At 49.8% G+C, this 559422-nt stretch overlaps 21 protein-coding genes and 2 long non-coding RNA genes across 55 annotated transcripts; 15 read left to right on the top strand and 8 right to left on the bottom strand.

Moving 5' to 3' along the window:
- Positions 1-21030: 21030 nt before the first annotated feature.
- On the bottom strand, positions 21031-22417 carry RPRML (reprimo like). The gene has a single exon (XM_077313746.1). The coding sequence runs from the start codon at positions 22060-22062 to the stop codon at positions 21727-21729; it is 336 nt and encodes a 111-aa protein (XP_077169861.1). The 5' UTR covers positions 22063-22417; the 3' UTR covers positions 21031-21726.
- A 3537-nt stretch (positions 22418-25954) lies between these two features.
- On the top strand, positions 25955-55568 carry ITGB3 (integrin subunit beta 3). Its single transcript, XM_077313055.1, has 15 exons — positions 25955-26142; positions 34306-34391; positions 39450-39636; positions 40549-40801; positions 41716-41887; positions 43448-43609; positions 44084-44179; positions 44523-44612; positions 44719-44853; positions 46026-46455; positions 49410-49638; positions 50207-50307; positions 50729-50848; positions 52957-53123; positions 53318-55568. The coding sequence occupies exons 1-15, from the start codon at positions 26076-26078 to the stop codon at positions 53384-53386; spliced, it is 2364 nt and encodes a 787-aa protein (XP_077169170.1). The 5' UTR covers positions 25955-26075; the 3' UTR covers positions 53387-55568.
- Positions 51976-56945, bottom strand: LOC143825079 (uncharacterized). The gene is made up of 3 exons (XR_013226941.1): positions 56855-56945; positions 56382-56469; positions 51976-52905 (listed from the first exon to the last, which is right to left on the bottom strand). It is a non-coding gene; the product is annotated as an uncharacterized LOC143825079 (long non-coding RNA).
- Positions 56946-56978: 33 nt separating this feature from the next.
- Positions 56979-68982, top strand: LOC143825078 (uncharacterized). The gene is made up of 14 exons (XM_077313056.1): positions 56979-57217; positions 57925-58007; positions 59111-59596; positions 60561-60791; positions 61777-61864; positions 62009-62092; positions 62891-63045; positions 63733-63963; positions 64465-64556; positions 65021-65185; positions 65701-65772; positions 66135-66278; positions 67008-67085; positions 67932-68982. Exons 2-14 carry the CDS (start codon positions 57979-57981, stop codon positions 68312-68314), a joined length of 2238 nt encoding a protein of 745 aa, XP_077169171.1. The 5' UTR covers positions 56979-57217; positions 57925-57978; the 3' UTR covers positions 68315-68982.
- A 1137-nt stretch (positions 68983-70119) lies between these two features.
- LOC143826348 (uncharacterized) lies at positions 70120-80929 on the top strand. The gene is made up of 12 exons (XM_077315114.1): positions 70120-70382; positions 70744-70816; positions 71470-71829; positions 72969-73157; positions 74250-74346; positions 74895-75025; positions 75465-75544; positions 76926-77087; positions 77451-77522; positions 78096-78239; positions 78860-78931; positions 80218-80929. Exons 2-12 carry the CDS (start codon positions 70800-70802, stop codon positions 80832-80834), a joined length of 1941 nt encoding a protein of 646 aa, XP_077171229.1. The 5' UTR covers positions 70120-70382; positions 70744-70799; the 3' UTR covers positions 80835-80929.
- A 2669-nt stretch (positions 80930-83598) lies between these two features.
- On the top strand, positions 83599-170072 carry LOC143825520 (uncharacterized). Its single transcript, XM_077313548.1, has 79 exons — positions 83599-83736; positions 84623-84766; positions 85606-85677; positions 86029-86172; positions 86745-86816; positions 87464-87607; positions 88570-88641; positions 88873-89016; positions 90323-90394; positions 90922-91068; positions 91817-91888; positions 92052-92195; positions 93283-93354; positions 93784-93927; positions 94625-94696; positions 94781-94924; positions 95471-95542; positions 95900-96043; positions 96639-96710; positions 96805-96948; positions 97458-97529; positions 98102-98245; positions 98700-98771; positions 99743-99886; positions 100285-100356; positions 100722-100865; positions 101113-101184; positions 101273-101416; positions 101847-101918; positions 102573-102677; positions 103132-103203; positions 104288-104401; positions 105182-105253; positions 105801-105905; positions 106999-107070; positions 143102-143206; positions 144398-144469; positions 145134-145238; positions 145997-146065; positions 146232-146336; positions 146801-146872; positions 147503-147607; positions 148030-148098; positions 148280-148348; positions 148582-148650; positions 148894-148959; positions 149268-149372; positions 150276-150347; positions 150757-150861; positions 151365-151433; positions 151893-151997; positions 152611-152682; positions 152973-153077; positions 153863-153931; positions 154116-154184; positions 154396-154467; positions 154677-154748; positions 155376-155480; positions 155731-155802; positions 156441-156545; positions 157273-157341; positions 157557-157625; positions 157989-158060; positions 158727-158831; positions 159677-159748; positions 160051-160155; positions 161474-161542; positions 161758-161820; positions 162241-162345; positions 163181-163252; positions 163681-163785; positions 164000-164068; positions 164372-164476; positions 165243-165302; positions 166591-166695; positions 166994-167056; positions 167684-167788; positions 168382-168453; positions 170020-170072. The coding sequence occupies exons 1-79, from the start codon at positions 83649-83651 to the stop codon at positions 170070-170072; spliced, it is 7296 nt and encodes a 2431-aa protein (XP_077169663.1). The 5' UTR covers positions 83599-83648.
- Positions 168857-176583, top strand: EFCAB3 (EF-hand calcium binding domain 3). The gene is made up of 10 exons (XM_077313909.1): positions 168857-169108; positions 170163-170247; positions 170846-170922; positions 171344-171487; positions 172201-172272; positions 173088-173205; positions 173291-173484; positions 174304-174488; positions 174916-175020; positions 176135-176583. Exons 2-10 carry the CDS (start codon positions 170180-170182, stop codon positions 176426-176428), a joined length of 1257 nt encoding a protein of 418 aa, XP_077170024.1. The 5' UTR covers positions 168857-169108; positions 170163-170179; the 3' UTR covers positions 176429-176583.
- Positions 176584-181481: 4898 nt separating this feature from the next.
- Positions 181482-213295, top strand: TLK2 (tousled like kinase 2). 4 transcript variants are annotated; one of them, XM_077313093.1, is made up of 22 exons: positions 181482-181860; positions 185731-185813; positions 189833-189904; positions 190675-190744; positions 192016-192062; positions 192392-192487; positions 193638-193805; positions 194037-194132; positions 195146-195238; positions 195646-195756; positions 196666-196802; positions 198103-198255; positions 199440-199506; positions 201028-201125; positions 201554-201635; positions 203591-203682; positions 204559-204648; positions 207147-207316; positions 208015-208153; positions 209046-209157; positions 209565-209672; positions 210240-213295. In XM_077313093.1, the coding sequence occupies exons 2-22, from the start codon at positions 185733-185735 to the stop codon at positions 210411-210413; spliced, it is 2256 nt and encodes a 751-aa protein (XP_077169208.1). In that variant the 5' UTR covers positions 181482-181860; positions 185731-185732; the 3' UTR covers positions 210414-213295. The 4 variants fall into 4 exon arrangements, with proteins under 4 accessions (XP_077169208.1, XP_077169207.1, XP_077169209.1 ...); XM_077313092.1 differs by having other exon boundaries at positions 185728-185813; XM_077313094.1 differs by lacking the exon at positions 181482-181860 and adding an exon at positions 182153-182244 and having other exon boundaries at positions 185728-185813.
- A 26307-nt stretch (positions 213296-239602) lies between these two features.
- On the top strand, positions 239603-329888 carry ZNF385C (zinc finger protein 385C). Of its 8 annotated transcripts, none has more exons than XM_077313759.1 (10): positions 239662-239710; positions 249054-249143; positions 272394-272645; positions 308304-308446; positions 315361-315471; positions 319882-320050; positions 321196-321402; positions 322256-322434; positions 323011-323124; positions 324358-329888. In XM_077313759.1, the coding sequence occupies exons 2-10, from the start codon at positions 249089-249091 to the stop codon at positions 324577-324579; spliced, it is 1452 nt and encodes a 483-aa protein (XP_077169874.1). In that variant the 5' UTR covers positions 239662-239710; positions 249054-249088; the 3' UTR covers positions 324580-329888. The 8 variants fall into 8 exon arrangements, with proteins under 8 accessions (XP_077169871.1, XP_077169874.1, XP_077169870.1 ...); XM_077313755.1 differs by having other exon boundaries at positions 321061-321402; positions 323011-323109; XM_077313754.1 differs by having other exon boundaries at positions 321061-321402.
- Positions 329889-331320: 1432 nt separating this feature from the next.
- NKIRAS2 (NFKB inhibitor interacting Ras like 2) lies at positions 331321-335872 on the bottom strand. Its single transcript, XM_077313763.1, has 4 exons — positions 335699-335872; positions 334705-334817; positions 333003-333244; positions 331321-331802 (listed from the first exon to the last, which is right to left on the bottom strand). The coding sequence occupies exons 2-4, from the start codon at positions 334796-334798 to the stop codon at positions 331563-331565; spliced, it is 576 nt and encodes a 191-aa protein (XP_077169878.1). The 5' UTR covers positions 334799-334817; positions 335699-335872; the 3' UTR covers positions 331321-331562.
- Positions 335873-337654: 1782 nt separating this feature from the next.
- Positions 337655-362670, top strand: DNAJC7 (DnaJ heat shock protein family (Hsp40) member C7). Of its 2 annotated transcripts, none has more exons than XM_077315315.1 (14): positions 337655-337864; positions 350160-350248; positions 350748-350872; positions 350973-351086; positions 351554-351628; positions 353047-353165; positions 353727-353880; positions 354308-354472; positions 355164-355255; positions 355728-355801; positions 356163-356309; positions 357052-357204; positions 357822-357884; positions 358642-362670. In XM_077315315.1, the coding sequence occupies exons 1-14, from the start codon at positions 337749-337751 to the stop codon at positions 358677-358679; spliced, it is 1524 nt and encodes a 507-aa protein (XP_077171430.1). In that variant the 5' UTR covers positions 337655-337748; the 3' UTR covers positions 358680-362670. The 2 variants fall into 2 exon arrangements, with proteins under 2 accessions (XP_077171430.1, XP_077171431.1); XM_077315316.1 differs by lacking the exon at positions 337655-337864 and adding an exon at positions 338048-338076.
- Positions 362671-363868: 1198 nt separating this feature from the next.
- Positions 363869-376928, bottom strand: CNP (2'',3''-cyclic nucleotide 3'' phosphodiesterase). 2 transcript variants are annotated; one of them, XM_077315317.1, is made up of 4 exons: positions 376747-376928; positions 369624-370293; positions 367987-368129; positions 363869-365469 (listed from the first exon to the last, which is right to left on the bottom strand). In XM_077315317.1, exons 1-4 carry the CDS (start codon positions 376747-376749, stop codon positions 365017-365019), a joined length of 1269 nt encoding a protein of 422 aa, XP_077171432.1. In that variant the 5' UTR covers positions 376750-376928; the 3' UTR covers positions 363869-365016. The 2 variants fall into 2 exon arrangements, with proteins under 2 accessions (XP_077171432.1, XP_077171433.1); XM_077315318.1 differs by lacking the exon at positions 376747-376928 and adding an exon at positions 375620-375769.
- On the top strand, positions 365376-378456 carry LOC143826487 (uncharacterized). The gene is made up of 4 exons (XR_013227073.1): positions 365376-365502; positions 366274-366366; positions 373296-373412; positions 378289-378456. It is a non-coding gene; the product is annotated as an uncharacterized LOC143826487 (long non-coding RNA).
- On the bottom strand, positions 378258-388340 carry ODAD4 (outer dynein arm docking complex subunit 4). Of its 3 annotated transcripts, none has more exons than XM_077315313.1 (12): positions 388151-388340; positions 387337-387468; positions 386614-386767; positions 385803-385864; positions 384581-384743; positions 383339-383563; positions 382328-382535; positions 382039-382125; positions 381596-381792; positions 381195-381295; positions 380609-380687; positions 378258-378782 (listed from the first exon to the last, which is right to left on the bottom strand). In XM_077315313.1, the coding sequence occupies exons 1-12, from the start codon at positions 388265-388267 to the stop codon at positions 378493-378495; spliced, it is 1815 nt and encodes a 604-aa protein (XP_077171428.1). In that variant the 5' UTR covers positions 388268-388340; the 3' UTR covers positions 378258-378492. The 3 variants fall into 3 exon arrangements, with proteins under 3 accessions (XP_077171428.1, XP_077171427.1, XP_077171429.1); XM_077315312.1 differs by lacking the exon at positions 388151-388340 and adding an exon at positions 387861-388034; XM_077315314.1 differs by lacking the exon at positions 385803-385864 and having other exon boundaries at positions 388151-388287.
- Positions 388341-394132: 5792 nt separating this feature from the next.
- ACLY (ATP citrate lyase) lies at positions 394133-425568 on the top strand. Of its 3 annotated transcripts, none has more exons than XM_077313584.1 (29): positions 394133-394268; positions 403085-403249; positions 404700-404822; positions 405171-405233; positions 405824-406014; positions 406961-407040; positions 408382-408512; positions 410346-410464; positions 410646-410782; positions 411268-411329; positions 412139-412256; positions 412644-412798; positions 413843-413933; positions 414942-414971; positions 416065-416206; positions 416627-416795; positions 417311-417415; positions 418093-418289; positions 418492-418573; positions 419195-419305; positions 419594-419721; positions 420827-420920; positions 421731-421885; positions 422390-422540; positions 422961-423104; positions 423249-423362; positions 423826-423908; positions 424445-424521; positions 424724-425568. In XM_077313584.1, exons 2-29 carry the CDS (start codon positions 403091-403093, stop codon positions 424816-424818), a joined length of 3306 nt encoding a protein of 1101 aa, XP_077169699.1. In that variant the 5' UTR covers positions 394133-394268; positions 403085-403090; the 3' UTR covers positions 424819-425568. The 3 variants fall into 3 exon arrangements, with proteins under 3 accessions (XP_077169699.1, XP_077169700.1, XP_077169702.1); XM_077313587.1 differs by having other exon boundaries at positions 394192-394284; XM_077313585.1 differs by lacking the exon at positions 414942-414971.
- A 579-nt stretch (positions 425569-426147) lies between these two features.
- KLHL11 (kelch like family member 11) lies at positions 426148-435969 on the top strand. Of its 4 annotated transcripts, XR_013227052.1 has the most exons (4): positions 426148-426802; positions 427971-429693; positions 432754-432786; positions 433283-435969. XR_013227052.1 is itself a non-coding variant. In XM_077315123.1 (2 exons), the coding sequence occupies exons 1-2, from the start codon at positions 426315-426317 to the stop codon at positions 429550-429552; spliced, it is 2070 nt and encodes a 689-aa protein (XP_077171238.1). In that variant the 5' UTR covers positions 426148-426314; the 3' UTR covers positions 429553-435969. The 4 variants fall into 4 exon arrangements, 1 of the variants encoding a protein (XP_077171238.1); XR_013227051.1 differs by having other exon boundaries at positions 432754-435969; XR_013227050.1 differs by having other exon boundaries at positions 427971-432786.
- A 162-nt stretch (positions 435970-436131) lies between these two features.
- On the top strand, positions 436132-444013 carry NT5C3B (5'-nucleotidase, cytosolic IIIB). Of its 6 annotated transcripts, XM_077315131.1 has the most exons (10): positions 437033-437080; positions 437940-438005; positions 438187-438285; positions 439187-439256; positions 440031-440077; positions 440591-440676; positions 441003-441092; positions 441715-441877; positions 442223-442423; positions 442775-444013. In XM_077315131.1, the coding sequence occupies exons 3-10, from the start codon at positions 438217-438219 to the stop codon at positions 442883-442885; spliced, it is 837 nt and encodes a 278-aa protein (XP_077171246.1). In that variant the 5' UTR covers positions 437033-437080; positions 437940-438005; positions 438187-438216; the 3' UTR covers positions 442886-444013. The 6 variants fall into 6 exon arrangements, with proteins under 6 accessions (XP_077171244.1, XP_077171243.1, XP_077171245.1 ...); XM_077315129.1 differs by lacking the exons at positions 437033-437080; positions 437940-438005 and adding an exon at positions 436132-436472; XM_077315128.1 differs by lacking the exons at positions 437033-437080; positions 437940-438005 and adding an exon at positions 436484-436859.
- A 1104-nt stretch (positions 444014-445117) lies between these two features.
- Positions 445118-458029, bottom strand: FKBP10 (FKBP prolyl isomerase 10). The gene is made up of 10 exons (XM_077315125.1): positions 457628-458029; positions 452845-452990; positions 451763-451952; positions 451415-451560; positions 450454-450643; positions 449251-449396; positions 448600-448789; positions 447740-447882; positions 446856-447019; positions 445118-446067 (listed from the first exon to the last, which is right to left on the bottom strand). Exons 1-10 carry the CDS (start codon positions 457819-457821, stop codon positions 445882-445884), a joined length of 1695 nt encoding a protein of 564 aa, XP_077171240.1. The 5' UTR covers positions 457822-458029; the 3' UTR covers positions 445118-445881.
- A 2900-nt stretch (positions 458030-460929) lies between these two features.
- HROB (homologous recombination factor with OB-fold) lies at positions 460930-469320 on the top strand. The gene is made up of 10 exons (XM_077313939.1): positions 460930-461066; positions 462322-462372; positions 462534-463631; positions 463975-464058; positions 464219-464359; positions 464939-465047; positions 465691-465776; positions 466017-466166; positions 467382-467583; positions 468046-469320. The coding sequence occupies exons 1-10, from the start codon at positions 461064-461066 to the stop codon at positions 468117-468119; spliced, it is 1998 nt and encodes a 665-aa protein (XP_077170054.1). The 5' UTR covers positions 460930-461063; the 3' UTR covers positions 468120-469320.
- A 218-nt stretch (positions 469321-469538) lies between these two features.
- On the top strand, positions 469539-475956 carry ASB16 (ankyrin repeat and SOCS box containing 16). The gene is made up of 5 exons (XM_077313940.1): positions 469539-470432; positions 471981-472248; positions 473326-473818; positions 474223-474336; positions 474911-475956. The coding sequence occupies exons 1-5, from the start codon at positions 469946-469948 to the stop codon at positions 475094-475096; spliced, it is 1548 nt and encodes a 515-aa protein (XP_077170055.1). The 5' UTR covers positions 469539-469945; the 3' UTR covers positions 475097-475956.
- Positions 475957-478155: 2199 nt separating this feature from the next.
- On the top strand, positions 478156-485125 carry TMUB2 (transmembrane and ubiquitin like domain containing 2). The gene is made up of 3 exons (XM_077312956.1): positions 478156-478308; positions 481646-482307; positions 483203-485125. Exons 2-3 carry the CDS (start codon positions 481757-481759, stop codon positions 483555-483557), a joined length of 906 nt encoding a protein of 301 aa, XP_077169071.1. The 5' UTR covers positions 478156-478308; positions 481646-481756; the 3' UTR covers positions 483558-485125.
- On the bottom strand, positions 484936-500730 carry ATXN7L3 (ataxin 7 like 3). Of its 2 annotated transcripts, none has more exons than XM_077312954.1 (13): positions 500505-500730; positions 495741-495864; positions 495124-495256; positions 494150-494321; positions 493624-493721; positions 493069-493091; positions 491985-492030; positions 490528-490559; positions 490137-490205; positions 489532-489575; positions 488458-488529; positions 487404-487537; positions 484936-487261 (listed from the first exon to the last, which is right to left on the bottom strand). In XM_077312954.1, the coding sequence occupies exons 2-13, from the start codon at positions 495789-495791 to the stop codon at positions 487110-487112; spliced, it is 1026 nt and encodes a 341-aa protein (XP_077169069.1). In that variant the 5' UTR covers positions 495792-495864; positions 500505-500730; the 3' UTR covers positions 484936-487109. The 2 variants fall into 2 exon arrangements, with proteins under 2 accessions (XP_077169069.1, XP_077169070.1); XM_077312955.1 differs by lacking the exon at positions 500505-500730 and adding an exon at positions 497310-497587.
- Positions 500731-510164: 9434 nt separating this feature from the next.
- Positions 510165-553503, bottom strand: UBTF (upstream binding transcription factor). Of its 8 annotated transcripts, none has more exons than XM_077313664.1 (21): positions 553364-553503; positions 549536-549679; positions 545497-545672; positions 544178-544261; positions 535284-535439; positions 531550-531614; positions 529140-529260; positions 527701-527811; positions 527254-527384; positions 524201-524342; positions 523286-523327; positions 521545-521658; positions 520646-520801; positions 517383-517538; positions 516333-516443; positions 515544-515632; positions 514492-514681; positions 514017-514064; positions 513173-513241; positions 512180-512485; positions 510165-511376 (listed from the first exon to the last, which is right to left on the bottom strand). In XM_077313664.1, exons 2-21 carry the CDS (start codon positions 549591-549593, stop codon positions 511254-511256), a joined length of 2448 nt encoding a protein of 815 aa, XP_077169779.1. In that variant the 5' UTR covers positions 549594-549679; positions 553364-553503; the 3' UTR covers positions 510165-511253. The 8 variants fall into 8 exon arrangements, with proteins under 8 accessions (XP_077169779.1, XP_077169786.1, XP_077169780.1 ...); XM_077313671.1 differs by having other exon boundaries at positions 512180-512317; XM_077313665.1 differs by lacking the exon at positions 553364-553503 and adding an exon at positions 552979-553140.
- Positions 553504-559422: the final 5919 nt, after the last annotated feature.

Genomic DNA, 559422 nt, shown 5'->3' with positions numbered 1-559422 from the left:
CAGATGGACATCGGAGGGGGTCTGGGTTGCCACACCATATACTCATGGGTGGGCGGGGTCTCAGTAATGGGGTTTAATGGGGCTCAGATGGACATGGGAGGGGGTCTGGGTTGCCACACCATATACTTATGGGTGGGGGGGTCTCAGTAATGGGGCTTAATGGGGCTCAGATGGACATGGGAGGGGGTCTGGGTTGCCATACCATATACTCATGGGTGGGGGGGTCTCAGTAATGGGGCTTAATGGGGGTTAAATGGACATGGGAGGGGGTCTGGGTTGCCACACCATATACTCATGGGTGGGGGGGTCTCAGTAATGGGGCTTAATGGGGCTCAGATGGACATGGGAGGGGGTCTGGGTTGCCACACCATATACTCTTGGGTGGGGGGGTCTCAGTAATGGGGCTTAATGGGGCTCAGATGGACATGGGAGGGGGTCTGGGTTGCCACACCATATACTCATGGGTGGGGGGGTCTCAGTAATGGGGCTTAATGGGGCTCAGATGGACATGGGAGGGGGTCTGGGTTGCCACACCATATACTCATGGGTGAGGGGGTCTCAGTAATGGGGCTTAATGGGGCTCAGATGGACATGGGAGGGGGTCTGCGTTGCCACACCATATACTCATGGCTGGGGGGGTCTCAGTAATGGGGCTTAATGGGGCTCAGATGGACATGGGAGGGGGTCTGGGTTGCCTTACCATATGATCATGGGGGGGGTCTTAGTAATTGGGCTTAATGGGGCTCAGATGGACATGGGAGGGCGTCTGGGTTGCCACACTATATACTCATGGCTGTGGGGGTCTCAGTAATGGGGCTTAATGGGGCTCAGATGGACATGGGAGGGGGTCTGGGTTGCCTTACCATATACTCATGGGTGGGGGGGTCTCAGAAATGGGGTTTAATGGGGCTCAGATGGACATGGGAGGGAGTCTGGGTTGCCACACCATATACGCATGGGTGGGGGGGTCTCAGTAATGGGGCTTAATGGGGCTCAGATGGACATGGGAGGGGGTCTGGGTTGCCACACCATATACTCATGGGTGGGGGGGTCTCAGTAATGGGGCTTAATGGGGCTCAGATGGACATGGGATGGGGTCTGGGTTGCCACACCATATACTCTTGGGTGGGGGGGTCTCAGTAATGGGGCTTAATGGGGCTCAGATGGACATGGGAGGGGGTCTGGGTTGCCACACCATATACTCATGGCTGGGGGGGTCTCAGTAATGGGGCTTAATGGGACTCAGATGGACATGGGAGGGGGTCTGGGTTGCCACACCATATACTCATGGGTGGGGGGGGTCTCAGTAATGGGGCTTAATGGGGCTCAGATGGACATGGGTGGGGGTCTGGATTGGCACACCATATACTCATGGGTGGGGGGGTCTCAGTAATGGGGCTTAATGGGGCTCAGATGGACATGGGTGGGGGTCTGGGTTGCCACACCATATACTCATGGGTGGGAGGGTCTTAGTAATGGGGCTTAATGGGGCTCAGATGGACACGGGAGGGGGTCTGGGTTGCCCTACAGTGTGGTGAGGGGTGGGGGATTTCAATAATGCTTACTGGTGGGGTCTGGGTTAGTACTGGTGCTTAATGGGGCTCAGATGGACATGGGTGGGGATCTGGGGTGCGTCTGAGAGCCAGTTTGATATAGTGGCAATGAGTGTGGACTGCTAATCTGGCAAGGCGAGTTTGTTTCTGCACTCCCCCACATGCAGCCACACGTGTCACCTTTGGCTCGCCATAGAAGTACAAAAACTCCTCTCACAAAGAGAGGGCTCAGATGGACATGGGAGGGGGTCTGGGTTGCCACACCATATACTTATGGATGGGGTGGTCTCAGTAATGGGGCTTAATGGGACTCAGATGGACATGGGAGGGGGTCTGGGTTGCCACACCATATACTCATGGGTGGGGGGGTCTCAGTAATGGGGTTTAATAGGTCTCAGATGGACATGGGAGGGAGTCTGGGTTGCCACACCATATACGCATGGGTGGGTGGGTCTCAGTAATGGGGCTTAATGGGGCTCAGATGGACATGGGAGGGTGTCTGGGTTGCCACACCATATACTCATGGGTGGTGGGGTCTCAGTAATGGGGCTTAATGGGGCTCAGATGGACATGGGAGGGGGTCTGGGTTGCCTTACAATATACTCCTGGGTGGGGGGGTCTCAGTAATGGGGCTTAATGGAGCTGAGATGGACATGGGAGGGGGTCTGGGTTGCCACACCATGGTTGGGGGGGTCTCAGTAATGGGGCTTAATGGGGCTCAGATGGACATGGGAAGGGGTCTGAGTTGCCACACCATATACTCATGGGTGAGGGGTCTCAGTAATGGGGCTTAATGGGGCTCAGATGGACATGGGAGTGGGTCTCGGTTGCCACACCATATACTCATGGGTGGGGGGGTCTCAGTAATGGGGCTTAATGGGGCTCAGATGGACATGGGAGCGGGTCTGGGTTGCCTTACCATATGCTCATTGGTGGGGTTTCTCAGTAATGGGGCATAATGGGGCTCAGATGGACATGGGAGGGCGTCTGGGTTGCCACACTATATACTCATGGCTGGGGGGGTCTCAGTAATGGGGCTTAATGGGGCTCAAATGGACATGGGAGGGGGTCTGGGTTGCCACACCATATACTCATGGGTGGGGGGGTCTCAGTAATGGGGCTTAATGGGGCTCAGATGGACATGGGAAGGGGTCTGAGTTGCCACACCATATACTCATGGGTGAGGGGTCTCAGTAATGGGGCTTAATGGGGCTCAGATGGACATGGGAGCGGGTCTGGGTTGCCACACTATATACTCATGGCTGGGGGGGTCTCAGTAATGGGGCTTAATGGGGCTCAGATGGACATGGGAGGGGGTCTGGGTTGCCACACTATATACTCATGGCTGGGGGGGTCTCAGTAATGGGGCTTAATGGGGCTCAGATGGACATGGGAGGGGGTCTGGGTTGCCACACTATATACTCATGGCTGGGGGGGTCTCAGTAATGGGGCTTAATGGGGCTCAGATGGACATGGGAGGGGGTCTGGGTTGCCACACCAAATACTCATGGGTGGGGGGGTCTCAGTAATGGGGCTTAATGGGGCTCAGATGGACATGGGAGGGGGTCTGGGTTGCCACACCATATACTCATGGCTGGGGGGGTCTCAGTAATGGGGCTTAATGGGGCTCAGATGGACTTGGGTGGGGGTCTGGGTTGCCTTACCATATACTCATGGGTGGGGGGATCTCAGTAATGGGGCTTAATGGGGCTCAGATGGACATGAGATGGGGTCTGGGTTGCCTTACCATATACACATGGGTGGGGGTGGTCTCAGTAATGGGGCTTAATGGGGCTCAGATGGACATGGGTGGGGGTCTGGATTGGCACACCATATACTCATGGGTGGGGGGTCTCAGTAATGGGGCTTAATGGGGGTTAAATGGACATGGGAGGGGGTCTTGGTTGCCACACCATATACTCATGGGTGGGGGGGGGTCTCAGTAATGGGGCTTAATGGGGCTCAGATGGACATGGGAGGGGGTCTTGGTTGCCACACCATATACACATGGGTGGGGTGGTCTCAGTAATGGGGCTTAATGGGACTCAGATGGACATCGGAGGGGGTCTGGGTTGCCACACCATATACTCATGGGTGGGGGGGGTCTCAGTAATGGGGTTTAATGGGGCTCAGATGGACATGGGAGGGGGTCTGGGTTGCCACACCATATACTTATGGGTGGGGGGGTCTCAGTAATGGGGCTTAATGGGGCTCAGATGGACATGGGAGGGGGTCTGGGTTGCCATACCATATACTCATGGGTGGGGGGGTCTCAGTAATGGGGCTTAATGGGGGTTAAATGGACATGGGAGGGGGTCTGGGTTGCCACACCATATACTCATGGGTGGGGGGGTCTCAGTAATGGGGCTTAATGGGGCTCAGATGGACATGGGAGGGGGTCTGGGTTGCCACACCATATACTCTTGGGTGGGGGGGTCTCAGTAATGGGGCTTAATGGGGCTCAGATGGACATGGGAGGGGGTCTGGGTTGCCACACCATATACTCATGGGTGGGGGGGTCTCAGTAATGGGGCTTAATGGGGCTCAGATGGACATGGGAGGGGGTCTGGGTTGCCACACCATATACTCATGGGTGAGGGGGTCTCAGTAATGGGGCTTAATGGGGCTCAGATGGACATGGGAGGGGGTCTGCGTTGCCACACCATATACTCATGGCTGGGGGGGTCTCAGTAATGGGGCTTAATGGGGCTCAGATGGACATGGGAGGGGGTCTGGGTTGCCTTACCATATGATCATGGGGGGGGTCTTAGTAATTGGGCTTAATGGGGCTCAGATGGACATGGGAGGGCGTCTGGGTTGCCACACTATATACTCATGGCTGTGGGGGTCTCAGTAATGGGGCTTAATGGGGCTCAGATGGACATGGGAGGGGGTCTGGGTTGCCTTACCATATACTCATGGGTGGGGGGGTCTCAGAAATGGGGTTTAATGGGGCTCAGATGGACATGGGAGGGAGTCTGGGTTGCCACACCATATACGCATGGGTGGGGGGGTCTCAGTAATGGGGCTTAATGGGGCTCAGATGGACATGGGAGGGGGTCTGGGTTGCCACACCATATACTCATGGGTGGGGGGGTCTCAGTAATGGGGCTTAATGGGGCTCAGATGGACATGGGATGGGGTCTGGGTTGCCACACCATATACTCTTGGGTGGGGGGGTCTCAGTAATGGGGCTTAATGGGGCTCAGATGGACATGGGAGGGGGTCTGGGTTGCCACACCATATACTCATGGCTGGGGGGGTCTCAGTAATGGGGCTTAATGGGACTCAGATGGACATGGGAGGGGGTCTGGGTTGCCACACCATATACTCATGGGTGGGGGGGTCTCAGTAATGGGGCTTAATGGGGCTCAGATGGACATGGGTGGGGGTCTGGATTGGCACACCATATACTCATGGGTGGGGGGGTCTCAGTAATGGGGCTTAATGGGGCTCAGATGGACATGGGTGGGGGTCTGGGTTGCCACACCATATACTCATGGGTGGGAGGGTCTTAGTAATGGGGCTTAATGGGGCTCAGATGGACACGGGAGGGGGTCTGGGTTGCCCTACAGTGTGGTGAGGGGTGGGGGATTTCAATAATGCTTACTGGTGGGGTCTGGGTTAGTACTGGTGCTTAATGGGGCTCAGATGGACATGGGTGGGGATCTGGGGTGCGTCTGAGAGCCAGTTTGATATAGTGGCAATGAGTGTGGACTGCTAATCTGGCAAGGCGAGTTTGTTTCTGCACTCCCCCACATGCAGCCACACGTGTCACCTTTGGCTCGCCATAGAAGTACAAAAACTCCTCTCACAAAGCAGAAATATCAGGGCTCTCTCAGCTCCACCCACCTGACAGGGTGTCTGTTGTGGGGAGAGGAAGGGAAGGCGACTGGATGCTGCTTTGAGACTCCTACTGGTAGTGAAAAGCACCAACTAAGAACCAACTTTTCTTCTTCTTTAGTAATATCAGGGCTCTCTCAGCCTCCACTCCCTCAAAGGGAGTCTGTTGTGGGGAGAGGAAAGGGAAGGGGATTGTAAGCCGCTTTGAGACTCCTTCTGGTAGAGAAAAGCGGCATATAAGAACCAACTCTTCTTCTTCAGTAATATCAGGGCTCTCTCAGCCTCCACTCCCTCAAAGGGAGTCTGTTGAGGGGAGAGGAAAGGGAAGGGGATTGTTAGCCGCTTTGAGACTCCTACTGGTAGAGAAAAGCAGCATATAAGAACCACCTCTTCTTCTTCAGTAATGTCAGGGCTCTCTCAGCTTCCACTCCCTCACAGGGAGTCTGTTGGGAAGGGGATTGTAAGCCGCTTTGAGACTCCTACTGGAAGAGAAAAGCGGCATATAAATACTTCTTTTTGTTCTTCTTCAGTAATCTCAAGGCTCTCTCAGCCTCCACTCCCTCAAAGGGAGTCTATTGAGGGGAGAGGAAAGGGAAGGGGATTGTTAGCCGCTTTGAGACTCCTACTGGTAGAGAAAAGCAGCATATAAGAACCACCTCTTCTTCTTCAGTAATATCAAGGCTCTTTCAGCTTCCACTCCCTCACAGGGTGTCTGTTGTGGGGTGAGGAAATGGTAGGAGATTATAAGCCGTTTTGATTCTCCTATTGGTAGAGAAAAGCGACATATAAGAACCAGCTCTTTTCTTCTTACCATGTGCTCATGGGAGGGGGGTCTCCGTACTGGTACTGAATTGGGCTCAGATGGACATGGTTGCTGGTACCAATTGAGTTTATTTGCATATATGTATAGGTCCTGGTACCAAATTGTTCCATATGCTCATTGTTACTGTCACAAATTGGTTCTTATGCACCTGGGAAAGTTCTGATTACAGATGTCAAATTATTTCATATAGACATGATTACTGTCAACTAACTGGTTATGTAAATATGCAAAGTTTCTGGTTGCTTACTGGGAACTAATTAGTCCATATGCTCAAGTGGAAGGTCTGGTTACTGTCAACAAATAGGTTCACATGCAGATGTATGCTGGTACCACCTGGTTATATGCACATGAGAAAGATCTTGTTACTGGTGCCAAAATGGTTAATTGCACAGGGTTACTTTCAAGAATTGGTTCATAATGCACATGAGAAAGGTCTGGTTACAGGTGTCAGATTGGTTCAGATGCACATGGTTACTTGAAACATCTTGGTTCTTGTGCACATGAGAAAGGTCTGGTTACAGGTGTCAGATTGGTTCCTATGCACATGGTTACTTGAAACTTCTTGGTTCTTGTGCACATGAGAAAGGTCTGGTTACAGGTGTCAGATTGGTTCCTATGCACATGGTTACTTGAAACATATTGGTTCTTGTGCACATGAGAAAAGTCTGGTTATAGGTGTCAGATTGGTTCCTACAAATTGGTTTACGTACACATGCAAAGTGTCTGGTATATGGGTCCCATTGGATTCAGGTGCACAATGGGTTCTGGTACCAGTTAGGTTTATATGCATATGTAAAGGGCCTGTGTACTGGCACCAAAGGGGTTCAGGTGCAGCTAGGATGGGTCTGGCTGCTGGTAATAAAAAGGGCTCAGATCACAGGAGACCAGAGTCCCTAGGAAGTGGGGCAGGGGAGGCTGAAGGACCCCAAAGAGTCTCTGTGGAAGAAGGAACCGAATCTCCCAGGGTCTGGAAATTGGCCTTGCGAGGTCCATGGGATTCTAGCACAGTAGGGCTGCTGGATTGTTCCAGGGAAGGAGAAGGGGGACCCAACTGCGGAATCGTGAAGGGGAACAACTTCCAACCATCGGGACTATTACTGGAGTGCTGGTGGCTCCCTGCCTCTGCCACGGTTGCTAGCAAAAAGAGCTGAAATCACTAAAGAGGGTGGGGGAGACCTGGGGGTGGGCAGTAGGACTGCAGAGGAGAAGAACAGGGAGTCACCCAAAGACGGAGCAGAGCCTTTGAGAAGCGGTGTGTGGGAACCCCCAGTTACCAGTAGGGCGGCTCGGAGAGCCTCCCAAGAGCGGCTGCAGTACTGAAAGAACTGAACGTGACAGAAGAAAAAGAGGAAACCCACCAAGCTGGCTACTTATAGCTGAAGTGAAAACAAAAGTCTTCTTTAATGGCTAATATAATAAAGCATAAAATTACAAGTATTTTTACATACATCTTATTCCTTGTTATTATTACAAATAAAACTGGTTAAATAAAATATTACCTTTTAAAAGTTTAAGATATCTATGAACATTATTCTGTATTTTCTTATATTTTCTTGTCACTTATATAACAAAAGACAGTAAAACCCATAAGCATCTACACGGTCATTCCAAACTCCCATCACAAGAGGAAATATAACTCCCCAGTAATACTTAGCTATTAGTATCGCCTGGCCACTACGGCCTGCTTTGGAGTATGTCCTGGAGGGGACTGTGGTCACAGCCTGTTGTTTAGCTCTCCGCAGAGTTTAGATTTGGCCTCATTTTAAACGTGCCCCTGCTCCGTGTTTACAGCTCTTAAAGCAACAATGCATGGAACGTATCTAATTGGAATTTGCAATATCGCAACAAAACAAAATCAATCCAGTCGCACTTTTAAGACCAACAAAGATTTATTCAAGCCGTTTGTTGGTCTTCAAGGTGCCTGACTGGACTCTGATTTTGTTTTGTTGTGCTGCTTCAGACCAACACGGCCACCCACTTGAATCTACGGTTATAATTTGTTATATTGCACGCTGCATTGTCCTTTAACTTGAAATTTTATTACCTTTTGTCGCTTGGGACCTTTTCTCCTTTTGATTTTTTTTATACTGACTGGATCAGCACTGTCATCTGTTTTCTGGCCTAAAGGTAAAGGTAAAGGTAAAGGTATCCCCTGTGCCAGCACCGAGTCATGTCTGACCCTTGGGGTGACGCCCTCTAGCGTTTTCATGGCAGACTCAATATGGGGTGGTTTGCCAGTGCCTTCCCCAGTCATAACCTTTTCCCCCCCAGCAGCAAGCTGGGTGCTCATTTTACCGACCTTGGAAGGATAGAAGGCTGAGTCAACCTTGAGCCGGGTGCTGGGATCGAACTCCCAGCCTCATGGGCAGAACTTTCAGACAGCATGTCGGCTGCTTTACCACCCTGCGCCACAAGAGGCTCTAGCCTCTTTCTAGCCTCTAATAATCTTTTACTCATAGTCTGAAAATGAGCTGCAGTTCTGGGAGGACCCCGGCCCCACCTGGAGGTTGGTATCTCTGTTTTTCATGCTCTGCAGCTGCGTTCTTGTATGGAGAAAAAGCACAGGGTGGAGGGGATTTTGCCTCAGGTAGGGGAGACTGTCTCCGCTGTTGCTTTATCCTGCTACCTGGAAATTTGCGGGTCAAGTTTGCAGTTTTGCGTGCCCATTTCTTCATCCATTTGCAAGATGCGTTTCCCTCTTTCCTTCTCAGAGCTTTCAGTGATGGCTCCCGAAACCTGAAGACCTGTTCCTTTAGCAGCCCTTCCTTCTAAAGACTTTGGTTAGCCAAAGACAAAATAGAGACCAAGGTTTACTGGGGGAGGAGAAAAGAGGGCCCTTCCCTGCAAACTCTGAGCCGAATGTCATTCGACAATAGGAGCTGTATAACGTTTCCCGCTAATGTGAAATAGCTTGGTTCAGCCCTCCCCCCTTCAAGGCAAGGGAGCCATCTGCCTGTGCAGGGGAAGGGGGGGCAGAAAACGGTTCCAAGATGACAAATTTGAGACGAGCGGGGCTATTCTTAGAACGCAGCACATTGAAATGAAATTATAGCAATTAAAACAGTTTCCAGCTAGCCATCACCTCTGACGGCAGGTGTGGGGTGCACAGGGCGGAGGAAGAGGTAGGAGCTCCTGCAGACAGTGCTAACTTCTGCAAACCTCATTTTATGGCCAACCAGTTCCCCATAACAGGGGTGATGATGAGCATTTGGGGTTCTCCTAATTGAAATGGTCCGTTGGAAGGGATGTGGAACAGAAACCAAAGAGATCTCGTGGTATGCATTGTTGAGCTCCACTTCTGTTTTGCATGCAGAGGGTCCAAGATTTGGCCCCTGGCATCTCCAGTTATTTAGGACCAGACAGTCAAGCAGGTAAATGAGCTGCCCCTGGGACCCTAGGAGAGACCTCATTCCATGACCAATCATCCTGGGCCTCTTAGGCCTCTTGAGAGCCAGTGTGATTTCGTGGTTAAGAGCAGCAGACTCTAACCTGGAGAATCGGGTTTGATTCTCCACTCCTCCTCTTGTACCAGCTGTAGCTTCCAGGTCAAGGCCAAGGGTGGACCCACGTATAGCAAGTTGCAGTAATCTAATCTGGAAGTGACCATCGCATGGAAGACTGCGGCGAGGTTTTCCAGGGCCAGATAGGGTGCTCATAGCTCCACTTGGCGAAGACGAGAAAATGCCTTCATGATCTGAGCCCCTTTTGTCTGGAAGGCATCAAAGATCATGCCCAGATTCTTGACCGCTAACGGATATTGTCTTTTCCTGGGAACCTTCTGGTGTGCAGGAACAAACCAGAACCAAGAGGTTGAAATTAATTCAAAGGAACTTTTGGCTAAACATCCGGAAGAAGTTCCTGATAGTGAGAGCAGTTCCTCGGTGGAAAAGGCTTCCTCGGGAGGTGGTGGGTTCTCCTGCTTGGGAAGTTTTGAAGCAGAGGCTAGACGTCTGATAGAATTGCTGATTCTGTGACCTTAGGCAGACTGTGAGTGGGTGGGCTGGAAGGGGCATGCCAGGGCTTGTCTCTTGTGGCCCTTCCTTGTATACCCACAGAATTGCTGACTGCCATTGTGGAATGGTAGGTGAATGGGATTCTGGAGATTTTTTTGTGTGTGGGGGGGAATCATTTGGGCATGAAACTGTTTAAGGTAACATCCCAGGAAGGGGCCTCAGGGTTGTACATGGCCCAGGCCCATAATCTATATGAAATCCCACTCCTTCCAGGAAGTCCTGAGGGAGATTCAGCCCAAGTGCCCCCCTGAGGTCTCCATCCTGGTCATTTCAGACCCTGGAGTTGGCAAACCTATCGCTTGGCCTGCCACCATTCCTGCCCCGATTTGCCAGCCACAATACTGGACTCCGGGCTCTGCCCCCTCTCAGAACACAGAGGGACCTTCAAGAGACTCTGCACTACTGGATCAAGGATCCACTGGATCTCTGGAAGGCAGGGAAGCAGTACGGTGCCAAATTAAACAAGCGTCTGCCATTTTTCCTGCTAACAGAAGGGCTGAGGGGGGGGGGGGGGAAATGCCTGCCTTGTTGTGACTGTTGGAGAAAAATTTATTTGCAGATAGAGAAAGACAGACTGCCTGATTCACGGCGAGTTCAGCTCTCTCCAAATAAACCCTCCAAGCCGCCCACCGGCCCTCTTGCCAGGCAGCAGCTGTGCCAACCTCCTTACGCAGATTTCGTGGGAGGCAGAGAGGAGGTGCGAATCCCATCGTCTCCTCCCCGGGCTCTGCAGCAAGGGAATTTTGCTTATTTCGGAAACTTGCAGGTTGCTTTTCCCAACAACAACAACAGAAATGCTCAGGCTGATGCACAAAGCAGAGAGCTTGGCAAATGATTATAGCCATGCAACAATCTGATTCCTGAAAGCAAAAGGTTTAGAGCAGGGGCAGTCAACCTGTGGTCCTCCAGATGTCCATGGACTACAATTCCCATGAGCCCCTGCCAGCATTTGCTGGCAGGGGCTCGTGGGAATTGTAGTCCATGAACATCTGGAGGACCACAGGTTGACTACCCCTGGTTTAGAGAATTCAAATCAAAGAGGACCATGCCGAACATTGGTGTCTGGTGAAGATATTCTCTCTCTGGTGTTCTCAGGCAGGAGGAATGGGAAAGAGGGGAAACAGAGAGACCCCTAACTATATCTCTAGCTGAGACAGGGGAAGACAATGTGGCACTTCCAAGAAGCAGGAAATTGCCCTGAGAGTAGCAATCCAGAGAGAGATGAGGAATAACAGGAGAGAACCCACTAGCCTAACTATCTAGTAGTCCTCTTGCTGTCCCCAGCAGGACAGCTGTGTGCTCAGCTTACTTCAAAACAACTTTCAGGTCTCCAGTTTTGGAATGAGCTGAGTGTTAAATGGTCAGACTAAATCCCGTAGCTGAGAAGATTCTTAACTGGTTTTTGGGTGGTGAAGGTCTTCCTGAGCACTCTTTAGTCTTCTCTGGTCTTCCTGAGCACTCTTTAGAGCAGGGTTAGTCAAACTGCGGCCCTCCAGATGTCCATGGACTACAATTCCCATGAGCCCCTGGCAGCATTTGCTGGCAGGGGCTCGTGGGAATTGTAGTCCATGAACATCTGGAGGACCACAGGTTGACTACCCCTGGTTTAGAGAATTCAAATCAAAGAGGACCATGCCGAACATTGGTGTCTGGTGAAGATATTCTCTCTCTGGTGTTCTCAGGCAGGAGGAATTCCAGCTGTGGGGGAAACGGGCAGCTTAGGTCAGGCGTGCATAGGGTTACCAACCTCCAGGTGGGGCCTGGGGATCTCCGGGGATGACAATTCGTCTCCAGACTTCAGAGATGACGAACTGGCTGCTTTGGAGGGTGGCATTATCTGCTACTGAGGTCCCTCCCAAAATCCTGCTCTCCATCGCCAAATCGCGAGGAATGGAGTTACATATGGAGTACCGGTAATAGTTTAGTGGTGGTGCGAGTTCAATGGTGGTTTGGGAATCCCACCAACGATAAACTGCAGAAGTTTTTAAAATATTGATTGAGGATTGCCAGCTGTGGCAGAGAGTGAGAGCTGACATAAGATTGCTGTTTGATAGTCCATGTACTGCTGCCCTGGGCATTCTGGTGGGAGATGAGCTGTCACGTTTCGGCACTGAAGCCGTTTTTGGGTTCTGAATGTTTGGTGTCTTCTTAGGAAACCAAAGTCAACATTCTCTTCACAGCTTCCCTTCCCCCCTGATCCAAGTGCAACATTTTGATGAGCGGCCAGGAGGGAATGAAGCGAGAGACAGACCTAAAAAGCTGTGAGAGGAGGGTTGTCAAACGTCCAGGTCTTGCCTCGAGATCTCCTAGGATCTCCGGGGGACAGAGATCCATTCCCCTCAAGAAAATGGCCACTTGGGGCCCACCCTTCTTAGCTCCACCCCCAAGATCTCCAGCTCCCTCCCTCCCTGGAGCTGACAACCTTATGCAAGAGAAAACAGAAGAAATGCCTGAGGGAAAGCTGAGGTTTGCAGAAGGAGGGACATTTTGGAAACCCACAGCTCAGAGCCTGCTTCCGGAGGTGGACAAGACTTGGATATCACCTTCCGGAAGAACAACTGAAGGGGGTTTGTGGCTTTCTAGGCCAGGGCTGGCCACATTGTGGCTCTGCAGGGGGCCATTGTGGTCCATGAACATCTGGAGAGCCACAGCTTGGCCAGCCACGATCTAGTCCTGGCTTACTCAACCAGGGTTTTGTGAACAGCCCTGGAAGGACTTTGGAGCTGGGCTTTGGGGAATGGCCCCCGCAGGGTCCTCCTCTAGTGTCCATCCTCCGAAGGAGCCATTTTCTTCAGGGGAGCTGGTCGTGGTCATCTGGAGAGTCAGCGTAAGAGCAAGAGACGGCCAGGTGCCCCCAGACACACAAGGGGGGAAGGGGGCCGGCAGGTGCTCGCTGAGAAAGCCACCCACCGCGCAAGAAGGCAGCTGAGCCAAATGTGAGGAAGGCAACAAAAGTGATTTTAAAAAAAAATCTTTCTCCCCTTTTCCCTGACAACCATCTGTTGAAACCTCAGTGCTGCTTCCGCAAATAGCAAGAGGCTTGAGGAGGGAGCGTGGTTAACTCTTAGAGGAACATTTGCGTTATTTTGGGCTGCCTCCTGCTCTGCCTCTTTGTCATACTGTTTTTAGCTCTTTTAATTTGTCGGATTTCTTTGCAGTCTTGACTGGGTGCGCGGAGTCCTGGACACAGCCCAAATGTTGAGCCACTCTCCCGAAATTTCCTAGCCCTCCCCATCACTCTTCTCTCGTGTGCTTTGTTTTCTGGGCTTTCGGGACAGCACTGATTCTGCCGTGGCTCTGGATGGCTTCTTCTGCTTTCCCCGAAGGATGTCACTTCTTAAAATCTTCATGCACACGGCATCCCGGATCATCTCCTTTTGCATTTCTCTGTGGGCAGCAGATGCTCCCCAAAAGGCATGGAGTTGCATACCAGCTGCCCTTGTGGGTTCACTGTCTTCCCAATCATTCCCATCATAACCATGACCATCCTGATCTCTGGCGTAGCGGCTGGGTCTTGTGGCTAACCACAAAAGGAGCCAAACGAAGCCAGCCGTGATGTACTCAGGAGACCCCCTAGATGTGCAGAGAAATGCTGCATTGTCAACTAACTGAAAGGAAACCGTCAGCGATGGGCCGAAGGGCCACCAAATGTTGAGAGAAGCTCAGGGGCAAAATATAAAAAGGGGAGAGGGGGAGTTAGAAGAAGGAAGACGAAAAGCTGGTTTTTATACCCCACGTTTCACTTTCTAAAGGAGCCTCAAAGCAACATACAGTCACCTTCCCTTCCTCTCCCCACAACAGATACCCTGTGAGGTAGGTGCGGCTGAGAGAGCTCTGACAGAACTGCTCTGTGAGAACAGCACTATCAGGACTGTGACAAGGCCAAGGTCACCCAGCTGGTCACATGTGGAGAAGCGCGGAATCAAACCCGGCATGCCAGATTAGAAGTCACTGCTATAAACCACAACATTGAGCCTGCTTAAAGCTCCAGTAGTTTGTAGAATTCTGTATAAGTGCTTTGTTTGTTAGTTCCTCTACTGGAAAAGTGGGAGTTCACGCCAAGCTTGAAAGCAGAAAGAAGCAGGCCGTTTATAGGTAAGTTTTTCGAGAGGGTCTGTGTGTGTGTGTGTGTGTCTGTGTGCATGACCGAATTTGAAGGAGGGAAAGCGTATGCTTCAAAATATTTATATCCAAATACGAGCCTTTAAAAAGTCGCAGTTGCCATAGCGATCAGTTCTCAGGCGCTTGATAAAGAATCCCAACAGTAACTTTAACCTCATAGAGAAAGACAAGGGGAAAATATTTTATATTTCGCGAGACTCCCAGTCTGACCTATCGGATCCCGCCCTACGCACGGTGGGATAAAGACACCGCTCTCATTTGAAATTGCATTTGCAGCTCAGGTCCTCGCTCCATAAGTAACTTTTTGAGGTAACTGTCCCGTTCATTAAACCAGCTGGAGGTTATGGGTGCCAGGCCCAGCGTGGGAAGAAATGGGGAGCCGGGGGGAAGGGGGAACATGGGACGGGTGACATTGGGGATGGAACCCCATAAGTGGCATCACACCTCTCTAGGAATTGCCAGAAGCTCTATGGTAAAACCATAGAGTTTCCTGCTCTTCCCAAAGAGACACGACATCACCCTGGTCCAGCTGTGAGGGGGGTGTCTGCCCCATTGTAGGATTCCATGCACAACTCTTGAGTAGAACATTTCATTTGAGTAGAACAGGCTTCCTCGGGAGGTGGTGGGTTCTCCATCTTTGGAGATTTTTAAAGAGAGGCTAGATAGCCAGCTGACGGAGAGGCTGATTCTGGGAAGGCTCAAGGGGGTGGCAGGTGACAGTGGATGAGCGATAGGGATGTGAGTGTCCTGCATAGTCCAGGGGATTGGACTAGATGACCCAGGAGGTCCAGCTCTATGATTCTATCTAGTTTGGCCCTCGGAGTTTGAAACTGGCATTTCTGACCCCCAGTGAGCACATGGTCATGGTAGGGTTGCCAGCTCTGGGTTGGGAGATATCTGGAGACTTTGGAGGGGTAGAGCCAGGAGTGGGCTAGATTTAGCACGGGGAGATTTAGCGTGGAGTCTAATGCTACGGAGTCCACCCTCCCAAGCAGCCCTTTTCTCCCGGGGAGCTGATCTCTTTAGTCCAGAGCTGTAACACTCTTGGGGACTGGCATCCCTCGGCTGCTGTGGCAAGGGCAGGGTCAAATCCTACAGTTTGGCCAAGATCCCTGAAGAATCCTCTTTGCGGAAATTCTCCTTTCCTCCGGCTCTCCCGCCTCCCCGAGTCCCAGACTGCGGGCCTAATGCGTCGAGACAGCTGATGCGGCAGGAGGGATGCAATTAGACCCTCAATTAGCCACGCTCGTTCTGCCAGATAATTGAGGGAAAAAATCATACTAGACACGCTCACTCAAAATCAATCCTGCACCGATGCTCCAGCCAGCCTCGCCCAACTCAGCTTTGCTCCGCTGCCTGATGCCACCCACCATCCGTCTGCCTAAGTAGCTTCGCCCCAGGAAGGCAGGCAGGGTGGCACAATCCAGTGCCAAAAGAGGGTCAAACCAGTCCATTACACTCCGTGATGGGGGGAGAGCTCAGAAGCTGAGCACGGCTGACCCTGGCTAGGGCTTGGATGGGAGACCTTCAAGGATTTGGGTGGCAGATCCTCCACGGAACACGAAGAGGTCATAACCCAGAGGCAGGTATTGGCAAACCACCTTGCCTGGCAGCCACACAATAATAAATGGGGGAGGTCCAAGATCATAGTCCCACCCCTCCATTTCCTCCAGGGGAGCTGACCTCTGCCCCAGGAGATGAAGTATACTTTCAGGGAGATCCCCAGGCCCCAACAAACCCACAAACAGCTGTTCTTGAGAGGCAGTGGTGAGTCTTACGCATTTAAAAGAATGAGGATTGTTAATGGCATTGAAGTATCGTGTCATTTATTTTACTGAGCTCTTTGTCCCTGATGAAGGCGTGAGTGAAAACAGTGGTTACACCCGGATGTCGTTCCAGCAGAGGATGAAAGAAAAGGGGGGAAAGGAACCGTGAACTAGTTTGTCTTCCACTGAGGTCTGCTACTTTGTTCAGGTTTTGGTGTGATACCTGGGACCACAGTAAAGGTCAGTTCTGGGTCTGTGAAATGCTGGGGAGAGAGAGAAGGGTAAAACATCTGGAAGAACCCATCTGGCTCTTGTTCTCTCTCTCTCTCTCTGTTGCAGGGGGCTGTTTTCCTTTCTCTCCCGAAGCCCACCCATCTCAGCCTCCAGCTTGCTTCAAACCTGCTTGGCTTAAAATAACTCCAATCTGAAGGAGGTAATTAATCTCTCGTTAAATCTCACCCGTTCTTTGTCTGCATCTGTGCTTTAAAATCTGCCAAATAAGATAATAGAATCTGGAGCCTTTGCAAATGAGGTAGACGAGAAAGGGAGGCTGGTGGCGGCCCAAAACCCGGGCCTGAAACAGCCTTCCCAGCTCAGGATGCCAACCTCCAGGGGCAGCCTGGGGAGCCCCTGGAATTACAGCTCATCTCCAGGCGACAGAGATCAGGTCCCCTGGAGAAAAGGGCTGCTTGGGAGGGGGGATTCCTTTGCATTGTACTCCACTGGGATCCCTTCCTGCCCCAAATCCCACCCACTCCCAGGTCCAGCCCCCAAATCTCCATGAATTTCCCAACCCAGAGTTGGGAACCCAACTTCCTATGCTGTTCAATTTAAGCAGTCACTATCAGTAACAGCATATTTAAGCTTATTTTAAAAGTGAGCTCCTAATCACTGCTTTTTGGCATTCCTAGGCCATCTCTAGTCCTTATTGTGTATTTCTCACCCTTTCTTTTTGAAAATTTACAAATTAATGGTTTTTTTGGGGGGGGCATTTGCCCTCTACAGAAGACTCTGTGGGTATGAGCAAAATTGTCATGGCAGAGCATAGTGAGAGAGGCAGTCCCAGAAGTAAGAGGGTATTGATGCAAAGGTCTCTCAGAGCTTTCTCCACAGAGCAGTTCTCTTGGAGCTCACTCAGCCCCGCCTACCTCACAGGGTGTCTTTTGTGGGGAGAGGAGGGGAAAGATGTTTGTAAGCTGTTTGGAGAAGTGAAAAGCACGGTACAACCCCCCCCCCCCAGTTCTTCTACTCCTTCCTATGCTAAACCAGTGAATGTTTTGACCCCAGAATATTATGTTGTGAGAGAACTGTCTCAGGAGGCAGTGGAAGTCTCAGAGTTTGTGATAAGGCCGGCCAGCTTGAGAAATAAATTGTGCTTGTCTCAAAGGCCCAGTTTCTGAGAGAAGACTGGCAAAAGATTTGTGTTTCCTGAGAGGATTCTCACAGTGTCGTGAGCCCATTCCCCAGTTTTGCTTAAAACCAGTTTGACTGGGCAAGCCCAATTTTGAATTCAGCTGGGGCAGTTTGCTCATCACCAAAAAAGAACGGCCTTTCCTTCCCTTCCTGGGGCTGCAACGTTAAAAAGGAAGGGTGAACAAGAATCCCGTTTGCCCTGCACATCCCTGATCCTTTTTTGCCTTTCCCCTCAATAAGGAATAAGTACGTTTCAGTCCGCTCAAACAATACCTGGCTCCGTTCTGGAACGGAAAGTGAAATCCTTTCTGAATAAGAGCCCTTCATTAGGACTCCCTTGTTACCAATGCGAGCTCTCTCCCCGTGCCCCCGCTGACCTCCGTCTTGCTGTCAGTAAAATTTGGCAGAGAAAGGGTCCAATTATAATCATTCCCGTTTGACAACAGAAGAGAGAAGCTGATCCTCCAGTCCCGCTTGGCTCTGCTCTTGCTTCACTAGCAACTGAGTGCTGGGTGCGAAGTACCCCAAATGAGCTGCCTTCTCTCAGCTGCCGGCCTCCCTCCTTTGGGGAGCTTTACGTCATCCTGTCCCTGCACCACTGTGTCTCACATGCAGCCAGCTCCATGTGCAGCCAGCCTTGGGCCAGTCACAGTTCTCTAAGAGCTTTTCTCACACAGCAGTTCTCTCAGGGCTCCCTCGACCCCACCTACCTCACAGGGTGCCTGTCATGAGGAGAGGAAGGGAAGGTGATTGTAAGCTACTTTGAGACTCCTTTGGGTAGAGAAAACCGGCATATAAGAACCAACTCTTCTTCTTCTTCTTCTTCTTCTTCTTCTTCTTCTTCTTCTTCTTCTTCTTCTTCTTCTTCTTCTTCTTCTTCTTCTTCTTCTTCTTCTTCTTCTTCTTGTGGGGAGAGGAAGGGAAAGGGGTTTGTAAGTCACTTTGGGACTCCTTTGGGGTGCGAAAAGTGGGGTATAACAAACCAGCTCTTCTCTTTTTCACAGCATTTGAAGACTGGCTGCTCCTTGGAGGAACTTGTTAGTATTACATTTTTCCTGCTGGGTAAGAAAAATTCACCTATGCATTAAGTGTTTGTACTTTTTACACTTGTATCTTTAAGATTTTGCACTATTCCATATTTTCTACATTAATCATTTGGGCTCACTGTAGCCTTGCAAAATGGGGCACTGCTGAAGACTCCTTTGGCTCTACCGGTTGGACTGTTCTTTTGATCAATTCCTCGTAGAAGAAGAGTTTGTTTTTATGCCCCGCTCTTCTCCACCGGAAGGAGTCTCAAAGCGACTTCCCTTCCTCTCCCCACAACAGGCACCCTGTGAACCCAGGTGGGGCTGAGAGAGCCCTGACAGAACTGCTCTGTGAGAACATCGCTATCAGGAACAGCTCTGTCTCACAAGCTCTGCGGGACTGCCGGAGGTCCTGCAGGCTCTTCTCATTTGGCAGAGTGCTCCACTGGGCTGGGGCCATGACTCAAAAGGCCAGTTTGACTTTCTTGGGGCCGGGGACCCTGAGCAGATTTCCTTACGTTGTGCTGAGCGTGTGAGACTTGCCCAAGATCACCCAGTAAGCTTCCATGGCAGAGTAGGGATTCGAACCTGTTAGCCTCAAGGTCTAGATCAGGGGTAGTCAAACTGCGGCCCTCCAGATGTCCATGGACTACAATTCCCAGGAGCCCCTGCCAGCAAATGCAGTTTGACTACCCCTGGTCTAGATTTGAGTGTTCCGTGTGGGGCAGAGATGCTCTGTCTTCCTGCTGCTTGGTGGGGGCAACACTGGGACGGCTTCTGGAGTCTGGACCCTGCTGGTGGACCTCTAGATGCCCCCCGGGATTTTGGCCACTGTGGGGCACAGAGTGTTGGACCGGATAAGCCATTGGCCCGATCCGGCAGGGCTTCTATTATCTCTTGGAAAGTGTTTGTCTCCTTCAGAACCAAAAGGAAAAGTGGCATATAAATGTTGGGCTAAATAAGCACAGTAAGAGCAAGGGAAGCCTCAAATGTTCTCTCGTCCTCCGCACAGCACCGAATCTTGCCTTCCTTTCCACCCCGCACAGAATACAGAAAGAAGGGAATCGGGCTGGACAGGTAGATGCCGTTCGTTTTGCGGAATTCTCTCGCAAAGGTGGTTTCAAATCCTGGTGTTTTGTCTGGGTGACGGTACCCGCCCTCCCTGCCGCCTCAGTTTCCAGTTGGCACTGTTGACTAAGCTAAAAATTGCCAGTGTCTTTTCCCACTTAATACCCTGTCATCCGATATCTCCACCCCTGTCGTGTTCAGTAGTGTTTTTAAAAAGGTTTTCATGGAAACAGCTTCTCGGCAGCCTCTCTGATGCTGGAAATTAATAACTTATGGGATGCTCCAGGATCTCTTTCTTTCTTTCTTTCTTTCTTTCTTTCTTTCTTTCTTTCTTTCTTTCTTTCTTTCTTTCTTCTTCTTCTTCTTCTTCTTCTTCTTCTTCTTCTTCTTCTCCTTCTTCTTCTCCTTCTCCTTCTTCTTCTTCTCCTTCTTCTTCTCCTTCTCCTTCTTCTTCCTCTTCTTTCCCTGAACTATGCTAGAGTCAGGTGGGTCGCCCTGTCTGCTAGTTTAGGATGGGCTGAGCCCCAAACTGATTTCATCCACAGAGGAAATGGCAGAGAAAGGAAGAAAGGCTCATGAACTCAGGGGTGGCCAAACTGTGGCTCTCCAGATATCCATGGACTACAATTCCCATGAGCCCCTGCCAGCAGATGTAGTCCATGGACACCTGGGAAATCACAGGTTGGCCACCCCTGGTCTATATTGTCCCTCCTGGGAATGGGGGTGGGAAATCTGGGTTGAATGTTAACGTTACTGGGATTTAAAGACTAGCTGTAAATTTTACCCTGGACGTCAGGTGGCCTAGACTGCATTGGAAGGTCCTCTGAGGCTCAAAACCTGAGACTTGTGGGGCGGGGGGAATGTGTGGGTCCTGGAATCCAAGGAGGAGAGAGAGAGATAGTCTCATGGTATGGGGCAGGAGTGGTCAAACTGTGGCCCACCAGATGTCCATGGACTACAATTCCCATGAGCCCCTGCCAGCATTCGCTGGCAGGGGCTCATGGGAATTGTAGTCCATGGACATCTGGAGGGCCACCGTTTGACCACCCCTTGTTCGGGGTCTGGGAGCCTGAGGGCAGCAGAGGTGCCTTTGCAAAATGCTTTGTGGATTTCCAGCTGTTAGCGGCTCAAGCAAGCCACCCCCCCTACCCTGTTGACTCTGGCTTTAGATTCTTCCTAGGAATAAACTCCAAGCTATTTATTATTTAACCATTTGGACCTGTCCCCGAAGCAACAGATGGCTCACCCTCTGGGGGAAGAGATCCAAAACAAGAAGAGAGACTGGAGGGCTAATCTTTCCCAACCGAACTTTTTTCACTACCCCCCTCCCCTCTTCCATCTTTTCCAAAACGAACCCCTCCCAGAGGACATCTTGTCGCATTTGAAAAAGTTCACGGCATACAATTTAGAAAACATGCTTGCATTTAATCAGGGTTGGGTGGAGGGGGGGGGGGGCTTTTACAGACATCAAATCCAGGCTCTTTCGAAGCGAACATTTCACTGCGATGGGGACAGGACACGAATGCAGCCTGGCCATTTGACAGAAGTTTTATTTCCACACCCCCCACAACAGAGAAAGGCTCCGTGCCTCAGGCCTGAGGGGGGTAACACAGCACCGCATCACTAAGCATGCACGACTGTAGAGGCATCTTTCTCCCACATGCTCCCGGAGGCATTTGGCTTAAGCACCTGGATGCAAAACATCTGGCTCCTGTGCAGCATGGTCGCTGGTATCCAAGGGAGACAGCACAAATTCTTCAGCATCTCCACTCCCCCCCCCCCTCCCCTAGACGGAGCATTTGTGCAAAACATACAGCATTTCGACATGCAGGCAGAAATTTCACTGTGCACAGAACTGGCTACCTTAATTCCCCCCCCCCACTTATTAAAAAAAGAAAACAGGCAAGGACTTTGATCCTTCACAGCACACAGACAAATCTTCCCCTTGTCCCTCTGCTCGCTTTCTCCGTCTCTCTCTGGGGGCACTGCGAAGCCCCCCGGTCGCCCATCCTGCCAACCTCAAAACAGTGTCCCCGACTCCCGGGGGGCTTCCGTGAACGCTGGTCCCCCCCCCAGAGAAAAGCAGCCCACCTTTCCGCCTCAATACAGCCCCATGATCGCCATCCCGACGTCTTTGGACGGCCGCCGGTCTTTGACCAAAAAGTTGATCATGCTCTCCGATTTGATGAGAAGGTTGCAGCCCAGGAAGAAGACCCCGAAGACCACCGTCAGCGAGAGCACGCAGAGAACGGCGATGGGGACCACTCGGGTGATGAAGAGGCTCTTCTCGTCGGGGAGCAGGACAGAGGCCCCCCCGTCGCTGGCCACCACGGCCCCCGTCCCATTGCAGCAGCCAATCAGAGAGCTCAGCTCTTGGGATCTGTTGGAATAGACGCCTTGTCCTGCCAGCGTCTGGTTGAACAGGGTCCCGTTCATTTTCGATTGGGGTCCCCCGGACTTTTCAGAAAAATCCTCTCGGTGGGAATTAAGGAAATAGAAGCCGGAGCCCGAAGGTGATCCCAGAGGGACAAGTTCTCCCCTGCCAGTCGCAGGTGTGGTTCACTCCTTGATGCTTTCCTGCCGAGGCATTTTGTAAGCACAGGATTGTCCAGAGCTGGGCAGTCAAGCCCTTCCTCAGCGCCCTTCCACCAAATGCAGAAAACCGGGCAATCCTAAACGCCAAATTCCCGGTCACGGGGAAAGGGAGCAAGCAGGCAGGCTGGGAACTCCAGAGAGGGATGTTGCACTGTCAAACCTCTAAGCAGCATGACAAAAATCAACTCTCACACAAAAAAAACCCCACACCAAACCCTCCACCACAACTGATTCTAAGCACCGCCTCCCTCCCTCCCACCCTACAGTCAGAGAGAGCTGTCTGATTACATTCCTTCCCCTTCTAAAACAGTCCACCTCATTCAGTTCGAAGATTCCCCAGCATTGTCAGAACCAGAAGATAGCAGACGGGTGGATTTGGGTCTCAGGTGTCCCCTGAGCGGGAGGGACGATGGCCTTGCCCTTCAGCTGCCTGGCCCCTGTAGCTAGCAGTGCAGAACAATGCCTCCTTCCGCTCACCCACCTGTATCTCCCACTCAGTGGGAATTTGCCCGCATGGCATGATGCCCTCTTGGTTTTCCCTTTTGATGTTTTCAAGGATCAATCCCCCCCTCCTCATTGCAGCCCTGGCAGGAAGCCACCAGTGTGGCCTTCAAGCCCCTGAAGAAGCCCGTTTCTTGGGGTTGGGAAGGAATTAGAGGCCATCTAGTCCGCCCTCAAGTGCTGTACAGAAAATGTTGCTTCACAGACTTTAAGGGTCTCTGGAGGGACACTTTGGTCTCCTGGGGAGGGGAAAGGTGAGTTGAAGGCTCTTGTGCATGAAGGGTTTCTCAGATAACCACGCAAAAGAGCCCGCTTGGTGTGGTGGTTAAGCGCAGCGGCTTCTAATCTGGCGAACCAGGTCTGATTCCCCATTTCTCCTCCATGTGCAGCCAGCTGGGTGACCTTTTTTCCAGTCACAGCCCTGATTGTGCTGTTCTCACAGAGCAGTCCTGTCGGAGCCCTCTCAGCCTCACTTCCCTCACAGGGTGCCTGTTGTGGGGAGAAGGAGGGAAGGCAGTTGGAAGCCACTTCGAGACTCCTTTGGGCAGTGAAAAGCGGGGTATAAACCCCAACTCTTCTTCTTCCTCAAGGGGGGGGGGGGAAGTTCCACTATTGTTTTAAAGCACTGCTGGAACATGAGGCTAAGTCAACATTCCAGGAAGACACGAGGGGCCTTCTGTTTTCAGTGCAGTGTTTGCTTCCCTATTTTATTTTGGGGGAAAAGAGCAAGAGTCCAGTTATAACCTTAAAGGAAAGTACAAAAGCCCCTCCCCCTGCCACAAATTTTGTTTGTCTTCAAGGTGTTGAAGGACCCTTGCTTTTTTTCTACAGCTGCAGACATACTGACAGGGCTACCCATCTGGATCTATTTCGGGTCTGTCCAGAATTCAGCTTCTGAGATCTGACCAGATCAGACTAGCCTGATTCACATTCAATTTCCACATTCAATACCTCCGCTCAGCCACCTAAGCATTAAAAGGCTGGGTCTGCTTGTGCCAATTAGCCCTCCTAACCGGACTTGCTTGGAAAGAGGGAGAAAAAAGATACAGGACACGTTCTGCAGAAAAGGGTGACGTATTTCTCTCTCGCTGCGTGTCTCTTTCTGTTTGGACAGCACAGCCTTCTGAGTTCTGTGCTGGACGTTTGAATCAAATTTGGTTGCTCTTGGACTGTCGTTCTTTTTTATGGCTACAGGCAGACACACATGGCTAGCTGTCTTGAGACATTTTAATTCTGCCCAGTTCTGTGGGAGTCGTGATTCCGTATAACAATCCAGAGGCATTTTTTGCACAAAGGACTTTCGCCTGAATTTGCACTGCAGGTGTTTTCTTAAAAGAATATTTGTTCACGAGAGAAAACGGGCTGGTGCCCAATAAATAAATAAATAAGGTTTTAAATATATCACGTTCCGAAGCTTTGTGGGAACAATGCAGGTGTCTTAAGAATTTGGCTGTTGTGAGTGTAACCAGTAAGCAATGTGATCAGGATTTTGGAATAACAATCGGATTCAGATCAGGACATAACTGAGCAGCACTATTCAACCCAGATTTAACCCGCCCACCCCAATTTCAGGGGGAAATCTGGCAAAGGGGTGTGTGTCACGCACCTTGTGGACACAAGAGGGCAGTAAAGGAACAGTAAGGAAGAGGCTATATAATTTGTAAGAGCTCAGCTTGTTCTTTCTATAGATAGCCCCCATCTCACAAAGTCAGTTTTACCTGTTTGCTTTCCATTTTGAAGACGGTGCTTAAAAAAAAAAAAAGATTTCCAGATTTTCCCTACTTAGGACATTTAACAAGTCCATTTTTCCCTTACTGTATTGCTGGCATGTTCTGCTGATGATCCAAGACAACACAGAGAAAACTGAAGCCACAAAGGGAACCAGGGAATCCCAGGATCCAGGATCAATAAAGAATATTTCCAAAATAATCTTTTTAGTGTAAATATCTCATTCTTAATGAGCATAAATGCCAGTATGAATTTTGCCAGCCATTGTAACAAATTGTTTCCTTTCGCAAAAAAATGTGTGAGGTTTGCCACTTTTGCTCCAGTTTTTTAGAGGAAAATGTTAGCAGAGTTTGAATATGAAGAGAGGGCAAAGTACCAGGCTGCTTAAAGAATAAAATACTTTTTATTTGGAAGAGAAACAACAGAGAGAGAGAGAGAGAGAGAGAGAGAGAGAGAGAGAGAGAGACCTAACTAGCTAGCTAGCTGTTGTCTACAGTTATTCTGTTGTTCAACAACTGTTTATTTAGGAGGCAAGCAGGTAGGATATGTGCTTTAAAAGTCTATAGAGCCAATCAGCAACCTGGAGGAGATAATTTGCAACTCCCCTGGAAGTTCCTATCCTATCTGTGCTAAATACACCTCTCTTCTGATGCCCCCTGCAGGACACCCTTCATATTCTGCTCAGTTATGCACCCTTATGGTCTTGCAAATCCAACAGGGAGACCATTGGGAGGGACATGGTGATGCCCTGATGGCCAAAGCATAGCTGAGGACTACGGGAGGAGGGTTGCCAGCCTCCAAGTGGCACCTGGAGAGCTATAGCTCTTCTCTGTCCCTGGAGAAAATGGCTCCTTTGGCGGCCGGATCGGGTGGCATTATGCCCTACAGAGGTCCTTGAGCTCCCAAATCTTTCCCTCCTTAGATTCCATCCCCCCAATCTTCAAGTCTCTCCCAACCTAGACCTGGCAGCCCTCGCGAATTCCTCACCATGTTGGTCTGAAGCTGCAGGACCAAGATTTTGGACATAAACTTTCGTGCGCAGCACCCGAACTCGGATCCAGGCCGGGGCGAGGCGCCTTCTCTTCCTCGGAAGCCAAACCTCGCTCGTCCTCGGAGCGGGGCCGAGTCTCTCCAGACGCCGACGCGGTCTGGCAACGGGGGAGAACACGCCGCGCTTCAGGACGGGTTTTTAGGGCATCTCTTCCCGTTTTCTTGTCCGGGTGCCGCGAAGGGTCTCCGGAACTCTGCAAAAGACCCAGAGGCCAAGTGCGCTCTGCCGCGGTCGTGGCTGTGGTTGTGGGTGGTGGTGGTGGTTGTTGGAGGAGGAGGAGGAGGAGGAGGAGGGATTCGCCTGGGTTTCAGACAGCGGCAGCAACGCAGCGGGCCGGCTGGCGGCGGCTGGCGCCCCGTCGGCGAAGGGCGGCGGCGGCGGGCGGCTTCGGGCCAGGCGGGGGCGCTGCGGGACTCCCGGGCGGGACAGACAGCGGGGGCCTCCCAACCCAACCCAACCCCCCCCCCCTGTCTGGGCTGGCCGAGCGAGCGAGCGAGCCAGAGGAGCCCTCCCGTCCAGCGCAGTCCAGTCCAGTCCGGGCCGGGCGCGCTGCGGAGAGGCGCCGCCGACGACCATGGGGATCGCGCCGCCCGCCGCCCTCCGCCTCTGGAGCCTGGCCCTGCTGGCCGCCGCAGCCGCCGGTAAGCCCGCCGGGGAAGGCTCCGCTGCTGCTCCGGGCTGGGCGGGAGAAACTCTCGGGGCACTTTGCGGTCGCCCCCCGTGGGGACCAGCCTGGGAGGCGTTTGGGGCTCACTGCGCTTGGAAGAGAGCAGGGAGGCTGGCCGCGTTTCGCTTGGGTTGCCAGGCCTCTCCGGGACGCCGGCGGGAGATTGGGAGGGAGGGACGCGGGCCAGCGCCGGGGCGGGAAAGTCCTGCGGATTTGGGAATGCGGCCCGGGGAGGACCGGACTTCTGTCAGCTGCAGACTCCCCATCAGCCCTTTCCTGCAGGCGAACTGATCGCTGCGGTCTGGAGACGAGCTGCAAAACCGGGGGATCCCCAGATCCCCCCTGGAGGCTGGCATCCCTGAACCTCTGTGAGGCGCTGTGCCACAGAGCACCCCCCCCCCTGCAAAGTAGCTCGTGTCACCGGGGCAACTGACCTCTGTTGTCTGGAGATGAAGTGTAAAACCAGGGGATCCCCAGGTCCCTCCTGGAGATTGGCATCCCTATGGCAAAGTGACATGTATTTGGAGTGGAAGCCTGGCCAATAGGAAATGGCTCCTTCTTCTCCTTCTCCAGCAGCTACTTGAGTCAACCTTAGATCCATGGCATTTGAAGCCACACTTTACTGGGGCACAGGGCTCCCTCCTAAGGATGCCAGCCTCCAGGGGGGACCTGGGGATGCCCTGGTGCTAGAGCTCCACAACCACAGAGATTGGTTTCCCTGGAGGAAATAGATGCTTTGGGATGGGCTGTATGGCCTTGTACCCCACTGGGGGCCCTGTCCACCCCCAGGTGTCACCCCCAACCCTCCAGGAGTTTCCCCATCCTACCCCTAACCCCAACCAGTGGCCAGGGGGAGCCCCCTGCCAGCCTCTGCCTTGGGAATGTTTACTCGTGAGTAAGTCATGTGAGGTTTGCAATTTGCCATCTGGGAAGGGAGGAATGCTTTGGGGGTGGCCATCCCAGGCAATTGCAGCGGGGAAGATAATCCTCGTGTGGGTGGGCCTGGCAAGATGCAGACTGTCCCTTCGCATATGGAGACCACCTGGGGCTTGCTGCAGTCTTTCCCAGACCACCCCAACAAAGCAGATTTGAGACCAATGGCATGTGGCAGATGGGGAAACTGTAGAGGGGGCACCGAAGCACCATGGGGGCATGGAGGACCAGGGGGACATGTTTCTCAGTAGCAGTAGAAGAAGTGTTCTTATTCCCTGCTTTTCACTGCTCAGTCTCAGCGTGGCTTTTAACAGCCTTCCCTTCCTCTCCCCGCAACAGACACCCCGTGAGTAGGTGAGGCTGAGAGAGCTCTTGAGAGAAACTGCTTGGTGGGAATAGTTTCTAATAGGCCTGGGACTAGCCCAAGGTTACCCAGCATGTGGAGGAGCAGGGAATCCAATCCAGGTCACCACATTAGAAGCTGTTGCTCTTAACAGCTACACCAAGCTGTACAAATGGCCATTGCCTTAGAGATGGAGATGGAGCACAGGCAGAGGAAGCTGTTGCAGGAGGATAGTGTAAGTCTTTTTTGACTTGCTCATTGACTGTTAAGGGATTATTTTCCTTTAAATTTGGACCTTCTGGCCAATGGCTTCTCAGAGCAGTCCAAGGAAGGAGACACTCAGGTATTTCCTATGCGGAGAGGTGATTGTGTGGTTACTAAGGTTTGCGATTTAAGAAGGAAGGGATGCTTTTGTCTTCTGAGTTCTGTGTGTGTGTAGAGGGGAGTGCTACACAGCCCCTCGTCCCTGTCCCAAGCAGCTTGTTCCTCTCTAGGGGATCCAAAGCCAGAGAGTCCCCCTCCCAAGTCGCCCTTTCTCATCTCTCTTGCCTGGAAATGACCCGCAATTCCAGCCGATCCACAGGTCCCTACTGGAGATTGGCATCCTGCAACCTCCCAGATCCCCTCCCCCTCCCAAGCAAGCCAGGAGCCTGGAGGTGAGCTGGCAGTGCAGAGTTCCCCCCACCAAAACAGCCATTTCCCCTGGGGAGCCAATCTCTGCAGTCTGCAGATGACCTCCAATTCCAGGAGATTTCCAGGCCATACCTGGAGGTTGGAGGCCTCAAGAGTCTAGGGGAGGGCAGGAGCTTTGGCCATGTAGCCAGCCCCAGTGCAGGGGTGGCTCCTGGCACCCTTTGTTTCCCTGGGTGCAACAGGCTTTGCCTCTAGTACGCTATAATTATGCAGACATTTTATTATTTGCCTTTTGTTTGTTTTGTCGATACAACATTAAGTTCTGAGCAAGGATCTTTTTGAAAGCAGCTAACATGGGCCGCTGTTCGACATTTTGTGGCAATATGGCTCTTGAACTTTGAGAGTGCTTAATTTCTCAGCACTATCTCGTTCTGTAGCTCTTTTTGGGAACGGATAAGACTTCCCCGCGTGAGTCACAGAATTCCTCTTGGTTGCAGACCTTTGACTTTGCTGTTTCCTTGTTTTGAAAGCAGAGCGTTAAACTTTTCGTTTTGCTGTTGCTTCTTATGGTTCTTTCAAAATTGGGACTTCTGGAGGCTGGCAACTCTCGGTCCACTCAAGCCCATTCCTCTCAGCCTACCTCCCAGGGCTGTTTTGAGGAGAAGAGAACAATACAAGCCACTGTGTCCTCTTTGGGGAACTAGGCAGGGAAGGGAAGAAAGTAGCAGTCCAGGACTACGACTTGGTGATCTGAATTTGATTCCCACTCAGCCGCAATACTCATTTGGGGATGGGATCAGTCAGTTTCTTTGTGTCTGGTCTACCTTACAGGGTTGTGGTTGGGAGTCAAAACGGTCCACCTCCCTGAGCTTCTTTGGAAGTGGGGTCAGGTGAAAAGGCAAGAATCACAAAATAAGCGCGTGAGCCTGCTGTTGAGGGCAGAGACCCTTCCCCCTGATGTACAAGTGAGCTGGGCAGAGGGAATGCAGTCGCCAACCTCCAGGGGGTGGCTGGACGTCTCCCGCGATGACAGCTGATCTGCGGGTGACAGAGATCCGTTCAAGTGGGGGAAATGGCTGCGTTTAGAAGGTGCGCTCTGTGACATTCTACCCCATTGAAGTCCCTTCACTTGCTGCACCCCCAAAACCCCCAGGTATTTTCCAACCCAGAGCTGACAAGCCCAATTTGAGGGTGGAGTCTGGAGGGGGAGCAGGGACCTCAGTGGGGCACAATGCCATCGAGTCCACCTCTCCAGGAGCGCTGAACCCTGTAGTCAGGGGGCAACCCAATCTGGGGCTGACACCCTCCTCACAGGATGTGGGGTCGAGGGAAGGCCTCTGAATGTCAGCCCCCAGGTAGGATCTGGTGGGGATGTTCCCCGTTACTGCAAAGCGAAGGAGACACATCTTGGTGTCAGGAGAGAGGAGATGGAGGCTCCTCCAGACTCCTAGAGAGTCACACGACCTTGCAAAATGATTCATCTCCCCACGAGGCCCATCCTAGTCCAGAGACCTTCGTTGGTTATAGTTTCCAGATGTGGAGAGAAGGACTCAGAAGGCAGAGACTCTCGGGGGTTTCCTGGATGACAGCCTGCTGGGTGTCGGGGTTAAGAGGGGCGGCCTGTAATCTGGAGAACCAGGTTTGATCCCACGCTCTTCCTCCCCACGCAGCCAGCTGGGTGACCTTGGGCCAGTCCCAGTTCTCTCAGAGCTCTCTCAGCTTCACCTACTTCACAGGGCGCCTGTTGTGGGGAGAGGAAGGGAAGGCGCTTGTGAGTCGCCTTGAGACTCCCATGGGTAGGAAGAAAAAGTGGGGTACACTTTTGTGCTCTTGACTTCAATGCCTTTGAGAAGTTGTGTGGGGCAGTGGTTAAAGAGCAGAGAGCTCTGATCTGGAGAACTGGGTTTGATTCCCCACTCTTCCTCCACATGCAGCCGGCTGAGTGACCTTGGGCCAGTCACAGTTCTTTCAAAGCTGTTCTCTGACCTGTTCTCGCATAGCAGTTCTTGCAGAGCTCTGTCAGCCCCACCTACCTCATAAAGTATCTGATGTTTGTAAGCCTCTTTGTGAAGCTTGTAAGCCTCTTCTTCTTCTTCTTCTTCTTCTTCTTCTTCTTCTTCTTCTTCTTCTTCTTCTTCTTCTTCTTCTTCTTCTTCTTCTTCTTCTTCTTCTTCTTCTCCTTCTCCTTCTCCTTCTCCTTCTCCTTCTTCTCCTTCCTCCTTCCTCCTTCGTCCTTCCTCCTTCCTCCTTCCTCCTTCCTCCTTCCTCCTTCTCCTCTAATGTTCAAACTATAAACACAAGGGGCGCATAATAAGGTTTCTCGGCCCCTAATGTCCTTGCGCTTCTGTTCTCCAGCATTGTGGCCCTGGCTTCCTCGTAGCCACCTATATTGTTGTCCCGTTTGTCCGTCCCATGGGCTCTCACCTATCCATGACTCATTTCCTCTAGCCATGGGTCAGGACACCCATGCACCCCTCCAGCATTGTAGCCTTATCAGGAAAAGCGATACGTATGCGCACACGGAGTTACTGCTTCGCACATGGTGAGCTAGGAGGAAGAGAGGCGAACAGGTCTGCTTAGAACCTGGTGAGCAATCTTTCGGCCAAGCCTGTGAAAAGGAGGAAACGTCTGGCTGAGGATTGGGGGGGGGACGTCCCCTAGGCGTGAGGCAGCGGAGGGTTAATAATAACCCACAACCCCTTAATCAACTCTTTCTCAGTGCTCCATAATCCTTGGCTTGTGGGAGATGCAGAAACCGCAGCCTGTGAGTCAGCACATGGACTTGCTTATTAGATAGAGGAGGAGGCGGCAGAGCGAAGGGGGGGTGGGGGGGGGAGAAATGCAGTGGCACAAGAGAGGAGAGAGATTATAGGGAGGACCAGAGGGGTCCCCTGAAGGCTGTTCTCCTTTGGAGTAGGGCTGGCTGAAACTTGTCACGTTAAGCAGGGGAGGTAGCTGGCGTGGTACAGTGGTTAGAGATTCAGCCTAGGATCCCGAATACCTGCATTTGGACACCCGCCGTGCCACAGAAGCCGGGCCAGTGACACGCCCTTACTGGGGCCTACCTCACAGGGTTGTTCTGGGATAAAACAGAGGTGAGAAGAATGCTGTCTGCCACTTGGCGTCCCCCTTGGAGGGCAAGGTGTGGCAACTAGGAAGTGAATGAATAAATAAGAGTCATCTGTGGCCGTCTGTGACATTAGTAGAAGAAGAGAGAAGCTGTTTTTTTGTACCCCATTTTTTACTACATGAAGGAGTCTCCAAGCGGCATCCAGCTGCCTTCCCTCCCTCTCCCCACAACAGACACCCTGTAAGGCAGGTGGGGCTGAGTGAGCTGTGTAATTGTGACCCCGAAACCATAGTCCGTAATGCTTACTTTATATGCATTATATTTCTGCATATAATGTTTAATACTCTCTCTGCCTACTATTCCATCCTGTAAGCAGGCACTTCTGCATGCATGGATTGTATGAGTACACCACGAGAGAAATGAAATTAACCCTGCTTCTTCTCCACGCCCGGAATAGCTGCTGAGGAATGTGTGAACTGGTTGGAAAAAAACCTCTTCTCAGCTGAAAGTGTGGGGGTGTGAGTGTGTGTGTTTGTGTGGGGGTGTGTGTTTCAGATAAGGGAAAGATGTTAATCCATTATTCCCAGCACTGGTGTGGATAATTCTGTAAGCAATGCTGGGGCCCAGGCCTGTGGAAATCCTCCTTATATTAGGGATTTCCTTCCCCCAAGCCACATTCCAGCTTTCCCTGGAAGGCCAGAGGCCAGACTGGCATGCTTCCAGATTTGTTGTGTGAGTGTAGTGGAGGGGAAAGAGGTTTAAATGTTAACGTAAAAGCTAGCGATCTGGGGATTTTTTTTTAATTCAGAAATTTAGGTGCAAGGTGGCAGATTCTGGTGGCAGATTCTGGTCGGGCCGTTGTGCTGGTCTGAAGCAGCTGAGCAAATTTCGGGTCCAGCAGTGCCTTTAAGACAAAAAAGCTTTATTCATGGTATTCATTTTTGACACCTCGGGTTATACTCAGAGTCAAACTTGGTTGGTCTTAAAGGGACTGCTGTTCTCAGACTTTGTTTGACAGGCACCGTCATCTCCAAATCGTCTTTATCTCAGAGAAAAAATTCAAGCTGTTGCACAAGTGCATTTCTTTTGCCGTATTGTGATTATTTGAGAAACGAGCTAGGCGGCCACACTTAGGATACGATTTTAGGGTCTGTAGCCCAAAGGTTATCAGAAGCTGAATCCGGTTGAATCAACTCACGCGTTCCAGGGGGAAAAGCTGAGGTGTGAGTGGAGAAAAACCATATGCCAGTGCTTGATGGAAAGAGCTTCTTTCTCTTCCTCCTTTCCTCTTTGTGTGTGTATGTGTGTGTGTGTTTTCCAAACAACAGTCTGATGAATAATACTGAGTGAACAAGTAAAGCTGGCTCACCCATTTGTGATGTTTTGGTTGGTTTAAAAAAAAAACAAAACAGAAAACACCCTCCTTGTTGTGTTCGTATATTCCAGAAAGGGCTCATGGTAATTGTAGTCCACGGACACCTGGGCAGCCACTGTTTGGCTGGCAGGGGCTCATGGAAATTGTAGTCCATTGACATCTGGAGAGCCCCAGTTTTGGTCACTCCTGTTCTGGGGGATGAGCTCTAGGGTCCCTTTCCTCTCCAGGCTCCACTCTCTCCAGGAGTCTCCTGACCTGGAGCTGGCAACCGTACGCACTGCCCCCACTCCCTGCCGGTGGCCAAGCTGGACCTGGGAAGCCTAGGTAGCAGTACGAGGGACTCCGAGAGAGAAAGAGAGAAAGGCAGCACGGACTTCCCGCGGCTCAGTGTGAGCGTTTAAAGGGCCCTCTCTTTCTTTGTGTGGACTCCAGAGGAGGGACCTACTTCCAGCAGGAAGTGTGACATGCTTCAGGGGCCCTGGTCGCCTGGCCAGCAGCTGGCCCTTGGAGAGCTATTTGAGGACCGGGCGAGGGAAGGGGAAGGCTGTCATTGTGGCTGCCGTGTCATAGTGGCGGCTACTGATAATTCTCGTGGAATTCTGCCATCTCCAGAGAACAGAGATCAGTTCCCCTGAAGGAAATAGGCGCTTTAGAGCAGGGGTGGCCAAACGGCGGCTCTCCGGATGTCCATGGACTACAGTTACCATGAGCCCCTGCCAGTATGTGCTGTGGGGGCTCATGGTAAGTGTCGTCCACGAACATCTTGAGAGCCACCGTCTGGCCACCCCTGCTTTAGAGGGCTCTAGGGCGTTGCTGTTGGGATATTTGGCTAACATAGCCAAGTTTTGCCCAGGCATAGAAGCGAGGGCAGTGAATAAATCTTCCAAGAAGTATATTGCACAAAAGGACAAAAAAAAAAGGAACTGTTGTTTACACCAGGGTGGTGTTGTGGTTAAAGAGCAGTAGACTCTGATCTGGAGAACCAGGTTTGGTTTCCCCACTCCTCCGCGTGCAGCTTACTGAGTGACCTTGGGCGTGTCACAGTTCTCTTAGAGCATTTCCTGCAGAGCAGTTCTCTGAGAGCTCTCTGTTGTGGGGAGAGGAAGGGTAGGCACTCATAAGCCACTTTGGGGCTCTTTCAGGTCGTGAAAAGCGGGGTATAAAAAACAATTCTTCGTCTTCATCTTAGATATTTCCCTGGCCAGCATTTGAAATATTGTGCATACTTCCTAAGGGCAGCCTGAATCACAGTTTTAGTCAGAGGCATGAGTCCGATGTGGTGCCGGGTTCAAATCTCAGTTTAGGGCCATGAACTCACCTGGAAACGAGTCACTCCCAGCGGCCTTCACAGGACACTTCCTTTGACTTATCGATTTATCTGTGACGTGCCAGTCATGTCCAGTTAGGGTGCATCGGGATCTGGTGGCCAAAGGTTATCTAGCCAAGCTTCAGCGCCAACTACAGTTTCCTGTGGCCTGCAAGGTCTCCCTTTCTTGCTCCCCGCTTCCAGAAGCAAAGGGAGCTCCCTCCCGTGCGGAGCTCCCTCCCTGGGCCCCACTCCCCAAACACCCTAAATCTCCCAGGCTGGATTTGGCCACCCCAGGTTGTCACCGAGGGGAAGGCTTGCTGAGAAAGCCCTAATGCCTGCGTGACACAGCCGGCCCTAAGACTGTCACCTGGCTTTAAAGAGCAACCGGACCAGCACCCAGGAAGGGGGGGACGGGGCTTACATCCCCCGGAAGCTGCAGCGTGATTCATGCCCAGTTTTGCGTTTCTGTTCCAGGTGGCAATATTTGTACCACGCGAGGGGTCAGCACATGCCAGCAGTGTTTGGCCGTCAGCCCGTTGTGCGCTTGGTGCTTCCAGGAGGTAAGGTGACCCCAAAGGCACAGGACGTCCCGGGCTTGCTTGCTTGCGATTTTACTGGTGTCCTTTCAAGACGGTGCAGAGTCTCAGGCAGAGGGTTGGGCCAGGTCTGAATCCCCACCGGTGGCGTGGAAGCTTTGTGGGCGACCTTAGGCCAGGTCCCACTCCCTCAGCCCCATGAGGGTAAAACAGAAGAGAATTACACAAATCCCCTTGGGGACCCCCTTCTGCTCGCCATTATGTCACTTTTAAATTTTATGTCTTCTTTGCAACAATAGAATTGAATAGTCGATTGTAAGGTGACATAATAAGCATGTTTAAAAAAAACAGAGTACAAAATAATATGAATTGGGTCCCTTATGCAGTTTATATCTCTTACATACCTGGCATTACATTTTATGGCCCAGCCTGATAAAGTGACACTTCTGTCAGGTTGGATGCTCTTAGGAGACTTCCTCACCTCTGGCTTATGCACTGGGAAATCTTTAAAGCCACCAAGCGACTCTTCTTTTTAGGGATTTCTTTATTTCATGCACGGATAATTCTTGGACTGCGATGCCTCTTGCCTCTTCCCAGGTGTGTAGAAGTTGTGTCTGCTTACAATATAATTGGCCAATGCGTGGATAGATCCCACCTGCAGGATCCAGTCAGTTTAAACTGAATCTGACCCACAGAATGTGCTGGTGGGAAGATCCATTGTTTGTGTATATAAGTGGAGGTTTTCAGGGGGAGGGGGGTTGGTTGAGTTTCTGGTTAGGTTCAGTTCCCCTTGGACCATGCTGGGTGTTTGTGTCCACCTCTGAACCTACAGACATAACAACAGGTATAAATTCAATTGTGCAAGCCATAACCTTTGCACCACTAAATTGACACCACCAATGTCGTCTCCCCTCCCTCCTTTGTATCACTTTTTCTTCTCTTTGTTGCTGGGATCTGCCAAATCAAATGGGAAAACAAGGTTCATCCAAGATATGAGCTTTCGCAGTTTTGTGCGTACACGCCCACGAAAGCTCTCACCTCAAATTTTGTTGGTCTTAAAGGTGCCATTGGACTCAGATTTTCTTGCATTACTTCAGACCAACACGGCTGTCTGCTTGAATCTGTCTTTAGGGAAACCGAGGGCCCAGATGCTCCATTCCGCATTCAGCGGCCAGCCCTCTTCCAGCTGCAAACCTGTGTCTCATTGGTTGTGGCTGTCCTAAGGGGCTGGTGTTTTGTTTGAGCCAACGGCGCTTCCGGTTTCATTTGAGCCTCCGCTGCCAGTAGAAAGTTATCTGGCACAGCTCCCTCCTGGCCCCACACCTTGGCTTGCAGCTCTCAGAAAGGGATGAGAGGTCACGGAACGTTCATATTCTGGATGCCGACATATTCATGTTTGTTTATCTGGTGGACGGAATCCGTCCTGGGCCTGGGAAAAAGGAGAGACTGTCCTCTGGGCAGAAAAGGGGGAGAGTTGTTGTAGGGGGACAGGTGGGGGGGTCAGGGTGGAAGGCTGGCGAGGGAGTCTGTTAAAACAGACTGTCAAAGCAAGTGCTATGCCTACAAAAATTACAAAGTTCGAGGCTGGGTTGAACCTAGGGATGCTAGCTTCCAGGTGGGACCTGGGGATCCCCCGGAACGACAGCTCCTCCTCCTCTTCTCTATAAATCCGTTCCCATTCCAAAATATTTTTCCACATTGCTCCTCCACATCTCTGAAGGCAAGAGACTCGTCTTCATGAACATAGGGAGAGCACTGAAAAGGGAGAGCTGCCCCTCTGTGAAAACATGCTTGGGGCAGGCCTATCCAGACTCAAGTCTTGCCACCCGGCGATAAGAGCTGCACAAATCCAGCAATTTCAGAATTTCAGTCTAGGGAACAGGTGGCAGCCCACATGGATGGAGTCAGTCCCACCCGATATCCATAAGCTGATAAACACCAATGAGAGACCCAAAGTATTTGACTGGCCACATAGAATACGGATGGCCTTGGGCAGCTGTGCAGACCTGTCATTTCAATGGGGCAAAAGACCAGGTCCTGAATGTGATTGTGGGGCAATTGGCCAAGCTGTTTTCCGTCTGTCCCAGAAACGTGAGCATCGTGCTTTCCGGGGAGATGTGATGGAGTTCTTTGCACTCTCCCTGGCTCTCAGGGTTGATATGATAGCTGTGTTGAATTATGTAAAAGTTAGGCATGTTGAAGATGGGGGCAACTTGAGGATTGGGGTGCCAGCCTCCAGGTGGGACCTGGAGATCCCCTGGAATTGCATCTTTTCTCCAGACTACAGAGATTTGACCCCCAGGATGTTTTGGGAGATGGACTGGATGACACCTTTGGTGCCCCACTGAGGACCATTTTCTCTCCAGGTTCCATCTAGGGAAGGACCCTACTGCGAGACCCCTCCTCTGTGCCACAGATCAGCTAGGTGTGGGGGACATTACCCCCCAAACAAGGGAGGAACATCTAACATTTCAGTGACATGCATTCATGATTTCAACATGACTTGGAATTAATATCGGCATGGCAGGGCGATGTTCTGGTTTGGGGGCACAAACTCTGTGGTTGAAGCTAGTTCTGTCTTTGCCCCCCCCCTCTAGAGCGTGCCTAAATGACATGGGCATGTGGCTGAAACATGTGAAGAAGCCCCCAGCTCCTGTTAAGCTCGCCCCCATTTCCGGAGGGACCCGACAACCTTCCCCAAATCTTCAGCCGTTTCCAAACCCAGATTTGGCAGCCTTCCCCCCCTTCCCGCGCTTGTGGCCAGGAGGGAGGGGGAAATGCAAGACCCCACCTTGTTCTGGCTTAATTGCCTGCAGGCTCGGCCTCCGTTTCGTGGGCCTGGGGTGGCTCATCAGACGGCTGATTACGTGAGCTCTCTGTGGGCAAGTGAAGGCTGGGCCGCAAGGCTCCGTGCCAGGAATCCTTGCCAGTTTTGTGTGTAATACGGTAAGGGAACTTTGGGGGGGGGGGAGAAATCTGGCTGGCTTGGGGTGATATGTCATCATTTCCCGCTGCCCCTGCCCCAGCCAGTTTTTTTTTTCGTTTTCCTTGTTCCTAGACAGCGACGATGACTGTTTTCCGCTGCTTCGGACGAGCTTTTCCAAAAATGGCAATGCTTTTCCTCACTGGTAGGGATCTGTTTACCGAAGAGATGTAACAATTGGCAAAGGAGCCCTCGCAGGCCCCTGCCAAAAGCCAGGCTCCTTCGGGTGCAAGCCTCCTTCGCGGAGCGGCTTCCGAGCGTGTTCTCTTAATTTAGACTTTAGATCGCACCCCCGCCCCCTCCCTCCGTCCTCCGCTCTGCCTTGTTTTAAAACACAGCCCTCTTTGTCTGTAACAATCCTCGATCTGCATAGATTATGCTGAACTCAGGGTCTGTAGCGAGTGCAGAAAAAGGAAAACAAAAAGAAGCCCTTTAAACCGAGTGTGCAGGGATGAATGTGAGATCTTTCTTCCCCATGGCGCACACACTTATTTTAGGGACTCAGTTTGTGCCAGCGGATGAACAGAAACCCATTAAACAGAATTTTGGGACAGGAAGCAGGGATAATACGGTTTGCAAATTTTAGGGATGCCAGCTTCCAGGTGGGACCTGGGGATCTCCTGCAATTACAGCTCATGTCCAGACTACAGAGGGGAAAAAAGGGGGGGGAGAAGGAGTGCTTCAGAGAATGGACTCTGGGACACTGTATCCCACCAAGGTCCCTGTCCTCCACAGGCTGCATCCCCAAATTTCCAGGAGTTTCCCCACCTGGAGCTCCCCCCCTTCCATCCACCTTTGGGAGGGGGGGTTGTATCTTCCATGGCAACGTGCATGCATTGCAATTATGCATTGCCCCCCCCCAAGGTAACCTAACTGGTATATTTGTCCAGCTGCATAGCTTCTCCCAGAGTCTATCCCAAAGGACCATATCGAATGCAGATTTGAGGTCAAAGAATGCAAGGTATAACCTACCCTGTTGGATTCTAGAACAGGAGTGGCCAGACTGACTCTCCAGATGGACTACAGTTCCCATGAGCCCCTGCCAACTAGTATATTGCTCAGCCATATGCACCAGGGCCACACAATGACCAGTTGTTGACATACCCATTTGAAATCCGACTTGTTCTATTCCCGACAGATGTTCTGAGTCCATCCAAGTTTACAACTTAACGAGTAAATGGCTTACATAAAGTTTGCCAGAAGATGAGAGCAGGCTTATAGCTCTGTAGTTCTTTGGTTGAATTTATCCCCCTTTTTATAAATAAGAGCCACAACATCATCACTGGGCCGGAAAAAAAAAATTATGTCAACACTGAGGACCACCAGGTGGAAAACTCCTTAATTAAACCAGGCCTCACCGCCTGGCCTGCTTTTACACATGCAGTGAGGTTGAAGGTGTAAGTAATCTCTCTGAGTTTACAATCCAGCGTAGCCAGATAGTTGGTGATCGGGAAGAGGTGTCACCTACTTATAAAGAGGTTAAGTATTCCACACAGAGTGGGGATTTGAAAATGGATTTGGATTAAAGAAATGACCAATCTCTGAATTTATTGCGAACTGGAAACCCCTTTAGACCTTTTTGCAGGAAAGGGGGTAGAAAATGAACTAATGATTTGCGTTGTTGACAATTCAGGGAGGGCAAAATTGGATAATAGGAAAAAGAGAGCTCTTTACTTGTGCAATTACAAACTATGCAATAAGCTTGTAAATTTACTTCTATTTGTTGTAGAGAAAATTGGAAATATTTGTTTTACTGTATTTCTTTTATCCTGCGTTCCCCTGGGGGGGTGGCATCATATGCCACTCCCCAGGCTCTATCCCCCATGCTCCAGAAATTCCCCTACCTGGACCTTACCTGTGGCCCCTCTACCCCCCCATCGCCCATCCATCCCCTGGCCACCCTAGTGTAACCACAGCCACTGACCCCCACACATCTGGGATTAGTACCACAGCTTCCGAGGCAGAAGGTGAGGGGCTTAAAAAAAAAAAAAAAAGGCAAGACATCTTTTTGCTTTCAAAATGATCACCGCTGGGATCCTGATTCTGTAGAAACGTCCTCCTCTCCTTCAACTTCATCTGCTTTCCCGCCCTTCAAACAGAACCTGCCCCCGGGATTCGCTCGCTGTGACCTGGAAGCCAATCTTGTTCAAAATGGCTGTGCAGGTGAGCTGGAATTCCCAACCAGCAGCACCGTCATCTTGGAAAACAAGCCCCTCAGCGACAAGGGCTCCGGGGGTAGCATCACCCAGATGTCCCCACAGAAGATTGAGCTTCACTTGCGACCAGGTAGGGACAGATTTTGTATTTATTTGCCTATGCACAAAGGTATCTTTAAGGTTGCTGCACTGTCAGCAGTGGAGGGGCAGTGCGCTCTGGGAACTTACTCAAACCCAGTAGAACAGGGGTGGTCAAACTGTGGGTCTCTGGATGTCCATGGACTACAATAACCATGAGCCCCTGCCAGCAGGGACTCATGGTCATTGTAGTCCATGGACATCCAGAGACCCACAGTTTGACCGCCCCTGTAGTAGAGTGTCCAACGTGCTGACGTTGGTGGCAACCCTCTGGATTTTGGGGGAACTCTTATGATAAAATCATTTGAGAGCTGCACCATAGGATTTTCTTGGCAAAATTTTAACAAGGTAGGTTGCCAGGTCTTTCCTTAGCCCTCCCCGGTTTTCCGGGCTTGGGACCAGCCTGCCCAGGTATGCATGGCTAGAGAAAGCTTCTGCAGATTCAAGGGACAGCAAAAGTCTCAACGCGGGAAATGCTACTGCGCATGAAGCTTGATGTATTACTGGAAGGCAAAAGCATGAAACTTCTGGCCATATCCTGCGATCCAATGGATCCAATCCAATCCTGTGATCCTAGCCATTAAGCTAGGACTGGTCAGTGGTCAAAGGAAAGAAAATTGAGAATGAGGGATCTGATAAAAGGGACACTGAAGAAGAACATGAGGAAAACGTTTGGAATAAGATATACCCTGATATTATCCAAGTATTATTGTTGGAGGAAGGATGTTAAATCTAGGCAGAGAAAAGGCTCCATGAAAATTTGGCACATGGAACTGAAAGAGGTATGGCGACTCTGTCGTCACGTGACATTCCTCATCAAACGACTGGAGAGACAAGAGGTGGGTTGGGATCTCTTGAAGAAATCTGTGTGACTTTTGTCTTCCCCCCGTTTTCATTTTTTTAGACGACTCGCAAACATTCTCAGTTCAAGTACGACAAGTGGAGGACTACCCTGTGGACATCTACTACCTGATGGACCTGTCGAATTCCATGAAGGATGACCTCTACAACATCCAGAACTTAGGTACCAGGCTGGCTGCGAAAATGGCCGAAGTGACCAGCAACCTGAGAATTGGTTTTGGAGCTTTTGTGGACAAGCCCATGCCCCCCTATATGTACATCTCCCCTCCGGAAGCCATTAAAAATCCATGTTATGAGTAAGTACCCTGAGCAGAGGAAACGCACTGGATATGAAGGCTGTTTTTAGAAGAAATTTGTAGGACGGCGAGATCATCAATTCTGTTCCCTCTTCATTTAGAGCAGGGGTAGTCAAACTGCGGCCCTCCAGATGTCCATGGACTACAATTCCCAGAAGCCCCTGCCAGCGAATGCTGGCAGGGGCTTCTGGGAATTGTAGTCCATTGACTTCTGGAGGGCTGCAGTTTGACTGCCCCTGATTTAGAGACAGCGCATACATGGCAACTGCCCTCTGTCAACTTAGGTTAAGAAGTTGGGAGTGGACTTCCTCAAGGACAAGTATGGCCAAACTGTGGCTCTCCAGATGTCCATGGACTTTCATTCAGACAAGGGCTCATGGGAATTGTAGGCCATGGACATCCGGAGAACCACACTTTGGCCACCCATGTTCTAGGGCTACTGAAAGAAGGGCCACACTAAGTCCAACGAAATAATTTTTAAAAACCTGGGCCCATTCTGCACACCCTGGATAATGCACTTCCAGTGTGCTTTTGCAGCTGGGTTTTCCTGTGCAGAACAGGATAATCTACTTTGGAAGTGCATTGAAAGCACATTATGGAGCGTGTGCAGAATGGGCCCTTGTAGGGAAAGAATTCTCCCCTAGGGTTGCCAGCTCCTAGGTGCGGGTAATAGCTGTCAAACCCAACCACAGTTGGCCTTGTTCAAATTCCTGTTCCTGCCATTCATTGATGTCAGCCTAGTGTTGTAAGTCACGGTGGGCAAGAATCCTCATTAAGTTAGGCACATTTTGGCTCACACTGTAATGTTGTTGAAGGAGATGTTTGCCCTTGAGGAATGGGGGTACACAACAGTGGGGGCGGGTTTGGATCCCCGTTCCATGTTCCTATCCTAATTATTTCCCACCACTCCCTAGCTTGTTACCACCAGATAACCACTGCCTACCCATGTTTGGCTACAAGCACGTTCTGGCACTCACGGATAAGGTGAAGCGCTTCAACGAGGAGGTTAAGAAGCAGCAGGTTTCAAGGAACCGGGACGCACCTGAAGGAGGGTTTGATGCCATCATCCAGGCGATTGTCTGTGACGTAAGAGCTTGCCCTCGGTCATGGGTCAGGGGGGCTGCAGGGGTTGAGGAGGTGCCCCACTGCACTACACCAATATAGCTTCTCTGTACTGTTGCTATAGCAAGGAACTGCTATAATAGTTCGGTGCTATAGCACTTAACTTAGAATGTAAAGAAAAAAAGAAACCTGATATGACAACAGCGCTTCACAGACAGCTCATCAACAAGGAAATTTGATCAATGAACCTCCCTCCCATCCCTGTATTGTTTTACTTGAAATCAGATTAACCATCAATAGCATCTGCCTTAGAACAGTAATGAGCCTCTTGTGGCGCAGAGTGGTAAGGCAGCCGTCTGAAAGCTTTGCCCATGAGGCTGGGAGTTCAATCCCAGCAGCCGGCTCAAGGTTGACTCAGCCTTCTATCCTTCCGAGGTCGGTAAAATGAGTACCCAGCTTGCTGGGGGGTAAACGGTCATGATTGGGGAAGGCACTGGCAAACCACCCCGTATTGAGTCTGCCATGAAAACGCTGGAGGGCATCACCCCAAGGGTCAGACATGACTCGGTGCTTGCACAGGGGATACCTTTACCTTTACCTTTAGAACAGTAATGTGAAAATCTTTGTTGAGTAATGCCACTCTGGTCCACTCTTCAGCAAAACAGCAGTCCAGGGGCTGGAGAGAAAAATCTTCTTGGGAGAGGACAGATACCAACCTGTAACAGAAATGGAATTAGAGAGTTACTGTGTTTTGGCCCACTTGCTCTCTCTCTCTCTCTCTCTCTTTCTCTGTCTCTGCCTGATCTATTTCAGAAGGTTCTGATTGTGAGGGTAAAACAGAGGAGATGAAAACTATGATTTAAGTTGCTTCGAGTCCCCCGTTGGGGAGAAAAGCAGAGTTTAGACTCATGGAATCACAGAGTCGGAAGGGACCTCCAGGGTCATCTAGTCCAACCCCCTGCTCTACGCAGGGAACTCTCAACCACCTGCCCACCCAGAGAGACCCCAATTCCATACCCAGATGATGCCCCCCCTCAAAAAAAGCCCAGAACTCCTGGCCAGTCTGTCCTGGAAGAAATTCACCTCTCGACCCCAAAGTGGCAATCAGCATTTCCCTGGGCATGCAAGAAAGGAAGGGCCATAACAAATATAATGTTTACATTGTATGTTAAGAGAGTACAGCCCAGGTGTCCTAGCACATTTCTAGGATCCTCTGATTCTCCCTTGAGAGCAGTGGCCAAAAAAGAGCAAGCTGCAGAAGGACATTTTGGACATTTGGCAGCATTACGCTGTGCCCATTTCGATCTCACAGAACTTAGAGTTTGAGTGTAACATTGTGGGAGGTGTGACGCTAGATGGGAGCCATCAACTGCATGCTGTCTCAGCCACCTCCCTAAGGGATTGTGCCCCATGTTGGTGAGTCCGTAAAAGGGCCCCACTTGGCTTTTGACCCACAGCCTCCCGAATATCTCAAGCACTGAAAAAGATCACTCTTTCCCCAGCCTGTTGGTTTTGAGTAAGTGCCCTTCTTTTCCCGAACTTTGCCTTCGTGGAATCCACGCTGCTGTTTTCATTTCGCTGCAGGAGAAGATTGGCTGGAGACCAGAAGCCTCTCACTTGCTGGTTTTCACCACGGACGCAAAGACGCACATCGCTTTGGATGGGAGGCTGGCGGGCATCGTCATGCCCAATGATGGGCAATGCCACATCGATAGCAACAACTTCTACGCAGCTTCGACTACACTAGTAAGGGCAGGAGTCCCCTAGCTATGGGGCCCAGGGAACAATCTCTACAGAGGCCATTCCGCTATCATTTGCATTACATTTCTATAACATAGTTTCTGGTATCTGAGCTTGGTAGACCTGAATAACTTGAATAACAATTGTGAATTCCCATAGGCACATATTCTATAAGTTGGTCTGAATGTAGGAAGGGGGAGTAGAATCTTACATGAAGTTGTGGTTACAAGAGGCAGACTCCAGGCTGGAGAACCAGGTTCGATTCCTCACTCCTCCTCCACGTGAAGCCTGGTGGGTGACCCTGGTGCCGTCCCAGTTCTCTCAGAGCTCTCTCAGCCCCACCTACCTCCCTAGGTGCCTGTTGTGGGGAGAGGAAGGAAATTGTCAGCCACTTTGAGACTCCTTAAGGTGTGGTTGTGTTGTTCTTTTTCTCCAGCCTAAGGAGAGCTTATTTGCTCTTTTTCCTTACTCTTTCTCAAGGACTACCCATCACTTGGCCTGATGACTGATAAACTCTCCCAGAAAAACATTAACTTGATTTTTGCGGTGACTCAAACCATTGTGGGGCTGTATCAGGTAAGAGCTGTTCTTTGCTCAGAGAGTCCGGAGGTGGGTTCCTCAAGAGAAGGTTAAGCAAGAGAGTTAGTCCTCACCTTAGTGCTTGAAGAGTGGCAGGCTCTAATCTGAAGAACTGGGTTTGATTCCCCGCCCCTCCACATGTAGCCAACCGGGTGACCTTGGGCAAGTCACAGCCCTGATAGGGGTGTTCTCACAGAGCAGTCTTGTCAGGGCTCTCTCAGCCCCACTTCCCTCAAAGGGTGCCTATTGTGGGAAGAGGAATGGAAGGAGATTGGAAGCCGCTTTGAGGCTCCTTCTTGGAGGGAAAAGTGGCATATAAGTGGCAACTCTTCTTTTTCAGAACTACAGTGAGCTGATTCCTGGCACCACCGTGGGGACCTTGACGCGGGATTCCAGCAACGTTTTGCAGCTCATTTTGGATTCTTATGAGGTGAGTGTGCGGGGCAGCAACGGCAGGAGAGTTGCCAAAAGGCTGACGTTTCATTCCGTCTCTGGTTCGAGGCCCAGATGTTTCCTTTGCGTTCTTCCTCCTCTAGAAAATCCGCTCCAAGGTTGAGCTCGAGGTACGCAACTTGCCCGAGGAACTGTCCCTCTCCTTTAACGCCACCTGCCTGGACGGGGTGGTCATCCAGGGAGTCAAGTCTTGCGTGGGTCTTAAGATCGGCGACACGGTGAGTTCCCTGCAAAGCAGCAGGGCTGGAGCTGTGGGAATGGCAGAGGACTGGGGGAAGAGGAAATGCCACCATTCGGCTCAGGAGATGAATGCCCAACAAGCATCTTGGGTTTATTTTAACTGGTTGGAGGTTTCTTTGCAGACTAGCGGTATGGCCTCCCTCCCTCCCTCCCTCCCTCCAGGCCAGAACAAATGCTCTTAGAAACCAGTTACAAATGATTTCTCCAGATAGCCTAAATACGTAGGCATGCCAGACTACCTGACGCAGGTGGTGGTGAGGGGGGGTCCCTCGATGCCAGGTGCCACTTCTCCACCTCTTAGCTGGCTGGGGTTACTCTAAAAAAGAGTATACAATGGTATGTCTACAAGGGACCTCAGAAGTGACATCATTGCATCTAGGACCTCAGGGTGACACTCTGGTATTTACGGGGGGAAACTCTCTGGTAGAAGGAAAATTTAGCATTAAATTCACCGCTTCAGAGCTTTTGCGGAGCCCCTTGAGAACCCCCAGAGACCTTGGTTGGGAATCCCTGGTGTAGATCATTGCACGGCAAGGACCTACCTGGGCCCCACCCCCTTTCTCCAAAGGCCAGCGGGGACCCCCGGCTTAGGGTGCTTCCTTGTGGTGGGTCCAGAACGCCTTGTGTGTGCCTCTCCCTCCACATGCTAACCTTGTTTAACTTGTGTATGCGCATTCCTCACAACTTATTTTAGTTGGGATTTTGTGACTGTTAGTAATATAATAATGTAATTTTGAATTCTACTCTCTGGTCCCAGGACAAGATAGCGGCCAGCTTAGCTTCTACTTGTAAGAAAGCTTCACACTGGTATGGAGACAGATGGGGCCGGCAGTAAATAGTAGGGTGTGATCCATGGATCGCTGGCCTTGAGAGTTTTATTTCTGATATATGTCTTTGTGAACTACAAATGGGTTCGAGGGGTTTGATCGGCTGGTTTAGCAAAGAATTATCATGTGGCTGCATTTGGAAGTTGTGACACAGTTTACTAATGTTGTGACACAGTTTACTAATGTAACAGGACTAACTTTTGCTTATCTATTCCTGCTGTCATGATGGTCAGTTCTTAGAGGAAGAGGGCTTGCACTCGAAAGCTCACGCCTTGGTCTCAAAGGTGTGACTGGACTCTGATTTTAGTGTTCTCCCTCCCCAGGTGAGCTTCAGCATCGAAGCCAAGGTGCGCGGCTGCCCTGCGGAGCGACAGAGCTCCTTCACCCTCAAGCCCGTGGGCTTCAAGGACAGCCTGACGGTGGTCGTGAATTTTGCGTGCGACTGTGAATGCCAGCGTCATGCCCAGCCCGACAGCCCCCTCTGCTCCTTCGGCAATGGCACCCTGGAGTGCGGCACGTGCCGGTGCCACCCGGGCCGGCTGGGCTCCCGATGCGAGTGCTCCGAGGAGGAGTACAGCCCCTCCCAGCAGGACAACTGCAGCCCCCGCGAGGGGCAGCCCCTCTGCAACCAGCGGGGCGAGTGCATCTGCGGCCAGTGCGTGTGCTACGGCAGCGACTTCGGCAAGGTCTCCGGCAAGTACTGCGAATGCGACGACTTCTCCTGCGTCCGCTTCAAGGGGGAGCTGTGCTCGGGTGAGTGGGACCTGCCTCAGACTCGGAGGGGGGTTTCGGCAGCCGGGGAAGGGGGCGGAGGGAGGGGGGGTTGTTCCGGTATTGGTCTCTAGGGCCTTTTGCAGTCTGGACCCAGCAGGCCTCAGGGACTGTTTAATTTGCTCTGCAAATCTGAATAAGTTGGTGATCCCTGGCCCAGGGGAAGCGTGCCTGTCCTCGGCCGGAGATGGGGCCTTTTTGGTCCTGGCCCCGACCTGGTGGAATGAGCTCCTGGAAGAGGAAGGTTGGGTGATTGGAAGCCGCTTTGAGACTCCTTCTGGTAGCGAAAAGCATGGTGCAAGAAGCCAGATCATCATTATCATAATCATCATAATCAATCTTCTTCTTCTTCTTCTGCTTCTTCTTCTTCTTCTGCTTCTTCTTCTGCTTCTGCTGCTGCTGCTGCTGCTGCTGACAGGAAATGAATCTGTCAAACCAGGGGTCCCCAAACATTTGGCTCCTGGGGGCACTTTTGGGATTCTGATCCCGGGTAGTGAGGGGTCCCATGCACCACACACCCAGCAGAAGTCTAAGTGGAGGGGAGAGGAGGGATTCTTTAACAACTACCCTGGGGAAGATGGCTGAGGAAAAGAGCATAAACGCCCCTGCAGAGGGTGAGCAGTTCTCAGTAGAGCTTCCAGGCCTGGGGTTGAGTGTCCTGATATTCTAATCTCAGCTGGGGTTTGTTTTAGCCAGAGCTCCAGAGGGAAAGAATGGCTCGTGTTTGGTTTTCTTTGAGATTCCAGAATCCTGCCTGGGCGGGAGGGTGACTCAGGGCTTGATAAAGGAGCTGGGAACAATTTCTGTTGTGTTGTGAGCTGCAGGAACTGCAGCGTTCTGGCCCTGGTGTGCCGTGATCCACAACGGCCATTGTGCAATGCTCAGAGTGCTTACCACACAGCTATAAAACGAACGGCCCTTTCATTGCGTAATTCAGGATGTGTGATCTCTTTAGGAAAGCACTGGACTATATTATTTTTCCAGTTCCACTCTTGGACGTAAGCGACCAGCTTTCCTAAGCAGAGTTCTAAGTCTGCTGAGGTCAAGGGTAAGGTTTGAGTCTAGTGGCCCCGCCCACTCCTCCACCTTCAGCCCACTGGGTGACCTTGGGTCAGTCGCAGTTCTCTTAGAGTCATTCTCGCAGCGCAGTTCTCTCAGGGCTCTCTCAAGCCCACCTACCTCAGAAGGTGTCTTTTGTGGGAAGAGGAAGGAAAAAGGGCAACCTGGGACCCCATCAGGTAGTGAAAAACAGGGTATTAAATAACAGCTCTTGTTTGTCTTCTTCAAGACCAGCAGAGTTTAATTCTGCGCAGAAGTGTTGGTGTGCAATTTTGTTCTGTGGCTTCAGACCAGCACGGCGGCCCAGCCGGAATTGTGTATGGCAAAATGACCACAACAAGACAACACAAAGCCATTTTCCCCCAGAGCGACAAATCTCTGCAGTCTAGAAATACACTGGAATTCTGGGCATCTGTTTTTCTCACCTGGAGGCTGGCATCCCTGTTTATACCCCATTGAGATGACTACCCCATTATCTACCTTCAAAGCTCCAAGAGGTTTCCAACCTGGATCTGGCAAACACACACACACACCAATGTGCAGGAAGGGCCTGGCACCCCTGCAATCTAACATGGCATTCCTGGAGTGCCAACAAAGTGACGGAAATCCCACAGTCCTTAAATTCCCTGGGAGCTGCCTGCTGCGTCCGACACACGAGCAGGGCAGGTGGGAGTTATGCAAACCTGATCTCATTATGTGAAGTTTGGTGTGCGAATGTGAAACATGATGAGTCATCTCCCCACACCCCCACACCCCAGTTCCTGTTCCAAATCTATTTCTGCACGCCCCCTTCTTCTTGCTCCCCGTACCCCCATCAACTAATTTGTTGTCTCCTGGTTCATTCCCTTGGAGTCATTATTTCTGATGTGTATGACAAACCCAGCATGTATTTTATGCCTAGAATCAGCACTGATCCCCCCTCCAAACACACACAAAAAAACACAAGCAACTTCTCCTCCTCCTCTCTCTCTCTCTCTCTCTCTCTCTGCCATTCACCGGAGTTTCTCATTAACCAGCCTTCCGATTTATTCTTCCCCCGCAGAGGCGGCCTGGGGCTGCCCTCCGTCCAGGGCTTGCGTGGGCAAAATAGGCGTGGGTGCTTGGAGCCTCTGGCCTCGTGGCATGTATCTTTCCACATGAATGGCTCAGTGGCGTCAATCGTTTACCAGCTGATGAGGAATTTTTATGCAGGGACAGATCCTGGCGTGTGGCAAGATATTTAGAGGGCAACCTCCTGGAGCTCGCTGTACCCAGCTTAGAATGCCTGCACGTTGGCAGCACTGTTTTATCCTCACACTGTTGAACGTGCAAGGTAGGGCCGAGAGGTTAAGCAAAGGGCTGACCAGAAAAGTGGGGTTTTCCTTACCTTGGTTGACCCAGCTGGAAGGCCAATGGGAAACAGGTTCTCTTGCTTCCCTGCAGCAATACCTCCCAGATAGCCCCCATCTTTCCCAAACTTGCTTTAAGACCATCTAGTCCATCTAGTAAGTGCATCTAGTCCAGTGGCCTGTCTCATACAGGGTCACCAACAGGGCAGAGAGGCAGAGGTCTTCTCAAGTACATCAGAAGAGTCCTGCTAGGCCAGACCAGTGGTCCTTCTCGTCCAGCCTCTGAGTCTATAAGCTTGGGTAGGAGCTGGGGTTCAGGTAAGCAACCATGGGGACATGCGCAAGACCAGGGAAATGTGGTCTTTCCCGCCCACAGGCTAGCCGTTTCACCTTAGCTATGATTCCTCCAAAAAGGTCAAGGTAAACCTCAGCATTCAGAGGCACTAGGCCTCTGAAACCCAGGCTACATCAGGGGAAGGCCTCAGGCTCCACGCCCTGTTTGTTGGTTTATTGGTTGGTTGATTGGCTTTATTCCCTGCCTCAATGCAGGTCACGGGAAGTGTGTCTGCGGGGACTGTGACTGCGATCCGGACTGGAAGGGGCCCTACTGCAACTGCACCACCCGGACGGACACCTGCCTGTCCAGCAACGGCATGATCTGCAGCGGGCTCGGGCGGGGCTACTGCGCCTGCGGGAAGTGCGTCTGCACCCAGCCGGGCTCTTACGGAGACACCTGTGAGAAGTGCCCCACCTGCCCTGACGCCTGCACCATCAAGAAGTGAGTGGGGGGCGAGCCACTTCTAAAAACACCACGTGCAGGATGGCCGGGAGGGGTTGACGGCTTCCGGGGAAGTGAGGGGGGTCTGGAGATGCCCCAGGATTACAGCCAATCTCCAAATTACAAGTGTTGGTTCTGCTGGTGGAAACGGCAGATTTGGAAGGTAGACTATGGTATTATACCCCATTGAGGTGCCTCACAGGGGGGCCAGGTGTGGGTCCCCCAGATCAGTGGAAACTGGCTACCCTATGTCCAATCTGTATGCTTTTGAGACTTCATTCTCCCTTTGTCCATCCCTTCTGCGGAGACTTCAGAAGGGATGCCCACACCTGAGAGCTACAACATGTTTTGGGCATGGTCCCTGTCTAGGCCAAGGGAAGGGGGGCACATGTTGGTCAGGCAGCAGTGCTGGGCCCATGGGCGGCAGGAGAATTGTGCCCGGGCTGGTGCCCATCTTGCCGTGTCCCGGGTTGTGGCTCTGTTGGCCTGGGACTAGCTGGGCCGGGTGCAGGGCCAGCCAGTCCTTCCCTTCTCTCACCCCCCCCCCCTCTTTCTTCCTCCTGGGCAGGGACTGTGTGGAGTGCAAGAAGTTTGAGAGGGGGGTCCTGATGGAGCAAGACAGCTGCAGTCAAAACTGCAGGGATGAAATCGAGTCGGTGCAGGAGCTGGGTGAGCCATCCGCTGGCTTCTTTTCTCTCCCTTCCCCCAAGATGCTCAGGATGTGGGTTCTGCCCTCGTCCCTCCTCTCCTCCATCTTTATCCTTGCACGACAAGTAGCAAGGGGCCCGAGGTGACCCAGTGAGCTTTCTGACTGGGCGGTGTCTCTTTAGTCCCAACCCAATCCTCCATTGATCCCTCTCCCCCCACCCCCCGAGGGTGATTGAGTTCTCTCCCACCTGAGTTTGCCATGGACAGCCGAGTGACTCCTGCTGGGGACCCCAAAACCTCCTCCCTTGGAACAGAACAGAACTTGTGGGAATCTGCCAAAGATCCTCCAAGCTTCCCCTTCCCCTTAAACCTGGAAATGCCTTCTGTCTCCACGTACTGTGTGATGGAGCTGTGCTTCCACCGATCGGGTGTCCCCTGGCAGGAGACCATGGGAAGGACGCCGTGAACTGTACGTACAAGGATGAGGACGACTGCGTGGTCCGCTTCCAGTATTACGAGGACTCCAGTGGCAAGTCCATCCTGTACATCATCGACGAACCAGGTGAGGGGCGCGTGGCGAGGCTTTGCTTTCGACCGCGGTAACCGGCCGGATCCAGTGACGGCCTCTTCAAGGAGAGTCGAACCGCTGCCCCCTTTAAACTTCTCGGGAACGTCCCAGAAGACAGGGACAGATTGATTGTGTCCTGGAGGGGCCTCCTTTTCCCCTCATTGCCTGTTTGTAAGAGCCATGAGGGGCAGCAGTCCAGGGGGAAGGGGGCTGGCCTTACCGGTTAGCAATTTATCTGTTGTTATATATTTATGATGAGATGACGATGGCATTGTTTTAATTTATACACATCTGGACCCTTTGACCCTCGTTAGCTGCCTTGAGACTATGCAAGAGAGGAGCGGCCTATAAATCCAGATTTTGCACGGGATTTTCTTTTTAAAAAATTGAAACGGGAGTGCTTTTCAGTTGCCGGCATCTCTTGGTTTTAAGCTCTGTTGTCAAAGAAGCACGGGCTGGCTCACACTGGTTGCAAAATATCGTAGGCTGTGATTCACACGGGCTTCTGATTAAAATCTGTTGCCACATTTCTGTCCGGTCTCTGACTATCTTGCTGATAAACCGGACGAGGGGGGAGGAGGGGGGCCTTGGTTATGCTGGGGCCTTTGGGCATTCGATAGGACTTCTGAGGAAGAGGCCTCGTAGCTCTCCTGGTTCCCCAGCAGGATCAAAAAGTCACGTCCGATTGCTCAAGGAGGACAAACCGAGACTGCAGGGCTTAGAAATTCAGTTGGTGTCTCTGACGCACAACCTCAGGGAGTGGAAGGGGGATGACACCCACAAGGGTGAGGCTCGGGTGGATTTTCCTGGGCAGACCTGGGCAGGGAGCAATTTGAGACCGGCTAATTCCTCGCGGGAAGCCCCAGGGCTTGCCACTGTCTGCCAGGCACTGTTGAGTACCCAATATAGGAATGGGGAAACCATAAATAAACCCATACGAACGCAGGACAAGGAGGAGGCTGAAAAGGGTTTACGTCACTTTTTGGCAAACTCTCTGGCAAGGATTTGGTGAGGGCAGCCAGCAACACGCCAGAAGGTTGGCGGGTTGGAACCGAACGGTCGTTCGCACCTTCGAATCTCCTGCCTGAGCCGTCGTCCTATTTGCAGTGAGGTTATTTGTATTACAAAAATGTTTTTGAAACAGTGCGAAACATGACCGCATGACGCGCGATGTAATATTAACGTGAAGGGCCAGACCACTGACCGATACTTGTCTAGGGATGCCATCCTTCAGGTGGGAAGTCAAAAATAAGCAGAGGTAGGTGACACAAACAAGACAAAGGAAAACTCTGTGAGAGTAACACCTATACGTGACTAGTTACATACGTAAATATCCATGGAAGCACTAAGTAAACATTACATGACATAGAATCACCCAAAGAAGAAAATTCCCTTGAATGCAATGTCGTTGTTTACAAAACGTCTGCTGTTAAACTGATACATTTTGAACAAACTTCTCCAATCCCAATGCATAGTTACTAAGTGGCACAAAAAACAACAAACGCTATAGAGTAAAACAAAAGAAAAAAAGACCGTAGTAACCGGACAAAACATGTTTATAAGCAATGATAGTTGATACAGTAATGCTGTTGCTATTCGTTCATTCAATAATCTGTCTATTTATCTACTTGGTCACAGACCAGGATAAAAAAATTAGACATTTGTAACTACTGTTAAGCTTTTGTGCATCGCTTCATTAAAGAGACCGAATACAATAAACTTTCCAGTAAAGATTATTCCTTTTAAATCTCAAAGCGCTGTGAGTCTGGATCTGTGCCTAACCCACAAAAGGCTCTGTTACTCTGCACCTCTATTTTTCTGGAGGGAACTAAGGCTGAGCTTAGTCCAAAAGTTCCCAAACTTTTAAGCAGCCTGGTGCACTGCTCCTCATTTGCATATTCAGATTCTGCCAGCACATGCTCCTAGCCACAGAAAGGGGTGTAGACAGTAGGACGTTTGGCAGGTAGGTGGAGGACTGGGATGCAGGTGGGCGGGAGGGTGAACCTGGTGGTGAGCAGCACAGTAGGCGGGCCCCCTGGACACTCCAAAACCTGTGTGGGGAAAGATGCACAGCTGTGTCACGGCTTGCCTCTTGCTTCCAGATTGCCCCAAGGGGCCCAACGTCCTAGTCGTCCTCCTTTCGGTGACGGGAGCCATCTTGCTGATCGGCTTGGCTGCCTTGCTCATCTGGAAACTGCTCATTACAATTCACGACCGGAGAGAATTTGCCAAGTTCGAAGAAGAGAGAGCTAGAGCAAAGTGGGACACGGTGAGAAATATCAGGGTGACGGGATGGGGCGGACAAGGGAGGGTCTACGGAGTTCCTCCCGCCTTCTTAAACTCCGCCCTCCCCTGGCCCTGCCCCCAAATAGCCAGCAACTTTCCCATGTGGAGTTTGCCCCCCTGATTCATCATTACTCATTCATCCTATCTTGTTTTTTCCTCTCTCTCTTCCTGTTCCAGGCCAACAACCCATTATACAGGGGAGCCACCTCCACGTTCACCAACATCACATACCGTGGGAATTCGTGAGGGGGCGCGGGGCCCCGAAGGGCCCTCCTTGCTCATGTTTACAGAATATGTGTCGTTGCCAGCTTGTGTGTTTTGTGTGTTGTGTGTGTGCACGCGTGCGTTTGCTCCAGGGCCGTTCCTCGGCGTGCTCTGTTGTAACGTGGGGATGGCCACGTTCCGACCCTCCTGCGAACCTCCTGTTACCTCAGCCCGCGTGCGGGCCGTACCCAGACACTGAAGACGGAGGAAGTGGGACTTACTCTTCGACGGGGATTGTGCCATAAGGCCCGTTGGCCACCGGATGCTCTAGCTGGATGAAATTCGGGAACAGGGTGTGTTGTTTTCGGGTTTTTTGGAGGAGGTGGAAACCTGAGAAGAGTTTTACAGATGGCATTTTGAAAACACTGGACTGAAAACACGCTCCTCCAGTCAGGAATCCCTACCTAAGCTCCTTACGAACTGAGCCTGGTCCTGACTCAAATTATTCCTCAGTTTACCGTTCACAAAAGCGTCCCTCACCTTGCGCTTCTAACCAGGCTTTTGGGCTAGGGACGGTTTTGCCTGCCCAATCGTCCAGGGCTGTTTAACCAGGTGAAAGGATCTCAGGTTTTCTGGCTTTCGAGAACCACTATCAGCCACGGCCTAGCTCAGCCTTTTCCAAAGTTTGCATCATGGAGGGCCCCCTGGGATAATTTTTCAGGCTTCAAGGAACCCCGGAAGTGATGTCATTGGCCATGCCTTCCTGCCACACCCCTGGAAGTGACATGCCATGGGAAGTGACATCACCACCTGTGCTAGCAGGCAGGTACTGAGGGGGGAGGGACAAGCTTAAGGTGGGAGGAAGTGTGCAGGCTCCACCCCCTCCCAGGTGCAGAAACCACAAGAGAAGTCACTCATGCTCAGGACGGGTAAGGGGGAACCATGGAAGTGGTCAGTTCCCTAGTTTATGGCTGAGTCCACTAAGGCAGTAGGGGAAAGGCTGCAGACCTCCTCCTGAGATCCCAGTGACCCGCAGGGGTCCTGATCGGGAAACCCTGGTCTAGCTGGAGGGATGGCCTGAACTGAGAAGGACGAGCAAGTCCACTGCCTGGTTTCCCCCTCCAGCTGAGAAAAGATCAGGACCCCGGAAGCTTCCGCTGCATTGAGGTGCAGAAAGAGGTAGACCTAAGGCAGGGGCAACTACCAAAACAAGCTGTGCACGATCCCTCCTTTTACACACCACACTCTAGCCACAGCACCTCAGTGGCTGTTTGGGTGGTGAACTCGCCCTTAGAAGGGATCTTTGTGCGGCCCTGAGCACCGAATGAAGCTGAGGGCCCCTTGTGTGCATTCCGTGTCCCTCAGACATGCCTCCCCTCGCCCGGTGCAGGCGCCTCATTTCCAGTTGTTCTTTCAGGGAACTAGAGCAGGGGTGGCCGAATGGTGGCTCTCCAGACGGCCACCCCGCTGCAGAAGATGAAACATGCTGGCCCGCTCTTGGGTGAGCTGGAAGCCCCCTCCAAAATCCTTCTCAGGGTTGGGGCTCCAGTTGAAGAGGGACCCAAATGCTTGGCCAGCGGACCCCTCTGTCTCTGCCGCCCAGTCTGTATAATACGGGTATAGTGATTCTTGCCCCCTTCTTAGCAAAGTCACAAATGTTCACATCTGGCTGTTTCTGTGAGGGGAACCCCCATAATTGGAAGACCAGTAACCGTTTGCAGAAAAGGGGGGCCCACAGGCCAAGATTTTCCCTCGATGCTCTGCCAGCTCTCCACGCTACACTTCCACCACTCTAATGTTCTCCTCCACGCCCCAGCCAAAGAGTTTGCACATGTTGGTCACCAACATCTGTCGGAGTTAAGAAGATGAGGCTCAGTATTTGAGGTAGCGCAGTGCATTGGGAGAAGCAGCGCAAACGAGGATTCACAAAAGCTTGAATCTCTTTATGGCTTAGAGGGGACCAACTCTCTTTCCGTTTGGAATCCTGCCTTAATTTTTTGCGTGCCTCGGTCCCAACATTGGGGCTCTCTTTTCCAAAGATGTCACCAAGTGGCCTCAGTTTCTGGAAGGGGAGATACCGGGAAGTGGGGATGCCCCTTCTGGAACCCAGGTTAGAAGGGGGCTGCTGTGCCTTAATTGATAAACACACAAGTCCTTTGTGGTCACGATGTGATGAACTTGAGTCCGCAGTGGACAGAAATAAAATTACTTCTGCCTCAACTGACTTCCTGTGTCACTCAGTCCTTCCTTATTCATTAATCTCTTTTTACCTTCTGGTAGCTCAATGACTTGTTTAGCGCCGGTCCATGTAAATAGTTTTGTGGGGAGGGGAACATCCCCTCCATGCACTGAGGTGAATCTGCATGCCCTGTAAGCCGGGGTGGCCAAAGTGGGGCTCTCCAGATGACCATGGACTACACTTCCCATGAGCCCCCGGTTTGGCCACCCCTGCCATATAAGTGGGTTGAGGTGCCAGTCTAGGATTGCGAGCTCCTCGTTCAAATCTGTATTGAACTGTGATGCCTACTGGTTGGCTCGTTTGCCCTCAGCCGTCCTGATCTCACAAGATTTTTGGAAGGGCATGGATGAGAGAATATTCATTGCCTTGAGCTCTTTGGGGAAGGGAGGGGTAAAGAAGACAAGGAGTAGGTTTTTATACCTCCAGGCCCATCACTGGCCATTTTGGGAGAGACAAGTGGGTCGACGTGACCAAATATTTTAAACACTTTAAACAAAAATATATTTAAAAATCAATTAACTCCTACCCACTCGGGAAACTCTTCCAGGGTGGTCAAGGAAGAAACCCTGCTCTAGCAAGGTAAAGTTTTTAGGAAGGACGTATGGGGCAACAGTGACACCCACTGGACATTTGTAAGATTTCTTCAAGCGCAGACTTGTGAAGAGACATCTGAAGTGGGCATGCACACAAAAGCTTATCTCCAGAAATGGACTTTGTAGCTCTTACAGGTGTCCTGGACTCAAACTTAGCTCTGCTGCTTCAGACCAACACGGACAATCTACATTCAGAATAACATACCAATAATCCGCCATTGAGGGGCCTGTCATGTTTTGAGTGTAGAAAATGTTCCTCATCACCACCTAGTACTTTAATCCTTCCGACAAACCTGTAAGGATGTACAAAAAGATGTACAAACCTGTAAGGATGTACAAAAAGGTGTTATTCTCACATGCTAAATTCACTGGGCACAGAAGCAAACCCTCGGCCAACGAAGGCTGTCCAGGTGAGGCTAGATACCCTCAATGGGTTTGTGCTGGCCACCAGACTCACCGCTGCAATGTGAGCAAATGGTAGCTCCGGAACAGTCTACAAGGGCAGCCCCACGCAGAGCACATTGTAGTACTTCGGAAGGGCAAGAAGAAGTGCAAAAATTCTTGGGATAATTGGACAGATTTGGAGTCATGCACGTATTCCCGAGTGTCCAGGGACTCCGTGAGTCAATAAATAAATAAATTTTGGCTCTACTGCTAGTATTCTGGGGTGAAGCTCACCAGCTTGAAAGAGACCCCACACGCACACAAGACACACAAGATTTGTTTAGAAGGATATTTTACACCACATGGTCTCCATCTGGGTCACTGGGAGCTCTATGACCTCATCAAGCCGGAACCTCTCAAGAACCTGTGAGCATCCAAGTGGTGGTGGGAGAGGCAGCCTGGGGTCAAAGAGCTTGGCCCGGATCCTTGGAGCTCTCCCCCTGCTGGGACCGGTCTTGGTGGTCCTTGGGGCAATGGGGGTCCTGGATAAAGTCCCTAGTTTGTGTTCAGGGTCCTAGTTGTCCTGCCTCTCTTGCCTGTCCTTTTCCTTCTGGATCTTCCGATGTCACCGGAGGGGTTACCCAGTCTCCTTAGCAAGTAAGTCACAGGAGAAAAGAGACCTTTAGAAAGTACTGATAAACTGCGGTTCACAACTGCTCCTTTGTGGGTTGGGGGTTTAATACTGTACAAAGGGTTAAATTTTGGCCATTGAGGGTTGCCAACATCTAGGTAAGGCATGGAGATACAGAGGAGAGGACACGCAGTAATGGGTTTAAACTACAAGTACAACGATATAGGCTAGATATCAGGGGGAAAAAATTCACAGTCAGAGTAGTTCAGCAGTGGAATAGGCTGCCTAAGGAGGTGGGGAGCTCCCCCTCACTGGCAGTCTTCAAGCAAAGGTTGGATGCACACTTTTCTTGGATGCTTTAGGATGCTCTGGGCTGATCCTGCGTTGAGCAGGGGGTTGGACTAGATGGCCTGTATGGCCCCTTCCAACTCTATGATTCTATGATTATGATTATAGATCTGGAATTACAACAGGGTATCCGGAGATCAGTCCCCCTGGAGAAAGTGGATGCTTTGGAGGGTGGACTCCATACTCCATTAAGGTCCCCCCCTGCCCCAAATCCCACCCACTCACAGCTCCACCCCCACAGTCTCCAGACCTAGACCTGGCAATCCTACCTGGGCTAGGTCTGGACGGGCTGTTAACACAAGTGAATAATTTCCCCCATTTCCAGCCGAGACCTTGAATCTTAGACCTTAAACTTTTCTCGTGACCTTCGATTTTTCTCCCCCAGATTTGGTTGACATCTCTGCTCGTGCAGGAAGAACAAAACCTGATTTCCGAGAAGATGGAGAATCCCCCCAGCAGCCCTGACAGGTACGGTGTTGTCTGGCCAGAGCACTCCCAGAATAGCTTCTCGGAGAGCAACCAGCTGCTAGCATACCTAGAGGAAGCTTCACACATGGACCCATCCCAGTCTGGCTTTTGGCCTGGCCGTGGGGAGGAAACGGTTCTGGTCAGCTGATGGATGACCTCCAGAGACAGCTGGACAGGGGTGGGTCGGTGCTGCTCATGGTGCCAGATCTCATGGCAGTATTTGACATAGTTGATCATGAGCTCATAGCTTGCTACCTCGCCGACCCTGGGATACCGGGGACAGTCCTACAATGGCAGATCTCCTTCCTTCAGGGTCACAAGCAGAGAGTTACTGTTGGGGAGACAAAATCACGCCCACATCATCTCCATTGTGGGGGGTGCCACAAGGTTCAATTCTCTCCCCAATGTTGTTCAACATCTTTATGTGCCCTTGTGCCCAGCTGACCCAGGGGTTCAGGCTTGTGTGTCATCAATATGTAGATGACATCTAGCTCTACCTCCTGATGGATGGCTGCCCAGAATCACCCCCAGATGACTTTGCCAGATGCTTGGAAGCAGCCCTGGCCCCAGCCGAGTGGAACAAGCTGCCGTCCAAGAGCAGGGCCCTGATGGAGCTATCAGAGAGCATGGAAAGCTTCCTGTTTCATTCCAGATGGCGAAATTCTGCGCCCACGTGACCCAAGTCCGCCAGAAAGATATAAAACACTCACAACCGCCATTGCCACATCCTGTTTGCTAATTTCATTATAAATATTTTATTTTTTAGATTGCCTAAAAGTTTTATCCACATCCTGGCCTGTGATCGTACCAATAAGCTTGGCTTCAGTTGAATTTCAGTGATTTGATGCTGTTTTTAGTTGTTTTATTGATTGTTTTATTTTGCTGTTGAAAACCGCCCCAAGCCTGTTCATGGAGAGAGGTATTATACAAACTGAAATAATAACCACACACACACACACAAACACACACACACGATAATTCTTAGGCCAAAAAATGTCAGTGGCTGTTTGAGCCCTGTCCATAGCCCTCCTGATGGGCCGCTTGTGCTGTGGTGTTTCGTGTTCTGATTTCCTCATTTGCCCATTTTGTTCTCTCCCGCACAGCCCACAGGAAACTCTAAACGAGCCAGCTGCAGCCGAAACGCCCCTAGGCCTCAGCGAGGAAGTCAAGCCCAACGAGTCCCGTCCCAAAGTCAAGCACTCTGAAGAACGCAGGTCCCAAACTCTAGACGAAGAGACCAAGGACCACGCACTTGGTTCCCCATCAGTCAAGTTCAGCAAGCCACACATCGTAATTGAGCCGCCTAAAGAAAGCAGACCCCCGCACCTGAGTGAACAGGCCAAAGACGGCGAGCCCCAAGATCATCCCGCTGAGGACCACGTTGTCCAGAGACCTCAAGACTCAAACCAGCCGCATGAGGACAGCCAAAGGCCAGACCTAGATCAGGTTGCCCTGGACAGTGCAGCTGAAGATCTGAAAAGTGAGGCCGAGGCACCAGGAGATGCACCACAGGAAACATTGCTGGACAAGGAGTCTCCACCGCCTTCCACAACAGATGACACCATTGTCCTGAAGCCCAGTGTGGACCAGTAAGCAATTCTTTTACACACTTGACTCTATCAGGGCAAGCTTCCCTTCCCTATTGGGGGCCTTCAGTGAAGGCCTCCCAGGGCTTGAGGGCCTCCCAGTATTACAACAGATCTTTAGACCACAGGTAGTCAACCTGTGGTCCTCCAGATGTTCATGGACTACAATTCCCATGAGCCCCTGCCAGCTGGCAGGGGCTCATGGGAATTGTAGTCCATGAACATCTGGAGGACCACAGGTTGACTACCCCTGCTTTAGACAATAGAGATTCGTTCTTCTGGAGAAAGTGGCGGCTTTGTAGGGGGTGCTCTCTGATTAGGCCCCTCTACGGCCCTTCCTTTCCCCAAAAAACTCTGGCCTCCCAAATCTCCACCCCCAAATCTCTAGGGATTTCCCAACATGGAGCTGGCCTTTGGCCACCACCTCTCAATTGGGAAACACTTGCAGATTTTGGGTGTTGGGAGAGGGCAGAGCTTGGGGGGCTACGGAACCTCAAGTGGGCTCTATGCCATAATAAAGTACACCCCCAAAGCCCCCATTTTCTCCAGGGGAGCTGATCTCGGTGTCTGAGGATCAGTTGTAATATCGGGGAGATCGCCAGGCTCCTCCTGGAGGCCAAGCCAAGGAGAAGGGCCACACGGTGATCAGAGCTCGAGAAAATCCCGTGAGAATGCAAAAATGGGGGGGGGGATATTAATTGTAACAAAAATTTATTCTGACACAAAGGCTTTTGAAATAGAGTCAGACCAGTGGGACCTTCCAAAATGAGCTTTGAATAGTTTCCAGTAAAAAGGCCTATTTTGCGGAAATCCAATTCCTTCCTTTCATCTTGTGCCAATAGAGCTGAGCTTTAAAAGACTACACTGGACTAGACTTTTGTTCCCTCCCGGACGATGGCAGCTCCAGAGGCAGAGTTAGATTGGGTTTGTGGCTGGGCTTATTCCTTCCTTCTCTCCTGCCCCGCAGTGCTCAAAAGCTGCCAGAGCCGGCTCCAGAGCAGCCACCCCAAGCTCTCCGCGCTCCGATCCCAGTCGCAAGCATCGTGGGGGGACCTGAGCCACGCCCCCTGGAGAAGAAGGGGTCGCCCTCTCGGATCTTCGCGACTGGCACATCACGCAAGTCGACAAAAAAAGCCCTGGTGGAGGAAAGGCCCGGTTCGTGCTGCCGTTCCTGTGGCCGTAGCTCGGTTAAGGCCGCGTAAGTGGGAGCAGCTGGCCATTGGGGATGCAAATACTCTGGGCTAGGAATTCCCTGTGTATTTGGGGCTGGGGTCTGAATGTGAGGGGGTGTGCTGCTATTTCCTCCGGGGTGACTGATCTCTGTAGTCTGGAGATGAGCTGTGATGCTGGGCCTTCTGCAGGCTCCACCTTGACGTTGGGAACCCGTCAACCCTTTGTGCTTGATGATGCTTGGTGTTGGGGCCCTGCTGGGTGTCCTTCCGTCCTCTTCCTTTGGGCTGTACTATATCTTGTGCCACTTTGTTACCATGACCTGCATGGCTGGGAAGAGTTTCAGTACGCAGACATGGTGCAGCACCAGGCTGCATGAAGAATAAAATATTTTTATTTGGAAGAGAAGCAACCGTGTATAGGCAGACAGACGGAGCTAACTACCTGCCCTAGCTGAGGCCATTCTTCTGTCCAGCTGCTGTTCTGTGGCGAGGAAGTGGGCTCAAGAAGCAGGGAGTCTCCTGTTGAGCCAATGGAGATAATCTGAAAATCATCAGGAAGTTCCTATCCTATCTCTGCTGATTCGGGTTCATTTGTAATCCAGCTCCGAACCGAGAAGGGCTGCAGTATCCAGGACGGTCAGAATTCTTCCAGGATTCTTGCTCAGGATCCCAGAAGGTGGATCTCACCTAGCTGGAGCAGTATCTGAACGTGAACATGCAGGGCTTGTGGCCATGACCCTAGGTGCAGCCATGACCCTGTGTGCACACATTGGACAAGTGTTCCGGGAGACCTTCACCATCCTTGCTGTAAGGAACTGGCCTCTCTTGAATCTGTCTTATAGTGTCTGGAGCTAGGCTCAGATTGTGACCTTCTTCCAGCTAGAAGTGAGGAAAGACAATTGCTTTTTGTACAAAGTTGGTCGTCGCCACTCTGTTCCGAGTTCAAGCGCCAAAGGGCATCATTTGATGGTGAATGAGCGACAGACCATAACCTTTCCCCTTGTCCTGCAGGACAACGTACACGTGGAGGCCCCCAGCGTCTGCCCTGCCAAGTCTTCGCACAAAACCCAAGCCCCAAATGGTCGATAAATCAACTCAGGTGAGGAACCAAGATGTTTGCAAAGGTCATGTGGGTCTTCCGTATTTGATACTTTCAATATATTAGTTTAGCATCTATACATCTGTTCTCATCTCTGTTTTCCTTCTCATATTTTCCAGAAAACCAATCTTCTTTTTGTTTTAGATATTCCCGGGGAGGGTGCAAATGTTTCCAAAGAGAGTCCTGCCCCCCAAGCCCAAACCGCCATCTGCTAATAAAGGAACTCAGGTGAGATTCAACGTTTCTTTCGCTGAGATTTCATGAGTCTGTACTGTCAATCTGCAGCCAGGGGAGGCTGGTGGTCCCTAGTGATGTAGGCACATCGTGGGACGTTGCTCTGTAGTTTGGGCAGAACTCTATGGTAAGAAGCTAATTCTACCATAGAAGTTTTGCCCACAAACCAGAGAGACATCATTGTAGCAAAGGGTGACATAGAAAAGTTACGTTTGCTTCCTGCTTCTCTTCCCAGTCCCAGTGAGTCCTACCCCCACCCCCCATCCCTATCGGCTGATTTGATGGGCAGAATTTTATTGTTATGGGTGTTTTGAGACACTATCGCTATTATAATTTTTTCTTGGGGAGGCATCCCATTTGGGGGATATTTTTCTTCTATCCAAGTCAGTGCTTATCATTATTTTGATATTTAAAATTCACACAGGCTACACATCCTTGTGACAAAATATAAGATTTTGGGCTCAGTAAAGCCCAAGGTGCCTTAGTTGTAGAGACGGGCATTTCTCTTGCTGCTGCTATTTTAGCAGGATGGCAGGCCTTTTTCAAATTCCTATAGGATGCTCAATAAATTTGGGTTGGGGAATACCTGGAGACCTTTGGAGTGGAACCAGAAATGGTCAGGAATTGGGGCAGGGAGGGACCTCAGTGGAGACTCATGCTAGAGAGTCCACCCTCCAGAGCAGCCCCTTTCTCTAAAGAGATCTCTTTAGTCTGCAGCCAAGCTATAATTCCAGGGGATCCCACCTGGAGTCTGGTGTCCCTGCACGATGCGGTTGTCTCTTCTCCCACCAGATTTCCCCCTCCTTTGAGAAGCTGCTACGGAGACCACCTCCTTTGATAAAGAAGAAGAGAAAGGAAGAGATGAGTCCCATGACGTTGGCCAGGGCCCCTCCCCGTGTGACCAGCTTGCAAAACAGGCAACAAACTCTTAGCAGACAACGTAGCAGGTCAGGATCCCCGAGGATACTGCAAAAGCCTCTCCCTCCCTCAGCCTGTCTGTTGAATTCTCTCGTGATTCACTCATCCACACGTCAGCTTCCCGTACTTGAGTCGGAAGAGTCCCAGGTTTAGAGCGGATCTTCCTTGCCCGTTGACAGCTAAACTTCGGCTCTGTGGCCTGGTCAGGTTTTCTCAGGAATGTGCTGAAAGTCCCTGTGCCAAGGTACAAAATCGCCCACCAAGGAGGTGGCAGGTGACAGTGGATGAACAATAGGCTTGTGAGTGGCCTGCATAGTGCAGGGGGTTGGACTAGCTGGCCCAGGAGGTCCCTTCCAACTCTATGATTCTAATATCTCGGGCTGGGCACCCTCTCCCAGCATGACCTGCTTAACTGGTTGGGGTAAGGCTAAGAAAGAATCCCTACATTGTCACAATGTGACCTTGAACCCATTGCTCTCTCTTGTACTGACTCAGTTCCCTGGGACCCTGTGAACATGATGTTATAAGAGGCAGAGCTGACCTGAGAACCCACCTCCAAAAAACACCCAACGTATAGATTCCTGTGTACATGGTCTGGTGGTCTTCGGAGAAAGGCTGGGGTGGGGAGAAATGGTCATCTAACAGTTATTTCAGGCCCTAGTTGGGCCCTCTTCTGGTCATCCGGCTAAGACTTACTGTCCCTGACTGATCTGCAGGTCACCTCCTGCGAGAGCAAAGAGGCCATCGCTGCAGGTGAAAAGTTCCAAAATCAGACCCAGACCCTTGGGGGCGAAAAGTTCCAAAATCAGACCCAGGCCCTTGGGGGTGAAAAGTTCGAGAGGCAGGCCACTGCGTGTGAAGAGCTCAAAAAGCATGCCGCTGCGGGTCAAAATGTCCTCGACTTCACCCAGCAAACACAGGCTGAACCTGAGTTTATGTTCCAGAAAGTAAGTGGTTTCAGACGGAGGCAAGATTAACCCCGCTTGCAAAATGGGGTAGGAGGGCAGGGTTGGGAGAGAGGAGCAAATTCCCAGGAGGCTGGCATCCCTGACCCTTAGTGGGGTCCAAGGCCACAGAGTCCCCCCTCCCAAGCAGCCCTTTCCTCCAGGGGAACTGATCTCTGCAGTCTGGAGAGGAGCTGCAATTCCAGGGGATCCCCAGGCCCCACCTGGAGGCTGGCATCCCTGACCCTCAGTGGGGTCCAAGGCCACAGAGTCCCCCTCCCAAGCAGCCCTTTCCTCCAGGGGAACTGAGCCCTATAGTCTGGAGAGGAGCTATAATTCCAGTGAATCCCTAGACCTCCCCTGTGACTCTTTAAAGATTGACTTTTTAAGCTTCCTGCCCAAGAGCTGGAGAACTTCAGTTTTTTAATCGTGCAATCAATATCCAACCCCTAAAGCAAAAGGAGGGGGAAAATCATAACCGGCTTTCTCCGTCTGTCTTCACAGGAAGCAGAAAATCATCTGTAATCTTTACCTAACCTTCTGTGACCACTTTGATGAAACTGCGGAGAGCAATGTTCAGGAGACTCACTGGGAAGGTAACTCACTGCATTGCAAGCCAGTCTCGGCAATGTATTGATTCGGGCTTGCTTGCATCGCTTCCAATAAATCCATCCTTTGCATTAAGTCAAGGATTCGTTATTGGGGCAATCTGCAGAAACCTCACACCCAGCTGGCTGCAGGGGGAGGAGCAGGGGCTCAATTCTGGCTCTCCAGATAAGAGGAAGCTGCTCTTGACCTCTACACCAAGCTGGCTTGAGAAAGAGAGGGCCTGAAAGACTATTCTGCTTGCTCAGAACAGCGGCATGCTCAGATTTGGGCTATTGGCTGGAGAATTCCGCCCCTCTACGTTACAGCTGTGAATTTGCTCTTCTGTCACTATAGGATTGTCCTTTCAAAGAACACAGGGTCTGTGAGAGGGGGGCCAAAGGAGACCCGTTTGTGCTGTTATTCTTTTGCCAGGCTGTTTGATTCTTCTGCGTTGTCGATCCTTGCTTTCCAGAGTCTCTGTACTCCTGTTCCGGGCTCTACAGGGCCTGCTCGGTTTTCAGCATGGTCAGATATGGCAGGATTCACGTGAACAACCTCCTCCTGGCCCTGCACACCTTGGGCGTCCTGGTAACGAGCGAGGAGATGCATTATATTCTTCGCCTCGTCAACGTGGATCGTGCGTGTTCATCCTCTTTTGGTCCCTGCCATCTCTCTCCCCTCTCTGAGTAGAGCAGTCTTTCTCAACCATGGTTTTGTGAAACCATGGGGTTTCTTAACAGCCCTGACTCAGTTGATATGACCATATAGGATGATGTTGACCCGCCCCCTCGTGCAATAGTAGCCAATGATGGGACTAGAGGGGTGGGGAGGGGAGGGGCCTCAGGTGGGCGTGTCCACAGCTCTGCTTCCCAACCATATTCTGCCTGATGGCGCCATTTTTGTGGTTTCTCAAAGCCTGGATAATGTTTCTCGGTTTTTTTCAAGGGTAAAAATGTTAAGAAAGGCTGGACTAGAGCCAGGAAGGGGGCGGGGAAGCAAAGAAGATATTTTAGTTCTAAAAATCCTATTGTTAAAATGTCGGGGAGTATTTAAAACATAGAGACAGTCTGACTTCAAATCCTGTGGCAGATCCAATTTCATAAAAGGTAATTCAGGCGTCCCACTCATTTCCCGTGCTCTTCTCTTTTGCAGAACATGAAAGCCTGAACTTCTGTGAATTCCTGGAGGCTGTGAAAACAGCCTCTCCTTTTGCAGAAACAGAGGGTAAGAGGCAAGCCACTGTCTTCACACACATGAGAGCGCCACTGTCTTCACACAGCTGTTGTCTTATGGGCCCAGACCAGATATGCTCTGGGAGTTCCGTGTTTGGAGCTCTCACCAGTTTTTAAACTAGGTTTTCTGGTGCACCTCATTCTGATTCCAAGCGAACATATAGCATGCTAGGGGGGAGGGGGGGAAGCTAAGCCCTGGAGAGCTGCTGCCAGTCAGAGTCCGGTAGACGAGCCTTGAGAGGTCAGACTCAGCCGAGGGCAGCTTCATGCATTCCTTTCCAGAAATTTTAGGAACGATCAGTCATCTGGGACTTAATTATCAGTGTCTCTCCCTCTCCCCTGCATGTCCTGCAGCTTTCCAGGATACTCTCCGAGCTTTCCGGAAGATGAAGAAGGGGACGGTGACTGCTAAAGAACTGGAGCCGATCCTGCAGTACCTGGGGGTCACTCTGAGCCCAGAGACTATTCAACAAGCTCTGGGGCAAACCAAAGTCAACAGTAAGTCTCAGCCACTCTCAGTGCCTGCTACAGTTGCATGGTCCAGCGTAGAGAAGAGGGGGCAGGGCACTGGACAGAAACATTTGGCTGACCCAAGCCTGTGAGGAATTCACAAAGACCTGACCACCCACCGTGACTCCAATTCCTGGCCCAGATGATCCTCCTGCAATCCCTGGCCAGTCTGTCCTGGAGGAAATTCACCACCCGACCCCAAAGTGGTGATCGGCATTTTGCTGGTCCTGCAAGGCAATCCCTTCTGCCCACCCACTCAACATCTGCCTAAGGTCCCTCCTCCCACCCCCCATTGAAGCTTGTCTGGGTTTGATTCGCCAGGGATTTAAAAAAAACACTTCCTGTCCAACCGTTGCCAGTTTCTCTGCTGGCACACAGATTCGGATAATCTTTTTTAAGATACTTTTTAAAGATACTTTTTAAAAAGCTACTGGCACACATCTGTCAACCACATCTGTAAAACAATAACATTTGAGGATATTTCAATTAAAAACAAAACTTAAAAAAAAATATTTACCCATGAAGTAGAACACATTTTCCTGCCTCTTCCACCCTTCCTCCTGCAATTTTCTTTGACCCTCCAATAATGCCCACTAGTGACACCAGGGGGTGGGGGGGGAGTAGTCAGAACCAGTATTTTTGATTGTGCTGGAAGCCCGTGTATTTGCTTAACCGCACATTTCGACACAAATACATCTCCCTTTCCCTGTCCTGTAGAGAATGGGACGTTTGACATCTCAGATTTTCTGTTGGCTGTAAAAGAGTTGCAGAGAATCCTTGAAGAAGAAGAAGAAGGTGAGCAGATTGATCTCGCATCAGGGCTGGCCCCAAATCCAGACGTCATCAGATCCGACATTCTTCTCCCAATTCTGTCCCAATTATAACAAGCCACAATTACAATCCTTATCCCTATTCCCATGCACTGGTTGATATTCATTACAGCAATTCCCCAACCTGAAAAAAGAGCTCTACAATTTCTCAGTCATAGATTCATAGACTTGGAAGGGGCCACACAGGGCATCCAATCTGACCCCTGACTCAGTGCAGGACCAGCCTAAAGCATCCAGGATAAGGATCTTATCTATGGATAATTCCATAGTATCATTTTTTTAAATTCAGCTTTGACATGCTATGAACACATCAGGAACTGCTGAAAACAGGATGTGCATTTAATTGGGGTCCTCCACTTTCTGGACTCATCTTGCCTGGCCTTAAATCCCTCCCAAACTCCCCTTAAACAGGAAGAAAACGATAAATTTGACATGCTGATGTCTCCCAGCAGTGACATTGGGGTCATTAAGGAAGGAGCGATGCTCTGTCTTTGGGGCAAAAGTTGATGGCAACCCAGTGTTAAAGATTAGGAGTGGCCAGACTGTGGGTCTCCAGATGTGCATGGACTACAATTGCCATGAGCCCCTGCCAGCATGGCAGGGGCTCATAGGAATTGTAGTCCATGCACATCTGGAGACCCACAGTCTGGCTACCCCTGCCCTATAAGACGTGGCATGCAGACTTTGGTAGGCTGAAACGAAAAGCATAGATACCCATGCTGGCTCATAACTGGCTGCCTTCCAGCTCATTCTGATCCACCCATCCCCCCTTCCCAGCCCTACATCAGCGTGATTCTGCTTCTGCCCGCAGCCTACCTGAACGAGCGCTCCGTTTCCAAAAGGAGGCCTTTCCAGGATGTGGCTGACCTCGTCGACGCCGAAAACAGACGGAGAAGAAAATACTGGGACTGCTTTGAGGAGGAGTCGGCCATGCCCACGAGCCTCCTTCCCCGCCTGCCAACGTCGGTGGAAGACGCTGCTCTCAACAAACAGCTGAGCAGGACGTCCAACGTGGCCCTCAGGCGGTCCAGTTCTTCATCCCCCGCAAATAGGACCAAAGAGGAAGCAAAAGACGGTGAAGCCGTGAAGAAGGCAACGTCTCAGATGGACCCCAGCTCTGACTTGAGAAGTTCCGCCTTGGAAAACCCGGTGGAACCACCGAATCAAAACGCCACAAGTCCAATTCCAGCCTAGTGAACGAACTGACAGAAGCAACTGGGTTTCCTGTTTGGGTTGTTTTAAAAATAGAATTGGTGTTAAACGTCCTGAATGAGCCCCCTGTCTGATACGGCTGATATTTCTGTATTTCTTATTGCCTCGCCCCTCACACCCTTCTGCCAATCACATTAACGGACAGAGCAGGTGTTGCAAATGGGAGATGCAAGGAGATGGGGTCGATTCCTCCTCTACTTCAAGGTTACGTCGGGGCACAGGACGATGGTTATTTACAGATAATATATCATATTCATCTGCTTCAGTCTCCTTACTGAAGCAGAGCACGAAAGCTTAAAGAGTAGTTACAAAAGCAATACATTGCAAGCCTCTATAACTGAGCTGTAATCAGGACTGCCTCCCACACGTCAGCGTATGGGGAGAGCTGAGCCGAGTGGAGTCTGCTCCTTGCTTCAGCAAAAGCACACAGAGCTTCTCTTCCTGGAGAAAGAGGAAGTGGGTGGGATCCCACCATAAGCAAAGGGATCCCCAGAGCATGTGCTTGGGGTTTTCCCACTGCAACCTCACCGGTCACCACTTGATGCCGCTAATGAGCACACAGATACAATTTAGCTGTATAAACAGCTTAGCCACATCCCTCCCAGGCTGACTTCCCCCAATTACTTGCTGGTTACAATTCTGACACCTGATTAAATGCTTTGATTTTCTTTAAGCCTTTGTTGTTCATCTCCATCTTTGTCTTGTCTGCCAAGTAAAAAGTCTAAGAAGCAGGGGTCTCTGTTTACCTCATAAATAAGCACAGCCTTGTTCTAGCAGGTTTCCGAATAAGAGAGCTTTGGGGAGCACACAATGCACCACCAATTTTTATTCTAAAGCTTGTGTCCCCCTCTTAATATGATCGAGGGCAGTTGGGGTATGAAGAATCTGTGGGTAAGGAAGGGTAGAAATGGATATTCTTCAGCCCAGAGGGCAGTGGCCTCAGAACCTCCCCACCCCATCGCCCCATAGCTGCCACAGGGAATTCTCGTCTCAGATGGTGGAGACGCCTGAAGTTATGACCAGAGTGGATGAGCAGGTTCATGTGGAAATCAGTAGAAGAAGAGTTGGGTTTTATACACCAGTATTCAGTACCCGAAGGAGTCTCAAAATGGCTTACAATCGCCTTCCCTTTCTCTCCCTGCAACAGACACCCTGTGGGGGTAGATGGGGCTGAGAAAGCCCTGTAAGAGCAGTATCAATGCTATGGCGAGCCCAACGTCACCCAGCTGGCTGCATGTGGAGGAGGAGCGGGGAATCAAACCTGGTTCTCCAGATTAGATTCTGTCACTCTTAGCCAGTGCCCCAAGGTTGGCCCAGTCTTGTATCAATGCTTCTCCAGATGTTTTATTATTTTTATGAGGTCAGTGATAACACACCCCCTCATTCTCATGCAGTTTGTTGAATGGATATGGATATTACCAGTTTTCCCATGAATAATCAAGATTTTTTTTAAGGAATATGAATCCAATAAGGGCTATGCAAGTCTGTGATGCCAGCTTCCCAAGGAAAATGAACTATGTATAGGGTTTTTTTTAATGGTTGACCATGATAACCATCCCTCTCCAATCCAAGCACTCCAGGTTGTGCTATGGGTTGTCTTTAAATCTGCCCAGGGTTACAGGTGTTATATGTTCCCTTCCGGACCCATAGTTCTATGGTTGCAGTCCCTATCGTCAACAACAAACTGTTTTAAAGTATTCTTGTGCTTCCCGATTGAAGCTGTGTTTTTACACCAGGTGGGTCACCTTCCACTCTATGACATCATCACCCTAGAATTCCCCATGAGAAAGCAGACATCTACCTGGCTGGAGAGAACCTGACGTGGGGAGGGCTCTACGACCATCTCCAGAGAGCTGCCCACCAAACTCTCTCGGCCCCTCCCACTGCCCTCTTGGCACCAAACCGAAGACCTCTTTCATGGTGCTTCTGGAACATCAGTAACTCAAGAAGTTCCCCTTGCTCCACACACATGTTCCTACCTGCACATTCCCCTGCTGGTTCCATGCTGGGGCCCTGGAGGTCACCCTTAGGTTGCTAAGCTTTTCAACAAGTGAGTTGGGACAGGATGAGAGCTGGGAAGGAAGGTGTTTGACTGTACGTAGCCAAATATATTGTGGGCCCAGCAGCCTGAATTCCTGGTCTTGCCAGAGCCTGGGAGCTCAGCAGAGCTGGCCACAATTACACCACCAAGGAAGAAGGCAATGGTAAACTATCTCTACCAATTGCTGGCTTGAAGACCCCATGGTTTTGGGCTTGCCATGGTCTTGGTTGCAACCTGATGTGACATTGCAGTTATTTGTGGGACAGCTGGGCTACAGTTTACTAGCAGAAGTGAAATAATGACTTGTTTTCAATCTGCAACTGAATTTTTGAAGCTTCTCTCTTCTTTTTATTGCGCCAAATTATTTTAGCCTTCATGTGACATCTCCACTAATGTGGAAGGAGCAAAACTTTCCACCCCAGAAGAATGGACAGAGCTGGCAGGTAATTGGGGTTGTTGTTTTTTATTTACTCTGTCCATGAAAACACTCAGCCATTTTTGGACAGATACTGTATGCCTAAACTGATCCTATCTGTTGTATCGTTTAAGTCATGAGTGTATTTTCCTACTGTTAAAAATATTTAAAGAACTGTATTTTTGAGAACTTTTAAAGAAGTATCTAACACATTGTGAAATGTCTACACCCTAGCTGAAAATTTCTATATCCCAGTTGTGAAAAGACGTAACTTATGTTTTTATGAACAGAAAAGAAGTAATTAATTTTTATGCCCCTTCTGTTTCTGTGAACAGGAACTGAACCGAAGGACTGATAACTCTGTTATTCTAGCAAGACATGCTACATATTTATGGAAAGCTATATGATGCTGTATACAAATTCTTCTTAATTTACTCTGTCCTTATACCTGCACTGTTATGATTCCTATTTCATTGTCTAAGTGTCATGCCCTTGAAAATTCATTGAAATGTGGCATTTTTATAGCAATCTCCTTGAGTCCAAATATCTATTTCAAAACATTATTTTGATGGACACATGCTCCCTCCCCCCATTATACACTGAAGGCAACGTCCCTCGAACTCCTGATACTCTGCATTCACTCTGGTCTGTGATATATACTTATTCTGAATATTTTCACAGCCAACAACACCTCAGTGAGCTGACCGAGGAAAGCCAACTCCAAAACCTCAGTGAAGAGCCACATGAAGACAGCCAATCGACAGACCTCGCCGAACTGTACGAGGACAGCCAATTGACGGACCTGACTGAGCAGAATGAGGACAGCAGAACCCAAGATCCAAATGAGCAGAGTGAAGATGGGATCCAGAGACGTCCGGAGACGTCCGAGCAACAGGCCTCAGGAGGAAGGGAAGGCTCCGTGACTCCCGTTTCTGACTCATGGGGGAAAACCAGCACCGACTTTGGAGATGGCAACACGTCCACCCTCCTCCCCCCTGAGCCAAGCACGTCCTCCTACCCTGACTTCCTTAGCTCAGATACGTAAGAGAAAACAGTTTTGTGGCAATAGGGACCTATCCAGGCATCCATTTCCCATTCACAGTCAAGACCTGCATGCTGAGATTCCTGCCAAATGTTCACTTATAAATCCATTTGGACCTCCCCCCCCCCCTTTTCGTTTTTCACAATCTTAGAACTTTAAGCCCACAATTACTGGATGAGTTAACGGGGATCTCTTTCCAGTCTGGCATTGTATCCAATGTTTCTTGAGAATGATCCCTTTCAAATTGGTCACTATATAGAATGGTAAATGGTCTTCTCTTGGCCACCCACAGACGTGGTTGAGGTCTTCCTTTACTTAGAAGGCTCCCGGGTACGCAGAAGAGAACATATTACTTTGCAAATTAACTGGAATAAAAAGAGAGGGAAAACTCTCAAAAATGTTCCGATGGGGGTTAAACATACTTTAGAGGAACTGGGGTGCCAAGAGTAGTGGTTCGGACTGCCAAGTTCATGGTGGAAAATTGCAGAAGATTTGGGGGCAGATCCTGCTGAGGACAGAATTGGAGGAAGGAGGGGTAGGGTTGCCAGCTCTACATTGGAAAATATCTCGAGACTTTTGGGATGGAGCTGGGAGTAGGCGGGGTTTCGGGCAGGGGAGGGATCCCAGTGGAGGATAATGCTATGGAGTCCACCCTCCAAATCAGCCATTTTCTCCAGGGGAATTGATCTCTGTTGCTTTGTTGTCATGATTCCAGGGGATTCCCAAGTCCCACCTGGAGTTTGGCACCCCTAGGGAGGGGATGCCATAAGGTCCAGCACCTAAAGATTCTGTTTTCTCCAGATAATTGATCTCTGTAGTCTGTAGATCTTTGAAAGATCCCACCTGGAGATTGGCAACCCTTAGAAGGCCACCTAAATGAGGAAAGGGGGGAGGAGAAATTAGTCTTCATACGCCCTTGAGGGTTAAGAGAGTCTCTAGGGGGGGGGGCATTTTAGAGGCTGGGTGATATAGAACTTCCAGATTTTCCCTCATGCTGACCCTCATGGGCCTCCATTTTGTTTTACTCCTGACGCCACAAGATATCACAAGATGGCGGCTGTATTGGGACCCTGTTGCCCAGCATTTACCACCAAGTTCCCACTAAATCCTGAGCCTGGGTTTATTTTTCCAATGACAGACTCGAAGGCATTGAAGATCTGACTTGGGGGGAAGGCTCAGCGGAGATACCGGAACTGTTGGAATACGAGGAGCTCCCTTTGTCCTTATGGGAGAACAATGGGACTGAATGGAAATTTGAGCGGGCCGGCCTTCCTGTCCCGAAGCAAACGCCTTCCTTCCACAGAGACTGCTGCAGCAGTGCCATCGAGTGAGCACAGCCCACACCCCGGATTTCCCTGTTTTGTACCGTGCTCTTTGGTGCCCCTCACACACAGTGAGGGCTATTTGCTATTTTTATTTTTATTTATTTTTATTTTCCACCATTCTTGACAGAGCCAGCTTGTGGCGGGTTACAAGATAAAAATAAGATACAAAGTCCCCTAAAAACCCCGCTAAAATTACAACAATTAACAGAAATACAGAGTTTTGTTTTATAGGGCCTCCCCCAGCCTTCAATCTCTACCTTGTTGAAGTCCACTACATATGTTATCATTCATTCATTCATTCATTCATTCATTCATTCATTCATTCATTCATTCATTGTGTGTATACCATCCTTCACCACAAACTGGCTTGGAGCAAATCACAATATGAAAACAAACATCAATATAACCATCATAAAACTATAAACAGTACTAATAACCTCCCACCCATCCCTCTATTTCTATCCACCATCAGGTTGGTCAGTCATTGGTGATCCCTGCGGGGTAGGGGGGAGAGCATGGCTGTCTCAGTCAGCGGTTCATGAAACCCCGGGGTTTTTTGACACCCCTAGAAGGATTTCCCAAATGGGTGGGAGTTAAATAATGTGTTAAATATTTTTAAATAATGTGTTAAATATCTGTTGGGTGATATAACCATATATGGTCATGTTGACCCCTCCCCAAATGACCCATGATGGGCCTGGAGGGGTGGGAAGGGGAGGGGCCCCAGGTGGGCGTGTCCACAGTGCTTCCCAACCCTATTCTGCATTTCTGGGGTTTCTCGAAACTTGAAGAATGTTTTAAGGGTTTCTCAATGTTCAAACAGTTGAGAAAGACTGGTATAGAAACAAAAAGAAAAGGGGGGAGGATGGGAATGATAAAACAGAAAAGGGGAGTCCAGACTGGACTTTAGGCTCTCATACCCCACCCCGGTTACTCATGTATTTTATTATGACTGGACAGACCCACTCTTAAGGTGGGTCTCCTGGTGGGAGTTACTGGTTGGGCTGGGATCAGCTCCTCTGGGGCCTGCCCCTCTGCTTTTCAGGGTCCCCTAAAAATAGCTCCCTCACGTGTTGCCTCCTCCCCTTCCACAGAGAGACCATCAAGCAGAGCCCCCTGAAGATTGCCAAGTCCTCCTACGTGAGAGGCTTCATGCAGAAGCGGCGCTCTTCAAACGTCAAAGGGAGCGAGGTGAGGGACCATCTCGGGAAAATGGTCAAGGTCTGGGAAGGGTCCTCGAAACTGGAGCCATGCCTTTCAAACTGTGCTCTGAGGAACCCCACGTTTCATTTTCTGGGGTGCTTTTGATGAGACGATGGAAGCAGAACAGAGAACTTCCCTCTTTCTTTCGTAATAAAAGAAGTGGATAAACAATAGGCCCAAGATGGACCTAAATGGTTTGACTGTGGAATTCAGATGTAGTAAAGGCCATGAGCATCGTTTGTTTTAAAAGGGCTGTTAGACAGCTCCATGGAGGCGAAGCACATCAAAACTACTAGCCATGGTGACTAAAGGGAGACTCCATATACAGGTGCAGTCAAGCTCAGAGGCAGCCTGAAAGGAAAGCATTAGTCTGCATGCCTAGAGTTGAAGTGAACAGAACCTACAGATTGTAGACTATGGTTCTCTGGTTCTCTGTGTCCTCCCACAGGTCCATTTCTGGGTTTTTTGTCTCCTGCTCCGCAGAATCCCACTAGACTATATGGCTAAGAATTTGCTTGCTCTCCCTGCCCCCACAGTTCACTTCCCCCTATGTGAGGATGCGGAAACACAAGATGGCCTTACAGAAGAAGAAAGAATCCAAGGGGTTCTTCAAGTCCCGTCAACATACAGCTGGCTCGTATGACAGATGCTGTGGCCGCCTGGGCAGGTTAGAATGTCTGATGCAAAGTGACAAGTGTCTGTAATGGGACTGATGCCCCTGTGCTTCGTTATTTCTCCATCATGCCACAAAAACCCCTTTCCAAAGAAGCTGTTCTGTCCAGGGGGGCTGATTGCTGCAACCTGGAGATCCGTTCAAGTGGGTATCCAAGTAGGTCTGAACAAAGTTTGAGTCAAAAGGCACCTTTAAGATCAACTGGACCCAGTTTTTGTTCTGGAGATCTGAGAGACCTCCAGCCCTGAGAAATGAGAAATGAATACTTTTATTAATAAATAAATATGCCACGCCCAAACAGGACCAAAGCCTGAAAAATAAGGAAAGATGCTTGTTTGACCTATAGCCAATGGGTCTGAACTCTGACATCCTTTGGATGAAAACCTGAGCCCCAAACGGCCGTACTGATGAGCTCCATGCCATGTCTTTGCAGGAGAAGCAAAGCTCTGTATAATCTCTATACCACCTTCTGCGACGAAGAAAAAGAGGCCGACCCAGGTTTTTTTCAGGAAGGTAATAAATTCAGTCCTCCTGGCTGAGCAATGGGAGAGTTCTGCTGTCTGTCCCACTCTTGCCGTCTTACTGGTTCGGTTCTGAAGGCACCAGCACTGACTTTGGAGGTGCTTTGCTGTCATTTGAGACTTTGCTGCTCATGCGCACAATCCTCTTAATGTGGTTGTCTGTTTCTGTGGTTGTCAGAGGTGCCCGTGTGGTGCCACATGGCCTACGAGGCTCTAGCGCTGCTCAAATTTGCTTGTTTCCAATAACTGGTAGAAAAGATGGTGTCCAAATTGTGTGCATGTGGGTGTGTTTAAGTGCCACCAAATGGCTTCTGACCCTGTGAATTCATGACCTCCCAAGCGTCCAGTCCTTAACAGCCTTGTCTATGACTGCCAAGTGACGGAACGTCATTCAGTACCCTCATGTTATTTTTTAATGTCCCCCCCCCGGGTTATTCTGATGGTGGGTTAATGGTCAGCAACCCCTTTTTCTGCCCCCACGGGTAATAGTGGGTTGGGTTTAGTTATATTGAGTTTCTGCCGCTTTTGTTCATCTTGTGTATTGACTGTTGTGTATTTTATTGAGTAGATTTCTGGTTGTTTAGGGGTTGTTTTACTGGGCTTTTATGTATGTTTGTAACCCACCACGAGCCATTTTGGGGGGTGGCAGACTAGAAATCAAATTATTATGATTATTATGATTATATGAAGCAGAAAGCGAGACATTTCTGAGAAGGATCCTGAAATAGCCAATCTTTTCTGATACTGTAAGATCTAGATGCGTTTAAAGCAGCGTATGCCAAAGTTTTGTTGTTGATGTAGGAAAATTCTGTTTTACTGTATTAAAAATATATATATTGAATGCTTAAGTGTATGGCTTATGGGCTATTCAATCATAATAAGATGAATTAACAGCCTTGTTCAGGTCTCGCATCTGGTGGTCAAGGCCTCCTTGATGGAGTCCATCTGCCTCCTGCTTTGTCTTCCTCTTTTCCTGCTGCCTTCCGCTTTTCTTAGCACAATCATCTTTTCCTAGCGTTATTGTCTTTGCCTATGAATTAACATCCTCCAAAATGTCCTGTTATCATGAACAGCCTAGCTCAGGTCTTGCAAACTGAGGGCCACAGCTTCCCTGATGGAGTCCATCCATCTCCTGGTGGCCATCGTTCTCCTCCAATACTACCTTTCTGAGTAGGAAGTTTCTTCTGTTTTCTTGGTGGCGTGCTCCTTTAGTTGAAGATGGAACCAAGGAACAGAACAAATTCAGTTTCTTCGCTGTGATTCCTCCCCCCCCCCCCCCCACACACACAAACAACAGATTCTGGCTTGGGTTTGAATGGTGGGAAGAATCTACAAAGAAAAACGCGGTCCAAGGTATTATCTTTCTGTTCCAGGATCTCCAACAGCTTCAGGGCTCTTCAGGGCCTGCACCATTTTCAGCGTCCTGAAGAAAGGAAGGATCAACGTCAGCAACCTCCTCCTAACCCTGCACACTATGGGGATCCTCATGACCAGAGCAGACATGCACCAAGCTCTGAAGTGCGTCGCTGTGGACGGTGCGAGAGAAATTTTGGCACATTCGTTGACTTCTGCTTGACAGTTCTGTAGAAAGCCAGGGGCTGAAAACTTGATTTATTGTAATTTTAAGTGCATGGTGACTAAAAATCCTCTAGAATTTTTTGGAATACAATATTTTCATTTTAAATTTTTCTTTGGCAGTGTATGGATTTTTTTTTAATGTGTCCGTATGTGGTTGGCCATGTGACTATATCCCATTATTCCTTTCAATGCCTCTTTGAATATGAATTGGAATGTTCCATTTGAATCAGAGGTGGTGCTACTGATGTACAATGTTTGGCTGACTTGTCACCCCACCTCGACTCTGCCCAACTCACCTTTTTCTCTTCTTCTTCACACAGAACGAGGGAACCTGAATTTCCTTGAATTCCTGAACGTTGTCTCTCTCACTACCCCTTTCGCTGGAACCAATGGTATGAGGAAGGAGATGGAGGCTTTGAGTTGACTGCACTATGATATTTCACTCCCCCCCCCAAATCCCCACCCTCAGTTTTGGTCTGGTGGTCTCCTCCTCCTCCTCCTCCTCCTCCTCCTCCTCCTCCTCCTCCTCCTCCTCCTCCTTTATTGAATTTGTATAGCACATTCCCATATGGCTTAACCCATTTAGGAAATTTAGGCTAATGACTTCTTGCAACCTTCCATATGCCTGTGGCAATTGATTAAGGTTACCAAATACCCTCTTTTGTGTTTACGTTTGTGTTTGTGTTTCTGTATCCATCCTCTTTTGGGCTCTTTTTAAAACACCAATGAAATGGTCCTCTTTCAAGTTAGGTGTATTCCTTCTTAGTACCAATTAGCATAGCTTAAACGTGAACGGTATTTAGACGGAGATTTGTCTTAGCGATCACTTGTTTGGAGCAGTCAACTAGGAAATATGTCCTCTCTCTAGCATTTCGAGGTCTGGCAGCCCTACACCTGCCAGACCGTTAATGATTTCTTAGTTGCTCACTGACTGTTGACTTCCTGGGTCCTTGCATTTCCCACAGCTCTCCAGAAAGCTCGTCAGGTTTTCAGAAAGCTGAAGAAGGACCTGGTGGTGGTTGAAGATTTGGAGCCGACGCTTGAATGCCTGGGGGTCACCCTGAGCCCCACGATGATAGATCAGGCCCTCGGATGCATTCAGATTACCTGTGAGTTCCTCCCAGCCTCAGCCCGGGCCAGAAGAGAGTGAAGGTATCAAGAGAGCCAGCTTAGTGCGGCCTATTTTCCCTATTGTTCAGTTAGCGTAATTATTTGTAATTTTTTCCCACTATCAGATGTTTCCAAATAGCATCAAAGTTACTGACGTAAGAAATAAAAAACACATACATATCACCTTTGAACTGGTGGATTCTACAAAATGAAGAAAGTTACAAACTAAACGAGCATTGCATTTTCAAATCACTGGTATGGACTCCACATGTTCTCTGTGGGTTGATAAGTCTTCTGGAGGACACTAAACATTGAGTGGACCTCTTGGGGGAGATGGTTCTGCAGAACTCTAGCTGGAGCTGAGAAGGCCGTTCTCCACTTGCCTATCAATTTTATCTCCTATTATGAAGATGAACTCCTAACTAGGCCCTGCAGAGCAGATGGCCACATAAGTATAGAAAACAGGGATGCCAACCTCCAGGTGTTATACCCACTGAAATATCCCCGGTCTTCCCCAGGCTCCATCCCCAAACTTCCAGTTTTCGAACCTGGATCTGGCAACCCTAAGAGGGAAGCCCTCACTAAAGATAACCGAACTTGCGTCTCCTTTCTGCTGCAGGGGAAGGACAACTAAACATTTCAGACTTCTTGTCAGCTGCAAGAGACCTGCAGAGCACCTGTGATAAAGCAGGTACGTTACAAAGGTGCTTTGAGCAGATGGGGGGGTCACGCCATGAAAGGAAGGGCAGAGAGAATCAGGAAAAAGCAGGAGGGGTCCTAATGAATGCTCGGTTTCCATAAAACAGGGGTAGTCAAACTGCGTCCCTCCAGATGTCCATGGACTACAATTCCCAGAAGCCCCTGCCAGCATTCGCTGGCAGGGGCTTCTGGGTATTGTAGTCCATGGACATCTGGAGGGCCACAGTTTGACTACCCCTGCCATAAAACAACAGCATTCATGCATGTACAGATTATCAGAACTTTGATTGTGAGTCAGAATGTATCCATGCAGTATAGGAATGTAAAATCTGGGCCCGACGTTAGATTTAATAATGGTTATAATGTTTGCTGTCAGTGGACCAGTTTTGATGCTTCCCTCCTTTCTTATTCTAGTTACAATCGACAGGTTTAATTGCCAGTACTTGGAGAGCCCCGGAATAATAGCGTTTATAAATATTGGAGCGCAGAATGCTGTTCTACACGAAACAATATCACAAATTATTCTGTTGGGCCTCACTGCCACAGATGCATCCTTTGGGACATAAAAAGAGGAGGCAAAGCCCACTGTGTAGGGACATAATCACCGACGATAATATTCAAAACATTGATGAGTATATTAATGATACAGAAAGAAGGCAATTCAGTAACAATATTCAAGGGTGCGCAAAGCTACATACAACCATAAGCGATATCTGTTTAAAACAGGGGTTCCCAAAGTGGGCAGTATGTCCCCCCAGGGGGCAGCGGAAGGATCCAGGGGGGTGGTAAGGAATTTGGGGGCAGCAGGCTGACTCTTTCTGCTGCGGCTGCGTTTTCCTAGAGAGAGACGTTCCAAGGTGGCTGGCCACGGCCGTCTGAAGAGTAGTGACCCTGGATTTCTTGGTGGTCTCTCATCTCTGAGCTGACCAGGGCCAATCTTGCTTTGCTTCCTGAAGAAAACAACAGCTTCAGAAGGTGGCCTGGAGGGGACCATATCCCTGCTAAGCTCCCCCCCCCCCCAGACTCTGTGGCTCTGCTTCCTCCTTTTCTGCTCCATAGACGGCACATCCCCTTTTCCGATTTACAGGTACATTCTTTGTCCTTAAAATTCGCGTTCTGCCATCTCCAGCTTGTTAAAAAAACACGACATCCATTTGCCACAGTATCTGTAGGCCGAGTTGACATGGATGCCATATTCTCTAAGATATTGTGGGCACAGAACAGTTTTGCCCCCTTGGCCTGACCTGCTGGTGGGGTTCTCTTTGCTTCTGCCTGCAGCTTATCTGAACCAATACCCGATGCTGAACTGGAGGTCTTTCGGGGACGTGAGTGGCATCGGCTATTCGGAGCTCCGGTGGAGAGGGAAGTGTTCGGCGGACAGACAGATGCTGGTCCACCACATCCCCATGGCCACCTTCTGCAGCGCTGAGGAAGCGGTCGCTTTCACGGAACTGCAGAGGCAGCAAAACAAGCCCCAGAAACCTGTGGACTTGAAGAGGCCCAGCACGGCATCCCCGCCCGGTCCTGCAGAGGAGAACAAGAAGAAGAAAGGCATTATCAAATGGCCCAGGGCCCACATGAGCTTTGGCTACAGGAGCCAGGACACTTCGTTCCCGCTGGAATCCACCCTGTGCCGCAAAAAACACGAAGATGCCCCCGTCCAGAAGGCGGAGACAGAGAACCAGAGCAGCGAGGACTTTCTTTGCATGCTCCCCCGGCCGAATGTCACCCCCAAAGTCAACCAAACAAAGAAGAAGAGGCTGTCCTTTGCCAATGAACTCCCCAAAAGGTATTCTGCAGAAGACAGCAGAGTCCCAACGTCCACTCTGTTGGAAACGGGGGACAAGGAAGGTCCAGAAGACACACTGGCAGAGCAACCCTCCCAGGGAAGCTGAAGGCAGCTCCTGAAAATCAGCACCCCCAAAAAAAAAGCACAGTTGAGCTTTTCAATAAATAAGGCACCTGTCATCCACGGAAGACTGGGAGCAGTTTCTGGAATTAGCAGGTTTGTTACCACAGATTCCCTCACATAGCATTGCTTTTAGGGTCATGGGGGTAGGGGCAAACCTGAGACACGTCCAACAGCTTTCTCCTGTTGGGCTCAAGCCAACCTTTTCCAGGTGATGCCTGGAGATCAAAGAATATAATGGGAAACACAAGCCCAACCTGGAAAACAAGTGAAAACCACAAAGGCGAAACCAAATATAGAAAAAGAAGAAGAAGAAAGAAACCATTTATCCTGAGAACTCAAAAGTGGTTAAAACCCATAAAAGAATATCTTCTCTGTAGGGCACATGGAAAACATCTCAGTGTGCACACCACAGATGCCAACAAGTCCAGACCTAACACATCACAGGCCAGAGATCAGGCTTTCTTAGCCAGGGGTTTGTGAAACCCTGGGGTTTCTGGACAGCCCTGGAAGGGTATCATGAATAGATGGGAGCTAATTAATTTTGTATATATATATTTTTTTAATTTGTTGAATATCATGTGAGATGACCGTATATGGTCATGTCAACCCCCCCAAATGGCCAATGATGGGCCTGGAAGGGGTGGGAAAGGGATGGGCCTTAGGTGGGCATGTACACACCTCTTCTGGCTGCAGGTGGAGGAGCAGGGAAACAAACTCAGTTCACCAGATTAGATGTCCTCACTCCTAGCGACTACACCGAGCTGGCTCTTGAGGGAGATTGGTAAGGCAGCTATGTGGTCATTGGCTGACACCTCCATGGGATGCTATGCTGTCCGTCAATATCAGAAAGGAGATTCTGGTTCGGATGTTCCAGTAAACTGCTCAGCCCACCTCCAGATATGTCAGCTTTATAGCCTCTCATGTCGTACTGGACAGGGCAAAGAAGATGTAAACAGGGTTGCACTCAACTGTGGCCATTATTTATCGAGTTGTCCCTGTGCAGGCAACCCTCCCCGCCTCGCTTTGAGCAGCCATCTTGGTCTTATGTTCTGTTCCCCTTGAGTCTCCTCTCCGGGGGAGTGAGCATTTCGGGGCGATTCTCTCTACGTAGCTCACAGTGGTGGCTTGAGGGAGCTGGTGGGAGTGTGTGGAGCCCCACCCTGGAGCCCATGACCATTGGGCAGAAACAAAATCAGCAGCTCCAGTTGGGAGAGGCTCCTCCCACTCTGTTGCCGTCCTAGCTTGCTAAACTTTCCAGTGGTTGCCCTGTGCATGCACCGTCTCTCTCGTGGGCCTGCACAGGGACAATGCAATGAACAGCAGTTACATGGAAGTGCAACCCTGGTTGTTGTTGTTTTTTTTGCCCCTGGTGTTACCCACTAGGGAAGGGTGGGATATGAAATAAAAGAATTATTATTGTTTCTTTGGGCCCGATACAAACATGTAATGTGGATACCCTCTCTTCCCATCCCTACGGATCTCTCATGAGTCTTATCAGGGTAAAGAGCTTAAATGACCATATATGAGGCCCAAACATGATGGGACAGGTATAGCATTCAAACTGCGTGTATAAGTGTACATACTTACGCTAATAAATGTATTAGTAATATTATTAAGTCTGCGGGTTCAGTGAACACACACTCCAAAGTTCTTCGAAAACAACAGCTTTCTTATTTGAAGTAACACCAACCAACACCAACAATACCAAATAGGGAACATTGAAACAACAGAGCTCAGGTGTGTTCTAGGAGCTCGTTCTACCAGGTAGGGTCCGAATGGAAAATGCCCTGGCTGAGGCCATACGTACCTCTTCTATCTATCTATCTATCTATCTATCTATCTATCTATCTATCTATCTATCTATCTATCTATCTATCTATCTATCTATCTATCTATCTATCTATCTATCTATCTATCTATCTATCTAATATCTATCTATCTATCTATCTATCATCATCATCATCATCATCATCATCATCTCTCTCTCTCTCCCTCCTTCCCCCCCCCTCTCTCTCTCTCTAATTTTCACATTTATATACAGCCCTCCCTGAAGGCTCAGGTTGGTTTACAAGGAACTGAAGAAACTATACATGAAACATGACATTTGGGGCCAAGGACCACCAATGGGTTCATAGAACGAAGTGGTTCTTTGGGGGGGGGGGTAGATAGAGAGGCAATATCTCAAGAACACAGAACCCGGAACACAAATGGCCTTATGGGTATTCTTGCATATCGGCCTTCCCGGATGGCTCAGAGTAGTTCACGTCAAAAAAACACAACCTTGACACAAATAAATGGAAACGTCCCATAATTTAAATCAAAAAGTATTTAAATTTAGAATTTAAGTCCATTTAAAAGCCGCCCCTCTTTCCAAATATTAAAATTCACTGCGGCGGGGGAGGGGGCTAATACGTTCTTAGAGGGTTGGGTGGTGGGTTTTATGCAGCGAGGCCAACATTCCCCGTGGCCAGTTCTAGGCAGGCCTTGTGGAGCTGTTCATGGTCCTGAATTCATTTAGTGCAGTTCCACCCATCCAGGGCCAGGGTGGAGGACAACTGGACCTCCTTGGAAGCCTAGGCAGTTCCCAGGCAGTTGGCCACCCCTAACGTGAGCAGACATTTCCCAGCAGCCCCTTGGCAAGAGGTCGCTATGGACAACGACAGAACGGGACGGTGTCATCTTGGATGCCACTGACCTCAGCCCGGGTGTGGCCTTGGCCCCATTGTCTCAGAAGGCCTTTATAATCAGCCAGGACTGGTTCTCTTCCTGGGCTTGGGACAAAACCCCAGTTCTTAAGATGCCTGAGAGAAAATCCAGGAAATCTCCAGGAGAGAAAAGCATTTCAGCCGCCCAGAGTCCGGTGGGACCTAAACCTAAGCTTCGGGGTGAGGCTTTTCCCTCCTAATGTTCCTGTCTTGGTGGTTTGATGTTGTGCACTGATGAGGAAGAGCCAGCAGGGTGGAGTGGTTACGAACAACAGCATCTAATCTGATGAGCCAGTTTTGATCCCCGCTCCTCCACATGCAGCCAGCTGGGTGACCTTGGGCCCGTCACAGCTCTCTTGTAGCTGTTCTCACAGAGCGGTAACAACAGGGCTCTCTCAGGTGCCTGTGGTGGGGAGAGGAAGGGCAAGCGATTGTAAGCCTGGAGATTGGCAACCCTGGATGCCAGATATCTACATATCATTTTGGGGGGGAGACTTATTCCTTCCCACACCTTCTCTCTTACTTCACTTCAATTACCTGAATGGGCAAAGGAACATGATTTTTAAAAAACCTATTAAACATGCACCTGGATCCTCTCTGAATATCATACATTGCGGAAGAGGGGTGTCAAACCTCCGTCACCCGATAGATGTTAACCACTGGCCTCCCCCCAAGGCTGGTTGGGAGAGCTCCGTTTTACAGGTCCTGCGGAACTGTACCAGCTCCTTACTACACAAAAGCCACTAGACAGGTCAAAGGTCCCATCACAGGACCTGAGCATAAGAACAGGCCAAGACTTTGACATGGGAGCAGGTCAACAGGTAGTAAATGAAATAACCAGCGGACAAATGATCAGAGGAAGATGACTATGCTTACATGGCAAGAGCATAACCAAGGTTTTGACAAGAGGCCATCTGGAGCAGGAAAAGGCTGTTGGAGAACGGCAAAAATATTCCTCCTTGTTGCAGCTTTCCCACCCCAAACTGCCTCTTCCTTTAGTGCTCTACACCTGTGAGACATGCTTTGGTGTGTGACTCCCAGGGTGCCCTGATTGCTCTCTTTCCAGCCTTAGAAGATGCCTTCAGCATTGTCAACCAGCTCAAGAAAGACAACATCCAAGCCGGCCACCTGCGATCCATCCTGAGCAAAATGGGAGTGACTTTTAGTGACAAGGAGTTTGAACAGGTGCTACAGAAGTCAGGCATGGCAAGTGAGTCCCCCCCCCCTCTGTTTTTAAACATTGCCTTTGAATGCCTCGAAAGCATTTGGCCTCATTGCAGCCTAGACATTTCAGCTTGTGCATTTTGCTATCTTATTCATTTACTTGTGTGCGTACGTGTGGGAAGTGTGGTCAGGTTGCAGCCGACTTGCGGCAAGCCCAGCAAGGACCTTTTCAGGAAACTTAGAAGCAGAGGTGGTTTTCTGTAACTTTCCTCAGCAGAGTCTTCCTTGGAGACCTCCCATCCAAGGGCTGACCCTGCTTCGCTTCTGATATCATCAGCCTCAGGAGGAGAGAAGGATTTCCCCCATTATAAAGCTCTAGGCTTGACACCTGTCAAGCAGATAACCCTGCTTGAATTACTTCCTTTACAGAAGTTAAGCAGACTGAAGAAGAGTCGTCAAAACGGACTTTTATCCGGAACTTTTATCCGGAACTCCGTCTTCTGAACCTGCATGACTTGGGTGCCTTTCTTTAGCTCCATTTGCAACACCCAAGTATTTTGGAATAGCGACTCAGAGGAGTCAGTCGTCTAACTAGAATCACGTAAAGTGCAGTTTGGGGAACGTTTTACATTTCTACTCCTGTGGCATGTTATAGCCCCTAACAGAAGAGAATTTGAATTTGCCCGACATGGTATGGCATTCTGCTTCTGTATTTGTAGCTTCCACTCTCTGACACCCCTCTGCAATATACCATAGTTGGATTCAGTTTGGTGGGCAGGTCCAATGAGCTCCAGACAATATTCCTGTTCTCCCTCCACTGTTCTGGGTTATAAATGCTAATATAGGATAAGCACTCATTGTCACTGTTGGTCTTGGCATTTTCAGAAGATGGGACTGTGAACTTCAACACCTTCATGGCTACCTTGGGCAAGATCCACCGCTTCAGTGAATTAGCAGGTGAGCAGAGGAAGCACGTCCACACAAGGCTGTGACTGCATGTGCACACTGTGGTGTGTTTGTGAGAGGACTGGGGAGTGAAAAGGGCCCCGGGCCGAGCCAAGCTGAGCAGCCCCTGAACTGCTACTAGCTCCTCTATCTCTCCTCATCCAGTTCTCCTCAAGCCTGCCTGTTAATGTTTGTGGTGATGTCACTTCCGGGGGTGTGGCTGGGAGGCGTGACCAGCTGACATCACTTCCGGGGCTCCTTAAAGCCTGAAAAATTATCTGAGGGGCTCCTTGATGGTCAGAAGGTTGGAAAAGGCTGCTCTAGAGCCCGCCCTGAAGTTAACTCTGGTGTGCAACTTTGCAGTGTTGAAAAATGCCATTCAGGCGATTGAGAGAATTGAAGGAGACAAAGTCTTGGTCCACGAACTCCCTGCCTTTGTGAGGAAGATGGGGATCCATCTATCTGACCAAGGGTTCCAGCAAGCCCTGCAGAAGGTCTCTGTGGACGGTGAGTACAGGAGGAAATGCCTTTTTGGGAATCAGTTCTGCTGCAAATAGCTTGCCTTGAAAGCTACGGCGGGAGGCCAGAAGGTACTTGATACCTATTGTCCCCATTTCAGCCTCTTTCCCAACACTATTTTTTAAAAAACCCTACCTATATGTAACATTTAAGGACATCTGTTCTGATATAACTGAAGGCATGTACCTCTGCATATACCTAGTTTCCCAGTTCCTGCTGGGACCCAGAATTGACCTTTGTTGACCTCGAATGTCTGTCCATTGACCCTTGCATTTGTATCCTTATTTAGGGCAATTCACATCGGTTGTTTACTGCCTTAATCCAGTCTTAGCTGTTTTAACCCATTCTTATGCATCTTCACTCTACCCAGCCCTTCCTGGCAATTGAACACTCCCACCCTGCCCTTTTTCCACCTATATGTAAGGCTTGGGGGTATTTAATTTCATAGCATCTGAAGAAGTGTGCTGGTGCCTGAAAACTTATACTTTGAATAAAACTTAAAGATGTCCCTGCTGGACTCAGGCTTTGTTCTAGAGGGGATTGTTGTTCTTGTTTTGCAGATGGCGGAAAGGTCGTGGCAAAAGACTTTGTGAAAGTTCTCACCGACGCTCCCCTTTTTTCAGACTGGCTGGGTAAGTAAGTTTGGTCGCTCCTGCTGAGGCCATGCTTGGGCAGATTGGAAACTCTTGCTTCTGTGCTCATTGGCCATCTTCAGTGATGAGCATTTGATCCAGCAGTGGTGATACAAATATTTCAGTAATATGTGAACCCAGGGGGAAAACACAGCTCTACTCCAAAAGCCTGGTATCCTTGAAATTTTGGATGTTTAATGAGCACCTAAGAAGAGCCATCTAGTCCAGCATCCTGTCTTGCACAGTGGCCAACCAACCACCTCCTTTGGAGGACCAACAACAGGGGACATGAGAACGTATACCAGGTCATATGACTGCCCATTTTCCAACTTCTGTTTTCTGGTCACTGTCCTCACCAGCTGGCTGGCCGCTGACTCTCTGCTGCCCACAAAGGGCTGGAGGGCTGAGGGGCCATTGTTCTGGTTCCTGGCTGTGGATCCACGCCTAGCTCCTCAGAGACGGCCTCCTTGTAGCACCCTGGTTGGCCATGGCACACAGTTTGGGAAATCCTGCCTTTCATCTCTGTGACTCCAGGGAGTTGTCTTCTTTTGGGGTGGGAGCTCTGTTGGTAACGCTTTCACTGAAGGAGCTGAAAAGCGAGGGCTAGTTCCCTCGAGCCAAACTCAACTTTTATAAAATTTCTCCAGTGCTAAAGGATACCCTTAAAGCGATCGGCTGTATCCAAGGAGGAAAGATCTCCCTACAGGACCTCAAACCTACCCTGTCAAAAATGGGCATCCATTTAACCCCACTGGAATATGAGGAAATAATTCAGCAGACCCCGCCGGACAGTGAGTACCTGGGGAGGACTTGATGGGGTCTTTCCCAGTTGCCAGACAACAGGGCGAGACCCCATAAGACACTTATGGGGTGCAGTTGTAGGTAGGAAGATCATGACATTATTACTTGAAATGGATCTCTGAAGGGGAATTTTGGGGATAGTGAGAGGCTGGATAACTACAGAATCTTCTCACCAATGATTACGTGGTCCTTGTACTTAAAGAGATCTATTTGGGGAAAATATTGAGGTACATTCAAACACAAAAGCAAAATCATATAAGTTCCTTTAAAATGAAAGGGGGAAAATTAAGGTGTTCAGAGAATATTTACCTATCCAGAAAAGTTGAGGGTTGGAAAAGGACCAGCAACAAGACAGCTGGGGGCTAGCACCGGGGGGGGGGGGCAGTAAGCAGCCCAAAGGAAGCATTGAGCAGACAAGTAGATCTGAATAAGCTGCTTTATAGCTAGGATGTGCTAAGTTCTTGCAGCCCCAAACGACAGGCTGAGGGGTTACTTCCTGAGAACTGGAAGTTTCTCAAGAGGGGACAATACCTGTTAATTATCGGCAAATAGTTCTGAAATTATGTGCTTAAATAGTTGTATATGCTAATAGACCCAAGGCACTCTGGAAAACGGGGGGGCAAAAAATTATAGGCAGGCGGGAAGGGGAAGGGGAAGGAAGGAAGGAAGGAAGGAAGGAAGGAAGGAAGGAAGGAAGGAAGGAAGGAAGGAAGGAAGGAAGGAAGGAAGGAAGGAAGGAAGGAAGGAAGGAGTAATTCTGACAACCCATAAATGCACATGTATTGGGAGGGGGGAGGACATGACACAGGTCTTGTGACATCCTGGTCCTTCTAGCCATTAAACCAAGGGTCTGTCACACGGCTAGCAACACGTCCAATAAGAACTGAGGACTCCTGGCTTGCTTTCTCCATCCCGGCTACTGAAGTCAGTCTCTTTCTTTCCCATTCTGCAGAAGAAGGGAAACTTGATATAGGACAAGTCATGAACAGGATATCCCAAACACAGCGCTTCAGAGACATGGAAGGTGAGCGAGGTGGGGTGCAGGGGATGAACCCACTTTGCTGAAGCAGAAACCCCCAAGGGAAGTGTTTTGTTGAATACTGGCAGGGGTTCATGGGAATTGTAGTCCATGGACATCTGGAGAGCCCCAGCTTGACCACCCCTGTCTAGTTCAACACACCATCACCCTGACAGAGGGCTTTTCTGCATTTTCAGAAAACAAAAGGCTAGCCCTACCTGTTCTTTCTCCCTCCAGTTCTAAACAACACCATTAAGTCCTTTAGCCAGTTCAAGGACAATAAAGTGAAGGTTTCGGATGTGAAAGCCTGCCTGAGCAACATCGGGGTCCATTTCACTGAGAAAGAATTAGCAGAGGTTACCAAGTCCTTGAAGCTTTCCCGTGAGTATTTCCTCCTAGCAATATTTCTGACGAGCACAACTTTATGATTTTCTAAGCATTATTTATTTCAAATTTAAAATCGTGCATGGTTTTTTCCCCTCCCCTTTCTGATAACACTGGAAGCTGAAAAAACTGGCAGAACATTTAGGACAGACTAAAGGAAGTGCCTCATTATGCATTACGTAATTATGGAATTTGCTAGCACAAGATATGGTGCTGGCTGAAAGGACTTTCAAAGCAGAGAAGCCAAATTATCAGAGAATAGGTCTATCAGCTGTTATTAGCTATGATTGCAAAATGTAACTCAGTGTTCAGGACCAGTCTACTTGTTGCTGGGGGACCAGAGCAACGGGGGGGGGGGGAGCTGCTTTGGCCTTGGGAGCTAGGCTCTGTGTAGGAGATCTCAGAAAAAAGCATTAAAAATGAAGCCCCTGTCAAGATCCCTGCTCGAATAACAGAATTGAAAGGATTGTACCATTTCTCAGTTGAACTTAAAACAGCCTGCAATGTACAATATTATTATCATTCCTATATTACAAGCGGCCTCGGAAAGTATGGGTTTCCTAAATACGGGCTAAACACAATCCCAGTGGGCCTGGTACAAACATGGACCTCCCGCCATACATACATTGGTCCCTTCCCACACAATCTCATGAGCCATGACAGCAGCAACAACAAAATCTGTCTTATTTCTGAAATGTCAGATGTACTCAGAACTTTGGGTGGCCCTTTCATAAGCCTGATACCCAAGAGAAGTCATTGACAAAGGTCTTTTGGACTATGAATTCCTTATATACTTCTGTGGCTTTGAACGTTGTTTAGATCAGGGGTAGTCAACCTGTGGTCCTCCAGATGTTCATGGACTACAATTCCCAGGAGCCCCTGCCAGCATTTGCTGGCAGGGGCTCCTGGGAATTGTAGTCCATGGACATCTGGAGGACCACAGGTTGACTACCCCTGGTTTAGATAGATCAATTGATGGCCACTAGCCATGGTGACTAAAGGGAACCTCCATTTCCAGAGGCAGTAAATCTCTGAATACCAGTGCCCGGAGGCAACAACAGGGCCTCTATGTTCTGTTGTTGGTCCTCCAGAGTAATGGACTGGCCAGGGTATTTAAGAAAAGATGGGGGACTAGATGGAACATAGGTCTGTTCCAACAGGGATCTTCTTGTTATGACTGAGGAAATAGAAGCAGCAGACAGGTAAGGAATCTTCTTCTTTGAACGTAAGATCCAGTGTGGTGTAGTGCTAGTCAGTTCTTTTATAACATGAGGGGAAACGTATTGTCCTTTGTCTCCTGCAGCTGACGGAACTATAGAGATCAAGGAACTTATGTCAGCTATGAAGGGCGCCAAGCGGTATGCAAACTGTGTTGGTAAGACCTTTAATGGACCCGAAGAAACCTAAACGGGAGGCAGCTCTCTAGCTATCTAACAACGGCTTCTTCTCCCTCAGGTGGAATGTTTGGGCTCCCATCGTGGCTGTGTACACACCCACCCAGGTCCCCTCTTCTTCCTAACCCCTCCTGGCCCATCATTAGCTGGTTTCTTTTTTTTTGGGGGGGGGGGAGCAAATCAACATGGGCAAATATGGTCATATCACCTGATAAATGTTTGACACATTTAAAAATATATTAACAATTAATTAACTCCTCACCTATTTGTCCGTGTCTTGTCTCCATGCTGCTCTTATGCAAAAATTCTTGATCCATGTTGAACACAATTCCCCTTCACTGTTTCCAAGCAGAGTTATATGGAGAATCCCATTCAAGTCCACCCATTAGAGCCTCTGTTCTGTGCATAGACTATGGGAATTTCCTCTTTGGCCATAGCAAGTCAGACCTTGTAGAAGCTTTAACCCTGGCGTGGTGTGATGCGATGCAGTTGATGTCCCTCTCTGCAGCTGTGCACGATACCATCCGAGCCCTCAAGCTTGTCAAGCAATGCAAGGAGGTGAAATCAAGACAGAGGAAGGAGACCTTGAATACCTTGGGACTCCGCATGGCCAACCAAGTGGTCGCCCATGCGCTGAAGTTGGCACATGTGACTGGTAAGTAACCAGGCTGATGGGGCATGAATAGCCAAGGCAGAATCTTGACAGTTCTTCAGGGGGTGTGCGGAATATGTTTATTTAAGAGAAGGTGCTTCTGCATTCTCATTTTTGCCGCATATATACTCCCATTGCTTCCTTTTAATTTGGATAAATTTGGATAATTTTGATTTAATTTTGATAAATTTATGTATACCTGCTCCCTCTTTAAAAAAACGTTGTAGACTCAATCCCCAAATCAAGAAACCAAAAAGGTTAAAGAAATATGTTTGCAATTTTTAGAACTGGCTTTATAGTGAGGCTATCATTAAGGAATTATAGCGTTTTTAACCTTTATTGTGAATAAATACAAGTATTTGTATAATATTTTTCATTTTTCTGCACATTGCATTATAAATATCAGGCTGCACCTTCAGCTTTCTTGGACCTTTGTTGGGTGACTCGTTCTTTAGATAGGCAGCAGTGTAATTGTTTTGCCCCAGTATTTTTCAGGTCGCTCTGCTTCCAGGAGTAGGCATCTCAGTTAGGGACTGATTCTTTGTAGCTCCATTCACTAACATGGGACTTTTCAGTTGATCTGCTGCCACTGGTAAATTTTTACCTGTCTCTCTCTTCTTCTGGTGTTTGCTTAAAAGTATATTGAAATTTGGGTGACTATTTAATGTATTTGAACGTCATTGATTCAAAATAATGGGCTTTGTGCAACCATGTTTCCGACAGTGCTCTCCACGACCACTTTAACTTGCAGGTGCTGGGCAGGCCAAATTCAATGACTTCATGAGGACTTTGACAAGGAACCAAAAATTCCGAACATCTGCAGGTAAGAGAAACAGCTCCCTTGCAGCCTTCTCTGTGCTAGGAAGGAAGTCACAAATCAGTTCGTTTTCCTTTCTTCTGTCTATCCTGCTTAACCTTTTTTGTATGTGTCCTGTGGCTTTTGCAACCTCCTCCTCTTCCACACGCATCTCTCTCAACTCCTCCAGACTTGCTGGATGCTTTTGCCATTCTGAAAAAGGTGAAAAGTGGCCGGATTGGCGTGGAGGATTTGAAGGTCGTCATGAAGAACTTCAACATCGACATTCCTCCAGAAGACATATCAGAGGCTTTGGCTTTCTGCACGATTGATGGTAAGTGGGTTGCCATCTTCCAGGAGGTGTGATGGCACCAAAATATACCTCGGTCTGATATGCAAGGGCAATTTTAATCATCTTGTATAATATCACCAGTCATATATAAAAACAATATTAGCACAGGAAAAAAATAACTTGGCCATGTAATACGGTAAAAAGCAAAATAAAGACGAACAAGCCGGGAGTCCTTCCTCAATTTTGCTAAAAATATTAAAGATTTAAGTCTCTAGTTCTGTCCCTTGCAAAGGAGCAGAAGGCATATGTCGACCAGGAAAGAGAAGATTTAAAAAAAAAAAAATGAAAGCTGTGAATTCAGAGAACCTGCTTCAATTATCATTACAACACGACAGCATTATATCGATATTTTAGGGCTGTTTTAAAACGAAATGGCTTGTCTGGGAGGGAGGGGCTTAACAATTATGTGAGTCCAATCATTGAAAAGAGGGCCGGGAGGGAGCGGAACAAGGAAAACCAAGAGAAACATTCTGCACTTGGAGAAAAGCAACTCAAAATCATCTTCCATTAAATTGGTCTAAAAAAAAACCTGGAGGGTAAGGAGGGACCAGAGGAAAAATGAAAAGGCCAATACAAATTCATGTAGAAATCATGGGATTAATGGAAGCAGAACCAGAATGAATTTTAAACAATCCATGTGGAAAATCCATAGCTGGTAAGTAGGTTTCTATGTATGTAACGTACCAGGTTGCACTGGCATAGTAATAATTAGAAGCAAGAGCATCGAAATACGGTTATAGCTATTGTGTTCTGTTCAAATTTGACTTTTCAGCAGGGAGATAATGCAATCTGAAAAGTCTATTTAATCAAATAGTCCCTTAAAATAATTATTCTGGTAACTCGAAAACAAGCCATCAGATCAGCTCCCTTTATGGGCTGTAACTCAGTGCATCTGTTTGATCAGAAAACGATCACTCATCAACGAATTTGTAGCTTTTTGTATTTTGTATTTTCCCTGTGAAAAACAATACAAGCACTATTTGGGGGAAGGAAGGGAAGGTGTGGTACGTGCAAAGGAATTAGGATGATTTTCATAATTCTCTTCTCCCCCACTCCCTATTTTTTTTAGACCAGAAGACAGTGAATCTGAAAGAGTTCATCAAGGGGGTGACACATACGGGTACTTTCCTTGTATCTCCAGGTAAGCAAAAAATCTGTCTTAGAATGGCAAGACTTGGTTGCATCTTCAAGAAGATAGAAACCAATCTCCATGCATCAAATTTCCACAGAGCCTTTTTCTTGGCTAGATTCAGCATCTTCCCATCAGTGGCATTATTTGGATGATTTCAGTTTCATGTGTTTGTTACTGTGGGACGTATCTCTGTATCTTGTTGGTTCCCGCCCCCTTTAAATGCATGTTATTAGTTTACAAAGAGAGAAACAAAATAAAAGATAGAACATTAGCAGTGACAGAACATTAGCAGAGCATCAATTACCAACAAATTTTTAGAAAGAAGTCCCAGAGTTCATAATATTCTTCTGGTGTTGTCTTGTTGACTCTTCATCTTTTGTTCCTTTGCTTGTTTCGATACATTCTTCAACGTGTGCTCTGCCACTGTATTCTTCATAGAACTGCAGCTCACCTGTGTGGTTCTAAGCAAGCTCAAAGATGAACATTTTGATCTCCCGGCTCTCGAGGCCTCCCTGGACACCATGGACCTCCCAGAGGCAAAAGAATTATTGCAGGAAGCTATGAAGACGGCGAAGGTTAACCGTAAGAATTCTGCATACCGGGGGACAATTTTGGGGGGAAATAGGTGCCGGGACATCCTTCCTCAAATGATTGGCAGATACATGCCTGGTATCACCTGCCAGGTAAGATGACAAAGCCTGGTTCCAGGGTGCTCTCAACTTTGAGGAGAGCCTTTAACTGGCTTTTGGGGATGGATGTGTGGCTGGTGCGGAATGAAGAAGGAGCAGAGCGGTGCATTCCTTGGAGCCCCCTGATACATGTCCCTATAGACAGGGACAATCCAACTTCCTTACCTCTTACCCTACCCAAGACCCAGAGAACCCAGAATCACTCCACTGAGCCAGTTGTAGGGGGCATGGAGGACCACAGGAGGCTGGATGGCCCCTTCTTATGAGTCTGGGAGTTTGGAGTCTTTCCTCAGCCTTAATTTGCCTTAAAAGGCAAGCTCAGGTGAGTATCTCTCTTTTCACTTCTCCCTGATGAGGGAATCCTGCTGTTGGGGCACGAGGAGGGGACAAAATACTGCTTCCTGGGGCCACTGGTGGGAGGACACCTGCTCCTTAAGCAGGTATAAGCAGGTCTAAAAGTTTTCTCCCTGAAAATAACTGGTTGGTTCAAAGAGAGGGATTGTTTTATGTATCATCTGTGGAACTGGACAGCCATAGGCAACAGAGAGTGAACTGATCTTTCTCTGTGGGGTCTACGTTTCACTTGGCAGAACAAGGCAAAGTGAATTTCCAGGAATTCATGAGGGTTTTCCTCCTCCTACCAGAGGTACCACAAGAACCAGGTAAGGATGAACAAAGATTTTAGTTTCCTCTTTGACAGCTAAGACTCATGGGACTGGTGTCAACGCTTCTCCTGTCCTTGGCAGTGCTGAAGGAGACTTTGAGTGCTATGAGCACTATCAAAGATAACCGCGTCCACGTGGATGAGATGGCGACAACATTGGCAAACTTGGGTATCCACTTGACACCGCATGAGGTGAAGGAGCTGCAGAGCTCGGTCACGGTTTCAGGTGAGACCTAAAGCTGTTGTTTGAGCTCCAGTACCCAAGAGGAATTTTATAGGGGGGTGGGGGGGAGGAGTCCCCTTCTCACTTTCAGATGTTAATGCAGCCTTCAGATGGGAAGCACAGAATAAGCATCCAAGAAGGTGGTGTTCTCCTACCCCACCCTCTCTACAGATAAACACCCAGGGTGGAACCCAGCTCATTCATTCATTCATTCATTCATTCATTCATTCATTCATTCATTCATTCATTCATTCTTTGTTTGTTTGTTTGTTTGTTTGTTTGGATGTTTATGCTGCCCATTCTTTACAGCTCTGGGCAGTTATATAACCATGTTAACTCCCATGGTGCTTGGCGGGGCTTGACTGTTGTTGTTGTTGTTGTTTTATTACCCGCCTCCCCCCGAAGGCTCGAGGCAGGTTACAAAATTCAGCTCACCCCCCCCCCCAATATCCCATTAAAACCGATAAAAAAAACCAGAGATACAAATAATACAAATTGTTGCTGGGATCTCCCTCTCTTCTTTCAACCTCTCAAATGCTGTCCTTGCAGGAGATGGAACAGTGGATTTTAAAGAGGTCGTGACGAAGCTGACTGGAACCCAGTCATTTGCAGAATTTAATGGTAAGAACGCAGAAATAAATCTTCCAGGTGAGATTCGGCAGGTCCGGTGAGGCCTTTTAGGGAGGGTGGGAAACGCAGCCATTTCCACAGATGGCAGTGTGGCAAGCCGCTTCTGCAGTAAAAGGTGGGAAACTCCTGTAGCTGCCCATCCTCCCAAACCCCAGCGAGACAAACACCTCTATCTCAGTTCTTCTGGGTAGGCTACACAATCTTGTTTCAGCTCTCACACCCAGGTGGGAGACCGAAATGCTGTCTCATGTTTCCATTCTGGATTGGGGAGCGAATGGGTCAGCATCCCTGGTGCGGAAATGGCCGGGGTGGGCCACAACCCAATTGCAATTCTGCTGGCTCCTGCAGCTGTTCAGGGCACTTTCAACGCCATCAACAAGATCTGCAAGGAGAAGATTAAAAAGGAGGACCTGCCGTCTGCCCTGGAGGAATTGGGCATTTCGCTGTCACCCGAGGAACTCCAGGCAGCGATGACTTCTGCAGCTGTCAATGGTGAGAGTTGAAATAATTTATTTCAGAAGACGTGAATCTCTTCCTTTCCTCCCCCAAAAAAAGAAAGCCAACAATATCCATAAAATATCCTAGTCATTCAGAGGACATCGCTGTGTTTTTTTCCCTTCTCTGTTTGAATTAAGGCAGTCTTTCTCAACTTTTTGACCATTGAGAAACCCCTGAAACATTCTCCAGGCTTCAAGAAACCCCAGAAGTGGCACAATCGTACAGAACGTGGTTGGGAAGCAGAGCTGTGGACACGCCCCCCTGAGGCCCCTCCCCTCCAAGCCCATCATTGGCCATTATTTTTGGCCGATCAGCATGACCATATATGGTCATATCACCCAGTAAATATTTAACAAATTTGTAAAAAAAATATACAAAATTGATTAACTCCCACCCATCTGGGCCATCACCTTTCTCAGAAGCTTCGGTTGTCTTAACAAATCACCACAATTTATCCCACGAGCCAATAAGTAAAAGAAGGGCAGTGTTCTCTTGGTTAGTGCCAATCAAATAACTCCCTTAGGATCAGGTCCCTCTTCCATTTCTTCTTCCTCCTCCTCCTCCTCCTTCTTCTTTGCATTCCTTGCAGAGTCAGGGGTGCTGGATGGGACGGAATTGCTGAAGATTTTGGCTGGTGCCCCACGTTTAACTGAATTTGTAGGTAAGTGTTTCTGTAGCAACAAGAGTAACCCTTGTTTTTGTACAGGACCCTAAGTAACGCCAGCCTCCCTTCTCTCCCGATTCTTATCCTGCAGCCTTGCAGGATGCTATAAAGGTTGTTGAAAACATCAAACACAAGAACATGACCCTCTCCCAGCTGAAGCAGACCCTGGAGAACATGGGGGTGCGCTTAACCAAACCAGCTTTTGAGGCGTTAGTCAGCAAAGCCAAAGTTGATGGTAAGCGTACACCAGGCCATGCAAGTGATGGCTCTGTAGCTAGCCTGTTTGCAAACAAATCTTTATTATTGTTTAGCCAGAGGCGTTGCACTTTGGGGGTGAACCATTAGCATGCCTTGCTATTTCTGCAATTTCATGTTATCCCACTGCCAAGGAGTTCCTGGTTGAACCTCCGTCGGACCCCAAGGCAAGAGTGTGCAGACTTTCTTTAATAGATGCATGGATTTTAATAGAAGAAATTTAGAATTATTTGAAGAAACTGAGACCCTTCTGTGTTGACAAGAAACACTGGATTAAAGCTATACAAAGGGCGAGGGACTCGGCAAGAATTGTAAAAGTAGCTAAGTTCCTCTTGGCAATTTTAAGTGTGACTCTTTCCACGATGGAATCTGTAACTGAAATTGGTGAAATGTTTAGGTTTATGCTTTGCCGTTTTTATGACCATAAAGGTACTCTGACTGACTGGATTTATCATGAAAATTTTAACGGAAAAACTTTTCTTTTGACAGAGAACGGTGAGATCAATTTCAAAGACTTCTTGTTAGCATTGGGTGAGACGCCAGAGTTCACGGAGCTGGAAGGTAAAATCTCAGTTGATCCGACTCTCCTTCCTGTCAATAAGACAGTCCTGAGGAGCATGTGGCCTACATCAGGGGTAGTCAACCTGTGGTCCTCCAGATGTCCATGGACTACAATTCTCATGAGCCCCTGCCAGCAAATGCTGGCAGGGGCTCATGGGAATTGTAGTCCATGGACATCTGGAGGACCACAGGTTGACTACCCCTGGCCTACATTCATATGCAGGGCTAGGTCTTGTAGGCTCCGGGGGAGAGCATACAGCCTTTCCCACTGTGAGTGCCTGTTGGGAAGAGAGACAGGGTACAAAGGAACTAAATTTATTTATTTATTATTATTTATTTACTGTTTAGACTTATTGCCCGCCACTCCCAAACTGGCTCTTGGCGGGTTACAACTGTCCGTATTAAAAGCCCCATTCAAGCCCCATTCAAACCGTTCTGGACCTCCATCCATGTACAATAAACAGCAAATCCACAGAAGCTGGGTGGCGTGAGGGGAGGGGAGGGGAGGAATGGACTGGAAGAGTCACGAGAGCCTGGAAGCAGTTGACGCTGCTCCCTCCCTCTTCCCGCAGCCTTGCAGAGGGCCGCTATCATGATCAAGGCCACTCGGGGAAGCCATCTGCATCTGAACGAGCTGGAGTCCACCCTGGATGATGTGGGCATCCATTTGACACAGGAAGAGCTCCAGGAAGCTCTGTGCAACATCCCAGTGGCCGGTGAGTTGATCGGGGGAGACTAAAAGGATGCCTAGTTGGTGGCTCGCACACCACAGGAGACTGGGGGTGGACAGGGACATGGGGGGGATGCCTGGGGATCCCCCAGAGTTACCGCTCCAGCCTACAGAGTTTAGTTCCACTGGAGAAAATGGCTGCTTTGGAGACACTGTACCCTGCCTAGGAGACTGTACCCTGCCTAGGAGGACACTGTACCCTGCCCTCTCCAAACTCCACCCTTCCCCAGCTCTACCCGCCAAATCTTTCCCAAACCACAGCTGGCAGCCTCAAACATGCCCCAAACAAAGACAGGAATCAGTTACAGTTAACACGACCCTCCTGGTCTTTGGGGTCTGCCTGACCCAGGTGCACATGAGGTTCCATCCCTGGCAATCTACCCTTCCAAGCCTTGAGTTTTAATTACTCATTTCTCTCTCACTTCATCCTTTACCCCCAGCCGATGGAACCATAAATGTGAAGGACTTCCTAAGGTCTCTTGCCCAGCTGCGCCGCTTCTCGGACTCTAAAGGTGAGCCTTTAAACACCTGGGCTGTGCCGTTAAAGGGATGGATGGATGGAAAGGGTGGATGGATGGATGGATGGATGGATGGATGGATGGATGGATGGATGGATGGATGGATGGATGGATGGGTGGGTGGGTGGGTTGGTGGGTGGGTGGGTGGGTGGGTGGATGGATGGATGGATGAAAGGGTGGGTGGTTGGATGGATGGATGGATGGACTACCTGGGCTGTAATTCAGTGACAGACCCCCTGCCTTGCAGGCTGGAAGTCTCAGCTTCATTCCTCCACATCTACAGTTCTCAGGATGAAGCGTTGAGTGAGGCAAGTGGTCTCCACCTCAGACCGTGGAGAGCCCCTGCCAGAGTAAATAGTCCTTACCTTGAAAGAGCAGTGCTGGTTATATATACCTTCATTTTTTGGACAGAGCTGTAGTGCCTTTCCACATCTGTGTGGCACAGAGTTACCAACTGGTAGCTGGCACCCATCAGGGTCCTTGGGAGCTGGGGACGTGGGGGGTGCTATCATGTCAAGGAACCTGGAAGGGATATTATGCTGCTCTAGAAACTGGAGGAAGTGTCATGGTTCTACCATAGAGCTTTTGCTAAATCCTAGAGCAAATTACAATGAACCCCTGTGAGCACCATGCTGGTGACGGCACATGGTAATTGTAGTCTATGGACATCTGAGGAGCCGCAGTTTGGCCGCCCCCAATAGTATTTCATTAAAATCTCTCCCGCCAGCATATCATCTCATGAACATTTACCAGACAGCAGAAACACTGATGAAACATTTATGGAGATATGTATTTTGGGCAAGGGTGTGAGGTAGCGGCTTCAGCCGTACACTTAAACTACCAACATGGGATCTTGCTGTACGTAGGGGGTTTTTTGGTCAGGGATCTTGTTCTTCTTTGACCTGCTGATTTCAGCCTCTGTGCAGGGCAGTCCCCTGGCACTGATGTTCTCTCTCTGTTCACAGCACTCCGTTCCGCCACGGAAGCCTTCAGCAGGATCAAGGGCGATAAAGTCAAAGTTAGTGAGCTGAAATCCATCATGGAGTCTCTGGACATTTCACTCAGCAACAAAGACATTGAGGAGGCCTTAAAAAACGTCTCTATAGATAGTGAGAGCTGCATCTGTGTTTCTCTGGTCCTCTTGGGAGGAGGGTTGGTTGCAGCAATTGGTCAGTATGAACCTGTAGGATGCTGGACACGGCCCATAGGGGATGGACCCATGCTGTGGTAGTCTAGCGTCAAGTAGGAGGCCCCATCTAGGCCAAGTTGAACTGGGCAGGAGTTAGGACAACACTTGAAGAAGGGTGTTCCTTGAGGTTTGTTTCCTTGATGCCTGGAACATCTGGCTCTGGTTTGTAAGTCCCCTCCCCCACAATCTTCTTTTTCGTGGTCTGAATTATTTCAGTTGCCCTGTTCCAATAGGGGTTGGGGCGGCCGGATGGTTGGGGTGGGATAGATGGATCTCAGGGGCACCCTTTCCAACTTTATGAATTGTTGGCGTTTGCAGAAGAGAAGAAGGTGATTTTCAAGGACTTTCTGCTCAGCCTGATGGAGAATGAACGCTTCTCTGAATCCGCAGGTAGGAGAAATCAAACTGAAGATGAAAGTGCATTCTTGTGAACACCCAACCAGAATTGGGCTCCTTCCACAAGGCAGCTCTTGAATGCAATTTTACATAATCTGATGAATGCATTTTAAATTAATTAAATGTGGAAAACTGTTTATCAGTGTAATGTCATTTCTATGAATTCCTGTTGTGATCCACCCTGAGCCAACCAGGAAGGGCAGACTGTAAAAATAGTTATTATAATATTATTGTTGTGTATTTTTCCCCCAATAGAAGCAACCTCCTTTGCTGCTCCCTTGCACTCCCATACTAATCCCTTAGTGAATGTGCAAATTGAATGCAAAAGTTGACCCATGAAATCACTTTCTTCTTTGCAGCCATTCACCAAGCCTATGGTGTCCTCAATAAAGTACAAGACGATAAAATTGACGTTTCTGAACTGGGCGATGCGTTGGGTGCCATTGATATTGCATTGACCAAAGAGGAAATGCAGGAAGCACTGGATTATGTGACCGTGGATGGTAAAAAAAAGTTGAATGAGTCAGGCGGTGGGTAGGGATAGGTGCTGTAGGGGCCAGGGGCTGGGCCTCTCCAGAGAAATACAGTAACAATGAAGGAAAGCCTTCTAGGGTTGGAAAGAAACCTCAGGGTTTCGTGAAGCCCTGATTGAGAAAGCCAGCTCTAAACCGTTTGAGCAGGCTAGACTCCTGGCCACAGGCTCTATTCTGGCTTCCACCTCTTTCTCATTTCTCTCTGCTCTGCTTGCAGACAACGGAAAGGTGGACATGAAGAAATTCTTGAGTGGGTTGCCGAACACTCGGCGGTTTTCAAAAATGGCAGGCAAGTTGAGAGCACAGGCGCCCTCCCTGGAAGAGTGCTGCTCCATGGTTTGTTGTAGGTCTTCATGGTGTCGTATCACGTCTTGCAGAGATGGAAGAAGCTGTGGATGCCATGAAGCAGATCAGGAAGGACAAGGTGGATGTGAAAGAGCTGGACGCCATCATGGGCAGGATGGGCATTCACCTGTCCCCAGCGGAGCTGCAGCAGGCACTGAAGTTTGTCACTAAGAATGGTAAGTGTCCTGGGCAGAAATCAACGTGTCAAAAATGGGCAGCCAGCAGGTTTAAAATTACCTGTCAAATCGAAAATCAGTCAGCAAACTGATGGGTTCTTTAAAAAAAATTACTGCAAGGTTTTAATGAACCAGCCAACATACTGATGAACTTCAACCAATCATCTGTTAGCCAGCAGTCTCCCTAACAAATAATTGCTTAAGCAAGGGATATAACACTGATTAAATATCGGCTTCCTATCTAGCAAAGAATAGTAGTTTCACTCATTCAGACTGAAGGTTTTCTTGTACCTCCTTCAATATCTTTTATACTTGTTTGCATGTCATCCTCAAGACCCCTTGGTTTCCTGCCTTTTCTTTTCCTACAAAAAGTAACAAATTGCATAACAAACTGCATAACAGATTTGAGTAACAAATGGCTTGATTGCAGATGATGGAACCGTGAGTGTGAAAAACTTCATGTCTGGGTTAACCAAGAATCAACGCTTTTCCCAAGATGAAAGTAAGTGGAAATGGGATGGGTTGAGGCTGTGAATTATGAATCCCCCAAGGTGGCCAATTCCCTAGCTTGGCTGCATACCCCAATGTGGCCAATTCTCTAGTTCATTAAGGCAGGAGAGGAAAGGCTGTGGACCCCCTCTGGAGCTCCCATGGACCACAAGGGCCTCATGGGAATTGTAGTCCTTGGACATCTGGAGAGCCATAGCTTGGCCACCCCTGATCTGCGACCATGGAGTACCAACTTGAAATACTCACTCTAATGAGAAACTCACCGGGCTTAGTTTAACTGACCTCACAGACTGGTTGTAAGGATAAAAACTGGGGGTAGGGGAAATATACTGCCCTGTGTAGCTTGGAGGAATGATAGGCAAAATAGATGACAATTCTGGAAAAAGAATCTTCATATAGCTTTGCACAGAGTCATGTCAAGATTAAGCAAAAGAATATTTTGAGGGGCGTTCACCACAGAGAGTTAAAGAAAAAGCTCGGCAAATGTAAAAACCTTACCCTGATTCCTTTTGTCAGTCTTCTTTGTAAACCTAACTTAGAGCAAAAAGAGAGTTACAAATGGGCTTTAAACGGCCTGTTTATTGAAAAGTTGTCCAGCTATGTTTTGATCCCTGTTCATTTCGCTTTTCCACTTGCCATAACCAAGAGGACAGGGTCTCCATCAAAAACTTGGATTCCATTCTGGAAAACATGGGCCTCCGGTTAACAGAAGAGGAAATGGAGCAGACTCTGAATCACGTTATAGTAGACGGTAAGGATTTATTGGTTGTGTCCTTTGCCTCTGAATCCACAAATTATGACATTCATAATTATTCATGTTTTATATACTGCCCTACCTAAAAAACCAGCTCAGGGTGGTGTACAACAATTAAATACAACAGTAGAAGTTTAAAACAATCCATTACATTAAATTAAAAGATTAAAAACTAAGCATAACTGGAACCATGTGCAACGTGGCTGCATCCTGTGTTTACCTTAAAGGATTCCACAACAGCACAAGGACGATGGCCAACTGGCCCTTTAACTGATGTTTAACATGCGGAAATGAGCTCTGGAAGTTCTGCAGGGCACAATGCCGGATCATTGCTGCTGATCGGGCTGACATTGAAGGGAAGGCTAGAGGAGCTGGTTTAAAAGATGACAGCCCTAAATAGAGTTCTTCCCCCTCTATTCTGTTTTGACTCCACCACTTTGCTTCCTTTCAGAGGATGGGAAAGTAAATCTGAATGCATTCATGAAGAGTGTCAGGTGTACAAAACAGCTGTCCAGTGCTGCAGGTAGGTGGAAATGGAGTTACACTGTTAAAGATTGCCTGCCCAATCCCAATGGGTTGGAATGCCTGAAGAGAAATGTCCCATTCCTTTAATACAGGCTTCATTTCTGGAAGTGGATTGCTGTAGCTTTGCAGATAGTGCTGCCCAAGAAAGTCCCTTTAAATACCTGAGCAGCATGGAGCAAACTCCTCTGGACTGCCACTCAGCTGTTTGACTGGGAGCCCTTTAAACCACTGCATTCTGCTCTCCACAGCCTTCCGCAGTTCGGTTCGTGAACCAACCTCCCAGTTCATATAGGTTTGTGGTTTGGTGCCCCTCCTTAGTCATGGGAGTTTGCTGAAACAGGGATTATAGGAAAGTGCTACCTTTTGCTAATGATGGAAGTCCAATTCACTCCTTGGTTGGTGGACTGGCCCTATAGTGCAGCCATGACCATAGGATCTATGTATTTTCCTCATGTTGTCATCTGTCCACATTTTACACTAGACATTCTCTGTCCAATGTCAGCTACTTCATGGAAGTTATCTACACTCCCTGAAGAACACTCCATTTTATGAACACCAACCAGTTGGTGGTCCCTGGCCCCAAAGAGGTACATTTGGCCTCAATCAGGGTCAGGACACTTTCCGTCCTGGTCCCTACCTGGTGGAATGTGGAACACATCTGAGCCCTGTTGGAACTAACACAGTTCCACAGGGTTTGTAAAATGGAGCTCTTCCGCCAGGCTTTTGGAGCTAAATAACATCTGCATATTCCATGGCTCCACCATCTACTAGTTATTATTATTGAGTGGCAAAAGCCCTGAATTATTGCCAGACTCTTTCCTGCTCTGAAGAATGAAAATGTCCCTGCTGATTTTCACCTCTTGGTGTCAACCATTTTTAGCGTTAATTTTTTAGCTGAAATTTTACTTTGTTTTAAATTGCTTATTAAATCATTGTACCGTACCCCACCTTGAGTCAGCTTGCCAAGTAGGGTGGCACAGAAGTCAAAGAAACAAACAAACGTGACATTTTCTGCAAGCTAATTCTCTTCAACTTTGAAATATCTGGTTCCTTGCCAATTCCCCACCCCGGTCCCTATCCAGGAGCCCCAGGAGGTGTGGTCGCGGTGGAAAATGTAAATTCATTTTTGACCAACATCGGAATCAATTTAACCAAAGAGGAACTCGGAGAGACGATAAAGCACTTAAGTGTGAATGGTGAGCAGGAGATGGCTTTCTGGTATTTTGGTATCCTCTCCCTATCTTCCTCCTCCCCAAACACACAGTTTTGGCTCTAATGTAATAGTACTCCATACTTTCCTGTTATATGAAAAACCTGGGGAGATTCTTAGAGTCAAGAAACTGGTCTCTGTGCAGCTTATCGTTCAAATTTCAAACAATGGTTCTGAAACAGAGCAAGTTGCCTTTAGACCAACAAAGTTTTATTCAAGGTACTAGCAAGAAAGCCCATTGCAACCAGGAATGCAATGGACGCTAGGACCCAGGGGACAGCAGGCACAGATCTCTCTTGCAGCAGGAGCCATAGGAGGTAATCAGGGCTGCCATTTGGGGCTTATTTGCAGTTTGTCTCTGTCTGTCTCTCTCCCTCGCAGCAGGAGCCATAGCAGGTAATCAGGGGTCATTTGCGGTTTGGCAGGACTCTCTCTGTGTCTCTCTCAGGCGTCTGAGAGCAATGTGGCTAGCATCCAGGGAAGGAGGGTGGGAACTGGAGAGGGAGGGCCAATCAGGGCCCTATTGGCCCTATTCCATCTTGGACAGCCAGGACACTCTCCACCCCCAGGGCTGTTTCACAAATATTAAGAGGAACAATGGGCTTTTGTACGCATGCATACTTTATCAGGTATCTCACAAAGTGTGTATACACACAAAAGCTTTTATCTTGCATAAAACCTGGTTGGCCTATGTCAAAGAACTTCAACGTATTCTTGCAAGTTTTACATTTCTCTTTTTGTTTGTGTTGCTATTTTGTCTCGGCAGAAAATGGGAAGGTGAACGTAAATGAACTGATGAATTATGTGCTCCTAACCCGCACAGAAGCCCAAAGTGAAAGTAAGTGGGTTACGTCAGATGAGCAAAATGGTGGGCCTCAAAACTATTACGGCCCTCAGACAATGATGAAGAAATTGATATGAGATGAAATGTGATAAGGAAGGCCTACAGTGTAAGATGCACATGTGTCACAGGTCCGCAGGAGCACAGATGGACTCACCTTCCCCACAAACCTGATTTACATTGGGGAGGGGGGAATCTAGTTTATGCACGAGCAATGAATAAAAAAGTCAGGGGACAAAGGCTAGGACTTAGCATAATGCTATATGAAGCCCCCCCCCAAAAAAAAATACTTTGCAGAATAAATTATTTTTCATAACACTCTATGCCCACAATAAATTGTGCAGAATAATAAAATCTCAAGATAGCTAGGCAAGGCAAGAGAGAAAATATGGACACTTGTGCAGTTTCTGTGATTTACGTGGGTTCCATAATCTCACTTTCCTTCAAGCAGAAATTGTATTGCCAGCGGACAGCAATTTAATTAACAGATTATGGCTTATCAAACCTCTCACAAATGTTTTCCTGTTTTTATTTTCTCTTTTAGAGGATCGGGTTCCCGTGGGGAACATAGAAGCTCTACTGACCAGCAAGGGCATCTCCTTAACCGCTGATGAGATACAAGAAGCACTAAGATACGCGCCGATAGATGGTGAGTCTTTCTTTGTTCCAACCGGAACAGAGACAGAGGAGGGGTACAAGTCCTTCTCAAGTCTCCTTTCACTGTAGCCAACCTATAGGTGGTGGCTGCAGATTTCCTGAGTCTGCATCTGATCTGCCTATCTCTCCTTTGGAGATCTCACTTGTTGAACACAGTTAATTTGGAATGTGGAATCTATGACGTTATACCATTTGATCTGGGGAATGTTTCAGTCTAAGATAGTGACCTGAATCTTAGAGTGTCACCCCTGACCTCATGGTATTGCTTTCAGTGTTTCACCATAAGCGATATTGCTGACGGGCATGATGCAGGCATGTGTGTCCCCACCACCTAGCGGCAGGTATCTTAAACAGAGAGGGTTCCATTCAACTATCCTGACTTGTCGTTGTCTCCCCACCACACCACCAGCCCCATAGCAACCTCTCAGCATAAGGTCCTGTGCTTCTTTTCCCTTTTTCTCCTCTCTTTTCCAAGTATATTTAGAAGAGTGTACCCCTCTGCTGAACAAATCTCCTTTCAAGACCTGCTAGACCCACAACCTTTCCAAAGCTACCTTTCCTAGCTTGGCGTAGTGGGTAAGAGTGGTGATTTCTAATCCTGCGAGCCAGGTTTGATTCCCTGCTCCTCTACCTGCAGCCAGCCAGGTGACCTTGGACTAGTCACAGTATTCTAAAAGCTCTCTCTCAGCCTCACCTGCCTCACAGGGTGTCTGTTGTGGGGAGAGGAAGGGAAGGCGATTGGAAGCCACTTTGAGACTCCTTTGGCTAGTGAAAGGCAGGGTATAAAAACCAACTCTACTTCTTCTTTCTGTTGCCTGAACCCAAGGTAGGAGAACCCCTCCTGGCCACCTCAGACTGATTTGCAGCAGGTGAAGGTATTCACTATGGGGAGGTAAAAGGTGCTCACTGAGCCATGAAGCTACTTGCAAAGGCACAGATTCAATGGCCGGACAGTATCCCAGTTACTTTGGACAAGTGTTCCCTAGCAAAGCTTCTGAGGCCTAAACCACAGCACCACATTAAATCTGCTTGGCTTGGCCAGTGATGGGCCTCTTCAAGACCACTTCTTCCTTCTTGTCTTCCAGAGGATGGCACAATTAACTTGGCTGAGTTCATGAAAGGGGCAAAGATTGCACAGCAAGCAGCAGCCGCAGAAGGTGAGCATCTGGACAGATAGCAAAGAGTAACAAGGGGAGCCGTTCATCATGGATTATCTTGTTGCCCTTGGGGTTTTTTGACCTAAATGATAAAGATCCCAGGGCTTGAACAGATGCAACTGTGGACTTTGATGACAATTAACTCTATAGAGCTGGTGAAGTTATGATGCAGTATAATTTAATCCGGAAGCAATTTGCATTTATTTCCTCCCTCTCCCATGGCAGCCATTTTGTAGTTGGCTCCTCCCTTCCCATGGCAGCTATTGTGTACATGGCCCTTCCCCTTCCCATGGCAGCCATTTTGTCGTAGATTAATTCCCTTCATACAGCAGCCATTTTGTACTTGATTCTAGCCCTTCTCATGGCAGCCATTTTGGACTTGATTCCAGCACTTCTCATGGACGCAATACTGTACTTGGCCCCTCCCCTTCATATTGCAGCCATTTTGTAGTTGGCTACTCCCCTTCCCTTGGCAGCGATTATGTACCTGACTCCTCCCCTTCTCATAGCAGCCATTTTGTAGCAGACTCATAGCAGGCATTTTGTACATGACTCATGGCAGCCATCTTGTAGCTAACTCATGGCAGGCATTTTGTATCTGACTCCTCCCCTTCTCAAGGCAGCCATCTTATAGCTAACTCCACCCCTTCTCATGGCAGCCATTTTGTAGCTGACTCATTGCAACCATTTTGTAGTTGACTCCTCCCCTTCTCAAGGCAGCCATTTTCTAGCTGACTCCTCCCACTCTCAAGTCAGCCATTTTGTAGCTGACTACTCCCCTTCCTATAGCAGCCATTTTGTAGCTGACTCCTCCCCTTCTCAAGGCAGCCATTTTGTAGCTGACTCCTCCCCTACTCAAGGCAGCCATCTTATAGCTAACTCCACCCCTTTTCTTGGCAGACATTTTGTAGCTGATTCATTGCAGCCATTTTGTAGCTGACTCCTCCCCTTCTCAAGGCAGCCATATTGTAGCTGACTCCTCTCCTTCCTATAGCAGCCATTTTGTAGCTGTCTCCTCCCCTTCATATAGCAGCCATTTTGTAGCTGACTCCTCCCCTTCTCATGGCAGCCATTTAGTAGCTAACTCCTCCCCTTTCATGGCAGCCATTTTGTAGATCTCATGGCAGCCATTTTGTATCTGACTCCTCCCCTTCTCAAGGCAGCCATATTATAGCTAACTACACCCCTTCTCATGGCAGCCATTTTGTAGCTGACTCATTGCAGCCATTTTGTAGCTGACTCCTCCCCTTCTCAAGGCAGGCATTTTCTAGCTGACTCCTCCCACTCTCAAGTCAGCCATTCTGTAGCTGACTCCTCCCCTTCCTATAGCAGCCATTTTGTAGCTGACTCCTCCCCTTCTCAAGGCAGCCATTTTATAGCTGACTCCTCCCCTTCTCAAGGCAGCCATTTAAAGCTAACTCCACCCCTTTTCTTGGCAGCCATTTTGTAGCTGATTCATTGCAGCCATTTTGTAGCTGACTCCTCCCCTTCTCAAGGCAGCCATATTGTAGCTAACTCCTCCCCTTCCTATAGCAGCCATTTTGTAGCTGACTCCTCCCCTTCCTATAGCAGCCATTTTGTAGCTGACTCCTCCCCTTCTCATGACAGCCATATGGTAGCTAACTCCTCCCCTTTCAGGGCAGCCATTTTGTAGATCTCATGGCAGCCATCTTGTATCTGACTCCTCCCCTTCTCAAGGCAGCCATTTTATAGCTAACTCCACCCCTTCTCATGGAAGCCATTTTGTAGCTGACTCATTGCAGCCATTTTGTAGCTGACTCCTCCCCTTCTCAAGGCAGCCATTTTCTAGCTGACTCCTCCCACTCTCAAGTCAGTCATTTTGTAGCTGACTCCTCCCCTTCCTATAGCAGCCATTTTGTAGCTGACTCCTCCCCTTCTCAAGGCAGCCATTTTGTAGCTGACTCCTCCCCTTCTCAAGGCAGCCATATTGTAGCTGACTCCTCCCCTTCCTATAGCAGCCATTTTGTAGCTGACTCCTCCCCTTCTCAAGGCAGCCATCTTATAGCTAACTCCACCCCTTTTCTTGGCAGCCATTTTGTAGCTGACTCATTGCAGCCATTTTGTAGTTGACTCCTCCCCTTTTCAAGGCAGCCATTTTCTAGCTGACTCCTCCCATTCTCAAGGCAGCCATTTTGTAGCAGACTCCTCCCCTTCTCAAGGCAGCCATCTTATAGCTAACCACCCCTTCTCATGGCAGCCATTTTGACTCCTCCCCTTCCTATAGCAGCCATTTTATAGCTGACTCCTCCCCTTCTCAAGGCAGCCATTTTGTACCTGACTCCTCCCATTCTCAAGGCAGCCATTTTGTAGCAGACTCATAGCAGCCATTTTGTACCTGACTCCTCCCATTCTCAAGGTAGCCATTTTGTAGCTGACACCTCCCCATCTCAAGGCAGCCATTTTGTAGCTGACTCCTCCCCTTCTCAAGGCAGCCATCTTATAGCTAACTCCACCCCTTCTCATGGCAGCCATTTTGTAGCTGACTCATTGAAGCCATTTTGTAGTTGACTCCTCCCCTTCTCAAGGCAGCCATTTTGTAGCTGACTCCTCCCCTTCTCAAGGCAGCCATTTTGTAGCTGACTCCTCCCCTTCTCAAGGCAGCCATTTTGTAGCAGACTCCTCTCATTATCAAGGCAGCCATCTTATAGCTAACTTCACCCATACTCATTGCAGCCATTTTGTAGCTGACTCCTCCCCTTCTCATGGCAGCCATTTTGTAACTAACTCCTCCCCTTTCATGGCAGCCATTTTGTAGGTCTCATGGCAGCCATTTTGTATCTGACTCCTCCCCTTCTCAAGGCAGCCATCTTATAGCTAACTCCACCCCTTCTCATGGCAGTCATTTTGTAGCTGACTCATAGCAGCCATTTTGTAGCTGACTCCTCCCCTTATCAAGGCAGCCATCTTATAGCTAACTCCACCCATACTCATTGCAGCCATTTTGTAGCTGACTCCTCCCCTTCTTATGGCAGCCATTTAGTAGCTAACTCCTCCCCTTTCATGGCAGCCATTTTGTAGATCTCATGGCAGCCATTTTGTATCTGACTCCTCCCCTTCTCAAGGCAGCCATCTTATAGCTAATTTACCCCTTCTCATGGCAGCCATTTTGTAGCTGACTCATTGCAGCCATTTTGTATCTGACTCCTCCCCTTCTCAAGGCAGGCATTTTCTAGCTGACTCCTCCCACTCTCAAGTCAGCCATTTTGTAGCTGACTCCTCCCCTTCCTATAGCAGCCATATTGTAGCTGACTCCTCCCCTTCTCAAGGCAGCCATTTTATAGCTGACTCCTCCTCAAGGCAGCCATTTAAAGCTAACTCCACCCCTTTTCTTGGCAGCCATTTTGTAGCTGATTCATTGCAGCCATTTTGTAGCTGACTCCTCCCCTTCTCAAGGCAGCCATATTGTAGCTAACTCCTCCCCTTCCTATAGCAGCCATTTTGTAGCTGACTCCTGCCCTTCCTATAGCAGCCATTTTGTAGCTGACTCCTCCCCTTCTCATGACAGCCATATTGTAGCTAACTCCTCCCCTTTCAGGGCAGCCATTTTGTAGATCTCATGGCAGCCATTTTGTAGCTGACTCCTCCCCTTCTCAAGGCAGCCATTTTCTAGCTGACTCCTCCCACTCTCAAGTCAGTCATTTTGTAGCTGACTCCTCCCCTTCCTATAGCAGCCATTTTGTAGCTGACTCCTCCCCTTCTCAAGGCAGCCATTTTGTAGCTGACTCCTCCCCTTCCTATAGCAGCCATTTTGTAGCTGACTCCTCCCCTTCTCAAGGCAGCCATTTTGTAGCTGATTCATGGCAGCCATTTTGTAGCTGACTCCTCCCCTTCTCAAGGCAGCCATATTGTAGCTGACTCCTCCCCTTCCTATAGCAGCCATTTTGTAGCTGACTCCTCCCCTTCTCATGGCAGCCATTTTGTAGCTAACTCCTCCCCTTTCATGGCAGCCATTTTGTAGATCTCGTGGCAGCCATTTTGTATCTGACTCCTCCCCTTCTCAAGGCAGCCATCTTATAGCTAACTCCACCCCTTCTCATGGCAGCCATTTTGTAGCTGACTCATTGCAGCCATTTTGTAGTTGACTCCTCCCCTTTTCAAGGCAGCCATTTTCTAACTGACTCCTCCCCTTCCTATAGCAGCCATTTTATAGCTGACTCCTCCCCTTCTCAAGGCAGCCATTTTGTACCTGACTCCTCCCATTCTCAAGGCAGCCATTTTGTAGCAGACTCATAGCAGCCATTTTGTACCTGACTCCTCCCCTTCTCAAGGCAGCCATTTTGTAGCTGACTCCTCCCCTTCTCAAGGCAGCAATTTTGTAGCTGACTCCTCCCCTTCTCAAGGCAGCCATTTAGTAGCAGACTCCTCTCATTATCAAGGCAGCCATCTTATAGCTAACTTCACCCATACTCATTGCAGCCATTTTGTAGCTGACTCCTCCCCTTCTCATGGCAGCCATTCTGTAACTAACTCCTCCCCTTTTATGGCAGCCATTTTGTAGGTCTCATGGCATCCATTTTGTATCTGACTCCTCCCCTTCTCAAGGCAGCCATCTTATAGCTAACTCCACCCCTTCTCATGGCAGCCATTTTGTAGCTGACTCATTGCAGCCATTTTGTAGCTGACTCCTCCCCTTCTCAAGGCAGCCATTTTCTAGCTGACTCCTCCCACTTTCAAGGCAGCCATATTGTAGCTGACTCCTCCCCTTCCTATAGCAGCCATTTTGTAGCTGACTCCTCCCCTTCCTATAGCAGCCATTTTGTAGCTGACTCCTCCCTTTCTCAAGGCAGCCATTTTGTAGCAGACTCCTCCCATTATCAAGGCAGCCATCTTATAGCTAACTCCACCCATAGTCATTGCAGCCATTTTGTAGCTGACTCCTCCCCTTCTCATGGCAGCCATTTTGTAGCTAACTCCTCCCCTTTCATGGCAGCCATTTTGTAGATCTCATGGCAGCCATTTTGTATCTGACTCCTCCCCTTTTCAAGGCAGCCATCTTATAGCTAACTCCACCCCTTCTCATGGCAGCCATTTTGTAGCTGACTCATTGCAGCCATTTTGTAGCTGACTCCTCCCCTTCTCAAGGCAGCCATTTTCTAGCTGACTCCTCCCACTTTCAAGGCAGCCATATTGTAGCTGACTCCTCCCCTTCCTATAGCAGCCATTTTGTAGCTGACTCCTCCCCTTCTCAAGGCAGCCATCTTATAGCTAACTCCACCCCTTTTCTTGACAGCCATTTTGTAGCTGATTCATTGCAGCCATTTTGTAGCTGACTCCTCCCCTTCTCAAGGCAGCCATATTGTAGCTGACTCCTCCCCTTCCTATAGCAGCCATTTTGTAGCTGACTCCTCCCCTTCTCATGGCAGCCATTTTGTAGCTAACTCCTCCCCTTTCATGGCAGCCATTTTGTAGATCTCATGGCAGCCATTTTGTATCTGACTCCTCCCCTTCTCAAGGCAGCCCATATAGCTAACCACCCCTTCTCATGGCAGCCATTTTGTAGCTGACTAATTGCAGCCATTTTGTATTTGACTCCTCCCCTTTTCAAGGCAGCCATTTTCTATCTGACTCCTCCCATTCTTAAGGCAGCCATTTTGTAGCAGACTCATAGCAGCCATTTTGTAGCTGACTCCTCCCCTTATCAAGGCAGCCATCTTATAGCTAACTCCACCCATACTCATTGCAGCCATTTTGTAGCTGACTCCTCCCCTTCTCATGGCAGCCATTTTGTAGCTAACTCCTCCCCTTTCATGGCAGCCATTTTTTAGATCTCATGGCAGCCATTTTGTATCTGACTCCTCCCCTTCTCAAGGCAGCCATCTTATAGCTAACTCCACCCCTTCTCATGGCAGCCATTTTGTAGCTGACTCATTGCAGCCATTTTGTAGCTGACTCCTCCCCTTCTCAAGGCAGCCATTTTTTAGCTGATTCCTTCCACTCTCAAGTCAGCCATTTTGTAGCTGGCTCCTCCCCTTCGTATAGCAGCCATTTTGTAGCTGACTCCTCCCCTTCTCAAGGCAGCCATTTTGTAGCTGACTCCTCCCCTTCTCAAGGCAGCCATCTTATAGCTAACTCCACCCCTTTTCTTGGCAGACATTTTGTAGCTGATTCATTGCAGCCATTTTGTAGCTGACTCCTCCCCTTCTCAAGGCAGCCATATTGTAGCTGACTCCTCCCCTTCCTATAGCAGCCATTTTGTAGCTGACTCCTCCCCTTCCTATAGCAGCCATTTTGTAGCTGACTCCTCCCCTTCTCATGGCAGCCATATTGTAGCTAACTCCTCCCCTTTCATGGCAGCCATTTTGTAGATCTCATGGCAGCCATTTTGTATCTGACTCCTCCCCTTCTCAAGGCAGCCATCTTATAGCTAACTACACCCCTTCTCATGGCAGCCATTTTGTAGCTGACTCATTGCAGCCATTTTGTAGCTGACTCCTCCCCTTCTCAAGGCAGCCATTTTCTAGCTGACTCCTCCCACTCTCAAGTCAGCCATTTTGTAGCTGACTCCTCCCCTTCCTATAGCAGCCATTTTGTAGCTGACTCCTCCCCTTCTCAAGGCAGCCATTTTGTAGCTGACTCCTCCCCTTCTCAAGGCAGCCATCTTATAGCTAACTCCACCCCTTTTCTTGGCAGACATTTTGTAGCTGATTCATTGCAGCCATTTTGTAGCTGACTCCTCCCCTTCTCAAGGCAGCCATATTGTAGCTGACTCCTCCCCTTCCTATAGCAGCCATTTTGTAGCTGACTCCTCCCCTTCCTATAGCAGCCATTTTGTAGCTGACTCCTCCCCTTCTCATGGCAGCCATTTTGTAGCTAACTCCTCCCCTTTCATGGCAGCCATTTTGTAGATCTCATGGCAGCCATTTTGTATCTGACTCCTCCCCTTCTCAAGGCAGCCATCTTATAGCTAACTCCAACCCTTCTCATGGCAGCCATTTTGTAGCTGACTCATTGCAGCCATTTTGTAGTTGACTCCTCCCCTTTTCAAGGCAGCCATTTTCTAGCTGACTCTTCCCCTTCCTATAGCAGCCATTTTGTAGCTGACTCCTCCCCTTCTCAAGGCAGCCATTTTGTACCTGACTCCTCCCCTTCTCAAGGCAGCCATATTGTAGCTGACTCCTCCCCTTTCTATAGCAGCCATTTTGTAGCTGACTCCTCCCCTTCCTATAGCAGCCATTTTGTAGCTGACTCCTCCCCTTCTCATGGCAGCCATTTTGTAGCTAACTCCTCCCCTTTCATGGCAGCCATTTTGTAGATCTCATGGCAGCCATTTTGTATCTGACTCCTCCCCTCCTCAAGGCAGCCATCTTATAGCAAACTCCAACCCTTCTCATGGCAGCCATTTTGTAGCTGACTCATTGCAGCCATTTTGTAGTTGACTCCTCCCCTTTTCAAGGCAGCCATTTTCTAGCTGACTCTTCCCCTTCCTATAGCAGCCATTTTGTAGCTGACTCCTCCCCTTCTCAAGGCAGCCATTTTGTAGCTGACTCCTCCCCTTCTCAAGGCAGCCATTTTCTAGCTGACTCCTCCCACTCTCAAGTCAGCCATTTTGTAGCTGACTCCTCCCCTTCCTATAGCAGCCATTTTGTAGCTGACTCCTCCCCTTCTCAAGGCAGCCATTTTGTAGCTGACTCCTCCCCTTCTCAAGGCAGCCATCTTATAGCTAACTCCACCCCTTTTCTTGGCAGACATTTTGTAGCTGATTCATTGCAGCCATTTTGTAGCTGACTCCTCCCCTTCTCAAGGCAGCCATATTGTAGCTGACTCCTCCCCTTCCTATAGCAGCCATTTTGTAGCTGACTCCTCCCCTTCCTATAGCAGCCATTTTGTAGCTGACTCCTCCCCTTCTCATGGCAGCCATTTTGTAGCTAACTCCTCCCCTTTCATGGCAGCCATTTTGTAGATCTCATGGCAGCCATTTTGTATCTGACTCCTCCCCTTCTCAAGGCAGCCATCTTATAGCTAACTCCAACCCTTCTCATGGCAGCCATTTTGTAGCTGACTCATTGCAGCCATTTTGTAGTTGACTCCTCCCCTTTTCAAGGCAGCCATTTTCTAGCTGACTCTTCCCCTTCCTATAGCAGCCATTTTGTAGCTGACTCCTCCCCTTCTCAAGGCAGCCATTTTGTACCTGACTCCTCCCCTTCTCAAGGCAGCCATATTGTAGCTGACTCCTCCCCTTTCTATAGCAGCCATTTTGTAGCTGACTCCTCCCCTTCCTATAGCAGCCATTTTGTAGCTGACTCCTCCCCTTCTCATGGCAGCCATTTTGTAGCTAACTCCTCCCCTTTCATGGCAGCCATTTTGTAGATCTCATGGCAGCCATTTTGTATCTGACTCCTCCCCTCCTCAAGGCAGCCATCTTATAGCAAACTCCAACCCTTCTCATGGCAGCCATTTTGTAGCTGACTCATTGCAGCCATTTTGTAGTTGACTCCTCCCCTTTTCAAGGCAGCCATTTTCTAGCTGACTCTTCCCCTTCCTATAGCAGCCATTTTGTAGCTGACTCCTCCCCTTCTCAAGGCAGCCATTTTCTAGCTGACTCCTCCCACTCTCAAGTCAGCCATTTTGTAGCTGACTCCTCCCCTTCCTATAGCAGCCATTTTGTAGCTGACTCCTCCCCTTCTCAAGGCAGCCATTTTGTAGCTGACTCCTCCCCTTCTCAAGGCAGCCATCTTATAGCTAACTCCACCCCTTTTCTTGGCAGACATTTTGTAGCTGATTCATTGCAGCCATTTTGTAGCTGACTCCTCCCCTTCTCAAGGCAGCCATATTGTAGCTGACTCCTCCCCTTCCTATAGCAGCCATTTTGTAGCTGACTCCTCCCCTTCCTATAGCAGCCATTTTGTAGCTGACTCCTCCCCTTCTCATGGCAGCCATTTTGTAGCTAACTCCTCCCCTTTCATGGCAGCCATTTTGTAGATCTCATGGCAGCCATTTTGTATCTGACTCCTCCCCTTCTCAAGGCAGCCATCTTATAGCTAACTCCAACCCTTCTCATGGCAGCCATTTTGTAGCTGACTCATTGCAGCCATTTTGTAGTTGACTCCTCCCCTTTTCAATGCAGCCATTTTCTAGCTGACTCTTCCCCTTCCTATAGCAGCCATTTTGTAGCTGACTCCTCCCCTTCTCAAGGCAGCCATTTTGTACCTGACTCCTCCCCTTCTCAAGGCAGCCATCTTATAGCTAACTCCACCCCTTCTCATGGCAGCCATTTTGTAGCTGACTCATTGCAGCCATTTTGTAGCTGACTCCTCCCCTTCTCAAGGCAGCCATTTTCTAGCTGACTCCTCCCACTTTCAAGGCAGCCATATTGTAGCTGACTCCTCTACTTCCTATAGCAGCCATTTTGTAGCTGACTCCTCCCCTTCTCAAGGCAGCCATCTTATAGCTAACTCCACCCCTTTTCTTGGCAGCCATTTTGTAGCTGATTCATTGCAGACATTTTGTAGCTGACTCCTCCCCTTCTCAAGGCAGCCATATTGTAGCTGACTCCTCCCCTTCCTATAGCAGCCATTTTAGCTGACTCCTCCCCTTTGCATGGCAGCCATTTTGTAGCTAACTCCTCCCCTTTCATGGCAGCCATTTTGTAGATATCATGGCAGCCATTTTGTATCTGACTCCTCCCCTTCTCAAGGCAGCCATCTTATAGCTAACCACCCCTTCTCATGGCAGCCATTTTGTAGCTGACTAATTGCAGCCATTTTGTATTTGACTCCTCCCCTTTTCAAGGCAGCCATTTTCTATCTGACTCCTCCCATTCTTAAGGCAGCCATTTTGTAGCAGACTCGTAGCAGCCATTTTGTAGCTGACTCCTCCCCTTATCAAGGCAGCCATCTTATAGCTAACTCCACCCATACTCATTGCAGCCATTTTGTAGCTGACTCCTCCCCTTCTCATGGCAGCCATTTTGTAGCTAACTCCTCCCCTTTCATGGCAGCCATTTTTTAGATCTCATGGCAGCCATTTTGTATCTGACTCCTCCCCTTCTCAAGGCAGCCATCTTATAGCTAACTCCACCCCTTCTCATGGCAGCCATTTTGTAGCTGACTCATTGCAGCCATTTTGTAGCTGACTCCTCCCACTCTCAAGTCAGCCATTTTGTAGCTGACTCCTCCCCTTCCTATAGCAGCCATTTTGTAGCTGACTCCTCCCCTTCTCAAGGCAGCCATTTTGTAGCTGACTCCTCCCCTTCTCAAGGCAGCCATTTTCTAACTGACTCCTCCCACTCTCAAGTCAGCCATTTTGTAGCTGACTCCTCCCCTTCCTATAGCAGCCATTTTGTAGCTGACTCCTCCCCTTCTCAAGGCAGCCATTTTGTAGCTGACTCCTCCCCTTCTCAAGGCAGCCATTTTATAGCTAACTCCACCCCTTTTCTTGGCAGACATTTTGTAGCTGATTCATTGCAGCCATTTTGTAGCTGACTCCTCCCCTTCTCAAGGCAGCCATATTGTAGCTGACTCCTCCCCTTCCTATAGCAGCCATTTTGTAGCTGACTCCTCCCCTTCCTATAGCAGCCATTTTGTAGCTGACTCCTCCCCTTCTCATGGCAGCCATTTTGTAGCTAACTCCTCCCCTTTCATGGCAGCCATTTTGTAGATCTCATGGCAGCCATTTTGTATCTGACTCCTCCCCTTCTCAAGGCAGCCATTTTGTACCTGACTCCTCCCCTTCTCAAGGCAGCCATCTTATAGCTAACTCCAACCCTTCTCATGGCAGCCATTTTGTAGCTGACTCATTGCAGCCATTTTGTAGCTGACTCCTCCCCTTCTCAAGGCAGCCATTTTCTAGCTGACTCCTCCCACTTTCAAGGCAGCCATATTGTAGCTGACTCCTCTCCTAACTATAGCAGCCATTTTGTAGCTGACTCCTCCCCTTCTCAAGGCAGCCATCTTATAGCTAACTCCACCCCTTTTCTTGGCAGCCATTTTGTAGCTGATTCATTGCAGACATTTTGTAGCTGACTCCTCCCCTTATCAAGGCAGCCATCTTATAGCTAACTCCACCCATACTCATTGCAGCCATTTTGTAGCTGACTCCTCCCCTTCTCATGGCAGCCATTTTGTAGCTAACTCCTCCCCTTTCATGGCAGCCATTTTTTAGATCTCATGGCAGCCATTTTGTATCTGACTCCTCCCCTTCTCAAGGCAGCCATCTTATAGCTAACTCCACCCCTTCTCATGGCAGCCATTTTGTAGCTGACTCATTGCAGCCATTTTGTAGTTGACTCCTCCCCTTTTCAAGGCAGCCATTTTCTAGCTGACTCCTCCCATTCTCAAGGCAGACATTTTGTAGCAGACTCCTCCCCTTCTCAAGGCAGCCATCTTATAGCTAACCACCCCTTCTCATGGCAGCCATTTTGTAGCTGACTCATTGCAGCCATTTTGTATCTGACTCCTCCCCTTCTCAAGGCAGCCATCTTATAGCTAACTCCACCCCTTCTCATGGCAGCCATTTTGTAGCTGACTCCTCCCCTTCTCAAGGCAGCCATTTTGTAGCTGACTCCTCCCCTTCTCAAGGCAGCCATCTTATAGCTAACTCCACCCCTTTTCTTGGCAGACATTTTGTAGCTGATTCATTGCAGCCATTTTGTAGCTGACTCCTCCCCTTCTCAAGGCAGCCATATTGTAGCTGACTCCTCCCCTTCCTATAGTAGCCATTTTGTAGCTGACTCCTCCCCTTCCTATAGCAGCCATTTTGTAGCTGACTCCTCCCCTTCTCATGGCAGCCATTTTGTAGCTAACTCCTCCCCTTTCATGGCAGCCATTTGGTAGATCTCATGGCAGCCATTTTGTATCTGACTCCTCCCCTTCTCAAGGCAGCCATCTTATAGCTAACTCCACCCCTTCTCATGGCAGCCATTTTGTAGCTGACTCATTGCAGCCATATTGTAGTTGACTCCTCCCCTTTTCAAGGAAGCCATTTTCTAGCTGACTCCTCCCCTTCATATAGCAGCCATTTTGTACCTGACTCCTCCCCTTCTCAAGGCAGCCATCTTATAGCTAACTCCACCCCTTCTCATGGCAGCCATTTTGTAGCTGACTCCTCCCCTTCTCAAGGCAGCCATTTTGTAGCTGACTCCTCCCCTTCTCAAGGCAGCCATTTTGTAGCTGACTCCTCCCTTTCTCAAGGCAGCCATTTTGTAGCAGACTCCTCCCATTATCAAGGCAGCCATCTTATAGCTAACTCCACCCATACTCATTGCAGCCATTTTGTAGCTGACTCCTCCCCTTCTCAAGGCAGCCATTTTGTAGCTGACTCCTCCCCTTCTCAAGGCAGCCATCTTATAGCTAACTCCACCCCTTTTCTTGGCAGACATTTTGTAGCTGATTCATTGCAGCCATTTTGTAGCTGACTCCTCCCCTTCTCAAGGCAGCCATATTGTAGCTGACTCCTCCCCTTCCTATAGCAGCCATTTTGTAGCTGACTCCTCCCCTTCCTATAGCAAGCATTTTGTAGCTGACTCCTCCCCTTCTCATGGCAGCCATTTTGTAGCTAACTCCTCCCCTTTCATGGCAGCCATTTTGTAGATCTCATGGCAGCCATTTTGTATCTGACTCCTCCCCTTCTCAAGGCAGCCATCTTATAGCTAACTCCAACCCTTCTCATGGCAGCCATTTTGTAGCTGACTCATTGCAGCCATTTTGTAGTTGACTCCTCCCCTTTTCAATGCAGCCATTTTCTAGCTGACTCTTCCCCTTCCTATAGCAGCCATTTTGTAGCTGACTCCTCCCCTTCTCAAGGCAGCCATTTTGTACCTGACTCCTCCCCTTCTCAAGGCAGCCATCTTATAGCTAACTCCACCCCTTCTCATGGCAGCCATTTTGTAGCTGACTCATTGCAGCCATTTTGTAGCTGACTCCTCCCCTTCTCAAGGCAGCCATTTTCTAGCTGACTCCTCCCACTTTCAAGGCAGCCATATTGTAGCTGACTCCTCTCCTTCCTATAGCAGCCATTTTGTAGCTGACTCCTCCCCTTCTCAAGGCAGCCATCTTATAGCTAACTCCACCCCTTTTCTTGGCAGCCATTTTGTAGCTGATTCATTGCAGACATTTTGTAGCTGACTCCTCCCCTTCTCAAGGCAGCCATATTGTAGCTGACTCCTCCCCTTCCTATAGCAGCCATTTTAGCTGACTCCTCCCCTTTGCATGGCAGCCATTTTGTAGCTAACTCCTCCCCTTTCATGGCAGCCATTTTGTAGATATCATGGCAGCCATTTTGTATCTGACTCCTCCCCTTCTCAAGGCAGCCCTTATAGCTAACCACCCCTTCTCATGGCAGCCATTTTGTAGCTGACTAATTGCAGCCATTTTGTATTTGACTCCTCCCCTTTTCAAGGCAGCCATTTTCTATCTGACTCCTCCCATTCTTAAGGCAGCCATTTTGTAGCAGACTCGTAGCAGCCATTTTGTAGCTGACTCCTCCCCTTATCAAGGCAGCCATCTTATAGCTAACTCCACCCATACTCATTGCAGCCATTTTGTAGCTGACTCCTCCCCTTCTCATGGCAGCCATTTTGTAGCTAACTCCTCCCCTTTCATGGCAGCCATTTTTTAGATCTCATGGCAGCCATTTTGTATCTGACTCCTCCCCTTCTCAAGGCAGCCATCTTATAGCTAACTCCACCCCTTCTCATGGCAGCCATTTTGTAGCTGACTCATTGCAGCCATTTTGTAGCTGACTCCTCCCACTCTCAAGTCAGCCATTTTGTAGCTGACTCCTCCCCTTCCTATAGCAGCCATTTTGTAGCTGACTCCTCCCCTTCTCAAGGCAGCCATTTTGTAGCTGACTCCTCCCCTTCTCAAGGCAGCCATTTTCTAACTGACTCCTCCCACTCTCAAGTCAGCCATTTTGTAGCTGACTCCTCCCCTTCCTATAGCAGCCATTTTGTAGCTGACTCCTCCCCTTCTCAAGGCAGCCATTTTGTAGCTGACTCCTCCCCTTCTCAAGGCAGCCATTTTATAGCTAACTCCACCCCTTTTCTTGGCAGACATTTTGTAGCTGATTCATTGCAGCCATTTTGTAGCTGACTCCTCCCCTTCTCAAGGCAGCCATATTGTAGCTGACTCCTCCCCTTCCTATAGCAGCCATTTTGTAGCTGACTCCTCCCCTTCCTATAGCAGCCATTTTGTAGCTGACTCCTCCCCTTCTCATGGCAGCCATTTTGTAGCTAACTCCTCCCCTTTCATGGCAGCCATTTTGTAGATCTCATGGCAGCCATTTTGTATCTGACTCCTCCCCTTCTCAAGGCAGCCATTTTGTACCTGACTCCTCCCCTTCTCAAGGCAGCCATCTTATAGCTAACTCCAACCCTTCTCATGGCAGCCATTTTGTAGCTGACTCATTGCAGCCATTTTGTAGCTGACTCCTCCCCTTCTCAAGGCAGCCATTTTCTAGCTGACTCCTCCCACTTTCAAGGCAGCCATATTGTAGCTGACTCCTCTCCTAACTATAGCAGCCATTTTGTAGCTGACTCCTCCCCTTCTCAAGGCAGCCATCTTATAGCTAACTCCACCCCTTTTCTTGGCAGCCATTTTGTAGCTGATTCATTGCAGACATTTTGTAGCTGACTCCTCCCCTTATCAAGGCAGCCATCTTATAGCTAACTCCACCCATACTCATTGCAGCCATTTTGTAGCTGACTCCTCCCCTTCTCATGGCAGCCATTTTGTAGCTAACTCCTCCCCTTTCATGGCAGCCATTTTTTAGATCTCATGGCAGCCATTTTGTATCTGACTCCTCCCCTTCTCAAGGCAGCCATCTTATAGCTAACTCCACCCCTTCTCATGGCAGCCATTTTGTAGCTGACTCATTGCAGCCATTTTGTAGTTGACTCCTCCCCTTTTCAAGGCAGCCATTTTCTAGCTGACTCCTCCCATTCTCAAGGCAGACATTTTGTAGCAGACTCCTCCCCTTCTCAAGGCAGCCATCTTATAGCTAACCACCCCTTCTCATGGCAGCCATTTTGTAGCTGACTCATTGCAGCCATTTTGTATCTGACTCCTCCCCTTCTCAAGGCAGCCATCTTATAGCTAACTCCACCCCTTCTCATGGCAGCCATTTTGTAGCTGACTCCTCCCCTTCTCAAGGCAGCCATTTTGTAGCTGACTCCTCCCCTTCTCAAGGCAGCCATCTTATAGCTAACTCCACCCCTTTTCTTGGCAGACATTTTGTAGCTGATTCATTGCAGCCATTTTGTAGCTGACTCCTCCCCTTCTCAAGGCAGCCATATTGTAGCTGACTCCTCCCCTTCCTATAGTAGCCATTTTGTAGCTGACTCCTCCCCTTCCTATAGCAGCCATTTTGTAGCTGACTCCTCCCCTTCTCATGGCAGCCATTTTGTAGCTAACTCCTCCCCTTTCATGGCAGCCATTTGGTAGATCTCATGGCAGCCATTTTGTATCTGACTCCTCCCCTTCTCAAGGCAGCCATCTTATAGCTAACTCCACCCCTTCTCATGGCAGCCATTTTGTAGCTGACTCATTGCAGCCATATTGTAGTTGACTCCTCCCCTTTTCAAGGAAGCCATTTTCTAGCTGACTCCTCCCCTTCATATAGCAGCCATTTTGTACCTGACTCCTCCCCTTCTCAAGGCAGCCATCTTATAGCTAACTCCACCCCTTCTCATGGCAGCCATTTTGTAGCTGACTCCTCCCCTTCTCAAGGCAGCCATTTTGTAGCTGACTCCTCCCCTTCTCAAGGCAGCCATTTTGTAGCTGACTCCTCCCTTTCTCAAGGCAGCCATTTTGTAGCAGACTCCTCCCATTATCAAGGCAGCCATCTTATAGCTAACTCCACCCATACTCATTGCAGCCATTTTGTAGCTGACTCCTCCCCTTCTCAAGGCAGCCATTTTGTAGCTGACTCCTCCCCTTCTCAAGGCAGCCATCTTATAGCTAACTCCACCCCTTTTCTTGGCAGACATTTTGTAGCTGATTCATTGCAGCCATTTTGTAGCTGACTCCTCCCCTTCTCAAGGCAGCCATATTGTAGCTGACTCCTCCCCTTCCTATAGCAGCCATTTTGTAGCTGACTCCTCCCCTTCCTATAGCAAGCATTTTGTAGCTGACTCCTCCCCTTCTCATGGCAGCCATTTTGTAGCTAACTCCTCCCCTTTCATGGCAGCCATTTTGTAGATCTCATGGCAGCCATTTTGTATCTGACTCCTCCCCTTCTCAAGGCAGCCATCTTATAGCTAACTCCAACCCTTCTCATGGCAGCCATTTTGTAGCTGACTCATTGCAGCCATTTTGTAGTTGACTCCTCCCCTTTTCAATGCAGCCATTTTCTAGCTGACTCTTCCCCTTCCTATAGCAGCCATTTTGTAGCTGACTCCTCCCCTTCTCAAGGCAGCCATTTTGTACCTGACTCCTCCCCTTCTCAAGGCAGCCATCTTATAGCTAACTCCACCCCTTCTCATGGCAGCCATTTTGTAGCTGACTCATTGCAGCCATTTTGTAGCTGACTCCTCCCCTTCTCAAGGCAGCCATTTTCTAGCTGACTCCTCCCACTTTCAAGGCAGCCATATTGTAGCTGACTCCTCTCCTTCCTATAGCAGCCATTTTGTAGCTGACTCCTCCCCTTCTCAAGGCAGCCATCTTATAGCTAACTCCACCCCTTTTCTTGGCAGCCATTTTGTAGCTGATTCATTGCAGACATTTTGTAGCTGACTCCTCCCCTTCTCAAGGCAGCCATATTGTAGCTGACTCCTCCCCTTCCTATAGCAGCCATTTTAGCTGACTCCTCCCCTTTGCATGGCAGCCATTTTGTAGCTAACTCCTCCCCTTTCATGGCAGCCATTTTGTAGATATCATGGCAGCCATTTTGTATCTGACTCCTCCCCTTCTCAAGGCAGCCCTTATAGCTAACCACCCCTTCTCATGGCAGCCATTTTGTAGCTGACTAATTGCAGCCATTTTGTATTTGACTCCTCCCCTTTTCAAGGCAGCCATTTTCTATCTGACTCCTCCCATTCTTAAGGCAGCCATTTTGTAGCAGACTCGTAGCAGCCATTTTGTAGCTGACTCCTCCCCTTATCAAGGCAGCCATCTTATAGCTAACTCCACCCATACTCATTGCAGCCATTTTGTAGCTGACTCCTCCCCTTCTCATGGCAGCCATTTTGTAGCTAACTCCTCCCCTTTCATGGCAGCCATTTTTTAGATCTCATGGCAGCCATTTTGTATCTGACTCCTCCCCTTCTCAAGGCAGCCATCTTATAGCTAACTCCACCCCTTCTCATGGCAGCCATTTTGTAGCTGACTCATTGCAGCCATTTTGTAGCTGACTCCTCCCACTCTCAAGTCAGCCATTTTGTAGCTGACTCCTCCCCTTCCTATAGCAGCCATTTTGTAGCTGACTCCTCCCCTTCTCAAGGCAGCCATTTTGTAGCTGACTCCTCCCCTTCTCAAGGCAGCCATTTTCTAACTGACTCCTCCCACTCTCAAGTCAGCCATTTTGTAGCTGACTCCTCCCCTTCCTATAGCAGCCATTTTGTAGCTGACTCCTCCCCTTCTCAAGGCAGCCATTTTGTAGCTGACTCCTCCCCTTCTCAAGGCAGCCATTTTATAGCTAACTCCACCCCTTTTCTTGGCAGACATTTTGTAGCTGATTCATTGCAGCCATTTTGTAGCTGACTCCTCCCCTTCTCAAGGCAGCCATATTGTAGCTGACTCCTCCCCTTCCTATAGCAGCCATTTTGTAGCTGACTCCTCCCCTTCCTATAGCAGCCATTTTGTAGCTGACTCCTCCCCTTCTCATGGCAGCCATTTTGTAGCTAACTCCTCCCCTTTCATGGCAGCCATTTTGTAGATCTCATGGCAGCCATTTTGTATCTGACTCCTCCCCTTCTCAAGGCAGCCATTTTGTACCTGACTCCTCCCCTTCTCAAGGCAGCCATCTTATAGCTAACTCCAACCCTTCTCATGGCAGCCATTTTGTAGCTGACTCATTGCAGCCATTTTGTAGCTGACTCCTCCCCTTCTCAAGGCAGCCATTTTCTAGCTGACTCCTCCCACTTTCAAGGCAGCCATATTGTAGCTGACTCCTCTCCTAACTATAGCAGCCATTTTGTAGCTGACTCCTCCCCTTCTCAAGGCAGCCATCTTATAGCTAACTCCACCCCTTTTCTTGGCAGCCATTTTGTAGCTGATTCATTGCAGACATTTTGTAGCTGACTCCTCCCCTTATCAAGGCAGCCATCTTATAGCTAACTCCACCCATACTCATTGCAGCCATTTTGTAGCTGACTCCTCCCCTTCTCATGGCAGCCATTTTGTAGCTAACTCCTCCCCTTTCATGGCAGCCATTTTTTAGATCTCATGGCAGCCATTTTGTATCTGACTCCTCCCCTTCTCAAGGCAGCCATCTTATAGCTAACTCCACCCCTTCTCATGGCAGCCATTTTGTAGCTGACTCATTGCAGCCATTTTGTAGTTGACTCCTCCCCTTTTCAAGGCAGCCATTTTCTAGCTGACTCCTCCCATTCTCAAGGCAGACATTTTGTAGCAGACTCCTCCCCTTCTCAAGGCAGCCATCTTATAGCTAACCACCCCTTCTCATGGCAGCCATTTTGTAGCTGACTCATTGCAGCCATTTTGTATCTGACTCCTCCCCTTCTCAAGGCAGCCATCTTATAGCTAACTCCACCCCTTCTCATGGCAGCCATTTTGTAGCTGACTCATTGCAGCCATTTTGTAGCTGACTCCTCCCACTCTCAAGTCAGCCATTTTGTAGCTGACTCCTCCCCTTCTCTAGGCAGCCATTTTCTAACTGACTCCTCCCACTCTCAAGTCAGCCATTTTGTAGCTGACTCCTCCCTTTCCTATAGCAGCCATTTTGTAGCTGACTCCTCCCCTTCTCAAGGCAGCCATTTTGTAGCTGACTCCTCCCCTTCTCAAGGCAGCCATCTTATAGCTAACTCCACCCCTTTTCTTGGCAGACATTTTGTAGCTGATTCATTGCAACCATTTTGTAGCTGACTCCTCCCCTTCTCATGGCAGCCATTTTGTAGCTGACTAATTGCAGCCATTTTGTATTTGACTCCTCCCCTTTTCAAGGCAGCCATTTTCTATCTGACTCCTCCCATTCTTAAGGCAGCCATTTTGTAGCAGACTCATAGCAGCCATTTTGTAGCTGACTCCTCCCCTTATCAAGGCAGCCATCTTATAGCTAACTCCACCCATACTCATTGCAGCCATTTTGTAGCTGACTCCTCCCCTTCTCATGGCAGCCATTTTGTAGCTAACTCCTCCCCTTTCATGGCAGCCATTTTTTAGATCTCATGGCAGCCATTTTGTATCTGACTCCTCCCCTTCTCAAGGCAGCCATCTTATAGCTAACTCCACCCCTTCTCATGGCAGCCATTTTGTAGCTGACTCATTGCAGCCATTTTGTAGCTGACTCCTCCCACTCTCAAGTCAGCCATTTTGTAGCTGACTCCACCCCTTCCTATAGCAGCCATTTTGTAGCTGACTCCTCCCCTTCTCAAGGCAGCCATTTTGTAGCTGACTCCTCCCCTTCTCAAGGCAGCCATTTTCTAACTGACTCCTCCCACTCTCAAGTCAGCCATTTTGTAGCTGACTCCTCCCCTTCCTATAGCAGCCATTTTGTAGCTGACTCCTCCCCTTCTCAAGGCAGCCATTTTATAGCTAACTCCACCCCTTTTCTTGGCAGCCATTTTGTAGCTGACTCCTCCCCTTCTCAAGGCAGCCATTTTGTAGCTGACTCCTCCCCTTCTCAAGGCAGCCATTTTGTAGCTGACTCCTCCCTTTCTCAAGGCAGCCATTTTGTAGCAGACTCCTCCCATTATCAAGGCAGCCATCTTATAGCTAACTCCACCCATACTCATTGCAGCCATTTTGTAGCTGACTCCTCCCCTTCTCAAGGCAGCCATTTTGTAGCTGACTCCTCCCCTTCTCAAGGCAGCCATCTTATAGCTAACTCCACCCCTTTTCTTGGCAGACATTTTGTAGCTGATTCATTGCAGCCATTTTGTAGCTGACTCCTCCCCTTCTCAAGGCAGCCATATTGTAGCTGACTCCTCCCCTTCCTATAGCAGCCATTTTGTAGCTGACTCCTCCCCTTCCTATAGCAAGCATTTTGTAGCTGACTCCTCCCCTTCTCATGGCAGCCATTTTGTAGCTAACTCCTCCCCTTTCATGGCAGCCATTTTGTAGATCTCATGGCAGCCATTTTGTATCTGACTCCTCCCCTTCTCAAGGCAGCCATCTTATAGCTAACTCCAACCCTTCTCATGGCAGCCATTTTGTAGCTGACTCATTGCAGCCATTTTGTAGTTGACTCCTCCCCTTTTCAATGCAGCCATTTTCTTGCTGACTCTTCCCCTTCCTATAGCAGCCATTTTGTAGCTGACTCCTCCCCTTCTCAAGGCAGCCATTTTGTACCTGACTCCTCCCCTTCTCAAGGCAGCCATCTTATAGCTAACTCCACCCCTTCTCATGGCAGCCATTTTGTAGCTGACTCATTGCAGCCATTTTGTAGCTGACTCCTCCCCTTCTCAAGGCAGCCATTTTCTAGCTGACTCCTTCCACTTTCAAGGCAGCCATATTGTAGCTGACTCCTCTCCTTCCTATAGCAGCCATTTTGTAGCTGACTCCTCCCCTTCTCAAGGCAGCCATCTTATAGCTAACTCCACCCCTTTTCTTGGCAGCCATTTTGTAGCTGATTCATTGCAGACATTTTGTAGCTGACTCCTCCCCTTCTCAAGGCAGCCATATTGTAGCTGACTCCTCCCCTTCCTATAGCAGCCATTTTAGCTGACTCCTCCCCTTTGCATGGCAGCCATTTTGTAGCTAACTCCTCCCCTTTCATGGCAGCCATTTTGTAGATATCATGGCAGCCATTTTGTATCTGACTCCTCCCCTTCTCAAGGCAGCCATCTTATAGCTAACCACCCCTTCTCATGGCAGCCATTTTGTAGCTGACTAATTGCAGCCATTTTGTATTTGACTCCTCCCCTTTTCAAGGCAGCCATTTTCTATCTGACTCCTCCCATTCTTAAGGCAGCCATTTTGTAGCAGACTCATAGCAGCCATTTTGTAGCTGACTCCTCCCCTTATCAAGGCAGCCATCTTATAGCTAACTCCACCCATACTCATTGCAGCCATTTTGTAGCTGACTCCTCCCCTTCTCATGGCAGCCATTTTGTAGCTAACTCCTCCCCTTTCATGGCAGCCATTTTTTAGATCTCATGGCAGCCATTTTGTATCTGACTCCTCCCCTTCTCAAGGCAGCCATCTTATATCTAACTCCACCCCTTCTCATGGCAGCCATTTTGTAGCTGACTCATTGCAGCCATTTTGTAGCTGACTCCTCCCACTCTCAAGTCAGCCATTTTGTAGCTGACTCCTCCCCTTCCTATAGCAGCCATTTTGTAGCTGACTCCTCCCCTTCTCAAGGCAGCCATTTTGTAGCTGACTCCTCCCCTTCTCAAGGCAGCCATTTTCTAACTGACTCCTCCCACTCTCAAGTCAGCCATTTTGTAGCTGACTCCTCCCCTTCCTATAGCAGCCATTTTGTAGCTGACTCCTCCCCTTCTCAAGGCAGCCATTTTGTAGCTGACTCCTCCCCTTCTCAAGGCAGCCATTTTATAGCTAACTCCACCCCTTTTCTTGGCAGACATTTTGTAGCTGATTCATTGCAGCCATTTTGTAGCTGACTCCTCCCCTTCTCAAGGCAGCCATATTGTAGCTGACTCCTCCCCTTCCTATAGCAGCCATTTTGTAGCTGACTCCTCCCCTTCCTATAGCAGCCATTTTGTAGCTGACTCCTCCCCTTCTCATGGCAGCCATTTTGTAGCTAACTCCTCCCCTTTCATGGCAGCCATTTTGTAGATCTCATGGCAGCCATTTTGTATCTGACTCCTCCCCTTCTCAAGGCAGCCATTTTGTACCTGACTCCTCCCCTTCTCAAGGCAGCCATCTTATAGCTAACTCCAACCCTTCTCATGGCAGCCATTTTGTAGCTGACTCATTGCAGCCATTTTGTAGCTGACTCCTCCCCTTCTCAAGGCAGCCATTTTCTAGCTGACTCCTCCCACTTTCAAGGCAGCCATATTGTAGCTGACTCCTCTCCTTCCTATAGCAGCCATTTTGTAGCTGACTCCTCCCCTTCTCAAGGCAGCCATCTTATAGCTAACTCCACCCCTTTTCTTGGCAGCCATTTTTAGCTGACTCCTCCCGTTTGCATGGCAGCCATTTTGTAGCTAACTCCTCCCCTTTCATGGCAGCCATTTTGTAGATATCATGGCAGCCATTTTGTATCTGACTCCTCCCCTTCTCAAGGCAGCCATCTTATAGCTAACCACCCCTTCTCATGGCAGCCATTTTGTAGCTGACTCATTGCAGCCATTTTGTATTTGACTCCTCCCCTTTTCAAGGCAGCCATTTTCTATCTGACTCCTCCCATTCTTAAGGCAGCCATTTTGTAGCAGACTCATAGCAGCCATTTTGTAGCTGACTCCTCCCCTTATCAAGGCAGCCATCTTATAGCTAACTCCTCCCATACTCATTGCAGCCATTTTGTAGCTGACTCCTCCCCTTCTCATGGCAGCCATTTTGTAGCTAACTCCTCCCCTTTCATGGCAGCCATTTTTTAGATCTCATGGCAGCCATTTTGTATCTGACTCCTCCCCTTCTCAAGGCAGCCATCTTATAGCTAACTCCACCCCTTCTCATGGCAGCCATGTTGTAGCTGACTCATTGCAGCCATTTTGTAGTTGACTCCTCCCCTTTTCAAGGCAGCCATTTTCTAGCTGACTCCTCCCATTCTCAAGGCAGACATTTTGTAGCAGACTCCTCCCCTTCTCAAGGCAGCCATCTTATAGCTAACCACCCCTTCTCATGGCAGCCATTTTGTAGCTGACTCATTGCAGCCATTTTGTAGCTGACTCCTCCCCTTCCCAAGGCAGCCATATTGTAGCTGACTCCTCCCCTTCCTATAGCAGCCATTTTGTAGCAGACTCCTCCCCTTCTCAAGGCAGCCATCTTATAGCTAACCACCCCTTCTCATGGCAGCCATTTTGTAGCTGACTCATTGCAGCCATTTTGTATCTGACTCCTCCCCTTCTCAAGGCAGCCATCTTATAGCTAACTCCACCCCTTCTCATGGCAGCCATTTTGTAGCTGACTCATTGCAGCCATTTTGTAGCTGACTCCTCCCACTCTCAAGTCAGCCATTTTGTAGCTGACTCCTCCCCTTCTCAAGGCAGCCATTTTCTAACTGACTCCTCCCACTCTCAAGTCAGCCATTTTGTAGCTGACTCCTCCCTTTCCTATAGCAGCCATTTTGTAGCTGACTCCTCCCCTTCTCAAGGCAGCCATTTTGTAGCTGACTCCTCCCCTTCTCAAGGCAGCCATCTTATAGCTAACTCCACCCCTTTTCTTGGCAGACATTTTGTAGCTGATTCATTGCAGCCATTTTGTAGCTGACTCCTCCCCTTCCCAAGGCAGCCACATTGTAGCTGACTCCTCCCCTTCCTATAGCAGCCATTTTGTAGCTGACTCCTCCCCTTCCTATAGCAGCCATTTTGTAGCTGACTCCTCCCCTTCTCATGGCAGCCATTTTGTAGCTAACTCCTCCCCTTTCATGGCAGCCATTTGGTAGATCTCATGGCAGCCATTTTGTATCTGACTCCTCCCCTTCTCAAGGCAGCCATCTTATAGCTAACTCCACCCCTTCTCATGGCAGCCATTTTGTAGCTGACTCATTGCAGCCATATTGTAGTTGACTCCTCCCCTTTTCAAGGAAGCCATTTTCTAGCTGACTCCTCCCCTTCATATAGCAGCCATTTTGTAGCTGACTCCTCCCCTTCTCAAGGCAGCCATTTTGTAGCAGACTCATTCCAGCCATTTTGTACCTGACTCCTCCCATTCTCAAGGTAGCCATTTTGTAGCTGACTCCTCCCCTTCTCAAGGCAGCCATTTTGTAGCTGACTCCTCCCCTTCTCAAGGCAGCCATTTTGTAGCTGACTCCTCCCTTTCTCAAGGCAGCCATTTTGTAGCAGACTCCTCCCATTATCAAGGCAGCCATCTTATAGCTAACTCCACCCATACTCATTGCAGCCATTTTGTAGCTGACTCCTCCCCTTCTCATGGCAGCCATTTTGTAGCTAACTCCTCCCCTTTCATGGTAGCCATTTTGTAGATCTCATGGCAGCCATTTTGTATCTGACTCCTCCCCTTCTCAAGGCAGCCATCTTATAGCTAACTCCTCCCACTTTCAAGGCAGCCATATTGTAGCTGACTCCTCCCCTTCCTATAGCAGCCATTTTGTAGCTGACTCCTCCCCTTCTTAAGGCAGCCATCTTATAGCTAACTCCACCCCTTTTCTTGGCAGCCATTTTGTAGCTGATTCATTGCAGCCATTTTGTATCTGACTCCTCCCCTTCTCAAGGCAGCCATATTGTAGCTGACTCCTCCCCTTCCTATAGCAGCCATTTTGTAGCTGACTCATCGCAGCCATTTTGTAGCTGAATCCTCCCCTTCTCAAGGCAGCCATTTTGTAGCTGACTCCTCCCCTTCTCATGGCAGCCATTTTGTAGCTGAATCCTCCACTTCTCAAGGCAGCCATTTTGTAGCTGACTCCTCCCATTCTCAAGGCAGCCATTTTGTAGCAGACTCATATCAGCCATTTTGTACCTGACTCCTCCCATTCTCAAGGCAGCCAATTTGTAGCTGACTCCTCCCCTTCTCAAGGTAGCCATTTTGTAGCAGACTCCTCCCCTTCCAATAGCAGCCATTTTGTAGGTCACTCATGGCAGCCATTTTGTAACTGACTTCTCCCCTTATCAAGGCAGCCATTTTGTAGCTGACTCCTCCCCTTCTTAAGGCAGCCATCTTATAGCTGACTCCTCCCCTTCTTAAGGCAGCCATTTTGTAGCAGACTCCTCCCCTTCTTAAGGCAGCCATCTTATAGCTGACTCCTCCACTTCTCAAGGCAGCCATTTTGTAGCTGACTCCTCCCATTCCTATACCAGCCATTTTGTAGCTGACTCATGGCAGCCATTTTGTAGCTGACTCCTCCCCTTATCAAGGCAGCCATTTTGTAGCTTACTCATGGCAGCCATTTTGTAGCTGACTCCTCCCCTTCTCAAGGCAGCCATTTTGTAGCTGACTCCTCCCCTTCTCAAGGCAGCCATTTTGTAGCTGACTCATGGCAACCATTTTATAGCTAACTCCTCCCCTTCTCAAGGCAGCCATTTTGTAGCTGACTCCTCCCACTCTCAAGGCAGCCATTTTGTAGCTGACTCCTCCCCTTCTCAAGGTAGCCATTTTGTAGCTGACTCCTCCCCTTATCAAGGCAGCCATTTTGTAGCTGACTCCTCCCCTTCTCAAGGCAGCCATTTTGTAGCTGACTCATGGCAGCCATTTTGTAGCTGACTCCTCCCATTCTCATGGCAGCCATTTTGTAGGTGACTCATTGCAGCCATTTTGTAGCTGACTCCTCCCCTTCCCAAGGCAGCCATTTTGTAGCTGACTCATCCCATTCTCAAGGCAGCCATTTTGTGGCTGACTCCTCCACTTCTCAAGGCAGCCATTTTGTAGCTGACTCCTCCCCTTCCTATAGCAGCCATTTTGTAGCTGACTCATGGCCACCATTTTGTAGCTGACACCTCCCCTTATCAAGGCATCCATTTTGTAGCTGACTCCTCCCCATCCTATAGCAGCCATTTTGTAGATCTCATGGCAGCCATCTTGTAGCTGACTCCTCCCCTTCCCATGGCAGCCATTTTGTAGCAGACTCTTTGCAGCCATTTTGTAGCTGACTCCTCCTCTTCTCAAGGCAGCCATTTTATAGCTGATTCATTGCAGCCATTTTGTATCTGACTCCTCCCCTTCTCAAGGCAGCCATATTGTAGCTGACTCCTCCCATTCTCAAGGCAGCCATTTTGTAGCAGACTCATCCCCTTCTCAAGGCAGCCATTTTGTAGCTGACTCCTCCCCTTCCTATAACAGCCATTTTGTAGCTGACTCCTCCCCTTCTCAAGGCAGCCATTTTGTACCTGACTCCTCCCCTTCCTATAGCAGCCATTTTGTAGCTGACTCATGGCAGCCATTTTGTAGCTGACTCCTCCTCTTATCACGGCAACCATTTTGTAGCTGACTCCTCCCCTTCTCAGGGCAGCCATCTTATAGCTAACTCCACCCCTTCTCATGGCAGGGGTGCCATCTTTTGTAGCTGACCCCTCCCCTTCTCAAGGCAGCCATCTTATAGCTAACTCCACCCCTTCTCATGGCAGGCATTTTGTAGCTGACTCATTGCAGCCATTTTGTAGCTGAATCCTCCCCTTCTCAAGGCAGCCATTTTGTAGCTGACTCCTCCCATTCTCAAGGCAGCCATTTTGTAGCTGACTCCTCCCCTTCCTATAGCAGCCATTTTGTAGCTGACTCATGGCAGCCATTTTGTAGCTGAGTCCTCCCCTTCTCAAGGCAGCCATCTTGTAGCTGACTCCCCCCCTTCTCAAGGCAGCCATCTTATAGCTAACTCCACCCCTTCTCATGGCAGCCATTTTGTAGAACTCATGGCAGCCATTTTGTAGCTGAATCCTCCCCTAATCATGGCAGCCATTTTGTAGCTACCTCCTCCCCTTTTCATGGCAGCCTTTTTATAGATCTCATGGCAGCCATTTTGTAGCTGACTCCTCCCTTTCCTATAGCAGCCGTTTTGTAGCTGACTCATGGCAGCCATTTTGTAGCTGACTCCTCCCCTTATCAAGGTAGCCATCTTATAGCTAACTCCATCCCTTCTCATGGCAGCCATTTTGTAGCTGAATCATGGCAGCCATTTTGTAGCTGACTCCTCCCCTTCTCAAGGCAGCCATTTTGTAGCTGACTCCTCCCATTCTCAAGGCAGCCATCTTGTAGCTGACTCCCCAGTTCTCAAGGCAGCCATCTTATAGCTAACTCCACCCCTTCTCATGGCAGCCATTTCGTAGAACTCATGGGAACCATTTTGTAGCTGAATCCTCCCCTAATCATGGCAGCCATTTTGTAGCGGACTCCTCCCCTTCTCAAGGCCGCCATTTTGTAGCTGACTCCTCCCATTCTCAAGGCAGCCATTTTGTAGCTGACTCCTCCCCTTCTCAAGGCAGCCATCTTATAGCTAACTCCACCCCTTCTCATGGCAGCCATTTTGTAGCTGACTCATTGCAGCCATTTTGTAGCTGACTCCTCCCCTTCTCAAGGCAGCCATTTTGTAGCTGACTCCTCCCATTCTCAAGACAGCCTTTTTGTAGCTGACTCCTCCCCTTCCTATAGCAGCCATTTTGTAGCTGACTCATGGCAGCCATTTTGTAGCTGACTCCTCCCCTTATCAAGGTAGCCATCTTATAGCTAACTCCACCCCTTCTCATTGCAGCCATTTTGTAGCTGAATCATGGCAGCCATTTTGTAGCGGACTCCTCCCCTTCTCAAGACAGCCATTTTGTAGCTGACTCCTCCCATTCTCAAGGCAGCCATTTTGTAGCTGACTCCTCCCCTTCTCAAGGCAGCCATTTTGTACCTGACTCCTCCCCTCCCTATAGCAGCCATTTTGTAGCTCACTCATGGCAGCCATTTTGTAGCTGAATCCTCCCCTTATCAAGACAGCCATTTTGTAGCTGACTCCTTCCCTTCTCAAGGCAGCCATCTTATAGCTAACTCCACCCCTTCTCATGGCAGCCATTTTGTAGCTGACTCATTGCAGCCATTTTGTAGCTGACTCCTCCCCTTCTCTATGCAGCCATTTTGTAGCTGACTCCTCCCCTTCTCAAGGCAGCCATTTTGTAGCTGACTCATGGCAGCCATTTTATAGCTAACTCCTCCCCTTCTCAAGGCAGCCATTTTGTAGCTGACTCCTCCCACTCTCAAGGCAGCCATTTTGTAGCTGACTCCTCCCCTTCTCAAGGTAGCCATTTTGTAGCTGACTCCTCCCCTTATCAAGGCAGCCATTTTGTAGCTGACTCCTCCCCTTCTCAAGGCAGCCATTTTGTAGCTGACTCATGGCAGCCATTTTGTAGCTGACTCCTCCCATTCTCATGGCAGCCATTTTGTAGGTGACTCATTGCAGCCATTTTGTAGCTGACTCCTCCCCTTCTCAAGGCAGCCATTTTGTAGCTGACTCATCCCATTCTCAAGGCAGCCATTTTGTGGCTGACTCCTCCACTTCTCAAGGCAGCCATTTTGTAGCTGACTCCTCCCCTTCCTATAGCAGCCATTTTGTAGCTGACTCATGGCCACCATTTTGTAGCTGACACCTCCCCTTATCAAGGCATCCATTTTGTAGCTGACTCCTCCCCATCCTATAGCAGCCATTTTGTAGATCTCATGGCAGCCATCTTGTAGCTGACTCCTCCCCTTCCCATGGCAGCCATTTTGTAGCAGACTCTTTGCAGCCATTTTGTAGCTGACTCCTCCTCTTCTCAAGGCAGCCATTTTATAGCTGACTCATTGCAGCCATTTTGTATCTGACTCCTCCCCTTCTCAAGGCAGCCATATTGTAGCTGACTCCTCCCATTCTCAAGGCAGCCATTTTGTAGCAGACTCATCCCCTTCTCAAGGCAGCCATTTTGTAGCTGACTCCTCCCCTTCCTATAACAGCCATTTTGTAGCTGACTCCTCCCCTTCTCAAGGCAGCCATTTTGTACCTGACTCCTCCCCTTCCTATAGCAGCCATTTTGTAGCTGACTCATGGCAGCCATTTTGTAGCTGACTCATCCTCTTATCACAGCAACCATTTTGTAGCTGACTCCTCCCCTTCTCAGGGCAGCCATCTTATAGCTAACTCCACCCCTTCTCATGGCAGGGGTGCCATCTTTTGTAGCTGACCCCTCCCCTTCTCAAGGCAGCCATCTTATAGCTAACTCCACCCCTTCTCATGGCAGCCATTTTGTAGCTGACTCATTGCAGCCATTTTGTAGCTGAATCCTCCCCTTCTCAAGGCAGCCATTTTGTAGCTGACTCCTCCCATTCTCAAGGCAGCCATTTTGTAGCTGACTCCTCCCCTTCCTATAGCAGCCATTTTGTAGCTGACTCATGGCAGCCATTTTGTAGCTGAGTCCTCCCCTTCTCAAGGCAGCCATCTTGTAGCTGACTCCCCCCCTTCTCAAGGCAGCCATCTTATAGCTAACTCCACCCCTTCTCATGGCAGCCATTTTGTAGAACTCATGGCAGCCATTTTGTAGCTGAATCCTCCCCTAATCATGGCAGCCATTTTGTAGCTACGTCCTCCCCTTTTCATGGCAGCCATTTTGTAGCTGACTCCTCCCCTTATCAAGGCAGCCATTTTGTAGCTGACTCCTCCCCTTCTCAAGGCAGCCATTTTGTAGCTGACTCATGGCAGCCATTTTGTAGCTGACTCCTCCCATTCTCATGGCAGCCATTTTGTAGGTGACTCATTGCAGCCATTTTGTAGCTGACTCCTCCCCTTCTCAAGGCAGCCATTTTGTAGCTGACTCATCCCATTCTCAAGGCAGCCATTTTGTGGCTGACTCCTCCACTTCTCAAGGCAGCCATTTTGTAGCTGACTCCTCCCCTTCCTATAGCAGCCATTTTGTAGCTGACTCATGGCCACCATTTTGTAGCTGACACCTCCCCTTATCAAGGCATCCATTTTGTAGCTGACTCCTCCCCATCCTATAGCAGCCATTTTGTAGATCTCATGGCAGCCATCTTGTAGCTGACTCCTCCCCTTCCCATGGCAGCCATTTTGTAGCAGACTCTTTGCAGCCATTTTGTAGCTGACTCCTCCTCTTCTCAAGGCAGCCATTTTATAGCTGACTCATTGCAGCCATTTTGTATCTGACTCCTCCCCTTCTCAAGGCAGCCATATTGTAGCTGACTCCTCCCATTCTCAAGGCAGCCATTTTGTAGCAGACTCATCCCCTTCTCAAGGCAGCCATTTTGTAGCTGACTCCTCCCCTTCCTATAACAGCCATTTTGTAGCTGACTCCTCCCCTTCTCAAGGCAGCCATTTTGTACCTGACTCCTCCCCTTCCTATAGCAGCCATTTTGTAGCTGACTCATGGCAGCCATTTTGTAGCTGACTCCTCCTCTTATCACGGCAACCATTTTGTAGCTGACTCCTCCCCTTCTCAGGGCAGCCATCTTATAGCTAACTCCACCCCTTCTCATGGCAGGGGTGCCATCTTTTGTAGCTGACCCCTCCCCTTCTCAAGGCAGCCATCTTATAGCTAACTCCACCCCTTCTCATGGCAGCCATTTTGTAGCTGACTCATTGCAGCCATTTTGTAGCTGAATCCTCCCCTTCTCAAGGCAGCCATTTTGTAGCTGACTCCTCCCATTCTCAAGGCAGCCATTTTGTAGCTGACTCCTCCCCTTCCTATAGCAGCCATTTTGTAGCTGACTCATGGCAGCCATTTTGTAGCTGAGTCCTCCCCTTCTCAAGGCAGCCATCTTGTAGCTGACTCCCCCCCTTCTCAAGGCAGCCATCTTATAGCTAACTCCACCCCTTCTCATGGCAGCCATTTTGTAGAACTCATGGCAGCCATTTTGTAGCTGAATCCTCCCCTAATCATGGCAGCCATTTTGTAGCTACGTCCTCCCCTTTTCATGGCAGCCTTTTTATAGATCTCATGGCAGCCATTTTGTAGCTGACTCCTCCCTTTCCTATAGCAGCCGTTTTGTAGCTGACTCGTGGCAGCCATTTTGTAGCTGACTCCTCCCCTTATCAAGGTAGCCATTTTATAGCTAACTCCATCCCTTCTCATGGCAGCCATTTTGTAGCTGAATCATGGCAGCCATTTTGTAGCTGACTCCTCCCCTTCTCAAGGCAGCCATTTTGTAGCTGACTCCTCCCATTCTCAAGGCAGCCATCTTGTAGCTGACTCCCCAGTTCTCAAGGCAGCCATCTTATAGCTAACACCTCCCCTTCTCATGGCAGCCATTTCGTAGAACTCATGGGAACCATTTTGTAGCTGAATCCTCCCCTAATCATGGCAGCCATTTTGTACCTGACTCCTCCCCTCCCTATAGCAGCCATTTTGTAGCTCACTCATGGCAGCCATTTTGTAGCTGAATCCTCCCCTTATCAAGACAGCCATTTTGTAGCTGACTCCTCCCCTTCTCAAGGCAGCCATCTTATAGCTAACTCCACCCCTTCTCATGGCAGCCATTTTGTAGCTGACTCATTGCAGCCATTTTGTAGCTGACTCCTCCCCTTCTCAAGGCAGCCATTTTGTAGCTGACTCATGGCAGCCATTTTGTAGCTGACTCCTCCCCTTCTCAAGGCAGCCATTTTGTAGCTGACTCCTCCCATTCTCAAGACAGCCTTTTTGTAGCTGACTCCTCCCCTTCCTATAGCAGCCATTTTGTAGCTGACTCATGGCAGCCATTTTGTAGCTGACTCCTCCCCTTCTCAAAGCAGCCATTTTGTAGCTGACTCCTCCACTTCTCAAGGCAGCCATTTTGTAGCTGACTCCTCCCCTTCTAATGGCAGCCATTTTGTAGCTGACTCATTGCAGCCATTTTGTAGCTGACTCCTCCCCTTCTCAAGGCAGCCATTTTGTAGCTGTCTCATCCCATTCTCAAGGCAGCCATTTTGTAGCTGACTCCTCCACTTCTCAAGCCAACCATTTTGTAGCTGACTCCTCCCCTTCCTATAGCAGCCATTTTGTAGCTGACTCATGGCAGCCATTTTGTAGCTGACTCCTCCCCTTATCAAGGCAGCCATTTTGTAGCTGACTCCTCCCCTTCCTATAGCAGCCATTTTGTAGCTGACTCATTGCTGCCATTTTGTAGCTGACTCCTCCCCTTATCAAGGCAGCCATCTTATAGCTAACTCCACCCCTTCTCATGGCAGCCATTTTGTAGCTGACTCATGGCAGCCATTTTGTAGCTGAATCCTCCCCTAATCATGGCAGCCATTTTGTAGCTAACTCCTCCCCTTTTCATGGCAGCCATTTTGTAGATCTCATAGCAGCCATTTTGTTGCTGACTCCTCCCCTTGCTGTAGCAGCCATTTTGTAGCTGACTCATGGCATCCATTTTGTAGCTGACTCCTCCCCTTCCTATAGCAGCCATTTTGTAGCTGACTCATGGCAGCCATTTTGTAGCTGACTCCTCCCCTTATCAAGGCAGCCATCTTATAGCTAACTCCACCACTTCTCATGCCAGCCATTTTGTAGCTGACTCATGGCAGCCTTTTTGTAGCTGACTCATGGCAGCCTTTTTGTAGCTGACTCCTCCCCTTCTCAAGGCAGCCATTTTGTAGCTGACTCCTCCCATTCTCAAGGCAGCCATTTTGTAGCTGACTCCTCCCTTTCTCAAGGCAGCCATCTTATAGCTAACTCCACCCCTTCTCATGGCAGCCATTTTGTAGCTGACTCATGGCAGCCATTTTGTAGCTGACTCCTCCCCTGCTCAAGGCAGCCATTTTGTAGCTGACTCCTCCCTTTCTCAAGGCAGCCATTTTGTAGCTGACTCCTCCCCTTCTCAAGACAGCCATTTTGTACCTGACTCCTCCCCTTCCTATGGCAGCCATTTTGTAGCTGACTCCTCCCCTTATCAAGGCAGCCATTTTGTAGCTGACTCCTCCCCTTCTCAAGGCAGCCATCTTATAGCTAACTCCACACCTTCTCATGGCAGCCATTTTGTAGCTGACTCATTGCAGCCATTTTGTAGCTGACTCCTCCCCTTCTCATGGCAGCCATATTGTAGCTGACTCATGGCAGCCATTTTGTAGATGACTCCTCCCATTCTCAAGGCAGCCATTTGTAGCTGACTCCTCCCCTTCCTATAGCAGCCATTTTGTAGCTGACTCATGGCAGCCATTTTGTAGCTGACTCCTCCCCTTCTCATGGCAGCCATTTTGTAGCTGACTCCTCCCCTTATCAAGGCAGCCATTTTGTAGCTAACTCCTCCCATTCTCAAGGCAGCCATTTTTTACCTGACTCCTCCCCTTCCTATAGCAGCCATTTTGTAGCTGACTCATGGCAGCCATTTTGTAGCTACCTCCTCCCCTTATCAAGGCAGCCATTTTGTAGATGACTCCTCCCCTTCTCAAGGCAGCCATCTTATAGCTAACTCCACCCCTTCTCATGGCAGCCATTTTGTAGATCTCATGGCAGCCATTTTGTAGCTGAATCCTCCCCTAATCATGGCAGCCATTTTGTAGCTAACTCCTCCCCTTTTCATGGCAGCCATTTTGTAGATCTCATGGCAGCCATCTTGTAGCTGACTCCTCCCCTTCCCATGGCAGCCATTTTGTAGTAGACACATGGCAGCCATTTTGTAGCTGATTCCTTCCTTTCCTATGGAAGCCATTTTGTAGCTGACTCCTCCCCTTCTCAAAGCAGCCATTTTGTAACTGACTCCTCCCCTTCTCAAGGCAGCCATCTTATAGCTAACTCCACCCCTTCTCATGGCAGCCATTTTGTAGCTGACTCATTGCAGCCATTTTGTAGCTGACTCCTCCCCTTCTCATGGCAGCCATTTTGTAGCTGACTCATGGCAGCCATTTTGTAGCTGACTCCTCCCCTTCTCATGGCAGCCATTTTGTAGCTGACTCATGGCAGCCATTTTGTAGCTGACTCCTCCCCTTCTCAAAGCAGCCATTTTGTAGCTGACTCCTCCACTTCTCAAGGCAGCCATTTTGTAGCTGACTCCTCCCCTTCTAATGGCAGCCATTTTGTAGCTGACTCATTGCAGCCATTTTGTAGCTGACTCCTCCCCTTCTCAAGCCAACCTTTTTGTAGCTGACTCCTCCCCTTCCTATAGCAGCCATTTTGTAGCTGACTCATGGCAGCCATTTTGTAGCTGACTCCTCCCCTTATCAAGGCAGCCATTTTGTAGCTGACTCCTCCCCTTCCTATAGCAGCCATTTTGTAGCTGACTCATTGCTGCCATTTTGTAGCTGACTCCTCCCCTTATCAAGGCAGCCATCTTATAGCTAACTCCACCCCTTCTCATGGCAGCCATTTTGTAGCTGACTCATGGCAGCCATTTTGTAGCTGAATCCTCCCCTAATCATGGCAGCCATTTTGTAGCTAACTCCTCCCCTTTTCATGGCAGCCATTTTGTAGATCTCATAGCAGCCATTTTGTTGCTGACTCCTCCCCTTGCTGTAGCAGCCATTTTGTAGCTGACTCATGGCATCCATTTTGTAGCTGACTCCTCCCCTTCCTATAGCAGCCATTTTGTAGCTGACTCATGGCAGCCATTTTGTAGCTGACTCCTCCCCTTATCAAGGCAGCCATCTTATAGCTAACTCCACCCCTTCTCATGCCAGCCATTTTGTAGCTGACTCATGGCAGCCTTTTTGTAGCTGACTCATGGCAGCCTTTTTGTAGCTGACTCCTCCCCTTCTCAAGGCAGCCATTTTGTAGCTGATTCCTCCCATTCTCAAGGCAGCCATTTTGTAGCTGACTCCTCCCCTTATCAAGGCAGCCATCTTATAGCTAACTCCACCCCTTCTCATGGCAGCCATTTTGTAGCTGACTCATGGCAGCCATTTTGTAGCTGACTCCTCCCCTGCTCAAGGCAGCCATTTTGTAGCTGACTCCTCCCTTTCTCAAGGCAGCCATTTTGTAGCTGACTCCTCCCCTTCTCAAGATAGCCATTTTGTACCTGACTCCTCCCCTTCCTATAGCAGCCATTTTGTAGCTGACTCATGGCAGCCATTTTGTAGCTGACTCCTCCCCTTATCAAGGCAGCCATTTTGTAGCTGACTCCTCCCCTTCTCAAGGCAGCCATCTTATAGCTAACTCCACACCTTCTCATGGCAGCCATTTTGTAGCTGACTCATTGCAGCCATTTTGTAGCTGACTCCTCCCCTTCTCATGGCAGCCATTTTGTAGCTGACTCATGGCAGCCATTTTGTAGATGACTCCTCCCATTCTCAAGGCAGCCATTTTGTAGCTGACTCCTCCCCTTCCTATAGCAGCCATTTTGTAACTGACTCATGGCAGCCATTTTGTAGCTGACTCCTCCCCTTCTCAAGGCAGCCATTTTGTAGCTGACTCCTCCCATTCTCAAGGCAGCCATTTTGTAGCTGACTTATCCCCTTCTCATGGCAGCCATTTTGTAGCTGACTCCTCCCCTTATCAAGGCAGCCATTTTGTAGCTAACTCCTCCCATTCTCAAGGCAGCCATTTTGTACCTGACTCCTCCCCTTCCTATAGCAGCCATTTTGTAGCTGACTCATGGCAGCCATTTTGTAGCTACCTCCTCCTTTTATCAAGGCAGCCATTTTGTAGCTGACTCCTCCCCTTCTCAAGGCAGCCATCTTATAGCTAACTCCACCCCTTCTCATGGCAGCCATTTTGTAGATCTCATGGCAGCCATTTTGTAGCTCAATCCTCCCCTAATCATGGCAGCCATTTTGTAGCTAACTCCTCCCCTTTTCATGGCAGCCATTTTGTAGATCTCATGGCAGCCATCTTGTAGCTGACTCCTCCCCTTCCCATGGCAGCCATTTTGTAGTAGACACATGGCAGCCATTTTGTAGCTGATTCCTTCCTTTCCTATGGAAGCCATTTTGTAGCTGACTCCTCCCCTTCTTAAAGCAGCCATTTTGTAACTGACTCCTCCCCTTCTCAAGGCAGCCATTTTGTAGCTGACTCCCTCCCTTCCCATGGCAGCCATTTTATACTGGTCTCCTCACCTTCCACGTTTAGCCAATGTTTCCATAGTAGCCATTTTGTAGTTATCTCCTGTCCTTCCTGTGACAGTTGACTCCTCTCCTTACCATGGCAGCCATTTTGTACATAGAAACCAGTAGGACTGAATAGATGTCAAACTATTTTACCAATAATAATAGATCATATATAATTCATAATAGTCATAACGGTCCACATCAAATGTTACTTGGGTGATGGGACATTGACATGAAAGAGAGGAGCAGGGACAATGCCTTTCAAATCAGTGCACAGACGTTCCTAGACTTCTTACGATTTCCTACTTTTCCTGTTTGATGGTGACGAAAATGAGTCACTCCAAAGGAATTCTTACCTGCGAGGTGTAGCCTCAGACTAAATCTTCCTGATTGCTCTCTAAAGGGAAAATGGTTGCTGCTGAGGACTTGAGTTCCACTCTGGCCAAGATGGGCATCCACTTGACAAAGGAGGAGATGGAGAAGGTTTTGAAGCATGTCTCTTTTGATGGTGGGTACCATTCGATAACGAGTAGTGAAGGACATGTGTTTGCAATCAAATTCGGAGGGTGTTGGGATGCCCAATTCCTCATCAGGTTCCAAACATGCATCAGGAATGTATTGGACGCTTGATTGCCTCTTCTGGAGCCTTTTTCGTCTCTTTATTGACCAGTGAATTCTAACAAATTCAAACAAACAAATAAAATACCACAATGTGTGTAGAGAGTATCGCAATGTGGCATGTATTATTAATAATGATAATTTGAAAACATGATGGGATTAATATATAATAATTATGATTTCATTGTTATTAAGAGAGCTTTGCATTTGCAGATCACAACATGACAAAATTTTGCTACCCTAGATGGAATTCTCTTGTGCTTGGCATCCGGAAGCATTTAAGAGCTTAAGCGTGCTTCAAAGAATCTTCTAGAGGCGTGAAATGCCTAAGGAGGGGCATGATTAATAATTTCCCCTCTTCAACATAGAGCAGGCAAAACAATAGAAGATGGGCAATTGTTTCAACTGTATCTCAGTGAAGACCATGCCCCTGGAGGTCTCAACCAAAGGCTGAATGTCCTGGTTGAAGCCAGACTTTGTGAAAGTATGTAGCTTTCTTCTCAAGGACAGACATTCCTGCTTTGGTGCCCAAGAGAGTCAGCTGGGACATTTCCACTGGCAAGCCAGATTTGATTCCCCGCTCCTCCTCCACATGCAGCCAGCTGGGTGACCTTGGGCTCACCATAGCACTGATACTGCTGTTCTCACAGGGCTTTCTCAGCCCCATCTACCCCACAGGGTGTCTGTTGTAGGGAGAGGAAGGAAACGCAATTGTAAGCCACTTTGAGATGCCTTCAGGCAGTGAAAAGGAGGGTCTAAAAACCAACTCTTCTGCTTCTTCCAAAACTGTCCTTTATAGCAGGGGTAGTCAACCTGTGGTCCTCCAGATGTTCATGGACGACAATTCCCACAAGCACCTGCCAGCATTTTCTGGCCGGGGCTCATGGGAATTGTCGTCCATGAACATCTGGAGGACCACAGGTTGACTACCCCTGCTTTATAGAGTCTTGACAACAAACACAGAAGATGAATATTTTACCTAGACGTTTGGAGGGGGCGGAAATTGCAAGGTATTGAGGCTGCTGCCCCCTCCCCCCACGTCCCTCCCTGATCAGCCTCTTTTGTGTTGCTTTGTTTGCAGCTAACAGGAAAGTGAACCTGAAGAACGTGCTCGAGAGCGTCATGGCTACGCGGCAGCCGGCCATGTTTGAAAGTGAGTGGCACATCTGTGCACAGGAGGGAGGCTTTCGCCATTGAAGAGGGGCACGTGATGCTGGCCCTAAGAAAAATCCAGAACCCCAAACTGCAGAGTACCTTTAATCAAGGTCTACCAAACCATTACAAAAACAAACCTGGCTTTTGAGTTCTCCAGAACTCTTTCTGAATATGGACGTTCAACAAAACCAGGTGGGTGAGCAGCAAACATTCCAGGCCTTTTGGTGTGCATGGGGCACAGAATGCCTTGTGGACCTAGTAGGCTGTGAGGAAAGTGGGAATGACGTTGCGTCTTCCGCTTTCCTGCTTGGTGGAATGAGCTCCCAGGGGAGATTAGGACCCTGATGGAACCCATAGAGTTCTGCAAGACTTTGGTTGAGACCAGTAGAAATACTGTTTGTTCATCTGATGTGGCCTCCCTCGCCTTTTCCTTACCCTCCTCCCTCACCCCTCTATGGGACCAGTGCTTTAAACCGATTTAGATTGTTTCTTTTATTGAATATTTATGTGTTCTGATTCTATACCAGTGTGTTGTGGAGCATCCGGAAACTTTACAATAAAGCAAGAGAACTGCAGCTGCTGAGTGACTTTTCCATGTCTTTCCTCTGCTGTTGCATGGGAGAGCCATACCCACCTTCCCACTGGTTTCTTCTCCCCTGCAGAAGACAGGATCAACGTGCAAGATCTGGAAGGAGTCCTGGCCAGCGCGGGCATCTACCTCACACCCGAAGAGCTCCAGGAAGCATTAAAATATGCTCCCTTAGATGGTTAGTACTGGAGGGGAAACTGCTTTTCTCCATGTATACATCCTGAAAATTTTATTTGAAAGGAATTTGCAATATAACAAGAATACATGTATAAGGCACATTGAGGATCATTCATTCATTCATTCATTCATTCATTCATTCATTCATTCACCCACCCATCCATCCATCCATCCATCCATCCATCCATCCATCCATCCATCCATCCATTCATATTATTTATATTTATATTTATATTATTTATTTGTATTACTTATTTATTTGTTACATTTCTATACCGCCCTCCCCGGAGGCTCAGGGCAGTTCGCATGAAACATAAGAGCAGGAACAGTACGGAGAAATAATAATAGAACCATAATAAACTGTAAATTCGTAACCACAACATGTAGAAGGACCCGTGATTGGCCTGTTTAGGATGTTAATTTACTAGGAGGAAGGCTCAAGGGTCCAGTTGGAAATGTTGGTGCCTCTCTGGTGCCTGGTCATAGGTCTTCCAAGGGGGATAGCACAACTTATTCACGAATGCCTTCAATGTACTTTTAAATTTTGGCTCCAAAAATTCTTGAGAAATCACCTTTGCCATTTTCTCTCAAACACCTCCTACCCCCCCAAAAAAAGACCTAGAGTTGACTGTGGGGTTGATGGAATGACTCATTCAAAGTCTTTCCCAGATATGTGGCTTTGGTTTCTACCTGCTGGCTTCTGGAATTGTCCTTCCCCCAACCCCACTTCTTACAGACGTCTGTTGGTTTTCCTTGCAGCGGAAGGGAAGGTGAACTTGGCAGAATTCATGAAAGGGGTGAGAGCTGTCCAGCCCCACCCTAGGACCGGTGAGTCGATGAGCCAGCCAGAATGCCCTGCGAGAGGGGGTGGGTCATGACAGACAGAGGTGCAGCTCTTTCTTGATCCCTGGAAAGAATTTCTTAACTGCGCCTTGCGACTCAGCAAAAAGGTATTCTGTGTAGCATCAGACTAATTCTTCCTGGTTGCTTTAAGGGAAAATGGTTGCACCTGGTGACTTGCGTCCTGCGCTAGCCCAGATGGGCATCCACCTGACAGAATCAGAGATGCAAGAGGTTTTGAAGCACGTCACTCTTGATGGTGAGTAGTGAGGAGCAGGTGACTGGCCCAGAGTTTGTATAGATGGGGCCCCACAGCCTGATTAAAGGTCAGAACAAAAAAAGGGGGGGAGGGCAAATCCACTTCAATGCAAAACCGTATTCATGCGCTCTACCATCGGTAGAACTTTCTAGATTGAACACCTTCCCTTCAGTGGTACTCTCAGAAAGATACAATAATATTCAGCCAACTCTCCTGTGAAGGGGAGACATTCCTGGATTGGAGGGGCTTGGGGTTAAAGAGTGGCCAAAGACATTTCAGATACTAAAACTGCCCTTTCTAGATTCTTGAGGCCAAACACAGGAGGTGAATATTATGCCTGTGTGTTTGAGGGAGGGAGAAATCGTAGAGAACTGAAGCTGTTGGCTCCCTTCACACACCTTCCTCAAGGAACCTCCATCACCTGATCAGCCTCTTTGGTGTTGTTTGTGTTGTGTTGTTGACAGCCCAAGGGAAAGCGGACCTGAAGAACGTGCTCGAGAGCGTCATGGCTACACGACAACCGGCCATGTTTGAAAGTGAGTGGAATTGTGGGACTCAGCAGGGAGGCCTTTGCCATAGGGTGCTGCAGTCAAAGGGGCCATTCTGGTCCTATGAAAAATCCAGAAACACAGTCCAACAAGTATTTTTACCCAAACACGATGAAAACAAAGCACCAACGCCAGTTTTTGAGTTCTCCGGAATCCTTACACACACACACAATACCTTTATTGGCATTAGGCAGGTTAGGAGCAAGATAAGCAGAGGTAGTCAAAATACATCAGTCAATTTGAATTTAAAAACTGAAGATCAGAAATTCGGCCATAATAAAAGTGACCTTGGCATCCTTATCACTCAATAAAAATGGGCAGATCAGGTCTTTTGAATGGTTTCTCCATTTGGGTATAAGAGGTAAAACATGCCTTTGCTGGAATCCTTCCGCAGAATGGATGTTAAACAAAATGAAGTGGGTGAGGGGAAAATGTTTCAGGCCTCTGGTCTGCGTGGGGCACAGAATGCCTTGCGAAATGAAGGATCTTGGGGGAAGCGGGGTTGAAGTTGCATCTTCAGCTTCCTGAAAACTGAACGAAAACTGCTGACTGACTTTTCCTCTGCCGGTGTGTGGGAGAGACATACCTACCTTCCCACTGATTTCTTTCCCCCTGCAGAAGACAGGATCAACGTGCAAGACCTGGAAGGAGTCCTGGCCAGTGCAGGCATCTCCCTCACTCCTGAAGAGATGCAGGAAGCGTTAAAATATGCCCCCTTGGATGGTTAGTACTGGAGGGGAAATCACGGGGATATAGAGGAATACTTTTCTCCATCTGTTTTTCATAGTAAAGCGTGATGTAGAAACTCGGAAAATATTACTTGAAAGGAAGGAGAAATATACCAAGAACACGACATGTACGCACAATGTTTAATGCACTTCGGGAGCAAGTCTGGTGCCCTGTCACAGTTCTTGAAGGGGGAGATAACGCAGCCCCTTGATGCCTGCTGCCAATGTGCTTTTAAATTTGGGCTCTGGAAAGGCTCTTTTTGTCTCAATCCCTCTCCCCCGTCCCAGAAGTGCTAGAACTGGGGGTGGGATTGACAGAATGGAATTTAATTAGAGATGTGGGTTCAGTTTTCTGCCTTTGGGGATTGTCCTCCCCCAGCCCTGTTTCTCCATGAGGTCTGTTTGCTTTCCTCATAGCGGAAGGGAAGGTGAACCTGGCTGAATTCATGAAGGGGGTGAGAACAGTCCAGCCCCATCCCGGGACCGGTGAGTTGATGAGCCAGCCAGAATGCCCTGCAGAAGGGGTGGGTCATGACAGACAGATATGTAGCTTGGCTTGGCTTTCATGCTACATGTCCAGCGAGCTCAAGGCTTTCAGGTTATAAGGGGGGTGGGGGAGTTGTCCTCTGCTCTGTTCTTAATGTTGTCACTTTTTTTTTCCTTGTAGAAGAAGGGAAGGTGACCATGGGAGAACTGAAGAAGGGAGCCAAAGCCACCCAGCCCCATCCCAAGACAGGTGCGTTGATGAGCCAAGTAGAGTAGACACCCGGTGAGAAGGAATAACTCATACTGGCTAGACCTTCAGTTTTGTTTTGCGTTTCATGCTACAAACCCGTGGGCTCAAGCTTTCAGGTTACCTGGACATCTGCCTTCTGTAGATGAGTGTGTTGCATGCCTAATAATGGGGTGTGAAGATGGAATTGTCCTCTGCTCCCCATTCCTGATGAGATCTCTTTCTCTTCTTTGCAGAGGAAGGGAAGGTGACCATGGGAGACTCAAGGAAGGTGTCCAAAGCAGGCCAGCCCCATCCCAAAACAGGTGCGTTAATGAGCCAGCTAGAAATTCCTGTGTCATGGCAGACAGATGTGCAGTTTTGCTTGGCGTTCATGCTGCGCAACCTGTCTGCTCAACCTTTCACATTATCTTCAGCGGATAAGCCTGTCAGCTCAGACTTTCAGATTGCTTGGATACCTGTCTTCTGTGGATGAGTACATTACCTGCCTTTGTATTGGGGGATGAACAGGGGACTCTTAAAGAGATCTCTTTATTTCCTGGCAGCAGAAGGGAAGGTGACCATGGAAGAATTTAAGAAGGGGGCAAAAGCCATTCAGCCCCAACCCAAGGCAGGTAAGTTAATGAACTGGCTAGGAACACCCTTTGAGAGGGAATGGGTCGTAACTGAAATATGTACAGCTTTCCTTTCATGCTACATGGGCTGTGGGTCCAAGGTCAATCGAGTAAATGAGTGCATGAAAATTCCTCACCTTCCTACCTTCACTTGGTTTTCTGGATTGCATGTGACCAAAATGGGAGGAAACACATTTCCCCCCCCCCCAAACTCCCCTTTCTTGGTCCCTTGAAAGAAATTCCTACCAGTGACTAGGCAAGGAGGCACTCTGGGTAGCAGCCGACTAATTCTTCCTGATTGCTCTAAGGGGAAATGGTGGCCGCTGATGACTTGAGTCCTGCTCTGGCCAAGATGGGCATCCACTTGACAAAGGAGGAGATGGAAGAGGTTTTGAAGCACGTCACTCCTGATGGTGAGTAGTGAAGAACCGGGTCCTTGTGATGCAATTTGGAGGGTGGTGGAACAAATAGGTCCCCATCGGCTTCCAAACATGAGCCAGGGATGAAATCAATGCTTCAGTGTCTGTTCCAGCCCTAATTTTAATATGTAGTTGATGTATGTGGGAATCTCCTTGGTGAGAAATAGTGAGAACTAAACGTTTGGGGGGTTACGTTGGCATGTTCTCATTGGCGCATGCTTAAGTGCCCAGAAAAATGAACTAAGTTCCACGCTGAGAGGAAAGGTGCATGGCATGAGTGCCGCCATCTTTGTTACATACGGCTGGGGTCCGTAAAAAACAGATATCCAAATAGCCCTTGGAAGGTGTAGTTTGTTCCAAGATAGCTCCCAGACAGAAGACCAAGAGGCTTTTGTACCCCACTGTTCCCTACCTGGAGCAGCCCCCAAATGGTTTACAAACACATTTCCTCCTTCTCCACACTACAGGCGCCTTGTGAAGTACGTGGCCCTGAAAGAGTGTGGTGCCCAGCATCACCCAGCAGGCTTTATGAGCAGGAGGAGGAGTGGGGAATAAAACCTTGGTCTCCAGTTTAGTGTCTGCCACTTTTAGCCACTACACCACACTGGCTCTGGTGTGAGAAGCCTAGCTTTGGAGAAGGGTGCTACTCTCCTGTGAAGGGCAGACATTTGGATGGTCAAAAGAGTGGCAGCGGAGTCATTTCTACAGCCAAACATATCCCACATACTAAAACCGCCCTTTCTAGATCCTTGAGGCCAAACACAATATTATACCTGTGTGTTTGAGGGGTGAAGAAATGGCAAGGGATTGGGGTTCTTGGCTCCCTTCCCATCCCTCCCTCCCTCAACAGACCACCAGCACCTGGTCAGCCTCTTTTGTGTGTGTTTTTGCTTGTAGCCAACGGGAAAGTGAACCTGAAGAACGTGCTCGAGAGCGTCATGGCTTCGCGGCAACCGGCCATGTTTGAAAGTGAGTGGGACTGCGGGACGTGGCAGGGAGGCCTTCACCAAGGGTGTCCAAATTGCTCCGAGGAAGAATCCAGAAGCGCAGAGCACAACATATTTTTAATTAGGGCCGCCTAAAACATTACGAAAACAAAACCAACCCAGCTTTTGAGTTCTCCAGAGCCTTTTCTCAGAAGGGATGGTAAACAAAATTAAGTGGGGAGGGGAAAATGTTTCAGGCCTTTGGTCTGCATGATGCCAAGAATACTTTGCAGACCTAACTGGTCTTGGGGGAAGCGGGGATGAAGCTGCGTTTTCAGCTTCCTGAAAACTGAACGAAAAATTGCCGACGATTGAGTTTGTCATGCCTTTCGTCTGCCAGTGTGTGTGGGAGAGCCATACTCACCTTCCCACTGATTTCCTTCCCCCTGCAGAAGACAGGATCAACGTGCGAGACCTGGAAGGAGTCCTGGCCAGTGCAGGCATCTCCCTCACTCCTAAAGAGCTGCAGGAAGCGTTAAAATATGCCCCCTTGGATGGTTAGTACTGGAGGGGAAGTCGCGGGGATAGAGAGGAATGCTTTTCTCCATACAGACATCCAGGAAGTATTATCTGAAAGAAAGTTCTATGTAAATGTTCCAAAATGTTTTATGTAAACTGCCCAGAGCTGTAGGGAAGGGCGGCATAAAAATATAAATAAATAAATAAATATCAAGAATACCACATGTATGCACAATGTACAATGCATGTCTGGTGCCTAGTCACAGTTCTTGAAGGGGGCATAACGGAGCCTCTTGACGTGTGCTTTCAATGTGCTTTTAAATTTTGGCTCAAGAAATCCTTAAGAAATAACACTTATCTTTTTGTTCCTAACACGTTGGGAGCAGGGTTTTCTACCTGGGTGGAATTAAACTGGTTGGGGACTCAGAACCCGGAGATGTGGCCTCAGCTTCTGCCAACTGCCCTCTGGCTCACGTCGGTGTCTGCCAGGATTGCTCTCCCCTTCGCCCTTCTTAATGAGGACTCTTCCTTTTCCTTGCAGCGGAAGGGAAGGTGAACTTGGCGGAATTTATGCAGGGGGTGAGAGCGGTCCGGCCCCATCTCAAAGCTGGTGAGTTGATGAGCTGTCTGGAACGCCCTGTGAGAGACAGCCATGCAGCTTGGCTTAGCTCCATGCCCCATGGGCCGTGGCTCAAACATCTCTAATATGGTCCTTTTATCCTTTGCTACAAGAAACGTGTCTACTGATGGACAAACGTCTCCACATCCCTCCATCTACCAGCCTAAACTTACCAAATCATCTGTTACAGGGGTGGGCAAACTGTGGCCCTCCAGATGTCCCAGGACTACAATTCCCATGATCCCCTGACAGCGAATGCTGCACTGAAATCACTGGATTTTTTTTTTCAAGATTACCTTCTTTTGTGTGATCAAAAGGGAGGGGGAAAGAAATGTTTCTGTTAAGTGCCCTTTCTGGGTCCCTTGAAAGGAGTTCTTACTTAAGAGGAATGACTAGGCAAGGAGGGATTCTGTGCAGCACAAGGCTAATTCTTCCTGATTGCTCTCTAAGGGGAGATGGTTGCTGCTGATGCCTTGAGCCCTGCTCTGGCCAAGATGGGCATCCACCTGACAAAGGAGGAGCTGGAGGAGGTTTTGAAGCACGTCCCTCTTGACGGTGAGTAGTGAAATCCACACTGAGAGTCCGGGATATCCAAAGCAGCCCCTGTGGACGTGTAGTTTGTTCTAAGACGGGGTTTGGTTAGAAGGAGGAGGAGAATTTTATACCTCACTGTTTATACCTCTACCTTAAGGAGTCTCAAAGTGGCTTACATTCACATTCTATTCCCCTCCCCACGACAGGTAGCTTTCGACTTATGTGGGCCTGAGAGAGTTCTGCAAGACCTGTGACTAAGCCGAGGAATCACGCAGCAGACTTCCTGGGGAGGAGAGGGGAATCAAACCTGGTCCCCCAGATTAGAGCTTGCCACTTCTAACCACCACATCACACTGGGTCTCTTGGGATAAGCTAGGCTTTGAAAGTATGTAGAGGGTATTTTGGAGGCCCAGAAGAGTAGCAGCTAGGTCATCTCTACAGCCAGATTCCAAATACCAAAGCTGCCCCTTCTGCAGCCTTGAGGTCGAACACAGGAGCTGAATATTTGACCTTTGGGTTTGCAGGCTGGAGAAATGGCAAGGAATTGTGACCGCTGCTCCTTTTTGCTCACCTTTCTCCATGCATCTCATCCTCCTGATCAACTGGGTTTTTTGTTTTGTTTTGTTGTTTGCAGCTGAAGGAAAAGTGAACCTGAAGAGTGTACTCGAAAACGTGATGGCTACACGGCAACCAGCCATGTTCGAAAGTGAGTGAGACCCTAGGACTTACTTGTCAGGGAGGCCTTCACCATGGTAAGGTGCCATATTGGTCCAAAAGGAAATCCAGAAACATGAACCACAGAGGACCTGCTACAACAATGCAAAAACCAAACCACCTTTTGAGTTCTCCAGGACACTTTCTCAGAATGGATGTCAAGCAGAATAAAGTGGGAAAGGGGAAAACATTTTCAGCCTTCGGTCTGCATGGTGCCCAGAATGCTTTGCAGACCTAGTAGGCCAGGGGCAGCCAAATTGTGGCTCTCTTTTTCTCCTCTAGAAGACAGAATTGATGTTCGAGACCTGGAAGGCATCCTTGCCAGTGCGGGCATCCATCTCACAGCAGAAGAGTTGCAAGAAGCATTAAAATATGCCCCTGTGGATGGTTAGTATTGCAGGGTGGGGTGGAATGTAGAGGAATTCTTTTCTCTCCATCAATTTTCTATGGTGAAGAGTAATTGTGAAAGCCAAAGAATATTATGTGTGTGTGGGGGGGTGTTTTCCACATTCATGTTTCCCTGGTTTGTGTGTTTCTGTTGCTTTTGGGGGGGGACTGTTTCTGTTCTTTGCATATTTGCTTCCCCTAGTGGCTAATTCTATATTACACTGTTTCGTTTCCACCATCTCTCCCGGAAGATTTCTACATCAGGCTACTGTGATGGACGTAAACAGATACAATATCAAATTGGCCACTAGGAGGAATATTAATCATGAGGGAAAGAAACACCATCTCCCCACCCACCCAACCCAAGCCACAAGAACACCCAAGCAAAAACAATGACAAAATGTAGAAAAGTCCAAAGCACAAATATACCATGTATGCCCAGTACATAATACACATTAGGGAGCATGTCTGGTACCTAAACACATTACTCGCAAGAAAGAGCCTGCAGCCTGTTAAATTACTGAGCACTATAATTTCAGTGTGATTTCAGTCTTTTGCTCCCAAATTTCTTAAGGAATTGCTTTCAGATTTTTTTCTCACCCTCTCCCAGAAGTGCTAGAGTTAGAAACAGGGTTGATTGGATGATATCAAATTAGCTGCTCCTGAGTCCTTCCCAGAAATGCAGTCTCTGTTTCTGCCTCTTGGCCTCCATCTCATCTTGATGTTTCCTGGGATCGTCGTCCTCTGCTCGCAGTACGTAATGAGGTCTCTATTTCTTCTTGCAGCCAAAGGGAAGGTGAACTTGGGAGAATTTATGAAGGGGGTCAAAGCAGTGCAGCCCCATCCAAAGACCGGTGAGTTAATGATCTGTCTAGAATGCCTTGTGAGAGGCAGATATGTAGCTTTGCTTGTCTTACTTGCTACAAATCTCATGAGCGGATGTCTATCTGATGCCATTGAACATGTTACATGCCTAATAAAGGGGGGGGGGTTGTCCTCTATTCCCTGTTCTTAAAGCGGCCTGTTTTTTCCTTGCAGAGGAAGGGAAGGTGGACTTGGCAGAACTTAAGAAAGGGGCCAAAGCTGCCCAGCCCCATCCCAGGACTGGTGAGTTAATGAGCTGTCCAGAATGCCCTGTGAGAGGGGATGGGTCGCGACAGACAGATCCGTAGCTTTGCTTTCATGCTCCTTGTGCCAGGAACTCACATTTTCAGGTTGCCTAGTTAGATGTCTCCTGCAGATGAACATGTTATATACATAATAATGGGCGAATTGTCCTCTGCTCTCCATTCAAAAAGAGATCTCTTTCTTTTCCTAGCGGAGGAAGGGAAGGTGACCGTGGGAGAATCAAGGAGGGGATCCAAAGCAGGCCAGCCCCATCCCAGGACCGGTGAGTGAATGAGCCAGCTGGAAAGCCCTTGTGATTGGGGGCGGGTCATGGCAGACAGTTGTGCTGCTTTCCCTTGCTTTCATGCTACACCAGCCATGGGCTCAAAGATTCCCGGTTACCCGCCTAGATGAGCATGTTAAATGCCTAATAATGGGTGGGAGGATTGTCCTCTATTTCCCGTTCTTAATGAGGTCTTTTTCTTTTCCCAGCAGTGGAAGGGAAGGGGACCGTGGGAGAATTGAAGAAGGGGGCCACAGGAGTCCAGCCACTTCCCAAGATTGGTGTGTTAATTAGCCAGCTAAAATATCCTGCAAGAGGGGATGGGTCATAACAGTCAGATGTGCAGCTTTCCTTGGCTACATATACTTTCAGGTTGCCTAGATCTCTCTCTTCTGGCCATGAGCATGTTGAAAGATTTAGAATGGAGAAGGAGGCTCCATTCACCTCTAAATTAAATCTGCTAATGCCAAGACCTACGGCCAGCCTTAGAGATTCCATGGTCCTGGTTTTGGTCCGCCCAGCTGCCATTTTGTTTCCTTCGTCGATTCTGGATACTAGTTCTGTTCAAATATCTCTATTTTAACCTGTGCAGTTCCATGACCTTTTGTATCGGTTTAAAATTTGTAGCCCTCATTTTAAAAACTGTATTAACTGGTACGGATAAAGAGAGATGGAGGGGAGGCGGGGTCAGCCATTCCAACAGGTGTGTTTCCAAGATACCCCTGATAAGGTGAATGAATGATCATGTGGCCTCACTCAACACAGTGTGGACAGGGGAACATCTGTGTCCATTTTTTTGCAATGCTGCCCTTTCTGGGTCCCTTGAAAGGAGTTCTTACCTGAGAGGAGTGACCAGGCAAGGAGGCATTCTGTGTAGCACGAGCCTAATTCTTCCTGATTGCTCTAAGGGGAAATGGTGGCCGCTGATGACTTGAGCGCTGCTCTGGCCAAGATGGGCATCCACCTGACAAAGGAGGAGATGGAGGAGGTTTTGAAGCACGTCCCTCTTGATGGTGAGTAGTGAAGAACGTGCTTTTGCAATACAGTTTGGAGGGTATTTGTTGTTGCTGCGTCATTTGAATCGCAAAGCACATTCCTCGTACTAAAACTGCCCCTTCTAGAGCCTTGAGGAGGTCAATATTTTTCCATTCGGTTTGGGGGTGGGCAAATGGCAAGGAATTGAGGCTGGTGCCCCTTCCCACACCTTCCTCGGTGAGCCTCGGCCACCTGGTCAGCCTCTTTTGTGTGTGTTTTTGCTTGTAGCCAACGGGAAAGTGAACCTGAAGAATGTGCTCGAGAGTGTCATGGCTACACGACCACCAGCCATGTTTGAAAGTGAGTGGAACGTCGGTCTTGGGGAGGATGCCTTCGCCATTGTAGATGGACATTCAAGGAGACCATGATTGTCCAAAGAAAAATCCAAAATCACAGAGTGCCTTTCATGAGGACCATCTAAAACAGTACAGGCACAAAATAAAACAGGCCTTGGAATTCTCCGGAGTTCTTTATCAGAAAGGATGTTAAACAAAGAAAAACCCAGAAACACAGAACTTGAAGAGCTGTTCATTTATACCCCACTTTACACTTTCCCGAAGGAGTCCCAAAGCAGCTTACAAACAGCTTTTCTTAGGAGGACCTAAAACAGTAAAAACATAAAGCAGAACAGGCTTTCAAGTTCTCTGAAATTCTTTAACAGAAAGGATGTTAAACAAAGTAAAATGGGAAAAGAGGAAATAAGCCTTTGGTCTTTCCAAAGGGCCAAACAAGTTACAGCGGCAACTTTGTGTGCACCATGAGGCTATCTCTGCCACCATGTTAAATTAATTTCTATCTGCTGTAAAGGCCCAATTCTGATTGGTCCTGCAACCCCCTGGATTCATACACAACTTAAGCAAACTTCGGGCCTCTGATCATGAGAGCTGATATTGCTGGATCCATATCTGCCTTATCACTGGTTTCTTTTCCCCCTTTAGGAGACAGGGTTGATGTTCAAGATCTGGAAGGCATCCTGGCCAACATGGGCATCCATCTCACGGCAGAAGAGCTGCAAGAAGCATTAAAACACGCCCCTGTGGATGGTGAGTATTGCAGGGGAAGGGGGAGGGAGAGGAATCCTTTTCTCCATTTTTTTATGGGAATCAGTAATTGTGAAACCTAAACAATATTATGGAGGAAAAGTTGCTTTTCCACATTCTCTTTTTTTGTGTGTGTTCATATTGCTTCATTGTGTATGGGTGTTCTGTTCTGCTCATGTTTACTTCCTCTAGTGGTCGATTCTATATTACACCGTTTCATTTCCAACGTATTTCCTGACAGATTTATGTAGCAGGCTTTTATGTTGGAAGTAAACCAATGCAATATCAAATTGACCCCTAGAGGGAGCAAAACATGATGAGGAACTGAACCACCATCCCACGTACCCCCAAAGAAGGACGCCCAAGCAAAGAAAATGAAAATACATTAAAGACCAAAGCACAAATATACCAAAAGAATACATTAGGGAGCATATCTGGTGTCTAGACATCTTTCTCGCCCATTAAATTATTAAATACTGTATTTTCAGTATGATCTTAAATCTTTACTCCCAACATTCCTAAGGAATTGTTTTCAGATTTTTCTCACATCCTCTCCCAGAAGTGCCATAGTTGGGAACAAGGTTGACTAGGTGAAATCGGATCAGTGCTCCTGAGTCCTTCCCAAAAATGCAACCTCTGCTTCTGCCGCTTGGCCTTCATCTCATGTTGAGGCCTCCTGGGATCGTCCTCTACTCCCAGTTCTTCATGAGATCTCTTCTTTTCCTTGCAGCGGAAGGGAAGGTGAACTTGGGAGAATTTATGAAGGGGGTGAGAGCAGTCCAGCCCCATCCCAGGACTGGTGAGTTGATGAGCTGTTTAGAATGCCTGTGACAGGGAATGGATCATGACAGATGTGCAGCTTTGCTTGGCTTTCATGCTACATATCCAGCGAGCTCAAGGCTTTCAGGTTATCCAGATATCTGCTTTCTGCCGATGAGAATAATGGCAGGTGGGGTGAGAGGGGATTATCCTCTGCTCCCTGTTCTTAATGAAGCATCTTTGTTTCCCTTGCAGTAGAAGGGAAGGTGGACTTGGGAGAATTTAAGAAGGGGGCCAAAGCTGTCCAGCCCCATCCCAGAACTGGTGAGTTAATGCACTAGCTAGAATATCCTATGAGAGGAGGTGGGTCATGGCAGACAGATGTGTTGCTTTCCTTTATTTTTATTTTATTTATTTGTTCCATTTATTACCCGCCGCTATTGCAAAAATGGTATTGCGGAGGACTACAACATAAAAATGAACCCCAACAAGATAAAACATTAAAAGCTACAACATAATCCGACAGCGAGAAGTAAAGTACTTTCATGCTACATGGGCCAAGAGCTCAACGCGTTCACGTTTTCTCAATACCCATCTTTTGCAGATTAGCATGTTAAATGCCTAATGAAGAAGGGGAAGGTGGGATTATCCTCTGATCCCCTCAATGGGGTCTCTTTCTTTTCCTAGCAGGGGAAGGGAGAGTGAGCCTGGGAGAATTTAAGAAGGGGGCCAAAGCAGTCCAGCCCCATCCTGGGACCGGTGAGTTAATGAGCCTCCTAGAATGCCCTGTGAGAGAAGGTGGGTCATGACAGACAAGTAGTCTGTATCACTGGGCTCTGCTGGAGCTGGCTGGTCCAAGACAAGAGTCATTTTTTGCAAAGCTGCCCTTTCTTGGTCATCTGAAAGGTGTTCTGACCCACAAGGAGCCACCTAGGCAAGGAGGCATTCTGTGTTGTTGTTGTTGGTTGCAAATTCATGTCTGACCCATCACGACCCCATGGACAATGATCCTCCAGGCCTTCCTGTCCTCTATCATTCCCCGGAGTCCATTTAATTTGCAACGACTGCTTCAGTGACTCCATCCAGCCACCTCATTCTCTGTCCTCCCCTTCTTCTTTTGCCCTCGATCGCTCCCAGCATTAGGCTCTTCTCCAGGGAGTCCTTCCTTCTCATGAGGTGGCCAAAGTATTTGACAAGGATCCTGCCTTGTCATGGTGAAGGGACTTGCGTAGCTCAGTGAAGCTATGAGCTATGCCGTGCAGGGCCACCCAAGACGGACAGGTCATAGCAAAGAGCTCTGACAAAAGGTGATCCACTGGAGGAGGAAATGGCAAACCACTCCAGTATCTTTGCCATGAAACTCTATGGACGGTATCAAAAGGCATTCTGTGTAGCACGAGGCTAATTCTTCCTGATTGCTCTAAGGGGAAATGGTTGCTGCTGATGACTTGAGCGCTGCTCTGGCCAAGATGGGCATCCACCTGACAAAGGAGGAGATGCAGGAGGTTTGGAAGCACGTCACTCCTGATGGTGAGTAGTGAAGAAGAGGTCCTCATGATGCCATTTGGAAGATGTTGGAATGAACAGGTCCCCATCAGCTTCCATACAGGCATCGGGAAGGAAATCAATATTCAGTGCCTTTTCTGACAATACAACTAATGCGTAGTTGATGGGTGTGGGACTTTGTACAGTAAGAAATAAGACCAGTGTTTGAGAGTTAAGTTGGCCTGTTCTCATTGTCACTCATGGAAGTCTATAGAAAATGGATCAAGATCCATACAGAGTGGAAGGGATAACCAGAGCAGCCTCCGAGAATGTGTATTTTGTTCCAAGGCAGGGCCTGATTAGTAGAAAAAGAAGAGGAGGTACCATACTTGTGTCTAAGGAGTCTCAAAACGGCTTACAATCAGTTTTTCTTCTTGTACCCATAACTTTCACCTTGTGAGGTCGGTGGGCCTGACCGAGTTCTGAGAGAATTTCGAATAGCCCAAAGTCACCCAACAGGCCTCATGAGGAGGAGAGGGGAATCAAACCTGGTTTCTACAGGACCCCTCACATCACCACTGCATCATACTGACTCTCTTCGTAAAAGTGAGGTGTTGTGGAAGTATAGCGTTTTCCTGCAAAGGGGAGACATTTCCACTTTGGAGGCCCAAAAGATTTGTTGCTGGGCCATTTCTGCAGCCAAACACATCCCTCGAACTACAACTGCTCCTGCTAGAGCCTTGGGGACAAACGCAAGAGGTGAACATATCTCTGGTTGGTTTGGGGTGTGTGCAAATGTCAAGGAATTGAGGATGATGCCCCCCTTCGCACACCTTCCTCGGTGAGCCTCAACCACGTGATCAGCCTCTTTTGTGTTGTTTGGTTTGTAGCCAACGGGAAAGTGAACCTGAAGAATGTGCTTGCGAGTGTCATGGCTACACGGCAACCGGCCATGTTTGAAAGTGAGTGGACTGCGGGACGTGGCAGGGAGGTCTTCAACATTGTAGATGGGCAGTCTAGGAGACCATGATTGTCCAAAAAAAAATCCAGAAACACAGGGCAGAAGAAGAAGAGCTTGACTTGTTTATACCCCGTGTTCACTACCCAAATGAGTTAAACTGCTGTAAGGGCCCAATTCCAATTAGTCCTCCAGCGCCATTGAACCCCCTGGATTCATACATAACTTAAGCAAACTTAGGGCCATTGATCGTGAGAGCTGATATTGCTGGATCCATATCTACCTTATCACTGGTTCCCCCTTTAGGAGACAGGGTTGATGTTCAAGACCTGGAAGACATCTTGGCCAACATGGGCATCCATCTCACAGCAGAAGAACTTCAGGAAGCATTAAAACGTGCCCCTTTGGATGGTGAGTATTGTAGGGGAAGGGGGAGGGAGAGGACTCCTTTTCTCCATCTTCCTTTTCATGGGAATCAGCAATAGTGAAATCTAAAGAATATTATGTGGGGAAAGGTGCTTTTCCATATTCTCATCTTGTGTGTTTCTGTTGCTCCAAACATGGTGGTGGATCTACAAATCTTTCTATCCTGTAATGGTTGATTCTATGTTACACTGTCTCGTTTCCGCCGTATCTTGCATTCGATTTATACAGCAGGTTTTTATGCTGGATGTAAATCAATGCCATATCAAATTGACCACTAGAGGGAGTGAAACATGGGAGGAACAGGAACCCGCCCTCCTGAAGCTATAGGAACACAGGAGTATAGAAAATGAGAATGTCCAAAGTACAAATGTACAAAGAATACAGCATATATGCCCAGTGCATAATACGCTTTATGGAGCATGTCTGGTGCCTAGGCACTTTTCTTGCAGGGTGGATAACACAGCATGTTGCATTAATGAACATTGTACTTTCAGTGTCATTTAACATTTTTGCCCCCCAAATTCTTAAACATTGTTTTTAATTTTTTTATCCCGCCATCTTCCAGAAATGTTAGAGATGGGAATGGGTTTGATGGGAAGAAAGTAAGTCCTTTTCTGCACCAGTGGTTTACTCGGTTTTGCCTTCACCCCTGGTCATTTTTTTAAATTCTGCACGTGACCCTGCTTTCTGAGCAGATGTCCGTCATTTTTTTTTTAATTCTCCATGGTTTCTCCCTCCTTCAAGGTTGAGTTTTTCCCACATTATTTAAATGTTGTTTTGCCTCAATTTTTCTGATTTCCTCACCCTCAAGGTAAAGTTTTTTTCGAAGAAAAATCAGTCCAGTTTTGCTCACGCCCTTCTTCTGCCCATTGGAGGACAGCTAGAGCAGTATACTAAGGGGAGGGGGAACAACTCTTTCATGCCACAGAAATGGTGACTACCTGAGGATTGGGGGCTAAGATTCCTCCCTCAGATGCCCATCCTCAAATTAACCAATCAGGTGTGAGTGACATGGGCAATAAGCTGGCCCCTCAGACTGGGAAAAAAGACTGGAACAGCAACAAAATACACGGAGTATACTTTGCAAAATAATGATAAATCCAGATTTTAAAAAAAAACTGGTGCAGAGCGCATAGATAAAGACATGCCAGATCGAGTGCAGTCAAAATCATGAGTATAATTTCCATGTAGAAATCAGATGCTCCTGAGTCCTTCCCAGAAATGTGGTCTCAGTTTCCACCTACCAGGCTCTGTCTCCTGTTGTCCTTTGCTCCCTGTACGTAATGAGGTCTTTCCCTTGCAGCGGAAGGGAAGGTGAATTTGGCAGAATTTATGAAGGGGGTGAGAGCTGTCCAGCCCCGTCCCAAAGCCGGTGAGTTAATGATCTGTCTGGAATACCCTGGGGGGGGGGTCATGACAGACAGATGTGCAACTTTGCTTGGCTTTCATGCGACACATCCCGAGGCCTCACGTTATCTGGATATCTGTCTTGTTCAGATGAGCATGTTACATGCCTAATAAGGCAGGAAGGGAGAGAAGGGGTTGTCCTCTGCTCCCTGTTCTCCATGAGATCTCTTTTCCTTGCAGCGGAAAGGAAAGTGGGAGAGCTTAAGAAGGGGGCCAGAGCTGCCCAGCCACATCCCAGGACTGGTGAGTTAATTAGCTAGGTAGGAAGGGGAACAGATTTACAGTTTTGCTTGGCTTTCATGCTATCTCTGCCATGGACCCAAAGCTTTGAGGTCACCCAGATATTTATCTTCTGGCAGTGAGCATGATGAGGGGGTGGGGGTGGAATTCCATTCATCTCCGAATTACTTCTGTGAATGACAAGGCATACAGCCCATCTTAGGTATTCTGAGGTCCAGCTTTTGGTACACCCCCCTGCCATTTCACTTGATTAGGCAGTTTTGAGTACCTCTGTCTAAACATCTCTACCAAAAGGGGGGAAAGAACCATTTTTGTAAAGCTGCGCTGTTTTGGTCACTTGAAATGAATTCTTACCTGCGGGGAGTAACTAGACCAGGAAGTATTCTGTGTAGCGTCAGAATAATTCTTCCGGATTACTTTAAGGGAAAATGATTGCAGCTGAGGACTTGAGTCCTGCTCTGGCCAAGATGGGCCTCCACCTGACAGAAGAAGAGATGGAGGAGGTTTTGAAGCATGTCACTTTTGATGGTGAGTAGAGAAGAACAGGCCTTTGTGATGGAATTTGGGGGTGGGTGGGTGGGAGGACAAACAGTTCATTTTTGTGCCTTCTGTGAAGACACACACAAGGGCTATGCAGTCATAGACCAGCAGCAGAAAGATTTCCAAAGCTTTCTAATAGATCAAGGCAGCTGTAAAGCTTGGGGAAGCACTTAAAGGGAGCGGTCCACCAAACAGCTGATAATGACAGGCCCGCTGCTCCCTTTAAATCTCTCCCCAAACCTCTGGGGAAGGATTTAAAAAGCTCAGTGCATCTGTCATTATCAGCTATTTGGTGGGGGCGCACTTCCCCCTCCCTTCTCAGCCAGCAAAGACATTCTCCAATGCTTGGGAAGGGGAGGAAGAATATGCACAACCCCCCCCTCCCCAAAACTTCAGATTCAGCCAACTTGATTCAGACAAATCTGAAAATAAGAAGGGCTATCATTGCATCTAGGATTCGGCCCAAATTGTTTTAGACCAAATCCGAAACAGTACAAAATTTTTGTGTGCACATGCTTACTCTTTACCAGTACACAAGGCTGGCTGTTCTCATAAAAGTCACACATTTAGTATAGTATTTTCCTATGAAAGGGAGCCCTTCCAGTTTTGGCAGCCCAAAAGACTAGGAGCTGGGTGATTTCTACAGCAAAACATTTTACTCACCCCAAAACTGCGCCTTCTAGAGCCTTGAGGAGATGAATATTTTTCCATTCAGTTTGGGGGTGGGCAAATGGCAAGGAACTGAGGCTGGTGCCCCTTCCCACACCTTCCTCGGTGAGCCTCGGCCACCTGATCCGCCTCTTTTGTGTTGTTTTGTTTGTAGCCCAAGGGAAAGTGAACCTGAAGAGCGTGCTCAAGCGTGTCATGGCTACACGAAAACCAGCCATGTTTGAAAGTGAGTGGAACGGCGGTCTGGGGGACGATGCCTTCGCCATTGTAGATGGGCATTCATGGAGGCCGCCTTCGTCCAAAGAAAAATCCAGAATCACAGCATACTTTTTAAGAAGACTATCTAAAACAGTACAGGCACAAAACAAATCAGGCTTTTAAGTTCTCTGGAGTTCTTTATCAGCAGGTGCTTGGGTTCTTTCCATTGCAACCTCACCTGTGACCACTTGATACATTAGTGAGCACACAGGTACCGCTCAGCTTAACGAGGGCCCTTCAAAGCTGACTTCACCCAATTACTTGCTGATTGCAATTCCAACAGGCCAATAGGAGCTTTTTCCCCTTCTCTTACGCGTGGGTTTGCCTACATCCATTTCCCAATTTGCAATAATGTGCATCCATGAAGATTTCAGTGGTTTATTTCCCCCCTTTTAGGAGACAGAATTGATGTTCGAGACCTGGAAGGCATCCTGGCCAACATGGGTATCCATCTCACAGCAGAAGAACTCCAGGAAGCATTAAAACACACCCCTGTGGATGGTGAGTATTGCAGGGGAAGGGGGAGGAATCCTTTTCTCCATCATTTTTCATGCGAATGCTGGCAGGGGCTCCTGGGAATTGTAGTACATGGACATCTGGAGGGCCGCAGTTTGACTACCCCTGCGCTAGACGATAACTGACTGATAATGATCTCATGCTTGTGACTGCTGGGATTGTCCCCCCACCTTTTAATAAGATCCTTTTTCCCTTGTAGCGGAAGGGAAGGTGAACTTGGCAGAATTTATGAAGGGGGTGAGAGCTGTCCAGCCCCGTCCCAAAGCCGGTGAGTTAATGAGCTGTTTGTAACGCCCTGTGAGAGAGGGTGGGTCATGACAGACAGATGTCCTGGTTTTTATTAGCTTTCATGCTGCATGTGCCACAGGCTCAAAGCTTCCAGGTCACCTGGATAACTGTCTTCTGGTGATGGGCATAATGCATGCATAATGACCCTTGTCCTGGCTCATGTTGCCAAGATGGAGAGTTCGGCAGTGTGTACGAGAGAGACGTGCCAGAACTGTAGGAAAGGTGTTGGTTCCCTAGCTGACCTTCTAACTCTCTCATAGACATATCTATCTATCTCTCATAGAGTCAAGGGTCAGCATTAACAGCTTGGATGCAGTCTTGGCAGAAATGGGGATCCATTTGACCAACAAGCAGCTAGACGACGCCCTGAAACACACCCCCGTGGACGGTTGGTGGCTTTCGATCTTTTATGACCATCTGCATTCTTGGAAACCGTATGCAACATGAACTAAAACCATTGAAACAGCCCAAACAATCCATCTGAGCTGCAAAAGTGATCCAGCAGCTGGTAAAACTCACTGGGAGTAGCAGAAAAGCAAACTAAAGCCAGCGTAAAATAAGGTGGCATGGGTGTTACTTTTTACTCTTCAGAGATGTTGTCGATTTAGTTCCCCTAATTTTTAAATCTTTCTTCTGGTATTCTTTTGCAAACCTATAGGTAGAGCAATAGACAGCACTTTAGCCTTGTGTGCTCCCAGCTTGGTGTAATGGTTAAGCTGGGTTTGATTCCCCGCTCCTCCACATGCAGCCAGTTGGGTGGCCTAGGGCTAGTCAGAGTCCTGTTAGAGCTGTTCTCACCAAGCAGTCCTATCAGAGTTTTCTCAGCCCCACCTACTTCACAGGGTGTCTGTTGTGGGGAGAATAAGGGAATACGATTGTAAGCCGCTCTGAGTGGAAAGTGGGGTATAAAAACCAACTCTTCTGCCTTTGTTGATCCGGACAAATGTCAGGACCTTTAACTTTACCATCTGTGCCATCAGAAGGCTTGCAGATTCAGGGCCGGTTTGTGCCCTTCAGTTTGGTGTGTGCCAAGCAGTTGTGGGGCTGATTTTGACAATCGTCCCAACTCCTGTTGACCTCTAGATTTCTACCCACCAACGTCCCAACCACTTAACCCCTTCAAGAATCATTTGGCACCTGTTGTTCCCTTGCAGCTGACGGGAAGGTGGACTTGGAAGCGTTTAAGAGAAGTGCAAGAACCGTCATGAAAGCGGGTGAGCTGAGACCCAGGTGCTTAAAACACAACCTTTAATGCAGAACAGCAAGGGGTCCCCAACATGTTGAAAGTCAGGCGAACCTTCAACAACAACAACAACAAATTTATTGGTGGTCTTTCAGACCAAACTGTAAAGCTGCATTTAAAATATCAGTAAATGCTGGGAGATGTTTTAAGAATACTGAAACATATTTCAACCAACGGTATAAAACCTAAATAGTCAGATGCGTCTTTTTCCCCCCCTGATTCAAGAATTAAAAACTGAAATCCTTCCACTCTCGCCCTTGGTGTACAAGGTGTACAATAAAGTTCATATCTTAAGGCCTCCCATTGTCAATTGATGATACAGAATCATAGAGCTGGAGGGGACCTCCAGGACCATCTAGTCCAGCCACCTGCAGAATGCAGGAAATTCACAACTACCTGCCTACCCACAGTGACCCCAATTCCATGCCCAAATGATGCCCCCCCCCAAAAAAAAACAGCATTCCTGGCCAATCTGGAGGAAATTTGCCTCCCGAGCCCAACTGGGCAATTAGCATTTCCCTGGCAATGCAAGAAAGGGCCAAAAGAGCCAAGCTCAAGAGACAATTCCACCCACTTACAATCTTCCTACAATCTTTCTAAGCAATATGAACAAAATGTAGATTTAGAACAGACTTTTAAAGGTAGGATCCACGTCTAAACATGCTGTAGCTCTCGGGACACACCTGCAAAGTAACTTCCCTGTTGCAACCTTTACAAATGCAGGAATCTCGCAACAGTGAATACTTTAATCAGTTTATACTTTATTTTACGTATTCTCAGTATTCTCAGTGGGGGGCACCCAAGTGGACCTGCTGGGGAAGAGGTATCCCATTCTTCCCTTCGTATGCTGGTCTCGCTTCACTTTACACCAGGCTTCCTTAACCAGGGTTTCATAAAACCCTGGGGTTTCTTGATGGCCCTGGAAGTGTTTCCCGAAGGGGTGGGAGTCAAGTGATTTTTTTAATATATATTTTAAAAAATTTATTAAACATTTATTGGGCGATGTGGCCATACATGGTCATGTAGACCCGCCCAGCCCTTCCAAAATGGCCAATGAGGGGCCTGGAAGGGGAGGGGTCCAGGTGGGCATGATCGCGCCACTTCTGGGGTTTCTTGACGCCTAAAGAACGTTTCAGGGCTTTCCCAATGGTAAAAAAGTTGAGAAAGGTGACTTTACACAATACGACTGATGGACAGTAATCCCTCCCAGATCCATGCCTGACCAAAGTGCGTTTTTTTTTTCTCCCCGTTTGTTAAAGAAAAAAGGGTCGCTGTCAGCGAGCTGAAGTCCGCCCTGGCCAATATAGGGATCCACTTGACCCCGGAAGAGGTGCAGCAGGCTCTGAAGCTAGCAACGGTACATGGTGAGTGGTGTGTCTGCATAGCTTCAGTCTTGCACCCAAACTGCTAAGTATCCTTTACATGCAAGTGTGAAACAACATGTTCTGTTGCTACAAGGTGATCCCATCTTCTAAGCTCCAGTGGGCAACCAGATGTTTTTCTTTGGCATTTCAAAGTGTGGTCCACGAACATCTGGAGAGCCACAGTTTTGGCCACCCAGTACTAGGGGAAAGCCATGCTGAGGGAGCGGGAAAGGGACATAAGCTGGAATTCATCGGGGTCGGCGTCCTTCCCATTCAGGCTGCTCTTTTTGTTTTGCAGAGGACGGGACGGTGAACTTGAAGGACTTCCTATGGGCTGCCCATGCCATCCCCAGCATCCAGAGTGAGTTTTAACCTCTGTGAGGAAAGGGCCGAGATGCAAAGGCTGCATGACCCAAGTGGAGCAAGATCTTGTGTGTCTCAACAGAAGGACTAGCCACCAAAAGCACCCATATAGCTCCATGGCCAATGGGTTGGAAAGGACTGGGGTTCCTTGAGTGGACTAGGGCTCTTTATTGATTGGTTGGTCGATTGGTTGCATTTATATACCGCCTTCCTCTAAGGCTCAGGACGGTTCACGTAGAAAATAAACAAGATCAATACATCAAACTCAGTGATTGTAATGAATGAAAGGTAACAAAAATAACAAGAAAATATCATTCTAACCAAGTAAACCATCTAACAGGCCCATGGTTGGTCATATCTGTTGCATGGGTTCAAGGGAGGGAGGTCCAGGGGCCCAGTGGATGTTGTTTCGTTCCAGTCAACCTCAACCACATGCCTGGCGGAAGAGCTCCCTGCAGAACTGTTTTAGTTGTCTTGGTTTTGCTCAACTTCAGCTTTCCTGATCTGTAACACGAACGATACCCACATTATTTGGCCAAATGAGGCAACTTAAGTTAATGAAAACTGCATGAGACGTACGGTAAATACCAGCCCACACCTGCTGACCGCTGACTTTCTGTTCAAGGCAAAAAGGTGAAGATCAGCGACCTGGACTCTGTCCTGGCTGCCCTGGGGATCTATTTGACGCCCGAGGAGCTGCAAAAGGCCCTCAAGCTGACCAAACGTAATGGTGAGTGATCTGGCCAAGTCAAGTATCTTGAGAGTTCCAGCGGCTGCCTCCCCAAATCTCCAGATCCCCGTGTCACAACCAGGTCTTCTTGCCTTTGAAATCCATGGCCCGGGTGTGACTTTTGGTGGCCCATCCACCCACCAATCCTAATTCAATATGGTTGCAGTCTTAAAAACAACTTGGATTTTGATTTCGAAGGCCGTAACTTTTGATTGTAATAGAACTGTATATTATATTATGTTGCAGGTGGTTTTTCATTACTCTGAAGCAGGGGTAGGCAAACTGTGGCCCTCCAGATGTCCATGGACTACAATTCCCATGAGCCCCTGCCAGCGCATGCGCTGGCAGGGGCTCATGGGAATTGTAGTCCATGGAAATCTGGAGGGCCACAGTTTGCCCTCCCCTGCTCTAAAGTGCCTCGTAGAATCTTGGGCTAGGCAGGCATAGTAGATATCAAATAAATAAGTCCATCTGTGAAGAGAAACCAACTCAGCCGGCTGCAGTCTCCCCCTGTTTCTCTGCCACGGAGCGTTGAATATACTGGCCTTTCTCTACCCCCTTCCCTCCCCAACTTATCTTTCCGTCTTTTGCAGAGGACGGGACAGTGACCCTGAGTGACCTCATAAGGGCATGCAATGCGACCTTAACCCTCCCCAGAACTAAAAGTAAGTTGAGTTTGACGCTGGGAAAAATGGACACGCCATATGGTGGTGGGAAGCCAGGGTAAAATCCGCAGGCCTTTACCGCCTACGGATGTTATTTGAGTTGCATTGTATTTTTAACAATGCTGTTAGCTGACCTGAGACACAAGTGAAGGGCGGGATATGAATTTAATAGTAAATAAAAATAAATAAAATTAAGTAGAGTTTATGTTTTCAACGGCTGTTTGCCAAGGGAATGGATGGGCGTGCGTCGCAATTAGGTCCTTGGTGAAAACAAATGAATTCAAAGGCCAGTTTGGGTTTCCAGCTGGCTTTCCCTGCATTTCCCACCATCGCCGGGGGTTACAGGTTGTCCCGGTACAGGGCTTATGACAGGTCACAATGCCCTGACTTCAAGAGAGGGTTGCAAAAGTTTTAAGGCCTGCAGTCTGAAGCCGGGAATGTCAGAGGACTAAGAAACTTGGTGTGCAGCCTCTTTAGGGGGTTTCTTCCCCATAATGTCCTTCCCATTCCCAAATGCGGAGGGCATTATGGCCTGCTAGGAAGAAACCAGGGAAGGACGGGGGAAGATGCAACAGGTGGGTAGAAACAGCAGGCTGAAAGCTCCATGGGGCACCTGGATTCACTGCGACTACACCTGGAATTCCAACCTCCTCTGGTGAGAAGAACAACTCTCCTTATCGCTGCTTTTAGGGAATAACCCAGAGCTCTCCACTCCCGTGGCAATGAGAGCTGGAGGACACAAGAAACAGGGTAGTGAAAGAACCGGCATCGGGCTGAGCAACAGCCCCCAAGGTGCAGTGTGCCTCCGGCTCTGGCCCCATGATGCATCATTCCTGCATGGCTCAGAGGAGGTTATGCACAGGAAGGGTGGGGTGTAGTTAAGGAGCCCACCCCAACCACCCCGGGGCTGGGGGAAACCACAATTAGGCTTGCTCTCTTTGATTTGGGAGTCTTGAAAAGTGGGGGGAATCCCCCCCCAAAAAACAGCCACTTTTGTGGTGATCTTTGCCCCCCTCCCCCTGGATATCCTCTTCCACCCACCTGGACCAAGAATGTCCCAACATGCTGACATCGCCCAGAAGTGATGTTGGAGACATCAGGATGACGCTCTTGGTTTTGGGTGATTTTCATTTAGTAGTAGTAGTAGTAGAAGAAGAAGAAGAAGTTCTTATACGCCACTTTTCTCTACCCGAAGGAGGCTCAAAGCGGCTTACAGTCGCCTTCCCATTCCTCTCCCCACAACAGATACCCTGTGGGGTGGGTGAGGCTGAGAGAGCGCTGATATCACTGCCCGGTCAGAACAGTTTTATCAGTGCCGTGGCGAGCCCAAGGTCACCCAGCTGGTTGCATGTGGGGGAGTGCAGATTTGAACCCGGCATGCCAGATTAGCAGTCCGCACTCCTAACCACTACACCAAACTGCCTCTCATCTTTAATCTCGTTCTTTCTATTCCATCCTTCCCAAAAGGCTGAGGGCGGGTCACGACATACCAAAATGCAGACGTTTTAAAATTCTACCAAAAAACTGAAATTGCACTTCTGCCCATTTATTCCTGTTCAACTTTAGCAGTCATCAACCGGTTACAGCCAGGGGAGGCCCTGGAGACCCGGAGATTTTGAACAGAGCTTTAGTGTCCTGCTGGGCTGAGGGATGGGGGAGGATTCATGGTTTTGCCACTGAGCTTTTACATATTCTCCTTTCCTCCTTAGCAAGATATCTGAGCCAAATGCCAGATTCGAAAATGCTGAAGTTGCCCAAGGTGACGGAGAAGAGTCACGCCCAGGCTGCACGGCAGTAAGTAAAGTTGGTGGCATCTAACATGGGAACTTTTAGGGCTTGTAAGTTTTTCATTTTCTCAGCTTCAGTAGGAATAAGTGGTACTTACCCAGGCTAGTCAATGTGAAAGACATCAGCATCTCCAAAGGACCTTATATCTCGCAGGAGAGTAACTGGAGAACGTTCCTCTGGCATCAAGCACAGAAAGCACAGGGGGGCTCCTCTGGGCATGGAACTGGGATCACTGGAGGTGGGTGGGCAGGTAGTTGTGAATGTCCTGCATTCTGCAGGGGGTTGGGCTAGATGACCTTGGAGGCCCCTTCCAACTCTATGATTCTTAAGGCAGAGAATGGAAGCAAACTACCTCTTTAAAGGTCTTTTTTTTCTCCCTCTGACCTCTTTATTGTTTTTGTTATAATCACATTAACCAAAATGACATTTTTGACCCAAATTATTAGCCATCCCGTTTTCCTTTCCTTACTTGAAAGCGATGTGGCTTCTCAAAGAAAGGTTTGTGACGTCACCGCAGTTTTGGCCACCCACTCTCTCTGGCCTCGACGGGGAGGGGTCACTATGCATCAGGCCATTGGCATACCTGTATTTTTTTTCCTAATAGGGCTTTCTCCTCAACGTTTGCTTCTGGGATGACCAAGAGCAGAGCAGCAAAAACCCTGACAAGTTCACAACTGGAAGGTAATTTTTCATTCAGAACAAACCATAAAATAGTCCGAGCTTGTTTTTGTTGTGCCTGCTGAAAGAGGAGAGAGATGCTACAGATCCTTCTCCCCATAGCTCCATCTATTTGAGGTGGGTTAGCAGACTAAATTAAAACAGCCACTCACACTATGAACCTCAAGAACGGGAGAGGGGGGTGCACCCTTGGGATGCTTTTGGGCGCAACTTTGAGCAGTGATGGGTTAGAAAGACAGACATCTACACACACACACCAGAAGAAAGAATTTTGTCCTAATGGTAACGTCTGTGAGCACGTTACTTTTTAAGTTTAATCCTGAGTGAGATCTTTGAGGCAAGGACAAAATACCAATGTAAGGCACAAAATAAAATAAATCTTTGGGTGTCCCTTCTTCTCCCCTCCCCTCGTATCCATGCTCAGCCTTCCGCACGGCTTATGATGCTTTCCGCAAGGGCCTGGATGGCACCATCGATCTTGCAGCCCTGGAGGCCATGGCGGAGGACCTGGGGGTCGACTTGACTGAGGAAGAAGCCTTTGAGGAGCTTGTGTGTGCGGACATGGACGGTGAGCACCTTTCCCCCTTTAGTTATTATTTTAAAGCAAGAGATCTGCCCCCACATCATGGCTCAGTTCGAATATAATGCAACATGGCTGCCCGCCTGAAGTTATATCATCTTAATGATGTCTGGATTACAAAACCAGAAGTTAGCATGCAGAGAATGAATGCTAAAGTGCACCAGAGAATTAAGTAGCCTCTAACAGTGCAGAATTGTCTAGCCCAGTGGTCCTCAGCCTTCCTAATGCCGCAACCCTTTAATGCAGTTCCTCATGTTGTGGTGACCCCCAACCATAAAATCATGCCAGTGTTCTTTCACAGAAATTAAACTAAAACTGACCAATGGCATGAAGATCCATTGTTCATGATTGTGTATAAATCGTTTTTCCCCGTGGTTTCTGCTTCTTGTCCGACTTTGCTGATCTCGCTGATCTCGCCCTTTTCCACTGCTCCAGACAGACGAACACTCTCTCAATCTACCCCGCAAGGCTGTTGTGTGGATGGTGCCCCCCCCCCCCCGGCCAAGCTGCTTGCCCTGCCGTGACCCCTGTGAAAGGATCGTTCAACCCCCAAAGGAGTCCTGACCCCCAAGTTGAGAACTGGTGTAGTCACAAGCAGGGTCAGGAATAAGGCTTTGTTGAGTTGGGTGCCTCTTTAATCCCCCCCTTCTTCTTTTTTTTCTTTCTTTTTTTCCTGGGTGCATCGGGGGATTCTTTGGCAGGAGACGGAAGGGTGAATTTCAAAGATTTCCTTAACATCGTCACAAACAGCAGATGCTTCCTCCAAGCTGTAGGTAAGAATGAGAAATGTGATTTTACTGACTGCTTGTCCTGTCTGTGGATTCTGTCCTCGCAGGGTCTAGCGTCCTGCAAAAAACTCCTGCAGTTGTTGAATGCCCTTTTTTTTTTATGATGATATAAAGCTTTACTGCTAAACAGTGGAAGAGTTGGGAACTGATTTCCGAGGGTTACTGTGGAGATTTGTGACTTAAGTCTTGGGCATGTGCTTTTTTCCTGTCTACTTTTTTCCTGTTAGCTGTGCAAGGGAGCAATTTTTCAGGTCCTCAATTGAGACAGCAGCCTCACCTCTGATTTCTTCCAGGTCTTCATTCAGGGGCCGCGTTTAGACATCACCACAGATGTTAATTAGGGACCAGGATGAACACAGCTCGTTCGATCACAAACTCCATTTTAGAACAGTTTCTCATTGGACCAGGCTTCCTCGGGAGGTGGTGGGTTCTCCATCTTTGGAGATTTTTAAGCAGAGGCTAGAGAGCCATCTGACGGAGAGGCTGATGCTGTGAAGGCTCAAGGGGGTGGAAGGTGACAGTGGATGAGCAATAGGGTTGTGAGTGTCCTGCATTGTGCAGGGGGTTGGACTAGATGACCCATGAGGTACCTTCCAACTTTATGATTCTAGCCTAGATCAGGGGTGGTGAAACTGTGGCTCTCCAGATGTCCATGGACTACAGCCCCTGCTGGCCACCCCTGTCCTAGATGATGGGAAGGTTATGTTTGCAGTAGTTCTGCATAAGGAGTATGTTGGCGGGGGAGGGAATGTTCCAAGTAAATTCTATGCTACTGACTCTGCATCTGTTCTTTCTCCCAGCCCCAAGGAAAGGCAGCCTGGAAACTGTCGATGCCCGCGGGATCTTGTTCTTTGAGCTCCTGTCCAAACTGGTGGAAACGTCTACATTGCCAAAGAACACCACCACAGCTATTGTCAGGTGAGAAGCAGACACACCCCGGCATGCCTCTTCGGCAAAGTCTGTTGAGATGTTTTCTAAAGATGACGTTGATGGTTGTATCTAGTTATTACCGGAAGAAGTTCCTGGAATGTACTGGCAAGAAAGTCTGGAATGCTGATGAGAAAAAGCACCAGTGGGTCAGGAATGGAAGCTCTGTACAAAAAAAAGAGTCAAGCTCCTTAGCTGCCTTTGCTGGGGCTGGTCGTATCGTCGTCATGAAAGACAAAGAGCTGGAGTCCTTCGTGAGGAACCTCCAAGGTAAGAACGGCCAATGGACTCCAGCTCCTGGATGATAAAATGTTTGTTTGGGAGTAAGGCATGCTTGCGTGGGTGTCTGTTAAGAGCCGTCAAGTCACTTCCAACTTATGGCGATCCTACGAATTCATTACCAACTATTTTTAATAGCCTTACTCAGATCTTGCAAACTTGGCTAGTCAATCTATCTCACATTGGGTTATCCTCTTTCCCTACTGCCTTCCACTTTTCCTAACATTATTGCCTTATCTAATGGCTCTTGTCTCACAGTAGCCTCAGTTTGCCTACTGTTTGGCATTTTGGCTTCTACGGAGAGTTCAGTCTTGATGGGAATGACCCAACATGAGATGGGTTGACAGGTCCACAGTATCTGTAAGATTCTCCTCCAAAAGCACAGGGCAAATGAATCCACTTTCTTCCTGTCCCCTTTGTCCACCACTCAACTTTCACACCCCTGCCAGACTATGGTGTGAATTATCCTGAACTAGGGACATATCCTTACACTTAAGGATCTTTTCCAGCTCCTCCCTGGTCGCCCTTCCCAGCCTCAATCTCCTTCCGATTTCTTGGTTGCCGTCTTCCTTTGGTGGAGCCAAGGAATAGAAAATCTAGAACAATTTATGTTTCAGCATCATCAGCCATAGAATTGTTTGCTCCACCAGCAGCCAAAGGGGAGAATCTTGCTTCTGGTCCTTTTTGCCCTTCCACCACCCAAGCTCTGACAGGTTTGGAAGCTTATCTGTAGCACTGACCAAAGGATCCTTGGCCGGGATCCTCTGAACATCTGATGTGTTTGTTTTTTTTTATCTTCCCTTTTGCCAGCGACCACTACCCCTTCTGACAGCCCCTATGCTAAGATACCCATCTTTCCATTGATCCCCAACCGGGATTGTGTGATGTCAGGAAGACCAAAGAAGGATATCCACAAACTGGAGGCCCAAAGGATGATGGAGCCTGTCTCGTCTTTTGAGGACCATTTCTTCCGCAAGAGAAAGTGGCTGCCAGAGGTGAGAGCAGGCTTGGTTTGGGTTTTAGCGCAAGCGATAATAATACCTTGGGATGATAATATTTCTTGCCCCCCGCTTTCCAGACAATGCTTGGGGTCAAAGCTGCTTAGCTTCACCAGTAGAACTGTGACACCAAATTGTTCTCTGCACCAGGCTTCAGTTGGTTACTGCAAGACTGGGATATTCTTACAGCTGTCACGAACCTGGGATGCACTTCCAAGAGCCACGAAACAAGTCGAGACATTTTTTTGCCAAAAAATGTCCCAAAACTGTCCATTAAAGTCCACAGAGAGCAGGGCAGATCACTTCAGGATAGCTAGGTGTTGCTAAGTATGTGTTCTTTGAATGTCATATGTTATTGCTCCCGGTCTTCCAGGACATGATAGTTAAACATTTGGCTTCGGTTTCTGCCTCTTTTGTCCTACAGAGCAAATTTTCCAAGTCTGCCAGGCCCTCCCTCACCCTCGGTCCGGAACTAACATCCAGAGGTCGCCGTCTGACTATACACAACCTCGATGAAATTCGCAGAGGAGTAAGTAATTAGAAACACCAACACCAGTTGTTCCTTGTATGAGTCTGTGTTTGTGTTGGAATTGGCATTCTGTACCTAGATGGAACGGGCCCATCCCTCAGTGTCCTAAACCTATGACAAGAAACTCAATGGGTCCTTTAATGGTTGAACTCCTTGCCTATTCCTGAGGCATTCTGGATTGTCTTTTGCCCAACATTTCTTACAAGAACAAAAATTCCACAACTTCCTCAGGCAATTTGTTATTGTTACTCTCCCCCAAATTGCTAGATAAAGGGTCTCCACTGAGGCCACCACAGCAGAAGTATTGTAACTGTGTGACTGAAGGTAGCCTGCAGCGGCCATTTTGTGGCTAGCTCTACTTCCTGCAGCAGCCATTTTGCGGCAGCCATATTGTGGCTGCGCCCACCACACTGTGTCAGAATTCCAAACTGCCTACAGGTTAAAACAAAACAGTTGGGTACCCTTTGGTAGATAAATGCCAAGACTCGTTGTCTCATTGCTGACTTGCATTCCGAACCCCATCTGCAGAGGGATAATCTTATCAACTAGGAAATGCTGAGATTAATACGCAATTTAGTAACAGCTGCACAGAATTTTGCAGCATAAGCTGTAATTTGGAGTTTCTCATCACTCAGCGGGTTTTTAATACTTTCATACTGATGACAGGCCCAAAAATCTTTGCTTGTAATCTCATAGCATGGTGCGTATGGGTTCAATAAAGTAAAAAATGCTCCACTGTTTCTATCTGTCCCCTTGCACAGGGACAGAGTCTTTGAGAGAAAGGGATTTTCTTACGACGGCCTTCTAATAATACTGCTGTGAGCAGGGCTGAATATCTCGCTAAAGTAAAGGCTTTTCTCTGCTGTTTGAGAGACCAAGTAAATAAGAACCTGGGGCACGAACGTATTTATTTCTAGCTAGCACCTGGAATCCAGCAGCTCGAGCTATATCCCCCTGATTTTTTATCTTCTGCTTAATTCTACTCATGGCCTGTTGCAGGTTTAGCTCAAGTTAGCAGGTTATTGCTACGAAGCATAAGGTACCTAACGGCATAGTTCGTAGCCGCATAGACAATTTAATCTCCTGCTCAAGAGTCTCTGCCTCTCCTCCTCAGGTGAAGAAAGCGACAGAGAACTACCGCAAGGCTCTTGCTGTCCGCGAACGCAATAAGTCCCTTCAGCTGTGGCGGCGACTGCGTGGTGGGGAGATCGGCTTGGAATCGGGGAACCCCAGCTTCTATCAGACTTTCTCCACCTACTCGTGGTCCTGGAACATCTGCCAGGAGCTGCTGACTCCCCAAGAACTTCAGGAGTATGACAACCAGCTGTATCACGGCCTCTCCCGGCCGGCCAGCCCCGCGGACAAGCTGGTCTCCGCTGACGGGAAGCACAGGGGAAGTAAGAAGTAGCCCTGTCTGCGTTTGGCACTGGCTTCTTCCGCTTCAGTCCAAGGGCGTTCTGCAGAACGGTCTTCCGCTGGTATCCGGATCGCGCAGCTTGAGTGGGTGGCGTGCCGGTTTCCACCTTTGTAGAGTGGCTAATACAGTGAGAAATTCAGATAGAAGAGGTTTGTCGCTTTGAGGGGCCCCCCTTTCTTGAGCAGCACCAAGCTGGGTTGTCAGGAAATGCAGCAAGGAACAAGATACTTGAGTTGGACTGCTCTTCATGAGAAACAGCTGAATGGCTGGGAGCCATTTAAGCCACAGCTGCCTGTGGCTATCCCCCAGGAGCGGAAAACAAGTTTAAACGGCCATGGTTTCTGCCTCTCAAGAAAAGCCACCGGGAGCTGAAAGGAAGGTTTAAATGGAAGGGGCAAAGTGCCTTCCGGGGAGCACTGTGTCCCTGCTTTCTGCCGACTGTAGCCAGCCACAGTCGGCACACATGTGGAAGGGGATTCCACTCCCAGCTGATCCCTCCCCTTTCTGCTGGATAAGGCTCATGATAGTAATAGAAAAGTGGAAGGGGTGTCCATTCCTGGGGGATCCATCCCTTTCTTCTGGCTGTGGCAAAAGAAAGGTAGAAGGGGGGAGTCTGTAACCAGGAGATCTACCCCCGTCTGCTATCTGCTCTTTCTCCGGGGCTGTCTTCTACTGTCTTTTTCATTTAAAGGGACTGTATAAGGCAGTCCAAAAGAGCTGAACAGTGGAGTGCAGCCACTCTGATGTTTTTCGGGCTTCCTGCAAGCTCTATTGAAAGGTTACAGACCACCTGAACCAGTTCAACCACAGACCGGACTGTATTTTCCCATTTCATGTCCTTCACTAGTGGTCACTGTATCATTTTAATCTTCCCAATACGCTTTGGGGTCTTGCTCTTTTATTGGGTTTGGCAAGTGAAAAAATGAGGGTACTGTCTTTGGTGGAGTCACACGGCAGCCCCCCCCCCCATTTAAAAAAAATGGAAACTGGGAATTCAAAGAGCGACCGATAAACGTGCCGTTATATTGATATCTTAGGGCCTTTTAAGAGAAATTTGAAATCGCTTTCTTTGAAAAGTGGGCGGGAGTGGGCAGGAGAAAGGAAACCAGTGGAAATATTATGCACAAGGAAAAAAAGCCATCTCAAAATCAGCTTCCATAAAGACATTGAAGCTAAAGTGGTCGTGAAAGAGCTGGGGAGGAAATGGGAAAAACAAAGGAACAAAAAAAAAGTGAAAACAAAAGACACAAACACATGCAGAAATCAGGCAGAGGCTAAAGCAGTACAAGAACCAACATGGGGAATCTCTAGGTTTCCAACCTCCAGATGGTGGCAGGAGATCTCCTGGGAATACAAGTTTGCCTGGAGAAAATGGACTATATGACCTAACACCCCATTGTAGTCCCTCTCCTCCTCAAACTCTGTCTCCCCCAGGCTCTGCCCCCCAAATCTCCAGGTATTTCTCAACCTGGAGATGGCAACCCACCCACAGCTGATGACTTTTTGATGTGGACCATGTTCATTGTGATGAGGTTAATTGCCCCAAAAAATTTACCCTGATAACTTTTTTATTCAGTTGGTGTCGGGGTTTAGAGCGCTGGCTTCTAATCTGGCAAGCTGGGTTTGATTCCCTGCTCCTCCACATGCAGCCAGCTGGGTGACCTTGGGCCAGACACAGTTCTGGTAGCGCTGTTTTCACAGAGCAGTTCTCCCGGGGCTTAGCTCACAGCTTACCTGTGATATGGAGAGGACAAGAAGGCGATGGTAAGCTGCTTTCGGTCAGTGAAAAGCAGGTTATATAAACCAACTCTCCTCCTAATTCAAGTTTAGCTTTTCACTTTTAAAAAAAGGCTTGTCACTGCAAATTGTGTGGCTGTTTTGATACATTTAGTTGTGTTTCTAAAGTGTGTTTTTATCTTGTTGATGGACAATTGTTTTTTTTGGGGGGGGATATCCTTGTACTTTAGTAAGCTCCCTTGACTCTGAGATAACATGGCATATAAATTTGGTTTTGTTTTGTTTTTTTAAATAGTAAAAGCATTGTGATGTTGTGTCAGATATAAGCACCAGTTTTTGGCCTGAAGTCTTATCCATCACCGTCCTTTACTAATCTGTGTTCTCTTCAAACAACTCCACATTCTTCCAAGCTCTTCTGAACAAATGTACCCTATATCTTGCTATTGTAAAAAATACAATTTTATTGATATCGATGATACTGCTTTGGTTCCCAGCCGTTGCCGAGAGGCCGGCGATTCTTCCAACGTCCAAGCTGTGGGTGACACCGTGTGGTTCCTTAAGAGAATACATTTCATTCTCCTGCACACTTAGAATCATAGAATCCTAGAGTTGGAAGGGGCCATACAGGCCATCTAGTCCAACCCCCTGCTCAACGCAGGATTAGCCCTAAGCATCCTAAAGCATCCTACTTCTACTCAGTAAGTAGCGAACTTGAAGTGGTCCCCTCTTGTGCAGTGATGGGCCGAAACTCAAACTCCCACATGAACAAAAAGAACCTCCATCTGGAGAGAGCTGTTCCGGTCATTTAAACTAGCAGGATTCACTAGGCATGTGCCATTCAATTCAGATAGTCCAAAAAGTACTTAAACCAATGTAATGTGAGTCCGGGGCCACCTTTAAGACCAACAAACAAAAGTTTTATTCAAGGTGTGAGCTTTCAAGTGTAGACACACTTCCTCGGACAATGGAACAGGAATCGTGAGAGTAGAGGTATAAAGAGAAAGTAAATTAGTAAACCGCGTGACAACAAATACACAAAATGGTAATGAAGATCAGATAGTATAGTTCCTTGCTAGACTAACAAAATCTGTCCTTTGGGTTCAGTTATATTTTGTTATTCTAACAAGAAGCCATCCGATCTTCATCATGTGGAATATCTCCAGGATGAACTGAGCCAAAGCATTTCCTCCCCCCCCTCTTATTGTAACTTAGTAGCCCATGTTTACAATTTTATGTACACAATATTGGAGAAATATTGTTTTATTCGTATTTGTACCATATTGTTTTAATTGTGCTTTGTAATGGCCTTTGGCTATATACAATAAATGTTATCGTATCGTGTGTTGAACATCTCATTTGAAAATGGATCAGGATTTCCAGGTGATCATCAACAATCTTTGCAGACGACGAGGACGCTACCTGAAAAGCTTTCCACTGTTAAACGCCCATGCTTATTTAAAAGGCTAAAGTCTGTTTCCTGTGCAGAAGGCCTAAAGCATCTGAAGCTTTCCGGAAGACCCGGTTCAAATCCCAACTCTGCCACAAATTTTGCCGGGTGACTTGGGCCACACCCTTCCAGCCTAACCTAATTCACACGGCTGCCATAATGGTAAAGTAGAGAAGGGGAGAGTGATGAGGGATGGAATAAAACGTAGTAAATAAATAACGGTCTACAAAATTCTGCAAGGGCTAGAGAAGGGGAAGAAATTGTTTTCCCCAAGTCTACAAGACGACCATGGGGTGGGCACCCAATAAAGGTGATAGGCAATAGACTAAAATAAATGGACAAAAGTATTTCACTCAATGCATTTTTGTGAAATTCACTTCTAGCAGAGGTAGTGATAGCCCTGTGCGTAGATGGATGCCTCATGGAATTCGACAGTATATGGACAGGAGACCCCCAAGGAACTGGGAGTGCCACTCTAAAAAGGGAGGCAACAGCAATCCCCCTTTGAACGTTTCTTGAAAACCCCATGGGGGTCATCGTAAACTGGCTCCAATGCGACAGCCCTTTCGACCCCCAAGTGACGATCAGCTTGAAGGGCAGAAGACCACCCCCTATGCCAGCCTTTCTCAACATTCTTCAGGCTTGGAGAACCCTCAGAAATGGTGCAATTGTGCAGAATGTGGTTGGGAAGCAGAGCTGTGGACACCACCCCCCAGAGGCCCCTCCCCTTCCCACCCACCCCAGGCCCATCATTGGCCATTTTAGGAAGGAAAGGTTGGGTCAGCATGACCATATATGGCCTTATCACCCAATAAATATTTCATACATTTTTAAAATGTATAGAGAACTCCCACCCATTTGGGAAAGCCTGCCCTATGCAATTAGGTGCAAAAGACCTTCTCCCAACAGGACGGTGCCTGGTCAACGCAGGGGTCTTTTTAACGAAACAGAGCTGCTTTCCAAGGAGGGTTGCCAGGTACCCCCTGGGACAAGTTGGCAGATCCAAGTGAGGAAACTGGAGGGTTGCGGTTGAGCCTGGGAAGGGCAAGGACCTCAGAAGGTGGCAATGCTGGGAAGTCCACCATCCAAGGCATCTCTGTTCTCCCGGGAAAGTGACCTCAAGTTTGGAGGTGAGCTTTCATTCTGGAGGTTCCCCAGGCCCCACCTGGAGGCTGGCATCCCTACTTACAAGTGGCATCTCTTTGACTTAAAGGAGCACACAATGGGGGGGCGGGGGGATCCACCCCTCCAAGCAAAAGCGCCCACAAGTCGTGCCCCTTTAAGCCTCCCAGCTGCCCACCCTTCTGCACTTACCCCCCAAGCCGCTTACCCCCCTCCAAGCCGCCTTTCTCCAGCAAGCCCCACAACGGAAGCGCCGCTCCCGAGCCAGCACCCCATGCACAGGAGACCTAACCCCCCCCCCCCACCTAGGCACTGCTCCCCATGCCACGAGCCACCCCACATCTGGCGACCATCACCACCCCCTGATGCACGTGGCTGCCAGGTCCACCGGCCAGAGCTCCTCTTGCAACCCCGTGCAATGGTGCAGGTTCCCCCCTCCCGGGGCAATGCACGCCCCCCGCCCCACTTCCCGGGGCAATGCACGCCCCCCAATTCCCAGCCCCGCCCCAACCCCAGAAGGCCCGCCCCAAGGCCGGGGGGGGGGCTGCCCGGTCGACCTCCGCCGAGCCAACCCCCCCCCCGCCGCGCGCCTGGGCGTGCCCCCTACGCCCCCGGCCCCGCCCCCTCCCGTTGGCCCCTCCCCGCGCTGACCTCCCTCCCTCCCCCCTCCCTCCCCGCCCGCCTGCCTCCCGTGCAAATCTCGCGAGACGGCGCGCGCTTTCACAAGTGTCCCTTTTCCCCCCCATTATTTTGCACCAATCGATCCGGGGGCCGGGCTTGGGGGGAGGCAAAATAATAATAATAATAATAATTTTTAAAAAGGGGGGAGCCTCGCCGGGGGCTTCTCTGCCCTGCCCAGGGGGGAGGGGCTGCCACGACGGGGGCGCGCCCCGCCCCCCCGCTGCCCCCCGCCGGCCGCGCCTCGGGGACCCCCCCGGGCCGCCCCGCTCCCGCCGCCCGGGGACGACGCCGCCCTCGCCGGCCGCCGCGCCTACGCGAGCCCGGGGATTCTGCGGCCTGCGCCCCTCCGCCGCCGCCGCCGCGAGGAGAAGCCGCCCTCCGCCAGGCAGCCAGGCAGGCCGCGGCGGGGAGCCCGGCCCGGCCCAGCGCGGCCCAGGTGAGAGCGGCTCCCTCCCTCCCTCCCTGCAGGCCGCGTCCGGGCGGCGCCTCCTCCTGGGCCGCGGGTAGGCCTCGGGCCCGCGCCCCTTCCCCCGGGGTGGGTGGGTGGGGGGGGCGTCCCTCCCCCGGCCTGTCGCCATGGGAACGCCCCGGGCCCCCCCGGGAGAGGGGCCTGGGTTGCCATGGCAACGTTGTCGGGAGACCCGCGCTGGCCCGGCAGGCGCGGAGGCTGAGCCGGGGGGAGGAGGCCTGGGCCCGGGGTAGGGTGGAGGGGGGGGGGTCCTGCCTTCCTTTCCTTCCTTCCGTCCTTCCTTCCTTCCTGCAGTGCTTCCCTCCCGGCGGGTAGGCCTCGGGGCGGGCCTGCCTGGAGGAGCCCGGAGGGGTGAGTGGGGGGCGGGGGGGGCAGGAATTGGCCCCCCAAAAAGCGCTCCTGGGTGGGGAGGGGGCGTCTGCAGAGGCCTTGGGGGGCCCAGGGGGGCCCAATGGGGCTTGGCCAGGTTGGGGGTGCTGGAGGGGGTCAGGGAGGGGTCCAAGTTTGGGGAAAGGGTGTGACTGTTGCTGCAGGGGGGCTGTTGCATGGGAGGGGGGGCAGTACCTGTTTGTTTCTCAAAGCGTGTCCTTTCCCCCCCCCTGTTTGTTTGTTTCTTCTTTAATGGGTGAGCAGTTCTTATCAGTGGGTCAGCCCCCCTTTATTCGCCTGGGCAGTTTTGAAGAGCTGCAAGGTCCCTACTCTTGAAAGCTCTTTTGGGGGTGAGGGGGGGTTGCATGTTCTCGGTTGAATTGTGGTTGCGTTCACCTAGGAAGTAGAAGTGTCTTTTGGGAAGCAAGGGGGGGGTTAAAAAGAGGAGTGTTCCTGAGCATGGGTGGGGAGGGAGCTTTTTTTTTGCCTATCAGGACAGTTGCATAGATTTGGGGGGCATGTTGCTGTTTGGAAACTGGGGACTCCTGCCGAATGGGAGCTCAGTTGCAGTGGTGGGGAGGCAATGGGTTTCTGCATTCTGGTTAATCCTGTTAAAGTGGTGACTTAAACTGTGGTTCTGTCTGTTAACTCCCCGCAGACCCAGACCCCACTCTCGGATTTAGTGTCTCAGTTCCTCAAGGAATTCAACGTGCCTCGGAGGTACAAGAGATCCTTTAAACAAACACGTACATGTACGCCTTTCTCGGGTGCCAGCCAAGCTTTAGTCCCTGGGGTGGCAAACCCACCTTGATGTGAATTTGTTCTGAAATCTGAAGCTTTTCAAGATTCCACATCATGGCTCGGGGGTGTTGACTTCCACGCTGTGCTTTTGATCAGGTTCCCTAATTTGTTAAGTCCAGCAGCCCCATCTGAACCTTAAGAATGTGCGAGTAAGCAGAATAATTTTTCTCCCTTAATAGGTGCCGTGACCCTAAAAGCACACCCCTGTGAGTCCCATCACTGGCAGCAGAATTAACTTCCTAGCAAAGTTAACTTTGTGTGACCTTACAGTCATAATCCTGAGATGGACTACCAACCCATAGAGGTGGCCATGTTCGTGCAATGTACAGGTTGCTTTTAAAAAAGCAACACCCTAAAAGCTTAATAGGGCTCGTAGAGACATAATGGATAGAAGCACAACAATTGTTGTGATGTCAGAGGTTTTGTTTCCCAGCATCTTTCTAAAGGGCATTTACTGCCCTTCAAGAATATTCCTTGGAAGCATGTGCTTCTCTGAAAAGCATTTCAGAACTCTATCTTTTGGGGGGAAGGGGGAGATGAAAGCAGAACAGACAGTTCTGGAAACAATGTTTTGAAGATGTGCATCGCGGTGCATTTTGCCATTAAATTGTATGTTTGATGGACTGGTGGAAGCCATTCAGAGACGTCTCCCCATCCTTTCCTACTAGGAACTTGAAGGCTTTGTGCCATTCCCATTTCTCCTCTCTTCGTTACTGCGTTTTATTCACTTATGGTGCGTTTTAGCTTAGTGGCATTTGAGGGGGCTGATTAAAAATTGTAGGCTATAAAAACGTTTGGTGAAATGGTGACGGGCGAATACTTGCTGTCCCTGAATGCCTATGCATCTCTCTTTTTTTCCGTCTGAGATCTGGGGAACATACAGAAGTGAAGACTGCTTGAAATGTTTAACCAGCTAGGCAGTCACTTCTTGGGATTATAGGCTGTTTGAAACGTCGTATATTTCAGTTGATGGCTTTATTATGGATCCAGCGCTGTTCCTGCATAAGAGAGGTTAATGGTAGATTAGCACAAACATCTCACTTTGTGGGGGGGGGGGCGTTTCTCTCCATGCACACAAGGACAGTGTGCAACCCTACCCCATATCAGTACCTGTCGTTAATTGCATCATTTAATGGTAACGTAACTGATAACACGGCCCTTTTTCCCAGTTGCCTGTTAAAATTGTATGTATCGCAGGGAAGGAACGGTCATGCCGGGACGCCTGCTGTTTATAAGATAGACTTGAGGAGGTATTCTTTGGAAACTGCCCTTTTGTGCTTACAGGCAAATCAGCCAAGGTAGTCAAGCATGTAGACCTACCCATGTATGGTCCATCTCTCGCACAGCAGGAAATAAACTGAAAGCAGTGAGACGGGTGCCGAAGAAGGGGCAAGCAGTAAATGGAAATGCAGTGGCATAGCCTCAGAATGCTGGGTGTCCTGGTTCTCCATGGTGATGTGACTGTTTTCACCAGTCCTCTACCACTGTTGATGTAAGGGCATCATTGCCAAAAGCCGTGGCCCTCTGCTTCCTACTGGTTGTCTGATTCTGACTGGGGAAACTGGGGTGCCCAGGACTAAGAGATAGATGAGCAAGCAGAATGCCGTGAGCTTTTTTTTTTAGTAGGGGAGGACAGAAAGGGGGCCTCATTGAAAAAGCAGCGAGGTCAGGCAAGAGTGGCAAAAGGATTCTAGAATCTTCTGGGTACAGGGTGCAAGAGGGACTGGGATTCAGGTGCTTTGCTGAAGGACCTAGGTATGGAATGCCATTTGAGAGGTGATGGCAGCAGTTAGGGTTTCAGAGCCAGTGGCTTCTGCCCTTCCTGCAGAGATGGATGGATGGAGGATGGCTTGCAAACGCAGGCTCCTCGTCTCTCTGTTTCTTGCAAGACACCAGCATTTTAAAGTGAGAAAATATATTTTGGTCAGACTGCTCAGTTGAAAATGAACGTACTCCTTTTTCCCTCAGTATGTTCCAGAGGGAAAGTATGTCATCCTGAAGTTACCTTTTAGATCTTAATACTCTTACCTTCAGCAAATGTAGGAGCCTCCCAATTCGTTGGTGTTTGTTTGCCTTCTCCTTCCAGCGTAGTAGTTTTTCATGGGATGTAACACCCATAACTACATTACTTTGGTCTGCACGTCACTGTTACTTCCTCAGTTTCTCTGTTGTTGGCGGTCTCTCCGTTGGGGTCGTAATGTGTCCTGAAGCCCTTGCACATGTCTTCCTTCTTGGTCATATGAGGCTGTCTCATAAAGAGTTAGGTCCCTATGGTCGACTGTGACTAGTAGCAGTTCTCCAGGGTCCCAGGTTCTGGCCCTTTAACTGAAAATTCCAGGAACTGAGTCTGGGTTTTTCTGTGTGCAAAACAATGTGCTTTGCAAATAAGGAACAATAATACTTCTTGGGAGACCTTCGGCAGAACTCAACTGACCATTAGTTGTCACTGGAGAAATGGGAAAGTTACCTTGATGGGTTCAGTTCTAGTGCTAATAATACAACTTAAAACAGATAAAGCTGTAGTGTTATGCACCTTTCTATGTGTCATCTGTCAGTGCTGTTAACACTGGGTTCATGTTTGCTTTGATTTTAGAGTTGTGTTATCGAGCTTTAATTCCTGCTAGTATTAATGACTGGTTTTGTGTTGTGTCTTTGTTTCTCCAGTAGATATGATGGAAGAATTGCATAGCCTGGACCCACGACGGCAGGAACTGCTTGAGGCCAGGTTCACTGGAGCAGGTGTTGCAAAGGTCAGTATGACTTCAACTGTACTATGAATTCTTTCCGGGAAGACTCAGAGTACAGTAGGGATGTGCATTGAGCTAAAACAGTATTTTTCATGGTATTATTTAAGCCAGGTTACAAATTCTTTGATCAGATCGGGTACTGGTATAGCTGAGCCCAGATAAAAGCCTTTTTTGGAAAATATTCTGCTAGACCAATCAGCTGGAGCAGCGGAAGCTGACAGCTCCCCACTGCCTCAGTTGAAGCTCCCCCCCCCTCCCAGTGCATGATTAGGCGCTTGGGTCTTACGTGTGTCAACTTTTGTGTTCCTTTAAGAAAGAAGCTTCTACTCCTTACAGCAGATGAGAAAATCACCAGAACAAAATGTCTTTAACCCTGATGTTCAAAAGATACACATTCTGTAAAAAGAATCATGTGACCTCTGAAATGAGTCTTGGTTCTTACGTGCAAATCTTGAGGTTTCTGATAATTGGGAGCTGGCAGAAGTTGGTTGTCCAATATGCAGACTGCACTGTTGGAAGTGTGGCAGGCTCTGACTCCAAAGTGCTTAACAAGAATTGCTTGTGCTCTCTGTGACCCAAAGCTAAGCAGCCCTTGTTTCTGCTTGATCTGGATTTGATACCAGACATTATTATGGCTTCCCTTGCTGGTTTGGAATTTTCTAGACCTGTTCTTCTTCTTCCATTTCTGTCTGCCTTGTTCCTTTTGGTCAGCTGTTTAGAGTCTCCCCCTTGCGTTTCCTTCCTGTTTCGCCCTGTGGTCCATAAAATCATAGAGTTGGAAGGGACCTAAGGGTCATGTAGTCCAACCCCTGCACTATGCAGGACACTCACATCCCTATCACACATCCACTGTAACCTGTCATCCCTTTAAGCCTTCACAGAATCAGTCCAGAGTTCAGTTCTTGGCCCACTCCCGTATGTGTGTGTTTTGTTTTTTGAATTGGGGCGCAGAGGAAGGAGGTGATCCTAATTTTTCATTCTTGTTTCTCACTAACAATGATATTCAGTTTTACTTTTCTGTTTCTCACTAACAATGACATTCAGTTTTACTTTTCTGTTCCTTGTTTCCCCTCTCTCCCATATCTTTTCCTATACTGTAATACAGTCATCTGAAGCAAAATGTTCAAGATTATATCCCATTTCCACCCCTTGACTTGTCATTCTCTCAATATTGGTTATGTTTGTGTAGGCACATAAATCCTTGATTCTGCACAGCATGCGGCACTGTCGAAGGCATTTTGTAAATATGTGTACATTTCAACTGCTAAAAAGGCATGTGGCCTGCACAGACGAAAGCTAGAATAAGGAGAGGAATTGGCCAGGATGGAGTAAAAAGCTGCCTGGATCCATCCTAATGCTCAGCATTCGTTGATTTGTTTTGACATACAAACAAGATGTGCCTTGTTTGTTATTTCTTGTCAGTATGTTAACTTCCTTCTAGTCAGAGGTGGTAGACAAATCAATTTCTTGACCAACTGCTTCCTGTACTGGCTCTACTGTTCAATTGAGTGGAGTTTTTTTTGTTTGTTTTAAATAGTGGAATTACGAGAAGTTAAGCTAAGGTTGGAGGCTACCTTTTGGTTGTGGCAATGACAACCAAGGTTATCCTGGCATTGCGTATTGTGACACTTTTAATAAAAACTACAAGTATTTATAAAGAGGTTTTGTGGGGGCAATAATAAGAAAATGGGCTCAGTACAATAGGAAATCCTGAAAGCTGAAAAACTAATCTGGCTCCTGGATTTTTGGGCTGGCTTGTAGAGTCAAAGAAAACTAGTGGAGACCTTTTTCAATTTTTCTTGGTGTGTAGTACTCACCTGTGTATGCCTTTTTGATTGCTCTTTCTGAAACAGAATAATTTGCTGTTTGGGTACAAGTGAAATATCATTCCCAGTATAAAGTGTCTGTTTCTCCTCCCCTCGTTTGCAGCTACGTCCTGTAAGTTCATTGTCACTTGGTCTTGTGTCCCAAATTGGAGGAGGGTGGAGCCTTGAAGAACTCGGGAGGGAGTAAAACACCTGCGTTTTGAGGGCCAGAGCCAAGAGGGCTTGAGGCCTCTGCCGTACGAAGAAGCCAGTCTCTTTATTTTGGAAATTTAATGTAGATTAAATTCCCCTCCTTCCCCTTAAGGTCTCTGCCATCAATACAGGGGACAATAGTGTGGTGGCTGAACACATAAAACAGGGTTTTTTAGTTTCCTCTTCTATACGGAAGCATGTTATGTCGTTGGGCAGAGGTGCTTTTGAAACTCACAGGGGTCCTAAAAGCATCTCGGTGATTAAAAAAGAGGCAAGAAGCTTCATCACACCTTGCAGAAACAGTACAGCTTTGCATGCTTCGACTCAACATACCTACATGCGTTTTCCATGTTAGTTTTTCTCTTTGGCGCGCCACACTTCTGCAAAGAGAGAAATGGATAGTCTTCGCGTAATTCATATAGCTTTGCGGTTTCTGAATGAACGTGGTCAAGCGGAAAGCGGGGTAGCACTGTTGCGGTATTGCAGGCGAGGCACCTCTGCTTCTGTGTTTCCGGTAGCGTTGTGATGAACGTGTGTCCCTTTCCCGCCTCTTGTGCACGCGAGGAAGAGATTGCAGTTGTCTCTGTCACAGCCCTGAAGCGGGAGGTTCTTGGATCATCACTGTTCCTTGGGGGCATTTATGTGTGGGGTCCTGCAGCTGCTGAGGAGGCCTAGCTAAGCGTAACGCAGGATGGTGCTCATTTTGAATGTGCAGCCCACTGAGAGTGCTGAACATTTCCTGAAAGTACTTGTAAGTTTGCCTACTTCCTCGAAGTGGACACATGAAAGGAGATCAGTACCTGTGTCAAGTAACCCGAAGGTCTTTCTTTCTGGCTGAAGAAATTTGTTGGCCCATGATTTGGTTCCCTTTAGCCCAGAACAGCATGGGGATATTGTAACTAAGACCATTGTCATTGGGGACAATTGGGGTGTGGAAACGGTAATGCTGGATGGCAGTTGTTCTTAAATACTCACAGAGAGAGCTTGGCTTTAAAAGAGACTTGCGTGTTTGTAAGAATATTTTTCTTCTTTTCCATCCAAGGAAGGCTTTCGCTAGCTCACAATTTCCAGCCTTTGCCTCCGCAAACTTGCAGGGTTGCTCTAATCAGGAGCTGCAAGAGCATCGCCTGTGCCCTTGTGGTTCTAATCAAGCAGAAGACTTATCCATTCCTTGCAATTACATTACAATTCCCAATGAGGGGTCAGCGGGAGCTCCAGAGGGGGTCTGTGGCCTTTCCCCTCCTGCCATAATGAACTGAGCCACATGCTAGGGGAACAGGCCACTTCCGTTGCTCTCCCTTCCCCCTTCGGAGCGTGAGTTCCCTTGTGGGTTCTGTAACCCTCCTTCTGCCTTAAACCACCTCCTGGCTCTCCCTCCCTCAGTCCTCCTCAAACCTGCCAGTTAACGCGGATGGTGATGTCACTTCTGGTGACATGTCACTTCCAGGAGGGTGCGGCAGGGAGGCGTGGCCAGCTGACATCACTTCCGGGGCTCCTCAAAGCCTGAAAAAATATTTCAAGGGTTCCCACATGGTTGAAAAGGGCTGACTAACCGGATTGTCTTTTGCATGACTCTGTTCGTTCAAAATTGATTCTAACTGTTATCTGAGATTTTGGACAAGGATGAGGATGGTGTGGTGTTTCTTATGGCAGATGTTTTTTCTTCCTGTTACCCAGATGGTAGCCAGGTTTGTGCTAACTTCTCTAATTATTGGGGATTATTGTAATTATTGTAATTATTTCCCATGTTACCAAAGTCATCCATTAACTGGCTGTATTTAATTACAAGCTAAATCCTATCCTTATCTTAAATTTATTTTATTATATTTATATACCACCCTCCCTTTGCAGCTCAAGGTAGCATATGTTGGAACATCCATAAACAGCACTGTTTTGATTTTGTACTTCAGTATACGCTGTTGGGTGTTCATGTTGTTTGTTCTCGCAGTCGTTATGGCCTATGGCTTCAGCAATAAATTCTGTCCCTTTTCCTTCTGCACCCAGGGTCCATTAAACAGTGAATCCTCCAACCAGAGCCTGTGTAGCGTGGGTTCTCTAAGTGATAAGGAATTGGAGGTAAGTGAACACAAATGCTCCTCAAACCCCCAGCTCATCTAGCCAAGGATGTCCTCCATAGGTCGATTCACCCAGTGGTTTTACAACAACATCGATCCCGGGGTAGGCAAACTGTGGCCCTCCAGATGTGCATGGACTACAATTCCCATGAGCCCCTGCCAGCAAATGCTGGCAGGGACTCATGAGAATTGTAGTCCATGCACATCTGGAGGGCCACAGTTTGCCCACCCCTGCTACATGCTAAGCCTCCTTCCTGCTGTACAGGTGTTGCTTCAGATGCATGAGTGCCGTCTGTACCTCTCAAACAGCCTTGCAAGAGCAGGCGTCTTAAGAAGGCCGGGTTGTGCATTTCGGTTGCCTACCTCCAGTAGGAAAGCAGCTGCGTTGGATCTGTTCTGGCGAGACTAAATAACGTTTTGTGCTTTAGCTTCCCCATCGCAGCAAGCAAAAAAAGCACACCTTGATGGAGTCCTTTTTTTAAAAACATCATAAATGATTTCCCTCTGAAGTACCTGACAGTCTTGGCTAAAAGCGCTCGCATTATCTCAGTGCTTTGCTTTGGGAGGAGATTAAGAGCCAGCGCTTTGCTTTCGGCTCAAAAGCAGTGAGCTTAACCTGCCAGCGGAATGGCGAGTGTGCCAGGTGCCGTGAACAAGCATCCCTTTCAAGTGTATATTAAAGGACTTCAATCTCGGGAGGCCAGTGTGGAAATGGGTTTCAGTGTTTTTTGTTTGTTTGTTTGTTTGTTTGGTGTTCCCCTTCCTCTTCAGACTCCTGAGAAAAAGCAGAATGACCAGCGCAACAGGAAGAGGAAAGCGGAACCCTTTGAGACCAGTCAAGGTAATCGATGCTCCAGGCCTCCAGATTAGCATTTGCAAACAGTCGGTAATGAGGCCAGTTGTTAGAGAATTCTCTTGTCCTTGGAGACCTTGCGCGTGCCTTCTGGGGGTGTTGGGCAGCTTGTTATGATCCTGGCCTTTGAGCAGCACCCTTCCCTTCAGAGACCGTTGGCTGCCTCTGCTCATAGGAAAAACATTTTTAGCCCTGCAGTGGCTTAATCTGGCATTTACGCTCACTGTTGTTGCCGTTTTGCGTACTTGCGCCACGCTGCAGCTAGATGTGGCTTCCTAGTGCTTTAGACATAAAGGGACGCGCAGCGGTCACGCATCTGTCGATCACATGCAGTTTTCATGTAGTTCGGGGGGCCGCTGGGGTCTTGTGGAGGAAAAGCTGCGTGTTGCCTGCAAATGCGCGAGATCAGCAACTGTCTGTACGTGCGCATTCTCCGTGGGGGCCTCTTCTTTGTGAATGGCCTGCCTGAGGGAGTCAGGAAGGCTCTGATGCTTCTATCCTCTCACAGCACAAACGGAATGACTCAAGAGGGCGTTCTTAGGAAGGCAACAGGGCTAAATTGTAACTGAATGGTTAGGAGGGTGCTTTAATAAAAGGAAACCGACTGTGAACTATATATACCAGGGGTAGTCAAGCTGCGGCCCTCCAGATGTCCATAGACTACAATTCCCATGAGCCCCTGTCAGCATTCGCTGGCAGGGGCTCCTGGGAATTGTAGTCCATGGACATCTGGAGGGCCGCAGTTTGACTACCCCTGATATATATACCATACGGAGTGAGCTCTGCGTAGCCTGTGCTCTCTGTTTGCTGGATGACCTCACCTCACTGCCTTCTGCTTATCTGCTGCCATTTTTTGCATTGCTTAACCAATTGTGCCGCTGGGTTTGTTTCGGATTCCCGTGACCCCCATCGATTGTGAAAACTGTTAGATGTCCCCCTCCCCCTACTGATTGCATGAACTTGTGCTGTGCGATCTGCCTGGAGTCTCCGGGAGAAAGGTGGGCTATAAAATGGGGAAAATTTAAGATATTTATAAATTATATATATTTTAGCCGACCGTTCCTTCCTGCTGAAAGTACCAACTCTAAAGCGTAGAGCAGGGGTAGTCAAACTGCGGCCCTCCAGATGTCCCCATGAGTCCCTGCCCGTGACAGTTTGGGCAAGAATAATTTCAGCCTGAATCCTAATAGTGTTTATGCGATGTTTTTTTGAGACTGAACGCCACCCGATTGGTAATGTCATCGTTCTTTCCCTTGCAGGCAAAGTGGTCACTCCGAGGGGGCATAAAATTAGTGATTATTTCGAGGTAAGCCTGTTTTCAATACATGCTGCCAGATACCGCTCTTCCCAATTGCGCGGGAGTCTGTTTTGTTGGCTGCTGGTCGAGGCAGGGAATCCAAGTTCCGCAGAAGCACCCCAGAGCCGGAACCCCTTCTAATTTAACGGCCGTTCCAAGCAGCCACGCTCCCCATCTTGAAAACTGGCTTTAGGGGGTAGACAATGCGGGCCTGGATACCGACAGGCCTTTCTGTCATGCATGTATCACGCCATTGTTCCGCATCCCCTTGAAGCGTGCCGGAGCGTGCTTGTTTGGCCTGTGGTTGCTGATCTCTTCTCTCCCCTGCCCCTGATTAGTTGGCTGGCGGGAGCGGCCCCGGAACGAGCCCCGGGAGAAGCGTGCCCCCTGTTGCACGGTCGTCACCTCAGCATTCCTTATCAAATCCCTTACCTGTAAGTATTCCCTTGCAGGGGCAGGCGGGGGGTAGGGAAGCATAAGCCCTCCTGTTTGAGCAGTGGCTTCTCAGGAGTGGGAACACAGCTTCCTGGCATTCACGGTTTTTGAGTACCGCTGGTACACTCTGAAGCCCGGGGCGGCGGGGGGGAGGTGGTCCATGGTTCTCCCAAGGCAGATGTTTGCACTTGAATCCTTCCTCATTTTCTGGGCTTTCCCTCCCTCCCTTCTTATCCTCCACGCTCACTGCCCCTAAGCTCAGCGTTAGGAGGCCCGCGTGCATGTACCCACCAGGCCGCGGGCTGGCTAGAAGCGAGAAGATCCGGCAGGAATTAGATGTCTGTAGGTGCGACGGCCGAGCAGAAGCGTGTGGGAGTTACCGTGACTCAGCGTGTTCTTTATTAAAGGTCACGCGGCTGGATGGAAGCAGCTTTAGCACTGTTGCTCTTGGCCACATGCCAGGAATTCTGCCAGCGTGCTCACCTTAGTTGCTGCAGAGTGGCTGGAATCAGAAAGAACCTGGAACCGCCTCCGGGTGAGGAGTTAACCCTGACGTTGGCCTTACCCTATCCTCCATGCCTTTCCTTGGCCTTTGTCACCCAAAATGGTCCAGGTTGCTCGGGAGCACAAATGGCGAAAACAGGGCAGTATGTTCAGGTGGCAGAATCGGGAGACAGGTTAATTGGGGACAGCCCCAGGCAGTCCACCTACCTAAACCAAGTTTCCCTTTCACCAAGGCAACAGAAAGGAACTTTTTCTCCTCATGGGAGCAAGTCCTGAGGAAGGGGCTCATTGGATCCAGCCTAGTATTTGCAACAACCTAAGCTCTGTCTGCAGGCAGCTGAGAAGTGTTTGGTGGCCGTGACCCTGGTGAGAGTTACCACGTGAAAGGCAGGATCAGGTCCCGACAGGCGCCAGGAAGACTTCAGCTTTTCTGCCGTGGGTCCCACGAAGACCCCAGTCTCTGGAACGTGGTTGCAGAGCTACCTTTTGATAGCTAGATCGTGCCCCCGCCCCAATCCTGCAGCCTACCTGTTCTTCTCAACCGCACGTCTGGCAGAAGTTCCGCCCATTCCGTTCCCTTACGTGTTTCCTCCCCCCCCCCCCTTGTTCAAAAGCACCTTGTTCTTCTCTCTCAATGTATTGCAGCGGCGAGTGGAGCAGCCGCTTTACGGCATCGAGAGCAGCGCAGCCAAGGAGCAGCCGGAGGATCACTCTGCGCTGCCGACGCTGGTTTCGGCGATGCTGGCGAAACAGCGGCTGGAGGGAGAGCAGCTGGCCCAGAGAGGTGTCAGCCTCTGTTTCCCGTTCACTGCGGTGAGCATGGTCTTAACGGCCAAACTCGACTGGGGGCGGAATTTGGGTCCGATTCAGGGGGGGACGATGTGCAGGTACCCCAAGTGATCACTCGGCGGTGAGACTTGCTACCGGTTGGGGCGGAGAGCGCTCAAGGAAACAGCGTAATTTGATTTGTAGTGATGGGGAAGAGTGTATTGGGCACAGCGCTAACCCACCGCCCAGCTGATGCCTTCTTTTTGTTCCTCGCAGGCCCAGCAGGGCAGCCCTTCTTCAACAAGCTCGGGGAACACAGAGCATTCCTGCACCTCGCAAAAACAGATTTCCGTCCAACATAAACAGACGCAGGTACGAGGATGATGAGCAGCAGCAGCATCACGTATTCGAAAGCTTGGGTTGAGCACATTGTAGAGAGAAGGAAGGGCAAGGGGTGTTGAGTGATCTCTCAGTGCGCTAGGAGGGAGTCCAGTCGCAAGTGGTGTACCTTTCTGGAGGTGACAGGTTCAGCTTGAGGTGCGTGGGTGGCAGATTCCAGAAGAACACCATCTTTCCTATCCTCCTCCCCAGTCATGGTGGCAACAGACACCGTGTGAGGTAGGTGAGGCTGAGAGAGCTCGGACCGGACTGTTTGGTCAGAACAGCGCTCTCAGGGCCGGGACGAGGCCAAGATCACCCAGCTGGCTGCATGTGGAGGAGCGGGGAATCAAACCCGACTTGCCAAATTAGAAGCCGCCGCTCTGAACCACGACACCAAGCTGGCTGGGCTGGCTTTTACTCTTCAGAGCTGGGCCCTGCAACTTTTGCAGCCATGTCTGATCTCAGTGGCACTGCTGAATAACCTGCGTGTCGACATCTTGGAGTGGGGGGGTGTCTCATTTCTAGCCCTTCTGTCCAGGATTATATTTTTGGCAGTGGAAGTACAACAAACTTCAAATCCCCACCGGGGATTTAATACAAGTTTCCATCCAATGGGTTCAATTTGCCGTTTTGTGGAGGGGTTTTTGCTAGTTCTTTCAGGAGGCACGAAGCATATCATAGATCCATTCTGCTTCCTCTCTCTCTGTGACCCGTCTGACATACATGGCAACATTCAAGCAGTTTTTTCCCTTGGTTAGGTGAAGTTAACGTGCTGAAGGTTGAGAACTTTCCATTCAACTGTAGGTCATTAACATGCTACAAAAGGGCTCTTTGCATCCTTGTCTGGTCAAGATGCGAACAGGAAAAGAACAAAAGTAGGAAAAGAGACAAAAAAAACGCCCATATTTACCATACTACTTTTCTGTCCCTAAACTGTTCCACCAGTTTGTGGACAGAGTTATCAGTTTGGTTGTTGTTGTGTCCCCCCCCCCCCCTCTTTCTAGTCTGATCTCACAGTGGAGAAAATATCTGCACTAGAAAACAGTAAAAACTCCGACTTGGAAAAGAAAGAAGGACGAATAGACGACTTGTTAAGAGTAAGTAGCAACGAGTCAGCTTTGCACTGCCTGCTTTCAGTGATGGCTTCTTCAGCAATGGTTTTGTTGCGTATGTCTTTTAAAAATCTTGAACAAAGTATCTTGCTTTTAGCAATCAAATCATTGCAAGGGAGAATTTTGTTGAGAGGGGAATTGACTTCTGCCATCCTGCGTCGTTTTAGTGCTCGCAGGGTCATTGGAGAGCTCTCCGTGTTCGATATCTCAGATGTTCCCGCAGTGCTTGTCTTCAACAGCTTTTGGGTCTCCCCAACGGTTAATTCCTCGCGCCTGCAAGCAGGCTGTTCCCGAGCGGCATCTTGGCCGGTGTCTCTTTTGCGCTCCTGCTTCACATTGCGTCCCCGGACACGCAGTGCTTCCAAAACAAACAAAAATTGCTTTATCTCCAGGCAAACTGTGACTTGAGGCGGCAGATAGACGAGCAACAGAAAATGCTTGAGAAGTACAAAGAACGGTTGAATAGATGTGTAACAATGAGCAAGAAGCTCCTAATAGAAAAGGTGAGCTTGAATTTTGTCCTTCTCGCCGGTACGTCCCGCTCGCTTGGCCTGGTCCTTTCCCCCTTTTGTGCTTTCTCCAAATTTGTTTACAAATCTGTCTCTTTGAACCGGCCTCTTAACAAGCTACCCGCCTGCCTGGGTTGAGGATGCAGGGGAACTGAAATCACAAAGCCCCAAAATACATGCAGCGGGCTTACCTGGGCACAAGGGGGAGCATTCTGTTTCGTCTTATCCATGAAACTACTTTAGTTCAAGTCATATCTTTGTGCCAGTCAGCCCAGATCTGTTTATCCTGGTTGGGAGTAGCTCTCAAACGGCTCAAGCCGCTGAACCCTGAGCCTTAGAGCTGGAGCCCCCCTCGCGTTTTAATTATAGCAATGATGTGCACTACACAGATGCGGCCTTTGTAAATATAACAATTTGGCCTCGAATGAAAGAGTAGCATTTGTGGTCTCACATTAGAAATCAAGGTAAAAATTCCTCTTGACCCCCAAAGCAGACCTCACCTTTGCCTTGTTTTTGGGGCTTTTGTCTGTCGACCTAGCGGAGCAGCCGCTCAGAATGTGCCTCGCTCTTTGGAGTTGATGCACAGACAGTTTTATTACGGGGCATCCCATAACAGGCCTCTGTCTTAAAGCCGGGGACGTTCTGAAAGAAGCAGGCTAATTTACCAAAGGACCCAAGACATTTTCCTTTGGCCGTGTCGAGCTTTTCCTCGAATTGTGTGCCAGCGCCACAGCTGCCAGTCTGGGCGTTGGCCTCTTGCATCTCCGCCCGGAGACACATAAGCGAGCTGAGCAGGTCCACCCGTTCACCCGACTCTCCGCCCTTTGTCCAGATCAACACTCGCAGGCTGGCCGTTTGGTGACCCCACGGGGTCCCGCTAACGCTGTTCTCTTCCCTCCCCAGTCGAAGCAAGAGAAGATGGCGTGCCGAGACAAGAGCATGCAGGACCGGCTGCGGCTGGGTCACTTTGCCACGGTCCGGCACGGGGCTTCTTACACCGAGCAGTGGACAGATGGCTACGCGTTCCAGAACCTCATCAAGTGAGTCTTGCCGGGGCCTTTGCCTCCAGTCCTCTGAAGCGCACACAAGCAATGTGAGCTCTTTGCATGCACAACGGATGTGGGATCCGGTCACAGCAGGCTGCCTACTGTGGAGGCTACGCTAAATTCAAGGGTTGCGCAGGACTGTCAAGATTTGACTGAATTTATGTCTTCACGAGCTCTCGGAGGAAAGGACTCACTTCCACAAGTGCATGGAAGTACGCGTCTGTAGCCTTCCTTGAGGTGGCCAGCCCAGGGACCTCGGGGACAGGTTTAGAGAGAAAAGTTGGTGAGAAAAGAGGCAGCGAAATCCGTTCTCACCCCCACTCCTGCCGAACTGATCTCTCTCATGCGATTTCATTTTACATCAGCCTCTCTTCTCATAATGCCACCCAGGCTGGGTATTTAAGAAAGTCTGTAGACATAAACCCGCACATCTAAATAAGCAAACCGTGACTCGTGAAAGCTCGCGCGGAAATAAATTTTGTTGCCTGCCGCACGGTTGTTCTGGAGTGGACCAATGCAGCTACCCCTCTGGAATGTGTTCTGTGTTCTGTGGTCCTTAAATCCATGCCTTACATTTGGGGGATGAACTTCCTGGAAAGGGCACATCTGCATATGTTAATCCACGTGCTTTAGATAGAAAGAAGGACGTGGCTGAATTTGGACCCTTGAATCATATATTGGTTCTGAACCTGGGCCCAGGCAGATGCAAAAGCCCACAGAATGGGGCCAGGGACAGATGTGGAATTTTCTGTTATAGATCAGGGGACCCCACTGCAGATTTTCAATTATTATATTTGTCCACACACACACACACACACACACACACACACACACACACAAATAAACAACCACCCCAACCTTTATCTGTTATCAGATACGGCCCCCTCTGTCTCCTACAGAGTGGCATTCCTTGTTCTAGCTGCAAGAAGGAATAGAGCAAATGCGATTCCAAAACGTGACCCCCCTTACCTTTTATGTAAGTTCTTAAATTTTAACAGAGATAGCTGATTGGAGTTTTTTAAGAAGAAGGCTTGGTTAGAGCTCTCTCAGCCCCACCTTGTTCACAGGATGTCACTTGTGGGGAGAGGAAGGGAAGGCGATCGTCAGCCGCTTTGAGATTCCTTCAGGGAGTGAAAAGCTGGATTTTTTTAAAAAAAGCATCTCCTCTCTTTCCTTGGAGACCAGTGACCAGAAATCTACTATTCTAGGAATCCGGAAGACACTTAACAGTTAGAAACTCTATTCTGATTGTCTTCAACTGTGTCCCCGTGTGTGTTTCCTTGCTTCGGCTTAGGCAACAGGAGAGGATAAATTCCCAGCGGGAAGAGATAGAAAGGCAGCGGAAGATGCTAGCGAAGCGGAAGCCACCGGCCATGGGGCAGGCCCCTCCCACGAGCAACGAGCAGAAGCAGCGCAAGAACAAGACCAACGGGGCAGAAAACGAGGCGTGAGTTTGGCGGAAAGCAGGCAGAGCATTTTCGAAGGCATTCTGAACGGGCGGGAGTAATTCGGGGCTGCAGTTCTCCAGCTTCGCTCCAGGCAGCTTCCTTCTCACGTGAAACCCTCGAAGCCCCCAGTTCTAGGATAGCATAAGAGAGAGAGAGAGAGTGTGTGTGTGTGTCACTTTTAACTCTGGAAGAGCAGAGTTCAGATATGTGGTCAGTGAAGGAATTTGGGGCAAGTTGTACTGGGCAAGTGGCCAGCCTTGGTTACAGTCATGGGCTGCTGGACAGAGGGGGGATCTTGCATTTTAAGCAGGAACGCTGTTTGCAGGGAAGGCAGATGTTTTGCTCCCTTCCATGAGATTCGTCATTCTGTCTTTACTTGGGACAGCCCCTCCTCCTTTCGGAGGGGAAGGAGATAACTTCCAGGCACATGTTGGCAGAAGGAGCAGTCACGGGGCCCAGTATGCAGCTTTTCTGGGCTCTGCAGTGGGAAGGAGACTGGAGGAGGGTCCATATGTGGATGGTGGAGCTTTGAAGGTCCCGGGTTCTGAACCCCCTGGCACCTCTGGTCAAAAGATCTCTGGTAGCAGGGTTTGGAGAGAGCCAGTTTGGTGTGGTGATTAAGAGTGGCAGCTTCTAATCTGGAAAGCTGGGTTTGATTCCCCGCTCTTCCACTTGCAACCAGCGCTGGGTGACCTTAGGCTAGTCATAGTCCTGTTAGAGCTGTTCTCACAAAGCAGTTTCTCTCGGAGCTCTCTCAGCCTCATCTATCTATCTTGCAGGATGGGGTTTTTTTGGGAAGAGGAAGGGAAGGCGATAGCAAGCCACTTTGAGTTTCCTTTGGGTAGCGAAAAGCAGGGTATAAAAACCAACTTGTAATCTTGTCATCTGTCTCAGTGACTTGCAGTGGCCGGGGAGGGGGGGAGGAGTGGAACCAGACTAAGGTGGACTGTGGGTGGCTAGACCGGCATCTGGAATGTCAGTCATTCATCTCCACCATGACCAGCAGAGTGTGGAGCCACTCCATGGGAGAACAAAGGGGAAAGATGTATGCGTGTGCGTGTGTGTGTGTGTAAGACCTGGTTTAGCTGCTGCTTTTTGTGTGTGGCCCTCCCTCCTTCCTTCCCCCACACCTCCGCCATTTTGGCTGCTTAATCTTCGACCCAGTTCTCTTGTGTTCATGCAGATTAACGCTAGCAGAATATCACGAACAAGAAGAAATCTTCAAGCTCCGGCTAGGTCATCTTAAAAAGGTAAAAGTGTGTGTGTTTTTTTCCCCCGATAATGCTGTGGTGTAGCTGTTTCCTCATGCTGTGAGCAGTGAGGAATGCTCTGATGTGGTAGGAACATGGGATGCAAATAACGTGCATGATAACGGACTCAGTTGCAAAATAGCTTTAAAGGATCTGTTTTCGGCTCCCGTCTCAATTCCCACCTGTTTGGCTCAGAGGAGGCTTCGATAACCTCCCAAGGCATCTCAGGGTTTCCTCCGCATGCATCATTTGACCAAAACGTTCTTCACAGTCATTGAAGGAGAGTCAGAACTTCCCATGATGTGGTGTTGTCCGTTCCGCGGTTGCACCCGTCTGAGCCCAGGGATTTCACTGGACGCATTCCGCACTGGGCTGCCTAGTGGTTAGATGGCTTTCTGTGCCTCCCCTCTGGGGCCGTGAGCAGAGAAAGGGAGCCAGCTGTGCTGCCCCAGCCCCTTGGCTATGAGAGGAGCTGCTTCCAGGGAACTGATGGCTGTCAGCCAGGGGATGACAGGCTCGCGCCAAGGGCCAAGCAAGCAAGAGCCAGCTGCCTAGCCGCACGTGTACCCCAGGCCTCTGCAAGAGGTCATGCTGCGTATTAATGTGTTTGAATGATTCAGTAGCTGCTTTCGGAAGGTCTTTAGCCATGAGGAACATTTTAGACCAACAGAATTTTATTGTTGTGCTTGCACACTTAGTCAGATGCGCACCAGAAAGCTTATACCCAGAATTAGAAGAAGGTTTTCATGCCCCACTTTTCACTGCCTGAAGGAGTCTCAGAGCAGGCTACAATCGCCTTCCCTTCCTCTCCCCACAAGAGACACCCTGTGATGTCAGCAGGGCTGGAGAGAACTACTCTGAGATTAGCACTATCAAGGCTGTGACTGGCCCAAGGTCACTCAGCTGGCTGCATGAGGAGGAGCAGAGAATCAAACCAGCTTGCCAAATTAGAAGCTGGTGCTCCAAACCACTACACTCTTCTGGCTCTTGGTTGGTCTTAAAGGTACCAGTGGAGTCAGATCAACAGAGCGACCCACCTGAATCTTTAGTCGTGAAAGTGTGAAATTCTTCAAAGCCCAGGGCTTTTTGTGTTGCTGAGGCAGAATATAAACAGTATGCTGTGCTGGGTGTTACAACCTTCTCACGTGTTTCCAGTTTCTTGAGAAGCTCTGGGCTCTGCTTGTTTGTCCTGAAATGTCTCATTATCACTGGGACAAACCATTCAGCCCAAGGACTGCTCCAGTTGGTAAAAGTATGTTACCCAGGCGTTGGGGGTGGGAATCTGCTGCGTAGTTCGGATTTGCTTTGAGTGGTCCCTAGGTAACAAAAAATCAATCCTTAGTTTTGACATAAAAACAGGCTGTGTAGATCTCCTTGATATTAGACTCTGTAAAAACACCAACTCTTTCTTCCTTTGTAACTCTTTCAATCTGAGTCAGATTGATCTCCAATTAAGTTCTTATTTGAAAAGCTCACTTTGAATTCAGCATCATAACTGAAGTTCTCTTTCGCTTGGTGCAGGAAGAAGCAGAGATCCAGGCAGAACTGGAGCGGCTAGAGAGGGTTAGAAATCTACATATCAGGGAATTAAAAAGGATACATAATGAAGATAATTCGCAGTGAGTATCAGGGCACGGAGAAATTGCAAACAGAGAACTGGAGAATTGCCAAGGCTTTTTGCTAAATGAGTCATGCTGCTATGTCAGGGGTGGCCAAACTGTGGCCATGGACTACAATTCCCATCAGCCCCTGCCAGCACATGCTGTGTATGGGGTGCAGGCTGTCCCCTTTTAGTATCCTTTAATAATTGGTATCCTCATAGTCGCATTCTGCAGGGGCTGTCTGAATGCACTATTAAAACGTCGCCCCTGACTCCTTGCTTGCTTCTGACCTCTTCTGTAGAGCCACAGTTTGGTCAGCCCTGACAGATCCATTTCCTCTGGGCCAGGGCAGAGATGTGAACCCTGGTCAGGAATTTTGCATGTGTCCTTTTGAAAATAATGCTTGAGATCCGTTTGGATAAAGTCCTCTCCTTTCTCTGTCCCAGATTTAAAGACCATCCAACACTAAACGACAGATACTTGTTGCTGCATCTTCTGGGCAGAGGGGGGTTTAGTGAAGTATACAAGGTAAGTTGGATCTCACTTGCTCACTTCTTATTTTTTTCAAAGTTTGACTCATGGATAAAATATTGCAGATTAAACGCTTGTTTCATGCAGTTAAAGCCGCCTTTCTCCACTTTTTTACCCTTGAGAAACCTCTGAAATATTCATCAGGCTTCAAGGTACCCCAGAAGTCACACAATTGTGCAGAATATAGTTGGGAAGCAGAGCTGTGGAAATGCCCACCTGGGGCCCCTCCCCTCCCCTCCCCACCCCCTCCAGGCCCATCATTGGCCATTTGGAGAGAGGGGGGAGGATCAACATCACCATATAGGGTCATTTCACCTAATCAGCGTTTACCACATTTTAAAAAATATATTAAAATTTAACTTCCACCCAATTGAGAAACACTTCCAGGGCCGTCAAGAAACCCAAGAGTTTCACAAAGCCCTAGTTGAGAATCTCTGAGAGAAAGTTTTGGCCATTAGGTAGCAAGGCTGTGTGTAAGATCCCAGAGAACCTATGCCAGTCTGAGCAGATGGTTTTGAGCTAGACACGCTAATGCTGTGACTCAAGATGTCAGCAGGTTCATGCACTTGTTTCCCAACAGGCGCATGTCCCTGTTTAATCTTGTTATGTACCATGTTCATGTCACTCTGCATGTACTATCAGAGCAGTAAACCTGCTCAGCAAATTCCGCAACCAGGTTGACGCGCAGGAGGTGGGATATGTTTTCTTTTAAAATGAGCATAATTTGAAGTTGGTTGCTTATGAACACTGCAGCTGCTGTGACTTTTGTGGCGGTTCATCATGTGACGTGAAATGGGTGGGATGGCATACAAGACTATTCTGTATTTTAACTATTGGTGCTTCTTTTGGGTATGGTTATCCAGAAGGTTCCCTGCAACCACATCAAATCAGTTTAAAATTGGTTTCGCTTTGATTTCTTTTTCAGGAAGCAAGATTTTGGGGGGCTGTTTTAGAATTGTGTCCAAAGAGGAAATTTTTGGAAATCATTTGGGCGGCGTGTTATTGCGGGTTTTAAAAAATAAATGTGGAGAATTGAAGCCTTAACATTTTATGGTTTTAATAATATCAAATCAAATGTATTTATAATTTTGGCTTACAAAACTGCACTATTTGAAATGTGTATGAGATTTAAATGTATGCATGCCTTGTTTTTCACAAGCAAAATTATAGATATACCCAATACCAGAGATTTAGCCAGCAGCAAGCTGTGCTACCTTAGCGTATGCATCTTCGTGTTCGCAACCTCAGGGCTACAAAAATTAAAATTAAAACACATGGGTTTTGTAAACACAATATGTCATTTGGGAAGAAACAGTCACAGTAGGCCCAGCAGCGTGTTTGAATATTGAGCAGCACTTTCTCTGCTGAAACCACTGAACTTTGCCTACTTAAAAATCAGCAGGTCCTTGCAAATATATTGCGTACGCTTTCAGTATGCACAGGCATTAACAATCCCAAACACATGTGAACGTCAGCTGAGTTCCCTCTACATGGATCCCCAACCTGAATCTCAGGTTGAGATCGAAACATGCCACAAAAAAAAACAACATCTGGCCTAATAGTTGCTTTGCTTGCTTTCCCATTTTTATGATTTTATTATTATACAATTAAAATTATTGATAAGTGTAATTTTGTCACGCTCTTGATTTTATTGTGTTGTAACATTGAACACTGGAAGCATGCTGGGAGGGGCGGGGCACAGATGGAAAGATAAATAAAAAATAAATTCCCTTACAATAAAAAATCTTCCTACACTTTGAGTGAGTAAAAAGCATGTCACTCATTCCACAAGTGAAAATATTTCACAAAAAAAAATATTAATGTCAAGCCTTTCTACTGGAAACGGTATTGCAAGGACCTTGTGGGGGAGGCAAGATTCTTTGGTTCCTTCACATTTTTAAAGATGTCCTTTCTTGCATTCTGGGAGTGCCCAATCGCTGCTTTCCTTTCAGGCTTTCGATTTAACGGAGCAGAGATACGTAGCTGTAAAAATTCACCAGTTAAACAAAAATTGGCGGGATGAGAAGAAAGAGAACTACCACAAGTAAGTATTTCTAGACCCCAGTTTTGCAGGGAGCGGAGTTTATTTGGGATGTGTTTTGTTGCTGTTAGCCCTCCCCCCCCCCCCCAGCCCCTTGCTAGGGAGGGAGGTGCGGCCGGTAAATCTAAGTAATAATAATATTTGTTTTTAAATGCTCTGAATGGAAACGTTCTGCGGGAGCAAGGTACATAAATGCAGGATTTGTTTCCTGCCTCTTCTGCTAGGGCACAGCAGAACTCTTCTCTCTGCTGAACCAACTTTTTGATTTATTTTGTTTGATTTATTCAAGGCATGAACTCTCATGTCCATGCACGCAAGCTCACACCTAGAATAAAACTTTGTCGGTCTTAGAGGTGCCATTTGACTAAAACTTTCTCCTGCCACTTCAGAACAACACGGCTTCCCACCGGCATCTATCTTCCCCCTGTTGAGAACAAAAGTGTTCAGTCACTGCTTGCCTGAGCATAATAAATTATTTCTCTTGAACAGCAGTGGGAGCTTCTGCTGGAAAAGAGAGACAGGAGCAGAGTTAGTTTGTTTTGCTGGGTACAGTCCCTGAAAAGAGCCTGTATCTGTTCTCTCTCAGTCCCCTTGGAGGCTCCTTGATCGTGAAAAGCTTTAAGTGACGTCGTGTGCACCACCTGTCTTTAAGGCAGCCTCTTCCCTTACCTGCCAGAAGGGCCTCTGAACGGTCCCTCCCCTGTGCCCATGCACCAATTTCAGGCTGCCGAGGGAGCAGGTAGAGGGTGGTGCTCCCCTGGTCCCCCTTCCGCAATCTCCGAATTGTAGCAGGATAACATCAGTGACAGTTGTCGCTCGGAACCTGTGGGTTGTAGCTAAGAAATGACACCAGTGACGGCTCCTGCTTTGCTCTTGCAGACACGCGTGTAGAGAATACCGAATCCATAAAGAGCTGGATCATCCTCGTATAGTTAAGCTGTATGACTACTTCTCGCTGGATACGGACTCGTAAGTGATGCCTTTTGCTGTCAGTGTGCGGAGGAGCGAGCTCTCTCACTCCGTGCATGCGCTGAAGACTCCGGGCGATGCTTGCCCCTTGGAGCTCTCCCTTGGGATGGGGGGAGGGAGGGGACAGAGGCTCAGCACGCAAATCAGGCAGGAGACCACTCATATTGTCCCAGGCACGTTAATTCAGTGTCTCTCCCCCTCCCGCCATCCATGTTCTCTGCCATTATTGTGGAATGAAACTTTGACCAGTGAGGAATTGAAAGAGAATGCATAACACAAGAACCTCCGGGGTTCACAATCCCACATGGTTATGGAGAAGGGAAGGTTAATGGGAAACTTTAGCCATGTTAAGCTGTCAGCAAAGAGAGCTCTTTTGGGTTAGGGTGGCCAAACAGTGGCTCTCGAGTTGTCCATGGACTACGATTCCCCTGAGCCCCTGCCAGCATGTGCTTGCAGGGCCCCATGGGAATCGTAGTCCATGGACATCTGGAGAGCCACCATTTGGCCACCCCTGTCTTGTGGGTTTTCTCCCAACTATGCTTCAAGCTGTGCCTCTTGAGGGAAGGGTGTGCAAACCCCACATGTAGCAAAGATTTTCATTTTGCAAATCCGTGGAGACTGCTCAGGAGAGCGGGCAGCTCAGCAGCGGGAAAATTGGCACACCGCCTCATTTTAAGAGGTGCATCTCTTAGTCGAGCCCCCAAGGAATGGCTGCATGCCGCTGAGCGATGTTCACCTGTCCCAGAATTGGCTGGCTGCTCTTTGAAGACCAAGGCCTGCCTGTGTGCAGTGAGAGGGCTCTGCATTTGTACTTGCCTGCTCAGGTGAAGAATCCAAAATATTTTCAGTCATTGTTCTCTCCCTTGCTGAGGCTTTGAGTCCAGGCAAACAGGAAGTTCTTTTTTTGTGACAATTTCCACGTACTTCTCCATAGCCACTGTATTTATATTTCCTTTATCTCTCCTACGCTTCAGTTAGTGGTCCCCAAAATAGTTCACAATGAAAGCAGAACAGGAATTTGTTGCAATTAAGTTTAATAGTCTGTAATTGGGAGGCTGCCTTGCTGTTTTGAAGAGTCTATGTTCCTAGGGTTTTATTTGCAACAGCTGCCTTTTAAATGCTTTTGTATATGCTTTTTTATTGAGAGCCGTTGAGAGGACCTGGTTTGGCCAGAAGGGCAGGATGTGCATTTGAAAAACACTTTGTGTTGAAACGCATAATTGAAGCGTCTCTTACGCGGCTCATTGTCTGTGGCCAGAGGCCGTTACAATCTGACACCAATGCAGCATAACATGATTGCAGGCTTCAACTTTAAAACAAGTCAAGGCAGCAAGTGCTGATCAAATAAAAGCAATGCCCTCTTTAGCTGCAGCTCTCGCCCATGTTTTTTTTACTGCTGATGCAAGGAGTGAGACTCTAATCAGAGACAAATGCATCAGCATCTGAAAGCCGTTGGCATGGTTTGAAACTGAATTGAGGTCAAGACACTTCTGTGGTTATGGGGGGGGAGATCTTTACCAAGTAAGAGGCTCTGACATGGTCCCTTTAAATCAGTTTGGACCATGGAGAGAATTTGGACTGGGAAACTGGCATCCTGTCTGTTGCAGCATCACCTTTAAGCACCCAGTCACCAGTATTGCAACCGGCAGAGGGTGCTGTGATGGTACATTATCCAGGCAGCATCATTTGGTGGCGTCGTTGCTTTGCTTCCTCCAAAATCTTAATCGAGGAACTAAAATAGTTCCACAGGGCCTGCAAAAGGGAGCTCCTCCACCAGGTATTTGGTTGAGGTCAAGTGAAACTAAACAGCATCCGCTGGGCCCCCGAACCTCCCTCCTTTGAACCCATGTGACGGATCTGACCAACCGTGGGATGGTTAGATTGTTCATTCTGTTACCATGTTACTTTCTCTATTTATTATTATTGTTGTTACCTTTCATTTGTTACAATCACTGAGTTTGCTGTATTGTTCTTGTTTACATCCTATGTGAGCCACACTGAGCTTTAGGGGAGGGCGGTATACAAATGTAATAAATAAATAAATAAATAGGTAATTGAGGGCAGTCTCCATTCTGTTCACATCAGAGCTGCTGGGGTTCTTCTAGAAGAGTTGGAGAAGAGTTTACAAAACAAAAAAAGACTTTGGATAGATTCCAATTTTGAGATCAGCCAATTTTTCCAACCTCCTCTATATAGGAGTTGAGGGACAGGCTTGCTATGATATAGTTTTGAAGCTGGATCTGTTAGCAAACCTCCTTTTGTGTAATAAAATGTCAAGATTGCATCTCTTGATCTTAAAACTGTAGATCTGATTATTGCCAAATGAGCCCTCCAAGACAGAGCTTTGGTGAAGGTTACCCCTGGATGTTTGAAAGTGCTGCATCTATCCACAGGGAGTCCCTCTATGGTCCACCTGGAGTCTGCCTGTGGCCCTCTTAAGCTTACGAGGCCTCTTCTGAAAGACCCTAAATCCTTACCTTTGGCTTCTCTTTCTTCAGGTTTTGTACGGTGTTAGAATATTGCGAGGGGAACGATCTGGACTTCTACCTGAAACAGCACAAGCTAATGACGGAGAAGGAAGCCCGGTCTATAATCATGCAGATTGTGAATGCTTTAAAATACTTAAACGAAATCAAGCCTCCCATCATTCACTATGATCTCAAGCCAGGTATGCTGACAGAGGGGCCGTGAGCAGAGCCTCAGAGGGGAAGGACGCTCCATGTGCCGGCAGGGTTGTCGAGCAGGGGCAGGTTACGTGCGCAAGCAGCTTTACTGCCCTCGTGGTCACATGTGCAAACTTTCAGTACTGAGTTCCGTAAAGACATTGTAGCGACCAGCCCTTATAATTTAATTGCTGTCGTCTATATTTTGGCCCAGTAACTTCAGTTAGCCAGAACGGGTTACATAAATACAGTCCTTCTTGGAATAAGCCGAACCATTTATATAAACCAAATCATTTATCCAAGCAAGCCTGTAAAGCCGTTTTGTGCAGTGCAACCCTACAACCGGCGTTGTCTATATGTGAGAATTATGTGCCTGCGACATCTGTCATCCTATTGATCGCCAGAGTTGGTTCAGCTGATCTGGCAGGCTAGGCGGGTGTCCCCTACCTCACTAACCGCACCAAGCTTCATGCTCGGTGGAAGAGGATGACCATCTCAGATAGGAGCGTACCATTCTCTGGTCAAGGGCATACCTGTGTTGTCTGTATTGTGAGGTGACTTTTTGGAGGTGGCATGGCACGCAGGCTGAAAGCCACGTATGGCCGGTCTCTTTCTGCCTTTTCTTTTGGAGCCCCCTGCCGCTTTCTTCCCAAGGGGAATTAGGGAGACTTTCCCTCTCTCAAGGCGCTTTTCTCTCCACCAGGGAACATCCTGCTGGTGAACGGTACGGCATGTGGGGAGATCAAGATCACAGACTTCGGCCTCTCTAAGATTATGGACGACGACAGCTATAACTCCGTCGACGGCATGGAGTTGACGTCGCAAGGGGCTGGCACTTACTGGTGAGGGCTCAGATGTGTTCCCTTCAGAAGCAATATCTAGAGCAGGGGTAGTCAACCTGTGGTCCTCCAGATGTCCATGGACTACAATTCCCATGAGCTCCTGCCAGCGTTTGCTGGCAGGGGCTCATGGGGATTGTAGTCCATGAACATCTGGAGGACCACAGGTTGACTACCCCTGATCTAGAAGACCTTCCCCCCACACACAAACACACACAGGTTGTCATAAGGCAAGCCTACTTTTACCCACCACCGTGTTGATTGCCTCCATGTTATCTTTGGTCTGGAATTCTGAGTGGACCGCCACGGGAAGGAAGGGCATCCTAGAAATGTGAACCCCTTCTTGTAAGCATTAGTTGGTCACCACGTGCTCACATTGCTCTTTGTGGATCTTGGCGTTCATAATGAGGCATAGAGAAGGAAGGAAACGGGTCGTAAAAGATCTTTGCATAATCCAGTGTAATGGGGGGGGGGCGGTTTTAAGAGTTCCCCTTAAAGGAACTGCATCGCCCTTCTTTTTTGATTTAGGAGTCCGTTTGTTTTGGCAAGAGAGAAAGAGTCTTGCCAGCAGTTCAGTGTTATCTGCCAAACAGGAATCTTGCGAGTGTCCTTACACACTTTCGAAGAAACAAAAAAACGTGACCCAAAGATGAGCCATGTGTGAATTTCAGCTGCCTTTTTTAAAGACAGCAAGTTACTTGAGTCACGACCCGGTTCTTCTACTGTTGCTGACTACGTAAATATAATTTCTGTATGGCAGGACATAGTGCTGGCAGGAAGCGTCCCGTAACTATGTGACTCTCTCACCTAACGCCGTGAACTCTGCCCCGTGCGAGGCAGGGAAGCAGATGAGCATGGCTAGCCTAAAAAGGGCGTCCTTCTCTTTCTTCTTTAGGTACCTGCCTCCTGAATGTTTTGTGGTTGGGAAAGAGCCGCCAAAGATTTCGAATAAAGTCGACGTCTGGTCAGTGGGAGTCATCTTCTACCAGTGCCTCTACGGCAGAAAGGTAAGGCGAGGCAGCGACCGGCAGTAGCTTGGGGGGGGGGGGGGGTTCAGGTGAGACACGTGCTCGCAACCTAGTCCACAAGGTTGGAGGGGGAAAGGATGACGGAAGCCACTTTGGGTCCCTGCCAGGAAGAAAGGTGAGGTATAAATAAAGTCAGCAAGCTGTGTAAGCAAATGGCTGCTAAATGGAATTGAAATCTGCCAGTCTTCCGTGGATCTCCATGTAGGACAAAGCAAAGGATGGAGGGTCCTGGGACTCCCCTCCGCTTGCTTTTCCGCCTTTTCGTTTTCTCTGAAACCTCATTCCTTTTATGGAACACGATTGATGAGCACGCATTTCACCAGAGGCACGTGTTTGCTCAACGCCCCTCTCTCTTTGGTATAAAGGTTTTCTGTTTCGTCTTGCAGCCTTTTGGACACAACCAGTCGCAACAGGACATTCTGCAGGAGAACACGATCCTTAAAGCTACAGAAGTGCAGTTCCCTCCGAAGCCCGGAGTCACACCAGAAGCAAAGGTAAGGGAGGTCCCAGTTAAAGAGTGGCAGACTCCAATCTGGAGAACCGGGTTTGATCCCCCACACCTCCCCATGCAGCCAGGTGGATGACCTTGGGCCGGTCACAGTTCTCTCAGAGCTCTCTCAGCTCCCATCTACCTCGCTGTTGTGGGGAGAGGAAGGAAAAGGGGGCTTGTATGCTGCTTTGGGACTCCTTTGGGTAGTGAAAGCTGAGTATTTTAAAAAACAGCTTTTCTTGTACAGTGCAGTGCTCTGCTTCTGAAAAGAGGAAAGTCAAATTGAGCCCCTAACCCCAAGAGACCACCTTAGGGGTGGTAAACAGGGCCATGGATGGGATAGGTGGGAGTAGAACCTGGCCAGGTGTTTTCTCCTCAGAGCTTCATCTGAAAAGGTTGGGGGGGTTGGGGTAGGGGCAAGACAGCTTGTCTGCAAGGGATCTTAAAGGATGGGTAAGCAAGCCCAGATGCCTTTCTAGTCAGGCTGGCCCATTGCCCTTCTTCCACAGACGAGGTTTCCCACAGAAATCCCCCGTGCTGACTTTCTCTCCCCCCGCGGTTTGTCCTCCAGGCATTCATCCGGCGCTGCTTGGCTTACCGAAAAGAGGACCGGATAGACGTCCAGCAGTTGGCCTGCGACCCCTACTTGCTTCCTCACATCCGCAAATCCGTGTCCACGAGCAGCCCGGCGGGCGCTGCCGTCGCCTCCACCTCCGGATCCTCTAATAACAGCTCTTCAAACTGAGCAGGGACAAAACCGGCCCGGCAACAAACAAAAAAAGGAAAAGGAAAAGAAAAAGAAAAGAAAAGAAAAAAGTTAAACCGGAACTGCAGAGCAGGAAGCGAGAGAGACACGTTTTGAAAAGCCGCCTTGGGACCGGCGCGAGGGGTCTGGGAAGGGCCTCAAGCGACCGGTGTAGAGTGCTTTCTTTTCCCTCTTGCGTTCTCGTCCCATCCCATAGAGCAAGGCATCGTCGGCCCTTGCCCAGGCTCGGCGGCGGCTCAGCCCAGGCGCACGGCCGAGGGCAAAGCGGCGGGTTGGTAGGTTGATCTTCCGCCGAGCGACTGCAGAAGCACGGCCCGCTCCGGGCGGGAGAGGGCCACGAGGGCCCCACGGACTGTGAACTTCCAGACCCCGCAGGTCCAAGGTGTGGAGCCACGATGCAGGGCGCGCACACCTCGCGTGGCAAGCTGTGGACTTTGGGGCAGGGTGGGGGAGGAGGCTGGACTTAGTCCGCTGTCGATATTTAAAAAAGAAACAGTTGTTCTTTTCTTTTAAATAAAATTTTAGGCTCTGTCCCCCTTGGTGGGAAGGGGAAGAAACCACGGAAGTTCTCCTGGGGAACCGGCATAGGCCTCTCTGTGTGCCCTTTGCAAGGGAGCCGGAGACCCTGCCTGTGGGCAGCACTAGTATTAGCGTGTTACCCCCAAAATGATTTCCTTTTTTTTTGTTTTTTAACGTAACCCCTTTTTACTGGCTATAAGGTGAACTAACGAGTAGGCCGATGTGGCAGCCCCACCCCCTCCTCCCTCCGCCCCCTTAGTCTGGCCTTTTTTCAGGGAAAGAGGACTGCAGCTGAGTACTGGGGTTGCAACGCAGCTGGGAGCATGGAGATTCCTCTCCCCTCCTCTCCCCAGACTGCCTCCTGACACTTATCCCCACTCCCCTGCAGTGTAACTCTGCCTCTTCAGGGGGAGGGGATTTAATTTGGTCCCCCTCCTGTTGGGACTCTGCGAGAGGCGGTTTCGAAACCAGCCCCCACGGATGCTGTTTCGGAGGTATCCAACCTCCTCCTTTCTCCCCACCTCACCCTCCCCCTCCTTGGTTTCTGAGCGATCTCAGATGCATCGGCTACAGTTCATGTAACTTGAAGGAGACCCATCCTTGAGAGCAAAGCTGGCTTTCTGATCCTGAAACGTTGGGTGTGGGTGTGTGTGGGTGTGTGTTCATCCCTTAGTGGCTCAGCTGTTTTGTTTTTCAACCTATACCAGCCTTGTTCCCAATTCCTCCCCTTCTAGAGAGACCATTAAAACCAAAGACGAATCCAGTTTCTCGAGGCAGAAGGTGACCCCCGCGGGTGGCCACAATAGTTTCTTCTTGTGAAAATAGTCAACACCGCCGGATGTTCCGGCCCTTTGGCCACGGCATCCGTTCTGTACACCTCCCCCCCCCCCCCCCGGATCCGACCTGCATCTTTCCTCCTCCCTGCGCATGGGAGCCGTAGGGGCCAGCCAAGGGAAGACTTGAGAGGGGGGGCACAAGGAGCACAGGAGAACTGCGAGAAGGCAGCCATGGCGCACAAATGCGCTCACCGCCAAGTTTTGCAGGGCAGGGAGGGAGATCGAGATGCTCAGCCATCCAGGACTCGAGAGGCCTTCTGGCCCAGTCATCCAAGCAGCCTTTGAGTGGCCTTGGATAGAATCTCCCCATGGGAGGGAGAAGTTCGGTTCCAGGCACTGAGAGCTGATTTTGGCTGTGGTGGTGTTGTTTTAATCCAGCCCTGTCAAGGTGGACTGGGCACGGGCTTCCCAGGAGTCTGAGGTGTTCTGAGCCGTGGAACCAGGGGAAGACTGGGGAAGAATGTACCGTCTTTCGGGTGTCTCCTCCCAGTGGGATATCTGGCGTCCATCTCCTTTCACCTGGGCAGAAAGCCTGTATTTTATTGGGAGCTGGACGGGTGGGTGTTTTTTAAAACCCAGGTTTTCCAGGTTTGATTCTCCTGGTACAGCTTAATTCTCTTTTCCAGCTTCGTCTCCCCCATTCCGTTCAAGTCAACTGGTTGCTTCCAAGCCTACCTGGAGGAGCAGACGCAGGTGGATGCTCCCCCTCCCTCCCCATCCTGAATGTCAAAGCAAACTAGGACCTGGTATTCTTGATGGGGGGAGGGCAGCTTGGACATAACACCGGTTAAAAAGCCAAGCCTAGGTGGTTTTGTCCTGTTGGGGACGGCCTCCCTCTTCCGCCTCCCTCGTGTCTCAGCCAGTTTGAAGGGCTGGAGGGGGGGGGGTGTCTTCCTTTCCCCCCACCATTGATCTGAAGCTGCGTAGAGCCCCCTCCTCCTTCAAGCATCAGGCTTTAGCTTTCCTGCCTTAGAAACCTCTCCCAAAGCAATCCTTTTTGCTTTGGGCAGGTTAAAATTTGCATCCATGATACTTGATCATCCAGAGAGAACCTCCCCGACCCCTCTATGAGTTTAAATCTTCCAGAAATGCCCCAGCTTTTAGCCGAGCCTTCTCTCCCCCTTCCCCCCCCCTCCTCAGATCGGGGCTTTTGAGAGTTTCCCGAGTTCTCAGCGGTGCCTCCACAAGACACCTTAAGCCATCCTTTGCCTTGTTTTGTGGCATTCCAAAGCAAAACAGGTTAACGTGTCACTTCAGGTGAGAAACGGATTGTGACTTTTCCTCCTCCTCCCCCCCCCCTTTTTTTTTTTTGAATAAAGCTGTCGCTAAAATGGGTTATTATTTCAGATAACTAATCCTTTTTATTGCCACACAGTCCATTTTACTGAAATAAAAAAAGAGAGAGAGAGAGAGAGAAAAGTATGGGTTTGTAACTTGAAACTAGTCCAGACTGTTTCGGCTTTGCCCAACAGATGAAAATATGGATATTAAACAAGTTTTAAGATACCGAACCTCTTCACTCGTCTGTTTTATGCTCAGTGCGGTCGGAAAGAGGCTTTTGCTAGACGGTCCACGGACCGGCCTGCCACGAAGGAGGAGAGCCGTGAGCAGACAGCCCATCGGAAAGGTGAAAGGAGGATGTCTGTCCTTCACTCTCATGGGGACAGCCATGCCAGGTGGACCCGTAGTTCAAATGGGAGGGAAATTAAGACCACATGGGTAGGTAGCAGCAGAAGTGAATGTGCAAAGGAGGAGCAGTTTATTTGACCTTCGAGGTCCCATGGTCCATAGTCAGAGGAAGTGAGCAGGGACTGCTGAAAGCTCCTCCCCTGTCACAAATTGGTGTCTGACTCTAAGGTGCTCCCAAACATCCACAATTCAAGCAGCAGGTCTCATGGGCTGGGCTGGGAACTGTGTGCCGGGGTGTGGCAGAGCCCCCAATTGGCTAAAAGGCAAGGAAAAAGCACATCTGGGTCAAGGAAGGTCACTTCTCCCACCTCCAAGTAGACATGTTTGAGTAGGAGCTTGCCACAGCAAGACAGTCAGGACAAAGCGAAATCTTTTTCTTCTCTGGCTGCAAAATAACGCACGTGTAAAGTGCCATGTTTGGTGAGATCTGACCCAGAGGGCAGGCCACTGTGTGGCGACCGTGCAGACTTGCATCGTGGGTACAGCCTTGCATGAGTTGGTGCTTGGATGCCCTTTCGGAATTGATGCCTGCGGGGGCGGCCACCTTAATCCGTTGCCAGGAAATTTAACGGCGGTCCAGCAGCACCTAACAAAAACTGCATTTCTGTGTGTACTAATAAAATTCCTTTGCCATCAGCTTCTTGGGAGAGAGCTTTCACTGTCAGAGTAGTTTTATCAGTGGACTGGGCTGCCTCAGGAGGTGGGGAGCTCCCCCTCGCTGGCAGTCCTCAAGCAGCGGCTGGACAGATCCTTCTCCTGGGTGCTTGAGGCTGATCCTGCATTTGATCAGTTTGTGGAAAGCCTTGATCAGGCAGATTCTTCCTTCTGTCACTAGAGGACAGACTAAGTGTAAATATCAACGCTGCTAATTCCCAAACTGCCAGGGTTTTCCAGAGTGAGAAAGCAGCTCTTGGCCTGCAGGAATTTCAAAGGTTCCTGTTGCACCTCACCCGCCAGCACGGACGTGAGGCTGCCCGCTGCATCTCTGAGTGATTGCCTGCTGTGTCTTCAACTCTTCTACCAACGGTATGCAGTCCCCCTATGTCTGCACTGGAGAGAATTGGGACATTCTGTAATTATCAACAGAATTAGCTGCCTTCATAGGAGGCTGTCCTTTGTCTCTGCATGAGTCAACGGGATTCCGCAACGAGGAGACACCCAGAGGCCAGTAGCACAATGACGGGTACGCTCCTCTTAGGTAATCCAAAAATGTTTTTAGAATGTAGCAATGACGTTGACTTTGTTTGCTAACATGTCTCTGTCAATGGCAAATTTGCCATCATTCACAGGATGTGTTTTGTTCCTAGTACCTTACGGTAACGATCCCCAACCTGAGCAAATCTGCAAATCTGAGCCAAAAACCCTAGTCTTCGTCTGGTCTTCGTCTGACGGATGCCAGAAGTGCCTTCTTTGCTTCTGGTCTTCGAAGGGGGGAGTCCGAGGAGCAGAAAGGTGCTGGAGTGTGTCTATAAATAGATTCTGAGCAGGGGTGATCTCCCCAAATCCCTCTGGTGGGCTCCTCCGGGTCGGCCGAGAAGACCAGTGTCTTGCTATTTTAAGTGGCTGATAAATTTCTTTCTAAATTAACCCCTTTTCTCATTTGCCATTAAAAGGCAGGCCAAGGAGAACTCCCCGCCTCTCCCCGCTTCCAGTCTGGTTCCTCTGTGGGTCACGCGGAGGCCAGACAATCTCACTTTTCCCACCTGCCCTTCTAGCAGGAGCGCTGAGAGACGAACAAGGGCCCGCTGGCATCATTAACGTGAGTGTCGCCTCGTACAGATCATCTTGTCTTTCAGGCTGTGTCGGGAACAGGAAGTGCTGTCATCCAAGGCGTGTCACGAAATTACTTCAACCACTTGATTTAAAACTTGGTGGGTGATTTCCACCGGCTTGGCCTTCCTCATTCAGACCCAAGGCACATGGGAGTTACCAAATCAAATCTCTTTATCGGCATTGTTAACCGACCATAGAGAGAGAAGTTAAAAGTGTGCTAGAATCGTTCAAGCGAAACCTCCAATTTGCCACAGATTTTTGGCATATGCGAACCAGGTTACATAGGAAAATCTGGCGGTCGCTTCAGTGATCTGGGAATTTTGGTCGCTCGATGGACAACCAGCATGCCCAAGCCACAAACCTGACTTTTCAAGGGGAGCATACCTCATCCGTGACAGAAGAGAGCTCAAGTCCTAGGTTTGTCTGTCTGCTAACCCAGAGAACCTCCGACTGGTCAGGAGGAAGCCCGTTATGGACTCCAAGCACCAGTTCGAAAGGTCAGTAGCATCCTTGGAATCAGCAATGCGGCCTAGTATTGCATTTGCCTTCTTAGCCGCAATACCACACTGCTGGCTCGTATTCAGCTTAATGAATCCATACCCCCTCTCATGTTTTACTACCAAGCCAGATATCCCCCCAGCTTCTATTTATCCATCACATTTTTATTATCCAAATGTAATACTTTACACTCCCCCCTATTAAAATTCATTATGTTGGCTATACATCTCTGCATCCTGACATTCCATCCAGGAGGTGTCTGGGCAGCTGCTTACCTTAGAGCCCCAACACCGAAGGCATCTTGCATGAGCCGAAAGGAGTTTTGTGGAGTCGGGCCCAGGCTGGTGGTTTCTGGGGTGGTAATTAAAGGGAACCCAGCATTGCAGATTCTCATTCATATTTTATTCGACAGCTTAATGGCGTTGCCAATTGCAATGATCCCCGGCCCAAAGGCTGCCAGAATCGAACCGCAGAGGAAACGCGGTCGCTTTGTTCACCAAGGAGGAAATGTTTTTAAAAGGCCATTATTCTCCTAGTGATCCTGACAAAGCAAAGCCAGAATAATTAAAATGGTCTTTTAGGGGGGGAGGAAAGGGGAGCTTTTGGGTTACCCTCAACTCTCCGTTGGGTAGAGCGCTCTTTCCTGGCCAAGGGTGGGTGGTGAGAGGCTGAAGGCGATGCGGTGGCATGCAAAGGCTCCTTCCACTCACTCTGGATAATGCACTTTCCACATAATGCACTTTCCGCACGCTCTGGATAATGCACTTTCAATGTCCTTTTTCAGCTGGATTTTCCTGAGTGGAAGGGGACAATCTACTTTTAAAGTGCATTGGAAGTGCTTTATTCACTAGTGAAAATCAAATGATCGGGAGGAAAACGTCTTGGCCCTTTAATAAAGGCTTAATGTGTGAAATTTGGCAGTTGACACTTTTTGCATGGAGCTGTCTTATGCAGAATCAAACCCTTTTCCTTGAAAGGTCAGAATTGTCGACTCAGACTGGGGGAAGCTCTCCAAGGTGTCAGGCTGAGGGATTTCATATCACTGACTCGATGATCCTGTTCAGAGAGCCAGCGTGGTGTGGGGGCTCAGAGCAGGAGCTTCTAATCCGGGGAGCCAGGCTTGATTCCCTGCTCCTCCCCATGCAGCCAGTTGGGTGACCTTGGGGTTAGTCCCAGTCCTGATAGTGCTGTTCTCACAGAAAAGTCTGAGCTGACATATTCTTCTACTTACTATTACCAGACAACACAAAGATATACCACCTTTTCTGCTGGCATCCAAGGTACTTTGCAGGGAGGTAGTTTTGTTATTTTTGCCACTCATGGACCTAACAGAGAACATATTAAAATTTAAATTATCCAAAGACTTGCAGGCCTCTTACCTGGAAGCTTTGCAGAGCGGAACGGGGAGTGTGTGTGTGTGGGGGGGGAGCGTACCTGGTTCTGACTAAAATCGGTAGGCCTGCGCTTTGCGTGTGAACCAAGAACCTTTTCTGCATTCCCAAAACTGATGCTCCTGTCATTTCATCTTTTGGATTCTCCCGCAGCAGACCGCGAGGTGCTGCCTGGCATTTTACAATCCCTGTTGAAGGTAGCAGGGATGAACAAGCCAGATGACGACGAGCTTGGTGACCCACCGGCCGTGACTCATGTTGCGTTTGTTTTTCTGTTTCTTCTTCTCTGCTGAAGACATTAGTTGGACATGATGTGCCAGTTAGGGGATGGGCTTTCTATTCTGTCTCCCCCCCTCCCCTCCCCCGCCCTTAAATAGCAGTGCAACCTGGAAGGTGAATCATTTATACCTTTATAAGCAGCTAATTCACTATTTGGCCTTTGTTGCTTGATCTCAAAGCTGGTGGGTTCCCAAGCCTGATATGCCTGTTCTCTTCTGGACGCATCTCTTGGACAGCCAGGTCCAAGCCATGCCCTGAAATTGGGAGCCAGGCGGTGGCAGGACAGCCTGAAGAAGCATTGCCCACAATCAGCTGTGCCACAGGTCTCTAGGAGTGAGATGAGCCTCCCACAGGGGCATTGGTGTCCTCCTGCATTGTTTTATTTATTTATTAGGCTTATATGCTGCCCCTCCTGAGAAATCGGCTCCGGGTGTTTCGCAGAAATAATCAATTAAAACATCCATGGCCAGTCAAATAGTTAAGACCATAAAACATCTAAAATCTTATTCCAACATTCCATTTTTTTACAGATGGCTCCAATTCCAGGCGACGAGCAATGGGGAAGGGAAGTCAGCCAAGGGGCGGGGGGGGGGGGGGCGTGTAACAGAATTTCGGTGCCCCTTTATCCCACCATTCTGGACCCTTGATTGCCCCCCCCTTCTTCCCCCAGAGTGTCCTGAATATAATTTTTTAAAACCCTGTTATAACATTATAACGCTGCTGTGTAAGACGGCTTTTTAAAAAAAATTAGAAACAATATTGTTACGCTATCAACCCCCTTTTAAAAAAAAAAAAAGATTTTTTGGAATGGGGAGGGGGAGGGAGGGAGGACAGCCGGCGACGAGGAAAGGGGAGTTCCCAAATGTCTCAAAATGGCGGATGCAAGGAAAAACGATTGCATGCGATTTCCACATTGGGGGGCCGCAAATTAGACCCCGCTTGAAATGATGAAATCCAGTTTTCTGGGGATTCCTTTGCTGCAGAGCAAGGGAGGAGCCAATTCAGGACGGCACCCGAAGAAGCACATTTTAGTGCGGAAACAGGCAAAGAACCCAACCTTTTAAAAATGTCAATCCGAACGATATTGGTAGTGCAGAAACAGTCCCTCTGGGAGGTGTAACGAGAGAGACGGTCTTGCATTCCCAAGCACTGGCCTTGCTCGACATGAAGGCGAGGCTTGCTTGCTGGCTTGCTTGCTAGTAAAGCTGCCCAGGGGCAGCTGTCAGCTCTCCAGGGAGGGTTTTTGTAACTGGCTGGTGCTGAGTGCAGGCTTTGTGGTCGTGTGGTGTGGGGATGTGAGGCTTCCTTCCCGTCTGTACATCTTGGTGCTTTGCCCTGAAGGATAGTCCGTAGCCTTGGTGTTATGAAAGGCTCATAAAGACCTTCTTTTTCCGAAAGCGTAGCCGCTTGAAAGCCACGGCCTTGCCTTGTAAGGCCCTCCTGTCGGACTGGCTGAGCCTGAAACTGGTGGAAACCTGCCACATATCAGGCCTCTAAAGGGCACGGGTTGGAATGACATGTTTTTTCTCATGACTTCCCCTGCTCCATCCCTACCCAGTCTGGGTTAAGCGGAAATGGAACTCTTCAGTGGGGCATGGAGGGGCCCAAAGTGGAAAGCCCTCCCTGGCGACAGGAAAGAAAACACACTGCCCGAAAAAACACACCAGCCCAGGGCAGTGGCAGTATTGAGTTCGCTGCAAAAATCACGATAGCCACCCTTGCTCTCCCCACAACAGGCACCTGTCCAGGGTCCCCCAGCTGGCTGCAGGTGGAGGAGGAGCGGAGAACCAAACCTGGCTCTCCGGATTTCGAGGCCCCCGCTCTTAACCATGACACCAACATGACTCTCAAACTGGAAAGGACGGGAATGCCAGGAAAAGGTGAAGACAGCAGGAAAAGAGGGAGACCCCCCAAATTCTCCCTGTTCATCAGGTAGGGAGGCCAGGTGTCCCTGGGGCTGATTGTGGGAGGGTGAGGAGGGTCACCAGAGCGAGGTTGGGAAACTCCTGGAGATCTGGGGGCACAGGCTGGGGGGGGGAAGGGACCTTAGTGGGGCACAGGGCCACAGAGTCCCTCCTCCAAAGCATCCCTTTCCTCCGAGGGAACTGATCTCGGTTGGGGGTGAGCTGTATTTTCAAGGGCCTCCCCAGGTCCCATCTGCAGGCTGGTGTCTCTAGTATGCAGTCTGTGACAGGGTTCAAGGAGACCTGTACGACCTTCCTGGCTATCCCCTGCAGTCCCAAGGGTGTGAACAACCCTCCTTCCGGCTCCCGCTTGTGGCTCTTCAGAGAGGTGACCGGGGGGGGGGGGGGGCAGAAGCCCAGCCCCTCCAGCCCCCCCCCCCCCCCCGCACAAACGCACACAATCACTTTTCCATTCCCACTTCATTTCCACCAATATTTGGCAGATCTCGACTGGCTGAACTCGGCACTTGAGCACAGCTGAAAATCCTCCATTGTGTGCTCCTCCGGGCCTCCGCCTGCCCAATTGGGTTGCCATGGTGCTAAGTGGCTGGTGGCGAGGAGGCACAATCAGCGGCCCGCCTGCCAGGGAGGCAGCGATGGGGCTGCGGAGCCCACTGGTACAGTGACAGCGCCAGCATGCCCTTCTTTTGGATGGTCCTTTGTGTGGGCAGCCCCTCAGCCTCCCTGGATATTCAGCCGGGACAGGACGAGGCTGGAAACTTAGGGGGCACCAGGAGAAATGGTTGAGGGGGAGGGAGAAGGTCGACACGCTTCAACCTTGCCCCCCCCCCTCGTCCCCCTCTTCCAATTTTGAGGCTGCTGCAGCTCTATTCTTTTCGAAAATTCGGAGATGAGAAAGAAGACAAGGAGTTGGTTTTCCTGCCTCGCTTTTCTCTACCCTAAGGAGTCTCCAAGCGGCTTACGATTGCCTTCCCTCCCTCTCCCTACCCTGTGAGGTGGGTGGGGCTGAGAGAGCTCTGTGAGAACAGCTCTGACAGGACTGTGACTAGCCCAAGGCCAGCCAGCTGGCTGTAAGTGGAGGAGGAGCGGGGAATCGAACCCGACTCTCCGGATTAGAGACCGCTCTTCTGAACCACGACTACCCTCCAAAGCATCCCTTTTTTTCCAGGGGGAACTGAACTGGTTATTGTTTAATTCTGGGGGGTCCCCAGGCCTCAGCTGGAGGATGGCAAGCCCAGATGGGCCTCAGCTGCTGCTGGCCTCTCCCAGCAACCCTCCCCCCCTAACAGGCAGGAAAGCCAAAGGATTATGTCAGCCAAGAGACAGGTCCACCTGTACATCAGGGCCAGAATGTCATGTTCGTTTTCTTCCCCTCCGAGCTGGGAAAGTGGAGAGGGGAGGAGGCAAAAGGAGTTCCTGTGTGGAAATCGACTTTTCCAGATGTTCTAATAATAAATATTCGTTTTGCAAACCGGCTCAAGACAGCTGTTGCTCAGCAGGAGAGGATCTGGAATATGACAACACAGACTGATTGGGGGCTTGTCTCTCTCTCTCGTACACGGCGTGTATTTCACAGGCAGAGATAGAATACAGTGAAGCACCTCTCTGTGCAATTCTGGAGGCCTCCCTTCCAAAAGGAGGTGGGCAAAACGGAGAGGGGGCAGAGGAGAGCGAAGAGGAGGATCTGGGGCCTGGGGACCGAGCCCTAGGAGGAAAGGATGAGGGACTTGGGGAGGTTGAGAGGGGGCAGGAGGGCTCTCTTGAAATATATGAAAAGTTTTCACTTGGAGGAGGGCAGGGAGTGGTTCCTTTTGGGGAATTTCAGCAGCTGAATCGACTGCCTAGGTAAGTGGTGAGCTCCCCCACACTGGTGATCTTTAAGCAGCAGCTGGACAGATCCTTCTCCTGGATGCTTGAGGCTGATTCTGCACTGAGCAGGGGGTGGGACTAGATGGCCTGGATGGGCCCTTCCCACTCTGTGATTCTATCTGTGCTACACCTTGAGGTCGGTTGATCTGGAGAGATGTCCGTCCCCCCTCCATTGAGTCAAATATGGGAATATCATAGGTCACAGTGCAGAACTGGGCGTACATCCCATGGGCCAGAATCACCAGCAATTTCTCACCTGCCGAGCAAAGGGCTCTGCAGGGGGCCTAAGGAGATAGGTGGTCCTGCCAGTATGTGGGGCCCAGACCACGAATGGCCTTAAAGGTCAATGTCAACATTTATCTCTGTCATCACCTGGGTTTCTTTGGACCTTGGCACTCTCTCATCTTACATGTCCACAGGGAGACGTTCTTCCTCTGCTCTTTCTGTTTCCATCGTGGTACTCGTGCCGTCTTCCACATGCATGCTGTCCTGGGGCGACCTCCTCATACCCCAGGTCTTCAGCACTACGTAAAAGCTCAGGATGCCTGGGCTGGCCCCTGCCCTTTCCCCAACCCCAAAATGCTAACTGTGCCTCTAATAGTTCTGAATGGATGTCTCTTTTCAGACATGTCCCCAATCCAAGATGCCTGTCTTGGTGTCCTGGTTAAGAGCAATGGCTTCAGATCCCGGCTTCAGATCCCGGTTTGATTCCCCGCTTCTCCTTGACATGCAGCCAGGTGGGTGAGCTTGGGCTAGTCACAGCCCTGATAGTGCTGTTTTGATCAAGCAGTCCTGTCAAGAACGCTTTCAGTCTCATCTCCCTCACAAGGGGGTCTTTTGTGGGGAAAGGAAAGAGAAGGTGATTATAAGCCGCTTTGAGACTCCTTTGGGTAGAGAAAAGTGGCATACAAGAACCAACTCTTCTTCTTCTTTCTTCTTTCTTCTTTCTTCTTTCTTCTTTCTTCTTTCTTCTTTCTTCTTTCTTCTTTCTTCTTTCTTCTTTCTTCTTTCTTCTTTCTTCTTTCTTCTTTCTTCTTCAGTAGTAATATTTGGGTTCTCTCAGCCTCACTTCCCTCACAGGGTGTCTGTCGTGGGGAGAGGAAAGGGAAGGCAATTGTAAGCCGCTTTGAGACTCCTTCAGGTAGAGAAAAGCGGCATATAAGTACCAACTTTTCATCTTGTTGTTTCTCCATGACCTTAGGAAGGTCACAGCCATGATATACGAATGCCCTTTCTCTGGTTTTCAAAAACCAAAAATAGTGCATTTGATGGGGGGGGGGCAGCTTGCTCGTGGTAAGGGACCTACCCAAGCGTGCCCCCTCCCCTCTGATCCTTTCTCTCCCATTGTACTCTGTTGTTGTTGTTCTGCTCCTGGAGCGCATTCCTCGCCAGCTCTCCTCTCTCTCTCTCTCTCTCTCCCTCTCTTCGGATTCCTGCAACCTGACCAATGAATTATTAATGGGGCATGAAATGGAGGCTGGATGACGGCCAAGGGATGGCGCTAATCAGGAGCTAATTGAGGGAGAAATGAGATACTGTTCCCAGTCACCCGAGCACAGGGACACGGCAGCCGGCTACCAAAGGTGACCCCACCGCAGCACGGAAGCCGAGCTGATGGCGCCAATCAACCAGAGCACCCCCACCCCGCCACCCTCCCCGCAGCGTAGATGGATAGAATCCAGGTTCACCACCTCTTTGTGACCTTTCTTATTCAGCGGTCCCTTCCTGATTCCTTTTCACTCGCATTCAGGATATAATGTTTGCCGGGGGTTGGTCGTGTAATCTTATTTTTCCCTAAGGCAGACCATGAAATAAATAGCAATGAACAGAGTGCCTCTGAGGATGTGCAGAGCACGTTTCCTTGAGACCGAACGGAACGGCTTCCTCTCCGATTGAACCTCTGTCAGGGCATCCCTGCCATAATCTTTTAGGTGTTTCCCAGCCTGAACCCGGTAAACGCTCCTTGAGTCCTGCAGGGAACAGAATTGTTCCTGTCCCTTCAAGGCGTTCTGGCTGTTTGGACCTCTCAGGTGTTCTTCCTGTTCCTTCTCTGGCCTAAGACTTTGAGTTGGGTGGCTGCAATTAGGTCTGTGAGCTCCAGGCTTGGTTGGCTACAGAGTGTGGCAGTTCTCTCTAATTAGTCTGGTAACCTCTAATGTTGGACTCCAGTATAGATGAGACCTCGGGTTTTCTTTACTTGAAGCGGGTGTAAAATGAGGATTCCGGGATTGGCGTTCCTTTAAGGAAGCTTGCCCAGAAGCAGACCTTGCACAAAACAGGGAAATGTTGATTGGCTGAGGCTTGTGATCTCAGTTCCTGTCTCTGTGTTGATTGGCTGAGACTGGTGACGTTACTTCCTGTCTTTGTGTTGATTGGCTGATGCTTGTAACCTTTTTCTCTGGAGGGGCTCAGTGAGGGAGATGTTGCTGTTAAATTGCTGGGTGGTTTGGGGGAGAAAAGTGGCATAAAAATGCCTGAATAAATAGACTCAAGGGTGCCCCTGAGCATGCGAAGAGCTGTTGCACTGTACAGAGCTCTAGAAATACAATGTCAAATGAAGAGTCCTGTCGAACTCAAAAGCTTGCATCGTCCTTCACCTATGGGAAAGCCATGTTTAAGCAAGAAATGTTATCTGCTTCTGCGTGGCGACCCTGCACTTCCTTGCTTGTCCCCCATCCGAGACGAACCAGAGCCAGCCTTGCTGAGTTTCCGAGATCTGAGTTGATCAGGCGAGCTTAGGCCCACCAGGTCAGGAGGAATCCACGTTTGCCTGTCCAGGATCCCTTCTCACCCCTTGTGCACCTGGGCATCTGCATGAGGCTGATTTTTGTCTGAGTTGCAGAAAAGAGAAAGGATTGCTCTGCTCAAAGTGGGGTTGCCTGCTTCACAAGCAGCACGCTGGGTCGGAATTGTATTGGAAAGGGGGCGGGCTGCGGGTCAGCGGTAATGAAGTCTTCTGCCGTTATCGATCGCATCAAGGAGAGGCGTTAAGCTCTCCTCTTCGCTCAGCCGTCTTTCTGATAACAGCTTTCTTGCTGAGGCAGTGGGGAAGGTGCCAGGGAGCTGGAGAGAGAAAGAGACCCAGGATCTGTCCACAGTGGATTTCCCAGTTTGTTAATTGGGGGGGGGGGGGTCCCCAGGCCCCACTTGGAGACTGGCATCCCTAAGGGGGGGGGTGTTTTAATCAGTAAGACCTAGTTTTAAGAATCCCTGAAAACGGAATGTCAAAACCAATTTATGGCATTGAATTGTTGATGACCCGCTTTGAATTGCTAAGCGTACGGTACAGGAGGTTCAGCCATCCCCCACCAGCTTGCAGGGAGGGCGGTCTGAAAATCCAGTAAATAAGTACACGTTAATTTGAAAAAAATACCAAAAAGTACGCTGTATAACTGGAGTGAAAAGGCGAGTGTGATTCTTAACGGTGTGTTCCATTCATACGCTGAATATCTAAACGTATTCTATCCCTACCTTTCTTCCAAGCTTGGAAATCAAAATGTTCTCAGGCTTGGAATCGAATTGGAATAATGCATTCCTTAGGAAACGTTCAAGTTTTGCCTGCAAATGGGTTTAAGGAGGCCCCTGGGCATGTGCAGAAAGCATGCCTGTCACCCCTGAGTTACCACACCTGGCTGTCATGGAGGAATCGGGCCTCTATAGGCTTTGTGCTCCTGCAGATCTGACTTTGCAAAATCAAACCTTGGGTGGGAAAAAAACCCTCTTTCTTTGGCTCACTGTATAGAATACAAGCGGCTGTTGCTGACATAAATATTTATACAGTCAGCCTCCTTCCAAATGTAAAGCTTTATCTGGAATTCTCCCTTTGATGATAAGTTATTTATAATTAATGGAGACCTCAAGTCCCATCTTTGCCCGGCCTTTGGGCTCTCCTCTGTCATGGGGAGGTGCTGCAGCTTCATCCCGGCAGCGAGTTTTCTGATTGATTTCCTTTTTAACATTTGTCTTTTCTTGTTCAACAAAGGAATGCACTTCCAGTTTACCGTTGTAGAAGAAGAGATGCAAAATGCTTTGGAATGATCCGATACATGGAGAAATCTGCTTGTGTCATGCCTTGGTCTTCCTTTTAAAAAAAAAAAAAAAAAAAAGCCCAGATTTGGGTTGCCAGCTCTGGGTTGGGGAATACCTGGAGACTTCGGGGGTGCAGCTGGAAGTGGGTGGGATTTGGGGCAGGGCAGGGAGGCACCTCAGTGGAGTATAATGCTAAGGAGTCCCCCCTCCTCAGCAGCCCTTTTCTCCAGGGGAACTGATCTATTTAGTCAGGTGATGAGCTATAATTCCAGGCGATCCCCAGGTCCCACCTGGAGGTTGGCATGCCTAAACTCAGCAGACCCCTTCCTGGACTCCTCTTGTCTCCACAGCTCAGCATGTGAACCGGAACTGTGTAAACACTGCCGTCGCCAACCTCCAAGCGGTGCCTGAAGATCTCCTGGGATTGCAGCTGGTTTCCAGGCGACAGAGATCCCCCCACCTAGACTAAATGCCAGCTCTGGCAGGTGGGCTCTAGCATTATGCCCCTGAAGGGAAGGTTGAGGGAGCTCTGAGGAACCCAAGTCCTGTGCTTTAAAACCTGGCTACGCAATTGCATTTAAAATGAACTCACCACTAAGGAGGTCAGGGGGAAAGACAGGATGACAAGGAAACATCTGGAATACAACTGGTTTTCCTTTGACATGTCTTCCAGGAAAAGGACTTTTGGGGGACCAAGAACTTGCATCCCAGACCTTTCGTTTTCAAAATTACTGCTGATGCTTCCTCTCAGTTTGGTCAGACGGGCAGGGGGGATCTCCTTTCCTACCTAAAGCTAATCTCTGTACAAGAAATCGCTGTTTTGTCCCACAGAATTTCACCAAGGAGACCAAAGAGATTATGCAAAGTGAGTTGCCAGGGTAATTGTTTTGAAATGGGGATGGCCTTTGAACTGCACTTGTCGCTTTTCTAGTGGCCTTTAGGATTGCTAATAGCAGACCCCGGGACCGTGCTTGCCTAATTTATGCCTTAGGAAAGAGAAAATTGGGAATCTCTCCATGCCAAATTGTGAATAGTGTGAAGAGTTGCTGGGCATTTTATTTACTCCTTGGGGTGCAGTGGGAAGGTTTACACATTATGTTCCTGTCATAGGTGGGATTCTCCCAGGGGATTCACTGTAACTAGGAAGTGTTTTTGTTTTGTCTGAGTGGAGTTCATTGGAAAGTCCAACAAGAAAAACATTTCCTAATGGACTTGCTAATGAATACCTTTGCTACTCGTTTTTGGCTCTCTGCAACATCAGCTGGTCTCTGTAATAGGGATGCCAGGCTCCAGGTGGGATCTGGAGATCTTGAGAATTACAGTTCACTTATAAAGAAGAAAGCAGAGACTCACGAGAGCTCCTCCCCTGCCACGAATTTTGTTAGTCCTGAAATTGCTCCTGGACTCTTGTTCTTTTCCGCTGCTACAGACAGACGACCGCAGGCAGAAGTAAACTGTGACTCATGAATGTTCACCCCCTGCCACAAATCTTTGAGACACTGCTGGGGCTCTTGATCCTTTCTACAGCTATAGACAGATGAACAACTCATCTTGATTCAGCTCCTCTCCAGACTACAGAGATCAGATCCCCTGGAGAGAATGGATATTTTAGAGGGTGGGCTCTGAGGCATTGTACCCCACTGATTACCCTGCCCTCCCTAAACTCCACCCCAAAATCATCAGGAGCTGGATGGAAAAAAAAAAGATGCAAGCAGGGGAGGGAAGAAAGCTGGTAAGGGAGCTGTTTGTGGACTGATGAATTGTCAAAGGCTTTCTCAGACAGAGCCAACTGGTTGTGGGATTTCCGGGCTGTGTGGCTGAAGTGGTCAGATCATTTTAGAACCAGGAACTGTGGCTGGCATCTTCAGAGGTAGGACATGGCAAGAAGGGAATCACTCCGTTCCAAAATGTGATGTGTGAGAACAGTTGCTGGGTATTTTATTTACTTCTCAGATTTGTGTGTGTGTGTGTCAAATGTATCACGCTCTTGTCTTATCTGAGAGAATCCCAGGGCATGGGCTAAAAATAGGAAGTGCTTTTCCTGTGTCTGGTTGAAGTTCATTAACAAGTCCATTCGGATGTGTTTTCATGTCTCTGGGTGGGGTTCATTAGAAAGTCCATTGGTCTAGATCTTGCCCATCTTTTCTGATGATTCATGGCAAGGTGGTTTTTTTGTCCCGTGGTTTTATATTCTGATGTTTTTTAGGGAGGGTAGCCAGGTTTTATTGATTTTCAGCCGGTCTTCCTTTTCGTTGAAACGATGTCGGTGTTTTTGCGAATTTCAGTGGCCTCCCTCTGTGTGTTGATTGTGTGTGGCTTCCCTGTACATGTTTGTGGAAGAATTGTTAGTTTGTGCTCAGGTGTGAAAGAGCTCCAAAGCAAAAGGCCCCAGAGAAACAATGGGCACGCTCCTTCTGGAAGTGCAAACGTCAGGGGCAGCTCCGATTTACTGGCACTAACAATAACCCCTGCGGTCCTCTTTAAGATGGGAAGAAAACAGCAGTGTCCTTCCGTTAACAGAGCGGGGAGATCAATGTAACATGGTGTGCTTAGCAAATCAAGACCAACTAAGGGAGAGGTTTAGAAAAATGCCTCGTTTGATACCATGAACAGACCCCCTAGTTTACATCTTGGGCTTTTGTCCACCCATAGCAGTGCTGGGATCTCCCTGTGTGGGCAGGAACTGGATGACCGCTTTGACACAGGGGACAGGCTTGCTGTTCTGGCAATGTGGTGTCGTAGTAAGAGTGTTGGTTGAATCTTCCCCTGTGTTTTTGGAAGATTGCTGGGCGACCTTGAATGAGTCGCATGCTCTCGGCCCAGCCTGCCTCACAGGGGTGTTGTGAGGATCAAATGGATCAGAGGATCCCTCTTGGGATGCCTCTTGGAAAGAAAAAAAAATGGCTTATAAATGAAGGAAATAAATTAGAAAGTTAAATATTTTGAGCAGGTCCAGGAGCCAACATGGCACAGTGGTAAAGCTTCTAATCTGGCGAGACAGGTTTGATTACCGCTCTTCGCGTCCACATGCAGCCTGCTGAGTGATGTTGGGCTAGCCACAGTCCTGATAGAGATGCTCACACTGAGCAGAGCTGTCAAAGTTCTCTCAGCCTCACCTCTCTCACAGGGTGAATGTTGTGGGGAGAGGAAGAAAAGGCAGTTGTAAGCCGCTTTGAAACTCTCCAGCAGAGTAACAAACAAGTTCCGGTGAATTACCCTGGTTTCAGTGAACTTCATCAGCATACAATGTAACAATCAATGGATGAAATGAGATACAATGGCAAACAGGCCACAGTGTTTGCCTTGAATCTCATTTCATCTGTTGATTGTTACATTATACAGTGACAAAGTTTCCCAAATAAGGTAATTCACCGGACTTGTTTGTTACTCTGCTGGAAATTGGCGCGCTCCTGTTAAGAAGTCCCCTCATTAAATGGTTTATTGAGCCTCCACGGATTCATTTACTTTCCTTCACACTACACACAAGTTGTACAATAAATAAATAAATAGGGGGGGGGGGGAATTCCCACAAATCTGCAGGGGGTTGGATTTGAATCACATGGACTCGAATTCCCATGAGCCCCTGCAGCATGGATGTTGCCTGAATAGGAGGACTCCTGTTAATATAGCCTGTTTTATGGGTGCCTTTCCTCTGGCAGGAGACGAAGGATGGAAACGCCATGTTCGGAGGCATCTATGCTCCTGCCTTGGACCTCAATCTATCGAAGACAAACCAAACTGGGATGATTAACTCTCTCTGCAGCCCAGTTTGTGAAGCTGCCTGAAGCCGGCATCTCCCAATGAGAAAAGTGCTGGGTTTAGGGATGCCAGCCTCCGGGTGGGGTCTGGGGATCGCCCAGAGTTACAGCTCTTCTCCAGATGTCAGAGATCAGCTCCCCTGGAGGCCATGGCTGCTTTAGAGGGTGGACTGCATCCCCAAGATCCATCCCCGAATCTCCAGGTGTTTCCAACCTGGATCTGGCGACTCTAGCCCCAGCCCACCCCCTGCAAGTGGCTTGGGGGAAGGGAAGGGGCCTGGCCACTCCAGCTGCAGGATCAGTGGGCAAGCACCTCTGCTAACATCTGTCATATTTAATCAGCCAAGTTTCTTTAATTGGACGACAGCCTCCGTTATGGATTCCGTAGCCGACATCTCGGCTGGACGGTGATTCCTGCAGCCTCCTGCACCAGAGGTGCTCGGTGTGCAAATGTGTGGAATAAAGTCGGCCTTCAGAGTGGAGCTATTGATCCCCCGTCGCTCTTCCTTGCAGCCTTGGCCAGATCTGCTTCTGCCACAAAGGGGATGCTCGCCGGCCCGCTTTTCGGTGAGGTTTGTTTGGGGGGGGGGCAGGAATAAGCCGAGGTGCTCTCCTTTATTATCTCCCGGCTCAAGGGCCCTGGCGTCACCGTCGCCGCCCCCTCCCCCTTCCCGTTAATCCAGATTGGAACTCGTGATGGGTTTTCAAGCATTTCCTATTTTTAAAGAAATTGCCGAGGTTATTAAGTCCCCGACAGCCGTCACTTTCAGCAAAATAGATGACTCAACGAGCAATTAGGGGCTTAGTGGCAGACGCAGGAGGCTGGAAGCAGCTGTCTTGAGAGGGCTGGCGAAGTCCGGCTGTTGGTGGGGGGCTTCTTTTGAAAATCATGGGGGGCGGGGAGGCCCAGGCAACAGGCCTCTGACCTTTTTTTCGGGGGGGGGGGGGTGAACGGCTGCTCCCTGGCACAGGCTGAAGTTATGTCTTGCCGCTGCAAATTCTCTCAGGTTTTGCTTTAGGTCTGTGGGGTCCATTTTACCATAAGGCTTACTTGATTGTACAGCCTTACTGGCATTCTTTGAAAGGCCGTGCCCAAAGTTTCCAGGCTGGTCCCCCCCCCCCCCAACACCAGCACCACCATCACTGGCACTCTTAGAGAGAGAGCAGAGTGGCAGGCTAAAAGAAGCGCTTGCTCTATGGCTAGACGTCAGCTACCTGCAGAGAGTGACGATGAGTTGTTGCAGGATTGAGTCTCAGCTGCTGGCATTTAACTCTAAACCTCTCAAGGTGTGTTGCGAGATGTGGATACAATGTGATTTATATTCTGACACCTCCATGCCTGAAAACCGTTCATCTCCAGAAGTCAGTTCCCCTGGAGGAAACTGATATTTTTGAAGGTGGACTGAGGCATTGTATCCCATTGAGGTCCTTATTCTCTCCAGACTCCATCTCCAAATCTTGGTGAGAGCCAAGATTTACAGAGTGATTAACAGAGGCAGCTTCTAATCTGGTGAGCCAGGTTTGATTCCCTGCTCCTCCACATACAGCCAGCTGGGTGACCTTGAATGAGTCACAGTCCTGCTTGTGCTGTTTTGACCAAGCAGTAATCTCAGGGCTCTCTCAGCCTCCCCTCCCTCACAGGGTGCCTGTTTTGGGGAGAGGAAAGGGAAAGCGAATGTAAGCCGCTTTGAGACTCCTTCGGGCAGTGAAATGTACGGCATAAAGACCAACTCTTCTTCTTCTTCTAGGCCAGAGCTCACAATTCCAACAAATTTAAGCACTACCCCACCTCTCTTTTGGGCTCACGGTCTTCTCTGCAGATCTCTGCTTCTGTTTGTGCCACTCCTTTATTCCATTCAGCTCTCGTTCTTGCCCCTTAATCTCCTCTCCAAGCGGGAACCTAATTAAAGGAAGCTGCCCATACATACGCCCGGTGCCTAACAGCCTGGATCTTGGCAGGGGTTTCCTAAAACAATAAAATTTAACAGCCGCAGATAACTATCTCCACACCTGATGGGATCGTCTAGCGCTGCTAAGCTGCCGTTTAAGGCCTGCATACTCGGGAAATGGGCTTCCCTGGGCAGTGGGGACGCCAGATCTCGAGAGAGGAGAACGGCAGAGAAGCCAGACTTCACAGACTGAGTCTCAGTTCCCTGGTTGGCCACCACGGAAATGATGGATAGGTAGGGTGAGCTCCTCCTAGCACTCTGATCGAGCACAGAACAAGGAGGTCTGGCCTCAACGAGGGCCTTTTCAGTCCTAGCCCCTACCTGGTGGAATGAGCTCCCTGGAGAGCTGCGGGCCCTGCAGGAGCTTTCGGCATTCTACAGGGCATTCTACCAGATCTCTCAGAGCTGTTCTCATAGAGCTCTCTCAGCCCTACCTACCTCACAAGGGCGTCTGTTGAGGGGAGGAAGGGAAAAGGGTTTGTAAGCCGCTTTGGGACGCCCTTGGGTGGTGAAAAGCAGGGTATAAAAACCCAGCTCCGTATTATCACTGTCTTTTTGGCTGCTCACGGTATCTATAAAACTAGAATCCAACATCATATTTGATAGAAAGCAATTTTCTCCCTGTCAGCTTTCTTCATTGGCCAACTTTCGGACCCATACATAATAATGAAGAATACGTTGGCTATATTTGCATTTACAATTTTGATATTTTAATGTTTTTAACGGTTTTGTGAATCAGGAAATATTTTTAGGGTTTGAACCTGTAAACTGCACTGAGCCTTCAAGGAAGGGTGGAGGATGAAGATGAAGATCAAGTTCAACCAAGGACAACTGCAGAAGGCACCAAAGTAGCCTGGAGGTGGGTGGGAAGAGAAAGGAGAACTGGGTTTTTATACCCTGCTTTTTACTCCCCGAAGGAGTCCCAAAGCAGCTTCCCTTCCTTTCCCCACAACAGACCCCCTGTGAGGTGGATGGGGCTGAGAGAGTTCTGCCCAACGCTCCCCCTTCAGCTTGCCGCAAGACAAGAGCTTTGCTATCAGCAGTTCTGCAAAGCCAAAACAAAATGACATCGCTGCTAATTGAATGTCAGGGAGAAGAGACAGCACCGGTGAAAGAACGAGGCCAGCCCAAAGATACAGGATGTGATAATGTGGCACGGGAACGTCAGATGTGCCAGCAGACGATGAGGCTGCGCCTGCGTTTGATTCAGGATACTGCTAGAAAACTTCCTCTGTCCTGCCTCTGTGAACGGTGTCCTTCAGCCTTCTGGTGCCGGCATCCTCTCCCTCTTCACCTTCAGGCTTCTAGTTCTCACTTCTTTAATATTTTAAACTTCGCCACTGCCTCTTCGTAATGAAAAGCTGAAAGCCGTTCATGGGTTCTTCCAAGTTGTGGCATCTGCACGTCCATCGCATTACTCTTTGATGGAGACGTTTCTTGGCCTGCTGGACTGTCAGAACCTGCCCCCCTCCCCATCTTCCTCTGGACCAGAGTTCAGTTTCCCAGTGGCCCTAAACTAGCCTTCCTTTTGCAGGACTGAGACAACATCACAAACACAAGTTTTGCCACAAATTGGTCCGTTGTCTGTGTTTGGTTTAACGGTGCCGGCTGATTCCAGAGGGAGAGAGCACGTCAGATCTCAAGTTTGCAAACAGGACCTTGAACCTGGAAGTCCTTGTCCCCCCCCCTCCCTTGTGGGACCGCACTGACTCAATAGGGAGATAAATACATTCTGCACCTGCTCAGGAACTTTTGGATCTGTTCTTTTCCTCTCGGTTTCAGGGCTGAGTGGCACAGTAAACCTGGCATAACTAACCTCTTTCTCTCTATATCTTTCTCTCCCCCTACCCCAGTCTTCCAAATCTTCCTCAACCAACAGCACTTTCTGGATTTGAGAAGCATCCAGAACAAGCATCCAGAACCACCCAGAGCCATATGGAATAAAAATCTAAATAAAAAAATAAACTCAAACCAGCCTCTCATTCCAGACACCCGTTTCCTCACTCCTCGAGATTCACCAGCTGTTTCCGGCCAGGCTGTGGCACTCCTCCCTGCATCCCCCAAATTCTGCAACCCCCCCCTCCAAACTTCCAATATTGGGTTTAGAATGACTCATGTACGTCGAATACACGCAAAGGAGCCCCCCCCCCCCTTTCCTACAGTTTCTCACGAACGGCTAATTTTAATTCTGGGGATTAATCGACACAAAACAGAACCCGCCAAAGTCTTGAAATGTTTGCAGAACGTTTTTGAAAAAGCAGCGCTGAGCTCTGGCAGCAAAATCCTGCCTCTGTCGCCTCTTCCTTTTTGGATAAGTCAAGCAGTACGGAGCACGGCTGACGGCATCTGACAGCTAAGGTATGAGATCCATTAGAGCATCGGTAATTATTTATAGAGGAGGAGGGAAACGTATTGCATTGATTTAAGAAAGAAATCATATTGCGCAGCAAGGGAACACTTCTGGTTTCTGGGAGGAAAAAAAACCGAAATTAATTACAACCGGCAGCAGAATCCTCCTTCGCTTCCTTCGTGGTGCACCGAATTGTACTTCAGTGCTGCTCAATTAACTCTAAAGTGCTTTTAAACAAAGCCACCGAAATGTCAAATGGCTCTTTATAGCGGTGGAAAAGGCAGACTAAATCCTTCAGTGTTCCCAGTTTCATGATGCAGTCAAGGCTTGCGGTGCTGAGTAAGACACATGCCTGGTCCCAGCACTAATCTTTGCGCGATCCCAAATCAGAGGCCTGTAATCCCGGCATGGGCAGCATAGTAAACAAACCAGAAGAAAACTATGGGACGGTCTGCTCTTGTACCTTTAAAAGCAAAACCGTAGAGCAGGAATTGGCTGGTGAAACTTTTCACAACATTGTATTATCTCCTAATGGCGGCCAGTCGGGCTGCTTCTAAGAGTCTAGTGAAGAAGTTGGGGAGAGCAAGGGATGAAATCCCTTCCCAACAGCAAAGATCGAAATTAGATCCCAGACGTAAGGAAAACTCATCCCCCAAATCTTGCTGAATTAGGCCGGAAGAGGTATTTTGCAAGCCGGGGCACCGGAATCTGTTTTAAAGCTTTGGGAAATGTGGCCACTGAACCTATCAGAACGAGAGAAATGAAATCAGCCTGTGGGTTGAACTGAGCTCAGTTTGTGTTGCTGGGAGGGGAGGCGTTGGGTTGCAACTGTCCACCCTGCGGCTTTTCGAGCAGGGAAACACTGGACGCGGAACAGAAGCAATTAATAATAAAGCAGCCCAGCAAAAGGAGTCAGCACAAGGCGTTTTAAATAAAACATCCAGCAGCCAATTTACCCCTTCTTTAAAAGCAAACACTCTTTCCCAGAATGAGAAAGTACAATAAACTCTCCCTCTCTCTCTCAGCAGAGTTTAAATATGCAAGAGAAGGCGAAGCATCAAGCTGTTTAAAAGAACAAAACAGTTTTATTTTGAAAAGGAACAGATTTGTACAAAAAGAGGAGAGAGAGAGAGAGACCTAACTAACTCTCCTTGAGCGGAGTAATTAGCGCAGCCCTTGTGCAGCCTGATTAAAAAGGAAGTAAAGGTGCATTCTTGATAGGAAAGTGGGGATAAATAGGATCCTGTCTACATCTCTAGTGGGGAAAGCGTGTAAGTCTGAGTGTGGCCCTTCTGAGGAGGAGGAAACGGCCGTAAGCAGGACAATCTGGAGACTGACAGGGAACTAACCTATCTAATTAGAATTGTAGAATCATAGAATTATAGAGTTGGAAGGGGCCATGCAGGCCATCTAGTCCAACCCCCTGCTCAATGCAGGATCAGCCCTAAGCATCCTAAAGCATCCAAGAGGCATAATTGCCTTCTTGCTGTCCTCGCAGGGTTGTCTTCTCTCTCTTTTTGTACACCTGGCACTGGCTTTTTCAGCACTCACTGTTGTTCAGCATTCATTCCGTCTGTTCGGGAGGCAAACTGATAAATGTGCTCAAAGGAGCAGGGAGTCTGCAGTCAGCCAATCCGGACAGGAGAGGAGATTACTTGAAAACATATCCGGAAGTTTCTAATCTAACTATGCTAAATACACATCTCCTCTGATGCCCCCTGCAGGATAGTCTTCATATGCCTGTGAATCTTGCCCACTACAGAGATTGTATATTCCGATGGATAGTTGGATGGATGGGCCTGAAACCCTGAACAAGTGGGACTGGATTAATTATATAATATATATATATTTTTAATTTGCTGAACATTTATTGGGTGACATGACCATATTTGGTCATGTTAACCCACCAACCCCTCCCCAAATGGCCCATGATGAGCCTGGACGGGGTGGGAAGGGGAGGGACCCCAGATGGGCGTGTCCACAGCTCTGCTTCCCAACCACACTCTGCACCATGGGTAGTCAAACTGCGGCCCTCCAGATGTCCATGGGCTACAATTCCCAGGAGCCCCTGCCAGCATTCGCTGGCAGGGGCTCCTGGGAATTGTAGTCCATGGACATCTGGAGGGCCGCAGTTTGACTACCCCTGCTCTGCACGATTTGCCACTTCTGGGGTTTCTTGAAGCCTGGAGAATGTTTCAGGGGTTTCTCACAGGTGAAAAGCTTGAGAAAGGCATAGATAGATTATAGAGACAGAAAATAAATGCTGGTCTGTGAATGTAATAAAATTCTGTTCTGATATATGTATCCTACACTTTTGTACTTGCTGGATCCCAGCGTGGTTTGATTTAGTAATTGGTTTTGAAGAGTGAGGCTAGCCTGGAGGGAAAGTTACTGGATACTCCGAACTGTATTACATGCTGGGGACGGGGGGGGGGGGGAGTGAATTGACTGTAGCTCTCATGGGGAAGTGTGCCCAGTTGCTTTGCTAGCCTTGCCAAAGGTGCTTGTTGGGTCAACCTCCGCAGCGAACGCTCCTGGAGACTCATTTCACTTCCCGTCCTGAGTGCTTCTGAAAGGCCATTCCAAACAGACCCTACCTCTGTTCGTACGTGGCCCCCGTCCAACGTGGCCAAAACAAGGTGGTTCTTTCATCACCTCCAAGCTGTCCAGCGGCTGGATGTTCATCCCCTAACAAACCACTCCAGACTAGCAATGGCAGACTTGTGCATTCTCTACCGCTCCCTTGGGGGTCCGTTTCCTCAAATTAGGCTGTGCTGTTGATGCAGGGTTTTTCCAAAAAGATCTCACCATCCTGTTTGCTGGCAGCCAAATTCTGCTGAAACGGACCTTTCTGGCAAGATTTGTGCGTTAAGTGGGTTCGAGTTGCCTTGGACAGCTTACCCGATGCGTCAACATTGCCCTGTAATAACAGCCTCTGGAGATAGCGTGTACGTAGGAAGCAAGAAACTTGTGTGGGTCAGAAGCAGCCGGTCCCTCGGACACACCCAGCTTGTGCAATCCCTTGTGTGAATAGGCAGTGTTAAATCCGTGGGTTCAGAGACCAGGACCTATTCCGCACACGTTGGATAATGCACTTTGGAAGCAGATTTTCCTGTTCTGCATAGAAAAATCCAGCTGCAAAAACACATTGAAAGTGAATTATCCAATATGTGCAGAATGAGCCCAGGACATCATTCAGTTCTTTATTGTGACCCCAGTTTGCCCCAGAGGCACACTGGACTGGACTAGTCGGCCAATCTAGTCCAGCCTCCTGTCTCGTGAACCGGCCAAACAGTTCCTCTGAACAGCCAAAAACAGACAGAGAGGCCGAGGCCTCCATAAGAACCTAAGAAGAGCCCTGCTGGGTCAGACCAGTGAAGGTCCATCTAGTCCAGCATCTTGTCTCATGAGGGATTCCAAACGCCATTCATTTTTTCAGCTAGAGAGTCTTTCCTCACTCCCAGGAGCCCTGGCATCCCTTTCTTTTACCTGCCAGAGGTCTATTCCAGCTTTTTGGAATTCTTGCAGCTTGCTCTCCATAATACAATAATACCTCGTCAATATTCCGGTCACTGTCCTACTGCTCAAGCTCATGCCTGTAACGTTTTATCCTTTTGGGGGATCTCTTTAGGTTGCAACACCTGTAGCAGCACCTCTCTGTATACGCTGCCCTGTTGACTTCTTTAGCTTCCCCTAATGATTTTGCCTGCCACCCCAGGCTCTCGCCCCTTCGACCTCTGAAGGGCGGCCTAGTTATATATGGTAGAATGACCGAACGCTCAGCACACGAGGGCAGATCTCAGGTTTGAAAGGGGCCCTTTATCCGTTATTGCTTAAGCAGAAACAGAGTTCACTAGGAATGATAAAAGCTTAATTAATGGTTTCAACGTTTCTTCCTGACCTCTTGGTTGCAAGATGGGCACAGATGGCCTTTATTTCCTCTGACGTTCCCCAAAACAACCCTCACCGCAAGGTCTTGTTTCACTCCTTTGCCGTTTAGGCCAATAACTTCCACACAAAGAGCCCCACCCCACAGTGCTTCCCTTCCATCTCTCTCTCTCTCTTTCTTCTTGCATAAACCCTCTGGACAAACTCCCTCGGGGACAGCTACCTTCCAGTCCTAGCGCATTGACCCATTCTGAACGTGGGAGGCCACAGCAAACACACATGCAAAACCCCACATTAAACTGCAGAAATAAAGTACACACAAACTATTTACACAGTAAGAGGCTCTTGTGGCGCAGAGTGGTAAGGCAGCAGTCATGCAGTCTGAAAGCTTTGCCCATGAGGCTGGGAGTTCGATCCCAGCAGCCGGCTCACGGTTGACTCAGCCTTCCATCCTTCCGAGGCCGGTAAAATGAGTACCCAGCTTCCTTGCTGGGGGGTAAACGGTAATGACTGGGGAAGGCACTGGCAAACCACCCCGTATTGAGTCTGCCATGAAAACACTAGAGGGCGTCACCCCAAGGGTCAGACATAACTCGGTGCTTGCACAGGAGGGGATACCTTTACCTTTATTTACACAGTGGCCGCATTACAGTCCTCTTGCGGATGCTTCCCCCCCCCAGCACACACACACACACACACTGAGATAGAATCATAGAATCACAGAATCCTAGAGTTGGAAGGGGCCTCCTGGGTCATCTAGTCCAACCCCCTGCACTGTGCAAGACACTCACTTCCCTCTCGCTCGTCCACTGTCAGCTGCCACCCCCTTGAGCCTTCACAGAATCCTAGAGTTGAAAGGGGCCTCCTGGGTCATCTAGTCCAACCCCCTGCACTGTGCAAGACACTCACTTCCCTCTCGCTCCTCCACTGTCACCTGCTACCCCCTTGAACCGTCCCAGAATCAGCCCCTCCGTCAGATGGAGATCCAGCCTCTGTTTTAAAATCTCCAAAGAGGGAGAACCCACCACCTCCCTAAGGGTTTTTTGTCACCCTGCTTTGCATATCTTTACAGCCAGGCAGCAGAGTCCTTAGGCATCTCCTGAAACGGATCCAGAGTCTGCAGTTCAGCCGCCTCCCCGGGGGAAAAATTCCCGAAAGCTCCAACCCTGCCACAAATCCATCTGCCGGTCTTGAAGGTGCTCCAGGACCCTCTTCCTCTGCTGTTGCTGCTGATCTCGGCCCTTCAGCGGAGCCCGACTCTTGGCGGTCCTTTGGCTCGACTGTCGCCACGGTTTCCGATCTTGCACCGCTTCTTTTGGCTGTGTACCGCTTCGGACAGGCTGACACGACTTCCCCTCCGGAGCCGCCTCTCAGGGACGCTTGGCAAGCCTCTGAGCAAAGCAGCATCCATGTGAGGAGGGATGCTTGACTGCCTGGGATAGGCCAGCGGCTGCCCCCTCCCCTCCCCTCCCCTCCCCTCCCTTCCCTTCCCAGAGAGGACCACGTCCATTCTTGGATTCCCCTGGCCTTGAAACTGCAGGGAGAATCCCTGGGCTCCTTCTCTAATCAATCTCCACCTTAGCTAGTATTAACCTCCCCGCGTGCGTTTTGCTCTGTGCGTCCTCTTTGCTTCTCAATTTTTACTTCTGCTCTCCCAATGAAGGTCACCTTTTTGTCTTTAATGGTTCTGTAGCCCCCGGGGGAGGCCAAGCTGTGACTCTCCACCGGCCCGTGGACTGCAGTGGCTGTGAGTCCCTGCTGTCGTTTTTGGATATCCGGAAAGCCACAGTTTTTGCCAGGCCTGCTGTAGCCTACCCGTTTCATTCTTGAGCCGGGGCATCTCGCCAAACTCATATACTTGAATATAAATGTTCAGGTCCAGTGGCACCTTAAAGGCAACAAAGTTGGGCTGTTGTGGGTTTTCCGGGCTCTGTGGCCAACCTGGCCTGGCTGTTGTAGTTTCTGAAGTTAGTTGTAGTTTCTGAAGGTAACTGTCGCTGGCATCTTCGGAGGTAGGATATGGCAAGAAGGGAATCTTTCTGGGCCGAAGTGGGAGAACAGTTTCTGGGCATCTTATGTACTTTGTGTACATCTCCCAGAGGATGGACTGGAACAAGGAAGGGCTTTTCTGGGTCAGGGTGGAGTTCACGAGCAAGTCCATTTGGAAGTGTTTTCCCTGCATCTGGGTGGAGTTCACGAGCAAGTCCATTTGGACGTGCTTTTCCTGGAAGGTCCCCCCCTGCCGGAGGACCCCGTCCCTGGAAGCCCCCGGGGTTCCGTCGGGTCCCGCAGAGTGCGGAGCGCTCTCTCCGCCCGCCCGGGGGTCCTCACGCGCGATCCTCGAGGCAGCTGCGGGGCTTGGCGCGGGCGGGCGGGGGAGGCAGCGCGCTTGCGCGTCCTCCGGGGGCCGGCGAGGAAGGGGCGGGCGGCGGGCGCAGCGAGGGAGCGCCGTTGCCAGGCGCGCTCAGCCCAGCCGGAGCCCAGCGCGGCGAGGCGATGCGCGGCGGAGCGGGACGCGGCCAGGTAGGGCGGCCGGGCGGAGGCGGAGGCGGGCGCGGGGGCTGCTCTGCGGGGGAACCCCGACGGCGCTCGGCCAGGCGGCTCCTCTCGCGTCCTTCCCTCCCGGGAACTTCGGCTTCCCGCCCGCCTTCCGCGGGGCTCCTCCGGCCCGGGGGCGGCCCAAGGCGGGCTCCCCTGCCGCCATCCCCGGGGGAGGGCACGGCGCCCATGCGGCACCCAGGGGCTCAGCGCCTCCATTGCACCTCCGATTCTCCTGCTGTGCCCCGGGAAATCCCACCAGGTGCCAGAGCGCACGGAAAAGACATGATGTGCCATGTGCGCAATGGGCCCTGCTGGCCGGCGCCGGGCGGGGGGCGCTCAGAGCCTCCGCAGCGGGACTGTCGGGGCTGCCGGGGCTGAAGAGCGGTCGGGCGGTCGGGGGGAAAGAGCCCCGTCGAGGGCCGCCTCCTTCAGGGCCGGGGGCAGCGCTGGTGAGTCCCTCCCCGCCAGAAGTGGCTCTTCCCACCCACCCACTCTGGCGGGGCGTCCAAACGCTCCTGGCCGGCCGCGGCTTGGGCTCGCCTCTCAGGTGTTGCTGGAGCTCCGAGGCTCTTCCCTGCCTGAGGCGGCTAGAAGGGAGCGGGACTCCCACAGCGTTTAGTGCACCTCTAAGGTGCCGCTCGGACCCTTTTCGGGACCCTCCTGCTCCGGACAGGCTGAGAGAGCCGCCGTCTAGCGCTGCCTCCATGAGAATCCAGGTCGCCTGCCAGGTAGGAGCCTTAAAAGCCCGCCGCCGTGTTGCATCTACCCCCCCCCCCCCGGTCTTTGGGAAGCAGGGAGCAGCAGTTAGCGAACTTCTGGCTCCAACCAGTCGACATTCCGACTGTGCCTTGAAACTCCCCCGGTGGTAAAAGCTGGCCTTCCTTTTGTGCTGATCCCCTCTCCAGGGCTGGGCTAAGAGGGAAAGCGGCAGAGGGGCTTGGCTTGGCTAGCTAGCGGCAGCTGACTTTGGGCCAAATCCTGACCGGGGCTGAGCCTGCTTGACTTCCAAAGTCAGAAGAGAAGGGTCCAGCCTGGCCTCGTCCAAGTCAGGGAGGAGCAATAAAAAGAGAGAATCACAAACTCCTCCTGAGTGCCTTGGAGAAGGGGGGACAGAAGCAGACGGCAGAGGTACGTTTCTTCCCATATGTTTTGCACAGTTTTCTGTCTGAGGCTCGAGGAAACAGCGTGCAAGCTGTTGAGTTAAACAAGTCTTTTCATCTGCCGTTCAGAAGGGCAGGCCGAACCTCCTGTTGTATCAGCTTCTGTTGGTTATGTACACAAGAGGGTTGGGATTAAAGTGAGGGGCTGGCGTGGATGAGGCAAGTCTGTCGTCTGTTTATTTTTCCTCCCAGTGTGTGAAACAAGCTTTTGAGTTAGTTGTGTTCTCAAACAGGCGGCGGCTATGCAGGATTCTCCATCAGCCTGAAGAAGATTCCTGTAGCAATCAAAAGCCTTCCATAGTTTTTGTGTCAACAGATGCTGGATCGAGTGGCTGGGGAGGAAGTTTCTTCCAGGCCAGATTTAGACAGGGATTCTGGTTTTGTTTTGTTTTTTTGGAGGGGGGTCATTTGGGGCATGGAATTGGGGTCACTGCGAGTAGGCAGGTAGTTGTGAGTTTCCTGCATTCTACAGGGAGGTTGACTAGATGACTCTGGAGGTCCCTTCTGACTCTGTGATTCTATGATTCAATAGTAGAGGTTTCCAGGCAGACCAGGCTCCATGCTACATGTGCAATTCTGTGCTAATGATGCGTATTTCAGCATTTACAAAATTAAGGGAAAGGTTTTGGCTGTCTCATGTCAGCAATACAGAACTCTTTGCTAGGTGAGTAACTTTGGCAGGACAGGTTGCTTTATGTCATTGTCAGCACTGAAATATGTATGCTCGGGTACACATGAGGCAATTGGGGAACTTGCTGAAGAATCCGGTGTAACCCAAATCTTTCTGTAACTTTCAATTGGGTGTAGAGACGGGCGTAAGCTTTCATGTTGGGTGCAATAGCCTTTCTCAACTTTTTTACCATTGAGAAACCTCTGAAACATTCTTCAGGCTTTAAGAAACCCCAGAAGTGGCAGAGTCATACAGAATACGGTGGGGAAGCAGAGCTGTGGACACGCCCCTCCCCTCCCCTCCCCTCCCAATGCATGAACAGGTCTTTGGCTCTCCCTCCGCCTCTCTCTCTGAGAATCGTTTCTGCTGCTATAAAAGCAAGCTTTTGAGTCGAGTTGGGGCCTTCCTCGGTCTGACGGGAAGAGTCCTGCTTCACCACTTCCCGAAGAAGCACCCAGTATAACTCATAAAAGTACATTCCTCCTTAACAGCTTAAATTGGATCGCTGCCTTCTTATCCACGGATCGCTTCCACTAGGGATCTGCATGAACCGGCTCGCATCGGAGCCATTTAAACCCCTGCTTTCCGCTCCCCACAAACAAACAGCTGAGTGGAAGGGAGCAGAAAGCAGGGGTTTAATTGGCTCGGTTTCGATGGCCCCTGCTTTCTGTGCTTCACAAACCAACACGGACTGCCTTGAAATTTATGGAAGTGTGCGATGCAGTTTGTGCCTTGGTGGCAACAGCCATCTTGGCTCAACAATACTTCGTAAATACCTGCCAAAAGCACGCACACACACACACAAACACACACACATCCCCTCACCAGGCTGATGAAAAAGTTCTTCTTCTCTTCCTGCTCTCTTTATTTGGGTCACGTCTTGTGGTTGGGAAATCTTCACCCCCTTCTGCTTGGCTTGTATTGTAGGAAGGGGCTTAGGGAATACCTCCTCCTCTCAAGGGCATGCATGTGGTGAGCTGTATTTGGTGCAGATTGGAGACTGCTGCACAGCTGAGATTCGACACATTTATTAACCTTCCGAAAGACCTTGTCCTTGGTTGGGAACAAAGGAGGCCTACACGAAGGCGCTGTTCCCCTTGGTAATGTCCCTGCTTGCTTCCAGAATGTCTTGTGACTGCCAATTGTTGCAAAATAGCCACCTAGCATTGGAGGAAAGGACCACAACATGCACCTCAATTCCACTCCACTGCAAGCATTTGAGTATTCCCCAGTAGATGGAATCCAGTATTGGAAATTTATTCCCTGCTCCTCCATATGCAGCCAGCTGGATGATGTTGAGCTAGTCATGGTTCTCTTAGAGCTGTTCTTTCAGAGCAGTTCTCTCAGAGCTCTCTCAGCCCCACTTACCTCACGGGGTATCTGTTGTGGGGAGAGGAAGGGAAAGGTGTTTGTATCCCACTTTGGGACTCCTTCAGATAGCGAAAAGCGGGGTATAACCCCCCCCAGCTGTTCTCCTACAAAACCAGCTGACGCCTAAGCTGCCTTTTTTTTGGCATTTATGACTGCTGAGACATGCTTTTTTCCAGAATTAAAACTGATGATACCCTTGCTTTGCAGCCAAAAAGGACAGTTCCGGTACATAGTCACACTTTATTTATCCTCCTCGCTTACAAAATCATTGTCCCTTCCTCTGCTTTATCCTCAACAACAACCGTGTTTCTTTGGCGGTGTTGGACATCCCTACCCCTTTGGGGGCCTAAGGTCAAGTTTCAGCTGGAAGATCAGGGGGGGGGATTATCTGCCCAGGGCCAGCACTCTGAGGCTGGTGCTGCCGGTCTGCCTGAGTTTGGGTCTGGAACGGACTTCCTATCTGACGCTCCGGGGAGCGCAAAACTGACGCCCAACGTGGGCCGCTTTCCAGCCATGGAACAAACATGCCTGTGGCAAATTAAGCTTTGCGATTAGAGCCCCGTGATTAGAAGTGGCAAGCCAAGGGAGATAATCCATAAGCAGAAGATATTGGCGAGCTCCTTTTGTCTTCGCATACATTATTGAATTAATTTCCCTACTTGGATGACGGATGGGGCTGGGGACGGATTTAAATTCACTTTAGAAGGGAGTGCAGCGGCCTATGGAGGGAGTCCACGCATGTCTGCGGGGAGAACTGTTTTCCGTGGATCCAAAGTGGATCTGGAGGTTGCTGAGGGCGCTCGGGGTTTTCAAAAACCCTTGAAAGCAGAAAATGAACCGCCACGAGCCATTTTGGGAGTAGTGGCATAAAAGTCGATGAATGAATGAATGGATGAATGAATGAATGAATGAATGAATGAATGAATGAATGAATGAATGAATGAATGAATGAATGAATGAATGAATGAATGGCTGCTCGGTTTGAGCATTGCTGGGCCATCCACAAGGGATTTTTAAAAAATGTGTCTTTCAGCTCTTATGTCAGTGGTGCCCTTCTTGAGGGTTCTCAGTTGCGTCCTTATGCTCGCGGTAGGCTCAACACAAGCCGTTCCCTGCCCCCTGACTTTCAGCGCTGCACAATCTGGGCATTGAGGGCTTGGACAGAGCTTTTCTTTCAAGTTGCCGGCTTGCACTCGAGTGCATTTTTGAAAGTTTACCTACCTCTTTTCCTGTGATTTTATGAGCTGAAGTTGCTCACAGGACATGCTCTCTCTCTCTCTCTCTCTCTCTCTCTCTCTCTCTCTCTCTCACACACACACACACACACACACACACACACACACACACACTTTAACGGCATCCAAGATGTCTGATGGCTTTAATAGCACAAAACAGGCTTTCCAGAACATCCTGCCGGGCTGTGTAGCCCGCTTGCCCCTGCCTGCCAGTTCTGCACTGACCGAAGCATCCGGAGACCCTTCCAGAAGCAGCTGCAGGCCCTTCATCCCACACCTCTTAAGCCTTATGCCCATGCGGTCAAAGAAACCCGGGTTGTACAGGACAAGAGCTATGTCTGACGGAGGGGTTGTAAAGAACGTCTGTAGGTTTTAAAATCAGAGTCCAGTAGCACCTTTAAGTCCAACAAAGATTTATTCAAGGCGGGAGCTTTCGAGTGCTTGCACTCGAACGCTCAAGCCCTGAATAAATCTTTGTTGGTCTTAAAGGTGCTACTGGACTCTGATTTTATTGGGCTGCTTCAGACCAACACAACAACCCATTTTAAGAAGCTTTTTGGAAGAACAAAGAGCCAGAACCGGGCATATAACGCAAAGCTGTTGCTCAGGAAGGGCGGGCTGAAGGGCAGTGGGACACCACAACATGTGCTGTGTGCATTGGGGGTCTCTGGTTCAATCACCTCCAGTTAAATAATCTCCACTTGTAAGCACAAAGAGAGTGATGGCTTGGCTCAGCCATATATTGTTTGTGGAGATTCTGGTGGTGCCACCCGGTGTTTCTCTCTCAACTCCGTGGAAGGTCTCCAGAGGAGCCCTGAATCTGGATTATGCCCTGTGGCTGCCTCCTGTTCGCTACACCCAGAATCCCTTCAGCTTTCTCAGGGCTTCTGCAAACACAATCTTTGAAAATAGCTCTGCAGGTTTACCGCAGAGTCCTGTTTGGCTTTCTACGTGGGGAATATAAATGCCCTATTGCCACGTTTGATAGTCTGTTTCCCTCCCAACGGTCCTGCAAGACGGTCAACAACCAGGTGTCTGTTTAGCATGGGTGCTTTGCCAGGATTTTATTATTTGCAGAGTCGCCACCCTGGAAAACGTAAGTGTGACAATTAAACCCTGTTTAAGGTTTTCGTGCAAGCGTGCCCGCTAAGAGGAAACCGGGAGGTTGAAAAAGTCACTTGCAAGGATCCTGAGAAGTTGGCCATTTCCTGGGATAACAGGGGAACTCCCTTGGCATGAGATGCTTTCCAAAGACATCTTGTTCTAAAATTTAAAAAGGAAGAAGGGAAGACAGGAAGAGAAAACCAATGCTGTCAAGTCACTTTCTGTCCACTCTGTGTTCCTTTTGGACCCCCTTAGCAAACTGTTTTAGTAACCGGTAGTTTGTAATAGTAATAATTGCGTTTATCGGGCTGTGGAATTCATGGCTGGAGATGGAAGCTTGTTTTTCTTTTGGGGATTCTTATTGGCATGGGGATTGTTGCGACTGGTGAACGGTGCTGGTAGGGACCATTAAACTAAGCCCCCCTTTTTGACAAGGGCTGAGACCTGAAGGGGACTGCGATTTCATGATGCAGTCAGAAGCCCTAAGAAATAATGACCATCTTGAAAGAGAGCTGCAAGGTTGATCTCCAGTCCAGAAGAGGAAAATGCTTTTAAGGAAGCCATTGTTGTGGTTCTATACAGGTTAACCCTCCCAAAACACACACACACACCATTGTCCCGGTAATAGTTATACTGTGTAACACAATGGCTCCCAAGGGGAGGGGGGTGCAGCTCTTGAGACAGATCCTCCATTCCTGAATTGCAGCTTATCATGAAGCTCAAGACAATGCATCTTCCTGGACTGAATCAAGATCTCGGTTTCTTGTCTCATTACCAAGGCGGATTTCTCCATGCCTACTACCCCTCTGCATATCACACCTAATACAATCACGGCTGCTATGGTAATGTGGCTACTGTTGTCTCTTGGCATTTGAAATCACTCCACTTTCCAATATCTAGTACGGACTGACTCATCTTGTAGCTGAATCTGAAGAATTGAGCAGTGACTTGCGAAAGCTCATCCCCTGCCACAAAACTTATTAGTCTTGACGGAATCTTGCTCTCATCCTTTCAAACCTGGTCTTCTTATGAGCCGCTTTTTCTTCCTCTGAGTGTCTCCAGTGCTCCCAGATGGAAACGCTCAAAGAAATCCTCGTGAATTGCTACAGGGATTTTCTGTTAAGGCGAGCTATTTGGGAATGGTCCCTCAAGAGGACCTTGTGAGCAAACACGTCTCTTGTTCCAGTGCTTTGGGGAATCAGTGAATCTCTGAAGCCCTGTGGAAGGAACCAGTGTAAGTCCGTCCTCTAAACCAGGGGCGGCGGGGGCTCATGGGAATTGTAGTCCATGGACATCTGGAGAGCCACACTTTGGCCACCCCTGCACTAGACTCCAAAGGAAAGGAGGAATCAACCCACAGAGCTGCCTTCAACTGAACTTGATCTTTGGTCCGTCAAGTTCAGTATTATCTACTCAAGACTGTAGCCACTCCCCAGGATCCTCCCCATCACCTCCTGCCTGCTCCCCAACTGGAGATGCTGGGGCTTGAACCTGGGACCTTCTGTATGCTGGGGAGGTGCTGCACCACTGCGCCACCAGCATCCCCCATCGTGCAGCTTGCCTTCTTCAGTTCAGCTCTGGGGAACTTGTGTGTTCAGGCAACTGGGATGGCGCCCTTGTACATCTGACTCCAGCCCCGCTGGCTGCCCTTAACTCTGGACGGCTCGGCCGTTTGCTTTGGACACGACTCAGCTGTTTGCTGGGAGGCTGTTTTGTTTCAGTGGTCAGGGCGGGGAGAACCCCAGAGAGAGTTTCCTTTGATCAACAACCTTCATGTCACGGCCCCACCCCGGCAGCCCACCCCAAGGCCGCCCCTTCTGCTTCTCTTCAAGCCCCTTTTGAAAGAAAGGCCAACTTTTCTTTTCCGAGGCTCGACTGGGCTCCAGGAATCTCGGGGTGGATCTGCTCGCCCTTCCTGCGTTTCAAGGAGCACTGTAGGGCCTTTCTTTTTTGTCTCCTGCCCCAGCTGCTTTCTCCGGCTCCCCTCCCCAATATTTGACCTCGGTGAGTTTACTTAACGGTCTTCAGCACCTCGGGGGAAACAGAAAGCGTTCAGAGAGAAGGTGCAAGGGTGGGGGGAGCAGGGCTGTTTGCTTTCTTTGGTCAAGAGAGCTGCTCTTTCCACATTCATTGGAAGGGCTGAATGCAGCTAGTCAAGGCAGAAAGATTTACTGTGCCCGCCGGTCGCTTTGGGGAGGGTTTTAAAAACATGCAGGGGGAAAGGGTGGATCGGAGCTTTGTGTTCTCTGCAGGTGAGACTCTCCTGCCCCTGTTTTCTCCGCCCCCAAACCTCTGAGGCTGAGAAAAGGGGGCAGGTCTGCGTGTACTTGTTGGGGATCTGAACTGAGGGGTCCCCAGTCTTCCCAGCCTGTTGCTCTGACCACCGCATGATGTTAGGCTCTGTCGTTTAGGGAAGGCTGCGGGGAGGAGAAGAAGGGTTGATTTTATCCCCCCACACTTTTCACTGCCTGAAGGAGTCTCAAAGCAGCTTCCAATCGCCTTCCCTTCCTCTCCCCACCACAGGCACCCTGTGAGGTAGGTGGGGCTGAGGGAGCCCTGACAGGACGGCTCGGTGTGAACAGCACTATCAGGACTGTGACTGGCCCAAGGTCAACCAGCTGGCTGCGTGTGGAGGAGGAGCGGGAATCAAACTCGGATTGCCAGATTAGAAGCCGCCGCTCTTAACCACGACACCACACTGGAGTACTTGTCCACAAGTGATGATTCTTCAGGAGAGAGAGGGGAGTCTTGTATTGTGTCCTGGGGAGAACTGGTCCCCTTGGGATGCCGGCCAGTCATTTGTTCCCTGTTTTGGGTCTAAAAGAGGGAGGCGCTGATTTCCACCCGTGGCTGATACAGACGGCTGGTTTTCGCCCTTGCGGCGAGGCGTTTTATAGCCCAGGGCCCGGTTTGAAAATCGTCTCCCTGCACTGCTTGGTATTTTTAGCAGGCAGCAAACATGCCCCAAAAAGGGGTTTGGGGGGGGGGAGGAGAAATCCGAAGTGTTATAAATAGATTGGCTCCAAATTTTCAAGAGGCATTAGAAGGCTCTCCTTGGGGCTTATTTTTCAGCTTTGTTATGAAAGAGTTTTAAAGGGGAGATTAAAGAGCCACCGGATTAATCTCTGTGCCGGTCTAGAGTTAAAAGAATATTACAGGGCAGGGTCTTCTCGAAGCTTACTGTAAAGGCAGCCCCACCCCGTGGTCCAGATGACATCTGCGTGACCGAGGGGACGTCACACCTTCCAATGTGAAAGAGCAGAAGGCATTGAGTGTATGTCTCTGTGTGTGGACACATAAAGAAGTGACCCCCAAGGACATGTGAGGGGTCATCTCATTTCCCCTACCCTCCCTGTTTCCTCTTTCCCTTCCCTCGTAGTCTCCCCCTGCTTCCGGCTCTCCCTGCCAGCCACCAGCCAACCTGCCGGTGTGGAGTCGTGGTTAAAAGCAGCGGCTTCTAATCTGGTGAGCTGGATTTGCTTCCCCGCTCCTCCCCATGCAGCCAGCTGGGTGGCCGTGGGCTACTTACAGCCCTGATAGGGCTGTTCTCACAGAGCTGTCAGAGCTCTATCAGCCCCACCTACCTCCCAGGGTGCCTGTTGTGAGGAGAGGGAGGAAAGGCGATTGCAAGCCACTTTGAGACTCTCTTGGGCAGTGAAAAGCGGGGTAGAAAACCCAGCTCTTCTTCTTATTCTACCTTTTATCTGACCCCTGTCTCTAGTTATATTCATTTTCACTTATTCTCCATCTTTACTTCATTCTCTTCTCCTGCGTTTTGTCCTCAGAAAAACCAGAATCAGGATGATGTTATCCCCAAAACATGCCTGTGAGGTTGGTCAGGCTGAGAGTGTGTGGCCCAAGGTTACAGGCCCAAGGTGAGTTTCTGTAGCAGAGTGGTGATTCGAACCTGGGTTTCCTAATCTGAAAACCTGTCCATTGCACCAAACTACCTTTCAGGGGTGGCTGCTATTGGACAATAACAAGCAACCTGTTCTGAGTGTGTCATGAAAACTGCATAGGAGCAAGTCGGTTGCAGGAGGGCCTGGCTCCAGTGAGTTCTCCCAAAACAGCCCAGGAAACATCCTATTTCCCCCCCTTACTGCCCTTTCATGACAGAATCAAGGCTTGAAGGCTGGCAGTAGTGTAGTGACTGCCTAGCAACAGCTACTAAGAAGGCTTGAAGGCTGGCAGTAGTGTAATGGCTGCCTAGCAACAGCCATTTCATAAAGCTTCCAAGGTAGAATGGGGATTTCTCCCTGGCCCAAACATTTTAACAATATATTGAATCACACCCACCTGATACTCACCTTTGCATGGATTGCCATATCATGTGACTTTCTTGAGAACATCCCATTTCTGAAACAATATTATCCAAGGACAATGTTAATTAGGCAGCAATTAAAAATGTGCTCTCTTAGAAGATCTAATTATCTAACTTAGCGTATATAGGCCGTAGCAAAACCTACTTAGGGTCGTTAGTGGGGCAGGATATCAGAAGAATCAAATGAGCATTTAGTTCACAATTACAGCCTGAACTGTATGTGTGTAGCACAAGTAAGTGATAGAGTATCCATACCGAACCCTTCAGGTTCAATCCCAGGCAGACTCGGTTTTTACGGGGGTCAGGTAGCAGGTAGGGATGGGCAATCAGGCTCAGATAAGACAAAAAGTACCCAGTTCAATCGGGAAATGCCGATCATCACTTTGGAGTCAGGGGGCAGGTTTTTTCCAGGCTAGACTGTCCAGGGATTCTGGGGGGATAATTTTGGCATGGAATCGGGGTCACTGTGGGTGGGCAGGTGAATTCCCTGCATTCTGCAGGGGGTTGGACTAGATGACCTTGGAGGTCCCTTCCCACTCAATGATTCTATGTAGGCAACTATCACTGCTTTACTGTTTTTCTCACAACGTTTTTGTCGTCATCTTCTGGTTTGCCGTGTCCACCACTGGTTTGGTGCCTGTCGGACTGCGTCAGTGTCACGCCAACTATGCCATCTTAAGCCAAGCTTTTGGAGTTTCCTGGAGGTCTCTAACCCTGCCATTGGCCCTGGCTCCTCAGCAGAGGACGGGCGTGCTCTTGCAACATAAACGGGGCAGGGGGAAGAATCCACGGCAGTCTCCCGGCGTGGGCAGAGGGCCTGAGGAAGCAATCCCAGGTGGCAAGAGAAGAAGGCATTAGAAGCAGGACCCTGGTTTTCAGCCGTGCAATGGTTAAGACCAAGCGGATGACCTGGGGAGGTGCCGAGCTTAGTAGCATTGCTGGCCATCACCCGAGGCTGTGCTTTGTGGAGGCCGCCTGCAGACGGTTGCTTCTGTACATAAAAAGGCCCAGAGGAGGTTGGTGGGCAGTGGCTTCCCAGAAAACCTGGGCAAAGATCAGACAACCTGTAAGCAGCGAGGCCTCGCCCTGGGCGCCTTTCCCTGGCTTTAGCTAAGGACAAGGAAGTCCCTGTGTACGGGAGAGGGGGGGAGCGTGGGTCTCAAAGGGGGGGCCCAGAGATCCTGAGCAAGAGGGGTGGGGAGGGAGGAGGCATCTCCTGTGCCCGGCTGAAGGCCTCGGCTGTGTCCACAAGGGCTGCCTTGATTTCCATGCACAAATCCAGCACTGGGGATTGGGCGGATTTGGTTTGTGGCTCCCGCTTGCCGCTCTGAGGGTTCGGCCTCCGTGCTCGATCTGCTGCGTGACCCTCTGCTTTGTGCCAGCTCGCTGCCTCGCCGCTTCGTGGCTCAGTTCAAGATTTGGGTTTTGACCTCCTTGGCCCCAAGACGACCTTTTAAAGAGATTGCCTCTCTTTGCATCTGACCGCTGACTGTGGTCGGAAGGTCAAGCTCTGTTCTGTTTGCCTCTTCAGGAGGGATGCCGGCCTCCAGGCGGGACCTGGAGATCTCCTGGAATTACAGCTCATCTCTTGGTGGCAGAAATCAGGTCCCCTGGAGAACGTGGCTGTTTTGGAGAGTGGCCAGTGTGGCATTGTGCCCCATCACAGTCCCTGTCCTCCCCAGGCTCCATCCATAAATTTCCAGGTGTTTCCCAACCTGGTAAGACTACCCTCCCTACCCCACCCCCAGATCTCCAGACAGCGGCTGGAGAAACTTGGCATGTCTACATCTCAAGTGAGTTTTGGTGCCTAGATGGAGGAGCTTTCCCCTCCGTGGTCCCCCAGGTTCGGAATGAGTTTCCCAGAGAGGTGAGCAGATGTTCTTTTGCCGAATCTGTAAGACCTTTTTCAATTTCGGTTTGCATTTAGCTGACAGCCATCATTTTATTTAAAGAAAGCCCAATTGCCGCCTTGCTTTTATTCTGCATTGTTGAGCACTGTGTTTAATTGCGTGTGTGTGTTTGTGTGCAAGCGGCATGAGCGCCTTTGATTGTTCGGCATAGAAACGGTTTCAATATTATCCCGGCGTTGCAGATGCGGGCTGGAAGGGAGAAAGCAGCTTTCTTAAGGTCACCTTGTCAGCTCACGGCTGAGATCTTTTCCATCCTCCCTGCTAACATTTCAAGAACCAGCATGGTGCCGTGGTTAATAGTGGTTCAGTTCCCTGTTCCTCCCATGCATGCATCCAGTTCGGTGACCTTGGGCCAGTTGCAGTCCTGATAGCGCTGTTCTTTCAGAGCTCTCTCAGCCTCACCTACCTCACAGGGTGTCTGTTGTGGGGAGAGGAAGGGAAGGCGAATGGAAACCTCTTTGAGCCTCCTTCGGGTAGGGAAAAGTAGCATATAAGAACCAACTCTTCTTCTTCTCCTTCTTGAGTAATCTCAGGGCTCCTTCAGCCTCCCCTCCCTCGCAGGGTGTCCGTTGTGGGGAGAGGAAGGGAAGGCGACTGTAAACCGCTTTGAGAAAAGCGGCAGGTAAGAACCAACTCTTTGTCCTCTTCTAACCATTGAGAGAGACCAGTCCGTAGGCATTTATCATTTTATTTTTAGATCGATCCCAGTCATCCTGAGGGCTAGAAAGTGGCTTTATATCCTTTTTAAGGGCAGCCAAGCGTACAAAAGTCGGTTAGTGAAGTACTTTTGCTGAGGACACGGGGGATGGAGAGCATCGGCTCTGAAAGCCAAGGGATTCCCCTCCCCTTTTCTATACAGCAACCCACTTGACAACGTTCCTGCGGCAGGTCCTTGGGAATAAGCAGGTGAATGAATAAATAAATGCGCCCCCCCCCCCTGCCCCGTCTCAGGCTTGAATAAATATTTTGCCCGGGCAGCTGTCATTTGAGCCTGGCTGTCGTAGAAAAACGCAGCGGCAGGGGAGGTGGAATTGATTTCGCTCCCGTTTGAATAGGGCAAAGTGGTTCTTGACGTCAACAGGCAGCAGCGCTCTCCCATTATCGGGGTAAATGGCGGCCGGGGGGAGGGGGGAGCAGCGTTTGGGGAGGACGTCTCAAAGAGGCCCCAGAGAAGTGTGTGTGAATGGTGGCCGGGAAGCATGCCGGGGGCCGACGGAGGGGCGAGGGGCACCTTCGTTTTCTTTCTCTGGGATACGATTGGTTGGTTTGAGGTTTTGCCATGGGCGGCTGCAGTGTGAGGTATATGGGCAGGGCGGGGGCCATGCAGTTGTGCTTTGGTCCCCCTGGAGAAGGAAAATGGGATGTACATGACTTTAAAAAAAAAAGTTCTTATGAAGCTCAGGCATAGCTGAAGCGGTCCTGGGCGTTCCGGTTTTCTTGGCCTTTGAGAATATTCTTCACAGGCGACTCTGAAAGCGATTCTTGTTTCCGTCCGTCCGCCTGGGCCAGAATGCTCATTTGCATGACAAACGCCTCCCCCCCCCCATTACCAGCCATCAAATATTCGCAAGATGCACCGAGATGATGCAGGAGAACGTTCTCCATTGTGCATCCTGTCTCTGGACTTGCCATCTGCCGTTCCTTTCTTGGCCTTCGGAAACATACAAATGCCTAAAAGAACGAGGTTTCCAAAAAGGAAGCGAGGTTTTGCAGAGACGGCCTGGAACTTTTCCGCATTCAGGAGAAGAGAGGCTAAGCGTGTGTTTCCAGGCCTGGAGGGACCACAGCAGGGGCCGTCCCACCAGCTCTTTCTGTCTTCGGAAGCGGCTGGTTCCATCACTTACCGTGGCCCTCGCAAAACTGTCGTCTCCGGGATCTTTTCTGAGTATAATGTTAGCTTGGACCTGATGAGAGAGGCGTGATCGGCTGGCCAGAATTCTCGGCTGGTTCTCCCCCAAATCCCCCTGCCCATGGACGGAGAAGGCCATGGGGGAAGCCCCACGCAGGCTCAGAAGCCCTAGGGGCTAATCCATTTGGCTTGCCAAGGAGCCATTTTGTTCCCCAGGTAGGGAGGGAATGTGAATCAGAGACGTGTCCCGTCTTAGAAGTGCTGGGAAGGGGGTTGTACCCCACTTTCCCCTCCCCGAAGGCGTCTCCAAGCAGCATACAATCGCCTTCCCTTCCTCTCCCCACAGCTTGTAAGGTGGGGTGACGCTGAGAGAGCTCTGGGAGAACTGTGACTTTCCCAAGGTCACCCAGCTGGAGGAGGAGTGGAGAATCGAACCCAGTTCTCCAGATTCGAGTCCACCCCTCTTCACCACATCACCAAGCTCCCTCTGAAGTCAGCACCGTGTTCCTTCCTGGCTTTTCCCTGAGGAAAGCGAAGGCTTCCTGCCCATCACGCTACGTCAGCGAGGATTTTCTTGGCCTGCACCGCACGGTGCTCCTCTGTCACCAGCAGCTGCGGTGGAGTGCTGTCGGACTCGCTTGCCACACGTGGACCTTGGCGTAGATAAGGAAAAGGGGGCTTTGTCGGCTGACCCGCCCCCCTTCCAGGATAGGAAGGGATCGGGTGGGGCAGTGGCGCTGCAGGGGCCAGATTGTCCTCCCCATTCCGCCTGCTTCGGGAGGGGAAAGAGAGAGCCGGAGCGAGAGAAAAGCTGCAAAGGGTGCTGAGCGAAATTATCAACTGAGTCACTGCCGCTGCTAATGCTCCTGCTGCTCTCCCCGACTCTCAGGCAAAGTCTGAAGCGGCATTAAGTGTGCCGTTCAAGGAGAGCGCCCATGGAATGCTAATCGTGCCGAAGCGGCAGGGCTGGTAAGGGAGCAGAGGAGGGGAGGGAGGGAGGAAGGAAGCGTGCGGCTCCAGGTGGCCTGGAAAGCTCAAGCCGAGGCTGCGGAGGGATGCTCCGCTGGCGGCTGCACCTCCTAATCAGGCATGCTGATGAGTGGCACTGCCCAAGGAGGGTGTCAAGGTGGCTGGGAAGAGCAGGGCGGGCGTCTTGCGGTTCTGCAAATGCTGCATTTTAGGCCCGTCTCCCAGTCCCTGGGTGCTCGAGGGCTGCTGTATCTGGCGCTCTTGACCCTACCTTTTCTCTTTCTGCTGCTTATCCTGAATGCTGCCTGCCCTGTCTGCTACCAGGCAGGTGATGGTGGGGATCCCGATCCTTGAGACGGGCCTGGTATGAAACGGTGCCACTGTTCTCCTTCTCTCAACAGGGGGTGCCAAGCTCCTTTGCCCAGGCTGCCTGGCATCGCCACAAAAGCCTAATGGGACAGGTCATGCTTAGGCCAGGCATCATGTAGAAGGCTCCAGAAGCGGGTGAGTTTTGGAGCAGCGTAAGAACCTGGGTTCCCCCTGACTCAGAGTCCAGGCCATGATATCTTGCGTCCCTTGCTGGCCCACATTAAAGAGGGACACGGAGAGCACATTCATCAGCTGCTTTCTGCCTCCTGGCCCTGGGGAATTTACTACTTTCCCCTTTTGGAGGAGGCCTCCATAAAAATCCGATCGTGCAAATAGCTACTCGGCTTGACATTCCTGGGAGGACTCTCTGGGACTGGAAATACCGACACGAGCCACGGGACACGGCTTCGGTCACAGGCTGTCTCTGCTGAGCCGTGCGGTGAACATGCTGCAGCACCGGGCTAGAAGTCTTGCTGCACTTTGGTTTCTTACTCCCCTCTCTTTTGTCTTTGACGTTGAACTCCACGAAGACGACTCAGAGGTGATAGGATAGCCATCTGCAAGTACTTGAAGGGCTGCCACACAGAGGGAAAAGTGTTTGTAAACGGCTTTACGACTCCTTCAGGTAGTGAAAAAGCAGGGTACAAAAAACAGCTCTTCTTCTTCTTCTTCTTCTTCTTCTTCTTCTTCTTCTTCTTCTCCCTCCCCCTCCCCCCTACACCTGCCTGCTTTCCCCTTTCGTTGCTTGTATGGAATCATAGAATAGAATCATAGGATAATAGAGTTGGAAGGGACCTCCTGGGTCATCTAGTCCAGCCCCCTGCACTATGCAGGACACTCACATGCAGCTACCATCCTGCCGCTAAAGAGGCACCTTACCTCTCTTCTTGTCCTTTCTCACCTGCCTTTCCTACCACTGATCTCCCAACTACAGTTCCCCCGGAGGAAAATGCCTGTTACGGAGGGGGGGGGGACTCTCTGACAGTTTGTTCCACCCCCAAATCGCTAGGTGTTCCCCAGCTGTCATCAGAGCCCTCTGTGGAACGGCACTCTGGTTAAGGCCAGAGAGCAAGCAGGGAGTGATGATAACTTGGGCTGTTTCCCTGCCACAGCTCTGCCTGCCTCTCCAGCGCCAGGGGATCCGGTTTTTATGCCGGTGTCAACGGCCCGGGCCAGCTGGGAATGTTAATGGGGTCTCGAGGGACAGATCTCATTTGCGCACCAGTGACCCCTCTGAGCTGTCATCAGTGATGGTCCCTTGGAGGGTATTGAGTTGATGCTCTCTTCCAGGGACGGCCTCCTACTCAACGCCCTGCCTAGGGCTACACGGAGAGGCCAGACCAGTGAGTTCTGGGGTTACTTGCTGGTCTTGGGCACGGGGGACCGCCTACAGTTGTGCTTTACTTGGGGGTCAGGCCTCTAAACAGCCCACCAGGGTGGCCAGTGGCAGACAGGAGTATGTGGATGCTCTTCTCCCGGGCCGCTGATTAGAAATTAGTGTAGACGAGACGATAAAAACGTTTGCGGAATTGTAACTCTAGCTGGCAGCCTTATACAGAGGGGCCATCTGTTTTCTCTCTCCCTCTTAAGTTTTAGAGCCTGCTTCAAGAGGCAGAAAGATGTGTTAATCCATGGTCTTGCAATTTCCATTTCATTGTCTGGACGTACACGAAAGCTCCCACTTTGAATAAAACATGTTGTTGTTGTTAGGTGCGAAGTCGTGCCCGACCCACTGCGACCCCATGGACAGTGATCCTCCAGGCCTTCCTGTCCTCTGCCATTCCCCGGAGTCCATTTAAGTTTGCACCGACTGCTTCAGTGACCCCATCCAGCCACCTAAAACATAGTTGGTCTTAAAGGTGCCACTTAGTTCTGCTGCATCAGACCCAACCGGTCTTGAATCTAATTTGTCAGTTGTCGGTAAGGTTCAGTTGTGTCTTTTCAGTGACTGCGCACTGGCTTTTTAATACTGGCTCTATGTTGATCTTTGGCTCAGACACTTGACACGGTTTGGTGTTCTGATTATAAAAGGTCACAGACTCCGGGTGTAGCCGTTGAGCTTTGCAGGACGGTACAAAGTGGGGAGGGACAGCGAACCATTGAGACGACAGAAATAAAATTCCGACGGATGCAGATCGTTTCAGGCAAGCTTTCCAACCGAGCAAAGTGAAATTTGGCTTACCCGCAATCCATGACTTGTGAGTTTCTGTTGTTTTGTTGCTCCTGCTGCTCCCTCTAGTGGTCAGTTTGATTTTACAGGGTTGCATGTTCGGCGTAAAAACTTACAGTATAAATCGAAAGGCAGATATGCTGGGTACAAATGGAAATACTATCAAATCAGCTACTAGAGGGAGCAAAAGAGACGTAGAACAGAAAACAACAAAAGCAACAAAGCAACAAAAACTTACACGCTAGGAAAATGAGCATGCAGAAAAGCCCAAAATCAAATGTTTTGCATTTTAGGAACCAGCTAGTCAAATGCATGGGGACTGGCGAGATACTGGAGTGCAGAAGAGAAGACTGAGGCACATATAGGAGGGGCATTCATGACCAAATTCTACCTCTGCCTGCTCACAGACAGGTGTGTCTATGCACAGTATGGCATTCCTCATTCCAGAGCCAGCTTGTTGTCATGGTTAAGAGTAGCAACTCCTAATCTAGTGAGCTGGGTTTGATTCCCTGCTCCTCCTCCCCATGCAGCCAGCTGGGTGACCTTGAGCTTGTCACAATCCTGATAGTGCTGTTCTGACTGAGCAGTAATTTGAGGGTTCTCTCACAGGGTGTCTGTTGTGGGGAGAGGAAAGGGAAGGCGACTGTAAGCCGCTTTGAGACTCCTACTGGTAGAGAAAAGCGGCATATAAGAACCAACTCTTCTTCTTCTAGTTGTGGCTGTCTTATTCTTGTCTTGTCTTTTCTTCTTGCAGTCTTACAAAAAACGTACTAATCCCAACAGCCGCAGTAGGCCCTTACAATCTTTGTTATTTGTAAATGAATGGAGAAAGTCGACACGCAACAGCTGATCAGTTCCAGGTTGGAGTTATGTTGAGAGAACAGCCAGGGATTATCCCCTCGCCTTACAACCTTCTCCTTTGCTCCAGCCAAGGAGGGCCTGTAATTATGTTAGTCTGTCTGCGGGAAGCATGCAAAGGCCCGAGCTATTCATTATCGTCTGCCCGGTCTCATTTCCCTTGTCCGTCTGCTGATGGTTTTGCAGCAGTCTGAGGAAGAGTGCTTGCACTTGGAAGCTCACGCCTTGAATCAATCTTTGTTGGTCTTAAAGGTACTCCTGGACTTTGATTTTATCATTCAGAGACCAGTCAGCCTTTGCAATGGAGCGGGGAATGAATAAGTGATTGTGGGGAAAGAGTGTGCCACCCCACTGGCTTTTCCAAGGGAATTGGGGGTGGGGGTGTCATGTGTCTTGGCTCCAGGATTTCAGCAGCGAGCGTTTCCCCGGACCCCGAACACTGCTGGCCCTTTTTCTCTGCCCCTTTCTCATCCCACACAGGAATGTGTGTAAAGGGAGCTGTTGGGGGATGTTGGCCTGTGACAAACAGTATGTTACGATTTAATTATGGCCTGTCTTTCTGATGGAAACTGGGGCAGATGACACAGCGCAAATCAAGTTCAATCAACCCGGTGGGACAGCTGATAAACAGCCCAATAAGGTTTTGGATGGCAGTCGTCTGAAACGAAGGTGAAGCAAAACGTAAGCCCTTCAGTGGGGCACATTAAACCAGGGGGTTGTGAAACCCGGGGGTTTCCTGACAGTCCTAAAAGGGTTTCCCAAACGGGTGGGAGTTAATTCATTGGTTACATATTTTTTTTTAAACGTGTTAAACATTTATCAGGTGATAGGACCTTATAGAGCCACCTTGACCCGCCTATCTCAATCTACCCCGCAAGGCTGTTGTGTAGATGGCGCTCCCCCCCCCCGGCTAAGCTGCTTGCCCTGCTGCGACCTTCCTTGCAGGGCTGTTGTGAGGCTGTGAAATGTCTGACACAACAGATGCTATCGTGTCTCTGGTCCCACCACGAGACTGGGGCACCACGACGGCCCTCTTCTTACTCCAAGGTGATCATCCGAAAATTACGTTGGTTGTGGCTAAATACATATGGGTCCTTTCAACCCTTGGATATCTTAAGGATTTTGTTCTGCTCAAGATTATATGTGAGAAGGAAAGGGGAAATCCGCTTCTCAAAACGCTATCAGGGTCGGATTCTGTGGGCCACTGCAGCACGGGGAGGGGGGAGGGATGGCGTCCCTCGTATCTTTTTCACTTTCTGAAATTTGTTTCCCCGCACTGTAGTTCCCATCAGGATTGGGGCCCTGTAGCAATTTGAAAGGGTTTTCTTTTTTTTTAAAGGTCTCCAGTCTAGAAAGCCAGCATGGTATCATGGCTGAGAGTGGCAGCCTCTAATCTGGAGAACCACATTAGATTCTCCATTCCTCCTCCACATGCAGCCAGCTGGGTGACCTTGGGCTAGTCCCAGTCCTGATAGTACTGTTCTCACACAGCAATCCCGTCAGAGCTCTCTCAGCCCCACCTGCCTCCCAGGGTGTCTGCTGTGGGGAGAGGAAGGGAAGGCGAATGGAAGCCGCTTTAGGACTCCTTCAGATAGTGCAAAGCAGGGTATTAAAAAAAAAAAGAAGAAACAGCTCTAAGGAAGAACTCAGTTGCAGGAGCAGCTCAGCTGGCCTGCCAAAAAGGCAAAAGGAGAGCAGCACTGCGAGATCCAGCAGCCGTGAGGTCGTGGAGATTTCCTCGAACTTTAAAAGTCTCGAGTCATACATTTTCTCGCCCATCTAATGGCTTCTGGATTTATGCTCCAGTCACCGCTGAAGGTCACACACGTCTCTATTATGCTCAGGAGGGCCAGCCAACCCCGGTTGCTTTCCAAGAGAGCCGACAGCCGGTCTCTCAGGCGCTCCCAGGCCTTTCATTGGGGGGAGTCGGCCGGCAGCAGTGACAAGAGCCCGGCGCTCGGAGGAGGCCCCTCGGCCCACGTGGCCAGCTATCTCGAGTTGCACGCCCAAGGCCTATTTTGAGCCCCAAGGGGCGTGGGGCTTGGGCTGCCGGCCAGACCCATCAGTTGTGGAAATACTGTCGCTGTCAAAAGGGTCCTGTCAACAGAAATGCCGGCCATTGACCTGGCTCCAGCGGGGGGGAAGCAACTTGCAGCCCCACCAGGTCTTCTGCACGAAGTCTGACTCCAGGGGCACCCTCCTGGTGCAAGCGTTCGTGGGCTTTCCCTAGGTTGCAGCTTGCACGCTGGAACGATCCAAGATTCGAATAGGTAACCGTGTGGGTCTGAAGAAGCCGCACAAATGTCGAGTCCGGGGGCACCTTGAAGGCCGGACGAGTTTTATTCGTGTCGCAAGCTTCTGGGTGCTGTGCACACAACGTCACAAAGTTGCGTTCAACGTCTAAGCCAGGGGTAGTCCAACTGCGGCCCTCCAGATGTCCATGGACCACAATTCCCAGGAGCCCCTGCCAGCGGATGCTGGCAGGGGCTCCTGGGAATTGTAGTCCATGGACATCTGGAGGGCCGCAGTTTGACTACCCCTGGCCTAAGCTTTCGTGTGCACGCGCGTGCGCGCCTCGAATAAAACTTTGCGACATCGTGTACGCGGCACGCCACAACTTACAGCTTGAATAAAACTCGGCTTGTCTTAAAAGCAACACTGGACTTGCCAAAGCTTTATATTTAACCATTTTGTGTGGTTTCTCTGACACCTGCAAGGTTAAACGCAAAGGTTAAAGAAGCATGTTCCTTGGGGGGGGGGGGAGGTTGATCTCTAACGCTGTGTGGGTTTATTTCGACTGATGTTAGCGAAAGGGGAAGATAATCCCATTGGCTATGCCAGCCCTGGTCAGTGGTCAAAGGAAACAAGGCGGACAAGAACACGGCAGCTAAATACGACCCAAAAGGACGCTGGCCAGAGCATCGTGCAACTAAAAGAAGCAGTGCAAGATCGGGAGATGCGGAGACAGCTGAGCCACAGGATCACCAGGAATCGGACACGGCTGAGCGGCCTGCACCCTCCTCGTAAGCAGCACAGCACGGTGAGGCCAGTTGGAGGAGCTTCCTGATGGACCCAATTTAGCATTCATGGGGAAATGTGTTGGGAGCCCATGATGTGTTTGCCAATACAACCTGTTGTGGTGAACGGAAGCCAAGCATCTCTCTGAGCAAGAGTCTGCTTTCTCTGTCAGCGTCAGACACGGCTGTGCCGCCCACCAGGGAAAAGCAGGTTTGCTGTCCCCACCGCTTTTCTTGAGCGAATATTCCCATCGCTAGGAGCAACGACAAACCCTCAGAGGGAAGCAAGACGAGGAGCTGCAGTTTTGTGCCCCACTTTTCCTGCCCGAAGGAGTCTCAAGGCAGCTCACAATCGCCTTCCCTTCCTCTCCGCACAACAGACACTCTGTTTCGTAGGTGAGGCTGAGAGAGTTCTGAGAGAACTGAGTGGCCCAAGGTCACATGTCTGGCTGCATGTAGAGGAGGGGGAGGGAACCAACCCCGGTTCTCCAGATTAGAGGCTGCCACTCCTAACCACGATATCCCCCTGGCTCTCACTTGTAAACACCTGTAATTCTTTTTAACAAGAGCGGATTCTTCACTTAGTACAAACACAGCTTTGTATATTGCAATACTTGTATACATCCCAGCGATTGAATGCTGCAAACCAGTTGGGTTTGGCTGACTAGAGTCTGGTGAAGAATTTGTGTTTACATTGCAGGTTAGGCATTCTCAACCAGGGTTTCATGAAACCCTGGGGTTTCTTGATAGCCCTGGGTTTTCTTGATAGCCCTGGAAGGCTTTCCCAAATGGCTGGGGATTAATTAAATTTTGATATATCTTAAAAATGTGTTAAAACGTTTATCGGGTGATCTGACTGTATATGGTCATGTCAACAAGCCCCTCCTCTCCCGATACGGCCAATGATGGGAAGGGGAGGGGCTCCAGGTGGGCGTGTCCACAGCTGTGCTTCCCAACCCTATTCTGCATGACGGTGCCCCTTCCGGAGTTTCTCGAAGGGGTTTCTCAGCGGTAAAAGGTTGAGAAAGGCTGCTGTCGAAATTGTAGGCATGGATTGATTTATTTTATCGTCATTCTATGTACAGACCCAATCCCAGAGTCGGGATGCTTTCCTACAGGGTGTTACCCTTAAGCATTTTCTGGCATGCATATAGGGAGCAGAATGGAACATTCTTCTTGTAAATGCAGTCCCTCGGCACAATATATAATGGAAATTGTGTTTTTTTTAATGCGGATCTTGGCTGTGACACCTGGGTTTTGAACAGCAGCAAAGGGTACATTGGAGTAAGTCCTTTCCTCCTTTTGGAGGAATTAAGAGCCATTCCACCGTTGCAATGGCAAGAGGGTTTGACAGGTTTTCCCAAAAGCTCCAGAAGCGATGGGTGTTTGCAGAAGCAAGGGGTCTCTGATGGGGACCATCAGGTCTCCAGCCTTCAGAGGAAAGCACGAGATGACTTCCCAACCTCCTCTTGCTCTCTCTCTCTCTCTCTCTTGGGTCTGATGTCAAGGGCTCTTGGCGGGGGGTGAGTGCTAGGGTTACAAATGACCGGCACCAGTTGGCACCTGTTCCGCCTCGTAACGGGTCTAAGGACGGGATGGGGGGGGGGGGTTGCCTTCTAAGCACTTAATGTTCAACACTTGCCCTGGGAAACCGTGGCCTGGGCTTTTGAATTAGCAGCCATTGGATTTGTACAGCGAGGGATACAAAATCAGGACATCTCGACTGGATTTTCGTGTGAAGAGCGGCGTTTCCCCCCCGCACCCCTCCCTTCCTGTTTCTCCTTTGCTCGGACAAAGTGGAGCTGGCAGCCCGAACGAGAGGTGTGAGCCGCTGGTTTTTGGCAACGTGGACGGTAAGGCACTGAGGCGGTCCCCCTTTCCAGAGCTGGGCTGTGCCACCTAGGATGCCCGATTGTCAGAGCCCTTAAATCTCATCTCCAGATCCCCCCCCGCCCCCGGAATAAAATGATCAGGGATATTGTCCGTTAAGAGATGTGCTGAAAATAAAGTTGAAGATGAGTTCTTATCTGGGCTCAAGAATTCCAATAGATTTAAGGAATGATTGTATGGAATTGTAAGGATATATTTTCTGTTGTGCCTGATGCCTCTAGGACTCTCCCAAACGTGTCATAAAAGCTGCCCCTTGTTGTCAGTTTTCAGAAGCGCACTGTCTCTGAACATGGAGGTTCCATTTGGCTAGTGTGGCTAACAAGCACAGATCGCTGCGTCCTCCATACATCTGGCTGATCTAGGTTTTTGTGTCGTCTGAAAAAGCCCTTTTGTGCAGGTAGGCATCGCCCTCCGTCTTGTGCAAGGGGACTCCAGAAGTTCGCTGTGTACTGTGTAAATAAGAAGCGTTTTCTTCCACTCGGCCTAAATCTGCCTCCTGTTCATTTCAGCGGGTGCTTTATGAGATAATTAATTTTGAAAGTTAGAAAAGACAGCCAGCGATAGCCGTTTCCGCTGTCGGCGGCCGGGCTTCTACTGACTCCCGTCTTCTCCAAAAGACGATCCAGGCTGGGATTTCTTTAACTTTGTGGGCACATCAGGCTGTCTTTGTGGCCGGTTGCCCCTGCCAAGCGGATCTCGCCCCACCAGGGTGCCCCTAGAGATGGAGGGGCTGCGTTTATTACCGGCTGTGCGATCCGCAAGCGACATATATTAGAGCTAACCTTGTGAAATCTGACAGGCGCTCGTAAACTCCGGGCTACCCTGGGGCCCGGAAGTGAGGCCGGCAGTTCCCCAGCGCTTTATTTTTGGTGCTGGGAATTCTTCTGTTTCATTGTTTTGTAAAATTAATCACAATGATTGGGTGCTGTTGCCCGTTCAATATTAAGCCAACCCGGCAGTTTTGGAGTTATAGCTAATATTTTGCACAGAGTTATCGCTAACACTGTTTCCGCACTAGCGATACACTTTGGATTTGAATTTTTAAAGGTTTGACTCTCCCGTCCATTTCCGCACTGAAATTTGCTCCTCCAGGCAATTGCTCCCTCACTTGTCCCACAGCAAAGGAATCCCCAGAAAGCCCAATTTCATCTTTTCAAGCGAGATCTAACAGGGTCTAATTCGGGGCTCACCAATGCATGAAATTGGGTTTTTCCCCAAGCCCACCATTTTGAGACGTTTGAGAACACCCCGTTCCTTGTTGCCAGCCTCCCTATCTCCCTCCATTCTGAAAAATCTGACTTTTTTTTTTAAGGTGTTATCATGTTACAACTCTGTTTCAATTTTTTTTTTAAGCAGTCTTGCACAGCATAATGTTATAATCCAGGGTGGGCGGTGATCCAGGGTGCATCAAGGCGGGATCAAGGGGCGCAATGAAAACAAAGGTGCAAGCTGGCACTGTTTTGCAAAAAATATATATTTTTGGAAAAGGGGAAGGGAGCAAAGCGTGATGGGAGGCTGCCTCCCTCAGGCTCGGTGCAAAAGGCATGTCATGAATTTCTGCCTGGGAAATAAGGGGAGGAAAGCCGAAATGCAGAAAGGCTAGAGTTGACTTGCAGCATCCAAAGGAAATCCAAAGCGAGACTAAAGGAAAGTATGTCTCCTAATGTGGAAATGAATAAAACAAAGAGCATGAGAACAGTGGAAGCTGCCTTGGGTCTCCACTGGGTCGAAAGATGAGACATGGGTAAAGATGAAGAGCTGTTTTTTCGTACGCAGCTTTCTACCACCTGAAGCAATCTCAAAGCGGCTTATAATCACCTTACCCTTCCGCCCCCCACAACAGAGACAGGTGTATCTGAGAGAGTTCTGCGAGAACTGTGACTGTCCCAAGGTCACCTGGCATGTGGAGGAGTGGACGAATCCACTCTGGCCGTGCCCCATCTCCAAAGTTGCCCCAACAGCCGGTTGACTCCAGCCAAGAAAGCTTTTGACAATATTCAAGAATTTCTTAATCGAAACCACAGATATTACTACCAAGTTGTTGACATGGAAGTTCTGTGCCTTTCACAATCCAGCCACCGATTTTGTTTGTTTCTTTGTCTGAGTAGTAGAACGTGATGAGCATTGAACGCTCACAAAGAGGTAGACAGCGTGCTTTGCGATAACCGGCTGACAATTTGGTGTCTAGCATCTTCACTTAATTTACCCACTTAATACACGGCTGTTTGAGGGCTGGAGGCAGTCGCCTGGCAGGGGAATAGGCGAGAACACCAAGCTCCATGTGGTCACCGTGGTCTTTATTGAGTGGGATGACGCACTGGCCTTGAATCTGCGTTCAGCCCATGAGATCCAAGGATGTCTCTTCTGAGAAGGGATGTTGAAAGCTTATAAAATCTGAGAAGGGAAAGGGAATTTTGGTTTTGCCCAAACTGTCTCTGACCCTTGATCCTTTGCTGCTACTTTTGATGCGGAAAGAAAATGCCTTTGTCCAAAATAGAACCAGGATACCTTTGCAGGGGGTAAAATTTCCCTGGATTGGTTGCTGGTCTACCTGGCAGGGTTTAATTCGGAGACAGCTCTCTTAAGCCCCTTCTCGAAATATAACACCGCCCCTTTTCCATACAATGAATCCTTCTTCGCACTTTAGAGGTGTACGGTTCCGAAATAATCTCCCCTGGCACAAATGACTTGGCCGTTACAAGATAGAATCGAAAAGCGTTTAGGAAGGAATGTTTATGATTCCTTGCCAATGCCACGCTTGCAGGGTTGTCGTTGTTTTGTGGCAATCAGCACAAATCCATGCCTGGCTGTCAGGTTTGGGGCAGGGAACATCCGATTGGCCGATGTGCCTAAACTCTCCCACCTAGAAGCCGTTGGACATTAAACGTACACAGAGTTCTGGAGCACCGGGGTTGTCAAAGCTGGGGGTGTGGTGGACCATTCTCCGTCCAGCTCCCATCCTTGTCCAGTTGTGGCCCCCAGTTCCAGCTGGCCGCTGTTTTGCAGAACGCCACTTTGTCTGCCATGCCAGCAGGAAAGGCACTCGGAGAGCTTCTGAATTCCAGCCCAGTTCCTTCAGCATCCTGGTGCAGCCACACTGACTCGTGGGATGAAACGTGCTGCTGGGCGGCAAAGGAAGGTGTCGCCAGGGTTGTGTGTTGTACCATCCCGGCAAGGGCCTCCGTCAGTTCGCACCGGAATCGCAAAGCGTGCGCAAGCCTAGCAACGGATCCCGTTCCCCCTCATCCCACACGTTCGGTGCAGCTGCATCCGAGTGCAAGGAATGAATGTTCAATCTGGCCTGTTCTCGGTAGAGCTGTCAGCACTTTCCGCTCTTGTTTGCACGGCCGGCCTTGGACTACCTGCAGCCTCTCCTTTCGCGGCTGGAAGCCTGCTGAGGGAGGGAGGGAGGGAGGGCAGAGCAGCTGGGCTGGCTGGAGAGAGCCAGGAATTCCTCGGGGAGCTGGAAGTGGCTTGGGGGGGGTCCCGATCCCCCGGGGTGCATAGGCTGCCCCCATCGCCTTGCTTGCGTTGTTCCCAAAGGCCAAACAAGGAGATGGCTCACGTGAGGAGAAATAAAATGATGACTCAGCACCTCTAAAGCCCAGGCGGATACCCCCAAGGTGGGAGACCAAGGGACACAGCGTTCCTCTTATAGTTTTTGGGAAAGAATGTTAAGTGGAGGTGGGGGAAAGAACAGAGCAGAGCTCCCCCTCACTGGCGGTCTGCCAGGCAAATATTTACCGTGGATGCTTGAGGCTGAACCTGCACTGAGCAGGGGGTGGGACTAGATGGCCTCGACGGCCCCTTCCCACTCTAGTGGGACAAACCGCAAACGGCTTTAAGATTATTTTGCCTCTGAAAATGTTCTTGCCCTGGGAGGAGGGTGTTCTTCTTGGCCATGGCCCCCAAAACCCCATCAGTGGCCAGTGAGATACCTTGAAGAAACTCCCAGTCAAAAACAGCACCCCTTGGCCACTTGGAGCCAAAAGGCCTTTTTCTGCACATGGAGTTGTGAATGTTCATTGCCATTGGGGGGGGGGGGGTGACAGCTTAAGCTGTTCTGCTTGAATTGTGTGAGGAGCAGAGAGCTGTGCGGGTCACACAAACCCAGCCCTTCGACACCCGGGAGTCCTGCTGGAGGCGGGGCTATTATTTCGGCTGGTGTTGCCTACGCACTCTTAAAGGCTTAGAGCTTTCTTCAAAAGCAGCCAAGCTGCGAAGGTTGGAGGTCCGTCCCTCCCCCCCCCCCCAATACGCCTCCTGCACATGTGAGGCCTGAGCACAGAACTGCCGAATTACACACACTAGCAGTGTGCATTTTGGGACGAGAGAGCGGGGCTGGGCCTTTAATCCCAGCATACCCTCGATGGTTAAGGAGTTGTCCAAGGTTCTAAAAATACTGCCTTGTCCAGCAGCCACTGAGAATTACTTTCCTCTTAATAGTGCGGATTGGCGCCCGGGGGGGGGGGGCGGGAGAGCCGCTTCCCTGCGCCCCCTTAGCCCCCTGCGCCTCTTCCGTCAATTTGCCCCATTTCAGATTTATTTCCACCTCTCCAAATCCTTGCTAGCGTCTTTCTCCGCTGTGCACCCGATTCGAATCCCCCCCCCAGTTCTTTTTGTTTAAAATTTCAGCGGTGTTGTGTTTTATGACATTATTAAGATTAAAATAGGAAGAAAGACCTCAGGTTATGGACTGTATTATGAGAGCTATAAAACTGACCTTAAAGGATTATAAATGAGGTGAGAGAGCCGAACCTTTCTGACAGCCCGCTTACTGTTTTCAGATTTACTGGCAGCCCCGTGTGCGGCTAGGGGGTTGTAACTCCTCTTGACGGTCTGTTATTCCAAGGGAAAGCGCGTGTGTTTGTGTTAAAGTTAGCGGGTGCCGGGGGGGAAGAAGGCCAGGGAGGGAGTTCTCTGTCGGAAGAAAAGTAAAGAACACCCTTTATCCAGGGTGCAATTTTTCTAGCAGTGTGATTTTCATGTCAGAGCTTTGTTGCTAAAAAGAGGCATGTTACGGCTCCAGGTGTGCACACATGTACCACTCCCCATCTCTCCCATGGAGGATGCGGCCGTCTTAAGAGGAGCGGGGCTCGACTGCAGTTAGCCAGTGGTGGAGAAAAGGCGCTCTGCACATGCTCAGGGGACTGGTATGGAATTTTACTTCTTCCAGCCCGGCTCCCCTGTTATGGAGCATATGTTTCAGGACTGATCGTAGGCAGACTGTGACTTTATAGGCTCTGCAAAATGGAGATCTTTCTCGTGGGGATTTTATTTGTCTTTGGTCTCACCCTTGGAATAGAAAGAGATATGGTGGAAACTCAGCCTGTCAGTTGGAGTCTCTTGTGGCGCAGAGTGGTAAGACAGTCGTCTGAAAGCTTTGCCCATGAGGCTGGGAGTTCAATTCCAGCAGCTGGCTCAAGGTCGACTCAGCCTTCCATCCTTCCGAGGTCGGTAAAATGAGTACCCAGCTTGCTGGGGGGTAAATGGTAATGACTGGGGAAGGCACTGGCAAACCACCCCGTATTGAGTCTGCCATGAAAACGCTGGAGGGCGTCACCCCAAGGGTCAGACATGACCCAGTGCTTGCACAGGGGAGACCTTTACCTTTACCTTTACCTTTACAGCCTGTCGGTTACACAGTTTTCGATTAAAAGTCTACAAACTGACCTCATTTCTCTTTCGTTTGACACGGAAGATGCATAACGCGTTCACGGTTGCCTCTAATAAAACGCTCCATTGGCAGGAAAATTCAAAAGGGGACGAGGTGCATTTAAAAATCCACGAGAAATCCAAACAAGGGGGTGTGCAAACCATGGAGGGAAAGCAGAACCTGGTGGGGGAATTTAGTTCCGAAGCCAAACTGCAGCAGAGACTGAGGCGAAGTCCTGGGCCTGCAATTGCTCTTGAAGACATGTTGGAAGCTTGAATTACTCCAAAATACAACAGACAGGTTGCTAGGGTGGATGGCAGGCAGCAAATAAATCGCCCTTAGCAGTGGTCCTGCTCTAGTTCAAGGTGCTGGCTTGCCCCATTTAAAGCTTCTCACAGCCTTTGCTCCCCAGGCCCTGGCTCTGGCCCTGTGATCAGGGTCTCTGGCCCACCTAAGTGAGAGGGATGGGCAGGGGAGGCAGAGCCTTTTCGGTGGTGGCCCCTGGCTCTGGCATGCTGCTGTCGGCCTCTCCTCATGCCTGGCAGCATCATTGAGCATCAGTTTGTGTGAGGCCAAGACTTTTTTTAAAATAATGAGCTGGCCTTTAACTAATTCCTCTCCTAAGAGCTGAAGATTAGAGTCCCAGCTTGTGGGCAAGGGTATAAATAAATACAATCTTATGCTTCTGTTTTTGGAAGAGGGGCAACGGTGTTCTCTTCTCCCTCCCTTGTTCAGCTAAGCTCCCTCTGAGGGTCTGCAGGGGAAGGAGGAAGAGCCAGGCCACATTTGGAGAAATGGAAGTTTGGCTAAAAGGACAGCTATTTCCATATTCTTACGCCGTCCTTAGAGGAGTCCAGCAAAAGAGCATAGAATCATAGAGTTGAAAGGGACCTCCAGGGTCATCTAGTCCACCCCCCCCCCCGCACAATGCTGGAAACTCACAGCTACCTGCCCACCCACAGTGACCTCAATTCCAGGCCCAGGTGATGCCTCTCCACCAAACCAGAACTCCTGGCCAGTCTGGCCCGGAAGAAATTTGCTTTCCGATCCCAAAGTGGTGATCATCAATTCCCTGGGCCTGCAAGGAAGGGCCACAAGAGCCAAGCACGGACACCATCCCTCCTGCCCACCCCCTCACCATCTGCCTAAGTTCACAGAGTCAGCCTCTCTGTCCAAGGGCTACCTAGCCTCTGCCTAAAAACTTCCAAAGAGGGAGAAGCCACCACTTCCTGAAGAAGGCTGACATCGTGTTGCATATAGATGTGGGGGGATTTTGAGGGTGGGGGTGGGGGTGGGGGCCATGTGTTAGCAGAGCGGTCGGAACAGGCCCGGTTGGAAGTGGGGGTGCTTGTTTGTCATCCCTGCAAAGAGTTTTTGGAGTTGACCCGCAATGTGACTTCTGACCTTCTTTCATTTCAAAGAGATTTAGACATCTGTCAAGGATCTCTTCCCATCCATCATCCATTCCCCTGGTGCCTCCTTTCCGTCCCCCCCCCCATACCTCATCCTATTTTGCTCTGACCGTAACAGGTGCTCTTGGAAGATTCTCCCCCCCCCCCTTTTAAGCTCAGGCCACTTAAGGTCTTGCTGGGGCTCAGAGGCCACAGAGTAGAAACACCTGTTCAAAGCATCACAGCTGCCCAGGGCTCCCAGGGAAGGGGAGGTAAAGAAAAGTGTGCCTCTGAGCATGTGCAGAGTGACTTGCAGAAACAACTGAATGAATTTGCCTAGCCCCTGGATGTGTGGGGTGGGGCCAATTGACGCTTCGATGACATTGAATTTGCTGTGTTGTCTCTGTGCCATTTGGTTGCTTTCTCTGCAGGTATGTCCCAGGCCAAGTGGGCGGGCGGGCAGGCGGAGGGGGGGGGGTTGGCTCTGGTTGTGATATTTCACAATAGAAGAACAGAGAAAAGAGCTGGGTCTTTGTACCCCGCTTTTTACTACCCGAAAGAGTCTCAAAGTGGCCTTCAATTCCTCTCCCTGTAAGGTAGGTGAGGCTGAGAGAGCTCTGAGAGAACTGTGCCTGGCCCAAGGTCACCCAGCTGGCTGTATGTGGAGCAGGAGCGGGCGACCAAACCTGGTTCTCCAGAGTAGAGGCTACCGCTCTTAACCACGGCACCACGCCAGTTCTCTGGTCACCAACCTGGAATCCAGCCCTGAAAACCTGTTTGCAGGGCTGAGAACTTCTCTTCCACTTCCTTCTGCAGTAATTGGCCAGATCCACATTGTGAGCAGAATACAACAGCCGAGTCGTCTGGTGGAAAAGTTTTACCGGCCAAGATGCAGTTCTCCGTCAGCGTAGGCGAGGCAGAAGACCGGAGAGGGACTCTCTCCCGCCTGGGTGAAAAGTGGCCAGCGCCCTGTTTGGGGAGAATGACATCTCGTTTAATTGCAGGCTCTCGTACATCTCATGAGCCCTGCTGGTGAGGATTAAGTGAATGAGACGAGAGCATCCATGGCACAGAGCAGCTGTTGAAAATGCAGTAACCGGAGTCCCGAGCTAATTCGGGTGGCTGCGGGTCCTTTATTTAGAGGGCACCGGCCTTTTGGAGGTATGCCGCCCGGCTAACTTTCCAATTTTAATTTCGGCTAATCTTAAAAATAACCCAGTCACCCGTGGGAAAACAGTTACATGGACCGGAAACCCGGTAGCAGACGTAGCATGCGGGGGTCGGAGGTCGTTGGAGCTCTTGGCAGGGTGGGAAAGAGAGCTCAGGAGCCAGGGATCCAGGAGGACGTGGTGGACTTTTTAACTCGTTTGTCACCGACTGATGGTTTTGATTTGGAACGCACAGTGATTTCAGCTTTGGGGCCCTCTGGCCTGGGATGCCTCCTCTGGGTGCTGAAGATTCCCAGCAGCCAGAGGGTCTGGTTAAAAGAACAAACCGTCCCCTTCAAGGGATCACAAATGAGAAGTCAGGGTGTCTCGGCCCAGTTCCTTTGCTGACTTTCATTGTCATTCACAAGCAGACCTCTAGGAAAGCCAGAGATAATGGCTTGGCCATTGTTTTGTATTATCCTGATACTGACGGAGGTTGTGGGTGTTTCTCTGTCTAGAAGCTCCAATTTGCCCCTTGGACATGTCAGTAAATTGAAAACAGAAGTGCGTTTTCAAGGATTCGGTCAGGGCCTTTAAAGCTCTGAATGGTCTGGGGCCGTGAAACTTGGGAGGGCGGCCTCTCTCTGTATGACCCCCACGAGAGTTTTAAGATCCAGCGCGCAAAACTTGCTCAGGATCCCCGGCCTCAAAGAGGTGAGATTGGCCTCAAAAGACCCTGACCTCAAATTGGTGGAACACTCTTCCCAGTCTGAGCAAAGCCCTGAGGGACCTTGAACGGTACCTCAGGACCTGCAAGATGTAGCTGTCTTGGTTGAGGCCTGAAGCAACATCTGAACTCTGCTGTCAAAAAAACCCCAAATCTAGGGCAGGGTTGGCCAAACTGTGGATCTCTAGATGCCCATGGACTACAGTTCCCATAGACCTCTGCACATGGTGGCAGGGGCTCATGGGAATTGTAGTCCACGGGCATCTGGAGAGCCACAGTTTGGCCAACCCTGATCTAGGATATATATGATCTTCCTTTCTTCTCCTTTCCAGTCAACTTCCACTTTAGTCAACCGGGGAATTGGCTGATTCAGTTGTGCTTCCCATAATTCTCAGATTTATTAAATTCAGTCATTTAAAATGTTTACCCGCACATGCTATTTTTGTCTGTAAATCTACTTTGACGTAGCAGGCCCTGATTTTCCTGAGCTAGGGCGGCGAACGAATGTCACCATAACTGAATAAATAAAATATCGGCCGTGCTTTCTCCCAACTCCTCCTCCCACCTCTGCCCGCCTGCCTTGAACTTTTACAAGGCAGCAAAGAACATGGCAAACAGCCGTCAAATCAGGATGTTGTCACTCTGGGGCCCTTGATGTCGAATCAGTCGGATCAAACGGCGACACGGGGGAAAGCAAAGGCATTTCGCTCCATCTAGAGGCTGCGGAATGAATCGTCTGTGTCTTTCCTCGTGCTTCCGAATTCGGATTTCCGTGCCCGGTTCGCTGGAGGAGGTGGGGACGAATCCATGGACCAATTCCATTTCCTCCTCCTCCTCCTCTTCCTTGCAGGGATGAAGCGGCCCCTGAGCCCACCCCAGCCCCCCGGGAGCGGCGCTTGCGGGAGCCCCGCGGAGGACCCTGCCCTGGGATGTCCACCGGAGCAGCGCACCAAACGGGAGAAGAAGCACTCGTCGTACACGCTGTGCGAGGTGTGCAACATCCAGCTCAACTCGGCGGTCCAGGCTCAGATTCACTACAATGGCAAATCCCACCAGAAGCGCCTCAAACAGCTCAGCAAAGGCCGGCTCCTGACCAGCCAAGGTAAGGCCCCGGGGGAGACGGGCAAAGCGGCCTCGCCGTTTCCAACAGGCCCAGAGGGGCGACACGGGTGTGGGGCCACTTTATATTCATTTATTCAAAAGGGGGTTAGATAGATTCATGGTGGATAGAAGTCTATCAATGGCTACTGGCCAGGAGGAATGAGGGGAGCCTCCACATTCAGAGGCACTAAACCTCTGAATCAGAGCCAGGAGAGCACAGAAAGGGACGGCCTTGGCCTCTCTGCCCTGTGGCTGGCCCTGCAGAGGAACTGGCTGGCCCCTGTGTGAGACTGGAGGCTGGACTGGATGGGCCCTCCCTGGCCTGACCCAGCAGGGCTCTTCTGATGTCCTTAGGAAGGCCTCGGCCTCTCTGCCCTGTGGCTGGCCCTGCAGAGGAGCTGGCTGGCCCCTGGGTGAGACTGGAGGCTGGACTGGATGGGCCCTCCCTGGCCTGACCCAGCAGGGCTCCCCTGATGTCCTTAGGAAGGCCTCGGCCTCCCTGCCCTGTGGCTGGCCCTGCAGAGGAACTGGTGGCCCCTGGGTGAGACGGGAGGCTGGACTGGATGGGCCCTCCCTGGTCTGACCCAGCAGGGCTCCCCTGATGTCCTTAGGAAGGCCTCCCTGCCCTGTGGCTGGCCCTGCAGAGGAACTGGTGGCCCCTGGGTGAGACGGGAGGCTGGACTGGAGGGACCCTCCCTGGCCTGACCCAGCAGGGCTCTTCTGAGGGTCTTCTCAGGGGAAGGCCTCGGCCTCTCTGCCCTGTGGCTGGCCCTGCAGAGGAACTGGCTGGCCCCTGGGTGAGACGGGAGGCTGGACTGGAGGGACCCTCCCTGGCCTGACCCAGCAGGGCTCTTCTGGGGGTCTTCTCAGGGGAAGGCCTCGGCCTCTCTGCCCTGTGGCTGGCCCTGCAGAGGAACTGGTGGCCCCTGGGTGAGACGGGAGGCTGGACTGGAGGGACCCACCCTGGCCTGACCCAGCAGGGCTCTTCTGAGGGTCTTCTCAGGGGAAGGCCTCGGCCTCTCTGCCCTGTGGCTGGCCCTGCAGAGGAACTGGCTGGCCCCTGGGTGAGATGGGAGGCTGGACTGGATGGACCCCTGTTCTGACCCAGCAGGGCTCTCCTGATGTCCTTAGGAAGGCCTCGGCCTCTCTGCCCTGTGGCTGGCCCTGCAGAGGAACTGGCTGGCCCCTGGGTGAGATGGGAGGCTGGACTAGATGGACTCTCCCTGGTCTGACCCAGCAGGGCAATTCTGTCCTTCTGATGAAGGCCTCAGCCTCTCTGCTCCATTGCTGGTTGCGAGAGACGATGCTGGGCTGGTGGGTCTAGTGGTCTGATCCAGCAGGGCTCCTCTGATGTTCTTAAGAGAGAGCTCTATCTTGTTGCTTGATTGCACGGCCGTGATAATTACTTCCACCGCTCAATAAACGTAGTAATTACAGATAATAGCAGCCCTTGACCTGTTTTTGGCCCGCGTGGAAAGTTTCTGTTGTGCTTCTTTCTGGAGTCTGGGAAGCTTTTGGTCAAGGTGACTGATCTGACCCCCGGTATGAGTCAGAAAGGGGGGTCGTTCAAAAGGGCCGGGCCGCTGCTGATCTGCAGGTTTCACTCATTCGTTGGATGATTTATTTTATATTTAAAAGACGGCAGGTGGCAGGTAGCCGGTGGTTGAGGCATCTTGGCTTTTCCGCGTTCCTTACGGCGAGGCTGGTCTTTCTATCCGTTTGTTTTCGTTTGTTAAATTGCAAATCATCACAACGCGAGCTTTGACATCTCTGTTTGAACAACAGAAAATGTTATTGAAATTGACCCATTCATCAAAAGGCCGATGATCGATCAGATTATCTGATTGCCCAGAACGAGGCATTGAAGTGTCCGGTTCAGGGGTGGATTGCCAGTTAAGGCCTTTGGGGGAAATCCTGGTGGGTCGAGGGTCTGGGGGGGGTGGCCTTCCAATGCCAGGACCACCCCAGGCCCAAGGGTGAGGCTGCCCCTGTAGCCACCACCTCAAATAAGTTCAGAGGCCTCAACTGTGTGTGGTGTGGTTGAATTGCTGCCATTGCCCTCAAACTGGTGGCCATGGGTGGTATGGGAAAGTTGGCACCACCATGCACGAGCCAACTTTGTTGAGTTTATCAGCTTGCAGGAAGCCATGAGAATCCTTGATTTAGAAGGGACCTCCAGGGTCATCTAGTCCAACCCCCTGCAGAACGCAGGAAATTCACAACGATCTTTCCACCCACGGTGCCCCCAATTCCATGCCCAGAGTCAGGAGTCCTTCCGACCTCCTCGAGCAGGCTGTTCCGCAAGGCAGGGGGGGCCAAACTGGAGAGGGCACTTGTACGAGCCGCCGTTGGTTTTCCCCATTTGTAGGCTGGCACGTGGAAGCTGTCGTCACATTGCACAGGGAGAGAGATGGTCTTCCAGATATGCAGGTCCAAAGCCAAGAGGGGCTCTGTGTGTGAGAGCCCATACCTCAGTGTGAGCCCGATAACAGGTGTCCAGCCAGCAGAGTGGCATGGTTGCTATAGAAAACTGCATGCTGGTCTTCGGTTACCCTCCTTCGATCTCTCGTATTTCTACCCACCCTCCCTCTTTGCAGCTCCAGGCAGCTTCTGCGGGTTTCCCCTTCCTCTGCTCCCGTGCTCACAACAACGCAGGTCTCAGAAGACCCAACAGCTGGCCCAAAGTCTCTCAGCAAGCTTTGGTGCTGAGCGGGTCTCCAAATCCAAGTCCTGTGGTCTAAGCATTTTGCCACGTTGCATAGCCTCTAGTTCCTCTTAATTATAGCCATTCTTAGCAGGATAACTGCATTCTTTAAGGAGCACGGGGCCGTTTAATGCCGGTTTGGGGGCATACGCAAATGTCATGGCTTCCTGTATGCAGAGAGCGTGGTTTTCAGCGGCTGAGCTTGGCTGCATCCCGGCCTCGCTACACGCTACACGCTTCACCCTTCTCCCATCTTTCATGACGCAGGCCTAGAAATGCCACCCCAAGCCCACCGCCCGTAACCCTACACCAGCTTCTTGGAGTGTAAACTCAGAAAGGCACACAGAGGTCCAGGCTACAGGCTCAGTTGTTTTCTCCTGGCTATGTGGGTGGGCAGGTGGGTGGGGACTAACCTGCTTTGACATTTTGGGATATGTGTTTATTATCTGTCTGTCTGTCTGTCTGTCTGTCTGTCTGTCTGTCTGTCTGTCTCTTTCTCTCTCTCGGAGACCCTGGAAACAGGGCTTGAAACCAAGCGTTCAGCGGATTCCAGTTTCAAGGGACTTGGTACTGCTTGATTTAGAATCACAGGATCATACAGTTGGAAGGGACTTCCAGGGTCATCTAGTCCAACCCCCTGCCCAGTTGGATCTCCCCCCCCCCCTCCTTGGGCTCCCGAGCCCAGTATTAGACTGGACCCAGGATGCTGGTGATGTATCCACATTATACCATCCCCAATTTTGGATGAGGACTGGAAACGTTGAGGAATGAATTATTGTTGTTACCGCCATGGAGTTTGTGGCTTTTAAGGATATGGTGGGATTGTATTTTACAATGTTTTATGATTATATTGTGTTTTTATGGACTATTTTATTGTGAACCGCTGCGAGCCAGTTTGCTGAGAGCAGCGGTATATGAATTTAATTATAAATAAATGCAGGAACTCACAATTACCTGCCTGCCCACAATTTCATGCCCAAGTGATCCCCCCACCCAAAAAATCTCCAGAATCCAGCCTGGCCTGGAGGAAATTCACCTACCATCCCACGGTGGTGATCAGCAATTCCCCGGGTATGCCCGGAAGAATGCCAGCATGGTGTCATGGTTAAGAGTGGTGGACTCTAATCTGGAGAAGCGGGTTTGATTCCTCTCTCCTCCCCATGCAGCCCGTGGGGTAACCTTGGGCCAGTCATGGTCCTCTCAGAGCTGTTCTCACAGAGCAGTTCTCTCAGAACTCTCTCAGCCCCACCTCCTTCACAGGGTATCTGTTGTGGGGAGAGGAAAGGGATCCCTTTTGGGCAATGCAAAGTGGGGTGCAGACGACTAGCTCTTCATCTCCTTCCCCCCTCTTCCATTCCTCCCTCTTTCACCCTAAGGACCACTTCAGTTGACACGTGCCTTTTAAAGGGAGGGGGTGCACTTCACAGGTTGAGGTTTTCATCCGTGCTGCAGGGGGAGCCCGTGAAGTCCTCCCGTTAGAGAGGAGTCCCCTTGGAGGAAATGCATCTTAGTGCCTTTTCTCTTGGCTGAGTTCTTGTGCAGGGACTGGAGGGGGCAGCAGAGCCGTGTGCTTGGCTCGCCCTCCTCCCCTTCTGCCTGAAATCCCTTGGCATGTGGTTGATATTAAGAGGATCATGGGAAGCTCCGATTCGGGCATCCGAATTCCCCACTGCACACCTGCAGGGCTCTCCAGCCCAGGTGGGTCAGTGGAACCTTTTAAGATCCTGATGGTGCGTCGCTTGCTTCCCTTTGATCCCCCCCTCGGTGCAAAATTTCTCTGGCAAGGAACGTCCCCCCTTTCTAGCAGTGCTTCCCCTGCTGACTTTATTTCCAATGCTATTGAAAGCATTTTTGTGCTGCCTTTTCACCCATCCACAAGGCAAATATTAAAAAATTAAAACATTTGAGACATTTATATATATATATATATTAAAATAGTGCTATTAAGTGCTATTAAAGTGCTATTAATAGTGCTATTAAAAGCAGACAAAAAGCATTAGGAGGGTCAGTATCCATTTGGGGGGTGGGTATGGGACATGACAATTGTCTTCACCTTGAGAGCCAGCACGACCTCTCTCTCAAGGACTGGGTTTGATTTTCCCCCTCCTCCCCCCAATGCAGCCAGCTGGGTGACCTTGGGCTAGTCGCAGTTCTCTCAGAGCTCTCTCAGCCCGACCTAACCTCACAGGGTGTCTGTTGCGGAGAGAGGAAAGGGCTTGTGAGCTGCTTTGGGACTCCTTCGGGTAGTGAAAGGCGGGGTATAAAAGACCAGCTCTGCTTCTTCTTCTTCTATGAAAGACATCCGATAAAGGGAGATGGATGATTCTCTCTGGAAAGGGAGTTGCAAAGTTCTGGCACCATAACCAAGAAGGCCCTTTCTTGGGTAGCCACCTGTCTAGCTTCAAATTGCAGGAGCAATCAAAGCAGAGCCTTCAAAGATGTGATGGGAGTGAACAGGTAGGTTCCTAGGGGAGGAGGAAGGTACGTTGATCCCAAGCCATGCACAGTTTTTAGTGGAATGTTTTGTGGTGAAGTGCTAAAACCAGGTCTGTGTTGTGGGTTTCCTAGAAGCGTGTCAACTTCGAGGGGGAGCGAATCCCCGTCGTTTACATGTTGTCTGGAGTGGATTCCTTCTCTTGTTTATACCGGAGTATGATGGACAAACAACAGCAGAGTGGCTTTTTTATTATCGATAGAACAAGCAGAGTGGGACTTGCGAGTCCTCGTGGGAAAGTAGAAATATCCTCCCTGCTCACTCCAGTCCTTTCCCTTTCCCCTCTATTGCTGCTTCTGCTGCAGGTGCCATTTGAGTTTGCTCTAACAATTGCGGGGAGAAGGTTAACGCTTCATTTTTTCACAGTGGATTTCTTTGCAAACATTGCACTTCGTGTGTTGCACTGGTCCTTTTCTGTAGACGTTTCGATCCACGGGGAGGTGAAGCCCTTGGCCATTTTATATAAGGGCGTCTGTCTTAATTCACGAAATCCGTTCTGTGATTTGCCGGGTCGGGTGTGACCGGCTCGGGCAGCACCGGAATGTCACCTGCTTGCGACGCTCCCGTCTGGCGGCCGAATGGGCCTGCCCGTCCCCTCCCTGTGACGCGGCCCCAAAAAGTCACTGAACATCCCCAGCTTGAGCTCTCCACTCAGCCGTGCCTGCGGCTCTGTCATTTCGCATCTCGCTGATCCCGTCATCAGGGTAGCAGCGTAAGGAGAAATTCTCCTCGGGGCTCGTCTGTACCCCGCCGATTGCTGTGGTTTTTTTGGTGGGGTTTTTTTTTTTTTTGCAAGGCCTGAACCATCTTTTGCATTTCTACCATCTGCTTTCAAAAGCGCCGGCGAATTTAGCAGGCTGTTGATTGCCAGAGCGGTGGGTTATTCCTACATGAATTATTCTGTACCTCCCAGAGCAGGATTTCTCAGCCTGGGTCTCGTGAAAGCCTGGGGGGTCTCGACAGCCCTGGAAGGGTTTACCGAATGGGTGGGAGTTAATTAATTTTAGTATATATTTGTTAGTATATAATTGTTAAACATGTATTGGGCAGTATGACCATATATCGTCATGTTGACCTGCACCCCCCTCCCAGAATGGTCAGTGACGGGCGTAGAGGGGGGTGGGAAGGGGAGGGACTCCACCTGGCTGTGACCTCAGCTCTGCTTCCCCACCAAATTTTACACAATTGCACCACTTCGGTGGCTTCTCGAACCCTCAACAATGTTTTGGGGGGTTTCTCGACGGGGACAAAAGAAGAGAAGGGCTGTCCAAGATGTTCCACAGCATTGGAGTCCCTCCTCGCTCTCCCCTCTGTTAGCATCTAACAAAACGTGCGCAGTGACATCACCTTGCGAACTATGACGTCATTGCCTTCCTTTAGTGACAGCGCCCCGCGAGAGAGGGGCGCTGTCGGATTCAGCCCCTGCGATCTCTGTGATTTCTAATTTCCACCCAAACTGGCAAACTCTTGCAGAGCTCCGCATCTCATGCCCGTGATGACCTCAGCGCTGTGCCCAGAGATTCCCCCACTCCTTCTCATTGGCTGCTGTTGGTTGGGGGCGGGTAAATGCCATGATGATGTCACGGCAGACGCCATCTTTTCCTGAATAGGACTGTCGTGACACCCCCAATCGCATTTGGGGCTTACTGTGGTTAGGAATACCTCTTGAATGACCATGGAAGAAATCCAGAGTATGTCTATTCCGGGTTCTCTCCCCCCCACCACAATTTCCAGTGGGAAGAGTTTAAACCAGGGGTAGTCAAACTGCGGCCCTCCAGATGTCCATGGACTACAATTCCCATGAGCCCCTGCCAGCTGGCAGGGGCTCATGGGAATTGTAGTCCATGGACATCTGGAGGGCCGCAGTTTGACTACCCCTAGTTTAAACAGTAGTAAATTTTGCCAGTTGGGAGAAGGAGAATTACGTCCCCTGTTTTGCCGCTCCCTGAAGTCCTAAACTTCTTTGCTGATTATTTTGGGGGCAAGGCCGGTGGGGTGGGGTGGGGTGGGGCGGGGGATTGAAGCAATTTTCATTGGGTCTTGTTGACAGACGGGGACTTTTTTTGGCAGGGACCACGAAGGGTACAGCTGGCTCACGAGACGCTGGGAGGGCTCCTTTGCCCGCAATGGCTGAGTGAGCCTGTGATTATAACACCAGCTGATGGGTTTCGTTAGAAACAAAAAAATGAATTTCCAGATAAATAAATAAACGAAATGCAAAAAAATGGCAACAGAAACAACGGATCCGGCTCAGTTGTGCAAGAGGAGAGCTGGAATGGGGGAAGTGTGGAAGCAAGATGCTGGGAAGGGGCTAGGAGCCTGTCCCCCCCCCCTAGAAGTGGACTGGCGCAGTTTGGGGGCAGAATGAATTGGGTTGCCAGCTCTGGGTGGGTCAATTCCTGGGGATTGCGGGACCCCTGGCATGGAGTCTGCTTTCCAAGAGGAACTGATGGCTGAAGTCTGGAGGTCACTTTTAGTCCTGGGAGATCTCCAGACCTTACCTGGAAGTTGGAAACATGCGGGTGCTCAGAGGGAGGAAAAAATAAAGAAACGCTTTAAAAGGAGCTGGAACTTCTGCGTATTTTCAAATCAAGCACATCTTTTAAATATAGATATTTAAAAATAATATACGTATTCATGTTTTGAAAACAGTTTACAATGGATTTGCACAGTGATACAAATCAAGGTCACAAGAAGGAAATATTGGCCAATTTCTATTCACTGTGAAACTTTATTTATTTGTTTCTTTGTTTGTTAGATCTTTATACCTCCCTCCCGTATGGCTCAGGGCCATCTGCTGCAGCTTTAATAATAAAGTTACAAGGATGCATGAAGGTGCTTAGGGTTAGGTGGTTTAGAATTTATCTATTTATTTATTTATTTAGATTTTTATACTGCCCTTCCCTACGGTTCTGGGCGGTTTACCTAAGATGTCATCGGGTAAATGACATAGAGGATGTAGAATTCCTGGTTAAGTTTTTGCATGGAAAAAAAAATATATGCAGTGGTTTTGTGATCGCTTCACAAGAGCTTCTTCTTGCAAAATGGCTGAGAAAATCCCAAATCCGTGTGCCCCTGGGAGATGGTGTCACTCCAGGGAAGGCCTGAGATTCTTCCCCTATTACACGTATAGCTTGCCGAAACAGGAAAGTTAAGTTGTCAACATTGCAAGTATCTGGAACGGTCTCTGTGTTTTTCTTAATTATGTTTGGATTTTACATAATTGTGTCTCTGAACTTGCCGCCTTCCCTGGGTCTTTCACCCCCTGTTGTTTATACCCTTTTTTCTTCATAATTGTGTTCGCGTTTCTGTATCTTTTCTCTGCCGCTGCAGGCCTCCGCTGAAGAGCTCTGAAAGCTTATACTGAAACAAATATATGTTGGGGCATTACTACACAATAATAATAATAGTAATAGTAATAGTAATAATAATAATAGTAATAATAATATATTCCCCAAAAGCATAGCAATAGCAGGCCGTATATTCATTTTTCTAAACAGAGATAGATAGATAGATAGATAGATAGATAGATAGATAGATAGATAGATAGATAGATAGATAGATAGATAGATAGATAGATAGATAGATAGATAGATAGATAGATAGATAGATAGGAAGGAAGGAAGGAAGGAAGGAAGGAAGGAAGGAAGGAAGGAAGGAAGGAAGGAAGGAAGGAAGGAAGGAAGGAAGGAAGGAAGGAAGGAAGGAAGGAAGGAAGGAAGGAAGGAAGGAAGGAAGGAACGATGGATGGATGGATGGATGGATGGATGGATGGATGGATGGATGGATGGATGGATGGATGGATGGATGGATGGACACACAGACACACAGACACACAGACACACAGACACCTTATATATACAGGTTGCATACGTGGTAATTGTGAGTTTCTGCATTGTGCAGTGGGTTGGACTAGATGACTCTGGAGGTACTTTCCAACTCTGATTCTATGATTAGGTGAGACTTGGGAATCCTCCGGAATTACAGCTCGTCTCCAGACTCGAGAGATCAGCTCTCCTGGATGAAACAAACTCTTTGGAGACGGGGACTCCCCCCACTGAGGTCCCTATCCTTCCCCAGGCTCCATCACCAGTATATTTTGTCACGGTGAGTGAGCTCTCATGAGACGAAGCTCACTTCCTCAGATATAATGGGAAGTCGGGATCTCATTTACCTCATTTGTCCAGAAAATTATAGATGGGAGGGGGAGAGATGACTGGGCATGAGCTTGTTTCCCTGAGGTATCTCCGGGGTCTCCTCGTGTGCCTCTTCCTGTGGAACATTTGGTTCAAGGCTCGCCTGTGGGTTGAAAGAGTCTCTGCTGCTATTTTTGGGCTTGCCGTTTAGGCCTCATTCCTGCGCGGCAGGGTCGGAGTGAATGAGAAATGAGCAGAGGGCCTGTGGCTCAATGGCAAAGCATCTTTCTGGCATGCAGAAAGTCCAAACCCCCATCTCTCCAGCTAGAAGATCTGGCTGTTGGTGACGAGACCTTGGAGAGCTACAGACTTTGAGGGATCAGGGCTCTGAGTCAGCGTGAAGCATTTTCGTGTGTCTTCACGCGTGTCATTGGATTCTGTACTCCCCTCACCCAGAATAGCAGTTTGGGCGGCTGCATCCGCGGGCCGCCCTCCGAAGCAGGGCCTCGTAGGTAAAGCAAAAGCTGTCTTTCCCAGTCAGGCTCGGAGAAGCGAGACGTTTTATGAGCCCAGATGGGAAGTCGGCTGCAATAGACAATCTGGCGGGCTGCTCTCCTACTGAAGGGGGGGGGGGAGAATGAAGGCACGGTTGACGTTGATGTGCAACGAGGAGGCTGGCGGGGCACGGGAGAAGGCGAAGGCGTCGGGAGAGACGTAGCCGTTTCCGTCCCTCACATCGGCCACTCTCGGTGGGATTTGAACGTCGCCAGAGCATGTGCAAGGGCGCCTGGCTTGGGTCTCTCCGCTCCACCTCGCTTGAGCCAAAGGAAGGAATTCTAGGAAGACCAGCCAAGGACGTCTCTGTGACCCAGTCGGTCAGCAGCGGCCTGGGGAAGGCTTATGGGTCATTTATCTGGAGAGTTAAGGGATCCCGCATCTCCTGATGGCTTTAAATCACTTTTCGCCCCCGTTGACCTCTGTCTCGGCTCACCCCGGCTGGATTAGGCCGGCTCACCCACCAAAGTGCAGCTTAGTTGACTCCCACCTCTCAGCATTCGGGGGGTGCCCCGTGACATCCAGACGGGCCAAAACAGCCTGCCTGATAAGAAAGGGAACCTCAAAACCTGTATCAAATGCTTTCAGGAAAAGAAGAGTTGTTTTTTTTTTTAATATACCCTGCTTTTCACTATCCAAAGGAATTTCAGAGCGGCTTACGATCGCCTTGCCTTCCTCTCCCTACAGCAGACACCCGGTGAGGCGGAGAGAGCTCTGACAGAACTGCTGAACGAACAGCTCTAACAGGACTGTGACTAGCCCAAGGTCACTCAGCTCACTGCCTGTGGAAGAGCGGGGGATCAAACCGGGCCCTCTGGATTAGAGGCCTCCCTCTCTGACCATCCACGTGGCCTGGCGGGGAACTTTCTGTCCTGAACCGGAGGTGGGATGCTCGAGAGCCGAAGAAGGCCGGAGCGAAGAGCCTTGCGGGGGGACCCCACCCCTCCCGTGGCTAATGGGATGGAAATCGGCTATCATCCCCAGCCGTTTCCATGCCAACCTGTTCAGCAGAGCAGAGACCTCCGAAATGTGACGGATTAAAAAGCGCCTCGCTTAACTGACCCTTGATACCTGCTAAGGGCCAGCATGATTATAATGATTGCTAATTACACACACTTAGATCGCGGCCCTTTGTCTTTGCCGTCGTTACGAAGGCGCGACGCATCCCGCTTGGTTTCTCGTCAAGCGGCGGGTTTCTTCCTGCAGGCTCTCTGCATGCACGGCCCTTGCGGCAGGCTGCTCCCCGAGGCTGGGATGCCGCCCCGTCTATCCGCACATCATGCCAGAAGCGTGTGGTTATCCCCTCGCTCCCCGCAACTAAACGGAGGTTTCTGTGGATTTGTACGACGGTTTTATCAGGTGGCGTCACATCTGACTGTGCAAGATGCCGGCCAGCTCTCCTCTCGGGGGGGGGTTTCTGTCCGGAGGGGGCTCCTTCCCAGTCGGGCTGTTGGGAAGTAATCAGCCAACAACCCCCCCCCCCCCCGAGAGAGAGAGAGAGAGAGAGAGGGAGAGAGGGAGGGAGGGAGGGAGGGAGGGAGGGAGGGAGGGAGAAGCATCACAATGGACATTTGGAAAGGACACTTTTTTTCAGTTTGCTTAATTTTATTTATCTATCATAGTTCTACACTGCCCTCCCCTTACAGCTCAGAAAATTTGGAAAACAGAATACAGGTAAAAAACATGGCTCATTAAAAACAGCAGGTTAACAATGTAAAAGTAACAGTAACATCTGAATAAATTTTTTAAAACGCACAAGAGATCCCCCCCCCAGCAGGGAAGTGGTAGATCAATGGAAGGAAGGAAGGAAGGAAGGAAGGAAGGAAGGAAGGAAGGAAGGAAGGAGGGAGGGAGGGAGGGAGGGAGGGAGGGAGGGAGGGAGGGAGGGAGGATGGAAGGAAGGAAGGAAGGAAGGAAGGAAGGAAAGAAGGAAGGAAGGAAGGAAGGAAGGAAGGAAGGAAGGAAGGAAGGAAGGAAGGAAGGAAGGAAGGAAGGAAGGAAGGAAGGAAGGAAGGAAGGAAGGAAGGAAGACGTATACATGAAGCTGCCTTCTATTGAATCAAGCTCTTCATCCATCAAGGTCGATATTGACTCTCAGGCTGGCTTCAGCTGTCCAAAGTCTCTGGCTGAGGTCTTCCTCATCCCCTCCTGCCTGGTGATGCTAGGATTTGAACCTGGGGCCTTCTGCCTGCCAAGCAGAGACTGTGCCACTGAACCACAGGCTGAGCAGAGTAAGACAAACTTTTGTGTTCAATAAAAACGAGAATGTTATTCTAGGCCTGCCCATGTATGTATAAGCATCAGGGGTCCTTTTTGAGCCCTGAAGGCAAAATCCCTACCTGATGCCTCCCAGTTCCTAAAAACTGGGCACCAGAAAAGGTACCAGCAGGGGCAATAGCGCCCACGGACACCAGGTTGGGGACCTCTGATAGAGAGAAGGGACAGAAGATGTCAACAGCAGGTCCTGAAGGGGCTGAGTGAGTGACGCCTCTGTGCAAAACTCAAACACGTACGTAATAAGAACAGAGCGGCCCATTCATCGCTGCCCGGACTGGCGACCGTCCGCTGTTTGCGGTGCTAATTTAAAGCCCGTAGCAGGAGAGAAATGCACAGCGTTGATTAGAGAACGGCAAGGTTCTTCTTGTCAGCCCATCTTAGCTGCACAGGGAGGCCATTCATAGCCCAGGAATGTTTGCGCTTCTGCAGAAAGCGCCCCACGTCCGTTTGCTGGCCGAGCAGCTGCGTAGCTTGGAGAAGTGAGAGAGGCCTGGCCGGCAGGCTTGATCTGATAACGGAGAGATGAATGCTTCTGTTTAAACACAGGCGCAGGCCCCGCCCCCACCCCCCACCCCCAAATCCAGTTCAAAAGTTTATGCAGAAATCAGCCACGTTTTGCTTTTAGCGGCTGGGGTGGGGGCGGGAGTTCAAATGCAAATTTCTAATGGATGAAAATGTGGTTTGGTCTCACCTGTGACCCCCAGGTGCTGTTCTGAAGGGGGTGGAGATCAATCCTGCCATCTCAGCCTTTCTCAACCAGGGTTTCATAATACCCTGGGGTCCCTTGCTGGCCCTGGAAAGGTTTCCCGATTGGATGGGAGTTAATGTTTTTTTAAATTTCTTAAGCATTTATCGTGTGATATGACTTTGTACGGTCATGTCGACCCGCCTCCCCCTCCCAAAATGGCCAATGGTGGGCCTGGAGGGCTGGGAAGGGGAGGAGCCCCGGGTGGGCGTGTCCACAGCTCTGCTTCCCAACCATCTTCTGCACGATTGTGCCACTTCTGGGGTTTCTCGAAGCCGGAAGGATGTTTCAGGGGTTTCTCGAAAGAAAAAATGTTGAGAAAGGCTGGATGAGGCTGTCCTTCTTATTGGAGCATCCCAAAAGCTCTCAAGCCCCCGGGACCACAGATCTTCTAATTCACCCTACAGAGCTGCCTGTGACACGTGTGTGGGTTATGTGCCGTCGATTCACTTCCGACTGGCAGCGACCCTATGAATTGATGTCCTCTTAAACGGCCCGTCGTTCGTAGTTCACGAGACTGAGAGCTGTAATAAAACTCAAGTCAGGTCTTCTTCTTTTGCCTCTCAGCATCCTCTCAAACCTGACAAAAATAGCCTTTCCCCTCAGTGATAATCCTTAATGCAGAAGGAGGTATTGCAGGGATAACGGACTGGATCTCTCCCGATTAATCGATTTGGATTTCTTTAACCGTGTGATCGGCTGCATTCACAGCTTTTAAGTGCACAGTGGCCGTTAAAATTTGTTCTTTAGAAATTTCCATCTGTCTCCTCAGGATTTTGTTAATTTGGGGGATAATTTGTATCTCTTTCCCTAGTTGCATCTGCCTTGAGGCTTTGTTCTGGTTACAGATTCGCCATGTTAAATCTGTGGGTTCAGAGGTGGATACGGACTTTGGTTGTGATTTGGGGTCTTTATTAGGACCCCCGCAGGGTACAAGTAGAACCGAGGACTGAAACAAAGCCCCCAGAAAACCCCAACGTATATCCACAGGCAAACCGTGAATCTTCCTGCCAGCGGTTCCATCCGATGGGATCTAGCTGTGCAAGGGTCGGTTACCTTGGACCTCAAGATCAGTCCTCAGCAGGTCTACAGACAGAACTCAGCAGGCCATAAAAAAGGAGTTCGGCCTGGGTTGGTGTGGCAATTGTTTTCTCAGAGCACCAGTGAGGGGGAGCTCCCCACCTCCTGAGGCAGCCCATTCCCCTGCTGAACTAGACTCCTAGAATCCTAGAGTGGGAAGGGGCCATGCAGGCCATCTAGTCCCACCCCCTGTTCAATGCAAGATCAGCCTCAGGCATCCAGGCGAAGGATCTGTCCAGCCACTGCTTGAAGACCACCAGCTTGGTGTAGTGGTTAGGAGTGCGGACTTCTAATCTGGCAAGACAGGTTTGATTCCCCGCTCCTCCTCCACATGCAGCCAGCTGGGTGACCTTGGGCTCACCACAGCACTGATAAAGCTGTTCTGACCCAGCAGTCTCTCTCAGAGCTCTCTCAGCCTCACTTGCTCCGCAGGGCGTCTGTTGTGGGGAGAGGAAAGAGAAGGTGATTGGAAGCCACTTTGAGACTCCTTCATGCATTGTACCATGATAGTAGATGAACCTCTTTAGAGAGGGGTGGCCTAAAAATCTCAAAATAAATAAAATAAAAATAAATAGTTACAAGTAAGTACAACCGTTTGTTGTGGAAAGTGTCTGTTGTGGAGAGAGGAAGGGAAAGGCATTTGTAAGCCACTTTGGCACTCCTTCAGGTAGTAAAAAGCAGGATATAAAACTTCAGCTCTTCTCTTCCTCCTCCTCTCTGTGTTCATCTGAGAACTTGTACAAAGGGGTGTTCCCTCTCATCTCCTCACTGGATGGAAGATGGTAGGTCCCTTGCTGGGCAGAATTTGAACCCAGGGCACTCTAGTCCAGATCTCTGATTATTGCTTGTGCTTCATCAGGTCATGATTGTGCTGCATACGCCAACTAACAGGCAACCAAGTAACTGGTTCCTACAACTCTTCTGTTGTCGACCATGTATTCCTTGAACTTCCAAGGTGCTGGGTGTGGAGATTCTCTTTGCTGACCTTGGGTCGACCTTGGGAGAATCCTTGCCAGGCAAAATAGTGACACAGAGAGAAGGGAAAGTGTCCTTTGCCAAAGATCACCCTTGCGGTGGGCTTTGCCCCCAGGTGATCCTGGCGTTGCTGGGGCCCTCAGGGGAATACCAGGAGCCCTGGCTGAAAGGTGCCACGCTGCGGACCATGCCAGGGACGGATGGTCATATGAGCCCCCACCCCACTGATAAAAACCGACCTAGCGCCAGTTTGCAGGGAGCAAAGGGAGATGTTCTCGGCTGCCGCCTGGCGCTTCGTTGAAATGTCCCGACATCAAAATGCCAGGGAATGCCTTTTAAAAAAAATCACAGGGAGGTGAGAGATATTTCTAGGCAGGCCGTGTCCAAAGTTTCTTTGCTCTGGGCAGGGTGCCTTTGCCAGGGCTTGTGTGTTCTTCAGCCTTTGCGGAGCCGAGAGGAGGTGGGGGGGGGGGACTCGTTCCCTTCTGGCCCCCCCTCCCCCCTCCCCTCCCCATCCAATTTCGATGTTAATACCTCATCTTTGTGTGCGTGGACCTCTGCTGTGAGCAGTGGCGGAGGCTAATTTCCCCCTGCGCGGGCCAGTGGCTGGGAGGCCCACGGCTGCGCTCCCCCCCTCCAGGGCACCGCTCAGCAGAGCGTTAAGCTTTTAATTGAGGTGTAAGTGTAGCGGCACAAGGGGGAGGCCAGCCGTGGCCGGTGCTGGGCTGGGAGGCTGGCACGCCACTTGCCCGGCTGCTCCGGAGAAGGGACCAGCTCCGTCGCATGCGGCAGCAGCACCGGCGTGCCGGCAAACGCCAAGAAGTGGCCGGCTCTGGAGGGACGCCAGCACCGTCACGATGCTTTTAGGTGAGTGCCGCACAACTTCCTTCCCTCGCGTGGTGCTTTGGGGTGACCTGGGGGGAATGACCCGGCGGGGCTATTCTGGCGCGTGGAAAGCAGCGTAGCTTTGACGGCAGAAGGGGCTCTTCGCCCCCCGCCTCCCTTGGGCTGTGATGGAGAGGTACCAGTGGCACAAGAAGGCGTCAAGGGCACTGTGTCCAGCCTCCCGGCAGTGGGGCTAGAGGCTCGCAACGGCTCCCGGGGAGTTCGGAGCGCAGCGCATCTCGGGTTTGCAAGCAGGGAGCAGGAATTCAAAGGTTTCGATCTCGCCACCTGCACAGGGAGAGAAGGAGAGGGACAGAGGGTTCATAGAGTTTCCAAAACTAGGGCCCGGCTGGACAGATCAAGGCGCGGTTGAGATCACGGTGCGGGGCACTGCAGGGGATCTGTACCCCGAGCAGTGGACCGGGGAGGTGCGGCCGAGGTCTCCGGCAAAGATTCTCCATGGCTGAGCCTTCCGTCTTCCTAATTCTAATATGCGCAGACAAATGTTTATGGTGAGGGCGTCCCAGACTGGTCCTCCCCGCACAAACAGGGAGAGAGAAAGAGAGAGAGACGTGCTGGATGCTGGTGCGTGGCTTTAGGTGGCATTTTGCCACGGGGTCAGTCGTTTCCACGACGCAGAGAAAGGCAGTCGGAGTGCAGATGGGAGCGTTCCGAAGACTAATTCTGCCTGCCGGAATCCGCTGGAAAAAAGTGGATTTGGACACACAAGATTGCAGGTGTGTTAATTGTCTAGCGGAGGGTGGCAAAGGCTTTGGATGCGGTCTCCAGCCGCCATTTTTGTAGCTGCTCTCTAGTTTCCCCCCCCCCTTTGCCAATCTGTATAGCGATTCTTTCCTTTTTCTACCCGCCATCAATTCAGGCCTTGAGCTAGAACAGGAGAGGGGTAGAGACAGGGTGAAAGATAAGGGAGGGAAGGAGGCGGAGGGAAATTATATTGACCTTCCAAAATCTGTGGATGTCCTTCAAAAAAGATTTGCTGTTTTAGGAAGAAACGTTCGAGGTTGGGTTTTTATTTTTTTGTGGGAAGGGGTATTCTTTTAAAATTAACCCAAGGCAAGATGTGAATTAAACCATCCTGGCCAGATTTGGAAACGTAGAATTCCCCGTCCGCCAGGATGAATTCGGGTTTAGAATGTTTTAAAGGGAATATCTGGAAAATATCTCTTAAACACCGCAGGCAAAAAAATAAATGGGGGATTTGTGTTAGAGGGGAGAAGCCGGTGAACAAATTGTCATCCCTTAAACACCGCCCCCTCCGGATTCTCTTAACTGTACGCGTGCTATTTGTGAGAGAGAATCGATGGGGTCCATTCCAGAATCCTCTTTTGTCGAAAAAACTCCCTCCTGTCCGCTTCAGTTCTTCTTCCCATCTTGATTTCAAGTAGGGTTTGGAGAGGGGGCTTTTGTCTGGCTATCAGAGATGGATCCTTCAGCAGAGTTACAGGATAGGAGCTGAAAACGCTCACTGTCTGTTTGCACTCTGCGTTTTGGACGCATATTTGGGGGATTCTGCAGCTGCCCCTCAGGTTCTCTGGGGATTTATTTTGGGAGGCAGAGTTTACGTGTCAGGTAGCATAGGTGTTGGCGATTACAATTACGCCTTCGTCCAAGCACGACAAGGGTTGCAACTGATGCTGAATTGTGCTGAACGGTTGTGGGATGAAATGCATGATGGAGAAAGGTGCAGAATTTAGGATTTGTCTTCCTTTCTGCGGCCGCGCAAGAGACACTCAAATGCCCTAATGAATTCGACACGCCCGGCTTTGAGCCGTCATTCACTTTCTCCAAGGCAGTCGGTGTGTGTTTTGCAAGACGTAGAATTTGGGTTCACCTCCTTGCTGCAGTGGAGGTTGACTAGCTTGGAGAGGCGAGTCTGATTTCACGAATGTGCGTGTAGGTTACATGTTCAGAAACGTATGTTTCCCAACTCTCTTCTGGCGTGTGCTCATTTCGGACCGTGGCTGCCTTCTGTCTGGATCTGCCCGCTTGGGTCCCTGTGTCCTTTCCTTGAAATCCATCCAGGCTAAGAATGTCTATGGGCTTCTTCATCGAGGCCCTTCCGACAGGGTTATTTTTCACCAGCAGCCTGCGTGTGACCTGTGCGGCTGTCTCACTTGGGTTGTTTTAATGTCATACACCCCCTCCACTCACAGGCACACACACTCACACCCCAAGTGCCTTTCCTTGTATTTCTGGAGCATGTAACCATTTCAGAGATAATATATCTGGAAGTATTTGCTGGACTCTGTTTGCTTTGGACTCCTCTTTGCTCTTTCAGTTGCAGAGAGAAACACATCCAAACAAAAACAAACAAATAAAACATCCCAGATCTTCGAGAAAAACACCCCACGAACTCGGGAGACGATAAAAGATATATGTTTTTCCCCTGTTGGAAATAACAGGGGACTTCCTTTTATTTAAAAAAAATTCTTTTGTAAAGCACCGAATCGTATAAACCACCTTGGCTTTAGCAAAATCGATTGGTGTCTTTCAAAAAAACAAACAAACAAACATGATTCCTGTATTGCGGTGACTTTACATCATGCAATCATCTGAAATGTGATTTAAAAAAAAATTTTTTTTTAATTGGGAAAGGCGCTTTCGGAGTCCTCCTCCCCATACCAGTTGACGCAATCCATGTGCAGGGGGGGGGAGGGGATGTTTCTCACATGGATTTGCCGTGACGAGTGCTCAGAACCTATGACAGGATTATGGGAGGGGAATGGCGGCATTCAGAAACCAGGCAGTATGTGCGAAAAATCCATGTTTTGCCCATGGGTCTAGACAGTGTGTATTCGTGGATGCATCGCTGTGCATTCTTCGGTTCTTTGGATCAAAACCGCTGTGGCGTGTCTAAGAACGTTATCTTGTGACGCCCTGATCTGAAAGGGCAATGGAAGGTTAAGGGGAGAGTTGACAGCAGAACGGAGTAGGATGCAGAAGATTGTCTTGGTGCCCTTGTGTAGATCAATGGCACGTCCATGATTAGAATATCTGCTGGTATTCTGGCTCGCCTTTCTCTGAAAGGACAGAGATGGCTCTTTCCTGGGGGGGGGGAAACGATTATACAAAACGCAGCGTGGTTTTAGAAATAAATATCAAAATGTAGATCGGTATAGCCTTGGCATAGCATTGGTATAGCGATCTGCAAGTTTCCGATTTGGATATCCAAAGGCCAGGCAGCAGGGATGTCTGCGTCTACAAATATTTATTTTCGACATCTACAGAGGGAGACTCAAACTACTGTGAGATCTGCGTTTCCCTCCAGGATAATTTATGCCGTTTTTATGTATATTGTTTTTTAAAGGGGGGGAGTGGAATGACCAAAGAAGATTTTGCAGTTAAATATAGCAAAGCAGGTCAGCAACTTTAAAAGGAAAGCACACGCTTGCGTGCACACCCATGAAACGCCAGAATCACATGTCTTCTGTACCGTTCGTCATTACAACATATCTAAATGCAATTGGCATCAATTTTTTCTCTTATCTTTGTCTTAACAGACTGGTCGTATGTCAGAATCGTCAATACCACCCACCCACCCTGTTTTCCAATATCACATTTCTTTTTGTCCCAGAAAGTGTGTACTGTCTTTTTACTTATTATTTCACCTGCATGCTTTTTTTTAAAAAAACAAAAAGGAAAACCCTGTTTATAACTGAGTGAGCAATATTACGGCTCCGTGTTTTTTCAACGGGAAAGATCCGAGAGGACGTTAATCTTAGCGGATTGAGAGATGCTTTGCCTTTTTGGGGTGCCAGAAATCCTCTTGCACTCCAACTTGCTGTGAGTAGCCCAAATGCATTCTGAAATAAGTCTGTCTGAACTTAGCAGGAATTATTTCAAAATCACGGCGGTCAGGTTTGCAGCCTAAACCATTTGGAAGATCTCTCTCTCTCTTCGCCTTCCTATTTTGCTTGTAATTAAAAGCAATCTCGGTGCTTTCTTCTTCTGAGTCTAATAACTGACTAATCTGCCTGCTTCTGCAAGAAGGTTATCAGTCGTCTTTTGTTCCTACGGGGACAGTCCTTAATAAATATATTGTCTAGCTCCTTAGCATTAGCAGACAGCACGGTTCTATCCGGATTAATAAATCTTGGACCCCATGGTCTTTTGTTTTCAGTATTCATGTGGACTTCAGCTTTCCTAAAAATGGGAGGCTTACTGTTCTAAACCTTCCGGATCTGCAGTGCAGAACATAGAACTGTCTACAAAGCTGTGGACTCGATCCGGCAGGGCGTGAGCGGAAAGGTAAACGTGCTTAGCACAGATCTGCTTCCGCAAGCAATAGTGCAAAGATTGCAGGAAATAACAGAGGACTCGGGTGTAATTTTTCGCAAAATAACAGTGTACAGATAGAACAACGAAATGCACGGCAGATGGTTTGCGTGCGCTGGTTTCACTCACTTCTGAAATCATAGAAGAATCATATTTTGCTGTGCCTCACTCGCACAGGAAGAGAATAATGGGGAAACTCTCTCTTTCGCTTAATGTATGCAAACAGTGCAGAGTCATTTCAGTGTTTTGTCAGTGGCTTTTGTGCACACAGAAATCCTCCAGAGGATCCCTATGTATTGTTGGCAGTCCCATGGGATCCAACCCTGCGTGCAAGGTAAAACTACTGGTGGCTGAACATATGTTTCTGAGTCCTCCATCATCTCTCTTGTGCTGTGTGTGTTCTGAGGCTTGTTGTTTTTTCTCTCCCCATTCCGCCTGACAAAGAGATCGGTGGAACACGAAAGCTTGCACATCCCTGTTGGCATTTTTAAATTGATCTAATGAATGGCTAATTTTTAAACCCAGCTTGGATCTTGCTTTAATGTCTTCTGCGTGACGGGTAACTTCTGTAAACTCTCCCGAGCTCTTTGAAAGCCTGTTCGGTTCAGACAGCAGGGAACTGAATGTTAAGCTCGTGAAGTCTCGGATTCCGGCAGCTTTTCCCCACGTGATCGTTTCTGGTTAGAGGAGCCAGAGATTATGGCTCTTTTACATGCATTGGTGGCCTGACCTAGGCTGATTTGTGTGAGTACATGTTGAAGTATCAGCTTTTAACCTTCGGGGAGGTCTCTGAAGCCACATCTTTTTCCTCCTGGACTTGGCAGGGAAGAAGAAATTAAAAGAAGCTCCATGGTGTCCCCCCCCCACAATCCCCCTCCTCCTCCCCCCCTCCCACTGAATTGGGAAGCCATATTAGACAATCTGGACAGGCTTCCAGATTCAGCCAGACAGGCTGAGGGAATCAGCGTTAACTTCTGTGCCTCCAAAACAAGAACTGGAGGGCTCTGCTGGGTCAGACCAGGGAGGGTCCATCTAGTCCAGCCTCCCATCTCACAAAGGGGCCAACCAGTTCCTCTGGAGGACCAACAACAGGGCAGGGAAGGAGGTCAAGGCCTTCATAAGGACATCAGGAGAGCCCTGCTGGATCAGACCAGTCGTCCATCAAGCCCAGCATCCACATACTGGCCAACCAGTTCCTCTTGTCCGCCAACAGCAAGGCCTTCCCCTGACGTTGCCTCCTGGCCGTGGAATTCAGTGGCTCTGGATGGGCAGGTTTCTTTTACGAACAGGACCGATAATACACTTGTCTTCCCTGATGCAGTCTGGTCCCCTTTTAAAGCTGCCTAGGTGTGTCGCCAGCAGCACATCCTCTGGCAGCGAATTCTACCTTGGAATCACTCGTTGTGTAAAGTAGTCTTTCTTTTTGGCCGTCCTGATTTTCTGTGAAATACAGCCTTTCTCAACCTTTTCACCATTGAAAAACCCTGGAAACAGTCTTCGGGTTTCGAGAAACCCCAGAAGTGATGTCAGCAGGCCACACCTCCCTGCCACGCCCCCAGAAGCTCTCTCAGCCCCACCTCCCTCACAGGGTGTCTGTAGTGAGAAGAGGAGGGGAAGGCGATTGGAAGCCATTTTGAGACTCCTTCAGGAAGTGAAATGTGGAATACAAAACCCAGATTTTCTTCTCCTTCTCCTTCTCCTTCTCCTTCTCCTTCTCCTTCTCCTTCTCCTTCTCCTTCTCCTCCTTCTCCTTCTCCTTCTCCTTCTCCTTCTCCTTCTCCTTCTCCTTCTCCTATTGGTCCAGTTTGTTGAATACATTTGAAAGAGAAGTGACTGAGAAGTATTTGGGGAGCAGTTGGACTTCTCTCACACAATTTCCTGCTTGCTGTTAGACCTCTTTGTTTGCGCTACCAGTTTAGATTGCATTTCTCTTTACGGCGAAAGACTTTACAGGAGTCTGCCTGCCAAGTTCTGTTGTTCATTTAGTCCCAGAACCCATCAGAAAGAGGGTTATGCTTAAAAGCACACCATCGTACCACCCCAACACCATTTGCCCCAGCAAATCCCCCACCCTCAAGAAATTGATGAGCAGGTGGAAAAAACTGGCCAGAAATTGCCTCTAGAATAACACTGTAGGGATTTCCCCATGTCTCTGTGATCTTAGCCAGAGAGATCAGGGGAAATTCCTAGAGCATCACATCCTTCACAAACCGAATCTCCCTTTGGAATGAGGCAGCCCTGATCTACTGTCTGTCGACGGAGGAGAAAATTTTGGGTGCGAGGGAGAAGCCTGGTGAATGTCCCCAAATGAAGGCTGAGCCCTTATAGCAAGTACCTCTTGCGTTTGCAGCAGTGCTGACTGGAGCAGCATGTATAAAGAGCCGATCCCCCAAAAGCTTATGTTGCGTCATGCCAGCCTTCTTGGCCCCTCCAAGACTCCCATATATTTTGGCTGCCAGATTTCCTCATTTGGAAAATTACGTTGCACGTTCTCCCGGGTTTCTGCCCGCCAGCATTCTCTGGAAACCTGGAGTAGGATCCAGGCGTGATGGATCTGCAGTCAGTAAGAGCATGCCTCGCATTCCGTTGGCGGAAATGAATTAAGAGTTCCTTTTTGCTGGCTGCAGAGCATCAAATGACCTTCTCTAAAGAGGCGGTTTAGCAACAGCAAGCAGGAGGACACCTGTGATCCTGGCCCAGAAGGACATCTCAAGCTTGCCAGCTACGAGATCGGAGAATCCCTTCTTCTTGGGACCTTACCCAAGCTTGGAGGACCATGACGGGGTGGGTTCCAGAAAATGAGAGAGTTCTAGTGGAGGGGGTCACAATTAATGATCACAGACTGGTGGGAAAGTCGCTCTGAGGACTGACAAACATTTTATTCTTAGGCAATGAAATAGTTTATACAACGCTGTTTGACTTCAGGGTCACCTCTATGACCAGCCAATTTTACTTCTGTAAAATTTAACTTGAATTTAACTTGGTTGGTATTAAAGGCGTCCCTGGACTCAATCATTGTCCTGCTACTCACCGGAAACTTTATACAGCGCTGTTACTCATCTCAAGCTCTCAAGTCCAGGCAAGGTATCTGACCAAATCCTAATGATTCCTTAGGAGAATTCAGAACTATTGTGAGAATGGTCGGTGAGCGTGGGCAGGTGGACAGTTGTGAATTTCCTGCATTCTGCAGGGGGTTGGACTAGATGACCCTGGAGGTCCCTTCCAACTCTATGGTTCCTCTATATTATGAAAACTGTATGTTAGGAAATCCTTTAAGTAAGGATTTTAAGTAAGAAACCTCATGCAAGCTTTCCCATTCTATTTTAATAGGATCAACTAGCCCCTTGCTTCTTAAAATTATAATACGGCATTGTATACATTTCAGCCGCGAAATAAACTTCTCGGGGAAAGGGATTTCAAGCCTCTCTTGAAGGAGTGGTGAATTCCGAGCAACCTCTTTGCAAATAAGGAAATATTTGTGGTGTTTTAAAAGAAAGAGAACTGCAGGAAATCTCGCTTCCGAAGTATTTTAATACTTATGGCTTGTTATTGGTATTCCTTTGGATTTCAGAAACCTTTGTTAGAGAGTCACACTGTGACAAATCGCTGGCATTTCCCATTCTTTTGACTGGTAGACTTGTTCTACCCTAGCTCCTTAAAATGCCTCCCCATTCCCTCTGGCCTGCCACAAAGAAAACCCAGAAAAGATGATAATTTACTGATCAATTTACTGATCAAACATTTTCTAACCCAGGAGTGTGTTATCTTTGCACCCTGGCCCTCCATGAAACCGTCTCTTCCTCCTCTCCTTCCTCACCAAAACAAAACAGCAGAAACCAAAGCCAGCCCCGCAGGCATTCAAAGAACTGGAACTAGGATCAGGCAATTACTTCCCCCCTGCTTTGTCCCCCCTTCCCCCAAGTCTTCTGCCCTCAGGACACGATTAAGCATCCTGCTCTCTCCTGATGGGTTCCACATGATATACCTGTCACAGATCGGCATTCTTCAGCACAGATAAAAGTCAGATCTTTGGTCCGCTGATCCCCAAAAATGCAGTGTTTCTTCACACCTCAACAGGTTGGGTCTACCCAAGGACACAAATCCCCTTTGAATGCCTTTGTAGTGCTACCAGGTGCTGCTACAGTTTCAAGATCCGTCTGCCTCCTGCGTTGGACGGACGACACCAAGGGGACGCCTGACTTAATCATGCCTTTTAGCTAATTAAAAGAATTCCTTCTGCGTTCACAAACGTGCGATCTTCACCTTCCAGGAGCCTGACGTGTATGTGCATATGCCGTGTATCTTTTTCTCCAAAGAGGGTCTTCCTTAATCATGTTTAAGCCCTAAATTTAAGCTTGAACAGTTCCGCAGGGCCCGCAAAAGGGAGCTCCTCCACCAGCCATTTGGTGGAGGTTGACCCTGAGCCCTCCCTCCTATGGCACCCACCATAATTCCACCCAACCCACTGGGCTATCAGTAGGAGTTACTTTAATGTTTAATTTTTCTACGGTTACAAGTTGCTTGTTGTTTCACTTCATTCATTATTGTTAATCTAAGCTATCTGTATTGTTCCTGTTCTGTTTTATGTGAACCGTGCTGAGCCTTCGGGGAGGGCGGTATGCAAATATAATAATTAATAATATTTACAGGACTTCATTTCCAGCGTTCCCAGTGTGGAGAAATGGGAGTCAATTCCCCACTCCTCCTCCACGTGAAACCTTCTGGGTGACCTTAGGCCAGTCACAGCTCCATCCGAACTCTCTCAGCCCCACCTCCCTCATCAGGTCCCTGTCGTAGGGAGAGGCACCTGCTTTGAGACTTATCAGGACCGGGAAAACAAAACAAAACCAGAGTCCAGCAGGGGCACCTTTTAAGACCAACAAAGATTTATTCAAGGCGTGAGCTTTCGAGTGCTTGCACTCGAAAGCTCACGCCTTGAATAAATCATTGTTGGTCTTAAAGGTGCTACAGGACTCTGATTTTGTTTTGTTGTGCTGCTTCAGACCAACACGGCCACCCACTTGAATCAGGATTGGGAAAAGCAGGGTACAAAAACATACAGTGGGCCTGCATTCCTGCATTGTTTCACCACTATTTCCCCGACTGTGTTTTCCTCCTTGGTGGTCTTTCTGCTGGAGAAAAGGGAATCTCGAAGACTGCGCAGAGCAGAGCTTTGTCTCCCGTGTCAGAACCATTCTTCATTCCAGAGCTGCGTCTGCCCCACTCCGGCGTGACAGGACATGGCCAGCAGCCTCCACAGCTACTCTGGAGTTGCGCTCACCAATACGGATCACTGAGCTTTTGGCTCCTAGTCCTTCTCGTGGAAGCACGTGAGCCAGCCTGGAAAAGGGGTCGTCTGCAGATTTGGAGCACCTGTAACCGAAGGCTCCAGAAGTCAGCCCCCTAGCGCAGGGATGGTTTTCGGGAAATCTGCCTGATTTGGGGGGAAATTGTGTTGTTCTTGTTTGGGGGGGGCTCTCAACTTGCCCTTGACCCAGAAAAGATTTGTGCGCTCCCCCCCACCCCCTGCTCTGAATTGTTGCTTCCTTTGTTGAGTCTGTTTCCACGAAAATCTGTTGTGACAAGCAAAGGGCAGGAGTGGAAGGAAAGGAGGGTGGTGGGTTCCCTCCCTTCCTTTAAGCCTGTGAATGCAGAAGAGTGTGCCTATTGTTAGATCTTTGCACAGAATCTTTCGATATCTCATGGAAACGGAGACCTCAGGACCAGTGCCGGTCAGGAAACCTTCAAGAATCAGATGAGATGCGCCTGTTTTCTTTGCAAGAAAAAATATATGTATGATGATGTGTACATGTGTAGGAAGACCACCAAGGATCACTGTGCAGAGGAAAGCACTGGCAGAGACCCCCTCTGCTTCTCACTAGCCTTGGAAGCCCCAAGGAAGGCTCTGCAGAGGAAAGTGGCAGCAAATCACCCTGACTTCTCCCTTGCCTTGGAAGCCCCTTTCTGGGGTGGCCATAAATTGGGAGCTAAGCAGGGTCAGAACGTGGAAGGGAGACCCCCAAGGGAGGCTCTGCAGAGGAAGGCCATGGCCAACTGCTTCTGCTTCTCCCTTGCCTTGAAAGTCCCCAGCTGAGGTCACCATAAATTGGTTGTGACTAGACAGCACTTTGCACATTTTGTGTGCATGTTTGTGTTTGTGACATGTATGACTGTGTCTTTTTGCACCAAACATTGTTTGGAAGCCCTCTGGGTGGTCCCTGTTTTTTCAGGGTCCCATTGGTGCTTGGTTTTTTCAGGGTCCCATCTGTCTCCAGTCCCAAGCAGAGGAGGCTGACGCACTAGAAGGACCTGGCGTGCTTCCATCCACACCACGCATTGGGAGACAATGATTTTCACAAGCAGGTGTCCGAATCCATCCTGCAAAGTTCACTGTGAGCTAACTATCAGAGCATCTTTTGCCCAGAGGTTGGAAATCCAGTGATCAGGGGCTGGGCTTAACTCAATGGGTGGATGAAACCAGGCACAGAAGACCTGCTGTGGGAGGAGGCCCCTTCCCAATCAGCATCCCTGTTCACCTGTTTTCATTATTCCGTTCTTTTTCTTTGCTGTGTCCGGCCCGGGTCTCAGCTTTCTTTACCTCCAGGGTTGATTCCTGCCTGTGCCTGTTTGTTTCTAAGCCTCGGAGGCCTTTCCTTGTTTCCTCCTAATCCCCTGGCCCCTCTCTGACCAGCTCCTTTTCCCTGCCCTCCAGGAAACTTAGAAAAGCCAAACAAATTCCTCTTTGTGACCCAGGTGGACACAAGTTCTCCAGTCTCACTTTAGGTAATGTAGGGGCCAGGACATGGTACGCTTGACCTGAATTGGGCCCTGGCACAGAGGAATCCTGATCCAACTCATGTCAGAGGAGCAGGGGTAGTCAAACTGTGGCCTTCCAGATGTTCACGGACTACAATTCCCACGAGCCCCTGCCAGCATTCGCCAACGTTATTACATGAAACATAACACATAAAAACATACGCAATTAAAATCAACGTAAAAGCAATCATGCTGACTGTAGGCAAACCTCAGACCATCTCCGTTTATGGAGCTTTTCGGTTTTTTGTGCTATCTGATGCTCCTGTCTTCCATCCCCCCTCCCTTCAACTACAACTATATCTTGTACGCTCTTGGGTCCAAAGAAGGGAACTTTATACCCCGAAACTCTTGTTGGCCTCTAGGGTGGTCCTGGATTCAAATCTAATTTTGTACACTCAGTTTTCTTCGCTGAGAATCACTGCAGTTGAGAAGACTCATTGGAAGAGCTTCTTTTGCATTCTGACTCCCCTGTTTGCCACGCCCCTCCCAAATTCTGACTGGGATATAAGGCTTCAGAAATTCCTACTTGTACCTGATGAAGAGAGCGTTGACTTTCAAAAGCTTACATCCTGAAATTTTGTTGCTCCTTAAGGTGCCAGGCTGGAATCTAGCTGTACTAAAAGTGAAGGTGCCACTTATAAGCATACTTGGATCTCTGCTGTTTGGGTTATACCCACGGTGCCCCGACCATAAGCCCTGTGGAACAGTTCTGTCTCGAAAGCCTCACAGCTTTCACTGGGCTGAAGAAACGCAGCTACCAGAGCTGGCAGAAAGAAATTTTGGGTTGGCCCACACTTTACATTGACAGGCTGTTTCAGACATGGTTTAACTGTCCCAGTTCTTACACAAGGAATCCTGAGAATTGTGTTTCAAAAGTGCGTTCAAAAGCCACACCTCCCAGTTGTACCTGATTTTGAGTGTAGATTATGAGTTGGTCGGGCACTTAATTTCCCCACAAGTTAAATAGTTCAACCTAGTGATTGATCGTGATGCGTAAATAAAGACACGCACAAACCTACTTCTTACAGTGGTTAGGAGTGGCAGCCTCTAATCTGGAGAACCGGGTTTGAGTCCCCACTCCTCCTCAGGCAGCCAGCTGGGTGACCTTGGGCCAGTCACAGTTCTCTTAGAGCTGTTCTCACAGAGCAGTTCTCTTAGGGCTCTCTCAGCTCCACCTACCTCGCAGGGTGTCTGTTGTGGGGAGAGAAAGAGAAAGCGGTTTGTAAGCCGTTTTGGGACCCCTTCAGGTACGGAAAAGTGGGGGTATAAAAAGCCAGCTTTTCTTCTTCTTTACACTTAACGGTTGCATAGAGAAATATTTGATCAGAAGAGTCCTTAAGAGGAATGAGATGTTATTTAAATAGCCAGCCCCTCGCAGGCGGCGTGCTGGTGGTTAACTGCGGGGTCCTTTAATGAGAAAAGCATTGAAGATCCGTTTGCGTAAAAGACAATTTGGTTATGGGCCCGGCCTTTTCAGAATGAATTTTTCTCTCCCGCTCTTGGCTAGTCTAGGAACACCGAGCTCAGGGGAGGAAGAAGAAGGAGAAAATCCATTTCCTTTCATTTTACCAGTGTCTTGTGCCTCTTAAAATCAAATTAATTTGTACGCCCCATTTTGGGCTGCTGCCAACTGCTTTACATAAATATGGGTCTCTGTTTTATGGCAGATAAACACGCTAATTAGATTTCTCACCCCCAGTGGATATCGTAGAATTCCTTTTTTAAAAAGAGAGAGAATTGGAAGTTAGCTATTAAAATAATTTAACAAAATGGAATTCAGGGCACCCCTGTGCCTTTTAGCAGAGCTGACTGGAAGAAACTGATGAAATTATAAACCAGCAATAAAAGGTGTGGCTTTGATCTGTAAAATGAGGCCCATTTTATGCAAAATGGAGCAGCTCAGCTTGGGTTTCATGGCTGGATGCAGAAAGCAGGAATCGCTCCTCAAAGCCAGTCAGGACTCTTCCTGGATATTCTGCCCTGGTGTTTTCCCACACTGTGGACTTACCCTGATTTTCTTGGTACCCACAAGCTCCGGAATCAGTTTGGGTGCAATTCTTCTGCTCATTTTCCCTCCCTCTGCATTTGCAGTTGTTGATTCAGCCCTCAAATAGCCAGTTAGGTGTAGTGTTTAGGAGTGTGGACTTCTAATCTGGCATGCCAGGTTCGATTCTGTGCTCCCCCACATGCAGCCAGCTGGGTGACCTTGGGCTCCCCACGGCACTGATAAAACTGTTCTGACCGGGCAGTGATATCAGGGCTCTCTCAGCCTCACCCACCCCACAGGGTGTCTGTTGTGGGGAGAGGAATGGGAAGGTGACTGTAAGCCCTTCGGGTAGGGAAAAGTAGCATATAAGAATCAACTCTTCTTCTTCTTCAAAGTGGCTTCCAATTGCCTTGCCTTCACAACAGGCACCCTGTGAGGGAGGTGAGGCTGAGAGAGCTCTGACAGGACTGCTCAGTGAGAACAGCGCTATCAGGGCTGTGACTAGGCCAAGGTCACCCAGCTGGCTGCACGTGGGGGAGGAGTGGGGAATCGAACTCGGCTCAACAGATTAGAAGCCACCACTCCTAATCACTGTCCAATCGTGCAGAATATGGTGGGGACGCATTGCTGTGGACATGCCCACCTGGGGTCCCTCCCCCTCCAGGCCCATCCTTGGCCATTTTGAGAAGGAGGGCAGGTCAGCATGACCATATATGGCCTTATCACCCAATAAATATATTTCATATTTCATGGAAAAGTGGGAAGAGGGCTCTCTGTGCTCCCCTCGGACCCTTCTGTGGGAGACTAGACTTTCCTGACCAAATCCAGCTGCCTGCCGCCAAAAAACAGACATCCCCCTGTTGATTCAGTTGGGAAACACCCAATAGCCCCCGACTTGCTAATCCGTTTCCTCCTGCAAATAATGACCAATTATTTTAGTCGTGAGCTTTAAATCTGCTATATTTCCTCTCTCCTTTTCCCCCCCTCTCGCAGTGATGCTCTGCAGCTGTTGCGCAGATGCGCTACGGGGAAAAAATCAGAACACCGAAACGATCTTTGCATATCATATGGTTTTCTTGTGCGTTTTGGAAAGGGTTGATTTGATACTTGAATGTTTCTTCAGCCGTAGTCTCCTCTCTCTCTGACGCACGCCCTGTCCTCAAGTGGTTGGGGTGAGTTTGCAGTTGCCTCAGTAATTAACTGGATTTCCTCTTGCAAAATTAGTCAAACAGAAATGCTTCATTGTATGTCACGTGCATACACTCACACACACACACACACACACTGTAATATCAATTTGTGTTTTTCCTAGTGTGCTACAATGTTTCTCTGTTGGTACAATTAGGGGATGTATCATACACACTGTCCATGGAATAAAAACAGGTCATTGTTGGCTTTATTTTTCTTCCTTTCCTTTGGGAAATTAATTTGCTTTTTCCCACATTCGGGTTTCAGAGTGGGATTTCAGCAGCTTTTAAAACTGATGGACAGAGCAGGTCGCTCCGATGGGCCTGGAACTGAGAAATGCCAGTGTAGCGTTGTTGTTAAGAGCATCTGGTTGAGAAAGTCTGGATTAAACTAATATAGCAACTATTTTTTTTAGGAAACTCCATTCTAGACTCTGAAAGTGAAAAGATAGTCCCTTATCTAGCTAGCTGGATGGGGAGAAATGGGGCAGGCAGGCAGGCAGGAGAGAAGAGGAGAGATTTCCAAAGAAGCAGCCCCCTAAGAGACTCGGTCAGAGAGGTCAGAAAGGTGAGTGGTCACTATTCCTATCTGTCTCTAAGTCAGGCTTTTTCAACCAGGGTCTCATGAAATCCCGGGGTCTCTTGACATCCTGAACGGGTGGGAGTTAATTAAGTGATAATATATTTTTAAAATTTGTTAAAATTTTATCGGGTGATATGCCCGTATATGGCCATATGGACCTGTTCCCAACTCCCCAAATGGCCAATGATGGGCCTGGAGCTGTGGGGAGGGGAGGGGAGGAAGTAAAAGCAAGGCAAAGGGTGTGGGTGGTGATGTCACGTGTGGTGACATCACTTCCGGGGGTGTGGCAGGGAGGCGTGGCCAGCTGATATCACTTCCGGGGGCCCTTAAAGCCTGAACGTTTATTTCAGGGGCTCCTCCGTGGTCAAAAGGTTGGAAAAGGCTGTTCTAATCTGACCACTAAACCATGCCAGCTCTGTGTACCAAACAGATATGTCAAAAGTGTGTGTATGTGTGTGTGCGTGTGAAGGAGTGACTTAAATTTGTAAGCGGGCATGGCTACCCTCAGCCGAGAAGGCTGGGCTTGCAACCATGTGAGTCAATGCCGCAATATCAGCTCTGGTGTCAGCCTGAAGTCTTGCACGGGGTCCTCCTCGGGCCCCATGCCCCTTGACCTCCTGTTCGGCATAAAGAAAAGGGATATCCGGCCACCCCGCCCCCCAGCATCCCTTCCCTCACCTGAACCTTCTCACCAGCTCTCCCAGCCACGTGGCTGGTCCTTCCTGAACTGGCAGCATCTCATCCAGGACCCTGGAGTCCGTCCCATTTTTCCCTCAGGCAAATCCTTTTAATTGAGTCTCTCAATTAAGTGCTAAAAATATAGCCCGCAGCTGCTCAGTTGGAATATGACTGACAAGAAATTTCTGCCACTGTGTGTTCGGGGGAGAGAGTCCCCGGAGCAGAGCAATAACCTGAAAGCTTAGCCTGGGTGTCCGTCCGGCCTGGAAACCGGGGGGAGAGAATCCCTTCCAAATCCACTGACTGAGACCAAGGGCCAGATTGGGTGCCTATTTATCAAACTCTCTCCGCCCCCTGCCCCCAGGCCGTCTTCTGAAGGGATAACCACCCTATCTTGTGACGTCTAGTTGGCCGACACATTGATTGTGGCACAAAACGATTGAAGAGGCCTCTTCCTCAAATGCATGACATGTTCTCAGTGCACCTGCCCGTATGCCCACACGAACATGTGCGTATTGGGGAGGGGGAGATATTTGAACGGGCAACACCTGGTGTGTAAAGAAGGAGAGTAGAAGACACTGCTGGGGGGGGGCACCAAGAAGACAATGGAATGGGGTGGTGAGGTGGGTAGCCGTCTCTCCGAAGAAATAGGCGGGCACACAGAAGCTTATCCCCAGAATTAAGCTTTGTTGCCTTCAAGATGAGGTGGAACTCAAATTTTACTCTCCTTTTAAGTCTCGTTCCTGGACGGTCTCCAGATGGCTGCTGTGACTTGGGTGGCTGATTCTCCGAAGAGACTAGCTCGGGGGTATCCCGTGAAACCAACGGGCAGTAGGTACAGGGCAGACAAAAGGAAAAACTCCTTTGCTCAGAGAGTCATTCCAACGGGGAATTCGCGGCCAGAGGATGGAGTGATGGCCACGGGGATAAACAAACAGCTTTAAATGGGGATTGGAGAGATGTTGCCGAGGGCCAGTCTATCAGGGGCTACTAGCTGAGCTGCAAGACACCAATTGACTTGATATGCATCTTGTTGGGAGCTTTCATTGTAGCTTTTAGTTTCCCCTGGGCTCTAAGAAGATATACTAAATGGCCGGGTCCGGTTGGCCGAGGAATGCTCTGCGTTACCAGGGAAGGGGGAATCACGCGTCTTCTGGAATTATTTCCGGAGAGGAGTGGAAGTCTTACTTGAATAAATTACGCAAATTGAGCAAGAGTTTTTCTTCCCTCCCTCCCCTCCTTATATAATTCCGCTTTTGCTAATCCTGATGAGGGACAAAGAGCCTGGCAGAGCATTTAAGCTCTCACACTCTGGAAGATGTATCTGGGGAGCTTTCCGTCAGACATTGGCAATATCCAGGCATTATGGCAAAGCAGGGCTGATTGGGGATGGGCCGTCAACGTTGCTCCGAGTGAGAATTTAGACCGCTTCCTGTGCCATTTTCTGCGATGCATCACAGGAATTCCAGGATGGATAGATGGATGGATGGGTGGGTGGGTGGGTGGATGGATGGATGGATGGATGGATGGATGGATGGGTGGGTGGGTGGGTGGGTGGATGGATGGATGGATGGATAGCCATCTATACTCATCCTTACTAGGGTCTCTCCCCTCCCCCTCCCTGTTCAGCCGGAGGGCCAAGTCTTCTTCCACTGGGAGCAAGGGGGGATCCTCTGATGGAAACATCAGGACTCCACCCTGGCCTCAACCATACGCCTGGTGGAAGAGCTCTATCTTGCAAGCCCTGCAAAAATCTAACAGCTCCAGCAAATTTCCAGAAATGTCAGTTTTATAACTGTATCTGCAAGCTGCATGAAACGGTGCAAACCTTGACCTGACACAGAGGTAAGGTACAACTGGGAAGGGCTGTTTCTCAGTGGTGCTGCATCTGCTTGGTGTGCAGAAGGCCTCGGGCTTCAGTCCTGTAATCTCCAGTGAAAAAAACACCAACTCACCCAACGGAATCAGGTTCCCTTTCCAAGGTTTTGGAGAAGGCGGTTTGAGAATATAATTTAATTTCGCTTAATTAATATATTTTCATTTGAAATATTCCAAAACACTTCTTGTGCCTATGTGATTGTCCTGGGGGCACCCCCACTCTGGAGCAGCTGGCGCAAGAACCGGGCTTTGGACCCGGAAATAGCGCATGTCCTCTCAAAGAGGGAAGTCCCCTGCATGTGGGACTGAAGGACCTGTGGTGGTCCAAACCTTCTGTTGGGGTTCAGAGCTCTTTAAAACATTGTTGGCCGGATGAATAAGGATGAATAAGGCTTGGGGAATAAGGAATCGGTAACCGACTTCAGCCTCCTTCGCAAGGAATAGATCCCACTTGCAATCAGAATTCCCCGCAGGAGGGGCGTGCTGGAGGGCATAGCCCTGGACAGGGGGGCTGCGTCATGCAGGCCAACTGAGCCGGAAGGGGCGGGTGGCTGGCCAACTGAGTCTGTGTGCTTCGCCAGGCAGCGGGCAGAGCTGCTGATCAGGCGTCTCTTCTGCCGGCCTCTCCTTGACCAAGTGCAGCAGGTAGCAACAGGGTGGCAGGCAGAAGCGATGAGCATAGAGTCCTTTCCCCCTCGCTCTGCCAGGAGAGCCAGAAACACCCTTTCGAACCGTGCCTGATTATTTATGAGCTCTGCACACATTCTCACGCACCGTTTTTGGCGTGTTTGTGTATCGCTTCGAAAACAAATAAATGAAAAGCAGTCGGCACCCTCCCCGCCCCCCCCCCAACTGTTCCCCAGATCTCCCTCCTGAGTGACTTTGCCATTAATTGGATCAGCGCATGGCTGAGGAAGCAACTGCGGTTCTTCCCCTGGAGTCAGAGCCGGTTTGGGGAGCAGCTCCCTCCACGAGGAGGACGGGAATAAATTTGTCCAATCTACTAGAAAGAGGTCACTTTCCCCTCCCAGGCAGAGAGGCCGGCTCTGCCACAATCTGCAGGGAAAATGTGCAAACTGGAAGGTTTTTGAAAGGATTTTAAAAAATTTTCTTTAATCCCTACTTTTCCTATCCTCCTTCTGCACTGGCAAATAAAGTTTAATAATAATAACAGTAAGAAAAGAAACTTGATGTGGGGCAGGGGTCCCCGAGCTTTTGGAGCCTGTGGGGCCCCCAAAAACAGATTCCACAAGAGAGAAATCCAAGCAGAATGCCTACCTGCTTCGTCAGTCTGTGGAAGCAAAGTCCAGGTGTGTACCAGATTTCCTGAACTCTAGAAGAGGGGTGGCCAAACTCCAGGTGTCCATAGACTACAATCCCCATGAATTGCTGGCAGAGGGCTCATGGGAATTGTAGTCCATGGACATCTGGGGAACCACAGTTTGTCCACATCTGCCATAAAGAAAATCCCATGGTGCTTCTGTCCCCCTTCCTCTCCCCACAATAGACAGGTAGGTTGGGCTGAGAGAGCTCTGACAGAACAGTTCTGTGAGAAGCTCTAACAGGACTGAGACTAGCCCAAGGTCACCCAGGTGGCTGCATGTGGAGGAGCGGGAAATCAAACCTGGCTCTCCAGATTAGAGACCACCGCTGTTTACCACTACACGTAAACCGGTGTAATATTGAATAAACCACTATATAGAATAAACCACAGAATGGGGGAGAGATCTGAAAAAAAAAGGAATTTACAAGCAAGGAAAACGAGAATAAAGAAAATCCTATGTGGGGGGGGGAGAGAGCTGCAAACGCTGCATTGCGTAGTTAGGCCCCTGAGGCACATGTTTCTCTGGATTGAAATTTGAGGCGTGCTTAATTTTTAGAACCGAAAAGATTTCCTTTAGTGCGCAAGAATAAAGCGTTCGCCGTCTTCGGGAGAGCTCACCTGCTGCGTTTCCACATTGTCATTGTTTGGAGTGGTCGGCGCCGTTGAAGGAGGGAATCCTAAAACGGTGATTCAGCCAGGCAGGCAACAAACAGCCTTTCTGGAGAGCAGAAAATGTCCCTTTAGCTTTGCATTAAGCTGCACCCAATGCAGGCATATAGTAGAACTGTCTGCAGTAGCAGAGCCTGATTGGAAGGAAGCCAGGCCAGGCCAGCCCAGTGCATCACACAGAGAGGTAGCAGGCAGCCTCTTTTGCAGCCTGGGTGTTTCCAGATTCCGGGACCATTTCTTTCACGTGGGTCACCCGGGGCGTCTTCAGCCGTACACAATCCGGGAACGGTTGCTTCTGGGTGGGAGACGCTGACCTTTCTTCTTCCAGGTGCGTTCCTGTGACCTCGCGGTGTTTTCTTACCTCTCTGTTTTCCTTCTCTTGGCCCTTAGGTCCAGCCGGACACAATAGCTCCCTCTTAACTTCGCTTCCCATGCCAGGACGGACCCTACACCCGCCACTGGATCTCAAGCATCTTCTGACCTTTCGCCTCAATGGGACGTCCCCGCTCAGCCTCTTCCCCAACTTCAACACGGTGAGGTTCGGACTTGGTCCAGAAAGGTTAGGGGGGAAGTTTTGTTGTTGGGCAAGAGGGGACACAAACTCACACAAACACACACACACACGACTGGCCCTTGTTTCTGGGCTCTCTGCCCAGTGTTACACCCAACGCAACAGGGATGCCAGCCGCCAGGTGGGACGTGGGGATCCCCCCAGAATTACAGCTCAAAGCCAGTCTATGGAGATCAGTTTCCCCAGAGAAATGGAAGGTTTGGGGGATGGACTTTACAGCATTGCTTCCCACTGAGGCCCCTGTCTTCTCCAGGCTGCAGCCCCAAATTTCCAGGATTTTCCCAACCTGGAGTTGGTAATCATAGAATCATAGAATCCTAGAATCATAGAGTTGGAAGGGGCCATACAGGCCATCTAGTCCAACCCCCTGCTCAACGCAGGATCAGCCCAAAGCATCCTAAAGCATCCAAGAAAAGTGTGCATCCAACCTTTGCTTGAAGACTGCCAGTGAGGGGGAGCTCACCACCTCCTTAGGCAGCCCCTTCCACTGCTGAACTACTCTGACTGTGAAAAATGTTTTCCTGATATCGTTGTACTTGAAGTTTAAACCCATTACTGCGTGTCCTACAGTGCAAATGAAGGGGAGCCACACCAAGGCAAAACGAAGAGAAAGAAACAGTCCAAAAAGAAAAGCATCTTTAACGGTTGAATAACCCCTACCTGTTTCGCGTTCAGGTTCGTCGGGGGAGATTCCGTGGCACGGAAAAGAACTGAAAAAGCACCAAAAAGTAAATTCCCCCAACGAACCTGAACGCGAAACACGTAGGGCTTATTCAGCCGTTAAAGTTTTGCTTCCTTTTGCGACGTTTGTTTCTTTCTCTTTGTTTAACCCTACAATGCATCCGCCTTCGGCTCCCCCAAAGCTTTTGATGATGTGTGGATGTTAACATGTTTTCTCCGGCCTCTCTAGACCATTTCTCCTCCTTCTCCTCCTTGCGTTCATTGAGTAATTCCTCTTGCTGGACCTTTGGCTTCAAGGTCACTCAGAGGTCACATGCACTGGGCTGGAGTTATGGGAAGCATCACTGCAAGGGCATGCCGCCATCAAGCACCTGCTGCCGCCCATCAGGTCCGGGCGAGTCTTTTTGCTGCGGAGGGAAAGCTTAAGCCACCCCCGGCCAGGAGGTCGCCAAGGACAGGTGTGGAGCCATGGGGACAGTCATGCCAAAAGGCTGGGAAATAGGAAATAGGGGTAGGGGATTCTCTGGCAATTCCCAGGCGAGGTCAGTGGGGTGAACATCCCACTCCCACAGACTCCTTCTTTCAGCGCCTGGAGTGTTGTTCCTACCTTTCCAGGTAGTGTTTTCCTTCTCTGCATCACGGGATGGGGAAATAATCATTGCATTCCCTGTCCTCGGAGAGTCTAAATATTAGGAACAAACAAGTGAGAGGCTTGCCAGTGAGGGGGAGAATCCCATCTCTTCCCCCCCCCCCCGTGACTCTAGGCCTACCTGCAGCGACAGTAATCACACATGTTGGATAATGTCCTTTCAATGTGCTTTTGCCGCTGGATTTTCCAGTGCGGAACAGGAAAATCTGCTCCTAAAGTGCTTTGAAAGTGCATTATCCAACTTGTGTGGAATGCCAGTATCTGGGGGCAGAGCAGTTCCCAGACCCTCCCCCAACACGACCGACCTGGCCCAGAGTGCCCCCCCCACCTGCCAGCTCAACTGGTCAGTGCAAATGCAGGCAACTCCTTTTTTATTTCAGGGAATTTAACCCCCACCCCCAGTGTCCTTTTAAAAGCAACCCCAAATTTGCAGACAAATATGTTTAGGGTCAGGGTGGTCCCAATCTACAGATTTAGGGATCCGCGGGTGGGGGACACCCGTCGCCATTAGAGATATTCTTAGGACAGCCTTGTGCTCCTTTTCATGAGAATACAAAGGCGTTTGCCAAATCAGAGAGAGGGGCGACCTAGTTCAGCGGGGGGCAAACCAAGGCTTTAAGGACAGCCACAAGCAGGGTGAGAAAATAGCATCCCTTGACATGTGATTTGTGTTCGGCATCTGGTACTCAGGCATAACACTGCCTCTGAACATGGGGGTTCCATTCAGTTGCAAACAGCAGCCCCATGTCAAAATCCCCCCCCCCCAACTATTTCTGTCCTTTCCTTCCTCTTTAATATGGACTGAGCGGGGCAGAAAATGATACCTGTGATGCGATACATCTTGGGTGGGGGGGGGATCTTTTGGAGCTGGGCTGGTTGTGTCCTGTCATGGAGAGGCATCCCGTTCCATGGAATGAGTTCCAGCTGAGAAGGTGTCCCGGAGTAATTTTCAGACCTGCAAATCCCACAGGGGTTGAATCGCATCTTGTACCCAGTCCCAGTTTGAACACCTCCTGTGTGTGTGTGTGTCTCTCTCTCTGCTTTTCCAACTCTGACCTCCAGAGTCTCCGCAGAAAGTTCAACTCAACAACCTCTATTTATATATTGCTGGGAACATCCCAGGGATAAAACAGGGGTAATCTGAGTCAACCCAAATTGGTTATAAAGCAGAGAATATTTTTCCCCCCTCTCAGAATATTCCGTCCACCAAATATGCGCTTGAGTTTTCTCGCGCAGAACGGAGGGAGAGAAAGAGCTTAAGGCATTTCAGCAAACTCTGCAGCCGGACGCCAAGAGCAAATAAAATGGCCTAGGTAGGTCACATATGAGGGCAAGGAGCAGGGTTGTGGCACAGGCTTTTAGAGTAGAGTTTTTGGGGGTGAGGTGTTTTGACTGGGCTGTGTTTGCATGCCTCTGTTAGGACTCTGCAGATATTGGGAGGCTGTGGAGTGGGGAGAAAAGGAGAGCTGGTCCTCAATGCATTTTTAAAAAGGAAGCTTTCACATTCTCAAGGGACACCAAGATGTCAAAGGTGCTCGGGTTTCAGTGGCTGAACTGGGTATACTTAGGGGGGATAGCAAATTGCCACATGAGGGGCCTTGATTTGGCAAATGGAGAAGACTTAGGGTTACCAGGCCCCCTTGGCCACTGGTGGGGGGTGGGGTGGAGGGATAGGTTTATAGGAAGCCAGCTTATCTGTCTACTGCAGGGGTGGCTAAACTGTGGCCCTCCATGGACTACATTTCCCATGAGCCCCTGCCAGCACACCTGGAGAGCCAGTTTGGCCACCCCTTCTGGTTCATGGCTGTGAATGGATTTGTCATCTTTAAATATGACAACTACAAATCTTTAAATATTGCAAAATAAGCTCTATAATGCATTGATTACGATGGCCGTCCATGTGCTTAAATATGCCATGTTATCTTCTGACAACATGTGGGGGGGGGGTCCTTTGGGTTAGGTTCAGAATAAATTGGCAGTTTCTAATGATGCCCTTTTCCCGCTGTAGACACCTCCCTCCATGTTATTTCTCAGACTCCCCCTTCCTCCCAGGAACAGCGTATCCTAGAGATTGGCAGAAGGGAGGCGGGAATATTCCACACCAATCCAGAAAATGATAGGCTGGATCCAACCGTCGATGTTTGTATATTAGGACTCAGCCGCACAGCTAATGAAACAGCAGAAGGTTCAAGGCTAGTGAAAAAGATTGAATAATAATAATAATAATAATAATAATAATAATAATAATAATAATAATAAAGAGGGGGGAAGCATGTACAGCTTGCTGCTATATCAGCCTTTCTCAACTTTTTTACTGTCGAGAAACTCTGTGAAACTTTCTTTGGGCTTCGGGAACCCCAGAAGTGGCACAATCGTGCAGAATATAGCTGTGTCCACGCCCACCTGGGGCCCCTCCCCTTCCCACCCACTCCAGGCCCATCGTTGGCCTTATATGGTCATGTCACCTGATAAACGTTCAACCATTAAAAAAAATATATTGAAAACCGATTCACTTCCATATGTTCGGGGAACCCGCTCAGAGCCGTCCAGCCGTTTCACAAAACCCCGCTTGAGAAATCCTACACTGTTGAGTCTGTAGTTCTGTCGACCCCTGAGCTTGAGGTCCCCAAAAGGATCCTAATCCTGAGAATGCGATTGGCCCGCGTGTGGTCGGATCCCGTCTGCCAGATCCGGTCAGTTCAAAGTGACCCACCTATAGCACGTTCTGGCAGGAAGCTCTTTTGTCCTGCATTTGGGGTTGTTGGTGGGCTTCTCTTAGTTTAGTTTTTACCTCTTGTACCATCTATCTGGGGTCACGAGAAATAGCTGAAATGACCTGCCAGTATCCTGGTCCCTATGGAAAGAGGCAAAGCCTCCATTGGTGGCAAAATGTTTTTAAAGACCCTTTTAGTACATTTACGCAGAATTCTTTGAATGATCATTGCCAACTGCTTTTGTTTGCAGGTTTAATACGTTTCGTCGTGGTCTTGTTTTAAACAGTTCTAACCGGTTGGTTTTTAGACTGCGGAAATTGTACAACTCCTTACGTGCTTGTCTGAAAAGGGGACGAGGCCGTTTTGTTAACAAGTGACCAGCCTGTATAGCCAATAAAATCTGTGGGCCTCCTTCCATTCCCCTCCAGGCCATTCCTGCCGCTAAGCGGAATACGGCAAGGGGGGGATTGATGAGGAATCAGGCAAGAAACGAAACATTATAAAGCTTTATTGTGGATTTAACTGTGATTTTAAAATGCGTTGTACCTGGAATATATGCTGTGAACTGCCCCCAGGCTGCTTGCAAGGAGGGGCAGGTTAGATAACAAGTCAAATGCAAAGAAAATATTAAATCATTACCCAAATGGTGATAACCACAGGCTAAGATGACAGTAGGAATCTGTTGTCACCTAAATTGTAGGCGCAGAACTCAAAAAAGTAGGTCAAGCTTTTAAAGGGCAAAATAGGCAAATTCATGGATCGTGGTTGTGTCATCTGGAGTTAGATACAGTAGATCAGTGGAGCCTCCCTGTACAGAGATCGCATACCTCTGAATATTTGTTGCTGTGAACAATTCTCAGCGGCTTCTTTTGATCACAGACAAAGCTGCCTTGATGGGCTTTTCTGTTGTGGTTGAGAGCCTCTAATCTGGAGAACCAGGTTTGATTCCACACTCCTCCTCCCCATGCAGTCAGCCGGATGACCTTGGGCCAGTCGCAGTTCTCTCAGAGCTCTCTCAGCCCCACCTACCTCACAGGGCCTCTGTTGTGGGGAAGAGGAAGGCAACTGTAAGCTGCCTTGAAACTCCTTCATGTAGTAAAAAGAGGGTCGCAAAAAAATCAGCTCTTCTTCTTTTGTTCTCATAACGCCAGACAATTCTTCCTTTCTGACCGAAAGCGATGGATGCTTTTTGACTGGAGAGAACTGACCTTGCGGCTTGAGGGTGGAATGAGCTGTAAATCCTTGTGACCCAGAGGTGAAGAATACACAATTTATACAGACCTCTTCCCCCCCCACACACACACACACACATTCCACCACCGTTTTCTTCCTGGGGTCCAACGCTGAGCTTTCTCCCAGGTACCCCATCCCCACAGCAGGTAGGCGTCCCCTTGAGCACCCCTCTGCTGCTGCGTTCCTCGGCAAAGGCTCCTTGGCAGATTTCACTCATCACCCCAGACCTCCGAGCCCCCACCGCCGCCTCCTTGCTTCGGACCTCTCGGTATTTATTTCAGATGAGTGAGTGGAAATGTCGTCAGGAGCTCGCCCCCTTCACTGCATCCCCTCCCTCTGAGAATAGCATTCAGGCGTCCAGATAATGACCCGCTTGTCCGTGCCGTGTGCCTCCTAGACCGATGCACCTGTCTGGACAGCTAAATATCCTTGCAGAGAAATACGATCTCCTTCCGACTCCAGTGTCCCTCCTTTCTTCCTGACGGCCAGCCGAGGATAAGATAATCTTCCAGAGCCACGGGGCAAAGAGAACAATACTCGTATTATGGATTAAGGTTGTGCTTGGACAAACAACTTATTCTTATATTTGCCTTATTTCTCCCCCCATCTGTGGTTGCTTCCACGCTCCCTGCTCTAATCTCTTTCCACATTCCTTAATAGAGCCATTTTGTTAGAAGTTATTGCAGAGTTTCAGTTCTCTTCCAAGAGCAAATACCAAGGAGACAAAATGGAACAGAGAATCAGAGAAGATAATGCTGGGGGGTCACCGGGTTTGTAGCCCACTTTCTCTTTGCACGATGACAATGTGGGTCTGACAATGTGGGTCTCGAGTTTATTCTCCCCTCCTCTTAAGGCTCAACTCTAGGGGATGCTGAGAGACCCCTGAACAGGCTTTTTGTTTCTCTAAAAATCTCGTTTGTTGCCGTCTGTTTCAGATTGGGACCCCAGCGTGAAGGAAGGCTGTTCAGTTTCTCCACCGTCTTCCCAAAACGAAGTGTCCTTGGGGAACGACTGTTTTCACCACTGGGAAGACATCAAGGTCTTTAAACGGACCTTGGTGTTTACCCCAGTGGGGCAAATAACAGCTCCCGGAGGACATTTTAGACCAGGAAAATGACCCAGTAGGGAGAAATTAAGGCTGCTTCTGCTTGTGTTACAGTCCAGATCTGAATGGTGGCTCTGCAGTCCAGATTTTTAGAGAAACAAATATGCTCTGTTCACAGACAGGCAAGAAGGCAGAACCGAGATTCTTAAACTAGATCAGGGATTCCCAACCAGGGGTCCGTGGACTCCTGGGCATCCGCAGAAGCTCCAGAGGGGCTCTGTGGCCTTGACCCAGCGTCTGTCAGATGCTTCCTGTCTTGTGGCCCTTAGTTCATAAGGCGCCTAGCAGGTTTCTCCAAGGCCACGATCCTCCCAGAGATGCCGACACCAAAAATCATCCAGGGTGTTGTCGGAGGTTCCTCAGCAGATAAACCAACATGGAAGGGTTCTTCAGAAGTAGAAATACCAGTTTTTTGAAGACCGTGATTCTGATCTACCGGTTCCTTAATCCGTTACTGGCTAACCGAGTCCCCTCTTCTTCCCGCCCCTCTCCAGATGGATCCGGTACAGAAAGCGGTGATCAACCACACGTTTGGCGTACCCAACCCGCTCAAGAAGAAGCAGTTCATCTCTTGTAATATTTGCCATCTCAGATTCAACTCTGCGGTAAGAAGGCCTCCAGGCCCAAGATGCTGTGTGGAATCCCTTGATCAATCCCCAGTTGCCAAAAAGAAAGGTCCCTGGGAGAGGATGTGTGGAAGATACGCATGGTGAGGATAGAGTCAGTTTTGTAGCCATGTCCTCACAGGAGACGCCCTGGGAGGTAGGTGGGGCTGAGAGAGCCCTGAGAAAACTGGGACTGGCCCAAGGTCACTCCGCCGACTGCATGTGGAGAAGGAATGGGGAATCCAACCCAGTTCTCCAGATTAGAGGTGGCCGCTCTTAACCACTACACCAAGCTGGTTCGTTTGCACCAAGTCTGTGAGGGAGTTGGGTGGGTATCTCCATTTCTTTGAACAAGATGAGGGAAGGAAGCTTCCATGAGAGGTGGGGAAAGATAAGGCAAGCAGGAGGTGTGGGTAAGAGCTTGCAGGAGCCAGAGAGCCAAGGGGTCAGGAGTGGGATTTTGGGAGACTCAAGGGGGAGGCCCCGTGACAACAACTAGGGACAGTGTCAGAGCAGAGGGGAGAAAAGGGACGGCAACAAACCTGATTTTTAGAGAAACAAAAAGGCAGTTCAGGGGTCTCTCAGAGAAATATTAAGGGGGGGAAGGAGAAATGATATTATAGCTACAGCCTTGAGCACGTTTTGTCTGCTTATCAGTAAGGTACGCTTTCAGGGGAAACTTGACCTGTTTTGTGGCTTATATAACGCCCATCGGGGGGGGAGGGGTTGTCCTGGGACTGTTCTTGGCATCAAATTAAATTGTTCAGCTTGCTAGTTTCAGGCTTGAGGAAACATATTTTCCTTGGCTAATATTTGTCTGGAGCAAAGTTGCGATTTGAGATTGTGCTGACGTGCTAATTCGTTCAAAAGCGATGACTGAATATTCACTCACAGCTACATTAAGGCTCAGGAAATGCAGGTTTTGGCCCTTACGATTAATTCAGCATGCTCTCCGTTAATGTACAGGGGTAGTCAACTTGTGGTCCTCCAGATGTTCATGGACGACAATTCCCATGAACCCCTGCCAGCAAACGCTGGCAGGGGCTCATGGGAATTGTCATCCATGAACATCTGGAGGACCACAGGTTGACTACCCCTGAAAATCAGCTGTGAGTGGGTTTAAACTGGCATCTGATCTTTTGGACGGGATTTTGACTACTCTTTGCCTGCCCTGCCCTTGGACTGTGTCTTGTTTCTGACCTTGAGTGGGGTCTAATTGGTGCTGAGTTTACCCTGCCCATCCGGACACCTTCCCTCTTACCCACGATTTGGTTGCGGCCACTACCCGCTAGCAGCTGGTGGGGCTCTGCCTCCGGGGTCTCAGGAGAGCTCTGTGCTGGCTCTGCCTGCTTGTTGCATTCTTTAGGTTAGCACCTTCCAGGTGGCACCTGGGGCTCTCCCACTTTCCCTAGAAAAGAAGGCTGATGAGTTTGAAGACTTTTCAGTTTAGAAAAGAGACAGCGTGAGACAAGATGCTGGACTAGGTGGACCCCTGGTCTGACCCAGCAGGGCTCACGTTCTTCTGAAAGCCTCAGCCTCTCTGCCCTGTTGTTGACCCTCCAAAGGAACTGGTTGGCCACCGGGTGAGACAGGAGGCTGGACTGCATGGATTCTTGGCACGATCCAGCATCTGATGTTCTTATGGGGGTGCTTTAATCATGGAGCAGTATGTCCAGCCTCGATGCCAAGACCCACTGTGGGGCTTGAACTGGTGACTTGGGGGGGGTGCCAGGCTGACATCCAACCCCCCCCCACCAGCTCTGCCCAAAGGAGGGAACTGCAAGACAACCCACTGGGAAAGATTTCCCCCCACTTTCTTTTAAAAAAAAAAAAAAAAACCCAAAACAGTGGAAAGAACATGAGGGAAAACCCTAAAATCCAAAACTTCACAAGATTGTTTTTAAAAGAAGACAAGACGGAACTGTAAGAGTGAAGGCAGATCTACCCAAAGGTTTCTACAATCAAGGGTTTCCAAATTCCTTAAGAGTCCAGACGCCATCTCTGGACTCTGGAAGGTCTGCATGCCACACCTTCACATGTTGATGGAGTCCTGAGGTTTATCGGAGGTGGGCTGTTACCTCTGCAGTGTTGTGACGTGAGTCTTTCAGCTGTAGCCCGAGCTTGGAGGGTCCATTTCTGTTGGCCACTGGTCAGCCAAGAGAGGGGTGGGTAGCTTAAGGGAAGCTTCTTAACGCCAGTGGGAGAAACCAAGAGGGTGGATGTTCCCTGAATCCCTCAACAAGCATCTGGATCAGGCGCCCCCATTGATCTGAGTGCCTGGGGTTGGGGGGTCTGGATTTTTGCGTGGAATCCATTTCCCTTTTGTTTTGCATCTCTCCTGCATTTCCTGGCAGTAGCTGAATCGCTGCCTGTCTCCCCAAGCAGTATGTCCCCCCTCTGGTTTCCTCCTCTTGTCTTTTTTCGCTTCTCCCCTCCTCCCTCGGTTTTTTTTTCGCCATAAGCTTCCCATTTCGTACTGTCATTTCTGACTCCCCCCCACCCCACCCCCCATGCACCCACCCCCCATGCCCCCACCCCGCTCACCCATATAATTCAATTCCTGGCATCCCTCTCCGCCTGCCAAGGCAGAGATAAGGGCTGTCACCCCTGATTAAATGCAACCCATTACGTGTTTCAAAAGGAGCTTTTGGGCAAAAAAAAAAAAAAAAAGGGAAAAAAGGGAAAGAAAGAAAGCAAGAAAAGAAAGAAAAATGCTCATCTTCCACCACCACCCCCCAAAAAAAGTTCAGCAAACAGCTTTGCCATGCAAAATAAAATAATATAGCTAAATATCTTCGCTGCAGGTGGGGGTAGACGAGAAGGATGAGAACCGGGGGTGCTTTCCGGGGTGCCTGTCTAACACGCAGTGTGAGTTCACGGGCATGCGTGTCAGGGAAGGGGCGGCCCCTTCGCTTCATCCTCCCCGTGACAAGGAGGACTATATGAAGGGCGTGCGGGTGTCCCTGGCCTGTTCCGTACTGATAAAAAAGGGCCTGCAGAATAAACACCACGTAGCCCCCTCCCCTGGAACACTTGTGTACTTATCAGCCAGAGACAAGGGTCCCCCCCCCCTCTCCTGCCATTGTCCCTTAGAAAGAATGACTCTGCGGCAGATTCATGGAAATTGTCACTTGCCATGAATTCAAATGAGAGAAATGCCATAGAAATGAGCCAGAATCCAGGAGCACCTTAAAGACAAACCAGATTTGTGGTAGGGGAGGAGCTTGCCTGAGTCTCACTTATTCAGGTGCAGCTGGGACACGTGTCTGCCTGTCATATCCTAAAGAGTGGAGTGGGGTAGTCAACCTGTGGTCCTCCAGATGTTCGTGGACTACAATTCCCATGAGCCCCTGCCAGCAAACGCTGGCAGGGGCTCATGGGAATTGTAGTCCACGGACACCTGGAGGATCACAGGTTGACTACCCCTGGTTTAAGGTGCCGAATGACAATACCAGGTGAATTGCGGTAACCAGTATGATTAAGTGATAAGCAGAAGGATAGTTGGCAACGAGGAAGGAAACCTAGATCTCGATTCAGTCCAGGAGGACTTGAGCTTTGCATTTCAGCAGTCTCTCTTTCTAACCTCCCTCTGAAATTCCTCTGCAGGAGGACGCACACTCTTAAGTCAGCAACTGAATGTCCTGGAAGGTTAAAAAGTTGTAGCTCAGCAGTTTGCCTTATTTTGTGTAGCGCTGGAGAGGGGCCATTTCCAGCCCCTTGCTGATGGGATGGGTGACCCCGCCACACGGGGGATGTTTTAGCACATGGGAGAGTTCCTATCCCCACGTTTCATTCCCACGTTCCTGAAACCTTGGTCAAATTTTCCCTTGTAGCATTCAAACCGTGTCCCCTTCGGTGCCACCTCCCATCCTGGGTTTTAAGGAGGACAATGAACAGAGGAAGCTGCCTTCTCCAGAGTAAGACCACGGAGATGCTCCATTTTTTTTCTTGTCTGCTCTGACTGGCAGTAGCTCTTTGTGTATAACAACTCATGAAAAACCTCCACCTGAGGCCCTGGAGGGCCGTTACCAGATCAGTACCAAGAAGAAGGGCTGGTTTGTACACTCCACTTTTCACTCCCCAAAGGAGTCTCACAGCGGCCTACCATCCCGCCTTCCCTTCCTCTCCCCACAACAGACACCCTGTGAGGGATGGGGGGCTGAGAGAGCTCTGAGAGAACTGGGGTGGCCAAGGTCACCCAGGGAAGAGAAGTGGAGAATCAAACCCAGTTCTCTGTAGCGGCTTGCCAATAAGATCAACGTCCTTCTGACTCTGGATGAGGCAACTACCGATGCTATAAAGGGATGGGAGGGAAGCGGGGGGGAGGGGGAAAGCCAGAGGAGTGGCCCTCACCCCCATACCTTTCCTTGCATTGCTCACCTACCATCCAGGCATTTGTGTCTTTCTCAGAATCAAGCCGAGGCGCACTACCGAGGGCACAAGCACGCCCGGAGACTCAAAGCCATCGAAGCAGCGAAAAACAAGCAGAAGGTGTCCGAGGGCCGCAGCAGCAGCCAAGAAAAACCAGCCGCCTCGGATGCCGCACTGGACCCCGCTGGAGACACCGTCAGCAGCTCAGGTTAGCAGGGGGGAGCCCCGTGAGCAGAGCTGGCCTGCGAGGGGCACTTCTCAGGGTGACTGGCAAATGTGGGATATCTGCCCTTGAACATGAAATGGGCCAGACTCCAGCAGCAAACACAGAGACTCTGCACGGGCATCAGAGCACACATGTACCAGTTTTGTGCAGGCTTTTCCTTGATCTGTTGCACTTTTCCCCAGGCAGGGAGGTTTAAAAAACTAAAATCAGGAGTTGCTCTTGCGCAGCACCCCGGTAATGTTACCATGACCTGTTGCCGTGATCTACCTGTACTTCTGAATTGCAGGCTTTCATTTGTTTTCAAAAAGTAAGTCTTGGTCCCTCCTCTTTCCAGAAATAACTTGGAATATAGTTTCCAAAGATGGGGCTATATTAACTCTAGAGTAGAGTTGGAAGGGGCCTCCTGGGTCATCTAGTCCAACCCCCTGCACTGTGCAGGACACCCACAGCCCTCTCGCTCCTCCACTGTCACCTACCACCCCTTGAACCTTCACAGAACCAGCCTCTCCTTCAGATGGCTCTTCAGCCTCTGTTTCCAAATTTCCAAAGATGGAGAACCCACCACCTCCCGAGGAAGCAAGTTCCACTGAGAAACCGCTCTGACTGTCAGGAACTTCTTCCGGATGTTGAGACGGAATTTCTTTTGTATTAATTTCATCCCATTCGTTCTGGTCTGTCCCTCTGGGGCAAGAGAGAACAACTCTGCTCCATCCTCCATATGGCGCCCTTTTAAATACTTGAAGTATGCCAAGCACTTCCAAAGAACAGGAGATGAGATTTACGGAGGGGGATTAGATTTATGGAGGACAGGTTTACTGGTGGTTACAAGCTATGGTGACTAAAGGGAACCACTGGTCTGACCCAGATGGACTCCTCTTATATCTTTGTGCAATGATCCCTGTTGGAGCACACCTGTAAGGGAAGTAAATGCCAGTTACCTTAAGGCCTTGAAGCCTTTTTCTACAATACGTGCCTTTCTCCCCCTTTATTAGTACAATCAAATGACCTGCTGGGATTAAAGCAACCCGCAGCGGAGGAGTACAGCCTGGTGCTTATGCCCCCCCTCGAGAAGTCCCCTGCGGAGCTGATGAGTGGCGTCCTACCCCTTGTCTCCCCACCCGCTTCAGAGCCCTCCGAGGGAGCGCCGGACACGGCCAGCGTGGCCTCCTCCTCAGCAGCCCCTGGGGCAGAGAGTCCCGTTGCCGAATTGGGCAGCACCATCAGCTCAGGACCAGAGGCAGAGAAGGAAGGGAAGAAAGCCAAGCAACACTTGTTCTGTCCCACGTGCAAGGTGACCGTCAACTCCACCTCCCAGCTGGAAGCTCATAACTCCGGTAAGGAGCCCTCGGCCTCCTCGTGGCTAATTGAAAGCTTTCTCATGTTGGGGTAGAGGATTTGGAGAGCAAGATCAAGCTAGGAATCTGGGAGGACCCGGTTTTGAATCCACAGAAGACGGCCGGGTGACCTTGAGCTACTCCTCGCAAGGTTTCGGTGGTGAGGAGAAGATGGAGACCAGGAGCCGCTTTGAGTCCCCACTGGGGGTAAAAGTGGGGGGAAGGAAAGACAGAATATAAATTTAATTGTCCTATTAAAACATACCGCTATGACTGCTTGTGAATTTTGTACCAGCCTCCCTCTTGGTAGCCGAATGGAAGAGAAATATTTTTGCTGGGGTCCTTCTTTTTCAGGTCTGCCCATCTTGCTTTCTTACGTGCCGAAAGAAGACAAAAATTACAATAATGAGAGTGCGTAGAACAAACAAAACCCGATTTCTTTCGGACTCAAAATGTTATTTTTGTCACCTCTCCTGGCCGATTCAGCACCAGGGACAGAAGATGATGCAAGGGCGACCTCTAGAGGCTTGTTGAAACCTCCGTTTGGGTTTCAGCCCAATGAGATCATCTTTTTAAAAGTGTGGGCTTTAATTTGCTTTTTTAAAAACACGCACGGGACAGGCTCCCCGACCCCCTCCAAGAAGCAAGAAAAGGAGTGTGCAGAAAAGCCCAGATCTGCAAATGAGATTTTTTTTCTTGTCCCTGGGGAGGGAGCAATATTGTACAGCTTTCAGATCACCTTCGTTGTGACGTCCTTGGATCTTAACCCTCCCTCCCATTTTCGGCCCCTGTGCAAGAACCAAATTGTCATTTCTCATCCAACTCTTTTTTTCTTCTCCTCTTCGATTCCTAGGAGCAAAGCACAAGTCAATGCTGGAAGGCCAAGCGGTTCTGCCAAGACGAGGAAGGGGGAAGGTCCTCTCTCGGGTGGGCCACAAGCCCAAGCGTATCGGCAGCAAAGGCATCCAAAACAAGGCATTCCAGTGCCAGGCGTGCGAGATTTATGTCAACTCAGAAACCCAGCTCAAGCAGGTTAGTAGGCTGGGAAGGCTACACTGCTGGTTGGGGAAGCGAACTCAGTCACTGAAACAGCTTGCGGCCCGTTCAGCCTGACAGCCTGAGAAGCACGCAGGCCCCACTGTCAGGCTCAAAGGACTGCAAGCTATTTTTGAGCACCGGTTCATTTTCCCCCACCCATTTCAGCCCACCCTTTTGCTTCCCCCTGTAGTGGGGGGTGGGGAGTGAAGCAAACCGGCCCAAATCAGGCCAGTTCATTTTGTGGGGTTGGTTCATCTGGGTTCGGCAGTTGAGTGCGGGAATGCTCTGAACCTCGAACCGAACTGGAATTTTCCAGTTTGTACCCGTAGCTACTCAAAAGGCATTGGGTTGGTTCGACAGGAAGAAGGTGGTCCTTTGGGCGTGCTGCTCGCAAACCACGTAGAGCTAAAATAAACACAATTCAGTGGTCAGCTGGATATTGGCTAAGCCGGAACATAGTTGACCCTTCTGCCCACCTCTGAACTAGAATGTCCCTTTGGGAAGATCTTTCAGTGTATCCTTCTCTTTGGGTTTATAACTCCGAGGGCCTTCTTGCTTCTCCATCCACAGCACATGAGCAGTCGGCGGCACAAGGACCGGTTGGCAGGAAAGCCCCCGAAACCCAAATACAGCCCGTACAGCAAGCTCCAGAAGAACGCGGCCCTGGCAGTGAGTATTTTGAAGGTATTTGTCTCTGAAAGTCCAAACCGACCGTTCAGCCGATTGATGTCTTTTGGAGGAGTTGGTGGGAGTTTCCATGGATGCTGGCTCATTCAGGGGAAGGCCACTTCCCCCACCTTCCGGACCTGTAGGACGATTTGTTTAATGGGGTGGATTTGGGGCAGGGAGGCCGGTATCTTCTTGACGGATTTTCTATAGGTCTGGCAGAACACCTCCATCTTGTAGGTCTCGAAGAACTTGTTTGAGGTCCCTCAGGGCCCTGTTCCCGTTAGGTAGAAGGGCCAAGAAAAACCCAGTAGCAACTGCGTGAAATCGTCTCTGGAACGCAGGTGCTTAAAGGGGCAGGATCCCTGCAGCAGAAGGTTGCTCTCAAGGGGCCTTGGGCCGTTCGTCGTGCTCTTAAGATCAAAAAATGAATCGTGTACCTAAGGTTCAGCCCCAAGTCTGCATGCAAAGAGCAAGCTTCACTGTTCTGCCGGTGTGGCCTCCTTTCCGGAAACCTCCCCAGGTGTTTTGACATGAGAATGAGCGTGGCTGCTTCTCTGCTCATTTACTCCGGATTCAGACCGATTATCTGAACTCCAAGGAGCATGCCTGTGGCCAAGCTGCATCAGTCGCTGTACTTGCTCTTTTCCAGTTCAGAGGCCAGCTCAGGACTTTAATTCACCCAGTAATATCAGGCAAGGAAAACAGTTATTCCTATGTATTTGGGAAGTAAAACTGTTCCAAGTGTAGGCAAGAAATGTATAGGCTTATAAGTTTCAGACTGAAACACAGAAACGACCGGCTTTGAGGGGCTGTACATCTGGGTGGAGTAAGTACCAGAGCTTGAGAGCCAAGCTGGTGTCGTGGTTAGGAGTGCGGACTTCTAGTCTGGCGAGCCAGGTTTGAATCTGCGCTCCCCCACATGCAACCAGCTGGGTGACCTTGGGGTGGCCACAGCACTGAGAAAACTGTTCTGACCGAGCTCTCTCAGCCTCACCCACCTCACAGCGTGTCTGTTGTGGGGAGAGGAAGGGAAGGCAATTTTAGGCTACTTTGAGACTCCTTCAGGTAGAGAAAAGCGGCATATAAGTACCAACTCTTCTTCTTTTCCCCAAACGAAAATGTCCTCTGCACATGCTCATGGACATCCTTCTCTTATGAATGCTGACGTGGAGATCCCTGCTCACCTGGTTGTGTGTGTATGTCTCTTTCCTTCTCTGTACCCCGCCCACCCCGTTCTTGCCTCCACAGTCCAAGCTGGCTCTGCAGAAGCACCTCACAAAGACCCTGGCTGCCCGGTTCCTGCCCAGCCCCTTCACCCCAGCCACCGTGTGCGCCCTGCCTGGCCCGCTGACGCTGCGACCAGCCGCCACGACCCTCTTCCAAGCTCCCCTCTTTGGACCAGCGCTTTTCCGGACCCCGCCCGGCCCTGTGAGAGCCGCTACGGGCCCCATCGTCTTCGCCCCTTACTAGGGAACCTCAGTCTCCTTTTGGGTTCGGCCCAGGTTAGCGGCCGCAAGGGGGGATCAAGGGGAACCAGCGCAGGGAAAATTGGGGGAGGCGGCAGAGAAGGGCTGCTTTTCGGGGCAGAGGCAAACTGGACACTTTCTTGGGTCTTTTTTTAGCCGCAGTCGTTTTGCTTGTAGGAGTTTCTGCCTGCATCGCCAGCTGGATCATGCCAAGGAGTCAGAGATTTAGGACGCTGCCCAAGTATTCTTCCCTGCTCGATTCTGACAATCCCACAACGTACCAAGGTTTCTGGCACTAGCCAGCGATCCATAAGCACAATTGTACCTATCCTGGTGGTTGGGGGGAGGGGGTGGGGGAATGTTCCAGAAATTTGGGTAATTCCAAGTCTGGACCGCTGGAAGTGCCATTTTATGCAGGGTCGTCATGATGATCCAGGAATCATTCGTGAGTTTGTTGCAGAGACAATGGAAGTTCTCCTCTCTGGCTTGTATTTCAGGAGTTGCTGTTGTCCTTGTTCAGAAAAGGTGCCAAGATATCCCTGTACTCGTCCGGGGGGCAGAATTACCTCCGAGGTGGTATTCAGGGTGAATTTATCTCCCACAGAGTTATTTCCATAGAAAAAGAGTCTAATTTATGCCCCATCCCCTCAAGCCTTAACGTTCGACCCCCCAAACGAAAGCCCATTGGCAAAAATCGAAAAGGTTTCGTTTTACAAATGACCAAATGATTTTTCCTTGTCAGCCACTGGAATCCCTGGTTCCTTTGCCTCCTCTGGGCGTGGGGCTGCATGTCTACTGTCTGTGTGGAAAGATATTGCATGGATTATGGTGGGGAAAGTGGGACTCAAAACTCCTTGGCTTCCCCCTCTCCCAATTCTTTAAAAATTCTTTTCACCTCCCGTCTTGGAAAGAGGACGGAGTTTGGATGCAAAGAGGGTCCCTACTCCTCAAGCTAGTTTGGGTCTGTTGACATTTCCACCTGGTATCTGAGTTTGCTGGAGACCCCTTTATTTTATCTTTATTCGTTTATTTCTTGCATTTCTATGCCACCGCTCTGGGGCAGGCCAGCTCACAGCGGCTCACAACTGTTCCAAAATACCATTAAAATCAAACCATTATAACAATAAGAAACCTAACATAAGCTCCCAATGCCCTTTAAATTTCCCAGTCTAGGAGGACGTGGGTGGATACAGCCAGATATCAGAGGAGGCACTCAAGATCTCCCCCCTTTAGCCTGGCCAACTTTAGGTTTGAGAATACAGATTGCCTAGAGTTGCCATCTCTGGGATGAGAAATTCCTGGAGATTTCGGGGGTGGAGCCCAGAGATGGTGGTTCTCGGAGAGAGCAGGGCCTTCGATTGGGTAGAACGCTATAGGGTCCACTCCCCAAAGCTGCCATTTTATCCACAGGAACTGATCTCTGTAGTCATAACAAGCAGAGACCTGTGAGCTCTTTCCTCTCTTAGCTTCCTTCTCCTCCCCACATTGCCACTGCTGGGACCACCGTAGCTCCCAACTACCCCCACCATGATCTCTGTTGGAGTGGGGGAGCAGCATAGACTCCCAGCCCCTCACCTGGCAGAAAGCTAGTCCATTGGGAGTACCGTACGAAGTTTTGCATCTAGAGCGAATTGTTCCCTGGAGTGGTTTTGGAGGCATCTAATGCAGGGGTAGTCAACCTGTGGTCCTCCAGGTGTTCATGGACTACAATTCCCACGAGGCTCGTGGGAATTGTAGTCCATGAACATCTGGAGGACCACAGGTTGACTACCCCTGCTCTACTGGACAGGACGACGGCCCTTCCACCGAGCACCTCCTGGGTCTGCTTGGAGCAATGAAATTAAATGAAGCTTCATTCTTGCAGCCCACCCTTCCCCAGGCAGCCCGAGAAGTCTCAGCAATCAGATCTCTACTGTATTGCAAAGGTAATATAGACGTGTGCCTGGAACCAGCATTTGGAATCAGAGAATCATGGAGGGATGAACCGTTCCGACCTATGCAAAACTCTAGCGGAGGGGCTTTGTCCTCCTTGGCTTCCATGCTGGTTTCTGGTTCTCCTTGCTGTGTCGGATTGTCCCAGGAGATAAGGAGTGTGGGCCGAGACCGGAACACATAGGTAGGAGGCCTATGGACATCTGTTCGCTGTCCCAGGACATTAACGTCCATCTCCTTTTATTATGCAGCGTCAGAAATTTTGTGTCAAGTCCTTCAAGGAAGAAGAGATTTCAAGGCTATCTGTCCCGAATATAACTTAATTGGGGGAGCCAATTAGAACTATAATTAGCCTCTCGGAGGCCTCAGTGCATCGCCCTTTGGTATGTGCAAATTCGCCTCCTTGGCGAGGAGATCCTAAAGCCCCCTCAATCCCTCCGTTAGAATCGGTTCTGCAAATGCACTTTAATTTTCTCCGCTTGCTCATTTGCCTTGAGTCCCAGAACGTATGGGTTTTTAATCCGGGGGGCTTTAGGAGTTTGCTTTGGGGGCACTGGTAGTCTGGCACAGATGGTAGGGGAAGAGAACCGCCAACCTGGGGGGGCACAGAAGGCTTTGGAGTTCATCCACATTTCTCCAGCTGCTTCCTAAGCTTCCTGTGGTGGTGGTGGTGATGGTGGCTCTTTCACCGAAGGCCATGAGGGATAGAACCTTGTTTGTGTTTAGTGTATGAACATTCCACTCCTCAGGTGTCTGCAGCAGCTGCGGACAAGGCCAGCCCGGTCCCATCAGATCTCGGAAGCTAAGAAGCTGCCACTGGGAAGGGTGACCGTCAGGGAATACCAGGGCAGTAATAATGATGATTATGATGCCATGCCAAGCACGGTCCGTCATGGACTCCTTTCTGGCCCTGAACCCACCAAAGTTAGTTGCACGATTAAGGCGATCGCACGGACCAGGGTTTGGGGAAGAGAGAGAGGGAGAGAGAGAAGAATATTTCAGGGGCTACTGCACAGTCAAAAGGTTGAGAGAGCTTGTTCTAGAGAATTGCGGTAAAACCCGTGGTAGCAACGCGCTTTATGCAATCAAGCGCAGAGCCCTGTTACATGTTTGATGGCGTCATGCCAGCGTCTGCTGCCCTTCTGAGATGGGGCCAACACCAGGGCAGCCAGGTGTAGGAATTAAGAGCAGCAGACTCTGATCCGGACAACCAAGCTTGATTCCCCGCTCCTCCTCCACCTGAAGCCCCCCCGATAAGCTCAGCCAAGTCCCCGTTCTCACAGAACTCTCTCAGCCCCACTGACCACACCGGGTGACTTTGTGGGGGGAGAGGCGAAGGAGGTCGTAAGCCGTTTTGAGACTCTTTAAGGTAGAGAGAAGCAGGATGCTACCTTCTATTTCCTTTCCGGTTCAGGGTTCTCCCAAGATGGGTCTGTCGTCTCTTGAAGTCTCCTTCCTGTGTACTTCTCTACCCTTTTCCCACTCTGGGTGATTCCCTGTGCTTTCCGTTTGAGACCCTCGAACAAATATATCACTGTGATTCCCTTCGTGGAGAGAAAAAGGCTGATATTGTACGCTTTATCAGGGTCACATCTCTCTTTACATTTGTAACACGCGCACACAATTAGTTATGTTCAAGCTGTGGGTTCAGGGTGGATACAGACCCCGGTAGCGATTTGAGCTCTTTATTAGGACCCCTGCATGGAACAAGAAGAACTGAACTGAACTAACCCCACACACACAACAACAACAAAAAACCCAACTTCTATCCATGCACAGATAATAGGATTTTCCCAGCAGGGTACGCTATTGGTCAGTTTCATTTTAAACCAACTGGATCCTGCAGTTGGGATCCAGCCACACATTGGCTCATTGCAGTGCAGACTACGATCCTGCCCCAGGCCTCAAGTTCAGTTCTTGGCAGGAGCATAGACACAGCAGGTTTAAAAACGACAAACTATGCGCCGGACAAAAGGTGTTGTTCTCATAATTTGCACAACACATCTCTGGAGCAGGAAGCCAAATTACCCACCATGTTTGCTGCTACTACCCACAAGAAGGTCTGTCTGTTCAGCACAGACCCCCCACCCCCCCAAAAAAAGAATTCCTCACTAGGTAGGTATACTGGGGAAAGCAGACAAGATTGCCAGGGGAAAGCTGGGTATCAAAAACAGCTCTTCTTTTTCTTGTGTCAGTTAGGCTTCCCGGTGGTCAGGACTAGGCAGGAAATTCCCCGGAGCCCCCGTCTCCCTCCCCCCTTCCCTCGAATTTGGTGAAACCTGCATCAGCCCACATAGGGCTATTTGCAGGACTGGTTTCTAAGAACAGTGGGAAATTATTACTCTGCTGGCATTTTAAAAAATCAGAGTATTGGAGAGGACAGTTGCTGTGAGAGCCAGAAATCCCTGGTCTGGATTGGAAAAGCCGCTTATCCTCCCCCCTCCCCTCTGAAAGAGTGTTCCAGGTTCTCTGGCCGCGGCCTGATATCTGAGCCGACCTTCCTGTACATTTTGAGGTTCTCCGACCCTTGGCCTTTCACTGTGCTTCCATTCCCCCCGATTCCAGGTTCTCCCCCAACGGCCCATCACTGTGCTTCCCGTCCCGCACACTTCTAGGTTTGCCAACCGGTCCCTGGGACCGTGCTCCCCTTCCCGCTGGCCGGCGGAACTCCTGCCACGTCCCGCCTCCTCACCCGAGCCCTCCCCGACCTGCTCCCTTCGTTGATCTGCTCACGACAACAGCTGTGGCAAATCGGGGGGGGGGAGGGGGTCACACGCAAAGCGTCGGGTGCGCCCGGGACCCCCGAGGGTGCTGCCGGCAGCTTCGTCTTGCTGTCTCACCGCCGCGTGAAGCCATAAGACTCTCGCTGGTGTTTTGATACACTAAGCACTTTAAGCCCTGGAAAGCCATTCCTTCTGCTAATAATAATGATAGCAAGAAGCAGCTTTAGGAAATCCCGAACTGCGGAACGCTTTCTTCAATCGCCCTTTTCCTTTGTATCCAAAGCATTAATGCCTTTGAACATACCGTATAATGTACTCCAGGTAGTAGGTACGGCACCTAGGCCATAACTCTTGGTAGTGTGTGTGCCCCCCTCCTCCCCCCCCCATGTAAATACGACAATAACGGAGTGACGTGCGACAACGTTTGAGCCTTTTTCTTAAAAAAGAAGAAGAAAGGAAAGGCTGTTCAAAGCGTTGCAGGGACTCGGCCAGTATGTCGTCCCCACTCCACCCTCTGACGGTTCAATGTATATTTTTTTTGATGTACGATATATATAAAATTGTTCAGATTTAAGTAAAAAAGAAAAAATAATATTTTGATAATCAAATTTCATTGCTCGACTGTGTTACTTGGTCAATAAACGGAACACGGCTACATGAGGAACGGCTCCCGGCTCCCTGTTTGTTTGGGGGAACGTGGGACGGAGCGCAGGGGCGCCGGGCCTTCCTACCTGGGTGCCACCAGGGCCGAGGCCCAGCGATTGAGCGTGCTCAGCTCAAAGGGGCATTTCGGGACGTTTTCATTAAACCAGCGTGAAACTGCACAGTGTGTTGGGATCCGGCCTCTTTCCTGTCGGCGTCTCTCTTCCCAAGGACCGGGTGGAAATACCATCATGGAAAACACAGAGAGAAGCTGAGCTGGCCGTTGAGGATCGATGGGTTTGGTCCCAGGGGTTGATGGAGACGATGGACCCCACATCACAGAAAGAACTATCCCATGTGGCCAAGCCACCTGATAAAGGTACCCCCTGAACCAGGGACTCCCCAACCTTTCTGAGCTTGTGACCAAATTTGGAATTGATGAAGGTTGTGGCAGACAACCGAAACAGGAAACAAAAACCCAACCTGAGAAGCCAAGTTAGGAAGCTAAAGGTTGAGCTACAAAAAAGGGAGTTTTTTTTGTTTAAAATACAAATATATTTATTATAATTAGGAGCACATAACATTGATAAAATGACTATTATTGTGGATTGAGGGCAAAGTCCCACAGAGCTCTGCTGCTGTGGCTCTTTTTATTTGCAAAGCTTTTTTATTCTTAAAAGAGTTTAAAACGTGTTTCCTTTTGGGAACACTTTTCTCTTTTGTTCTACTGACACTTATTACGCCATTAAAGGGGTTTGGATTTGAAGACTGCTGATTGCATTACCCAGTGCATAACTGAGATTTCAATCCATGGTTTAAACTTTTATTATGTGCCCCTAACTGTATTCAATATTTGTGCTTTCAACAAAAACCTTACTAGGGGCGTGGTGACAAAATGGCTGCTGCAGAAGGCGGAGCCAACCACGGAATGATTGCCACCCGCCTGACTTCAGCCAATCCTTGCGTTGTGGTGGCTGCTGCTGCCAAAGCAACATTTTTTTAAAAAAATCTGCACTGCCAATCAAATTTCCAACAGCCAATCGGAAGCCTTGCTGGGCAAAAGCTCTACCTGGCTCCACCCACCTCCTAAAAACATTTAAATATTGCGCTGCTCTGCCAGGTCGGCCACCTTTCAATAGCTGTTAAGGAATAAGATCGTCCCATATGGGGAGGAGTTCAGTTCTCTGTGTTCTGCACAGCATCAGCCCTCCCACCTGGATGGATGTGACATTGTCCTTCCTTTGCCCATAGCTGGCGAAAGAGCAGGAAGAGATGCCAATCAAGAGCAGCTCCACTGCCAAAAAGGGAGTCATCCTGAGAACCGTCTCCTCTTTGCCACCGCAATAGTTAAGCCCTCCATTAAGAGGAGAATTTAGTACTCCCCTTGTGGGCTTCCAGACAGGTAAGTCTTTAAGGGCAACAAAAGAAAGGAGTTAAAAACGCAACAGTGTCCTTCAGCCACCTTGTTTATCACAAAATACACCACACATGTTTTTAGAGGTCAAAAAGTCAGAGGTAATTTCCGCTGCTCTGGACTTGGAGTGCTCTCTTTTCAAAAACGGAGACTGGATAAAAGAACATGGCGCTCCACCTGGGTGCCACTGCCCGAAGCACGGGCTTCATCTTGGGGCAAAGGTGGTCTTCTTTGCATGCATTTGTACCAAGGACGGTGGGCACGGCCCCCAACGGTTCACCCGTCCACCGAACCGCTGCTTTTGTTCTTGCGGCTGAGGGGGAAGGCCGACTTGCTCTGGGGCTGGGTCATCTTGCTGGCCAGGTAGACGAAAGGCTCAATGAGGGTCCGGCGGTCAGCGACCGAGACCTCCCACAGCTTGACCTTCTCTGCCTTGGCCCAGTGCTGAGCCACGTCATGGTCCACGCGGCGCTGCTCCTGCAGGTCGCATTTGTTGCCCAAGACCACGATGGTGACCTGCGCGGATGCAGGAAAAGAGCTGTTAACGTGGGTAAACAACATCCGCAGGGATTGTTCAGAGCAAACACACAAAGCGGCCTAGCACGGAGTCAGACCCTGGGTCTGGCAGGGGCTCATGGTGCTTGTAGTCCATGGACATCTGGAGTGACACAATTTGGCCCCCATGCTCTAACCACTAAGCTATGGCCCCTACCCAAGACAGGGATAGAATGAAGGCTCTTCTTTGGCTACTGAATTTAGGATGCCCCTTAGGGGCCATGCATTTTGGACAACCAAAATAATCGCACATACACGCAGCCATTCATGGTTCTACCTAACCTTAAATGCTCAGAAGTGTCGCTTCCTTAAGATATAGCAGCTTGGCCAGCGTGGACTCAGACCTCAGGGGAGAATTCTGCTAGTGCTTAAAGGTGAGAGACTCGCTAAACTCAGTAAATGGGCTTCTTTGGTGTAAGGCTACCATTCTTAGTTGTCGGTTCTCTAGTGATGCTCCTCTCCTATCAATTCCCCAGCCCAGGAGAGAGAAAAGGGGGTCGCATGGTAAGCTAGACTATGGGTATGCACAATGTTATCGGGTCTGGAGTTCTTCCCAATAATTCCCATTCATGCCCCCTCCACTGTTTTGACGCTGCTGTCAGACATTGTCATAGGGCCTCCGTGCCCAGCCTGAAGCCCCCAAGGGACAAAATTTGTTATCAAATGAGAACAGGGAGAGGTCTTCTCCCTTCTCGTGTTTGGCTTCCCATGCATGAAACCCAGATTGCAGGCGGGCTGCGATTCCTTCTGCACTCTTCTTGTTGGATGGTAAAGACCATAAAGACAGGAAATTCCAAGTGTGTCTCAGAAGATGTGATGTAACTTTTGGGTTGAGGTTTAGCGGATGATGCTCTAGGAATTCCTCCAGTCGCTATGGTCTTTACCATAGAGTTTGTAAGAATTCCTAGAGTGTCACCATCAAGCTCCACTCCATTTTTTTTCTCCCACTTGTAAATCATCAAGGGTCGAGGACTGAGGAAGGAGTTTGCAATCCTATACCAGGCAAACCAAACAATGTCTCCCTCAGTAAACCCCCCAAATCATCTGCAAGAGATATGCTCGGTTTCCTGCCGACAACCCAATCGGGAACAAGTTTCCCAAGGACGGGAAGCTGAAAAGCAGAGCTCTGGACCCAGATATCCCAGAATGCAGTTCACAAACCTCCTTTTTGTCCTTGCTCTTGTCGATCTCCTTTTTGAGCAGCTCCACCCTCTTGAAGGACTCTTTGCTGTCAACGCTGTAAACCAGCACGTAGCCGTCCGTACAGGAGAAGCAGTATTTGGGCAGCTCCAGCCCATCTCTCAGGCCTCGGGTGTCATAAAATCGCACCTGTTCCCGCACCCCTCGGTCAGTCTCGATCGAGCCCACGTAGATGTCCTCCTGCGTTTCAATCATCTCCGAACCTGCAGACATCAGAGGGCTGTCAGTTCTACAAATACAGGAATTGTTCTTCGCTATAAAGGTTTGCTTTGCCCCCCCACCCTTCTTCAGAAGTTACAGGCCCTGCTCCCTTGTTTGTTATTGACTAGTTCTTGCAGCTCAATTATCCAGCTTCTCATGCTCCTGCCGTCTGTGTTCAAGCCAGAGCAAACAATCATTCTAGGCTGCTTTGTACCTCGAACGCTGGTGACAGGGAAATGGTCGGAACCCATTCTGAGCAGGAAATTGATTGATGTGGAAAGGAACAAAGGTGCAGTCTAGTGGCACCTCTAAGACCAACAAAGCTGATTTCTAGCTATAAACCTTCGTGGGCATGAATGCTTTGGTCTATTGCAGTGGTAGTCAAACTGCGGCCCTCCAGATGTCCGTGGACTACAATTCCCAGGAGCCCCTGCCAGCGTTCGCTGGCAGGGGCTCCTGGGAATTGTAGTCCACGGACATCTGGAGGGCCGCAGTTTGACTACCCCTGGTCTATTGCTTCAGACCAACATGGCTACCCACCTTCAAAATGTGGGAAAGGTTAAAGGTAGACCAGCACCCCCTTAAAATCCCAGGGAAATTGGGGAAATGTGTTTCCTGCTTTTAAAAAGCCATGGCTTAGTCACGGCTTGCCTATGCTGGTCATAATTCATGGGTCGTCCTTGGAACGTCTTAAGTTGATACATGGCTCCCGATATTTCACAGTGAGATTAATCCCCCTCCCCTTTTCTGCATAGAATGCAGCATCTGTTCGATGTATTTATACTGCTTTTCTTCCATAAAGGTAAAGCTGCTTAAAATCTTTTTCGGACAGTAAAATGCCCCTACAAACACGTCACGCCGTTAACTTAATTAAAACTTCATGAAGGAAATCAACACATAATCTCAAATGAAAATACCACTTAACTCGCAGAGGAGGTGTGGAAGGCCTTCTAGGGAAGGAAAAGAAAGCCTTCCCCCGTCTAAAATTATTTCAAATGTTCCACAACAGCAAACCTCAGAGCATCAATAACAAGTAATTTTATTGTTTTGTTGCAGGTAGCCAATGAGGAAGAACCTTTGAAAACAGGGGATTGCTATATGTAGCTATTGTGCATATCAGGACCCCATTTGGCCTTTTGGCTTTTTTGTTTGCATTTATGAAGAATAAGCAACACAGAATCATCTTTAATTAGTTGACTGTGATAATATAGAGACCAGAATTAAACGTACACAGGCAATAAAGAAGAGTCATATTCAAGCCAAGTTGGATTTTTCGTTTTCCGGGTTTCAACAGAGCCCAAAGCAGGCAGAATTTGGGGAGGGACTGCAGTAGGGTATAACACTACGGAACCTGCTTTAGAGCTCCTTTTCTCCAGGGGAACTGATCTCTCTGGGGATCGTCATCTCCAGCCCCCACCTGGAGGTGGGCAAAGGTGCTCACACAGGCAAAGTCAACACTCACCCACCACATGGTTCCCGTACAGAAGCTGCTCCAAGACGGAGGTCTTCCCGACCAAGGCTTGGCCACACACCACCACTTTGCAGCTCTTCCCCATCAAGGATGCACACAGGACGCTACGAGTCAAGCCCAAAAGATGAGCAATGAAAATGGATTCTATTTATTTAGGAAAAACTATGTCGCTGCTGTTGCTGCTGCTTCCTCTCTCCCCTCTGGAAAGACCCCCGGTGAAGATTTGATCCCTCCTGAGATGTTTGATTTTTTTTTCCTGATTCAAGAACACCCACTTTAGCCAAGGTGTTTGCTCAAATTGACCTAAAGTGTTTTTAGCTCTCAGTCTGGTATTTTTAGGGGAAATTAAATTGGCTCCCTGACACAAGCGTCCAAGAAGGTTTCAGATTTAGCCTCCAAATGGTATTCTGTTTGCAATCTTCAAAATCTACTGGATGACACATAGCAAGAAAGTACAACGAACCAAGATTTATCAAAATGGATAGCCAAGTTAATCTAACTGCAGTCCAGCTGTAGCCGAAGAAGTGAGCAGTGATTCATGGCAGCTCAAATAAATCAATGAGTCTTCCGGCAAGAATCTCAGGCAGAGAAATTTCATAGCAGCAGCAGCTGGACAAATCCTTCTCCTGGCTGCTTGAAGCTGATCCTGCATTGAGCAGGGGGTGGGACTAGATGGCCTGCATGGCCCCTTCCCACTCTGGGATTCTCGGAGTCTAGTTCAGCAGTGGAAGGGGCTGCCTAAGGGGGTGGGGAGCTCCCCCTCACTGGCCGTCTTCAAGCAGTGGCTGGACAGATCCTTCTCCTGGCTGCTTGAAGCTGATCCTGCATTGAGCAGGGGGTGGGACTAGATGGCCTGGGTGGCCCCTTCCCACTCCAGGATTCTAGGATGTGATCGTGCAAATCTACTCTAGCCTTCCAGCTTTTCCAAAACCTAGTCGGTGGAGCTGCACCTGCGTATTTGCATGAAAACAAAGTGTGAACTTACCTGCCCAAGGTGCGTCTCTCCCCGTTTGTTAGCCGTCCACCTGCCTGGAGGAACCGTTCCGCTTCAACCAGAAAAGGAACTGAAAGTCAACAAAGTTGCAGGGATGGGAGAAAAGCTGAGTCGAGGACGAGGCAGCCACAGCTCCATCTAGGGTTCCTTTTGCAGTGGTGCTTTGAGGCTCTGCTCCTGGCAAGGAATTTCCAGGAGGTACCACAGAAAGAACCCTTGACAGTGCAAGGAAGTGAAAGCACGCCCATCATGCCACGGTTTTCGAGGAAGCAGGTTGCTTTAGGGGAAAGGTGGAAGTCATAACATGCGTGCTTTACAAGCTTCTGCCTCCACAGGCTGTTCACACAGAGCGCTTTTTAAAAGGATTAGACAAGTTCCAGGAGGACAAAGGTCGAGTCCAGGGGCATCTTATTTGCTTTCATGCATGCACAAACACTACCGACACAACTAGAATTTTTTAGCAGCTGTGGAGAAGGAGTCTTACACTTGATAAATGAAATCAGAGTCCAAAGCACCTTTCAGACAAACAAAGATTTACTCAAGGCGTGAGCTTTCAAGGGCATGCACACTCAGACTAACGTGGCTACCCACTTGAATCTAACTTGATAAATGGACATCTCTTATCAGCTCCATTTGAATGGATAGAAAATAAATTGAATTTTTAAAAATCTGTCTGCTCTCTGCGTTCTGGACTGCATTACATGTGTGTTCAGGATTAGACCTCTGAGGAAGACCCCTTTGGGGGGTCTTATTATGTGATTTCAATTATTAGCCTATGGGCTTTGTGTTTTTAACTTTATAATCTGTGCAATATAAATGTTAATATAATTTGATTGTTTATATTTCGTGGGCGCCTAACCTTTTGGGTCCTGGGCACCTTTCAAGACCCACCAAGTTTTATTCAAGGTATCAGCTTTCTGAAGAGGTGTGCTTGGCCACGGAAGCTTATATTGAATAAAAGTTGGTTGGCCTGAAAAGTGCCATTTGGCAGAAACTTTGTTCTGCTGCTTCGGACCAACACAGCTGCCCACCTGAATTCTACCTGGAATCAAACTTGGTTGGTCTTAAAGGTGCCCCTGGGCTGAAACTTTGTCCTACTTTCTAAATGAAAGCTGGAGTCCAGAGAACCTGATTGTGGGGGTGGAGCGTCTGGAATGGAGAGACTTCAGTGGGGTATTTATTTATTTATTATTTGGTAAATTTCACAGTCCGAGTAGTTCAGCAGTGGGATGGGCTGCTTCAGGAGGTGGAGAGCTCCCCTTCACTGGCAGTCTTCAAGCAGCGGCTGGACAGATCCTTCTCCTGGATGCTTGAGGCTGATCCTGTCTTGAGCAGGGGGTGGGATAGATGGCCTCTATGGCTCCTTCCCACTCTAGGGTTCTATGATTCTATATGTCCTATGTTGCCAGGAGAGCCCAGGATTGTCCGGCCGCCATGCAAGTGACTTCGGGAGGTGGTTTGCCATTGCCTGCTCACCATGCCCTTCATGCTCCTTGAAGGCCTCCCATCCAAATACTATCCAGGACTGACTCTGCTTAGGTTCAGAGATGTGACAGGTTTGGGCTTGCCAGGCAGCAGTCCAATGGGGTATGAGCCCATGCAATGGGGTGGCCAAACTTCTCCAGGTGCCCATGGATCACAATTCCCATGAGCCCCTGCCAGCTGGCAGGGGCTCATGGGAATTGTAGTCCATGGACATCTGGAGAAACACGTTTTGGCTACCCCTTCTAGTAGCCTTCCTTCCCAAAAGGCCATTTTTCTCCAGCTCAGTCATCCCGGGAGCTCTCCAGCCGCCACCGGGAGGTTGGCAACCGTCCCTAGGCGGCCTCCCTTTCCGTCTCGGTCAGTGGCAAAAAGGGGCCCCTCTTGGCGGACCGGCCTCTCCCTCTCGTCGACTGCCGGAAGCGGCCCTTCTGCCCCGGGCCTCTCGGCTGCCTCCGGAAGTGCCCGCGAGAGCTTCCGGCCCGTCTCTCTCCCCGCCTCCCTCCCTCCCTCCCTCTCCCCGGCTCGGCGGCCGTTGGTTGCGGCAGGAGGAAGCAAGATGGCGGCGGCGGGCGGCGACTGCGACGTGATCATGGCCCCCGCGGCGGCCCCGGTCCCGCACCCGGAGGCGCCGGGCCTGTTCGGCGGCGAGGACGAGGACGCGGGGACGCGCAGGTACAGGCCCCGCCCACCCCCCTCCGCCGGCGCCCCCCGGGGGGGAGGGCAGGGGGCCGGGGGGAGGCCGGAGCCAGTGCGCATGTGCGGCTGTCAACGGGGTCGGTTTCGCAGGGGGAGGCGGCTCGTGGCGGGGAGGAACTGCGTGGAGCCCCCAGGCGCAGAGGCAGTGTACCTGTGGAGCCACGGGCGCTGGGCATGCCGCAAACGAAGTGAGATGGGCTGTGTGGAGCCTCCCTGCTCGGGGATAGCGTACTGGCAGGTGGGGGCCCCCATGTCCAGGGGCAGTGTATCCCTGGAGTCACTATGCTAAGGAGGAAAGAGGAGGAGTCGTGCAGAGCCCCCATGTTCAGGGGCAGTACAATTGTGAATCCAACTTGCTAAGGGCAGTGTACCTGTGGAGTCAATGGTGTTGAGCGTGCTGCAAACGAAGTGAGAGAGTTGTGTGTGGCTTCTCTGCTCAGGGGTAGTAAATCCGTGGAGCCTCCATGCTCAGGGGCAGTGTACTCAGGGGCACTGTGGCCAAGCATACTGCAAAGCAAGGGGGAGCAGTGTTCCTATGTAACCTCCCTCCTCAGGGGCAGTGGACAGGGACAGCGGGTGGTGGCAATCATTGAGGGGCGGGGAGCTCCGTGGAAGGCATGCCTGTAGTCTTCCAAAATGCTAGAAGCTCAACGTTCTGTTGCGAAGCTCACAACAGAGCAGCATGGAGTCTGCAGGTAGGGCAATGCACCTTTGAAAAAACTGATGCTTAGGCGCATATAATGGGGGGGGGGCAGGACTCTGGTAGAGCACCTGCCTTGCACAGGGAGATCCTCCATCCCTAATAAATTAGGCAGTGTGACGGGCCACTGCTTGAGATGCCGTAGAGTTGGAGACCATCGGAACAGACAAGACCGACCGAAGGTCAGCCTCAATGTAAGGCAGCTCTGTGAGTGTGGGCTTAGAGGGGAAGCCGTACACTCTTTCCATGCTCAGGGAAAGGTATATTCTGAAGTAGCAGACACTGGAGCACATCGCAAAAGTGGTTATTCCACTAAGCTCTTACAGGGACGGCTGAATACGAACTTCAAAGTGTGCAGATCCAGTGAAGAATCGTGGCAGAAGAGCGTACGCATAGCTTAGGTGAACACCCAGCCTTTGGTGGAAGAAAAAATGTAGACGGGGTGCGGGGGGGGGGGTTGAAAGAGTCATGGTGGAATTGATGTGCTTTCTATCAGTCCCCCAAATCCCATTGTGTTCTGCCCTTTGTCCTTGTTTCCCCCAAGACTCTTGCAGGAGCTGGTGTGAAAGCTTGCAAGGAGATGCGGTTGCTGTGCTGTCTTCTCTTTCCAGCCTCTAGCCTTCCTTCTTCCTTCATCCCTGGCTCGGGATGGCAAGTGAGGCGGTTAAAACTGAAGCCATAATCATGAACGCTCACACCCTGCCACAGATTTTGTTAGACTTGACGGCGCTCCTGGACTCTTGCTGTTTGCTATTGCTGCAGACAGACAGGTGGAGAAGTGAGCAGTGACTAAGGAACGCCAATTCCCCTGCCATGAATTTTTTTAGTTCTTCAGGTACTACTGGACGCTTGCTCTTTTTAGCAGAAGAGAGCTGTTCCTTTCTTGCCCTGCGTGTGGCCTTCTTGGCTTTGAAGGAATGCTAGACCAAAGAGATCCTTGATTTGGTCCAACCAGAGGAGAAATAGCACGGCTTAGTCCTGCTTCTGTGGAAGTCCTTTCAAGTCTGGGAGTTCGGTAGGACTGCCTCACAATTATCCTTGCCAATAGATTTGGTTGGGGCACCATGTTGGCCTGAAACAACAGACAATTTTGAGTCCAGGGGCATTGTTAATTCTGGGTATAAGCAATAAATGTGCATGCACACAAAAGCTTATACCCTGAATTAACTTTGTTGGTCTAAAAGGTACCCCTGGACTCACACTTTGTTCCGTTAACCTTGCTGCAGTTCGTACTTGTATGGCTTTCAGCGGAATAGTAAGATGTCTATTTTAAAAGCCTGTTAAGCAATTTGCATTCCCTGTTCTTGTAATCTTTACGTTAGCATTCTAGGGCAGAGCGTTTCTCACAATAGCGCTGACTTTGAGAGTGAGGTCCTATTGCTGAACTGAGTTTTTTAACCAGGGACTTTTAAGCTCATATTTTTAATCGCTGGCTTCTTGTAGGGAGCTTGTAACATTCGGAAGATGGTGTGAGTTAATTCTTGTATAATCTCAAATTGCCCTCATTTCTTGGGCCGGAACAGAAATCTGTCCTTTCCGTGGGAGGTCATAAGAAAATGAGCCAAAGGGACAACATATTCTTGCTCGGGTTCTCTATTTGGAGGACAAGTTTCAGATTTTGATACGGAGGCTCTTGTTTGTGGCCTGGAATTCTTTGGTGGAAAGGTGGGATTCACTGGACGCTGTCCTGGCTCGTCCATCTCTAGTGGCTGGTTGCATCAGACCAAGATAAACGTTCTCTTTTGCATGGGGAGAAAATGCTAGCTTTAGGGAACTTTGTGGCCAATGCAGTGAGTGATTCAGCGGCACGCGGGCGTGCGGTTACGATCCGATCCGCTATGCTTCCGAGCCCTCAGGTGGCGATTATGGGCAGGCTTGAGATAAGAGCTCAACTGTCTGTGACTTTTCCCTGGGCGGGCGTGAGATTTACCCCCAGAAGGCGAGGCTGGGCCCTTGGCTGGCCGAAGGAGAACGGAGAGGAAGCCTTGGGGCTGCTTGTCATTAAGGCATGAAGGTTTGTGTTTTGAGTGTTACTGTTGCTCAGAATAAGTCACAGTGTTTCTTTTCTGCCCCAAACACGTGCATCTTGCATTTCCTGGATGTCAACAACAACAGGTTGAGCTAGCTTGCCCTCTAGGCGACTGGGCAACTGGCTGGGCGTGTTAAAGTTCCGAAAGCTACTAATCACTGGGGGGGGTTATCATCAAAGAAAACTGAGAAATTAGTTTATGTGTCAAGAGAGTGGCTTGCTCACAGAAGGCTTTGTGGCTCAGGGCAGAGGTGGATTCGAATACAGGCTTCCTTCCTGTAAACTAGAGTTCATTCTGCTAAACCCGGCATAAGCCCACGTTGTTGGCCAGCAGTTGGAGGTCTTGGGGCTGAAGCTGATCTCCTTCCCTCCCTCAGTTTCCCTCCTCATTTTCAGCACAAGGCAAAAAAAAAACATGTTTGAGAGCACCAGTTTTGAGACAATAAGTGTATGTGTGTGTGTGTGTGTGTGTGTGTGTGTGTGTCTGCCCCAGCAGTTGGAAATATTGACTCTAATGACATATTCCATAAGAACGGTAATATGCATCCGGGCCCTCTCAATGAGAAGACCCAAAATGATGAGCAAGTTTCCCAGGAAGACCACTGGACCACCACTCCCACCGGTCTTCCTTGGCCGGATGCGGACCCAGGGTCCGTGTGAGAATAGCAGACTGCAAACCATGTACATGAGGAACAAACCAGGTTCACAGTACATAAGAACTTCAGAAGAGCCCCACTGGATCAGACCTCACCCAGGGGCCAGCCAGCTCCTCTGGAGGTCCAACCGCAGGGCAGAGAGGCCGAGGGCTTCAGAAGAACCCCAGAAGAGGCCTGCTGGGTCAGACCAAGAAGGATCCCTCCAGTCCAGCCTCCTCTCTCACACAGTGGCCAAGCAGTTCTTCTGCAAGGCCAACAACAAGGCAGAGAGGCCTTCCTCTAACGTTGTCTCCCGACTCTAAGATTCAGAGGTTGACTGCCTCTGAATGTGGAGGTTCCCCTGCGTTGCCATGACCAGTAGCCATTGATAGATTCATGGCACATAAAAATCTATCTAATCCTTTTGTAAAGCTGTCTGTTCCTGCGGCCATCTGTGTGTCCTCTGGTGGTGAATTCCACATTTGAATCCCTCTCCGTCCTGGACCTACTGCCAGTCGGCTTCAGGGGATACCATCAGGCTCTAGAATTTGGGAAAGGCGAGCTGAAGCTCTTGCTCCACCCTCTCCACCCCCTGCGTGCTTTTATCAGCCTCCGTCGCGTCCTGCCATCACTGCCTCTGTTCTAAGCCACGGCCCCTTTCATATAGAGAGGGGAGGAGGGAGAGCAGAGTGGATAGAAGGTGACTTCCAGAGCACGCGGCTGGCTTGGCATGTCTGCACAGTTGGCGCGGGCAATACAGAGTGAGTGTCGGAGAGGTCAAGCATGTGGGAACCAAGAAAGGCGCCGCGCCATTTCTGTCACCCCGGCTGAGGTCACCCTGGAAAGGGAACTTGAACCTCAAGAGACAGAGAGCACCGCGAATGCTGAGAAAGCGACTGTGTGTTAATCCGAGATGAAGGAGAGGAGTTGTTTTTTATACCCCACTTTTCACTGCCTGAAAGAGTCTCAAAGCAGTTTACGGTCACCTTTCCCTTCCTTTCCTCACGACAGGCACCTTGTGAGGCAAGTGGGGCTGAGAGAGCTCTGAGAGAACTGCTTGACAAGAACAACAGCTAGGCCACCCCTACGATAGTGACAAATGTGTTATAGGGGAGAGCATGAATGTGACTGTCACCATTCACGTGGGAATTTCAAGACGTAACGTGTACATATTCAGGAAACTGCCGACTGTGGATCTCTCTCTCTCAAAATTCCCATGTGCTAAACTTTCAAAGTATGTGGACAAAGTTTGAGTCCAGCGGAACCTTGAAGGACAACAAAGTTTTCATTCTGGGTGTGCGTGCTCAGTTCTGAAGAAGCGTGCACGCACACCAAAGTTCATCCCCTGAATTAAACTTTGTTGGTCTTCAAGGTGCCCCCCGGATTCCAACTTTGTTTCGTTGCTTCAGACCAACAAGGCTTTGCCCTGGAAGGGTGTGTGTATCGTGCTGGAAGATAAGGCAATAGCCCCAACATAAGTACGAAGGGGACCCGAACTCACTGTCGAGATCAAATGTTTAGAAGTGGGCTTGTGTTCTGATGATCGGAAAGTGCTTTGTATATCAGAGGCGTGATTAAATGTTAAAAGAAACAACGTAGACCGAAGGGCAGGTTACCCAATCAACAAAATAATTTAGCAGGTCCCCCCCCTAGACTGTTAAGCACCGTTACAACCTTCTGAGTTCATCCAAACCAGGAGTATCGCTTCACATGGCCTGTGTCCCCATGTTTGTGGAATTTACTATGACACAAATGGAAGGTCTGAGCAATTTTCGTGCAGCAAGAGAAAGTGCAGTGGTGCAGTTATCCATGTGCTAATGCTGTGGTTTGCTTCGCACATGACACAGTTCAGGTGCTTTCAGGACTATAGATTCGGGAGGGTCACAGCGCTGGTGCAAAGCAGCCAAAGAAAGATTGAGACCAGGGTCATCTTTCAGGCCAATAAAGTTTTATTTGGGGTATAAACATTCACGTGCATGCATCGGCTTGCTCCCCTTTGTCTGCGCTTAGCTTGGTGACTGTGAGATAATTCCGCCAGCATAGACGAGAGTTGTGGGGCACTGAATTAATTTTGCACGCTGTGTTCAGTCCTGCTGGATTAAAAGTGCGCATCAGTGTTCTTAACGCGAGCAGATAGCACAATGAGAGCAAAAAGGAATTGACTGCCTGCCTGATTTTTTGCCGATATTTATTTTATTGTGACCCATCAGTTTGGCACACAATGACAAATCTCATGGGCTCGGGCAGCGGTGGGAGTGAATCAAACCGTGGAATATCAAGAACAAGTTTTGAGAGTTACAAGCTCATAACATGGTCTGATTCATCGGAGCAGACTGTCATTACACCATCAATTTGCCCACAAATTAACCTTCATCCCACCCTTCCTCCAGGGAGCTAGCTCAGCGTGGCAATTAAGGCCCCAAACCCTGGGCACAGGGCTGGTCAGAGAGCGGGATCTCGGCTACAGGCAGCACCAGCTCAGGCCGACGGGCTCCTTTGGGGGGAGGCAAAATGCTCCAAGATTGCACAACAAAACAAAATCGGAGTCCAGGGGCACCATTAAGACCAACAAAGATTTATTCAAAGCGTGAGCTTTTGAGTGCAAGCACTCTTCCTCAGACTCAGGAAGAGTGCTTGGACTCGAAAGCTCACGCCTTGAATACATCTTTGTTGGTCTTAAAGGTGCCTCACTGGACTCTGGTTTTGTTTTGTTGTGCTGCTTCAGACCAACATGGCCACCCACTTGAATGTGCTCCCAGATTGCTTTTGCTTGCTTATAGCTGTGGGAATTAGCTAGGGAATGAGCCCATCTCTTCAGCCTTCCTGAGTGCCCTTTTGCCTGTCACAGGAGAACCGTGTCCCACTAGGGTTGCAGAGTCCAGGTTGGGAAATATTTGGACATTTACCGAAAGGAGCGTGAGGAGGGCAGGTTTTGGGGAGGGGTGGGCCCTCTGGACCAAACGCCATAGAGACCGCCTTCCGAGGCCGCTGGCTTTTTCTTTTGGGGGTCAGGAGGTCTCCAGGCCCCATCTGGAGGTTAAGCCAGGGTTTTGTGAAACTCTGGAGTTTCTTTGACGGCCTTGGAAGGGTTTTCCGAATGGGTGGGAGTTAATTTTTAATATAGTTTTTTAAAAATGTGTTAAACATTTACCAGGTGATAAGACCATCATGTCAACCCACCCACCCCTCCCAAAATGGCCAATGATGGGCCTGGGCGGGGTGGGAAGGGGAGGGGAGGCCCCGGGTGGGCAAGTCCACAACTCTGCTTCCCAACTATATATTGCCCGATTGGACCCCTTCTGGAAGGCTGGGGGATGTTTCAAGGGCTTCTCGATGGTTAAAAAGTTGAGAAAGGCCGGATTAAGCAAACACAACAAAGTACTGGAAACAACAGGGAAGAAACGAAAGTAATATACACAAGGAAACTGGCGTTCTTAAACACCAGACAACAAGATAAACAGTTTGTGTTCTCTCCAAACAAGTTTGGTAATGTTTCACATCAAAGAAAGTAATAATGGGCAAAGGTCAATTCTCAACCACACTGCATCTCCCTTTCTTGTATTCCACTCAGTGGCTGAAGAGACCTGGCCACAGATTACAACTCCTACACACACACACACACCGTTTCCCTTGCGGTGAAATGTTGGGAAGGGGAGTTATGCTTTGGAGTTGGGATTTGTTCCCATCTGGGAGGGGGGGGTTGGCATCCTGATGTTTGCCCCTTGCCTGGTGGGGAAGTGGGGCTCAAAAGCACGTGGTAATTAGAGCCTTGGGGCCATGGCCCACTGGGCAGCCCAGGTCCTGTTGTTTGCTAGCTTATGGCCGTTCTGCCCACTGGTCTGTCGCAGCTCCACTGACGGTGAAGTCAAAAGTCAAGTCCTGGCAACATTGACTTCTGTGACCCTTGCTGAACGCTAGGGGGCACCATGGCACAAGATGAATATCTCTCCAGCGTGCCATGAAGACCTGCGTTGTGGGCCGGTTGGCCCTCATCGAATCGCTGGGGCTGGAGGAGACGTACGGGTCATCTCCAGACAGCCCCTTCCGACGATACCCAGCTCCTTGCCGGGCAACAGTTCATGCGCCCCGTGCATTAACGAGGCATTGCATTGTCACCGGCATGTTGGGAGCCAGGCTGCCCTATGGGGAAGGTCCATGAGGATAGTCAGGGGAGCCGGGGAGAAAAGAGGAATCCAAGCCGGCTAACCAGCGCGAGGTTCCCGGCATGAAGAAGAGGGGATTTGATTTTTGAGTAGTGTCTTCTCGGGGGGGGGGCACCATCAAGCTTTAGTGGACGGAAGAGTTGTATGCATTATAGAATCATAGAGTTGGAAGGGACCTCCAGGGTCATCTTGTCCAACCCTCTGCCGAATGCCAGAAATCATAGGAGACCCGTGGCTTTCAGCGCTCAGTGAATTTGTATGCATATTGATTCATCTTTTCTTTTTTTTTATTTTAAAATTTCTTTTATTTTAAAAGAAGATAGAGAACCATATCAAAAAGATAAAAGAAATGGTCATCTGCAGAGGAACGTCTGTGCACTGCAGAGCATTCTGGGACATATTCTAGATCAGTGTATCCCAGGCTGTGGGTCAGGACCCGAAAGTGAGTCCCAGTACTCCTGAAAGTGGGTCATGGGGGAAGTGGGACCAGCCCTCTTCCTTCTCCACTGCTCTCTTTTGTATCTTGGATACCGGCCCAGGAAATGGGGTCTCCCGGGTCCTGCATTAGTTGGGTTTTTTCTTCTTCTTCCCTGCTTGTACATGTGGATCAAGGAAAACGTGTCCTGATGGTTATTTGAGTGGGTCCCCATATCCCATGTTCTAGATCATGCTTGGTTCCTACAGGGGAGTAAGCCAAACCCCTTGGCCCTTCCTCAGCCGAGAATGTGACATTGGGGCATCCAAGCCCCTAGCAGGAGCTCACGGGGATTGTAGACATCTGGAGAGCCACAGTTTGGCCACCCCTGGCTCTGCTCAGAGCTTCCTTGTCATTTCTTGGTCTCCAGGATTGACTTGTAAGAAGTTCTATGTTTGCGACATGGTGGTCCATTTGGCCGGTGATGGTGGAGCTTCTCGCCATTGAGGCAGCCTAGAGGCTGGTAGCATCTGGAAACGCGCAGCAGGCCCAGAGCCTCAGGGCCCGTCCCCCCCCCCACAAGCCCAGCTGCGCAAGGGCCCGGAGCTTAGCGGCGGTGGGAGGAGACCTCTTGGGTTCTCGTCGTAACTCTGTCCGGCTCCGCCTTCGGGCTCGCTGGAGAGGGACGCCAACCCCTCGCCGGACAAAGGGGCCCATTCAGAAAGCGGGATTGTATTTTTAGCCAAGGCAGATTCTTTCCCCAGCTTCAAAAGTAGCAAGCGGGGGAGCGCGGCCTACATCAGTGCGGGCCCCGAGAATGACCTCATTCAGGCCGTGGCATCTGCTCGGGGCAGAAACAATCGCCCGTGCTATCAGGAGATCAAATCCCCCCCCCCTTGTTGTGGCCATCGGTCCTTAGTAAACAAGTGCAGTGCTCACTTCATAGGGAAAGAATACTCCTCTCTTGTGGGTGCATCTCTGTGGTTGCACGCGTGCGCTCACCACATTTGGGTGAGTCGACATGACCATACATGGTCATATCACCCGATAAATTTTTTAACACATTAATTAATCCCCACCCATTCGGGAAACCCTTCCAGGGCTGTCAAGAAACCCCGGGGTCTCACAAAACCTGGTTGGCTTGGCTTATGGTGTCCTCCTTTTGCACCATCTGATTTTTGCTTTAAACTCAAGGCCTCTTTAGCCCTCCCAAAGCAGATGAGCCAAACGCCCCCACTTTTTACAAGTACATGCAGGAAGATTAAGCAAACAAGAGTCCCAAGGTTTGCGGGGAGAGAGAAAGAGGGAGAAAAGAGGGAGAAACAGATGGCCAGCTTTGCAGCGAGCATTCTGGACTCTGAGCTCTGAGGAAGCACTGTGCCAAGCCTGTGGCATTTGGTGCCAGCCACTCTGGACTGTTCAGGCGGGCTGGTCTCTACAGGGGCTGGCCGCCAAACGGAAATCGCCCAGGAGCCAGACCGGCCCCTACAGCACTACAAGTCAAAGCTGGGCAGAGCTCTCAGCTCATACCTGCCTAGTAGTGCCAGGGATAAAATCATTAGAACGTGGAATTTGCTGCCTCGGGGAAGCAGTGGCGGCTATAAGCATAGACGGCTTCAAGGGAGGGTTGGAGAAACCTCTGGAGCAGAGGCCCATCAGTGGCTCCTAGCCCCAAGGTGTAGATGGAACACTTTGTCTTGGTGCTGGAGGGGCAACAATGGGAGGGCTTCTCTAGTTTTGACCCCACTGGTGGACCTCCTGTGGCACCTGTGAGACACGGAGTGGTGGACTGCATGGGCCACTGGCTTGATCCAACATGGCTTCTCTTATGTTCTCATGGGCTCACCCTGGCCTCTTCCTATCCTTCTGAAGGTAGCTGTGGTGGAGGAGGAAGCACACAAACACAGAGAGATGGTATGCAGAGGAGTAAACAAGCAACAGAAGGGATGGAAATAGAGTGTAAATAACGGGGAAATACTGGCTTGGTGACGCACACGCAGAAAGGTGCCAGGGATTTAGTACAGTTCTGCTCGCACGAGATGTTGTGAGAAAGCTAGGCCTTTTCCTCCTTGTTTCCTAGAGTGCCCTCTGAAACAGTTGCACAGTGGAAATACGAGGGAGGGTTCAATCATTCTGATTCTGAGTGGCCACAACACTCCTTGTGCACAAGCTCCAATGCAAGAGAGAAATTGTGCACAGGATCCAGCCTAAGGGAAGGAGGAAATGAGTCCCTGAGCAGGAAGATCGCCCAGGCTAGCTCAGGGCAAGCTCTAGTTCCAGGGCGGTGGGGGATTGTGGCTCTCCAGATGTCTATGGACTACAATTCCCATGAGCCCCCGGCTGTTTTTTTAAAAACATTGAGAAAATTGATCTGTAATGATGCTAAGAGTCGATTTCTGTCTCCTGGACATTTCCCCACTTAATTTAAAACCTCCTGCAGGGATGAATATGGAAGCGGGGGGGGGGGGGGCATGTTAGGCAAGCACCAACACAAAACGTGGTGCTTGTGCCATTGAGAGAGCCCTCCCATCAGACTGGGGCAGCCTTAAACTTCTAGTGCTTCGGAAGTGCAGCTTCTCTCCTCGCCCTTTCACTGAACCAGGGGTGGCCAAACTGTGGCTCTCCAGATGTCCGAGGACTACGATTACCATGATCCCCTGAGAGCTGGGCCACCGTCGTCTTCGAGGGCTCAAGTGGATTGGCTGCCAGAAGTGGGAGCAGCGAGAATCTCGGCTTTGACCTCAATGAGCGCCCTACCCCCACCCACCCCCTCACCCACCCCCCACAGCAGCAGCGTTCTTCACCCCTATTGTGCTCGGAGGCGATGAACTGCCCCATTCTTGGGAGAGGAGGTGGCTGTGACCACTGGGGCCAGAGGGAGGTTAAGACCATCGTAAGGCACCCCCCCCCCCGACACAGCCCTCTTTTGTGCGGCCTCTCCTCGTAAGGGGCTTTCCTAACATAGCTTGCATTGTCCCCGCCACACTCTCTTTTGCTTTTTTGTTGAGGGGGGGCGGGGGGAGGATGCTGCGTGCGATATTCTGGCGCTGCCGAAGAAACTAGCCGAAAGCCGTCTGCTTTGGCCGCTGCGGGCGGGCCCTTCGTTCCCTTCCCCGTCACGAGCGGGATTCAGCGGCTACTGCCTGGGAAGCCAGGAACCCTTCCAGTGACCGGTAGCCATAATAAAGCCCCAGGGGAACCCCAAGGCCAGGATTTCACCCCTCCAGCTCTCTAGAAGGACCAGTAGGCACGCCTGGTGCTCCTGCCTACTTGGGACTCTTGAATGCAGAACTCCTCTCCTGCCTTGAAAGCACAGAGAAATGCTGTTATGCAAAGAAAAGCAATTGGGTTGCATAAGCAGAGGCTTTGCATTATGCCTCTAATTCAGTGTGGTCCCCCCCCCCCCCGTCCCTTTCCCCCCCTCCCCGGCCGCTTAACACAGCACCTGCCAGTGTGTTCCTTGGCCTTTGCTTACTTGAGTCTTGGGGATGGAATCCAAATGGCCTTGAATGGAATAGGGGCAACCTTTCCCTGTGGCAGTACAGAAACATCCCCTCCCCTTTTGGAAACTGGAATGAAGCAGCCTCCACTTCCTTGATACCAAAGAAGAGCCTGAGATCCATCACCCTCCTCATCTGCTGGGGTGTGCGTGTTTGTAAACAGCTGCCGGCATTAGAAGAGGCCACCCAAATTTTGTGATTGGCCCTGCCCCCGTGGCAGCCATGCTACGGCAGCTCCGGTCACCTCTCCTCCAAATCCCAGCAGCACATACAGGTTGAGGGCCCCTCGGCCTATAGAACAACGTTCCCATGAACCACATGGCAGTCCACTGCGTTAAACAAGAGGCAAACCTGAGTTAAATCAGCAGTTTAAATGCGCCTCTTTTGGGGCGGAGAGTGATCTAGATTGCCGGGATTTAGCATCGGTTCTCCTGTGCCTTTTTGGTGTCCTCTGTCCCTTACCACCCTCTGTAGAGCATTTTAATTTTAAAAGCTGGGGCAGCTATTCACGTCTCAGTTCTTTGGGGACCACAGTCCTCGAGGCCTGGAATAGCATAAGCGAAACGCTGGCCTTGCAGAGAGGAAGAAAGCAAGCCCCATGTGGCCCTTCTTCGTGTCCTGGGCTCTCACTGCCCCTTCCCCAGAGAGCATCTTGAGGTTTCGTTGGAAGCAAGATTAAAAAGAAAAGCATCCTTGCATTGGGGTGGGGTGGTTGGCCCGCAGTCCTGGGCGTTGCTGCTGCCTCCTGTGAGTCATGAAAACATCCAGGGTCATCTAGTCCAACCCCCTGCACTAGGCAGGCCACTCACAATGTCATGTTTTCTTTCAGGGAAGCAGAATCCTTCAAGGAGCAAGGAAATGCTTTTTACGCCAAGAAAGACTACAACGAAGCGTACAACTACTATACAAAAGCCATAGGTGAGAAGCAGGGGAAAGGGGGAGGTTGTGGCATCATCAGTGACACCTTTGTTTGGCCCTCCTGTCGTGGACTTTCAGGACTCACAGCTCTCCTTCTCTGTGTCCTCACAACAACCCTGCAGGGTAGGTTAGGCCGAGAGGGTCCAATCGGCCTAAAGTCAGCCACCGTGGCGGAGCGGGGGTTTGTTTTTGGGTACCTCCTGGGGTAGACCACCACTAAAAGGCTACACCATGTTGTCTGTCTGAGGAGAGTTTGTTTCTGTGGCTGGCTTGGCCCACAGTGACAAGAGGACCAGATCTGGGGCTGTGCCCCACTGTGGGTCACAAAGGCCTTCTTTAGTCTCCGTCCAAAGAGCATGGGTTTGGACATTTTTGATCGTGTTGACCTTTTTTTTTTTTCTTTAACACTTTAACAAAACTTTGGGGGCTTTGATGTCCGTGAACGGAGGGCTGTCCCTCTTCTTTTAAAACTTGCCCCTGTCTTGTTGCATGTCCTCAGATACGTGGCCCAGCAATGCTAGTTACTACGGGAACCGAGCAGCCACTCTGATGATGTTGGGCAAGTTCCGGGAGGCCCTCGGGGACGCCCAGCAGTCTGTCAGGATGGACGATAGCTTCGTGCGGGTATGTGGTCTCTGTCTGTCGCGCCGCCGGTTCCGACAGCCCTTTTCGGGGCCTGCAGCAAAAGGTTTTCTCCCTCTTTCTCCTTCTCCTTGCCTCTCAGGGACACCTCCGGGAGGGCAAGTGCCACCTCTGCCTCGGGAACGCCATGGCCGCCAGCCGCTGCTTCCAACGGGTTCTAGAGCTAGATCACAAAAATGCACAAGCACAGCAAGAGGTAAGGTGCTAAAAGGCTCAGGTGGTCCGGAGGGACCGGCAGCCCCCTTCCCCACCCCCAGTCCCTGCGCAGTGACAGCAGCAGCATACAGGTAACTTCTCTGTGACTCTTACAGACGGTTGAGGTGTGATCGTCTGTAAGTATCTTAGTTTATTAAAGATGCGTTGAGTTGTATCTCTTTTTTTTTTGATAGATAACTTTTTTTTTAAGTAATGCATTGCGTATTACAGAACTTTTATTTCCATTTGCATCATCCGTTTGAAATCCTTTGCTCACTGTTAAAAGAATGAGAAGCAGGTGGCCGGATCCCATAGCAGGGAATTACGGGGGAGCGTTGGTACCTGCTCGTGGGTTTCAGGACACACAGAGCAGAAGAGCTCGACTGGGTGGGTTCGCGGGGGTAGGGCGAGGCTGTTGGGTGCTAACCGGCCCGACAGGATCTGACATGCTCCGGTCTTCCCCTCCAGCTCAGCAACGCCAGGACCGTCCTGGAGTACGAGAAGATCGCAGAAGCAGACTTCGAAAAGCGAGATTTCCGGAAGGTGCGTAGAAAGCTGTTTTACTTTGCCTCGGTGTGTAGTCTACCCCAGGGGTAGTCGACCTGTGGTCCTCCAGATGCCCATGGACTACAATTCCCATGAGCCCCTGCCAGCGTTTGCTGGCAGGGGCTCATGGGAATTGTAGTCCATGGACATCTGGAGGACCACAGGTTGACTACCCCTGGTCTACACCAGCCCGTGTCTACTGGCCTGCCTGGGTTCTTTAAAGAGGAGACTACTGAGCTGGGACTCCACCCTGTAGCTTAAAAAAATGAGCTTGATGAGTCGTTTCCAGGTGAGGCCCTGGAGATGCTCCTCTACAGTGTGACTCCCGGTTGTAACGTTCTTGGTCTCCCTCTGGCCTGTTGGGTCCCTTGAGCAATGGCGAAGTCTCCCCGGATGGCTCTCCTTTGTCCCCGCATGCCCTCTGCGCATCTTCAGCTCCATTCCTGCCACACTGGCTCCCAAGTCCCCGAGAGCAGCTGGCTTGCCAGGCACAATCTGAAAGTTGTCTTCAGGAAGAACCCTGCCTTGTCTGAGGCGCGAGCCGGCTCTCCCCGGCCTCCTCCGTCCCTCGGGGGAATGATCAAGCGTGCCTTTTGTGTCCAGAGAAGCGCCTCCTTCCCCGTAGCCCTCCATCATCTTGGAGTGCCTGATGGTGATGTCACCTGCGGGAAAGCACGCGGGGGGGCATGGAGGGGAGAACGGACAGCCGCACTTCTCCGGAGCCACACAATGGCCCCCTTCTTGTGCAGCTGGAGTCACAAACTTGGTTGTGAAGCCACTCATTGAAGCCTGGCATTTGTCATCTCTGCTTCATACCCTCTCCCACATACATCCACACACACACTGACCGTAACACTCTTAGCCTGCTGGATTTTTTCCCCCTCCCTGTTGCTCAGAATGGGGAACGCTTGGGGAGCAGTGTTTCCAGTGGTGGCGGGGATGCCCCTCCCTGTTACCTCAAAGCACACCGGAGCACCGAGCAGGAACAGTGCCACACCGGGGAAACATTGGCCATTGGTCTGATCCAGCAGGGCCCTTCTGAAACTCTTATGAAGGCCTCGGCCTCTATGCCCTGTTGTTGGCTGTCCAGAGGAACTGGTTGGCTCCTGTGTGAGACAGGAGGCTGGACTGGATGGACCTTCAGTGGTCTGATCCAGCAGGGCTCTCCTGATGTTTTTATTAGAGGCCTTGGCCTTTATGACCTGTTGCTGGCCCTCCAGGGGAACTGGTTGGCTGCTCTGTGAGACAGGAGGCCGGACTAGATGGACCTTCTCTGATGTTCTAATAAATATTTCAAAAAGCCTAGAACAAATGCCCTCTGCTCTCCCAACAGGCTCGATGGTGATTCCCCCATGCCGCATCTGGACTTTCCCTCATTCTCATTGGCTGCTGCTGTTTCTTTCCCTCCCGCCCAGGTGGTCTTCTGCATGGATCGTGCGTTAGAGTTTGCCCCCGCCTGCCACCGGTTCAAAATCCTCAAAGCAGAATGCTTAGCGTTACTAGGCCGCTATCCTGAAGCACAGTCCGTCGCAAGGTAGGCAGCGCGACCTGTAGGAAGCAGACAAGGGCTTGGGGGGATCTCTGTCTTTCTCACTGTCTCTCTCTCTGCATGGTAAATGTCTTTGGCTGGTGCTGGGCAGATGAGCAAGATTTGGGTCTGAATTGTTTTTACCTGACATTTCCGTGCCAGCAACTCCCCTGATCATAGAATCATAGGGGGGGGGGGGGCTCCAGAATCATCTAGTCCAGCCCCTTGCAGAATGCAAGAAATTCCAAACTACCTGCCCACCCACAAAGACCTCAGTCCCATTCTCAGATGATGCCCCCCCCCCAAGTGTAAGGTTTCACAAAGGGGCAAAAGCAGCCCACACCTGAGAAGGCAGGAGCCAGGGCCCCGGGGGGAATCCAGCCAAACTCCCAAGCGGGGACTGAGATGGAGGGGAGTTAGTAAGAGATGAATCCAGAGGAATTTGGGGAACAGAAGGCCCATGGAAGGAGACTGAGAGGGAAAGGGGAGAAGGCCGGCAGGCAGGGAGGGTTTTTTCATGGCCACAGGCTCTTGAGCTGAGAGACTGCCTATGCATTTGCGCCTCAGTGACATCTTGCGAATAGACGCCACAAACGCCGACGCCCTCTACGTCCGAGGCCTCTGCCTTTACTACGAAGACTGCATTGAGAAGGCCGTGCAGTTCTTTGTCCAGGCGCTGAGGATGGCTCCGGACCACGACAAGGCCTGCGTCGCCTGCCGTGTAAGTACGCAGAGGAGCCGGGCAAGAAACGAGGCCTCGGACAGGCCCACAAGGTTTGCAGCAGAGGTGCCACGTGGACCAAGAGCACTCGCTGGGCTTGGGGGAGATCGGGACTAAGGCAGGCCAGTGTAATTCAGATGTTGTTTTAGGCCTCAACCGTAGGCCTGGCAAAACAGCTCTGTTTTACAAGCCCTGCGGAAACCACAGGGCTCTGATCTCATTTGGAAGAGCGTTCGGCCAGGGCCGGGGTCAAAAGGGCTGGCCCTGGTTGGGGCCAATCTAATCTCGGGGCCAGGGACCTGCAGCAAGTTTTGCTCAATAGATCGTAAAGCTCTTTGGGGGACGTCCATACATCCCCCCAAAAGTTGGGCCACGGGGCGGGGGTTGCTGCCGAGCTCGTCTCACCCGTCGCCGCCTTCTCTTCCAGAATGCCAAAGCGCTGAAAGCAAAGAAGGACGAGGGCAACAAGGCTTTCAAGGAGAGGAACTACCAGCTAGCTTTTGACCTTTACACAGAGGCCCTGGCGATAGATCCCAACAACAGGAAAACCAACGCCAAACTCTACTGCAATCGGGGGACGGTGAACTCCAAAGTAAGGGCAGTTCGTGGCGGGGCTTGTTCACTTGCATACTCCGTTTTTCTCCTGGAAAAAGCAAAGCAGGACCCTATAATGTGCTTTCTGCATCACTTAGTCTGTCACGTTTTGGGGATTCAGCTCTTCCTAGGGGTGCCAAAGTGTCCCGTTCTGTCAGTTATAGGGACTCCCTCTGTGTCATCCCTCTTGAGGCCTTGTCCGCTAGGTGGACTATAAATTTGTTTCTTTGTATTCATATACCGCCCTCCCTTGCAGCTCAGGGCTGTTCACAAAGAAAACATTAAATGAGTAACGGTGTACAGAATAAGTTTGGTAACGGTGTCAACTGTATTTCAGAAAAACAGGTTACATTTTAAAGCAACCTTAAAATGACAGACCAATATCAATAACAATTAAAACCATTATCAGCAATCATTACGACAATCATTAATCATATCTCAACGGCCCTGACGCCACAATCCGCGGCCGGGTGAGTGGATGAACTTGGCTGGCCGCGGAAGGAATTAGGTGTGAATTCGCCTTTCCCGTTCTGAAAGCGCAAATAAATGCATTTTTAAATAACCAGGCGCTCAAGATGGCAGATCTGTCGCCTCCCCCCCGTCCCTCCCTTGAGAGCCCAAAATGGAAATGAACAGCCAAGCAACCCCCGAGCGGCTCCCTTCCTAATCTCACTGCTTGCCCCTTACAGCTCCGGAAGCTAGACGAAGCGATAGACGACTGCACAAATGCCATCCGACTGGACGACACGTATATCAAAGCCTACCTGAGGAGAGCACAGTGGTGAGCACGGGAGCCCAGCAAGCGGGGAGAATGGGTAGCGTCTCATTGTCCCTCTGTGCGGAATGTCCCCAGTTCCATCCCTGCTGTCTGCGGGGAGCAGTGTTGGGAACAACCCTGGTTTAAGGCATTGGGGAGGCGGCTAGAATGATCAATGATCTGACTTCTTGGTCCACGGCATCTTCACACATTCATAGGGGTGGGGTAGGAAGGCAGTGCATTTCTGGCATCTAGTGCTTTGTAGAACTGAGGAGGTTGGGGTCAATCATGTGGAACGGGATCCAGAACTTTGGCTCAACAGGCCCATGCCAGCATGGTATAGTGCAGGGGTGGCCAAACTGTGGCTCTCCATGGACTACAATTCCCATGAGCCCTGAGTCTGCTTCCTCCCCTGCCCCAGTCTCCTGGGCCCCCTCCTTCCCTCCCCAGCGCGGCCTGTTGAAGTGTCAGAACGCCCTCTGCTTCCCTTTCTTAGTTACATGGACACAGAGCAATTTGAAGAGGCCGTCCGGGATTACGAAAAGGTTTACCAGACGGAGAAGACAAAAGGTAAAATGTAACGCCAGAGTACGGTCTTCTGGTATTTTTTTAAAATATGGTTTCACACGTGTCTTTTGCTTGCATTCAGGGCTGCTTTTTATACAGCATGCCATAATCTGTCCAGAGATTATGCTTTTTATACAGCATCCCATAATATGACCCACAAGATACATTGTTCGCTCTATATATTGGCTCTTTATTTCACTGTTGCTGTATTTTTACATTTTATCGTGGATGATTGGATTTTCATCTGATGTATGTAAATAGTCGAATGTACTTTGTTTGCTGGTTTTCAATCATATTAATAAACCTATTTCTTATCTACTTGTCGATGCTCCACCATCCCCACCACCCCTGTGCTGCATCGCAGAACACAAGCAGCTCCTCAAGAACGCACAACTGGAACTAAAGAAAAGCAAACGGAAAGATTATTACAAGATCCTGGGGGTGGATAAGAATGCCTCTGAAGACGAGATCAAAAAGGCGTATCGGAAGCGAGCTCTGATGCATCACCCAGGTACGGAGGGGTTCTCCCCCACCCCACAGGGGGTCCCCACTTGTAAGGGGGGATTTGCCCCCAAAAGGGCTGAAAATTAAATCTCCGCTCTGCATGCTTTTTCTCTCAACCACGAACCTACCTCACAGGACTGTTGTGATTGATAAAAACGAAGGAGAGGAGAAACAGTATAAGGTTTTCCAAAACAAGGCCTGTAAAGGACTTCATCTGAGAGTCACAAACAGATAGAAATAGAAGTGGAGCTGGGTGTTTTATTTTGTTTTGTTTTCCACCCTGCTTTTTACTACCGGGAGGAGTCTGAAAGCGGCTCACAATCGCCTACCCTTCCTCTCCCCACACCAGAGGTGGGTGGGGCTGAGAGAGCTCTGAGAGAACTGTGACTGGCCCAAGGTCTTGCAGCTGGCTGCTTGTGAAGGAGGAGTGGGGAGTCGAGCCCAGTTCTCAAGATTAGAGGCTGCCACTTTTAACCACAAACCCGTACAGACGCACACAACGTTTTGAGAGTCCTCTGAAAAAGACTCCTTAGTTGAAATGCATTAGGTCTACATTTTTTAAAATCTAAATATCTTCTTACTTTGGTTTGCAGAATGTCTTATTTGTGTACTTTGGATCTTTTTTTTATTGGTTTGCCTTTTGGTTGTGTCGGTTGCCAGTTCATCTTCACTTCCTTGGTTTGGAAAGCATTTTTCTTCCGCAGTCCAGCTGAGCTCTTTCATGCTTTCTCTCTTGTTCCCCCGGACAGACCGGCACAGCAGCGCCAGCGCTGAGATCCAGAAGGAGGAAGAGAAGAAGTTCAAGGAGGTGGGCGAAGCCTTCACCATCCTCTCCGATCCTAAGAAAAAAGCCCGCTATGATAGCGGGCAGGATCTGGAGGAAGACGGCATGAATATGGGAGGTGAGCAGCAAGGAGGGGCTTGGCCTGGGGGGCTCTTTCTTAGGGTGGGGGGGGGGGGGAAGAGAAAACGAGCAAGAGAAGTCCCAATGAGAGCACAGTGTTTCCAGCTCAGTGTAGTGGCTAAGAGCAGTAGATTCTAATCTGGAGAACCGGGTCGGATTCCCCGCTCTTCCAGCCAGCTGGGTGACCTTGGGCCAGTCACAGAGCTGTCCTTGCAGAACAGTTCTCTCAGAGCTCTCTCAGCCCCACCTACCTCATAGGGTGTCTGTTGTGGGGAGAGGAAGGTATTTGTCAGCCACTTTGGGACTCCTTTGGATAGTGAAGAGCGGAGTACAGAAAAACAGCTCTTCTTATGTCTTCTGCATTAAGTCCTGCAGGGGCCCCTAGGGGCCAGAGGCTTGGAAGTTAGGTTCAAGGATGAGTTTCACCCTTCTGGCCCACTGACTGCTTAGGACAGCACCACGAGTGGTAGCATCGAGCTCCCCAAATTGCAGAGCATCTTTCCCCACCACAAACACACACCCCGCCAGCTGGTCTGTAACCTGAGACGCTTCCATGGCATTCCCACTTACCAGTTCTACTCTTGTTTTCTTTTTCCCACCCCCTCCCCGAAACAGACTTCGATGCTAACAATATCTTCAAGGCTTTCTTTGGCGGGCCGGGAGGTTTTAGTTTTGAAGGTAAGTGGACTGTCTCCAGCCCGTCTGTTAAAGAACGCGTTTGTGCAGCATGACTCCCCCACCCTCCGCCTTGAGCTCTGGCCGCACCTGAGTTCCTGAGCGCAGTAGAAACCCGGTCATTTCAGCTTGTTGGGGATGAATTTAGAGACTCCCCCATATTTGCAAAAGCCTGTTGCAGTGCTAGGCAGCCTGCCTCCCAAATCCCTAGGTCCCACCCCCTAAGGGGGCCAGAGATTGACTTTTAGGCTGCTGTGGACTCTGCGCCTTGTAGCCAGTCAGTCTAGAATCCTAGAGTGGGAAGGGGCTATTCAGGCCATCTAGTCCCACCCCCTGCACAATGCAGGATCAGCCTATACCATCCAGGATGTGTATCTGTCCAGCCGCTGCTTGAAGACAGCCAGTGAGGGGGAGCTCCCTATCTCAGGCAGCCCGATCCACGGCTGAACTACTCTATGAACAGTTTTCTTCCTGATATCTGGCCAGTATCATTCTCCATGTAGTTTAAACCGATGACTGCGGGTCCTCTCCTCTGCTGCCAACAGGAACCTTTCCCCGCCCTCCTCTAAACGGCAACCTTTCCAGTATGTCAAGACGGCCATCATGTCCCTTCTCCACCTCCTTTTCTCCAGGGGGCTTTGCTTTCCCACCCTTGCCCACCTGTCCAGGTGCCCCAGGGATCCCACTCCGGAGGAGGAGGAGGAAGTTCATGCAGCGAGGCTGGACTTCAACCACGTTCTCCCTTTTGTGTGTCTTTCAGCTTCCGGTCCGGGGAATTTCTTTTTTCAGTTCGGCTAAGCCAGCGAAGAGGCCAGCCTCCTTTTTGTGAAGCCCACGTCACCTGACCTGCTTCTTTGAACCTCAAGTTACGTTCTCCCTTCATCGCACCTGGCCGATCCTTAGGGGCCGTGGCGTTTTCACCACTGGAGACCTCGGGGGGAGGGGGGGGTTGTGTGTGTGTGCTTTAGAGTGTGACGAGAGGGACCGGCCCTTGGAGAGAGAGAAGGGGAGCAGGCAGTGAAAAGAGGAATTGGCTTCCTTTTCTGTTGTTGTTCTCGTTTGTTTTACTGTTTAATTTTATTAAAAAAAAAATAGCAAAATAAAATCTTCTGGTTCCTCCGTGGAAAAGTGGCCTCAGACTCCCAAAGGCGCCCAGGATTTAACTGGGAAGATCCCCCTCCTCTTCTGAGACAGGGCGTCAGCTTTTCTCAGACACCAACAACGTATGTTTACGTAAGTAAGGAGAAACCTCATTTGCTCCCCCCCTCTCATTGGCATTGCCCCGGCTGTAGCCCAATCAAACCCCATCCATGAGGACCTGTTGCACATTTGAGAAATCCGAGTAAACACGTGTTATATGCCACACCTCTTGCAGAGCTTCCCCTTTGGGGTCAGGAGAGAAGTGCTCTTCTCTGCAGCCGTGAGACCTCCAACGGTGCCCCTCTACTTCAGTTTTACCTCCGGGACGGTTTCTTTCCGTGTCCAGGGTTGTCGTTGTTGGGGATTTTTGTTTGTCTGGGTTTTTTTGAGCATTTCAAGGGATCGGTAAGGGTCGATCCACACGCAAGGGTTTGCCACTTGATAGCTCCCAGCTCAATACGCAGCAGCCTCCGAGGACAAGGACGAAGTTTCTCAGGGGTTGGCCTGTGACAGTTGCACGTGCAGTTGGATCTGCGGCCGCTGTGTCACCCGCGCAGGTCTTAGCTTGCAGTTGCAGTCAATGGTTCTATGACGCACACCTACAGGTTCACCCTAATTGCTGGAGTCCTGCTTTTTGTAAACGGGGGTCTCAGAGACGGTTTTTGTCGTGGAGAGACGGCTGTTTCCAACCTCTTTCCGCCGTTGTCTGCCAGGAATCCTGTCCTTATGGCTTGCTTCAAAAGTGATTTGCTGACTCCAAGTTATAAACTGTCGTGCGGAACGTGGAGTTTTAAAATTTCTGGGTATCTTTTTTTTTCACTTGCAGAACTTGAGAGTTTGACCGGCAAGGGTCTGCTTGTTCTGATCTTTGTCCGGGAGGTTGTCTGCGAAGGAATTTGCTGATGGGAAAACAGCAGCTTGTACGTGTAGGTTGGCCTTGGCCACACCATGGCAACTGCCTCGGCGATATCCCGTTGGCTGTAAATTGGCTACTTTTCCTCCCGAGTAGCAAGCTCACAGAAGTAAGCCTTTTGTTTTCTCCTCCTCTCTACTTTGCTGGCCATTTTTCACATGCCCTTGCCATGTTCAGTGTGCTTGGCCTCGGCTAATCAGTCTAAACTGATACCAGGCGTCAAGATGCTCTTTCTGGCTCAGCGCAGATGAGCTGAAGAAAGAAAGGCATCCTTGTAGACGCAGGACAGCCTCGGCCAACTTCCCACTGAGCCCTGCCTGCTTAATGCCGTGACCCTGCCCCCCCCCCACACCCCAAAAAAAGAGGTTGGCCGTTGCTTTCCCGTTTGCTTCTGCATAATGTATTTCCCTCGTTTTGCCGTGTGCCTCGCCCAGGCTCTGCTGAACTTAGGTGGTTTCGGAAACAGGAAAAGAGGAGTGTGCGCGTTTGACAGCTATACATGCCTGTGTTTTTAGGGCAGGGGTAGCCAAACTGTGGCTCTCCAGATGTCCATGGACTGCAGTTCCATGAGCTGGCAGGGACGCATGGGAATTGTAGTCCGTGGACACCTGGAGAGTCAGTTTGGCCGCCTCTATTCAGTATCCAGCACATCTTAATCTCTGGTCCCACTTAAGGCATGTTTGGCGAGTTCCGTACTTTGTTTTCTAGCCATTCCGTTGTGGTCCTCGGGTTGGTGAAAAGCAACAGTGGGTTGACCTTGCGCCCTTTCCTGCCTCCAAGGTCAAGGACGCTGGAGGAGGGGCCCAAGCACGGTCAGGAAAGGCCTTGCCCGGGTACTGCAGGCTTGGCCGGAGCGAGGGCTTAGGCCAGAGAAGGTTCGTAGTTCTCAGGGCAGGGCCTGCGATTCTTGTTCTGTTGACGATCTTTTTCACTGCCGTCTCCTCTGGCTTAGGCTGCCATCAGCCCAATCAGATTCCATGGCACTTTTTTGTTCCGTTGGGTGCTGAGGGAGGAGGTGGCGGGTTGGCCTACCTTTCCAGCTGAAATTAATCCGGCATGGTTATGGTGGGAAAGGTTTAGAGCCCACAGTTGCCTTCCGAACAAGGAAAGCCTTCTGCCCACAGAGGGCATGGGGGAGAAAAACGGTTCTGCAAAATTTGCCAGTCTTGAATGTCTTCAGCAGGCCTGAAATTTGCCTTGTGTTTAGAGGTGTACAAAACGGCTTCCAATGATTCGATCGATAGTCTAGCTGGATCAGTGCCTGGCTTTCTCTGACCGTATGAACAAATGGGGAATGGTCTCAAAGCTAACTGTAAAAGTATCTAGGGTAGGTAGGGGTGGCCACACTGTGGCTCTCCAGAGGAACATGGACTACAATTCCCATGAGCCCTGTAGTCCATGGGCCTCTGGAGAGCCACAGTGTTGGCCACCCCTGGTCTAGGGCGTTGCTTCTTGGTATCTCAAGCATTTAATATCTCGCGACAAGAAGGCATTTCTAGAGCATGATACCATATGTGAATTCTGGAAGCTGATGAGTGCCAATGTGTTTTTGTTTGCTTGTTTGTTTTTTGAGTAAAGTTTTGCCTTTTTAATTTTCTTCTCTATGTTTTTGCTGACTTGAAAGTCACCTGTCTCGGGGGCGCCACTTTCCTTGGGTTGAAGTAGGTATTTGAACTTGTAAAGCTTTTTCGGGTATTCGCCGTACTCCGTATTGGTATCGGAATAGCCCGCATTTCGTTTTTAGCCCCCGGACTTCTCTCTCTGAATGGGCTTGCCTCAGCAGAAGGCTAATGAGCCGATTGCCGAACGATTTCTCCCCTTGCCACTGATCTGCCCACGCAGCGGAGCGAGAGAGCAGCGTGGCCTGTACCACATTGGTATGTTCCCTCTGAGCGAATGCCCTGCAACTAGAAAACGAGCCCAGAGCGCTCCCGGCCCTGCTCTGTTCCTTTTCTGTTCTGACTGGAATTTTTTGTACGTTGATGTGTTTATCTGGGAGGGGTGGGTTCTTTCCAAAGGAGCACTCCCATCTGCATTTGAATTCTGCTCAACTCGTTCTGCTGCATGTGTCAGCCAGGCTCTCTTGAGGGGAGGGGGGGAAGCAGGCCTGCTCAGACACAGAGAGCCCGGGTGGCCTTGGTGTGGCTCACGAGCTGCTAGTCCCAGGGGCAAAACCCTTCTAAGAAATGGCACCGTCTTGCTTTGCACACACCCCGCCCCCCACATATGCCACATGGCCACCTTTTCATGCATGCCTTGCGTCATCTTTACTGTCTTCCTGAGGAGTGCCTGTGAGGAGGACCGAACTGCCAGCGTCCAAGCTGCTTTGAGAGAGAGGCCATCTTAGCTTGAAATATTTAACAAAATTCTGTTTCTGAATCTCCAGTGCGTGAATCTAGCCTTCCCGTTATGAAGTTTGTTGCATGACCGTTCTAGAACAGCTTCCCTCCCCCCTTCCCCCTCCCTCTCCCCCCCCCCTCCCCCGGCTCTCTCATAGGGACGGCTTCACACCTGGGCAAAACGTGCTGTCCCCCTTGAAAACCTCTCACCTTTCTCGAGATGAAGAAGGAGAACAAAAATTTTTAAACTGGTGAATATTTGTTCGGCGGGATTCATAATGTGTTTATATGCAGAATTTCAAACCAGACTGAAGCAAAAACCATATGCAATTGGTATTAACTTTATTATAAACTGTATATGATGTACAAAAAATAATAATAAACACTCCAGAACTCACTGGTGCTTTTTGCCTTCTTGGTTTAGGGGTGCTGAGTATGGGCAAGTGGCCAAACTGAGCAAGGAAGAAGAAGAGTTGGTTCTTATATGCCGCTTTTCACTACCAGGAGGGAGACTCCAAGCAGCTTACAATTGCTTTCCCTTTCCTCTCCCCACAACAGACTCCCTGTGAGGCAGGTGAGGCTGAGAGAGCCCTGAGATCACTGCTCAGTCAGAACAGCTTTATCAAAGCAGCTTGCAAACACCTTTCCCTTTCCCTACAACAGACACCCTGTGAGGTAGGTGGAAGTGAGAGAGCTTTTAGAGAGCTGTGACTAGCCCAAGGCCACCCATCTGGCTGCCTGCGGAGGAAGAGTGGGAAATCAAACCGGGTTCTCCAGATTCCCCCGCCCTGGAGAAACCCATGACGGACAATTTTAAATTGGTCAAGTATGTCTGCCCAAGCGATAGCAAAGCGGACAGCACAAACTTGGATCCTTCCTAAAAGATGTTGACAGGGCCTTTGGATGAGCTCGGGGGGCACGCATTAAGGTTTCTGGAGGGGAAACACCAATGATGATTCTTGATCCGTCCCCCCCACAGTGGGAAACTCGAGTGGTGCAGAATGTCACCTGCTTCCCTCACAGACTCCAGGACACGCTCTGTGGAGTTTCAGAAGGTGGGCGACTAAGATGGGGTCCCAGAAGGCAGTTCCTACCAAGCACTGAAGGAAATAGTATATTCAGTTGGCCACGCAAAGATGGGGGTGAGGCGAACGTACTTGCCCAAACGCCTGGAAGGGCTGTTCCACGGGGCAGGAGAAGAACTTACTTTGTGCTGCTTCAGAGGGCAAAACTTGGATTCCCCTTGAGTTACAAAAGGGCAGATTTGTGTCGAAGTTCATATGGATAAAAGGGATTTGCCTGGGGTGGAGGGGGGGGAGTTCCCTGCTGGAGGCTTTCAGGCCGTTCATTCATTGGGGAGGCTCTTGCTTTGGACTCTCAGTCTCAAGCAGTCAGGTGGGCTAGAAGACCTACAGGGCTCCTGCCAAGGCCAGCCAGTTAACCATCTTCATCTGCAGCTCCTTTCCGAGGGCGCGTCATCTGCGTGACTAAAATCACGAATAGATGCCCAAGCTGCAAGCCTCACCCCGGAGGAAAGCGAGGCAGGCACCAGCCCCCTGCGGATTTAAGTATCGAAGAGACGGCAGACGTTTCGGTGTATTAATAATGGCTTTATTTCAGTGTGCTTTTTACAGTCGCTACAAGCTGCTACTTCCGCTCTGAGGGAGAGTTAAAAGTGTCCTCTAGAAAGAAAAAAAGCTACGGCTGCCGGCAGAGCCACTGCAGAATTTCCTGACTGATAAAAACAGGCGTTGACCGTACTCGAAGACAGACATATTAGCAGAAATCCGACCATTAGACAAACAGCAGGAGACGCCCAGATCTGGCACAGGGATTATGCGCTTACAGGTTAGCGTGGAATGGGGCTGGGTTTCCTGAACATCACCATGTTAGCGTGACAGAGTTCCCCTTTTGCAGTGAGAGAATTAGATTTTGCGGTGCAAGCCCCCCAAAAGGGCCCATCTTTGTGGCCTTGTACCTCGCCGTCCTCCACTGGTCCCATCCCCAAATCTCCAGGAATACCCCATCCTGGAGCAGGTAACGCTACCCTCTCACCCCCCCCCCCCCCCAGGGAGGCAGGGCTGTTCTTTCCATGCCACAGAACAAGGGGGCTTAACAGCCGGTCCCACTGAAAACCACAGCTGCTCCTTCCTGTTGTATATTTTTGTTTTCTAAAAGAGAAAGTGCTGCCTGCAAATAGGCAGCTGAAGCACATCAGAGACCAAAACTGAGGCCTTCGCCACAGGGATGTGCATTTAAAAAATCTGGCCCCCTTCCCCTCCACCACCACCCCCCCACAGCCTCCCACGCTGTCCTTCCAGTCCCTCCTCCGACCGGATGTTGAAGGCGAAAGATGGGCCAAATCCGATAAGGGGGAGCATTCGCCTGAGGCCGTGACGTCGGCCGAATCGGACACACGGACGCCAGGAGCGAAAAGTCTCCCGGAGTAAATACCACTGTTTAAATTTTTTAAAAAACAAAACACCTCCAGCTGCCTATGAATCGAAGCATTTAGTTGCATGAAGATTAACCTTTTACCTATATAAAAAAGTGCTAGTGTTTCTAGTGTCCTTCCTGAGGGTCAGAAGGGAGGAGGGAGGAGGGGGGGAGACACACGTCCCACCAGGAAGGGGCTGACTGTGCTTAAACTTCAGTGAGGGCTGGCTTGAGTGGGAGGGGGACAACCCTGGCAAATTTCGGTTCGATTTCTTCATATAAAACCCGGCTCTGGCAAGAAGCGCCTTTAGATGATCACGCAGGCATTGAAGGGCGACCCCCTCTTGCTGCCCCCTTGGGTGGGCACCAGCTTCCCCTTGCCGTAGTACCCGCCAAAGAGGGCCCTCACCTCGATCTTTTTCGAAAGCAGGATCATCCACATGCCGTTCCCGTAGGACACGAGCTTCCCCCCGCCAATCTCCCCCACCTCCTCGCCCTTGTTGCCCGCCTTCTCCAGTTTGGCAAACTCCAGGAGGTCGAGGCCCGTCTGGACGGCTTCGATCCCGCTGGCACAGCCCAGGGTGACGTGGGCCCGGCTGCCTTTCGGGAGGCTGCCCGCCGGCGGGATCACGTCCACGTCGCCCGGCCACAGAAGCAGCTGCTGCTCGCTCAGTTCTACTCGGGCCCCCGCCGTTCTCGGGGTGATGAAGAGGGCCGAGATGGTGAGGAAGAAGCCTTTTCCGTAGGACGACTTCACCGCCTGGGGGGGAAACATCACCGACGTCATTCTCAAGTAAGTTGCTGTAATATTACTACACAGAACGGGTAAAGCAAGTCTTCAGCAACGCGCACCAGAAGCCTCGAGCGCAATACGTCAACCTGCGTGGGCTGCCGATACAGTCCAAGAGTCCACCAGAGAGAGCTTTGTTAAATAAATAAAATCTTCCTGAACTGAAAGGAGGAGGTCTTATCTGTGGTCCCCCACGTGTTAAACAGCAGCAAGGATGAATTTTGCTAAAGTTTGGAAGAAGGAACAATCCACCCAATTTGTATCCCTGGGGCAATAGTGTTAGAGAAACTTATACTTCCATTAAGAAGAAGAAGAGCTGGTTCTTATATGCCACTTTTCTCTACCCAAAAGAGTCTCAAAGCGGCTTACAGTCGCCTTCCCTTTCCTCTCCCCACAACAGACACCCTGTGAGGGAGGGGAGGCTGAGAGAGCCTTGACAGGAATCCTCTGTGAGAACAGCACTATCAGGGCTATGACTGGCCCAAAGTCACCCAGCTGGTTGAATGTGAGGGAGCGTGGAATCGAACCCGGTTCGCCAGATTAGAAATCCCCACTCCTAACCACAACCCTACACTAAACTGACATTATATCAGAAGAACAAAAAAGTAGAGAGATTTGAGGCTATCTGGGGACCCACCATGTTAAGAATGGAGAAAGTGTTCTATGCGCTAGATTTTAAGGATTATGAATGCATCTAGGTAGAGTTGGGCTTGTTGTTTAATATGCTTTTAAATCATTCTTTTATTTTTGTAAATCTGTTTGTTATTTTGATAGCGATACATTCATCTGACAAAGGACTTGCACCTCTACGTAACAGCTTGAGCAGCAGACGAAAAAAGAAGTCCCAATGTCAAAACTCAAACCCAGGTATTATTTGTCTGTTTCAAATGGTTCTTTTTCTCAAGATTTTAAAAAGTCAAAGCAGGGCACTATCACAGGCGGACACCGGCCTCACATATGCTGTTTCAGTGCGTGCTAGTGGAGAGGAAGAGCTTTTGTGAGTCCCTGCTCACTTCTAGCCACGTTCGTCCGTCTGTAGCCGTGGAAAGAGCCAGAATCCAGAACCATCTCAAAGACTAGCCAGATCTGCAGCAGGGTTGTCACCTCCATAGGCTCAAAAGCCCTGCTCAAAAGGGAGCAGTGACTCACCAAATCTCCTGCCCTGCCACAAATGTTGTTAATCCTGGAGGTGCTACTAGAGTCTTGCTCTTTTCTGCATTCAAATGTCTGTTAGGCTGTGGATGCCTTCATACGGAATCTTTCATTCACTTTGGTTTCTGAAGGAAAACAGATTTTCTTCGCTCACTTTTTAAGGAGGCTGGTTAAAAATGGGTTTGGGAAATGGGTGATTAGAATTTTTTAACTGCGACACGTCAGCATTTTATTTTCAAGAGATGTGTGACCCCTGTGTCGATACTTGCCTCTTGGGGCCCTTTCTCGCATGCCCGGGGTAATGCCCATCACCACTTTGGGATGAGAAGGCAGATCACTTCCAGGCCACACTGGCCAGGGATTCTGAGCATGGAATTGGGGTCACTGTGGTGGGCAGGTAGATGTGAGTTTGCTGCATTCTGCAGGGGGCTGGACTAGATGACCTTGGAGGTCCCTTCCAAGTTGTTGATTCAATGAAAAAAACCTTTGACTTCAGAAGCCAAAATGGCCTCAAGAGGCCAGGTGAAAGGGACTGGCTGTCGTTATCTCCTTATGTATGGCCCTCGCCTCAATTTTCTTAGAAAGCAGGAAAGTTATCTATTTCCTGTGTCTCAATGCCTTTCTTGAGAATCCTGAAGGAGAATAACCTGGTTAAAATAAACAAACACCTTGCCTATTGTTTGCTTAAAGTGGCTTTACCAATAAGCCAACAAAAGTTACTAGTCCACACTGAGTTGTTTTTTTTATTAGTTACCCTTGTTCACACTTGCGATAGTCATTCATCATACTAAAAGAAAATCCCCTTGGGTTTTTAAGAGCTTTTCTTGGCTACCTAGGAAGGAAATTTCACCAAGTGAGGCCAACAGTTATTTTCTAAGCCCAACTTTATAATCAGTGGCGGTAGAAATACATTTGAAAATATGGAAGCTGTTCGGCCAACCGTCGAGAAAGATTTTGTATTCCGTCTGGGATTTGCGCTTCCTTTTTGGCTCTTAGGAATGACCTTTTACTTGGTTCTGGGAACACAAGGCCCAAAAGGAGCATCTTGTTTAAAATAAAAAAGAATTCCAGAGCTGAACACAGCTGCCAATCGCTAAACAGATGTTGATTATCTGACGCACATCCAGTTGGAGAACGTTCAGATCAGTCTGTAGAATAAACACGATTCTGGCCCCTGGACTCTCCCCGCCAGCGCCCAGTTTGTCAAGCATGCAGCCTGTTCCCTCCTTACCAGGGGAGAGGCAGGCATCGAGGAGCAATGTGGGAAAGTTGGATTTCCCTGATCAAGACTGTCCCCTCCCTGCCGATATCAGGACAGACGCAAGAAAAACTCACCTCTTGCTGGGCATAATCCTCTGAACCAGGGGCCTTCCCAAAGTCAGTGAATTTTGTGGTGCAGTGCAAGACACCCGGAGGCCTTTTCATAAAGTAGCTGGTCAAGTCCACTTTCATTTTGGGGTCTTCGATAGCTCCCCCGACTGCAAAAAAAAAAAAAAAAGGAGGAAACGGGATAAGTCCCAACGCACCCATTTCCCCTGTGCCTTCCCTAACCCCGTCCCCTGTTTTTTCTAGCGCAGTGGAAAATGACTGGTGTCCTTGTACAGAACTCAGTTTTTCCCTTGGTATTTTCAGAGGGAATGTTGCTTGAGAGGAGCAGGGGCTCTCCTCTTGCTCTTGTCCTCCAACGTGTATTTCTGCTCTCTGGAGGAGGGGGAGGTGGCATAAGCAGACCTGAAGCCGGAGACCCAAAGGGAGCTGACCTCTAGTGTCCACTGGTGGAGGAATGAGGAAGTAGAATAGTCAGACCCAGGGAAAGGTGTCAACAGCCACCATGTTGGGAGCCCCTGGCCCATAGTTCTGACTATATGAGCCATTGATTGTTTCAAAATGGGGAACAAATGGCTGGAACTGGGTAGTTTTCTCTCTTCCTCAGAAGAGGTTCTCAGCAGGAAACCTGTGAGTATTCTGCCTGGCTCTGCAGCCTTGTAGGATACTGCTCCTTCCATCTTGCCACTGCACCAATTTTCCCAACCATGGGGATCCCCAGAGACTTTTACCAGGTCTTCCTTTCAGCCTTGCCTTGGAATTATCCTCTTTAGACTGGCCTGCTGAACAGCAGCACCGACCAGGTGTTTTAAAGAAGTAGGCGGGGCCAGGTAGAGTTTTTGCCCAGCAAGGTTTCTGATTAGCTATGCAGATTTTTTTTTAATGTCGCTTTGGCAAGGATCTGTGGCGGATTGCTGAAGTTAAGCCGTGGCAGCCATTTTGTGGCTGGCTCCGCCTCCTGCAGCAGCCATTTTGTTGGTGCGCCCACTGGCTCAAAAAAGTTGGGGGACATCTTAAAGTCCCATTTTAAGCCGGTTCCATTCCGCCTTTCACAGATCCTCAAATGATTTCGGGTACTTTGAATAGAACAGTGGGGGACACCAAGGAATGACGAAAAAATTCCCAAGCTAGGCACCCGTCATGAGAATTAGAAACTCAGCTTTAAATATATATATTTTTAAAAACCTTGTGCAGCAATAGGACTCACAATATTATAGCCCTGTGTATGTTTACTCAGAAGTAAGTCCTACTTCATTCGCTGGGGCTTTCTATCTGGTAAGTGCAACGGATTGCAATTCGGTTTAGGAGCTACCCTGAAATACTCTCCAGGCTTCATGAAACCCCAGAAGTCACATGATTGTGCAGAATATGGTAGGGGAGCATAGCTGTGGACACGCCCACCCGGGCCCCTCCCCGTCCACGCCCCTCATTGGCCATTTTGAGATATATGGTTGAATCATCTGATAAATGTTTAACAAATTAAAAAAATATATATTAGAAATTAACTTCCACCCATTTGGGAAACACTTCCAGGGCTGTTAAGAAAGCCGAGAGTTTCATGAAACCTTGGTTGAGAAGGCCTGCATTAAAGGGTTAGTCGAAGATGGTTTTACTTATATTAATTTAAAGGCCTTTTGGGTACCCACAGTGCTTATTGGACTCCTTTTTGAAGATTTTAATGCTGGCAAGCTCATCTAGAAAGGCCTGTCCGGTCTTACGCAAGTTCTCCGAGCTCCTTTTGCTCAAAAACCATCCATAGTACAAAGGGAGGAAGTCCTTCTCTAAGGCGGGCTTCAGCTTCTTCAGCTCGTCCGCCGTAAGTTTCCACTGGTTCTTATCCTTGAGCTGCAAGCAGTCCAGTTTCCACGGCGTCTTGGGCTCCACGATGACCACCTCGTAGCGGTACTTGTCGGCAAGGTCGAAGAGCTGCTCCAGCCGCTCCCGTTCGTGGTGGGCGTCGTCCATCACCACCACGGAGATGTCGCGCTTGAAGTAGTCGGCGGCGTCCTCGTCCATCTTGCCGTAGTCTTCGGGGATGGCGCTCCTGATTGCCGGCGTGATTTTGTAGTGGTCGGCGGAGATGACTCTGCAGACATCCTTGTACCTCTCGTGGATCGCCTGGGCCAAGGTGGATTTCCCGCTGCCCGGCAGGCCCCGGAGGATGAAAAGTGTTTTCGACTCCCGGATGGTCAAGATGGTCTCCTCGTCGTCCAGGAAGGGGAACTGCAAGCTCTCGGGACGCTCTTTGGGCTGGGAAGACATTTTCCTAAAAATCTTGGGCAGGAATGTGTGGCTCTTCCGGGCGAAGCCTTTGTTCTGAGAATCGGGGAGAAAAGAGAAATAGCTTGCGTGACTCGCCGGAACATTCCAGAAAGAGCCAGATACCATCTTGCAGCGGTTAATAATAGAACACTGTTTCCCGTCCGCAACGGAGAAGGGGGGCTGCTATTGGCCATCCAGATGGGCACAAACGGCCCAGTGATGGCGGTAAATGACGCTATTATGTCCGATAAGAACGTCGTGCATTCCACAAGGGGCGGCTCGCAGCAACAGCGACGTAAAGACGAACGCATCGCTTGGAACCAACAAACTGCAGAGCCTCCCCACCCCCAAAGAATCGATATGGACAAATGATGACACTTAAATCCTCCCTTGGCAGAACTCGCAGGCGACTCCCACTGGTTTTGTCCATGCCTTGTTAAATCCATAGGTGGACGTGGGCACTGGAAGCGATCTGACCTCTTTATCCGTGGCCCCAGCATGATACAAGGAGGGTTGAACTGAACCAAAGAAACCAACCTGCTTTGCAAGGAAATTGAGGCGAGGGCCATCGATAAGGAGATAACGGACAGCCGGTCCCTTTCATCTGGCCTCCTGAGGCCATTTTGGCTTCTGAAGTCAATGGTTTTTTTTCATGGACTCATAGAGTAGGAAGGGATCTTCAGGGTCCTCTAGTCCAACCCCCTGCAGAATGCATGAAATTCACACCTACCTGCTCACCCTCAGTGACCCTAATTCCATGCCCAGATGATGCACCGCCACCCCAAAAAAACTTAGAATCTCTGGCCAGTCTGACCTGGAGGAAATTCAACTTGATCTCAAAGCGATGATCGGCATTTCCCTGGGCAGGCAAAGAAAGGGTCAAAAGCCAAGCATGGAAACAAGCCCTTCTGCCCACCCACTCTCCATCTGCCTAAATTCATTGTTTATGTCCGATGGCTATCTAGCTACTATTTAGCCTAAAAACTTCCCCCAGTTTGTCTACATCCTTCTTATCAGCTTTTTTTTTGGTTCTAAGGGACGCATGGGCTTCCATCTGCACAAACAGGCAAGTTTCTGCTCTGCACCCACCAACCTCCCCGGCCTAACCCCCATTTTATTGTATTTGTTTTGCAGGCATCCTGCCACAAGGCACAGAGAAAAGAGGCAGCTTGTCATGCCTCAGGGCACCAAGGAATTTAATGGCCGTTATGCTCTTTGGGCCAAAACAGCTGCCTGCAGAACAGCAGTTAACAATAGCTTTCTCAGAGGAAAAAACACACAGAAAGAAACAACAGCAAAACAAAAGAACGATAATGGGTGGGGGGGAGGGTGACCCACCACTGTGAGCATCAATTGTTTTGCAGCGAATCTGAAATAATAAATGTTTGTGTCCAAGCGGGTGGGAGGGGACAGACAATGGTACCACACAAGACAGTCTTGAGAGGAGAACTTGGATGGAACAATTTGTCCCTTTCTGCACCACCCCAGCCTCCTCTCAACCTTCGTCCCCCCTCCCTCCAATAAACAAGCAATAAGGGAGGGGCAGATCCGTTCCATTCGGCCTTAGAGACCCCTCCATAAGGACTAGAAACCTGCTTTTCCAGCATTCTGTAGGGGGTTGGACTAGATCTCAAGAAGCACCTGCATTTCAAATTAGAAGCATTTAGAAACGTATCTTCCCAGATTTCCTTCCTATTTTAATTAATCACTTTTCTACTACTAAAACCCATGATTCAGGGCAGGTGCGTAATGAAAGGTGTTACTTTAAAGATCTAGAGAAACTGCCACTCAAAACAAATTCAGGACGGTTACCATTAAACCCTTGTTTGGAAAGTATATTTAAATGCAGTTTTCAAAGATTAGTGAACGTATTTACGTTATTTGTTCATTTCGGATGCAGCCTGTTCAAATGGGGTCTGGCTTATGCTATATTTAGTCATCTGCTTAGAACTAAGAAGAAGAAACAGAACAAACTGTGAGTCGGGTGTCACCGTTAAGACCAGCAACGTTTAATTCTGCACACACAACAGCCACCCTGCCAGGTAGGTGGGGCCGAGAGAGCTCTGCGAGAACTGTGACTGGCCCAAGGTCACCCAACCGGCTGCATGGGGAGGAAGAGCAGGGAATCAAGCCCAGTTGCACAGATTAGAGGCCACTGCTCTTAACCCCTACATCAAGCTGGTTCTCGCTGCCACAATGTCTTTTTGAGTGATCCCTTGTTTTTCTAAATCCTTGATTTAAAAAGTATATATTTTTCCCCTTTAGATAGATTCAGGTGGTACCTGAAGAAGCGGGCGTGCCACATGAAAACGTGCCCCCTTTGAATAAAACTTAGGTGGTTCCCAGCCTTGCAACAGTCCATAACTTCAGGAGCTGTTTCGTTCTCCTGGACTTAGCAGATGCAATCATTGCAGTTGTGAGGAAGGAATGCATTTGCTGGTGGAGGTGCACACTAACAAGTTGAGACATTGCAGGAATGACACCCGGCAGTCACTAGAGGTACATGCATTCTTCATGCGCATGGCCCCATGAGACGCTGGTTTCTGAGCCACACCAATCTCTCCGCAAACATTGCCGAGGTGCTAAGCATCTTGGGACAGATAAAAGCGGAGGAAGGTTTTCCTGGCCGCAACTCCAGCTTCCTTGCAAAGGAAGAGAGTAGGCTACGGAGAAATAGAACACATTTGAGTCCAGGGGCAGCTTAAGAGACCCACAGGAGTCTCAGCGTAGAAACTTTCAAGAGCTGAAAGAGTCCAGGGGCACGGTATGGTAGAAATGGAGGCTCACTCTGGCTGATAAAAACCTCCCTGCAAAAATTCATTCTCTGCTGGAAGTTTGGAGAAACCGTGGAGCCAAAACTCCGCCAAAGCCAATACTGCTGGTTAAGCAACTTGCAAAAAACCCAGAAAAGCCAAAGGGAGCCCCTTCAGATTATGTTCTCATGAAGGCCACGGCTCTCTAGCCAGCTCAGACTCGGAGAGGGAGAGAAACCACCAGAACTTAAAATGTACCCCCAAATTCCTGACCTGAGTCACTGTTTGCTGTCTCGTTTTTAGACTAAAGCAGGTGTGAACGCCCAAGAGAGGAAGTTCCCCGGTCTTTGTTTTCTGCCTCCGAAGCTGAACAGCTGGCTGCTAAGTGGACTCTCGGGGTTAAAGGATGAATCATGGCGGGTAAGGCGAAACACCATGGCCTGCAACCTCAGGATGCGCTCCTGCCCTTCAGCAGTCCGGTTTCATTTATATAAACCATATATTGCTGACATTCCCTGTTTTGGGCTGGAATCTAAAAGGGCAAAGATTGACCCTTCGAAGGGGTGGAGGGGCTGGGCCAAATGGGCCGATGTCGTTTGGATGAAAAAACAATGCAGACTCTCCACCATGCACTGGACGTTTCCCTTTTTCTTTTTCTACTGATTTAAGAGTCCCGGGGAACTAAAAAACTTGCTATTTTGTGCTACTTCGATGGGTTGCCATTGCTTTATGGAGTTCTGAATTATGTAAACACCCCCTTTTTAAAAACAGCAGACGCAAAAGAGGCCCACGCCCAGCCCTTCCCTGCACAAAATGCATCCACCGCTCCCTGTCTGGGATGCCTGATAAGGAAGACCGGGGCCTTTAACTGTTTGGCAGCAGTTCCTGAGTGGCTTGACCTCGCCAACGGCAACTGCAGGAAAACATCTTGTAAAGGGAAAGTTGATTTATACTGTGGCCAGACGAGCTTTCAAAGCAGTCAAAGCTTGGGTTCTTCCTGAGGCTGAACAAATACCAAGCAGGGATGCGTGGGCAGCTCGTGAAACTTTAGCCGTGGACCGATTTGCAAGTCTGTAATTCTTGCAAAAGAATTTACAAGTCAGTAATTCTTACAAAAGAATTTACAAGCTGGGGGGCCACGAGACTGTGTGTCTCCATTGAACTGATGCCTCTCCTTTTGCTGGGGCCGAAACGTTCAGCCTTTTCTGGCCGTCTGGAGGTTTCCTGTTGTATCTCTGTCTGTGTCTCCATTCTTGGGAGTTATTCATTTGGTTTCAGACAGAAACCAAAATGGCTAGCTGCCCTGAAAGCGTTTCAGTTTTTGTCCTACCCGATGCTAAAAGGGAGCCTTTTAGGGACATGGGCCTCAAACTGGGCTGAAGTGACCTGTGACTCTTGCAGGTGGGCCACAACGCCAGACGGGACAAGGAGGAACGGGATGAGCAGGGGAGAAGGCGGTGGCAAATTTGGGGTTGGCTCTTAAATATTGCGTGCTGTGAAGTGCAATCTGTCTCTCACTGATGCATTAATAAACGCTGAGAACAAATAACAGGCCATTCTAAACTTGTTCACAGTGTTACTTGACGTGGGGTTCCTTCAACCTCCAGAGAGGCGAAATACAGCTCCAGTTTTCATTTTAAAGAGAGCTGTCCAAAGTTGGGGAAGGTGGTGGGTGCGAGGAGACATTCCTGTATGCTTGGCCATGCTTAAGACATGCCCCTGGCAGGAGGAATCAGAGGTGGGGGAAAGCTGTGGATACGGGGAGGAAAATCCATCTGGAAGTCTGCATGCCGCAATCCCATGAGCATCTGTTCCACACTCCCCTGCGAATAAGCATGCCGAGGGTGGCCAACAGATGTGAAAACAGTGTTGTGGGGAGGAGGGGTGGGACGTTAAGACTGTCTTGTGACTAACGCAGGGAACCAGCCTCCACGTGAAGCAGAATGCAACAGATGCAAATCCTAAAGACGCCTCTAAAGGGAGAACAATGACCACCTACCTGGTTCCTCCACTGAAAACCAAGCTGCTTCCCCCCCCCCACCCATGCAACTGCCCCAGGGAGCGTTCCTCTCGGCTGCTCGGGGGGGGGGGGTTGATAAAATCAAAAGCAAGATTTATCAGCAAGTCTAAACGCAGAGCCAACGCCTGTGAAGCTCTACAAAAATAAGAAAGCGGAGGGAAAATTGAATGGGGAAGAGCTGCTTTTTACTACCCAAAGGAAACGCGGCTTCCGATCGCCTTCCCTTCCTCTCGCCACAACAGACGGCCGGTGAAGTAGGTGGGGTTGAGAGGACTCCGACAGCACTGCAGCTGGTTGCATGTGGAGGAGGGCTGGGGAATCAAACCCGTTTCTCCAGATTACAGGCCGCTGCTCTAAACCGTTATGCCAAGCTGGCTCTCTAAACAAGGAGGGCTGGGTTTTTCAAATCCCACTTTTCCCTGCCCGAAGGAGCCTTTAATCACCTTCCCTTCCTGTCCCCACAACAGACGGCCGGTGAGGAAGGTGAGGCTGACAGAACTGGGACTAGCCCAAGGTCACCCAGATGGCTGCATGAAGAGAAGGAGGAGGAAAGACTCAAACCCGGCTCTGCAGAAAAGACACCTGCTCTCTCGCTTCATTATCTTACCTAGATGCTCTTGCTTCCCGCCCGATGCTCTGGACCAGCCGGCTTTAGCTGGTGCTGGAAAAGCTCTACAAGTGTTTAAGGGAGGGAAGCAGCGGCCTCTTGCCTTCCCCAGAGGGGCAGGGGGAGGCATAGAGGTCCAGGAGCCTGGGGGGGGGGGGATTGCTCCAGGCCTTTTTCTCTCTGCAGCTGCCAGAGAAGGGGAGGAAGGAACAGGGAGGGGAAGGTCAGCGCAGTAAGGGCCTGAGGAGCACATCTCTTCAGGACAAGCCAACAGCTGCTTCCGACCACATCCCGCTTGCTGACTTTCCCGCTTGCCACAATGGGCTGCCGGACAAGAACCAAGAGCAGGACCCACCTCTGTCATTTCGCCCGACAGGTGATTTCCACCTGGAAGGGAGACTCCTGAACTTGGGCGTGAATGACTCCCCGCCCACCCCCCTTGCATGTTTTTGTGTGTGTGTGTGTTTGTTTCCATGTCGCTGCGTGTGATGGTCACAGTCCCCCTTAAAAGCTGGGTTCCTGTCCTCCTCGGGAAATCACAGCATTGAGCGGGTCCACCCAGGTGTGAAGCCACCAGCAGGATCCATTTGCCACCCAATCCGCAGAGGGCGCGGGGAAGGGCGCCTGGATGCTCGGCTGGCGCTCGGTGGTGCTCAGTTTTATGTCTGATGTAGAATCCCATGCAACTCTCATACTTTCTGCCCCCCCCCCTCACTCTAAACTATGCTTTGGAAAAGGAGAGGGAATGCTGCTTGGGACACTTTTAAGACGAACTAAATCCCGGCCCTGAGCTTTTGCCTGCAGGTAACCAAGTTTCATCCTGGAGAGCAGCTCTCCTGTCCAGGCACAGCAGGCACAGGAAAACCTACCCACGGGATTCAAGTGGGTCGGTCTTAAAGGACTCCCAACTTTGTCCTCTTGCAAACCACGCGTGCCATTTTGCAACAGGTGCACCCTTCCAAAAGTCCACGCGCGCCGTCCTGGCCCAAAGAGGGGGGAGCCGAACCCCAGCAGCAGCAGCAGCAGCAGCGCCCCTCCGCAATGCAACCTCCGTCCAGGCAAACCCGCTTGCCTCGCCCCCACCGGCCCGCCCGCGAGGGCGAACCCCAAGATCAACGCGCACTCACCATGGCAGCGCCTCCGAGCGGAGCGGGCGACGCAGCGGAATCAACGCCTCGGGCAGCGGCAAGCGCGCGGCAGCCTCGTTTATCTCTCCGTTTGGCTGGGGAGAGCCCGCGCGCACCCCTTTTGAGACGCTCCGAGCGAGGGAGGGACGGAGGGGGCGGCCGCGCCCCTTTCGTCCCTGCCTGGTACTGCCGCGCGCCTGGAAAGCACCTGCCGGCGGACTTTCTCCGCGCACGCGTGGATGGCGTCGGGGGAACAAAAGCGTCGCTCGGCTGCCGCGCGGAGGCTGCCAGGCGTAGTGCGCGGGTAGGGGGCAGTGCAGGTGCCAGCCTCCAGGTGGGACCGGGAGACCCCCCCCTGAAATTCTCTCATCTGCACCCTGCAGAGATCAGTCCCCCTGGAGGAAATGCAAGCTTGCCTGGGGGGGCACTCTATGTCATAGGGCGCTGTACCCACTAAGGTCTCTGCCCACCCCCAAGCACCCCAGGGTTTCCTGACCTGGATCTGGCAACCTGACCCACCCAGCCCTTCCCCTGGCACTAGCTAGGGGGGGGGCTGACAACCCCAAGGTTCATGGGGGTCGCCTTGTGGGTTTGGAGCAACAGGACAAATATGAATAGAAGTTTTATTATATCAATTTGTTGATTGATTTTCTTTCTATACCACCCTTCCATATGGCTCAGGGTATGAGCACTCCCAGGGTCCCTCTGGTTGCAAAAGTACATTCTGCTCAGGACTCCATGGACTAAACTACGCCAAGCGGGGGGTGGGTGGGTGGGAGTGTCCTGTCAGTCTCTTAAACTTATGTGCTGACATTTAAATCTATGCAAAGCCCTTGTTGGCTCAAGAGTTCGAAATGACGTCTGTCCCATCATTAAAGGAAAGGTGCTCACATCCTTGTGACCCTCCTCTCCTGTGTGCGTTGCATTTCCTTTTAGAATGTTAACTTCTGGTGTTCATCTTTTGATTTATACGTCAAGGCCAGTGTGTCGGGGCCATACCATGGAGAGGGGGAGGCGCAGAAAATCCACTGGTGCTTTCTCCTTTGAAGTCCGGAGAATTATTAAACTGATCTTGGCTAGGGAGGCATTAGCTGCCCTGCTATGTCTGAGACCTGCTCCTAATTTTTGTTTTCTGCTGTGGCGTGAGAACACAGGTGGAGGGGGATGTCTGCCATTTTCGTGCCTAAAGGATGGGGGGGGGGCAGCGCAGGTTGGTGATAGAGGGGTGTGGGGCTTAGCAAAAGCAGAGCTGTCTTGTACATTTTCATCCTAAATAAAGGGATTTCCTCAAGCTGAAGGGTCTGCTTACAGTGGGGTTCGAAGGGAACCTCGCATATGGATGCATTGATGAGTGAACTCTGGACCCCATGGCTGCAAACAAGAGGGAATTGCTCCTTTGATTAATTTGGAAATCAGTTCTCACTGCCCACTGGCTGGCAAGCAAGGTCAATCTTAATCGATCTGGTTGGTCAATGATGGGGAAGGAGATATTGCAATATATCAAGAAAGATCTTTAATGATTTCTTTTATCTGTTTCCTTAGACAAACGGGGAGAGTTCAAGGATGTCTTACCTGAAGTGACAGAATGTCCTACATGCTTGAGATCTACTTTGAACATTTCCAGGAAGCAAAATGGTTGTTTTGGGGAAAAGACACCAGGAATGGCTCGTGGAGCAAGTGTTATTGGAGGGAACTAGCCGGCCCCGGAAGAGAGACTCAATACAAGCCAAGAGATTCCAAAAGGCCTTATCCAGGTACGTCCTCACTCATCTCTCCCGGGTCCTCCTCCTTGTCTGTGTCTTCTGTTCTTTCAGGCTCTCCTTCCTCCAGCTCAGCTTCTCTCTTCGGGTCTTCCGTCACCCCCTCGCCAGACCCGCCTTGCTCTGTTCGCTCGGTGTCCGCTACCTGGTTTTCTCCTGGGGCTGCAGTCTTTTCGGCCACTTCCTCTTCTTGTTTTTCCACAGTGGCTTCTTCTTTCACAGGGCCAAAGCTTCCCTCACCTTCCTCTTCCTCCTCCTCCTCTTCATCTTCTAACTCTGGGAAGGAAAGTTAAGTTCAGGAGAGAACCGATTTAAAGCCAGCTGGCAGGGGCTCATGGGGATTGGAGTCCATGGACATCTTGGAGAGCCACAGTTTGGCCACGCCTGCATTAGAGGCTTTCTGGGCTACATCCCATAATGATCAAGGACTACTCTCTCGAAGGAGACATTCTTCATAGAAAAGAGTTGGGAGGGGTACATCTGGAGTATCATGAGAGATATTATTGCTAAAAATGACTAGCTTGGCCAGTCTTAGGGTACATAGAGACAGCCCCCCTCCCTCTTCACGCCATAAGGTATTCCCACGGCAGACGGGCTTTTATCTTCAAAGGACAGCTAGAGCAAAGCAAAATCTCCATTTCTACACCTAGTGGCCAAAAGGCCGCCAGAAAGAGCCATAACAAGCGGAATAGAAGGACACTCTCTGCCTCCTGGGAACAGACTGCTCTGTGTGTGAGCTGAGAGCTAGTGGAGGGGAAAGAGGGAGGGGAAACAAGGAAACAAATAGATCCCGGTGGCTCAATTTCCCTACAAACCAGGGTATATAGTGCGAGGCTACAGGACACATCCTTCACCTTCCAGGGGATTCAAAGGTTCCATTCTGAAGCCACATCACTCATTAAAAGAATCAGAGTCCAGTAGCACCTTTAAGACCAACAAAGATTTATCCAAGGCGTGAGCTTTCGAGTGCAAGCACTCGAAAGCTCACGCCTTGAATGAATCTTTGTTGGTCTTAAAGGTGCTACTGGACTCTGATTTTATTGTGCTACTTCAGACCAACATGGCTACTCATTTGAATCTTCTACACTCATTAAAAGGTTACCGTCAGGAAAGGGCAGAGCTGGCAGATGGCTTTTCGGACAATGGGTTAAAATGGATAAAACTCCCCATGGCCCGAAGGGAGTTTTATCCTTCTGGACTCCGGGACGTCCAGCCTGATGAAGAGCGCTGGTGTGAGCGTGAAAGATTGCGTTGATTTGGTTGGCGCAAATGAAAAGGGATCGCCTGGATCCCTTGTGCAACCCGCTCAAGAACAGGAGCAAAACTAGACAGACGCTGCCCCCTACAGGCAAACCTTGTGACAGCAACTCAAGATGTCTATCTTGTGGCAGAGATCCTTGGCTCCCGACCTCTTTGGTATTGGAACCCCCAAGTCCAAATTTACTTTGTACAGTGACCCATCCAGGGCTGGCCTGAGGGATTTTGGTGCCCACTTGGACATTCATCCGGCCCAACATTCTGTTTCCTAGAGTGCCCAATAAGATGTTTTGGAGAAACCCCCCCCCAAAAAAAAAAAATTACATGAAGGGTACATGCTGCCACAATTGAAAATTAGGATGCATTTCTTCCCGTGTGAGGTAGTGAAGACCAGTGAGGAGGAGGAGTAAAAAGCAGGGGACACTGATCTGGAGAACCGGGTCGGATTCCCTACTCCTCCACATGCAGCCCCTGGTTATTCTGGGCTCTCTGAGCTCTCAACCCTCCCTAAAACCTGTCCAACCTTTGGCACACAGCTGCCAGATCTTCATCCCCAAAACCCTGTGGGATGGCCTGGGCTTCTTTCACACCTTCCCACGGAAGCTCCAGTGAACCTGTAAAATCGGCTTTGTGAAACAGGTCCTTGGGGCAAACCCCACAAGGGGCTACAAAAGAACAGGAAGAACCCCCTGCCAAAAGAAAAGAATTCTTAAAGAGACCATGAGTGCCGTTCACCCACACACCACATCTGCAACTCAAGGGCCACACGCCATCCCCGCCCCCCACCCGCTTCACAAAGTCAGGCCTCGGGACCTCCTGGGCACTGCTTAGGGACATCAACCAACCTCTCAGTTCTCGCAGCCGCTCGAGGCGCCGTTCTTCTTTGAGCTCCTTGATGAACCCTTTGTTGGCTTCGTCCAGGGCCTGCAAAGAGGCAGACGGGGCTTCAGCAGGCTGGCCAGGATAAGAAGCTGAGCCCCGCCGGTGCTGGCAGGGCAGCTTGATCTGAGTGATCCCGCCCTGTGTCCCCTGGAGGGCAGATACTGGGGGTAACCCCCTCCTCGTGGCTTGTTTGGAAAAGGGGAAAATGCAGGGGAGGGCGACTTCTGGCAGGGCAGGCCCGGCTGCCTGAGACTTCCCAGCAGGCGACAGAAGTGGCAGGCAGTTGCCGGACAGTCTCTGAGGTGAGGAAAGCGGCCGAGGGACACGGGAGCTCTTGAGGGGAGGGCAGCAGAGAGGGGAGGTCTGACCCGACACCTCATCCAGCCTGTGAGGGTCGCAACCCATTGCTTTGGGCTCATGTGATCAGGTCAGATGGATGCCCAAAGGTGTGTGGGGGGGGTTCGTATCCCACTCCTGCCCAGAGTCCCTCTGTGATCCCCCCTGCATCAGCCTCCCTTTCCCCTTCCCAGAGTTCCGCTGGCTGCTTACGATGATGATCGCCTGCTGGGCCATGTCGTTGTGGATGCGCTTCGCCTTCTCCAGGGCCTTCTCGAAATGTGTGACGGCCGAATGGAAGTCCTCCAGTTTCACTGGGAGCCGTCAGTTTAAAATGAAACGTACAACAAAAAGAAGAAGAGTTGGTTTTGATACCCCACTTTTCTCTACCAGGAGGAGTCTCAAAGCAACTTCCCTCCCTCTCCCTGCAACAGGCACCCTGTGAGGAAGGTGGGGCTGACAGAGCCCTGAGAGAAACCGCTCCAGGAGAACAGAACTATCAGGACTGCGACGAGCCCCAGGCCACCCAGCTGGCTGCATGTGCAGCATAAAATATCCCAGGAGGAGCTCAGGAGTTGATGAGGATCCCTGCTCAGGAAGAGAACCTTCTTCACCTTGTGCTTGGGCCACCAGGACACCAGCGTTCAGCTGCCACTCGATGTCTCCCTCCTCCTCCGCGCAGGCCAAGGATCTCTCCCCGTACTCCCGCGCCTCCGCGGCTTTCTCGATCTCCAGGTAGCACCTGCCGATTTCGTGGAACAGCCAAGTCTTCTCCAGGTTGCTCTTTGCAAGTGGAATCTTCTCTTCCCACCTTTACAATAGAAAAAATAAAACCAGAACTCTTGAAGAGAGCTCCAGAACTCTTGCTCTTTAAAAGAGGCGCTCTTCTTTCAATTAATTTACAGAGCAACTTAAAGGGCCAGCCAGTTTGGTAGCAGATGCAGCAGTATCCTTTAACAAAAGACAACGGGGCCGGCTTCAGACTGGCTTCTCTGCAGAAAGGATCGGGGCCTTGGCCCAGGGTGGGGGTTCCTCGTGGCCAAGGCTTCCAACTTACGTGTCGATGGCTTCCTGGAAGCTACCCATGCGGGCGTACACCCTGCCGATGTTGTCCAGGGCCCTGGAGATGGTGTCAGTCAGTTCGCTAAGATGGAAACAAAAAGGCAAAAGGTGAGAAGCTGGACTGCCCGCTTCAAAATAACCTGGGGACAGCGCTCCCTACAAGACAGGGGTGGTCAAGATGTATAGCATCTCCTGGGGGGTTTGGTGAACCTGGGGCTCCTGGCGAGAGTCCCAAACATGGACTGCAACAAGATGGCAAAAGAAGATGGAGAAGAAGGCCTTACTTTGCCCGGGCGATGTCCAGGTCCAGCCGGTGGCTCTGCAGCGCCGCTCCCATGTTCCCCATCTCGATGTGAGCATTCCCGATGCAGCTGTAGAGGTTGCCCAGCAGCTCGCTTCTGTTTGGGATCTCCTCGTCTGACCAGCCCTGGATCTTCTTCAGGACTTGTTCGGCCTTGTGGCAGCTGCGCTCGGGACAGCCGCTCGTCAGCACTGGGGGTGTGTGGAGAAGAACCGTCATCATGCGCTCGCACTAGGCAGAGCTGTAACTCTCCAGCATGGGTCCTCGCCAGCATGTCGGGACGTCAGCTGAGCCAACTGGAAGAGCATCACAGGCCCTTCGCTGACCCTGAAATTCCTGCTATGACTTCTGATCTGCTTGCAGCTGGATAGGAGGAGTCACCACTGGTCCACGAAGGGATGCCAGCCTCCTGGTAAGACCTGCTTTCTCTTCTTCAACACACCCTCTAGTCTGTCTAGAACAGGATTTCTCAGCCAGGGTTTCTTGACAGCCCTGGAAGGGTTTCCTGAATGGGTGGGAGTTAATTAATTCTTTATAGATTTTGAAAATGTGTTACACACGTATTGGGTGATATGTGGTCATGTCGATGCCCCCCCCCCCTGCCAAAATGGCCCATGATGGGCCTGGAGGAGGTGGGAAGGGGAGGGGGTCCTGGGTGGGCCTGTACGCAGCCAAGCTTCCCAACTGTATTCTGCACAATTGCACCACTTCTGGGGTTTCTTGGAGTCTGAAGAATGTTTCTGGGGTTTCTCAATGGGACAAAAGTTGAGAAAGGCTGGCCTAGAATGATACAACTCCATTGGACCCCAGGTGTGGGGTAGGTAGGCAGGGGCCCCAGTCAAGATGTTAGAGGTACGACCCTGGGCTAAGCCAAATTCCTGGTGCCCCGTGTTTCTGCTGGCAGCTCATTCCACCAGGCTGGAAATAAGCATAATTTAATTTTGACGGGTCATGGAAATCCCCCAAGCTGCACTCCTGCAGCACAAGTACTCACACATGTCAATCTCCTCCATGCTCTTGAGGATGTATCTGGCCACCTCCGAGGGTTTCCGCTTTTGTTCCCGGGTCCACCTCTTCAGCACCAGCTTGCGATCTCTGATCCGGGCGTAGATGGGCTTCTGCTGCTGCCAGAAGTCCGTGCGGGTGTCCAGGTAGGAAAGGCCTTCGTGGATCAATTGCCCAACAGTGACCCCTTGCTTTGTTGTGCTTTTGATCAAGTCTGCAGAGAGGACAAAGGCCAAAAGAAAGGGGAAGGAAGGGCAAGGTCATAGCTTGACAGATGTGGCCCATTTGTCATTAACCTTCCTGTACACATAGGCCTCCTCTCTGTAGTAAAATAAGAAATAAGAAGTACTCCCTGTCTTCCCCCCTTCGGTCAATGTTTGTATGTTGAATGTTGTAATATATCTGAATAGTCAGTAGGTGTCGCTATAGCGCTGACTGTGAAGCACTTGAAGGGCCAAAATAGATGTGCCAGTATACTCTCACCTGCCCCAGTTGCCTTTTCAGGACACCCATATGAGCATCTGGGGGGGGGGTGCTCTTTTAGCACCGGAAAAGGCGGGTGGAGGGGGGAGACAAAGAATGTTTAAACCTGCTGTGCAGTTCATGGTATTTTTAAACCACTTTTTAAAATGGTAAACACAAGAATGCCATCATATCCAGTCTGGCTCTGTCTTCAGCCTGTCTTTTCTTCATTCATTCATAGGACGTTACCTGGACCCATGTAGGAAAGTGGGCACTCTATGGGTGTGTGCAATTGTGGGCGTTATGTGCTGTCAAGTAGCTTCCACTTTACGCCCTATCTTTAACAGTCCTTGCAAAATGAGGGCCATGGCCATGGAAAAAGAACCGGGCTTTTGTACTCCTCTCCTCCACATGCAGGCAGCTGGGTGACTTTGGCCTAGTCACAGTCCTGCTCGAGCTATTCTTGCAGAGCAGTTCTCTGAGAACTCTCTCGTCCCCACCTACCTCACAGCATGTCTCTCGTGGAGACAGGAAGGGAAAGGGGTTTGTAAGCCGCTTTGGGGTATTATAAAACAGCTCTTCTTCTTCCTTCCACTGAAGTCGCTCTTCCTCCATTGGGCAGGCCTCCTGCAGCCAGAGGCAAGAGCCCACCCTTCATCGTAGAAACCACCTTATCCCCCACATCTTGCAGTTGGGAGGAAGGAGGTGGGTTTGGTTGTCTGAAGCTCAAAAACAGAGGGGAGGGGGAGGCAGTAAGCAAAAAAAAAACCTTCATCCTTGAGCAGTTTCTCCAGGAATGCTTTATCAACGTAGAGCTCCCCGAGGAGCTGGCGTTCCGTCTTCGCGTTCCGCACCGGCTCCTGCTGTCGAGTTCCGTACCTCACGTCCTTTGGGGGGAACTTGACCTGCAGCTTCTGTTTGGCTTTTTTACTCTGCCGCCAAGAAAGGCAGAAAAGACATTTTACCGTTACGTCAGAAACTTCAGGTTTCCGCTACCAGGGCGGCATTCCTTCTTTGAGGGCAGGTGGAGGGGGAATGCATTTGGCCGGCAGCAGGCTGCAAACCAGACCATTGCCCGGTTGTGCAAACATGGGGCCACAGAAGAACTTCAGTCTGCAGTGCTGAAAATCTCCCGTTCTTTTCCAGTGAACCCTTGCAGCGCCTCAGACATTAATTGTGCTGTGGTGGGAACTTGTAGGTTCTACAGCCCATTTTGTCATATATACCCACGCTTTGGCTTATAAAAGCTTAGGTTAAGAAACATTTGTGTAGCCTCTGAAGTGCCACAAGACTGCCCTTTTGGCCATAACAGACAAACACAACAATCCCACTGTGGGGTGAGTGAGTGTCCAATCCTTATTAATGCAGAAGAGCATGAATAAGACAGGTCAGGATTTCTTCATCCAGTAACGACAATCCCTCCTCTAAGGGAAAACTAGACGCAACAGAGTCCTCGTGGCCACTGCAGCATTGACAAATGCCACTGAAAAAGGCCACAAGGGCCTGATCAGAACTCACAAAGCTCCTGCTCCAGAACCCCCCCCCCCACCTACTTGGGCCTTTTCAGGTGCTGAAACAGTGCAGGAAAGGGACAAGAGCTCCTCTGCCCATGGCACTGTGGCTCACATGGCATTTTTTTTCTCTCTTTAAAAAGGCTGCCACGAGGACACTCTCAGACCTAGCTTGGCCCTTCATGGAGTACTGGCAAGGGACCTTAAAACAAGAGACTTTCAGGATGCCTCTGTACTAAGACTGTAGCGATACGGACCCCAAATAGTTGCTGAGATTATTAATATAATTTATGGAAGATGCTTAAAGCACTACTGTTTACTCCAGTCAAAATTAAGCACTTTCAGGTCCGACTGCTTTCAGTGAGAGAGTTCCGAATGGGCTAAACTGTCCCACTGCAATCCCCTGCCCCCTTAGCATGGTTTCTCGTCCCTCCCAAGAAGGTCAGACACCCACTTTGGGAAAAGGCGGTCAGACCATACCTCCGCCTGGCGGCTCAGAAAGCAGAGGTCCCCTCTATTCTCCAGTTTCACAGAAGAAGGGCCTACAGAGAGAGAAGGGACCAGCCAAAAGGTCACAATAGCCTTACACAACTCCTGCTGCAAACAGAAGCAGGCATCCGCTGGGAGAAGATGCTAAGTCAGCCCCCTAAGGGAATATTCTCCAAACCTCTGATTATTTTAGATATCCCTTTAGTGTATAATTTCCTGGCTGGTTTTTGTTCTTGAGACAAACCACAGCCTTCTGTGAGGGAACACAAGAGTGATTTTGTTTCCAATCTTTCCCAGATAAATATTAATGCTATCCTTTTCAAAAAGAAGGGGCCAAGCATGTTGAAGGGATGAGTTTGATAAGACAGGAGCCATCAATGAAAATGCACTGCTCCTCTTCTATACCAGCATATAGCAAATAGATTTAAACAATCAGGGAGGCAGGTTAATACTATATTAGTGAATTCACTGCCTCAACATCAAAAACACAAAGGACATTCTCCTGGAGTGCTTGGAAATTATATCCAGACATTATGTGCCATCTGGTTTTTCAAGAAAGAAACTGCATTTAAAAACACTACAAATGACTTGTCGTTTGCAATTTGTTTTTACAAAAGTGAAATCCGGGTTTTCAGATCTTCCTTAAGAACCTCACCCTAAATTGTGCTTTAACCAAGAATCAATCAAGGCTGCAGTCCTCCGGGTACCCTCTCTCTTCCATGCACACTTTCAGACAACCTGAAACCTGTGCAGTACAAAAAACGACCCCTTGCCACCCGTAAACATCACACTGCTTACTTACTTCCCACTGAATTTTCAATGGCCTCTTGGCATTTCTGAATGCCCAGCTTGAATTTCTGCAACTCTGGTCGAAGCCTGTAGCCACGATGGTAAAAAACCAAGGCAAACTCAAAGTCCCCCATGGTATACAAAGCTTCTGCTTTCTGGTATAGACCCTGTAATAGAAAAGAGAACATACTGTACAAAGATAATTTTTTTAATTTAAAATATTTTCACACAAAGACACAATTTGGCCTCTGACAGCAGCAGATAACAAAATATAAAACATTAGAACATAAGAAATCCAAATCCACACCCCCAAATCCACCTGATTATAATAGGACAACAGTATTAATAAACTTAAGCCAGAAAATGGACTTTGGGGGAAAAGTTCCCCCAAATGTCTCACAGTGTTTTCTTGACCAGTCTTCTGAAAGCCAGAAGTGACTGGGTGAGACAGGCTACCCTGAAAAGGCCAAAATATTGGTGCCACTGTCCTTGTCCTTGCAGTACTTTCTGACTCAGCCAATATGCCAGATGCCAGTCAGAAAGGCAGAAGCAGAGCCAAGGACGTCAAGAACGCTGGGTACTTCAAATGAGCTCACAGTCTGCCCTCTCCAGAAGCGAGGGAAAGGAGGAGATTCTGTTACTCCCCCCGCCAGCCATTACAACAGCCTGCCATAAATCTAGGAAGCAAATCTTTAGGATTAGGAGGACCAGACATCTTTCCCTCCCAGCTGCTCACCTTGGTAAACTCCTTGTCACTTTGCAGGGAGGCCTCTGCATCCTTCAGAGCATTCTCTGTATCTCCGAGTCTCAGGTAGCATTTGGAACGAGCCACAAGACAGTTCCTGTCCCCTTCGTGGAGCTGCAGGGCCTGGAGAAGTGAAGTACACAGTCCAATCTCAGTGATACGAAACTGAGCTTTTATTCTTGCGATCCAAAAAGCCAGACCATAATTTTAGCAGATGAGCATCAAAGATTTGGGAGCATGTTGAGATCTCAGCAGAAGGGTACGCAGAGGAAAGCCCAGAGAGAGAGAGAGCAACCTCTGCTGTCATCTGGGATAGCCAGGAATAAACAAAGAGATCAGCTCGAGAAACAAAACATTGTTGGTCTTAAACCCAAACTTTGTCCTGCTGCTCCTGAGCCACCCACAGGGCATGTGGGCTTGAACCCATGCCTCCACAGCCTTATTCCAACATAACGATCGCTACCCATCATTATCTTGGTCCACTACCGAGTTCTCTCCTCCATCCTAACAACAACCTTGCAAGGTAGGACAGGGCCAATGAAAGCGACTAGCCAGAACTCGCTTGATGAGCTTCCGCCATAGTGGAGAATTTGGTCTTCCGGAGCCTGCTCTGACCCTCTAGCAGGGGAAGGGGGACTGTGGTGCTCCAAATGCCCACAGACTACAATTCCCATGAGCCTTTGCAGCACGCTTGGTGAGACCGGCCGGCGAGGCCTCATGGGAATTGTAGTCCATGGGCATCTGGCGAGCCAATTGCTCTCCCAACCAGCCCTGCTCCCCGCCTATCCCCGGGCCCAGCACCCACGTAGCTGTAGCAGGTCACGGCTTTGGCCAGCTCCCCGCGGCGGCTCAGCATCAGCCCCTCGGCCATGAGGCTGGGGAAAGTGCCCCGCACAGTCTCGCCCTCCTCCGAGTCCCCCATCTTCGGCGCTTGCAAGCCCGGGGAGGACGCGAGGGCGCTGCCTAGCAACGGTCGCCGGGCAACCGCGGCACTTCCGGAAGCCGTACGGGGCGCGGGAGGGACCAAACAGATGGCTAAGACTGGAGAGTGTGGCTGATTGGTGGGCTGTGGCCCCGCCTTCTCCTTTTGTTCATTCATGCCTTCTGTTCCCACGTGGTTCTGCTGGTGGGCGGGGCTGTGGCCATTCTTTCCTCTCACCAGGTTCCCCTATAAAGAGAAATTGACCATATTTTGGGGAGACTGAATTGAATGAATGCATGAATGAGTTAATACCCCTCCCGTTTCAGCAGAGATTAGGAATAATCTTAGATTCAGGGAGGCAGCCGTGTGGGTCTGAAGCAGCAGGACAAAGCTTGAGTCCAGGGGGCACCTTGAAGGCCGACCAATTTTTATTCACTTCCTCATACAGTTAAATGGAAATCCCCTAAAGAGAGAGTAAATTAGCAGCGAGTTAGGAAACAGCACCAGGAAGATATTCAACAAATATGCTGCAAACCATTTAGTGCAACTACTGGCATGCCAATGTATGTGATTAGAAAGACAATGCCTTATTTATAATTTATTTCTACTTATTATTTCCCACACTTTCTCTTTAGACTTGGGGCATATGCTAGTGGTGGCCAAACTGTGGCTCTCCAGGTATCCATGGGCTACAATGACCATAAGCCAGTTTGGCCACACACTGCCTACAGGCTGCTACCAAATAGCTGCTTCCCCACTAAAGGTAAAGTACTGATGCTTGTAGCTCTCACTTTGTAGAACCGTCTTCCTAAGGTGTTAAGGGAAGGCACAGTCTTTTTTCAGGAGCTTTTGTGAGGCCATTTTACTTGCCAGAACTTTTAATGATGTATAGACTTACAGTACAATTGTCAGCTTCCAAATGAGGCCTGTTGTGGGGAGAAGAAGGGAAACGTGTCTGCAAACTGCTTTGATAAAGTTGTTCTGACCCAGCAGTAATATCAGGGCTCTCTCAGCCTCACCTACTTCACAAGGGATTGGAAAGAGAAGGCGATTGTAAGCCATTTTAAGACTCCTTCGGGTAGAGAAAAGTGGCATATAAGAACCAACTCTAGAGGTACACGCTGCTGTATCCATTGGGGGCTTAAGAAAGTGCAATTTCGTTTCCGATTACACTATCAATACCTCCTCTGGACCGCTAATTAGGGTTGTCAGGTGCCTGTAGTGCAGTCTTTCTGATTTTTTTTAACATTGAGAAACCCCTGAAACATTCTTCAGGCTTCAAGAAACCCCAGGAGTTGTGCAATCATGCAGAATACGGTTGGGGAGCATAGCTATGTACATACCCACATGGGGTCTCTCCCCTTCCCACCCCTCTCCCAGCCAGTCACTGACCATTTTGGGAGGGGATGGGCAGGTCAACATGACTATATATGTTGTTGTTGTTAGGTGCGAAGTCATGTCCAACCCATCGCGACTCCATGGACAATGATCCTCCAGGCCTTCCTGTCCTCTACCATTCCCCGGAGTCCCTTTAATTTTGCACCAACTGCTTCAGTGACTCCATCCAGCCACCTCATTCCCTGTTGTCCCCTTCTTCTTTTGCCCTCGATCGCTCCCAGCATTAGGCTCTTCTCCAAGGAGTCCTTCCTTCTCATGAAGTGGCCAAAGTATTTCAGTTTCATCTTCAGGTTCTGGCCTTCTAAGGAGCAGTCAGGGCTGATCTCCTCTAGAACTGACCGGTTTGTTCGCCTTGCAGTCCAAGGGACTCGCAAGAGTCTTCTCCAGCACTAGAGTTCAAAAGCCTCAATTCTTTGACGCTCGGCCTTCCTTATGGTCCAACTTTCACAGCCATACATTGCAACTGGGAAGACCATAGACTTGACAAGATGCACTTTCGTTGGCAGGGTGATGTCTCTGATTTTTAGGATGCTGTCTAGATTTGCACTGTATTTAGTTATACCTCTTCCTTCTGTATTAAACATTCACTTGAGGCCGACTGACGTAGAACAGCTGCTGAACCCCCAGACTGAAAGAACCAACCCATGAAAGAATCAACCCCCAATGTTACTGTTAATTATTTATAAAGTGGTTTTGCAATGTTCTGATGCCTTATTTGAAAGTTGATGTTACATACTGTTGTTACTATATATAATTCCATGTAATTTGTATTATATAATGTTCAATGTAAACCACCCAGAGCTGCAAAGAAATGGGCGGTACAGAAACATACATACATACATACATACATACATACATACATACATACATACATACATACATACATACATACATACATACATACATAAATAGCTTTCCTCCCCTGGTCATACCGCCCAATATGGTCATACCGCCCAATATGTAAAAGATTAATTAACGCCCACCCATTCAGGAAACCCTTCCAGGGCTATAATGGATGCACATGGGTGGTATTCCAGGTGGTGTTTTTTACTGCCATGCCCTTAAAAGCTTCAGTTGCCCATTTCCGCCCATTAAGCCTCTATTAAAGGACAGGACATTCCTTGTCCCATCTCTTGGCAACGCAGCTCTCTGTCATCTGGAAAGATAAAATGGCTTGCTTGGTCATCAATTAATTAGTTGGTCGATTAAATTTGAAACCTGGAACAAGCAAGTCAAAGAGATGAACTGCAAAACAAAACCTTGACTTGAGCAAAGAAGGATCCATAACCGGGAGGGGCCGTGGCTCATTGGAAGAACTGCTGCTTGGGATGCAGAAGGTCCCTGGTTCAGTCCCCGGTGATGGGAAAGACCTCCGCCTGAGACCCTGGAGAGCCACTGAAGGAACAAGGGTAAAGTGGCAGCTTCACATGCGTGTTCAGAATGGCATCTGTGCCCTCAATCTCTTGGGCCCTTGCAGGATTCAAGGCTCCTGGGAGAACCAGTTGATGAGGGATAGGAATCACGGAGAGCGTTTCGCTTTCCCAAACCCTGCAGAAGAACAAGCCCAACTGGTTCTGCAGCGACGGTGTGCCTGGAGGCCCAGAACAAGCCCAGCAAGCGGTTGCGTTGGTGGTCTGGTGAGACAAGGCAGCCAATAGTGCAGCGGGCTGCAGGAGGAGGTCACTGTGATGTCAGCGCTGCTACCTGCATGACCTCACCTCTTAAGGGGGTGGCAGGTGACAGTGGATGGGCGAGAGGGTTGGGAGTGTCCTGCATAGGGGTAGTCAACCTGTGGTCCTCCAGATGTCCATGGACTACAATTCCCATGAGCCCCTGCCAGCGTTTGCTGGCAGGGGCTCATGGGAATTGTAGTCCATGGACACCTCGAGAGCCACAGTTTGGCCACGCCATCTTCTCTGGGCAAAAGGATTTCTGTTGCGTGTTGTAATAGTGGAAGATCTCCAGTAACCACCTGGAGGCTGGCAGCCATCGTCTGTGCCCAGAATACAATGGGCAAAATGTGCAGGGGAGGCCAAGTTGTGGAACCGCACACCTGCAAGTGAGATTGTGCAAGAGGGCACTTCCTACCCTGGGAACATGATTGGCATTTAAATGGCCCTTGAAGATGTTTTCCATTTCTCCTTTGTCGTTTTCACTTCCTTCCCTACCATTGTTCTTGCCATATTATAGATCTTTAATTCTTCTTATGGCATAATTAAATCATTGCTCATTGCCTCGTAGTATAGAACCCAGTTTTATTTGATTGTTAATTATATATATTATTATATGAATCTTTATTACATGGGTGGTCCCTCCCACACACACACACACAAAAGACCCAGTTCTGTAGTTTGCTTGAATGTCAATAAGAGAAGTGTCTCTTTTGCTGTTCTATTTGCCATGGCCAATTCGTATGCAAGAAATCATCCCCTGAGATTGTGGCCATCACCATACACAAAAAGGGGAATTACATTTATTCATTTATCATCTGGCATGGGCTCCTCTAAGGAGGGAACATATCAGGAACCAGAAGGAAGAAGCTATTACCTTCGTCCAAAGAAGCCTTGAGGAAATTGTGTCACATTGAAGAGGTTGTTGCAAGTTCGTCTAGAAAGGTGTGGATGGGGCATGACAAGTTTGGAAACCTGTAAGGGGCAGGCAAGTGGGTGGCAATTGCAAGCCAGGTAGCTGGTGCAAGATCATACCTAGGCAACCAGGTCACCGCCTTGATGTGTATCTCCATCTCTGGGGTGTCAATAACCCACATTTCATTCATCCTATGGGACTAGACCCCTTTTTCTCTTTTGCTCCTGTCGAGCCGCAAATCCTTAGAAGTAACCATCTTTGAATCTAGCATGATGTACTGTTTAAAGAGCGACCGAGTCTTTTTTGAAGAGCCGGGTTGGATTTCCCACGCCTCCTCCCCACACAGCCAGCTTGGGCTAGTCACAGTTCTCTTAGAGCTGTTCTTGCAGGGCACTTCTGTTAGAGCTCTCTCTCTGCCTCACCTACCTCATAAGTGGCCTGTTGTGGAGAGAGGAAGGGAAGGTGTTTATAAGTTGCTTTAGGACTCCTTCGGGTTGTGAAAAGCAGGGTATTAAAAAAAAAAAAACAGCTCTTCTTCTTCTCTTGATCATTAACACGATTTGAGTCCAGCACAAACGTTCATGGATCAGAGCCTGCTTCCCCAAAGGCACAGAGTCCACTTGGGCGATTTTGCAAATCTGGTGGTCACGGTTTGGGCAAAGAGATGAAAGAGAGGGTGAGGAAATAGCCTTTCTCCTGTCAAAACAGGGCTCCTCCTCCTCTAAATTGCCCAACCCCACCAGACACACTTGGGAAAGGTCACTGACATCCAGGCCATGCACTCTGCGGGCATCATGCTTGTGGATTCGTGCGCACTCCCAGATCATGCCCAATACACAAACAACAAGGTGTAACTCACCGACCACACTGATGGTACGACTTGGCAATCCTTCCGTCCTTCTTTGCCTCCCTCCCTCTCGCCAGGGCTCCTTGACTTCAACTTTCCCACTTTCTCCCTCTTTTGCAATCTCTCCCCCAATTAGTGTTCCCAAATCCAGGTTTTTAAAATGCAGTCTAAACAGAACTTTGGGTCACCTTTAAGACCAACATCGTTTTATTCAAGGTATAGGAAGCTTTTATGTGCATCCACACTTCGTCAGATACAGTGAAGTGTGGGTCCAGGGTGCAAGTTGTCATGTGCAAGTGCAGTCTTTCAGATACATTTCATAAAACCCTGTTTCACTATATCTGAGGAAGTGTGCATGTACCCAAAAGCTCACACCTTGACTAGAACTTTGTGCATCTCGAAGGTGGCCCTGGACCCACCCTTTGAGTTGTGGAAGAACAAAACCTGAGTCCAGGAGCACCTGCAAAACCCACAAAGATTTATTCCAGGTGCCAGCTTTCATGTGCAAGCACAGTTCTTCAGATGCATGTCAGGGAACTCTGCTTCCTGCACCCAATACCTTTATTGGCATGAAACCAGTTAGGAGCAAGGAAAGCAGACACAGTCATAGAACACGAGTAAATATGAATTTATTTATTTATATATTTATATGCCGCTGCTCTCAAATGCCTCGCGGCGGTTTACAGAATTCATAAAAACAATAAAATCCCATAAAACCCATTAACAACATAATTAAAACACACATTAAATTTTAAAAAATTTAAAAAACTGAAGACATAATCCAAGCGACATCAGCGTCCTTCTCCCTTTGCTTCCCTATCTCTGAACTTTGTTGGTCCTGAAGGCGCCCCTCTCCCCCCACCCCGGAAGCGACAGAGCCGGCCGGGCGAGGAAGGGGGCGGGAAAAACTACCGCTCCCACAAGCCCCCGCGCGCAAGGCCCGGCCTTCCCGATCGCGCCCTGCTCTACCCACGGAGGCGAGCCAATGGGCGACGTCGGGCCGCGCTCAGGCAAGCGCACGTGGGGGCGCGGCCGGCCAATGGCAGGGCGAGGAGCGCGTGGGGCCCGATGAGATGAGGCCGCCGGGGGGAGGAGGCCGGCCCGGGAAGAGCCGCGGACAAAAGCGGCGCAGAGCCCCGGGAAGAGCCAGCAGCAGCGCCGCGCAGCAAGGTGGGTGAGCAGGCAGGTAGGTGGCCAGGCAGGTAAGTGGGTGGGTGGCATTGCAATTGCCCCCTTCATTGCAATTGCCCCCTCCCCTTGCATTGCATTGGCCCCCTGCCCTCCTGAGCCCCGTTTCCGCGAGGGAGAGAGCAGCACCCTTCGGGCTGCCAGACCTTTAAGGCACCCTCTTCCAAAAAATGAGCAAGGGTTTTTTGTTTTTGCTCTGGGCGTGGGGGGGGGGGTGGCTTGGATTTTCTTGGATTGACGTTGGTGGGAGTCTGTAGGTGCCTTGGGGGCAGAGACCGGTCTGCGAGGTTTTGATGGGAGTCTGTAGGTTCTTTGGGGCAGAGGCCGTTCTATAAGGATTTATCCCGATGTTGGAGGGAGGCTATGGGTTCCTTGGGGGCAGAGACTGTGCTGAGAAATTTTACCTTGACATTGGTGGGAGACTGTAGGTTCCTTGGGGCAGAGACCAGTCTGCGAGGTTTGATGGGAGTTTGTAGGTTCTTTGGGGGCAGAGACCGTTCTATAAGATTTTAACCCGATGCTGGAGGGAGACATTGATGGGAGACTCCAGATTCCTGGGGGGCAGAGACTGGTCTGAAGGTTTTGGTCGGAGGCTGTAGGTTCCTGGGGGGCAGAGACCGTGCTGAGAAGTTTTACCTTGACATTGGTGGGAGGCTGAAGGTTCTTTGGGGGCAAAGACAGTTCTGCGAGGGTTCACCCCAACATTAGTGGGGTGACTGAATGTTCCCTGGGGGCAGAGACTGATCTGTAAGGAACAAAAGTCTCCCACCAGCATCAGGCCGCCGTGGAATAAGTGAGTGGGGTGTTGGAGCTGAGAATAACCCATAGGTTGTGCCGGGGGGGGGGGGGGTGTGAGGGTTGAGAGAAGTTCTTTTGGGTGGAGAGAATACGTGTCTCCCTCTTTGGTAAATGCTGGAAACACAAATCATCCAGTGAAGACTGGTTGGAGGTAAATTCAGACTGGAGGGAAAGTAATCTCTGAGCATCTAATTGACTCAAGAGGATGACTAGAGCTTGAGAATGCTTCTTAAAGTCTGGGAGGACCGATTGCTCCGTGGCGATTAGCCAGGAGTTCCAAGCGATAACCTACCTGCCAAGGGAGAGGCCGGACTGCTGCTTTTGTGACCAGATTGGCGGCTTTGTGGATACACTCAGCTGACCACGGTTAGGGACGGGATGTTTTGGCTTGCCGGAAGGCAGGTCTTAGCGGAGCAGTGGGGCTGAGTCCTGTTCCGTGGCAGCTTGATTGAAACAGAGGTTTGTGGTGTGATGCACTTTGCCAGCTCCTTCTCTGGTTTTTCCCTTCCTTGATGCAGGCCTGCTGGGTGTACTGCTAAATTTCTCCTCCCTCTCGGCCGGGCGCACCAACAAATCGGTTGCCGTTAGGGTGATGGAGAAACCGGCTTCAAGCCTCAAAGATCTTTTACGTCCAGAATGTCATGTTCCTTCTGCAATATTTTGCCAACATAAAAAGGGGCCCTGGGTCCCCTACTGGCAGGAGCACTCTAAAGATGCCCTAAACCCTGCTTTGATCTTTAAAGGGAGAAGCTGGGTGTGGATCCTTGGGGGGGATTAACATGAGCAAAGTGTGAGCTTTTCTGCTGAGTCATGGGTACCACAGGGGGAAAACTGGATTTTTCTTTCTCACGGATGCCAACATTTCCCTTGATTTTTCTGCTTGAGCTGTACTGGTGGATAACTTGTTGAAATCTTGTAAGGAGGCAAAGTTGCAATGACTTTGTTACAGTGACCGTGACTCAGGAAGTTGGAAGGCTTAGCTGCACCCTTGGCAGCTATGGAATTGCGGAGTCCGGGTGCCAAAGAGTAAATCTTAAATGCACAGAGAAAGCTAAGCTGCGTAGAGAAGGGGGTGTTGAAATTCTGTGGCTCAGGAATGTTTCAGATCATACAGGCTATTTTTTGGTCAGGGTGTGGAGCAGGACTGGCTGACTCCTTGGGGTCACTGTTTGGCCACCCCTGATCTATATGGTTTGACATTGCTGGGATGTGCCTACTTTTGGCGAGTTTTGTTTGTCATAGGTGTCCTAGGAATTTTTCATAGAATCATAGAGTTGGAAGGGGTCATCTAGTCCAACCCCTGCAAAATGCAGGAAATTCACAACAGTAGCCCCAGTTCCCATGCCCAGATGTTGCCCTCCCCAAAAACCAGAATCCTTGGCCTGGAAGGAAACTGTTTGTCCCAAGGATTTAAAAAGATGTTGCAGATCTTTGGACGCTGTGGACGTTTTCAGAGGGCTAAACCGGCATTGATGTAGAGGCTCGGTTCAGCCTGTGTTCCTGGCCTTTTGCCATTTCTCAGATGCCTGTCAGATTCCGCAATGTTTGGCTAAAGGTTGTACGTGAGCGATATTTATATAGTGACGCCTGTTCTTTCCAGAGTGATGTAAGTTAAAAAAGTAACAGCATTGTTTTTTTTTAAGCGTTAATTCTCAACTCTTCATCTCTGGCTCCTTCTGCCGCTCACTATAAAATTTTTAATTATCTCTGTTACGGTCTCCCCAAGGTGCAGTTTTTATGTTCTGGTTCTCCATTTCCAAGGATGGAGGCAGAGCGCCATAACAGGACCCAGCTTGAGCCGGGAAGGGGTTATGAATCTGAGAGAAGCCAGGTCGGATCAGGTCAATGGTCCATCCAGTCCAACACTCTGGGTCACACAGTGGTCAAAACCCAGGGGCCATCAGGAGGTCCACTAGCAGGGCCAGAACTCCAGAAGCCCTCTCACTTTTGCCCCCCAAGCTCTAAGGACCACTGCCCCAGACTTAGGGTCCCATCTATGCCATGTGGCTAATAGTCACTTATATGTTTCTTTAATCCCTTCTTGAAGTTGTCTTTGCTTGTAGCCTCTTCTTCTTCCTGTGGCAGGGAGTTCTACATGTTAATTGCTCCTTGAGTGAATAATTGCTTAATTTTATTTGCCCACCAACGGGGGGGATGGAGGTAGGTCCTGAATGTGTCCTTCACAGTGGGATTAGAAGGAGAGACTAAACTCATCTGACAAGGCGCACGGCACAAATGACAATTACTTCACTGTTGAAGCTAAATAATCTGGTTTGACAGGGTAGGTGCAGAGCTATCTGCTGAGAGGATTCTCAGCTCTTGCCACCAAGTAAACAACTGAAGTTAATCGTGTCTCGGGCGGATAGAGTTCCAGGAGGAAGCGACAGCACTTCCAGGTGCTGCTCTAGGAACCCCACCTTGTCTCTGTGGTAAGGACTATAGAAACGAGAAGAAATTCCTAGAGTATCCTCATTAAGGACACATCTTCTCCCACTCCTATGTTTTTCCTGCGCCTCTAATTATCGAGGGCAGGGAATTGCTACTATCTGGCTCGGCAGTAGGTATTACAGGAATATTAATTTGCTACAAATTAACACAGCTAGCGGCACTGGCTTCCTTCCTAATGAAAGACCCTGCTGCTTGAACAGAAGTGCCCCCCATGGACAAGAAGGGTTTCTGGCACACACACCTCCCCTCTTCCCCCAAAAAAGCACTTCTTAACACCAGTCTTACAAATAAACACAGTTCTTTTCACTAGCTGGACTACCCAAACATCCCTACATTGTTCATTTGTGCCAGAAGAGAACAATTGTCCTAATCCTTCATTGGTTACTAGGAAGTAGCTTTCATTCTCAATAAGTAAGTTTCCCCCCACCCCTTAGCTTTCCGGATACTTGGCTATTGTTTTTCTATGTTGTTCCTAACTAATACGATAGCGTGTGGCTCTCTAGGTTTGCATCATTTACTGGGGAAGGAACAATAACATCAAACAACATCATCTGTTTGGGAAAAGGGGTTGGTTTGGTACCTGCATTAGGCGTCATTTTAACGTGACACTTTTTGTGTGTGCAAATTAGAACCTGGTTCCCTGGATTTCTGGAGAGCATCATGGTGCAGTGGTTGGAATGACAGGATTTGGGAGGTCCGGATGTAGACCCGCACTCTGCCACGGATGCTTTCTGATAGTGGAATGAACCGGGGTGGAGGCAGGGTGGCTGTTTCGCCGTGGCTTTCCCTTGGCTGGTCTGACTGCGGTTTGTTTGCCCAGGGCAACGCGAGGCCTTTCTAAATCAACAGCGAGCAGCAGCTGTTCTCCTCTGCCGGAGGCGAGGCCCGAAGGGGAAGGATACGAATCCCTCCCTTTTACGCATGCTAGGTGGTTATTTTAGGAATGCTGTGAATAATTGCTTTCTTTTATTTGCCCACTGGCAGGGGATGGAGGCAGGTCCTGAATGTTTCCTTTGCAATGGTATTAGAAGGAGAGATTAAACTCCTGATACTGTGGCTATGGGTGTGTCCCCCCGCCCAAAAAAAAACACCACCACCATCAAAACCTTTGTGCATCAAAGAGGAGGCTGAATTGCGTTTTTAATTTCCGAGTTGGTGAGAAGCCAGAAGCACCGGTCCATAACGGGAGCAGAGCAGAGAAGCTTTGTTTACCTGGCAAAACAAACTCGGTCCTGTTTTCATTTGATTGTAGACGTGCACTTTAAGTTATTTGACCACCGAGGGAGACCCTTGGGGTCGAAATGACTCTCGTTGTAGTTCCACGTTTATGGCACTTGATAGGGTTGATGGAGAAAATCTCTGTTAGAAACTGTATACAGTGTTCTTAATTTATGAGTTCATGAGGATGTGTAAAATACAAACATTGGTTGTAAGCTTTTTCTGCAGGTCCACCTCTAGGTTCTGCACTTTGGCAGAGGCAGCCAAACGGTGGCTCTCCCGGTATCTGTGGACTACAATTACCATGAGCCCCTGCCCGGCATGGTAATTGCAATCCACGGAATCTGGAGAGCCACTGTTTGGCCATACCTACCATAGGCCTAAGTAAAGCAAATGTGAAAATCTCGTGTCCTGTGGTGCCTTCAAGACCAACAAGATTTTCAGAGTCTGAGTTTTCAAGAAGAAGTTTTGACTCTGAAAATCCTGCCCTCTGAAACTGTCGTAGAAGAAATCGACGAAGCCAAAAGAGGATTCAGTTGGATTTTTGGTGTCTGAAGGATGCATAACTTAAGATACACCGAAAGCTCAGTTGTCGTCCCCTGCTGCCTCTATGGTAGGCCTGTCCATCCATAACTGATGTTCACTGTGCAAGTCCTTCACCTTTGGGCTTCTGTGTCTGTCATGACCAGCAAAGAAGTCGAATGCAGAGTTAACCTCTATTAGAGCCGATTTTCCTGGTTTGGTTTCCTGGGCTTGGGTGGGAGCAGCTCTGCAGAGGATTGCCCTGCAGGAGTGACAAAATAAACTGTGCAACGTAAGCAGATGGATGCACATTTGAGCAACTTGTACAGGGAGCAGAATTCAGCTTTCCTTTATGCTGAATTCTGAATATTTGTAACATGCAGAAACATGTTGTTATTTTTTGGAGGTGCTGCTCTTTTACCAATTTGCAGGTCCTTGAGTTTTCTATAGGACCGAGACAAGACAGGTGCAAAGGGATGACGAGAGAGAAGCAGCGAGTACTTGGTTTTCCTCTCCTGAGATGTTGACGGTGCTCTCTGGAGCCGCTCTGATTTCTTCAGCCGTGCCCTTCTGTTTCGATGGAGAGCACACCTTGTCAACGGGATCTGGGAGATTGATGTGACCTCCTTACCTAGACCTTGCGGAGCACTCTGGAAACAAGGACTGCTTTTCAAATTTTTCATGACAGCCCCTGGAATGAAAATGTATAGCCCTGTGAGAATGTTTGTGTGTGTGTGTGTTTTTTTTTCAAGGATCTCTCTCCTTCTCCCTCCCCATGCTTTCATATCTCTGTTCACCACATAGATACTTCCTACCTATCAATAATTTTTTTTTAAATGACCAGTCTTCAGAGGAAAATTGGAAGGGCACCATAGAAAACTACTGGAATGCACTGGATCCAGTATTCAGTGTCTGGATCCTCTGAAATAACCAAGATAACCCATAGCAAAACTCTCTTATATTAGAACTCTTGCTTGGTTTGGGATTCCTCCGATCAAGCTGTTTTAAGTAATCGTAGGTGGGGTTTGGGTGCATGCTTACGGTTACACAAAGAGGACCTTCACGGAATTAGATCAAGAGTCCAGGGCTACCTTGGAGGTATGCTGCCATGAGCTTTTGTGAATCAATTAGTTTGCTGTCTAGCCCATCCAATTTATTCTGTCGGGCAGGCACCTTCCCCGGCCTTGTCACTTGAGCCGAAACATTTTGCATGCAGAACGTGGAATCCGTGGTTGAGCTATCGCCCTCCTCTCAGCACGTTCACTGACCGGAACTGACAGTGGGTTTGTTCAGCGAAGCATTTTTTTGCATCCCGAAATGTCTTTGTTTTTGCACTTGTGGTGCGTGTCTAATGACCGCACCTGTCTACTTACGAAACAGAGCGCTCTCATCCGAAATGCCGAGAATTGCTTCGTGCACCTCATTCCTTCCCTCTCCCAAAAGAAGTCGTGCACTGGGATGCTAGATTATGCATGCATAAAGATTTAATTGGCAGCTTGGTCCAGATTGCTGTTTTAGGGCTGCCCTGGAATTACAGCTCATCATGACAGCCTGACCTACAATGATCCCTCTGCTCCCCAAATCTCAAGGAGTTTCCCATCCTTAAGCTAACAATCCTTTCCCCCATCCCCTGTTAGCAGTTCGAGGGACCCTGGCAAGACCAGGCCGGCCCCTTCACATTTTTAGAGCACAAATTGCCCAGGCCTTTGGCAGGTACATTTCAGGTAGGTATTTAGCAGGGACAGCTTTATTCCCAGCACGAAATTTCAGCAGTTGGGTCAGTGCTGTGCCTTCATGTCCTGCCGTTGCCAAAAGCCAGATTCGTGCCAGACCTCGATGGTAGACTGCAGGGTAGGGGAGAGAGGAGTTTCTTAAGACTGTTTCCGAATCTAAAAGGCCACACGCTCCGTGTCTCTTTACCCGCGCGCCTTGGCTGGCTTTATTTTGCGTTTCTCCGTTTCTGTTCCCGAAATACAACAGCTCCGCTTTGGTTACTGGGCTACCTTTCGGCGTGTTAATAAAACAAGAGCACGATGTACCTCCTTGCGGCTTCAAAGCTATCGGGACCAATGAGCAGGCGGGATTGTGGCAGTTGCCTCAGAGTGCTGTGAACCCCACAGGCCAAGGCCCTAGGTGGAGGTCCCTCAATCAGCAAGCTCTGCGTGATTGCTTTATTCATAGCGGCGTCCTCTCGGCTGCCCTGCTGGGATGTGAAAATGGAAAGAATGCTTGAGTGTTCGGAGTGTTTTAATTTTAATCTGAATGATTGCCGGAGCAGAGAACAGATGTGCGCAGCTCCTTCCACTTGCAAAGCAAGAGTAACTCACAGGACCTGTGTGGCTCAGGGCTCTCTGTTGTCACTCACAGTGGCTTTTTCAGAGTTTTGACTGGGGAGTTTTCCCAGCCCTGCGACTTTGCATCTTTTCTGGCAGGGCCGGAGGTTTAAATTTGGGGTGCCTGTCTTCCCACCTAGTGCATTCTCTTTCGCTGAGCTGTCGTTTCTGTCTCGCAAATCAGACACACGGCTCCATCAGGACCCGAATCCACCCACGTCTTGAGCTTGGTAGGCCCACCAGTGTAATTATTTCTGAATGGGAACGGGGGAACAGAAGTTTTCCCCCCACTCGGTATCTTGTTCGCTGCTGCTTCGCAAGGACACCGGGGCAAGATCAGATTTGGAAAACCCCGTTCCTTAGCTTGGAATCTAACCTCATCAAAGGACACACACTGCAAGACTTGAATTCCCCAAATGTTTGCTCTCTTCCCCCTTTCAAGGGAACCCACCAATAAATGGAACAGCCTGACCATGGATAGTAATGATTGGGGGGTAGATGGGGGAGGTTAGTATTAATATTCCTTATAGCTTTATGGATGTTTTATAGATTGTTGATGTTTGTTTTTATGCTGTGAATCACTTTGAGCCCATTTGTCCATATATATATATATTGCCCAGGGGCAATATACGAACTTAATAAATAAACAAATAAAAAACAAAACCGAGACTATTTTATATCTCTTGTAGAGCAAGTAGATCTCCGCGCGTAAGAGAAGATTGCTGATGGGATTTTGGTTTGCTGTGAAGGTGTGGTCTAGCAGGCCTGATCTTAGCAGAGGGTGCATTTTTCAAAGCGGAATTAAGGGAGCCACGCTTGCTAACCGGGGAATTGTAAATGTCAGGATTTATTTGGGCTAAGGAGCCTCAGGCGTTCTCCCAGGAGTAGGAATGATTCAGTGGAGTGAAAAGGTTCAGCATCAGTAACAACAGGGAACATTTACCCGACTTTTGTTCAGTTCAGCTGTTCAGACTGACCTGTCAGGTTTAAATGGCTGCTAGCCATTTCAGCCTAAGAGATGACAGCTGCACCTGCCTTGCTGTTAGGATCAAATGGCTGCCTGGAAGTCTGCCTGTTAGTTGTTAGGTTTAAATGGCTGCAAGTCATTAAACCCCTTTGTTGTTCTCTGCTTCCAAGTTAGGGGAAGCAAAATGGGTGGGTTAAATTTAACTCTTCCCAGGCATTTCTTCTGGCTACAGCAGGGAGAAGAAGGGGGGTCCAAATTGGCTGGTCAGTTCGAACTATAATTTCGCTGTCTCTCTTTTTACCTATACATTGTTTTAAAATGGTACAGTCCCAAGCGGGAAAGTTGTACCGTGTAACTTCACTGAATAGGTAGATCAGGTGTAGCAGTTCACTATCACTGGAGAAGGAAGACACGGTGGTTTAAATATTCCTATCAGTAATGCACTATTTAAAGAGTAAATTCAGAAACTTTCTATGACTAACTTTGGTGTATCCCTTTCAAATCTGCTTTAGACAGCCATGTCCGCCAAAGCTATATCGGAGCAGACCGGGAAGGAGTTCTTGTATAAATACATCTGCACCTCGTCCGCCATCCAGAACCGCTTCAAATATGCCAGAGTAACACCCGAGACCGACTGGGACCATCTGATCCAAGATCATCCATGGCTTTTGACCGAGGTGAGCAGAATAATCTGTCATCTCCTCCCTTTTGGTTACGAGGCTCTTGTCATGTAAAGACCTCTCCTGGGACTGAGCAGAAGTAGATTTAGGGCCTAACATCTTCCATATCTAGATTCTGGGGCTCATGCCTGCAAACAGGGCATGTGGGATGCTTGAAACGCAGCCCCCGGAAAGAAGATCTGCTTGTGAGATTGACACAGGGCGGACACCAGGCTGGGTGGCCCTGTGTGGCTAGATGTCTGTACTGCAAGGGCCGCTTTTTGTCCCCTGCATCTTGGTGGAAATTGAATTGCAAGAAGCAGGCATTTCTCTGTCCCTCATTGCATTCCCCTCTTCGCTCTCTGGCCACCATCCAGTTGTTTAATCACATTTAGCTGTACATGGATCTGCGGTGCCGTCCTCTTTTTTTCTTCCTGGTGGGAGGCAGCTCTGTCGGAAGCTAATTAAATGAGTCTGTTTCTGGCATGGCTCGCCAAGGTCTTGCCAGAAAGTAGCAAAGGGCTTGGGACTCTCAGTCTAGGAGAGAAGACGACTAAAAGAGGGGGACGGGACATGATAAAGGTTTATGGAATTACGCATGGGGTGGAGAGACCTCCCTCTCCTGAAAGACTCAGAATCAAGGGCATTGAGTGAAGCTGATGGGCAGTAGGTTCAGGACGGACAGAAGGAAATACCACTTTACACAGAGAGTGGCTGCTAGCTAGGGTGGCTCAGGGGAACCTCCACCTTTAGAGGCACTCAACCTCTGAATCCCAGGGGCAGGAGGCGACGTTGGGGAAGGCCCTGGGCTCTGTTGGCCACCCAGAGAGACTTGATTGGCCACTGCAGGAGAGCCGGACTATTGGTCTGATTGAGCCAGACGTGCCTGAACAGTTGCACAGATGTGTGAGAAACTTGAAGCCGCCTCCACTGTCGGAGGTTGGTCTGCAGCGAAACGCCAGGAAGTATTTGGAACTGGGTTGTGTTGCCTTGCGTCCACAAGAAAATCCGTTATGCACTTTCTCTGTCGGGCCGTAGCCAGCAAGGGCGGTGCTCACGGATCATCGGCTGTTGTATTAGAGCAAACATGCACAGGCTTGCAACCGGAGTGTCTTGTCTGCAAAGGATAATCCAGTTGTGCATAATGGCTGCAGCACAATTGCTGACAATGCGGGGTTGCAGTCCCTATCTCTGGAGTCCTCTCACTCTGGCGGTACAAAGGAAGTAATATAGAAACTCCCACTTAATTTTATCTGCTGCAGTTGTGTATTTTATAATTTTTGAGCACCGCTATGAGCTATTTCAGACATGCAAAAGGCACCTGCCGGCGTGAGTGTGCTGTCCGGCTCATGACTTTTGTCCTGCGGCTGCAAGACTCCCAGTTGGAGGGGTTTAGTGCATCTGAAGGGGCTTTTGCCTCTTGCAAAAGCTGCCCATTTATCCCCTTCCCTGTTTCGCCAAATTCCAGCGTCTGGTGGTGAAGCCTGATCAGCTTATCAAACGGCGCGGCAAGCTGGGCCTGGTTGGGGTGAATCTCGACTTGAACGAAGTGAAGGCCTGGCTGAAGCCACGGCTGGGTCACGAAACCACGGTGAGTGCCACACCCGTCATCTCATCTCATTGCGTGTCTGGGATGCAGGGGAGCTAGAGGGCAGCTCAGAGCTCCTTGAAGGCACCGTGGGACAGACACCAGGGAGAAAATCCTTTGGGGTCTTGGGAAGGGGCAGCGTTTTATGGGTTTTTAAAACTGTATTGGGGACTGTAATTTATTTTAATGGGGTTTCAATTTGTCTTTATGCTAACCCGCCATGAGTCTTTGGAGAGTGGCGGGATAAAAATCTAATCTAAATAATAAATAAATAAATGAGACGTGATTCCGGGGACATATCTTTCCTTGCTTGCTTCTGAGTGGACTTTTTGGGCTTCTTGTTGTCTGCAGATCGCCAAAGCAAAAGGCATCCTGAAGAACTTCTTGATAGAGCCCTTTGTTCCGCACAAACAGGTTTGTTTCGCTTGGACACGTATGTGTAGAGCAGCCGTTCTCATCCTTTATACCGTTGAGAACCCCCTGAAACAGGCTTCAGCCTTTGAGGAGCCCCGGAAGTGACGTCAGAGGTCACACCTCCCCGCCACACCCCCGGAAGTCAATTTTATGACCGAGGCCCCGCCCCTTTCCGCTCTCTCCCGGCCAGTTATTGGCTACTGCGCCCGCCAGGATGAAGTGGGAGGGACCAGGATGGGCATTTCCCCAGCCGTGCTTCTGATTGGCCACTGGAGATCCTCTGTAGCGACAGAGAAATGAGTCTTTGCCTTCTTCTGTTGTGCAGCCTTTCTGGTATTCGGAGAACGCCATCATTTCTCCCCCTCTGTCTTCTCCCTTGGTGTGCAATATTTTTTCAGGGGGAGGGGGAAAATTTCTGAGAAAGCATCCCTCTTCCCCCAGTTCATCTCTGCTGGTCCCCTGCTCTTTAATGCCAGGCATTTCCAAAAACCATGGTTTGCATGAGGCAGCTGTGGTGTGTCCTTGACGCGATCGTGATGCATGCTTAACCCACTGTCTGGCCTCCCAAACGCCATGTGTTGGTCCCGCAGGCGGAGGAGTTCTACGTGTGCATCTACGCTGCCCGTGAGGGGGACTACGTGCTCTTCCACCACCAGGGCGGCGTGGACGTGGGCGATGTGGACGCCAAAGCTCAGAAACTGCTGGTGGGCGTCGATGAGAAACTCAACGAGTCAGCCATCAAGAAGCACCTCTTGGTGCACGCCCCGCCCGACAAGAAAGAGTAATTCGGAGGCGCTGTTTGGTAGCCCGTTAAACTGTGGGTTGGGAGTGGTGCTTCCTCGTTGTGGCTTTGTTCACGTAATTGAACAGATTTCAGATCGTCTTGGGAGGAGTACTGCTTAGTTATTTCTCCTGTGGAAGAAGGATCTTTTATTCAGGTACCTTAGGATGTCCTAGAGCAGGGGTAGTCAACCTGCGGTCCTCCAGATGTTGATGGACCACAATTCCCAGGAGCCCCTGCCAGCATTTGCTGGCAGGGGCTCATGGGAATTGTAGTCCATCAACATCTGGAGGACCGCAGGTTGACTACCCCTGTCCTAGAGCAGGCTTACCCAGAGGCAAGTGCCTACCCTCCTTGGCACCCTCCAAATATTTTTAGAAATTGATTGGGGCCAGGTAGGCTTTTTGTCCATCAAGGGTTCTGGTTGGCCTTTGGAGATTTATTCTTATTCTTATTATTCGATTTATTATTTGATTGGCTCTGCAGTTTTAAAGAACTGTTATTTTGGTAGCAGCTTCCACCACAACAAACTGGCTGAAAATAAGCTGTGGGTGCCATTTTGTGATGTCAGAAGGCACCAGCAAGCTTTGTGTTTACTGACAGTTTGCGTATTTTAGGGAGTCTGCTTAAAACCTGACTCCTTAATCTTTTGCACGCAGCTCCTCCAAGGAAGCAGCCTGTGAGATGTTCCAAAGGAGACTTTTTCCTTCCATCTAACACGATTAAAGCATCTGATTCAAGATAGATGAGGGCAGAGGGCAGTGGCTGAGAGACCTGACTCATCCCAGCTAGGCCTCTGAGTCATCCTTTGGCTCCATGGCAGGCAAATTGGAGGAATTAGTGACACGGCTGGCCAAGGGTGGGAGACAAGTGGTTTGAGGCATAACTGTCTGGTTCTAATTTTTGCTTTTTCTCCCCCTTCTCAAAAATAACCTCCTTGGTGCAGTATCCTGGCAAGCTTCATCTCCGGCCTGCTCAATTTCTACGAAGACCTATATTTCACATATCTGGAAATCAACCCGCTAGGTAACTCAACCCTTCCATTATTTTCGACAAGACATATTTCCTCCTTCTTTCTCCAGTATGCCGCCTAATGAAGATGAACGCAGGGCCGGTGCTGGAGACAGCGAGCACATTCCCGTGAGCCCTTCTTGTCAGAGTAACTTTAAATTATGCCTCCTTCGCCGACACAAGCTGTAGACAGCGCCCCGTCGGTCTTCCAGAATGCTGACGCAAGAGAACCGATTCTGAGATGAATATTAACTTTGCTCCTAGCGTCGTTTCTGGAGGCCATCTTTGAGCTTCCTGCCTTTTGTGGATTAGATGGAAGAACCAAATGGACTGGGGAACGTGGCGGTCTGTCCTTCTGAGGGCTGGGGTCGTACGCTATACTGGGGGGTTGCCGACCTTTCCGAGCCTGTGGACACCGCTTGAAGTCTGCGGAGAGGCAGGGCCAAGCTCAGTTTAGTGCACACAGCACTTGGTGTGTCACAAGAAATACGTCTGGAAGTATCCTGTGAACAAAAGTGGTCACCAGAAAGGGAAGCTGCCTGTTTTGCCTCTGTCTGACTTTGCCTTTTCCCCCCCAAGCAGTTTGGGAGGGCGGGGGGGTAGATAATTGTGAGCCAGGGTTGCGTTGGGTGTGGCTCCCACCGAGGCGATGCTGTGCCAGCTGCCTGCCTTTGAAAAGGCATGCCAAGGAAAGCCATTGGCGTGCAGAATGCGGGTGTTAGGTAGTTTCCACTCTGAACGTAAAACCCTTTTAGCTGCCTCGGTCACCAGGGTGGGATCCTAACAGCCTCCCTGCCAGCACGAGAGGGAGGAGAGGCAGCCCCACCTGGTTCCTGGCCTGGTTGCAGCCCAGGATTGCCGAGAGGGTCCACTCCCCTCCCTCTGACACCAGCAGAAAAGCCCCGTGGGATTCAGTCCTGTGTTGGTGTGCTTCTCTCTGCAGTAAATAAATCAATACATCTTTATTTTTCTAGCCCACCCTTCCGATACGGATGTGGGCAGGTGACAACGTTATTAAGATTATGTTAAAAATAGACCTTCTGATGGGGGTGAGACCCTGATACCCAGAGAGAACGTTGTGAGGGGCTGTAGCTGAGTGGCGGACCATCAGCTTGGCATGCAGGAGGTCCCTGGTTCAATCCCCCATATCTCCAGTTAGAAGCTCTGTCAGTAGGTGATGTGAAAGGCAGCCTCTACCTGAGAGGCTAGAGATGCACTGCTACTCTTAAGTAGAAAATCTAGGCAGTACCCGGAAACATCCCTATGGTAAACCGCCATGTTGCTTCTCTCTGTGTGGCAGCTGCTAGGGAAAAACGGCGCTGACTCAACTGTTCTTTTCCCTTCCCCTGAATCCAGTTGTAACTGCAGAGGGCGTTTACGTGCTGGACCTGGCGGCAAAGATAGATGCAACGGCGGACTACATCTGCAAAGTGAAGTGGGGCGACGTGGAGTTCCCCCCTCCTTTTGGGAGAGAGGCTTACCCAGAGGCAAGTAAAAGGGCCGCCACCTGGCGTTTCGAGGCGTGTGAACTGTCAGCAAAGGAAGCCTTCTCCTCCCTCCTTCGGTCGCCCGATCTTGCTTTGTCCCCTTAGGTCAAGTTTAAGCACACGGTGACTCTCCCTCGCTTGGCTCCAGGGAAAGTATTCTCCTGTATCATACGTGGAACTGGATCTTAAGCCTTCTCTGCCTTGCACCATTTATTTAGAGTCCGGTGGCACCTTTAAGACTGACCCCATTTTATTCAAGGTATGAGCTCGGTTGGTCTTAAAGGTGCCCCTGGACTCTAAATTTGTTCTGCTGCTTCAGACCAACATGGTTTCCCGCCTGAATGAAGTTTCCCAAGGCTGAGACCACCCTAAGGATCAATAAAAACGCTTGTAACTACCTAGAAATGGGACCCAGTGGTCAGCTACCCAAGTGGGTGTGTTTTCCCCAGTGTGGGACAGAACTGGGATATGCCCAGAGCCCTGCAGTGATCCACTGTCCTAGAGGGAAGTCTGGATTCCCTTCCAAACAGTCTGGCTCCGTCCACACCGAAATTACACCAGCCTGCTGCTTTGCTGAGCATCACCAGTGGATATCTGACATTCCGGAATCTCCAATTTAATAACCGTAACAATGCAAGGGAAGGGGTGACGGCCAAGAAACCCATTTAGATATTGTCGTCCCTCCTTCCCGTATCGTGCGCTGGCGGCCTGCTGCCTCTTAACTCAATTTGGGCGCATTTCTAATGGATTAGTTTTAATTTTAGCCACACTGAATCATTCTCCTCGCCAGGCGCTAATGAAGTCTTGCAGACTCCCTGGGCTGGTGGGGAATTCTAATAAGGGTGCAACTGGAGGGAGACTTAAGCCTTTGCTCCGTGCCATCCTCATCAGCTTGTTTTTTCTTTTCATGCAGGGGAGGTATCTGAATGAGTTGTCCTGGGTCTCCCTCTGTGCATGTTTGGTGCCATCCGACTGCAGGGGTGGCCAAACGGGGACTGTCCAGATGTCCCTGGACTAAAATTCCCATGAGTCCCTGCCAGCTGTAGTCCATGGACATCTGGAGAGCCCCCGTTTGGCCACCCCTGCTATAGCGGTTAAGAGCGGCAGCCCCTAATCTGGAGACTCAACTTTGATTCCCCACTGCAGCCAACTGGGTGATCTTGGGCCAGTCACAGTTCTCCCAGAACTCTCTCAGCCTCACTTACCTCACAGGGTCTCTGTTATGGAGAGAGAAAGAGAAGGTGATTGTAAGCCACTTTGAGACTCTTCAGGAAGTCCAAAGCGGGGTCCAAAAAAAAAAAAAAAAAAGCTTCCCTCCTTTTCTTACTTCCCCAACCTTTTGTGGGGTATTGTGTAGTTCTTTCAGCCCTGTGTTTCTGCTTTGTGTGTGTGTGTGTACTTTATATAAAGCAGCACTTTATTCCACCCCCTGCATTACCACAACAAGGATTCCAGTGAGCGCCTACATTTTAAATCCTAACTGGTTTTTTAAATTGTGAAATTGCAAATCAAGTTCTGAATGTACAGAATGTATTAACAGAAATTATTTTGAAACACTAATCAGGTTTTTATTATGAGTGTTGCCAGCGGCCCTGAGCCCTTGGGGAAGGGTGGAATAGAAATTGTGTAAATAAATAAATATCTCCTGCAAAAAGTCAGATTTTTTATTGTTATTATTATTATTTTGATTTATTTCCCGCCACTCCCAAATGGCTCATGGTGGGTTACAGTGTCTTAAAAACCCCATTCAAACTCCCATTAAAAGACTTAACATTTTTGTTTTGTGCTCTGTCCAGCGGGATTCTGCTGACGCGGGGATATTCTGTCTTGCAGGAAGCCTACATCGCTGACCTTGATGCCAAGAGCGGGGCCAGTTTAAAGCTGACCATCTTGAACCCAAAGGGCAGAATTTGGACCATGGTGGCTGGAGGCGGCGCTTCTGTCGTGTACAGGTACTCAGAGCAAGGCCTTGTGGGAGTCGGGTGGCTGGGGGGAGCTGAGTCTATGGAGGAGCGTGACTCTGGCCAGGCTGGACGGGACGGTTCCCTCCTCCCTCTTTTTCTTTTCTTGAATGAACACAGTCTCTTTTCCTGATGAAGCTCTCTAAATATCACGTGTGGACTTTCTCCGCAGCGACACCATCTGCGACCTCGGCGGAGTGGACGAACTGGCCAACTACGGCGAATACTCCGGTGCTCCCAGCGAGCAGCAGACCTACGACTATGCCAAGACGATCCTGTCCCTCATGACCCAGGAGAAACATCCCGATGGTAAAGGAGGCTGTTCAGGCCGAGGAGACGGCTTGGGGGTCAGAGTGGTCCTGCCTGCCCTCTTATCAACGCTCACCTAGTTATTTGCTAGACTTGGTGCAAAGCTTAGAGAGAGAGAGCTGCTCCCCAGGTATCTGGATAGGAAAGGGGCTATGTGGCTCAGTGGCAGAGCTTCTGCCTCACGTGCAGAAGGTCCCAGGTTCAAATCCATGTCAACTCATCTCCCAAAAAATAGCCAATGATGGAAGGGGTGGGAAGGGGAGGAGCCCCGAGTGGGCGTGTCCACAGCTCTCCCTCCCAACCATGTTCCACACAATCGTGCCACTTTTGGGGTTTCTTGTGTGCTCACGTACATTTCCGGGTTGGTTCAGACCACCAACTCTCAAATGAGCCATTGCTGTATTGGGGGTTCCTTCCACCTCAGTGTTTCTTATAACGTTGTCCCTTTCTCTCTCTCCTTCTCCCCTTTCTGTTCCCTCTAATAGGCAAAATCCTGATCATCGGAGGGAGCATTGCTAATTTCACCAACGTGGCTGCCACGTTTAAGGTAAAGGAAATGGCGTGGCCACTGGTCTCGGAAGAGGTGTCTGAATGAGTTTGAATTTACCCTTGGGCCAAAATGGCATTGAATTGACTGCCAGTCATCCATGCTGGTGCTCAGGGAGGGGAGAATCCCATGTTAGCTTGGATTAGGGAGGGCTATGATGGACAAATGGGTATTTCATGGCCCGTGTTAGCCAGTGTGGGGTCATGAATGGGTTCCTTGACATGAAAGCAAAAGAGCTCTTCTGGATCAGACCAGGGGTCCATCTAGTCCAGCATCCTGTCTCACACAGTGGCCAACCAGTTCCTATGGGGGGCCAGCAACAGGGTGTAGAGCCTTCCCCTGAGAACACCATAAAAAGAGCCCTGCCGGGTCAAGCCAGTGGCTAGCCAGTTCTTCCAGATGGCCAAAATAGGGCCAAGAGGCCCCTGATGTTGCCTCCAGGCTCTGGGATTCAGAGACTTGTCCTCCATGAATCTATCTCATCCCTTTTGAAAGTGGTTTATCCCTGTGACCATCTCAGAGCTCTCTCAGCCTCACAGGGTGTCTGTTGTGGGGAGAGGAGCTGCTTTGAGACTACTCCTGGTAGAGAAAAGCAGGGTATAAAAGCCAATTCTTCTTACTGGCGCAGAATCGCATTTCCCAGGGTTCTTTATGCCCGCTCCAAATGGGGATTAAAAGAACTATGATCATTGCAAAGAACTTGATTTGTAAGTGTCTCCTCCTAAAGGGGGCGATGAAATATTATGGTACAAAACAACGATCTTTGCACATGAGAAGCCGGTCTCTCTTCCCCTCCCATCTTTTTACAGGGGATTGTTCGAGCCATTAAGGACTACCAGGGTCCTCTGAAAGAGCACGAGGTGCGGATCTTTGTAAGGAGAGGGGGCCCAAACTACCAGGAAGGCCTGCGTGTCATGGGAGAAGTAGGTAAGATCACCCTGAAGGGCTGTTTTAACCATTTTCAATCTCCATTGGCTCTGCTCCTGTGTACCATGGTGGTTTTTGGGACGGATAATGGGCAGAGTAGAGCTGCTCTAGCAACCAGGTCTTCCCTGTCTGGCCACCAGGACGGATTGCCTGTGTGTTATTTTCATACAGGTGGAATAAAAAAAATTAAAAGAGAAAAAAAAACATTGGTCTTTTTTCATGGCTTTTAAAAGAAAGCCCGCCTCTCCCAAAATGTGGATGAGTATTGAAAAGAAGATGAGTATTCCACACAGAGCGGAATGATTTCAGCTTCTCCCCCCTCCCTCCCGGTCTCCCAAGGGAGCTCTCTCAGTTGGACTGCCACCTAACTCGCTCCTGTTCAACTAGGGAAAACAACCGGCATCCCGATCCACGTCTTCGGCACCGAGACCCACATGACGGCCATCGTCGGCATGGCACTGGGACATCGGCCCATCCCGAATCAGCCCCCTGCGGCGGCTCACACGGCTAATTTCCTCCTCAACGCCAGCGGCAGCTCCTCGGTAGGTCTCAGGCGCTGGTCTGTAAGCTTGATGCTCACTGCGTGCTCGACTTGGCTCTGCCAGGGAGGCCTCCTGGCCTTGCTTGTCTCCCCGTGTAAAAGAAAGCTAGCATGACAGGGAGAGGGCTTTTGGCTGAAGCCAGAGTTAACACCTATCTGCCTACCTGTTTATGGCCCCATCTGTCCACCTTTTTATGTACAGATTCCCTCCCAGATCAGCCTCAATTTTGGGAGCATTCCAACAATTGCAATAGACACTCTGTGCGTGTATATCGCTGCTGTTTTAAACCTGCCGTTATTTCCTTAAATTAATGTTAAAGCCTAATTTTATTTGTTTTAATTTTGTATTTGATATGGTTTGGCACGCTGCCCTGAGCACACAACTGCTTATGCCAAGATTAAGACTGAGAGCCAGTTTGGTGTAGTGGTTAGGAGTGCGGACTTCTAATCTGGCATGCCGGGTTCGATTCTGCGCTCCCCCACATGCAACCAGCTGGGTGACCTTGGGCTAGTCACAGCACTGATAAAGCTGTTCTGACCGAGCAGGAATATTAGGGCTCTCTCAGCCTCACCCACCTCACAGGGTGTCTGTTGTAGGGAGAGGAAAAGGAAGGCGACTGTAAGCCGCTCTGAGCCTCCTTCGGGTAGGGAAAAGCGGCATATAAGAACCAACTCTTCTTCTTCTTCTTCAGTAATCTCAGAGCTCTCTCAGCTCCCCTCCCTCACAGGGTGTCTGTTGTGGGGAAAGGAAAGGGAAGGCGACTGTAAGCCGCTTTGAGCCTCCTTCGGGTAAGGAAAAGCGGCATATAAGAACCAACTCTTCTTCTTAAAATGTAATTGGATTTCAGGTGCCCCTGGAATTCAGACTTTGTGCACACAGAAGCTTCTACCCAGATTAAGGTTTAGTTGGATTTAAAGAGTCCCTGGACTCAAGCTTCGTCCTGCTGCTTCAGGGCCCACACAGCTCCCCACCTGAACGCACCCTTATTGGGGGGACCCGCCAGAATTTATTGCACCCGTTGACCTCCACCCCGCTCTCTTCCAGACTCCAGTGCCGAGTCGGACAGCGTCTTTTTCGGAGTGCAAACCTGACGATCTGGCCCCAGCCAAAAAAGCCAAGCAGGCAGCCCCTTCTGGTAAGCGCTCGGTTCAGTGCAGGACCCGGGGGATGTTCTTGCACTTCTGTTCTCCCCGGACTTGATGCCCAGCTTTATACCTGCCGTGGCCACTTTGTGTCGCTGGAATTCCACGCTTTGATGCACCGTCTCTCCGTCATTCCCTCTCGGTGGACTAAGGCAGGGATTGTATCGTTGGGGGAAGGACTGGGAAGAGAAAGCCAGGCTGAGAAATAGGCTTGGGGAGTAAAGCGGGGATGTGAAGGAGTCCCCAAGGAAGACGGACAGGCAAGGTGAAGGAGCAGGTTTGAGTTCAATAATAATGTTGCCTGAAGAATTTGCAGTGCTCCGTACACCTGTGTCTTCCACGTTTTGTGCTGCCTTGAACAAATAGCACGTTTCTCTTCCAAGGGAGTCTCACGGGGGAACTGGGCAGAGATCCCCAAATGGCTGTTGGCCCCAGTGTATAGATGGAGCACTTTGTCTTACTTGCATGGGAAATAAAAGTGGGGAGAGTCAAGGGAAGGTGATTGCAGGCCACTTTGGGCAGTGAAAAGTGGGGTAGAAAAACCATCTCTTCTGCTAAAATATTTTCTGCCCTTAACGTACTGGCAGCCACCTTTTCAACACACACGAGCACAGAGAATCTGTGCACACAACAGCATCAGTGTGGTCCTCCATTGCATCTACAAGGATTGTGAATTAGGGGCAATTTCTGTAGTGTGCACAGCACCTCTATGGAGAACAGAGCTCGGCTTCCGCTGCCAGGCGGAAAACCTCCTTCCACCATGCTCCTTCACCAGGAGGGGTGAAGGTGGGGGAATTGTCCCAAGAGGAAGCCACAGTCATGGTGTGCAAACTGTCCCTTGGACCGCTTGCTCGACATGGCTGCTTTTCCCGTGGAGGAGATCTCACTGAACCTCCAAGGTTGCTGAGTCTCTCTTGTAAGCAGAGGCTACAGCTGCGTGGCAGAACCCGAGGCAGACGGTCACACTGGATTTCTTGCAATGGTGATTCTCTCTTTAACAGATGCATCCCTGCCTTCGAGACCTGTTCAAGGTAGGATCCTGCCACCAGCTCAATGCCTCCGGCCTGGCTAACTGTTGCTTGTCCGATTCTTTTCCTCCCCTTTAATTGGTTAATTTGGAGGGCGGTTCTTGGCTTGTTTCCACTGTTTTTAGCCTCTTTGCAGACAATTTGCAGTGCTGTCGGATTGATCACTGTCCCTTTCCGCTTTTGGTGACGTGGTTTGTTTGTTTGTTTGTGTTTGTGCTTTTCTTCTTTTGTAAATGCAGAGATGACACTGCGGGGCCCTTAGGAGCCAACGAAGCCGCTCCCCATCTCTTTCCTGCTCCCAAAGCTGTACAGTCTCAGCCCAATCCTTACAGGCGTGTCAATATTTGAGCTAGTCTCTGCTGCAATTCGTTCAGCACAGTAGGGCAGGGACCTTACTGGCACCCGAAGTGTGGTCATGGCCGATGACCACTTCCTATTTCGCTTCAGAAATTCAGTCTGTAGGTGCCCCTAATTGCTCTTTTATGAAATTTGGTCTCCATCTGCGGCCATCTAAATCCACAGATCAGGGCCACGCCTGAGCAAAACAGATTTTTCTGCAAACTTGGGGAAGCCCTAGATTTGCAGAAAAATCTGAAATCTTAACAAAAATATATTGGGGGTTTAAATTGCCCCCCCCCCAAAATGAACAAGCATTGTCTGTGCGTGCCCCCCAATATTTTGCAGTAAATTTTCGTTTCATAGAAGCTTCTTATTGACGTGGTGTGTCTTGAGTTGTGATTGTATGAGGCTGCTAAGCACAGTGGAGCCTGGTGGGGTGGGGGGGCACAAGAGGAAGGCTAGATCGTAGTGCTCTCTGGGGCACGTATTCAGAGAGGCGGTCCCCCAGATACTCAGGGTCTTCTATGTGTAAAGTAGCCAGGGATGAAAAGAAGGGAGCCTTCCCTATAGGAAACACATGGCTTTCAGCTGTTTCATCTCCCAGCACTTTGTTTTCATTTTCGGCCGGTCTGTTGGCTCTTCTGCGTCACTTGGGAGAAGGGGCAGGGACAACCCTTCCAGCTGTGTGTGTGCGTGTGTTCGTGGGTGTGTGTTCATTGTCTGACCCTGGGTGGGCGGGGTTCTTTCCCCTGTGCAGGTAAAGCCACGACCCTGTTCAGCCGTCACACCAAAGCGATTGTGTGGGGGATGCAGACCCGGGCTGTGCAAGGCATGCTGGACTTCGACTACACCTGCTCCAGGGACGAGCCTTCCGTGGCCGCCATGGTTTACCCATTCACGTATGTTTGCGGGGTCCTGTTTGAGACCACCCTGCCGCACTTCCCCCTCTGTCTCCAGCTCGGAGGGCTGATCAATACACCTAAGATGGTGCAGACAAAACAGTTTTCCACTCTGCTTGCACTCCTCTGTGTCTCTTTCCAGGGCTGCATTTCGCCCTTCTCCTTCCCCTGCACAGATCCCCCCCAGCCTGGCAAGAAATAAAACCTATCACCCTGGATTAAACCAAGGCGTGATTTCCTCCCTAGCTGCATTGGAGGGAGGACAGGAGGTAGAGTTGAGCTCCTTGCAGTGTAGACGAGACTTCCCTGAAGGAGAGGCCAGCCCCTTGCTGCAGAAACTAGCAACCCGGAATTAGGGTCCCATAGGTGGACTCGTCTCCCTGTTGCAAAGGAATGCATCTCGTTTGTTTTGCCTCTTAGCGGTGACCACAAACAGAAGTTCTACTGGGGCCACAAAGAGATCCTGATCCCCGTCTTCAAGAACATGGCGGATGCCATGAAGAAGCACCCGGAGGTGGACGTGTTGATCAACTTCGCTTCCCTCCGCTCAGCGTACGACAGCACCATGGAGACCATGAACTACCCGCAGGTTTGTGGGGCAGTCGGGAAGGGGGGGGGGTAGGGAGAGAGGAAGGGTCACAAAATTCTGCAGAGTACTCTTGGTTGTCAAACCGCAACTTGGCTTTTCCGTTATGCTTTGGCCTGAGCGGCGAGTTAACGATGCCTCCCGAAATCCTAGGTGTCCAGAGAGGTAGCCGAGTAAGGTTTTCAGGGGCTTAAGTACAGGGCCTCGGGCTCCTTACCTGCCAAAATGGGATTAAATTATGTCCAACAGGAGACCTTTTTCAAAGCAGCATTTAGACAGGTTGCAGAATTCAGCTAGTGCAGAATACAGATTAATATGGAGAATGTAGGTGACATGAGTGCACAGAATGCACACAGTTATTTTTTCTTTATTACATTTTAGCATTTAAGGAGATGCTACTTTGCCTCTGTCCCCATCCGTCAGGGCTCCAAGGGCCGCACTAGCCTTCTTGAGTTTTTCTGCCTCTTGTTGTGTCCACAGGAAAGATGGACTGACTGTTTCTTCTCTCTCGCCTACAGATCCGTACCGTGGCTATCATTGCGGAAGGCATCCCCGAGGCCCTGACCCGCAGACTGATCAAGACAGCTGATGAGAAAGGAGTTACGATTATCGGACCTGCGACGGTGAGAGATTTTTTTTTTAATTATGGCTAGAGAAAGCCTTCCTGTTGAGCTTTGGTAAATAAATAAATAAAATAAATACTCAAGTGCAATACTATTAGTAGGTTAATCTCTTACTTGATATAGTAGAGCTATACGGATACTCTGGCTGGACTCCTCCAGGTTGGTGTCGTAGTTCAGAGCGGTGGTGTCTAATCCAGTGAGCTGGGTTTGATTCCCTCCTTCTCCATATGCGGCCAGCTGGGTGGCCTGGGGCTGGTCACAGTCCTGATAGAGTTCTTCTCACAGAGCACTCCTTCCAGAGCTCTCTCAGCCCCACCCACTTCACAGGGTGTCTGTTGTGGGGAGAGGAAGGGAAGGCGATTGGAAGCTGCTTTGAGACTTCTACAGGCAGTGAAAGGTGGGGTGTAAAAGCCGACTGTTATTAAGTTGGAGCTTTAAACGTTAGTTTTCTGAGTTATCTGAATTGTTTCTGTTCTGTTTAAATGTGAACCGCCCTGAGCCTTCGGGGAGGGCAGTATACAAATATATAATAAATAAACAAATAAAATGAGGGAGTCACTGTGAAAAGGTTATCCCGTGATTTATCTCGGGCTGGCTCAGGCGTCTTGCTTAAGTATTTCTGAATGCCGTGAACGAGAGAAAGCTTCAATATTCAATCTCCCTGTCTTCGTTTGCAGGTAGGGGGGATCAAGCCGGGCTGCTTCAAGATCGGCAACACGGGAGGGATGCTGGACAACATCTTGGCCTCTAAGTTGTACCGCCCCGGGAGTGTCGCCTACGTCTCCCGCTCTGGAGGGATGTCCAACGAGCTCAACAACATCATCTCCCGGACCACCGACGGGGTCTTTGAGGGCGTGGCCATCGGTGGGGATAGGTGAGGAGACGTACCGCATGGTCTCAGGCAAGGGTCTGGAGGTACCAGAGCTGGCACCTCAGTACTTCTGTGTACTAAGCACATAATCAGCTCCCTAATTCTGGAGTGCGGGGTGCAGGGGAGAGTCCAATATGGCTTCCCTGTGTGATATTTTTAAACACTGCCAGAACCCAGCGAATGCTTTTTGCTCCGTTCTTCCTAGGTATCCTGGCTCTACTTTCATGGATCACGTTTTACGCTACCAGGATACTCCAGGGGTGAAGATGATCGTGGTGCTAGGAGAAGTGAGTATCTTGTGTTCCAACCGTCTGTCTTTTGGGAAAAATGCAGGTCGGACCCAGTGTGCAATTTCTGCTCACGCCAGAGAAATACGCAGCAGTTGCTGCTTGTGCTAAAGTCGAACTTTTTGTCTTTTTATTTTAAACGTTTTGATGTCACCTTTCTCTGCAATCAGGGCCCTCAAGGAAGCAAACATAAAAACAGTGTGTGATCTTGTGCTTTAGAAAGTTGTACACAAATTTCAAACTGAAGAAAGCCAAGCGTAACTTTGACTGTATTTATTTATTTTATTCCCCGCCACTCCTGAAGCCGGCTCGTGGCGACTCACAGAAGTCCATAAAACAATGTAAAACCCCCATTAAAAGGTCATAAAACCCCCATTACAATCATAACAATATGACAATATAAAAACATGGCAGGAAATATAAACCCACCCCACACCCTAACCACTCGAGGGGGGAGGGGGGAAGGAGGGCTGGATGATTGAGATGTTAAATAGTAACTAAGATGTTAATAGCACTGAACAAATAACCTTGAGGGCCTCCTTGGCGACACCTGGAGGCCTGTCCCCTCCTACCTGTGAATCTGACTGGTTTCCTGAGGTTACTTTTCTCTCCTTCCCCTAGATTGGGGGAACCGAGGAGTACAAGATTTGCAGAGGGGTTAAAGAAGGCCGCATCACAAAACCTGTCGTTTGCTGGTGCATTGGGACCTGTGCAACCATGTTCTCTTCAGAGGTAAAGGGATGTATGCTGGCGGAGAGCACTGCTTGTTAGGTGGATGAACAACGTATTAATAGTTGCTGGATCCGGGACTCTCCAATAAGCAGCGGGAAAGTTCGACTTTACCCACCGTAGAGGAAGGGCTGGGGAAGGTGCTGAAACTGGAGAGAAGACAATAAATTGGCACCTTGTTCTTACGCGATTCGGGGCGCAGCTATTTTGTTTTGTAAAAAAAATACTTGTGGATTTTAATGGAATTACTCAGACCTTGCGAAAGACCTTTCCCTGCTTCTCCTTGGACAGGTCCAGTTTGGCCACGCAGGGGCTTGCGCCAATCAGGCCTCCGAAACGGCCGTGGCCAAGAACAAAGCTCTGAAAGAAGTGGGCGTTTACGTTCCTCGGAGTTTCGACGAGCTGGGCGACGTGATCCAGTAAGTGGGATGGTGGAGCAGCCCAGCGGCCTTTGGGATCAATGTGCTAAGGCCGATGAGGCTTGCATAAGGGCTGAGAAGACTGGAACCATTGCGTGGGTGGGCCTCAACAGCAGGGCTGGGGGTCAAATTCTGTGTTGCCTCCCTTTATCCTGGCTGTTATCCTCAGCAGTCCCCCTCTCCTGGTTGAGGGAAGGGTCCCAGGAAAGAGACTATGGCACAGGCCCTCTGCCTTTTTGAGCCGGTGGGATCATTTGGAATTCTGACACGGAGTGGGGATTACAGCGACAAAATGGCTGCCGCGGGAAGCTGAGCCAAGCGCAAAATGGCTGCCACAGCGTAACTTCAGTCACAGAGTGTAGATTAAAGGTGGCTCATGGGAACTGTAGTCCAGAGACATCTGGAGAGTCACAATTTGGCCACCCCTGATGTAGATCCTTGTGCAACATTTCTTAGGGGGGAAATCTGCACAATGTAATCCCCGCGGGGATTGTTTTGGGGGCAGCTGCCCCCACAGCACAAGAATCTGCCCCGTGAAAATCATTTTGTGGCTGGCTCTGCATTTTGTGGCCACCATTTTGTGGCTGCGCCCAGCATGCTGTGTCAGAATTCCAAATGTGTCCACTGGCTCAGGAAGGTTGGGGAGCCCTGAGTTCAAGAGACACAATCCACCGAGCTATGTGAAAAGCTCCTGTTTTTGGTTCTGCGAGAGTTGCTTTTAGGCCCCCTTGGGCAAACTTACTTACTTACTTACTTATTTAGATTTTTAAACCACCCATTTCTTTGCATCTCTGGGCAGTTTACATTAAACATTAAATAATACAAATTACCTGGAACGATGTATAGTACCCAACAGTATGTAACATAAACCACATTATAAATAACAATTAACAGTAACATTGGGGGTTGCAGGAAGACTGGAATCTTGTAAGGAGGACAGCCTCTGTTGTCAGGGTGAGGCAGGAATGGCTTGGAAAAAATTGCAACCAAGTGTGCCCTGATGGCAAAAGACAGCCTGCTTCTATGAAAGGTGAACCTCTTTTGTGTCCGGTAGGTGGCACTGATTTTGCCTCCTCCTCCTCCTCCTCCTCCTCCTTTTTGCTAGGTCTGTGTATGAAGATCTGGTTTCCAAGGGTGTGATTGACCCCGCTCAGGAGGTGCCCCCTCCTACTGTGCCAATGGATTACTCGTGGGCGAGGGTAGGTGTGCTCTTTTCCGGATGGTTTCTGGGGAGCCAAGTGGTCTGTGGGGGGGGGGGGGTTTGAACTGGCTTCTCAGACACATCCAGTCATCAAAACCTTTGGAAAACATGCGTAAGCTTATTTTGAAAGAAGCTGGTCCATTGGAAGAAAAACAGTTGTCTTTATACCCTGCTCTTCTCTACCCGAAGGAGTCTCAAAGTGGCTTACAATCTCCTTCCCTTCCTCTCCCCACAAGAGGCACCCTGTGAGGTAGGTGGGGCTGAGAGCTCTGACAGGACTGCTTGGTCAGAACAGCTCTAATAGGATTGTGACTGAGCCAAGATCGCCCGGCTGGCTGCATGTGGAGGAGCGGGGAATCAAACCCAGCACACAAGATTAGAAGCTGCCGCTCTTCACCAAGTTGGAATGAGGGGTGTCAGTTTGGGGTTGGGGACTACCTGGACTTTTGGCAGGTGGAGCCTGAGGATGGCAGGGAGTTCAGTAGAAGTCTAAGGTCATACAGCAGGGGTAACAAAATGTTGCTCTCCAAATGTCCACGGACTACAATGACCACAAGCCCCTGGAAGCATTTCAAGGGCTCATTCTAGGCTTATCTCCAGAATAAAACGCAAAACCTTATACCCAGAACAAAACTTTACTGGCCTCAAAAGGTGTCAGTGGACTCCCAACTTTGTTCTTCAGGGGAATGTTTTGTTGGTGGAGGAGCATTGACTCCTGTTGCACAGAGAGAGGAGTAAGTCCAGTCACATGATTACCCCTTCTGCGCGGACCGGGCCGGTTGTTTACTGTTTCTCCTGCAACCTTTAGGAACTCGGTTTGATCCGGAAACCGGCTTCCTTCATGACCAGCATTTGTGATGAGCGAGGCCAGGAGTTGATCTACGCTGGCATGCCCATCACCGAGGTCTTCAAAGAAGAGATGGGAATCGGAGGCGTCTTGGGTCTGTTGTGGTTCCAGAGGAGGTGAGAGCAGCCTTTTCTGAGCAGCCTCTCCTGCTGGCCCTGGAGAGAGCTTGATTTCCCCACACGGATCTTGCCTTTCCTTCTCCTCTGTGCTAAGGGAGGGCGCAGAGGAAGCAGTCTTGGGCAGCTTCCATACATGGCAGAGATCCTGCAGACCCCCTAAATAGAAAACTGAGACACGACAAGCTGGAGAATGAGGCCAAAGGATGTGCTAGTGGGTAATTCTAGCAGTTGAGCATTGAGGGGCCGGCTCCCTCGTCCTCACCACCACATAAATAAAGGAGTCTTCTCTGGGGTCAACATGCAAATCCCCTGCCAGCAGGGGCTCATGGTAATTGTAGTCCATGGGCATCTGGAGAGCCACAGTTTGGCCACTCCTGGGCTAGTGCATAGTTTAATTATTTGCTCAAGACGGATGGATTTGGAGCTGTGGTTTCATTAGCTTCTATTTTTTAAGGTCTGTTTATCATTTAAAAGAATGTTTTAATGTGTCTGTCCCACTAGGTTGCCCAAGTACGCCTGCCAGTTCATAGAAATGTGTCTGATGGTGACGGCCGATCATGGACCGGCGGTGTCAGGGGCCCATAACACAATTGTCTGTGCGAGAGCGGGGAAGGACCTGGTCTCCAGCCTCACCTCTGGCCTGCTCACCATCGTAAGTGCTTAGGAATATTTGGGATGGAGTAGCCTGAACAAAATCACAAAAGGGGGGCGTGCGAGGGCTTGCAGAGGAAGGGGCTTCCCATTCACTCCTGCACTGGTCCCTGCTTCTTTCCTTCGCTCTGTGTAGAATCCTAGAATGGGAAGGGCCCATCCAGGCTATCTCGTCCACCCCCTGCTCATTGCAGGATCAGCCTACAGCATCCAGGATAAGCATGACTGCCCACCTTCCTCTCTGCCCACTTCCTCCATCCTTTCTTTTTCTCCCTTCCCTTTCTCAATCCCCTATCTGGTCTTTCTCCCTCGCAGCCTCTGTGGCTCTGTCCCCAGTCCACTCACGCGTCCTGCTTCTCCTGCCTCCACCCCACATTTAAAAAACAGAAAGAATCTCAGTTTCTCTGTCTCTTGGTCCCAGGGGGATCGATTTGGTGGTGCTCTTGACGCAGCGGCGAAGATGTTCAGCAAAGCCTTTGACAGCGGCATCATCCCGATGGAGTTTGTGAACAAGATGAAGAAAGAAGGGAAGCTGATCATGGGCATCGGCCACCGAGTCAAATCGGTAGGGGGGGGACGGTCCATCCGGAAGGTTACAGTTCCGGGAGGCTGGCTGGGGGGAGCTTTCTTGTTCGGCCCCAACTTCGTTACAATTACGCCAAAGTGTGTAATTTGTTTCTCGTTTCTTCCCCACCCTTGAATTTTATAGATCAACAACCCAGATATGAGAGTTCAGATCCTCAAGGATTATGTGAAACAGCATTTTCCTGCAACACCCCTCTTGGACTATGCACTGGAAGTGGAGAAGATCACTACCTCCAAGGTACCAGTCTTTTACCTGGCCTCATGACTGTTAAGAATATACAAAATCGACAGGGTGCATAATTGGGTGGGTTATAAAAGGTGTCCTGTAGGGGGCAGGAGATATATATTTAGCATGTGTAAGAAAGGAACTTCCTGGTGATTTTCCAGTTATCTCCTCCAGTCTCCTGATTGGCTCAAGAGGTCACTTCCTGCTTTTTGAGCACACTTCCTCCCTGCTTGCCTCTGGAACAGTGGTTGAACCAACCGAATGACTGCAGACAATGGCTAACTAGACAGAGAGTTAGTTGTTTGTCTCTTACAAATACAACTGTTATTCTTCAAGCAGCCTGGTGTTTCGCTCTCTCTTACTCAAACTCTGCCAGCTGCGTATAGTACCTTGCGCCAAGTAGATTACCAGGGAGAACTGTAGAGCCACCATCATTCCATCCAGTTGACCTTGCTCCTTTTCCTCTTTACTCCAGAAACCTAACCTCATCCTGAATGTCGATGGGTTCATCGGAGTGGCCTTTGTAGACGCACTCAGGCACTGTGGCTCCTTTACACGGTGAGTAATCGGTTGTCCGTACGGGTCTCCGTCATGGCTCTGAAGCTCAGTCGTAGCACATCTCCCTACCGAGGCACCTGATCAGTCCAGTATCCTCAGCCGAACCCGAGACAGAAGTTCTCCACAAGGATGAACAGGACATGTTTCTTGTATGTGTGAGCAAGGTGCTCTGTTGAACAGGAACTCTGTTTCCCAAAGTTCTCACCTTTTATTTGAAAAAATAAAATAAAATTCTTACTACTCTTATCTATGCAAAGGTGTGCTTGGAAGAGGACGTTTTTAATCCCAGTGCTCATTGTCCATAGTTGTGTGTGGACACGAGGCCTGAGAGATGTTCGTACATAGTCTGATTGCCTGCCCGTCCCTGGATTCTGACTTTAAAGATGAATGCTCACTTGTGCGACCACCGTCAGGTGGGGGAAAAGTCAGACTGTTTCCTCACCTGAAACAAATCCCTGTGCTGTGGGATGGAAGTTGCCCTCTTGGATGAGGGCCGCAAATCCGATGCAGGAATTGAGGGTTGATTTCTCTTCCAGGGAGGAAGCTGACGAATATATTGACATCGGGGCCCTCAATGGCATATTTGTGCTTGGCAGGAGTATGGGGTTCATCGGTGAGTTTTCTATATCACATACCGAAGTGTGCTGGGCCCTTCTGCGTCAGGCAGACCAGCTTATGGCGGGCTTAAGGAGCAGGTACAGTGAAGCAGAACGTTGCAGCGAGATGGCACAGTATAACAAGCTAAAAAAGTGGGACAGTGTGTGTCCTGTAGGGTCAGTGGAGAGAAGCACTCATGAAAATCTTTTCACTTTCAGGTCATTATCTAGATCAGAAGAGGTTGAAGCAGGGCCTGTACCGTCACCCCTGGGACGACATCTCCTACGTCCTGCCGGAGCACATGACCATGTGACAACCCCTGTGACACAATGAGCTGCTTGTATAGATGACAGGGAATGCCAGCGTGGCTTAACAATACGGCCACAGCTGGCGGAAGGACGAGAACTAATCGGACTGAAACTCTGTACCAGGCAGCCTTCCTTAGGGGGGTCCTAGGAGAAACCAAAACCCTTTGCTAAGTCCTACTGTATTTTAATATCCCAAAGCAGCCGCACTGTGTCTGCCTGCTTTTTGTGTGTTTTTATTTCTCTTTTCCCTTCTCCCTCGCTTTTCTGCAGTGTTTTCTGACCATGTTTTAATTTTTTTTTTAAACAAACCAATTACGAGTCGGAGAGAGTTGTTGGACCCACATTACAGAAACCTTGAACGTTGTTCTCATAAATGATATAATTTCGTGATATGTTTGTCCTTTTTTTTTAAAAAGAAAAAAACAACCTCTTCGTATTCATCTTTGCGGTCCGATTGTGTTTTCTGGTCAGGGGCCCATTGCTGCTTTAAGAAGCCATTCCGAGTCTGGTGTCGTCATTTTAAAATGTAAACTTGTAACATAGACTTTTGTTCAGAACTGTGAAGCTGACCTGTATTTATGCCGCTGAGATTTTTACTTCTCACAAAACCTTTCCGCGAACCCACAGTGGGAGGCTGTGTCTGTGTGCCACCTGTCTTCTTTGGGGGCCTCTTAACTTATATCCACAATAATAGTCCATACTACTTCTGTCCTCTGTATCAGTGTAAGCCGTCTCAAATAAATGGTACAATAATACATTTTATCTCCGCTGAATTTTGTGAATGTAAGGGATGGGAAGAGTCACTGGAAACTGAGCTTAAATCATATGTGAGTGAAAGTATTACAGATTAACAGGAAAATATTTCGGGGGAATGGGTCTACTTTATTTGGTGCCACTAGGAAGTCCATCAAAGGGGCCAGAACTCCAGGAGGCCTCCCCCTGTTGCCCCCAAGCAGGGGCTCATGGGGATTGTAGTCCATGGGCATGTGGAGGACCACAGGTTGACTACCCCTGTTCTAGGCTACTCTCCCATCCACCTGCCACCGCCTAGCGACTGGCTTGAGCTGCTGCGATGCAAGAGCATGAAGGTCTCAGTCTCTGCCCCATTGCTGGCCCTCCATAAGGCTGGCCCCAGAGCCAGACGGGAGGCTGGACTAAATGGACTCTGGCCAGCTCTGCAGCTGTCCCTGGACTGCCATTGCCATGAGCCCCTGCGAGTTCGTGCTGGCAGGGGCTCATGGGAATCGTAGTCCACGCACATCTCCGCTCCGTCCAGAAAAAAGGGGCGGGGCTCGAACGTCCCACAGAACGCGCGTCGAGCGCAAGCGCAAGCGGCCCGGTGGGCGGGGCCAGCAGGCAACCGCCGCCCGGGAGCCGTTGGCGGCCAACGGCCGTTCCCCGCCGGAAGTGGCGCGCCGGAAGTGCTTTCTCCCGTGTCGTACTTGAGCGTCCGCGGGGCAGGGCGGCGCCCGCGTTCGTGAGGCGGCTGAGGGGAGCCGAGATGGCCGCGGCGGCGAAGAGAGGCGGCGAGGCGGAGGCCGGCGGCAGCGGGGGTGGCGGCGGCGGCGGCGGGGACGGGCTGCTGCTTCCTGCGGCGGAGGCGGAGGGCGAGGAGGGCGAGGCGGAGGTGTTCTCGTGCGGGGCGCACTGCGCGGAGCTGGCCTGGCGGCAGGACGAGCAGCGGCGGCTGGGCCTCTTCTGTGACGTCACGCTCGCCTTCGGGGGCGGCGGGGGGGCGGGGGTCGCGGAGCCCCCCCCGCGCGAGTTCCGCGCCCACCGCTCGGTCCTGGCGGCCGCCACCGAGTACTTCGCGCCGCTGCTCTCGGGCGACTTCGCCGAGTCCCGCTCGGGCCGCGTGGAGCTGCGCAAATGGAGCGCCGAGGCCGGGCCCGACCCGGAGACCGTGGAGGCCGTCATCAGCTTCATGTACACCGGCCGCGTCCGCGTCAGCCCCGCCAACGTCCACGAGGTCCTCGAGCTGGCCGACCGGTGAGCGGCTGAATGGCATTGCGCCCCTCTGAGCTCCAGGGATGCCAGCCTCTTGGTGCAACCTGGTTGTCCCCTGGGATGACCTCAAGAGTGCAGAGATCAGTTCCCCTGGGGAAAAGGGCTGCTTTGGAGGGGGTAATGTGTGGCATTGCGCCCCACTGAGGATCAGGGATGGTAGGGTCTGGGGGTCCCCCGAAATGACTACAGAAATCAGTTCCCCTGGGGAAAAGGGCTGCTTTGGAGGGGATAATGTATGGCATTGCACCCCACTGAGGATCAGGGCTGCCAGCCTCCTGGTGCAACCTAGTTCTTGCCTGGGATGACAGCTCCTCTGTAGACTGCAGAGGTCAGTTTCTCTGGCAGCCCTACTCCAGCACTTCTCACCAGTGGTCAGGGGGGACCTGGTAATCCTTCTGGGAGGACTTCTAGAGTCTTGTTTGTGGACATCCTGGTGCCCCTGGGTTTTGGCCATGATGCTTAGTATTGGATGGGATGGACCACTGGCTTGATCTCTTATGTCTGGGGTAGTGATGTTCTGTATTCTTGGTGCTGGGGTGGGCAGTTCTGGCCTTTTGCTGGGATGCCTTTCTCTTTTCATTGAGTTATTAACATAGCATCACTCCCCTTGCAGCCTGATCTGATGTGCTGCCGTTCATTCTACCGCCTTGGGGTTTTGCTTTTGCTTTCCCAGCTAAAGTCCTGTCAGCACCTCTGTTTCCTTTAACAGCTGATTGAGTTGAGAGAGCAATAGAGAAAGCGAAATTGAGATATTCTGATGGAAAGTGTTATAAGCTGACTTTTCCACCTTTCTTTGCCTGTTTCACAGACAGATCCATGCCAAGCACATAACTGCTGCTTGTATGTTGAATGTAGCAGGGATCAGGCCTCTCTTTCATCCGAATGGTTTCCTTTCAGTGGAAGTGGAAATATTATCTGCCATCCATGTGTCCCTTTGAATCCCATCTTTGAAGCATATTCTGGAGCCTTAATTAACAAAGTTGTAAGGAACTGTAGGGAGAATTTTGCCCTTTGTGTCTGCAAAAGTAAAGTGTATGTGTCTATAAGCCATTGTGGATTTCTGCTTTTATAAAAGGAGGTTTCAAATGTGGTGTTTGTTTTGTTTTATTCCTCTTTGTAACCCGATTCTAAGCTGTTGTTTATGTTGCAGGTTTTTGTTGATACGTCTGAAAGAGTTTTGTGGAGAATTTCTCAAGAAAAAATTGAGTCTCTCCAACTCTGTGGCTATACATAGCTTGGCCCACATGTACTCCTTGAACCAGCTGGCTCTCAAAGCTGCGGATATGATCAGGAGGAATTTCTGCAAAGTGATCCAAGATGAGGAATTCTACACTCTCCCATTCCACCTCATCAGAGACTGGCTTTCGGACTTGGAAATCACAGTGGACTCTGAAGAAGTTCTTTTTGAGATGGTCCTAAAGTGGGTTCAAAGGAATCAAAATGAAAGAGAAAAGTACTTTGGCGAACTCTTCAAGCTTTTGCGCCTGGCTCAGATGAAACCCACGTACTTAACCCGCCACGTCAAGTCTGAAAAGCTAGTATCGAGCAACGAGGCCTGCCTCAAGCTTGTGTCAGAAGCCGTGGAAGGCCACGCTCTCAGAGCCGAGAACTTGCAGTTAGGTACGTTTCAACAGGTCGCTTCACCCGTAACTTTGCTGCCTCGTTTTGGGCAAAACATGGATGTTATTCTGGTCATTGGTGGCGTGTCTGAGGGAGGGGACTACCTGAGCGAATGCGTGGGGTACTTCATTGATGAAGATCGCTGGGTGAATTTGCCGCACATACACAATCACCTTGACGGGCATGCCGTGGCCGTGACAGAATCGTACGTTTACGTAGCGGGTTCCATGGAGCCCGGCTTTGCCAAGACGGTGGAAAGATACAACCCAAATCGAAATGTGTGGGAGCAGGTTTCCAATCTGATAACTCGGAAGCATTCCTTTGGCCTCACTGAGGTCAAGGGGAACCTATACAGCATTGGGGGGCATGGGAATTTTATACCCGGCTTTAAAGACGTAGCCGTCTACCATCCTGACCAAGACAAGTGGCAGAACTTAGAATCGGCACCAACGATCCTCCGGGACGTCAAAGTGATCACCGTCGACGACCGGTTTGTTTACATGGCTGCCCGCACGCCAGTGGACGGGGATAGTGAAGACGGCTTAAGGGCGGTCATCGTCCGATACGACGTGGATGCAAGACAGTGGCAGGACTCGGAGTCTTTGCCGCTCCTGGACAATTACTGCTGCTTCCAGATGGCTGTAGCCAACACTAACTTTTATCACACGGCCTCCTGCTGTCCCAGAAGCTACCCCATGGATCACGAAGAGGCCAAGAGGAAGATTTCTGGCCAGGTGTCTGACGACATCCTAGAAAGCTTGCCCCCAGAGGTCCTTAGCATTGAAGGGGCGGCTGTGTGCTATTACAAAGATGACGTGTTCATAATAGGTGGGTGGAAGAACAGCGATGACATAGACAAGCAATACAGGAAAGAGGCTTATCGCTACTGTGCAGAGAGGAAGCGCTGGCTGCTGCTCCCCCCCATGCCCCAACCTCGCTGCCGAGCCACAGCTTGTCACGTGAGAATCCCTTTCCGATCCTTGCACGGTACCCAACGATACCCGATGCCACAAAACTTAATGTGGCAGAAGGACCGGATCCGGCAGATGCAGGAGATACACCGTCACTCTTTAAGCTTGAGGCGGATGCCACGGTCTCAGATAGAGTGCTAACTTTAATAAATAAGAGTTTGCGAAAGAGCTGTCTGTGTTGCCATGTGGTCCCCTAATAGCAACCTAAACCCTTGGAATAAGCCACTGTGTGCGTAACGAAGATTCGCCTTCTGGATGGCCGGCACCACAGGAGGAATTGATGTATGTGATTGTCGCACGTGCCAGACTGCTGAAATCTTCGACACACCCCCAATCCCCCAGGCGTTAAAATACAGTATAGAAAAAGGACTAGCTCTGAAGTCCAGTTTTAGCACAGGCCCTCTGCCCCCTTTTCCAGGGTCACATATAGTCCCGCTTAATCCCATAAGGTGCTTGAGACAGGTTTCACCTCTTTTAAGCACTCAGGCACGCTATATTTAACAGTGGTTTCTCCTAAATTTAGCACATGCATATTGTGGAAAATCTCATAACACCACTCTGGGCTTTCCTTTTTTTAAAAGCACTTGTTTTATTTGTTTCTGCAGCCCGTATGAATCTGCTTAATTTTTTGACACTTGGAGCCATGTGCAATACTTAAAAGTTATGAGTAAAGCACAATCTCTTGATAGAGAATGTCCGAATGTTGCGGTCTTTATAAATATTTTATAATAATTGTATTTATCTAACGATATTAAGAGTTTACTTAAAGGTTATTAATGGAAATGGAATTTTAACAGTTGGATCCTCCTTGGTCCTGTATTGGATGGTTCAGGGTTTTTATTTTAATTTTTAGAAGCTTCAGTGAAATGGATATTATGTAAATGGTTCGTGGCCTTAAAAGAAATGAGTGAAGAGACCAAATAGATAAGCTCTACAAACCCAAATTCATAATCTGAAAACTTCAACAGTGCAGGGAGAAAGTTGAATGAACTAGAAAATACGAGTGTGGATTTGGGGAAGGGGGTGAATGCATGTGATTTCGGACAGGTAAGGCAGTGAATCTGAAATGAAAGATTTCTGTCTAGCCTGTCTTTGACAATCAAATCTTTTTGCCTTCATAATATACTTTTTCTTTTTGGAGTCAAACGATTTCAGCTTGAATAGAGCTTTTTGACAGTAAAGTTTACTGTCTTTTCAGTGTCTTATTTTTCTGCCAGCAGAGGAGTAATCTGTTGCTTTCACCCTCTCTTCAAAAAACAAGATCTGATTTTTTTTTTGGGGGGGGGGGGGAGGTGAAAGCAAGTAAAAGAAATATCTCTATCCAAAACTGAGAACTTCTTCCTGAGGTAGTCAAAACTCATAGAAGTCCCATGAAATGTAGAACCCTGTACTAGCAACTGATGTCACAGAATACTTTTTATTGGGGGGGGGGGGAGTGTTCATTTTCTCCCTTGGGATCCATATGTAGGGATGTTCTTCTGACAAAATGCATAGCTGTCTACAGCAATTGTGTTGCTTAAGGAATCAGTTTCTCTTTTCCCTTCCTCTGTAATATAGATGTTGGCAGAGTTTTCTTGCCCCCTGCGGTTGGTCGTTGCACATTGTTCTTGGGATCATAGTTCATTTTTCTGGTGAGAGCCACTGCAGCATGGAGTCAACTTCCCTTTTCCTTTGTGGCATTCTGACTTTGTGGTAAGATATGCAGAAGCTGAAGGGAAGCAGACATAATCAAGTCCTGGCTAAAGTAGCCATGTGGCTTTTGTGAGATGGAATGCTTAGAATAAAAGCAGCCTCTCTTGCCATAGTTAAAAAGAGTTTTCCGTGGATGATCCCAGTTATTTTCCCTTTGTTGTTCTTACTCTTCCCCCACTCTTTAATTAGTCCAGGCTTATTTCAAGGCCTCAATTAGGAGCATTCAGATGGGAGAATGAGAAGTTGATATGGAAAAATCTGCAGTTGTCCTAGAACAGTACGAAAGTATCGTTGCTTGAATGGCAAACAGCCGTGGCTTAAAATTTGGAAAACGTCTGTCAGATTGACCTACACAAAACAGCACCTTTCTCTCTTTGCTTAAATCCAGGTTCCTCACTAGTAACAGTTCACAAAGGGTCCAAAATGTTACCAATTGGAGGAGCCAAACAAATTAGCACAGTTGTATCAGGCAGAAAGAAGCAAAACAAAGTGGTGGCAGCAACTGTTGCTCTATGATAATTCTAAACTTAGTTCTGACCAATAAATTATATTCAGGAGAATATGTGTTGCTTCAATTTGTGTCGACACTATCGAGATTGACCTGAACTTAGTACTGTGTTTAACTGTCCAATTTACAAAAGGCAAGGAAGCATTCCTCGTTAGGATTCTCCATACCTTTCAGTTTGGGCAATATTTTATGTAGCATTTCCCAGTTCTCAGAGGACCAGGTTGAAATAGTAGGAGGGTTTTTTTTTCTCCCACTCTTAAGTTGTGTGTAATTTTGCAGCACCCCAGAGTGAGTTTGTAAGGTCTCATCAAACGAAAGAATCTGTTGACCATGTATATAAGTCAAAAGGATAGTTTTAGCTTGAAGGGAATAGAATAGCCTACAAATTTTTGAACGTGATATTTAATTAGGTTCCAAAAATGGGGACTGTTGGTACAGAGCCATGAGGTACTGTTTTTTACAGATTTTCTTCAACAGAGACATGAATGTTAATATGCTGTAGCCTTTTGGGGTAAAATAGCATTCCATGAAGATTTTAAAAATAAATTGTCCTTACATTAATAGCAGCAGTAGAGACAGGTGGGCTAGACCATATCTGAGCCAAAAGCAGGCAAATGTCTTTCTTTCTTTTATATGCAGAACTGGGAGCCATGTGCCAAGAATGTCCTTAATGCTTTGGATAGAATAGATGGAGTTTTATATACATGAATTATCTTTTCAAACTGTGTTGCCTCCTTGAACATTTGCTTTTAAATACTTGGGGAATTTATGAAATGTTGCACCTGAAGACATTTGAAACCCGGGATTTGGATCAGATGAGGATATTTCCTGTATATTTTGTTTTGACAATGCTGCCCCTTTTTGTAGCTGCATGACCTATTCTTTGTAGATTATATATCTTCAAAATAGAAAAACAAAACAAAAACCTTGTCTCTGCCTGGTAGGGAACTGTTGTGCCTCCAGAAAGTTTGGAGATAAGCCCAGAGTTCATTGTTTCCTGCCATGTATTCCAAGCATTGAGAGTAGCCATCAAAAGGGAATGATTTAATATATCATTTTGATGATGTTTATCTTGCAATCTTTTTTGTTTTAAGACAGAAACAGTATCTTAAGGATTGTCTGTTCTTGTTTTTCCAATTTAGCCAGAAGCCTTAATTCTTGTCTCTGATAATGGGGTAAGTCTTTCGATTGCATGGGTGTGCACAGGTTTCTTGACTTGTATTTCTTCCTCTAATACTACCTTTTGCTGGATTTTTTTTTAAACATCTGGCTTTAATTCAGTGTGCATTAAATAACTGTCTGGCTGTAGAATTCAGACGAATGCCACTTGGTAAAAACAAACTCACAAATCAGATCCCAGGCGGTGTGTGCTTTTGTTTGGTCTCACATAGTATGTGTTCCAGCCAGTTAATTTTCTGGTGAAGGTGGATGCTTTGTAAGGGCTGGCATTAACCTGTTGGAAATGGACCGATGTAGGTGAGAGTTAAAACGTGTGTTTCAAAGTGAGAGAGCTGAATGAATGCGTGGATTTGTTTTCACATCACTTTGTACTGTGACATTGGGGGGCCCTATTTGTTGGCTTTATTTCTCCTTTCAACTTACCTCAACACAATGCCACAGCCTGCTTTCCTTAAAGAGAAGGCCTAATCTTGAAATCACTTTCCCCAACAGATCCCTGGGCAGATGAACTGTTACAAACAGGCTGGCCATTTGCCAGTTCAGCTGACAAAGTTAAAATCTGAAACAATGCTGACGGCTAGCAACTGCCTAATGTCCTTTTGGTTCTCCAAGTAACCTCACTGCTAACTTTGAAGTCAAGATGCAGTGTTCCGATAGCCTCTCCCGTCATTCTTCCCAGAAGATGAGAACATGACGTCTCCTTTGAAAGAAGGCTGTCATTGCACAGCTCCTCTGCTTGTCATCTGGAGGGGAGATCTCCTTTGACCTAGAACTGAATCCATGGGACACCTTTTAGCCACATCACTCTGTATGGGGGCCTCTATTCAGATATACTTACTAGGCATCTATTCTTACATTGGCAGTCTTTCTATAAAGGGCCCCCTTCATTATTGCCCACGGCTTCCTCTGTTGTCTAGTAATTCAGGGTAAGAGAAACAGTGCTTGGATGGTGGTGTGGGATATTGCTGAGCTGCCCACCCAGCAAGCACAATGCCATTAGAACACAGCACCAAATCATTCTCTGTGCCTACCAGTTTTGAGCTTATGGGAAAGCTCTGCATTTAAAATCAAATACCGTTTTGTTCATACCAGCTTTATGCTTTTCTACATTGATCTGATCGTCCATATTGATCTGTTCATACAAGCTGAATACAAGGGCTGGAATGGCTCTCTGATCGGCAGGAAGCTGGGTCTCCCTATGAGCCCGAGTAGGGTATCTGGTCCTAGTCAAAGGTTGCTTGGTTAGAGCAACCAGACTCGGCCTTCTGTGGTTAATAGCCCCCCCCAAGCCAGGCCTATGAAAAGCCTTGTACATACCATCAACAGAGGTGCTCACCAAAAGATACACAAATGTGGAAAGCGTAGTGGTTTAAATGCGGTTTCCGATTGCTTTTCTGATGCTGTTCGAATGTCCTGCTCAGTCTCACCATCCCAGAATTGAACCTCAGAATTAGCTAACATCCTTCTGGGGGGCGGAGGGGGGAAGCCGGACTAGAAATCCCAATTTTTAGGGTCGGCATTGTCCTGCATGTGTCCACAGCTATAATGTAACTTGAGGCCTTTCAACAGTGGAATTCGGTCTGTGGTGGAGAATGGGAATGCAATATTCACAAATTTGTAACTGTCTTGTCATGTGTTTGCAAAAACTGACTGGCAAGCTTTGCTTTTAAAAAAAAAGTCCTGCCATCTTGGATATTGCTTGTGGACGCAAGTTGCTTGTAGTATACTACCCCGTTGCCCCCCCCCAAGTAGTGTCAAATGCTGGGATTTCTTAGTCTCACTTCTGCCTGTTTGTAAGGTTACTAACCCCATTCCCCATTCTGAGTGCCTCTCACACAGCTCTTGTGGTGCATGTGGAAGTCTTGCCTCTGTTTGCTCACATCACTGCTCAATGAAACAAAGGATATGGTCAAAGTAGTGTTGAAAGACATTGCTATCCAGTTGTCCCCCGGCAAAGGGAGGTCCTCAGAAAGGTCATCCAAACTGTGCTGTTCCTACAATACTGGGAAGGGGGGGCGATTGGTAACCCTAGTCTGCAGACCTGAGCACAGTTTGAAGACAATCCACTTGGAATCAGGTGGGTAGGTCTGAACAAACATAGTTCGGATTTGGCTGCTGTTTCTAGCTGAACACCTCAGAATTGCAGCTGACGGGTGGTGGGGCTTGCTAATGTTCCAGCTGTTTAAGCACTGCAGGCGAGCATCGTCCCATTTTGTAAAAGCTGCCCTGTTCCTCTGCCACTTTGCATGATTTGCAATCCGCTGCCTTCGTAACGTTCATGAAAATAGGATGAACTTTCGACAATGCCTGAGCCGACATTATTACTAGCGTAACAGCAGTGTCCGTAGGTTTCTTAGATAAGCATATAATCTCCCACTTTGCAAGGTTCCGATGCCTAATTTTTGTGTCTGTGTATCTGTCCACGGCTCGCCCTTTGTCGTTAAAAGCCACAGGTGTGTTGATGTTGTGTCAGTCAGGTGACCCTCTGTTGCTAGCCTGGCCATGAACTTCCCGGGTGGTAAAGTTTACAGCACAAGAGCTGAGATTCTCAAAAAGATTTTAGCATGCTCCTGGTAGGATAACCAGGCGTTTTGGAATGACATTCCATCAAATGGCAGAGCTGAACAGGTATCGTGCATCTCAGTCTTAACTTTCTGCCTCTTTCCGAGTAATGGGACACCTGTCAGTTAGGCAGCATCCCAGTTACGTGGCACTTTGCAGTTCTAGGGCCTTCCCTCCCCTGAATCCCAATAAGCCAGGGGTGGCCAAACGGTGCCTCTCCAGATGCCCATAGACTACAGTTACCATGAGCCCCCGTACTAGCTCATGGTAATTGTAGTCCATGGGCATCTGGAGAGCCACCGTTTGGCCACCCTTGTAGTAAGGTGATCCGAATGCAGCAGTAAGGTGATAGTCCTAAGGATTTCTAAAGGATCAGGGAATTCCCAAGGCAGCACAGGATCTCTTTCCCCATCCTGATGCCCATCAGCTCACCGAGTAGTGCTGTGTCAGTTTTCTTGATAGAAATGCAGGAGTCTCTCCCTTGAGGCTGGGGGGGGGGGTCTTTTTTTAAGCCAAGGATGTGCACAAAGTCTTATTAAACTGTTTGCAATCGATATATGCTGTGCCGAGGTTCTGTAACACTAAATTATTATTTCAATAAACCTTTTATTTCTCTATGGCTGTCTGCACGGGTGTGTCTGTTCTCCTCCAAGCTGCGTTTGCGCACGTTCTGCCTTTGCCATCTCCCACAGGACAGAGGACGTTTAAAGTCTCAGCAGTCTGCCTGCAGTTTCAGCCACGCTGGGCAAGGCCTTTGGAACAAGGATGGAGAGTCTTAGAAGTGCCATGACTCATCTAGGCCTGCTGGGAAATTGATGGAGCTCAGTATGCTTAGCTTCTAAGTCTTATCTCGTGAGCTGGCCTCCACTGATGTGTGTGTGCAGCACTGTCAAGTCACTTCCAGCATGTGGCGACCTGCCCTCTCCTAAACAGCCCCGCTCAGGTCATGCAAACAGAAGACTGTGGCCCTCCCTCGCGAGCCACCGTTTGGCCACCCCTGCTCAGTTGCCAGGAGAGCAGCTGCCTGCCAGAGTCTCGCTGCAGCACCTGAAAGGCGAATAAAATTTGTGGCAAGGAGAGGAGGAGGAGGTGGCCGTGTGAGTCCTTGCAAGCCACATGGGTGAGTCTTTCAGGGGCCGCTCTGGCTCTTTTCTGCTGTCGCAGACCGCCTGGCAGGGCTCGGAGTGGGCAGAGACTCCCGGAAGCCCCTCCCGGGCCGCAAACTCGGCTGGTCTTGGCGGTGCTGCTGCTGCTGCTGCGGAGAGCCCGCCCGGATTATCAGTGGCCCGCAGGCGCCCAGCCCCACCCAGGGAGGAGGGGGGTGGCCTCGGGTGCCCGTTGGGCAAGGCGCTGGGTCGCCCGCGGCCAACCTCGACCCGGATCGCGCAGCGGGAGGAGGCGCCTGCCTTGCCCAGCCCAGCCCAGCGCAGCCTGCGGAAGGTCGCCCCGCGCGCCCGCCTCCTCCTGCGCTCCGACGCGTCGCAGCCGCCGCGCCAAGAGGAGCATGGTGGGTTGCAAGCGGAGAGGGGCTGGGCTGGGGGTGGGCTGCCCTGCAATGCAGTGCAATGCAATGCACGCCGGGGGGGGGGTCTTTTGCAGGCGAGGATTGGCCGGGGGGCTCCGGCGGGCTGCCTTCGTGCGCCAAGGCGCGGCTCCGGCGCGCCGTCTCCCGGATCGGGCCTCGCGTGGGGCCGCGGGCGCCCCCTCCCCCGGCTGGGGGTTGCTGCGGTGGGGGGACTCTTTTGGGAGGTGTGGGGAGGAACTGGGCAAGGGTCGGCCTTAGGAAGGGGCTCTCTGCGGTGGCGGAGGGGACGGGAACACCCGGCGGGAGATGGGGTGGAGTCTGGGGAGGGCGGGGACCCCCAATGGGGTGCAGTGCCCTAGAGTCCCAGTCCCCCCTCCAGAGCAGCTCCTTTCTCCAGGGGAACTGATCTCCATAATCTGGAGGTGAGCTGCAATTCTGGGGGATCTCCAGCTCCTCCCTGGAGGCTGGCGCCCTAGGATTGCATGCGTGCCGCTCACCTGGTCCGCCCTGGGGTACCAGGTCCCCGAAGCCCCCTCCGAATCACCCCTTTCTCCAGGGGATCTCTGGAGGTGATAGGTCAATGCTGTGCTCCTGTCAACCCAGGGGGATCCGTGGAGACTTGCAAGGAAGAGGAGAAGAATTGGGGGAGGAAGACCCAAGTTCAAATGACCGCTCATGTCACAGTAACCCGGGCCAATCTTACTCTCTCAGCATAGCCTAACTCACAGGATTGTTGTGAAGATAAAATGGGTGTAAGCCTGAGAGAAACAGGGTTTCAGTGCTGCTTCCCAAGGGACAACAGTCAAAATATTTGGGTCATATCATGAGATCCTAGCAATTATGCTGGGACTGGTCAGTGATGAAGGGAAACCAGGCCGATCAAAAACCCAGTGGTTAGATAGGATCCAAAAGGACACCAGACAGAACATTATCCAACTAAAAGAAGAGTTGCAAGATCGAAAATTGTAGCGATCTCATGATATGACCCAAATATTTTGCCTTCCAGTGGGATGTCAGACTATGTACTCTAGTATTTCCTTGCTTGTGACTTTTGCTGTCCAGGGAATCCTCAGGAGCCTTCTCCAACACCAGAATGGCACCTTCAGAACCAACAAAGTTTTATTCAAGGTATACCTTTTTGCGTACAAGCACAAGGCTTCAGATGCAGGCCTACTTGTGTGCATAAGAATGCATACGCCTGCAAGACAACTTTGTTGGTCTTAAAGGTGCCTCTGGACTCAAACTTTGGTTTGCTGCTTCTGTTAGTTCTGCTGCTGACCACCCTTCCGATATGTCCCTCTCTCACCAGCTGCCTGTCCTGGAGAAAGCGACTGTCCGGATGAAAGATGCCGAAGAAGTGAAAAACATTATTTCAAGGCTCAGGAAAGGCGGAGCTGACCAGCTTCAGGTGAATGGACATATCTGGGTCTTGATGTGGTCCCTTTACCAGTGTTTTGTTTGTTTTCTATAAATAGGTTTGAGAGGACGGAAGGGTAAGGTGGAATTATGGCCATTTTCTAAACTGCTTTTGTATTACGTTTTAGTAATGGGTTGCTAATAGATTATTTCCTGTCATTTCAGACCTATTTTAATAACCAGCTGCTAGCTGACTTTATTTACCTTTTCTTACAATCTTGCTTGAGTCCCTTGGGGGTATCTGCCGTTTTGATATAAATCAAAGAGCGCAGAGTTTTTCAAGGAAGAGTTAGAGAGACGGGAACCCCACCATCAGAAATACATAGGCCTAGGTGGATGATATGTTAAAAAACAAGAGCTTCAAATTTTGATATTTTTATTTAATGAAGATTTCTGATTTTGTAGCAACACTTACCTTCACACATACCCCCAGCTCTCTCTCTTTCTTTAAAAAAATGTTTATTTATGAAGGCTTTTATTGTCATTAATGGAAATTATTGGTGTATGTGGAAAACATTAATAAGATGTTTAATTCGATTAATTAATTCGATGATCAAAAGAACATTAATTCGATGATCATAAGAACAAGTGATAACATTAACAACTCCTTTTACACAGATGGGCCTAATTCAGTTGCTGTGGTAATGCCATATAGAATTTGAACGAAATATTTAAAATTCTTAAAGCTTGCCTATTTAATATATAATTCTTAGATCTTTTGTAAATCTGTTACACAGTTTTCCAATTAATTCAACATTTGTGAAGTTAGTTGTATAAGGTAGACTGTCCGAAATGTTAAGCAGAACAGTAAGCTTGTCCCAGGATCAAAAGGTCCCAAACCTTAAGACACCTAAAATTCTTGACACTTTTGTTTTCTTCCAAAATGCTTCCAGGTAATTACTGATTTTGACATGACTCTGACTAGATTTGGGTTCAACGGACAGCGCTGCCCTACTTCTTATAGTAAGTCTAAATTCTGGTTTCTGCTTCTGTTCCTGCTTTCCCATCTTGACTTCCCTTCCTTGAGAGCCAATGCGGTATCATGGTTAAGAGCGGCCTCCTCTGATCTGTTTTGATTCACCACTCCATCACTTGCAGCCTTGGACCAATCCCAGTTCTCTCAGAGCTCTCTTAACCTCCCCTGCCTCACAGGGTGTCTGTTGTGGGGATGAAGAAGAGTTGGCTTTTATACCCTGTACAGATTTGCACAGTTCTGCAGAACTTGCTCCATTCCCAAACAAACTTTGAGTCAAGTAGCAGCTTTAGTACACGAAAGCTTCTACAAGGAATTGGTCTTAAAGGTTTCCCTGGACTCAATCTTAGTTCTGTTGCTTTGGATCAACTTGGTGACCCACCTGAAGTTTATTCTACTTTTGTTGTTCCTGGAGAAGGACTTGGGGGGGTGAAGTTTAATTCCCTGCCTTCTAAAAATCCTGCCATGCTTAGCAGGTCCTCAGCCCACGGGGTTTGAGATGTCCCTCAATGGATCAACCAAGGCTTCTTGAGTTTTTCCTCTTACCCTTGAGGGCTGGGAACTTGTTTTTTTAACAAGAAATGAGTGAACACAGAACCGTCTTATGGTGACTTCTGTGCCAAAAATGCCACCTTTGGAGCTTGCATGGAGTCAAACTGTCCCCTTGAAAATCCAGGGTGCTTCCAAAGAAAGTCTAAACTAGAAATTGTTCTCTGGGGTGGGGTGCTGACTTTTTAATCATTTTGCTTTTTTGATACAAACAGATATTATAGATAACAGCCGGGTCATCAGTGAAGAAGGCAAGAAAAAGGTAGGAATTTCTGTGTGTGTGTGTGTGTGTGTGTTAATGTGAGTGAATTTGATGGACTGCCATGTCAGCATAAAGAACTTTATAGTTTGACTGAAAGTAAGTTGGGGCAGCCATTTTGTGTCTGACTCTTCCCCAGTGGCAGCCATTTTATGGTTGGCTCTGCCCCTAGTGGCAGCCATTTTGTGGCTGGCTCTGCCTCCTGTGGCAGCCATTTTATGGTTGGCTCTGCCCCCAGTGGCAGCCATTTTGTTGTTGGCTCTGCCCTCAGTGGCAGCCATTTTGTGGCTGGCTCTGCCTCCAGTGGCAGCCATTTTGTGGCTGCCTCCTGCCCCTACCACATCGTGTCAGCATTCCAGTAGTGCCCGCAGGCCCCCAAAGGTTGAGGACCCCCATCCTACCAGGACAGCCCATCAGTATAGAAGCACCCAGATCTCTATGAAAGTTTGCAGCCTTTGCATCTTCCTGGTGCTGGATTTCCCCCTTGTTTTTTGCTTGTTCTCTCAAATGTTCCAGTTACGGGATCTTCTTCACTACTACTATCCTATCGAAATTGACCCCGACCGGACTGTGGAGGATAAACTGCCCCTCATGGTAGAATGGTGAGTATTTAGGTTTGAGGACTCCGTTTATTGGGAAGGGGGTTATTCGTCCTTACCATTGCAGGAAATCCCTGCCTACCAGCGGTGAGCGGAGGACTAGAGCTCCTAAAGGACTGGAGCTCAGTAAGTGTGCTGCTAAAGGGTCAGCTGTCACAGGCTGAGGGTTCCTGAATGCATAGTTCAGATGTCAGCCAAATCATCCCCAAATTTCTTTTTAATGAATGCATTATTGTGGGGTTTGTAGGCCTGGGTGCTTCTGTGAAAAGGGCACAAAAATAAAACAATTTTTATGTAAGAAACGTGTGGGCCATTTGGGTTTCTTCCAGGTGGACTAAGGCCCACAGTGTCCTGTGCCAGCAGAAGATTTTGAAGAGCGACATCGCCCAGATAGTGAAGGAGTCTGACGTCATGCTCAGGTAGAACAGCAGGAGCAAAGCAGGTGTTTGAGAGGCGGGTGCACAGACCCTTCCCAAATAGCCCCTTCTACACTAAAAATGCTCAACTCTACGCCTAAAATAAATAACCAGACCTACGTGTGCACATTTGCTGATTTTATGCATTTTATGCTGACCTTAGACCAAACTTGATCTCTCAGCCAATTCTAACTCATAGGGTTGTTACAAGGGTTAAAGGGAAGGGGGGAATTACATAGTCCACCTGAGCTCCTTGCAGAAAGGGTGGAAGTAAAATGTAACAGCTAATTCTACATCAGGGTCACCAACCCTTTTTGAACTGGAGGGGCCTTTAGCATTCTGAAACAGCATGGTGAGCACGGCCTCAAAATGGCCACCTCAAAATGGCTGCCGTAACCTATGGTCACACACTGAAGATCCCTAAGCTGGGTTGGCAGCTGCTGCTGAAGCAACCATCTGAACAATCTTCACAGCCCACCTGGCCCCACCCACTTTCTACTGGCAGGAGCTCATGGGCATTGCAGTCCATGGACATCTGGAGGGCAGAGTTTGGTCACCCCTGCTCTAGAGTCAACTCTGGTGTGCTCCGGCCAAGCATCAGCTTCTTTTTTCTTCCTGCCTTCAGAGACGGTGTCAAAGTTTTCTTTGACCAGCTGTACCAGAGCCGGGTTCCCCTGTTCATCTTCTCTGCCGGCGTGGGGGATGTGCTGGAGGAGATTATCCGCCAGGCCGGGATGTTCCACCCCAATGTCCACGTGGTCTCCAACTATATGGACTTTGACGACTGTGTGAGTTGAGCCTGGATCTTTCCCCGTCCTCCCTGGCAGGGGGAAACTCCCAGCGGGGGCGCCCTAAAAGAGAGGAGGGAAAGTTCTGACTTCCTCTTGTCCACTGTAACTCATCGGACATGTAGGTGACATAGTTAGAACAGTATTGGAGGAGGCAGTTTTCCGGATCATGGGTGGTCCTTGCTGTTATTTCAGTCCAGATGGGTTTCGCGTTTGTCGGTCTGTCTGTCTGTAGCTGTAGACAAGAGCAAGGGTCCAAAAGAACAAGAATCTAGTTCAGGCTTTCTCAACCAGGTTTTGAGTGGCCCATCAAGATTTTCCTCTCTCTCTCTCTCCCCTCTGCAGGGAGTCCTGAGGGATTTCAGGGAGCCCTTGATCCACACCTACAACAAGAACAACACCGTGCTGGAGGACACAAATTATTTCCAGCAGCTGTGTACGAGGACCAACATCTTACTCCTTGGGGACTCCATGGGTGACCTCACGATGGCTGATGGGGTGGCCAACATGGAGAACATCCTCAGAGTCGGCTTCCTGAACGACAAGGTGAATTGACTGCAATGGGGGTGCCGGGGGCACTTGAGAGCAGGGCTCCCCCACCTTTTTGAGCCACAACTGGCTGCCCACCGAAGGCAGAGCCGGACGCAAAATGGCTGCCTTCAGGCTCATGATGAAGATCCTTGTGTTGTGGTGGCAGCTACTGGAAAAGCAAGGTTTTAAAAATTTTGCACAGCCTGTCCGATTCCCCAGTGGCCAGTCAGAAGCCTTGCTGGGCAATAGGTCCAGCACGTTTTCTGAAAACTCTTGGTGGACGCCAGTAATATTATCGGCAGGCGCCATGTTGGGGACCTCTGCCTTAGACTAGAGTGTAACAGGATAATCTCTTTATCTGGGCAGGTGGAGGAACAGCGAGAAAAGTACGTCGAGGCCTACGATGTGGTGTTGGAGAAGGACGAGACCCTGGACGTGGCCAATGGGATCCTCCAGTTCGTCCTCACCGAAACTTGACCTTTGCATCCCAAGGCCCTCTTGATAACACTGCCTCTTGTGGAGGATAGATGCGCTTTTGTGGGTGGGAGATGACCCCTCACTTTCCTTCTCTGTCTTGATGTCTTGCAGGTGTACACCTACTCATTCTACTTTCAGATCTGTAGAATCACTGTCTGGACAAGCAGAGGAATAGCCTATTCCGAGGGGGTGGTTAAAGTTGGCTCTCTGGATGTCCATGGACCACAATTCCCATGAGCCCCTGCCAAGGAGGCAGGGGCTCATGGGAATTGTAGTCCATGGACATCCTGAGAGCCACTGTTTGGCCACTCTGCTCCTTGTTAAAGCCGGATACCTGTTCTGTGTGGTCAGGGACATGCCATGTTTCATTGTTTTGTTCAGAGGGGAACAAGGTACTTTAAAACTGCAGTTCTACCAGCTCTGGCAGTCTAGTAACCATGTTAGAGTTGAGCACTCAGTGGTGCTCGGTTTCCTGCAGGTTGTCTAGCCTGACCCTGTGCACTCAAAGCTAGACTATTTGTATGCCCATGAGATTCGCAGTGGTGCATACAGCCATTGCTTTTCTTAATAAGTTTAAATAATTTTTGAAAGATTTGTGGAGGTGTGTGTTGCAGTTGACGTTATGTAGTCAGGGGGAATTCAGTCCTGCAGATTTAAAGCAGATGTTTATAGAAAGCCAACTCAAGTTTGCAGTAAAAATGGCCCACAAATGGCCTCAAAATGCTGCTGCAGCCATTAGAATGAAATCATAACAAAGATCTTTCTGCCTGGGGTGGATAATTTGGAATTTCTGCTCTGCGATGGGCAAAACAGAATAGGGACGAAAGACAGGGCTGTCACGCTCTGTGTTTTAAACATACATTGCTCTTGTTCTCCCTAAATATGATGGAAGCCCTTAAAAGGGGGGAATAAACCTGATAGCAATCCATTTAAAATATTTTTCTCAGATTTTTTATAGGATATCTTTTGCACTGTATTCCGGTTTCACACAACAAAAATGTTATTCGTTCCCCGAAACAAATTTAAAAATACTTTTTGGGGTGTGTATTTGAATCCAAACAAAACTGTTTTATTCTAAAGATGGCTAAAGACAATAAAAGATTTCCTGTTTTGGAAAAAAAATTGTTACTCATCGTTCTTTGCTTGTTAGCCTGCCTGCTTTGATTCACCCCACCCTTTTCATAAAGTCAACATTTTCATTTCATAGAGGTGATGTTTATTTTAAAACGGAGGTGTATCTGAACTGCAGCGGCCCTAGCTCACTCCCCCTAGAGCTCAGGAGCTAAGCAAGGTTCGTAGGTGAGGGGGAGACCACCAAGGGTCTCCTCTTCAGAGAAAGGTAAAGACCACCCACCCCAAGAGAGGGAATTTTGGGAGGTCAGCATGCGTAGTCAGTTACGACTTGATAGCACACCTCATCCTTCAACTTGTCATGAGTTAGGCTTAAAAACCTGCAGTTTAAATCTGTAAGGAGATATATGGGACAGACAATGACATAACATCATATTCACCACTAGAGGGAGCAAAAGACATGCAGGAAAAAAAATCAAGAGTCCAGAAGCACCTTTAAGACCAACAAAGATTTATTAAAGGCGTGAGCTTTCGACAAAGAGTGCTTGGCCTCGAAAGCTCACGCCCTGAATAAATCTTCGTTGGTCTTAAAAGTGCCTGACTGGACTCTGATTTTGTTTTGTTGTGCTACTTCAGACCACCGTGGGAACCCACTTGAATCTATCCACATGCAGAAAAGGGGTGTGTGAAGCAAAAGAGATACAAAAGTGATAAAAATGCTAAAGAGGATGGGGGACGGTGAGGGGCAGTGATGCCAATCGATGCCCAATAAGGAAGAAGTTGGCCAAAGTGCAGGAGAGGCCAAGCTGTGGCTCTCCAGATGTCCATGGATGTCTCAAGCCTGAACTTTCCCCAGAAGCTAAAATAGAATCATAGAATCATAGAGTTGGAAGGGACCTCCAGGGTCATCCAGTCCAACCCCCTACAGAATGCACAATTACCTGCCCACCCACAACGACCCCAATTCCATGCCCCAAATGATGCCCCCACCCCCAAACCAGAATCCCTGACCAGTCTGGTCTGGAGGAAATTTGCCTCCCTACCCTAAAATGGCGATCATCATTTCCTTGGGCAGGCAAGAAAGGGCTCCGGGTGTGAAGCAAAGTTCACTAAGAAGGTTCTTGTGCTTTGACCGCACGATGAAAGGACAAGAGTCATTGGGAAAGATGATGGGGAAAGACTGACATGTACTCAGCCAGCCACACCTTCCCATTTACCTGAGGTTGCTCTTTTATTTTCCTTTTTTATTTTTACAGACAAGACTCTTGGGCCTTTTTACAACTGCCCAAGAAGCAAAAATTCAAGAGATGCAGGCTTCCCCTGGTAGAGATCCGGCAATTAGAAAAGGCTATGTTTGTTTTTATTTTTTTCACGTGACACCAGTCTTTGGGGACATAGAATTCTGGCTGGGTCAAAGGAAGGTGGAGCAGGACAACTTAATTTTGCTCCCTCCGTTCCTTGGGTCTTTTGCTCCCACGTATGACATCCTCAGTCCTTTAGTAATCTGGAAACAGATTAAGCAAAGCAAAATTTACTGAAGTGGCACATTCGGTTCCAATCGCCCAGTTTGGGTATCCCTGCAGTCGAATCTGGCCTCGTTAGGATTACACACAGCACCTTCAGACACAATACCTGGATCTTACAGGACCCAAAAATGAACTGAGATCACAGTTATGTTGTAGACCCTGGCTTTAAGATTTGAGTGGCCGTGGAGAGAGGAATTGGCTAATGGATCAAGAAATCTCCCCGGGCTTTGGTCTAGTCAAATTAGATCTCAATTAAATAGTCCTCAGAAACAATGTCAAAGAAGTACAAAACGTGTCCCCTTCCTTGATGGGAACAATCCGGCCTCCGAAGGCAGGGAAAGTGGAGTGCTTTTTTAAAAAAAAGAGCTGTAAAAAAAGCTGCCCCCAAAGTTTTCTCTTTTAAAGTTCTTCGTGGGCTGGAGCTTGATCCTCATCCGACTTCAATTTCAGCTCCTCTGCTGTGATCTTCCCGTCCTTATTCCTGTCTTGGTTCTCAAACATGTCGGTGATCACTTTTTCTGGATCGGAGCCTGGCATGAGTCGACCTTTGCCCTCTGCCCTCTGGGACTGGATGAACGTTGAGAACTGCAAAAGGGGGCAAGGAAGAAGAAGAAGAAGAGAGAATTGGGGGAAAGATCCAAGGATCCTACCGATCTCCACCAAGCGGAGTGGCCTGCAGAACGCGAGACATTTCAAGGTACCTATTCCTTTTCTCCTGCCTCCATCACTGACCTGTCGTTGCACTGTGAACAAGATGCATGCTGGGAAACATTATGTAACCTGGGGCTAAAAAATAAAAAAAAAACGACAACATTACGAAAGGTGCATGAATTGTCGTGGCTCTCTAGTGAACAATGAGGCGAAAAATCCTTGAATTCTGACCATTCGTTCGCCTACAGCAGGGGTAGTCAACCTGTGGTCCTCCAGATGTCCATGGACTACAATTCCCATGAGCCCCTGCCAGCAAACACTGGCAGGGGCTCGTGGGAATTGTAGTCCATGGACATCTGGAGGACCACAGGTTGACTACCCTTGGCCAACGGCACAATCCTAAACAGAGCCAACCAATTCTTGATCCATTGAAGTCAATGGGCTTTGGAGGTATAACTCTACTTAGGATTGCACTTTCTCGGTCAGGAATGTAGAGCTTGATGTTTTAGCTACACAATTCAATTCCACTTCTTCAGAGGAGTTAAAAGTCAGATCCTCATGCCCTGCTTACTATTCCATGCCCAGCAAAATGGGAAGCAGTCTACGCTGGAAAAAAATTACATCACAGAAGAAAAACAGAATCCCAGAAGCAACAGGTGGCTCCTCCACAGCTCGATCTCTCCCGCCCCGCTAGGTCAGCCCTTTCTTAACAGAGATCACACCTCTTCGGGTGGGACTTCACCGTCCTTGTTGAGATCCATGGCTTCAAACAAGTTCGCGGGTGGCTCGCCATGCCAAATGAAAAGGTACCCTTCTGGGACGCCTCCTTCCAGGTGCAGAAGTTCTATTTCAAAACGGAGGACAGCGCTGCCAGGTACTCCTCGGGCTGGAAATACAAGATGTTGTGGTCCAAACAACGCATTAGTGGTCAGTTCTCCTGCCATTTTCTCTCGCGTTCAGAATCCTCTCCCACCCACTGGGGCAATGGTTCCGAGGAAGGGAGATGAATTGCTTCCCAGGGTCACTTTTAGCAGCAGCAAAAGAAAAGGAGAGCCCCAGGTGGGGAGGGAAAAATCAGCACTGCAAGGGGAGATGCAGGATGCTGCTAACTAGCAGTGACTCATAGTCTAATCCCTTCCTCTGTTAGGAAGTGACATCACAGGATGCAATGCCTATTTGTCCGAAATCGGGGTCTATAACTAAAGCCCCTCACACCATCCCTGAGAAAAGAGCTGAGCAGATAACAACACTGGTTATGCTCCACGCTATAATTATAAGCCCCTTTTTAAAAAATTGCACGCCACAATGATACGAATAAACATAATCTGTTTATCTTGTTCCGCTTCATTGATTCCACTGATTTTGGGGTTAAGAGGCAAGACATTATGCGCACGCTAATGTGCCGTCTTCTATTCCCCCCATTCCGTCTCGCCTCTCGTGGCTTGGTGAGAATTCCTTAAGCCTTGCAATGAGCACTTCTTATTTGTGCAGCCTTGGGCTGAGATTCTTGGGAGACGGACCTCTCATCTCCTCCCCTCCTGAATTCTTCCAATTTCGGGAATAAGTACCCGGAGAGGGCTCGCCCTGCTCCCCCCCCATGGCTCACCGCCACTTTCGCCGTGTCCCAAATGGGGAGGGACGATGACCACCCGTTTCTCTCCCAGGCACATGTCGAGGAGTCCGTTGTTGAGGCCTTCGATAATCTTGTTGGTGCCCAGTGTGGTTTCTTGAGGGTTTTCATAGTCGTGGCTGCCGAAGGACAATGGAAACAAGAGAAGTTCTCTGGAGAATATTGACCAGGTGGGAGACTCAGAACTCATATGACCTTGGGGCTGAGCTGACCTTGAAGAACTCTGCCCTGGAGCAGGGGTAGTCAACCTGTGGTCCTCCAGAGGTCCTTGGACTACAATTCCCATGAGCCCCTGCCAGCATTTGCTGGCAGGGGCTCATGGGAATTGTAGTCCAAGGACCTCTGGAGGACCACAGGTTGACTACCCATGCCCTAGAGAGCCCGACTCTAAAAACAAAATTTAAAAACCTGGATGCTACAGGCTTTATAAATTATATTTTATCCATTTGTAGACAACTATTTTACATCCTGCTTCAGGTACCTGGGAGTAGAGTAATTTGGGGTACTGGCCTGGCAGACCTTCCACTGGGCCTCCAGAACTATAAAATGTGTTCAGGAGTCTAACTTAATCAAGTCCTTCCTTCTTTGTAAGGCATTTAAGGAAATCAGGACTACAAATTTTAATCGCGCGTTCGTTCTGGGGTTTATTTAGAGTTAGCTGATGCTGGAAGGAAAACTAGAAACATTTGCCGCACGGAGATTTTTTGAAATCAATCCTCCCCCCTCCAATTTGTACAAATGCATACGGTTTGATATTTCCATTTTGGGAAACCGGCTCGGGCATTTTGGGATGGCGCAGGAGTTGAAATGAGCCGGACTCCGGCCCAAAGACTCACGAGGAGAAGAGGTGGGTGCCGTCCAGGAGAGAACAGTTGTAGTGGTAGCGGACGAAGTCTCTGTTTTGGGAGGTGGTGTTGCATTCTGCCGGCCGGTACACTGTTTCGATCGCCACGGTGTCTGTGGGGTTGTGGAAGTCGACAATGTGGACGTCGAAGATGAGGACGGAGGACCCAGGGATCTTGTCCCCTGGAAGAAGAAAAGAGCAGACGCTGATGCCAAGATTACAAGAATGTTTTCGCCGCCTTGCAGCCTGACCCCAACATAGCTTGAGTGGGCAAAACTCTTCTATACAAACTAAATATCCCAATATTCTGTAGGGAATATTGATCATGGCAGTTGTGTTGGGACATGCACACCTCCAAATGGATCCACATTTGCAGGAAGCAAAGAAGAAGAGCTGGGAAGGTTTGTACCTCACCTGCCACCACCTGAAGGAGTCCCAAAGTGGCTTGCAAACACCTATCCCTCCCTCTCCTCACAACACACACCTCTAAGAGAACTGATCCGTAGGCGCAGCTCTAAGAGAACTGTGACTGGCCCAAAGTCACCCAGGCGGCTGCATGGGGAGGAGCAGGGAATCTAACCCGTTTCTCCAGAATAGCATCCACCACTTTTAGCTGGTTCCCACTTGCCTGCCCTCGACTCACCTGCCCCAGTTTCTCCGTATGCCAAATGGGGAGGGATTATGATCCTTCTCTTTTCCCCTATGCAGACTCCCTGCAGTCCCTGGTCCATGCCGGGGATGATGTAGCCTTTTCCGATGTAGGTGTCGTAAGTGTGGTTCCGCGAGTAGCTGCAAAGGGAGGGAGGCAGAGAAACATTGAGAAACAGAAGGGGAAGGGGACTCCGAGGATCGGGTCCTCCAGAAGAATCAGAACTTTGTTTGAGTTGTTCTAAAAGTGCAGCTGAATCCGGAGAGAGACCCCTCCCCAGGCTGCGGAGCAGAAGGGAAGGGCAGTTTCTGGATGGCCGGTAGACGGACCCGTGACACTCAGACTGAAAGGCAGAATTTCAACCGAGACAGCTGGAACAATTCCAGAACTTGTGCTTGCATTTTGGCTGTCGTGCTTTTCCTGGTGAGCTCTATAAGAACATGTCATGTAGACTCACAAAGCTGCTCTATACTGACTCGAACCTTCAGTTTGTCAAGGTCTGACTGAGAGCAGCTCTCCAAGGTCTCTGGCAGAGGGCTTTCACGTCCACTGCTGCCGGGCCCTTTCACCTGGAGACGCCGGGTGTCGGACCTAAGATCTTCTGCATGCCAGGCAGATGCTCTACCACTGAATATTGTCTACTCTGACTAGTAGCAGCTCTCCAGGGTCCGTCTTTCACACCACCTCCTGCCTGACTCTTTTAACAGGAGATGCCGGGGATCGAACCTGGGACCGCCTGCATGCAAAGCAGATGTTCTGCCCTGAGCCAGGATTCTTCTGGAGATATTACCATGATGCACAAAGGACCGTGACCCACACCTGGGCAGACAAAGGACGGACAACACCCTCCCCATATTTCTGTTAGGCAGTATTTAAAAGAATGAGAACTGGGACTGGGATGAGCTCGATCCACCTGTACAAGCAGGGAAGGAAAAAATACCAACCAATGTAGGCTGCAGGAGACACCCTTTCCAGGGCCAATTTTCAAGATCCCAAAGGGGGTGGGGGAGGGGTGTTAGGGAGGGCTGGCCCATGATCCACTTTCAGAAACTTTGGGACTCACTTTTGGGTCCCGACTGACAGATTGGGAAACCCTCTGCCCTGGACAGCTTATTGTTCTCGCTGCTTTCTAGTAAAAAGGGTGATTCCTGAGATCCGGTAGCCGGTCCCAGGACTCCCCCCCCTCCCCCCACTTACCTGGAATCAAAGAGGGTCCCGTCCATCAAAGTGCCGTTGTAATGGTAGCGCACAAAATCCCCCGTCACCGCCTTGCGGTTGCACAACTCGGGCACTTCCAGATGTTCCAGGAAAATGCCGTCTTTGGGGTTGTGTAGATCCACCAGAAAGACATCGAAAACCAAGGAGGCCTGAGGGGGGATGACGGTCCCTGGGAGAGTTAAAGAATGGATTCTGTTAAAGAATGGAGTCACCGAAGCCAGGGAATGAGAAGCAACCGGGCAAATTTGACGGTCACTTGATCTGGTTTCTGAATGCAATTCCTGCCTTTGACAGCTCCGGCCAAATAGAACACCTGCTGCTTTATTTTAATGTGTTCCACCATTTGTGATAAATTCTGATGTAAAGTCAGTAGACTTTGGCCATCAGGGGTTGATGTTTTTGACCTCTTCCTTACAGATGCATTGGCCTGGACCAGATGTTCACGCAGTAGAGAAGTCAAGGGGAGGGAGAGCTCCCCAACTTCCACGCGGTCAAAAATGCTTTCTGCAAACACCAATATGAGAATCCCCCCAGCAAATGGTCCAGCCCCAAGCCTCTCCGTCATGTGTTCAGATTGACACGAAGAATATGAAGACAGATCAAGACGGGCAGCCCTGTTAATCTGTCTGCAGCAGCAGAAAGCAGCAAGAGTCCAGGAACACCTTGAAGACTCCCAAATTTGGTGGCAGGGGACCTGAAGTAAAGAGCAGCGACTCACAAAAGCCCCTAACCTGCCACAAATTCTGTTCGTCTTCAAGGTCCTACTGAACTGTTACTCTTTTCTACATTTAACATGAAAACAATACAAGAACCAGCTGGTAAGCACAAATGCTTAACCTGAATAAATTCAACATCTGGGGTATGTTTTTCCCAATAATCCCCAGTTCAGCTCCAAGGTCCTTCCCCTCCAGAAGTTCCAGGCATTTCACGTCCAACATACCGTAGCCCTTCTCTCCGTAAGCCAGGAACGGGGGGATGACTATTCTCCGCTGCTCTCCAGCGCACATGCCTAGGAGGCCCTGATCCATGCCTTTGATCAGCCAGCCCATACCCACGTATGTGTCGTAAGTGCTGTCTTTTCCATAGCTGGGAAAGCAGAGAAAGGGGAAGAGGAGCATCATACATGGAGCCCATTCAGTGGGAGACACACAAACCCACAAAGCTTCCCTCTCAGGGGAGGCCTTTCCCATCACCCACCGCCCGGTCCTTTCAACTGGAGATGCTGAGGATCAAAGCAGGGACCTTCTGCATCTTCCAGTGAGCCCACCGCCCATCCCCTGCCACCTACGTGGAGTCGAAAGGCGTGCCGTCCAGAAGGGTGCCGTTGTAGTGGTACCGCACAAAGTCCGAGTTCTCCACGGTGCGGTTGCAGCGCTCCGGCTTGTACAAGGTGGCGACCTGCAGCTTGTCTTCCTTGTTCCAAATGTCGAGCATGATGACGTCGAAGTAGAGGGTGGTGTCCGGAGGAATCAGGCCAGCTGTGGGGCGGAATTCCAGGTCAGTTTGGCCATTGGACGGGACGTTGAGTTGTTCCATGAAAGAAAGTGAATCCGGTGTCCTTCTCCACTGGCCATGCAGAGGAGGGGACGGGGAGAGGAGCACCAGGGAAGGAAGAGGACGGGGAAACCACAGTGATCTCCATCTCATAAGGCAGGAGTGGCCAAACTGTGGCTCTCCAGATCTCCATGGACTACAGGGGCTCATGGGAACTGTAGTCCATGCACATATGGAGAGCCACAGTTTGGCCACCTCTGAAGGGATAGAACACCTGGCTATTCTACCACTTTACAAAAGTTGTGACACCTTCAGGGCAAACTGGATGTGGTGGTGGCCTCGTGTCTTCCGTGAGGGGTTCTGCCGCCATTTTAAAGTGATTTAAATATGCCGCAAGGACCACTGGGGGAACTGGAACGCCACATCCTGCCGCCCAATCAGAAACCAGCTCTCACGGCATTTTGTAATCGCCTTAAAATGGCGTCCATCCATAGGATGCCGTCGCACCTGGTGTGGCTCTTAGCAGCATCTCATTTCTTTTAAGGGGATTTTGGCTCTGGCATGTTCTCTCTCTCTCTCTCTCTCTCTGTCTCTGTCTCTGTCTCTGTCTCTGTCTCTCTCTGTCTCTCTGTCTCTGTCTCTCTCTCTGTCTCTCTGTCTCTCTCTGTCTCTGTCTCTGTCTCTCTGTCTCTCTGTCTCTGTCTCTCTGTCTCTCTCTCTCTCTACAACCTCACATTTCCAGGTCACTCTCCGCGGAAGCGAAAATTACTACGGAGGCTTTGTCACGAGAAGACAAGGGTGATTTTGGAGGGTCCCTGTAAGCCGGAAGCGACTTGACAGAACTTAAGCCCGCTCCCCAGGTCAGCATTAACTCACCGACACCGATGCTGCCGTAGCCAAGATGAGGGGGCACAATGAGATGCCTCCTTTCGTTCACGCACATGCCCTGCAGCCCTCTGTCCATGCCGGTGATGAGCCGCCCCACGCCTGCCACTCCGGCCACCGTGGCCCCTCGGTCGTAGCTGGGGAAGAGAACCGTTGTAGTAAGTAGAATCATAGAATCCTAGAGTTGGAAGGGGCCACACAGGCCATCTAGTCCAACCCCCTGCTCAATGCAGGATCAGCCCAAAGCATCCTAAAGCATCCAAGAAAAGTGTGTATCCAACCTTTGCTTGAAGACTGCCAGTGAGCAGGTCAAGATGTAGTGAGCAGGTTTCAAAAGCGACCGCAGAAACTCAAGGGGGTTGCATTGATTGCAATCATATTTTGTATTTGGAAATAGTCAGGATAGGGGAAGGTGGGCTGGTGTTTTGTTAAGCAGCATAACGAGAGTGTTTATGACTTCTGGAATCTATGTTTGTGTTTTAGGCCAGTGCTGAAGAAGAAGAGCATGTCGAAACGTAGCACTGACCGGTGGCTTGCCCAGTACGGAACGTTCAAATATGTATTTTTGTTATCCAGGCTCCACTGTTGCTTGGAATGTTGTGTGAGAAAATGCTTGCGCAGTAGTTGCATTTTGAAAAAACCTGTGGCTGTGACTTAGTCTCTAATAATATAATAATTATAATAATATAATATAATAATTATAATAATAGCCCCAATAGGTTGAGCTATATTTTAACACAATGTAGAATACGTAAAAAGTACAATGCAACCACAATTAAGCATCTTTATAACATGTGCGTATGATTTTAAAATTAAAAACAATGGAGCATAAACGTGGCTGAGTTTGGGGAATAGTTTTGAAGACCACATACCTTTCTTTGACAAATGATTAAATCGATGTCGATATTTCAAGAAGCTTTTGTTTTAATTCTTTCCCTTGAAGAGATTCTACCACTCTGCTAGATTACTCTCGCTAAAGCAAGGGTTCTGTCCTGTCACTCAGGGTGTGTAGGGGGCCTATTATGGTTGAATGACCAGGGCTAGAACCAAGGGAATGTCAGGGGTAAAAGTCATTTTCGGTACCTGAAAGAAGAGGCAGTCTGTGCAAACCTTTTGAAGAGAGATTTGTCGAAGTTAAGAAGTAGGGACTTTCACTGCATTAATCACAGAAAGGGGGACTTTTGCTGCCTTTAAAATGCAGTTCGACAAATATGTCAAGCATCCCAAAAACAGCCCTCTCTCAGAACCTTCCCATGGCAATAAGCTGTCAGTAAGGGGATCTTGGAGTGAAATGGAAAAAAATATATTTTCCCACTGCATAGCATCTGCAAGCCAAGTAAACACCTTTGAGAGCCAGCATGGTGTGGAAGTTAAGAGCAGCGGCTTCTAGTCTGGAGATCCAGGTTTCTCCACTCCTCCACTCCAGCTGAGTCTCCTTGGGCTAGTCACAGTCCTGTTAGAGCTGTTCTCCCAGAGCAGTCCTGTCGGAGCTCTCCCAGCCCCACCTCCCTCACAGGGTGTCTGTTGTGGGGAGTGGAAGGGAAGAGGATTGTAAACTGCTTTGAGACTCCTTTGGGCAGTGAAATAGGAGCATAAAAACCAGCTCTTCTTCTGCAAAAGGCAAGAGCCGTCTCTTTAGCAAAATTGCATGTCCTCCACTAAGGGAAGGACTGAAATTTGTCTGGTCGTTCAGTAATAACAAGGCAGAGATTCTGTAAACCTCTCCTTTAAAACAAAAAAACAAAAAAAGGACTCTGGTGCTAGCAGAAAAAGCAGGGAATGAAACATGATCTTTGACTTCCTTTGCAGTTGAGAAGGGAAAAAGGGGACAGACTGCTGTAGTATACCGAAGGCCCCCGGAGGCTAGGAAAAGCAGCTCTGTCCCACGTGGCTGGCTCAGAGCTGCCTCTGAGGTGGCTTCTATTCAGAATGGAAGTTTCTTTCAGAGCTCTCTCGGAGGTCAAAACCACACCAAGCCTTTCTGAGCAATTCGGCAGGACTCACACAAACTGCGGATGGGAAAACCTGTCCTTAGAAAGCCGCTTTGTTGTGGCCTCTCTTTCCATTTCAGAAGCTGCCCCAGGTGAATGACACGTCTACAGCCCCCACGGCAGATTCCTCTGCAGGCGCCATCTCCTTCCGTGGCCCGTCGCAGTGACCCCCTTGCCTGCCTGTCTGCCTGCCTTTCTTTCTTTCTTTCTTTCTTTCTTTCTTTCTTTCTTTCTTTCTTTCTTTCTTTCTTTCTTTCTTTCTTTCTTTCTTTCTTTCTTTCTTTCGCATGCCCTGGGAACTGCTATCTGGCTTGAAAGACGGGCACGTCTGCTAATACCTAAGGGGAAACTTGAAACTCCCACTGCAATTTTTGTTCAGGCTAGATTTAAAAGGCACCAATAATGCAAAGGCTTATCCACAAACAAGCCCGAAAATATACCAACCAAGTCCAGGGAAAAGTGCGTCTCTTACACATGTTCAGTCTGCTTAACACAAATCGTTTGGAATCTCTGTCGCATTATTATTAAATGATGATAAAAGATTTCCCACATCTTCAGAAAGACAAATTCCAGATATTCTCAGCTGATCTTGCATCTATTCTACAGCATGGTTTTTACAGCTCCCCGCCCCCCTCCCGATTAATTTCGGTTACTTGTTTTTACTTGGTTGCATTGTATTATGTACAGGGCTTGGAACGGATCAATGTTGATTCCAACTTGCAATGCCATCCTTATATTAAGAATGTAAAAGCATGAGAAGATCCCTGTTGGATCAGATCAATAGAAGAACAAGAGCTGGTTCTTATATGCTTCTTTTCTCCACCAGAAGGAGTCTCAACGCGGCTTACAGTCGCCTGCCCTTTCCTCTCCCCACAACAGACACCCTGTGAAATAGGTTGAAAGAGCCATGATATTACTGCTCAATCAGAACAGTTCTATCAGAACTGTAACTGGCCCAAGGTCACCCAGCTGGCTGCATGTGGAGGAGTAGGGAATCAGGTCCATACTCCTAATCACTACACCAAGCTGGCTCTCTCCCTAGTCCAGCCTCCCGTCTTGCACAGTGGCCAACCAGTTCCTCTACAGGCCCACCACCAAGGCTTAGAGGCCAAGGCCTTCATAAGAACATCAGGGGAGCCCTGCTGGATCAGACCAGGGGTCCATCTATTCCAGCCTCCTGTCTCACACAGGGGCCAGCCAGTTCCTCTGGAGGGCCAAGAACAGGGCAGAGAGGCCGAGGTTACCGTAGGAAACACATGAAGTGCCTTTGGTACCTTTGCTTTGTAACACACTGGTTCATTTCTGGGGTTCAGCGAGTACAAGACCCCTGGCATCACTGAAATGTCCTTGGCACTCTTTAAAAGATTCCTTCTTTTATTTCATTTGTCCCTTGAAATTATTTTTAAAAAGCATCGATTCAGGTGGGTGGCCAGGTTGGTGTGAAGCAACAGAACAAAGCTTGAGTCCAGGGCGGCCTTGAAGACTAACAAAATCGAATGCCGGATATAAGTTTTTGTGTGTCTGCACACTTATTAGCCTCCTTTCATTTTAGTTTTTGCTGATGATGTGCATGGGATTATGAAAATTCAGCATGACGAAATTGCTGAGAACAAACCTGCCCGTTTTCCCTCCTTTTCTTCCACATCTGGCTCTTTCGTCCCACTCAATCCTGCCCCATGGCTGCAATATCCCATAAATGCTGTTTTAGGGTGGGGTTTTTTTGTGGCGCAACTACGTCATACAGGTGTGGGAGAGATTTGATTCGCAAATGGGCAGACATTGCCATGCACAGCCCAGCCTGCTTAAGCTCCTGTTTCGTTTTGCTCCAGCATCCCTGCTTGGTTGTCCCTCTGGAACACAACCCTAAAGGGAGAAGATTTTTAAAAAGGGGAGGGGGCTCTTTTCTGGCTTTGCTTCTACTCCTAGCAAGGTTGTAATGGCCAGCAACTCTACTTCAGGCATTCAACAATGGATAAACAGAAATGTGCATTTGTAGATGATGGCTGGTTGGCCTCTGAATTCTTAGGAGGAAGGAGTGTATTCTCAGGCATGGTCAGGGTTTCCCAGTCCTTCCTGGTCCACTGGGGGTTAGGGTTGCCAGATCCAGGCCAGGAAACTGCTGGAGATTTGCAGGGTGGACCCTGGGAAGGACAGGGGTACAAGGCCAGAGTCCACATTTCAAAGCATCCATTTTCTCCAGGGGTTGGCTACAATCTGGAGATCAGCTATAATTTGGGGGGATCCCAAATCCCCCCTGGAGGCTGGCTTCCCTAAATACGGCCTGGGACCGTCTGACCAGGGTTTTCTAAACTGTGGGCGTCCTTAAGACACAAATTCTCACCCAGCCACAATCTGGAGCCGCTGCCCGTAGCCCATTTGAAGATTACAGCCGTTCTGTACTCTGCTCAGGATCTGAACAGCTCTGCTCAGTAGGAGGAGGAATTAGAAAGCAAATATGCCTGTCCCACCCCTCTATAATAAAGCCCCTAACAATCCAGGTATTACATCTGCACAAGACCCAAAAGGAAGATATTACGTGATCGCCCAGAATCGTCACTTCCTTGACTTTTGAAAACTATTCTCTTTTCCCTAAGGAGCTACGTAGGCACCGCTGGCAGCAAACCAGCCAGGATGGTTTGTGAATGGGACGCAACCTCCCCCCCCCCCCCAGGCCGCCCGTCCAGCATCCCTGGGCTAGACACAGAGGCCACGGTCAAGAGAGAAGCGATCTTTCCATCAGCCCTGCCGGATGGGAGTGATGGACGGCTGCATCTTTTGGGTACCTGGAGTCGAACTTGGTGCCGTCCTGGAAGGTCCCGTTGTAATGGTAACGGACAAAGTCGCCCATCTGGACCTCTCGCAAGCACACTTTGGGGATGTAGTATCTGTCAATCACCACGTCCTCCAAAGGACCAGGGTCTCCCAAGCCCCGGACCCCCAAAAGGCTCAGAGTCAGAACGAGACACAGCAAGCTCATTTTGCTCTCTGCACGGCTGGGTCTTGCTGGAGAAAAGGAAGGAAAAACAGCTGCCCTGGGAGGAAAGAGGGAGGAAAGAGGAGGAGAAGCAGGGAGGTGCCTGCCTAAAAGGGAGGCCGGGAGGATCCCAGCCCACCCACAGAAATTCTGTAGACGTGTAAGAAAGCGGCCTGCAGAGGAATCCCAAAAAAGGACCCCCGGATCCAGAAAGTCTCCAGTTTCAGTGCAGGAGAGAGAGAGAGAGAGAGAGAGAGCTGCTCAGTTGAAGCAGGCAAGCCCAGCTTGCGACCCCACTGGAGATTCTTTGGTTTGAGCCTTTGCAGCAAATATTTGCAGAAACTATTTTTAAAAGAATTTTGGGCAGCCAAAATCCTAGCAAGAGGAAAGGATTTGCTTAAAAAAAAAAAAAAGTGCCTCTCCCAGGTCCTAGTGCCTGCTTTTTATTGCTCCTGAAAAAGTAAGAAATGTCGAAGGCTTTTTTGGAAGTTCAGGAATGCAGGTGTGGTCCCCAAGGAGGGAGGGAGCACAGCCCCTAACCTTGCCATGGAGGGGGGAGGGGGGAATCACTGAGCCTATGCTGATTTTAAAGAGTGAGCCTCTGGGGAGGGCGGTATATAAATATAATAAATAAAAATAAATAAATCATTTAGAGTAGTTTGGACCCCGCTTTTAGAGTGAGTTCCTCCAAAGCAGTGGAAGATGCACAACGGAAAACCAACGGGAGACCATCACCTAGCGACAAAATCCAGGTCCTTCGTCCAGTCTTAAGTTAACCTAATTGTTTGGTCAGAAGAACAAATGTAGCGTCCAGGGGCCCCTTTAAGACCAAGAAATTTTTATCTTATAGAGAGTGTGTCCCATGATCTTGGAGCCTCCACTGACAGGGCATCCCAGTCAGACGCTGTTTTGGGTTGGGAAAATGGACAACACATTCTCTACCCGAATTGGTGCCTGGCGTATTTGAGCTATTAGTCCCTGTAGTTGTGATGTGGCTGCAGGGAATGCTGGTTGGGTCTGGAGAAGTCGGATCAAACTCATGAAATAACAAATTTGTCTCCCCAGCAGATCAGTTCGGAAACTCCTCTGTGCAGAATGTTGTGGCTTGGCTATTATTGGGAGTTAGAGGGAGCATGTACATTACACCCGTTCTGCAGTTGCTTCATTGCTGTGCATTACTTTGCAGGCTCAGTTCAAGGCACTGGCTGTAGCATACAAAGCCCTTCGTGGCCTGTGGATTCTCATATCTGGCATAAGAGGGAAGAGCATGCTTGTGTCAGGTCGGCCAGTGTGGTGTAGTGGTTAAGAGAGGCAGCTTCTAATCTGGAGAGCTGGGTTTGATTCCCCCCTCCCACACATGCAGCCAGCCGGGTGATCTTGAGCTAGCCACAGTCCTGTCAAGAGTTCTCTCAGAGCTCTCTCTCAGGCCCCATCTGCCTCCCAGGGTGCCTGTTGTAGGGAGAGGAAGGGAAGGTGATCAGAAGCCGCTTTGAGACTCCTTCGGATAGAGAAAGACAGCATATAAGAACCAGCTCTTCTTCTATTGATCTGATCCAACAGGGATCCTCTTGTGTTTTTACATTCTAACATATTACTGAATGGCATTGCAAGTTGGAATCAAAATTAATCCGTTCCGAGCCCTGTACATGATACAATGCAACCAAATAGTGAAAAGTGGGGTACAAAAAATCAGCTCTTCTTCCCTTAAAGGTGTGTATTCCTGCAGCCATCACTACATCCTCTGGCAGCAAATTACACATTTTAATCACTTAGTGTAAAATAGGATTTCCTATTTTAGAAGTATGTTGTCTAGAAGTATGTTGTTGCATTGCTTCAGACTAGTGCAGCTACACATCTGAATCCTTCCAGATATTTAATGCTGGAGGGCTCTGAGCTGGGCAACCAGGAACTGGGAGGGTTCCAATTCTGAACATCAGCTGAGCCCTGCTGGATGAGACCAGTGGTCCATCCAGTCCAGCTTTCTGCCTCATGCAGTGGCAAATTGGTTCCTCCAGAACAGACTTTTGTAACCAGGGTGTCCTTGGAAGTCATACACCAGGGGTGGCCAAAAAGTGGCTCTCCAGCTGCCATGGACTACAACAATTCGCATGAGCCCCTATCATGCACTCTGGCCACCCCTATCATGCACCCTGAGGCACCTCTTGCTGGCTCCCCGTATTGCTGGAGCCAACTAGCCCCCCAGCCCGCCCTGGGCCCGCCCAAACATCGCCTTTCCTGCAGTGCAACATGCAAAGCGAAGTAAAAGAAAGGCGAAAGAGAAAATCGAGGAAGATTGTCCATCCCGAGCACCCATACTAAAGAGGGCAGGGGAGGGGAGAGAGGAGGAGGGTGGGCGGGCCCGCGGAACGAGAGACGACCAGGATTGGTCCTCCTCAGCACCCGTACGGAAAGAGGCGAGGCTGCGTGGGCGGGGGCAGCACTCGGAGCTGTGCCTATAGAGGTAAGACTCGAGCACGGAGGAAGGCGTTTCCACGTCCGGCTGCCGGTCGACTACCCAATTGCAAGATTTTAAATTTAATGTGAGTTGTGATCCGCCGCTCTCACCGGGAATCGGGGGAGGGGGGATCACGCAGTGTGAATCGAGGCAATCAACAGGACGAGACATCTAATAACCCATGTAATAGGACTAGGGTTACAGAATTTTTTATTTAATTTACATATACAGATTTTATTTACTTATGCACACATACATGCCTGCACATACATATAAGCATACTTATATACACATACCTACATGCATACGTATGCAAATCTATACATACATATATGCACACATTTATCTATTTATATTTCTATACCGCCCTTCCCTACCGCTCTACATCCCCATGCATACATGTACATATACGCATATATTTGTTTTTTGCACACACACACACAAATTATATGTAGTGGTTATGACTTGAAAAATAATAATAAAGACTTTACTTGACTATGCATGCACAGAACCCACAAAACCCCCACGGCCATCCAGCCTGACTCCCTGCAGAAAACGCAGGGAGCACAGAAGCATGCATGCGTGCGTGCATGCATGCTGCAAACCACCAGCGCCTCTCCCGGCGTCCCCGCAGCGCCTTTCTCTCCCTGGAGGAGTGTGGATAGAGGGAGGGCCATTGAATCGGGCCCCCCCCCCGCCTCCTGGGGCCGAGGCGGGTCCGGAAGTGCTGGGCGGCCAATCGGAGCGGGGCCCTTGGAGCTGCTGCCGGGGCCGGTGCGGAGCTGGGGGGATGGTAAGGGGCATTGCACGGGGTCGGTGGGCAGCTGGGCGGGGGGAGGGCGGGGGTTGCCCTTGCAAAGCCCACTCCAGGCTGCCCAGGGGAGGACCACTTCGCCCTCGGGTCGCCTACCTCACAGGGTTGTTGTGAGGATGAACTGGGCCAGAGGAAGAAGACCAGTGGGGAGGGTGGGGGAACACACCACTGGTGCTGCTAGGGAAATGGTCATTATATTGATTGAATTATAATCATTATAATTGTTGACCTCCGCTCTCAGTCCAGCTCGCAGTGATTTACTGCAGATTAAAATAACTAATATTTTAATATTTATTTATTTCTTGCAATGTACTCTGCACATGCTCTGTGTATGTGTTCTTTAGGAGAGGGGTCGTGGCTTCTAATCTGGTAACCTGGGTTTGATTTCCCGCTCCTCCGTGTACAGCCGGCTGGGTGACCACGGGCCAGTCACAGTCCTGTTACAGCTGTGCTTAGCAGTTTCTCTCAGGTCTCTCTCGGCCTCACTTCCCTCCCAGGGTGTCTGTTGTGGGGAGAGGAAGGGAAGGTGACCGTAAGCCACTTTGAGACTCATTTGGGTAATAAAAAGCAGGGTATAAGAACCAACTCTTCTTATATATATTTGAATAATTTCACATAGTTATATTGTACAGATTATTGTTAGAGGCAATTGAGTCTTGATCTGTATGATGTGGGTAACAGTTTTTCATTAAAAAAAATCCCCTGTAAGCTGTTCCTACAAAGCTTGCCTGCATTTCAAAGCTGTTTGAATGTTGGCTACAGGGGAAAATAAATTCCAAATTCTGTAACAACATTTAAACTTACGTTTAATGTGAAACTAATTTTGAAACTTCCTCTGTCTGGAATCTTGTCAAATGAAAATTTTCAAAGTGGCCTTGCTTCTCTAATCTGTTGCCTAAGAGTGACCGTTCTCAAGTATTTATATAGCAATAGCAAAGCTCTCTTTATGGTTTTCTATTTTGATCATGTTGATTGTTTACATCCTGTTTGGGGTTCCTGCTGCTGCTTGATCATCCCCTTTCAAAGCGATCTTAGCGGCTGCCGCATTTTCTGGTAACAGGGTCTAATGACACATTTAATGAAGGACTTGTTATGAGCTCTCCTGAATCTGCTGCCAGTCGGTTTCAGGGGGTGAGACTCACATAACAAGGCCAGAAAAAGACTGCCCTTCAAGTTACTAATATAGGACATGTTGGATAAGTTTTGAAAACTGTTATTATTTTGTTCCCCAAAGGCTTGTGGTATCCAGAAGCTGTTTTCTGTGGAGGCAGAGTTTGAAGATGAGGTAGGAGAATCTTTGTGAATCGCAGGTGGGATGGAGGAAGTAAATGTTTATATTTGTGGGGTCCGAGCCTAGATAGAGTACTGTCTGTCACAAGTTGCATGCACAAATTTAAGATGAAACACCATCCAGTAAGGCTTTTGTTGTCGTATTTTCTTCAACAGGACTTTGTGTTGGCTGTGGAAGACGCAGAGAAGCAGATCTCAGACCCAGTTCCGACCAGTTCGAGATGTCTGAGACCCTCGTCCTCTGCCCTGAGAAACCCCAGCAGCACCACTGAGGCACTTTCCCCAATCTTGCCGGTTCAGAACTGCTCCAGACGAAGCTTTTTGCAGGACAGCTGCCTCAGCGAGATCAAAACCAATCCGGTGACATCTCCTTCAGTGGCCGGCTTCAAAGTTCAGAAGGACCAGACGGATTTGTCGGCCCAAAGCGGGCCGTGCTGCGGTTCAGGGCCGAGGTTCAAATTTGTGAAGAGACATCTCGCTGTACCTTCCCCTCACAATGAGGATTTGGAAAATGAGCTGTTCGCGGCTGCCTGCATGGGTCTGGAAGAGTCCGAAACACTGTCGGGCCCAGGGCCTTCCAGCTCTGACTCTACGATGGTGGGGGACCCCCGTGTTGGTGCTACAGCAACGGCCAAGAAAATGCGGGCTGTGTGGAGCAGCAAGGTCAGCGGAGAGACGACACAGTTCAAAAGGACTCTGAAGGAAGCCTTAGCGGGGGACGGCAGCTCTCTCCAGCCAGCGGAGGCTTCTCCCCGGTTGGCTCTGAGGCCCACCACTGTGCGATCCCATCTGTCACAATCCAACCAAGGGATGAGCAGTGCTGGAAGTACCATTTCAAGCCCAGGTGGCCAGCTGCTCAAGTCGCTTCATGCCTCTCTGGATAAACCTCCTGCTGGGCACAACGGCTCATGCCTGCCCCTTATTAGACCCACGTCACCTTCAGGGATGGCCCCACCAAAGCCACTCACTCCACAGATACCCAGCCAAGGTTCTTTCACGCCAAAAACGGCAAACCGGAGTGCTCAGCTCCTTACTGCTTATGGTCCCTCCACGGCATCAGTGGAGTCCTCGCCGGCCACACTGCGAACACCGTGTCCGAGCACTCCTTCGGGAAGCCTCCAGATGCCTGTGGTCACCAACCACCTTGTCCGCCTGGTGACAGCGGCTAACAAGCCTCCTCAGCCGCTGGCTCGCGTTCGTTCGCAGGCCAAGACGCGCCGCTTCCCAGGACCTGCCGGCATTCTGCCACAACAAGTAAGAGCAGGTGTAGGGTGCGGGGAATTATACAGTCTGAGTTACAGTTCTCTTTGCGCTTTTCTCAAAGAGCTGTTTTCCTAGAGCTCTCCCTGCCCCACCTACCTTACAAGGGGGTCAGTTGTGGGGAGAAGAGGGGAAGGGGGTTTGTCAGCATTCACGATAACCTTGCAAGGTAGGTTAGGCTAAGAGAGAGTATTATTCCCCCAGAATAGTCCAATGAGCTCAGTTACAGCGTACAGTTTGATGTTATTGTCCTTGCATCACGGGATACACAGAGCAAGAATCCGTAAATATAAGCTGGTTTGTTTTCTCTCCTGCCCATGCTTCTGTACCTCCAAAGCCCGAAGGGAAGAACCTGGAAGAGATCATGGTTTCAGCTCCACAGATGCCCACTCACGGGGCCCTGGCAAAGCTGCGAACGGAGGTAATTCTCATCCTCTGCTGTTGGCCATCTAAATTTTGCTGGGAAGCAAAGGCAGGGAGTCGAAATTCCACCTACCCCACAAGGCAGCCGTGCAGTGTGATATTGCCCACCAGCAGGATGCTGGGAAGCCTTAACTGGGAACTGTGTGCTCTGACTCTAGGAAATGCCCCCCACCCAGCAGCCCGTGGAAGAAGAATGTGGCCGAGGGGCCTGGACCACCATGAAAACTGAGCTAGGTTTGGACGAGAGTGATCCGTCTTGCTTCCTCAGAACATACAGTGTGGCCATGGTGCTCCGGAAGGTAAGAACTGGAGCCCGACCTCCTGGTGGGGAGGTTTTGCTTTGGAGACTCTACTTTTCCTTGGGGATGCAAGAGTGGGAGGACTTCTGGAGTTCGGGTCCTGCTGGTGGACCTCGTGATGGCCCCTGGGTTTTGGCCACTGTGTAACTTAGAATGTTGAACTGGATGGGCCACCAGCCTGATCCAGCATGGCTTCAGTTATATTCCCTCACGTTCTTAAATACATTGGACCATGTCAGGTCCCTCGAGTGACCCATGATGCAAGCAATGGGTCCTGCATCTCTTTGCTGGACTCTTGTGTTGCCGTGAGATCCAGGGAGATGGAGAGCTGAAGGAATTGTGACCGCAGGAGTAATTATATCCAGGAGACTCCCCAGGGCTTCTGTGAGGAGAGGGGTTGGGGTGGGACTGGGATGGGACTTTAGCCAGAATTCTTTTCTTTCTTTTTCTTTTTTGAAGTGTCCAACCATCCTTTCTCAAATCTTAAAAACAACAACAACAAGAATAAATCCTTCTGGTTTTTTTTCCGCCTTCTGTCCCCTGAATTCCCACGGTGTGTCTCTGGGTCATTCCACGCAGGCGGCTCTCAAGCAGCTCCCAAAGAACAAGGTCCCCAAGATGGCGGTGATGATCAAATCACTGGCACGGACCAACGTCGACGCAGGTGCCGTATTCAGAGACCCGACAGGTAAGGGAGGAAGCAGTTCTGTGCAAGGAGGGCTTTTTCCTGGCAAAGCTTCTAATTGGCCACTGAAGCTTTGATTGGCTGTGCAGATTTTTTTTAAGTGGCTTTGTGTGTAACTCTGGGTTACAGAACGCAAGCTGTGGCGATCCTTCTGTGGCTTGGCCCCACTTCCTACAGCAGCTGTTTTGTGGCTGTGCCCCATGCCATACTTGGCCGTTGACTGGGACAATGGAGGCCACTTCTGTGGCAGACAAAATCTGGACCGATTCCGTGCAGTTGCCCTCCCGCCTCAGCTGAGAGTTGGCTCCACAGTATATTAGCTGCCACCTGCCCAGAGCAGGCTATAGGTCAGCTGCATTGGCAGTCAGCAATTGATAGACATCCCAACCCTTGGTGGGGAAGGAGGCGCATCTGAACATTGAGAATACGCCTGGGGGGAATTCTTGCTCACCCCAGAGAAGCAGGCCAGTAGGAAATGATTTTTCAAAGTGCTCAGGATTTTACCTGCCTTTGCTTTCTGTCTCCATTCTGTGCCTAGACAGGCTGGAGGTTTTGGTGGGTGACCGCCAGAATATTTCAGCTTTGGCTTCTTGGTGGCCAAAGGCCAATGTTCCTGTGTCTCACTGTTTTCCTCTTGCTGACGCAGGGGAAATGCAAGGCACCATCCATCGTCTGCTGCTGGAGCAAAGAGAGAGTGAATTCAAAGCCGGCTCGGTCCTTCTGCTAAAGCAGGTACTGAAAAGCCAATCCAGGCCTGAAAAGACTTTGAGGAATTTCCCTTGGGGGGGTGGAAATGGCCCTTTATGAAGAATGAAGTATACCAGCCCTTCTTTTGTAGAAGATCCAGAAACCGAAGGCATGGTTGTCTTAAAAACTGCATTGAGCCCTCTTTCTTGTGTGTGTGTGGGGCTGGGGGAGGAAATGAGATTCAGTGGGGTAGATTTTTGGCAATTGCCTGCCTTATTTTGACAGGTGGGTGTGTTCTCCCCGTCTCACCGCAACCACTACCTCAACGTGACACCCAGTAATTTGGTGAAGATCTACCCACCAGGACTCGGTAGTGGGAAGCCAACTCAGCTGTGGCAAGAAACCCAGGGAAGCGCAGAGTTCCTTCTGCCACAGGTAAGCCTTTTCTGCTCCAACATGCACATTGCATCCTATGTGTGTTTTAAAGGGCATCCCTCTTCTTTGGTTGTGCTCTTTGCTTATTTCATTGGGCGTTACACAAAGGTTTATATCAGGGGTAGTCAAACTGCGGCCCTCCAGATGTCCATGGACTACAATTCCCATGATCCCCTGACAGCGATAGCTGGCAGGGGCTCATGGGAATTGTAGTCCATTGACATCTGGAAGGGCCGCAGTTTGACTACCCCTGGTTTATATTATCATTTTTTATAAACAAAAACACACACACCCCATTTTACAACAATTTTGGAACATGGCCTGTTTTCGCATGTCAACTGAATTGCCCTTCTAAAGCATCAGAAAGCAAACCTAGATTTTAGCAAACCTTGGTTTAACAAACATAATTGAACGTCCTGACCTGGCCTGATCTCGTCCCATCTCGGGAGCGAAGCTTTGAAAGTCTGCAGGGTCACCATAAGTCAGCTGCGACTGGACAGGACTTTCCAACCCCGGACGTAAGTGATCCCTGCAGGTCTCCATAACTTTATCCAGGGATGCAGGATTTTAGGAAGAAGATAAGGGGCGTGCAAGAATTTAGACCGCTTCATCTTCCCACTGGCAGTGCCTTCTGACAGCCATTGGAGAAGGGGTGCTTTAGATGAGAGCCAGGGTGGTGTCCTGGTTAAGAACGGCAGCTTCTAATCCAGCGAGCCAGGTTTGATTCCCCACTCTTCCACATGCAGCCAGCTGGGAGACAACCTAGATGGGTGGATTCAGGAAAAGGTGGCTTTGTGTGTGGCCACCTTATCAGGCTCATGTTCACGGCTGCAATTTGCTAGAACCATTAACTTGGGGATCCCAAGAAGCCATGGGGTGGGAAGGAGGGGCATGGGGGAGTTAGTGTACCCATTAAAAGTTCCCACACACAGCCTCAAGCTTGCTGGATCTGGTGTTTCCTTTAGGCTGAAGAAAAGGGCAGCTGAGGTTCTCGGGCAGGTTGAGCCATCACTTGTCGGATTTGACCCCCCCCCCCTCCCCAGCCAAGACCTTGGAGAACTTCCCTTGATCAGTGCAGACGGAACTGAGTTAGGTGCATCGGAGGCATCTTCTGCCAGTCAGGGAATGTCTGTTGCTCCAGGACAGGCTCCCAAAGGGTGGAGACATTCAAAACGCTGAGCTTTTCCGCAGCCTTTGGGGGTCTTGTGTCCGCAGGCGGAGTCAGAATTGCAGCAGGATTCTCCCACGGATGCCCCACCCACCGTGGCTGCAGCTGACTGGGGAAGGGGGCAGAGCTGCGAGATGGGCAGAATCGGCGGCCGGGGTCTCCTGGCCTCAAGCAGGGGGGCACCGTTACCAGAGAGTGGTGGAAGGGACAAGTCGGCGCTGAGCGTCTCCTCCCCCAACGCTGCTTCAGGTAAGTCCCACACAAGGCCAACGTCCTAGCAGTGGGACCACAATGTGAGTAAGCTTAGCAGACACAGGCTAGGGAAGGGGCTCACGTCGTTTATGCCCAGCCTGCCTCCCCAGTGGGGGCCCTTGTGGTGGTGATGCTGCTAGTGGGCTGGGTCCTTTAGCTTTTCTGCTTGGCCAAAGAGAAAGGGGAGCTTTGGGGCACCCTCAAGCCTAAACTGGGTCTCAAGCCTGGACAAAATCTGTCTGGCCTGTGGTGGGTATCCAGGTCACAGCCACGCAGCCTGGAAAACCCACAACAAACAATCAGCTGACATTACGAGTGTCAGACAATATCATAAATACAAATTCTCCTGCCCCCCGAGTGGGCAGGGCAGGTTGATGCATAGCACAGGAGTCCTAGGGGCGGGGGGACGACAGGTCCCTGCCAGCCACCTGACTGACTTCTTCTGTGTTGTCCACACAGACGACCTGGACCAGCTTCTTGGAGAGCTTCCTGATGACTTTTTCTCCAACCCAGATGCCCAGAGTGTCCTGTGACGCTGATCTGTTGCCTCATTAGAGGATCTTTGCTGTGGCCAAACCAGGGATGTGCTCCTGAGCTCAGGGGAGGACTTTTGCACACCGCGGTGGACCTTTTCAGCAACTGTCATGGCCTGAGTTCTAAAGAGGACACCTCTATGGAACAGAGAGAGAGCTGGATTTTGTTGAGGTGCTGGGATAGCGGCTGAGTCCCTCCTGTGACCCTCGGCCCTTCCTGCCCACAGCTTCCCTCACCATCCTGCCAGCTGTCCTTTTCTTTGAAGAAACCTCCCCTGCGGCCCTCCAGATGTCCATGGACTACAATTCCCAGGAGCCCCTGCCAGCATCCTGGGAATTGTAGTCCATGGACATCTGGAGGGCCACAGTTTGCCTACCCCTGCTTTAAAGCCATAGCTGGCCGAAATCCCACACCAGCAACATCCCGGCTCGAGGACTCGGCATGTGATTCCAGACCTGTTTTTGTTTTCCAGTCGGTCCACGTCTTATGCATTTGCCGTTCTGTTTGGGTTTGAAATACGAGCTGTTCTGTTGGGGTCGTGTTTCACACTGGGTGGCCACCTAGTCCGTCTTGTAAACAACCTTTAAGGAGCACGGAAGGAATGCCATGAAAATAAGCAAATGTCCAAAAGAACTTTGCACGTAGATCTTTATGAAAGGGCCAGAGAGCACTGTCTCCGCCCTTCGTTGAATCATTGCCTTCCTATTCTGTTGACTATTTTAGCCGATCTATTTATGGGCCAGGTTTAATTTCAAAGAAGAAATAAAAAGGCCAGTTTGGGTGGGTCTGTGTGTGTATACAGACTGGTGTTGTTTTGCTTTATCTTTTCAAATTTACAGGATCTGATGAATTTTGTTTCTCGCCAGTTGCCTTGGTCACTTTCCAACCCTGGGTTGGTAGGGACCGTTCAAAATTCAGTGGTGCTTCTGTGCTCATGTGGAGCTTCATGCCCCTGAGTCTCACGTGTTAGTCACAGCTTCATGTGTGCACACACCTGTGGCATGTTTTCCCTCACATGGAGCAGAATGTAATTGTCTGTCTTATACAGAGCTTCTTGTGTGTAGCCATGCCTCTCACCTGGGTAGGTCATTCAGGTTTGCCGGTTGTCGTGTTTAAATTGGGTACAACATAATTATTTCGTTTGTCGTTGGGAGGAAAAATTGTATGTGGGTAATAAAGAAAAACAGAATTAGCAAGCAATGGGACAACCGTTTCTTCCTTTTCCCAAAGCGAAAGGAGCAACCTGGCCACAAATGTTCATACAAAGATTCGAAGCGTCCGTTAGAATGGCTTTTTCCTGGTCAGGGAATTGTCCGATTGACACGGCCTCCTGTGTTCAGGGCGTTGTGGGGGGCAGGGAGCAGGGCCTGAGGAAAGGGAAAGGGTGCCAAGATTCTTGGGAAGGAAACTTGAGTTCAGAGCTTGCCCTGCGTGATGTTGCATGCATCAGAGTGTACCAGATTAGAGCCTACTGCTTTTAACCACTGCAAAATGCTGGCTCTTTAAACGCAGCACTTTAACTATTAACTATTATACACCCTTAAGCCCTTAAACAAAATCCCCTTTCTGAAAAAGAATTTCGTGGAACTGTGGAAAAACCTGCAGCCCTTTTAAGCCCACATGTCTGGTGATCCTTATTCAAGTCTGGCTTGACGGCAGCTGCAGCTTCTGAGGTTGCTGGGGCCTCTGAGGTCAGGAGCAGAATTCTCTGGCTGGCTGAAGGAATCCCCCCGGCTGTCCGTGCTCCGTTGCATAACCGGCCTGCGCTTTGCTTTCTCCCACTGACCCACCAACATGTAGGGCGCTCTGAAATCCAGGAAGGAAGATGACACTGCCAAGAGGCAGTATATTTTTGCTGCTGGATAAAAATATTCCTTTCTATTTAGAGGCCAGGCCAGGCGGGGTTCTCCTGAGCCAGCACACGGGAGGGTGCAGAGAGGGCAAATTTAGGCTTACCGGGAAGGTGGAAATCCGGGCTCCCTTCTTGCTCAGAAGCATGTCGAAGGACACCTTTGCGTTCACCTCTTCCACGCTGCGCTCCCTCCGTTTGCAACGGGAAATGCTGGAATGGGAAGATCGGCGGAGAGCGGCGTCCCGGCAGTACGCGAGTCGGAGGTACCAGCTGTCCGCTCGGAGCCCCGTTTCTCTCCCCAGGCCCCCCCGCCGCACCCAGTATTGCCGAGATCCTGCCGTCCACAACGCCCTCTACACGGGAGATCTGCTGAGAGTCCAAAGCATCTTTAAGGACGAAGCGACAGCCGACACGATTGTGGAGACGATCAGCGAGGAGCTGGTGTGGTCCGCTGAACTGGGTGAGCTCAAGTGTCCAGAGTGGGAGGAACTGGGCTTGTGTCTCACTATGCTTCATTCCGCCTGATCAGGCCTGGCAGAGGCCCTTGCAGAACAGGGCTTTAGGATTGTGGTCGGTTACTAGTGGAACATGACTCAGCAGCACGGCAGATTTGGAAATGGGAATAGGGTTTTAGGTGGCATCAGTGAACAAGAAGGAATAGTTCTGGTTGGTTTTGCGCTTAGACCTTGGGCTTGTCACAGTCCTGATAGTGCTGTTCTGACCGAGCTCTCCCAGCCTCCCTCACAGGGTGTCTGTTGTGGGGAGAGGAAGGGAAGGCGATTGGAAGCCACTTTGAGACTCCTTCGGGTAGTGAAAAATGGGGTCATAAAAACCAACCTCTTTTCTTCTTGTTGGAAGACTTCACTTGCCTCTGGTGCTGTGAGCCAAGCTTTGAGAAAGTCGCAGGGGAACGGGAACAGTTTCAGAGAAAGGGCAAAGGTGACAGTTGGGGGTCTGGAAAAATTAAATTATGAATTGGGGGATTGGGGTGGGGGGTGCTTTAGTATTTCCCTCATTGAACAGAGGACAGGACTTGAAGATCTACCAGGCCCAGCTCTAGGACTATGTGACTTGCAGTTTGGGGTAGAGGCTTAGGTCTTTTTGGCAAGAAATCAGTTTCTGGAAGGAGGGAGATAATGCACATAGACACTGAGAATTGTGGAGGTATTTAAGTTTGTATTTCCGTCTTTCCGACGTAAAGAGAAAGGGAGCCAACGAGGGAGTGATGCTAGAGCCTTACAAAATTAGGAACCTGTCTTATACACAAAACATAGAAAACATTTTTAAGCTGAAGTCTCCACATCACGGTGCCATTTTCCAGTGTTTTTAGGAAGTCTGTTGGACCACGCAGGGCTTTTGCGGATGAAGGGAAGGCTTAGCAGCCATTTTGTGGCTGTCTCCGCCTCCAGCGGCAGTCATTTTATGACTGCCTCAGAGTTCCAAAGGTGCTTGTGGGCTAAAAAAGGTAAGGAACCCTTGGTTTTAAAGACAGCCACGGAATTAAGGAGGGATTAACAGCTGGGCAGAGACAATAAGGGAAAATTGGTCTCTCTGTGAGCCCCAGAGCAACCAATCCTGAGTCACCATATTTTGAAAAGCACAAAAAGAGGACATGTTTCCCGACTGACTACTTAAAGAGATGAAGCTAAGCCACAAAATGGTCGCCACACAATGACTTATGCTATGCTGGCCGCTGCTGCCCAAGCAACAGTTGAAAAAATCTACATAGCCAATCAAATCTCCAATCTCTGCTGGTTTGGCTGGTCATTTTAAGATATTTTATGGATTCTGTGGATTCTTAGACTTCTTGCCAAGTCTTACCCTCATCCAGCTTGTTCTGTGTTGGTTTTGCTATGTTGTTATACTGTTTTCTCTGCGTTGTTTCACTTTTAATTCTTTGTTCTAGGCCACGTTGAGCAGTTTCTGGAAAAACAGCGCATACGATAAATACAACTTGCCCTTCCTGATTTTGGTTTCTTTCCTACTTTCCCCTTCTTCGATTCTGCAGGACTCTGGGTGTTGACTCCCCAGAAGAAGCATACCTCTCCACTGAGCATTACAGCTGCAAGAGGCTACCGGGACTGTGTGAAGCACCTGCTCCTACAAGGGGCCCAGGTGGATGCCATGGTTGGCGGGCGAGCCGCTCTTCATGAGAGCTGTGCCAACCACCGGGCAGAGTGCACCCGGCTGCTCCTGAACTATGGTGCCAATCCGAATATTCTTTCAGAGGAGGGCCTGGCTCCGCTGCACTTGTGCACAACCCAGGAGACTTTGCCGTATGTTTGGGAAAGGTTTCTTTTGGGGGGTGGCAGGTGGGGGAGGAATACTGGACAAAAAAAGGAGCCGCTTGCTTAATACTCTGCTTTTCACTACCCAAAGGAATCCCAAATCCCTTCCCCTTCCCACAACAGACACCCTGTGAGGCAGGTGGGACTGAGAGAGCTATAAGAGAACTGGGACTAGCCCCAGGTCACCCAGCTTGCTGTACACGGAAGAGTGGAGAACAGAACCCAGACTAGTTCGCTGGTCTTAACCATGACATCTCAACTGGCTCATAAAGGCATTTTATGGCTTGAAGGGAGATTAAAGAGGAGAGATTGCAGTAGTGCCTCTAAGCAGAACGTTAATTAGTAAATGTGGCTGCAGAGGAGAGGACACGCAGTAATGGGTTTAAACTTCAAGTACAACGATATAGGCTAGATATCAGGAAAGAAATTTTCACAGTCAGAGTAGTTCAGCAGTGGAATAGGCTGCCTAAGGAGGTGGTGAGCTCCCCCTCACTGGCAGTCTTCAAGCAAAGGTTGGATACACACTTTTCTTGGATGCTTTAGGATGCTTTGGGCTGATCCTGCGTTGAGCAGGGGGGTGGACTAGATGGCCTGTATGGCCCCTTCCAACTCTGTGATTCTATGATTCTATGAAAGCTAAGGGTTCCGTAATTCAGTTCTCTCTGCTCTCATCCAGGCCTAAGTTCAATGCACTTTATGCTTCCTAGATAAATGATGATGAAACCAATATGTACACAGGGTAAAAATAAAACAAAAAATAAACCTAAGCAATAACAATTCCATGCAAAAGCAGTGGAATTACGTGACCAAATTATGCAACTCAAAATTAGCACCGTCTCTTTATTCGTTATAAGGCAGTTGTGACTTGCTGAGAAGAAAAGGAGGGGAAGTAATTCGCTTCTTCCCCGCACCTTTGGCCGCTAAATGGAACTAAGAATAGGTGCAGCCAAACAAAACCAGAGTCCAGCAGGGGCACCTTTCAGACCAACAAAGATTTATTCAGGGCATGAGCTTTCGAGTGCAAGCCCTCGTCCTCCGACCAGCTCACCAGCTCTGTACCTCTAGGTGTGCCCAGCTGCTCCTGGAGTACGGGGCCCTGGTGAACCAGCGCACACGGGACCATCGGGCTTCCCCATTGCATGCGGCGGCTAAACACGGCCTAGACGACCACGTGAAGCTCTACCTCTGCTACGGGGCTGACGTCGCTCACCGGAACCGAGAGGGGGAGACGGCCCTGAATGCCGCCTGCGCTAGCGCCGACAGACCGGAAGACGCCGGCCGCTACTATCGGGTGGCGAAGCGGCTCTTGGACGCCGGGGCCGACGTCCGGATCGCCGGCCGGAAGAACCACACGCCGTTGCACAATGCGTGCAGCAACTGCCACACCCGCCTCGTGGATCTCTTGCTGCAGCACGGGGCAGAAGTCAACGTGAGCAACTGCGCCGGATACACACCTGTCGACTGTGCCCTCCAAGCGGTGGAGGATTACCTGGAGGGGGAGCCAGAGAGAGTGATAGCGATGCTGCTTGACCATGGGGCAGCTCCCATCAACCCCAAGGTATTATCTTTGAAAAATATCAGGAAGTACTTGACCTAAATATGCTAACTACGGCTCTCTGATGCCCCCTGCAGAACATTCCCAGTATTCTGTTCAGTCATGCACACTACAGATCTTGCATATTCCAAGATTCACATCCTTAGAAGTTAGAAATGTGTCTATTCCACCACCACCACCACCCCCCAAATGAAAGAGGAGTCTTGGAATAGTTATCCTTCCCCCTAAATTCCCATATTCCAAGACTTCTTCATTTTTGTTTTCTAGCAGATTGAGGTACTAAATGACTAAGAAGTCCTGCTTCAAGGCTGCCCGGGGGTTTAGAGTTGGGATTCCTAATATTTTTCTTGTCTGCTGAGATGCTCACACAGGACCCCGATCTCTTTCCTTGCCACTTTTGGCCTTAGATGCTGAAGTTCTGTGCTTTGTCTCCTCGGGTCTTGGAGGTTGTTCTGAATTCCTACGACCGGATCCTGTCCTGTGACTCCTGGGTGGGAAGCGTGCCCCCTGAAGTATGGCGGGTAAGACTGCCCTCCTGAATTTACCATTTTGGCCCTTGCTGTTTTGTCCTGCGGGATGAGAGCTGGATTCCCTACAACAGGGGTAGTCAACCTGTGGTCCTCCAGAGGTCCATGGACTACAATTCCCATGAGCCCCTGCCAGCGTTTGCTGGCAGGGGCTCATGGGAATTGTAGTCCATGGACCTCTGGAGGACCACAGGTTGACTACCCCTGCCCTACAATATTCATAGCGGAAATAAGGTGGGGAACAAAGGCCAGACACTTAGAGTTAGGCTTGCCTATTACGGCTTGGGTTGTTTCTGGAAAGGGGGAAGGGGAGGGAACCATCAGCAGGGTGTTTACAGGGTGTTTACATGCCCATGAACATCTGGAGAGCCACGGTTTGGCCACCCCTGCTCTAGGGGAACTGATTTCGCTAGGCTGGGAGCCTTCATTAATGAGAAATTGCATGTTTCTTCATGGAGAGCCACTCGGTTAATATACGTGCCTAAAATGCCTGCTTGTGGCCTTGCTTTCTCCACGGGGAAGGGGGCGGCACGTGACGGAGTCTTACTTGATTATCTCTCTCTGACAGAAGCACCAACAGTTCTACGAGTCAGCCCTCCAGCTGGTGAACCAGCCTCGCCTGCTACAACATCTGAGCCGCTGTGCAGTCCGGAAGCAGTTGGGGGCACGGTGCCACCTGGGCATCGCCAAACTCAAGCTGCCTTCTTGCCTGAAAGACTACCTGCATCTTCCGCTGGAGGGCTGCCTCAAGTGAGTCGGGGAACAGGAAGGGGGTTGCTGGAGCCAGAGGCTGGATCAAGGAAGGAGTGGCAGGAGAAGCGCTTTCAGAACGGCCCTGGGAAAAGACTTCTTTAGAAAGCCGCTGGAACAGATCTCGTCTCCCTGTTGGAAGCTACACATCATCTGCACTTTGAATTGTTTTGTCTCCCGCTTTTAGCGCTTGAGAGGCCTTTCTCCTGTTCTCTTATGAGAGGCTACACTGTCAGCACTGAGAGAGAAACAAGATTCTGTGTGAATCATTTTACGCACAAGCTTTGGCCCAGCCATGGCTGCATTCCACCCACCTAACACAGCAAACAGAGAAACTGTAGGATTTATTATTTATTTGTTATTGCAACTTTTATTCTGCCCTCTCTCAGCAGACTCCGAGTGAAAGGCCTCAGGGCATCTTGGCTGGCATAAACATAATAACAGAATAACCAGTGGCACCTTTAAGGCTAGTAAAGTTTGCTAGTAAATGACCAGTGGCACCTTTAAGGCTAGTAAAGTTTAAAATTAAGGCTAGTAAAGTTAAATGCCACTGGGCTCCACCTTTGTTCTCTTGTTTCAGACTCACATGGCTACTCGCCAGAATAAAAGGTGTATTTATTATTTGCATTATGTTCAAGCACAGAACTTTAACTTTGTGGATGTGTGCCTTGGTATGAAGGAAGTCCAAGAATTGTGCTTCCTTCTAACTAGCTAACATCTGGCTTTCCTGCTGCCTAAAAATGCTGGAATCTTTCCCTTCCAAATGTGCTTTCTCCTCTAGGTAATGGGATGGATCCTACTCCTGTTCTACCACTCCACTGAGCAAAGGGTAGTCATTTATTTTATTAAAATATTTCTAACTCACTTTTCGTTTTGCCTTAAGTTTGACATCTTCCTCCAGCCCAACCAGCTGGCCTCCAGCACATACCTAATGAACAGTGCTTTGACTCTCCAAACTGCGGCCCTCCAGATGTCCATGGATGTCCATTCGCTGTCAGGGGCTCATGGGAATTGTAGTCCATGGACATCTGGAGGGCTGCAGTTTGACTACCCCTGCTCCAAACATTATATCTCCAAAGTCTTGTTGATCTTTAAGGTGCTACCGGACAAATCTCTGAGGTTTCTACTGATTGCGACAAGAAGACTTGGTGCAAAGATTACTTTATTGGAAGGTTCGACTTGATTGATACACTGGGGTGCATGTATCTCTCTTTACCTGCCAGCTCCCCTGAGTTCCAGTTTTGAGTGGGGAAACAGCCTATGCAAGATCAAAAACGTAACATCTCTCTGTGAAAAGCAAAATAAGACCTTGTAGCAGAAGGGAAGGAAATTGACATAACAAAGCCCAGCCTTCCCCTTCAACTATCCATTAGTAGCACTTAGCAAGACAACAGGGGACAGGTATGAGGCATGATCAAAGGGTAAACAACTGGCAGGATGCAGCCCAAGGGGTAGGTGCATATAAAAGGCAAAAGTGGATAAGAGTGCATGGCAGGATCAACAACTTCTGACAAAATCTAGGTCTGCAGCTTAATTGTTTGTTGATTTATTATTTGGTTATTTCCAGCCTGCCTTTCTGGCTGAATCTCAAGGCAGATTTCCCAGTGTGAGCTAAGTGCTGTTAGCAGGATGGGGCAACCAGGGTACAGTACAATACAGTTTGGACTACAGAAGTCTGAAAACAAGCAGAAATCTCAGAGCTCAAACAAAGCACAGGTTTTTCAGCCTGATACATTAAGTGGTGCAGAGACAGTTTCTGCAATACAGAATACAGAATTCCCTATCTTATCCTGTAGTGGATAAGAGCAGCTGCTTCTATTCTGGTGAGTTGGGTTCCATTCCTCACCCCTCCTCCACATGCAGGCAGCTGGGTGACTTTGGGCCAGTCACAGCCCTGATAGAGCTGTTCTGACTGAGCAGTAATATCAGGGCTCTCTCAGCCTCACCTCACTCACAGGCAAGAGGAAGACAAGGTGACTGTAAGCTGTTTTGAGACTCCTTATGATAGAGAAAGGCAGCATACAAAAACCGACTCTTCTCTTTACCAATTCACCTTGCTGATTCAGAAATGGGGCGGGCTGAGAAGAACGCCTGATGGAGAGCCTGTTTCCAAAATCTCCAAGGGGTGGGGCTGAGAGCTCTGACAGAACTGCTCTGCAAGAACAGCTCTAACAGAACTGTGACTAGCCCAAGGTCACCCAGCTGGCTGCATGTGGAGGAATGGGGAATCAAGCCTGGCTCACCACATTAGAAGCTGCCATTCTTAACCACTACACCAAGCTGGCTCTCCTAAAGGAACAACAAAAAATCATGAAATTGGTCTTGGTCTCCATTTGGGCGGCGGTCATCAACTAAAGCCACTTAGAGCTCTGTGCTGCATCAAGGTCAGTGTAATCAGGAGAATGCCTGCAAGCAGTAGCCTGAGGTTCCATTCATAACAAGAACCTTTTCAGCCGCAACCCTGAATTTGTTGCCTAATTCTCAGGTTTTGCTTCGAGAACTTCCTGTGTCTTTCAAGTAGCTCTTAATTGCTGCAGCTTTCCCAGGATTTCAAAACTCAGCACATAACAGCATACCTTGTGAATGCAGCAGGGAAGCAATTGCTCTCTTAGCCACATAATATCCATGGAATGCAATTCCCATGAGCCCTGGGATCCAAGGGATCATGGGAACTATAATCCCTGCACAGCTGGAGAGCCACAGTTTGGCCCCTGTCGCCCCTAGACCAGGGGTGGCCAGACTGTAGCTCTTCCCAATACCCATGGGCTACAATTCCCATGAGCCCTTGCCAGCACTTGCAGGGGATCATGGTTATTGTAATCCCTGCACAGCTGGAGAGCCAGTTTGGCCCCTGTCGCCCCTAGACCAGGTGTGGCCAGACTGTAGCTCTTCCCAATACCCACGGACTACAATTCCCATGAGCCCTTGCCAGCACTTGCAGGGGATCATGGTTATTGTAATCTCCTGTCGCCCCTAGACCGGTGTCCATCGCCTCCCCCCTCCTCTCCCCCGCGAGCCAGAAGGACGCTCGGGAAGCCCCCCTCGTCGCGGGCTTTCGACGTCATCGCCCACCGCTGCCTTGGCAACCGGGCTCCCTCCCCGCCTCCGCGCCTCTAAGTGACGTCAGCGGCGGGCGCCAGTGACGTCAGCGACGCGGTGCTCTCCGCGTCGCCAGGAAGGGAAGGGAGAGAGAGGGAGGAAGGAACGGCCGGCCGGGTGAGTGAGTGACAGCGGCCCCCCCCGCACAGAGCCCCCCCCCTGGAGCCCCCCGCCCCCTGCGGGGTGGCTCCTTGGCCCCCGGGCCCTTGGCCCCACTGGACCTGCCAGTCTCCCGGTGCGGGCTGGAGGTCTCCCGGCAGGGGCTGGAGGTCTCCCGGAATCCCTGCTGGCCTGCCAGCAAGAGGTCCGTTCCCCTGGAGAAAGTGGCTCCTTTGGAATGAGGGGCGCCCTGGACCCCCCCTCCCCAGGCTCAGCCCCTCGAGTCTCCAGGGGGGGGGCTGCAACGAGGCCCAAGGAAACCCGGGGGGGGGCGCAGAAGACAGATGGAGAACAACCCGGGGGGGGGGAGGGGGCTGTGCAGCCCTGGCTCTAGACTGCAGTCGGCGATGCCTCCCCCGAGTGCAAAGTGGTCAGCATAAAGAGCCGTGCAGGATTGTAAATCTGTGTGCAAGAATACAAGTGCAATAGAGAAATAGCTCAGGGAAAAATCTGTTTTTTTTGTGTTACACTTATTGCACTACTGTACACAAATTTACATTGTTGTACTTTTGTGAATACTTTTGCTGTGAGTACTTTTGCTGTGTTTTGGTGCTTTCTGGGGGTTCCCCATTTCTAAAATCATAATGTTTGGGTTATGGGATGTCTTATCTTGACAGTTTGACAGGCTCACTATGAGTAATGTGCATTGAGTCCCTGTGAGAAAGGTGGGTGCTAAATTGCAAGGCCCTTCTGTTTTGCCCTTTAATGTTGTCAACTCTGGGTTGGGAGATTCCTGGAGATTTTGGGGTGAGTTTGTGGATGGCTTTGGGAGAGGAAGGTGTTCAACGATGCCTTCAAGATCACCCTCCAGATCAGCCATTTTCTCCCGGGGAACTGATCTCCGTAGCCTGCCCATCCACTGTATTCTGGGAGAACTACCCAGAGGTTGGCAACCCAATCTGTGTCTTCCTGACGCTCCCTCTTTCATCCACCCTGAGCAGCTTTTCTTCCATCTGCAGGGGGCTGCTTAGGATCACTGCACTTGCACAGCTGTTGCTGGTGATTTTACTGGGCAGAACCCGAACCCGCCAAGTTGCAGCCACCCTATAGAGTTTTCAAGGCAAGAGACAAACGGAGGTGGTTTGCCATAATAATTGCCCCAATGGGATAATCCGAAAAAGGGGAGAAAACATAGAAAGCGAACGAGCAAGGGTTTCATCCGAGATTTACATCCTAACACGATAAGCCTAGGTGTGTTTACTCAGATGCAGGTGCCATGTTTTTCAGTGGGGCTTACTTCCAGCTCAGCATATCTGGGACTTTACTTTTTGCTGTGCCCAGTGCCAAGAAACCATTTTGAGCTTCTGCAAAAATTGATCCTCTGCGACTCTAAGAATGCACTGAAGCAGCTGCAAAGGGGACAGACAGAACTGAGGAAAGACAAGCAGAGGTGGACTTGAACGAGTCCCTCATGCCCTAACTGCTGTTAGGCACCTTTTAGATACGAATTCAAGAAAATAGGAAAATTACCCTGCCCTCTGGGATTTGCATAGATGACAGAATCTCAGATGGCAGCTTTAGCAAGTAAACCCGAGAAGGAAATTCCAAAGGTGTGACGTGTGCGTCTTTGAACTCTGCGTTCAAGCAGTGCTTCAGCTCTGCAGTTCATAATACTATTGTTTGGAGAGGGCGCACGGGGAAGAATTTGCAGGAGTCGAAACAGGAAGAAGCATTGAAAGGGACTGATTATCTTTGCCTGCTTGTGGCTGGAGTTGTGGAAGCCCAGCAGGACGAGCAGCATTTCAAGGAGGAGGATGCAGCTGGAGCACCCGGCAACCACAGCCTTTTCCTAGGCCTCTGGCTGCAAAGCTGGCATGAGGATTGAGACGAGGAAGCAGACTAGAAAGACCAGGGAAGGGGAGACAGGCGGCCTGCATACTCCCAGCAGATGGAGGGACAAGGACTCAACTGCAAACAGAGCTGAGTTCCGGTCCAGGAAAGGGAGGTTTCGTCCCAGCTTCTAGCAGCCTGTTGCTACCTTTTGGAAGGCTGATCCTGTTGGGAGCAGCATGGAGAAAAAGCGCAGCCTGACTCTGTTTACTGGATCCTCCCCCCTTGCTAATGATTTTTAAGACAAGGCCTTGAGCCATTGCTTGGCCTTCTAGTGGGACAGGGGACAGGTTGTACCTTTTGCCACTGGCTGTGTTCCCAGGAAGCAGGAATGGTTGGGAAAGTTTAATCTACTTAGAACAAGCTTTCTCTTGATGGCCCTGGAAGGGTTTCCCCTATGGGTGGGAGTTAATTAATTTAGTATATATATATATATTTTTTTTAAAATGTGGTAAACATTTATGACTGTGTATGGCAGAGGTGGCCGAACTGTGGCTCTCCAGATGTCTGTGGACTACAATTCCCATGAGCCCCTGCCAGCACAACCTACCCACCCCTCCCAAAAAATGGCCCATGATGGGCCTCGAGGGGGTGGGGAGGGGCCCCTGGTAGGCATGTACACGGCTTTGCTTCCCAACCATATTCTGCGTGATCACAACGCTTCCGGGGTTTCTTGAAGCCTGAAAAATGTTTCAGGGGTTTCTTCGTGGTAAAATAGTTGAGAAAGGCTGGCTTAGACCCTCTCTACAGTGGTCTGCTTTTGGAGGTATAGGAGGGCCAGGAAGAACAGGAGCAGCCTCAAGAAGGTGACGGCCATGGGTGCTGAGAAGCTAACCAAATTATATTAGGCTTCAGGTCAATAGTACAGGGGGCGGCGTTCGTTAAAAAAGAAGCAGCAACCATGACACATACATTGACTAACATTCAAAAGACATGCCGGCAGTATTATTAGGCTGCCTGCAAATGAGGAGGATGTTATCCTGGGTGCTTGAAGCTGACCCTGCATTGCACAGGGGGTTGGACTAGATGGCCTGCAGGGTCCCTTCCCACTCTAGGATTCTCTAATTCCTTGAGCATGAGTAGAAACACACTTGGCGGGTCACAGTTTTTTAAAGAGGTGGCTCCAGTTGGAGCATAAGGCTGCTGGCAGTCCTGAGCCCCCAACAGACGCATCGCATGCCTGTGGGAGTTCACCCACCCGCATCCTTGAAGAAAAACAGGGGTCTGTCAGTGGAGATTTCTCTTACCCGGAGGCAGCTGTTTGACTTGTCATTTCTTTGATTGTTATCCTGTTCATTGTCCAAAGAGGCTGGGTTAGAGTGTGCGAGGGTCTCAGGGTCATCCCTCAGCCCCCTTGTCCTCAGATCCCACCTTTAAGGGAGGGGGGACAGGCAAAGGGGACATAACAGGTCTGTCTGGTGCTGCCCCTCACTCATACGGCTCCCCCCCCCCGGTCCTGATTTAGGTGGAGAGATTCACGGAGCCCCCCTCTTCTTCGGATGCCGTCTGACAGCCTCCCGGTCCCGGAAGCAAGGTTCCCTCCTTGTCTTTTGCCTTCTCTGCCCAAAGCCCAGCCATGGAGCCCCCGGAGATGACCATCATCGAAGGTGTGGGGGATGAAGTGACCGTGGCAGCAGGCTTGATCGTCCTCATCACGGCCCTGGTTCTCTCGTGGCTTTCCACCTACGTCGCCGACGGCGGCAACCCTCTCCTGGGAGCCGTGGTGGCCGCAGGAGACTCGTCGGTGCTCCACCTGAGCCCCATCGACCACTACGTGGGCAGTTCCGTGGTATCGGAACACTCTGAGCCGCAGGGGGCCGCGGAAAGCGCCGAAGAGAAGGCGGAAGAGGGCCCTGCCCCCGACTCGGGCCCTGCCGCTGAGCCAGGGGACAGCAGCGGGGGCACAGATGCAGCCCTGGACCGCCTGCTGGACATTCAAGGCCTTCCTCAAAGGACCTTTGCTAGCGTGGCTGGCCCCCCCGAGCACCAGGGGCCTCCCCAAACAGTCCCCGTCCCAGAGGAGCACGAATCGGATTCAGGGTTTATCAAAGTGCGCCTCAAATTCCTCAACGATACGGAGGAGGTGGCCATGGTGAGGCCAGAGGACACCGTCGGCCTCCTTAAGAGGTGAGTGTTGGGAGTTCTGAAGGCATGGGCAGCGGCCATGCGCACCTGTTCCCCAAAGAGCCACCCCCTAGCTGCTCCTTGCCCCGACAAAGAGAATCGAGGGCAGCCACAGAAGCTGGTGCTGGAGGAAGAGAGCTCTGACGCTAGGAGCTTATCCCCACAAAATCTCTAAGGTGCTGCTGCTGGGCATCTCTTCTTGCACAGGATTCCAGGTTAAGTCTTGTGGCAGGCGGGCACATGGGTCTGTGATAACGAAATCGGGGGGCTCCTGGGCCACAGGTGGTAACTTTTTAGCCACTACCCCGTCTCAGCTGCCCCGCCTGGCCCACGCAGCCTATTGGATCAGGGCAGCAGGTTCATCCAGTGAATCTGACGGGCAGTAGGTTCAGAATGGACAAAAGGAAACGCCACTTTACACGGAGAGTGATTCAAATGTGGAATTCACTGCCAGAGGGTGTAGGGATGGCCACAAGAACAAACAGATTTAAAAGGGGATTACATAGATTCATGGAGGGCAAGTCTATCAAAGCTATGCTGATCGAGGGGACTTGAATCTGGGAGATCCGGGTTCAGATCTCCACTCTCCCATGGCAGCCTGCAGGGTGACCAGGGGCTAGCCACACCCTCGTGGCCTCACCTGCCTACCCAGACCACTCTGGGTCCCTATTTGGTTCAAAGATAGGGCGTAAAAGGAATAAATGAATGGGGCAGCCTCCATGGTGGTATTTGCCGTGGCACTCTCCTGGTTTCTCCCCAGCCCGCATTGCCCGTGGCAGCCACTGATGACAGGTCTCTGGCACGGCGCATTGCAATTAGCCGTGTTTTTGCTCACCGGGAAGCCTCCGGTCAGCACTCAGCTCTGGGTAATGACCTCTTTTTCCCTCCCTTTCTGAAGCAAATACTTCCCAGGCCAGGAAAGCCAGATGAAGTTCATCTACCAGGGCCAGCTGCTCCAGGACCAGGCTCGGACTCTCCGCTCGCTCAACATCCTGGACAACTGCGTCATCCACTGCCACCTCTCCCAGGCCACCGTCTCCGCCCTCCCGGACACGGCGGTGACCCCCTCGGAGGCCGGAGGGGTGGCCGTGAACATGAGCAACCTGATGATCCCCGTCTTCGTGGTGATGCTGGCCGTCATCTGGTATTTCCGCCTCAACTACCGCCAGCTGTTCACGGCCCCGGCCACCATCTCCCTCGTAGGGGTGACTGTCTTTTTCAGCTTCCTCGTTTTCGGAATGTACGGACGGTGAGCAGCAGGCAGAAAGGCCTCGGCCGGCTCTTAGACTCCGACTCTTCCCCCCCCCCCATACTTTTCGCTTGTTTGCCCTGCAAGTAATTGGGGAGGGGGGCTCTTCTCCAGAATTCAGCATTAATGGAAGACAATAGGGGGGGAGGAAGGAGCCCCTTGGACTTTAAAATTTTTAAAAAACATGGAAGTGCAGTAATCTTTTCAAAGCCACCCTGCTTGGGTATTTTTGAAGACTGACGTGGGCAGGCCCGCCAAATGGGACAGAGGTTAAAGCAGGCTCCTTTGACTTGTGTTTTGGCTTCCCGCCACCTTCTCCAAGTATTAAACGCTCCCCAGGTACCCAGAGCGGTGCTTAGAGATGCTGTCTCTGCTCCGGGGACAGGAGGGGGGTTGTATCACCGTGGGTTCTCCCCTCCATCATTATAACCACCTGGAACTTGCTTAGTCTTCAGAAGTGGGTCTGAGGGCCCAATTCTGGCGCGGGCCAGCTTTTGCCACTCACCTGTGTGTTTGCTGCACTTCCCGCTTGAGGAAAGGGCCTCTGGCCTCATGGCTTCCTCTTCTTTTGCTGCCGCTTTGGAAACGGAGAAGGAATCGCCCCAGCACGGCCCGCACTGTCACCATCAGGTCACGACTGACATCTGAGCTGTGCTAATGCTGCTTGAGCCAAGATCGTCTCCCCATCCCCGGCCCGGCCTTCGGCCACATTCTGTGAAGGTGCCCAGCCACTCTCTTTGCTCATGGCTCCCTCGCACTGCCTCTCCTGCCGCCCTCCGAAGAGCATATGCGCTGCTGCTTTCCCAGAGAGTTCCTGAGAACATCGCTAACCACCGGGACCCTTTGTGCAGCGCCCCGCTTGCTGTGTAGGACGATGTCAGCGGCAGACGGGACTCCTCTCGGTTCCTCGTAATCAGGCCGCACAGTTTGCACACGTGGATGTTGTACGGGACGTTGGCCGAGCCGCTCCGCTTTCGGGAACAACTTCAGGGGGGAGGGCCTTGCCAAGGAACGGCTCCTGCAAAGTCCAGCTGGAACTTGGTGCAGGTATTAAGGTACCGGCTTAGGGAGAGTCCTGCCCCTCGCCCTCCTCCCCTGGGCAAGATTTCTCCAGAAAACCAGTCTCGACTGCAGGGGTGACCGAACGGGTGGCTGTCCAGATGCATGCGGGCAGGGCCCTGCGGGGAAGTGTACTCCAGGGACATCTGGGCAGCCCCTGCTTACTGCATCCTGGAGAAAGTCCACAATGGAGCAGCGATCCACCCCAGCCTATGATACAACGCTGTCCTCTCTTTACCTCCCTTTCTAATAATGCAGCAGAGAAGAACAAAAAGTCGTCTGATTGGGGGGGGGGGGGAGAGAAAAACCCTCTGAAGCTCAGCTACCAAGCAGAGGTTGTTTATTTACAGGAGCATTCCACAGTCCATGGATGGGAACAAAAAAAAATAAAATTACAGATTGACAGGTCCCCCTCCCCCCCAAGCTACCTACTTACCTACCTACCTGTACAGGCTGAGATTACATATGCAAAACTGGAAAATAATAATAATAATAATAAAAAAGTCAAGAGACCACAGTACGTTACTGACTTCAATGATTTCTGCACGTGTTCAAAAATATATCACAGGGGTGCAGTCTGATACATCATCGACAAAATTAAAAACCTCTCACAATCAGTCCGCTCATGATAACGTATGGGCTTGCGTTCTTTCTTCAAGTGAAACAGGCCTGCCGTTCATAGTACAAGTGCTGAGGCAGAGCCCTCGCGTGTATATTTTTCGATCCTTTAAAAAAAAAAAAAAAAAAAGCCAGACCCTTCCCGCTGGGTACCAAAGGACAGGCTCAAAAGGCCCTCGTTCGCCACCCCTCCGCCAGGTTTCCTCCCGCTGACTCCTAGAGACCTGAGGTGCGAATGTGGCAGGGCCAGGCGAGGATCCCCATTCCCCCAAGTCCTTTGCGCTTGTGCAGAGCTGAAAAGTCACAACAGCCTGCAGCTGTGCACACAAATACAGTCGGAGCCGGTTGGATAATGAAACCTGGGGCGTGAAGCAAAGCACCTTCCTGACCGCCAACCCCTCCCTCAAGTTAGCTGGCTCCAAATAATTCACTTAAATACAATCAAGTTCTGTAGGGGGGGGGGGAGGTCACATTGGCTGGTGGGGCTTACTTGGGCACGGAGCCGTGTTCTCAGGACTGCAAAGGCCAAGCACAGGTTTTGCTTAGTTAGGCCAGGCTGTGCTCTTGGCAGCTCCACCCCCACCTTCACATCCTTTCTGGCTGGGACTCTCCAAGCCCCTCGACCCAACCCACGGCTCCAGCAGGGAAACGGGCGAAAAAGCGTTAAGCATTAAGACCACCTGAACAACAGACGCCGAGGACCAATGCTGGGGAGGGAGCGGCCATGGAGCACATTTGTTCCCTTCTGGCTGCAGGGGGTACTGGAAGGGAGGATGGAAGGCAGGCAGGCGCAGCAAGGAAAGATAGAAGGCAGGTAGGAACTGGGAGGGAGGGAAGCAGGTAAAAGGAGGCAAGCAGATCCAGGGAGGGAGGGAAGCAGGGAGACATGGGAAGGCAAGCAGGCAGGTGCAGGAAGGAGGAAGGATGGATGGGAGGCCATCTTGCATTCACTGTGGCTGTTCACCCTCCAGCAGGAGTTGCTTAGATTCACTGAGTGATTGACAGTCAAACCGACCACTCAAGTACACCCCAGTAGGAAAGAACTAGCAGCCGGCCACAATCCAGCAGTTCTCTCTGGTCCCCGTGAACTCCACCCTGGGAGATGCCGAACAGCCGAGCGGCGTGGCACTCAGCAAGACTTGGGGAGGGGGCTCCATTGTGTACAAAGGCTCTACTCGAATAGGAGAGATGCACAGCGTAGCCCCCTGCTACTGGCTTTCCGGAAGGGGGCAAAGTTGACGGCAGGTAGGCCGGCCTCGACATGCAAGCTGGGAAGCCGGTATCTTTGCTGGCTCCCCAACACGCGTGCAAAGAGAGCTACTCGCATTATCACCTGTCCACAGCGCCGTTGCGTGCTGGACCTTGAGGACGAGAAGAAAAAGGGCGCGGGGAGCCCAAAGAAAACCCACCACTCGGCCCCCGCCAGCCATCCTGAGGGTCGCGAAGCGACGTGATGCCATCGCGTATATAGCCATGATTGAACGTCCACCGACACCACAATAAATAGACGTGTGAGGAAGGGAGGGAGGGGTGTGTGGCCGTGCCCTGGCTGACAGGGGCGTGGCCTATCTTCAAGGCCCCGCCTCAAGCCACGCCCGCCCCTTCGGCCCTGGAAGAGGGGGGTGCCCCCAGGTAGTCCAGCGCTTGTGTTCCGCATCCCAAGGACACAAAGGCAAGCTGTGCGCGAGGTGAGCCGGAAGGGGGAGCGGTGAGCAGGGAAGGGGAGACCCGCAGCCACCTCTCTCTTGTCCATTAAAAAAGGCCGTGTGCGAGAGAAGACGTCCTCTTGCTCCCTTCCTCGGCGCTGGGTCCAAAGGGCGCAGCCTGGCGCGTGCCCCCCCCCACCCACTTCCCCCCGGCTGTCCCCAGTCTGAGTCACTCAGTTGATGTCGTCGTAGAGGCTGGGGGTCGGGGGGGCCAGCGGCTTTGGCTTCGGCTTCTTCTTGTTGGAGCTCATTCCGGGAGCACCCCCCACCAGGCTCATGTGAGGCTTCTTCTTTTTGGTTTTTCGGGACTCTGAGTTGTTTGTACCTGGGGAGGAGGGGGAGGAAAGAGGCTGATCTAATCCAATCATAGGTTTGCTTGTTGTTTTTAAGGACCAGGCCACTGAGAAAGGCTCCCAGCATCCCCGCTTAACCTCCGATCCGCCAGCACGCTCCCCCCACCTACTCACTTGCTTTCGAGGAGGCCGAGTCGGAGGGGGAGATGTCTGAGGACGCGTCCCACTGCAGCCGGCTCATGAGGGCCTGGCTCTCAGCCATGTCGAAACTGTCGTTCTCCACGCTGCCTTCCGTCTCCGGAAGTGAGCTGGGGAGAGGGGCGGTTGTGTGAGCGGAACGGAATCATAGAATCATAGAATCCTAGAGTGGGAAGGGGCCATACAGGCCATCTAGTCCAACCACCTGCTCAACGCAGGATCATAGAATCATAAAGTTGGGAGGGGCCATACAGGCCATCTAGTCCAACCCCCTGCTCAGTGCAGGATCAGCCCTAAGCATCCTAAAGCAGGAGGCTGCCCACCCACAAGCACCGCAGACATGTGCCCCCCCCCTGTGGCTTTAAAGCAAAAAGGGGCCAAACTAGGACTGCCAACCGAACAGAGAGCGCCACTGGTCAAGAAGCTGATAGAGTTTATCAAATCAAAGGGGTCTTCTGTTTTCTAAGCTTGACTTCTGCCAGAACGCAGACTGCTTATAAAATGTGTTCAACAGAGTTTTCTTCAGTGGGACCATTATAAATAGAGCGCAGTTCATATAATGTATGGATTTCAAAATAAAATTAAGCATTAAGGAGTCGTTCTTACAGGGACACTCAAATTAATATTCTACCAAGCAATCTGTCACGTTCCTTACTGGACAAATATTTGAAACAATCTATGATAAATACATAGAGGAAGATTCAGTTGAATTTCTATATTTACAGGGAAATTTTATTGAACTAGGGCGTTAAGGTCGATCTTATTAAATAATGTTTATACCTTTGCACATCCATAATTTTTGCCGGTAACGTATATGAACTTGTTCTGATATCTTGTTACCGGCGACCGTTAAATATTTCTTATAGATTATTTCAAATATTTGTCCAGAAAGAAACAGATATTTTCAAAGGCCACCACGGCACAAGGGCCAACATTGGGGACTCCTTAGTTAAAGCATAGGATTTTTTTTTGGGGGGGGGGGGGGGTCCCTCGCTTCACATCTGCCCTGCCTCCATCCCATCACACTTACGCAGAGGGTCCCAGGAGGTAGACCCGGACTGACCTCCGCTGCTCATCTGTGTGCTGAGGGCAGCGCAGGGACCTAGAGGAAAGGAACAGAAAGAAGAAGATCAGAGGGAGAAGATGTGTAGTGGATGGGCGCATTTCCTGTCCCCCCCCGGCCCCCCACCCCCTGTGCTAAACCCCTTAATGCTCTAGAACAGGGGTAGTCAACCTGTGGTCCTCCAGATGTCCAGCAAATGCTGGCAGGGGCTCATGGGGATCATAATCCATGGACATCTGGAGGACCACAGGTTGACTACCCCTGCTCTAGAACACTGCCAGACACTGATAGGAGCCTTACAATAATAACAAATATAAAATATTACAATACATGGCTGCCCTCCAAAGACCAATCTAAATGAAGCTTGACATAGCTTCGCTGGGAAGGCCTGTCCCCTGGGGGCTGCTAACAGAGCCACCCTAGGTCCGATGGCCCATGGCAGCACGGGAGGCTATAACAGGAGAGGCCTTGAGGGCTCGGTTAAGTTCCATTTGCAGAATTTATACAGGCTACAGAATGGTTCTTGTTTCCCCTTGCAAGTAGTAACCAGGCACGACATCTGTACCAACTGACCATGGTTGGCAGCAGTGCCACGTTTGAGGGTTAGCCTGGATTAAGAGACTGGCGAGGCTACATCAGCATTGCTCAAATACTTATACACCGCTTAATTCCCTTAGCAGAGCGCCCAAACCCAAGAGACACTTGGCAGTTGCTAAGAAGCAGAAGCAAAGAGCTGGGCTGGGAGGGACTCATGGTCTCTGTAGTCCATGGAAGCATGTGCTGGCAGGGGCTCATTGTGAGAGTCACAGTGTGGCCACCTGTGCCCAAAGGCTCTCGCCCTTCATGCTGCAGTCTTGAGTTGGCAGAAAGACCAGCCCAAAGGCTGCTCATCCCCCTTCCGCCTTTCTCTTGCTGATTCCACTTGCATTTTCTCTTTTGTATAGCCAGCCGCTTTCGGTCCACATTGGGGGTGGAGGAAAAAGCAAAGAGGCAAACAGATAAACAGATCCATGAATCCAAGAAAGAGGGTTCAGCACTCACCGGGTGCACATCTTCTTGGTATGTTCAGAGATCACCCCACATTCCTAGCGGGGGAGAAAAGAGACACAGACGGCATGACGAAATATAAAAGTGAGCGGAAACCTCCACGTCCCAAGAACGTAACGGTACGACAGAAGCAGGCGGGCTTCTTGCAACCATATGTGACAGACAGATCACAAGGCGTTTAATATAAAGAAATCCCAAGCAACCTGCTGAATGTGGGAGACGCCAGGGCGATGCATGAAATCAGCCAAAGAACTAAAGAGATCAAGCTACAATAACTTATCTCTTCTGCTCCAATGTATTACACAGTATAACTGTGGCTCTCCAGATGTCACTGTCCTCTCTGCTATTACAGAAATTCCCGGGAAGAAAGGCCACCATTTGCAGGTAGGAGAAAGGCAAGTGGGCAGGAGGCCGAAGGAGGGCGTGGATGAGTGGGCTGTTGGGCAGGCAGGGGAGCAATAGGAAGCCCTGGCAGCCCAGACCACAGGAGTGTTTTCCGAGGAAGGCCTCTGGTTACAAGCAGATAACAGTGGTTGATTGTGGCAGGAGACGGCAGAGCACGGCAGCAAGCAGAAGAAAACTCAGGACAAAGAACTCACCGTGGTGAGCAACGTGCGGAGCTCCTCGGGACCCAGGGTTTCATAATTTACTCCAGCAGAGTTGTTGTACTACAGAGTAGAAAGCACACACACAGAGCAATTACCCTTTGAACCTTCCTCTCCAAGCACAGCATGCTATCCAGACTGGCCATGTACCCCAGGCCCTTGAAATTCCGCTTAGAGCTCAGTTGGACACACTCAGCTACAGAAATAAATGCCTGGGCCCTTGATATTCTGCTTAGACCCCAGTTGTATATGTGGGGCTACGAAAACAAGCACATGTGTGCTGGCCATTGAATTTCTGCTAAGGCCCGGGTTGTACATGAACAGCTACCAAAATAAGCCCAGATGTTCAGAGAACTCCTGGAGCCACAAGCCTGAGTCAACTCACCTTAAACGGGTCCAGGTTCCCACTCAGCTCCCCTAAGGTGTGCGCGGGGGGAGACAAAGAAGATGGGGGTCAGAAACACTAGAGATGGCCCTCCTCCCTACTGCCAACTTCACACCCAGATGCACAAATCAGGACCCTGCACTGGGGATTTGCTTTCAAAGATGATCCCGCTACGTTCTCATATGAGCATTTGCCTACCAAACAGCCAGCAGGACAGCCCCCAAATCCTGCACCCGGAAAACGCCAACGCTGCACAAACACACACATACGTGGATTGTGCCCAGTGTATTTTTAAAATTACTCCTCGCTCCCACAGTGGCACTGAAGGCTTTGAAACGTCGCCAGCGCCAAAGGGAAGATCAACAGCAGCAGGAACACAGTGGGCGGAAGGCCGGGGAGCTACATATGCGCCAGGGGAAGGTGCATCCAAGTGGGGCTTTCCACCCACCCAGGCCTCACTCCCCTTCCGTCTCCCATGCGGTGATTAGCAGGCAGCGGGGTCCCTGACCTGTCCTGCCCCCATCTTAGAGCCTTGGTGCAATTCACTCCCCTTCCCCTGCTCTTCCCAACTGCTGGGTGGCAGAGGGTTCCACCACTTGAGAAAAGAGAGAGCCAAGGACCACCCAACCACCAACAACAACAGTTTGAGTCCAGGGGTACCTTCTAGACCAAAAAAAAACTTCAATTCTGTGTGAAACGTTTGTGCGCAGACATCTGAAGAACTGTGCAGGCGCGTGAAAGCTGATACCCGGAATTAAACTTTGTTGGTCTTAAAGGTACCCCTGGACTCAAATGTGGCTTTCTCTACATATTTCCCTTGCCAGCTTTAATGACTGGCTGTTCCTTCCAAACACGGACGTCTTACGGCCCAACTGACAGAACCTAAACAGTTCCGCAGGGCCTGCAAAAGGGAGCTCTTCCACCAGGCGTTTGGTTGAGGTCGGCCCAAACCATCGCTTCCAGTTGGCCCCCAAGCCCCCCCCCCCCACTACGACTGCTACTAATCTGCCTCACCCACTGGATCCCAGTAAGAGTTGAGCTGAGGCTCTTTTGCAGTTCCATCACTCTTTAATGTTATTATTGTTATCATGCCAAGGTTACTGTTGTTGTAATGTTATTGCTGTTATCGCCTGTTGCTACCATATGTTAATTGCATCTTTTCCTGTTTCCTGTAAACCGCCCTGAGCCTTCAGGAAGCGCGGTATATATAAATATAATATAATTAATTAATTAACTGGCCACTGGAAGCACACGGTACAGAAGATGAGACCCAGACCTGAATGCAGGAATGAGCCGGCAGGAAAGAACTGTTTCAAGGAGAGCATTTCTATGCAGACGGCTGCTGGGTGGCTACAGCCATGAGGGGGCAGGCACGCGTTTAATCCCTGGGAAACATGGTCATCCTAGCTGGAGAGACAGGTAGTGGATGAAAAGCTTTTTCCCCACAATATACTCACCATTTTTATGTTTCATGGACTTGGATCTTCGGGGCGAGTTGGGATTCTGAAAGAAAAACGAAAGCATTGTTTGATACTTAAAATGCCACACTCCTGAAAAGGTGGCTCAGCTCTTGCTGGGCCCAGAAGGAGGGGATCCAAATGACCCAAGGCCACCCAGACTGCCACACCCAGCCCTCCACACCCCACCCCACCCCAAGCAAGAGAGTAGTGGGACTTCAAAACAAAAGTGCTCTTGGAGAGCCAGGGGGGGCCAATGCAGGAGAAAACAGAAGGACCTTCCCTGGATCATTGAGCAGACTATAATAATTGAATAAATGAGTTCACTTTTTGCAGAATTCTTCAGAGTCAATTTGTTATTTATCCCCGTGAGGAACTTGGTAATATTATATTACTCCTGTTTGGTCCACGGTAAAAGCCACCCAGCGAAACGGGGAACTATCGAATCCTTGTTTGGACTTCAGTTGTACCTAACCTGTTGGACTTTGGCCTGAGCAATCTTTTATTATTACACTTGTATTATTGCACACAAACTGCAATATTATACGGCTATTACCAATGACTGTTTTTACGATGCTTTATACAGGACTGTTTTGCATACGTTGAGGCATTATTTACGGCAGGTTTAGAGCCTGACACAGCTCCCCTTTTTCCTGGTGTTTTCTATTTACTGTGTACCCTGTTTTTTGTTTGATTTAGTATCTGAGATTTGGCAGGATCAGGCTTGCCTGGGCGACCCAAGTCAGGGCATCAAGATGACCCCAGGGGGGAAATCTTTCCCTGACCTGCAACCACCACCAAAGCAGCTTCCCCACCCCCGAGCGAGAGTAAACCCCCTAGCAGGTCACCACAAAGGGCCCTGATCCTTTCCCAAATCGCTTCCCTGCGAGGTCTTTGCAAGCCGAGCTCAGCGGCCAAGGCAAAAACCGTGGCGTTCAGAGAAAAATTGTAAAGTCGTCCTCAAGAAGAGTACGAGGGAGGGGCTCCCTGGACTCTAGCTACTCGGTCGCACAAAGGCTGCAAAAGCAGTTCTCCGTTCTGCCCCCCGCATGCCCACGCCCAACTTAGTAACAGTAAAATTTACCTTATCGGATTTTCTCTTCTTGGCTGGGGAGGAAGAGAAAGGGCTGTTTTAACACCCCGCCAAAGCATAGCAAAGCCCTAGCCGGTTCCTCCGGCCCGGATCGGAGCAAATGTTTCCTGTGAGCCTTCCGGGCACAATGGGGCCTCAGCGGCCAGCGGCAACAACTAGAAAAACCCTGGCCCCAGTCAGTGCGGTTCTTTTGTTCTGGCTTCCGACCTGCCAGCCAGAAAAGCAAGGGGCAAGGGCGGCATTTTCACCTTGGCCTTCAAAATCCACCCCCCCCCCCCAAAAAAAGAGTGTTTCAAGTGGGGTCCGTATTTCAGAAGGCAGGGTTCCTCCCCTCAACCCAGCCCAGCTCTAGCTGGACTTCACTCCCTGGATTTTGGCCCCACCCACAAGGCTCCCCCTCAGATTTTTACTTTTTTGATTTCTAGCAGGGAAGGCACCTTCGCTGCTTCGGCTCCCGGCCAGGTCTGCCGCCCGAACGGCTGCTTCTCCTCGCTGCACAGCTGCCCCCTCCCCTCCCCCAACGACGCCCCTCCCTCCGAGGCGTACCTTTCTTCTCCGACCCGTAGGACCAGTCGTTGTCGTTGAGGTCATCGTTGTCCTCCTGGTCGCTCTCCGACTTGTTCATGTTGTTGCTGCTGGCTATCCTGCAGTGAGCAAAGTGGGCAGGAGGGAAGTTGGGCAGGCAGGGGAGAGAAGCCAGGGGAAGGGGCAAAGGAGCTAGCTCCACGGTTTCTTTGGGCCGCCTCTCACGGAGGAAGATTTAACAACAGCAGAGAGCATTTTACTCCAATAGCCCATTCCAGCACACCACCTCCTGAGGCCGCCCATTCCGCTGCTGAGCCCAGCTCTCCAGAATCACAGCCCCTAGGCCGGGGGGGCCAGACTGTGGCTCTCTAGAGGTCCATAGACTACAATCCCCATTAGAATCGGGGATGTGCTGGCAGGGGCTCATGGGAAGGGGAGTCCAGGGACATCTAGAGAGCCACTGTCTGCTCACCCCTGCCCTAGACGCGCAAACACCCAACTCCGAGGCCTCGTGTCCGATTCCACACCCAACCCCCCCGGGGCTTACCTGCGATTGGCAATGCGGCTGCTGTTCCGGCCCATCCCGAGACACTTCTCCAGGTGAGGGGCAAAGCGCGAGGCAGCAATGCTTCGGCTGCAGTTGGGGCAAACGCATTCCTTGTTCTTCCACTGGTTGTAGACCTGGCCGAAGATATCCAGCCCCGGCTGATCCACAATCTCTGCAGGCAGGGAAGAGCAGAGAGCCACAGGATAAGCAACTGGGGGGGGGGAGATGGATGGATCTGTTGTGGGGTCCAAAAGCAAGACTCGCTGCTCAAGGGCCACCTACAGCTGCCGTGCCCTGACCTGGCTGGCCTGATCCCGTCAGATCTGGGAAGCTGAGCAAGGTTGGCGCTGCCTAGCATTTGGATGGGAGGCCTGCAAGGATTTGGGTGGCAGTTCCTCCAAGGAACTCTAGGGCTACGTTTCGCACACCATGTGATAAGCAAACGGAGCTGCCATTCAGCATGAGAAAGCTTCAAATCTTCTACGTGCAGCCTTCAGCCACAGGGAGAAGAGGGCACCTCTCAGACCCAAAAATTCAACTTCGGGTAAAATGTGCACAATCATCGGAAGAAATACGAGTGCACACGAAAGCTGATACCCGGAATTAAGCTTTGTCAGTCTTCAAGGTGCCCCTGGACTCAAACATGGCTTTCTTACTCCACTTGTCAGGCTTCATAATTGGAGGTCCTTTCCAAACATGGGGGTCTACAGCCCAATTGGCCGTTGAGAACACATACGACAGAAGAAGAGACCCGGAACTGAATGAAGGAACAAGCCAGGAGGAAAGACCTCTTTCAAGGTCACTGCTAAACAGAAGGCTGCTGGGCTGCTACAGCCATGAATGGGCATGTTCCTAACCCTGGAAACTGGATTAGAGCCAGCAAACCAGAGGTGGCACCCCATTACATCCATGCCAGGTTTCAAACAAGGAAACAAGGAAAGCACCCTTGGGGACAAGAGCAGGCCCGGATTTACCAAAGTCCTTCATGCTGTCAGGGTCCGTCTCGTCCAGAAAGAAATAGCCGCATTTGACCGCCCGATGCACCTCAAAGCACAAGCCCAAGCAGGCGTCTTCAACCAAGTCGGTATAGATATCGTGAGCCACAGCCTAAAACGCAAGGAGACCCCCCCCAAAAAAAAAACAAGATGAGACATTAAGGGGGCACCATTTGGGCATGGCATTTGGGTCAGCGTGGGTGGGCAGGTAGCTGTGGGTTTCCTGCATTCTGCACAGGGTTGGACTAGATGACCCTGGAGGTCCCTTCCGACTCTGTGATTCTAGGAAGAGCAGCGGGGTAGAGGAACAAACCGGAATTGGATCCGAGGCTCAGTTTTAGACCGTATAAAGCAGGACAGTCAACCAGATGCTCGCTTCTACATTTAACTGCTCGTCTTACATATCTGGCAATAATCTATGATCAATTCTCATCTCTTATCCTTTCCTTTGGCATGTCTTGAAGGAGCCCTTAAGTCAGTCAAGGGGGGAGGCATCTGACATAACTGGTTGTAAGTGCAGCAGTCCAAAATCACACGTTCTGTGCTCTCAGCTTTGCCACCTCGACGCACACAGGGACGCTCCTGGGGCCACTTACCTCCAACTTGCTGTTATCCAGGCCAGACAAAGATATTTCCTCCATTTTCATTTGCAAACACTAAGGAAGAGGACAACAAGAACGCAGCATAGCACGGGCCAAGCTGAAATGGGAAGAGGTCCTCCTGTGTACAGGGAAAAAAAGAAAAAGAAAAAACACATTTTATTCAAATAGGGTTGCACCCTAAGTGCTGCTGGAGAACAGAGCAGGGCTTTCTGGGCATGCTTTCACAATCCCCGCACTGCTTAAGCCAGGTTGGCTCTGGAAAGGTTTCCTGAAGGGGTGGGTGGTAAGTCTGTCTGTCTGTCTGTCTGTCTGTCTATCTGTCTATCTATCTATCTATCTATCTATCTATATAAATCGGCAAGATTTCTTACTTCTTCCTATCACTCCCCTGCAGACCCCAGAAACATAGGTCACCATTCAGGAAGATCGGCGTCCTGTGAAATCTTGGAAACCAGAGAAGGAACTGACCCATTTTGATGCCTAATTAATAGAGTGAGTTTGTTTGTCTGTTTGCTTGCTTCTAAAAGGACCACACTGATCGTGCCGCCAAAGAGGGGCAAAGTCCAAAGACCCGGCTACCGTCCTCAGAATACAGTGAAGCAAGCTAGCTGCGGCGTTGGCTGTGTTGATCCCCGAATGACACAGCACAAAAAGGCACAGAAGGCGGTGTTTGGAGCTAAAATAGGCATCTTCGCTTCTTCTCTCCCCTTTAAAAGCACCGTGCTTCTACCTTTATGGAGATGAAAAGGCCAGCAATGATTCTTCCTGAAGCCTCAGAAGCCACGGAGGATACTGAATGAGATTTTCGGCGGTTGGGCCTGGAGTAGGAGGGCCCGAGCACATCCCCCAATTAGCAAAAACAGAATTATGCAACCCAACAGAAGTGGCAGAATTACATAAAGTTGCTAATTATGTAAACCGGCTGGAATTCAACTCCTCTTGAGACCAAAATCATTTCCCCTGAAAGGAGACGAAGCCCCGATCGAAAACACTATCCCAGCTATCCCTGGACGAACACCAGCTATCCCTGGATGAAATAGTCCATGCCGTCTCTGACAGGTTGGCCCAAGCACAGAACACCTTTACTAATAATCAAGGGTAGCACATGGGGCTCTCTGGCTAATTTCATTACTGCAAAACAACTGGCCCAAGCAGGACAAAACCAACTCATCAAATTTACCCCCTACCTGATTATTCTGCCCAACACACACATAAAAACACCATCCCTAGTAGCCACAGGAGAAGGTGGAGGGGAGAAAGAACATTGAACAATCTACCAAACCAGGACCCTAAGAGAACTGGTGCTAGCCAAAAACTGAGCATTTGGTCACACCTCTGCCCCTGGGGAAAGCTGGGGCAACGTTATCAGACTGTGTGTGCATACAACTTCTAGCAGAGCCGTAAGAATACATGCACCCCCACTCACCCCCCCCCCAAAGAGCTGACAGATGGAAGCAAGATGGCGAAAAGCAGATTCTCTGAAAATAGTGCAATGGGGAGGGGGTGGCACTTTCCCACCCCCACCCCTCTCCTCCCCAAAGTTCTCTGTCCGATCCAACTGACCTGGTCCAAAGATTCTTCCGCAACAAAGCCAGAGACTCCAAAGGAGGGTGGGGATGGGGGGAGAAGTGGCTCTACCAAACTGCAGATTTTGGAGAGACAAAGGATGGCCCCTCTTGCGGAGGGCAATCACTCATCCTGGGAATCACAGTGGCCCTTTCTTTTCCGTTTGTACCCTGCTGGACTGGGAGTGACCGTGTCTGCTTCCAGGATCTTCTGCTGACTCACACTCCCTCTCCCCAAGAACCTCCAGGCAAGCAAGCAGTTTATCAGGACAAGAGTACAGGGCAAAGGAGGAGGGAAAAGAAGGGGAAGGGAACTGAGCTGTTGTAGGGCTGCAAGATAATCCCCCAAGCCCACTTGCAGATGAAAGGTGGCCGGCTCCCCACTTCCCATTTTCCGTAGCATTATGATCCTTTGGGACTGGACAGCACAGAAACACGCAAGATTTGCATTTGCTTAAAAGTTCTTTGAAAAAAATTACCAATTCTCTGAAAGCTTTTAAAAAGTTTTTTTTTTTTAAGAAGAGGAAGCAGATTCAACTGGCTCACCTTCAACCTCAATTAAGCAGCATCTGCGCATCTCTAATTTTATTGGAACACGCACATGTCTTTGGCTCTGGAGTGTACGAGTTCAAATTTTAAAAAAAATAATAACAAGCAATGCTTGCAAGCTGGAAAGGTAGCTTCCAATTTCCAAAGACGAGCTAGACAAAAGAAATTTACCTTTGAAACTGGCGGTATCGGTACAAGCTGGTGCTTGACCCTGCAGAGTCCTTTGTAAATATTTTAATGAAATGTAAGGCACCTTAGTTATAGAACAAAGTTTTTGATTCCAGGGGCACCTTTAAGACCAACCAAGCTCAATCCTGGGTGTGCCTGGTTCTTCATGCACATGAAAGCTTATGCCCAAAATGAAACTTTGGGGGTCCTAAAGGTGCCACTGGACTCAAGCCTGGTTCCTCTGCTTCAGACCAATGCAGATACATACCTGATTCTACCCTATAGGGTTGTCTGCCCATCAAGCCATCTTAGTCCTTAAAAATGTGATGCCAACATCTAAAACGCCGAGAATTCTCTGTTTGTTTTCAATGTCAGGTCCTTGTTTGCTTTTACTCATTGGCAAGGCCCGAAAACCCGGATCCCCCCCCCTTCTTTTTCCTGACACGGGAAAGAAATATTAGCTGGGTGGGCACAGACACACACATGCACAATCTCACAATATCCCTAAACTTCTCACACACTTATTCCTAGGACTAGGCTAAGCCAGCCCTTGGCCAAGTCATAGGAGTTTACCTCCCACCCAGAAGTCAAGAGAGTGAGTTTGTTTTGTAAAAACAGGTCAGTTTCTTTCCTGTTTGCCACATTCCACAATAGGTTTCCCTGTAAAGCTGGCCGGGCTATAGGGGTCCTGCATATGGGGAGGGGCTGGACTTTTGACTATGGGGAGGAGGGAGGGAGAGAGGACAACAGTCTGGCTTGCAGGGCCTGCCAATAACTTGGGGCCCTCCCTCTTTCCCCTATTGTTAAGAGACGGGCTCCTTTTAACACCAGATGTAGCCTTCATTAGCCTAACAAAGAAGGGAAGGGGGGGAAATAGTCACTATGGGGCTCTGTGATGTCCCCCGTCCCCAGGACTTCCAGTCAGCCATCTGGAATCAAAATGTCTCCCCAAGAAGAAAGAGTCCCAATGGGAAACGCAAAAAGAAAACCCCAGCCATCTTGTTAGGGGTTCCCCTCCCCACAGATCCCTACAAGTCAAGGAAGGGAGCAGCTAGATGCAGGTGGTTTGCCCCAGAAGATAGTGAGTTCATGATCTTTATTGATTTCAACGGGCTGTGTTGGAGGACAGCACTCTACCTGGCTTGGGACAAGAGCACCTGAACGACCATCAGCTCCCAGATGCTCCTGCCCTCCTGACCATTCCACCAATCAAAGCTCACCTGGTGGAAGAGGGGACTTTTTGGTGACGGCCCCAACAGCGGAAGAGAAGGACGGCCCGTGACTCATTTAGTTTTTATTTCCTGGCAGTCTAAACTGAGATTTTTCATAACCCTTGTCTTCTTCTGAGTTCGAGGAAGGGGACTAATGTAGGTTCTAAATATGTAAACAAACTTGGTCAACCTCCCTCCCACCCTTCACGGGCTACTCTGTATGCACCAAGCCATTCTACCCACCACAGAACACCCACTTAGCAGCCACGTCCCCCACGCCCCCTCACTAAAGCACCCCCATCCAGCCAAAAGCAAAGCAAAGCACCCCGTTTCCAACGGCAGCTAGCCCAGCACCAAAGAACTGGCTGCCTTCCCCCTTGGAACCTGAACCCCCACTACCCTACAGATGCTGGTCCTGGGGCACCAAGAGAGGCTGGAAATTTGGGGGTGGACAGAGACCTCGGTGGGGGGCACAGCCCCCAAGCGCACCCTTTCCCTTTCATTTTCTCCAGGGGAGTTGATCTCTGCCCTCTGGAGAGGAGGCGGAATTCCAGGGGATCCCCAGATCCCTGCTCTTCAGAGACCACCTGTCCCTTTAAAAGACTGCACTGCACCTGGAGCAGCAGGCTCGAATCCAGAGGTCCAATGAGCCCCTGCCAGCCGTGCATCTGCAGCAGGAGCGACCAAACAACAATGCTCTACATTGCAGGGGTGGCCAAGCAGGGGCTCTCTAGAAAACCACAGACTACAACGACCACGAGCCCCTGCCAACTTTACATCTCCCGCAGGAGTGACCAAACAGTGGCTCCCCACAGGACCGAGGACTACAATGACCATGGGCTCCTGCCAGCTTCACCTCTACCGCAGGACCGACCAGAGACCGACTCCCCAGAGGACCAAGGACTACAATGACCATGAGCCCCGGCCAGCTTCACCTCTACCGCAGCACTGACCAGAGACCGACTCCCCAGAGGACCAAGGACTACAATGACCATGAGCCCCTGCCAGCTGCGCGTCCACAGCAGGGGCGGCCAAGCGGCGGCTGTCCAGGGACCACCGGGACCATGTGCCGCTGCGGGCAGGGGCTCATGGTCGCTGGAGTCCGGGGATCCCGGGAGAGCACCTGGCCGGGCGCCTCCCAGGGTCCCCCTCGGCCGGGAGGGGCTGCAGTGGCCCGGCCCGGCCTCCGGAGGGCGGCAGGTAGACTGCTCCCGAGCCTGGAGGCTCCCTCCCTCCCCCTCCCCCCCCCCGGTGCCGTCACTCACCCCACGCGGCAGGCCGCTCACAGCCGGGCCCCCCCGCCCCTCTGGCGCACGCCGGCCCGCCCCCGGCCGTCCTGCGGGGCCCCAGGCGACGCCGCCATCCCCCTCCCCGCCGGGCCCCGGCGCTGGGCGAGGAAAGGGCCCGCCGCGTCTCCTCCGCCGCCGCCGCCGCCGCCTCCTTCGTCCCTGCAGGGAGCGCCGGGCGGGCGGGCGGGCGGGAGGGAGGAGGGGGGGGGAGGCAGGAGCGGCGCAACCTAGCCCACTGGCCGCGGCGCGGGGCGGGGCCGCCAAGGCGCACCAATGGCGGCGCGCCGGGGGCGGGAGGAGGAGGCGGCCAATGGCCGCCGCCTCTGGCTCCGCCCACCTGCCTCCCCGGCTGTCGGTCAAGGAGGCGCCCCGGGAGGGAGGGAGGGAGGAAGGAGTGCGCGCGGGAGGGAGGGGGGAAAGGGAGGAGTGCGCAGGAGGGAGGGAGGAGTGGGGGGGGGGGCTTGGCATTCTCCCCGAAGGAAGGAAGTTGCAGAGGGGGAAAGCTCCCATAGCTGCATCTGCCCACTCCTGCGCCCCTCTGCATGGGTCCCTCGCTCTAGAAGGGCGCTTATCCAGAGTGGGTCTAGCAGGGATGTAGGTGGAGGCATGCATGCCTGGAGATTTGTGGGTCTGAGTGGGTTTCTGCCCCTGTGGGTTGACCTGATGCATGTTTCTAAGTGCTATGGATCGGTCTGGAAGTATATTCACTTATTATATGCGTCAAAACATGTCTATACGGCACACGTCCCTAAATGTTCTTGTCTGTGTAGAGATACATTTATCTAGATCAGTCTACATGAATGTATGTCAGAGTCCAGTAGTAGTACTGGACTCTGATTTTGTTGTGCCGCAACACGGCTACCCATTTGAATCTATGAATATATGTATATATCTAAACAAATATATTTAGACATACATTGATATTTATGTCAAAATATGCACATACACGCATATATATATATATTTATATTTATATATTTATATAATGCATATTATCTAGTTGTATTGATCTATCTAGAAATACATTTTTCTAGATGCTGTATGAATATATTTAGAGATACATTTATAGTTGGTAAAATGTGTTTATATGTAAGGTAAAGGTATCCCCTGTGCAAGCACCGAGTCATGTCTGACCCTTGGGGTGACGCCCTCCAGCGTTTTCATGGCAGACTCAATACAGGGTGGTTTGCCAGTGCCTTCCCCAGTCATTACCGTTTACCCCCCAGCAAGCTGGGTACTCATTTTACCGACCTCGGAAGGATGGAAGGCTGAGTCAACCTTGAGCCGGCTGCTGGGATTGAACTCCCAGCCTTATGGGCAAAGCTTTCAGACGGCTGCCTTACCACTCTGCACCACAAGAGGCTCTTGTGTTTATATGTACATATATCCAAATGTACTTATCTAGAAGTACATCTGCATATATTTAGATAGACACTGATATGTGTACATCAAAATATGCATATATATCATGCATATATCTAAATATATCTAGAGATATTTAGAAATACATCTAAATATAAATATATGTTCGTATATATTTAGGTATACTTTGATATTTATATGTTAAAATATGTTTTTATATCTATACATTTATCTAATAAATCTAAATTTATTGATCTAGAAATATGCTTATCTCGATGTATTTCAAATTTGTTGGTTTATTTGGTGCTTTTTATTTTACCCTGTCCTTCCTCCGAGGAAGCTCCAAGAACAGGGCGTGTGGTTCCTTCTGTTTTATCCTCTATGAGGAGTTTGGACCCCAGTTGGGTTCCAGATTGATTAAGCATTTGAAAGGTTTTCAGTGACGGTACCACACTGGCTCCCTGGAATGAGAGAGGATGGTTTTTTAAGTGCATCTGAAAAGATACAGGGGACATTTTGCTACAGCACGAGGGAAAGAGTTCCTGGTTTGTGCAGAAAACCCTGCCCTCTCTCTTTACACTACAGTAAACATTTCTACCCTGTCTGCTCCCTTCCTACCTCCAACTATGCATATCCTCATAATGACCCTCTACTTTGTACTACCCCTACCTGTAGCAACAAATGCATTGGCAATTCAGGGATGAAACTATTGAACTCTATTGTAATTGGTAACACTACTTTCAAGCATTGACCTCCCCATCACCAGCCTTTGCCCTCACCCTGCAGTGGAACAGCATTTAGAATTCTGACACAGTGTGGTGGGCACATCAACAAAATGGCTGACACAAGAGGTGGAGCCAGCCACAAAATGGCTGCCACTGCTTGCTTTTACTTACACAGTGGATGTCGGTTGGCCAGCTGCTGCCCAACCGACGTTTAATAAACATCTGCAAGGCCAATCAGAACCATTGCTGGGGGAAAAAGCCCTGCCCATTTTTTAAAAAAACTTCTTCCCAAGCAACAGGAAAGATTTTGGTAGATGCCCTGGTGCCCACAGAGACCTTTTGGGGGACCGCTGCATAAAGGAATAGAAATCTCAGTGGCATCTTCAAGACTAGAAAAAACAAATTCCAGAATATGCTTTGAGTCCAGCCCGCATCAGATGCTACAAGGGATCAGAGATTGTACGCAGGGAGTATGGAAAGGGGAATGAGAAAACAAGACATAGCAGTCTCAAGGAGACTTGGAATTCAGCAAGCCCAAGATGAAATTTCATTATGGAAGATTATTATCTGTCTAATAAATAAAATATGAAGTGCTGCCCCAAAATAATGAGTATACTGGGAGCCCCAGCTTTAACTAAAATAACTCATAACCCACTCCCCAAAGCATCCATTTTCTCCAAGGCAACTGATCTTTGGAGAAGAAGAAGAAGAGTTGGTTCTTATATGCCGCTTTTCCCTACCCGAAGGAGGCTCAAAGTGGCTTACATTCACCTTCCCTTTCCTCTCCCTATAACACCTCTCCCTGTGGGGTGGGTGAGGCTGAGAGAGCCCTGATATTCCTGCTTGGACAGAACAGTTTTATCAGTGCCGTGGCGAATCCAAGGCCACCCAGCTGGTTGCATGTGGGGGAGAGCAGAATCGAACCCGGCATGCCAGATTAGAAGTCCACGCTCCTAACCACTACACCAAACTGTACTCTGGAGATGAGGTGTAACCTGAGGGTATCTGCACCTGGGATAAACGCACCAGTTTCAAAGGCAACCCCCACTCCAGATCAGCCAGGAAAGAGTTTAAAACATCTGCTGCATTCAGCAGGGAAAAAAGGCTCCCCTTCCGGTTTCCATGTCCTCCATCCATTTACTTTCTCCATTTCCTTCTCCTCTCTGGCTCCTGTCCCCAAACGCAGAAGGTAAGACCTTGCATAACAATAATCTTTTAAAAGCCGTGTGTCGTCACCGGCATTTTACGTAACCCATTGCCAAGGCTCGGCTCTTGTGCCATGATCCCTAAAAGCCTGTTAGGCCACCCAGCAGAGTAGCCACCCCAGTCCACCCACGCGAGAGCTTTTATAGGTTGCATGGGACTCTTCCGGTGATGGTGGTGAGAAGGAAGAGGCTAAAGCACTATCTGCTCATGCCAGCTACGTCTGTGGCTGAAAGGTTTGCTCATAGTTTTACCCTGCAGGGCTACTCAGAAGCTATTCCACGGGGCTTACTGCCAGGAAAGTGCTCTTAGGATTTCACTCTTTAGGGATCTGAAGAAGCAAGCAGTGGCTCACGCAAGCCCCTTCCCTGTCACAAATTTGGCTAGTCTTGAAGGTGTTACTGGATTCCGGCTCTTTGCTGCTGCTACAGACAGACTGACACGGCTAGAAAGGAGCAGGGACTCCCGAAAGCGCTCCCCTGCCCACAAATTTGGCTAGTCTTGAAGGTGCTGCTGGACTCTGGCTCTTTTCTGTTGCTGCAGATGGATTAACACGGCCGCCGTTCTTCATCAGTCTCCACTGGAATTCTACTGCCAAGCAACCTTAACCTCAATTCACCTCTTTGGCCAAGTTTCTTTTTCTGCAGTGGAGACTGGCCCACATGTTGTACCCAAGAAGCAGGAGGACAGGAGAAAGATGCCCACTTGCCTGGTTGTGTACATGTATACACACAGCTGCAGCTACCTCAGTGACAACACAAACAACACACACACATTAATTTTAGGAGGTTGCTCTGTATAGCAATTCAGCAATTCTACAGGGAGGCAGAAATTTCAAGAGGCGTTAGAGGTGCCAGGTCTCCCCCCCCCCTTCCCTGGTCACCAGAAGGGGACACGGTGTATGGTACGAGGGAGGACGAGGTGTGAGAGATCAACTTGATTTTGTGGTCTATTGATTTTGTCAGCAAGGCTTAGTTTGTACAGTGGGAGCCCTAAAATCTGTTTTGCCTCTTTTAGAATGTGCACCTCTGAGCAATCAGCAGGATTCAGAGAGGGAAGGGATCTCCGCAGGTTATTATGTCATAGAGGAGGGGTGGCTAAACTGGTTCTCCCATGGTATGCTGACAGGGGCTCATGGGAATTGTAGTCCATGGACATCTGGAGAGCCACAGTTTGGCCACCCCTCCCATCGTGTGCACCCTACAAAACAGTCATTTTCTCTAGGGGAACTGGTCTCTGTAGTAATTCCAGGCTATCTCCAGGCCTCACCTGGAGACTGGCAACCCCAGCAACAGCAAGGATTAGCATCCTGAGCTTTCCATTTTGGAGATCAACATCTAGGCAGATTTTTTAAAAATAAAATTAATTACTGTTGGGCAGTTAATCCTCCTGATCAATCAAATCAAGGAAGTGACAGCTTTCCCCCCACTGTGCTGCTAGCTCCAAATTGCAAATATTTTTGTGGGGCGGGGAAGCCTGAGGAGGGGAGGAATTTCAATGGGGCATCATGCCACAGAGTCTGCCTTCCACCAAATTGGCCATTTTCTCCAGGGAGGGGAGGGGGACGACTGATCTTTGTCACCTGAAGATCACCTGGAGTCTGGCAACCCTGCACTATGCAATTATTTTTGAAAGCAGCTTCTATTTGGTAGTGATTCCAGAGGACCAGCCTTGTTCATCTGCTGCAGCGAAAAACAAACAGGAGTTCAGTGGCACCTTCAAAACTAACATTTTATTCCAACAAGAACCTTTGTGGACAACTATATCTCCCTGGGTTTGCTAAATTTACCAGCTGGACATTGCCCAGGACTACAATTTGTCTTCTGGTGACAGAGATCACTTCCCCTGGAGAAATGGCTGATTTGGAAATCAGCATCTACCCCATGGAAGTCCCTCCTCTCTCCAAACTGCCTCCAAAAACTGCAGGTATTTTTCAATTTGGAAAGGTTGAAGGAACCCAACACTTTGTAAATCTTGCAAGGAAAGATCTTAAACCCCTTGAGAAATACCAGAATCAGAATTCAGCTAGAGATGGGACCGAATATCTCCCTGATCCCAGGCTGAAAAAGGATTTGGCATTCCCCGGTCACCCCAGGTATTTAAGCAGCTTAGCAGAACTAGGGAGATTACCCATGACTTCTCCTGTCAACCATCACTTGTGTTTGTGTGAAGTGCGCCAGAACTTAATGATTTCGATCGACTTATTCTTATCAGCACCCGGGTTAGATCAATGCCGACCTTCCCCGTTCCTAAAGGGAAACTGAGGCTGCAGCTTGTAGTAACTAACTCAAGGCCACCCACAAGTTTAGGCTGCTGTCTACCTAGCTCCCTCGTGGCTCATTGAGAACATCCCACCCCGTTTAGTTTAAGCAAATTTCCCAAAAGTTCATCTGCACCACCCCGTGCCCATTCCCTCCTCCCCAGTCCATTCAGTCATAAATACACACCTTTTCCAAATCAGGAACCCCTGCTCACTTGTTTGGTCCTGCAGATGCCTCTGTGGATATCCAACTGGGGCCTCCTCGTCCACAGCTACACGGCTGTCCTCCTACCCCACCGAAGCATCCACGAGAAGGTTCGTCTGCCAGGCGATGGTTGCTAAGCAGCCCTGGTTTAGTTTTGTTCCAAAGAGCATCATTCTAAACGGTGCATCCACGGAGTCTTGACATCTGTTCCAGATTTCATAGAGCTGGGGCATAACTGTCTTTTCTCTCTCTCTCTCTCTCTCTCTTGTTGCAGTAAGCCTAAACAGGTTGGCCCCAAAGCCCCCTTTTAGTCAGTCCTTTGGCCTTTTGAGGATACTTTTGAAAAATGCCTGTTAATACCAATTGCTAGAACCGCCCAAGAGGGTTTTAAAGGCTTCTCCTAAAGAGACATTTCGGTGGATGGCCATGTTGGTCTGCAGCAACACAACAAAGCTTTGAATTCACTGGCACACAATATAGCTGCCACAGGCCAAAGGAACTGGTAGTGCAGGTATGCACCAGGCTGTGTGTAGGGTTGGTCGCTTCGGCCCCTCCAGCAATCACGGAAGGGCTAGCTGCCAACCCTAGCTGCCATCTTGCTTTCTTGGTATCCAAGCATGTTTCTAACCCTTATGCGCAGAGTAAATCAGAATGCTAGGTGAAAACACCTATTTATTAATGGGCGGGGCTCCGAGACAAACAAAATAACTGAAACGTGCAAATATCTTTCATAAACAGATGGCAGAATTTTTGTTGGACATCATTTTTTTTTTGGCGGTGGTGGTACAAATGTAGCCTCTGCTTATGCCAAGTGTTTGCTTCCAAATGAAGGTTTTCCTCCACCCCTTCCCCAAATAGTAGCCAGTCTTTTGGGAGGCTTCGAAACAAGGTAATGGTACAGTCACCCTCTTTCTGGATTTCCCCCAAATCTCAGTACCATCTTTCCTGTGAAGTTTTTGTGAAAGTATGGCCAGGAGAGCATGGATTTCCACACCTGTCTGCCTACAGCTAGTGGTGCTTGCTTTCCTGCTAGTAGGCTTTTGGCTAGATCATAGGAAATCTATTGCGATACTGCTGTGCCTACTTCTACCAGCTAAAAACACTAAGCTGGCCCAGAGGAGAGGAAAGCTGGCCCAGAGGAGAGGGAAATGGCAGGCCCAAAAGGAAAGCACGGAAGAATCTGCCCATGTGGAGGCTCCGCTGCCAACACAAATGCCTCCTGCGCATGCTCAGGGACCAAAACAAAAATGCACAACTCGCTTCCAGCTTCCCTTGCCACGCTTCCGTTGATCCTATACCCAGAATGTGCCTCGCCTCCCGTTTTATTCTTGACCACCAGAATATCATTTCTGCTGTACCTCACATCAGAAAAGAGGCAGACTCCCCTTGGACACTGCATGTTTTACACACCAGCGGTCATGAGTGCTCAGGGCACGTGCGCACGAGGAGGGAGGGGGCGAAAAGTGAAAGACATCCCGTGTTCAAAATTAGTCCACCCCCCCCCCCCGCAATGTTCTGGTTCACGGGTTTATCAATACTGCAGCCAGCAGAATTGGCATTAAAAATATGAAAATTACCGGTTAACATTTTGTACCATGTACAATTGTGAGAAAAAATGTTTTCTAAAAACATATCTTAAAAGTATAATCTGCCGTGTGTGTGCATGTGGGGGAGACTCTACGGTCTTTCCACACTTTTGGCAGCTTTATCAGTTTGGATCAGGACTCCACAGCACCCACCAGCATCTTTCCTAGTGCCCAGGTGTCTTTAGAGAATAGATGGGGCCAGGTAGGGTTTTGGCCCTGCAAAGATTCTGATTGGCTGAGATTTTAAAAATCATTGCTTTGGCAGTGGCTGCCTCCACCGCATCAAGGATCTTCACTGTGAAGGCTGAAGGTGTGGCAGCCATTTTGTGGCCGGCTCCACCTCCTGCAGCAGCCATTTTGTGGCCGGCTCCACCTCCTGTGGCAGCCATTTTGTTGCCGTGCCTACCAAAGGTGCCTGCAGGCTCAACAAGGTTGGGGAACCCTGGTTCAGACAACGGCGGAACTGAGACCTTCTAGTAGTTCACACAAAATAAAAGCAAGAGTTCTGCAAATTTGCATAAGTAAAGGAAGATGAGGCAAACCGCTGAAGGAAGATGAGGCAAACTGCTGCTCATGGGAATTGCAATGTCCAGTCCTGTTCACCTCCTTTCCCACTCGCCCCAACTGCAGAGATCCCACTCTGAAGCCTTCTGTTGGTCCCCTTCCTCTCTCCTGCTAGGTTTACACCTCAAAGGCCTCAAAAGCAGGCCAAATCCTCATGCAATCCAAACCAAAATCGTCTGATTCTCAACGGGGGCGAGCTACAAGCAAGACGGCAAGACTACCCAAGGGGCCCCTCTTCTTTTAGAAATATTCCCCCAGAATCTACATCAGCATCCCAGGGGCAGGCAGGAGCCGAAAAAGCTGGATGGGGGGTTGCTTAGCAACCACAGGACACTCCAGGCTGGTGGATTATATAAAAGCAGCAAACGAAACGCAAGATGGGTTTGCAGCAGGGGCTAGAATCAAAAAGGTATTGGTGGGAAATGAGTAATATGTGCCAGCCTCTGCTCCTCACCAGAAAAAGGGGAGCTGTGCCATCACGACTCTGAAACGATAGCAAATAATGCTTCCAAAAGTGCAAAATCTCCATTTACTGTGTCCCCACCCGTTTCTGCTTGTAGCATTCGGTACTTTGCAGGTCAGATTTGGGCTACATCCCCAGTTTAAGACTGTTTGTATATGATCAGTGGGCTCACATCTGAAGAAATGACGTTCTGTGAACACCAAATTAACGCCTACAGAAAACTACGCTATCTTCCCAAAATGGGCACTCTTCATTGGTGAATTGATACATGTGAAATGTTGAAAGAAAACGAGAAAAATTAATTAGCAGAAGGAAAACGGACTATAATTAATTTAGCTGGTCCAGTGAGACACCAGGCTGCAACATACTAGGTCCCTAACCCCTCTGCAATCTCTTAAATTCCAGTTTTCCATGCCAAAGAGAGAAGGATTTGGTTTTTACACCCCCCTTTTCACTGCTCTAAGGAGCCTCTAAGCGGCCTTCCCTTCTTCTCCCACAAGAGACACCCTGCACGGCTGAGAGAGCTCTGAGAGAAACTGCTGTGAGAAGAGCACTATCAGGGCTGCAACTAGCCCAAGGTCACCCAGATGGCTGCACTTGGAGGAGTGGGGAATCAAACCTGGCTCACCAGATTAGAAACCGCTGCTCTTAACTACGACACGGCACTGCCCCTCAAAACAACAACGGAGTGCTCTCGATACACTGCAAATTTCCTACATCCTCTACTTTTGTTGTTGCGGCTGGGAAAGCTGGAACAGCGTGACATATTGGACAGCCAGACCAACGTTACTAAAAAAGGCAGTGGCATGAGAGATGCTGTTTTCGGTGGTGGTCACTTGACTCCCAAGGTCTTCTAGTTGTGTCTGTCACAAGAGAGACACAACCAAATTTCCCTTTTTGCAAAAGAGGCACAGAAGCACGCCACGTGTTCCCTGAGCAATCTACCTCTCCTTGGCCTTTTGTCCAAATTCAGTTAGCAAAAACAGTTTCATGGGAAAAAAATAAATCTGAACACTTTTGGGTCACATGTTCCTCACCACTGCTGCACCCCAAATTTCCTTTTGCACAGAGAGACACACAGAGTGTTTTATCTACGTCAAATACAGGATAATTTGGTGATTCAAAAGAAAAGATGACCCTCTTGCTCGGTTTATAAAACTGTTTTTTTTTTTTAAAAAAGAAATTACTAATGACACAGATGGTTCCCTCCCCTCCCGTTCCCACCCACGAACCAACCTCCCCTTTGCAAAGACAAGTCAACAAAATGCCCCATTTTGGTACAATTATTGGTCACTTCATTGTAAAAAAAAATATATATATTAACAACAACAACAACCCAAAGGGGTCTGGCCACTACTGTCTTTTGCTCGAATGCTGGTCAGAAAAATGACAGAAAAAACTCCCAGCTTCTACAAAAGAAAAGTCACGTCACCTTGGAGCTCTTGAAATCCTCTCCTCCTCCTCCCTCCACAGCATGCCAGACGCTCCCCCCTTTGCAAAAAAATCCGCTTGTTCTTCCGTTTCTTTACTAACCCCCCCCTCGCCCGTTGCCACGCACTCTTACAAAATATGCCCCCCCCAACCCCCAACCCCATTTCCCTCAGCAGGAAACGCTGGATATCCAGTTCGTCACAGGAAATAGCTAAGTGCAGCTGTGGCCATTTGGGGCTTGCTCTTTTGTCAAGGTGTGAAATTTCAAGACTGTACAAGATTGTCCACTTGGCGGAGAGGCGGGTCACCGTCGCAAAGTCCAGAACCTTCCGTGGCTCACGCTTCCCGCAACCCGCCTCTCCTTGACTGTTTGCCGGGAAATAAAAAGGAAAAGAAAAAAGAAAAGTCTCTCACTGCCATGTTTGTTTGTTTCTTTAAAAAACGAGGATTTGTACAAAGTTCTGAGCTGGTGGCTAGAATTTAGGGGGTGGGGAGGAGGCCAATATGTGAGGGGGAAATTAAGGGGGGGGGTCTGTTGTTGTGAGGACCCCTGCCCGCTTCTCACAAGAAAGGGGGGAAGGAAATCCCCTCGAATCTTTAAAAAAAAAAAAAAACAGAGACTGGAACTCGCTCCCCACGCCACCACCACAAAGACAAACGGGAAAATAAAAATAAAAAACCTTCGCTGGTTGTGTCAGCTGTTTTCTACCGCCCTGCTCCTCTCACACACGGACAAGACACCGTCGTACATGATGTGTGTGAGGAGAGGAAGATAATTAAACCACAGTGATTGTTTTCCTCTCTTTCTCTCTCTCTCTCTCTCTTGCCTTTCCTCCCAATCCTAGTTCTCCAGCCGTGGGTGCTGCTGTTATCCGGAGGAACGCAGCCGAATAATCGCACGAAAGCGGCCGGAGGAAGGGGATGGCTTAGTTGGAGTCTGAATCGGAGGTGTCTCCTGAGGACGACGAGGAGCTGCTGCTGCCCTCTGATTCATTGTCATCGTCGTCTTCGTCGTCGTCGTCATCCTCTTCGTCATCGTCTTCTTCATTCTTGGCGGGGGGGAAGAGAAAGAGAAGCTATGAAGGGGGCCTGGCATGGGTGTCGAATCAAATCCGGTTCCCCAGATTTGAGGCTGCCGCTCTGAGCCACCACACCAAACTGGATCTCAAGCCTGTGCCAAATTAAGCCCTGACTCCATTCAATATCCCAACAACAAGCCGCGATGTCCCAGTGACCAGTGGGTACAGTTGATCAATTTTACTTCTGAATGGTGGTTCTGTTTCTTAAAGCACAGATTCTTTACAACTGCAGTTTCTTAGGATGTCTGTGACTTCCCGCAAACTCAATACCCCATCTTAAAGATAAGGGGCACATAATTTGTCCCTCTACATTCATCTGAAAAGTAACAATGAAATGAAAACAAGCCCTCATGCTGAAAGGTTTTGTTCAAGAAAGGCTCCTTGGCTTTGGCGTGTGTGGACAAAAGTATCATGCGCTGAAATCCAGGGACTCCTGTGTGTTGTAGTACGTGCCACTGTGTTTCCTCTCCTCCAAACAATCTTCCCTCTCCTCCTACCCACTGGACTTAGAACTGCCCAGGCGGCATCTCCTTGGGGTCTCTAGGGGCCAACCTATCAGGCAACAGTGGCCTGTCTTCACAGGAAGACGTTTGGGTTGGAACTTCCCACCATTTTGCGATTGGCCATGGCGGCCATTTTGTGGCTCCGGCAGCCATTTTATGAGGGTCTCCACTACCTATTCTCCAAATCCCCAAAGCACTCTTAGGCTCTTGTGGTTAAAGGCAGCACCGAACACGTAGTGGAGTGTGAATACCCACAACCCCCGGCCTCACCTCATCCCCGTCTTCGCTCTCCTCCTCGCTGCTTGAATCAGAGGAGTCCCCTCCCTCCTCAGAAGAATCCCCGTTGTCATCGTCGTCATCTTCCTCTTCGTCCTCGTCATCGTCGTCTTCGTCCTCATCCTCTGATTCCTGTGGACACCACAGAGGATTTAACTGAGACTTGCGCTGGGGCCGGTGGAGATACCACCAATGTGTAGGGCCGCCAGGTCCCTCCGGCCACCGGTGGGGGATGGGGGCTGAGGTTGTCAGCTTGGGCAACTCCTCGAGATTTGACGTATGCCATTCTGGGGATGGATCCTGGGGAGGACAGGGACCTCAATGGGGTACAATTCCAAAGAGTCCCCCCCTCCAAAGCATCCATTTTCTCCAGGAGAACTAATCTGTACAGTCTGGAGGTGGGCTGCAATTCCAGGGGAACCCCGGATCCCACCTGGTGGATCTACCCTTCCTACCAACATGACTCCTACTCAGCAGCTGGAATTTGCTGGCTCTCAGTCTTTGCACACACAAGACCACGTTAAGATGACCCAAGCGAGCAAGGCATTTGGAAACATCACCCAGCTATCGTAGGCATGGATCGTGACTCGAACACGACACAGGTGAGCCGAAAGCTAAGAGCTGAGGCAAAACATCCCTACCCTTCCCACAGAAATCACAAACACCTCACTGTGGCAAACCTGCTGAAACTCTAGCTTTATTTCCTTGCGGGGAACACACAGTTTTTCATTTGTGCTCTAAGACCACGTAAGTCTTCCCGCTTGAAGAACACAGGAGAATTTCCAAGGAGGTATAATGAGAAAGGGGACTGCCTGGGAACAATTCAGAAAGCAAGACGGGGACACCCACTTCTGCAAGACCCTCTGCCAGCCAGTGGGAAACAGTGGCCTTAGTTGGTCACAGACAGACCCAAGAACAAGGGGGCTCTTTCTGAAATGGCCATCCGGGCTGCAGAAGGAAGGGAAGAGCTGCCTCAGGGGTACTTACTGACTTGGACTGCATCGAGGGCTTCATCTTGGGATTTGGACCTCGCATTTTCCCCATGTTCTTCCGCTTCTGTTGGGGTGGACAAAAGAAAGAGAAAGTTAGCCTACAAAACTGTGTGAATGTCCACCCCCACTCCCAGTGTCTTCACTCTTGCGAAAACATCTGAGCCCTTTCAGAAACCCGGAAGCCAAATACGTTCAAACAAAAAAGGAAGACAAGGAGGTTTGACTTTTCTATTCAAGTGTCATTCTTACAGCCAGAAAACTTCTCCCAAGAATGGAGCAAAAAATTCATTTTCTAAGCCTTTGCAGACAAAGGTGAGGAGTTAACAGGTTTCCTTTCCCCAGGCCCCGGGTAGGAATGGACACAGCTATCCTTCCCAACCATATTCTGCACAATTGTGCCACTTCCAGGGCTTCCTGAAGAAAGTTTCAGCGTTTCCTCAGCTGTAATAAAGTTGAGCAAGGCTCACCTAACACAAACATTCAAGGGTCTGGAAATGAAGATCTCATTTGTTTTGGGAATGATAGGGTCTCTAAAAATATGATTCCTAATTCCAACTGTCTAGATTTAGCAATTTTTAGATTCAAGGACATTTTCATCTTAATTAACGGTTAGGTGGACCTTAATTCTAAGGGAAATTATGTCTACATGGGTGCAGGATGTCCATGTGTTATAGATTATTTTGTTATATCAACTAATTTCTTTGTTTTTTATTTCTTTAGGTCTCCCTTGTGAAGGCCACGGGAACTGGGAGCTCTTTTATGGAGTGATCACTTTTCAATTGTTTTATAAATGAGTATATTTCCCCAAACCACCTTTGGAGTGTGTGCAGGGTACTCACATTAGAGGTATGCTCTTTGTAGGCGGCTCTCTCTTGTGGTGACAAGCTCTGTGGAAGAAAAGAGGCAGGGGAGGGGAGAGGAAATCCAAGATTAAAAGATGCATCAAGGGGAGAGAGAGAAGAAGAAGAAAGAGAAGGGGAATTTTTCACCCAGTCATTTCAGCCAGAAGACTTTACAACTCTTACAACTTGGTTTGCGAGGTATTTCCTGACTTTCTGTGACTTCTGCCCTCTGAACTATCCATCCCACTCTACATGCAGGAAACTAAGGTCTGACAGAATGCACATCCATGCACAGCTGGCATTAGGGAAGGAGAACCAGAAGGATCCCTCTAACAAGGTCTTGACACAGAGTTATGCTGGACAGTTCACAAGATGGATAATCTTGCAAAAAAAATTTTTTTTAATGCATGGGATCCGGCTGGAGTTCCCCCGGAGCAGCTACCTCCCTTCTTCCCCCCACCAAATGCCTCACCTTCAGCCATATATCCAGGTGTACTTTATACTGCTTCTGCTGCTCTTCGGCCAACTTCTTGTACTGCTCCTTCTGGTTCTGAGAGATGCGCTGCCAGCGGCTCCCGATCTCTACCATCCGCTCCTTCAGGGGGAGGTGGTTCAGTTCCCCGTTGGAGAGCAATTCCTGAGAAAACTTCTGATACCCGTTCCTGGACAGGTGAGACAAGAGAGAGCGCGTTTGAGCCCATTCTGGGAGAGAAGACAAGGCAATGGGTCGCCACGGCTTCACTTCAGCCACAGAATGCAGATATTGTGCTGAAGGGGCAGCTGGTGTTTAGCTATTTTATTTATTTCTTCCGATGCTGATTTTTAGGCCACCCTCCTGTCGGGCCGGCTCAGAGTGGTGTACAAAGTTATGGGTAAAATGCAATAATTTTTTAAAAAATACAAATTTGGATTTGCGATTATTTTATAATAGGTGATAACAAGAAGATTGAGAATTCAGGATTACAATTAGCAGCAACTTTTCTCCACAGAGCATACTTTTAGAATTATCCCCCCAAAATCAGACAGATAAGGAAATGGCCAGTTAATAGAATGGAATGGGGGGGGGGGCAGCAATCAATCAAACCAATTCACAACCGTCCTTTCTGACTCATGTGTATTTATTAAGAACTGGGTTTTTATGCCCCACTTTTCAATACCCAAAGAAGCCCTAAAGTAGCATTCCCTTGGGGCTGAGAGAGCTCTAAGAGAACTGCTCTGTGAGAACAGCTCTGAGAGAACTGTGACTGGTCACCCAGCTGGCTGCACGTGGAAGAGGGGGGAATCATCCACAGTTCTCCAGATTCGAGTTTGTCACTCCACCACACTGGCTCTCCCACTCACTTCTGAAGTGTGGCTCAAGCTCTGAGGAAGTGTGCATGAAAGTTTTTTTCTCAGAATAAAACTTTGTTGGTCTTAAAGGTGCCCTGAACTCAAACTTTGCTCTGCTGCTTCAGACCATCCTGGCTACACACCTGAATCTGCATTTATTAAGCTACCCCCCTTCCCAAAAATGCCAGTACTCACATGGGGGGTTTCTTTGGCTCGCCCTGGAATTTCATCTTCTTGGAGGCATTTGTTGAGCATGGGGGCGCCCGCATCTCACTCAACTCCCGCTGTGAGAGAAATAATGAGGAATGACAAGGTGGAGGGACCAGAGCCAACTCAACGGAAGAAATACAGGGCAGCACGGAGTAATTCTTCCCTCCCTCCGGCCTTCAACGCCTCTGAGCCCTCAAAACTGGCCACACCTCTGCTTTCCTTCACAACCATGAGAACTCGCAACTTGCCTCAGATTTTATACCTTTGGGTTTGCAGTACAGAACAAATCTGCAGCAAATACCAGAGATCCACTCACTACTGTTTTGAAAGAGGAATTATTTCCAGGCCCTGGTCCCCAGGATGCAGTTGTCTTCACACAAAACTAAATTCTGCATCGAGAAAAGAAGTGGTGGTTTTCACTGTTCTACATGGCTGTTTTGTTAGTCCCAGGAGGGGGTGAAGTGGTACGCAGGGCCTAAAAAGGACCTCCGTTCTCTGCACATTGTCTTATCGCCTTTTGGGCTGACTACAGGCATTGCTGTGTACTTCCAAGCATTTCTTTGTAGCCACGACTACTGGAGTAAAAAAAAACACACACACAAAAGCTGCGGGACTCAGAAAGACGTATTCTATGCCCAATGACACATGGCGTTTTTCTGCATTCCTACAGAACTGCAGTGATAAATACAACCCGTGTCAGTCACAAACTCACTCTAAAGAGCCTCTGTGTGTTTTTGTGTGTGTGTTCTTGTGCGCACGCAATCTAAAACCAACCTCGTATCGTTTCTGATCCTCGGCTGCTTTCTTGATCCACATCAGCTTCTCTTTTTTCTCCATGTTATTCCAGGTGGTCTCCATGGCTTTTAGCGCTTTCCCTCGGTCGTTCTAAGGTGGGAGAGGAAATTAATGCACACCACCGAGAGGACTGGACAGAGCGTCCCTCTGCAGAGTTCACGGCGTGTCCTTTTACGATCGGCCAGAGAACGTCACGCCTCAACCTTCTTAGGGACCCCAGCCCCCAATCTGAATCTGCGCTTATTCAGTCACAAATTGGGGCCATTCCTGTCTTATCTGTACCCCACCTTGATACAAATACAACTCCCCTGCCCCCCCAAAAAAAAATTCGACCAGAAGAGTGATATAATCTGACATATTGTGAGAAACTTCCCAATTGTAACAGAGTCAAAAAACAAACCAAATGTAGCATCCCAGTACTCTTACTGTTATTACTATTATCCAGAAATATTGCTTATACATAAATAGTTTTTTTTTTAAACTGGCTACATGATTCTCTGATTGCACTAAATCTCCACGGAATACAGTTCCAGAGACACTGGGTTTCTGCAAAGATTGTATTTTAGAAAAAAGTCTCTGAATCTGAATAAAAATAGAAAAATCCAGGCTAAGTGGCAATCCATGAAAGTGGCAAGCAAACCAGCTTGCTCTCTGTTCACCAAGACATTTCATTAAAGACATTTCATTCTACATTGAGTCTGCTTATTGAGCATTCAACAGATGCCTGACACTATTTATACCATGTCTATTAAAAACAAGAGAGTTGTTCTGTTTTAGATGCAGCAGGGTCTTCAGCCCCTTAGAACGGGGATAATTACCCATCAGATGGGTAGTAAAAGTCCTAAGGACCACTGGGCTGGATACTAAGACGGCCATGCTACCTCAGGTTGAGCTCTCCCTATCCCTGAGAAGCTCGTCTATGTGTGTTTCCTGAAATAACCGTTTGTTTCCGCAAAACCTTCAGCTCAGTCAAAGCCCAGCCTTGGGTGACCACTCCTGCCGGCTCCCACTCCTGCTCTCCCCTCTCACCTTGAAGCGGGCAAGATAATCTCCAATCACACTTTGCTGCCAGATCTCCTCAGCCGTCTTGGGTGACTCGGGAAGCTTCCCACGATCCTCCTTGTCGGAACCGTGCTTCTTCTCTGTCTGGGCCTTCAGGGAAGCCTCACGAGCTTTGTACTTTGCCTAGGCCGGAAAAGAAATACACACAGTCAGATTCTTGGAAGTCTATGTAGTAACCAAACCGGTCAGTCCTAGAGGGGATCAGCCCTGACTGCTCCTTAGAAGGCCAGATCCTGAAGATGAAACTCAAATACTTTGGCCACCTCATGAGAAGGAAGGACTCCCTGGAGAAGAGCCTAATGCTGGGAGCGATCGAGGGCAAAAGAAGAAGGGGACGACAGAGAATGAGGTGGCTGGATGGAGTCACTGAAGCAGTCGGTGCAAACTTAAATGGACTCCGGGGAATGGCAGAGGACAGGAAGGCCTGGAGGATCATTGTCCAAGGGGTTGTGATGGGTCGGACACGACTTCGCAACGAACAACAACAACCAGAGCTAGTCAAAGTTCTGGTTGATGCGATGCTTGAATAGTTTTATCACGTTGGCCTTTAGCCCGTGATCTTGCCCATGCTGGGGCTTCTTCAGTGAGAAGATTAGTAACAGTGGGAAGTTTGCACATCTTCTTGCCAGCTCAAACTGGGTATCGCGTAGTACTATCTCTGTTCGCACAACATGGAGACAACACAGCAGATGTGACTTGTATCCCTGAGGGACCACCTACATTCCCTAGAAACCACTTTGCTCGGCTGAGACGAACAGGCTGGCGATCCCTGACCTGAGAGATGTGTGCTGGGCCTCAGCCAGGGCCTTCTTGGTCCAGGCCCCAACCTGGTGTCCTGAGTGCCCAGAAGAGTTGTGGGCCTTACAGGAACTCTCTCATTTCCCAAACGGCCTGCAAAACGAAGCTCTTTCGCTGGGCGTTTGGTTGAGGCCCATGAGCAGATGGAATGTCATCTACAGTCCTCCAACATCCTCTCCCATCTTGGACCAGAAGGGAGCCGTTCAGCGGATGCTGAGCGGCTACAGTGATTTGATATAATGTTTTTAATGTAATGTGGTTTTATTAGGTTTGCACATCGTTCCTGTTGTAAACCGCTGTGCCAAGGGGCAGTCTTTAAAACCCAATAATAAATACATACTCTAAAATATGTCCTCAAACCTTGCCTTAGACCAGGGGTAGTCAAACTGCGGCCCTCCAGATGTCCATGGACTACAATCCCCACGAGCCCCTGCCAGCAAATGCTGGCAGGGGCTCGTGGGAATTGTAGTCCATGGACATCTGGAGGGCCGCAGTTTGACTAACCCTGGTCTAGGCTGTCGTGGCTGAAAAAAACGTTATGTTCGTCTCATCCCATCCCCGTCACTCAAGAGAAGGCTGATGAGGAAATCCAGGACACTTCCCTGTCGAGGCAGATCTATAGTCAGCTCTGTAACAACCGACCCGGCTACATCAAACAGTTCTGAGCGTCTGGATGCCGATAAAAGCAGCTTGCAGAACTCCGCAGCGTGTAAACAAGAGCTCGGTGCTTTCATTAATTTGCTGGAGCCGAACAGATCCTATGAGATTAGGAGGACTCGCATATTCCGTTCTAATTTCTATTATTAATGTGTTGCATAAGACGTTCGTTCGTTATGCGATACGTTCCTCAATTAATATTTGTATGTATTAAAATAAACATGATTGGGTAACTGGTGCTGCTGCATTGACCATGAACAGAATACGGCTTTAGTTCTGCCAGGGGCTGCGGCTCAACCATAGAGTATTTGCAAGAGGTTCTGGGTTCCTTTTTCTTTCTTTCTTTCTTCCTTTCTTTTTCTTTCCTCCCTCCCTCCCTCCCTCCTTTCTCTCTCTCTCTCTCTCATCTATCTATCCATCTATCTTATTTATTTTATTCCTTATTATTTATTTATTGCATGGCATGTAGATCCTAGGATTGTCTGGTAGACAGGCAAGAGACCTCCGAAGGAAGTTTGCCTCTGCCTGCCTTCACGTTATGACTCCAGTGTTCCTTGAAGGTCTCCCATCCAAATATTAGCCAGGATCCACCCTGCTTAGCTTCCAAAATCTGAAAAAAATTAGGCTTGCCAATCAATCCCTGGTACCTCCAGCTAAAAGATCTGGCAGCAGGTGAAGCTAAAGACCTCTGCCCTGAGGACTTAAACGGTGACTGGTCCCAGGTCACCCAGCAGGCTTCATGAGGAGGAGGAGTGGGGAATCGAACCCAGTTCCCCATATTGACTGGACTAGATAAAGAGTGCATTGATTTGCTATAGCAGAATGTTCTCTTACAAGAACCAAAAGGGTGAATAAAACTTAACCATAGAACAGAACCAGGTGACCAACTCATTGACGGAGCGGATCGATGCCCTACTTTTCTAACTAACACGGGTTGAGTCAAATCAGCGGGTAAAAGATCAGCGCACCAATCTACGTACATAGCACAAGGAAGGAAAACATCTTACCACTCCTCTGACTTCCTGTTCGGCGAGGGTCAATTCTACTCCGCATGTGGGAGGGGTGGTCGCTGACCGCTGGCCAACCACTGACCCAGCCACATGATTGTACAACCAGCACAATGAGTAACAAACCCGTCTATAGCTACGCAAGAGCCCGACGTTAATAACCGCGCCCTCGCACATCAAGATGACCTCAACCCAAATGGAACCCTTATTATGTTGCCCAATGACGTCCCAAAAGACTCCCGACAACTTACCCCCGGGTTTCTAAACCAAGCCTCAAGACCTCTCCTTTTTGGCTTTGAGCAAGATGGCATTGGGGGTGGGCGTGGATAGTGAACTATTAATGTGCGATGGAACTCTCGTTTGGCCCATGTTTTTGCAGCACATGGCTGTTGAGATCTAGCTTCCCGTCCCTCCCCTCCCCTGCCCACCCCGTAAACTGGGGGAGATGAGCGGAGACAACGCAAGATGAAATGGTAGGAGCGCCCAAGACTGTGACGAAGCTGCTGGTGCCTTCGAGAAGGTACAGAAGGCTCCGGAATGTTCTAGAGCCTTCCGCGGGCTTCTAGCAGGGGAGGAAAAATGCTTTGTCGTCGTTTTAAGAGGAGGGAGAGGGTCAGGATCCTGGTTTCATCTAAGTCAACAGAACAAAAAAAGATTCCATCTGACTTTGAGACACCCAGGAGTACATGCGCCCCCAAAAGCCTCCCCCCTCAAAAAAAAAAGAGAGATGTGGTGAAGGAGAATGTGAATTATTGATTCAACAACAACCTTTTTTTTCTCGGACAGATCATTCCACATCCGCGCCAGCAGCCGGGTCAGTTCGCTCTCCGACAGTTCAGGCCGCTCCTCCTGCAGCTGCTTGCGTTTCTCCTCCGAGAAGATAAACATAGCGGACACGGGCCTTTTGGGCTTCTCAGAACCTCCCTGTTGAAGAGGACAAAGGGACTCGTGGTTGTGGGTCTCCCAGTTTGTGTCTTTTGGTTTCCTTCTTTTTTTTTAATGTTACAGAAAAATAAATTCAAGAGCCAAAATGAGGACGGGTGCGCAGGGGGCCTTCTTAGGGGAGCCCACATCGACCGGAAGAGGACTCAAATCAGGGGTTCGTGGATTAACGGAGAAGGGTTGGTTTTTAACAGTGAAAGCAAAGATCGGACGCTTGGGGCTCGAAGCTAAAAGCAGAGTAATCTTTGGAGAGTATTTGGGATCTGGGGCACGACGGAATGACGGAGAAATACTTTAAATGGGCCTTTATTTTGTAAAAATGTACATCACTTCATCTCATGCTTCCTTTCAGTACGGCGAAAAAACAAGGGCCTTGGACTTTTTTAGCCATACGCAAAATTATCTTTAACGTAACACAAGACACGCTTAATCAGCTATATATTCTTTAAAATCTCTGTTGGTTTTGTTGTTTAATTTAATAAAAAGGCAATTTAAATGTGGATTTGTTTATTTATTTATTTATGTTTGGTTGTCATCCTTACGAAAACTTCCAAAAATAAGTCCAGCAGCCATCCTAAATGAAGTCTTGAGGCTGGTTTAAAAGGCAAAGGAGTCACCCCACTGCTTTTGACACAAAACAAACACGCAAACGCACAACCCTACGGCGCCTCCTGTTCGTTGCCTCAGGTGCCCCCTCCCTGCCCCTTGGGGTACGTGCTCCTCACCTTGCTGGCATCTGGTGAGGGCTTCTTAGAGGCAGGGCTGGTAGCGCCTTTCTTGTTCATCCCCAGCATCTTCTCCTCGCCCAGCACCCTCTGCTGCTCTTCTTCCGGGAGGCTCTACATTTGGGCGGGAAACACAACCATCGTTTCTGGCCTCCTAGACTCTGCTCCGTATCCTAAAGGTAAAGGTAAAGGTATCCCCTGTGCAAGCACCGAGTCATGTGTGACCCTTGGGGTGACGCCCTCTAGCGTTTTCATGGCAGACTCAATACGGGGTGGTTTGCCAGTGCCTTCCCCAGTCATTACCGTTTACCCCCCAGCAAGCAGGGTACTCATTTTACCGACCTCGGAAGGATGGAAGGCTGAGTCAACCTTGAGCCGGCTGCTGGGATTGAACTCCCAGCCTTATGGGCAAAGCTGTCAGACGGCTGCCTTACCACTCTGCGCCACAAGAGGCTCCTACACCCTTAAAAAAAGTACACAGTACTCGGCAGCCATGGGAGCGTGCAACAACTTCCAAGCCAAGGAACGTTCCTAGGAAGGAAGAAGGCAGATGTCTCCAAAATGGCCGCTTCAGGCAGACACAAAGAGGGTAACCTCTTGGGCACTTCTAAGGTATTTTCCTGCTCCAGTGAGATGGAGGAAAGCCAGGATTGGCTCTTTGCTTGGCACCCACAGGTCCTCCTTTGAGGACCACAGCTGTGGTTAGTGGATAACAAGGGTGCCTGCTTCCTCCTCAACGATTCAGCTCCTTCCACCAAACTTTTGGCTGGGGCCAATGATGCGATAATATCGATGGACCTCCCCCTTGGAGCCCAGCAAGTACTTTTAGAAAGTGGGTGGGGCTACGTGGGGTTTTTGCAAAGCAGGGCTTCTGATTGGTTGCGTAGATTAAAAGGCACCCTGCTAAACCTAGCTTCTGCCTGAAATGCTGGAGAGATACTATTAAGAGTTGTATATAACCTTGCTTTCTGACATTTGGGGACGGGCTCCACCTCCTGCAGCAGCCATTTTGTGACTGGCTCCACCTCCTATGGCAGCCATTTTGTGGCAGAGCCCACCACTGTTGTGTCAGAATTCCAAAGGTGCCCTCAGGCTCAAAAAAGTTGGGGACCTGTATTAGGCACCTTAAACTGGAAGAAATGACAGTTGGATCCCCAGTGACTAAGAAGCAGTTCTGGGTGGCAAAGGGTGAGCAAAATGCACTGGGCTCCAAAGCTTCCAGGACTGGTTAAGACGTGCCCAGCTATCTCTGTGAGTCAATAATTATCATTTTGTGTCCATATGTAGTATTCTGTAGATCCCTAATTAGACCTCTGAAGAAGACCCATTTTGAATCAAAATACCTTCGGTCCAAGGATCAAAACTGTATGGTGCATATTATGGGTTTTTTTTTAATGAATAGGCTTTGTGTATGTTTTTAATGCCTTAATTTTAGAAGCTGCATACTATAATTGTTTATATAGTTTTCTCATTTACATTGCACAGACATCCAACCTTTTGGGTCCTAACTGTTTTCTAGTTAGGTTTATTGAAGCTTTTTTCCCTTCTGAGGTTTTCTTACAACATTGATGGTGCCTGTGTCCACAAGAAATTCATTCATTCTTTCGGTGCTGACCCACCCCGAATGACCCTATCCAAGCCTCCCTTCCTAGCCAGGCCATGTTACAGAGACAAAACAAAACAGCAAAAAATGTATATATTTGAGGTGGGAGAGCAGCACAATCCTTGGGGACCGACTCACCTCCAGAAAACGCAGGAGCTCAATTTCATAGTCTTTCTTTCTCTGCAGAGGCAAAACAGTAAAAAAAATAATCAGCTGAAGGCGTACCAGATTCATCAACCCAAACACAGAAAGTCAACTAGCGCAAGCCGGACCTTTGCTTTTATCACTTCTCCAAGCTGGACTCTCTCCGTAGGTGGAAGATGGAACAGTGCTGCAGAGTAATTGGTGAGAAGTCCATCTCAGCGGGAGAGGGTACAAATGCAATCAAAGCCAGCCTTAGGCTCCATTCACACTTGGCAAAAAACAGCTTCTTTGCGAAAGGCACAAACTGGCTCTCCACTCTATGAATTCTAGCAGACTGGTGACTCCCGGCCCACGCAAGATATGCCTGGCCTCAACCAGGGCAAGGGCCTTCTTGCTCCTGGCCCCTACCTGGGGGAATGAGCTCCCGGAAGAGAGCTGTCAGAGTTATCTCAGTTCTGCAGGGACTGCAAGACGGCAGGCCTCTCTGCCAGGCATCTCATTGAGGCCAGGATACGGAAGATCCGTGTGGCCCCTCCTCTAAGCACTTGCAAGTAATTCCCTTGAGGCATGGAGTCGGGATGGGCCTATCGAGTTAAGTAGGTGGACTGGTTTTTATTAGATTGTCATTTACAGTTATGTTGTTGTCATCTGCTTTTATTTTGTTGTAAACCGCCACGAGCCAACCAGCTGGAGAGTAGTGGTCAACAAAACTAATTACTTAACTAGCTAACTAGCTAGCTAACTAACACCAATCAATCAATCAATCAATCAATCATAAATAGTGATCCCCAAGAATGGCAAGGCTGAAACCCACTGCCCTGTGTGTATCCAACCTGGAAACATGGCCACTAGAAGCACCGTCCACCCATGCCTCTTCCGTGCGCATGGGCCGAAGTCCATGTGGCTCACCTGGTCGCACTTTTTGTGATAAGCGTCCTTCTCCTTCTGAGACAGAAGCTTCCACTGCTGACTGCAAAGCACCATCCGCTCTGTGCTGGGGACATCTTTCATGTTTGCCATCAGCTCAGCACAGTACAGGGAGTAGCTGTTCCTGAAACGGTATGCAGGTATGTTTTGTACAGCATCCTCCCCCCATGCATTGTGCCAGGAGACACTGTTTAATATAAAACAACACAAACGCCCAGCGAGATTTCTGCTCCTGATTCCAGCCGACATGGACATGGATGGGGTTCAAGGTTATCTACCTAGATGCACTGAATTACTGGCCCTGTTTTAGAAGTTCAAGATTTTAAACCTAGAAATAGCAAAATGCATCAGGTTACACCAGGGTTTCCTGAATGGGCGTATGTTAATTGATTTTTGAATTTCTTTAAAAATGTGTTAAACATTTATCGGGTGATATGACCATATAAAGAGCCTCTTGTGGCGCAGAGTGGTAAGGCAGCAGATATGCAGTCTGAAAACTCTGCCCATGAGGCTGGGAGTTCAATCCCAGCAGCCGGCTCAAGGCTGACTCAGCCTTCCATCCTTCCGAGGTTGGTAAAATGAGGACCCAGCTTGCTGTTGGGGGGTAAACGGTAATGACTGGGGAAGGCACTGGCAAACCACCCCGTATTGAGTCTGCCATGAAAACGCTGGAGGGCGTCACCCCAAGGGTCAGACATGACCTGGTGCTTGCAAAGGGGATACCTTTACCTTTATGACCGTATATGGTCATGCCAATCCCCCTGGCCATCCGGAAGCTTCCCTAGTACATAACTGTTATCCTTTGTGAGCCAGCTCAAAATATCTCTCTTTCCCCAGCAAGGCTCTCTCTTTTTTATGGCCAGCTTCTAACCAAAGGGCTCCTTCACGGCTTCTATTTCTGGCCCCCTTATTGTTATTTCTACCATTTATTTTCTACTGATCGTGATAATTATATTGCGAGTGCTTTTGCTTTGTGAACTGCCTTGAGGGCCTCTCTGGAGAGGCAGCGCATAGCTTTTCTGAACCAATCAATGATCAGCACAGAGGGAACTGCACAAGGTTCTTCTGTTTTTTTTAAATTGTTCTCCTAAGAGCTAAAGCTAAACCAATGCAGGCACGGGGCTGCCTTGATGGCTCTCACTGGGCAGAAAGGCGAAGGCACCCGTTTTGTAAATCAATACTGATATAGGTATACAAAAGTCACGCCTGCTATACTTCTTAACAGCGGCAAAAGAAGAGAGCCCAAGGAAATGCAATCGCCACCTTGGGATCAACGTCTTCTAGGCCAGACTAGCCAGGGATTCTGTTTTGTTTTTGAGGTTTTCTTTTTTTTTGTGTGGGAGTGGGGGGAAAGGTAGCATCATCTGGCCATAAAACTGGGGTCATTGTGGGTGGACAGGTAGTTGTTGAGTGCCCCGCACTGTGCAGGGGGTTGGACTATAAATGACCCTGGAGATCCTTTCAAACTCTATGAGTCGAAGAGGCATTCCTCTTGTAAAAGATGCAAAAGGACAATCCCTATGGTTATCGGCTTCAGCAGAGCAGGGGGAAATGCCTGAGGGCAGAAAATTAGCATCTGTAGGGAGATAAGTAGCCCTTGAAGTGATTTAGCCCTTGTTTTCTTTCCAACACTCCTTGTTTCGGGTTGTTCTTTTTAAATGGCAGAGCCATATCTCTGATATTACAGCACTGGAAAAGGTGCAGAAAAGGACGGCTAAAAAGACGAAGGGGACGGAATACTTTTGCTACGAGGAAAGGTTAAAGAGGTTACGGCTTTTCAGTTCAGAAAAATGATGAGTGAGTTTTACAAGATTAACATGACAAGAGGTTTACAAGATTATGCATGGGATAGAGAAGGGAGAGAAAGGAATCAGGTAAATTGGTGGCAGAATTAAAATAGTAAAAAAAAAAATCTGGATTGCGGGGGGGGGGGGGGGGCGGCACAGAATTTTTCCTCTCTCTGTTTTTTTTTATACAGGACAACATAGGGTTGATTCAAATGAGTAGCCATGTCGGTCTGAAGTAGCACACTAAAATCAGAGTGCTTGCACTCGAAAGCTCACGCCTTGAATAAATCATTGTTGGCCTTAAAGGTGCTCCTGGACTCTGATTTTATTGTAATACAGAGTTGAGGACAGGATAAATAGCTTCAGGGGATCTCTCCTTTTTGACATCTCATCAGCATGCCAAGAGAAGGAAGCCTGTAATTGACTGGGGAGAGTATTCTGAGATTGGGGGGCTTCCTTACACTGAAGCTGCAACAAGGCACATATTATAAGAAAAAGATTAATTAGTGGGGGTGTGTGTGTGGGGGGGGGGCAGCTCACTTCAAAGGGTGAACTGCAGAGGGGGAAGTGTCTGTGCATTCCTGCATGTATTCATTCGTTCACTTGTTCTTATTTCCCCTCCACCCCTTCCCTTCCCACACCAAATCCCTGCGAGGCGGGCTGAAGCCAGGGTCTGGAGGCCAAACCCAACCCTCCTGCCCCACGCTACCATTACTGTCTAGCAGGCTTTCTCAGCCAGGGTTTTCGTGAAGCCCTGGGGCTTCTTGATGGCCCTGGAAGGCTTTCCCAAAGGGGGTGGGAGTCCATTAATCTTTGGGGAGGGGGGGAGGTTGGGTCGACAAGACCATATGTAGTCTAAAAGTTCAACACATTTAATTTAAAATATACATATATTTTAAATTAAATGTGTTGAACTTTTAGACTACATATGGTCATGTCGACCCAACCTCCCCCCCTCCCCAAATGGCCAATGATGGGCCCGGAGGGGGCAGGAAGGGGAAGGGGCCCCAGGTGGGCGTGACCACAGCTCTGCTTCCCAAACATAATCTGTGCAAGCACCCCACTTCTGGGGTTTCTCGAACGAATGTTTCAGGGGTTTTAAAAATGTTGAGAAAGACTATGCACCCAACACAAGAGCAGGTGGTGGGAAGAGGTGCTGAGCGCCTTCCTGGAATGCATCTCTCCAAGCACAGAAGAGTTCTAGAAAAGTTCTACATGTCTCCCCACTCCCGGGTCCCAGCCACTTACGGAGGGGGCTTGGTGGGTCTCCCATCGAACTTGTCCTTCAACTGCCGCTCCGCTTTGGTCAGCGTGGAGCGGGGGACTCCCTCTTCGATGTTCACCTCGGGGTGCTTCTGGATGTAATCCCGCATCATTTCCTGCGGAGGAGAAACGCAAGGGAGACGTTAGAGCGGCGGACATCGGGAGACACGCAAGCAACCCTCCCTAGACTCTAGGGCCGTGGCACGGGATGAGGAAGGAGCCCACCGTCGAGCGGCCCCCTCGGCGTCAGGCAGCAGGATCGGGGCCCTGGTCCACCAGAGGCGGGGAGTCGCCTTGCAACTCCCCTCGGGCTGGCGGAGGGACACCCGGGGGTCGGCTCTCGGAGCGCGGCTGGGGCGATCCACAGCCGTGACAAGGCCGGGCGGAGCGCAGGGGGGAGGAGATGGAGGGGAACTGTTGAGTGTTCCCTACCTCATACTCCTTCCGCTGCTCCAGAGCCTTATGAATCCATTTCAGCCTCTTTTTGTCCGAGAGCTGAGACCATTGCTTGCCCAACGCCTCCTTCACCTCCTTCGTGGTGGCCTGAAAAAACCCATGTGGGTCAGGGGGACAAAAAAGGTAGATAAAAAGGGGGAAAAAATATCGGTGGGGGGGCGGAGGGGAACTGCCCACCTCGGCGGTGCAACAGTCTGCTAAGCTAAGCTTTTGGAGGGGCGAATTTGGAAGAAAAAAAAAATCGCTTTCTTCGATATTTTAAAGGAAAGCAGGGCCGCCTCATTACGAAGGAAACCTGTCCGCTCAACATGCAGGGGTCTAGTGGCGAAGTCAGAATCCTCAGAATCTTGTTGGTTTTTTAAAATATCTACAGCTTGTTGCTAAGCCCTCGTGGTCGTGGAGTAAAATCCGGCCGGGTCTCACGTCCTTCCCCGCCCCGGATTCTGTTTTTCTGACCGGAAGGTTCAATATTATCCAGGAGATCTGATCTACAGAAGCGGGAGGGCCTGCCACCAAACATTTGCATGCAAATGTCTCCTCAGATGCCTCCAAGGCAAGGAGACCAGCCCTGCCTTCCGTCATTGTTCAGCGAAGTCCTCATTATCTCTGGCTCAAGTTCCCTGCTAGAACTATTCTCTGCTAATCAGTCCTTTTAAAACCCAATCATGCAAACGTCCAGCCATGGTGAGCTCCCTGGGCTCTTTCTTCACTGTGTGGGGAGAGAAGATGGCTTCTCCCCTTTCCTCTGCCTTCCGTACGTCTTCTGCCCAGCGTTCTCCTCAGACGGTCCTGAATCACCTTTGCTTGAAAACGAACCTGAGCTTAGGATTTCATCAACTCCTAAAGATCCTCCGTCAGATTTCTTCAAACTAGCAAGGCCCAGATTCCCAGGCTTTTCACCACAAGGAAGGGGCTTTCTCCACCCCAAATTTTCTCCAGCTCCAGGACAACAAGCGCTAAAGCTTTTTCATGGACGGAACCATTTCCTGGGAGCAGGAGAGAGGTCTGAACATCCCCTCCTGTGAAGAATTCCCGCTGCACAAAAGCCAAACACGGCAAAGGGCAAAGTTAGAGTGACCTCCGAATTGTGTCGTTAGAAAACACGATGTTTTCTACCTGCTGCGTAACACACTTTATTCTGTTCATTGGAACAAGCAGCCCTTTGCTGTCCCCCCTTTTTAAAGTGGGGAAACCAAAAGTTTTAGAATCATGCGGGTCCTTTATTCCATCCACAAAGTCCAGAGACTGCTTGGGAGGGTAACCATAGGCCCAGGGTCGCTCTCAATTCAGGGATGCAGTTCTCCCCTCTGCCCCGCAACCCGTTCTAAACCTTCGCCTCCTGTCCCCGTGCTGCCTGAACCCAACCCTAACTCCCCCCTGGCTGCAGAGTTGCCAACCCAGCTGGTACGACTTACATCAGGACGCACTTTCAGGTAGATCTTCTTCTCGTGGGTATACCAGAGCTGCTGCGGAGTCTTGGGTTTCTCCGGGATGTCGGATTTCTTGGCGTTTTGAATGAGATCAGGGTGGTCTTCCCTTCGCACGGTGAAGGTGGGGACAAAAGGGGAGGGGAGGTAAGGTGGCTGTAATACTAGGACAAATGTAGGCTGCAATATTAGGACGATGTAGGTTGTCCAACTGCACAGTTGTCCCTCTGGAGCCCCGTACACCCAACAATACTCCCCACATTCTGAAAGAGATTCGACTTGTTTTTATTTCTATTTTGTACTCTCGCCTTTCACCCCAGCGGGGACCCCAAGAGGCTTACTTCATCTTCCTCGCCTCTGTTTTATCCTTACACAACAACCCTGTGAAGTAGGTTAGGCCCACTGCATCACTCTGGGTCAGACTGGGAACCGACATAAACCTTTAAAGATCTAGATCTGCCTGTTCGCTCTGGAGGAGCCCCAGAAATACGTTTTCAGTCTTCGAGAATCCCCAGAAGTGATGTCATCTGGCCACACCTCCAAGCCACGCCCCCCCACAGGAAGTGACATTACCGCTTGCACCGTTTGCCTTCTTTTCGCTCCCTCCTCCTGCTTTTACTACTTCTATGGCCTAACCATCGAGCCCTCTGGGTGGAGGCGGCCCATCTGCTGGCTTGTGGCCAAGTCAATTAAGGTAGGGAAAGGCTGCGGACTCCCTCTGGGATTCCCAGGGACCCCCGGTTGGGAATCCCAGATCTAGATGGTACATACGGGCAGAAACAAAACTCCAAGGACACCTGAGCATCCAGTGCAGAGGGAGAGGGATGCTGTTTTCCTGCACAGGAGGGCAGTCTCCCTACCATTCAACTCTCTCACTCTATTCAACTTGATGCTGAATATTCTTTTTTTTTTCCCCCTTGCAGGGTTGTTGTGAGGGCAAGGTGGCTGAGAGCCAAATAACGCTTTGTGTTCCCCACGAGGACAAAGACAAGGCATAAATTGAGTGCACGTGCTTTAAACAGGCACGCGCAAATGGTTCATAACTTTGGAATGCTTAAATTTGTACATTCCGCCCCTCTTTATAGACTCGAAAATCCCTTCTGAGGCCAAACCTCCTCAAGGATGCATTCACGTGTCTCTACTATGCCCCTCAACCTCCCCACCCCACCCCCCATGAATCTTCTTGCAGCACAGCTCACATAACTACTGGGCTGATCATCCACAATAGCAATTCGCACAACAAGAATCTCAGCTCTGCTGGATCAGACCACAGGCCCATCTGGTCCAATCTCCTCTCTCACTCAGTGGCTGGCCTGTTCCCCTGGAGATCCAGCAACAGGGCATGGAGGCCAAGGCCCTCATGAGAACATCAGAAGAGCCCTGGTGGATCAGACCAGAGGTCCATCTAGACCAGCCTCTTGTCTCACACAGGGGCCAACCAGTTCCTTTGGAGGGCCAACAACAGGGTACAGTGACTGAGGCCATGGCTGGTAGACAATGATAGACTTATCCTCCAGGAATTGAACTAATCCCCTTTTTAAGTTATTTATCCCTGTGGCCACGACTATATAACAACATTAGAAGAGCCCTGCTGGATCAGACCAGAGGTCCATCCTGTCTCCAACAGTGGCCAACCGGTTCTTCTGGAGGGCCAGCAACAGGGCAGAGAGGCCAAGGCCTTCATAAGAATATCAGAAGAGCCCTGCTGGGTCAGACCGGTGGTCCTCCTAGTCCAGCATCCTGACTCACACAGGGGCCAACTAGTTCCTCTGGATGTCCAACAACAGGGCAGAGGCCTTCTTCTGATGTTGCCTCCTGGCTCTGTTATTCAGAGGTTTAGTGCCTCTGAATGTGGAGGTTCCCCTCAGCTACCAGAGCTAGAAGCCCCTAATAAGACTTATCCTCCACGAATCTATCTAATCCACTTTACAAGCTGTTTATTCCCGTGGCCATGTTACATCCTACGGCCGTGAATTGCCCATCTTAAAAGCAGTATTCCTTTTCCCCATCCTGAACCTACGGCCCACCAGCTTCATTGGATGCCCTTGAATTTGAGTCATTTAGGCGAGGCAGAACTTCTTTCCCCACTCTCATAGAATCATAGAATCATAGAGTTGGAAGGGGCCATCCAGGCCATCTAGTCCAACCCCCTGCTCAACGCAGGATTAGCCCTAAGCATCCTAAAGCAAGGAGTTTTAAGACTCTCCCCAACCCCTGCACAGTTTTAGAGCTCTCTTACGCCACGTCTCCTTAGTTGCCTCTTTTCCAAACTGAAAAATCCCAGCCTCTTCAGGCTTCCCTCCGAGGGGAGATGCGCCAGCCCCCTCATCATCTTTGCGGCCCTCCTCTGTACTTTTCCCAGCAATGCTAATGACAAGCAGCTGCTTCGGGAACTTACCTAAACCTTGCCAAATTCCGCTCAAATTCTTGTTTCTCTCTCTGAAAGTCTTGGATATACTTCATCTGAAACAGAGGGGAGGAGGGTGTCATCCAGGGTCAAGCTGAAGGCACCGAAGAGAAAGGCTACACAGAGGGTCTGGAGCTGCCACAACAAACCACTCTCCAGAGATGAGGCCCGAAAGACCAGAACTGAACAATTCTTTGCTGAAAACCCCATTAGGTACGGCACGAGAGGCCCCATCTCCCACCCTGGTCATCCAAACCTCCCCCCACTTCAACCAACCCATCAGTTTATTACAGTCGTACGATTATACAAATGCTTCTAGCATACTGTTTAGGTCTCAAAACTGGAATAAAAGTGTACAAGAAATTCCCAATGTTTAGACTTCCAATGAATATTTAAAATTCAATCAGACTTCTGCAGCCCATCGAGATTTCCAAATTCTGTGGACCATCGCCCCAAAATTAGCCGCTTGACAAGGAAGAGTTGGAAGCTGACTGTTTGCACCAGCTGATTCGCGTACCGTTTCACCGAAAAAGGCAGTGGGAAGAGCATAAGGAAAGCCATGTTGGATCAGGCCAACTCTCTTGGGTCATGCAGTGACCAAAACCCAGGTGCCATCAGGAAGTCAAACTTCCCCATTCCGTTCTCATTACTGTGAAACAATGGGAATAAAATCCGTGGTAATGCTGAGAACGTGGGACCAATTCTGTAACACCTTTCTGCAGCAGAACTCAAGCTACTTCAAGGGGAATTGGAAGAGAATGATCCAAGAAGTTATCAAAACCTAAATATATACCCCCACACAAATGGCAAGGACCAAGGAACTGGCGAGAATGTTCTAGAAAAATCACATACCAGCAGCAATGGCCTTTTCTCATTTGGGCCTGGTAGAACTTAGATTTGCAGCCAATTTTACTTGTATTTTTGGTGAAAAATACTTCCTGGTCCGCAAAGCAGCTTTAGCTGACATTGGATAAAGAAGGGGTTATAATGTGGAGAGTTTTAAGACTCTGCTTGGATTGGCGGACCTCCAGATGGTACCTGGGTTTGTGCACTGAGTGACACAGTGTTGGACTGGATGGGCTTGATCCAGCATGGCTTCTCTTATGTTATTAGTTTGGCTGTGATAGAAGGGTATTTTCCAACAAAGAAACACTGTCTATTCCAAATATGACAGTTGGAAAACTGGAGAACAGCAACAGAAGTTGGAGAACCTAGGCCAAGCTGGTTGACCTGCAGGGTGAATGTATAACCGGGTGACCACAAGTTTTCTGCTTTTTTTTTTAAATCACTGTTTATGTTTTCACATCCTTCTTCCTGCCAAAATATGAAACAGACTTCCATACAACTTTTGCCATATCCCAGTAGAGGAGCAGATCAGAGATCAGGTGTGCCAGCTTGAAGATACAGAGAGAACTATGGTCTTAAAGGTTCAATTGACACAGGCCAAGTGGTGCATTATAAATGGTTCCGATTCCGATTACCTAGGCCACAGTAGTTGCTGGGTCTGTCTGAGCAGTGAGTACAATTTCGTCAGGTACGGTGGTGAGACATGGTACGCTGGAAATTTCGGTGGGGGAAAGGAGGCAACTGCACAGCTGCTGCCGCCACTGAAAGTTAGTGGAGTTTCATTGTGGAGGAGGTAGGACCTAGCATAGCAGCGGTGATTGCTTAAAACTGTTACAGAACCGAAGCTATGGAGTTTGCACATGTACACTGGCTATCACGTAAGAATTATAAGGAGTGGAAAACTGTCCTGCATGCTATAGCAGTCCACAAACCGAGGAGAGGGGAACCTCGAGTTAGACCACCGAGAATAAACTTCCCAATCATAGTAGAGACAACAGCAATGTCTATCGGCATCATCCCATCGCAAATAGGAGACTGCTCCATGACATCTCAACCCCACTCCCCAAGGGAGCTGAAAAAGGTACTGATCCTTCTGGGACTTTGGACTGCATCGTGTTAGCTCTGCCGCCAGTGTGGGGACCGCCAAGATGAAGAGGATAATCAAACAGATGGTCAACGGGATCTCTCTGGGGACTAGGGGGATAAGCCTGAGAACGTTGGTGCCCTCTAGTTCCCCATCTTGAAAAGACCGCCAGCCAAGACATAATACTTCACTGAGAAGGAATTCTCGCAGAAATCTTGTAGAAACAAGGCTGATCCTGCGTTGAGCAGGGGGTTGGACTAGATGGCCTGTATGGCCCCTTCCAACTCTATGATTCTATATAAACTCTTGAGAGCAGCTACACTAGCACTACAATCCACGGTGGGACTGAGGCAGGCAATGGCATCAGCAAGGAGTTGGATACCGCAGTCAGAGTTGGGTCGGAAAAGACGAGAACCTTTGGAACATCAAGGGACATTCCTGATTTGAACAACTTTTCTTCAATATGGTGCTGGATGAAGCTTTCGAAATTGGGATTGAGTGACAGGAAATCCCATAACCTCAGGTGACATTCTCAATTTGGGGAACATTTTCCTTCACCCCAAGGCTTTTTTCCTTGAACGCTGCTGAGATGGGGGCTATCTGTCAGCCTCAAAGAACTGCAGTCCGGAGAAGATCGATGCCCATGGGTGTGCTGGGGGCCAACGTTGCCCTCACTCAACCTCAGTGGAGGCTGAGTTGGCTCAACACCGGGAAACTGAGTCAATGGAGTCAGTTCAGCCAGTTGACAAGCAATGAGGAAAGCAGAGCCTTAAGTCTGGAGATGCGAGCCTAGCAAATGAGAGCAGGATTATGGCAAAGATCATTCCGGGCTGTCCAAGACCAGAAGTTTTCCTCTGCAGCTGTTTTAGAAGTCAACTGCTTTCTGAACATTCACGAAACCCTTTATTGTGTGATGGGCAGAAGTAAGGTCTGTGTTCTTCCCCTCAAGTCATTTCTGCTACACATGTCCACTTCCTTCTTCTTCTTCAAAGAGAGAGCCAAAGCTGGCTTTCATCTACTTCATGAACAAGAGGTACTCAGGAAAGACTAGAAAAACCCTGGTTTGTGTCATTAGGCTATACTCATTTAGCAACATCCACCTCCGTGACAGGCTTGAAATCTCCCAACATTCTGTGACTGGACCCAACCCCAGGGTAGCCATTTTGTGACTGACCAGGTTCCTCTCCCATGGCAGCCATTTTGTTCTCAATATTCCAGAAGGGCCCATAAGCTTAGCAACCTTGCGAATGGCTGACAGAGAGGCAGAGGCAGCATCATCAGGGGGTAGATTATCATCAGAATGGACAATATAAGGAGCAGAAGTCAAGTTCGCAGTCATGATCTAACAGTAGGAAAAAAGCAAGAATCCTCTAAACCCAAATGGGTCGGGACCCACATGTTTGGCCTTGCTCTAGGTACCAAGATATTATTTACACTTGCATTGAACCTCCTCTCTTCTCCCAATCTTTGTCCTTTTGCAGAAAGCCCATGCAGGATCTTGATATGCTGTCCATACCTTTTACAAGCCACGTGGGAAGAGAAAGTGAAACCAGCCTCAGTTCTTCATGAAACAACTCATCTCTTCCCCCCAAAAAACTGGACTTGGCAGCTTATGCAATTCCACATTATAAAACCTGGCTTCCCTCTGCAATAGTTCTTTGAGGATAAGCCATTTCTCTCTTGTGATCAGGGTCTTCTGTGGATTCAGACCAAGGAGAACCACTGCTGCTGGCAGACAAATGTATTGTACCCCATAGATAAACGTACCGTACCGTCCCAAACTGATGTCGCTTACCTTTTTCTTCTCAGGGAGCTCCTTGTACTTTTTCGAAAGTATCTTAGTGAGATCCAAGTTGCTCATCTCCGGGTGCAGCTTGGCGTATTTCGCTCGCTTCTCCATGAAGAAACGGAAGTACGGGGTCAAAGGTTTCTTGGGGAAGTCAGGATGCTTCTGAATGGGGGTGCGGACATAAGGGAGAAAGAACACTTCAAGACCACCGACTTCCCAAAGACCGGAAAATTTGTCTGAAATAAGGGAACTGAGCTGAGTGCCTGAGATGGGGGTACCTGCCACATTTAAAGAAGCTATTTCATACATTTCTGTGGCAGTAACTAACTTGTACAACATTTGTTCCTTCAACTATCAACGTGCAAGTGAGCAAAAGTGTTGTTTTTTTCCCAAATTCCAGCCCAAAGGGAGAACCCAGGTTTGACTCCCCGCCCTTCCTTCCCCTGAAGCCTTGGGCCAGTCCCAGTTCTCTCAGAACTCCCTAAGCCTCACCTACCTCACAAGGTGGCTGTTTTGGGGGAAAGGAAGGGAAGGCGATTATAAGCTGCTTTGAGCCTCCTTAGCGAAAAGAGGAGTTTGACAACCTAATCTTCATCTATTACTCCACCCTTCTTGTTGCCTTTGCCAATTTAACTGACCCCAGCTGGAGAGAAGTTTCAGAATGTACAACTGGGCGTTGTGCTTAAATCATAAGGTCCTCTCTGTACTGTGTCTTTTAATTGATTTCTATTATTATGCTATGAAGCCATAGCTGCCTTATACAGGGGAAAAGAGGCTCACAGGTGGGTTGCCACTGACTGTCGCTGTGCAGCCATCCTAAATTTGGTTTAATGGTATCTTTTTGTGTGTTTTATGTGGTTATGTACCCCACCTAGGAGGGCAGTGCAGAAACAATAATGTCCCCGGAGGTCTCCCACCCAAGTACTGGTCAGGCCAGCCCTGCTTAGCTTCTGAGACCTACCTAAAAACAAGAAACCTTTCCAAGGCAATATTCCTGTAATAATATATATATATTCAATTCTAATACAATTTTTTTTATATACATGAAGAGTCAACCATAACAGTCCCTGGATAATTTCCCCGTTTTCAGTATCTTCTTCAGTGGTTGAGTCCTCCAATATAAGACTGTTGTAACAATAGTGGGGAAATCCTACAGCATTCCCTTACATTAGTGTTTTAATATCAATAAGCCATTGGCTCAAAGGTACCGGGGAATGTTAGTAAATCCAAGTAAAATTAACACCCGGACTTCACCCTTCAGCCCCATCTTAACTAGAAATTGGGAAGAGTCAGCCCAAATAAGAGGGAGAGGAGCAGTGCTCACTTCGGCAGCACATATACTAAAATTGGAACGATACAGAGGGAGAGGATCAAATAGTTTCTGCTTTAGAATACTGAGTTCGTAGTCGGTGGCCCCATTGGCAGAAAGCAAAAATGAATGCTTATCTTCTCTGGGGGGTTATATACAACCCTATGTATGGCTGAACACTCCCCCCACCCCAGAACAGTATCTGATAGATATTTCTGCAAAGCTCTGCCTGCCAGGCCCCAGAGAGAGGGACCCATCCCTCCTCAGAATATACCCCTTTGTGAATAGGCACCTGTCTACAACCCATCCAACAAAATGTCCTCTGAGTAAATGTATTATCCCTGCCTCTTTGACACATGTTGTGGCTCTGTCATTCTTATTTGTTATTCTACTTGGTGGGAACACAATTAGGAATTAGACCTACAATATTTGCTCAGTTAAGATCAAAGGTTTTAAAATTAGATTCAGCCACCCTCTTTTATTCTCGATGGCAGAGCCATGTTCCCATCAACTGGTGTTTCTACACGTGAGAATTTCTAAAACTGTATTTCCACAGTTGTGCTTACTGTATTATACGTCTAGGGGCAACACTCAGCTCTGATTTTGGCTGCCATTTTCCTCACTTGCAAAACAGAAAAAGAAAAAAAAAAGAGCTTTGGAAAACAAGGCTCCTAAATTCATGTGTATGTATATATTTTTTGCAATTCCTTAAAGGGAATGGTCAAAGCCTGAGAAGAGAAAGGATGGAGATGCTCCAAAACCAGATCCTTCCAAGAGTGAAGAATCCAACTGTGACCAACATTGTTGAGACAGGGCCCTCAGCATGACAAGTCTCCAAGGTATGGACCCACTCCTCCCAATGAACACTAGTTCCAGGAAGGTACACCTCTGTCTTACCACCACAGGTCAACTCTTGTGGAGAAATACCTGGAGTTGGCAGTTTTTCAAGGGCCCCTGCTCCTTGTTATCGAAAGCAGCTCACCGTGAGCAGAGGATAAGAACCAAAGTCATGAGTCTCTGTTGAGGAACTGCCAAACTGCATAGTATTCAGGTGATCCGTGAGAATAAATGAATAATTCAAGCTTGCTCAGATTGTCTATCTCACAAGCTGGCGGTCCCTCATGTCTCAACAGCAGGCAATCTCCACCAACCAGGGGTCCATGGGAGCTCTGAAGTGGTGTGGTATTGGGGGGGGGGGTTTCTAGCCTGACTTCTCAGCTCCTACTCTTCTTTCTGAGCTGCATGAGGCAGAGCCACCATAGTAGTGGTAAAGGCGGGGAGAGGGAGAAGGAGGGCTAAGGTTGTGGGTTTTGATGCCACTTCCGGGGTGTGTGTGTGGCCAGCTGACATCACTTCCGGGGCTCCTTGAAGTCCGAAAAATCATTCACATTAAGAAAACTCCCCAGTTGCACTTACCTGTTCTGTTGTTCATTGATGTCTGGCGTGCAGACCCACATTAAGACTCCGTTTTCTAGCTTAAAAACTCTACAATAGGGGGTCCTGCCTTCCAAAGGATGTGCCGTTCAAATCACACCCCTTCCCACCACGCAAAGACACCCTGAAATGAAGGTTTCAAAGCAGAAGAGTTGCAAGAGCAGACCTTAAAGTCAGCCCTCGAAAGACGTGAGAGCGCACAGCAGGGTAGGAGGGAGGGAACGTGTGTCTGCACAAAAGACATCAATGAACAACCGTTACAGGGAAGTGCAACTCTGTTTTCATCTTCTGTCTTTCTGTGCGACTCTAGTGAGCTGCTGACGGGAGGAGGCGGGTGGAGACTCTCACTCAAACAGCAAATGCACCCCTGTTTTCCTAAACTCTGCCTCTTTCCTAGCGATCCAGAGCACAAAGCCTCATAAAGGTGTCTTTGGAGGACTATGCAGCCTCCCCAAGTGGAATCTGAAAACCTCCCCAAGTGGAATCCTCCTGGGGAAGGCAGAAGAGGACCCTTGCGCCCGAGTGGAATGTGCTTTAATCTCCAAGGGGCAACCAAAGTTCACTGCTCCATAAGCTGTGCGATTAGCAAAAACCACTGATCTGGAAATGGTCTGTGATTATGCAGGCTTCCCTGTTCTGGGGCCCCAGCGGCAGACAAGAAGTGAATTCGACTTCCTGAATGACCTTGTTCGTTGCCAATAATAAAGCAATGATCCACAAACATCTAACACAGTGGAGCACTTTCTCTGCCCTGGAGATGGAGATGGGTGGGTCCATTCTCATAGCAGGCGACTAAATCAATTTGCCAAGGCAGCATGGCTGCCTTTAAGGCCCACCTTCATAAATTCTAGCCTTCCTTTCAAGGTATCTTGAGAAGGAAGTTGGGGCAAACCGAATTGCACGCAATTCCAGAATGTTAATATGGAAATCCTTTGCCACTAAAGACCACCTTCCTCAAACAGGTTTGTTATCACAATGCCCCTCCTTCTAAGGGGCGAATGAAATATCCAGGGCCCAGAAAAGAAAAGGAATACCACCATTCAGGTTCTTCCGACTGAGCCCCAAAGCTAGGGATCTAAGACCACACTTGGAATTGAGAATTGGTGAAGAGAGAAGGGGTGACGGTTACACTTTCAGACAAACCACAACTGCAACGCCCTTATACGCCCCTTCCAAAAGGGACCACTGCTAGAGTCAAAGCCACGAGCCCCATTAGACACGGAATAGACTTCACAGCCTGCCAGCAATTCCTCATGAAGGACCTCGTGTTTGAGGTCTTTCAGCTGGTAGCACAGCCCCTGCTAATAACAAATCCAGGATGGAATTGATGAACTCAACTTTCTGGGATGGGTCAAGGCAGGACTTCTCCAAATTAACTATCAGACTCAGGTGCTGGCAGAGGTCTAGAAATATGCCAATCTGCATCTTCAATGATTTGCTTGGTCTCCCACTCAATGATTTGGGTGAGTGGGAGACCAACAACCAATCCTTTTAGCTGGGAAAAGTAGTATTCTGCAAACAGGCCTAGTCCACAGAAAAACACTTAGAGTGGAGGCCAGACCACGGAGTAGTGCTGTGTATTGAAAAACTTGATTCCCATAAATCTTAGGAATCTGCTATGTGAAATATGGAAATCCGCATCCATAAGGTCTAGGAAGGCACCCCATAGTCCAAGCGAAAGAAATTATATCACAGAAGAAACGGGTACCATGTGAAAGTTAGAAATTTGCACATACTAGTTTAATTTGAATGCAACTTAGGCGGTTGAGTTGGCTGCTCCTTCTGAACCCCTCGCTGTGTGGGACCTGAGACCGCAAATCCCCCTTCCATTTATGGGATGGAGACTGGAATGGATGTTGTGGGGGATACTGAAATTGCTGTTGCATTTGCTGCTATAGAGATCTAGAGAACAATGTCACGAAACTGCATTGCCACTGCTGGACTGGTGGCCTCCGGCTCGGCAGGCCAGGAAAGGAACTCAGAGGCTTGGTGGTCTGTCGGTTCCTTTTAAGCACTGAGAGGCCCTCGTCCATAGAGGTGGCCAACAGCGGCGCCTTTTCAAAGGGCAGACCCTCCACGGGAGTATTCCTGAGCCAGGAATGATTCCGGAGCACAACTGACGAAGCTGTGGCAAATCTATCTGCAAAATGCTTGCCAGCATTAATTTCTTGGTTGGATTATTTGACGGCCTCTGCTGGGATCACCTTTGCACAACTTCCTGACTCCTCCGGAAGGTGCTCCAAGTATTAGAAATGCACTGCCGCAAAAATAGTTGCCCTCCCCCCAAGTTGGTTTGATAGTTTGAGATTCTGAAGTTTAATGTTGAAGAGGAGGACAACTTCCTTCTGAGTGTGGCGTCTATTCTTGCAATGTTGGCCAGGCAGGTGGCGTGACTGCATATCATCAATAGGGGGGTATATTACCAGATACTCTGCTGCATCCAGCTTGAAGTGGTACATGTTTTCTATTTTTCTTGGGGGGTCAGTGCAGGTTGTTGCTGCAACAGAATTGTGATCTGAAAAGCCCTCTAAAAGGGCAACCACTGTTGATGCCTTGGAAGAGACCCTGCTTAGGATCTTGTCTTTGGGCTGGACATCCAAGGTCAAAACATCCAACTCCAAGGCTTTGGCTATACGGAGCAATGGTTCTCTCATTGAGAGAGACCAGAACAAGACCTCCTGCCGTATTATCTGGAAAGGGGTCCAATGTGCCCCCGCAGCTGTACCACAACGAAACTGAGCCTTGATCCTCTCCATCATAGGGGGCTTGGAATGGACCAAGTCCTACAGGTTCCTCAGCAAAGGTCATTGCAGGTTCCTGCTCATCAAACCTGCGGAAGGGTTGATCCCCTGTCCCATGTAACCAGGGGATACGTTATGGGAAGGCAGAAGCATTGGCCTACAAGATAATAGAGTCTTACATTCATGCTGAGCTTGCCCAGAGGACAGAACAGATTGCTCCTCCGTAGGCTACGAGAAGGATCCAGCAAACAAATGAAGATGCAGAGATGGGGTAAGGAGACACAAAAGTGCAGGACCCAGGGTAGACAATCTCCAGTGTGGGGCCACTGCAGAAGAGGGTGGAGACTTGTCTCTATTCTTAGTGCATTTGTGCTTCTTGAGGATAGCTCCAAAATGGAGGAAGCCTTTCCAGATTCATTGAATAAAATATAACTATAGAATTGGAAGGGGCCCTACAGGCCATTTAGCCCAACTCCCTGCTCAATGCAGGGTCAGCCTAAACCATCCTAAGCCTAAACCTGCTTAAAGACTATCAGTAAGAGGGAGCTCACCACCTCCTTAGGCAGCCCATTCCACTGCTGAACTACTCTGAATGTGAACATTTTCCCCCTGGTATCTAGCCGGTACCATTCTACACGTATTTTAAGCCCATTACTGTGCTGCCAACAGGAGCCTATTCCTGCCCTCCTCCAAATGACCACCTTTCAAAGGCTTAAAGACAGCCATCCTGACCCTTCTCAATGTCCTCTTCTCCAGGCTGAACATTCCCAAGTCCCTCAGCCTTTCCTCCTAGGGCTTGGCCCCCAGGCCCTGGCTCCTGCTTGTCAAGACTGAGGTCCCCTCTCCCATTCCATCTCAGGAGCCACAGATGATGGCCTCTTGGGTGGGGCTGAGTGACTTCACTGAGGGAGCAGCAGGCATCAACTGGACCAATGGAGGTTTTGAACTAAGAGTATTAGACATTGACAGAACCGAAGTGCTTAGATCCTCGCCGACAGCTTCAAAGCAGGGGCATCCGATAAAGCTTTCTTCCACAGGGCCGTCTGAAGCCTGGAGCCCCTACCAGATCCTGCCTTCAACAAGAAATGCTGGCACATCAGGCAGGTGGACACATCGAGGGACTCCCGGAAACAGCGCAAGGATAGCTTGTGCTCTTCTGAAATTTTGTGCTGCATTTAGCACATTTTTTTTCCAACAGCGCCCTGGATGCCGTACCGGAAGGTCCACAGGTGTAATTGCAGAAGAAAAATCAGGCCACAAAATACTACAGGTAACAAGCACGCTTGCGTTAGTGAAAAAGAAATGGAGGGGCATAGTGTGCTTGGAATGGCGGGAAAACCTGAATATGTCCTCGTCCTTTGGAGGGCGGGACACCCTATTATTATAGAGTTTTGTGCAGCCCCAATGTGGATCTTCACACCAGGACAGAAGATGATGTACACCAGGACGAGTTGGCGATGTACGCGTGAGTCTACAATCCCATAAAAGAGACCAAATGCGTTTTGACCCAATGGGCCATTTTCAGTGGTCACTAACGCAAAACATTTTGCCCGATTGCCAGTGGATGTAAACATACATGCCATGAGGAAATGGAACTGGCCAAACTATAGAGAATTTCTAACCAACCTTTATATGCACGAGCATGAATATCATGGAACAAGATTTAGGATCCTAATGATGTTGCTACTTGGCCAATGGTGAATCAATCCACACCTGCTCTGGATTACTACATCAAAAATTGTTCTTGGTGTACATGCATAGCCATATATCAGACGCAACTGAAGACCACCAATCGGGCTGAAATGAGTTTGGCCTTGTTTGTTGTGCCTGTCGGCTTATTTGTACACAATCAACGTGTGGATATAAATATTATTTAATGTACACTGAAGACTACTTAGGCCTGTGGTTTCAGCCTAGAGGCTAAATTCGAGGCCTACGTTTTTAATTTTAAAGGCGCTGTACAATAAATTGATGCCCTTTGTTGAAATCATTTTTAACACTGTTCCTGCTCAATCTTTGGGGTAAGGTAAAGGTAAAGGTATCCCCTGTGCAAGCACCGAGTCATGTCTGACCCTTGGGGTGACGCCCTCCAGCGTTTTCATGGCAGACTCAATACGGGGCGGTTTGCCAGTGCCTTCCCCAGTCATTACCGTTTACCCCCCAGCAAGCTGGGTACTCATTTTACCGACCTCGGAAGGATGGAAGGCTGAGTCAACCTTGAGCCGGCTGCTGGGATTGAACTCCCAGCCTTATGGGCAAAGCTTTCAGGCGGCTGCCTTACCACTCTGCGCCACAAGAGGCTCATTCTGCGCCACAAGAGGCTCATTTGGGGTACCTAATCTTTGGGGTACCTAATTCAATTTTGGGATTGGGTTTATATTCCCTTTTACTGGGGTATTCTCTGTGAGGGAGCAAGTTCTGCCATGTCAACAACCTAGAACAGAGGAGCCCAAACCAGTTTATTTCTGTATGTATCACTGCTCAGGGTTTGCCCACTTTGAGTCAGAGGCATGGCCAAATGAGACCCATACAGCAGAATGACCAGGAGCCGGAAGTATGACTCAGAAGGTTAAGGTGAAGAATGAGGTCAATGGGTCCAGAGGACAGGTAATGCAAGCCAAGAACCAGTGAGCTTGAGGGACATGTCAAAAGTCAGGAGTACAGAGTATCCCCCTCCACTGCTACTTCACCTTGGTGCTTTCAGGATACATGTAGACGAGGGCCTTTCAAAAACCAGAGGAAAACACGGTGTGATAAAGGACCCCTGGGTTGAAGACCGATACTGTAGGCCTCAATGGTTTGGACAGCTGTATTTCTTATTTCCTGTTTCACTTTGGCTGAGATGTAGTGAAACCTTCCAACTTGCTCTCTCTCTCTCTCACACACACACACACACACAAACACCAAGTGCTTTAATGGTGGCTCAAAATACCCAGACTAATCAGCGTCTTTGTTGTGAAAGAGGACATGAAATATGAAAGGGCAAATTAAGGAGTTGAAGATTTTTTTTTAAATCCTTCTGTGGCTGATTATGGTATCTATAAAGGCACAGCAGGGAGGAAAAGAAAGGATGAAAGAGAGAAAGAAAGAGAACAAGAGAAGGAAGGAAGGAAGGAAGGAAGGAAGGAAGGAAGGAAGGAAGGAAGGAAGGAAGGAAGGAAGGAAGGAAGGAAGGAAGGAAGGAAGGAAGGAAGGAAGGAAGGAAGGAAGGAAGGAAGGAAGGAAGGAGCTAGTAGCTTCAGAGCAGGGGTCACTGGTGGAGGGGAGGGGAAGTATTTGTGAATGTTCTGCATTTTGCAGGGGGTTAGACTAGATGACCCTTGAGGTCCCTTCCAGCTTTATGTCTAGGGAAACACTGGTCTGCCCACATAGTACCAGTACCCTGAGGCCCGTCCCTGCAGCAAAGGCACACCCACCTTCAGCTTCTTGCCCTTGTAGGGGTTTTTCACGTGTTCCTCTGCATCCGTGATCAACTCAGTCAGGGTTCGAAACTTCCTCACCTGCAAGAAGCAGCAGGAATTGGAAAAGGAGGTGAGAGAACGACATGGCCCATATCGCTGCTGGGGCTACACATTTAACTGGTACGTTCCAAGTACAATCCTCAGCAGTGTTGTTTCACCTTGTGTTTTTGTAAACGACAACTGAATTCCAGGGGATATCATTGGCTGTATTTGGTTTTGTGACACAGTCTACTAATGTAACAGAATTAATTTTTGCTATATATTCCCTGTCACGTAAGGAGTTCATAGTCTGAGGAAGAGTGCTTGCACTCAAAAGCTCACACCCTGAATAAATCTTTGTTGGTTTTAAAGGTGCCCCTGCTGGACTCTGGTTTTATAATCCTCAGCAGAGTCACTCCAGTTTAAGCTCACTGGTTTAGAAACCAGGGGGCCTACAACTTTGCAGGACAGCACCATAAATCAACTAAAACTTCATTTACTTAATCTGTAAAGGTCAGCTTTAATCAGAGGAGAGACCGAGATTCAAGGGTGTGAAGGACTTCTGAATTCAGGTCAACAAGAACAAAGGAAATATTTAAGATTACTTTTTTTTCTCCTAACAAGCGACAATTTATATCAAATGGCCTGACATTTCCTTCAGTCTCTTTTAAAAGGCAACTAAATTGAGGCTGTGGCAATACACCAATTTACTTTTGCTTGCTACATCCACTATCAAGCTGATAAGATGATTGTTCAGCGGACAACCCGAATTACCACCCCTGGGGCTGGAACTCTGTCAAGTGAGACGTGGGAATCTCTAAAGCAAAATAATGTTTTGCCTATAGACTTTTTTTTTTAAGATCTCCATTTCCTTAGATCCCTTTCCTCTGACTAGCTGCCTTCTTGTCGTTAGTCTTCTGGTTGTAGAAGACTTAAAAAAACTCCCAAGAGGCAAATAGTTTTTGAGCTAGTCGGTATCCAGCTGTGAGGTCTTTCTGCTTCAACCGGCAGGGATCAATGCGGAATTAGAATTCATTTGCAAATTTCTGGCTGTTGAAAGTCAGCAAAACCAGCCTTTGAGAACGGGCCCTTCTCTTTTTTGTTGTTGTTGTTGCAAAAAGTCATTGTCTTGCAAAAGGAAAAGGGGCTAAAAGAGAAAATGGGAGGAAACATGATAAAGAGGTGCTCGGGAGCCCAAAGAGATGAAGTGTACAGGTTTTCCAGCAGAGCAGGAAGCGTGAGTAGACGTGAGGAGCCCCATCCCAAACCCTCACCCACTCCAAGCTAGCCGTTACCTCGTTGGAGATCTCAATCCACTTCATCTTGCACATGTCGCCGGAGAAGTCCTTGAAGGATACTTTGTCCCAGTCCAGGTGGGATTCAGTGGTTTTGAACTTGCTTCCATCATTGGTGGGCAAGTTGTTCTTCATGCATTCTAAGAGGGTCAACATGTCTTCCTGGGTCCAACGGTCTAGGGACACAACAGCGGGGAGAAAAAGAAGCAGCTGTGACGGCTCTTCGCACCAGGGTTTGGTGTCGTGGTTAGGAGTGCAGACTTCTAATCTGGCATGCCAGGTTCGATTCTGCACTCTCCCACATGCATCCAGCTGGGTGACCTTGGGCTCTCCAGGGAGCTGATAAAGCGGTTTCGACAGAGCAGTGATATCAGGGCTCTCTCAGCCTCACCCACCTCACAGGGTGTCTGTTGAGGGGAGAGGAAAGGGAATGCTAATGTAAGCTGCTTTGAGCCTCCTTCGGGTATGAAAAGCGGCATATAAGTACCAACTCTTCTTTTCTTCGAATGGAGATTGCATGTGCATCCATCTCAACAAGCTTTCAAACAGCTAGCCAATTAAATGAGCTAGCTGGATATTTTGGCCCGATTAATAAATGGCTAGATTTTTAATTCATAGGACAATCTTAGGAGCAAGCCCACAAAATGCCTTTGAAATACAGTTCCATCCTGTTTTATTAAGGTGCCAGATCGGGAGCATTTTAAATATTTCACCGAGCACCCAAAATCTGGGGGATGAATTAAATAAACGCCCACTGATTTAAGTATGCCCATTTTGCAGCATGATGCTTATGGAGTCCCTCCTTAAAAGTCAGTTGTTTTCTTGTTATTATTCCCTCATTTAAAGTGAGTTAACTGTCTTAGTCATGTTCTTTATGATGTATTATTTAATTTGATTATGGTTATCATCAATGAATGCTATTGACGGTTAAAAGTATACATCGAGAACAGTTCTTTTTCCAAAGATCAGTATCTTCAAAAGGAGAAAATCCCTCAAATATGTTAAATTTGGGGGGTAGGGGGGAGTTCTCACTACCGTAGAGATACCAACTCTTATTTTTTTTCAGGTCCCATTTCTTGTGGTTCCTATGAATTGTTATACCAGTTTTAAAACAGCTAACCTTAAATAATAAACCTGGTTGTCATGTCTTTTTTTTTCCGGTGGGGGGGGGGAGAGAGAGACCCCCTCAGGTTCATCAGAAAAAAGTCCAAGAGCTCCTTAAAGACTAACAAAATTTGTGGCAGAGGAGGAGCTTATGGGAGCCACTGGTCACTTCTTCAGATACGGTGACTGACGAAAACTCACCCGCCTGCCACAAATTTGATTGGTTTTCGCGTTGCTACAAACACGGCTAGCTGACCCCCTGCTACGAATTCGGTCCTTGAAGGTGCTCCCGGACTCTTGCTTGCTTTTTAGGGCCACAGGGTATGCCTTTAACTCTTTTGTCTACAGCTGCTCGCTGCCTGCTGAGCCTCCTGCTTCTGCTTGGAAAGGCATCATTACTGTATTATTATTATACATTGTAGGTCTGTTCTTATATTAAGGAAGCTCAGTGCTCCGAATCTAATAATTTAGCCTTCAAGAGTCCCTAGGGATCCCCGCTTTGGTGAAGGTTGAAAAACTACTTCCTTGATATATTTTTATTTCTTCTTTGCCTTGGCTCTACTGCTCAGTTGTACATTCAAGTGCAGAATGGAAACGTCCAAGGAGGGGGGGGGGGGCATTCTTGTAAAACGATCAGAAGTACAGTAAAATGGATCAGCCCAGGGAATTGCATCTCAATGACGTTATCTTTACCGCGTACTGTAGTGCTTTGTGTACATGTATCTCAAACCCACATTTTCACAGCAATTCAATGTCTTCTGCCTCTGTAACCCTCTCTTCAGTTTGGTATGCCGGGCGGTCTCGAGTTTTGTCGCCTAAGGCAGTTCCTTTGACTGCACTGGCTCCGTGGTTGCCCAAACAAAATTTTATAGTTTTTTTTTTGTTATGAACCCTGCGTCCCTTGCTGCATTGCTTGTCCGTTAGGGATCTTCGCAGGCTGACTTTTCTCACACTTTTGTGGTCAGTCTCACTGAGAAAATGCACAAATTTATTATTTATTTTATTTTTTAGATTTATATGCCGCCCTCCCCGAAGGCTCAGGGCGGTTTACATTAAACTAATCAACAATACATGAAACAGTCTTATGCGTTGCTCTTATGCTTTTAATGAGAATATTTAAGAAACCAAACGCATTCGGCGTTCACCTGCATCCAAGAGCTTTTCAAGCAGCCCAAAACCTTGCCTTTTTTGCTCACTGTCAATCGCGGGAAGTTTTTAAAACCAATCAAGCCCCCCCCCGCCCCCCATTAAAGAGATTTGCAATCCCAAACCACGGAGGTGGCCCTGCTGCCATGCGAACAGAACTGCCACACACGAGTTAACGGTAAACGGCCTCAATGGGGCACAGAAATCTAATTCACTCCACCCACCCCTGTAAAATATGCACATTGAATTTTTTTTTTAAAGGCACAAAGAAAACAACAGCTAAGCACCGCCTCTCACTAGCACAGCTATGAACAGGGGATTCGAACGGTAAAATGGCACCTAAGGACTACATATCCCAGCATGCAATTCTTAGACCAGATCATAAAGAACTGAACACCAGGTGGCGGCTTTCGCAGCACGAACCGCACAGGCCTGCAAATCCTTAACAAGGCCCCGGTTCAGTAACCAAGAAACATCCGCAAGGGGTGCTGAATGGGGGGGGGGGGGAGGAACCGTGCACAGACGTTAAATTTGAGGGTCCTTGTGAAGGGACATGACCGGAAGGGAGGACAGGCACAAGGAAAGACTCCTTTCTTTGTTCGCTGGTTAATTTGGGTTTTTTAAAACAATACTCCTCTTCCCATTGGAGAAACCTGCAAGGATCTGATTCTAGAGGCGACATTCCGGCGCTGGACAGGTATGAACAGAGCCTCCTGCAGGTTCGCTCCCTCCCCTCGTGCACAGAGCGCACGGCGGGAGACCTCCTGCTTTCGGGAGGCTGCTTCTCCACGATGCAGGGATCTCCCCGTCCCTGGTCCCACGGTTCAGGAGGCAACAAGCTTCCTTTGCACCTGGGTCCCTGCATCAGGACACCCTGTGAAGCCCAGAAGCCTGCAGGCACCTTCTGCCACGTGCGTTCCGCAGGGCCTGCAAAACGGAGCTCTTCCGCCAGGTCTATGGTTGAGGCCAGGCCAGTGACGAAGATCAGTTTGGGGTCCCCCCCCCCAGGTATTAGGTAGGCCATTATGATCTTGGCCCCTCTTTCCACCCCTCACTGGAGGTTGGTTGGGGGTTGGATGATTTTCAAATTCCACCATGCTTGTGCTACGGTTTCGTCCAGCTTTGAACGGGGTTTTTAATCGGACACGTTGTAACCCGCCACGAGCCGGCTTCTGGAGTGGCGGGAAATGAATTAAATAATAATATAGTAATGATAATGCTGTGTGGAGGAGGGAAGCTTGCGCGCCAGTGCAAGAAGTGGGTGTGTTTGTGCTCACTCTGGGCATGTCCGTTTCCCCATGTCTGAGCGGAGCCTTAGTGCAGGGGTAGTCAACCTGTGGTCCTCCAGATGTCCATGGACTACAATTCCCATGAGCCCCTGCCAGCATGCTGGCAGGGGCTCATGGGAATTGTAGTCCATGGACATCTGGAGGACCACAGGTTGACTACCCCTGCCTTAGTGCACGGACGTCTCCTTTGAGAATTGGTGGACACGGGCACGGCCTGGCCACAGGGCCACTCCAAGGTGTTTGGACGCCCCAAGAAAGGTCCACCTCCCTGTTGGGCCCACACCACCAAGCTCCTTGAATCACTTGTGCGCCAGCCAACTTGGCTCTGTAACCATTGGCGTGCAAGCATCCTATGCTTTGAAATTGCAGAGGGGGGGGGTTTCTGAGCCAAAGGGCAGGGGGACAGGACACGGGTAGCCCAAAATTCAGAGTTCTGCCTCCTCCCCCCCTCTCCCTAGGGGGGGCCTAGGTGACTTTTCCAGAAGCACCCCCCCTCTCACCTTGATTTTTGGGGGCTGTCATTTCTAAGTTGGTTGGACTGTCCGCTTCTCCGTTCATCCTCCACGTCTCGGGCCCTAGGGTGACGGCGCCTGGGTCTCCCCCGCAAGCTCCCGCGCGCCCCCCTTCACCGACCGGTTTTCACTCTGAAAGCAGGAAGAAGCCAGAGTTAGCACCGTCCCCCCCCAGCGACGTCTCCTTTTCCGCAGAGAACTGAGAAAGCGGCGCTGCCAGAGACCCGTGACAAATGCAGAGAGCGGCTGGGGAGAGCTGTAAGGCCCCGTGTCCTCCGCCATCGCACGGGGGACAAGCCTAAAATGGGAGGAGTGTTAAGTGCCACCGGGATGCAGTCGACATCTGGGGTGGCCAAATTGTGGCTCACCAGAGGTCCGTGGACTACAGTGACCATGAGCCCCTGCCAGGACATCTGGAGAGCCAGTTTGGCCAGCCCTGCCCTACACTCTCCAAAGCCTTGCCAGCTTGTTATGGTCATCCTAGGCATCCACCCACAGGCCTGGCCCTGCTTTTGCCGCCAAGCTCTGACCAAATCGGCCCAGCCTGGGCTGTCCAGGCACGGTTCCTAGAGGGTGGCCCAAAGACCGATGGCCCCCATCCCAGAATCTCCTCTCTGGGCAGATGAAGATCAAAACGGGTCGTGAGAATGGCCACAGCTCCAACGGTGCCCTAAAAAGGTCTTCCCTGACAGTTCCTGAGGGCAGTGAACCAATCCAGGAGGCAATTTCAATGGGGAGGGGGCTTCTGTGCTTTATTTGTTGGCTCTCCAGGGCAACCAGTTCTCCAGCACTGAAATAGGATACCGGCGGCTGGATCTGGCCAAGCACCTCTGATGCCCTCAAGAAATATTAAACGCAGCATGGGGGGGGAGGGGGGGCAGAGAACAAACTTGGGTCCTGCCAGGCCTCGAGGGGGGGGGGGCAAGGAAGGCAGCAAAAAGAACTTGGGGGGCAGCGGGGAGACCCCAGGTCAGCTGAGGCCTGCGTGGAAGGCCTTGTTCTGCAGGGCAACCAAGTCCAAGCCCAGCGGCGCCTTTGAGACCAAGCAGGTTCAATCCCTGGGCATAGGCTTTCACGTGCATGCATCTGACCCAAGTGTGCATGTGCACACAACCACGTACCCAGAATTGCACTCGGCTGGTCTCAAAGAAATGCCCCGGGGCTCAGGCTTTTTCCTGTTGCTTCCATGCAACGCAGCAGCGCCAGTGCAGGATGTGCTCGAGGGCATTTGGGCCTCTGCAGCGAGGCGAGGCGAGGCGAGGCGAGGGAGCCTCCAGGTGCAGCGGCAGTCCAGCTGTGCCTCCCGGGACCAAGCCACGGCCCGTGTGCCCAGCGGGGGGCTCCGGCGGGGCTCTCCTGGCGTCCTTACCTGGGGCGCGCGCCAAGCACGTGCTTGGCCGCGAGGAGGCGGCGGTGGGGGCCGCAGGGCCGGGGCCGCGCGGGGATTCGCTTGGCGAGGGGGCGGCTGGAGGGGAGGGGGGGGAGGCGGGAGGGCTGGCGGGGCGGGCGAGTGGGAGGGCCCTGCGCGTGCTCGCCGCTCCCTCCAGCGCCGCCCGCTCTTCCGAGGCCGCCCCGGCCAATCTCCGCCTCCTTCCTGCAGCAGAAGCGCAGCTGCTCCTCTTTGCTGCGCGCCGCCTCTCTCGCTCGCTCTCCCGCTCGGCCTGTCTCCGGGCAGGCAGGCAAGCGAGCCGAGCCGTCGGGGCCGCCGCTTCTCCTCCTCCTCCGCCTTCCCTCTCCCTGCCGCGCTCCCTCCCTCCCTTTCTCGGCCTCCTGCTCTCTCGCGCGCGTCCTGCGGGCCCCGCCGCAGGGAGACTCCAGCCGACGCCGCTCCGCCGCCCGCCCTCCTTCGCTCCCTCCTTCTCGCCTGCCTGTTTTTTTCCGGAGTGCGGGCGGGCGGGCTCCAGCCATCTGGCCCCTGCCTGCCTGCCTGCCTTGGCACGCCGCGAGGGGGAAGGAGGCGCCGTCGCAGCCCGCCCGCCCGCCCTTGCAGCCTGGCTCCCTCTCCCTCTCTCCCCGGCCGAGCCCGCGCCCTTGCAGCCGAGCCGCCGCGCCAGGGGGCCGCGCTGTGCCCAGAAGCCTCCACCGCGCCGCCGCCCGCCCGCCATTCTGCCGCGCCCGCCTGGATCTCCGCAAGATCCACCCGTCCGCCCGACGGCGCCGAGCCCTCTCTTCCGCCCAGCCCAGCCCCGGTGCCCGTCCCCCGCGGCCCCGAATTCCCTGGCCAAGCCCTCGGCTCGTCCTCGCCCCCCCCGGCCCCTGGCTGGCAGGCAGGCAGGGCGGCAGGCGCCTTCCCCCGAGGGGCTCCGCCGCGTCGCCGGTGCCCTCTCCTCGCGTACCGGGGCGTCGGGTGCGGGCAGCGCCAGGCGAGCGCCGCGTCTTCCTCCCTCTCTGCCGAGGCGGCGACTCCGGATGAGACGAGCCCGCCTCGCTGTGGCGGCGGCTGTCTGGCGTGGGGAGGAGCGGGCGGGGAGCCGGAGAGGGAGAGGGAGAGAGCCGCCGCCGCCGCCGCAGCAACAGCAGCAGCCGCCCCAGCCCCGCCGGAGCCGCTGGGGGAAGGGGGGCGGGGAAGGCTGCCTGGCTGGAGCGAGAAATGAACGCGCGGCTGGGGGCGGCCAGGCAGAGCCAGGGGAGGGCAGCACGTCCTGCCTGCCTGCCTGCCGCGGCCAGACCCCCGGGGAGCGCCTCCCCCTGTGCGCCCAGGGCGCACCGAGCCCCGGCCAGGCCGAGCCCGGGACCCCCCCCCCCCGCCCTATCCTACCCGCCCGCCGCGGGGGGCCCCGCAGAGCCCGGCTCGGGGCAGAGAAAGGAAAGGAGGAGACGGAGCGGGCGGGGAGGGAGGAAGGGCGGGCGGCCGCCGCCAGCTCGCCTGCCTGGATCCTCCCTCCGGATGGCGGAGCGCGCTGGCTGCAGCCGGTCGGCAGGGCCACGGCCAGGCGGCTGCGGCGCGGGAGGGGCGGGAAAGCCACAACGGAGGCGCCTTCGCCCCGGAGCCAGGCGGCCGCTCCCCCCGTCCTCCGCGAGCCAGGCGCTGGCGGCTGCCGCCCCTTTCTTCTCCGCCCGGCCAGCCGACCCCGGCCTCGCCTTCCCCACCCCCCGCCGGCGCCAGCAGCGGCCGCCGCCTCCGCGCCCTTCCCGGGCCGACCCCCGGGGGCCTCGGCTGCGGAGCTGGAGGAAGCCAGCCCCGACCCCCCCCCCCCCATGTCTCCCCGCAAGCGAAGGCGCCCCTCGAAGCGCTCCGCAAAGGAGGGCAGGAATGCAACCCCCCCGCCCCGCCGCCGCCCCCGATCGCCAGCGTGTTCGCGTTTGCAGAAAATATCAGCCACCCAGCCGCCCTTCCCCGCTGGCCCCCAGTCGAGGTCGGCTTGCAACGGCGCCCTCCCCGCTCCAGGGCCATGTCGCGGGCAGCGGAGCCCCGCCATGTCCAGCCTTACCGAGGAAATCGGAGACGCTGGAAGGAGCCGCCCGCCCGCCTGCTCTCTCGCTCGCTCGCTCGCCCTCTCGCTGCCTGCCTCCCTCCGCCGCCGGAGCCCGAGGAGGTAACAAAGCGCCTCCCTCCAGCCCCAGATGGCGGAGTGGAGCGCAGCGCCGGGCTAATGGCGAGCTCCACATGCGCTCGTCCTGCCGCAAAGCCAGCCCCGGCAGCAGAGCGAGCGGGCGGGCGGGCAAGCAGCGTCGCCGCCTCGGATCGTGCCGTCTTTCCGCCCCCCTCCCCCTCGGCCGCCCGCCCGCCCTCCTTCCTCCTCTGCCACGGGGGGCTCCGCGGCGGAGCGCTCGGGTCTGCGCGCCCCGCTTCTCCGTCGGCGCCTGCGAGCCTACCTGCGGGGCGGGCGGGCGGGCGTGCTGGGCTCGGCGGCGGCGGCGTCGTCGTCGTGGGCTCCCCCTTCCCCCCCTGCGCCTTGCCCGGCCTCGCTCTAGCTGGGGAGCGCGGGTTGAATGCACGCCAGCTCTGCAGCGCTGGCCCCGGGCGTGGACTCGCTCCAGTCCCCGCAGAGAGCTCGCGCTTCCCCCGCCTCCTCCTCCTCCATCGCTCGGCCGCGCTCTTCCAATCAGCCGGCCTCTCGGCGGCTCCCGGAGCCTCGGGCTGCCCCGACGCCGACGCCGCCGCTGCGCGCAGGGGGGACCGGGCCGGGCGCGCTCTCCGGCGGATCGGCGCCGCTCGCGGCTCTGTCTGGCCCGCCCGGCCCGGTGCGCGGGAGGGAGGGAGTGCGGGTGCTTTTATGGCGCTTCGCTTTTGCAACACTGTAGTCCGGCGGGGCGGGAGAGGGAGAGCGGGGCGGACGGGGGGGGGGGGGGAGATCTTGCGCTGGCCACAAATCCTCCGCGCTTGGCGTCCGCAGCCGCCCCAAGGCTGCCCGAGGGCTGGACGGCTTTTTCCCAAATCCCCGCGAGCCGCCTGCCTGCCTGCCTGCCGCCGCCGCGCTGGCACCGGAGGACTGGAGGGCACGGGCGCGTTTTTGGCAGCCAAGGAGACCTGGTTGTTTCGCTTGCTTTTTTAGTAAACAAGGCGGGGGGCGGGGGGGGGCAGGTTGGCTTGCGGGGCTGCAGCTTCGTGCCCTCCCCGGGAGTTGTTATTGACCCTGGACGGGGGCTTGGATTCGAACCTGTGGCGTGCAAAATTGACACTTGGATGCATTGCAAAAAAAAAAAAAGAAAGATAATCGCAACAAGCCCAAACCCGGGCTCACTTTCTACTCCTCCCCCCTCCCTTTTTTTTTTCTTCTTCTTCCCGTCCCCTTTTTTAATCTATTTTTCCCAGCTCCACCTTTGTTGTTAAGGGCGTCATCTCCCGATATAGCCAATCAACTGCGCGTCGAGTTGTCTGTCAAATTAACGCTGGTTCCAATAGGCAAAAAGCGACTTTTACAGGCATGTAAAACACAATTAGGGGTTGCCCCTTTCGGAGAGGAGGAGATGGAAGATGGCGCAGAGGCTCTCTTCTCTCCCCCCCCCCCTTTAAAGCAAGCTTCTGTTTCTTTTTTTTCCCCTTCCCTTCCCATCTTTGCAATAGATTCGAGGAATCCAAAGCAATTTCTTTGCTCCTAAAACAGCAGAGATCTAAAATGGAGGGGGGCGGGAGATCCTTCAGCACCTGGTGCAGTCATTCTTATGGCCTTACAACCCCCCTCCCCAAAAACAATAATTAAAATTATTATTACAGATTCCTTACACCTTTCCAAGTGGGTGCCCCTAGAGAGTATGGGTTACTAAGAAGTAAGCCTGCAGTGGGTTTACTCCCAGGACATCTTGTGCAGGAGGGCAGTTTTACTTGGAGTAAGGATACAGTTCTTAAAATAAGAGTTACGCTGTGGTAGCAGATCCTGGCCTTGGCAGAATAGTCTCTCTTCTTGCAGGCCATTAATGGAACTGCTCGATAATATTTGGAACAGAGCGGCACTTGGAAGGTTTTTGGCTACAATCTCGCTTTCCTGGGAATAACCTCAATAAAGGCTTACTTCTGAGTAGACTTGCGTGGGACTGCTCCCGGGTGCAGCTTTGGTACTGCCTGGCCTGTACACTCCAGGAAGCCCCACTGCCCAGGGCGTGAAATCCACCCACCCATCATTGAATATTTTGTAAACACCCATCTATTTGGCTCAACAGTGCAGGCACTGAGAGCAGCAAGAGTTGGAACCCGGATTTATAATTTTTGCATTAAAGTTACTCCTTGTTCACGCTTCTTCCTGCTGCTCTGGATGAGCCTCGTTGGTCCTGGAAGATATACAAATATCTGTATTAAATTTATTTTGCCAATTTCTCATGGAGGGTAGCAGTGACGATTTGGTCACACACACCTCTGGGGATCATTCCGATCCTTTTTTTTGGGGGGGGGGGAGTGAGAAATATTCCATCACATTTTATTTTTTTTATTTTACTTAGATTTTTATACTGCCCTTCCCTACGGCTCTGGGTGGTTTACATAAAACATTTCAGAATGTTTACATAGAACAATATCAATATAACAATAACATCGCATTCTGTTCCTGAGCCGCGAGGGAGGGCGGTATATAAATATAATTAAATAAATAAGATTGTACAAGGAACAGTGGAGACTGTAGCTTCCTTTGCAGGTATCCCATACAGTTTGTCCTGCATCTGGCCTTTTCCCTTACCTTTTCCAGCTATCTATTGCTGTGGCCTATCTTATTCATCAAATTTATATCCTGCTCGCTCTCTCTCCCGCACAGAACCCAGGGTGGCTAACAGCCTGTAAAACACACCAGTAAAACAGTGCAAAGATACAGTGAAGAATGTTCAAAATATAAAACGGTTAGAATATATCCCCATTAAAATCTAGCAGGTATCAAGCAGGGTGCAATCTACAGACGGAGAAGATATGGCCCAAGTGGCAGCTTCTAACCTGGCGAGCTGGGTTGAGGTTCCCAGCTCCTCCACATGCAGCCAGCTGGGTGGCCTGAGGCTAGTCACAGTCCTGATAGAGCTGTTCTCACAGAGCGGTAATATCAGGGCTCTCTCAGCCTCACCTACCTCACAGGGTGCCTGTTGTGGGGAGAGGAAGGGAAGGCGATTGTAAGCTGTTTGGAGACGCCTTCAGGTGGTTAAAAACCAGCCCTTCTGTGTTCAGATCTAGTACCAAGCAGTGCAGAGAGAGAACCAAGCCTGTACCCCCTTAGGAATTGGGTTTTTAAAAAATACAGAGACATCTGGATGTGGAAACCCTAGCGTATGTATGATTTGGCCCTGACATCTGACAAGCTAGGTGGATCCTTGGTTTGATTCAGCAGAATTCCTTTGATAAGCGGAGAGCTCTTCTAAATGAGTATTTCTCATTCCTGACATAAACTAGGATCCAAAGAGCTATTTTAGGTACACTCAAGGGCTTGTGCAATCCCATTTTCCTCCTTACAGCCTTCCCCCTGGTCTGGCCATTAACATATCACAAAATAGCCTTTGACCCAACTGTCAGGAATTTCAAAAATGGTTCCCCAGCAGCGTAGGGGTTGGGAGGTGGGTGGGAATGCTCCGAAGGAAACACAAAGTCCAGAGACACACTCTGGGCATGCACAACTGACCACCCCGTTTGGCAGATCTTTTTTCCTTGAGTGTTTTGAGTAAGCATTCCTTTCGGGGATACGGCAAACCAACCGCACATCCTCCCCGGCCACCCACCCACCAGCCCAGCCCCAGGTCAGTAAGTATATTTTCACAACAGTAAATGGAGTGAGTTATAACTTCCATTTGGGGCATGGGAGAAAGGGGGAATTGTCATGCTTCTGACGATAATCGGGTCAATGCAATTGCAAAAGGAATCCTCCGGCCAATTCCTGCAAATAATTCAAATGAATATCTTAGTACCTTTGTTTTAAAAAACATTTCCAGCTTTGGGCTGCTGTGTGCATTCCAGGGTTAGGAAGAGATGTGTCCAAACCTGTAGATGTTCTCAAGCACTGACCAAAAGGAGCCATGGCTCTTGTGGGCTATTTTCATCCAATTCCAAATATGTCTCCACTGGAAAACAAAACAATGTTCCCATCAGCCTGGAATCGGACTCCATTACAACAATGCCTGGAAGAAAATCACGGGTGAACACCAGAATGTTGACATTTTTAACCCCGTGGTTTTCAAGTTAACCCTAGTGTGGGACGCTAGACTCCAATCTGCAGGATCCCATGTTTGAATTCCCACTCGGCTACGGAATCTCACCAGGTGATTGTGGGCCGGTCAATATTCATGGCCCATCCTACCTCGCAGGGTTGTTATGAAGATAAAACAGGAGAAAAGAGTGAAATGCAAGGAAATGAGATGGCTGCGGGGGGGGGGGCAACTGCAATGTAAAGCACAAACAATTAGGACAATAGATCCACAGATCTCCCTTCATGGCTAGACTCATTGGTGTCATGTCACCCCTGCACCACCAATATAGTAATAATATTATTATAATATAATAAAGAATGTAGTACAATTTATAATGTGAATCACCAGTTCCTGAAAATACGGTGGTTTATTTTAAGAACAGATCCTATAGTCCAGGGGTAGTCAACCTGTGGTCCTCCAGATGTTCATGGACTACAGTTCCCATGAGCCCCTGCCAGCAAACGCTGGCAGGGACTCATGGGAATTGTAGTCCATGAACTTCTGGAGGACCACAGGTTGACTACCCCTGCGTATAGTCTATTGGATATTATAAAGTGTCCAAGACTGGAAAACGCTTATATGAACTGAGACTTATGATATAAGAGGAGTGAGCTACTGAGGAATGACAGCTGAAAACAAGAGAAAATATAGACCTCGTTCTAGCTCCCAGAATTGTATTGATATTAATATTAAAGATTTCTTCTTTATTTTCAGTTTCCTGGATTTTTGAGAGTGACGGGACTTCGTTTTCTTGGGACATAAGCTTCTACCCCGAATGAAACTTGGTCTTAACTCTGCCACCAGACTCAAAATGTTGTTCTATCGCCTCTGACCAAAGCGAGCTACTCACCTGAACCTACCTGGCTGGGAAATAGCCAACAGATGGTGCTTTGAGACCTTGTAGCATGCGGGGGGGGGGGGGCTTGGCAGAGTTTGAATTTGCAAAGAGGAGACGAGGTATCGAGCTGCTTAAAATAATAGACTAGTGTCATTTAGAAGAGAAAAAACTTTGTACAGGAAAGGAGAGGAGGGAGGGAGCCCTAGCCGTCTAACTACCTGCCTAACTGTTCTTTGTTCGTTCTGTCTGCTGTGTAGGCAAGCAGGGAGGATACGTGCTCAAACAGGAAGCCTTCAGTGAGCAGGACACTGGATGGAGAGTATTTGAAAAGTTCCAGGTTCTTAATCCTAACTATGCCAAACGCACATCTCCTCCGATGCCCCCTGCAGGGCTCTCTTCGCATTCTCTTCAGCCATGCACACTCCAGAGCTTGCATATGCCAAGAAGGGGGGGATTGTCATGCGATGTTCCCAGTTCAAAACACAACGAAAACATTAGCATCTGAAGCAGGATGGTAACATTTCAGGGCTGTGGACCTTTCTTGAGGCTGCAGACTCCGGGGGCACCTTCCTTTCCTGCTCTGGAGCCTAGCCAGCAGCCCCACATTTCTGGGAGCAGGCCGGAAGCCAGGCTCCCTTTGTGTCGCTTCCCTGCTGCCGGGGGCCTGCCGCGTTCCACACGCAAGTGCCACTTTCCCAGATGTGGGCCTCCGTCCTCCCAGCAGATTTAGGATTCCTGGCCCAGCGGTGAAGCTCGCTCCCCATCTGGCTTCCAGACCCAGAGCCCCATGGCCCGTTGTGCCAGTCCAGCTCACAATTCCTTTCTGGTTGTGCAACTAGGAGGGAGGATTTGCATTAGGAAGGCCTGAAGCACAGGAAATCTGAAACCCAAGCCCTCTCACTAGGCCCGGCTGAGTCACTGCCGGGAAATTCCCTGTGCTTTTCTGCACTTCCAGTGCCCTCTCGAGGCCCGTGGAATGCAAGGCAGCTTCCCCTGAGCAGAGACACATTTTAAGCACCTTTCATGAAACGGAAATAAACAGCAACCGAGGATGCATCTTTCCCCCTCTCTCGGTAGAGAGGGTAAGGAGGTGTCCTCTCTTTTCTGGGTGCCCATCCTCTTTTGGGGGTTGGAAGGTTAGGAATAATTCCTAGACTCGGGTGCGTAGCCGTGTTGTTGGTCTGAAGCGAAGGAACGCAATTTGAGTCCAGGGACACCTTTCAGACCAACAATGTTCAATTCTTAGCGTTGGTGTGCGTGCCCAGAAGGGACATTCCCAGTTAGCAGGCAGTTATGTATAAATCGTAGGGGTGTTTAAAAGAGTTGTCACTTGTTTGAAGTCGGCAGCCGGTAAATACATCCTCTGTTTTCCACAATGTGGTAAACCTGCTACGGATCGCCTTCCATCCCCTGATGCTCGCTTTTTGTAGACGGCTGCACCTTC

Source organism: Paroedura picta, chromosome 16 (genome assembly GCF_049243985.1).
Source record: "Paroedura picta isolate Pp20150507F chromosome 16, Ppicta_v3.0, whole genome shotgun sequence".
Taxonomy (NCBI): domain Eukaryota; kingdom Metazoa; phylum Chordata; class Lepidosauria; order Squamata; family Gekkonidae; genus Paroedura; species Paroedura picta.
The sequence above is the reverse complement of the archived record's forward strand: the minus strand, read 5'-3'. Positions and strand labels throughout refer to the sequence as shown.

Coding starts and splice junctions, on each gene's coding strand:
- KLHL11 (XM_077315123.1), top strand. CDS start 426,315: ATGGCCGCGGCGGCGAAGAGAGGCGGCGAGGCGGAGGCCGGCGGCAGC. Junction 426,803..427,970: donor GTCCTCGAGCTGGCCGACCG/GTGAGCGGCTGA, acceptor TTTATGTTGCAG/GTTTTTGTTGATACGTCTGA.
- CNP (XM_077315317.1), bottom strand. Junction 368,130..369,623: donor AAAGGAGTCCAATAAGCACT/GTGGGTACCCAA, acceptor TTTTTTTTGCAG/TCGGGGGAGCTATCGAAGAC. Junction 365,470..367,986: donor AGGATTATGCCCAGCAAGAG/GTGAGTTTTTCT, acceptor TTTCCCCCCCAG/GCGGTGAAGTCGTCCTACGG.
- NKIRAS2 (XM_077313763.1), bottom strand. CDS start 334,798: ATGGGGAAGAGCTGCAAAGTGGTGGTGTGTGGCCAAGCCTTGGTCGGG. Junction 333,245..334,704: donor GTACGGGAACCATGTGGTGG/GTGAGTGTTGAC, acceptor TGATGTCTGCAG/GTTCGGAGATGATTGAAACG. Junction 331,803..333,002: donor AGAGCAAGGACAAAAAGGAG/GTTTGTGAACTG, acceptor GCATCCGCGCAG/GTCACCATCGTGGTCTTGGG.
- LOC143826348 (XM_077315114.1), top strand. Junction 77,088..77,450: donor GAAGTGCGTCGCTGTGGACG/GTGCGAGAGAAA, acceptor TTCTTCACACAG/AACGAGGGAACCTGAATTTC. Junction 78,240..78,859: donor CGGATGCATTCAGATTACCT/GTGAGTTCCTCC, acceptor TTTCTGCTGCAG/GGGAAGGACAACTAAACATT.
- LOC143825520 (XM_077313548.1), top strand. CDS start 83,649: ATGCCTGAGAGAAAATCCAGGAAATCTCCAGGAGAGAAAAGCATTTCA. Junction 146,066..146,231: donor CCAGCCCCACCCTAGGACCG/GTGAGTCGATGA, acceptor GGTTGCTTTAAG/GGAAAATGGTTGCACCTGGT. Junction 158,061..158,726: donor CCAGCCCCATCCTGGGACCG/GTGAGTTAATGA, acceptor GATTGCTCTAAG/GGGAAATGGTTGCTGCTGAT.
- ITGB3 (XM_077313055.1), top strand. CDS start 26,076: ATGGGGATCGCGCCGCCCGCCGCCCTCCGCCTCTGGAGCCTGGCCCTG. Junction 39,637..40,548: donor TGAGCTTCACTTGCGACCAG/GTAGGGACAGAT, acceptor TCATTTTTTTAG/ACGACTCGCAAACATTCTCA. Junction 44,613..44,718: donor TCATTTTGGATTCTTATGAG/GTGAGTGTGCGG, acceptor TTCCTCCTCTAG/AAAATCCGCTCCAAGGTTGA.
- EFCAB3 (XM_077313909.1), top strand. CDS start 170,180: ATGCCAGATTCGAAAATGCTGAAGTTGCCCAAGGTGACGGAGAAGAGT. Junction 174,489..174,915: donor AGAGAAAGTGGCTGCCAGAG/GTGAGAGCAGGC, acceptor TTTGTCCTACAG/AGCAAATTTTCCAAGTCTGC. Junction 175,021..176,134: donor TCGATGAAATTCGCAGAGGA/GTAAGTAATTAG, acceptor TCTCCTCCTCAG/GTGAAGAAAGCGACAGAGAA.
- ASB16 (XM_077313940.1), top strand. CDS start 469,946: ATGACACTGCCAAGAGGCAGTATATTTTTGCTGCTGGATAAAAATATT. Junction 472,249..473,325: donor ACAACCCAGGAGACTTTGCC/GTATGTTTGGGA, acceptor CTGTACCTCTAG/GTGTGCCCAGCTGCTCCTGG. Junction 473,819..474,222: donor CAGCTCCCATCAACCCCAAG/GTATTATCTTTG, acceptor TTTTGGCCTTAG/ATGCTGAAGTTCTGTGCTTT.
- LOC143825078 (XM_077313056.1), top strand. CDS start 57,979: ATGGAGAATCCCCCCAGCAGCCCTGACAG. Junction 61,865..62,008: donor TGGTCGATAAATCAACTCAG/GTGAGGAACCAA, acceptor TTTTTGTTTTAG/ATATTCCCGGGGAGGGTGCA. Junction 62,093..62,890: donor CTGCTAATAAAGGAACTCAG/GTGAGATTCAAC, acceptor TTCTCCCACCAG/ATTTCCCCCTCCTTTGAGAA.
- NT5C3B (XM_077315126.1), top strand. CDS start 437,859: ATGACCCAAATATTTTGCCTTCCAGTGGGATGTCAGACTATGTACTCT. Junction 438,286..439,186: donor GCGGAGCTGACCAGCTTCAG/GTGAATGGACAT, acceptor AAATGCTTCCAG/GTAATTACTGATTTTGACAT. Junction 441,878..442,222: donor ATATGGACTTTGACGACTGT/GTGAGTTGAGCC, acceptor TCCCCTCTGCAG/GGAGTCCTGAGGGATTTCAG.
- RPRML (XM_077313746.1), bottom strand. CDS start 22,062: ATGAACGGGACCCTGTTCAACCAGACGCTGGCAGGACAAGGCGTCTAT.
- ZNF385C (XM_077313754.1), top strand. CDS start 249,089: ATGCCTGTGAGGTTGGTCAGGCTGAGAGTGTGTGGCCCAAGGTTACAG. Junction 308,447..315,360: donor TCTTCCCCAACTTCAACACG/GTGAGGTTCGGA, acceptor GCCCCTCTCCAG/ATGGATCCGGTACAGAAAGC. Junction 323,125..324,357: donor TGGCAGTGAGTATTTTGAAG/GTATTTGTCTCT, acceptor TTGCCTCCACAG/TCCAAGCTGGCTCTGCAGAA.
- ODAD4 (XM_077315312.1), bottom strand. CDS start 388,019: ATGGGAATTGTAGTCTGTGGGCATTTGGAGCACCACAGTCCCCCTTCC. Junction 384,744..385,802: donor TTCTGAGCCGCCAGGCGGAG/GTATGGTCTGAC, acceptor TCTTGGCGGCAG/AGTAAAAAAGCCAAACAGAA. Junction 378,783..380,608: donor GCGGCTGCGAGAACTGAGAG/GTTGGTTGATGT, acceptor TTTCCTTCCCAG/AGTTAGAAGATGAAGAGGAG.
- FKBP10 (XM_077315125.1), bottom strand. CDS start 457,821: ATGAGCTTGCTGTGTCTCGTTCTGACTCTGAGCCTTTTGGGGGTCCGG. Junction 452,991..457,627: donor GGCACCAAGTTCGACTCCAG/GTACCCAAAAGA, acceptor TCTCTTCCCCAG/CTACGACCGAGGGGCCACGG. Junction 449,397..450,453: donor GGGACCCTCTTTGATTCCAG/GTAAGTGGGGGG, acceptor CTCCCTTTGCAG/CTACTCGCGGAACCACACTT.
- ACLY (XM_077313584.1), top strand. CDS start 403,091: ATGTCCGCCAAAGCTATATCGGAGCAGACCGGGAAGGAGTTCTTGTAT. Junction 405,234..405,823: donor CCTTTGTTCCGCACAAACAG/GTTTGTTTCGCT, acceptor TTGGTCCCGCAG/GCGGAGGAGTTCTACGTGTG. Junction 406,015..406,960: donor GCCCCGCCCGACAAGAAAGA/GTAATTCGGAGG, acceptor TCCTTGGTGCAG/TATCCTGGCAAGCTTCATCT.
- HROB (XM_077313939.1), top strand. Junction 465,048..465,690: donor CGTATTCAGAGACCCGACAG/GTAAGGGAGGAA, acceptor TTGCTGACGCAG/GGGAAATGCAAGGCACCATC. Junction 465,777..466,016: donor CGGTCCTTCTGCTAAAGCAG/GTACTGAAAAGC, acceptor TTATTTTGACAG/GTGGGTGTGTTCTCCCCGTC.
- UBTF (XM_077313664.1), bottom strand. CDS start 549,593: ATGAACGGAGAAGCGGACAGTCCAACCAACTTAGAAATGACAGCCCCC. Junction 535,440..544,177: donor ACAAGGGCAAGAAGCTGAAG/GTGGGTGTGCCT, acceptor ACCCCCATTCAG/AAGCATCCTGACTTCCCCAA. Junction 521,659..523,285: donor AGCTCCTGCGTTTTCTGGAG/GTGAGTCGGTCC, acceptor GCCCAAATGTAG/AGCCTCCCGGAAGAAGAGCA.
- ATXN7L3 (XM_077312954.1), bottom strand. CDS start 495,791: ATGAAAATGGAGGAAATATCTTTGTCTGGCCTGGATAACAGCAAGTTG. Junction 493,092..493,623: donor CTACGGGTCGGAGAAGAAAG/GTACGCCTCGGA, acceptor CTTCCTCCCCAG/CCAAGAAGAGAAAATCCGAT. Junction 488,530..489,531: donor ACCAAGAAGATGTGCACCCG/GTGAGTGCTGAA, acceptor CCTTTCCTCTAG/GTCCCTGCGCTGCCCTCAGC.
- TLK2 (XM_077313093.1), top strand. CDS start 185,733: ATGATGGAAGAATTGCATAGCCTGGACCCACGACGGCAGGAACTGCTT. Junction 185,814..189,832: donor CTGGAGCAGGTGTTGCAAAG/GTCAGTATGACT, acceptor TTCTGCACCCAG/GGTCCATTAAACAGTGAATC. Junction 196,803..198,102: donor GCGTTCCAGAACCTCATCAA/GTGAGTCTTGCC, acceptor GCTTCGGCTTAG/GCAACAGGAGAGGATAAATT.
- DNAJC7 (XM_077315315.1), top strand. CDS start 337,749: ATGGCGGCGGCGGGCGGCGACTGCGACGTGATCATGGCCCCCGCGGCG. Junction 351,087..351,553: donor ATGCACAAGCACAGCAAGAG/GTAAGGTGCTAA, acceptor CTTCCCCTCCAG/CTCAGCAACGCCAGGACCGT. Junction 357,205..357,821: donor AGACGGCATGAATATGGGAG/GTGAGCAGCAAG, acceptor TCCCCGAAACAG/ACTTCGATGCTAACAATATC.
- TMUB2 (XM_077312956.1), top strand. CDS start 481,757: ATGGAGCCCCCGGAGATGACCATCATCGAAGGTGTGGGGGATGAAGTG. Junction 482,308..483,202: donor ACCGTCGGCCTCCTTAAGAG/GTGAGTGTTGGG, acceptor CCCTTTCTGAAG/CAAATACTTCCCAGGCCAGG.